The 503,422-nt window shown below is 38.3% G+C and overlaps 12 protein-coding genes and 1 non-coding gene across 25 annotated transcripts; 7 read left to right on the top strand and 6 right to left on the bottom strand.

Moving 5' to 3' along the window:
* The first annotated feature begins 39,270 nt into the window (after nt 1-39,270).
* On the top strand, nt 39,271-55,592 carry LOC124159495 (T-box protein VegT-like). Its single transcript, XM_046535335.1, has 6 exons — nt 39,271-39,378; nt 45,219-45,366; nt 49,979-50,264; nt 51,765-51,905; nt 52,480-52,711; nt 54,212-55,592. The coding sequence occupies exons 1-6, from the start codon at nt 39,303-39,305 to the stop codon at nt 54,547-54,549; spliced, it is 1,221 nt and encodes a 406-aa protein (XP_046391291.1). The 5' UTR covers nt 39,271-39,302; the 3' UTR covers nt 54,550-55,592.
* A 2,854-nt stretch (nt 55,593-58,446) lies between these two features.
* Nucleotides 58,447-90,800, top strand: LOC124159496 (PAN2-PAN3 deadenylation complex subunit PAN3). 4 transcript variants are annotated; one of them, XM_046535337.1, is made up of 13 exons: nt 58,447-58,621; nt 59,826-59,923; nt 61,298-61,387; nt 62,294-62,662; nt 70,732-71,185; nt 72,418-72,702; nt 74,183-74,299; nt 75,539-75,703; nt 78,773-79,125; nt 83,115-83,254; nt 84,755-85,030; nt 86,871-87,033; nt 89,022-90,800. In XM_046535337.1, the coding sequence occupies exons 2-13, from the start codon at nt 59,849-59,851 to the stop codon at nt 89,181-89,183; spliced, it is 2,649 nt and encodes an 882-aa protein (XP_046391293.1). In that variant the 5' UTR covers nt 58,447-58,621; nt 59,826-59,848; the 3' UTR covers nt 89,184-90,800. The 4 variants fall into 4 exon arrangements, with proteins under 4 accessions (XP_046391293.1, XP_046391296.1, XP_046391295.1 ...); XM_046535340.1 differs by lacking the exon at nt 58,447-58,621 and adding an exon at nt 58,846-59,032; XM_046535339.1 differs by lacking the exon at nt 58,447-58,621 and adding an exon at nt 59,070-59,253.
* Trnaa-ggc lies at nt 68,537-68,608 on the bottom strand. Its single transcript has one exon. It is a non-coding gene; the product is annotated as a tRNA-Ala (tRNA).
* LOC124159498 lies at nt 89,942-92,217 on the bottom strand. Its single transcript, XM_046535342.1, has 2 exons — nt 92,028-92,217; nt 89,942-91,937 (listed from the first exon to the last, which is right to left on the bottom strand). Exon 2 carries the CDS (start codon nt 91,748-91,750, stop codon nt 91,577-91,579), a length of 174 nt encoding a protein of 57 aa, XP_046391298.1. The 5' UTR covers nt 91,751-91,937; nt 92,028-92,217; the 3' UTR covers nt 89,942-91,576.
* Nucleotides 92,218-92,671: 454 nt separating this feature from the next.
* Nucleotides 92,672-113,293, top strand: LOC124159497 (OCIA domain-containing protein 1). The gene is made up of 6 exons (XM_046535341.1): nt 92,672-92,866; nt 96,129-96,252; nt 98,399-98,585; nt 102,080-102,240; nt 105,779-105,920; nt 112,804-113,293. Exons 1-6 carry the CDS (start codon nt 92,798-92,800, stop codon nt 112,919-112,921), a joined length of 801 nt encoding a protein of 266 aa, XP_046391297.1. The 5' UTR covers nt 92,672-92,797; the 3' UTR covers nt 112,922-113,293.
* Nucleotides 113,294-125,395: 12,102 nt separating this feature from the next.
* Nucleotides 125,396-208,153, top strand: LOC124159499 (glutamate receptor 1-like). Of its 4 annotated transcripts, none has more exons than XM_046535344.1 (20): nt 125,396-125,726; nt 130,869-131,021; nt 159,679-159,806; nt 162,333-162,462; nt 176,885-177,017; nt 178,510-178,630; nt 179,426-179,593; nt 182,949-183,155; nt 184,115-184,222; nt 184,658-184,771; nt 186,552-186,672; nt 187,754-187,848; nt 191,596-192,062; nt 196,732-196,930; nt 198,835-199,079; nt 199,814-199,922; nt 204,061-204,198; nt 206,220-206,294; nt 206,597-206,668; nt 207,342-208,153. In XM_046535344.1, exons 1-19 carry the CDS (start codon nt 125,600-125,602, stop codon nt 206,615-206,617), a joined length of 2,859 nt encoding a protein of 952 aa, XP_046391300.1. In that variant the 5' UTR covers nt 125,396-125,599; the 3' UTR covers nt 206,618-206,668; nt 207,342-208,153. The 4 variants fall into 4 exon arrangements, with proteins under 4 accessions (XP_046391300.1, XP_046391299.1, XP_046391303.1 ...); XM_046535343.1 differs by having other exon boundaries at nt 125,397-125,726; nt 162,315-162,462; XM_046535347.1 differs by lacking the exon at nt 191,596-192,062 and adding an exon at nt 193,078-193,433 and having other exon boundaries at nt 125,401-125,726.
* Nucleotides 208,154-218,807: 10,654 nt separating this feature from the next.
* On the top strand, nt 218,808-223,324 carry LOC124159500 (ADP,ATP carrier protein 2-like). The gene is made up of 5 exons (XM_046535348.1): nt 218,808-218,915; nt 219,002-219,172; nt 219,913-220,174; nt 220,288-220,522; nt 222,112-223,324. The coding sequence occupies exons 2-5, from the start codon at nt 219,010-219,012 to the stop codon at nt 222,355-222,357; spliced, it is 906 nt and encodes a 301-aa protein (XP_046391304.1). The 5' UTR covers nt 218,808-218,915; nt 219,002-219,009; the 3' UTR covers nt 222,358-223,324.
* Nucleotides 223,325-239,954: 16,630 nt separating this feature from the next.
* Nucleotides 239,955-250,749, bottom strand: LOC124159502 (vesicle transport protein GOT1B). The gene is made up of 5 exons (XM_046535352.1): nt 250,593-250,749; nt 250,337-250,428; nt 250,000-250,178; nt 249,793-249,874; nt 239,955-240,723 (listed from the first exon to the last, which is right to left on the bottom strand). Exons 1-5 carry the CDS (start codon nt 250,615-250,617, stop codon nt 240,679-240,681), a joined length of 423 nt encoding a protein of 140 aa, XP_046391308.1. The 5' UTR covers nt 250,618-250,749; the 3' UTR covers nt 239,955-240,678.
* Nucleotides 250,599-265,788, bottom strand: LOC124159501 (diphthine methyl ester synthase). Of its 4 annotated transcripts, XR_006864968.1 has the most exons (7): nt 265,412-265,787; nt 265,097-265,330; nt 264,890-265,010; nt 262,246-262,386; nt 261,312-261,525; nt 256,821-256,886; nt 250,599-250,843 (listed from the first exon to the last, which is right to left on the bottom strand). XR_006864968.1 is itself a non-coding variant. In XM_046535350.1 (6 exons), exons 1-5 carry the CDS (start codon nt 265,544-265,546, stop codon nt 261,314-261,316), a joined length of 843 nt encoding a protein of 280 aa, XP_046391306.1. In that variant the 5' UTR covers nt 265,547-265,787; the 3' UTR covers nt 260,287-261,067; nt 261,312-261,313. The 4 variants fall into 4 exon arrangements, 3 of the variants coding, with proteins under 3 accessions (XP_046391306.1, XP_046391307.1, XP_046391305.1); XM_046535350.1 differs by lacking the exons at nt 250,599-250,843; nt 256,821-256,886 and adding an exon at nt 260,287-261,067; XM_046535351.1 differs by lacking the exons at nt 250,599-250,843; nt 256,821-256,886 and having other exon boundaries at nt 261,270-261,525; nt 265,674-265,788.
* Nucleotides 265,789-269,963: 4,175 nt separating this feature from the next.
* Nucleotides 269,964-387,872, top strand: LOC124159504 (carbohydrate-responsive element-binding protein). 4 transcript variants are annotated; one of them, XM_046535356.1, is made up of 15 exons: nt 269,964-270,409; nt 335,544-335,650; nt 348,639-348,712; nt 350,460-350,585; nt 351,440-351,605; nt 352,255-352,350; nt 356,222-357,021; nt 362,871-363,039; nt 364,587-364,915; nt 367,673-367,861; nt 376,505-376,621; nt 379,259-379,386; nt 382,552-382,675; nt 383,685-383,814; nt 387,272-387,872. In XM_046535356.1, the coding sequence occupies exons 1-15, from the start codon at nt 270,090-270,092 to the stop codon at nt 387,421-387,423; spliced, it is 3,027 nt and encodes a 1,008-aa protein (XP_046391312.1). In that variant the 5' UTR covers nt 269,964-270,089; the 3' UTR covers nt 387,424-387,872. The 4 variants fall into 4 exon arrangements, with proteins under 4 accessions (XP_046391312.1, XP_046391314.1, XP_046391311.1 ...); XM_046535358.1 differs by lacking the exon at nt 269,964-270,409 and adding an exon at nt 288,896-288,973; XM_046535355.1 differs by lacking the exon at nt 269,964-270,409 and adding an exon at nt 332,256-333,211.
* Nucleotides 387,873-389,676: 1,804 nt separating this feature from the next.
* Nucleotides 389,677-399,413, bottom strand: LOC124159506 (splicing factor 3B subunit 4). The gene is made up of 6 exons (XM_046535360.1): nt 399,278-399,413; nt 398,937-399,020; nt 396,672-396,817; nt 396,459-396,587; nt 394,100-394,826; nt 389,677-390,449 (listed from the first exon to the last, which is right to left on the bottom strand). The coding sequence occupies exons 1-6, from the start codon at nt 399,309-399,311 to the stop codon at nt 390,271-390,273; spliced, it is 1,299 nt and encodes a 432-aa protein (XP_046391316.1). The 5' UTR covers nt 399,312-399,413; the 3' UTR covers nt 389,677-390,270.
* A 205-nt stretch (nt 399,414-399,618) lies between these two features.
* Nucleotides 399,619-418,576, top strand: LOC124159505. Its single transcript, XM_046535359.1, has 7 exons — nt 399,619-399,823; nt 399,903-399,966; nt 400,066-400,348; nt 405,065-405,182; nt 405,376-405,556; nt 408,878-409,138; nt 417,481-418,576. Exons 1-7 carry the CDS (start codon nt 399,789-399,791, stop codon nt 418,231-418,233), a joined length of 1,695 nt encoding a protein of 564 aa, XP_046391315.1. The 5' UTR covers nt 399,619-399,788; the 3' UTR covers nt 418,234-418,576.
* On the bottom strand, nt 418,276-502,676 carry LOC124159503 (calcineurin-binding protein cabin-1-like). The gene is made up of 32 exons (XM_046535353.1): nt 502,395-502,676; nt 502,191-502,304; nt 501,977-502,108; nt 501,590-501,900; nt 499,862-500,105; nt 496,908-497,091; nt 488,797-489,040; nt 484,640-484,897; nt 483,850-483,969; nt 482,117-482,254; nt 480,099-480,360; nt 479,088-479,221; nt 477,234-477,462; nt 476,920-477,073; nt 470,562-470,706; nt 469,011-469,145; nt 467,134-467,299; nt 461,031-461,220; nt 455,281-455,426; nt 455,075-455,188; nt 454,729-454,893; nt 453,654-453,752; nt 453,068-453,193; nt 451,566-451,655; nt 450,965-451,152; nt 449,938-450,067; nt 447,879-448,554; nt 447,083-447,432; nt 446,327-446,490; nt 445,158-445,416; nt 424,282-424,482; nt 418,276-420,355 (listed from the first exon to the last, which is right to left on the bottom strand). The coding sequence occupies exons 1-32, from the start codon at nt 502,476-502,478 to the stop codon at nt 418,574-418,576; spliced, it is 7,734 nt and encodes a 2,577-aa protein (XP_046391309.1). The 5' UTR covers nt 502,479-502,676; the 3' UTR covers nt 418,276-418,573.
* Nucleotides 502,677-503,422: the final 746 nt, after the last annotated feature.

Consider the following 503,422-nt stretch of genomic DNA (forward strand, 5'->3'; position numbering starts at 1 on the left):
GGCTATCTACAAAAAGAAGAATCTTCTTACAGCTGAGAACACAAGCATAGAAGTAAGGAAACAATTCATCAGATGCTGCATATGGAGTATGTTTCTCTCTGAAAGTGAGGCTTGGACGTTGACAGCAGCAGAGAAGTCAAGAGTGGAAGCATTCGAAATGTCGTGCTACCAAAGAATGATGAAATTAAAATGGTACGACCGTGTAAATTAAGAGGAAGTGCTAAGAAAAGAGGGAGAAAACACGAGTCTCCTAAAACCTTAAGCAGAAGACGAGACAACTTAATTGGCCACATTTTGAGGCATGATGGCCTGATGAAGACAACCGTAGAAGGGCAGGTGGAAGGGAAAAAGGGCAAGGGACGGCCCCGAATGAGTTACATAGGATAGGTTATAGATGATGTAAAAGAATAGAAATACGTCGCTATGACAATAGTAGCGGATAGGAGAGAGGAATGGAGAGCTGCGTCAAACCAATCTTAGGATTGTAGACTTATGATGATGATGTATGGTCCTGAATGGTGTGGTTCCTCAATGTCCTCTCAGCCTGGTTCTATTGCTACCATCAGGGATTTTCCACTCGATATTTATGTGGCCACTTTGTGTTCATGTTCCCTCTAACATGCTTTGAGTGCATCTTAAAAACATTAGAATCTTTATACGTAAATTTATAATCATCTTACCTCTTTGGATGTTGCTGTGCAGGATATTAACATTAAAATGAATTTGATCATTTCTGATGTAGATCCGATGGTTGCATAAATGATCATAGCCAGGGGATGTTTCAGAGCCACCATTGACAAAAGAACTTGAAGGGCAAAGCTACTTGTATAAACAGCCATCATAAAGTTGAAAAGAGCAAGAAATACATTGGTAATTCCATACATAGAACTCCACATTTCACAAAGTTTTGTTAGGTGATGGTGGTGTGCTGCAAGCTCTTGAATTAGGTTGTTGTGGGTGTAATATTTTGATTTATGGAAAGTGAAATCATCTCCCCAAGCATACCTTAATTTCATAGGGATATGAGTTATGCTGCTTGTCTCTAAATTATGGCAAATATGGTGGTTTATACGTTTGAAGAGTGCACAAAAAATAAGAAGAAAGCAAACCTGATAACAAAAACTTATGTAGCAAATGAGCCAAATGAACATAACGATGATAGAGACTACATAGAACTTTGACCCATATTCTTTATTAGAAAAGTAATTGATCGATAATAATATTGGCATGCCAATTGCGAGGGAAAGAAACGAAATTGTGATAATGCGTTTTAAAAATGAACAGTCGTACTTCAAATCGTACGCTAGTTTTGCTACTCCTGAATAGAGGAAGTGGAATTTCTGTCTTTGGAAAATTACTCTTAGCAAGTGAGACCAGGTGATATTAAGATTTATGATGATCACAACTGATGTGAATACTATATTGAATGAGTCGTCGGAGTCGCCAACCTGAATTCTTGAAACCGTGTATAGATTACTATTTAGCAAAGGGTATACAAAAAAAATTGTAAGAAATAGCACGAACAAACTGCAGCCTAGGGGGAGCTTCAAAGAATTCTTCAGAACTTGTCCTCTTTTCGTGGGGATAGTCCACACTCCACAGCCTTGGCCTAGGATTAGCATAGGACGCATCGCATTGTACACATCGTGGTAATTGGCACTATTCCCTATCGCCATTTCGATGGACAGAATTATAACATTAACGTAATGATTACTATCGAGAACCAAGGAATCTTTCCGGTCATTCACAACTCGTGAGTTATGGGAGCTTTCCGGTATAATTCAATTTCAGCGGATTGTTCTTGCTATTTTCGCATGATGATGGACAGGGTTGTTGACTTTCGTGGGCAATCGATGCAAGGGATGACAGAAAATCGCTCTTAGTTGATGGAAATTTGCTTACCCAGCTGTCAGAACCGTGTTTTTCCGTATTTAATATACATGATGCCGAAAACTTCCTCATATTTGAAGATTAAATGACTTTTTCAAAGTCTCTAACCCACTTCAGCCGACGACGGAACATCTTTTTCTTTTTAGCGTAAGGTGAAAACGATTGAATTGTCAAAAAATTGAACAAATGTCCACCTATATTCAAACTCGATTCTCGAGGCTTCTGGGATGGCTATGTGAAGGGAGAGGAAGTTGAATTCCAGTGGCGATATTTATTTTCCCTCTTTTTAAACTAATTAGCTCCCTTAGATTCTTATATTTGCCGTCTTTGCTTGGAAGTGAACAGCGTTGTACTCGTATCGAATAAGAAAGAACCCATTGTTTTACAAATATCCTGCAAGGCTGGCAAGTTTTAATACATATTTGTATTGTGGGTTGCGGATTTTCGATAAACTTCTACCTTCGTCTCGAGCAACATTCATGAAAATTGGCAGACATATGGGGAAAGGTCTCAAGGTTTGTTGCATGTAAGCAAAATTTTACAACTAAGACCTTTTGACCTCACAATGTGGGTTCAAATCAAAATTTTGAATTTGCCTTATGGGGTTTCAATGTTAAAAAAAATCGAGATAGAGAAAAGTCTGAATTTTATCGACCAAGATGCAATTCGTAGGTTTTTAGACACGAGAAAACCGAAAATGACACTTTTATTTACAAAAATTCAACCGTTGACCCTGTAAGGTCACAGCCAAGGTCATAGGGGTGGCAAAAAGAATGGCATACCAACAAAGGTTATCCATGGGTTTTAAAGGGTGCCCAAGTAATTGGTATTGTCAAAATACCTGTCTTATCCACTAATTGACCTCCAAGGCTAATACGGAGGTCAAAGTTCATGGAGTTAAACGTCAGGTTATCATGACAACCAACGTGTGGAACCATAGGTTTTAAAGTTTTGAAGTAAAGGTTTATTTTGTAAACAATACCATCCGCGCAGACCTGCGTGCCGCCGACAGCGACAAATCCGCGGCGCAAAGATCCTACTCAAACGAAATCGTGGATCTCCCCAAATGTATCTCATGCTGGGATTCGTAGTCACAATTATAATGTTTGTTTTGCGCTTCTTAAGTCTTGAAGTTCAATCATCATACCTGGTCTACAATTGGAAGTAAGCCGTGATAGAGATGCCGTTAGGCGTAAGAAATTGCCTGATGGCCGATTGGAGATGTAGCTGAGCCGTAAAAAAAAAAAAAATTATGTCGGAGAGGGAAATATTTTAGTTCCGATAATATGTATCGTAGTCAAGATTTGTGTTTTCATCTCGTTTTATCCCATGAATATTAGTTAGCCGAGCTTTATATTCAAAAGTTATTCCTTCAGATGTCTCAATCGACTTTTGTTTTCGCTCTGAATAACTCTTCTTCTAAATTTGAAATATTTTTAACCATATCGAGCAGGGGCGAATCCAGGATTTCTTTCTGTGGGGGCACAAGCAAGGTCGTATCCAGAATTTTGTTCTGGGGGGCACAAGGATACCATGTAATACAAATCAAACGCAATGATAATGGGACCGTATTAAAAATATTGCATATTTTTAATTGTCTGGGGGGGGGGGCACGTGCCCCCCCCCCAGATCCGCCTATGGTATCGAGTGACTGGAGACACGTACTATGGGTTTTACCTTCTCGGAGTTTTTTTCTTAACTCCTAGGAGCTAGTTAACTTCAAGCAACTAAATATGAAATTAATGCATCGCTCAGATAAGCCTTAGCTTGAATTTTTTGTTTGTTTTATATATGCTGCGACTTTCCCGCAGTTTTCATTTCTTGGTAATACAGCTTTGTTCAGTTGAATTCTACACTGCTTCCTGCGAGACTCTCCACTGATACAAAACATATCCTCAAGACGTGCTGTGATTGGCTACACTTAAGCGGTAAGGATTAACTTGACCACCTTTCTTACAGCTTCAAGTAAATTGTTTTTCTCACTCTCTCATCCCTAGTTCGGATCGAGCCTATTCACTTTTCTATGAGTCTATCTTCGGTGCTCACTATTCGCTTGCTGAAATATCTGTGGATATCTTAGGGTAGAGCTCACCTTAGATTAACCGTGTGAAACTCGCAGTTATCTGGTAAGGGGGTCAGTTATCCTGTTGCACCTATTATCAGAGGAATTTTGTTTTTGAGTGTTAGAGGCCTTCCATTAGTGTCCCAACTTTGGGCCACCACGTTCTCCTAATTAGTTTTTGGGGTCATATTCAACAGCACTGAATCACTTTTTTATCTCCCGTAAATATTTGATAAAATAAGTGCTATTAAATATCCTGCAAATTTATGAAAATGGTTTGTAAAAGTGGGTTTGATATTTAAGTGGCCACCAAGTATTGGATCCTGAGCTTTCACAGATATTTTATGGCACCTAATGCGGAATTGCTGGAATAATTGATATGATGTCAATATTTTTATATTTCCAACTCTTCATACCCTTAATTCTGTTTAAGCCTTTATAATCCAATGTTGATTCTAATTAACATAAAAAATTTATACATTTTTAGCTCTATTCAGGAAAAACTTAAACTGCGTGTTCTTTTGTGCGGTAAAGCTTGATGGCGCAATATGTGGCTTAGGTCGGGTAGGAAAAATCGATCGTATAGACCGTAGGCTCCTTGCCTGCGTTCTCGGATCTAAAAATATCGCGAACAATACAGAAATATTTCATCACTTCTCTAAAAGTTGATAACATCGATTTGTTTAACGTTGACGAGGTGCTAAAAAGGGACAAGTCGTCTCACTAAGCATTCTTTTTTACCTCCTACCATCCGACGATTTATATTATGAAAGATGAGCCCCCTCCTAGCAGCACACGCAGGATGACTTTTGCTGGGCGTGGGAGGGGGAAAAGATAGCGGGGATGGGACGCGAGCGGCCTGCCCCTCTTCAGTCCGCGGCGCTCCTTGGGCGTTAGAATATTTTCTCCGCGGGCACGCACTCAAATTTGGCATTTTGTGACATAACGATGGCAGATACGTCCAAATGCACGAAAATGTTTCCCTAAAAGACGGCAAAATCTACAGGGAATGACGATGATGTTATGTTTTTCGATTTTTGACCCTCCCCCCATAAATGGCATTTGAGCGAGGTTCAGGGGTTTACCCAGAGGTCTCAAATTTTTATAGGCCTTATTTTTGAGCAGTCCCGCAACTTTTTTTACCGGGCGGGATGAATTTGAAAAAAATCGATTTTTTCGATCCACCCTAATCTAGCTGCCACGGTAATTATAATTCATTATAAAAATGTCACATTTAAAAAATGAGAATTCTTGAAATTTAGTTTCTCCCAGAAGCAGCTCTGAGTTAGAAAGGGTTTAAGGTGTAAGTGAGGACAATTGCCGTTCCGTCAGCCTTTAATTACGGAGTGGGTGGTTTCTCTCATTCTGAATGGTCAGCACTAGTGATGTTTTTATCGGCTGTGCAGCAAAATGAATTTATGTAGATAGTCTTGTCCATGGGTTTGTTAATATAATGCGTGTACTTGATGGCGTATTTAAATAATATTATTGTCTCTCTTGACTCAGTTCTCTACTAGCAATATTTTTTTCTGCATCAGTCTCTAAAGTGCTCCTTCGCCAAATTTATTTGTATTTAATTTTAGTGTATGTTGAAGTCGTTTTTCCATTTCATAACTTCCTTGGTTATAAAATCGGATTATATTTTCATGGTCGGCATTATTAATTATGCACAGAATAAGAAGCTTTATCATTTTATGAAGTACACTACATTTATGTCAGTAATAAGTGATAGTATCTCTTAGATATATGCGAGGGTTAAATTCAGCGCTTTTTCGCATGATAATATTTATTTTAGTGATTCAGTGAAATTTAAAAAAAAAATTGCGCCTTCAAAATTTTTGCTGTCACTTACATGTTAAAATGTATTCCAAACGTTTGCGACGGAAAAACCAGGTCATTTATATGTTCAGGTATGGTATATTACCTAATTTTTATTTATTTTTTTGTAAGACCTATAATTCCTAAAATAAATATATGAGCCATAATAGCCGTAATGAATTGAAATGTGTCTTCCCTGAATATGTCTTACGATCACATATCAGTATTTCAATGATGACTGAGTGATTACGACGGAGATTTTTCTGTTTGATTTCATCTCAATGATGTGAGTGGTGTTATCGAGTGAAATCTTTCGATCTATTACCACCCCCAAGCTCCGCTTTATCCAGAGACCCTCTTTTTTTTGGAGTTTTAAGTATTAAGGGCCTTAAGTTTTTCATCCTGACGTGACTCCTCCTAAGCTTCAAATTTCGATCAAATAGTGTAATTTTAAGCTCTAAGCATTTACATCTGAATATTGCATCGCAAGCCGCCTCTGTAGGCGTGTGGCGTGGGATTTTTGGACACTAGACGTTTAAAAAAAAGAAATTTAGGTGCATATTGGAGATATTTGAGTACACTGTCCCAACTACCATTTATTAAAGTCCTTTTTTGTTCGGGGGAATCGGCTTTTTGGAACTATACGTTTGGAAAAATATCTCTTTTGTTATGTCGTTTCTGTCGGACGTAAAAACATAGTGAGGTTCTAATATGATGTTTTCCATGTTTCTTTGAAAGATATCTATTCTCAATTGCCCAAACCATTTAATAATGATGTGGGTGTAATAAATTTTGCAATCAGCAGTTTTACCTCTTGTTTTTTTGTATTAATCACTGTAAATCCAAATGAAAGTTTTAAATTCGAACTTTAAAAATGACGAAGCATTATTATATGGAAAAGAAAAATTAAGTATATTTCGCAACGTACTATTTTCAATTTTTACTGGCCATTGGCGGTGGATGAGGAGCTGGAACTCATAGAGGGCTTCCCATATTATCAGTACTAAGTAGCACTCCCGTTCAATGAGAATTATCGACCTCTCGAACGTCGTGAGGGTAAACATATCGTTTGGAGCAAGTTGAAAGAATGATTGGATGTCATGTTTGACGAAAGCGACCGAAGTCTAGTGGTGACAACCGACCGATATTTTCCTTGGAATTACAGAAAGAGCATAATCGCGTGATGTAAGCCATACGCTTTATTTGACACAGAGTTCTCTAGTCAAAAACGATAGGAATGGGCTCGTTCGTCAATTTCCTTTCGCTGCCGTTTGAAAAGATCTTGGTAAAGTGTGAAAGAGCTTGGAAGATAAAAATAAACATATTCTTCTGATTTCCGATCCGTTGTCTACTTCTCGAGATATTCGCGGCGACAAATCGATGGCCTTATCCCTATCGCAGTTGGTGACGTCTACAACTCATGTCGAACGGGTCACCGCGTCTCGGGTACTTCTCAAGCCTGTGCCTCCGTCCCGGGTGGTTCGTTGTTGCTTATCTTATATTCTTGTGGGCGATTCCTTTCCCCAGCGTGTGGTTATCGCTGAATCATTCTTCTTCAAATCATTCACTGTCTCGGCTGTGATTAGTATATCGTCAGCAAATCGCAGCATACTTATTCTTTCTTCGTGGGTATTGACACCCAAAGATTTCTTAATTTCAGTGATGGCTTTCTCGATTTAAACATTGAAAATTACGGGGAACAGTTCACATCCTTGTCTCACTCATTTTCCTATTCTTGCTTTTTCACAGTTGGGTCCACATTTGACCACAGCTACTTGGTTTTTATACAAACTGTGAACAAGTCTATGATCATTGTAGAGAACTCCGATTTCTTTCAGAATTCTAAGAATTGAATTCCATTCCACGTTATCAAGTGCCTTCTCTATATCGATAAATGCTATGGAAGTCGATTTGTTCTTCTCCATTCTTTTCTCCAAGAGCAGCCTGAGAGCCAAAATTGCTTCTCTTGTGCCCTTGCTTCTCCTAAATCCGAATAGGCCCTCATCCTGAAATTCTTCTGCTCTTTGTTCTATTCTCCTGTAGATGATTCTCGTCATTATCTTTGACGCATGTGTCGTCATGCTTATGGTTCTAAAATCTTCGGCTCATCTCTTATTTTTAGGGTATTCTCTTAGGTTATTCTCATGTTGAGTTCATATCGCAGATAATTTTGTACAGTTGAGTTAAAGCCTCCTCCATTTACGGTAAGATCTCCTGGAATATCGTCCATTACTGGGGCCTTATTTTTTCGCTGGTCTCTTATTGCAGCGTCAAATTTCGATCTTAAGATCCAATGTCATCCAACGTTTTCTACTTCACTTTCCCTATTCGATAATTTTTGAGCTGAGTTTGCTTCCGTTGTACTACTCCTCCAGGTATTCTTTCCATCTCTCGAATTTGTCTTCGTTTTCGATCAAAATATTTCAATTATTTTCCCTTATGGTATTACATCTTGTACTCCGTTCCTTGAAATATTTCCTCACTAACCTATAGGCCGCTTCCACTTTCCCTTGTACGAGGTTATTTTTCACGTAATCGCATAGGTTCATCAACCACGTTTCTCTAGCTTTCATCGCTTTTCGACAAATCTCCTTCCATATTCTCTTGTAACAAGACTATCCTTCCTCACTTGTCGCATTCCTATACTTTCTCCGTTCTTCACTATGGTCTAGGACTTCATCCATGATCCATAGTTTTTTCTTGACCAATTTTCTCCGCCTTAAAACTTCTCTAGCGGCCTCCAGAAGTCCATTTATGATATTTTTTCAGCTTCTGTCCATTGATTTCTCAGTCTCATCTAGTTCCATCTTGCTCTTCACTACTTTTTCGAACGATTGTTGATTTTTTTATTTTTCTCTATTTGCCATGAATTCTTCACTGATTTCTTTAATTTCAGATGGCATTTCATCGTCACTAGGCCATGATCACTGTTGATATCTCCCCCTGGGTAGTTTTTGCTGTCCTTTATCTGGTTTCTAAACCCCTATTTTACTAAAATATAGTATAGCTGAAATCTTCTTTTTCCTCATGGCATTTTCCATGTATATCTTCTTCGCACGTGATTCTTAAATGGCGTGCTGGCACCATTAATTTGTATCCTGTGCAGAATCCCTGTAGCCTTTATCCGCCTTCATTTTTATTTCCCAATCCATATTTTCCGGTTATTTTTTCATCCTGATCTTTGCCGATGACAGCGTTCCAATCACCTAAAATAATGTTTTCTTCACCCCTTACCTGTTTAATTACTTCCGTTATATCATCATAGACGTCTTCAACTTCTTCATTCTCGCAGTCTGACGCAGGCATTTAAACCTGTATCATTACGGTATCTACTATCATGTGACTCTTCTAAAATGCTTTAAAAACTAAAATCTCTCTACTTATAAAATTTCCTGGGGAAATATATCCGGAAATGTACCCCCCCCCCCAATATTTTTCGTATGTCGGCATCCCAGACAGCTGTCCGGGGTTTATCTCCATAAAGTGTCCAATGAAGGAAAATTACTAAATATTACGACGCTGTTAGTATTCCTCAGACCAGTCTCTTAAGTATAAAGCTTTTATTCAAATTTGTTGCACTTTGATAATGACCTCTATGGTTCTAAACATGTCGTACGGACGAAATAAATCAGTGGAAATCAACGAAGTCTCCTTTTCATTTTCAAGATTTTTCGAGTTCTGATATTTTGTCTCGAGAGTTAGGGAATATATACTTGTCCACTGGCAACAATTAAAGTCTCCGAGACTTATCGCACGTTGTCTCACTCCAATTTCCACTTGTGGCTCGACCCTAGAGACAGTGGGCCGTATTCTAGAGCTATGCTCAAGTATTGATACTGACTCAAACTAGACTCGGTCGCCACGTTGGTATTTCAAGACCTCACTCGAGTCCCGGCTCAAATTAAGTCGCCAAGTTCCAAGATGTCCGCCACCTTCGCCTCAAGTTTTTAAGTGAAATATCTCCCGTAAAAAAAAACTTCCAAGTGTGATGTTGTACCCCAACCATGCTACATTTTGATGAGCAGGAAATCAGGAATGAAAATAGTGTAGATAAATGTATTATTTCGTATACTTTTCCACAATTACTCTGGCTCAAGTGAGCCGAGATGGGTTTAGTTTATAAAATACGAACTCAAACTAAAGCTCATCTTGACACTAGTGACTTTTAGTCCCCAATGGACACGTAGTTGAAGATGGTCTCGGTGAACAGGCCATGCCAATTAAATGAAAACCCCCCTTGGAAGTCATAGATATTTTTTTCTTGGGGTGGACTCAGGGCCGGTTTAAACGGTAATCAAAGAATGCGGCCACGTAGGGCGCCAAGAAAAAGGGGGTGCCTGAGCGCTTAGTCTTAGTGCGTGTGTTTCCACAAATCACTGGCTATCCCCAACAGGCCCATCCTGTGAAGATTCCCGGTTTTTTGTGGAGCGAGAATCCTTAGTGGAGGTCCCTGTAGCAACCTAAAAGGATCTTGTTGTGTACGTTAGTTGTGAGTGAATGTGTGTGTGTTTTGGGCTTTCCGGTTGAGAGGCTGGTGTTTGGTCCCTGCGGTGAATTTCTCCCCCTTTCCGCACACAAACATAGTGAAATTTTTGACTTGCAAGGTGGACTAGCCGTGGGAGAATTATACGGCCATTTGAGTATTTTCCTTTCTACAGTTCCGAGGCCGTAGATGCTCAACCCCCATTTTTGCATTTTTGCGCTTAGTCCAATGTTCAATACTGATCAAAAAAGGAGATTAAAAGCCTAGGGTTGATTTATTCCTCAAACTTACTGGATAAGTAAGGATATATCGTAAAATGGATACCCATACTGCAGAAAAATCTATTTTAAGTGTTCTAAGAATAAACTTCATAAGTTTGTTTTAATTTGTCGAGTAAATAAATGGTCAAATTTCTTGAAACCCGACTTGTGTTATATTTATTGATTAATTTGCATTTTTAAAAATCTATTTTTAAATATATTATTGGTTTTTAAGCTCTAAAAATATCGCATTCGGTACATATTAGCAAGCACGTTATAAGTTCACGCTGGATTTCTTCCTAAAGTATATGTTGTTAATTTAAAATGTATACAGAGATAATCCCTACTACCTCTCAGGTCATTTTCGAAGGGGGTGGGGGCGGAATATTGTCTTACGCGAGAAAAATGTCTGGAACCCGCCCTTGGTAGACTCCACTTACCGCTCTTTTCGTCAACGAACAGGCGTACGTGATCGTCACGATGGAAATCAACACGTCAGCTTCAATGTCCAGACGGTGCTGATCCATGTGATGCATTCCTTGTGCGACAGCGTAGTGGAGTACGTAGTCGGCCAGCGCGATGGCTGATACGAGGTGGCCGAATCCAACGAGGAAGCACTTCAGTCCAAAGATTGAATTCCACGTTGTGCAAAGTTTAGTCAGTCGAAAATGCACCAAAACCATGCGATCGAATTCTCTCGAATCTTGAACTTTTGTGCGATCAGGATGATGTGCCCCTTGTTCTCGTCTCCCAGAGATCCTGACGATGCAATCCTCTCCGCGAGCAAGTGTTGATATTTTCTTATTTACGGACCGAATCAACTTTTTGAGAATCAATACCGTTTTACACATGTGTGACTGATGGCAGAGAATCGAGATTTTGAGAACCAAATTCACCGCCGCCGCTACATTGATTGCTTTGATTGGAGTAGTCATGCAGTATATTTCTCGGAAGATTCTTTGACACGTGTAACAGAAAATTATCACCACGTCGAGGTGGACAGCCAATTTCATTCGGGAACAATCGCACTTCAGAATCCTCATGATGGAGTTCACCTCGAGATTGAACGCGTGCAACTCTTTTCTGAGCAGGAGAGGTGCCATGAAGCCTTCGATGGACCTTACACGAATGGCTAAGCACATCAACGTACTGACCCACGATTCAAAAAACTTGTTCCCACCTAGGTTTGAGGTAGTGATGCAAAATGGTATTAGGAATATGAATAATACGGTGCTTAGCGACGTCGAAATGATGCTATAAATTAATTTGCATGAATGAGCATCATCGAAGGTTTCGCTTTTTGTAATGGGAAACGCAGCTGTCCCCATAATCCTGTTGATGATAAATATCGGACGGAAGATTTCATATGCATTGTGGATGCGTTCTCTTTTCCTAGGTTCCATGGATTCCGTTCCTTTTTTAGTATTTTTTTCAAGGTTTATACAACATAGGTGTGGCGGCTAGAGTGTTGGCTTACCACCCAGTGAATCCGGGATCAAATCCTGGCGCGAGAAGAGATTTATCATTGACCCGACCCTTGCTTGAGTGCTTTGAGGAGGGAACCTCGAGCTTACTACTCCGCCCGTTAGATAGTACGTTAAACAAGGCTCCCCTTGGCGTCTGCCTTTAAGAGCTGGGTGATGACGACACTGGGTTTTTCTCCACCCTTCCCTTTATGGCGCCACTTTAACTGCCGACCGCTACCTTGAAATACATACTTATAACAACAATTTAGGCTCCTGGTCTAGATAGTTTAAGAAATTCATTCTTTTATGGTGATGTAGTTATCATTGAAAATGCGATAGTCAGATTTTACTGCGGATAATTTCTGTAAAATGTTCGAGAATTAGCGCTTACCTTTTAAGGATTTCATTCACTACCGCCCTTTTAACCCCTGGAAACGTTACTCTGTACGCTGATAGTTTCTGTGTATAAATGGCCCTTTACATTAATTGATGAATTTAATGAGCCTTATAGATGCTACAATTAACTAATTCTCTGTTCGACTGTCAGATGAGAAGCTTATTCTTTTTGAACCACAGAATAAACGTCTGATCTGTATTTTACGAAATATTCCAAATTCCAGAAAACCGTTGGTGCCCCATGCTATCTAAAGTTCCTTTGTGGGAATGTCGAATCGATCGAATGTATTAGCACTGCACTGAGGTCTATTTGGTCCCGACTCCTAAAATGGAGCTGAGCAACTCATGCAAGGCCATTCATGAAGTAAACATCGGCGATCGCTGGAGAGTAAATTTTTGTTTTCTGGCGGCCATTGTGGTCACTTCGAGGGCAGTAATTCATGTATTTAGGACGACGGGTCTTGAGTTGAAGAAACAAATTTGACCCGAAGAAGTCCACACTATTGTCCTTCTTCCTTTCAAAGAATACTCTCATGATGACGCAGGTATGGTATAGTATTTTAAAGAGGCGACCTTAGCTTTAAAGAGGCGAGCTTAGATCATTTCTCTATGGCAATCCCTTATCTGCAGATATTAGCCCTACCACAGCCGTCCGTCCTCCACGGCTTTCGGCGACGTAAAAAATTTTCAATTACACTTCTTGCAACTTGTATGCCAACCGTCCTTCGTTTTTACATATTTTGTCCCATTCGTTCACCTGTGATATTTGAGCATGGGACTGGATACATACTTTTGGAAATGATTCTGCATGTGTTTTACATCACCTCCAAAATATCGCAATCGTGGTGACAACAAGCTATTCCGTGCAATGACTTCCAATCAAATGAGATGTATTATATATATAATATAAATGGACAAAAAAATGTATTTTGATGAGTTATGCGCTTCAAAGCAGATTTGATAGGAATCATAGAAAAATTGCTGCATTAAGTTAAGATAATATGTGTACTATCAGCTGTGTTTCGAATTGTGGAATTACTTCTACACTAATGGGACGTATGGAATGAAATTTAGCAGACAAATATTTCCCATAATTTATACGTTTAAAAACAGATGTGGTAAGAGTAATTGGTGGGAAATTACAGGTTTAAGGTACGTGCGTTTCATATCAACGGTTTAATTGTCAAAATGTGGTTTCAACGGGATATTATGCGGCATTAGTTTTAAAATAAAGGAATGTATAGAATTTGGCAGACTAATGTATTTTGAGAAGCTAAGCGTTAAAAAAATTTAACGATAGAAGTTGCTGAAAAATGACTTGCTTAAGATGCATTTTTTTTATATCAGAAGTTAAGTTTTCGTAATTGTGGTTTCAAGAAGATATTCAGTAATGTGCTTCTATAGGGACTTATGCAATGACACTTGGTTTAGAGGTGTGGCATGATATTTTACACGTTTCGACAAATTTGATGGGAATCAGCAGCGACCACTCGGTGATTAGAGCGACGTCTCAACTATACAATATCGATGGAACTGGTGAAACAAACTATGATATTTTGTGAAAAATATAACAAACGTCAACATTTGAATGTTGTACATACATAATACAGTTAAAAAATAAATGTTTCTCGTAAAACTCCATGCACTCATCTATTTTACATTACACTTATGGTAATAAGTAATAATAAGATTATTTTTTTTTAATTTTACATTTTTTTTTAATTTCTGAAACTGTACAAGCCTTTCAGTTTATGAACATTCTTCTTCAATTTTAAACAATGCAATCATATTCAATAAAATTTGTTTGTTTTTGTAATACTTTGTTACTTCTGTAAAAATTTCGTGTTTCGTAGTGCGAAGGTTCGATGTGTACTGAAAATTTCAAAGCTCGAGACTATTATTTATCATCAAAGAAAATTATCATAATATGATATTATAGTAAGAACACGAAATTTTCACTGTAATCAAACCTCGCTACACTAAATTTACTTCAAAAATTTCATTGATCTGCGCGAAAATAGTTAGAAGCAATATAATTTACAGCACGCAATTTCTACCGTAGCTAAAATTCGGAAAAAAATACTTTAAAAACCAAATTTAATGTGTCTACTCGCAGTATGTCATACGATGTTCAAACATATTCCCCATGGTTATCATTAAGTTGTTTTGAATGATTTTATATAGATAATGTTCTAGTAAGAACTCTTTATTTCTACTGCAGCAAAAACTCGCTACACTCTGTGTACCACCAAAATTTCATTGATCACCACCAACAGTATTAGAAGTTATTCAAACATTCTTTCGCAGGATATTAATACTTTTGAAAATGCGACTTTTCTTTAATATGTAATATGAAGCACATAAAATTTCTATCGTATTAACATTTCCGAAAAATATCTATACAAAGCAAAATTCATTCATTGACTCAAAAATTTCCCCGTGGACATCATCTTAACAGTGTGATTTTACTAATATTTAATAATTAAAAGAAAAAAAATTCTTAACAAAGTAAAAACTCGTTACAATATCTTTACTTTTCAAATTTCATTGATTAGCACGAAATTTGTTGGAAGTTATTAAAACATTCTTCCCGTGAACATGAAGAATTTTGAAAATGTCACTTTACACAGATTTAATTATTGTAAGCTCACGAAATTCTCCCCACCCGCTAAACAATTTTTACTTTCTAAATTTCATTACTCTTCACGAATAGTGTCGTAGGATATTGAAACATTCTTCCCGTGGATATCAAAATGAGATTTTCATAGATAATAATAAAATGAGCACTCAAAATTTCTACTGTAGCATTAATTCGCTAAAAATTACTTTAAAAACCAAAATTCGTAGATATACACGCAGTGTTAGAAAAAAATTGAAACCCTCTCCCCATGGATATGAAATAATTTTAAAATACTATTTTACGTAAGCAATATTCTAGTAAGAGCACGAAATTTCTACCTTAGTAAAAACTCGCTACACTCTTTTTACTTCCCAAATTTCATTTATCATCACGAACAGTGTTAGATGCTCAAAAATTCTTACCGTGGATGTGAAGTTTTTAAGATGTGATTATACGTAGGCAATATAATGGTAAGCACACAAAATTGTTGCCGTAGAAGGAACTCGCTAAACTATATTTACTTCCCAAGTTTCATTATCTACACGCAATGTGTTGGAAGATATTCAAACGTTCTTCCCCAGGAAATCGACCAGTTTTGTAATCTCGCGCTCTATTTTTCGGTTAAAATATCATTCAAGCGGAAAAGTTTTAGATTTAAGGATTTCTATGACTTTTATAAAATAATAGAGGATTTTTTATAAAAATAAAAAAAACAAAGAAAACACAATGTCAATAATGACGATTTATTTTTCAGAATTTATGCAAACATTCAATCATTCGATTATCATGCTTTGATAATCGATGTTTTTATTGTTTCGTGCTTTTAAAAATTCAGTTTTCATGTAATAAATTTCATTGACGAATGCGTAATATATCCGGAGTTATTTAAACTTTCATCCCCTGGAAATTGAGGATTTCTTTGTGGTAAAATGCTAAAAAAATTCAGTTGAAATAGAACATTCGCGAGGAAACATACCAAATTTCATTGACGGTCGCGTTATAATGCAGAAGCTACTCAAACATTAAGTTAAAATGATTAAGTTAAAATACCATTATTTCTCTATCGGGAATCACGGAGACAGTAGCTTATGCCATTGAAGGCATTTGGCATAGATCCTCTATCCCAGTTGTTGGATATGGGCAAATTGTTTGACAAATTATTCAATATCATGGAAATAATTGCAATATTCTTCGATCTGTCAACAAGAATGCTATCATTGATCTAAAGCAAGACTTTCTTTGTCACGCACGTCAGCTTTTTGATGTTGCGGCATGTACATTGCTTTAGTGAGACTGATTCTGTTTGTGATATTCTTTCGAAAATGCCTCGTTTAGAATGGGAATTCCCTAAGGACAGAGAATTGGCAGGAAAATGAAGATAGGCGCCATCGATGTGCAGGAGACCAAAAATAGGAAGACGAGGCTTTGCAGGTTAGAAGGAACAAAGGAACACCCGAATGTTCCACCCTATTTTGTCATAACACTTCTGTTCGGAAGACTCAGGTGATGAAATGACATTGAACGGAGAGTTATGTGATGCAAGTGAAGGAGAGTATTTCATGGAAAAAGGTTAGTGTAAGTAATTTGAAATTGCCAAGATTTGCATCATCCTGTGAATAATTCTGCATGCCAAACCATACCCCTGCAGCACTTGCATCTGCACACCTAATAGATATCGGGTTGGTTACTCAAGGAGTCAATGTACTTTTTGTTGACAAGAACAAAGTTAGAAGGGAAAGAGAAAGATTGCGCACGTCTCTTCGGAGGAATGTGGGAACTGTTAAACTGCAAGCTCTTTACTTCGACGAGAGGAAAGACTGCTTTCGTTTATAGTCAATCAAAGTGAAAAACAATAGGTGAGGAGCATGTAACTCTCGTTCAAGAGCCCGGTTCACGCTACTTATGGCATGTCACCCCATGTGTCAGCAAAGCTATTGGCCCCTAAGATTCCATAACGAATTTTCTAGGGGAGGAAATGATCATTATCGATGGACTCCAAACAATTGTGTGCGATGGAACTGAGGTTAACACCGGAAGCCATGCTGGTGTAATCAGGAGAATGGAAATGGCCCTAAGAAGACCTTTGCATTGGTTTGTTTGCCTGCTTCGTTGCAATGAACTATCGTTCAGAAACGTCAAAAGAACTGATGACCCTGGCAAAATTTGTTATCGAAGTTTACGCTTCAATGCGGTTTTCAATAAAATTGAGACAATATTGAACAGAAGTCCCGAAGTATATTATGAACATGATTCTCCTTATGAAATATATAGATAGAGACATCAAATTACGCCGCTACTCTATGATTCAGGGAAATGTAATTTTGCTCACCCAGAGAATATTCCGCTTGCAATGTTAGCCGATGAACGCAGACAAATTCGTGCAACGGCCATCACAAATACAGTGAAATCGATAGAAAATCAGCTCAACTCAGGGAGGAATTGAGGAAATTCGAATTTTCCAAATCTAACCTTCGATGGAGTGAAGAGTTCTCGGTATCGCCACCGGGTCAGGAACTCCATATCTGCCGACGTTTCGATGTCCGACTCGGTCATCGTCCTCAGGGCTGTGAATGAACACATCACAGCCCTGAGGACGATGACCGAGTCGGACATCGAAACGTCGGCAGATATGGAGTTCCTGACCCGGTGGCGATCCCGAGAACTCTTCACTCAGTCCAATCGCCGGGAAAGCACAAAATCTTTCTAAACTTCGATGCTCAAAATTATATCGACTTGGTTGACTGTGAACCAATAGGGTAGTTTCCTTCATCAAAGAAAACGAAAGGCATTGATTGCGATTCGTTACCCACCATTAGTGTATTCATAATATACAAATTATTTGGTTTTTGAAATACCGGTTTAGACGAATGACAAGGGTCAAATTTTATCCTCATTTGAAAAAGGCCAGATTGGCGCCCATGCGATTCCACTCCACATGGCGTCACAGGGACCTAGTTTCTACACGAGAGGATAGGAGTTATACATCATCTGAGGTTACCAATGCATGCATGAGGCACAGAGCTCAGGGAAACATGTCTTAATAATCACCTATTAAAACTGGCTAAGGTGGGAAAGTTTTCTTCGTTTGATAAGGTATTAATAAACCTTTTTTAAGCCAAGCGCTACCATCCTGCAAGGTACTCAGCTACCCGCTAGCAGCCTGCGACGTATCAGCGCTAAGCCTCGCCTCAAGGTCACCTCACCGGGCGGGTGGGGGAACCAGAAATACGACGTACGGAGATATTTCCCGGCATTCATACTTAAGCGTCGCGTTTTCGCGCGCTTGAAAATTTTCACTTTTCATTTAATCGCGAAAAATAGACATTGTCATTTAAAAATCTAAAAGCGTGAAATACGTACTCCAGGAGTAATAATCTTTCGATTAAGGCAATAAAAAAATAATATGAAACCACCCTATTGAGGTAAATCAATCACCAATAGTAGCTGGGATGACAAACAAAAACTTGGAAGACCTTGTTACGGAAAGATCTGTATTAGAAGTACCTTTTCCCTGCCATACACAAGCAGTTAAAAGGATGGTACAAATGATAATGTTAGCATCAAAATCCGTGTGCAGTATAGAACGCAGGCATGGATGGGCATTATCGTGCATAAGAGACGGATAATAATAATAATAATAGAATAGAATAATTTTCTCAGAGTAATTGATATGATTTCACAATCGTGTCCTTCGGAAGGTTGGCTGGGGGGGACACGGGTGGACCTCGATGGTAGCCTCTTCCTCGTGGTGAGTTCTGGGTAGTTTCTTTACGAAACTAGCAGAGAGCTACTTAGTGAAATGCTTGGTGTCCAGGTTCTGTTTTTTCTCAGCCTTGGCTGAATTTCTTGTTGAAAATAGCTCCACAGGTACGTTATTCGTCATTATGATTGATGTTAATTTCAAATAATTTACCTTATTATTACTTTTTGTGGGATTATTTATTATCATATGATGACTTATTTGATAAGAAATGAAATTCAATCGAAATAAATATTATTTTACCTGCAATTTAGCCCCCAAAATGGAGTTTTAAAGATGTAGGCAAAAATGAGTTGTGTTGTGCGGGTGGTCTGTACTATAATTTTGTTGTTAATTCATAGACATTTTTTTTACCATAGATTTTGTCAAAAAAACTTCAAATTTCATTTTAATAAACTATAAACATGTATCCACTCTTTGATATTATCCATTATTCCATATTTTCATTAATTTCGTCTTCATAGCCGTTTTATTCTGAAATCAGCCGGATTTTTCGCAAAATTTTAAACTTTAGAGCTCGGGCGGCAGTGGTTAATATTATCCGATTTGAAAAAAATTTTGTGTGCGAGATCCTTATATCATTTCGCAACTTTCCCGCGCAGGGCAAATTTTATCAGGAAAAAAAACCTTTTTTCGGCCCACCCTACTGTACAATCCGTGACATATCTGGGAGTTAGACTCAATAATGATCTACCGTTGACATATACTCCGGAAATAACGGGTCAAGCTAATCGTAAATTGAGTTTTTTAAAAGGAATTCTAGGAAAGTGCGACGGAAAGGTGAGAAAAATTAGCTACATCTACATTATACCCTGCGAACCAACTCTAGGGTGTTTGGCAGGGGGTGACCAATCACCAACATGCAGCATGCAAGAGGACCGCCATATGCACACCGCACAGTCATAGAAATGTAACGCATACTAACAAAATATACATGCTTATTCATAAAAAAGAAACTTTCCAATGGCTCGTAATTCCAAGAGCAAATGCATGCAAGGTTAGAACTATGGAAAAAACATGCAATGAGTCATCCTAGCGTGTGACGACATTAATACTATCAATTGAGACAATGTTGCTATCCTTAATAGTACGAGGGAAGAACGAGATTTTAAATCTCTCTGTTTTGCAGTCTATTTCTTTTATTTTTTCTCATGATCACGTCTTCCGTATTACGATGAAAAACGAAGGATATGATTCACGTCGTCTGAGAAAACATCTTCTTCGAATTTCCTAAGTTAAGCCTATACTTCGATCTACGCTCCCGTAAAGATTCCCATCTTAACTCGTGTAACATACTGGAAACGCTGCACTTTTTGTCGTAACAACTCATCACAAATCTGGCCGCCCTGCGCTGTACCCAATTGATTTCAGCTATTAGTTATAATTCGTAAGGGTCCCATACGCTAGCAGCATATTCTAAATGAGACCTTACTAGAGTCAGGTGGCTTATTTCTTTCACCATTTTTGGGCATTCACCGAGAATTCTTTTTACAAATCCCTCTTTACGGTTAGCTCTCCCGCATACTTCACGCATGTGTTTACCCCACGAAAGATCCCGGGTAATAGTGACCCCCAAGTATTTAACGAACTCGGAATTTGATAATGGAATCCCGTTAGCGGTGTAGTTCCTTCTTGAAGATATATCCTTTACCCCAAAAATCATCGCCATACACTTTTCAAGATTTAATTCCAACTCCCAAGTATTGCACCAGTCATTTATGGCAACGAGGTTCTTCTCTAATGCTAATCTATCTCTATGATCATAAACTTCTCTGTATACAACTACATCATCTGCGAAGAGGCGGATTTTGCTCGTGACCACGGTGGTAATGTCATTAATGTTTAGTGTGCTCAAGCTCTATTGGCAGATTACCTTAATGAGTATTTGGTAAGTTTTGCCTTTTAATGGATGTGGTAGTAACGTTTTTTTTACCGTCTGGTGTGAATGTGGGAATCCTATTGCATGCTGCAATGCTGCATGCAGATATTTGATCACCCCCTGCCAAACACCCTAGAGGTAGCTCACATGATTTTATTTAGATGTAGGTGAAAAATCCTCTTATTCCACGGGAAGTTCATGATGGTTTGGTGGGTTCCCCTTGGATCCAGCTAGACCGGACCCTAGCGTCTCTGGAATAAGACCCTATTCTGGACCCTCCCTGGCGCTCCTTGAGATAAACTGGATCCTCGGAAGACAGTCGTCACTGCGGGAGGTTACCCCATCCGATTTTGTCGATGGGGGGTAGACACTTCCACAGAGCGTTCGGAGCAATATTAAATAGTTTCAAACACAGGAGCAGATATACAGTAATCTTCATCCTTGATATCTTTCGGCGTTTACCCTTTGAAAAACGAGTGTTTTTATCACCACACAAAACTCGCTTTTAACAATTTATGTAAACAAATGAAAGTTATTCACTACAATCGGCAACAACAATAAAACTATGGGATAATTTGATAAACTGAAAATTTAACAGCTGACTAGTCACGAGTGCTACTTTCTGGTCAACATTAATTTTTGATTCTAAGAGATCAATTTCTTTGAGGTTCCAAGGAATTAATGCACCACCCTCGTGCATTAACCCATTTCCGCCCAGAAAACTTTCTGCTTGCGATTTCGAAGATTTATGCTCGTTCATCCAATGGTCGTCCTAGGTAATCCAGGGAAGTATTTTGGTGACACATCAACTGATTTCTTCAGAATGACAGTTATCTGCAAAGCTTCCCTGAATGATAACGAGGTTAGAATCTAATACTGCTCAATTTCTTCGCGTGACTTTGATAGAAAAGACGAATCTTCAAGGAAAGCTAATTTTTGAAGGAAGGAATCTTTACAATCCCATTTCCTGTTCATTTTTATGAGACTTTTATATAACTTACGGACTACAGGCCAACATATTGAATATCCGTTTTGCAGCGTCATTTTTTTATATTTCGACCGGCTTCAGGAATGAACAGATGAGTGGACTAAGTAATTGCAATCTTCAAAAAAATATTTATGGAAGTTCTACCGGGAGGGCGAGTATTCTTCAAGAGCCTCATATCCATCGTCCTGGTAGTCGATAAAACTGGGGAATAGTTGACTAAATTGTCTCCGTACCCATTCTTACCACTTGGAGAATACAGAAATTAATCGACTCGATAATTAATAAAGTTGGTTGTGCTTATATTTCGTGGGTTTTTGCGCGATGGTTCCAATTTAACTGAATGTTTTTAGCGTGATACCATAAAAATCGCATAAGTTATAAACGCCAATGACATTTTCTCCTTCGCTTCCCAGTTCACGTTCGTTTTTTTTATCACTGTAAGAATAACGTACGGGCCACTAAAAATTAAAAAGAATTAATGAAATAATTCAAATTTAGAATCGTTTGCCTTCGGATTTTTCAAGGGGTCTCCTAGCATAAAATCGTGAGTTTTCGCCATCTCGGCGACTTTCCGCTTCCTACCGGATCACCGCAATCTTTTACTTTTTCATCGCATTTCCCAGGAATTCTTTCAATAAATCCTAATTTACGATTTGCCTGCCCACAAATTTCCTTAACGTGCTTTTCCCAAGGGTCTCATCCTGGTTCTTTATGGCTATAGCCGACGCGATTTGTCGAAAAGATTGGCGAGCGCTTTATGCATTCGTATTCTCATTTTCATTCGCTAGCCATTTCGCCAGAAATGCGTCGCTTCGTCCCTCTGGCAACGAAAAAGTTATTCTCGTTCGGACTGACGAGAATATAGCAAACGTAAACATTCGCCAAGTGCAAATTTCGCTAGCGACGACAATGAAATCGCTCAAGCAACTTAGCGAAATAATTGACTAGACAGACTCGTGATTTTACTACCGCTTTACATCGTTATTATGTTTTATTTTTAATCCCAATGCGTTTAATTGTTATTTAGGTGCTTGGCATACAACCTTTGTGTTGTTTTTGTCGTCTTGTCGTTCTACGTACTTAAATAAATGGGATTTAAAGTGGGTTTTCACTTGAATGAACCGCGAAGGTTTTGTTTGATAAGCGTATTGGGTTATCGTGGGAGTGCTGTTATTCTTAGCATATAAAAATCTGTTGGATTGTTTGAGAAAACTTGTTGTTTCGCTTCTTATGCTTCGGTTCCTATGATTACGTCAGCTCCTGATTTTAGAATTAAATAGTGGAAATCAGTAACTTTGCTATTAATTTCTACCGCAACTTCGACCAATCAGGTTTCTTTTATGCGCGGTTTTTTTAACTTTTCTGAAAATTCCCAGCGTTAACTTTACCCGATTTTTCAGATATACTGTCACTATTTTCACAATCTTCCGACTTTGGACCCCGCTCTGCGCGAGAGGCGAAAGCCATCGTCACCAGACACCGTTAAAATGCAGTAGCAACTTGCGCCCAAACCCCCCACAAAACCTTAATGAGTATAGTTGGCAAGTTTTGCCGTTGAATGATTGCGGTAGTATGACTTTTTAGCATGCGTAACGTTTTTTTGTACCGTTTTGTGTGCATGTGGGACTCCTATTGCATGCTGGTGATCGATCACCCCCTGCCAAATACCCTAAAGGTGGCTCGCACGGTATTATGTAGATGTAGATGTAGAAGGGTATTTTTGGAGCTTTAAACACGTTGTTGCTGTTTGATTTAGAGACCGACTGAAGCAGTGGCGGCTCGTGAGTCAAATGCTGGGGGGGCGCACTCCACCGAGGGGTCAAAAATTTTTAATATTTTGTGTATTCTAGTGAGTTTTTTAAGGCAATATAGGTATTAAATTTTGTGATACCATATGTTCCGTTTTTTTCAACAAAAATATCTAGTTTTCCTTATAAAGCTTGATTAATAAATACTAATTGCAGTAGACTCGGTCATACGGATCAGCTTACTCCGGACTCTCGATTGTAATGATCAATGATCTTGAAGAATAAAAATATATTTGCTGTGATATTTTACCAATACAAACGAAAATACGTAACTTTGCGTTTTAGCGCCTACATTTTTCGCGCGGATGTGACCGCAATAGACTTCTTTTTCGTTTTTGCAATCATAATGCGTTATTTGTCATATCTATACAATATTTGCAATGACACTTGTAACACCTGAGGAGGGAGGGGAGTGTCAATGACCTCCACTAGGCAAGAAACACTTCTAGAATGCGCGCGCTTTGTTATTGCAGATGTAACCTTAGATTGCTGTGTTGTCGGTGTTTCTTGAATACAGTATGATTTCAAATCAATAATTAAACATTTCTCACACATTTTTGAAAAAATCTGAAATACTCTACTTACCTGCCTTTAGTTATATTGCTTGTAGCAGAAGTCCATCTCAGTCCACCAGTCCACCAGAAGTCCATAGAAGATATACGTAGTTTTCAAAATATTAGTTGACGAGAGAATTAAGTTGAGATCTGTGTCAAATGCGAAGAAAATGTTCATAACAGCTTTGAAATAGGGATAAAAATAAATATTGATCTCTTTACCATCGACAGAAAAATGAATTGCAAAAGAATGGTTAATGGTCGCATGGAAGCAACTTTCGTAGCAGCCTCGGTATTTCCAAGTCATAATCACATCACTGGCCAACAAACCTAAGATTGGTTTGACACAGATCTCAACTTAATTCTCTGGTCAACTAATATTTTGACACCTACGTATATCTTACATTTCACGTCCTTCTTAATCTGTTCCACAAAGTCTATTCGTGGTCTTCCTTTTCCATTCCTGCCATCCAGTTGTACCTCGACTCCATCAGGCATTGATGTCTCATGACAGTGGCGTAACTATGGGGGGGGGGGGGGGGTAGATCCTCCTCCAAAGCCTCAGAGAAATATAAAAAATATTTAAAACTCATGGACATCCAATTAATCTCGTCGGTATTGAAGGACGAAGGATTAACAAAGGCAAGACACACGAAAATATATTTTATTTGAGTAATTAATTTAATTGGATTGATTTCAATTTTATTTGGGTTGAACAATTGTTGTGTTCCACCGTTTCTTCAGCGCATTCCATGCCGAGCCCAGGAGGCCGCGCTTTCGGCTCGTTATCCTGTTTAACGTGGGGATTCCCCTTCCGGTCCCCTTCGGTTCCGGTCAGGCCTATACCACGCACCCCCGAGGTCAGAGTAGGGCCGTGACCCTCCTCTGGCCCCGTTCATTCTCACTCACTCCACAGCTTTCTGACTGAGGTACCCATGGCCTCCTTTAATACTAGTATTAAAGAAGGTCATGCAGGAACCACTCGTGGAAGATGTCATCCATTGAGAAGTCACCTCCAGCCATCAGGCTGCGCTCGAAAGACCCATGGCCCCTCTCAACCAGCGGCTGAAAGTGGTGATAGGACCCCGAGCCCTCACCGCTGCCATCGTGAGGGACAGGTAGAAGCTCCTCCTCTCCTTCGTCTTCTATGTCCCCCAGGTAGCCTTCCTCCGAGATTCCGCTGGACGCATCCAGCGAAATCTCGGAGGGATCATCTCCCTCCACAACTCCCTCCATCACTGCTTCAGCCAGGACCGCCAGGACCGTCACCTCCTCCTCCGTCTCCTCCTCCTCCTGGCGTCGGCAGCAGCAAAGAACGCAGCCCATTTTCACTCTTAGAAATGGCTTAAAGAAAACAAGTCCACAACTAAGCAGCTATTAAGGCCAAATGAAGAACCCGAGAAGTGGTCTCCATGGAACTCCCATTGTTGCTCAGCGCCAGAGCCTTGAACATCTCATCCATGGTAACGAATGAAGGGTACTTGAAATCAATTGTTGCCTCCGACGTGATTGAGATTTTAGGGTAACCATAAGATTAATAAAGTTTAAAAGATACATGGTATAAAACAATAATTAATCCTTTGAATCAAAAATTATTTCGATTTCAAATTGAAATTCCTAGTTTTTATTGATTTTTAAAATTTATTCTCATGTGAGATATCAGAAGCTGGTTCAATTTAACTTTGAATAAAGTTATATCAATTATTATTGCTAGCGGAGGAAATTAACCGTAAAAAAGTGGTTTGATTACTCACATATTATATTTTTAAATATAGCGAGGTGGAAATTGCCATTACCTCGCAAAACAAAAAATTGTAATACCTACTACGACATTGAAGTGCAGTAGTCCATACGTCCTTCCCCAACCTGATTATTTCATATTGGAACTAGTAGAGCTCCTTCCGCATAGATATTGGATTTCCCCCAGTGACGCACCGACATCATTGTAGGCTTGGGACACTGCTCAATATAGGGCCTACCCACTATCTGAAATTTATCCCATTCACTTTTTGAATACAGAGAAAACTGGAAAAAACAATTTGTAAGCATAAACTGGAGGTGCGACCTGGGGAAATTCCGCTGTGCTATAAGTTCTATTATAATTATATTTGAATTTAGAGCATTAAATATATAGGTAATTAAAGACAGTTCAAGGGCCGGATAATAATTAAAGGTGAATTTTTGAGAAAATTAGAAAATAATAATGGTCACTCGCAGGGTAGAATCGGTAGAAGGTAGGTTTCGACAATTTCTGCTGAACTTATTTGGAGCTTACAGTTGCAAAAAATATGTCATCTAGTCAAGGGGGAAGAGCTTCATGTGTTTTTGGAATTCTCATTTTTGCAAAAATTGGTCATCGTCTGGTTCTTGCACTCAGGTTTTCAGACCGTGGTCAATTCCTATGCAGTCATTTCATGCAGTAAATTTATTTTTAAGTTATTAACCCGCGGTAGCACGCGCTTTTCACCCAACGCGATAGCTCGAGGGGCGGGAAAAAGACGGTCGGGTGTTAGGCAGCTAAACAAACATTAATAAATAACGCAACGGTCATATATTTGATACTTTTGGAAAGCTAAATATTTTATTAACATAAAAACCTAATTTCGATATTATAAGGAACAATCAGTAACCGAGGCTATGAGAATTTGACAATTTTCAGCTTTGAAGGTAAGTTTGCACCGCCGTAGAGAAGAAATAAATGGAAGATAAAATAAAACAGTGGAAGAATAAATAGTAAAATTACTGAGTTTGCAAGACCACATAGATTAAAGGATAAAAAATGCTAGATCCTGTGATAGCGTCTTCCCGGAATTGTGTCGAGTAAGTCTTCTTATTTGGCGGAAAAATCATACAAGTAAAAAAGGAGCATTGTTGATGAATTCAAAATTGTCTACTTGTAATGTACAAAATTGTCTTCTTGAAACTTCTTAATCGGCAAGTACGCACAATTAACTCCTCGAAAATGATGTCTGAACTCATTTCACTCCGTTCTTTCCGAGAGTCTTGCCGTTAATAAGAACGACTGAAGGGAGATAGAAGCCGTGGTCCACTAATGCTGATTCAGCTGAGGGACGAATTTAAGGTCAGCAAAGGCATTCAAGCAAACAAAAGACGCCACGGACCATCTCCTTGAGTCTAAGATTCATATGTGGTAAACACACGAAACGCCAACGGGTCGCACTTGGAATAACCGTGTCTTCGAAATCATTGCCATGATAAAATAGAAAATAAATTCTAAATCGTAAAAGAAGACGACTCTAAGTCGCAGATGGGAGCTGTAAGGATCACCGCACTCATATAAACTCTTCGAAGCCACTTAAATCAGACCCAAGTGGACATTTTCCGTCAGACAGCTACCGCTCTGCCGCTGAGGAATTAGGTGAAAATGAACTACTTAATAGGAAAAGGATGGCTAGAAAAATGATGAACCTGTACACAAAAGGTGCATTCCATGCAACGCTTCTTGACATTCATTGAATGCCTCTATTTAAAGTCACGTTTTACGGGGTAAATAATGTTCAATCCTTCACCCTATCACGCACGCACCTATTTCCTAAATTATAAATCAGTGGGGAATGTTACCTGATTTTTTCCAATACTGCAGGTCTTTTGATAAATTTATCTGAAGAATAGGTACCGCATTTCTAATCATCGGGAAGTTAGGACTACACTGTCAAGCCCTAAATATTATAATATTAGTTTCCCAAAGGTTGTTGAAATTCGTAATCATAACAGAACTGTGGCAAATACTCGAGAATAGTTTTCCTCCGTCAATACGGCCTTTAACTGGTTGGATTTTGTGTTCCGGGATTCGAACACCCGAAAACGCAAGCATAATGGGATAATTTATTTTCTTTAGCAATACCTACCAGTAATTAAAAATTAAAATCGTATGACTACACCCAGAACAGTGACTATTCTGATTCCGTAGGTCCCTATTCTATGGCAACACCAAGCAGGCGCCAGATTATACGCCCACCGCGCCGGCCGGCGCAGCGATGCTAACACACTCGTCGCTCTGTGCATGTCCGGACGGCGTCCCAAGACTCCCATAAGGCATAGGCTTAGACGCGTCATAGCACCAGCAGCCCCCACCACTACCGCTCTCCATATAACTGCATTGGGATGGATTGGGACGTTCTGGCCAGCGCCCCACGGCTACAAATACGAACTTTTCGCGCTATTTTTTTTCGTGTTTTTCGTACACTCTCGATGCATGCGATTGAAAAAAACTTCGATTAATTAGGTAATGGATATTAATTTTTTTTTCTTTTTCAAATCTTTGGGAGGGACGGCGTCCGAGAATCCTTATGGGCAAGACGCCACTGGACTGAAGGAGACCCTCCTCCATCTTTGTGATATTCTTGAATGGACGATTAGTGAGAGAGAACGACCATGTTTCTAAGAGGCTTTTTCCACGATCAATAAGAGATTATAACGGCAGCGATAGAACTCATAAATCGATTGCATGACTTGTAGTGTACCCTACTAACCTATGTAAAACTTAATGCATGTTTCTTAATTTTATTTTTATTTCTAACAGCATATGGTAGTATAATTTGTTAGTATACGTGGCGATTTTTGGACCGTGTGGTGTGCATGTGGGAGTCCAATTGCATGCTGGTTATTGATCACCCCCGGCCAAGCACCCTGGAGGTGGCTCGCAGGGTATTATGTAGATGTAGATGAGGAAGAAACCCTCGCTTGGAGCGATAACATATGGTGCGTGGCCCAAACGTCCTCATGCAGTAACAACCAATATTCACCATATTGGGAGCGCTCAAAAACCTTTGCCCGAGAAGTTCTGGAGCTGATCCGTCTGCTGAATGCTAGCTATGCCGAGACACACTAAGTTTTACGCCGGGTTTGACTCTCTTAAGACTTACGAAATCGCTGACAAAATCGCCCAACCCATGCAGACACTCAATCATTTTGACCACTGTTTTTGTCGCTTGAATGCGTGCACACTAGATAGAAACGGGTTGAGGATTAAAGGAAAGACAATCTTCCGCCTTTGGACCCCGCTCAGCGCGAGAGGCGAAAGCCATCGTCACCAGACACCGTTAAAAACACATACTTATAGTAGCAGCTTGCGCCCCAACGTCGAATGTTGTCGTATGTTTACTCGCCATGGAAACCCCTCCACGGCTGATAAGGGACAGGGAGAGGGTTGAAATGGCGGAGCGACGGAATGCTCACCCTTCTGAGCTGCAAACACGGACGCGTCATCTCTTAATCGTGTTTGTGCAACATTTGGACGGGCGAGTCACCGCCATGTTGTCGGAAAACAGCGCGATAAGCGCGTCGAACTGACGAGCGGCAGTGCGATACAACATGCATCGTCGTCAACAATTCGAAAATTGGCTAGGCGTAACTCTCCACTCCATTCTCTGATGAGCTATACCCAAGGATTTCTTCTCTTTCACATCATTTCATTATATCCGAGGTCTTGCGTTTCCGTTCCTCCGTTGAAATTGTCCCTCTAATTTAGTCTAAATCAGATTATCATGCCTTACAATGTGGGAAATTAAGATGTTCTGTATTCTTTTCAAGGATTTCATGTAATTTCTATTCCACTCCTAGACCTACATTTTCAAGCCTCTATGCCTCTATATACATCTACATAACCCTTGATCCACCTCAAAGGTGTTTGGTAGGTGGTTAGTGTATGCCAGCATGCAGCATGCAATACACTGCAAATAAACCCATGAAACATGCATATACGAGCAGGCTGTGTGAACTCTCACCGATCATGCATTGCTCCTAGAAATTTTCCACCAATCATGCAAAAATACAAAATTATTTAGTGGATAAATATCCATGTAGCTGTATTAAACTAGTTAGATGTAATAAGGAAACCAAGTACCAAAAAACCAAAACCAGAAAAGGGGGGGAAAATACATGCATTCGGTCGACGTAGCAAGTGCAGCGTTAAATTACATTTATGGCACATCTGTTACTATCCCTGATAGTTCTGGGAAAGAACAACATCTTCAATCTCCATATTCTGCGGTCTATTCTTCATCTTATTCTCGTGGCCTCTTACACCATTATACGGCTGTAAGTGAAGCATAGCTATCATGTTTGATCTAGAATCGCTTTATTAGGGAATCGACATAAGGATGTAATGTTATACGTACGAAACAGCCTCTTACACATGGAAAAGATACGGTAAACCTTTTCTTTGATTCTAACCATGCTTGGACAGACGTACTTTTACTAATCGTTAATCAATGTTAGCTTTCAATATATAAGTACATTAGTGCCATATTCTTTTGTTGCAGATAGCGATGAGTGCAAGACTGGCGGGAACTCACATCACCTTCTATTTTTACCGTTTTTTAATTACGGAGTGAAGCATTGAACATCTACATCTACATAATACCCTGCGAGCCACCTCTAGGGTATTTGGCAGGGGGTGATCAATCACCAGCATGCAGCATGCATTTGGACTCCCACATAGTAGCACAGTAGTATAGTTTGTTAGTATACGGGACGTTTTTTGGACGGTGTGGTGTGCATGTGGGAGTCCAAATGCATGCTGCATGCTGGTGATTGGTCACCCCCTGCCAAACACCCTAGAGGTGGCTTGCAGGATATTATGTAGATGTAGATAGATGTAGACTTATAGTCTTCTGTTTCATAGAAATATGCATGACTCGTGGGAACTTACACAACTCAAACGAATATTTATCTCTTATTTTTGCTATTATGTACATAATTTTGAGAATCACGAGGGAACCTACTGCATAGGGCAAACTAATGGTGCTTGCTATCACCCTACCAAACATCCTAGAGGTGGCTCACAATTTACTATGTAGATGAAGATGTACATAAAAAATAACATATAGTACTACGTACGCAATATCCCCATGGTTACATACATCTATACTTGTCGGAAATTAGTTTCGTATGGATCAGTATATTTTCATCGCACGTGTTAATACCGATGAGAAGCATATAGTCCACCGCTTCCCAATTCTCGAATGCTATTTCGTCTCGACGTCAGTGTGCCCCTCTCTTCAGCAAACAATGGCTTGCGCCTTCAGGGTCATTCCCTTCTCTGGAAGCCACCCCTCCCGCGCTGGCCACTGAACTCCACACCATGGAATGCTGCAGACATCATTCATCGGAGTCGAGTTTTCACCCATCTTCATTTGGATACGTTAGGGTGGAGCTCATCGCGAACTAACCCACAGATATGTGATTTGGCACACATATAGGATTGGGTTGCTTTCGCTGGGCCACTTAACACTTGGACGATTTTAGTTTGGTGGCTTCCGAAGGGGTTTAAACCAGATTTAAACTTCAGCCATAAAAAGGATCAGCATCCAAACGTAAACCGTCTGTTGAAACACCATTTTTCATTTCGTGGTGAATTTTAAGTTCATCTTCTATTCTACCGTGGTACTTAAAATATTCTTGATAGTGTCTCGTAATATTTCGCAATGAAACTTATTTGAAAAAATAGTAATAAAAATAAAACACCGTGGTGCCATTCCTTCATGCTGTTTTAGATTCGAAGAATATTGCGGTATTCGCTGTTTGCTTTCATTGACGCCATTGTTCCGCGTCACCCTAGGGGCTCCACTTTAAGGGCCCCTTTAAAGATCTGAAAGGGTGGTCTCCGCAGGGATCCCATTCAAAGGTCTTCATTATGTCCGTGACTCACGAGGTGAGGTATGCGCCCAGTCTCGTCTTGAGGAAGGGAGAAAAGTTGACGAGGTGACTCATTGCGAAGCGATATTCAAAATAAAAACACGTGCTCCGGGGGCATTAATCAAATACCCTTTACGGAAGTTTTGTCACGATTCAAAGCCTTTGGCATTATTTCTTGAAAATACATCATTGCTTCCATAATTTTAATAATTTCATGATGAAAAAATAAATAAAATTGAACAGTTTTCGTATGGAAAACTCAAGCTAATATTTGTTCGATTACTTAGTTTCAAATGAGCCAATTATGGCGACATTTTAAAGTGACAACATCTTCGCAATATCCTTCGAGCCATATATCATGCTAAATTATTGGATGAAGGCGATACTTCGTGAAATTTTCGTACGTTGACCATTTTAAGAGAAATTACTTGTTAATTTCCAAACAGCTTTTTAAATGACCTGATCGATTGCAACAATAATGTACCATTTTCAATGGGGAGAGCTAACTGACAATAAAAGTTTAAATCTTCCCAGATGTTTTGTTACGGTTTTTAAATCTGACTTGTATGTTAAACCTAATTGTGCGCCCACTGCCGTCCTTGATGGAACCCAACCCCCTTCCTCCCCACCTCTTACCACACACTACCCATCTCTCTCCTGTTCCTAAATGCCCCCTCCCTCACGGCTTCACCCACTCCTCATAGAAATATGTTTAAAAGCCTTGTGCAAATTATTTCCATAACAAAGTTGGCTCTCCCCCTTGAAAATGACACGATTCGATCGTTGTTAAAAACGATCGAATTAATTAAAAATCTGTTTGTAAATTAAAAATTAGTTTATTTTAACGAGTTTAACTCCTCCACTGTGTTTTGTAGGAGGTGAATGATCAACAGCGTGTATCAAACAAAACGTTCATCACTGCATTGCACATCCAGTATCATTCAAATTATACATTGGTAATAGTAATATGGTGCGCGTATTCATGGAGGTGGTTTGAGTCCCACCGTGCGTCTATGGCTGCATACAACGGGAGCCTACTAGGGAATAAAAACACGTACATGGACTGCGAAAATACGCTTTTTAATTCTTCTTGTGATTTAATTATTTGCTACTTTGACCGGTTAGTAATGATAAATTACTAACTTTATAACTAAATAACGTGATTTGACCTCAATCGCTGCATCCATGTGGCAATACACAAATAGTGTGATGGCAACCTGCTTCAATTTCATTCTTATCAGGATTCAAATGGTACAATAAACTTCGTATCAGTTTTTCTATACTTACACCAGTGTCGCCATCGCGGCCTGTGTAAAATTTTGTTTCTCGAATGCAATTTCAGGGGTGAAAACCCAGTTTTTCATGAAAAGTTTCTCTTTCCAGACATCGTTCTTTGATAGGAGTCCTGTTTTAGGAGATTTAATTGGAATTTTAATAGAAATTTGATTTTCTTCGTCCCTCGGTGGACGCCAAGAGTGCGTAGCAAGGGAAGGATGTTTATACGCATGTGCTAGGCTTCAAATCCAGAAAATGAAAAATCGCGCATTAAGAAACGACAATAAACGGGTCTCTTTACTTTTCAATGACTCTATTTCATAATCGACTGTAACTTAAAATTTGAGAACATATGTAGAGGCCAATGGTATGATTACATTTTATCTCTCCGTTTAAATTTTCGCGGGTGCTCGTCATTATGAATAAAAACTTTTGGGCTATGTCGCCGCGTCAATTCTTGGGTGGCCCCAACGTTTCCCGACCGATGCTGGTCGCTTTTCCAAGGGACCCCTTGTAAAAGCGACCAGCAGCATATAAGAATCCCTTGAAAAAGCGACCAGCATCGGTCGGGAAACGTTGGGACCACCCAAGAATTGACGCGGCGACATAGCCCAAAAGTTTTTATTCATATATTTCATCTGTTTGGCAGAGGTAAGATAAATTTATTATAGGAGGGAATGCAAGAGGTCTAGAGCGACTCGTAAATATATTGTTTGTAACCGAAAAATAAAAAGATAATGGATTTGCGACGCAGACGGCCGGCGGATATTAAAATTGGAGGGAGCTGTTCAGATCACGCGGTGGTGATTTCAACGTCCGCATTCCTCCATCGTCTTTAAAAAATTAACAGTAGGAAGGACTGGGGAAACTTCACCATTGTTCTCGAATATATTTCCCTCATTATTTGTTCATATGTTCTACGGAATTATTGAAGGTCTCTCAAAACATCCCTGACTTTGTCTTAAAATATTTTGCTCGAAAATTTATTCAAAAGATTTATCCTAAGAGTTCAAGAATTTTCGGAAAATGGTTCCCATCCTAATAATTGCTGTAGATACAAAACGCTTATTAAATCATCGTATTAATCGATATATACTTGGCAAATGTCATGGCCAAGTTAGTTATGCTCCTAAACAAAGTCTAACGGGTATGAAATCCCAGTTAGTGCGTACACGAACCCGAACACAAAATACTCCAAGTGCGATAAGGCCAAAGGAATTGAAGAGAATTCACCAGACCGAAGAGTAGATGAGGGCATATCTCGTGACGTCATCAACTCATCTGAGAAGGTGTTTAGGCCGTCGATATTTCGCCTCATATATCTCGTAGAAGTGGGGGACGAATCGTAAAAAAATGCAGCTATCTGTATCTTTCAAACACACTCACAATCGACAAAAGTAAAATTTAAGAGCATATTTAGAGGATATTGACACGATAATATTTCATCTGTTTTCCAGAGATTAGATAAGAGCGCGAGAAACCAACCCTCCACCCCGAGTGTGTGAAACTCAATCATCATTTGCGTCGTAACCCCTATGAAAAAATTGTATAAACCTGTTTCAAAATTTTATACATTCTTATACATTGTCATGGCAATGCATGAGAATATATAAAATTTTGAAACAGGTGTATACAATTCTTTCATTGTAAGATGTAGATCTGTAGATGTAAGGGCTGAGGTCTACCCTCGCCCATCCAAGCCAAACTTGGGTCGAATGACTGGGACGATGAGTGGCTAGCAAAAAATTGAGAAAATTATTTTCTTTCCTAGTATTAAAAAAGTGATCTTTAATTATTTCAACAACTTCTCTATGTCCTTGCGCTAGATTTCCCGATATAATGCCGAGTACTATTCACGCATGATTCACTCAAAGTATATACGTAACTAAATGTTTGGTGCCTCATAATCGCAAGGGTTCACAAATCATCGCTGCCAGGCACCGCATTGAGATAATAACAACAATAGCAGAATAGAAGGCAAATGCAGTTTAATGATAAACTTATCTCTAAAAGAAACATCCAAAACCTGTCTACGCCAAGTGAACCCTCCTGTTGGGCTGTATGGCAGGGCTTAATTTTCACAGCATGCATTAAAGCAGTTGAGAGTGTTCCTTTCAAGAACCTGCAGCAAAATATATGCTGAAATTACTTAGAACATAGGATAAATCTATAAATAAGTCAAAATTATGTGGAACACTCAATCAAATGCTTTAAATGTTAGTAATTAATTTTGAGTCTAGTATGAAACATAGGGAATGCCCCGAGGGCAGGAAGATGGCCACTGGCCATCTAGCAATCCCTATGAAATGGCATGAAGCGATAAGGTAGAAAAATAACGACTTTCAGACTTAGCTAGTTCAGCCATGAAATTTCATGACACGAGCAAAATTTACCATTCGTGATATTAGGGGGAGAATTCGACTTTAAATCACCCTGACCCGCAGTCAAGTTCCTCCTCGTGATCCCTTCCACCGTAGTGCGACGTCAAGCGTAGGATATTGCTTACATCATCTGAGATCGCTAAGAAATCGCACCCTGTCTTTCATGGCGAGATCTTATATCGTCATTGTAAACATTCAAATACGTCGTCGAAATATGAAAGAAAAACTCTCTAGTTTCAAAATGACAGAAATAGGAAAATGTTAAAAGAGATATGGAGGCATGAGGAAAGAGTACATTAAGCAATTATGGAATGAAAACGCATAAAATGCAATACAGCGTATATAAACTAGCATTTGGCTGCCCAAACGACATGAAATTCAAGTCTTTGCTTACGAAGACCATTAACGCCAATGTAAACAGAATTTTGCTATTATTGCAACGGAAATTCTAAAATATAAACACATAAATAACCTAAGAACTTAATAATTATCTTGTATTCAAAATCAACAAATTATGCCAACCTGTTCAACCACTCACTGTGCAGTTACGTAATTATCACATAATCATAAAAAATTCCAAAGTAGTGCAACGACCGATACAGTAATGGGTCATCTCCATCAACACTGACTCGATATGTTTTCAGGGAAAAGAGACATATTACGTTTCTGGTTATTTCTTGAAACGCGCTTGTCTGCTGCTGTGTTCTCACCAAAAAATTAATTCCTATTAATTTCCGTAACCCAAATATCTTCTTATTTCAACTTCAACAACAGCCGGTCCGGCCATATTTATTTATCCGTAAAGGACTATTTAGTCCTAAAGTGACCTCCGGATGGGCACTTTACGGTGAAGTGACGATTCGGCCATTTCTAAAGTGCCGTCTATGAATCGCACCCTAAATTTAGCCGATGATCCTCTATGCTCAAGAAATGTATCCCAACATAAATAGCAGCAACGTGGCAAAGAAGCCCTGTTCATTGCAAGTGTGTTCTGTGCTAAGTGGGAATAACATGCCACCCTCTGCTAATGCGTCCAATGGAGGGCAGCGAGTGGTGATCGTTTGGTGCCTGCACCACCGCAGTGGTCGAATTCCTCATCGCTCGTATCTGCGATGCCTCTCCTTCGGAATTTTCGTCTTAACTTCTGCTGCAAAGTCTCTCCCTATCACCACTTGAGCTCAGCTATCACTCATGAAATTCCTCTCTTCCATTGATAAGATGTGTGCCATAAGGGTGGGAGTCCCTCAAGGCAAATAAGAAGGCAAAAGCATTACGTTGACAGTCATTTTCTACATAATACCCTGAGAGCCACCTTTAGGGTGTTTGTCAGGGGGTCATTGGTGTGTGTCAACTCGTGACCTTCAAGTGAAGTATCCAAAATTTTCAGTTTAGTACTTTTCCCTGTTTTCACAACTTTCAGTTTCAAAAAAAATTAATATGATAGGTAGGAAAAAGGAAAATTTTATTTTCTGTAACGTTACATGAAGGTTTCAGTTACACAATCGTGTAACTGAAACCTGAAGTTTAATTAATTAAAGTAGTATACTCCTTATAGTAACATATATGTTAGTCCGTTTACTTAATGTGATCAGCAACTTCACTTGGTAGTGGTTAATGTATATCCTCATGTAACTGGAGACTAGTACTGGAACCTTCTCATGACGCATTACGATTGATAGATACGTACCATTACACTGCAAATTATATAATTGTATCTTGTCCATTTTAATTTGGTGATTTTGCCTTTATTCCTATTTATAATTCGCCATTTTAAACTAATATCAATTATAATTTTCTACATCTACGGCTCGTAGAGGCACACCACCTAAGGCAGGGGGTGACCAACTACCAGTAGCGTAACGAGTAAGAGTTCTTTGAGGACCCACCAATCGTACATCGCTCCGTGCAACACCACTTACACAATCCAAGCTAAAATTTGTAAGTTAGCAATTAAAATTTATCCATGCAAGATTTAAATCACATAAAAGGTTTTACCGCGAAGGTCAAACAGTACATGCTACCACGCAAGCCGCCAAAATGTACTTGTGGCGGCGGGTGTTAGGACACCAGCCGTTGGCATATATATAAAGGAAAGGCTCCAACGAACTTCCGCCTGGCATTTATTAATTTTTTTATTGCTCGGAGGAAATACGAGTTCCAATATATATCCGTTCGACATTATATCTCTCTCAAGTTCTCGCTTCTATCGGACTTAGATGTACAGTGAGATTCTTATATGGTGTTCTCCGTGTCGCTCTGAAAAATATCCACGCGCCATTGCTCAAGCAACCTGAGCTTAGCGCGCAGCCTCCCATTCTCTGGCGGCTCCCAGCCTAACTTTTTTAACATCTACGTAACGCTTTCTGTAGGCCCAGAGAAGTTTTTGAAGGATCGCGCAGCTTTCCTTTGCATTTTAATAATTTCACGGATTGAGTCTTTCTGCGCCGGATCCCATATGCTCGCTGTATATTTAAGGTGTGGCCGGACGAGTGCCAAATAGCACCTCCCTTTTATTATATTGTCCGAAAATCTTTGCACAGCACGCTTGACGAATAATAGAGTCTTCAAAGCTCTACCACAAATGCTGTGAAGTTTTCTCGGGTTTCGCACCGGGTCAGGTCCTCCATTTCTCCTTTCAACGTTTCGACGGACAACTCGCTCATCGTCATCAGGAATTCAGGAATCCAATACCAAATCCTCAACGCCTCGGGGTGTACACCGTAACGTTGTTCGTCTAAACGTTGGAAGGAGAAATGGAGGACCTGACCCGGTGCGAAACCCGAGAAAACTTCGATGCAATTGTTCGCCGGGAAAAAAACAAAAATCATCTCCCACAAATATTTCATATACGTTCCCCTCAATGTGCTCGAAGTTATCGTAACCTCCAGATACTTTACTTCATCTTTCGTTTCTATGTTGAAAAAATAAGGGAGAACTGGGAGCAGAAGCCGAAGAAGAAACTTTACTGAAGATAGAGAAACGCGTAAAATTAAAGTTCTTTGATAGCATACATCAGGGGAAAGGTACTACATAAGAAAATCGTCGTGGGAGAATCGGACGCGATTCTTTTGGAGGGACGAAAAAATTCTGGCTTCTACCAGCAAACCCGTAAAACTGTGAAAAAAATTGAATAGAATTATATTAAGAAAGATAACGTAAAACCATATATGCATCAAAATTTCTTGAATGAAGAAAATATTATTTTAATTCACAAAAAATAAGACGTTTATTCACGTTTGAATGGGTGTCCATTCATAACTTAACCGCGGTATTATTGACTACAGTCTGCAGGCCGCAAGCAGGATAAACATGGGATTAGCACAATGGGCCAAGAAAGGTCTACAAGCCACTTCTTCTAATATCTAATTCACTTCTTGTGAGAGCCACTTCTTCTAATATTTGGTTCACGTCTTGAACCTGTGTTTACGCCGGACCCAGTTCGAACCAGGCCGCTTCTTTTAGGCGCGGACTGTCGAGTGCCAAATAGCACCTCCCTTTCACTATTTATCCGAAATCCTTCTCACAACTCGCTCAACAAATCCTATCTTCAAATTATCTTCCACAAATATATTTCTCATAAGTGTCCCCCACATTTGGCTTGAAGTTATCGTAATAACCTGACATGAAGCGTTTTTGTCATCCGAATTGGTTTGGAATGCCTCAGTTATCCTATGCCTCAATCCCTCTATACCTTTTGCATTGACGTGAACGTATGTATAATGCGTAATATATTTATGGCCGCGTGCATCTAGGTATTGTCTAGCGTGATGCATGCTGGTATTTGGTCACCCCCTGCCAAACGCCATAGTGAGCTGAAAACCGCGTCAAACGAATCTTCGGACTGTTGACCGTTTGGTGATGAGGGATTTGCGTTCGAGGGAACTGCGAGGTGTGGTTGGGGGAGCATTAGTCATCAGAGTGAGGGTGGAGGTGAGGCCTCCCGCGAGAGAGGACGGGTCAATTGGCTGAGGACTGCCGAGCGAAGCTGACGGGCGGACTGAAGATGGATATGGATAGGGATCACCATGGCGACCACCAGACAACAACAAGGCTAGAGTCTCCGAGCAGGCGGCGCAAAAGTGAGTGTGAACGGGCAATTAATGCCATGTGTGTGAAGTGAGGGTACGATAGCACAGAATCACATTGTAGCTATTGATATGAATCTTTAAATTATAATTTTTTAGCATAATTTACTTACTACTGCTTGAATATTTGCAAGTAAATTATAATCCTTGAGTTAGTATAATGATGAATCTTTAAGTAGGAAAGTGAATGTGGAATCTCTATAAGGGCTCCTATTTGAACGACAAGCGCTTACTCACGTAAAATTTATCCTGAATGCGAGTGGTCAAGTGCTAGAGGAGAAAGTAAAACCCATCGCGACTCTCGCTTAAGATGACCGTGAAGGTTTTTGAAGCGAGGAATCGGTCTGCGCTCCGTGAATGATTGCAACCCAAGTTACTGCTGCGCCTTTTTCAAAAACTTATTTTGAATATCTTCTTGAGTCTTCCATCGTATAAGTCCTACTTCCTGTGGAGTGCCTGATGGTTCCGGCGCCATCGCTTTTGACGGAGGCCGATATTCGAAATAGGGAGAAGTTAATATGTAGTGCCATTAGAGGATTCTCCACTTGATTACTGTTGTGTGTTGTCACGCACCGCGGATTTGAATGGGTCCACAAAAATCAACATCGTAGATGACAGAGCCATCGGAATTTCACGAGGGGGAAATAAGCTATAGTTGGGGCTGTTTCGCGGAATTTATATTTGCAATGAAATACCCGATATCAATTTCATAAATGCTCAAATTCATTACTCGCGGGGGCAAATATTCCATTCTATCTATGACGTGAAAAATATCCTTCGATTACAGTCGTATTATGATAGACGTGAACACGACGAGAAAATGAATGAAATAGGCTGCAAAACGGAGAGATTTAAAATGACATTCTTTCTTCGTATTACCAAAGATAGTAACGGTGACTCGATTAATAAAATTAATGGCTTCGCTCGCTAGGACGACTAATTGCTGTTAATTAATGTTTTTATAAAATATAGTCTCCATCGCATGGATTTGCTATCGGAATTACTAACAGTTAGCAAATTTATCCTTTGCATGAATGTAGACGAAAATTTTGCTATATTGCGTAATATTTTTATGGCCGTGTGGTGTGCGTGTTGGGATTATCTAACATGCTGAATGTTGGTGAACAGCCCCCCATCCAAACACCCGTTAGGAAGCTCGTATGGTATTGTGTAGATGTAGATTTCAAGGACTAAGAATAAATGGATCTTTCCGCCCTCATCGGATTTTCACCAAATTTAGGATTTTCCCGTATTTCTTTCTAAAAAATCCAAGATATGGTCGATAGCGCTGCGACAACAATTCAATTCATTGTTATGCGGTACTTGTATTTATGACGGAATGGTATATAGGGTACATAGTTCGTAACAGACGACAGCAGACGATCGGATCAACAATCTGCAAGTGATATGACATATTTACTTTACCCTGACGTACCCGAAAGATCACATTTACTCTTTTTTTATATCGATGAGCCACTTGTTGATTCGATCTCCTACTGTCGCCTGTTATGGTAGCAGATGTCAACGATGTACTATTGTTTCCAATAATATGTGGACACCCACGAGCCCCACTTTACTGATGTGGTCGGGTCGGTGAAAACTTGGAAGGTTGGCACTGCATCCTTTGCTTTCACGGCACCAAGAGCCGACTTGGACGGACGCAGACGCGACTGATCTACCGAGGCTGTAGTCAAACTCCAGGAGCAAAAGGCCCAGCGAATTTCAGATTAGCGGATGGAATGCACTGAGGAAACTCACGTCCACATCCCATCGAAGTGTTTTCTTTCCGACTCCGTGGCGAGGTTTTTCCTCTCTTTAGGTTCATCCTTAGACTCACGATTATGTCTCAGTAATACGTGGCTCCGAAGACGATCAGGTGGTCTATTCTGTGCGCGGTAGATGCGGTGAAGTTCTGGGAAGGTTCGAGTCCAACGCAATCATATTTTTTTCATTTTTTACAAAAGAGGAATTTTTAAAATCAACATATTCAATGCAGGTGACTCAAGAAAAAAGTTATTATCGATTTTTTTATGACTATCTACGTTCACACATTCATTTCTAAACAGTTTCATTCATGGAGTAGAAATAGGCAGAAATATATTGGTAAATTAACTCTTACCACTAATTAATTCAATGAATTTTAATAAATATAAATTGATGACCGAAATAATGGTACTTACCTCATGCCTTCGAACTTTTTATTCAGGCTAATCCGTGATTTTACTATGATGTAATTTCTTCAGGGTAGAATGGTAAATTTCCACCTGGTCCTTAAAGCTAATTGTGGTTCGCATTCCCACTGTTACGATAGCGTTTGTGCTTTCGTACATGTAACTTCCCACATTTTTTCGTAATCAAGTGCTAGAAATTTGGAAACTATGATTATCTATCGAATTCCAAGTATTTTTCTTTCTCTAGGTTAATCAAAATGATTTCAAGTACGAGTTTATGTGGTTATTTAGTGAGAATTGTAGTTAATATGAGTTTTATCAACTGTAATTTATTTATAAACTGGAATTTTTATCAACTGATATTGGACAGTAATTAGCCGAAAGGACACAAATATATACAACCTATGTTTCTTCATCTGCTTATTTCCTCTCAGTGAATGAATCTTTTTCGAGTGGTTTTCGACCACTCTGCGACATATCTTCCCTTTTTTGTTAATAAAAAAGTCTGATATTCTAAAAATATAAAATATTTGGGAATGGACTAAACGAATATTTTAAAGAATATTCATTGATCATTCACATTGGGTATTGTTTTTCCAAAAACTTGGGGAACTTCTTCGTCGGCCGGCAGTTTTCTAGACATTGCACAGACTGCTGAAGTAAAATTATCGATTTAAAAGAACTATAGTCAGTTGTGTTCGTCATAGAAGTTAAATTTACGTCCGGAGCTGTGAGTTCGAGCAATGCTTTGGAAACGATAGCATTTTAATTTTCCCTATTTCAATTTAATGCATTTTTCCTGAATGTACTCTTTTTGCATTTCTTCTCTGAGATAGTTTTGTTACTGTCAGCATATTTGGGAGATCTTAAAGTATTTATGTAAGTGAAAAGAATTACAGCAAAAATGGTAAGAGTTTCTATGATAATAAATATTACCTACGTCATTTTTGCACTCACGGTTGTTGCCATAGCTTTAAGTGACTAATGCTCACGCGACAGGTAATAGTAATTCTGGTCCGTGATAAGTTTGGTGAGGGGAAATCATAGACGGAGAAATTCAAAGTGTTAAGTAAACAGGGAAGAAGCCTTACACAAGACATTTTGAAGTGCATAAATGTTAATAATCACGGGAAAACCTAAAATGTAAATCGATTTCCATCTTTGGGTCACAAAAAGTGGATTGAATACCAACCCTATCTGTGAAGAATGGGATTAGAGGTGAGTCCATGAGAATAAAATAAAATGGTAACCTTCCACTCAATTTTATTTACTAAAGTACCTTTCCGGTTTCGATTTTTTACGCTACGTGTCGAAACCGGGTCGGTACTTTAGTAAATAAAATTGTGTGGAAGGTTACCATTTTATTTCATTCTCATGGATATAAAACATTTCCACCAGATATCGTCGGACACTGTGAATTAGAGGTGAGGACAGTGGGTACCTTTGGTTTCACGGGAATTACGTATAAAATCATACTTCGGTCATTTTCGGTAGTTTTTTACTCAGAAAAATACTGCAAGGTATAATGAACGCTGGTTCACTATCAATGGATTGTTGTAGAATAGCGTACTTTGCCTGTCCCGATGAAAATATATAAGATTAGGTATATATGATTATTATTAAGGTGCTTTACCAGTGAATACACTCTTATTTACCTTTGAATACACACAGCATTCCCCTCTTCCATACAGGTCTTCCTCCTATTTCAATTCAGAGTAAAACCATTTCATTCTGTCCATACCCCTAATGTATTCCTACCACATATCCTCATTCTTTTCTTGTTATTTTTCCTCGGCGTCCAAGTTTCCTCTCCGTAGAGGGCTGCATTCTAAATCAGCATATCTATTTTGTATACGATAAATATCACGTTCATCACTTACATACGAGAATAGCCTCCATCAACCCCACACGGTACAGTTTTATTTTATGAGTAACCACTACAACTTTTCCACATCTCTTTCCATCCAATCAATCGCCTTGTGACAAAAAAGAGGTTACCTATTTTGATTTATCTCTTCCGTGAAAAATAAGCTTTCGAAGGATTCCGTGGGGAATTAGCCAATAGACGTGGCAACGCTGCTGAGTGTAGGTGGAGGGTGGTAATTGAAGATCTATATTGATGGGTCAAATAAACAAAAGGGTCTACTCTGAATTTTCAGAAAAATTGAAGACTGTAGCTCAATTTTTAAACTACAATTACGTATTGAAGAAGAGAGATAGGGCGCGAGTATAGCTTCATCCTCCCGTTCCGAGGAAGATCCTTCGAGATCAGTGGCGGGTATTTATGGGGGTCACGTGGGCGCGTGCCCGCCCGCATTGCCTGACATTGCAGAACCACAATAGGGTAGTTTCCTTCATCAAAGAAAACGAAAGGCATTGATTGCGATTCGTTACCCACCATTAGTGTATTCATAATATACAAATTATTTGGTTTAAGAAATACCGGTTTTGACGAATGGCAATGGTCAATTTTATCCTCATTTGAAAAAGGCCAGATTGGCGCCCATGCGATGCCACTCCACGTGACGTCACAGGGACCTAGTTTCTACACGAATAGATAGGAGTTTTACATCGTCTGAAATTACCAATGCATGCATGAGGCACAGAGCTCAGGGAAACATGGTCTTAATAATCACCTATTAAAACTAGCTAAGGTCGGAAAGTTTTCCTTGTTTGTTAAGGTATTAATAATCAATATTTAAGCCAAGCGCTACCAGCTAGCAGGGTACTCTGCTACCTGCTAGCATCCTGCGTCGTATCAGCGCTCAAAACCTCGCCCCAAGGTCACCTCACTTGCGGCAGCGGGAACCAGAACGACGTCACACGGAGTTTTCCCATCATTAATACTTAGCCGTCGCGTTTTCGCGCGCTTGAAATTTTTCCCTTTCCATTTAGTCGCGAAAAATAGCTATCGTCATTTTAAAGTCTAAAAGCGTGAAATACGTACTCCAGGAGTAATAATCTTTCGATTTAGGAAATAAAAAAATAATAGGAAACCACCCTATTTTAACTTTTTTAATTCGTAAGATGGAATTGCCTTGTATATACGTATTATCAGTTTAAATGAAACTTTCTTCAGCTTTACATGTGACATAATTATATGTCTTTATTACAAAAGCAAAGGAAGCTCAAGATATGTTTTTTGTACGTAGGACCAAATGTTTTTAATTAGTTACCCCAATCATGCTTTATTTCAAAGTCTTTGAAAAAGTTTTTGCAAAATGCACATTCTTGGCTTCTCACTAAAGAAAGTGTTGAACAAATATTGTTATAAAATATTGGTGTAAATGAATTATAAATACTACTTTAGTTGTTTTTTCATAAACGCCCTTAAATTTTGTTAACATAGATCACCAAGGTAACACAAAATGAGCTACACTATATGTAAAGCATAATGTATTATTATTTTGGATGGTTATAGCCTCAAACAGGTTATCCTTCGCGGCTACCTAAAATTACTCAATTTTGCTATTGTCATGTAATTTGTGCGTAGAGTAATAAAATTATTTATATTATTATTATTATTATATCTTTCCCCCCCTCCTCGAGTTTTTTTGTATTCGCTACTGCTCGAGTGAATTCCGTAAATGACGCACTCTATTCGATGCGCTCTCGTCTTAATTTGTTCTTACATACGGGATGCTTCTATGTATATTTCTGCAGTTAGCCGATTGCCTCATCCACCTCGCACGGGTCGCCGTTTGTTCGAGACGCAGCCGCAGGAAGGCGTGGCGGTCGCACTCGACAATTCGGACCTGTGGAGTCGCTTCCACCGATCGGGCACCGAGATGATCATCACCAAAACGGGCAGGTAATATCCTTTCTTCACTTTACCCATCGTCGGACTTTTTTTATTATCAAAACATTTTAATTGTTAAGGAAAATTTACATGGAACGTTTAACGAGTCTCAACTACGACTTTTCTCTTAATTTCTCAATAAAGCCAACTCGCTTTTATTCTATCTATAAATCCTATTCTCTATCTTCCTTTACCTAGTTTACCCAAGATTCTCCCCTCGAACACTTTGCCCAAAATCCCCTCCTCGCTTAGCCTTCGCTTCATCCAAACCTTCTGTCTCCTCCGTCTCTCCTCTAGAAGCTGCCTCTCCTCATCCACCATGTCCAGCACTTCGTCTTTCCTCCTCTCCGTCCACTTAACCTTCTACATTCTTCTCCATACCCACATCTTGAAGGCCTCCTGCTATCTCTCGTCCTCTTTCGTAAGTGTCCACGATTTCGCACCATTAAGTGCTACATTTCAGATGAGAATCTTCACGAGCCGTTTATTTCAACTCTAATGCAGGAAGGAGAAAAATTGTGTCGGTAAATTTTAACCCTGAGTGGCTTATGCCAGAGTATGAGGAACCAAGGGGGGTCCTTAGAAGGTTACAACGCACCGGTGCCGGGACCCAGTAATTCAACTGATACGCCCGCTCACCCGGGGAGGGGATTGGAGTGGGAAGGAAAAAGGATGGAGGCGCCGCCGCGATTAAGGAGCCCGTTCACGCCTCCAGGGTAGGGATAGGAATCGAAGGGCGGGATAGGGTAAAAACCCTCGCCGACTTGAAAAAAGACTGGCCTGGAAATATGTTGTACATCATTTTGGCACTAAAATTTTAAAATTAAGCTGATGCAGTTATTATCCGTCAAAACTAGACGATAGTTTTAAATATTTTTTTGTTTCTCTGAGCCTGTGGGGGTGGGGGGTTATACATTCCCTCATCCCCCCATACTTACGCCACTGGGCCGACACATTTCATCATTTCATTTTTCATTCTTCTTTGACAGTAGGTAAAATCTTCTAGGCTCACAACCCACCGTAAGTTGATTAATGGGGTTTTTGTTATTTTTCGCAAATCACAATGACTCTTCGTGTGTAAGTAAATGCATAGCGTTAGCATAAATGCAAATAAGCATTCATCAATGGCTAAGTTCTGACAACACGTACCTCAAAATTTGGCGGGTTTGACACAGGTATCTTAAACAAAGTGCAATGACATTAAAAAATAAAATTCTAGCAAAAAACAACTCTTCTTTGGCAATTGTATGCTTTTTTCAGTTTTATGAATTTTAGCGTACAATTAGAAAAAATTAATCGTTTTTATGCTCTCCTGAACAGTTGCTATTTTTGTGATACGTGTTGTTAGAACTTAGCCATCGTCATATTCGATAATTACGAACTAATTAATGGCCAACGATTTAGATTATAATAAGATTTAAAATTTTGTTTGAGAATTAATTGCAGGTGACTAACACGGCACACTTTTCATAATGCAGAAGATTGATATGATATCAGATTAAATTGATTTTAAAAGGTCATTGGTTGATTTTGGTAAATTTCTACTCGTCCTCAGCCGAGCAAAAAATATACTTATGTCCTTGAGTATGAAAAATAAAGCATACGTACCGACTACTAACCTAACAGTTTAAATTTCGTGGAAAAATATTAAAATCTAAAATTTATAAGTTATTGTGTTATAACTTATATGCGAATGAAAGGTTTTTCGTTGAATTCTAAGACTCTGATTTCGGACACTCCCCTTGTGAGACGTAAATTTTGGCAGTGTCATATAGAAAATAATTTTAAACGCACGTGGATTAAAATGCGCTATGATTGATTGATTTATTCACCATGGAAAGACAAGATTACACTTGAGTGGGTTTCGTCAAGTTTTTCAAATAAAAATTTCTAAATGAAACTATATACAAAGAAATTCACATAAAAAATTTAAAATTCTACAAGAGAAAATTATCAAACAAAGTTATATTACAAAGAGATGAAAAAAATATTTGTTTACATCGTTATGACTTTTTATCTCTCTATGTACTCCTGAATGCTATAAAAGGCATTTTTCACACAAAAAATCTTTTAAAGTATTCTTAAACTTCTTTACTAGGCTGTTATGCTCACATTAGGTAATTAAAATCAATGACCTTCACATCAAATAGATAATTGTAGTAAAATCATGCATCAATAAATGAAAATTTAAGTATGGGTGCATTAAAATATCATCAACGAAGGTAATGTGTTTCCATGCGGTAAGCGTCGAACATCGCGAAGTACTTAAATTAGCCTTGAATAAACTCTTAGCCCCGGAAAATTTGTCCTTTTTCTTTTTAGCTCCATGTTCCGTAGAGCATTTAGGGAAAAAATAGGACCTTTCACCCAGTTATCACGAATATTTTACTGAATGTTTCTACCAACTACAAATATCCACCATAATCCGCCGTGTAATAAATAGTAATAATAGGCATTGTCCTCGGATTTCTCCATACTGCCATCTGATGTCCTGCTTTATAAAAGTGAGGCCCAAGGGCGTACACAGGATCATGACTAGGGGGAGCAAGCCATAGTCTAGGGGAGGGCAATCCATGGTGTGGCAAGTCAAGTTGTGACATTTGAAAAAATAGTCTTATTTTAGTTACATATCTTATACTAATACATATCATTTTTCGTGGGTTAAAAGAAAATTTGTTGAATACTTTCATTTCAATTCAGTACTGATTTTGCTTAAAGACTTATGCGATTTTTGCTTCTAGGGAGGGGCAGCTGCCCCCTCCCTCCCTGCTCCTCGCTGGGTACAACCATGGTGAGGCTACCACCAGTGAAAGCCCAAGGAACTTGATGGACTGCTTAACCCATTCACCTGTTGAAGTCTCCGGAAAATTTTAGTTCGAAACTTCGATTTTAGCTGGTTACATAGAACCGCAGTTGGGCATAGTGAAAGATAATTAGCACATATTATGATTCTTTCATCTATATATATTTATCAAATAAGTAATGATATTCGATGAAAATTTTATAGTTATGGAGGCATTCGAGTGCCGGAATGTATCAAAATATCGGAAATTCCACCATTTTTAATTTTAAGTGGGGGAGAGTGAGGGTTTTCGGAATTTTCCTTCGGATCGTTGTCGGTACCCCGCCTCTGAGGAAAGTTTCAGAATTGCGGCTTGGGGTTTGAGTGAACGATAATTGCCGTCTGGTCCCAAAAGAAAATAATAACCTCTTGTGATCACACTTTTTTGTTCAGTTTAAAAAGTTACACCCGCGTTATCAAGCGTGGTAGTCTCTTCATTGACGGAAAACGCGCCTTAAATAAACCGTACGCATAAAAATTTTGGAAAATAATATATTCCCGTCAAAAGCTGTTGGAGGAAAAAAAACTCAACAAAATAGGAGGTTTGTATAGGAAAGCTTTTCAGGATAGGAGCGCTTGTGAATTCCCGCCCGGATTGAAGCGCTGACGAATACGATTTATATTTTCTTTGCACCCAGAGTCTGATGACGATTTAATGTGCCGCCCTGCTGCATTTGACACAGCAACCGCTGTCAAACTCTAGCGGGCGATTCGAGCCCTAAACTTTGCGTAAGGGAAACGAAAATGTGCGTAAGGGGAATGTATAGAGGAGGCCCAATTCCATCCCATGGAAGGCTGATTTCTCTTTCCACTTCGGTCGCATTTTAATAGACTTTCAAAAATGCCCGCGGCGCGGTGGCGAGTGCACTGCGATCCACTTTTTTCCAACATTTTGCAGAGTAATGTTTGTAATTGCGAGGAATGGCATTATAAAGTAATGAATTTGATAAATAACATCATCATTCCGGTGAAGATACCTTGTTTTGCTTTATTTACCGGTGAAACTCGGACCATTTTCTCCATTAGCAACGCGTTAGCAAATCGATTTTGCTGGGTGCGTGACAGCACATTTAGAGGCCGTCTTGAGGATCCTCTTTTGTAATATGCATGGTAATAAATCTCCATATTAGGAATTTTTAAATGAAAGGAAATAGAACTTCGAATCTGGGAAATAGCCAGAAATTTGCATTGAGGGTGTTTACTGATATTTAGTTGCCCACTATACATATCAATGATTCAGCTATATTATTCATTGCTTGTCGCTGATAGTTAAATTCATCGTTAGAGATGGTCAGAAATTATGATATGTAACTGTATCGTAAATTAGTGTCAGAATATAATCGCTAAAACTCCCCTTCTATAGAAATAGCAATTTCCAAACAAAAGATAATGTCAAAATCTGCCAATCGCCACATTATCTCGGAGATCGCCATTGCAATCTTAGTCACATAGTCGGAAATCATAGTAATAATTCTAATTTTATTCCTCGTGTTACAAATTATACTTGAAGTAATTTGAAGTTGAAGTTAACAAAAATTAGGAATTTGACACCCTTTGAGCCTCTTGCTTTCTTTAGGGTTGCCTGAACACTCTTTTACAAATAAATTTTTAATTTGCCTGTTTTGAATTCATTTTTTAAAACTTGCACGTAAATGCTGGAGTTTTTAAAAACAAAACATGTAAAACAGACACTTAAAATACATTCAGGTAATACAGTGCCCAAAAATAGAAATTATACAAAGAAATATTTCATCGTGCTAATGGTCATTGCTCAATTTGCAGGCGTATGTTCCCATCGCTGCAGATTTCTCTGACTGGTCTGCATCCAGAGGTAGAGTACAGCGTGTTGCTGGAAGTGGTTCCAGGGTCAGCCGATGGGGGGCACCATCGGCTGCGCTTCTCGGGGCGCGAGTGGGTGGTGGCGGGGAGAGGGGAGGCACAGGCCCCGGCCGGGGCTCGAACCTACGTCCATCCGGACTCGCCAGCCAAAGGTGCGCACTGGATGTCTGCCAGCATCTCCTTCTCCAAAGTGAAGCTCACCAACAACTCGCTTGGTGGACGGGGACACGTAAGTCACTTGTGCTCAACTCACATGCATAATACATTCATGGTTGCCTGGGATGTGAATATTTCTCCCATAGTAAAATACGCACAGAGGCGGCTACTAATGGGTGTTGCCCGGGAAATTGGGATATCGACATTCAGATGGGATTTTCTCCATTGAAAAATCTTGCCAATGTAAACTTTTCAGATATGAAATTAAGCTTAATTTCTGATGAAAAGTCTCTGAAATACTTACAGGGGTTGCCAGTGCTGTCTGAAGTGTAGCCTCTTCAATTTCCATTTTTAAATATTTCTGGGGACCATTAACATTGAAATAATGCGGGAAGGTAAACTATGGATACCTAGCAGAGGTGTTACACCTGGCTTAATCACAATCCTGCATCACCAAACGATCAACAGTACATCAACAAAACACTAGAATATTCAGCCATAACATCAGTCAAAAAGGTAGACACCACAACAAGACATAACACTTTATCTGATACTTCCACCAATGCAGATTAAGAGCTTCTAATGCACATCACTTCCTTCTCAAAGATCAAATGATGGTTGATACATGCTGAACTTAATGAGATAACACGCAAAAAAAACCTGTAACAGCTGCCATTCCTAATCAAGTCGATTTCAAAGCAAGTAACTTGTCCTCTTATTTCTCATATGCTACAGCCCTAAACGTCCTTTCATATCATGCTTATGAAGGAATACCAGTATTATACTTATATACTACAAACATATTTCTAATAAATGTACTTCATAGTCCTTCAACAATACAGTATTCATGAAAATAACCTAATGCTTTTGCATCAGCAATTGAAATACCTATTGCTTCCTAGCTGATAGAAGTTAGACTAAGCTTAAATTCTTAAAAAAAAGTATGTACAAGTATACTTACATGGCATACACTCAACTCCATTTTTATTTGGATTTATTCTTCCGGGCCTATTTGTTACATTCTCACACAACTACTTTGCTGCATTGCATTTTTATAGTATACCAATTTATTTTCCCCTTTGTCTGCTGAACAAACTGCATGCCAAATTTCAAACAGATCAATAATTTCCAAAATTTAACAAATAAATTAACTGAAGTTAATTTTTTTATCAATTAATTTAAAAATTTTATTGAATAAAAGTTGAGTTAAATTTTATGCAAAGTGAAGGTTTAATGAAACAAATAAGTAAATAAACTTAGTGTGAAATTGGTCTTCCATAAAGTAACACAGCATTGAGGATGGGAGACAAGTCATCTCCCAAAACGTCGGCTTGAATAAAAACATTAACCTGGCTGCAAACCCGAGAAATATTCGTCAGAAGTATTCACCAGGAAAAATTAAAATCGTATATTAAGTAAATATTTAATATTTTAGAAAATGTCCATCGTCCAATATGTCCTGAGCTTTATGATGACATATGATGCTGCCTGGTTCAGAGTATTATATACACATCAGTACTGCAAATTTGCTATTATGTGTTCATTCATTATCTCTGACTGTGTTTTCCCTCAGGTGGTTCTGACATCAATGCACAGGTACTTACCGCGGGTGCACGTTGTGGAGGCCTCGCCCCCACTTGGCGCTGGCCCCGCACCCAAACACCATCTCTTCTCCTTCCCAGAGACGGAGTTTGTGGCAGTGACTGCGTATCAGGTAAGTAAAGCACAAACGAAGAAACTGAGAGTAAAGTGTGCCTATTTAGTGGCAGATGTGACCCTCTGAGGGTGCCCCTGCAGACACTTAATTGACAAAGGTGCCCAAATTTTGCTGATTGTTGGCACCGGAAGTGGGCTAGTGGGGTTGAAGAGGCCTATATTTTGGGTGAAGAGAGTTAGGGAAAGACAATGTGGAAAGTAGTGTTCAAATGTCGTGCATCAAGAGTTTCAAATCATTTATATCATTTAATGTCATATGTATAATCTTGATACTTCATCATTCTACCTATAAGAACACAGACTTCAGCATCGAAGGCGCACACACTTACGCCTTTTTGATTACATAATTCAGCTGTCTTTAAGATGTATATTATCTATCTAATCTCCTAAAAGGGAATGCCATGTACTTAATGCATATATTAATAATGATTTACCATCAAGATTAAAGGGCTGATATCAAATCCCTTAATGAAGGGAGGCCACAGGGTATCTGGTGGCTTGAGGTTAAAGTTTCCTATTGTTTGAGCCATTCTATTGGTTACCCATATCTCAAATCAATATTTCCATTGCAGAATGGAGAGATCACCAAACTGAAGATCGACCACAACCCATTCGCCAAAGGTTTCCGAGAAGGCGGTATGTCAAGGAGCAAGCGCAAGATGGAGGAGGGGGAAGCGGATGGGTTCTGCCGCCTGGTGGGTGAGCGCTCCCCACGCGCATTGCAGTCTCCAACTTCTACAACAACACATGTCCCCCAACAAGAAGACGTTGACCTCAACAACAACGATGGCCATGATCAATCAGGTAACGATATGCAATTGGAACAGTAGACCAGATAATTCCATGTATAATTTACCTCATAAGAATGGAGAGTTATATACTGCAATTCACCAAATTATGCTGTAGCTGCATACTGTTAATGTCAAGGGTGACCTCTACCCACACCTACCCAAACCTGCCTTTTGGGTTGAAGTACTGAGTGACTAATTTTCTGGATTCTCAACCCTCAATTTATTTTAACATTTGATATTCCTGCATTCATTTTGGACTTCTCCATTTCCTTTATACGTACTGAGTATGTACTATATTTTTCGTGACCTCAGGGATGGTTCTCTCTCTGATGTCTTTAATGACACCTCCCATTCAGGGCCTATCCCATTGGATGAGTTTGTGTGGCTCATATTATTTGGCTCCATGTTTTTATGGAAGGGATTGTTGGTATGGTTTCTCATGTCAATTCCCACTGTTTTTCTGTGTCACCATCATAAAGACAACAGTAGGGAAGGGATATCTAAGGATCTGATCATTGGATTGTTCTTCCTCATAGAATAATCCTCCAAGATCGTTAGAACATTAATGGCTTTTCCTGGTTTCGCTATTAAGTTGGGCCCTTTTCGCTTCCATAGCGATAAGGTGTTTTCCCCGTCCCGTTCCTTCTGCTCCTATCCCTTCCCAGAGGCGTCGTCGGGCTCCTCTTTCCTTTTTCCTTCCTCTCCACCCCCTCCCCGGGTGTCTGGGCGTATAAGCCACTGGCTTGGTTCCCGGCCGCGGTATGTTATATCCTCGAAGGGCTCCCCAGAGCCCTCATTGGCAGTAGGGAAGGGAACTGGCCCTTTCACCCTGCATACGCAAAATTGCATGCCTGTGGCTTTGCCAAGGGTTGGCTCAGGGCCAGTCTAAAACATGAGTGCGGTTGCGCACGCCCAACTTTGGGAGGGGCAAGGTAATAAGGAAAGGAATTTTAAAGATCAAACGTGAAAAAATTACACTCATTATTGTGGGCAGTTATACAATAATTTAGGACAACACACATGATAGTTAGCTCCTGAAGGGAAAGCAACACTGGACTGATTACTTAAGTTAATTTCATCAGACTGAATCAGGTTTTAATTATTTGAATTCAAGTTTCTGGTAACAGATGCTGTAACTCTAACCCGCTGTAAGTCAGCCACTGTCTGGTAAAATCCATTGGACGTTTCTCTGCTGGATTAATTTCCTTGCTTTAATGTTTCTATTTATGGCTAACAATCAGGGTAAGTTTTTATTTCATTTAAAATGAAAACCTCAGGTATTGAGCTCCAAACATTTTATACTAATTTTTCATTTCACATCTTTATCATTTTTCAGATGGTTTTCTATGCATATTTACATTGTAAGGGGCACATTAACTCACTGTTGCACATGCAGCACTTTGCATCTATGCCAGCCATGGGTAGATTCTAGCCTGACCTATTCAAACCAACTTTTGGGTTGAACCCCACGAGTGAGTGAGTTGAGCATCTTTTGGCCTTGTTCTCTTTCCAGGGACACAAGAGAAGGTGACGAATCATCGGCCATCGGCATCTCAAGTGACCTGGGCCCCAGGGCCCTTTGGCAACCCGTCGCCCATGCCCCCACCTTACTACAGCCCCATGACTGTGGCTCCGGATGCGAGGACGGTCCCAAACTGGCCCCTGACCTATGACCACCTGCAAAGCCTGGTGCTGTGGGCATCCCTCGCCCAGCAAGCTGGACTTGTCCCCCCCTCCGTCTTCACCCCAGTGGTGGGAACGAACCCCCCCACAGCAACAGACGCTCGATGGGACAATGCCCCCTCTGAGCCACCTGCAGTGCTACTGGACCTGAGTGTTAAGCGCCCCTGACCGGCAAACAGATGATACCTGTTGATCAAAGGTCGCTTTTCCCAGGAAAAATTTGACAGCAATAGGTAACTGGTCAAACCCCACCAGTCGATGTTGATGTAGGCACATCACATCACTCACTAGTCAGTTTCCATTCACTGGTGATGGGTTTCACCGTTGGTGTCAAATACCCACTTGTGAATGTTCAGTGGTGTGAATTAACCAATCAATAACTGATGAATGAACTGATAAGAAACTATAGAGCTGTTAATCAGTTTCTGAAACATTTACAATCATTCTCTCCATCAGTGGTGTTGTTCTTTCTTCCATTGGAGTATGTGTGAGCACGTGAACTCCTCCCTAAGATCAATGAGATGGTGTTCTTGACCAGACATTCTCCCTATCACCAGCTGTGAGTTGACCAAAGTGCACCTATTTTGTTTCTTGCATTTTATAACCAATGAAACCATTGCATCAATGAAGGGAAGCAATTAAGCAATGTCCCAGTCAAGCAGTCAAAATGGGAAGCTCAGGGAAGAGGGTCATATGGACTTTGGATGCTAACGAAGGCTGTTGCAAGTCTTTTGAAATACTGCTATCTCATGAAATCAATCATAATTTAAAAATCTCTACCCATTATTTAATGTAATAAAATGCTGAAAATTCCAGCTTACTACCATCTCATTTGTTACTTACAATACCAACCTTACTTACTCCTTCAATACTTTTAATACTGCCCATGTTTCTTGAAAGCTGGCTAACATATTTTCTGAAGAATATACAATTATTTGCAAGTTATTTTCATGGTAAAAATCACTAATAATAGACAAATTTCCAGTTATGATGTCATCCATTGGTTCTGGGTGGAAATCTTTTGCTCATAGGAAAGTTGGTAGCCATTTTAAATTGCTATTTCCATATGAGATTTTTTTATTAGCAGGGCAATGAAAATATTCTGCAGTAATGAACTAATTATGTAGTTAACAAATGCAAAGCCACTTGTGTAAACTGCAAATTTTGGTACCTATTTCATCTTACTTTCCAATAAAAATGCTTTCAATTCATTTCTGTATAAGTGAGTTAACTTTTCTAAATTTAATTAAAATTAAAAAAAAAATAGCATAAGGGTAGAAAACATGAAAAATATTTTCCCATTCATAACCTTGAGAAACAATGCCTTAGGCTCCTAAACCATGGGCTTTCCAGGCCACTGTGCATACTAGTATGTGGTTTGTTAGAGGTCATTGCCAAAAATATAAGTAGATGGTGGACTATAATTAAATTACAGCTGAATCCAAATAGTCACGGCCTACGTTTACAGCGTTTTCCCATTTGGAACGATTCATGGATTAGCATTTCTTTTCCTTTATGCAAGCAATGCATACATATTCCTCCATTAGGTTAATATAAATAAATCATTTTGTTGAATATTATTTTTGGGAGGGTGCAGTATAAGCTGTATTAAATGTAAGCTAGAGAGCAGAAAATAATAAAATAAAAAGTAAAGTGAAATGGAATGCACACTACCACACAGTGAAAAAGCCACGAAACATAAGAAGAATGGTTGAGCACAGTGGCGTAACTTGGAATATGCTTTGGGGATGCTTGGAATATGCTTGGCTTATTTGCTACAGGGAAAATTTGTGAAAAATGACATGCCTGGAAATACATTTTACGTCATTTTGTCACTTAAAATTTAACTTAAAGCAGATGCAGTTATTATAAGTCAAAACTAGACAATATCTTTAAATATTTTTTTTGTTTATCTGAGGCTTTGGGGGGGGGGGGGGTCTATCCTCATAGTTACGCCACTAGTTGAACACTTCACTTTGAGAAGAGCTACATCCCTCCTTCACATAGCTTACCATGCGAGGGAGGTAGCTCTCTTCATTGGCATTAGCTGATGTCCACGAGTGGTTAAGGCGACTATATGGAGGTGTTCTGTGTGGTTTGTGACCGCATCTGCAGATGCCTCACATCACTGCCAAAGTACATGCAAATCCGAAATTTTGGAAATATTGACCCTCTTGTGTGACATTCTGTCCTGCAAGGGTCTCCGTATCATGTCCGTTGCTTGTACCATCAATGGAGATATTATCCATAAATAATTCTATCATTCTCCCATTTATCGAACATGCCCTGTTCCGTGACGGACAGAGTAATGTGCTATAGTGAGTGAATTATGATGCTAATTCTCCCAGATTAATGAGCCCCTCTTTCTAGCTGCTTGAGAGGCCCCTTCATAGACCATAGGCTCCGTGCCTACGATCTCAGATCTAAAAATATCACGAACAATACAAAAATATTTCATCACTTCTCTAAAATTTGGTAACGTTGATTTGTTTAATCCCGACGAAGCATTCTTTTTTACCTTCTCACTTGTGCCAATTTATATTATAAAAGATGCAGTGGTGCAGCGAGGGAGGGGTTTTGGGGGATAAAATCCCCCCCAGAACTCATAGGAATTTTTAAGTTTTTTAAATTTTTTTAAATTTTTTTTACTTAATTTACATTTTACTTAATTGGATCAGTATTGCTTATAGTGTCAGGATTAATCAAATATCCCTCAGAAATCCGTAAAACTCGCAATTTTGAACCATTAATCTTAAAATTTTTCTGGAGGACGGCCCCCACAACTCCAGGCTTATCCTGGCAGGTATGAAATACCTCACACCCCGAAGTATTAGTTGCGCCTAAAACCCCCCCTAGCCTTAATTCTTAGCTGCGCCCCTACAAATATGATCGCCATCCTAGGAGCACACGCAGGATGAGTTTTGGTGCGTTCGGGGCGCAGGAGGGGGAGAGGTGAGCAACGAGTGGGACTCGAGTGGCCTGTCGCTCTACTTTCTGCGACGCTGCGTGGGTGTTGGAATATTTTCTTTGCGGACGCGCACTCAAATTTGGCATTATTATAGCTTAACGCGGTGGCATCAAATTCAAAATGCACGAATTTTTTCCCTATTAGAACAGAAACTCGTCAAAATCTTTACAGATCGACCATAAAATATGAACTTTTTTATATTCGACCTTCCCCCCTCCCACCGAATGGCATTTGAGCGAAGATCAGGAACTAACCTAGAGATTTCAATTTTTTTAGGATTCATTTTTTATCAGTCCCACAACTTTTTTCATTGTGCCAGATGGATTTTTGAAAATCGACTTTTCGATCGACCGTGTGCATGCGGCCAGCTTAGGAACTACTTGAAGTCGTCTTCCAAAATTTTGTCTAATTTTTTTCATACAACCGGGAAATTTCAAAGTACATACTTAGAGTACCAGAGAAATTCATTCACTTGCGCCGCTGTAAAAAAAACGCAAAAGACCCAATTATTAGTTCTTAATTCCTCCCACGTCACATCTAAAATGGGGTTTAACTTTTCGGGATATCTATATGAACACAAACGACATTTTGGAAATTGAAACTTCTTAAAAACGCAATCATTCCGGTGGTGTAGTGGGTGAAGTATCATGCTAACAATAACATAAGGAATATATTTTATACGGCAGTGACGTCATGGCAGAATTAGCCTTGCCGGAACGCGCTTTCCTTAACTTTCTTTAACCTTCGTTCCGACGTATGTCAAGTAGTAAAGTATTATTTTCGCATTTAAAACCATAAAATTTCAATTAACGCCTCGTCTTTGTTAGTCATTTAATAAATAAGCTTATTTCGAATTTATAATGCATATCCACTGGATATACCTCCTCGCCCCACGTATGAAGTTAGACGTCGTCTGCTATCCCTAACTGCTTCGCAGCGAAATGACGGCTTGTGCAGCGCTTGGATGAGAAAATGCAGCGTTTGGATGAGAAAATCATCAACAGAATCAGCGCCCATCAAGTTCGCGCAGGAGCACGTAGTTCAACGGATGTCCACTTCGGCGCTTCGTCTGCAATATCGAACGTATCGAAGGAATGTTTTGGCGAAACTACTGCCACAACAGCGATTGAATGAACTCCTACGTTTGGATAGTATACCCTTGATTTATGTGTCAATCAGGCTAACTGAGATTCATATTTTATCGTGTTTACCTCGCTCTGATTATGCTGGAACTAAATTAGTCGAGGTCAACAACATCAGGTGCACTTTGAGGTGAGAGAATTAGTACAATGGGATGATATACGCCGTTTCTGGTGTATTTCATGTTGCTTTCTATGGTCTATTAAATTGAAATCAATGAAACTATTTGCTGATGATTTTCTTTGGCTGACCTCTGCCTATTCAATTCTTGTCATCTTGGAAGGTAAAAATTCCTGAATTGCGCTGCGTTGAGAAATAGCATGGGTTCATGAAGTTCAAATTGAGTGCGCATTCGGTAATGCGCACATCGAAGGGAAAATTTACGCAAGAATATTTTCATTTGGAAAGTAATGCCATTTGATTAAGCAATATGTTCGTGTGGATTCTTTGGATTTTTTGCGAAAAGGTATTGCATTTCTGTGGCCGTGCCGAATTGGATACCACGGAGAAGACCATGAAAACTTGACAAGCTGTCATAAAACAGTAAGTGTAGCAACCGCAGCGCTGACGTCGATTTCTTGCCAGTCTCGCATCGATGCTGTGCGACTTCTGAGCCATTCTGTGTAGCTTGGTCTGTGCTTGATGGAACATAAATTCAGAGTTAAGCATCGAGCATGTGATTAAGGAAAAAGAGATAGGTGATATTGTGTTACGGAGTACCTCTGGCCTTAATGTGTTTTCAGGGAGTCTTACCTTTGTGTTAAGTTAGTACGAGTCATTGCATTTACACGAATCGTGAAGACATCTGTCCTAAAGAGTCCATGTGAAATGGGAGTCTTTCTTTGACTTCCGTAATCTTTCTCCTGATTAGAAGTTTACTGACGTTGTGTCCTAGTTTTTATGGTCATGGATTGCAAAGTTCTAATTTCTGTGATGTCATTGAACCATAAATTTATACCGAAGAGGAAAGATTCATTTATCGTATTTATTTACTGTACCTCTGTTTTTTACGAAGTTCTATTGAAGTCATAGTAGTTTTTGGTTTCAGCCTTTTTTTCTGTCGATGTTGAAAAGGCTCTCTTCCAATTTAGAAAAGTATTCACCCTACACTTAGTTTCCTTATTAGTTTTCCTTTACGTCTTTCAACTTTAGGAACCAAAATTGTGCCATTGCGAGTTTATTTCGATACATGCTTATTTAATGGGCTATGATATTCTGCCGCATGGCTTTCCTCCAAGTTACTTGGCGTCAGAGCCTTCCGAACGTGATAATTGACAAGAGTGTGTCAGAGGCTGAGATTTCGGTACTTGTCATTTAACCTACTTATTTGTTTTAGGTGTCCCAGGGGAAGCTCTGGGGATGGATCCTTTGTTCTTAGCCTTCTCCCAGCAAACCAATGGGGTTCCTCAAGAGTCCAAGTTGGCTACGTATATGGTAATTTCTTGTTCCCTCCTTGTTAAATTGAGGCGTACTTGTCTTCTATGCTATGGTTAGGTTGCAAACTGTGATCATTAATAGCTTAATGAAGATACCATAAACTTTTTTTGTTATTAGCTTTCATGGTGGTTTGATCACTGTCTTCTCATTTTGCCCCATAACCTGTGTGTGTCTGTTTGAATTAAGACACTTTGAAAGTGGCCCACTATATTTTGGTACCTGTCATTTTCCTTTTCTGACTGTCACTTGTTTTTCTGCTTTGTACCTACTTTAAGGCCTGTTTACATAGTACATTAACCTGTACGAGTTAATGTGTAAATGTATGAACGTCAGAATGAACACGAAAATGCACCTTGTAGCCACCTTTTTTTCACAATTCAAGAAAAATATTTTAACCCTAAGTAATACAGACAACATATTTTTCTGACATAATCAGACAAGTTGAGTCTGTTGGGCTCTTTTAACTTATGCTTTTTAGTAAAACTATGTAGCAATGATAAATATTAATTTTCACATCACTTTGTATTTATTGCATGCTAAGGAATCATTTGACATAAAATATATTATTTTTTGTTAAATAAAAGTTTTACGTTACTTATTAATGTCAGACATAGTCAAACAGCGAGTCCAGTAGACTCTTTTGACCAATTCTTTCTGTTTTCACAGAATAAAAAGACAAAATATTCATATTCACATGTACATTGCAATTTTTGACAATAAATTGACAATTTAATATGTAGGCTTAGAAGAAAGTAAGAAACGTCGTGAGTCCCACGGACTCACCTTGCCCAGATTTGTAGGAATTCAGAGAAAAAAAAATTTTCTAGGTCACTTAATTTTGAAAGAAGTTTGAATTACTCTAATTTATTGGAAATATACAATTAGAAGAAGTCAAAAATTTATGCAATGCTGACATTTCAATAACATAATTAAATTCTCAAAAATGTGGTGCGATGAGTCCGAGAGACTCGCCTTGTCTGCATTTAGGGTTAAACCAATACCAAGTCTGAATTTAATATATTATATTAGTTAAGTAGTTCTTAATTGATTTGCATTTTTTATAAGCATGAGACTGGACATTTACCAGCAAATTCAGGGGAAGCCATGAGGCATTTTTATACTATCTACCCTCTGAAGTTGGAATTATTTTCATTTAATCTTACTTTACCTGAAAAATTCAGGAAAGGTAAAGTGATGTGGGGCTGTGACTGTAGGTACGCTTTTTACATATTCACTAATACACTGCTTCATAAGCCCATGAATCATCTTTTTATTTGATGGAATAGTGGATTTTTTAAATTTATTTAATCCTTTTACGTGGCATTCATTTTCATGTGGAATAATTGGAATTTAAATGTGAAATCATTTCAGAGCCATCAGTCAGCAATAAACAACCATCCCTCAACTGTTTCAAGTAATGCTTTGGCGAAAGGTATTTCTGGACTTAGTTTAGAGAAAAAGGTGAGAATGATTGTTTGCATCTTTGCTTTTCCACAATTTTTTAATTACTTTCATTAATCTATCATAATGTATATTATAGTCAAGATCTAAATTTACCACCCACACATCCCTAGTATCCTGTAATAAATTATTATTCAGCATAATGGAATGTATTGTCAGACCATATTGTAAACTGTACTATATGGTACACTCCACGGCTCCTCCTTTCTTTCATTTGTTTTTATTCTTTTGAGTCTTATGTTTAGACCAAAGCTATAGCAGTAGTTCCTAAGGTAAAGGAATCTTTAGAACTATCTCCCTGGATTTAAGTCATTTTCAGGTCGTCCCAATTCACCACCTATCAACTGCATGTAACCCCTTCTCAGTTCCTTGCCCATTGTGAAATTTATAGCTGATTAAGCAAAATGATTTTGCTGGAAACAATTAATTTGTTCAACTTACCTAACTTTCACTCTTATTTTATTTGTCAAGTGGACTGCTCCCAAGTCTCTTACTGAGGTCTGCAGACTGCAATATTGGAGCCACTGAATTTTTTTTTAACAGCCAGATTTTTTTTCTTGTGTAAATGCCACCATATTTAAAGGAGTGAACTTTCCATTTGATTTCCATGTATTGGCAAATGTTGCTGTAAGAGCCTATGGGAATTTGTAGATTTTAAAATTTGACCTCCCAAAGTATTTATCTTGAAAATCCTAATTTTTGAACGGTAAAAAATTGTATGCAATTTTAAGAGAGTATGTAATTTGAAATTTTTGTGATATTATCATTCAGTAGACTTCTCAGGTGGATTTCCTTAAAGCTCAGGTTGCATACTCTCACGGATTTTTTCTTAGAAATTGTTAAACGGGCCATGAATATTTTGTCTCTGCTTGAGAAAGTTGTCTTTCTCTTTTTGTCGGTTGTCAGGTTCCTTCTTCAGGGCTGCCTTTGGGTGGACATTCTCCGCCCTCCCCCACCCCTCCCTTTTATCCTCCCGCCAACTTCCTGGGCTCGTTCCCTGGCCTGGCCGCCTCCCCTAGCACTAGTGCACGCCGAAGAGTAGCGGGGCCACCTGCCGTCTCCCCCCTCCCATCCTCCCCCCTTCATACTCTGGGTGGTTTTGAGTCTGGCACTTCACCCACTGGGATGCCATCGTCCTCGATGCAGCTTCACAACCAGTCCACCTCGCCTACATCATCACCCGGTAGAATTCGCTGCTCTCCATCACCCAACATGCCTGCGGCCTTAGATGAAAAGGCAACGATAGAAATGGCTGTACCAGTACCTACATATCAGGTACACTCTTTGTTTTGGCTCCTATATTTTGATTTTTTTTGCATCTTTTTTACTTTCAACTGGTGCATGTAATTTCAAAATGTAACACTTTTAAGAAAATACTTTGTAAATCCACAAATGTAATTAATTATTATGCAAAAATATTCATTATTTACTCCATTTTTATTGTATTATGTCATCTTATATTTAAATATGTGTACATATTTGTTCTTAAAGCCTGATTTGCAAAAGCACATATACATTATTTCTCACATACATTTCTCAATTAGCAATGGCAGAAAGTCTCAAGTAGAAGGTAAATATGAAGTCTCGTAAGGAAATAATACTAATAATAAGATGCCTTTATTCGGGCTAGGTTGAGACTAGGAAGTCCCCTATTCTATAATGTACTTTTCATTCATTATATTGTTAGTAAATGCAAATTTGCATTCGGTACTTCACAAGTAAATAAATGATTCATGAAAAAATAGCAAATATCATTAACTAACATCATAGACAAGTTGGAAATTTCATTTATTCTTCATTATTTTGTGTGGCTATGTTATCTATGCTACAACCATTGCCTATGTATGAAAGGTATTTTGTTGTAAGAATGGAGGCTTTCAAGGGAATCCATATTTCCATTTTTGTGGGTTTTGCTGCTCACATCTTCGGGTTGAAGTAAAATTTTATTGAATTGATTTAAGATATAGTGCCGCAAGTAAACAAATTAGAATTGAAAATAACGGATTTAAAAAAATTAGATAGTGGAGCATGTATTCCTATCATAGTGTTTCTGCTATATTCTGTAGCCGAAGCCTATTCCTAGGTTTTGCAGAATTTATATGGAAAATATGAAATACCTCATATAAAAAGTTTACCATTTATCTGCGTAACAATTTGTTGTAAATTTTTTATCACAAATAGGAAATTGGTCGTACTTCTCATAGGCACTTCAACAAAATTCCTCTTTTTCCTGCTAGAACAGAATGAACGGCGACTCATAGTGCCATACTATTGGATAGGAGTCAATTATGTGTCCACAAACCGGAAAAAAACCAATATAGTACTAACAACGGAGTACTACATCTCCTTTGGGAAAGAGACATCTTCTTTGAAGATGTACAAATAGTGCACTGATTCCTCATTCCATATTATTTAATTGAAACACCAACGGATTAAACGTTAGCACTTCATACAGGGAACAAACTCCCAAGGGAGATTGATGTGCTAGCATAGAGACCAGTTGTGTGTAAATAAATATGGTGGAATACGAGCAAAGTGCATTATTTCTTCAATTATCCTATTATTCAAGAAAGTGGAACCTGCTGTGGCATACCTTTGGGGAGGATGAAGGGATAGATTTCCCCCCCCGAAAGCCTCAGAAAATTTTATAGTATACATATTTATGTTTTCCCTGATGTGATGATTTACCGCAGAATTACCAGTGAAACCCAAATTTTAAGTCCCAAAATGGTGTAATATGTATTTCTAGGCATGTCAGTTTTCAAAAATTTTCCTGTTGTCTTTGCCATTGTTGCTGGGGATGGAGTCGCCCCCTAGACCTCTTTATCCCACCCAAAGTATATTCCTAATTATGCCACTGGGCACCTGTGATTGTAGAAGTAATAGCTGCTTAGATGTATGAGTTAAAGTATTGTTAAAATACTTCTCTCTTAGCATAGTGTTGCAGCCCACTGTACTATGATGCTACTGCGCTGAATCCCTAAGAAAGTGGCCGAAATGATGGCTTCTAGTGGGAGACTCCCTCGGGATGGCAGTTTTGACGTCAGACCCACATAAGTTAGCGATGCTTCTCTTCAAAGGCAGTTTTTCGAGCTTTTAGAATTTTGACAACTTTGATAATTTCTACTGCGGGAACAAGACGTTGCCTCGTGTTTTTTGCTATTTTTTGTCTGCAAGGATGCAATTATTGGGGGGATAAAAATTTCTGTGAAATATTTCTCATATTATGCAAATGTGTATTCAGACCATTGCAGCTGTGCCCATATGGCAAGGCTAACCATTTAAGATTTAAATCAGACATCTATTTTATGGAAGTATCTATGCTAAAGGTTTGCTAGAATTTTGTGAATTTTGATTTTTTTTTTGCCTCTAAGAATTTATAACCTAATGAACCATTAAAAAGTCTTCGTCTCGCACAGGTTGCCCTCCCAGTCCTTTAAAAAAAATCATATTTCTAGTACATCTACAGTTATAGTCATTGGTGATTGTACACAATGGCAACAGCAGCATGGATATCCTTATTCCTCAAGCATATACCACCTCTAAGGGATGAATGGAGTTAGGGGAATTTACATTTCTGAAAGTATACCATGGGAACTGGAGTTAATGGTACAAGAGGAGAACTTTAGTAACTATCTGCTAAACTCTGCAAAGAGAATAAAATTTTCTGTGATATACCGTATTTCTTCGAATATAGTCCCCCACCCCCTAATTTTGAGGCTTCAGTTTTGGGAAAAGTTAAAAAAATGCATTTGAATATAGTCCCCCCCCCTTTATACCATAGGCATTTTTGGAAAAAAAAAAAAGGGGGACTATATTCAGACATTTACGGTATTGGGTGTCATTAGAGAAATTTGTCCATGCTATGTCAAGTAATTCAAGACAATTATTTAGTTATATTGACAATTGACGGACTTTTCAGCCAAGTACGCTATTAAAAATTCCATAAGTTTGCCGGAAAAACTATGAAGTGTGAACTTGCCACCAAATGCCAAACTAGTGTCTTTTGATGTCCAAAACTTATTCACCTCCATCCCCACTCAAGAAGTGCCTAGAATGGCAAAAGAGACCTTAGACTGTGCTATTGTAACACCCAAACTAGCTGGAGAATTGCATAGACTAATGAAGATTTGTGTTGATCAAAATTACTTTCTGTTCGACGGAGTATACTACAAACAAAAGGAGGACCTGGCCATGGGCTCACCACTATCTCCAATATTAGCCGAAATTTTCAGGAGCAATTTAGAAGAGAAAATCCTCGACCATAAGAGCAAATAAGCTTCAAATATTGGTTTTGATATGTCGACGATGTCGTTTGCTGTTGGACGGGCAGCCACAGACAATTAAACAACTTTAAATCATTCCTCAACTCAATACATGAAGCCATCACTTTCACCATGGAACTTGAAGACGACAAAAGGATCAACTTTTTGGACCTTTCCATCACTATAAGTTCGTCAAAACACGAATTTGCTATCTACAGGAAGCCTACCTGCATGGATCAACTAATACCTTCAGATTCCTCTCACCCGATTTCACATAAATTATCCAGCTTTAATTCAATGATTCATAGACTTATAAATATACCCATGTCGGAGATCAATTATAAAAAGGAACTTGTAACTATTAAGAAGATTGCAGTGAACAACAGATTCAGTGTTGACATGATCAACTCTCTCCTCTCCAAGAAACGGAAGAAGCACGCGATTGGCCTCAGTACTTCCCTCCTGCCAGCAGACATCAATAATCGAAGAAAGTGGTGTAAACTTCCGTTTTTTCGCAAGTTATCTTATAAAATAGTGAATCTCATTCCTAAGGCCAAATACAAAGTCACCCTCTACAAACCAAACTCCCTCAAACAACTACTATGTAAAAACAAGGACACTATTGAAAAAACAAAAATTAACGGGGTGTGCAAGGTATTTTGTGATTTTGGAGCGAGCTATGTAGGGCAATCAGGTCGTGATTTCACCACGAGAATAAAGGAACTCAAGAATTGCAAAGAAAACAGAGATGAGACATCCATGGTGGCCAAACACCTGTTAAAATAAGGCCATGTTTCGAATTTGATCCGGTTATTCTCCACGTAGCCGACAAATGAAGAAAACTTGATGCCCTGGAACAAATAGAAATAAATATAAGGAAGAAGAGTAATAAGCCCCTCCTCAACGAACTTCTATACTACACCAGCTCACCCCTCCTATCCATTGACTTCCAGTAACCCTTCGTCCTCCCCTTCCCATCCCTTCTTTCCACCAGGACGCGGTATGCCCTCTTCCCCCCCCCCCCCCCCCCCCATCCTCCTCGACGGCCGACACCATGAGGCATCCAGGGGTTAGGTGACCGGACCGAGTGACCAAAAGAGATTGGAACCCAGCGAAGTAGAGGAGCCTGGGGCCTTCCCACCAACCCCTTTGGAGTGAAGACATTAAGGCCATTAGTTGTATATTCGTCACACTGACTCCATCCTCGGTTTTTCCAAGCACCTGTGATTGTACACCCTTCCCTTCCTTTCTTCCCCTTCCTCTGCCTTCCCATCTTACCACCCCCATCCTGCCTTTCCTATTTAAGACGTTGCACACTTAGATATATTGTACCTGATGATGCTGCAAAGTGAAACCGGTAGTATTAATAAATGTAAAATTGTGGAAATTGCTCTGGTTTCTTCATTTTGGTAATTAAGTTGTCAAGTTGTTGACTGTTATTCTCTTCTGACAATAAATAGCAGCAGATTATAGGCATAGATGGATCCAGAATTTTTTGGGATCCGAATCGGATACTTGATTACAGATGTCAGATGTTCGGATATTTTCGGATCCAAATGCATTTTTTATTGCCTGCTATAAAAAAATGTAATTATTCAAGTTTCTTCTGGGTACATGGGATCAAAGGAATACACTACCTTAGATTTTAATACACATTTTAATATTTTAACTGATTAAAAATCTTTTTTATAAGCTTTCAAGTAATTTGACAGTATTCAAATAGGGTGGTTTCCTATTATTTTTTTATTGCCTTAATCGAAAGATTATTACTCCTGGAGTACGTATTTCGCGCTTTTAGATTTTTAAATGACAACATCTATTTTTCGCGATTAAATGAAAAGTGAAAATTTTCAAGCGCGCGAAAACGCGACGCTTAAGTATGAATGTCGGGAAATATCTCCGTACGTCGTATTTCTGGTTCCCCCTCCCGCCCGGTGAGATGACCTTGAGGCGAGGCTTAGCTCTGATACGTCGCAGGATGCTAGCGGATAGCTGAGTACCTTGCTGAACGGTAGCGCTTGGCTTAAAAAAGGTTTATTAATACCTTATCAAACGAAGAAAACTTTCCGACATTAGCCAGTTTTAATAGGTGATTATTAAGACATGTTTCCCTGAGCTCTGTGCCTCATGCTTGCATTGGTAACCTCAGACGATGCATAACTCCTATCCTCTCGTGTAGAAACTAGGTCCCTGTGACGTCATGCGGAGTGGAATCGCATGGGCGCCAATCTGGCCTTTTTCAAATGAGGATAAAATTTGACCCTTGCCATTCGTCTAAACCGGTATTTCAAAAACCAAATAATTTGTGTATTATGAATACACTAATGGTGGGTAACGAATCGCAATCAATGCCTTTCGTTTTCTTTGATGAAGGAAACTACCCTATTTTCCTCATGCACGTTTCACCCAAAATTTCGTCACTTTCTCATCGCATGCTGACTTGTGCTTCACCAGCAAATGCTTCAGTTGTGGTGAGGTGGATTTTGCTTTGGGGGGGATGGGATTACCTGGGGTGGTGACCCCCCCCCCCCCAGGCAATCCGGGAAAATTTTTGGAGAACGACATGCCTGGAAATACATTTTACATCATTTTGGCACTAAAAATTTGACTTTAAGCAGATGCAGTTATTGAATGTTGAAACTAGACAATAGTTTCAAATAATTGTTTTTTTTTTCTCTGAGGCTTTGGGGGGGATCTATCCCCTCGTTCCCCCCATAGTTACGCCACTGTTTCACACCACAGTGCTCGCTTATGGCATAAGTTGAGCTCTCCTAATCTCTATAAAAAAAATTCCACCCAATGAAATACATTTTTATCATTACATTGTTAAATTAAATTGCAACTTAAATACACCAAAGGATGAAGTTCGCCATGAAAAAATATTTGACTTAGCCGGGATTCGAACCCGGATCTCCCGATTGCCGGTCAGGCGTGCTACCAGTTACACCACCAAGCCATCTTCTCAGAGCGAACTTCAGGATGGGTTTTACCGAACAAGATGTTGACGTCACAAGTCCACACTGTGGCACATGTGGCGAGGGTCGTGCTTACTAAGCCACTGTCGGGGAGAAAAACCCTTATTTGCCGCTGGTCTGCGGCGACGAATTTCAAAGCACTGAAGGAACAAGTGACTTTGTACGCAGTCACGCGCACGGGTGCAAAGTTAAATACACCAAAGGATGAAGTTCGGCAATCGGGAGATCCGGGTTCGAATCCCGGCTAAGTCAAATATTTTTTCATGGCGAACTTCATCCTTTGGTGTATTTAACTTTGCACCCGTGCGCGTGACTGCGTACAAAGTCACTTGTTCCTTCAGTGCTTTTAAATTGCAACTTTGCAATCTGCGACGTAATTGACAAGTTTAGAACAACATTGACTCACGTACGAAGAGGTGCGGGAACAGAGCAAGACGACCACTCAGCAATCTCAAGAGGAAGGGGTGGACAGCAGACGTGCGTAAAGGAGATTTGAAGGGGAATGAGGGAGTCGAGGAGAAACATGTCATATCTTGCTATTTTGTGAGCTACGTTGTTATCTCCAAAGCAAAGCCAGGCGAGCTGCATGATATATGCAGTTGGCGTTTCCAGTCCGTCTCCCTCTAATGTGAAATCTACAAGGTTTTTGCGATTTGACAAGAAGCATTTTCACAAAGTCACGCCTCAGACAATATCTATTTCACCCTTCTATGTCAGGAGAGGCACTTGTACTCTAGATGGGGAAAAAAGACTAAAAGTACAGAAACTGGGAACTTGTGTCTCCCATTGATTTGAGCTCTTGGCACAGTGCAAGGAGAATGCTGGTAGATTGAAAAGGTACAGAAAGTGTGATTATTCAAGTAAAGGATTTTTATGGTGGTGCTAGCATATGCATAATCCAAATACCATGGTTATCATTTTTGATGAAGTTGTCTTTAATTTTCAGGTTTATTAGTATTTTATGATCATATAATGATTAATGAAGTGGCCTCCATGTCTCTGTGACTTGAGTTGACAATAACGAACATGACTGGTACATATTTGACTGAAAAAGATCTTCAAATTATATCACAGCTTGAAAAATAGCAGGAAAAGATTGTTGTGTCAGGCTTCACGTTATCCTTAAAAAATTGCTTCAGAAGCACTGTAGGTAATAGTATGACTGCAAAAATAATAATAATAATTTATTTCGCCGATTGGCAAGAGTACAATTGCATGGCTATGTCATAAAAAAGCTAATAATAATATAAAATTAAAATACAATGATGATGTGTCATCAAGATTTACAATTTACATAGAAGCAATAAAAATAAATTTTCTAAATACATAAGAATTGATGAAATGAAGTACAGTACAATAGTATGGCTAAAATAAGATGCCACAACTAGCATCATGGAGATCATCATATTTACAAATAATCTTCCATATATTCGGAAATGCTGTAATAGCACTTTTTAGAGAGAAGAAGTTTCAGATTGTTCTTAAATACATAAATTGAGGTGCAATCTTTTATTTCGTCAGGGATTTTGTTAAATATAGCAGAGGCTGAATGCCTGGGATCCTTTTAACAGAGGGAGCTTGAGTACTGTTTGTGGTGTATATTATTACTTGATCTTGTGTGATGATGGTGGAAGGTGGCATTAGAAGGAAATTTATCAAGGTTTGCTTTAACAAAGTTGGCACATGTCAGGTCAGTATCTCATAGTACGTAACTAACAAAACAAATATTTTTGTTAGTTACGTATTATGAGATACTTTTTTTGATATGTTGACCCTAGAATTTCAAAAAAAGTTTTGCAAGACCCACCCTAAAGGTCAGTCAGAATTTTGAAAGAAGTTATTTTACGCCCCAACATAATGGCCAGCTTTTGGCTTTTTGCCTGCGCCATTCACAGTTGCTGGCATAGTGTGGATCCCGTACACCAATTATGTACAAGGCAATGTAGAAATTTCAGGTCTTTTCAAACTTGGTTCTGTCTTAGATAGATTATTTTATTTGAAATTAAAGCTTTAATTGTATATTTGATGCTGTATTTTTAAGATATTTTAATGGGTAACTGTGCACCCATGCCTGAAAACTAATCTATTGAATTTTTCATTGCAGGAGAATGTTGGCGGAACAACATACTTCTATCCAGCGGGTGGTGACTCTGCAGCCATCCATCCCCACTTGAACATGCACCACCCAATGCAGGTGGCCCCCCACTGCCCAGCTGGCCCCGTGCCTCCCGTCACCACTGGGCCATCGCTTGTGTTCTCGGCATATCGGGTGTACCCAGGACCCCCGTCTCATCTTGGCACTGCCCCTCTGACTGCCACGTCTCCTCGTTCCTCGCCCCCACTGGCTGTTCCTACCTCTTCTCCTCGACCAACGTCTCCTACATCATCATCTCAGCCAGCTATATCCTCAGGACCATCTCCATCTGGACCCACACTTCGGCCTCTGCCGGCACCTCCTCCTATGTCGTCTTGGTTCTTGGTTGCTGAAGAACTTCGTGCAGACACTCTTCGCAAGCATGCGTTAACGCTAGCCCAGCCGGATCCAGAACAATTTCCAGGTGAGCACTAATTAAAGCATAATGAGCACAAAGGAAGAGTGTCTTAATCAATATCCAAGAACAAATGAGCAAAAATGATGAATGTATACATACCAATCCACCGCAAGTAATACCACACAAGCTTCTTATGATACAGGAATGTGAAGTTCTTAATAATTCCTTGGTCCAAAGGCTGGGACTTGCAAGTCGAGTTCAGGCCCATTTCGCACGATTTAGTGCTTCCAGAATGAAAGAAAGCCAGAAGCCACTTCTCTTGTTAATAGCTAGCAAGGATCTTACAGGAAAACTTAATGCATAGAATCATCAAATCTCTGCTAGGACAATTGACCGTAGAGGAGCCATTTCACCTTTTATGACTCGTGTATAAACTACAACACCATTGGTGATATCCTAACTACATGACTAACTTACGAAAATGGTAACTTGGCTTGAGTGCATGAGTAAATTAAAAAAGAAGATTCCTAGACCTGGTGTTTTCAAGTCTGCTTTTCTTGCATCATACGCTGCTGACAAACACAACCATAGTGAAAAACCAGCATAATGTTGCAAAGATGTGAAGTAAAATATTTTTTACTAATTATTTAATGCATCAATTTAACATCTATTAAGTCAGGAACTGTGCTGCATTGTGCATGTTGTACCTTCCCCTGGGCATTGAAATTTTTTCAGCTCCAGCAGCTTCACACACGCAGCTAGATCAGTTGGTGACATTCATGAGTGAACGCAAAATTGCAATGTAGTGGGGTATGCTGCAGAATAAGAACACTTTCTGATGCCTTGCTTAGTTTTTTCTAATCATTGTTGTGTGCAATTGTGCTCAGTGTTCATGGATCCACGTCCTGCAGCAGTTGCATCACAGGCAACTTCTTCGAGGTGCGACTTAGTGACGTGGTGCCTGACGGTGCACCAGTGAGTTCAAAATATTTGTCCAAACCAATTTTCTGAATCCGTGATCTCACAGCCAGTGGTTTTAGCAAACCAGTTGTTACACAGAGCAGTAGGAATATGAGTACCATCACATTATCACTGCTAAAAAGATTGTGATCACAAATAGAAGGCTCTAAATGATTGCGGAAAGCAATCTAAAATAATCCTCCTTGAATTAATTTTATCTATGGAAAATTGATTCTTCTTATAGTATGGACAACAACTCAGACTGCGAGAAAAACTTATTCATATCATTTTCCAGGAAATTGTTGAATCATGTATATCAATTGACTTTTTTGTTACAGACTTGCCCACTGAAGTTGACAATTACCACGACCTATGTCCTTTGGAGGCTTTGAATGCTAATAATGGACTATCAGGGTTAGCAGTTGGTCAACCACCGGGTCATGTTGGTCATCATGGTCTTCATCCTCGTCACTCGATGCACCATTCACTTCAGTCACACCAGAGGCTAGCACACCATGTGCACCACCACCACAAGTCATCGTCATCCCTAGGCTACCTTACGTCCACCTACAAAGCAACTCACTCAAAGACTGGAGTGCGATACTGCCTCAAAAGGATACATGGTATGAACTGACTCAAAGAGCATTAAATACTTACCAGTTCAATGAGTGAATTTGATTATTCACATCATTGACATTACCACTATGGACTGTTCTAGTTTTACATTAATTATAATTATGTATAACCAATAATTAATGGTTGCAAAAGTGCTTCGTATAAGGTTGCTATGTGGGAGGTGGGATTCTTTGTTTTTGGTCTTAATTGGTTTATTTAAATGTTTTATCGGTGAAACCTTCAGTTTACTATTGTTAAAGACTGGAATTAGTTAGATTTTGCATATGGAAGAGAACAATTATGGACTGAGGGTTACCAGAAGTCATTGCATTCTTTTGATGCTCTCCTCTTCACCTTCCAAAGTACTGTTAGGGAAGCTCCGGTAAAGTCTGACCTAAAGGAATAAAATTCTATGATGTGAGTCTGGTAGGGAAAAATTTTTCTCATTTATTTGAATCATAGAGGAACTTTTATGTTAAAAATTACTCGCAGGTGTGGTAAGGTAACCAAGGTAACTTCCTAAGTTTGTCTAACTCACTGTATCATTTCATTTTCTCACCTAATTTTTTTTACCCTTTCTTCCGCAATTATTCTGAAAGCTTTGATCGATAAAAATTATGAATGTTTTAAGTGTATCTGTAATGCCATTTACTTCTCAATGTGTGTTCTAAAATGTCAAATCACAAAATGGTAAAATCACATGGTTGGACAAAATAGGGTAGTTTCCTTCATCAAAGAAAACAAAAGGCATTGATTGTGATTCGTTGCCCACCATTAGTGTATTCATGATATACAAATTATTTGGTTTTGGAAATCCCAGTTTAGACGAATGTTAATGGCCAATTTTAACCTCATTTGAAAAAGGTCAGATTGGCACCCATGTGATGTCACAGGGACCTAGATGCTATACGAGTAGTCAGGAGTTTTACTTCGTCTGAGATTACCAATGCATGCATGAGGCACAGAACTCAGGGAAACATTTCTTAATAATCACCTATTAACATGGCCTTTGGTCGGAAAGTTTCCTTTGTTTTATAGGGTATTAATAATCATCATTTAAGCCAAGCGCTACCTGCTAACAGGGTACACTGCTACCTGCTAGCAGCTTGCATCGTAGCGGTGCTCATAGCCTTGCACCAAGGTGGTCTCAAACGGGGGCAGATGGAACCAGAATGACATCACATGAGCTCTTCCCTGCATTCATACTTAGCCGTCGTGTTTTCGCGTGCTTGAAAGTTTTCACTTTTCATTTTATTGCAAAAAATAGATATCGTCACTTAAAAATCTAAAACTACAGGAGGCTTTTCGATTTAGGCAATAAAAAAATAATAGGAAACCACTCTTTTTTTTGCTGTCTCTCCTCACCTCCATGTGCATTTGCATATGCTGGTCTAGGCCATTTACATTTAAATTGTGGATGATGATTTTTTAATTTGTAAATCTCAAATTTGTTCATGCTAGTTTCTTTCTGTGCTTCATTTTTTTCAGGTTTTCGTCTTTCTAACACCAAGTGTATGCTGCTTGTCGATATGTGGAAGCGTCTGCAGCACCCCAATGTTGTTCAGCTGAGGGAGATTTTTTCAACGAAAGCTTTTGGAGATCATTGTATGTTACGAATTTTTCAATTAACTTTTGTACTTAAAAGCAAACATTGATTAATACAATATTTAGTCATTAATCATGTGTATGATTTTGAGCAAAGCTATATTATTGTTGAAAATGCTATCCATACTCTTCCTACTTTTTCATAATTATTGTGGCATTTATTCACTCATCTAGGTCACTTAAGTCTTAACTTCCTTTGTTTTATTTTGTAACACCTCAATTGTTTCTAGTTTTTATAGTTACCTTATCCACTCAATAAATCTATGGAAGCAGTTACCTGAGGATTGTCATCTCTCTGTGAGTTACTGGTCTCGCATTCATGTACTCTGGTGAACTGAAATCCCGAAAAAAAAAGATAGATGATAATATTATTTTTCATTCTCTCCAATATTATCATTCATTATCCAATTTCTCCATTACTTAGAGATGGTGGTGGTATTTTGTAGCCGAGATAATGAGACACTTTTAAAGTTGGGATCCAACGCATTAAAGTGCATGGTATAAATTATTGGTATTGGTGAAATGTTTTACATTCATTTATTTTGATTGATAAATGTAATTTGTTACTATTTTCTATATGTTCATTACAATATCAAAACCTACATGAAGTCAATTAATTTTGATTACTAACTTTTTATTCTAAGTACCAAAGATTTACTTCTTCAGCATATTCAACCTTAAAGATACAAATATTTATCTAGAAAACATGCATGTATAATATTGTATATTTACAACTTTTTAAATTTTAACAACAATCTCAAAGCTAAGAGTTTGTTGGTTAATTTTTTTAGCTAATTTTTTAATCCTAAAATTCAAAATATCAATAGGATCATATGAATAGGACATGAATATGTGTCTAAGGTGATTTTTAGGATGCAGAACAAAGGCATTTTATCTACCTCTTTTCAGTTTTTATACTTTGCTCTGTTATTAATGTTTTTCTTTCCCTTGTGGCTTGATTTTAGAGAAATGTTTAGGTTGACCCTCTTTACTAGATCATGAATATCCTTAAATTATGAACTTAATTGTAGTATCACCTCGGTGATGGTAATGTTAGATCTTTCCTGTGAATCATTCAGTCACTTTGTCCTCAAGTTCGTATGTATTTATTTGATCTCATTTGTTATTATTATTATTTTAAAAAATGTCTTGAATGAATGGGAAGAGTAATAAAACAGTAAATGTACTTATCAAATAAATATTTGTGCTTCATTTCATATGACAAATAATGGCCTGCAGCCCTGGTATTTGTATTTGACTTCCATGCTGGTGCTGAGACTCTCCTGGACAAGCACTTCAGTCAAGCAGAAGCCATGAATGGCTATATTGATGCATTCAGCTCAGATCCGTCGGCTCCTAGGCCATATAGTCATCATAAAAATACTTTACTACGCCAGCATTCCAGTAAGTAATCAAGGAAAACGAAAGTTTTTTATTGTATAATCGTGTACTGTGAGTCCTCGTTTAACGTCACTTACCGTTCCTGAAAAATGTGACAATAAATGAAATGACGTTAATCGAAGCATAATATCCCATAAAAAACAATGTAAAAAGTGAATATCGGCTCCTAGACCTCACAATTCCTATGCGAAAAAATTATAATGTATCATATCTGGGGCATTTTTTACGATGGGAATGCAAAATTATAGCGTAAATACGAGTTCCTGTCTTCATCGACGACAATAGCAGCAGTAACGTAAATCCTCCTCCATTTTTGTATCTTCCCGCATTTGCTTTTCGATTTCGCTATGGGGTGTGGTCCAAAGAACGCTTCTTCCAGTACCAGACGCTAAAGACGGTGCTCCGGTGCACCGGTCCATAGGCGCTACGTTCGCTACGAGACTCCTTTTGGACCGGTCAGGAGCAAAATCAAAATGGCGGAAATGAACGAGGGCGGGCAAACTGGGATTATGAAATCGAAGAGATGGTTATAATTGCAAATTTAGGTGGGCGGGCGTCGCCTGGGCATCATCATCGCTGAAACATCGTCGCAGTAACAGGAACCAAAATTATTGTGAACATTGTTCTCTTGGGCATTTTCGGGGAAATGTCTCTGGTGCTAAAATTGGCTAATACTGTAATCGCAATTAAGAATATACACACTGTTTTACACTTTGTACAGACTGACTGTATTACCGCCCACTAAACGAACAACCTACAATGCTTGCCACTTCGCCTTTTTTCTCACGTGAAATTTAAAAGACTTGACGTTATCGCAGAGCGAAGGTGCGATAAACAAATGACGATCTCAAAATTTTTGTGACGTTATCGCGAAATGACGTTAAACGGGGTGACGTAGAACAAGGACTCACTGTATATTACTCCTTCACCAAGCTTTTTTCAGTACAGCGAGCTCCCAATTATCTGGGCTCATGATGGGGAGAGGTGGCATGAATAGTCATAAAATACAGATAATACAAACTTTCATTTTAATCTCTTATAATCAGTGGTGTCATGGTGCTGGAATGCCATTCCAGCTCTGCTTAACAAAAGGCACAGTAGTCAAATAACATTTACATCAATTTTGCTGCCTCAAAATTTCAAATTTATACATTCATAACCAAAACAAAAAAGATAAGTAATAAAATGTAAATAATGACTTGTAATAAAAATAACACAGAGTAATATTTCACCTCTAAAGAAAGTTAAGGAAAGTGCATTCCGGTACTGCTAATTTTGCCATGACGTCACTGCTTAAAATGTTCATAATTTACATTGATAAAACAATATATTATTACTTATACACGTAGTCTGTTATTTAAGATTACTTCAAGGATTCATTGCAAGCTTTCTTCATCCAACTGCAGATGTTTCAGTGATGTTAATGTCATGTACTGTAATGCATGTACTTGTATTCCCACTGCCCCATGTACTTCAGCAAACTGGATGTACAGGCAAGTGCCTGACCTTGACTCATGCAATTGTCACTCTCTTTGTCGCTGCTCCCACTTCCCCCATTGCATTCACTTTCACTACCCCCTCCATCTCTTGTTTGTCCATGGCTGGTTGTGGCATAAACATGCCTGAGTACCGTATAAAAGCGTGTAAGAGGCGCACCTTTTTTCCCAGAAATTGTAGCCGAAATTGGGGGTGCGTCTCTTACACAAATTTCTTATCTTTCCCCCTCCACCTCCCACCCCTTCCCTGGTCGCAAGTCAAAGGGGAACTGAGTGACCTTGGTTTTCAGCGAGAGTCAGTCATCTGAAACCCTAGGTCAAAAACAAGCAGCAGGCAGGGGAGTTTCTTCCTTGTTGACGTATTTTTAAAGTGCTCCTATTTGCTTTACTTGTAAGCATCTCGCCGCCATGTCGGTACCTCAGAGGTGAACATGGAAATGATCGTGCAGGGTTTTTCGTTCCGGAGGGCGGGCTAAATTTACTGCCACGAGTGGGCATCCCGTGGCATTCATACTGCAGATAGTAATCGCATATCAAACCTAGAGAAACGCGTACTTTTGAAGGACATACCTGGTTAAGAGTCAACATCTGTCTTGCCGAGCAATTTCCATTACGCTGAGGACCTGATTTTTCAAAAATCATCTTCAGACGCTAATATGAGGATTTTTGCAACTGAAAATTATATTGGTGTCAAAACCTGCTGTTTAAAACATTTGAAAGAGTGTGTACATTGTTGGACTAAATGGTGGATAGAAGAAATCAGAAATGCTTATAAGTGAAGAACGCTGAAGGAGAGGTCGAGGGGAAGGAGCACACTCCCTCCGTATTTCAAGCAACGAGGCTATGAGTGAAGGAGCAAGGGAAGAACATGTCCGATCTTGCATGTGACGTCATTGCCTTCAATGCGAAGGGGCGAAGGCGCAGCAATGTGATATACGCAGTTTGCGTTGCCTGAGTTTCCAGTCCGTCTCGTCTTGTTTGAATGCGCTTATGCTACGCTTGTTTCTTCCGAAATTGTGCTGTTTGGACTATGTTGAATATTAGTAGCCTTGTTTTAACTATAAATCTCTGTGTCAATCAATTAGAGCTGAAAAACTTAAATGCTGTCAGTAGTGGATTTCATGGTATTCCATGTATTTTTAATATTTTGGTTAGAGGTGCTGTATGTATCTCATAGTATCCCATCATTTGTATATCAGACAACTTCTTGTTATTTGAAAACCTTACATAAACAAAATTCATTTAATTTATTATTATGTTGAAAATAAAAAGCTAGGACTTCATGATTCCACATAAATTTATTTAAATGTCCTAGGTTTCAATGTAGCACATCATCGTCAGGATACACTCTCACACATGTGGTGCATAAGTATTGTGGTTACCATTGCGTGTGTAACCCTGATGATGGCATGCATTGTCAAAACCTGGGTCGGTTTTATAAAATTAACGCTGAATTGCAAAGTCCTGGCTTTTCATGTTCAATGTGAATGGCAAAATCCCCAAAGTCATGCCTGAGATAACCTCATTGACTGTAATCATGGTTGTGATTAACCTAAGAATCATTTTATCTTTCCAGATCTGCTCCCAGAGTCCTTAATATGGAACTATATTATTCAAATCACGTCAGCTGTGAGAGTTGTGCATGGTGCTGGATTGGCCCTTCGTGGCTCTTTAGAACCTCACAGAGTGCTTGTGTGTGGCAAGACAAGGTTAAGATTATCAGGATGTGGTATCCCAGACGTTTTGGCCTCATTTGACCCCTCCTCCTCGGCACCATCCCCCCCTCCCCCACCCCCTCCCCCTAGCTCGGTGACAGGTGGTGCTTCATCCCCAGCCGTTGGCGCCACGTCCTCACCCTCCCAATCAGGGCAGTCCTCGTCATCAAACTCTGCACCTTCAGCCTTCCTGGCTATGGTTTCTCATTATCAGGTTTGTATCATGGTGACAGCTATGTATAGCTAGAGGACATAGAATAAAGTGTGCTTTTCTGTGATGACATAATTTGTGCCGATATTTTTGCATGGTTGGCAGCTTTAACAGTCTTTTTTTGTTGTTAATTCACTAAAATAAGCATTTTCTCTCAATTTGCCAAATACTTAAAAGTTTTGTGACTTGAGTTTGTACACACACTTTAATTGCCTATCTTTCAATGCTCACTTTAAGTGTTCCTTTCTAAATATGATTCCTAGTCGGATTTTAAGCTTCAACTATGCATAATCTCTTGAGGTAAGTCAAAGAAAGTAATTCATGAGTTTAATATTTTTCTTTGGTGTTTGGTGCAATTGTGATTTTTTTACTAATTATTATTATATCCTTGCATCAAAAATGTTAAAATGTTCATGATGATTAAATTATAGGCAGCCAATGTTAAGCAAATGAACAATATGCCTCCCTGGCACTAAATTTGTTCAGGGTGTTCTGAAAAACTTGGAAGATTAGGAAAAATAAAGGAATTTCTTTTTCACTGGTAATGTCGATGAAATATCAGGGAATTATTTATTGACTCAGAAACTGTTGTTATTATACAAAGCAGCCTCGGAAGCTATGTGCCTTTTTCGACAAAGTTCCTGAGTCAAATTGCTGTGGTGCTGTCAAAAATTGTATGTCTGTGACAACAGATAGTAGTTCTAATGTTTTCTATGTATGCCTTGTGACATACTGGTCATAGTCTGTAAATCAGTGGCTTAAATAACCATACCTTTATTGGAAATTTGCTAAGTTCAGTTTCCCTCTTGTAGTCAAATTTATTAGTTTCTGCTATTTCCAGGAATTACGTGTTTTTGGAATTTTTGGCATTTGGAATTTCTTTTTCCAAACATAAGCTATTACCCTGGGTAAACCCAATTCCTTCAGTTTGTTTTTGATGTTGATTCTTTAATATCAGTGCTAATATTAGCCGAGTCTGGCTGTAATTTAGCCTTTTTCCTGAGCACTAATAGAGTATTAATTAAATCTAAGAAATTTTGGTGATGTGGTTTTGTAAGGAAACAATTTTAAAGTTCTATAATGTCTGGTCTTTTGTTTATTTTCATGTTGGAAAATAATGCTTAGATTTTTTCCAAAAAAAGTAACTAGTAACAGTCTCTAATGATTAATAAGAAAAAGTCAATATTTTGTCTGAAAAAAAGTTTTCTAGAAAACCTGTAAATTTGAGGAATTTTTGAATGCCAAGCTGCTGAACACTCTTTAGTCAAAAGGAAGTGGAAACTGTTAGCTTACGATATGTATTATTTGCAGAGTGCTGCATTGCTCTAATTAATAATGTTTGACTATTCTAATGTGTACCTCTTACATTTTGAAATGGAATTATATTTTTCTCACCATTTAAGAATGGAACGAGTGTGCTGCGCCTGCTCCCAGCGGGCTTCCCCCGCTCTTTTCAATGCAGGTCCACTGAGGGATACGCGCGTTTCTAATTTTAAAATGTAGAAAAAAAAAGGCAGGGTCTTATGTACAAATTTAATTGGAATGTTCATGTACAAATTGAGGTCAGAGGACCTTTTTGAACACATCATTGGGAGTAATTACACTATCCTCTGTTAAACGCACATTATGACTCATACTTACGTATCAACAGGAGATGTGAATATGGAATCAGCCGCATTTTGATAAAAGTTATTTAAAGAATGCGATATATTGTTGCAAATGAACAAATTTACCAGTTTCTGCACCGTTAACGTAAGGAATATTTACAGTTTTTTTTCTTCTTTTTTTTTATTTTTTTTTATTATTTAAAAACCAATTTTAGGAAACAATAGCAATATTTAGGAAGTAAGATATACCGTTGCATGTTCTCTGATAAATTCTGTGAATTTTGGTACCTCATTTGTAGAGTTTGGTTGCGTATAAGTTAAGGAAAAGGTATCTATACAGTAGAAATAATATAGAAGATTGATCACTTTCACTCCATAGAGGAAAAAAATGAACCAGAAGGTTGTTATTTATATTTTTGCTCTTGTCCTTTTGCTATAAAATGTTTCTTTTTTTTGATGACTTCTTTGCTTGTGATTAGATATACCCATTGATCCAGAATACCTTTTTTAAGATTTATTATCACTTACTAGAGATTTTTTGCTCTTCTGAATCATTCCATTTTGTAATACATGTGCTAATAATCTCTTTGTATCATACCTCAGTTTTGTATATTGAAGCATTTTAAATTTTTGGTCCATGTGGGTTTTTGTCTGGCATCGCATTTTCTTCGGCAAATTAGCTTAGCATTACTCTTAAAACTGAAAGTGGTTCAAGTTTGCGGTAGACTTTAACACAAGCAATTTAATTACAAAAACTTTTTGTAGCAGAGTCACCATGGGCTTATCGTCGAGCCATTTTTATCGTGGTCACCAAGTATGTCAACTAAACGATATTTTAAATTTTCAACATTACCAAATTAAAAATGTAAGTCATGGTCCCAGCCGCAAAAAAACATTGTTATGACTCGTGAAAATAGTGTATTATGTCCCCTGTAATTCAAATCACAAACTTATGTTCTAGAAGTTTAGCATTTTCCAGCAAAGAATGGATGCTTCACAAATGCAACAAAGATAGGTTGAGGATCCCCAATTGATTAGTGAACCTTGAAGGGCACATGCAGTATCAGAGGTCAGAGAGGGACAAATTATTCAAAGGAAATAAAAATAAGGTCTGACTTTTTTCATGTGTGTTAGAGGAGATGTGTGGCTGGGCATGAATGATATCTTGATCAGTCACACTCACCTCTTTTTCCCAGAATGGCTTGTGCAGAGAAATTGTCCCTGTTTAGGAATGGTTGATAGAAACAATTATTCCTAGAGGGTGTGGATCTTCCCATAAAACCTGTTTATGCCCAGATTTATAGGAAGACAAGCTCATGCTAATGCCATTGCTGTCACCAAAAGCTCTCACTCAAAATATCCGAAGCACAAATACTAATTGTGGCTGTACATCATGATTGATGATTCTCATGGTATTGATAAATACTTCAAATGTATGACTTAAGCTACCACATCATTTTTACTATAACTAATACATCTTTTTTCTTATGTGGAGAGAGAACTTTTTTTTCATCAATATGGTATCCTAGTTAAGTCAAATGATTTTTTTTCCATGGAATTTTTTCACGTCAAATGCCCTTGCAGGTGACTCTGTAAAGAACATAGCTGGCTAGTCAGCAGGTATTTCTTGAATAAGGCTGTAAAAAGCTAAAATTTGTTTGTTAAATTCTACTTTACAAATACTTCAGGTATCGTAAGTGCCAGTCAATTTGTCATATCATTATCGTTCTATTCGTAATCATTGTTGCGTTATCTATGATAAAATAATGAATTGCTACCTAAATTTAAATTGATATTACGTATTTTATTTATTTATAATAGCATAAATATTTACATCACTAGCTTATTTCTTATTTGATCCTCATTTATGTTATTTTGAGAGTTTATTTGGAATTTTAAAAGTTTATACAATTTTGATTGCTTTTCATGTAATAAATGATGACCAACTGTTTTTAAGAATCATAATTATTCTATATTATACAAATACACGCCTAGATATAGTTCTTGTGTTATTGCCTTTGGGTTAAAAAGTTAAGCCGAATCTAATCACCATTAAATCGAGTGTAATGGCATGTATGTGTGATCTACAATATCTAACAGAAACCAAGAATTGAAATCAAATGGGTATGGAATTAGCAAAACAATGAGGTGAATAAAGAATTTTTTTGGTGTTCTTTGTCTTTATCTTTGAAAAAGGGCTGTCTACTATGTTTCATGTAGATGTAAGTGGAGATATCCATATTTGATGGCAATCCTCCTCGCAGGTGTAACTGTTGGCTGTGTTTATTGTTATGAAGTAGCTTGACTATTTGTGAAAACCCTCTGCCCTCTACTGATCTCCTTTGACCCCTCCCTCCTGTGCCCATTGGCCCTCTATTGGGGCAGCAAGAGGATTTGCGTGCGCTGGGCCGTTTGGTGCTGTCATTGGCATGCCGCTCCCTTGCGGCCCCGCACCGAGACCACCTTCAGGCCTCTCTAGATTTGGTCTCCCGCTCCTACTCACCCGATCTTCGCAACCTCATTCTGTGAGTTTTCCTGGAAGAGTGACATTTCAATTTTTAGATGTAACATATTTAGAATTTTCAGAGGGAGTGGATCGTGTTTTGTCAGTTTTTTTCCTGCCAAAGAATGGCAGTGAAGATTTCTCATGTTTCATTACAGGTAAGGTCCTCGGTATCTTCTCAGAGATTCAGGAATCTCATTGGATTACTGAATCCCTGTGTAGGATGGGCAAGTTACACATCGAATCATTGTCAGGGGAGATGGAGGATCTTGCCAGTGGTGAAACCTGAGAAATCTTCACTGCCGGAGTATATCTTTCTTGTTAACGAAATATTTTGCTGTGCCAGATGGTGTAATAACGTGAAATAAAGTGGGGAAATGGAAAGTGCATTTCAGTGGACCCTCACTTTTCGATATTTATCTTTTTTGGAGGACCAATAAATGGTAAATCAAAGTCCATCATATGTTGAATTGGGATTATTTCCAGATGAGGTACCAGTTTGAAGAGCATCAGCACATTTTTCTGTTGCTGTATTAAAGTTTTGGGAATAAATAACGAGAAGAATTACATAATTGATAAGGTATTATGCACCTGGAAATATATTCAGCAAAATTTGAAATTCAAAGGGACTCACATAAAATCAGTTTAGACTGAATGCCAAGTCTGTTGTAAGTTAAGTCTATCATAAAGTGGGGGTCTACACGACTGCCTCGATCATTCACTTCATCTTTTTTCTCGTGGATGGAAAAAGGTTTGAAATAAATTTTGTTTGTGGAGGTGTAAATGGACTCATAACTTTCACGTGAATGAGCCTTAATTTTTATGTTCGCAAGTTTTCAATTTTTTAAAATGTATTTTTATTAATAGCCAACTTTTAATGCTAAAGATAGAAGCTTTATTTTAATTTGATCTGGTACTATTGTGAATCCTTTTATGTTAGGAAAGTATGTTCAGCAAGGCATTTTTTTTTCTTAAGGAAAATTTATCTGAGTCTATGTTAGAAATAGATAGTATTCAGTAGTGTAAGTTATCAATATATTAAGATATGTATATATGTATCATGGACTTGGGAGATTGATACATAAATTATATAAATTAATCATTCTTTTCAATATAAGCACTGGCTAGTTACTATTTTTCTTGCTATTTGATTATTTGCTCTATTATTTTAATACTGAATATAATGCCTGGCCACTCATAAATGTTTCATATCATTTCTAATGTTGTTTAATAATATTCATCTTTATGAAATAGTTACAAAAGTTGTCAAATGATACAAATCAACATTTTTCTTCCATTCTCTTTCATATATTTTTCTAGTTTTTTGATTGCTTCCTCTTGGCATTTGACACATGGTAAAAATGCTTGACCATTCTCAAGTATGACTTATCATTAAGAATGTATAGTATTGTATAAATTTTCATGAAACATTTATTATTTTGTTGCTTCCCAATAAAAATTAAAATTGATTGCAGTTTTGTATGTGCTGCTGCTGTCTTATATTTGAATCTTTTTGGTTCAGTTATCTTCTGTCAGGTCCTCCTCAGCAGCAATCTGCTCAGTTAGGCTCATCTTCATCTGGAGGATTGGGCTCCTCAGGATCACCAGTAAATGTTGGAAATAGTCGAGCACACAGTGTTGCCGATTTGATGCCCATGATTGGAGCTCGTTTTTACACGCAATTGGATGTCCTTGCATTGAGGGCTGACACTCTAGAGGAGGAAGTTGCAAAAGAAATGGAAAATGGACGACTCTGTCGTCTTTTAGTGAAACTTGGTGCCATAAATGAGCGACCTGAGTAAGTTTCCATGCAATTAATGTAGAAGCGTTTGTGATTTAATAATTTAGGGGGGCCCACTTACAATGAACCCACTTTTTATGAAGACCCTCTGTTATCGAAGTGAAAGCCATTGATAAAACTGGTGATAACATGGAAAACCTAGTTGCCAACACCAGAATCTCAGTCAATATAATTGTAGAATGGTGCAGAATCAGTGATTTTCAGCAAAATAATCAAAACTGTTTACCTGCTCTTTCATTATAAATTTATCCCAAATATTTCCAGTATGCTTCTAAAGCTAGTTATACAGGCCTTCTAATACTAGTTATACCTTCTTGTACTGTCAAATTTATGGGCATTCCTTCATCTGATGATCTTGGCTGAGAATTTCATGTTGATGCAGTTATTGAAAAATATCACCTGGTATCTTCATGATAAGAAAATTGTCATAAATAACCTCCCATGAGGCACTCAAGATACATAATTTACTATGCTAAAATACTCCCACTTCTGACTATGGCATAATCTTCTGGGGCAATGCCTCCTACAATTAAGAAGCCATGTCTCCCTTCTATGGATTACCTTTCATTTCTCTTTTCTGATATACAATCTATTAATGAAGACTCATCCACATGAATAATATGCAAGATATTTCAACATAAAAAACAAGCACCAAAAAGCTTACTCATGCACAAACAAATTTAATTTATTCAAAGAAATGGTTGGGCCTTATGTACAGCATGAAGTAGACCTATTTATAAATGGTTGAAAATATTCCTGGATAATTTGACAAAAACAGGATAGATTCTTTAAATTTTGTATGAGATATCTCAGCTCCTTTTTGCAATTACTCTGGTAATGGTTATTAGTGTGGATGTTCTTGCCTCCCCTTGAATCTCCCCTCTTGGAAGTCTCTGCTTTCCTTGGGCACCTATTGTTTGCACTCCTGCTATGCCACCCTCTCTTTCTCGCTTGTACTCTTGGCTCATGTTTCTCTCTCTAGAATCTTATTTTTCATTTTTTTCTCTCCATTTTGCTTTCTCCTAACTTTCTTTTCTTTGTTGTGTCCGATTCTGCCGGGCATGTCTGCTCACTTTCTCGATCAAATTTTCTGTCTCCCTTCCTTATTTAAAGCTACCAACCGCCTATTGTTACCCGGGTGTTTACAAGCATAGGAATAGCCTTTTCAGTTCAGAATAGAGTGAACAAAGACATTGCTGGTGTATGTGTGAGATTACCTGGTAGGCCTCTATGTAAGGAACATCAAATCTTGACCTTTTCATCTCTGTACTTAACTGCTCAGTTTTTATCGAAAATAATCCCAATTACTTAGTTACAAACATTGATATTCATAGTCACAACACCAGAACAAGTAAAGATATTCATGTAATGGATATAAAACAAAGATATTTGTGTAATATGTAACAAACTAAATGTTCATATCACATATCTCCCTTGTAAAAATGTTTAAGTATGCTCTGAAAAAATATTTACTCAGCAAAAATTACTGTTGATGCAATTTCCTTTTATTCCAAAGTGTGGATTGCATTATATGATATCTTTCACAATTTCCATGTTCATTGTGTTTGTACCTCTTCTATTGAATGAACTTATTACTATTGTAAATGTTGTGCTTAATGACTCGGTATGAGAGCAGTGATGAGAAATTAATAGCAAAAATTGTATGCTAGTTTGATGACATAATTGCTTAAAGTTATTAAAGTGCTTCATATTCAATAAGGATATGCATTATTAGTTGTCAAGTTATAAAAAAATAAAGCTTAAGCAGGTAAGCAAATTAGGTTTTTCTCTTCCATTTTCTACTATTAATTTCCGACTTTTTCCTTTCTATGTGCAGGTTGAATCTAGACGGTTCATGGAGTGAAACTGGAGATCGTTACATGCTCAAACTTTTTAGGGACTACTTGTTCCATCAAGTGGAAGAAGATGGGCGACCATGGTTAGACATGGCTCATGTCACACACTGCCTCAATAAGCTTGACTGTGGTGCACCAGACAGGGTAATAATTTTCATTACATCTCCTTAAAATGCCATTTTAGATATTCTGATTGATGTAAGGGGTCCCTTTGGTCATTACCAAAATTGCCAATTATATAGTTAATGTAGAATTATTTTTATCTCTGAAAAAATGGGCTAAGTTCTTCTCCTAACAGTTGTGCTGTATGCTTTACCTGATAGTGATAGTGGAGCAGTGACTGCAGTAATTTCTTTGCCGTTCAAGAATGAGCATTAATTAGCTGGTGACATTAATTTGCTTCCAACTATAATTAAATAAACCACTCACGACTTCAGTGTTTATCAAATAAATGTAAAAAAACTTAAATACAGTGTCACTGAATTCAATGAAAATATCTTTTAGTTGTTACTACCAGAATTTTTAACAAGCTCACATGGATGAGGTAATTTTTCACACATTTCTCCTCTTCTATAAATTCTCTCTCCATAGCTAATGACGACTGGAAAATAACTTTTTAATCAACTTGGCGTACCACCTTCCAATAGTCACGTTTCTGGTATCAGTGATGACCTATTTTGTGTGTTATCTATTCAACCCTGATGTGTTCACTGAAGGTGGCCTATAAAGCGATGTTTCTGGTCTATTCAATTATTAATCCTATCAATTATTTCCTAGCATTTTTGGAAAAGGTTATATTCTTACATTCGATCAGCAAATGATGAAAAAAATTGCACGTGATTATGTGTTAGTAGAAAACACATTTGAGCATGAAAATGGCCAAGGGGAAGAGTAGCAGTACGGTATTCCAGTGTGCTAAACCTAGGGACCCTGAAATATTGCATATAGGTTTCTTTTATATATTCTTTTGATGTTTTAAGTTACTCTAAGTGAAAACTTGTCATTTGTAATAACAGCAAATTTTGATGAACGTTTGCAAATAAATTTTTACTTGCAAAATTGTTTTTAGATGTAACTGTGACATTTTATACAGAATTTTACATGTTTTAAGTGTAGCATATAATCTTTTGAGGAAAAACAGTGATGTTCTTTATTGATATATCTATAAACAAATGATGAAAGTCATAGTCCCATTTGGTGAAAAAATGTTTGCTAACTAATTGTACAAAATAAATGCTTGATTATTATTTACTTATCCCCACCACTATCTAATTGCGCGTTTACTATCCCCTTATTGCGCGTTGCATTCACTGAAGCTATAATTCAAAATTTCAGATCCAGATCCGATGTCTTCCGCGACTTCGGATCTGATGTATCCGATGAAGGGCAATATCCGTGGATATTTGGATCCGAGGTATCCGATCCAACCATCCCTACTAAATATGTTTTTCACCACTGGAGAATACAATTTGCGATTTTTTTCTCTGTGGGAGCTATGGTTTTTACACCGATTTCTCTGAGTTCATTCATACATGTATCACTTTTCTGGGTCCCTAGGTACATCTGTACAAAATTCAGAACCATAGAAGAATAGCAAGTGCAAAACTTATCAACATCCAAGCTGGCTCGATAGAGGTTGCTTTTAATTCAAATTATCATTATTTCATCTTGTACCTATTTCTTTTAAATTCTGTGAATGGAAACTTTATATGAACCAACTGTTTCGGAACCTAAGAATCATTTTCTTTTGATATCCTTGGTTGACACACCCCCTTGACCCCAAAATTTTGTAGCTACAGCCTTGGTCCACATGCAACTATTCTTCCCAATGCCAAGGAAATTCCGATGATTTGTATCTTTTGGGTTTAAGGTGGCAGCTGCCTCCTATAGGCAAAATTTTAGTTCATTGATTCATTTGCTTGGATGCCAACCGAGCCCTTTGCTCCCTTCCAGCTGCTCATGCCAAAATATAAAATTGCTGTGCGTGCCACCTTGGGCAGGTGTGCCATAGGGTTGTCACCCCTGCTATGCCCCACGAGTTTATTTTAATGATTATTTAACAGTACCGTTGCATCAACAAATGGGAGCATTTTATTCACTTTTTTCTTTTTTATTCATGTTGCCATTTACAGATATGCCTGATGTCCCGGGACGAGCAGAGTGTTCTGGTTGTAACGTATGCTGAATTGAAACAATGCTTGGAGAATTCCTTTGCAGAGATCACGACTTCGGCCTCAGTGCCATCTCACCACTCGCATTCTCTTACAGCTTCTTCTCACTCTGCAACCTCTTAGCCAACTTAAATCTCCCTTCTCTGAATAATGTGTTAGTAGGGTTGGGATTGTAAAATGATCTATCTGTGGTGATAGTTTAGATAAACTGTTTACCGTATGCCAGCTTAAGGTGGTGAAATCAATACATTTGAAGCTGAAAAATTTGCGTACGGTATTCTATGCTTAAGATGAAATATTTTTTTTATTATACAGCTCTCTCGTGAATTTTAAAGAATCGTGTGTAATCAGTAAGTGGTGTAAAAGATGTGAATGACGTGAGTGTTCTCATCTCCATTGTCATTGTCTTATTGTGAGGAAGTGTGATTGTGATAATACTCCATTGAGTAGCATTTAATGTGAGGAGCACAAATAGTTTTTAAGGGATTTTGTTCTAATGCATATGTGTGGACTGTGAATGCATTCCAATTTTGATAAAATACAAGTGCAGGAGAAAGCCCCTTCTGTTCTTCAGAATAAAATTTAGGGAACAAAGTGGACTGCTGAGGAGCATGCTTGCTTTCCTTTCTCGTAACCGTTGGGCTCCAAGGTGTGCCTCAGCACGACAAAAAGTTTATTTTTTAAGAATTTTTCATCTTTTAAATGTCTCAGGAGGCAATTTTATTTCTCATCGTGAAAATGATCCTCTTGTATTATAAGCAGATTGAAAACTTTATTTTTGGGGACAAATCATTTGGTGTAGGGTCAAAGAATTTACTGACACTTTGATATATGTTAGGCTTACGATCTCTCTTTATGTTTTCGTCCTGATTTTGATCCAGATCATGGCAGGCTTATTTTTTGTAAGTTCACAAGTATTTTAAGAATCAATTTTGAATTTACTTTTTAGTACTGAGCAATGATTATTGAAATGGCCGTCACTGCTTGCTCGTGGACCTTACTCATGAAAGACCTATGCATTTGTTTAATTCATTAGTTTAGGGTGGCTCGTACGTAATTGATCATGTTTTACTGTGGGTTTTCTCTACATCCAACATTTTAGGATAGATGTTTAATTTATTGCTCATATAATTTTTGTAATTTTGTTACAAGTGTGGAGATGTCTTCCATTTATATTTATATAACTTACACCTCACCTGAAAGTTTTCTTGGTACAAAAGTGATAAATTTTAATAACAGAATGTTTTATATTCAGGAATGAATGCCCCTTTTATTTTGTTGGTAAATATATTTGATGTTTTTACATAGTGCTTCCCTGAATCTCATTGATTTTATGATGCTGTCCTAATGTTATACTTCTCTCAGAATTATCCTTTTAAGTTTTTGGAGAACAACATGGTTTGAAAAAAGGTACAAAATTTAGTAATAAATGTGCGATTCCTTCCATTATTTACTTTTTTCTATATTGTCAAAATGTTTCATATAAGGAATCATACCATGATGGATACACAAGTAAAACAAAACATTCTATATTATGTACTTTATTTTTCATATAAAATGTCATTGTAAAAATTGGCTACAATTTAATTTTTAAAGTTAAAATACAAAAATACTCCAATGATATAAATGTGTACTTATTTATAATTAGGACGGAATGTAGGTGGAGAAATTTCCTAAATTTGTTGCAATGTCACATGAAACTGTAAATGGACGGATTCATTAAAAAATTTAAACATTTAACATTTTGTCATTAAAGCATGATTAAAAAAATACTCATTCCTTGAAGAATAAAATTGGTACAATAAGGATTAAACAATCCCAGTCAACCATCTAAAAACTGTATACATTCATTGCTGTGCCTCTTGAAGCCAGAATTGGACGGACTGATTATTAAACACTTCAAGGCCATTCACACAAAATAAACTGGGAAGTAACATCTTCCCAAGCAAATACCTAATTCAAATCAATAGAAATATAGAATTCTCAAAACCCTTCAGGGAAGCTCCTAAGTTCCCAGCACAAATATAGTAGGTACAGTACAAAGACTGTAGTTCACAAGAATAATTCAAATGATGGGTTGCAAATGCAGGAAAACAAACAATCAAAAAAGTAACATTCAACTTCGTGGAGCTCACGACTGAAATAATTTGTACGGCACAGAATAGAAAAAATGGAAGATTCAATAACAGTACCTAAAAAAACAATTACCATGCAAAAATGCACCAAAAATTATGAAGGGCAATGTTGTGTCATTTCAGCCGTTGCCCACGGCAGTGATTAAAAAGATGTCTTACAACTACCATCCTAACGCCGCATCAATGCCTAATGCATGTGACTTGGCATTTTAAGCGTGGCTGAATATAAATTCGGCATTAACATACAAAATTTGGTTTTGTTGATGCATACGCAATAAATGCACTTCGTGAGTAATACTTCATTCTTAATAGGAGGTATGAAAGTCGCCAATATCTAAAATGTGCGAAAGTCGGTTTGTAAATCCTAGTTAGTAGTAAATGCTAGGCGAATGACACTTTCTGTTCGTACGTTTTGCCCTCCCAATCATCATCGTCGGAAGGGCGGGGCTCGTGCCTAGCCTTGCATAACTTAGGGCCATACTTCAATACTAAAATGATAGAGCCAATAACAAACAATGCCAGAGCAGTTAACGGTGGCCAGTACGGATGAAACATGGTGGTGGGCAAAGTTATACTTCACACTCTCGACGTCTTTGCAATTCTAGGTACTCGTCAGCTGAGGTAGGTCGGGAGTCAAATGATGAATGGTCAACGGGTATCGAATAATTCTCCAATTCGGAGTAGTCCAGAGCAGGCTGCTTCGTCGGAGTTTTAGTCCAAACTGACACTATCCAGCGGTTTCCTGTAATGATTTCAATTACTATGTAAAACAAATGCAACGACAGAAAGCTACACAACACAAAGTAATATAATACAGAATTTGATTGTGTACCAGTATCACTATCTTGCCAGTACTCTCTATACTTCGAGCAACAACCCAAAACAATGTTCAAAAGAAACAATGCGAAGCCGAGGACTGTGCAGATTGTAATGACAACGTAGAAAGGGGTGAAGTCTCCGTAAATTTTATCCGAAAGAACAGGTTCAGAGCTATCCGACATAATGAATTACGGGATCATAATCTGAAAGAGTAAATATTTCATTAAACCAAGTGGAGAGTGAAGAGGAAACACGAAACTCCCGTTACTCACAGGTAAAAACGCCAGCTACGCCCAAAACAACGCCTACAACGCCCTCACAGCTATTAAATTGCTTAGCGTTGAGAAGAGTGTTGAGTATTTCGTGAATCCCCTCCAATAAGGGAGAGCCTTCACAGCGCCCAACAGCGCCTCATTGCCACTTCAGCCTTCCCGCTACTTTCTCACCAGTTTCACCCAACAACTGCCAACAACACCGTGAAACATCGGCCATAGAGGGTACGACAGTGAGTTTTAAAATCAAATTTTCTTACGAAGAATACAAAATTAGCTTATCCTCTACCTAAATTATTAAATTATCTATTCGTTTCTGGCACGTAGCAGACAACTTGGCAACAAGGATAAGTTTGATGCAATCATCTCGCTTCGCGATGAAACTGCAGCCGTTAAAGACAAGGAAGAAACGAATTGCAAGCGCTTGGGCCGGTGGAAACGGGTGTAAAATTCCATGGTGCACTCCATGCGAAGTAGTTGTTTCTGCTGCTGTCGCTGAAAAAGATTTTAAATGGATAGAAACTCTAACCAAGCGAATGTGATTTCCGAAAATAGGCCTTCATCGTCACCGCTAGACTCGGTAATATATATTTATGTACCTCAAAACAGCCTTAATATATTTGTAAACAGTCGTAATAATGACAGTTAATTTCTTGCTGAGGGACGTAACACCTTTTTTAAGAGTTGAAATATAGTAATTATTTTTAGTGTTTTATTTTATCGTATATTGTGTCCAGTATTAAATGTTTTTTACACTGTCTTTGCTTTTTACCTCGCGTACTCCAGACTCAGGAATTCACTTCGTTGATAATATTATTTATGTTGCTAATGAAGTACTTTATTTTTGCGACTTAAATTTGCTTACGTAATTCACAGTTTAAATTTGTAATTACTTATTAACATGTTCGTCTTAAAAAAATTATGATTGTATCAGTGGTGAAATTCTTGTTTATACTGCCCTTTAACTGTGTTGAAATTAGGGCATGGGTGTTTGTGATCATCTTACGTTGTTGTTCGTGAGATGAACCCACTGGAAAGACCTTCAATATGCTTTTTTCGGGGAGGGAGGAAGGTGTATAGAAAAGTCGCAGATCATGTGATGGAGATCATTCTTTACTTTACTTTTGGTCACCACTACAGTCATAACACCACGCTTTAGTATGATTAAATTGATTCTTTGTGGTACATGAAATCTGTTTTACCCTCATGTGCCCAGCATGAAAACTCTTTTTGATCCTGTTGATGAAATAAATTGCATCATCCTACACACAGGGTTGCATACACATGCCCCTCCCCCCAAAAAGCAGGAACTTCCCCCCACATTGGTAAATAGTATGTTTTTTTTAAATTCCCCATTATATTTATTTCCTCTCCTCCCCACAATTATTTTTCTATGGAGGACCTAGCACTGTACATCCCTCAGCTCTATGTGGCCTTACCATGACGTATAAAATTGGTGAATTTTCTAACAAAAACTTACCTAAGTGTTTCCTAGCTCCTGGTGGCTGGATTATGTGGAGAAGGTTGCTAAAACCTTGCAAAATCTCAGTGTTGATGAATAATTAATGAACGCTAAATGGCTAAAATTTTCAGCTTTCGTGAGCACATCAGTATTGGTGGCAGTGGTACAGCAAAGGGGGTTTGGGGGATAAAACCCAGAGCTCAGAGGAGTTTTTAAGTTTAATCCATTTTACTTAATCGGATTGATATTACTAATAGAGTAGTGTGAGGAGTAATAAAATGTCCCTCAGAAAGCCGTAAAACTCACCATTTTGAACCATTTATCATAAAATTCCGCAATTTATTAATCTTGCACCTACCGCTTATCGTGGTGGGTATTCCATACCCCCACACACCCCGGTATTAGCTGCACCTAAACCCCCCCCCCCCCCCGCCTTAATTCCTGGCTGCACCCCTGATTCGTGGTAAGGTTTCCCTGTCTGGATAGTGGAGTTAAGCCGACATGAATTTAGGAGGAATGAAATAGGATTGAGGGTTATTCCATGTAAATTCAGCCAGGCATGACACCCTCGGACTCAGATTGTGACGAAACTTTGTATTGTTCATCCTTGCATTTCCATATAAAATGGCATAAAGTTTGTCTTTGATATCTGCAATCTAGTTTATTTTTAATGCAACTCTTTGAAGCTTTTCAGAGACTGTGGTCTCTAAGGTAAATTTTACCTATGGAGGAAAATACTTGGTATTAGTCATGTATATCATCCAATTTTCATAAAAATTTCTAAGTTTATCATTGAAATTATGGGAATTTCAAATATTAATTTAAAAATATCCTCAAGTGCTTTGAAAATTTTGAAGCACTCATGCTTCATGATAATGTAGAAAATTTTATGCCAAAAATATGGTGATATATAAGATTAAATAATGACCAAAGGCAAGTTGTTAATTGAGCTGTTTTTTGTGTATTATCTCGGTGAAGAAAACAACAGAAAACCTGTTATCCTGTAGTTATCATATTTAAAAGTATTTATCACATGTATGAAAGAGTCACATAACTAGTCAATGTGTTTATAAAGGAGCCTTCTAAGAACAATAGAGAAATGGCTAAGAACATAACATCTATTACTATTTAACTACACTAACTCAAGCACAGATAATTTTCTGTGACCAGATTGGGCTTGCTGATTTTGATTTAAAATTAATAATGTGATTATCAATAGTAACTGGAGGAATTTCTCTTGGATTATAATTTCCTCTATTTTGATTTTTCTGGGAAGCTGCTGTGGAATTATCTTATACATTGATGATTTACACAGCAGTTACACCTATGTACTCAAGTTTTCATTTTTTTCTTCTTATGAGCAAATCAGTAGGTGCTCATGAAAAAATTTCTTTTGATCTTATTTTTGTACCTATTCCTTGCTTCATGTGATTAATATATGCGGATAAAAGGAAACAGTTTTGATACAAACAATTCATCGCATTTGTGGGGAGGCCCAACACCATTAGAATTGTGAAAAACAGATTTTTTCCTTCATTAGCATCAAGGCAGGAATAAAAGCCTGGAATTTTATTTTTATAGGCTAGGGGGAATACTTTAAGAATAATGAGAAAAGATCAGCTTGATTAACATATTACCTTTGGTCAATATTTAATGTCTTATAGAACCTTGCTTTTTAGCCTTTTTCTACATTCTCATGAAACTTGAGTATTTAACAGATTTTCAAATCCCTTGAGGAATTCATAAACTGATCATAGGAATTCTTATGTTTTTTATAATAAACCTGAAAATATTTATACAAATTGGATAAAAAATGAGACATATTGTGTATTTTCGTTTGGAGGTACAAGTGCTCTTGGAGACCAGACTGAAAAACTGCAGTTTCAACCAAACTTCAAATGATTGTGAAAAATAAACTTGATCATAGACAGTCTAGACAAATTTTACCCTACTTCAAGTCTACCTGTATGGATGATAAATGCAAATTTTCTTCAAAATCTTAGTTGGTGATAATATTTTTCTCTTGTTAAATTGCAAGAGAAAAATATTAGCAACATAAAATCCTTATAATATTTTAACGTATGTGCTTAATGATTAGTGTTAAATCTGAAGTTAGACTTTCCTAAAACGCATTATCTAAGCTGTTCAATTAATAAGGATAGGTGACTTCTGATGGTATGATTATAGATTTTGTGGGTTGCAAATCTTTAGCGGATTGAATATTTGCAGATGTGTTTATTGTCATTCTTCCTAAGAATGCAGTTTTATTTTCTAAATGTGTATGCATTGCCCAATTAATGTTTTCAAGTTTTTGAGACAGTATGCTCGGTTATTTTTCCTTAGTATGTTGATAGTGAGATTTATTGAGTTTAAAAATTAGTCTTACAGGTTCAGTGAAGATGAGCTGCGAGTGTTGCGAGAATGTAACAGAGAAAGTTTTTATCTACGGTCTCTTCCATTGAGCTGCTTGTTTGGCCTTGGTGCATTTTATGGAGTTAATGCAGGTTAGTATTTTTTCTCCCTTTAACCTTTTCCCCACTATACACGTATGTAAACGTGTGGACGTTTCCTGACCCGGGAGACGACGGCCGTATATTTACGTGTGAGATTTTCCTGGCCAGGAGAACGGAAGCCATATATATACATTTTCTAGCTCTCCCCCTTTTAGGACGGTCGTGGGTTTACGTCGTCTTTGTCTCGGGACCCAACGCTTCGGGGTTTAGGATTTACCCTCGGAATCCGGGAGCAGGTACTCTTTTATAACCCCTCTTAGCGGTAAGCTTAGTTGACCGCGAACCAATGCCACAGATATGGTCGTAAACCCGGAAAGGAGGAAGCACGTCAACCCTCGGAGTCAGAGATAATGCGGAGTCCCGCTGCGAGGGGATTGAAAAAGGTTGGAGCTCAGAGCTAGTAATATTCCGCTAGACCTTTCTTAACGAATGCCCTCCAAAAATGCTCCATACCACGAGAAAGAAGAGTCTCTTGGGGCTCAGTACAGCAGTCATGCTAAGATGAAAACTCCCCCGTCTCGAAAAGGTTAATACCTAGTATCAGGGAAGTAGATATAACAGATTTGGCCTGAAAGCTGTTAGATATGAGTTCAAAAGTATTCCTTGAAGCATAATTGCTGTCAAATGAAGCAATTATAATGTTCAAGTAAATTTCCATAACAGTCTGTGAATGACATCACAACATGAATTTCTACTGGAGAAAATGAGTTTATCTCAGTGAGGGAGACAACCCTTCCTACATGATATGATGTATTTTCCCTTGTTAATATCTTCATTTTGAAAGGGATGACAAATCTTTACACTACAGTCAGATGCTCTTTAACGCTCAAATTTTTATATTTATGAAATTTTTCAATGGAGTCCAGATAAACATGAGAATCTCCCCAGAATATTTGATAAAATCAAATTTTAATTATGATACCAAAATTTTCAAATCTGATTTTCGGGGTCACATATTGTGCATTCAAATTTTTCTTCTTCTTCAGTTATACTATGGAAGTTAGGTTTAATGAGTACTCAATACCCCAGAAAATTACTAGCTAAACTGGTAGCTCATTACCTATGTCCAAAGTTGAAGTATGAATCACCTCAGTTCCCATATACACCTTTAGTTACCACCTTTATTTCGTATGTGTGCTGTTTTACAGAGGAATAAAATATGTGTATGCATTAGACTATGTATTTGTTTATAATTTTGCAAATTAAATATCTCAAAACAATTATTGGCGCACTATCCTAAAAATCATGCATCTGTGCCTGTTTGTTTCACACGATCGATAGCACCATGATTTTGGATCTGGTGTCGTCTACGTCAAATCTCTGCGTGGTGACAGAAACTGTATTCGAGACGCTGTGTCACGCCATGTCACACAGCATTGCAAAATAAGGTGCTTGAGAGGCAGTCATAGATAGATGCCATTGCGTGAGCATGCAGCGTAATCGTGCCATCGGCAACTCTCAGAAACAATTAACGTAGTGCTTTTGTAACGACAAGTAGTGAGCGATCAAGCATCATACTGCTACGTATGCGTAGTTCTTAGGTACAAGTGCTTAAATTCACAGATATTTTCCGAGTCTGGATTACCCTAGCTCATTATCACCATTCTGTGTTGATCAAGTTGACAAAAAAAATGCAAATTAAAAGACGTAAGGGTTTTCATTTTCTAATGGGAGTGAAGGCAATTTGTTATGTTTGGTTGAAGTCAATGATCCAAAGGGCAAACACTCAGTCAAATTTGGGTGGAAAGACTCATATGTATTTTGAACAAAAGCTAATGTTCACTGTCTTGATGTTGGTGAAAAAAATTTTAATCGTGTATAATGGATGAGGAATCAATTCACTTGTGTTTATGGAGCACTTAGGTACATATTTTCCTAGCATATATTTTTTCACAAATTTTGTGGCTTGTTATCATATTATATAGTATATGTGTAAAAATTGAAATCTTGGCTAAGAAGTTAAAATTAATCTATGGTATGACTATTATCTTGCATAATGGGTCTATTCAACAACCGTGTACCACCAGAATCCTATTAATTTCTAGAATTATTTATTACATAATCATACCGAATGAATGAATGTGTCTGAAATAAAGTCTTATTCTTGAAAGTTAATTTCAATACATTGTTTTTATAGGTTTTTTGAAAAGAAGCCCAAGATGGGGTCCAACTCCGAAAGTAGCCATAGGAGTTGTGATAGGTTATTTCATGGGAAAAGTTTCTTACCAAGAAAAGTGTGCAGAGAAAATTATGCAACTGCCAAACAGCAAGTTAGCTGAATACCTGAGGCTGAAAAAAATGAGGGGAAATGCTGGCTATGAAAGGTAATGCACATTTAGTTTTTCTTTGCCTTGACAAGGCTACACTAACTGCAGTTATTTACAAATTGAGTGGAATATTTAAAAATTGTGATGTAAATCCCCTGATAAAAGTAGTTTTACTGTACAAACAGCAGGATTTAAAATAACACCACTGTACAAACACTTAGGCACCAAAACTATTTTCCTAATTTAAATGCATTTTTATCAACTAATTGTAATGTTACACCCCTCATTCATTACAAACCTTCATTAAAAAGTAAAATTTATTTTGAAACCTGGTAACAAAGTGGAAGCTCCAGTCCCAGGCTTTCCCATGAATAATGCATGCGTGAAAACCTCCCCTGACAAACCTCTATTCACTATGATAAAGTGTAAACCTGGACTCCAATGAAGGAAACAACCTCTGCACAATGAAATATTTCATTTAGAAATAATTTTACCATGTGTCTATATTCAATTTCTCTGCCCAAGTCGACATTATCATTAGAGTTCCTCTTTTCTGTGTCCTTTAGCCTTGTTTTCACTCATCTTATTGGCCACTTCCTTGAGGTGTGCAGCTTATCAGGAGTAGAGCACCAGCATAGGGTACAATGTTTTCTTTTTAGTCATCTTTCAGCTTGTCATAGATATAAGATCTGGCAGTGTGTTATCAGACAATAACCTGTTCTTATTCCCATAAATTTCATAACGCAAGCACTAAGGGTAGGTATCTGAAGATACGACCATGGTCATAGAATACATTTTTTACCTTAAGATACTGCAATGTAAAGAAATGCACAATTGCATGCATACTTTTGGTATTATGGGCCATCAGCCGGAGAAATGCATCAAAATACTGTAGTGATCGTATTTTTATGCAGTTTTGCAATTTTTTTATGGAAAAAGTGTAGAAAGATGGATTTTTCAGAATTTTCTTCTAAATTATTTTTTACCCTCCACGTTTGTCAAAAATGTAGCTCTCTTGTGGAAGCTGTTAGGAAGTTGTATCCATCAGTGAGTCAGTCAATTACACCTGTTGATGCTAATCTCTGCTGACAGGACTAAATGAAGCTCATCTGGTCAAGCTCATTAAAAAGAATCTAAAAAAATTGGCAAATGGTATTATCTCTTATAAATGTTTTTTTATGATTGATGAGCTTGTGAGCCCTACCCAATCGTGTTCCAACAGAGGTGTGTACCTGGCGACCACTGGAAACTGCTATAATACAGCTGGACACAGCCCTCAAGGCTCGGTCACTGGAAAATGAGGCAGTTTGGTCGAGGAAGAATGCCCCCTCCCATATTTTGATTGGTTTGTTCCCGCCTATTGCCCTGAGCCAGTACTCTTACACAACCCCATAATCTTTCTCTCTCATCCCACTATTTTTGAGGGAAGATACCCCTCACTCATGTTGCATAAGTTAGGCACATCATATTAATATCCGGACATCAAAATAATTACCTTTGGTTTACTTGAAAACTAGAACGTAACACTTAGCATTGATTTTTAACTCATTTCTATTTAACCCTTAGAGTGTGGGAACGTTTTTATACATTTTGCATGCTGACGGCAGCATTTACCCAAAATTTTTATTTCTACCTGGATATCTTGCACTTGGGCACTTTCCATCACCATGAGGATCGCTAAGAGCCTTCAATCTACCAGACCAGCCCTCGTGGCAGGGGATTCCTCCTGCACAGGGGGTCTCTAGCAGTAAAATCGTGAACTCCCGCAGTCCAAGGGTTAAATAAGTTCTTTGGTTTAGAGGGGGTAGGAGATGCCCATTGTATTTCAGGTGAGTTTTGCAAGTGCTTGTCAGGGGTAAGCATGATCTTGTACTCTGAGAAGAGGATTTCAGGTGCTATGGATAGATTTCTGCTCGAGCATTTGTGTGCAATGATCATATAAACTAGGCATCACATTTCAATCATCATAATGGATACTAGCGAGCAATTAGACAAGTCCGTAAGCTTTATTTTGGCAATTCCGAAATGTTCAGGAGGGGAAGAGGGCACGAGGGTTGAGTGGAGGGGAGTGAAACACTTTGGAGTGGAGGGGTCTTAACACAGAGAGGGGAAGGAAGTGGGGAGGAATTGAAAAGTGAACACTGCCTTGGATTTTGGGGAAAGCAACACACAGCTTAGGGGGATTTTGGACTTTTGGAGTTTATTTTATTAGGAGCGTAAGTGCAGTATTGTCTATATCCGCATGTTTTGAGAGTTAATGGATTTTTTTCAGTGAGCTCCTAAAGACACACACTCACTAGATTTTTCAGTTTTCTCCTGATTTTTTCACCTGCCTGATAAAGTACTGTGTGAAATATTGTGCATTTTTGTGCCTTTGGTCTTTTTCATTATATCGTCTATGTCGATGAAAATTTCAAATTCTGTCATTAAACTTGAAACTGTCTTCACCTTTTACTGCCCTCCATACTGATCAATATCACAAAACCTTTTATATGATTGCACACGTAGATGACACAGCACAAGATAGAGAAGAAAACCACCAGAGACTGACAAACATGGTAAAGATAGACTGTGGAGTTGATGGGGGGTGGCTAGCTAGAGGAGTTGGGCATTGCCTGGCCCATTACAGAGATAGGTTTTACCCAGCCATTGGCAGGGCTGAGAATTCTCGCGATCTTCTAATCTGAGAAGAAGAGTTTTGGTGCTAATGGTAGATTTCCCCTCAAGCATTAATAGGCAAAAATAACTGGATATTGTTAGAGCTCTCAGAATCTTACAACGAATATGATATTGCCATAATTTTATTGCACCTTAGAAGAGGTTGAAAATATATTTTGCAATCATCTTGTTCATAAACAAGTCATTTCAGTATTCTTTCTTTAAAATCAGCATTTTTTGCATGGTGAAAAGGCCTATCTGATGGGGAACAACTCTCACTTCATTAAAAGCATGACATAATATGGTTCCATTTAATTGTAGGTCAATCATACTGCAAATTTGCAACCCTCAACGAACTCCCGTAAAAAAAGAAGTCTCCATTCTCCTTGTCCTAGCAAATTCATTTTATGGAGGTTTTCCTGCATGTAATGAGACATAAGGCCACATTAAATATATGTATGTTGAATTTTTTCGTTTTTTAATTAAATTTGTATTATTACTTGATGCAACTGAAATTTACTCTCTATAATTTATGGAAAATTAGCTATCCTATGAAGTGTTTTTGTTCATATTAATGTGCTTTGATTGAGAGCCGCATTTTGTAATTTGTTTTCTAAAACAGGTACTTTGTTCAATTTTTTTATTGCTTGTTTTTTTGGGTTTCGAGGTCTTTTATGGAATATTTATATGTACTTAAGTTTTGAGATATTTCTTTAAAATTTTGTGTTATTACTGTGGCCATTACAAAACTGCTGTGTATTTTTATAGTAGCTAAGGTAGCTCTGCCACAGAGCATTGATGAAAGACTTATTATTGTAATTGTTAACTTATATCATTGACTTATAGCATGGCAATATTTTATTACCAACGAGGGCTTTTATTGATGTTTTCAGTGTGGACACTCCAAGTGTGGGTGGTGCAATGGTTCCTACTCCATTCGGGAGTGATCCGCAGTATGCGTACTCCGATTCCGGCCCAGTTGGTGCTCTTCAATTAGACCTTGACAGGCCAACGCAAGAGGGGTTGGATGACATGGGGAGGCCATCCTTAGATTGTAAGCTCTTTTCAAACATTCTATTTTGGCATTGAATTTCTTGTGAAAATTCTCCTTTTTTATTTACTGGTGCATGTAAGTACATATACTACTGTGGCAGCTTGGTTAAATGAGAGCTCAAATTTCCTCGTGCTCACTTGCTGAATTGAGCCCACGTTATATCTGAAGGTGAAGGTGTATTAATGTTGAAATTGTTCTATAGCCTCGCAGGGGAAAGGAAAAGATGTCTTAAAGCATTTTGAAAAAGAAGTACAATCCATATCAACTGAGAGAACTGCTACCTATTAGACATTTCAGAGCCTGCCACCTCCGCCACCTTGTAGAGAACTCTTCACCAGAGATGATCAAATGAACATACTAATTCAACTTTCTGTCTCACTGTTAAGATAAGGAACAGGGAAGGAGTTTTTTTGTTGTCTCGTATTCCTACATTCATGAAATATGCCTGTTTTTATTGTGAAACTTTCCGGAGTGAATGAAATCTCATACTTTCGTGAGATATTGGTGTTATTAATTTTTTTCATAAATGTCAATGGAAATTTCAAATTTTGCATTCACTCTTAACACTTTCCTCTTCCATTATTGGTGATCAATATCACAAGACCATCAATACAATTGCGCACTTAGGTACTTGCGCCACTTGCTAATACAGTGAGTCCTCGTTTAACGTCACTTACCGTTCCTGAAAAATGTGATGATAAACGAAATGACGTTAATCGAAGCATAATATCCCATAAAAAAACAATGTTAAAAGTGAATATCGGCTCCTAGACCTCACAATTCCTATGCGAAAAAATTTTAGCGTATCATATCTGGGGCATTTTTTACGATGGGAATGCGAAACTATGGCCTAAATAAGAGTTCCTGTCTTCATCGACGACAATAGCAGCAGTGACGTAAATCCTTCTCCATTTTTGTATCTTCCAGCATTTGCTTTTTGGCTCCGTTATGGTGGTCGCCCGGGCGAGCGTCGCAAGGGCATCATCATCGCTGAAACATCGTCGCAGTTACAGGAACCAAAATTATTGTGAACACGGTGAAAAAAGTTACGACAAAAACTGCCGTGTTCTACACAGAATAATGCCTCGAAATCACTTTTTAGGTTCCTGAAAACCATTATGCCAAGTAAAACCTTGCGCGCCTACCTAAGAATTCATTTTGCAAAAAATTTGCTAAAACTGTAATCGCAATTAACAATAAACACACTGTTTTACACTTCGTATAGACTGACTGTATTACCGCCCACAAAACGAACAACCTGCAACGCCTGCTGCTTCACCTTTTTTCTGGCGCGAAATTTAAAAGACTTGATGTTATCTTGAAGCTAAGGTGCGATAAACGAATGACGATCTCAAAATTTTCGTGACGTTATCGCGAAATGACGTTAAACGGGGTGACGTAGAACGAGGACTCACTGTACTGGAGACTGACAAACATGGGAAGCATGGAAGGTGGAGCTAGGGAGGGTTGGCTAGTATGATGAGGGGGGGGGGGGGCTAGGAATGGCAGGCATGGGAATTCACATGCTCTTCCCTAAGAAGAGTAGCTACAGTGCTAATGGTTCATTTCCCTTCAAGCATTGGTGTGTGAAAGTTATTGGGTTTTGTTACAGTTCTCAGCAAAACTGTGTCAGGCAAGGGATACTTCTATTGTGACGTTAGATTGCGATATGATTAGTAATTATTGAAAATAGGCATGCTAAATAATGTGGATTTGCATATGAGATAGGCTTATGTTATTCTTGTTATTAAAATTAGACTTTGGAATATTTCCACTGAGTTTTATTATGACTAAATGTGTTTGGTTTTTACAAACAACATTATTAAGTGGAAATATTGCTATTTCTAATTTTTATAATATTAAGAACTTCCACCGTATCATGCCCAACGTCATACAAGATATTACGTTATTCATGTCGCAAGTACTCAAATATTGTACAAGAATGACTATCAAATTTTGTTCTAACAATTGGAGAAAGATATTGCTCCATAATTGGGCCAATAAGGTAATCATGAAGACAAGGTCATTTGGTCTAACTCCATTCTTTGAACCTATAGAGAAAGAATATATTTAACAGGTGACTGATGGCTAAGGGCCTAGGCCTCTATGGGTGATCAGACATTGGTGGTTGGCAGAATGGACCCTTAGGCCTAAGTGCTCTGGAAGCCTAGCTCCCCCACTTCTTTTGAAACTCTAAATCTAATCTAATCTATGGCTAACTGCTGTTCGTTACCAAGATATAATGTGAAATTATCATTTCTTTTTTGTACATAAATCTGTTTTTATCGTATAATCATAATATTTTTTGTTTCTTTTTTTTAATGGCAATTTAGGGCCTTTATGCTAAAATTCACTTCATTCAGCTCTGTTTTGTGACTACTAGTATACACGTAATAGAAGTACTTAACTGATTATCTGAAAGAGGAAATTATGAAACAGCTTTTACAATCCCAAATACCGTATATGTCTGAATATAGTCCCCCCTTTTTTTCCAAAAATGCCAAAGGTAAAAGTAAAGGGGGGGACAATATTAAAACACAATTTTTAAACTTTTCCCGAAACTGAAGCCTCAACATTAGGGGGGGGGGGGGGGGGGGACTACTATATTTGGAGAAATACGGTAGTTAGCGATGTATTGTTATATAGATTGCCCTAAAGTATATTAACGCATTATTTCCTGATTCCCTTATCATATAATAGCATTAGACCTTCCTATCTGACCTGAGGTATTTGGTATGAAGTGAATAAAATATCGATGTGAGAAGTCATGAAAATTTCTGAAATTGTCTTAAAAAAATCAGGAAAAGTCAGTAAAATTTGAAACTTTGAAAGCACACAACTGTGGTTGAGGATCTTTCATAAAGACTCCATGCCCGCGAGCTGGGTACATATCCTTACTATTTAAATGAATGCTAATTTTTGTGAGGCTACCCTGAATGTCAATTGCATTTGTATGAGGCCCCTATTTTTGTTCTTGAGATGTGAGCAAATATGTTCTAATGGGCTTGACGACCAATTTTTTGAAATGGTCAATTGTGAAAGAGTTTCAGAAATGAAGAGACCCATATTGTTCTGTTTTTTGATCCATCACCTACTTCTTAAGCTATTTGCGGTGAAAAATCAATAGCGTTAACGTATTTGCCTATATGTAAGTGGATTAGGTCACTGTCTTGTGCCACCTCTTCTCAGCTCCTCAGCCTTGAGCATTGCCTCATATGCTTCATTGTTCTATACACTCTTGTGAACGATTCCTTTCATTACGAGAGGCTCTTCTTGAGCAAATGTTGATATCAGCCTGAGCTCTAACGACATTCCCAACTCATGATGTGTGGGCAGCGACTTCAGACAGTCTTATTAGTGTGGCTGAATGGAAAAGATTTTATTTTTGTCATAGTTTATCTTTCCTCTCTGACTACCAAATTCTTTCCACGAATTTCAATTTTAGGTCTGCGGGAAGGACCCCATTATAAATTGATTAGTTAATTTCCAAGGTTTGATGTCAATTATACAATTTAACGAGAAAATTTATTTCCCTCAGCTATTGGCAGTCTTGGTGGCTATGATGATGAAGAGCCAATTGGGGCATCACCTGCTGGCACCCCCGCCCAAACTGTGACTTATGAAGAGCTTCGCCGTCGTAATCGAGAAGAGTATGAGCAAAAGAGATCGAGGCCATACAGGTAATCACATTCCTTGAGAGTTTGTGCTAAGATTAGTGCTGTAATGATATCAGTGGCTTGGTGCTAAAAGGGCCAGTGTCAAAAAATTGCACTTTTGTAATTACAGCACTTTAAATTGTGGAAGCTATGTAGTGTTAAATAATAAGGTAATAATTTTCTGAAAATTCCAAGTAGATAAATTTTTTAGCTTTAGTTTGAAATAAGGTTGAATTTTCCAGTATAACTTCAGAGTGCTCTGCTGAAAAGTGAGTGATTTTGACATTGGCCCTTTTAGTACCAAGCCACAGGCATATATTCTTTGTTTATTTATTTATATATTTGAGATGATATAGGAAAAATATTTTGACTATTTACTCTGTTTGAGAGCAAAAGAAAATACTGTGGAACTAACGGTCATGTGGTGAATTTTGAAATATGTGTAAAAGGTCTTTAACACTAGGAGGACGGGAGTTTCGCGCCACCTAGAAGGACGGCTAGGGGTCATTTGACCCCTAAAATGTATTTTGGAATAAAACGCCTAATTTTCAACCAATATTCAGTTTAATCGTATTAATTGTTGAATCAGTTCATTAAAAACACTATTTAACATTATTAAATATTATTTCAATCGTCAAAAGTTAATAACAATTATTTTAAAGAATCATGAATTAAACCGTATATATTAGTCGATTGCAAATCAAATAATGAAAATACATACACTCAATGCAAAAGTTGTGTTACATGTTTAAACAATAGGGGTACTGGGTTTACAAAATTTGCATTAAAATTTTTAAACTTACTACTTTGTTGTAAATCTCAGACAGGCAGTATTTTTTCAGCGCTGTTTCCACAAAATATTTTTTTGCATTGGATGCGTTCATTGGACGATTTATTCATCAGCATCTAAATCTACACACTAACCCCCAAGCCACCTAAAAGAGTGTTACAGGGGGTGTTAGGACACCAACCATTTGTGCATGAAAAGGAATTCGGAAAATGGAAAGGAAATTGGTGCAATGATTCAATTTGATGGTATTTGGCACCTTTTTCTTTTTTGTGCCCGTGGAGATATGGCTGTTGGATTTGGAGATGAGTAAATAAAATGATACATGCTATCCATCATATCTACTCCCGCTTGTTGTACCCGGGTAAAAGAACATTATTGTTCTTGTTTGCCTGATTTTACGTAAGAGTATGGCCTGAGGTATTTTTGAAAACTCGCGTTGAATGGATTACATGGATATTTTAGGGGTCATGGATATTTTTGCGTCACGCCTGTTTTTTCAGATCGTTCATGCAAGAGAAGTTTTCCATTTTTTTATGACTTCCTACCAGCTGGATGAATGCAAAATAATTGTTACAAGTTACATTTATTCCTGAATTCTTGTATGTTACGGTCACTTTAGTAGCTATTTATTTCCCCAACGCATGATTTGATGGCCAATCATCATCTTTGCCACAAAATGGAAATTCATTTAGGCTGTATTTTCATTTCACATCTGTCAAAACCATGTAATTGATTCCAAATTTGTCTGGTTTATTTGGAATTTACCTCATAAAAGGACAGCTGCATTTTGTTGGATAGAGCTGTGCATTTGCTATCACGCCAAAGTCGCCATCGGATTCACTATCTTGGACTTCGTCGCTTCCATCACACGCAGATGTTGATGGATTGGTCAGAATGTCCTTGAACTGATGTTTACGATTCACTTCCAGACTGATCTTCAGTATTCCCTACAGCTATTTGAATCGCGACGATTCTCTTCTCTTGATATATTTCTCGACTTCTTACTTTCTTCTTCAACTCGCTACTGATATGCATGCAAAAAAATCTACAAACGAAAGCGCATTATGGTAGAATCTTCTCAAGTCTCATTGAAGGTATAGAGAGCTGGAGAGCATTATAAATTCATACAAAAGGGTAAAATTTTCAGAAGTAACGCTAATTGCCGTTCGAAAGGCAGGGACTCAACCGCCAACCGTATCCTGATTCGTATCTTCCAAGAACTTGCAGTAATGCTTCTTCTCCAACCTACGTGCGGATTCCAAGGGTAGGATTTACAGTAGAATTTTACAGTCCACCCAATTCCTCCGCTAAGAGACAGGATTTTTCCCCAGGATGCAGCGTGCAGTCAACCCGCCCCAAACCCCGACGGGGTCAGGCGGCACTAATGTTGGACACACGGCAAAGGGGCTAGGCCAAGTGACAGTGCCGTCAGGCCAGAAAAATGAAAGTTATTTGTAAACCTGACGAGTTGATATTGAAAATAATGTCTCTAATAGCTCTGAATCTTGGACGACGGAAAACAATTCTTGAGATACATGACGGTTTTCCGGTGTGGGTAATACAATAATCATAGAAAAACAAATAAAACAAAATAAAAATATGATAATTACATGAATTTACGCAAATCATGGATTGAAAAGGTTTTATTTCCCTTTGCTGCCCAAAAAATATCGAAAGATTGTGCACAACAATTCGCTATGCCTAGGTTTTTGAATACAGATAGGAGCCCTTGGGACGAAACTGGCATTGAACCGGGTACTTCAAGATTCAAAATGAAGCAAATCATCTACCACATTTGCCTCTTGCTGATTATATGATATACATGACACAAAAGTGCCCACGGGCAAGAAAATAGCGCGAAAACCAGTTGTGGGTCAAATGACCCCTAGCCGTCCTTCTAGGTATAACACGTCATAAAAATTTTAAACAAAACATTATTGTTGAATTTTCACTAATTTATCAAAATATAGACCAAAATGAACAAAGTCAAAAAGTTTCAAAATTTAAAAAAATATTTTAATAAGAGAAAAATAAATTTGAATTCTGAAAATGGGTCAAATGACCCCTGCCGTCCTTCTAGTGTTAAAAAAGTCAAGGTTTAATTAAAATGCATAGGCTGCTCTCAGTAATAGAAATAAATACTATTTGCAGCACCTGCATCAAAATCAAAGGAGCATATGATCAGTAATACTTTTATTGGGTTTAAATAAATTTGAAACTGATAAAATTGAACTTAATTGGCCCATTAAGTCTCCACAAAGACATAAGGCAAGATATGAACTGTTATTCTAAGCCTTAGCAATTTGCTTAATTTGCATACAAATATGTATGAAATACTATTATATACAGCAGATTCCTGATTATCCGGCTGTGGTTTATCCGTGTTGTGGATTATCCGTGCATGAGTTCACGCTCCATTGAAATTTTCCGCGGTCTTTATGGAAAAATCAAATCAGACACAAAAGTACCAGGATGTTCTAGCTGCACCAGGCTTATAATAATAATAATAGTTTTATTGGACATTAAACAAATTAGAATTTGCAATAGTCTTCGTCATAAATTATTTCTCCCCTTTCAAGTTTACTTGGACGTCTGCTCTAGCATTGTAGATGACTTTCAGTGGCGGGGAAAAAACTCTTTGATTCATTTTAGAAGATTCTTCAATGGCTAACCAATTGTAAATTAAGAGAAATCTTATCTACGATCTTTAATTGTAAATTTCGTATCGCAAATGCGCAATTATTGCGGTGGCCTCGTATGTGGTTGAATACGGCCCAAGAGAACCGGAGATTTTGTCACACTCGGGCATGTTTACGCCATGACTAGTCCAGGTCAAACTGGAGGGGAGGGAATAGTAGAAGTGAATGCACCGGGGGAAGTATAAGTAGAGATAACATGAGTCATAGCCAGGGCACTTGCCTGCCTGGACAATTTGCCATTAGTCCTGGTTTCCTATAACCGCTGCTGCTCGATGGCATGATCTTGCACCCGTTGCCTTCACGGTAGTTCAATCTAACCTTTTCTCCAAGCATTGCAGAGGTACTCCTTTATTCATTTGAGTACTTGCTAATTATTTGATTACCTAAACAATCGGTTGGTATCAATGAGCGAATACTTCTGGCACGACCCTACATCAACTCATGTAATTTCTATTGCACTATACTTACTATACTTCAATAACCTGCTGCAACTCCACCTCCTTCGCTCTGACACTCACATGCCCATCCTTAATGGACTTACCTCTTTCCCACGCAATGATGCTCCACCCAGCAAGCAGTGGTCAATCCATTGATCATAGTGGATGCACTGTTCTGATGCCAATTTGTAAGTACAGTGCAACCTCAATAAAACGAGACCCCACGGTGCTCTAATAAACACTCGCTATAGCAAACTGTCGCTTTACCGTAGGTGGAGCAAATAATAAGCAATAAACCTATTTTCAACACTTTCAAGGAAACAGGATTGGTGTGGCGACAGAGACATTGCTGTCCAATACATTTAAGCATAAATCCAGACGAAAGGCGATGTTTTTTTGCATCACTAAATTTCCTTACCTTAATAACAAACTAGCCATTCAATTTATAAGTGCCGTACTGAATAAAAATCATGCAAAGCATTGCTTTGTCCACATTATCCCAATGCACAACCGACGAAGCCATGTTTCTATGTACGTTGTGCATTTACGTGATCAATCGATTATTTTGATATTTTCCGCTGAAAATTCAAACTATTGCTGATAAAACAGTATTGCAGTTATTTAATGCCTCAAATACTTCCATTGGTGTATGTTTATTTTTCCCGTACATTTTGCGGAAGTTATGTGAAATAATGTATAGCATTTGTTTCTGCAGACGAAAACAGTGGAAGGTGGTAGAATGATCCTGCCTCAGAAGACTTTTACTATCATCCAATGTAATATCTTCATTATTTACACTAAAAAAATCTGCTAAGCATGCATAAAGATGTCATTAACATTCCCGTTGTTTCAAAAAAAAGTTCCATTTTGAGTGTTACGCCCATGACGTCATTGAAATAATACACTGAGCCTATCCTCGGCACAGCAATGAAAAAGATTTGAATTAAAATGGTAATATAAGAAAAGAAATTAACTTGATATCATTTCATGAAAAATATAAGGCAGATATTACGCTGATGTCCCTTTAGTAAAACAAAAGCAAGCTGCAAGAAACTGTGACTAATGTAACATGCATTGGTAATATATGCAACAAAGAAATGAAAAAGCATATGCATCTGATGGACCTTAAGGCCAACATGAACGTACCAGTATGAATTTATTGATTTTATATTCTCAATAATGACTGCGAAACATGAAAAAGAATGCAGAATTTTTTTTAATTAAATAAACTAAAAGTGCAGCATCAGATTTTCAAATGTGTCATATGACATTGTTAACAGCGCATTGGAAGCTCCTCCTGGAAGCGTAACTGCTAGAAATACCCTTACTGCAAGGGTTTTGTCGGAGAGTAGGTTTTAAAAGAGTTCCGTTTCGTCTGCGTTATATCATACAGGGAATACCTCCTAAGTTATTCCACTAAGATAGGAGTCCTTTCTTCTTGGGTTTACACCGCAGGCATCACCAGCAATTATGAAGGGAGGTAACACTTTCGTGCTTTAAATTAATACATATAACTAACCTTCCAAAGACTTGAAGTCCTCGATTCTTATTCTATCACTGAAATACTTCGCTTAAGCCTTAAGCATGACCCCTTTCCCAGGAGTTCCCATAGATTGAAGTGGGCAAAACCACCCGAACAAAGCACCTCTTCTCAAACCAAAGCAAACTCGTCATGTTCTGCATTCCTCGGGTGCTTTTGCTGTGATGGTTTGCCCTCCCGCACCATGATAGACCTAATGTTTTCTATGTTTTCTTTTTATTGTGAAGAGCGAATAGGAAGATAAATTAACTACGCCCCTCTCGTATTGCTCTGTTATTTTCTTTTTCTCACTTAGACGTGTTTTGCATTTTTTGGCCATGATGTCTACCTTCAAATGCTCTCTCTTCTCACAACTCATGGATGTACGTGTATGCCATCGACTGCTTTCTGCTGCTCAAGAAACAAAAGAAGACGAAGCATTCTTGAATGTTTTTGCCACAATATTTTCACCAAAATGAATGACTTATTTATCAAACGACAGTTTACCACATGAATTTGAGACTGAGAACCCCATGTTAACTTCATTTCTAACAGATCGCCAGCAATTACAGATATTAGGGACTCTTGGTGAAGGTTTTCCAGCAATGGAAACTGTCGATATGGCGAGTGTCAATACCAAAAGGGCCTCGTAAAAACGAATTTGTTTTGCATGCTAATCATAGGGTCAATTGACGGTGCTTTGGCGATCACTGGTAATGGCGGGGGTCTCGCAATAGCCCATACTCGCTGTAACAAGGTTCCATTGTAGTCATTACATAGGGCGTGAGCTCTTCAGAGGGGGAATGGAACATTAAGTGAAGGACAAACTGTATGAGTACTGCGGTTTGTTCGCATTTTGTCCTGCTCCTTTCTCCTGCTCTCCTCAGGAGAGCGGCTTCCCGCTTGCCCTCCTATTCTTGTCTCCAAAGTTCTATTTACTTTACTTAGGTATGCTAACGCTTTCAGTGGTGAGTTGGGAGATGGTGGATTTTGGGTTTGCTGAGGTGCATAGCATGTAGGTTATGATGAGAGTGGATGAGGGAAGGATATAGTATCCTGGTTGCCTTTTAAAGACCCAGTTTTTATAAATCCAAAATGCTATTCACTACCATAAATATTTGGCCTTAACAGCTTTGTGGATAAGACATGACGTCATGAGCTAATTCCATGATGCCATTGCATCTCGTCTACTCCTTCCTCTTGTGCATGGGCTTTTTCTGGCTTGTTGTCGGTTGTTTACTCTATTGCGAGTGATTCCTTCCTTCAGTGAAATCCTGATCGAGTAAATGAACCAAGCTGCTTGTTACTCATCTTTCCTTTTCATTTATGTACCAAATCCTTTTACTGAGTTGCCATTTTAGGTGTGAGTTGCCTTTCCGATGGGAGGGAATTTCAATTATGGTGATGATGTCCTTATTCTCCAATCCTTACATTATCTTCTTCTTCTCCTTAAACAACACAGGCAAGCTCCCAGTAGTGAGGAATCACCTATTGTATCAAGGCCAAGGCCTCCACCCCCTGATGCATCATCATCCGGCTCTGCCATTAGAAACCAGTATGGGGACATCATAGAAAGATAATGAAGACTAGCACAAAACTAACTAGTGCAGCATCTGCATACCTGTTATTCTTAGTGGTTTTCTGAGATTGTGAAATTTCATTAAATAGCCAATTTTTTTTGGACATTGCACTGTTTGAATGTAATTATTTAGCAATTATGAGACTCTTAAGACTCTAATTGCCTTCATGTGCCCATATTTCTCTTTGAGTTTCTGGTATCATTTAGAAAAGAATCACAGTCAAGGTACTGTAGTAATACTGCCAACAGTACTGATCCTTTTTTATTGATGTGCCTTTTCAAATTTCTTGATGAAGAGTTTCTGTGGATCAAGAGCAGTTTTTTTCTCTCTTTTATCATGGTGAAATTACTTAGCAATAAAGTATTAATTCCATTTTTTTGTAATCAAACTATTAACCCTTTGGGCAATGTGCATGTTCATCCTTTAGCCTCCCGACCACTTAAAAGAGTGTCACAAGTAGGAAGGTACCTGCTTCGTTAAACTTAAAGCAAATACAGAATAAAGCCATACACCTTGCTTCATGAAACTCAATGTACTAACATAAGAGTCTACTATCTATTGCAGAGTCTGTTGAGCCCATTTGTTTCTGAATTTCTCACAGGCATCCACGCTAATTAATTCATGATAAGCTACTTTATCAAAGCTACTGAATATAAGTGATTATGTATAAAGAATTAAAAGTTGTTTTAGTCATGAGGTGGTGGAAACCAGGGTCACAGCTAGGAATTAAGGCTGGAGGGGGGGGGGGGGGGGGGGGAGTTTAGGTGAAACTAATACCGGGGTGTGTGGAGGTATGGAATACCCACCACGATAAGCGGTAGGTGCAAGATTAATAAATTGCGGAATTTTAAGATAAATGGTTCAAAATGGTGAGTTTTAAGGCATTCTGAGGGATATTTTATTAATCCTTACATTATTCTATAAGTAATATCAATCAAATTTAGTAAAATGGATTAAACTTTAAAAAATCTCTGAGCTCTGGGGGGGTTTATCCCCGTTTTTTTGGGGATAAACCTCCCAGGCGAGGGGGTTTATCCCCCAAAACCCCCCTCGCTGCACCACTGGTGGAAACTGTTGATATTCGTAATGAAAGACAGTGGTAATACTCAGACAATTAATGCAATATCAACCAACCTGGGTTTCGGCTGCTCAGTGCCATTTTATAGGCTCAGTACATATAAGAAATAGAAAATATGTTCCACCTTCCCAAAGCAGCTTATTTGAGGACCTGGTATGTGGGTGCAATCCAGTTCCTATGTCAGACAGGCAGGGAGGACATGGGCTCATGTGAATCAGAGAGTAAGGCAAAAATCAACCAATCTCCAGGTTGCGAGTTTCTAGTTGTGGCCAGAGGTAATGACGGAGGTAAGAAGTGATGCATCACCATAGAAGCATCTGCCGTGCTGTGGTGAAGCTTAAGGGTAACCTCAGAGACCAAGATTACATATAAAGATAGTAATCAAAGACCTTTATTGATATGATGCATAAAATATAGCATAATCATCCACCCTTCCTCCCAAAATTTGAACACAACATGCTACAAAGAAAATTAAGCAAAAAGTCAGTTTTCCCTAATATCTGATTGACACAATAGGAGGGAGGTTTTTATTTCGACCTTCTATTGCTCATCAAAAACACCATACAAGCGACAGGCAGGTACCTACTGCACAGCTAAGGCAATTTTGTGGCCTCCGCACCACGCTCAAGTCACTTCTGACCGTAAGTTGTTACTTTAAGGTTAGTAGCAATCGCATTAACTGCACTGCCTCAATTGATCCTCCCGCCAAGTGTGCACTGAGGAGAGACAGCCAGAAAACTCTCCGAATGGCTTCAGCATTGACATGTCTTGACCTCAATGCCGATAAAAGAGAATTATTTTAATGAACTGTGGCTTGAGTGTGAAACAGTGTAAAACATTGCATCCATTCCCGTTCAAAACAAAAGAAGACACACGCTGATGCAGCCCAACTGCTCCTTGAGCAATTTCCATGGCACATTTTCTATCACCTATCGTGCAACGTCGATACAGTGCTGTTTGTCATCCTAACGTTGAAATGAATACGTGGCTTGGATGGAAGCATTTTCAAACGTGCGATGAGCTTCAGGGCAAAGGCAAAATTCGTTGGAAGTCATTGGCGGCAACACCCTATGAAGGAGGTGTAGTAAAGCATGTCCTCAGGCATGACTAATTCTTCAATCGCCGAGGGGATTATGTAGAAAGGATATTACAAGTGTCCCCAACGTTTAGCAATGATATAAATTTTAATAAATCTATTAGTCTTCCATTCATGACCCATCGGAGGTTGAAAAAAACGGCGCTCGTATATATAATCTCAAGTACTGCCTTCGATTCCATATCGATCACAGTGGCAAAATAAGGCCGTATGGATTTGCTGCTAATTTTCTGTCGTGGCTGAGAAGCTATTTAAATGAAACGGAGCATATTGGCAAAATCATATTTATTTCATGATTTTATTGTCATATCTAGTGCCTAAGTGATTCTATTGTCATATCTAAGGATCCCATATTGGGCCATTTCTTTTCAATCTATTTATAAATTATATGTGTTATACTTAGTGTTATGTATACTTTTTCTCTTCAATTCCCACCCATAAGGAGCAGGCCCTGGGCTGCTGCGATGGATAGTGGTTATTTAACTTCCAGACTCACCTGATGCTGACCCTGGCGGTTGCCATGGCAATTGTACATGATATCATGTGTAAGTGATAACAGTCAATAAATCCATTGTTATCTGATCATTTGTAGAGCAACGAAGTTCTAGGCATGGTGGGTGAGGAAACCTCTTGGTGAGATATGTAGGAGATAGTGTTGGAGTAGAATGTGTACTGAGGCCCGAAGGGACGTTAAGAGGGAAGAATCATGGGTAAATTAGGGAGGAAAAGGAGGAGCATTGGACTAACGTATACATTATACCTACTCCCGATTATCCGTGCGCGGATTCTTGGCGATGCGGATTATCCGTGCATGAGTTTCATACTTTGTGACGGATAGAAACCACATTTTAAGCATAAATGGATTCAGTGTGAAATTGAGACAATGTATATGTTAAAAGCGTTAAGTAAAATATGTTGAGTTGAGTTCTCCGATGGACCAGGGGTGATCCCGTGCGGGCAGGCAAGCACGGGTGGTGATGCACGTGTTTTGCATCGACCAGGTTTGCAGAATCTATCGCCCGCACGAGCGAGCGAAAAATCCACTCTCCCGATGGCGAGGTTCCGAGAGAGGGGAGGGACGATAAACATATGAAAAGTATCTAGCGCAGCACCGAACACCCTCCTTCGATGTTTCGCGCGATTTTCTTGAAAAATAAAATTGGACGCAAAAACATCAGGTATTAAATTGCAAGGATACGCTAAACTTATCATTTCCTTTGAAATTCCCATTGTGCGGAAGCGCAGCGGAAATACGTTTTTTATGTAGTCTCACATTCGATATATATCGAATCTGCGTGTCCTTAAAATGTATCGAATTGCTATATGACGTAGAATTTAGCATCCACGGGCATGGTTGAGAAGGTAATAGATAGTGGATGAATATAATGAATAGAAATGGGTAACATAATTATTGGTAACATAATGGGTAACAAATTATGAATAGATTTTCGTATTTTTCAAAACAGATGTTACTTTTTTTTAAGTTCGATTCGATTACTGTAGAAAATATTCAAAATGACATATCTTCATAACTATTTCAGTTAGACCAATGAAATTTGAAGTGTGTGTGTATATTAGTATTCCTCTTACTTCCCAGTAGAAATCAATGAAGAGAATGGACTACCTTTAGATTTATATCGAATAAGCGTTTTCATAAAATATGTCGAATTGCTTTAACATTACGTGGTGAAATTGTCGAACTTTGTACCAACTTATGGACCCAGGACTAGGCTACAATTGACACTTCCATATCTTCTACCCTTTACACACCCGCTTGAAGAATTCAAGCACCCATCCACTCGTTTTCTTTACTTGCTGACAAGATACGTAAAAAGTTCACTTGGGCGTCTGCTATAATATGGCTGAAGATGATGAGTGGCATAAAAAAACTCTTGATTAATTTTAGAAGAGTTCTCTAATGGATAACCATTAGTGAATTAATTGGAAATGTTATCTACGATCTTTAGATGTATTTTTCGTATCGCAAATGCACAATTATTGCCGCGGCCTCGCATGCGTTTGAATACAGCCGAAGGGAACTGGAGATTTTCGTTGCACTCAGGCATGAATGGCCCCGAGATGTCATTTCTCCCCAAGCCTTGGCAGCGTGTTGATTACTTCTTGCTGACACGCGGGATTAGACTCAGTTAGCTACTATGATCAAGTGCTCCCCGGAAGAAGTGGGTCTTCCACAGAGGCGTCAAATGCTTTGTGGTGCCCTCATCCTTGTTGCATTGTGAACCCATTTGGCTTGTGAAAAATTCGTCAGCCAGTATAAAGATAGCATGGCTAATAAACGTGAGAAAATTGTGCAGGTAGGATGACAGAAACTTAAATTGATTGAAAAACTTGAGAAGGGGTAATCAATGTTAAAATTGTCCAGAGATTATCATTCAAACGGTTCGCAACAAAAAAGTAAAACCAAGCCAACGGATAACGCTAGGAATTGTGTAAGTGGCATTGGTCCTTCGACGTGCAAATCCGTTGAGAACTATTCATAAGAAGAGTCTGCCAGGCTTCAGTGGCTTACCCAAGGATGAGTAGAAGGCTCACTTATTTCCGGTTTAGTGATTAACGATAACGGTTAGTTTTTCCTTAAGAAATTTGTCTTGGAAAGGAAGTTCAGCGCGTCATCTGGGTGTCTAAAGAAATTGAAACGGAGTAATATTCAAACGCTAAGGCCTCAAATGCACTTCGGGAGGAATTCAAAATGTTATGACTGTAGAACATTATGACTCTAATAACCATTATTCATAGCCCTGACGAGGATGAAAGAAAATATCGAAACGTCGGCATACATTTTTGCATTTCATTTCCCTGACCTATATTCCAAGACCTATTATTTATTACACAAATTGAGGTCATGAAAAAGAAATCGATTTATCTAATAAGATTTGTAATGGTGATGAAATCGGGCTTTAGTGGAAATGCCTGACGTAAAGAACCCTTGTGTTTAGGCGAGAAAAACGTGAAATCAGTCGTAAATCTTGGGAAGAACATTGGCATTGTTGTGCTGTGGGAATGCGTCCTAGCTTATTCGAGCATCATAAACCGAAACTGGTGATTGGGAAAGTAAAAAGGTCTATTTAAATGTAACACGCGGGTGTATGTTGCGTAGTATATCGGATTTTGCCCCGACGCACAATGGCTGAAATCGAAAAAAGCTGGACAAAACCTCGAAATCGATTTTTTTAGTGCGGAATTTGAAACTTTGCACAGTTGTTGTCAATAAATTAGTGCATTTTTTGACGCAAACCGTTTTTCATTGGTAAATTTTTAAACAAATTATTTGGCTTTAAAGTTGAACAAATTTCGCAAAAATTGCCAGCATTGAATTTTTTCGAAATTCAGCATGTTGAAACTAATGCCACACATTCTGTAGTAATTCAACAGTAACAAATATTTACAATATTATTATGTGGTTTATTATCGTTAATTCTTAAACTTTCACGACTCAGTTGTATTATTTGTGGCCGATACGGTAAAAAATAGCGGACCCTGTTTTTCGTCGAAATTTTATGTTCATGTAGGATTATAAAACAAGGATCACCGAGTTACCTCAAGATATTTACACTACATATACAGCAAAAACTATGAAGTATGATACCTAAAGGAGAATTGCGACCACCTGCGACGCCGAAATTAAGACCGGTTTTTCTAGCGTGCGGCACAGTTCGCAGCTCACTGTTGGCCACGGGGAATATCGTGCTCGACAGATGTTGGACCTTGAACCTTTTAAAGCAGATTAATTGTATAAAAGCTATAATATCTTAGTATCACATTTCATTTCCATTTCATACAACCTGATTTCTTCGCTATCTCACGATATTTATCGTCGATACGATACAAAATGGCGGACCATGTTTTCTGTCGAAATTTTGTGTTCTTGTACTATTATAAAAAAAGGATCACCGAGTTACTACGAGATATTTACACCACATATACATCAAAACCTATAGAGTATGATACAAAAGGATAATTGCGACCACCTTCGATGCCGAAATTAAGATCGGGTTTTCGAACGTGCGGCACAGTTCGGAGCTTGCTGCTGGCCACGGGGATTAGCGTACTCGACGGACGTTGGAAATTGAATCTTTTAGCAAGTGATTGTGTATAAGAGATAATTTATTTGGTGCCACATTTATTACGACCTTTAGCATCAAGCAAAATAAAAATCGATGTTTTGGCCGCGCGCGCAGTTTTGAAATATCTTTTGGGAGTAATTTTTCGTTTAGCGCCTGCGTAATTTGGATGGGACTTCAATAAGAGTTTATCTGAATGAAGACAACACCTCAACACTAACGAGTTGATCTTTTTTAACTGAGGCCTTCTGTATTATTTCAATTAAATGGGAGGAGTTCTTCACATGTCGCAGTTACTCCTGAGAATGACCGCAGGTTCTGGGCTAGATATTTCGCCTACGTATGTGCTGTGGAATCAATGGCACTCACTATTTCACGGAATGATATCCCATCCTTCTGTAATTTGGGAAGGCCCTGTAGAGTTTTAGAGGCCGACTAGATCAATGACTGTCTCCTCCGGAGATACCTATTGATTAGTGTTTCGTAAGTTCTTTGATGTTCTTCTGAATAGGGTGGTTTCCTATAATTTTTTTTTGCCTTAATCGAAAGATTATTACTCCTGGTGTACGTATTTCACCCTTATAGATTTTTAAATGATGATATCTATTTTTCGCGGTTAAATGAAAAGTGACCATTTTCAAGCGCGCGAAAACGCGACGGCTATGTATGAATGCCGGGAAAACCCCGTGTGACGTCGTTCTGGTTCCCGCTGCCGCAAGTGAGGTGACCTTGGGGCGAGGCTCACCAATGGCATTCCATTGCCATTCGTCTAAACCGGTATTTCTAAAACCAAATAATTTGTATATCATGAATACACTAATGATGGGTAACGAATCGCAATCAATGCCTTTCGTTTTCTTTGATGAAGGAAACTACCCTATTTTGCCTGATGGATCTGACTCGAGTTCTTTGTGGTTTGGATCGAGCAGGCGACAAATCTTCCTCTGATAAGCATTCTTGGATAAAATTACTTTTGTGTTCCCTTTATCAGGTGATTTGCTATTATTCCATCCATTAAATAATTCAAATTGCTGTTGATTCTCGGAAGTAATCGAAATCAAAATTGTGGATTTTTACTCTGTGCCACGCATGTTGGTGATAGTGCCAGTTGGTGATATAATTCTTATGTCGTTGAAATCTTACCAAACACTGCTGTTTAAACCAATGAAGCGGTCTTTGGAGATCTATATGATCACTGCTAACTTCCGTGAATCATCTCGATAGAGTAAGTCTTCATATAAAAACTCTTCTCGGAATACCGCGCGGGTAAGATTATATGAGAGCGCCGACGTTTCGGGTACCGACTCGCTACCCATTCTCACGGCTACTCATTCTCAGTAGCCGTGAGAATGGGTAGCGAGTCGGTACCCGAAACGTCGGCGCTCTCATATAATCTTACCCGCGCGGTATCCCGAGAAGAGTTTTTACATGTTGTTCGCCGGGAAACTGTTAAATCTTACATAAGTCTTCATAATCTGTATATATTTCAATTGTGGCATTTTTAAGTAACCCATTCCTTAAATATTTCCTTGGAAAATTCACCCTCTTTGGACAATTTACCTTTTTTTGAAAAATCTACCCTCCAGACTTAGCGGGAATTCCGGCAAGAGAAATTCGCGCAAAGAACGGCTAACTCTTGTTGAAAAGGCTAGAGAAACTAATGCCGGAACCTGCGTTTGGGCCTGCCTTCCGACCCTGCCTATCAGTATTTCAACACTTAAATGAGTTTAATAATTTAAAATTGAGGAAATTGCTCCTGCTTTTTCTTTTTTCATTATGTCACGTTTCCACTCCATCACGCCTGAAACCTCAGATTATATACTTAAATGAGTGATGGGTGAGTCCTGCGGATGACCTAGGGGCATGGGTGGATCTAGGGGGGGGGGGGGCACGGGGGTACGTGCCCCCACCCAGACCCTTGAAAATATGCAAGATTTTTAATACGGTACCATTATCATTGCGTTGTTTTGTATTACGAGGTATCCTTGTGCCCCGCCCCCACAACAAAATCCTGGATACGGCCTTGCTTGTACCCCCCCCCCCCAGAAAGAAATCCTGGATCCGCCCCTGACTAGTGAGTGGAGTGATTTTCCGACACGTATTCAGCATTTATCGATAGTAATAAGCCCTTAATTCTCCATTCATCTGTTTTTCTCGTCAGGAACTCTTACTTCCATTTCACTCCCATCCATGGCCACCAATCGCCTACCGGAATGATTCCCTCGTTCTACCTCGAGCCTGGTGAGTAGACACAGGTATTTAGGGGAGCGAATCAAGGAGCTATTTCCCCGCCGACTGTGTATTGTCTCCCCTCCCTGTTGGCGTATTAGCGATTTTTCCTGGAGTTGCACTCCATCCGGAAAATGCCGAAAAGATCATCTGATCGTCAGTGGGTAAAAGCTCCCTGCCATTGCCTTGAGCCCTCAAGGAACCACAGGGTTCCCACTCAACCGTGAAAACCTTAAAGCCGTGAATTCCGTCTACCGTGAAAAAACCTGGAAATAGCCGTGAAATTCGTCGTAAAACCTTAAAAACCTCTCAAACTTGATTGGGTGCTTTCCATTCATTGACACACGTCGACACAAGTCGACTTGCGTCGCGGTTTTCGTGTTCCATTCGGTGTGTGTCGCCGACTGTTGTGACACAAGTCAACAAACGGTAACGCACAGGAATAGGAGAGTTATAAACAAATGCCGCGAGCCAACACAAGTCGACTCATGAGTCGCATGAATGGAAAGCACCCATTGTAGATCTACGATTGACGGATCAAAAGAAAAATCGATAAGTCGATCATTATTTCAAGGTCAGTCACTCGCAGGCACTGTCCACGTATATATCTGCACGCGTATATTCGAAGCGCAATGATTGGTCCGTGTGCCATGACGACACACAGACCTTAAGGCTGTGATTGGAATACCGTTAACCAAAGCGATCAGACACCTCTTCAGGCGAGAAATCAGACACCTCTTCACTTCCCTGTCACCCTCCATTTTCCTACTCACAACTTTTAGCCTGCCCTAAATTTTGCTGACGATAGGCGATGTCATAAGAGCACTTTCATTGCTGCGTTTGTATTCCCGGCGTTTATCGCGTTTGCTATATTTTTAGCTAACGTGCGGCCAGTGATATTTATGGGATCAATTTTGCTTCCTAAAATGGTTTATCAACTGTCACTGAATTTGGCGCAATTTAGATCGTGAAAACCTGGAAAAAAACATGAATTTTATAATTCAGATTGAGTGGGAACCCTGGAAGCAGCACCTCTCCTCATTTCCTCTCTTCTCACAATTCACGGAGATCGAACTTTCCCTCCTCGACGTAACTCCCTCTCATCATATTCTCATTTTCGCATTGCAACAGGCATGGCGTGAAACCTCGCCCTCAATCTCTGCACACCAGCCAAGTTTTACTTTTGTCAAGTGTAAGGGTCGTCATATTCGAATGTTGGTTTGTACTACTCGTTGTTGCTCTTACTGGAAATATATTGCCTAGTTGATTTTCCTATTTTGTTTTGTTTGTATTTTGTGTAGTTTTCCATCATTTGTGTCACTGACAGTTAAGGAGGATAGGGTAGTTTCCTTCATCACAGAAAACGAAAGGCATTTATTGCGATTAATTACCCATCATTAGCGTATTCATAATATACAATGTATTTGGTTTAGGAAATTCCAGTCTAGGCGAATTTTAATGGTCAATTTTAACCTCATTTGAAAAAGGCCAGATTGGCGGCCATGCGATGCCACTCCACGTGACGTCACAGAGACCTAGTTTCTATACGAGTAGATAGGAGTTTTACATCGTATGAGATTACCAATACATGCATGTGGCACTGAGCTCAGGGAAACATCTCTTAATAATCACTTATTAAAATTGCCTACGGTCGGAAACTTTCTTTGTTTTATAGGGTATTAATAATCCTTATTTAAGCCAAGCGCCGCCTGCTAGTAGCTTGCATCGTAGCGGTTCTCGTAGCTTCGCACCAAGGTGGCCTCACACGGCGGCAGCCGGAACCAGAATGTCGTCACAAGGGCTTTTCCCAGCATTCATACGTAGCCGTCGCGTTTTCGCGCGCTTGAAAATTTTCGCTTTTCATTTAATCGCGAAAAATAGATATCGTCATTTAAAAATATAAAAGCGTTAAATACGTACAACAGGAGTAATAATCTTTCGATTTAGGCAATAAAAAAAACAATAGGAAATCACCCTACTCTTGTTCTTGACCGGGTGTACGTTAGTAACCTCCGGTTCGAAAACTTACGCCTCAAAACTAAGATTTTTTTGAATCTCCCAGTGCTTTTTTTGTGGTAAATAAGGTCAGGTTCAAAATGTGTGGCTTCGACAGAGATGGTGTTTCACTCAATCAATATCACACGCCAGGTGTATTCAGAGGTTTTAACATTTGTCTGCGGCAAACTTGTGTTTAAATAAAACAACTTTTTACTCACTCGAAGGTAAACAATTTCGGCGTAGATATTAAAGGAGTGCCTCGCTTTTGTTGTCATAAGGAGGTAACCATTTCGGATGCCTTCCTACTTTCATCTCCAGTTAGAATGTGAGGAGCCAGTTAGATTGCCGGCTTTTTTGTGCTGTCCGTCCTTCCCTGAACCCTGATAGGTTTTATGCGTCGCTAATTGGGTAGCCATTGTCGTTGTTGAAGTTTTTTATTCCATAGCTGTCGATTTTGTGCTCTGTCGCGTAGGGCTGCCTTGTCTTGTCGGTCGAAGTTGTAGTTCTCCGTCTACACTATGCTCCTCGAACTCACAAGGCATCACTAGCGTTCCTGGAATATACGCAACCCCATGCATAGAAACGTAACAACGGTTGCATAGTGTTCACGGTGCTGTGTCAGACGACAGCTGCCTTGCGCCGCTACATTCTAATTCATGCAGGAGGGCCAGGATCACTGTTTGGGATATCTCTAGGAAAAAACAGAAGAATTCAGGTTGGAGATAAATATAATTCATTTGCAAATAGGCCGCTGTTAATTTTCCTAGTTATTTTTTCATTAAGTTAGTCATTGTAGGGGAAAACAGTCAATTTTGAAACGTCTATAAGATAGAAAATAATGTGGCTAGAACATTGAAATTTTCAATATTGGGAAGTCATTACTTTGAAAATTTATTAAGGCGAATGCTTAAGTTTAATGGGAAGCGTAATATACATTTCACTAAAAATCTCTAATTGTGTTTGAAGAATCTTTGAAGAATTTTCAGCCTTCAAAAGTGCTATAAGAACACGTGTTAACTTGATATGTTATATTTACGCCAGTAAATGGCAAAGTATATTTGAATAGCTCTTATTTTATTGCAATTATATTTATTCTCTCGATGTAGTCATATCCATGTCCAAATTATTGACTTATCAAAACTGACCGTTTTCTCCCAATTCGCGGGAATGGACGTGGTGGTTTTATGGATGTAAAATGAATGAATATGAATTCGGAAAGTTAAAATTAGCCAATTTTCTAATCATTCATTTTTATAAATATTCACAATGGAGAGTCCGCACTTTTCGTGGTGGCCTGCATTAATTTGAATGGACTGGACCTCTTTCGGATAAGAGAGACCTCGAAAGTAAGACACACAATTTCTATTTTTCTGAAAAGTTATTCTGTGTGAATACACGATTATTGGGATTGTCCTCCATTATTGGGATCTGATAACTTGTAATTTTACTTTCAAATCCCGAGAGTTTCTCTACTCTCGGTCGGGTCTGAATCGCAATTGAAAATGTGAATGAGAAGAATGGCCAAAGTGTACATTTTATGCGAAAACCTGAACATGGGAGTAGATATTTCGACCATGAAATCAAAGTAAATCACTTACTGTTGTTATAATTTTGTTTTCTCCTGTTTTATGGCATGACTTAGGTAAGAACTTTTTCGGTGACTGCTATTGGCGGTGGAATCATTATGGAGCCACATTTACCATTCAAAGTTTTCATCCGGCATTCGGAAAGTATGGGGAAACGAAAATAAAGCCCGAATCAAGGAGCACTTCGAAGATATCGCAGCAATTAATAGGCTAATCCGTTGTGGAATCTCCCGATCGATGAGTGGTCATTATGGTAGAGTTGTGAATACACCCTCTTATTGAAGGCGCACACACGACATCGATGCGCTCGCCGCTAGCGATCTTTCTTTATCTCCACCGCCGCTGTGGAGTTGCGCGCATCACACAGCATCCAATCGAAACGTTCCGGAGATGCTGCGCGTGTCCGCGAGCGGCGCTGGAGTCTGTCTGGGGCGTCTCTCTCGGACGCGAAGAACGGCACTCTCGCCCGCGATTCCCGCCGCTCCAGAGACAGTGCCCTCTCCACAGAGCCGAGCAGCGACTGCCGCGTCCTGCATGAAGCGGGCCTAGGTCGTGAGGGGAACGGGCGCACGATCCGGATGAGCCGCCCGGGGAGGCCGTGGTGAAGAGATGGGGCACGCTGGCGGCCGGGGCAGGCTGCCCCCAGGGGCCACGCCCCCGCTCGCCCTCGCCCTCACCCTGCTGCTCGCCAACTCGCTACACGCCACGCCCGCCACTTCGGACAAAATCCCTCTGGGTAAGGCAGACTCAAAGCCGACGTGGACTTTTCGAGAATAACTCCCTCTCATCGTGCTCTCGTGACTGTCTTACAATAAATCCTGTGCCTCCTTCGTTTTGTTTGTTTTTGAAATAAACATTGTAAATTCGTGTATTTATATGGGTTCTAACGAAAATATTAGTGTCTACAAAGGAAAAATATATAGATTTCGCTGGAGTATAAACGACATCTTGACAAGGCATAACAGCCCTGATAAATATTAACAACAAGCACCTCACCATACTACTCTTTGAGTTATTATCAAAGTAGTTTTGTAGTATTATTCACATTACGTATGTTGGATTATAGTGGCGCTATTGTCGACTGAATTGAATCAAGAAATTTAACTTAAACAAGTAGTCATTGACCAATCATACATGCTGCCTAAACTTGCTTGTTGACATTGAGGAGTATAACGTGTGAGAGCTGTGGTTTTAAAACAATATTTAATTGTGAAAATGTATTTGAATTTAATAACGAAGAGACTTCCTCAATACTAAAAATACTCCCTTAGAAAATCAATTAAAGGGATGATCAGGAGAGAGAAAATACGTCCTTCAAATAAAAATATCGCTATTAATTTTCGGCCATATTTGTCTGGCCGTAACGTAAAATCTGTTTTGTCTCTGAGAAAGTCTTTGATTGATTTCCTTCCATCATCTCGTAAATTGCTCATATTTACGTTGCCCAGAGGTTTAAGTTGTGATTGTGGATAGTGGAATACTGCTTACTTCTTTCGTTAAGTGAATATATTTTTTCTCTCGTATCAAGGATTCCTTTTGTTTTCATTGTGTAACTACGCTAACAAAAATTATGAAACTTCGGCGCTTGTGAAGCACCTATAGTTTACGAAGCAGTTTGTTTTCTCTGAAAATGTTTTGATGGGAGAATAAATACTGCATGAGGATTGAACTTCTTCGATATAATGGTGAAAGAAGTTCGGCGTATTTGTGCCCAAAATAATAGAATAGAGATTTTTTTATTGAGGGAAGTCTCCAAAATGGGAGAAAGCGGTGATGATTAATGGGAGTTGTTAGAGATTCTCCCGTCATTTATTCTATCCTCTCTCTTTACGAAAAAATCTGTTCCGGTCAAAGACGATGCTTCTTTTTCACCGGTAGTATTATTTACTACGTCATTTTTAGACCAATCCAAGGGTCAGATGGAGCATACTACTCAAGTCTGTTTATTTATTATCCTGCTCTTTCCCATTCTCATCACTGAATTGGCCATTTCCCTTCACACGTTCTCGAGCGCTTTACCGCGCGAACGCAAACCTTGGTATCTTTAGAAATTCTGTAATTAATGGCGTATGTCACTTACCGTGATACTTAATTAAACCGCTCTACGGATGAAATCAAATTCTGTTATGTTTTGAAACAGTAAACTAAGACTCTTTCAGCTCTATCATGAACTGTTCATTTTTACTGCACCTGACCCAATGTCGATGGTCAATCATCATCAGCCGCTTTTTTATATCTGTTTTTAATCCCGTCATTATTGTCGCTTTTTATGTGATGTCAAGAGGATAGGGAGATGAGGTTATTTGAAGCGGAGGCCAGTAGGTATAACAGAGAAGTATGGGCTATTGATATTTTTTAATTTTTGACTGTATAGTTGCGTCCAGTTTTCTTCGGTTATTTCTAATAACCCTTCAATTTTAACGTCACATTAGGTGCTCCTTCCCATTCAAGGTTTATAAAAATTACTTTCAAACTTTACGATTTAAAAATTAATTTTGATCTTTACAATTTTTGTTAGCTCTTCAATTTTCTTTCCTTTTCGCAGCGAATGTTCTTCCCGTGCTAAAAACAAATAAAATCTTCATATTATTATTATATTATGAAGATTGTAATTGATTACAATCATAGTATTCATTTCTGCCTGATTGGTCATCGGTTCTTTGCATTTTTCAAGTAACCTTTCGGGATTGGAATTGCTTGAATTTGTTTTGATCTCGCCCGAGTGATTCCTGCTAAGCTCTCATTTTTTCCCACCTGTCTGTTGCCGTGTTTTTTCCCTTCCGGATCCTAGGCCCTCCCACCCGCGCTCTCCGGTGTCACCTAACTGGTCGATTCCGCAAAAGACGAGCGCTTGCTTCCCGCAAGGTGTCTGCTAGGCCGTGCGTCAACCTCTAATGTCCGCTGCTTGCCTCTCCCCCTAACCCCCACCCAACACTCGCGGTCTGCCGGCGTCAACTATATCCGGAGCAGAACTTTAAGGCGACGCAACACTCCTGCTTGATGTCCTCAAGTATTGCTAGGTTATAACTTGCGTTATCATGGTAACATCGTCGAGGTATATTGGTGGATATATAGATAAGTATTTTATTGCACTGTGACATTTTCCCTTGAGTGCAACCACCCACGATAAACACGAGTCAATTAGTCAAGGTTCCGGGGAACTCAGTAGCAGAATAAACATTAAATGTCGCGTCGTTCGTCGTGACATGATCCCAAGCCTGATAATTTTATCGGGGTCATCATATGTTGTTTCTAGAAGGAATACTATAATGTATTTGAAGCTCTTTCTTTAATTATTCACTATAAGTTATGAAGTTAAAAAAATGTTTATCGTCGTCGTTGTCAAGTTATCATACTTTCAATCATCATTTATATTATTCGTCATAAACTTCACTGATACTCATGTATCAGAGAATTTTGTTGATTATAGTCAGTTACTTTTCGTAGTAGAAATAAAAATCTCCTAACTAAATGAACTTAGATGATTGCCAATTTTCTTTTCATTTTTAGTGTATTTCGATATTTTGCGACACATTGTCCCTCTATGTCATTTTTAACACGTTTAATCGCTTCTTTCTTCCATGTATTTTATTTTTCATGTAAATTTATACTGAGTGAAAAGTTTTTACTTTTTATGGCGATTTGAATACCAATGAAGTGAAATAAAGAGTGGCATTTTCTTGTCACTATTTTTATGTAGTCCTCCATCCCTTTCCGGCGTTGAAAAAACAGTACACGAACAACATACGAGGTATGTTCAGAAAATAATAGGAATTTTATTATTTTAATTTTATGATTCGCCTACATTAATTTAGTCTCCTTCAAAATAGTCTTTATTGGATATTATGTACGGGTGCCATCGCTTCTTCCAATCCTCGAAACATTTCTCAATCTCGATTTTTTACTTAGCCTTTACCTCTGTATGCGATTTCTTTTAATTCATGCGTATAAACGACGGCCTTTTCAGTTTCTCTTTATTTTTGGTAATATGATGAAAGACTATCTGATAAACTAATGTAACCTGCCAACATTTCGCAAATTCACACAAGTTTTATTAAGGTAATATTAAGATTGACGCTATGTTCACAAATAATGCCATCCATCCCATGCTGTAATATCAGTGCGAGAAGTGTTACGCCCAGAATTATAAAAAAAATAAACATCGGGCGTGCGTTAATAACTTAAATTCCAACTTTTGTTTTAAACTTTTAATCAAGAGGGAATTAAGGCGGCAATACTATTACTACTCACTCCTGTGGCCATGAAAACCCGAGATGGTTTTACCCTCGCCAGAAAAATCACGCAAAAGGGCTATTCAGTCTATTGTAGAGCAACTAAATCCATGTCATATCTGTCAAATTCTTCAGATACTGTATCTATGTTTCCTGGCACGGCCAGAGTTCTTGTATTCCTGGTTCCAAATTGTAAGTCTTTGACACTGAGCTGAGTCCGGCTTCCCGAAGCTCCATCCTGATCCTAGGCGTTTATTTGGCGAATCGTTATGCTTTTTTTTACAGAAAAGGGGTGTTAGCCCTATGTATAACCCCCAACCTGAAGGACCAGGGCATCTCTTTTTGTCTGGATCCTACCTCACAAAGACCTGTCCGGCATGGGAGACCCCACGAGTAGCTAAGCTACCGCCAGTATAGCCTCTCGCGATTGTCAGAGCACGAAAGCCCCGTCGCTTATTAAGGTGGCAATGCTTCCAAAAATTTGTGCCTCCGCTTTAACAACTCTTCATTGCTTCCCAAAAACTTTTTCATTTGAACGATGTTTTCTTCGTTACTGCGGATTTATACTAAAAGTTATTAAAGCTATTTCATTATAATGTGCGGGTATAATTAATCATCTGCTCTTTGGATTTTTTACGCTCTCCCGTCTTCTCATTATAGTTACGGCTGAAATAACTTTTTTTCCACGTGATGTTGGGAACGCGAGGGTGTACTAAGGAGGGATGGGATTGGCACAGGTGGGGGACACGAGACCCGCCAGTGCTTCCGACATGTGTGAGAGAACCGTCTGACAAAATCGAGACACGCAAGTTTTACTCTCATCTCATATTCGAGCCTTTCGATTGCACATAAATGAAATTTTAAATGCGAAGTCCATTAGCGCTGTGATATCTTGAGCACATTTTTATAATGCTCAGTTAATATATAGCTAGCTTTAAACGTGATATTATGGACGTATTACAAGCCTTTAAGTCACTAGTATCCCTCATATAATGTTATTAATCGTAAAATTTTATTTGATGGTATTTTTTTTATAAAAATGAGCGTCAAGAGTTGATTCCCTTATCGAATGGATTTTTTATCCATAGTACTACTAAAATCATTCTAATTTTTAGCTTTTAATTTTTAATTAAAGGACAACTGCCAGTGAAGTCTTAAATGAAGTATAAGAATGAATTGGATGCTCAACCATTTCACAATTTTTTTTTGTCCAAATTAGGTTTTTTTAACTTATAAGGTAAATTTCCGTTTAATATTTGAGAAACTTTCGGCATGCCTTTATCACCATGAAGGCAGTTAAGTAGGTAGGTGCCCATATCACCAGAAAGTCATGCCACCTGTTTTTTCTCTGATAAAATTCGATCGTAACACTCGTACAACGACAATTTAAGGCTCTATGTATGCTCAACCTCTCTGTTACATAAATAGTTCTCTCATGGTGTGGAATATTTAGTGAGTTATTTTATATTTGTGAGTGAGTTTTTTGGATTTAAGCTCTCCTCCAAAAAATAAACGCTTAACTGAAGAAAGGGGTGTGACAGCCTGACATAATGAAAACTTTCAGTGCATAATTAAGTGGTCTTGATGATATTTTTAAGTTGTCTGTATTTAACCGTTGAAACATGGTTCAATGCGATTTTCTCCAGGTGCAATCTTCGAGCAGGGGAAGGACGAAGTTCGGAATGCGTTCGCATTTGCGGTACAGGCGCACAACCAGAATGCTTCCGGCCGGAGGTTCGAACTGCAGGCCTACGTCGACGTCATCAACACGGCCGACGCGTTCAAACTCTCCAGACTGAGTAAGTACCCATTCCTGCGTGTCAGTTTGTATAAGCGATAAGAGATACTGTAAGATACCCTTATCTGCTCGTTTACCTTAGTAATACTTTAATTTTCACTTAACAACATTAAAATTTCACTTGGAAAATGAGAAAAATGTATTTACCTGTGTCATCATTTGCTCTCTGCAAACATTATTTTAAGTAGAAGTTTCTCCATGGATAAATAAATCTTGAAATTTTCTCAATTAGGTAGCAGTTGTTAAAATATTAGAGATGAACATTTCTTAAGTTTATGAAATGGATTTTTAACTGTCATCCTCTATTTTACTGTGATTTTATAGTTTTAATGTGGCTCATTCTACTGCATTGTTGCTATTTCAAAATTCCACGTTTTTGTCGATTTTTAAAATACACTTTTGTCAGTGAAGAATCATACGTCCTTCAGGTCTTTTCCTTTGAATAGGAAGCCAACTTCTATTCTCTTTCAGATTAATTTGAGTGTTTGTTAATTTCCTGATTATACGGTCTTCGTTCAGTAATTTACACTCACTTCTTAGATTGCAGGAGATAGTTGATAACGTTCAGATGGAAATTGAGTTCAGTATGATATGTGGATGGAATTTTAGTTCAGTATGGTGTAATGAACTTAGTTTCCATCCTTATTTACACTCGCCCTAAAAGCTCCATTTCATTAATTCACAAATTTCGTAGTTTACTGCTGCAATATCACGATGCGGATATATGAAAAAGCACGTATGCGGATTCTTTTCCAGTATTCCAGTAGATACTCAGGATTATAACCCATTGGATCATTGAATGATTAGGTTTCTCAATCCTGAGAACAGACGAAAGGGAAATCCAACTATATGTAAAAAATAATACTGTGAGTAATATGATGTTAATTAAAATAAAGGATTCGCTCTTGTAAAAGTGATGAAATTTGCACTTGGAAAATAATGGTCCCTTTTTATGTCGTTTAGGTATCCTCAAGAATTTAAATAAATGAATTCTGCTCTCATGCATTAAGAAATGTAAGGGAAAGCCTCTACTATAAAAAAATATTTTTTGGAGTTCATGCATTCTCATTATTAGTTCATTAACGGCAATTTTGACTCTATGGACGTCAAAAAATATCGTGCAAGGGAAATAATTTTCCAGAGAATGGTGGTGACGATAAAAAAATTTTAAAGTGAGAGCAAGTTTATTTGATCCACATGTTTGCAATTTTTTAAATTGTCTAAGCATTTTCATATTTTTTGTAAATTTAAACTGAAATGAAATACCGAAAAAATTCCGCCGCTCGCCATTTAGAAATCCCATGGCCATAAATGATTGCTATGAGAGTACGTTGTTAAACTGTTTCCATTTACGAGTTATGCATAAATTTAATTGCAGATACTTTTTCAATCTATGAATTATTGGACGACAATTTCGTATGTTCTTTGGTGAATACCGTGTGCACCAAGTAGCATGGCGAATACGAATCAACCGAAACACGTTTCTCCTTCGCGTTCCTTCATTTTCGTTTCGCCAACATCACGTCCCAGCGACGCTTCCCTCGCTGATTGGGATGGATGTGCTGTCATGTCAGACCTCTCTCGCCCTTTTCCACATATCGTCGCCTTTTTTCCCTGCCCTCTTTCCCATTGCCTCTTCCATGCAGCACCCTTTTCAATAGTTTTCAGCGATAATCGTTTTCAGTTGGCACCATAATTATTCTTCGATTGTTTTCTCCACCTCATAAAATTCCAAGTCAATCAGTCTAACTTTTTGGTCCACGATTGGTAATTACTCGTGTCTATTGTATATTTAGTGCGCATTAAAGTTTTACGAAATTTCCATAGCCTTTCATTGCCATTCAGAACGGGCGACTAGTAAATTTTGACCTGGATGTATTCGTGAAGATAATGTATCTAGCGATGCTCCCGAGCTGTTGATTATAGTGATTTTTTAGTGACCCCTCCTTTTTAAAGTTTTAACTATGACTTGTCATTTGTTTTCGGCGTCTAGTCGGTCTAGTCATACTAGCTCGCTTTTGAATATTGTCAAACTTTAATATACTATGATTTTCATTTCTAAATAACCCATTTTTATTTGTAAATTTATTTTTTACTTGAGTTTTTTGTTATATTTTATATTATTAAAGCCGAATAATTATATTATTCGATCCTCAATCATATGTGTGGTGAAAAGAAGCCAGCATCACATATGACACCTTTTCGCCGTCAGTGCGAATTTTTTGGTTATGTGATGAGGTTTATCTTTTTTACTGCATGAATATGTATTTATAAATAATTCATCAAATTAAATTACACCAAAAAAGGTTTTTCATGTGCTATATTAGGATAATGTCGATTCGGGACTATATTTCTGCTTTCATTTTGTTCTTTTGCTTCGAATATCTATTTTTTAAGCCATACGTGATCACCAAAATACTGAACTTTTAAGGTAACGTTTGACGTTTATTTTTCTTTTTAATTCCGATTAACGTGGTTTGTAGCTAAACATTTATTATTTTCCGTCTGTATTATTTATTCTTTTAAGTTGATGATATAGATGTTAACATAGTGGAGTGTTAAGCGTTCCTTATCTGTGATATTGACTGAATTTTGAAATCTTAATTTTGTGTTCTCGGGACTGTCTTAAATCGTATTTCTGTTTTTTTTTTTCAACCGCTCGTTATGCGAGATTAAGAGCGCGGTTATTTAGGGCTTACGCAAACCCATTGGAAAGATAATAACGTCGCTATTTTGGTCCAGCCTCCTATTAATCCCTCATGACACCCCCACACTTAAACCAGTTAATTCGTGGAGATACTGAACTCAGTGATGCACCCTAGCTTTGGGGTATTGTGGCTTTGTTGTGCAACCGCTTCTTTTGGCAGTTTTAATAATTAAAAGTCGTTTGTTTTCGGCATCTATTCATGCGGCCAATAGTTTGAGAATTGAGCACCTCGATTTGGGGCTAAATCTAATTATATTTTTCTCTGAAATTAGTCAGTTATCCCACTTTCTATCTCACTCTTGTCCACCAGAATAACAGTTACTCAAAATTTTTACAATACATATAACAGTGATAGGAATGGTAATCAGTTTTTGCTCCTCAATGACATGTTATAGAACAATAAATTATTTCCAGAAAAAATATGGTGATACTAAAATATCAGACGTTAGTAGACCTAAATAGGGCGCTTTCGTCAAACCAATCTGAGGATAAATGATTGTTGATGACGATAAAATTATTTCGAATTTCACATGACCTCTCTAATAGTAATTAGTTAGGAATAGTAATCAGTTTTCGCTCTTCGATGACATGTTCAAAGAGCATTAAATTATTACCAGAAAAATTATGGTGGCGTTAAAAGATCAGTCGTTAGTTGAGTTAAATAGAGTGCTACGTCAAATCAATCTTAGGATAAAAGACTGTTGATGACGATAAAAGTATTTCCAATCTCACATTCAAGCAAATCTTTTAAATGCGATAATTGAATCATCCACTTTAAGCAAGTGGCGCAATGAGCAACGTTGTTTTGTTTTCAGGACTTATTTAAAAGTTAATTTGGATAGCATTGAATTGAATTATTTATTTATTGATGAAATTGCACTTTGGGTTAGGGACATGAAAGTTCGCATAGAGGGTTTCTCTCGGCCCATGTGCCACTTTCACGTAAATTCTGTTTTTTGACTGATAGTGGCAGGTAAAATGTTGATCTTGAGCATTTTATAGTGAGCAGTGAAACGAGTGATGCGAAAATAAATCGATTGCAAAATTGTGCAATTACAAATTTAATCAATAGTGAGAATTTCTATCAAATTGTGCCACGAATAAAAGGTTAATGTGTTGATTACATCCATCTGAAGATACAAAACTCCTTTAAGTACATGGACCCGTGCAATAATTACTAATAATAACATATTCATGCGGGGACAATAATCTCAAGGAAGATTAAATTTTAATACTGCTTCATTCTAGAAATATTTGGTAAGAAATAGAGGGCTTTGCGTAGTACTTGAAACTTATTTGGTTCAGAGAATTAGCTAATTAAAAAAAATTTACTCATTGAAGTTGTAGCCACCTGTGAAGAAAATGGTCTTTCTGTTTATTGTTTAAATTTTATTTTAAATAATCAGAGCATTGATAAACATTTAACATTTTTTGTCTCATGTACGTACTTAGCGGAACCACCACAGCCACGAGAGGGTTAACTTCTCCGAATCTCATTTGCTCGAATATGAAGCATTTCGAATCAAATTCAAAATTTTAAAATAAATATTTTGTTACTACGCTACGCTGGTCTACTTGGGAGCCATTTTCTTTTTTTAAGGCTTTCTTTACTCCTTCACTATCGATTTTAAGTTCAATATTCCTGTATGTAATCAGCCGCAGTCTACAGTTCCGCAGGCTGTATCTTGAAATTGAGTGATCCTTACACGTTGCTCGCGTCCCTTTAGCCCCGGCTGGGCCAATAGTGTCCTCCCACTCCACCAATCGGCTTTTATCTTTTTAAATACCGATCGACGGATGTGCAGCACAATAGTGCCTTTCCAGGGCAACAACCTTTCGTCTTTTCTGTCCCTGCGGATGGATTGCGGAAGAGAAGCGTTGACAGAGGGAGGTCAAGTGTAAGCTTCAGACGAATATTCTCTGGATATCGAAACAAAGGCGTCTTTGCATCTCCAATATGAAGTGCGAATTCCACTCCAGCGGGAAAAAAATAGCTGTATGCATAAGTTATTGAAAGTTTCCAATGTTACTACTGTCCAAGTCATTTTTATGCTCTTAGATTCGTCTATTGTTCTGTCATATTTAATGAAGGAGAGGCTATGAATAATTTTATTAGGGGGCTTTTTAAACGTTTGCTTATTTATATACGGTCATAAAGTAGGCTGCAAGTAAATATTTCCGATAACGAAATCGCTTGGTCCATATATCCTGTTCATAATTAGTTCGAAAACACTGTCGTAGCAAACTTATTTTTTGTTCAAACGATAACCTTTATTCTTATTCTTCTCTTCCCAGATTTTATTGCATTTTTAATGCCTACAATGTTGTTCGAATATATCGAGGTAATTACCATTAGGATTTCCTGTTTACGGGAAAAAATTTAACGACTCAAAACATTGTTCTCCTCTATTGAATTCGCTTGTCTATGGGCCAGTTAAAATTCCTCTTTTATGTTTTACTTCGTGTTCAACTAGCCTTTTATTTACTTCTGTAAGCAACTAGTGGTCATATTGCGTGTAACTCCAGGGCCTTGCTTAGTAGTTGTGTTTTTTATACATAATTCATATCTTTCATTGAGGCGAGATGATGCAAGCTCCTCATCGCTCTCTTTTCTATCTTGTTTTATTTTTTGTCTACTTTCCGCTGATACGATTCTAATAATTAACAATAACCGTAGGGAAAAAACATCGACCGGGAATCGAACCACGGGCCTTTGGTTTCTTGAGCCAATCCGCAGACCACTTACCTATTCTTGGAAATTTACCGAAGGTGATGGCCCTTGCGGACCGTCAAATATGAAACTCTCCAAAGTGTTGAACCCCACCTAATGATGATAAAAATAGCAAATAAATACCGCCTGCGCAAAAGCCGCGCACGGCGGTGAATGTGCTGTCGGTTGTTATCCGTCAACAGCGGTGTTTCCCAACATTCATCGAGACTTTTCTCCTTTGTTCCAACGGCCGATTTGCGTTTAATATTAAGCATATCGACAAAATGTGCCTACGATCGTAAGGCCCCATTTAACCTTTCATGTTTTATGCAAATAAGTTTGACTGTGATTGAGGAGGAGACCACGTGTCTATCAGTGCTCTGTTCTACGCAGGCGCAAGAGCAATTGTGCGAATACTCCGCCGGGGAGTAACATGGCGTTCTCACCTAGCCTCGATCAGCTAAATTAATCCGGTTCCCAATATCCTATCATTTGAAATATTTGCCTGATATCGGAGAGTGGAAGTTTGAAATGATGAAATTGGTAGAACTTAGTGAAATATTCAACTTTTAAGTTCAGAGAAAGCAACCAAGTGATAATTTATGTCAGGAGTATGCCGTTTCGAAAATTTTGTTGAGAATTCTTGTAAAATCCTCCCTATCCAGGCTTGGACACAAGTGTTTTTCATATTTTCGGGCCCTCATTTGTCTGGGAGACACAATGAAAGTGAAGATGATACCTCTAATTGGCTGCTACAGCATCAAAAAAGGTTTCTTTGTAATCAAAGATGCACAAATGTTAGAAAATACTGGTGGGATTTTGGAAAGTTACTTCTATTAAAAATGCCTGTTTGCTTTTCGACTTATTTATTTCCTTATACTTACTCACCTACTCTTACACCTGTGGCCATGTGAACCCAAGATGGTTTTTGGCCTCACCAACCACCCGCCTTCACTCTTGTCCACCATCCGTCATTTCTATTTCTGCTCCAAGTCTTCTTACATCCTTCAGTACTTGGCCTCTCCAACGGAGCCTTGGTCTTCCTCGAGGTCTTCTACCATTCTGCCTACCATTTAAAACCTGAATTATCTTGCTGGTGTTGCCACTTATCAATATGTTGTCCAGTCACTTAAACGTCCTTAATTATTTTCTTATCCTTGCATAATTATTGTGTTAGGGTTTGATAATATTATATCTCACATAATTATAGCTTAAATTATTGTAATTTTCAGGGGCTGAGTGACTGTTATGGTATCACAGAGTATACTCGCATTGCCCACTCTGTGACAGTACCGTACCTAGGATAGTTCGATGGGATACAGTCCAATGCCGCTGGTGTCTAGGCTGTAGTAGGGGCACTGTATTTGGAGGACCTATAAGACCTATAAGCTCCTGCTCCTTATAAGAGCCCTCTTGCCTAATTCATGTCTTGAAAAAAGAATACGGTACACTATTGTAAACTTTTTTCGGAGAAAGAGAAGTCCTCTAGCAGGGTGTCCAGCGCTCTAGGAGACCGGGGAATGTCATGGAATTTTATTTTCACGGGAAATATCACGGAAATATAGAATTGAATTTTCAGTCTTGTCAATGCATAAAACTCCTACGGAAATGATGTGCCTCTTTCGGCAAAGGAATCAGTCAAATTCCCATTGTGTTGTCGCATTATGTATTCCTCCAATGGCCAAAAGTGGTCATAATGTTGACCATATGAGTTTATTGTATACTTATTGGTCGTCGTCTTTGAATCATTGGTATAAAGAACGTCTTTGTATTGCTAATACCGACGTCGAATTTTCCTTTTCCTGTCTGAATATTTAACATTCCTTCTATTGCTGGATTTCCGTAATTTCTGGAATATGGAATTTAGTTTCTCTACCTTTTATCCAGCTGTGGCTCTTGCCCTATAATAAAGTCAATTACTTTAGTATAAGGTTCTGATTCGCGTTTTTTAATATTATAATTAGCAACGCTAGTTCCTTACCGCAGCAATGGCATAATTTAAATGTAAGAAAGACTAAATGAGGTGATTAAAATTTTATCTAAAACTATTTTTTAAATTTTGTATTGTGCAGTTTAAGCAATATCCTTAAGTTAAATAATCCAAAATCTTACCAAATATTATCTTATAATCAACCACAAAAAATCGACATTTCCTCTGGAAAAATTAATATTATACCTGTGTGAGGTAATTTTCAAATGACACACTTTCCAGACGACGTCTAAACCTCGTTGGTGACCATCAACCCAACTTGAGTGCCGTCTAATGTCCAATCATTATCCAGCACGTAGCACGCTCAAGACTAGCATCATTATTCTCCTCGCGTTCATGATAGTAGGGCTGATAGTAAGTTAATTTTTATGAATAAATAATATCTTACCAATATTTCTATGCATAACTTATCAATTCTTGAGTTAAAATCGTCAGGATTGGAATGTATAAATAACCCTATAATCTGTGTATTCTCATCATTATTTCATTTTCTTCGTACAATTCACTTTGGTGATTAAAATACCGGCACAATAAACTTTTTGTAGATCTATAAAAGGCTCTCAGATAAAATAAGTAAATGCTATTTTCTTCATACAATGGATTAGGAAACATTATCTGTATCTTATTCCTTTCTTATTTTTAACATTTATTAAATTGCGTATTGATATGCACTGTGCCTTGCGTTATTTAGAAAATTGATTGTCATTTAAAAGTTATTCCTTAGTCGTTGCTGATGCATATGGAGGAATGCAGCAGCTAAACCGGAAGAAAATCAGAAAAATCGCCTTTGAAGATATTCTCCAGCAAAGCCAGTAATAATTCATTGCGAGGGACAAAATGATAAAATATTACTCTAATTGGGAAACTAGGGAATTGAGGTGGCTTCGATTACTCTAGCTTTGAAAAATATTTAATAAAATGCTATCAAAAAATCTTCATATTTTAGAGTACGACTATTCACCCCGACGATCCTGACTCTCTAGCCCACCCCATTACCAAATCCCCACCTCCACTCCCGAAACGGATGTGACGACCTAGCTCACTCTCCCAACACAATGGATAGTTTCGTGGGTGCCGTGGACGTCATTAGTGAAAGAGTAGCAAGTAGTAATGGGTCGATTACATATTTTTCAAATTTGATTTAGGAAATCAAGTATTTTTATTTTTTTCTAACATTTTTCAGTGGAGTTTTGGATTAGTAAATGCGTACATTTAGTTCTCAACTCATTACTTTGAGTGATGACTTTTGATGCCTCTTTCTTTCTTCTGGCATCGTAAATAGAAGCATGTGTGTTCATAAGGATAAAACTTAATGCAGTTTTCTCTATGTATTGGTAAATTTTAATCATTGGTGAGCAGCTAGTATGATATTTATGGATTATCGAAAATTGATAAATTTATTAATGCCTATGTAATGTTAATCTTATGTTCTGTAATGTATTCGGTACCGTGAAAAGCTTGAATAGATACCAAAAGTAAACATCATCTTACTCAATATAATTGCCAGTTGCCGCAAAAATTGAATAAGAAACACTTCGGGGAATTTTTTCACAGTATTTGAGTCAAGAGGTCCATTACTATCTCTAACATAAAACATTATAAATGCTTGACTACATATTGATTCCACCTTTGGAGCGTCCCAAATCTACTTTTAAATGGTGCTTGGGAAAAATTGCTACATTGCAATTGATTCACGTTACTGCGGTGGAAAGTCTATAATTGGAATTGATGAAAAAATAGATGGTCACCCGGGAGTTTAATTAATTCGTTTCCTTTGAACTATTGAGGTTGAGATCATGGGATTATATTTCCTGAATGGCTTTTTATATATCTTTTTGTCGGGTTAATTTGCGACTAAGGGTCAGGGAATGGTGTGCCTTCGTTTTTTCTTTTCTCCTTGTGGTTTCCAATTACTATGGGAGAGAATAAGGTCAGCCGGTCATGATCAGTCGGGGCAGTGGCGCAGCGAGAGGGAGGTTTTGGGGATGAACCCCCCCCCCCCCCCAGGAGCTTAAAAAAAATTTAAGTTCAATCTATTTTACTTAATTAGATAGATATTACTTTAGAATAGCGTAAGGATTAATAAAATATCCCTCAGAAAGCCGTAAAACTCACCATTTATCTTATAATTCCGCAATTTACTGATCTCGCACCTACCGCTTATCCTGGTGGGTATACCAAACCCACACACACCCTGGTATTGGTTGCACCTAAACCTCCCCCAGCCTTCATTCCTGGCTGCGCCCCTGGGTCGGGGGTCGCTTGGAATTTTCCTGTTTCCAGAATTTTCTATACATGTGTAGTCTATTCATTGGCAAGAGCCGGGTATTGTAATTCTTTATGCGTTTCACTTGGTTATCACACCAAATTTGCAGGATATAACTAATTCGTATAAAGGATAGTTAGATTATAATTAAACCCTGTAAATATTTTATTCGTTGTCCTCCCCACGTACTGAAGGTTATTGCTGGTGACGTTCCGTGGCCATTTCTGGTGTCTCTTTGTTCTTGAAGGAATCAATAAACTTACCATTTTATTGGACTTGATAGAGCAGGATCCCATGTGTGGCTGGTTTTGAGGCCATACTAGCGATTGCAGTTGTCTTTGCATTTCAGACGAATCAGTGCCGACGAAAATAAATAATACTACTGTGATGACCCGCACATGCTTTAGCAGTTTAACATTGACGGGTATATATAGGGATGAAACTTTTTATCACGTTAACTTCACTTTATTTTTTAATAATTTGATAGTTTTCACAAGAGGATTAACACATTTCGGTAAATGTCTATATGCCAATGTAATGCATATATTTTCAAAATGGATTGCACTCATCCAGAGAAGTTATTTTCGCTAGACATTTTTACAGCAGCAAGAGAGTTGTGGTGGACGTGATGAATGGAAGCTATAATCATTTAACTTTTACCTCTTACTTGGCTTTGGGCTCCTCTTTTGCGTGGGACCACACGGCCTCTTCGTTTTTATTTCGACTTCCCTGTACCAACTTCGAACGAGGCAAAGTGAGATGGATGAGATGATCAATCAATCATGTTCGGCAGCGGTACACCCATATTTTCTCATTTGCCCAACTTTATGTATCATAGCTCTGAGTATTTTTTTATTTTTCTGTGATGAATTTCTTTGTACACTTAAGATTGTTTGAAACACGTCTACTACGAAGAAGGTGTATCAGAAATTAAATACATCTATATCAGAAATATGAGATTATATCATAAAATAAATGAGCGTTTGTAATATTCTTTGGTACCTTCGGTAAATGAAAAAACATGAATTTTACTTCTTCAATGGCTTTTGGTGCTTCTCTTTTCTGGACAAATTTCAGTTACCAATGTAGATGTGTGTAGGACGTTTTTTCAAGCGTGTTCCAAGTGTATTTACGTATTTCCTTCCGTAAATTTAGTCCCTTATATGAATCATGATGAAGTAAGAGCCCCAATGAATATAAAATAAAATTACCATCCAAGATTCAGAAAACAAAATAGCTTCACCCCGTTCATTATTTTGACTTTTTAAGGCTTCCGTTCCCATTGTATCCTAACCGCTCGTGACACGCCTATGCTCACCTCACGGGTCACGCTTCCTGTCATCGCCTTCGACGTCCCTCGTAAGAGCGGGAGGCGATCATTCAATCAATCATGTCCGTTGGCCCGCTGCCGCCGCGGGCGGGCGGGAGGCCTCTCGCTTAGAACGGCGGGCGGCCCGTGTCGCGTCCGGGGCTGCGGCCGCGCCTCGGCCGCCCAACCCCCTTGGACCATGCGCACTCAGCCTCCATCGATCCTCGCCTCTCTCTCTCTCCCCATCGGCCCATCCCTCTACTCTGCTCCACTGCTTCGCGGCCTCCTCAGACCACAACACATCGCTCGACGATTAAGAGGACATTGCATCACTCCCGCTCCACGGGTAGCATTGTTTTATTTTTCTTCTTCTTTCGCGGAGGAGTACTCGCTTGAACTCATGCTGTTATCATGCTGAAATCATCGGGGCGCATGTAACATACCCTGGTTATCCCTCGCCACCATGGTTAGACTCATTGAGCAATTTGGAATGGATATCTTTCAGAGCGACACGGAGATCATCATATTGGAATCCAATTATATTTCCAGTTCCGACAGAAACTGTAAATTAAGAGAGATATTTTTCCGAACGGATGCATTTGGGAATTCGATTTTCTCCCAGACAATTACGGACATTAATTAATTTTAGGCGGAACTTTGTAAGAGCATTTCCTTTTTACTTGCTAACGGCTGGTGTCCTAACACCCTCTGCCACGCGCTAATTGAGGCGGCTTCGGGGGTTGTACATAGATGTAGACGCCCTGTTCAAAATTACTAGTAGGTATCTTATTATTTAATATTTGACCTCAATAATTTCAATGATGCAATTTTTTGTGTTCGAGAAAGGGCAATATGCTGTCAAAGGTGCTCTCTATTTACCCTGACAATTTCAAGGAAACAGCGTGCTAGAAAAGAGAAAATGGGATGAGTTGAGAGGGAGTGAAGTGTGGGGGCCGGGGTGGCTGCTTGGCCCAATCTCCTGCTCCCATCTACCTCCGCTTCCGCCCCACTCCCCGCTTCCCCCTCCTCACTTCCGCCCCACCCCCTTCTAATGCCAAATTCCACCGCCCACCCTCTCCTACAAAGGGCGTCCTGCGGCAGGTTGGCGCCCACCCCACACGCATCCCTGTGGCTCGCATATCCTTTAATAGTACTCGAAGGAATTTCCACTGTTTTTCCGTAGGAGAGGATGAAAGGAAATTTTCAATAGATTCAAAGCCGATTCTTAATTTTCCTTGGAAAAATACCCGTGTGGATTGAAAAAAATGTACTTACGCTTTTCTGAAATCTCTATATATGTTTCAATAGAGGCAGGGTTATGATTTTGATGATTAAGTTTTATTTTCCTCTTCTTTTTCATATTCATTTTTCGAGTGTCTTGAAGATTTGGTCAAATGATTAACAAACTCGCCTGGCCAACTTTTGGGTTTATCAGATCTGAGGATGCTTTAAACTCAATAAAATGAACATAACTTTCATCTTTTACGCGCGTGCATTGTAAACTTGCGAGGGAATCCATAAATGTTTAATGATCTTCTGTCTTTTGTTCTTTCTTAGCAATCTCTACAGTGAACACCTTCGTGTGCGAATTTTGGTTCAGGCTCCACACACTATCACCGCGGACACGTGGAAGCCTCCTAGTCCATGTGTATTGGCAGTATACCTCACCTTCTCCCCTATAGCTATCAAAATTCTACACGGAAATATTATGTCTTGGTTTTAAAAGTGGTTTTGGCTGAACTTAGGGAATATTGGTCCATGTCTAAGTGAACACTAAGTATTTTTCCCTGAACGACATTCGCCCAAAATTGAAGGCAAGATGACCGAATAAGAAAATGTCATTGGAGCAATGGTGAATGTCGTGTGAGCGATCATTACATATGCATAATCTTCCTATCCTTTTCAACGAAGTAACTTCGGTACCTAATTGGTACTTATGTTTGAGCGTAAAAATTTTATTTACGGAGGCTAAACGTATACTTACCTCTGCTTTTCAAGCAATTTACACCGGTTTATTTTTGCATTTCTTTGTGAAAACTCCTACACTGGTCACCAATGCATGTCACTTGTGCGGCGTAAATTGTAAATGTACAAACTGGAAAAGTGTACGCGTAATGCTTTTATTCTCCAATTGCCCTAGTTAAAATGAAATAGCGGGAGTCACATTTTCCTCAAGCTTTGTATTAAGACATGTAACTTTCTCAATATGTTTATGCTTTAGGCGACGCTGCTTGCCACCACAGCCGGCAACGTGAATATATAATTGACCTTAGCTGGTGAATGTGTCGACTGCCAGATGTCAGATAACCGTCTTACTAGTCTAATTGTGTCCGATACACTAAAATCGCACTTTAAATACCTTTCTTTTGGGCGGAAGGGTAACTAATAGTTATATCGTATTTGATTTATTTTATAATAACCAAAATTATCACATAATTTTGCTACTCAACGGAAATAAATTATGAAGTTTTTTGTCACTGATCATTTAGCAAGTTTTTGTTTGGTTCTTAATTTTTTGCAAACAGTTTTGTCAATAGCTATGCTCTTAGTTATCTTATCCGGTTGTTATTAAGTCCAACCTTTATAAAAGTTGGAATGGCTGTAGGTTATGGAAATGAAAGTATTTTAAACGAAAAACTTATAGAAACAGAACTCTTATATTTAAGGTATCTTGTTGCATCGAGTTCCTTGGTTATATCCCATTCGCACGGGATCGGAAGCTTATTTTTGGCTCTAATTTTCATGACAGAGTATATCACGATTAGATACATCCCTTTTTTTCTTCCTTGCCCCATTTCGAATTGTAGATCTGTTTGCACATTTTAGTATTAATTTACTTATATGTCATGCATTAAACTTTTCAAAAGTGTTATTTTATTTTTATTACATGATTCTTGTAAGTGTGCATGTTTTTTAATACCTGACGAAATGAGTCATTTTGGTATTATGGGTTCATCATCATCATTAGTCAATAATCCTAAGATTGGGCTGACGCGGCTCTCCATTTCTCTCTCCTATCCGCTAGCCTCTTCACAGCGACGTATTTCTTCTCTATTAAATCCTTAACAACCGGTCCTATGTTCTTTCTGTTCAACGGAATTCAGGGCAGTATCGTACCCTTCCTCCCACCCACCGGTCCACTTGTTTTCATCGGGCCATTGTGCCTCATAATGTGGCCAACCAAGTTGTTTTCTCCTTAAAAGTTTTTTTCCTCCCATTCTCCTCAGCACTTCTTCGTTACTCGGTCGATCCATTTTATCTTCATCATTCTTCAGTAGCACTACATTTCTAATGATTCCACTCTCGACTTCTCTACAGCTGTCAACGTCCACGCCTCGCTCCCATAAAGAAACATGCTCCATATTTAGTACGTCCTTGTTTCCTTACGCTTGTATTCCCAGCTGTAAGAAAATTCTTCATTTTCTAGAAAACCCTCTTAGCTTGCGCTATTCTGCTATTTCTCTCTCGCTTCGTCCGTCGTTGGTAACTCGCCTTCGTCGGTAACAAAACTCTTTCATCTCTTCAAGCTTTTTCCCTAGGTTAATCTTTGTCCTAGCCTATTTTAGTGCATTCTAATATCTTAGTCTTCTTTTTGTTAATTTTCAGCTGATATCTAGTCATTGTCCTTTCTATATTTGTCACAGTCTTTTCAAATCATTTTCTGTCTTGGCAATGAGTGCTATGTTGTCAACAAATCGCAGCATACTAATTCTTTCTCAGTGGATATTGACACTCAAAGCCTTCTGGATCATTTCATTTACGGCTTTCTCGATGTAAACATTAAAAATCATGGGAGACAGTACGCACCTTTGTCCGAATCCTCTTCCTATTCTTGCTTATTCAGAGTTGGGACCATAATTTATCACACCTGCTTCTTTTTTTATACAAACTGTGCAAAATTCTACGATCATTGTGGAGCACTCTAACATCTTTCAGAATTCTAAGCATTGAATTCCATTTCAACGTCATCACGTTTTCAACGGCCTTCTCACAGAAATATTGACAAAGGCTATTAACGTCGATTTTTTTTCTTCACTATTCTTTTCTCTACGAGCAGCTTAAAGGCCAAAATTGCTTCTATTGTGGCCTAGCTTTACCTAATTGGTCTCCATCCAGGAGTTCATCTGATATTCGTTCTATTCTCCTGTAAATGATTCTTGTCAGTATCTTCGACGCATGTATCTTCAGGACAAGGGTCCTAAAATCTTGACAATACTCTGATCTCTTCTTTGTGGGAGTGGGAATGTAGTAATGATGATGTTCTCCTCTAATTAATTTGGTATATATCTCCTGTTGAGTACAATTTGCAGAGGGTTATATACAGCAGAGTTACAGTCTTCTCTGCTGCATTTATGATTAGGTCAGCTAAAATATCATCTATTCCTCGTGCCTGATTCTTAACAGGTTTTTCATTGCGGCGCAAGATTCCGATGTTAAGATGTTAGCTCCCATACCAGCCTTTTCTATTTCTCTTCCTCTTCAATAAGTTTTTTCCTATGTTTACTCCCTTTTATAACTCTTTTTAACATTTTTTCAAGTTTGACTATTTTACTGGGTTGATTCGGCGTGTTTATAATCGATTTTCTGGTAGAATATGAGTTTTTGTACTAGATTATTTATTTAGGTTAGGTATGTTTGATAAAACAACTGTCTCTACATCTTGGTGGAAAATTAAGTATCAATAAGAAATTACTATTGGACTAATTATTGCATACTAAATAGTTGGACTAATTATTGCATATGATGAAGAACGAAATTTTATCTTGAAGTTATCAAAATAACTCGTTATGAGCTTTGTAATGATTGCATGATGTGTCCCAAATGGGAGCGCAGAGCTTGATGAAATGGAGATATAATTTAATTCGTAGCAATTTGGCAATTCTTTCGATACTCTGATACCACTTAATTGTAGGAAAAAATCTTTTGTTGGGTCTGTTTGATAAATAGTACTTTTTATTTTTTATTTATAGTTTGGTTTTAAGAGAATAATGATTATTTGCTCCAAATGTAAAGAATTATCGTTATTAATAATGAATCGGTATTTACGCTCAGTTAGCACCTGTGACATCTCGCATTTCACACATTAAATGAAATCGTAGGCAAAAAAAAAACAGAAAGAAATCTTTAATTAAAAAAATAATGAAATATTGAAGCATTTTTATCCTAAAATATACCGTATTTGATTTTTCTCCATCCTAAATCCAACAGAGAAATCACTGGATCGTTAATTCCACATAAGCTACGCATTAAAAGCAGTATGGCACGACACATTGACCACAAAAACTAATCTCATAGATTAGGGAGCCAGGAGAAGCAGTAAGATTAACCTGTCACGACATTCCGGCTTCCGTGGGCCCTAATTGCCCCGTGGGACGAGCAATGGACGGAGTTGGAAAAGGAAATATTTAGCTCTGGACAACGCATGGAAAATTAAATGGAATTACCTGAAAATTAGTCCTAAATCCTAAAATATAAACGACAGAAATGTTCATATTTTCGCTATAATTTTTCAGTCGAAAAACAAAAGAAATTCGTTGATACATATAAAGCACTCATGACCTATCAAATCCTATTGTCCCCTCTATAGGTGACGTTTCGAATTTTTTCCACATTCAGAACCTACTGGAGGCGCTGACGTGTCGTCGTGGTTATGATCGTAATCCCTAAAAAGGGATTGGCACTCGCATTTTCAAATGCAACTAGACGCGTCAAAATTAAAGTATCGAGTGCGAAGTATCTGCGAATATTGGTAGTAATGGGATACGCCTTGAATCCTGTGAACTTAATAATCGCTACTCAGTGCTTGATACTGAACTGCACTCGTATAAGTTTCAATCGATCCGTAAAAGTAATCGCTTATCCCAGCACAAGTCCTGCGCGGCTATTCAGGAATTTCGGCATGCAAAATTTTCGACATTTCTTCTGAGAACATCTCTCAGCTTGTGGGAAATTTTCCGCTTCCGGATCACCGGACGGCTCTTCGTTCACTGAGCGGATCAAAATGTCGATAAAATCCAGCTTCCGTTTCGACCGTAGATTTGTTGACGACGGCACGGCGCGTCGGGTAATACCTCATCCCCGCCTCCGCGGCCACTTTTCGCAGCGGCACTTGCCAGTGTTTTGTTCAAAGTTGTAAAGGCGGGTTGGGGCACGACCACCGAGAGTCTCTCGGTGGTCGTGGTTGGGGGCGTGGAAGTGGTTTACTCCTATTTATATGTTTTAAATTAATTGTTACGTTTGTTATTATTGGGAGGTAGAAATTTAGGGTCTTTAGATATTAATTAGTTAATTTTTCCATAGTTTTCCTCCGTGCGAGAATTATTTGAATTTGAAACTATTATTTTAATAGAGATTAATAGATTTCACATCATCGTAATATTATTTCATCCCTCTAAATTTGCTTTTATTCCAATCATAGCCATTGAAATTATATTCATTTTTGGCAATGAGAAAAAAATCCATTTTTAATCGTATGGGAAAGCCACAATGTATCTTTAGGAGCGCCAAACGATGGATAAAATGGGAAACTGTATATATTGTTAATGAATTGTACAACTTGAATTGAATAAACTCGTTGTTTCTAAGAATTCAGGATTTAAAATGCATTTTAAATCCTCTTTCTTAAAAATAAATAAGTTGTAATTCACATAATGGCCGCATAATTCAAAATCTTTGATTTATCACTCACCGCTTTCTTAGATCTACGTGCAAACAAATTCGAAACATGCAGCACGGCATTGCGAGAGAGTTGAAATTGGAAAAAAAACTGTGCCAACAACTCATACACTGAATCATAGATTTGCTCAACATGGCGTCTACCGATGAACGCCTCAATGAACGATGCCGGACTTCGACAAGTGCATAGGAGCATACACGAATGCCCGAATGCCTGAGCATCGTGATCGGTGATATTGGGCCTGGGATTGGAAATTTTGCAGAGGTATTAGTTGGGCTCGTATAATGATAATGAGTTGTTTGTTTGAATTTATGCATCTCTTCCATACGATTAAACATGTTTTTTGATGGTAACTAACTTGTACCATAATAAACTATACGTTTGATAAAATAATTGAATCAAATTTTAGGATATGTTTGCAGTTTAACCTGCCGTAAGTCTTTACGTAGTCAACGCAAGTGCTCAAAAAATGCGAAAATTCCACTGAAGAAAGCTCATTCCTCTTGCCCTTCCTCGAAACAGCATCCCTTGGGACACTTAACCGCCAGAATTAGCCATGAAAGCCTTAATTGGCTGGAGCACTTGGCGCCAAATTGGTGGATTGTGGTCACAGTCCAGGTCGGAGCGGATATTTTAAAACTACAATTCAATTGACAAGCAAACATTACAACTGGTTAAATAGTCGGCTGATGTAATTGTACGATTTAATGTACAGATACAATGTAATTTATAATTATCCTGTTGTATTTCTAGCAAAAGGATGAAATATGAATGGGCTTGTCTTTTAGAGAAAAGAGACTCTAATAGTCTTCGTGGGAATTACATAACCGATAAAATGACCTCGTTTCCATCTTCGTAAATTACATCGTAAAATAACAAAGAGACCCACTATTTTTAAAATCTGGTTGATTTATGGGGTTTCCGTTATTTTTCGCATACTTCACTGTCCACGTGGTCTACCAGATACAGAAGATTGATATTTCATCATATGAAAATGTTTTTAAACATGATGGATTGGTTTCGATAAATTTGTAGTCGCATTTAGCTATACAAAGCTAGACTTTTCTACTACAGTATTGGCAACATAGTATAAACATTGACTACAGTTTCAAAACCCGCAGTTTCATATTCCTTGGTAAATATTACTCTAATGGTGATTTGGATAAATTGTAAAAATCTTAAATTTTATAAACTGTTGTTAGAATATTTCTTCGCTGATTCTCGTAGAAATTTGCCTCGAATAAATGGAAAACATGTCATGAGATGAATATTATTAGCCAAAGTGGCTGTTCATACCAATGGCGAAGCTAAATGAATCCGTGAGGGGTATTCTAGGGAGCATTAGCTGTAAACAGTATTTATTCATGATGAGGAGTATGACAAAATTATCCTCTCATTATCATGATAATATATTTCCGGGCGTGTGCGAATGGGCGTGTGCGAATTCAGTCACACGGGAGTCTACTTGCAGCCAGACTTATAAGTCTCCACCCATGCAAAGCAGTGCGCTGCAACGAAATTTATGAGAATATATTTTTGCTCTGCACTCTCGGAAATTGATGATTAAACCAAGTGCTAAATTTTTACAATCATTCTTGTGTACTTGAACTCTCAGATTATCACAAAGGATTATCACTTTTTCATAAGGGTTGTTATTGGAAGGTTAAATATTCTATGTAAGCTCTAACAGTTACCGAGCTTGCAAATCAGTGTATCATGAGTGAATTCTATATCTCGACGTCATAATAGCGCGTAGGAGAATTAAGTTAGTTTTTAGAGCCCCTTTAAGTTAGGATTCAGATTGAATTGTTGGAAAATATTTCTAAGTTAGTTTTAAGAGTCCCTTAAAGTTAGGATTCAGATTGAATTGTTGGAAATTATTTCTTTGTCATTTAATGTATCACATAGGAGTTTGAAAGGTGCATATTTTATCCCGGAGCATAAAGTTTAGTACGCGTCACCTGAAACTTAGAAAAACGTTAAAAATCCATTTTCATCTATTTCCTACCTTAATTGCGGGTATTATATATTTACTGCGTGCATAGGTACTAAGTAAGGGCATGAATGATTTCAATATCACAGAAATATGCTCAGTATTTCGTTAATCGTAGCGATTTTTTAAAACTATAAAGCCTTGCGTACGTATCTTCAGTACCTATTATGCCTCTTGAAGTGAATCGATGCACAATCAATAGAAAAAGTAATTTAGCGCACATTGAAGAAAGGAAATAACCTCCGTTGAAGCGGCCAGCAGGGTCACACGCGTACGTTCGGAATATTTGTTGTTCCCTGCAGCGGAGGCGTGGTTCAGCGGCATTGCCAAGTCGGCGTCAATTCGGGACTTGAATAATTTTCGGCTTTTTGGTTTTAAGAATTTTCTGTCCAGGAGTGTAAGTACTTACTATAGTAGGACATATAATTTATATTTAATAAAATAGTCAACTTTTCAGTCTCAACTATACCTGAGTGTTTTAAATCGTTGAATTTATAATCACTGTTGCATGAAATTGCAAATGAGAAATCATTAGAAAATGTTCAGTAAATAATTAAATTGTGTAAAGAGCTTAAACGTTAGGAAGCTAGCACTCTACGTTATCACGTACCTACGTAGTCCAATTACACTCTTGATGCTCTGTGTTGTCCATTCTCAAATGCTTCTCAAATTGAAAAGGATTTTTAACATTAAAATCCCGGCCGGAAACGATTTTTTTCTCTCAGCTCGCCGCAGCTAATGCCTATTGCCGAAGTTTTATTTTAGCGAATTTGTTTGTTTACACTTTTTACGATTTACTTTAATCTCTATTACTCGCTTCTTCTGCCTCTTTTGTTGTGCTCATGTTTGTTATATTTGTATCTTTACCCTCGGAGAATAATTTATTTTGCTGAGTATGTTCATGTTAAGCTCTATGCGATCTCTACTTACTCTCATTTCTTGAGTTGTCTGATGCTGTCCATTGTCCTAACAAATATGCTGGGCTACAGAAATTATCATAGAAGAAAGACTTCATTTCATTTCGTAGCATCAGTGCTACTAGAAAGCACTCTGACGGGAAAATTAACGGAACGCAACTTCAATTACGATGATAGGAGATAACAGAGGTTGTGTTGCGAATGCAATTTTGGCGGAAAATAAGTCACACGGTGAATTTTTCATCGACGGTAGTTGTGCATCTTGACCTGTGGCATCGACGGTTATTTTACCATCACACTGTGGGCTGGTTTTGAACAAAATGTTGCCAAAATTATATTTTAAATGGTATGGTATAAAATAAAATAAACGACTATCAAAAACGGTTTGCACTCAATAAATGATATCCCAATTGTCATTTTCATGTGGCAATCACACTTACTTCATTACGTTAATATGGGACCGGAAGTGGCTATAAATTTAGTTCAAATGAAAAACCATCGTGTTCATAGCCGACCAAAAAATGTCCACGGCTGCTTGGTCGAGGCTGATTAAAACAATGAGTTGATTTTAATGGATTTTGAAACTACAATGTACTCCTCAAATGTATTTTAATCGCAGAATAAAAATACTCGTAGAAGTTGCATTTCCGATTCAGAAACAAATTTAAAAAGTATGGACAATACGCCAATTAAATGCATGTATTTCCATTACTGCCCACCCCTTGGTGTGGTTGTGATTTCGTATGTAATGGTTTGATCACAAGCTAAGCTACGATGAAATATTGATTCCAAGTTGAAATGTAAGGCTTAAAATTTAAACTGAAAAGATTTTTTTCTTCTATTAAGTGTTATCGGAAAATTTCATTATCTTAATCTTCCTTAAATTTCTTCTAGGGTTGATCTAGCTTGTAATACTGAGAAAGCGTTATGAAATAATTCGTTACGAGCGTGCTGCGCCTGCTCCCAGCGGGCTTCCCCCGCTCTTTTCAATGCAGGTCCACAGAGGGATACGCGCGTTTCTAATTTTAAAATGTAGAAAAAAAGGCAGGGTCTTATGTACAAATTTAATTGGAATGTTCATGTACAAATTGAGGTCAGAGGACCTCTTTAAACACAACATTGGAAGTAATTACACTATCCTCTGTTAAACGATCATGATGACTCATACGTGTCAACAGGAGACTTTAATGTGGAATCAGCCGCATTTTGACAAAAGTTATTTAAAGAATGCGAGATATTGTTGCAAATGAACAAATGTTTAAGTTTGTGCACCGTTAACGTCAGGAATATTTACCGTTTATTTTTGTTTTTTTTTATTTAAAAACCAATTTTAGGAAGAAATAGCAATATTTAGGAAGTAAGATATGCCGTCGCATATTCTCTGATAATTTCTGTGTATTTTGGTACCTCATTTGTGGAGTTTGGTTGCGTATAAGTTAAGAAAAAGGTATCTATACAGTAGAAATAATATAGAAGATCGATGTAAAATTTTGAATGTAAATCGAAAAATTCATCGGTTAAAATGCCTTTTATGGCGCCATGAGGAAAGAAAATTAATACATATGATTCATAAGAGGAAGGCAAGTTGGTTAGGGCATATATTAAGAAGGAATTGTTTGGAACGGAGAATAATAGAAGGGAAGATAGAAGGAAAGAGAGGAAGAGGAAGAAGGAGGATGGGAATGTTGGATGATATAAGAAGAGGAAGAAAATACAAAGACCTAAAGGAGGATGCTCAGGATAGAGAAAGATGGAGAGAAGTCCAGTGGAAACCTGTCTAAGGACAGTAATCACTGATGATGATGATGATGACTTTATTTGATAGAATTTTTTTTTTTTTTTTTTTAAGTTTGTAAATATCTATTGAAAAGGCCTGTTGCATTTTAAGCATACTTTCAAAGGACTATCTGTCAGTATTAATTAGGAAATTCGTGAATGTGAGGTCGCGCTTTGAGCTCTAATTAATCAGGTAATGTCCAATGAGGCAAGAAGGCTTTCAAATTAAAATTTAAATAATCAAGTTTATATTTCGTGTCGAGCGGACTAATTTAGACGCAGAGAAGGATGACCATCGACTATTATCTCTCCGGTCGGTCAGTGTGAGAAAAATATTTATTATGATATTCCTTGATTCTTCTTGTTGATTCGAAAGTTAATTTGAATTGCCATTAAAATATGGCTACCAATTATGCTTTATTGGTTCGATATGTATTTTTTTTGATAATGTGGCACGTTTGAATTTTTTTGTGCACGATTGCCGTTGAGAGGGAAGTGTTGAAACTGTTTGCAAATGTGTAATTTTTAATTAAAATATGACGGAAATGGAAAACATTCATTTGGTTCCTAAATAAAACGGTTCCACCATCATAAATTTTATATCGCACGATTATTTCGCTACGCTTTGCTGTGGGTGATCGCCATTTTATGAAAGACGCAGTAATACGAATGGGAGTGAGAAAAGTACCAGCCGTACGATAAAATGTCCTCATGCTTGCAGGTAGAACATGGCTCGGGCAGATAATATACAGTTTTTGCTCTAATTATTACTTCTCTTGCTTCGAACTGTTTAGAGTGACTCCTCAACTTACAGGGTGGTTTTAATCAGCCTCGACCAAGCAGTCGTGAGCATTTTTTGGCCGGCTATGAACACGATGGTTTTTCATTTGAACTAAATTTATAGTCGCTTCCAATCCCATAATAACGTAATGAAGTAAGTTAAGGCTAACACACGTTTAAGGGTTGAAAAAATCCTCTCTGGTTCACTAGTTGTCATCAGAATTGTCGCAAGAATTTTCAGTAGTTTAGTTGTTTCACAAAATGTGTTTTGAATGTTATTGTCAACGATGAATCCTAGTAGGGCAACGACATAGGAAACTTTCCTGAAGTCTTCGTGTATGTAAATTATTTCAATCTCAGTTTTCAAGCTCAATTTTCAATTGACCCATTGCTTTCGAAGTTAGCAGAGATTTGCGTTGTTTCAAACACATCCGTCAATTTTCATGGTATAAGCAATTTGTTTTCTAAAAACTGTTAATAATAGATTTGGCTTTTATATATCAAATTTTCAAGTTATTGGAACGAAAATTACGGGAATACCAAGCGCTCAAAGATGGGCAACTTGATTTTACGCGCAAAAAAGGGTACTTAAAAAAAAAAAAAAAATGAAGCACATGAAATACTATGGCGCGAAAAATTTTTTTTGAAGTAAATGATCCAACGTAGAAATGAATTGTCTTTCGTATGCTTTTTGTTGCATTGAAATTGATTTCCTCGTTTAGACGATAGAGCTCCTCAAACTAGGGTGTAGTGCTTTTTTTAGGATCGTCGGCGCAGGTAGTTTACGTGGCTGGTACACTACCTGCGAGTTACTCACCAAACATGCGCGTGCGCACTCGCGTCGTGTTGAGTCTGCTCCCAACACCCATTAGAACAGTACATACCCCCCCGCTTACCTCGTCCCGCCTGAGCACCCTCAAGCGATCGCATAGACCGAATTTGCGACCGGCGCGATACAACGGGATCGCACACTTGCAGAGCGGTGGATTCGCCAAGGAGATATCTGTAGCGTTCGGAGCGTCATAACACATCCAGAAGTAGACAGGATTTTTATCCTTCTCGTTGTAAAGGAATAGTTATCTTTTATGATTCATTCATCTTTGGGTGTGCACTTGCTAACATGCGTATATGCACGGGCCGCCACCGGTTGCCACATGAAAATGACATTTGGGAACCATTTATTGAGTGCAAACAGTTTTTTATTGTAATTTATTTTGTATCATACCATTTACCATTTATTTTATAATTTTGGCAACCTTTTGTTCAACACCAGCCCACAGTGTGATGGTAAAATAACCGTCGATGCCACTGGCCAGGATGCACAACTACCGTCGACGAAAAATTCACCGCGTGACGTATTTTCCGCCCAAATTGCATTCGCAACACAACCCCTGTTATCTATCTCCTATCCTCGTAATTGAAGTTGGGTTCCGTTGATTTTCCCGTCAGAGTGCTTTCACATAGCAAACATTAGTCCTTGGTGCTACGAAACGGAATGTTGTCGATCTTCTCTTCTACTTATTTTTGATACAGAAACAAAAATGGAGATCCTTCAAATTATTTTTAGAATACATGTAAAGTAGTCTATGTGGTCTGTAGGCTTTGCCTGCCAGCAGGTGCCATATCAAACAATACGGAGTGATCTGAAATTTTCTGCATTCATTGCCAAAATATAAACAGTTAATCGTATTTAGATGCAAATTTTTATAGCTGAAACTAAAAATTCAGTCTGAGAGTAGTATCAGTAGTTAAGATAAATTTTAAAAATAGATTAGCATGGGAACATAAAACAAAAATCACTTTGAAATGATATAATTAAGTCTTATAACACCGAATTCATTAGAGAAAGTAATAAATTCATGCTTAGGCTCTTCAAAAAGTAATTGATGAATTTCCTATCATTTGTAAATATTTTTGCATACTTTCAAACAACCAAGTTATTACTGTTATTTTTTATAGCGACAGTTTTTCTGTGAATTGTACAGAATGCGGTAAATCGTTCAACGAATCTGAAACAATGTATTAAAGAGTTCATTTCCCTAGTAGGTTTTAAAATTCATGCACTTCATATTTTTCAACATTCGGAGTTTTTATCTCTGACTAAATCTGACTTTATTCTCTGATTAAAATAGGTATCCCATATGGTAATAATATTTTAAAATGTCAGTGATGGGTTAAAGGTAAATTTTCATAAATTTAGGCTTTCAGCTGGATCTAGAAAAAGCAGCTTGCATCAAAGCATCAAAAAAAACTCTTTCCAGTGGAGTCAAACCACATTCTATTAAGGCCGTTTTACACGGTACACGGAATTGCGCAGGTTAGAGCTGCATTAATTTCTAAAATGGCGTGGAAATGCGCGAATGCATGAACGAAATTAGAACAGGGGCTATTTTGCCGTCTCGCATCCACGCATTCTCGCATTTGTTCTAGCAATTCACCGCTTTACACGACGCAATTTTGATTGCGCCTTCGCACGTACGTCAGACTGCGCAATTCCGTGTACCGTGTAAAACGGCCTTAAACGGTCTCTGCAAAGGCCTAATGAACGATTTTCATCTCAAATGGATGGGAATATGTATCACAAATGCAATATCTGAAACCAGTTAAATCTCCGTTTGTCAATTAAGTAATTTAGATGTATTCTAAAATCAAACTTCTCATCTAGTATCAAGTCAAACAATTTACAGTATTTGATTGAGTTGTTATAAAAAAACATGAAGATAAATGACTGATTTTCCTTACATATATGCCCTGATTTAAATGTCAACATAGATGGGAGTGGAAAGTGTATTTCATAGGTCTCCTCAAATCCTTTATGTTCATAAATTGTGTTTTGATCGTTTTTGTTATTTATTAGTAATTTTTTATCGCGACAACAACACTGAATAGTACAGAAATCTTGTTGCGATCGTTGTTTAACTCTATCGAAAGGTCTACTACTCGAAAGGTCTAAGGATTCACCATTTGGGATGAAAGAAAAAGAATATGTGATATCATATATACTTGGAGTTAATATAAAATGGGACTCCGAATCAGAAAGGATAGCACAAAGGTCTTTCATTTTCAGATCTATTCAGAGATTTCAGGGATTTCGGTCGTCTATCGCTCGCCCTTCGGGTGTTGGCGTCTGAAAAGGATATTGAAAAGGGCCGATCAAGAATGCCCCACGGAATTCACGCACTCGTCTAAATCAAGTTTCATATGTTGGACGTGTCCTATTTTTCAATATACGTCCAATTCTTTGGGCGACTCGAGCCAATGCAGTGAATAGGTAATGCCGTTTCTATGGAAGCATCGAGTTCTCCCCTTCACCACTTCGGGGTTACTGAAGAAAGATGTAGAACGGATCGTTATCTTTATTTTCTGGCCCAGGGGTTTCGTCTGGCGCACTTCATTTCGTCGGTACCTGAATTGGAAAAAAAACCTTCATTTACATTATAGTACGAAATTTCAAATAAGAGCGCCACATTTTTCTCATAATAGTGTGGCTTAAAATATGAATCATAAAAAAATCGTTTACTGTTCTACCATCGCAAAACGGATTCATATCCGTACGACCAAATTCATCTATACACTTCATAGTAATCATTTGACTTGGTAGAGTATGTTGCTGTGGTGTTGAATACTCGCATAATTGATCATACATCGTAGCTATCAGGAACTCTGTTTCTCATTACCATGGTATACCTAGGAGCAGCTGTGGGCATACGCTCAACAAGGTCCTCCGAAGTGCGAACTAACTGTAGCTATTGTTTTATTTTAATGGTAACTTCTGTCTTAAGTCAGTAAAATAATTAATTGTATCCCATCTCGCCAAACTTTTGTATGATATGTATTTGGTGAGCGTTACATTTTATTTTAAATATGTTTCGTCTCCTCTTTAAGTCCATTTCCTGAAGTCCACTTCCTATTCAACAATAACTGTTTTTCATTCAATGTAATTTAAGCCTCAAGTAAATTTGAAAATATTGAATACTCATTTGGAAATTACCATTATTTGTACCTTAATTTGGAAATTATTTGTAAAATACGAGAAAGTACTAGTGAAAATAAAAGTCAAAATTATCGAATCAAACAAAGGGTACTTTGAGTGCCATTCCATCGACTAGCGGAGGGAATTCCTGTTTACACCTGAAAAAACTTGCAAACGCGTTTTAGGTTACTCTTCTTTTAGTGTTTCAAGAAATACACCAGTGGTTAATGATGTATGTTGACCAATAGGGTGGTTTCCTTCATCAAAGAAAACAAAAGGCATTGATTGCAATTCGTTGCCCACCATTAGTGTATTCATAATATACAAATTATTTGGTTTTAGAAATCCAGTTCAGACGAATGGTAATGGTCAATTTTAACCGCATTTGAAAAAGGCCAGATTGGCACCCATGCGATGCCACTCCACGTGACGTCACAGGAACCTAGTTTCTATACGAGTAGATAGGAGTTTTACATCGTCTGAGATTACCAAAGCATCCATGAGGCACAGAGCTCAGGGAAACATCTCTTAATAATCACCTATTAAAATTGCCTAAGTTCGGAAAGTTTCCTTGGTTTGATAGGGTAATAATAAATCTTATTTAAGCCAAGCGCTACCTGCTAGCAGTGTACTCTGCTACCTGCTGGCAGGCTGCGTCGTATCAGCGCTCTAAGCCTCGCCCCAAGGTCACCTCACACGGCGACAGCGGGAACCAGAAATAGTCACAAGGGCTTTTCCCAGCATTCCTACTTGGCCGTCGCGTTTTCGCGCGCTTGAAAATTTTCACTTTTCATTTAATCGCGAAAAATAGATATCGTCATTTAAAAATCTGAAAGCGTGAAATATGCATCAGGAGTAATAATCTTTCGATTTAGGAAATAAAAAAAATAATAGTAAACCAACCTATTATTGCTGGACTCATTATGATTTTCAAATATTATGACATTCCTGAAGGAAGAAAACGACTCGAAGCGTTTTTTGCATTCGTTCTTTTGTCAAGCGCTTTAAGGCCGTTTTACACGGTACACGGAATTGCGCAATCTGACGTACGTGCGAAGGTGCAATCAAAATTGCGTCGTGTAAAGCGGTGAATTGCTAGAACACATGCAAGAATGCGTGGACGCGAGACGGCAAAATAGCCCATGTTCTAATTTCGTTCATGCATTCGCGCAATTCCACGCCATTTTAGAAATTAATGCAGCTCTAACCTGCGCAATTCCGTGTACCGTGTAAAACGGCCTTTAGAGAGACCACTGCATGAATTTGATATGAACCATGACTTTGGAAAAGTCCATGACTTATTTTTTATAATATTTTTCGATATAAGTTGTGATTTTTATTGATGAAACCGATGTTTTAAATACCTCGATGGATATTTCATATTGGTTCCCTTGGGTTTTTAACCTCTTATGACTATATGTTGGTGTAGCACCTTTTTTAATTCAATTCCGGTCATTTGCAACCGTGTTTACTCTGCATACCCTGGAAAATTTATTGCTTGGCATACATTTTGCAACTTCTATTTGATTTGCTAATTCTTTCTTCCTCTTCTTTTTTTCAGTCTGTAACCAGTTCACCCGTGGTGTTTTCGCCATGCTGGGTGCGGTGAGCCCGGATTCTTTCGACACCCTGCATTCATATTCAAACACATTCCAAATGCCGTTTGTCACTCCGTGGTTTCCAGAGAAGGTAGGTGAAGCTCCAAAATCCTCTTTTGTGCGTCCTCTCTTCGTGGCGTCGAGCTTATTACGCCTGCCACGCCGTTAAGTGGTCTTAGTTTGCCATTCCTCTAGATTCTGGGGTAATATTTTTTATGATAAACGTGGAGACATTCAAATCTTCCGAGCTTCTATCAGGGTTATTAATTAATGTATATGAGTTTTCAACTTCTTAAAATCTTATGGGAAAGAAAAAAAATTGCGAAGCATTTCTTCATTTTGTTCCAAACGTCTGAATTCGTGATTTGATGAGTGATCATTTTATCTAATGCCACTCACTTTTAGATTCCGTATTTCCATTTTTAGTGAAGGTGATAATTCAGACGGTATTTTGATCGCTAGATACTTCATCAATATGTTGTATGAGAATCTTCAGCTCTTGAGATGCAGAAAAAAAAACCTGTATCAGTAAATTTGAACACCCTGGTTCTTTCCTTTCATTGAATGAGCGGAGCAGGCTATTGCTTTCATCCACTTTTTTCCTATTCCTTGAGGATTACTTCGGTGGCATTGCCTTCTCTTCATATTGGTGTAGCTGAACTTGGCCGAGGAATGATCGCGCATTATTGCGAAATTTGCCAGGTTTGCCCGTGATATCCGGCCATCCCATAAATATTTCCATGTTTATAGTGAATAATACTAGATTTCAATCGCCTCTCAAGTAATAGAGAGACAATTTGCTGTACTTCCACGGGTAGAACCGATCAAATACACTTTTGATCGTTCTAATACGTTCGTCTCCTAGCATAAACTCTCCTGTGTTACGTGTGCGTTTTACGGGTTGCTCCAAGTCACGGCACTGCTGTGTTGATTTGATTCAGTCGCTGAAAATGGAATTGAGATATCATTTAAGGCAATTATTTTAACTTATATGCGATCCAGTTGTCATATTATCTTGTGAATTTCTCTTACGGGTGTAATGTCGATATGAAGTGTATAGTTTCCTTCAAGGATGTGGTCAATTGGCTTGCTATCATGAGTTCTTTCGCGCATTCTTCTTTCCTCATAGAAATCTTATAATTTGTGTTGATGGCGGTGGATGGATGACAATTTGCTTCTACTAATTTCATATGTAATTTTGAATTATATTTTCTCACTTTCATACTATTTTTCACTCAAATAATGCAAGGGTTTAGAGTGTTTGCGGTGTCCTTGGAACCTCATTCATTTCTTGAGGGAATTTTTTTTGCCGGAATCATTCCTATTTTACTTTCATCGAAGTAAAATATATCTCCATCTCAAAACCGTTTGATTTTTAAATAATAATTATTCTTTTAAAAGACCGCCTTCAAACTATCCAAGATAGTTGGCCATATATTATTGATAAACAATGGTTCAAAAGATTTTTTCGTGTGATTAGAAAATTCCAAAATATTTATGCTTCATGAGCTGTAAAATAATGAATTCACTATGTATGAATTCTCTGTACAATCAGTTGAATTTAATCAAAAAGTCTAGTTATCTGAAGTCTAGTAGCTGAAACGTATTCTTCCATAAGAATGGTCCCTTTTTTACTGCCGAAAACTTTGTCTATTATTTGAGTGGTAAACGTCTCTTTCAAACGTTTTTTGTGCTCATAATGTTATTTAAATGAATCTAGGGGGGCTCTCTATTTTATACTAGATATATTTTGATCTTAGTAGTGATAGTGGGTGCTATTTTGTACAAGATCCATTTTGATATGATTAGTGATGAAGACTAGGGATATCAATGTTGATATCATCGGTGTAATGCTTCTACACATTGAATTGATTTCATTATTTCTACTATTCCTTTAAATGTTCATGTTTGTCGTTATGTTTTATTTTTATGCGTGTGCCAAATTTTCATGAATTATGCTTTAATGAGCTCGTTGCGAGGTGGTGCGATTTATCCTTTTTCTCTACTAAAACCGACTTCAGGCTGATGGCAACAAAGATTCATTTTTTAGATAATTTGACCCTCTAATAATTTTAATTATATGTTATTAAATGCCTATGTCTCGGATTATTTCCCCTCTCTCATCTCTTTAACAATTCTTAGAAACTGTTTCCACCTCTAATGTTTCCATCATTGCTCTCCGACTATTGCCATTTGCTATTCGTTCTTCAGTTTTCATGCTCTCAAAATTCTCACCAGGCGATCATCAAGGGAAGAATCCATTCATTCTATATTCCGGAAAAATACTGAATCCAAAAACACGCCTTAGTGTCAACCCTTTTTTAAAAAATCTATCTTCCCGCAGTTGTATCCTTATATCTCGTTTAGTGTACAAGATGTCTATCCACCTAGAATTACGTCAATTTACTTATAACCATATGTATCTGTCATAAAATCGGATCGGAAAAAATTAATCTTGTGGAAGATTGAACATTTATTTCATCCAATAAGACGCTAAGATTCCACCGATTGATCGTCTGGTATACTCTTGTTAATCGTGGTAGCGTTCTTGCGTGTCTATTACTTTGGTGCGCACAGCACATGCCTAACAGAGCGATAGCTTCCGTCTTCCAAACAGGTTCTCAGCCCGTCCTCCGGGTTCCTGGACTACGCCATTAGTATGAGACCGGACTACCATGGCGCCATTATCGACGTGATGCGGTACTACGGATGGAAAAAAATCATCTACATGTACGACTCGCACGACGGTGAGTAATGAGCGCTTTCTACTTTATGTGGAGAGTGGGCGTTTGGGATTATTCCCCGTGTGCTTTTCTCCTTCCCGGAAAACATTTCGACTTGTTTCGTAAGCGATACCGACCGATATCTTTCAGTACCTTCCCGTTTTTCTCTAGTACCTCTTACTTCATAAATATCCCTGACCCTTTGACCACCAAGGTACAGATTTTATTGCGAATTCATTGTGTGAGTCGTAGCTAAAACTAGTGTGACTTTTTTTCGGGGAAAATTTTATGTTAGTAAAAACTGGAAACATGAGATGTATTCGTGATGAATATTTAATTTTGCTATTTAAGTTTGATTAGTGTGTTTTCCATTCCAATAGCATGAGTTGGTTCAAATAGTATGCATCTCTTAATTCAGATTTTTAATTTGAATCGCTCAAAGGACTTTTTCGTCTCTGTAATATAGTAGATCTAAAATTTAAAGCCATCAACCTTTATTCCCTGGCATGCCTTGGTCGTTGAATTTTTTGAGTGATTTTCATGTCTAAATATTCTCCCGCATCGCATTTGATCAATTGTAACGAGAGACCGTATGGTGAGATATAAGCGACAATTAAGACTTCTGAGGTTCTTCTATTTTCATCACTGCCCTAATTTCGACCGCAGCACGTACATTTTTTTTAAACTCTTTAGAGACCTCTCATGGCCCCTGAAATGAAAGTATATTTGAGGAAGAATAGTTTATCCGCGGCGAGGAGCTACAGAGTATTTTTAGAAAAAGTCAGGCGGTGAATAAATACGTATCCGTATCAAGTCTTTTGTGGGTTAACTTGCTACAAAAATATTTTGAATAAAATCTTAAAAATATACTGGTGGTGTAATTTATCTTAGCTTGGAATAAAAAAACTGGCGAGAGCGTGTTCATGTTTGTGATGATGAGTGAGTAGGCTTTCCACTGCGCCTTCATGCACAAACATATACATGCATAAAATACCAATATCTCCAATTATTTTGGGAAATTTTGTATTGAAAACATTTCTTTCTTTGCAAATACAAGTGAACTCGGAAGTGAAAGATCGCATGGGCATAAACGGTCCACCTGTTATTCTCTTCCTTAAAATGGATAATTACCGTGAATGACAGTACCGTAAAAAATGACTTAGAATACCGTAATTTGTGAATGTTCCCCACTGTTCAAGTTTACTGAGTCTGAAAATCAAGGAAATATTTGTGATAAATCATTCAATCAATACCCATTATCTAGGGGTCATATCCTCAAATTTTCGAGTTCTTTATTAATTAGACGTCCAACTTATCAATTTATTCTCGATAGTAGAGTAATCATTTTGGTTTGTCACTGAATTCTGTCATTGAGGTCGATGCGTTTAATACTGAATATCTCCTTATAGTTAGTATTATTTTCGCTTTCTGAATTCGCCAATGGACTTTTAAGTTCGCTTGATAAATATTATTTTTATTGATTAAAACATCTGCTTAAGGCAAAATAGTTAGTTCTTAAGTAATACCGGTGGGGAAGTCATTTGGGATTAGAGGATTTTCAATGAGAGAAATCATTATGAACGTAAAATAAAGAAAATAGGAGCGAGGATAAGGATGTTTCACGACCTTAATCATATATAAATCGTAATGTGTACTCGTGCATATATATTGTGGAATAAAAATTCATGGATTCCATTTTAATTTGTATGCGAAAAGCTGGAGAAATAACTCTTTACTCGACCATTTAATTTTTTCTTCCGTTAGGACAAATTCGAACCTTGCGTGGCTAGCTCAGCATCTAATCATTTATACAACGTTAAATCGTCTTCTCTGCTACAGTATTTTTGAAAATATAATATGGGTATATTTTAGTCGTTAAATTGCAATTCGTATGTCCTGTTTGAGCCATAGAAATTATCTCAATTCACTCCCAAAAAGAATAGTTGAAATGATTATGAAATTTGAAAGAGCTCGTGTAGTTTGAACAATGTTTTGTCTCAATCCTGAAATTATCGCTCGAGCTTCTAATCTAAAAATTCATCAATAGCTGCTATGTTTGTACTCAGCGTTTCAACCCAAAGGTTTGCTTGAATAGGTTAGGGTAAAGCTCACCCCAGAAGCAGCCACTGGCTGACTTATTTAGATTATTGGGCCATTTTTCCCCCTGCACCGCCTCGCTCTCCGGGAATTTTATTTCTGGCCGTTCAAAGGCTTCACTCGGATTTCAATGCAATGCCCTCCAGCCGGTCCATCGCCCTCGGTTCCTCCCACTCCACCTTCTTACCCTTCTTTTCGACGTGCGCCCCTTGCTCAGCACGTAATCACTCGTCCCGATATTTCATCACGATCTCTGATTTGATATTTCGGCAAAAAATTGTCCTCGAAAAGACATGTATTTTTTTAACTTTTAATAATGTCCTATTTGGGTTTTGGGCAATCTCTATCACCTGCTTCACCTTAGCAACTTCCATTAAATGCAATCTCCATTATTATCAACCTACATTCGGCTCTGATATTGCTACACTCACGATTGACCCAAATTAATATATTTCATAATTATTATTATCATTATTAAATGGTTAAAAGTAGGCCATTGGCCTGGTGGTAACATATACATATGATGCAAAAACAATAGAAAACATTATAAGAAGCCCTTAGTCCCTACTTCTTCAACCGCTTTTTAAAAATATGTAAATTTTTCGGGAAGGGCTCAAATAGTTTTGCTGGTAGGTCGTTCCAGTCCCTTATGGTCCTGTTCAAGAAGGAGAAGTGCTTTGTATTTCTACTTCGTACTACTTTGTATTTCGGCACTTTATCTTGAACTGGTGATTGATCATTTTTTCCAATAAAGCTGGGTTTTGATATGTCCTTCCCAAATTCTTTCCATGCTTTTTCCCCTCTCATTATTCTAAACATGCCACATAGCCTGCTTCTTTTCCTCCTCTCTTGTAAACTCTCCCACCTTAGAACTCTGAGCATTTCTGAAACACTTTCCGTTTTTTAAGCTTTCCCAACACATATCTAGCAGCCTTCTCTGCACCTTCTCTAATTTATTCACCTCGCCTATCTAGTCTATATCAATAAAGGACAGCATAATAGCATCGGAAGGACGAACACTTTCAGGAGAGATACCGACGTGAAATCGCAGGCTTTACCGTACATTTAGCTTGAAGCATATGTCGAAGGCACATTGTACCGTGGGTATGAAGGCAAAGGACATGCATGAATGTGAGGACGGATTTCCCCCGAGAAGTTTCGCGCCGTGGTTAGGTTGGCACGCAACTCCCTCGCACACGAAAGCAATCCATTCTCAACGAATTGGATTTCATGTGAGCGTGCGTGTCTTTGGCTTAATGAATGGGCCTGGAAAAAGCCCTCGCTCAAAGTTTAAAGCGCTAAAGACCTCTGAATATGAGCTTGGAGAATCCATCCGGATGTCGCTACAGTTGGGTCGTTGAGGCTCGTACGGAAGAAGGAATCTGACGGTCTCTACATTTCCCCAACAAAAGCGTTTTATCATTATTATATTTAACTATTACCACCCCACATTCAGCTCCGATGTCGATTCATATTCAGTGTAAGCCTCAGCTACAGTACGAACTTTGTTTGCTGTTTAACGTGTGTGGTTTAACTTTGTAGAACCACGCGAAAGGAATGAATAAAATTCGGTTTGTATGTTCCACGCTATCACACTGACACACCGCGCTTTCCGCACGTATGCCATGATCAATCACGTTGGTAATATCGCTAATTGTCGGTGTCACCTTGGTCGCCGTTAAAGTTTCAACGTGGGACGTACGACAAGAATTTTACTTTTCCTATGAGCTCATGTAACTAAAACTCCGTTGCACCTTGTATCTAAAGTATGTAAAAAATATCATTTTTTATAATTTATATTTTCTCTATTCTGAAATTGGAAGAAAAATTTATTCGTGTATTAATTTTTAATAATAAAAGTCTATGAGCCTAGCGAATTTTACAAAATACCCAGTGGAAGGAGATATTGCCTCTGAGGTATGACTTGAAGATGGAATGTGTGTTATTTTCGAGTTTAATTAACAAGTTGGAAAACTATTCACTAGATCAACAGTTTACAATGGCGCTGTGCTCACATATTTCTGTGACGCTGTAATTAAAGTTTTACTGTGTATCCATCATATCATTCATGATGTTAGCAGGATTTGAAATTTCATTTTCCTGTGTTCGTATTATTCATTTTTTTAATGTTATATTACTTCCTGCATTTATTTAGTCCAAAATGAATATAATTGTTGAACAGAAGCTGTATTTCATTCTAATTATGATGTCCCTTAGAATAGAAGTTTAAATTGATTTTCTTAATTCAGGTCCGACTCTAAATTTTTTCTTAACACTTCAGGTTGTATGAATAAAATATTTTCAAGGGCATTGAGTTAATCTAAAAACTCCGAAAGGATAAAATTTTATTAATTAGTTATTTATAAAAAATGCCATAGAATGACCTATGCTTCGTTGTGTTATAGATCACCTCCAGATCAAGGTATTCGCCTGACATTCGCACTTAAAAAACGATACTTAGGTGGTAGCAAAGCCTTTAAATATCATTTCTGGATAATCTCCCGTATTTCTTTACCCTATCTAAAATGTTCTCTACGTAGCATGAGTCCTCTGACTTCATCTCTCTCTTATTTCAAAAGTATGTAGCACCGAAATGTGCATTTCTTTCTCCTCGATTTCAATGGTAAAGTGTCGACTGTTATTTTCACAAAGCGCGCGCTCTTTCCAGGTGGAGTAGGCCTCCGTTTGTACCTCTAGCGCATCCGGCGCTATTGCTCTATTCCATCGCTTCGCATTTGGCGGCGTGTTTGGCCATAGAAAGGGTGTTTCTCATACAATGTAGGTCACATCGCTCTGCCCAAATGTTCGTGTTTAGCGGTGATCGAGGGAGAGTGGACATTGGGAGGGTGGGGGATGTTGGGAAAGGGTAAAGGATATACAGGAGGGAGGGAGGGATGTGTCATATGGGTTGAAGGGGGGAAGGATTGTTTGGATTTGGAGTGAGGAAATGTGAGAAAGAAGAGGAGCGTCGCGGTGGGCGATCCTTTCGACTCCCGATGCGAGACGTCGGCATGGCAACGCTGCATCTCCTCCTCCTCCTCCGGGGATCAATACACGCAGTCCCGAATCCTTTCCTCCTCGCTCTTCCCAGGCCTCGCCATCATCTCGCAAACCCTCCCTCCTCCCACCCCCCCAATTGCTTATCCTCCCAATTTCATCATTTTATCCTCCCGCACATTGACGCCTCGCTTTCATGCTTTGCCCCCTTTGCATTCTTTGATACGGTTGATAAATTCGAGTGGAGAGTTTAAAACGATATCGAAACACTTTTCTGCATTTGGGCTCATTTTAATATACGTTTTGTTGTCAAAACCTGTGGCGCAGCGAGGGGGGGGATTTGGGGGATAAAACCCTCCCCTGCCCCCCCCCCCCCAGAGCTCAGAGAAATTTTGAATTTTAATCCATTTCACTTAATTGGATTAATATTGCATATATAATAGTGTAAATATTAATAAAATATCCCTCAAAAGGCCGCAAAACTCACCATTTTGAATCATTTATCTGAATAATTTTCTAGACTCGGACCTCCCGCACACCCTGGCGGCTATTCCACACCCTCAGACACCCCAGTGTTTTGCGCCTGAAACCCCCCTAGCCTTAATTCCTAGCTGCGCCCCTGGTCAAAACATCGTACATTTTTCATCATTATTTGGTTGAATACCTCACTGATTAAGCGTAGTAAACTAGTGGGTAGAGGTCGCTCGGCTGCTGGGCCCTGGGATCTCACCCCAGTTGAAACTTCACTCATAATCCTCTTACTGCGAGGTGGTTAAGGGGAAGGAATTGGTTCACCTACTAAGCAAGTGTGATTTTTCACATGCCTGTGGCCAGTAGCGGATCCAGGTTAGGGACAAGGCTGTGGGTCCCCGGGGGGTAACCTCGCAGCGGTAGTGGGGGTGCGAAAAATTACCATTTTACCTTGAGTAAATTGGATACCCAAGTGGGGGGATAGCCCCCCCTAGCCCCTCTCTGGATCCGCCAATGCATACCTGGGGTGATCTCTGGGGAATGCCCATCTATGTCATATTCAAACCAACTTGCACGTTGGATCACTGATTGAGTGAGGTTCATACCTTATTTGATGAGATTTTTTATACCGTGGACGGTACATAAGTTGAAGTAAAATGTTTGCATTATGTTGAAACTTTTTTTCCTGCATTTGCACTTATATTAAATCTATTATCCATTATATTGCTATGAAAGTAATTCACGTTTTCCTTCATTTTTTTGTTTGTTGCTCACTGCTGGTTTCAACATTTTCTCGTCGTTTTCAAGTGATGAATATACATATAATGATTCCTGGGGTATGGTGTAGGCAATGGAGGGGAATGTGGGTGGAGTGAAAATGGGGGCAAGAGGTGAAGGGTTTGGAGGAAAAGGTTTTGAAGGGGGCCGCTGTATGGCAGGAGCGAGGTTGATGTTAATTATGAGCGATAGCTTCTAAACAGGATCAAGTGTCCTCGTCCTTGCGTTCCGTTTGTGAAGAGGTTCCGTGGCGAGCGCCAATGGCATTTTGCGTGTCTCTCTCCCTCGTGTACATCCTTCCTCCCAATTTCACTGTTACTTATTTTTCGAGGGATTGCGGCTGATTAACCCGTTTTATATTTTCGACGTTCTTGGAAGTTATATCCCTCCATGTCGTTCCAAAATTCCAGCCTTATTCGGTTCTGTTTTTTTCTCGGAGAGTATGAAGGCCAAAATCACTGAAATTATAGGTAATAAATCGAGAATTGTTTCAGTCCCTCGTCGTGATAATTTCGTCTCGCAATGAAATTTTTTTAGGATTTATTGCTTCCATGTCCATGATAGCCCCTTCAGAATTAATTTCTCCATTCTGTCTTAGTTCCTCCATTCAATAAAATATCTATATATCTATTTTAGACTCAAGCTATATCCATAATTATTTTTAACATGCAATATGGATCCTGTAAAATAATAATTCGTTGGAAAACATAAATGTTAGCAATTGTTTAAGGTCACAGGTTAGCATAATATTGAAACTGAAACTTTTACTTAGGTAGCCACCAGACTTCAGGGAATATATAAATAACAAAATTTACCTAAATATTAATCGTTTTGGCAGTATCGGTTCCTAAATTTTAGGTATGGAAACACTGTCTCTCTCTACGTCTCTCAAAGCCTAACTCTTGTCTTCCTCTCTAAAATTCCACCCAATGAGAACGTCGCCTCTGCATCTTTAGTGTTTATTTGACTCTAGTTTTCATAGTTTATCTTATCCACGTAATCATTATGAAACTCGGTTTCTTTTGTCAGCCTATCGAATAAAACAATCTCACTGCAGTTGCAAATGGACATACAATTAATGAATCATGATTTATGATGCGTTTATAACGCTGGCGAATCTGATTTATCTCTCCTAATTGCTTAGTTTTACCTGCCCGTTTGTAATTTGCCTTTGTTAGTTCGCATGGTTTGATTAGTAATAAGCCATTTTAAATGGAGATTTTCCCGTGTGCCACCAGAAATATTTCGGTGAAAATTTTGAAAAAGTATCACAGAAATTTCACTCGTCGTTTACATTTTTTCTGCTAGAAATTATCTTTGGTTTCATTTTTATATCGCCCTTGTGTCCGTAAATGAGCGTAACAGTAATGTTTTTAACCTTTACAGCAATTCCGTTTCCAGCTCTCATTTATACAGTTATTTGAGATTAGTGAATAATTTTCTTACGATTGGGTTTCGTCAAAAATTATTCGTAATCGACTCCGCGAGAAAGCCCTCGCGGAGGGACGAGGAAGCTTGGACCTCAAACGAGCTAATAGAAGGTTCGTGCGAGAGCGGAGTTTCATGAGCGGGCGACGTCTTCGTCCTCTCTTTCACTTTGATGCGGTCCTCGGAGAGTGGTACCACGAACGGCGTAACAAGGTCAAGTGGACCGGAGAAGTGTTGTGGGGTCTCAAAGGGGGCACCAATACTCCGGATAAGTTTTCTCGATTCGACAATTGTGTTTAGAGGCAGAGAGAAACGAATATCGCCAGCCGGTGGTGAAACTATGGAGGGGCTAAGGGCTCAGGTCGAAACTTAGCGCTAGAGAGAGTCGACATTTTTTAGGGTACCTGTGTACAAGTCTACATCTGCGTATCAGTCTACCCTGCAATGAGTCGCTTATGATAGGGTGTTTGACCAGGACTGGGTACAGCCAACGGCGACGTACAGGTGCCACTACGAGCCATTGCGTGACAGGTATTAGTTCTCACCATTCATTACTCTGCCTACGACAGTACTTTATCCCAGTAGGACCTGCATAGCGAATTTTATGTATATTTGGTTGCATTTTCCGACAATTTTAGCTGCTATAACGATCAAATAATTTTTTACTCAGTTTTTTTATAATTTCATATTCCCTCGGCCCCGTTTGGCTGGGGGTTTGTCATGTTCCAAACCTAGACAACACACTATCGCCAGTTAGCAGTCCTCAAAACGGGAATGTAATTTTTCCCTCTGAATGAAGTAGTAAATAAAAGTTTTAAGTGATGGGTCCACCACACCCAAAAGGCCTTGTCGTCCTCCATTCCTTCATCTTGTCACGTGACCCTTTCCTCCTGAGCCCCCTCATTGAATCTAATCCCTTTCTTCCCAGCTCCCTTGTTCATATCTCGATCTTCAGCATCCCCGCGTTACAAAAGCCATCTTCTATCTTTTCCTTTGTCACATCATCTCTGGCCTCACCTTGTGCCGTCGGCTGGGGAATGCAGAGGGCGTCGGGTGACACCATCACGTAGTTAGCCACCGACGTGCAAATTAATGACCGTATATGATTGATTTCATGTCACAATACTAAATTATTGTCATGCATTGTCTCAGCCAAAGTGGCATTATCATCCCTCGTCAACAATCCCAATATTGGTTTCACGTAGCTCTCCGCGTAGTTATCTTATAAGCAGGGGTGTCATGGTGCCGGAACGCGCTGTAACGTCTTTTCGCCTCTGGTTAACAAAAGACATAATATTTATCAAATTTTGTTGCCTCAAAATTTCTAATTTATACAATGGTTACCAAAACAAAAAATGTAATAAAATGTAAATAATAACTTGTAGAAAAACAGTTATATGTTACTTCTAAAATAAGTTAAGGAAAGTGCGTTCCGGCACTGCTAATTTTGCCATGACGTCACTGCTTATAAGCTAATATTTTCACGGTGAAGAACACAAATGGTAATTTCCACATTTTTTAATGCAATACTCAACAACCGACCATAGTTTCAACGCATTGTGTCATTTTCGAGGGACCTTGAAAGGAACCTTGAAAATGACGCAATGTGTTGAAACCATGGTCGGTTGTTGAGTGGTGAATTAAAAAGTGTGGAAATTACCATTTGTGTTCTTTGTCACGGATATAGCGAACTTCCACTAAATCAAGCCTGAAACGATTTTATAATATTTTCACGTTTATTATCCGTTCCATATCCAAGCCTGCGTTTTCCGTTCTTGCCATCCTCTGGTCCCTCGACGATTCTCTTCATCATTTCTCGTCGTGTGGCCGATTGGGTTCTTCCGCATTCTTCCTTTTTCTCTTTACTCACTTACCTTGATTTTTTTATTTCAACTCTCTTTTTATCTCTAGAAATTGGTTTCTTGGAATATTAAGGAAAAATATCAGTCAAAATTTTTACCGTTCGGTCTTGCAAGAAACCAACTAAGTTCAAACAGTTTCGAAAACTCGCACTATTCCGCGTTGCTTGCGAATATGAAATTTAACGTAGTAATTCATACTCGTACGATGAATTTATTGTGCTTTGCAGGTCATTTATGATTGCTAAAAAATATTAATCAATAAATTATTAGTTATTAATATTAATCATATTTTATATTCCTAAGTATTCTTATGTATCTGCCATTCGTAAAACCTTGAAAACTCATTCTGATTAAGCTCTTTATTTCACCTGACGTTTGACGAGCGAATTGTCTAGCTAGCGGTCAGCAGAATGGATGAAAACATCGGGATTCCTCTGCTGTTCAATGGTTGGAGCAGTGGCCTACCTGACGGCCGAAGGAGCGGTTAAACTACTTATCAAAACCCGTAGTTTTTTTTAATTTTTTACTTGAATAAAAATATTTTTCGGCAATTGTTGATAGTCTCTCAGTTGAAATCCTTTGATGACTTGCGACAACAAAACTAAGGTTTCAGAGATATTATTGCTAACATTTTCTATCAACAATAAACTTAACATAAGTGGCAATACTTTTTCAAATGAAAGTGAATTGCTCTTCCAATTTATCTAATATTTTCTCGGTTAAATTATGTTTTATTTAATTTAATATTATAAATTTGGGGAAAAATCACTTCTCCTCTAAATACTTTCTACTCTAAAGGAAATATCAGACTTGTATTGGAAGAAGGGCGGCATGTGAGGTGTCGGCTCCGGTCGGTAGAATCACTCGCATCGCCCCTGAATTTTTGGACCGTTGCCTCGTCGCATGTACATTTTGCGTGGAAGTACCCAATGTCATGAAAGTCACAGAGAGTGTTTTTGGCGGGGAAAACTGAATCCACCCGCGGAGGGAGAGCTTCTACTCGCCATTTTGCTGGGCGAGGGAAAATATGATTGGGGTTGAATGGGGTGGGTCCAGAGACGATCGAGGGCGTGATCAAATGGGGCGGATTTCGCGCTTTGAAGTTCCCTTTCCTCTTGTTCGGCGACCCAACCTCACACCCTCGCCCACAACTCAGCTCTTTGCCTTCCCCCTCTCCATCACACGCCTGAAGCCAAGATCAAGTTTGGAGGGAACATGAAACTCAATAACGAAATCCCTCTTCTCGGCTATATCCTTGTGGAGTCTTTGTGTGGAACGGGAATAGTATCTAAATTTTAGATCGCGCAACTTTTTTAATCGTGCTACTAGTTTTCTTACATCTTACATTACTTAGTTCAATGGCGTCACCATTAATGTATTTAATATTTTTTGTGGATTCATTGTTTCCATGATTCAATTTTAGAAATATTCTTTCGTTTAAATCCGTGGTCGTAAAAAAATGCCATGTGGACCGAAACACTGCTCTTTAGTTAACTCCCAATAATTTAAAAAATGTAGTTGACTTAATGGGGATAGAATGTTACTAATATGTGGTGCAATAAATATTGATTTGTGTATATATACATAGAATGACGCAAGCCGCCTCATCAGGCGTAATATAGTGGGTTTTTTGTGACCAGCTGTTGACTTGAAGTAGAGGAAATGTATGACTCTTTGGAATAAAGACCCCCTCGCCCTCAAGTATACGTTGTATGGAAAGACTGTAGAAGTCGTCGATATATTTTGATCGTCCAGGGTAAAATCGAGGCCTTTACATGAAAAGGGAAAGAATTGTGGAGTAGGTGGTGTTGTTCCTGTACGGAGTCATTCGTAAGTTCACGAAAGTGTGTATTTATCCATAGGAAGAGGGCATCCGTGTTAATGTGAAATCGAACCATCATACACGAATTTCGCGTAATGTGCGTTCACCACTTAAGATCCAAATGGATTCCGTGGATTTTGTATGGGTCTAGAGCAGGGGAAATATTGCAATGTCTAATTTTACTAATACTAAGAACTTCCACCATATAGTGCCTCACATCACACAAGATATCAGTGAAAAAAAAAACTCGAACCATGCACACTGTGTGCATACTAACAGGTCTCCGCGGCCTAAACAGCTATCACTTTTTCAAAACTTTGTCGATACTCATTGTCTTTTGGGAGCAAGTATTAATGAAATTTAAGGCATTGACTGTGTGTGCGTAGAATTCTCTCGTGAAAATACTTGTATTTGTTCCCCGCATAGTTATGCGGCTTTGGAATGCCATATTACCCATAAAATATTGTAGGTGAATACTATTAGAATCCTGAAGAATAGCCACCATGCTGCTAGTCACGATGGATGTTTTACTACTCCGTATCGAAAGAGCAGTTTCAAAACGGTTGTGAAACTTGTCATCTCCTAAAGATGAAACTGCGCTTATGGTTATCAGATTAAGCCTCCCTGAGTGTACGACAAGTTCTAATATTCTGTGCAACGTATGTGGTTTCGCCCTTCCTATAGGCATTGAGACGGCGTTTCTAGAAGTTCATACTTTCCCAGAGCGCCTGCCGGGTATGCAATTCATCTCAGCGAACCGGGTGTTCTGGCAGCGCAGGATCTACATCAGGAAACAAAACACTCGTAACTCTTGTAGAAAAAAACACTAATGTGGAGAAAAAAATTATCGCAACAAAGGTTATGCTGTCACTATCGTGTCTATGAGAAAGTTTCAGTTACCTTTGGGATGGTTTATTATTCTGTAGCGTGACGAGGCAAGTTCACTCACGTCGCCTCGTCTTCCTTTTTACAAGCCTCATATGTAGACGGAACACCCGAAGTTTGCTGAGCGGAAATTAGGCTGGTCCACTCAGCGGTTGCGCATTAAGTAGTTTACACTTTATGCCTTAAAAATATTCCGTTTAATTCTCTTGGTGACAATTTTAACATTTTCCCGTTCGTATCCTCTTGCTCTCGAGTGACGTTCGCCCAGAGTCGAAACTGGAAACCATTGAACGTAAAAGAGAACGCTTCAAGGGCGAATCATGCTAAGGGGAGGCAAGCCGCTTGTAGGTATTCCGTCAACGACTGAAAAAAATAAAGATGATTCGTCGTGTTTGACTTCTCCTCGTCATGAATTAGGCCTAAGAAGAATAAAGCACCTTCAACAGAAAGGAAACCGATTTTCTCGCATACCGATAGTCGCAGCACGAGTTTCTTTGGAGTACCCTCCTCCGATATGTCTTGGAAATGGTGAAATATAAACATGCTTTGAGCACCACGTTAATGATTACCATTTTATCAATTTTCTCGGGAATTATGGATTACGGGAGGGGCGATCCCCTTCTTCTCTCTCTAATACGCCTTTGCACTCAATACCCTGGCTAAATTCTCCACCTCTGAGCCAGGAAAGCCATTCACGCCGACGATGCGCGGATGGAGTGTTTTTTTAGGAGACTCTTTCAAGGATAAGGAGGTTGGAGATAGTGATAAAGCAAGTTCAATCCCCATTATGAAGTGAAGAGCATTTGTAGTCAAGTCGAGGATTTTCTAAAGCGTACCTGACCCTCGTCACCCTTCGATAGCTTAAAGTTCTTATCGGTTGGAAATCTGCAGTTTTATAATGTTTTGATGGCCCTCCATCACATTGTGGCATCGATCCTGAGCCTTCATGCGCCTCTGCCGCATCCTAAGGGCCATGGATGACTTCTCGATTCACCACTCAAGTTGCGATTATTTTGCTGCCATATCATTTTTAATCACGGGTTGTGTTCTAGAAGGCAGTAAATACGAATCATAAGCTACAACTAACTTCATTAATTGCAATCATTAAGAGGATTTAAAAATTGAAGCTTCTTTTGAGATGAAGTTTTGTTTTAAGTTTTTATTTCAATTTTCAGGACAATATTAGGGTAATGCAGTTTCCTCAGTCTGCATTCTCGAACATACAATAGATAGTAGGAATCGAAGCAGGATCCTAATAGCCAATTCAACTTCTGGTAAAAATTATTGCATCGCGAAGTACTGCCTGAGTGCTAATTATATTTTTTTCTTGTAATGTAGTTGAAAGATACCTGGTTAGTGGGATACATTCTTTCCATAACTTTTGACGTGAGTCACCCGAGAACGTGGAATTAATTACGCCCTCTGACATATTTCAAGTTATTCGAATATTCTACGAACGTCAGCCGTCAAGTATTGGAATTAATTTGGAAATTATTCGCTTTATTGTGAGTTAGCGTGCTAGAAATGAAGGACACAGTGGTTTTAAATCTTATTTCATGATTAGTTTCAAGATTATGAGTTAAATTTCCTGTATATATAGCATGTGAATTTTCATCTTGTCTTCTATCGTCAATTTCAATAATTTTGAAAAATAATTAACGTCAATTTGATAGTGCTTAAGCAAAAGTTAATGTACATTAATAATAATGAGGAATCATATTTTTCACGTGCTTCCATGCTTACGATTACAATAGCATTCGTTCTTAAGAGCGACCACATTTTCACAATCACATTGCCACATGCAGTTAGCTATTATACCTTTAGTTTTTTTTCCTATTTTTAATTTGAACTTCCTTTGTTATTAGCATCCAAAGTCCTTAATGAGTACTTCTAATGGGTTTCTCAAAGTAATCCTCAGCTTTTCTGTGTAAAGATAGTGCATCAATTGAACTCCTTAATGGATTTTGTAAAAAATCTTCTATTGTGTCATTTCCTGTTTTCATGCATGCATAAGAACATTTCGCCTTTTAATTAATCATTATCTAATTTTTACTGAACCTATATTAGTATTGATTTTTTCCTTTCGTGTCTTGGATTATGGTTTTAGGTCTCTTGAGGCTGCAGCAAATATACCAGTCCCTTAAACCAGGAAATGAATCAATTCAAGTGGAAGCAGTGAGACGTATACAGAATGTATCAGAGGCCATTGACTTCTTACATAGTCTCGAGGAGCTTAGCAGGTAAAATCAGTATTATTGCATCAATTTTAGCCATAAACTCAATTTTTGTCACTAGTCATATCCATCGTTTAAAATTTGTCATTCCAATTGTGTACCAAATGTTTTTTTTCTATTATGGGAAATAAAGTTCTTGTTTTTTAGTGACAGTCACAACGTCATGAGGGGAAATGTAGGAAAATTTTAATTGAAATGGCATATAAACTTCTGTATAATTGATAGCTGGTATTAATGTTTAGTTCATTTAGGGCGGCAAGAAATGTTAATTGACAATGCTATATTTATTGGGTATGCTGTGTCAACTTTAGATGGGTGTGGAATCTGTGCCAAGTGGATGCTTATGTTAAGCATGTGAGTGCATTAACATGTTGACACAGATCTTGTTTGGTATTGTCAGTCTTAAGCAACCTCTTTTCTGTGACTTGATATCTTCTGTGTGAAATAAGGAAGAATAATAAGGAAACAAGTAGCATGTGTGCCGGCCTAGTTAGCGGCGGGATATAGTCCTTGCCTACCTAGCTGAAAGTTGTGGATTCGAGTCTCGCCTGAGTAGGTTATTCATAACCAAGGCGTGGGTGTTTTTGATTGCCGTACATTACAGTTTGTTAGATTCTAAAAAGCTGTAAAGGCCATAACATCACTGTTTTCAAGGCGGTGAAGATAAATGAATATGTTTGAAATCTCTATGCCATGCAAAAATGCCATAATAGTGATAACTTTGTGTCAGAAATCAGTGTTACCTGTTGCAGCTACCTGTCATTGACTTTGTAAGCAGTAAGAATTGATTTTTTTCCCTCTTTTTTGGATAACTCTTGCACATCCCATAATTGTCGTTCACAAACGTATGAAAGAATATATGAAATTGGGTAAATTATACTTTAAAATCGAAACAATAATATACATTAAAATTTTACATTTGTACACTAAAATTTTCATAATTTTGAAAATAATTTTACCTACCCAAAATTTAGAACAATATGTCTCAACATAATTTCGTGTAGGGATAGACCATTATACACAGAAAAGACATATTTCTGTACAGCTGAGTTTCTAACAGTATAGGTCTATTTTTAATCATAGGCATCAATATGATAAGTGGTATACATCTCTATTGTCAGTGCTCTCCAAGTATTATTGATATTAGCATGTTGAGTATGTGGATTAGAAGTTGTGGCTCAGGCCAGCAAATCAGTTCCTCCGTTTGGGCGGCTCCCGGGATGTCCGCAACACGCAACACTTAAGAGTACCACTGGTTGCACACCCACTGTTTTCGACCCACGCTGCATCGACCTTCATTGCGTGGCCATTCAGTCTCGTCACTTCCTCTGTTTGTTAATTTAGTGCAATTTTAGATCTTTCTCATGACGGCCAGGAGCGCAAAATTTCGACTTCACTTGGGGAGGGGGTTTCAGCATTTCATTGTCTTGAGTCAAGTGGGTTAGGATTAGGTTCGATTTCTGTATTTTATGATCTTTATGCATTGTTTTTTTTTTAGATGGACCCACAAATATGTTGTGTTGGACTGTCCAACTGATATGGCCAAAGATATCATTGTCACTCACGTGAGGGACATAACCCTTGGAAAGAGAACGTATCACTATCTTCTCAGTGGACTTGTAAGTGGATCTTAATTTATAAGGAAACTAAAATTTGCTTCACACTTATGTGTGCCTATTAGATCAGAATATGTCATTTAAGAACTTTCATTTGTCTCATTGTGAATCACTCATGACTCCTATATGTGCATTATTATGTAATATGAAAATACTTCATAAAAATGATAATGATAGAATATTTTGATTTAGCTTGAGGATCTGAGAGGGTATGTTGTTGAGATGGTTTTCCCAAACAGCATAAAAAATTTTCTTGGCCTGTTAATGTTTTTGGGATTACCATATTTTGACTGTAAAGTAGAGCTGACGATTCTTCTGCTTTGCTGGAGACCTAATCAGGGCTAATATCTGATCATCAGCCCTGACAAGAATAGCAGAAGAATTGTTGGCTACTGTTCAATATCAAGTCCAGGGTATTCCAAAAATAAATATCAAGTCATGAACAGACCATAAAATATTTAACTAATCAAGTTTTTACTTTTAGGTTGATTAAAAATGACACTGTATCTTTGGTAGCTTCAGAAGCATTTCATATCCTCCTCAAATACCAAATGAAATTGCACAATTAAGTTAATAGTTAATTGCGAAGAAAATTATCATTGATATTTTGTTATATTATGTTGAAATCGGAATGTTTTTTGCTAATTATCTTCCAATACTTTAAATGAAGTGAAATTAAGTGAAATTCTTCTTCAATTACATTTAAGGATTCCAAATTGTACTTTATTTCCTGTAATTCAATTTTATAAATTTATAATCTCTGCTGAGCAATGTATTTTCTTTAAATTATCCCTGCAGATCATGGATGACCGGTGGGAATCTGAAGTTATTGAATATGGTGCCATTAACATCACAGGCTTTAGAATAGTAGATTTGTCAAAGCGCCACGTTCGAGATTTTCTTGAGAGCTGGAGGAAACCAGATCCAAATGCCCCACCTGGAACACCCACTAGGGATACTATATCGGTAAGGATTGGATCATTGTTTATTGCTCCTTTTACTTGATATTTTGAATGCTAATGCTATCTTGGCTCCTTTACTGTCTCATAAATACCCACCTAATTGAAAGAACCTAAATTATTTTTGCAATATATGTTACTTTAAACTTTATACTAGAGATGGGTCGGATAGCAGATTTCTCGAACTTGAATATCGAATTCGAATAGTAAATCATTGCTCGAATATTCGAATACCTAGAATTTTTAATACCTCGAATACTAGACGATGAATGCGGGAATGTTTTACTCGGTTGCCTATGCAGCAGGCAACACAAGATTTTGAGGAGTAATTTTGATTTCCTTAAAAGGATTCGAACAGGAATTTAGCTGATTAATGGAATATTTTAATTTTATGGAAAGAATTGGGCATATAGTTGAATCAACTAACATCTCTTTCAAATATTCTAAGGGGACACACCACCTCGCGAAAAATGATTGCATGCCGTCTCGGCATTTACACTGCTACGATGGATTTCTGTCTGATGTATATGTACATTCTTATCTACCAAACACAATTTCAGCGGCACGCCCATCTGATACTCGGCTTCATCCAACTTCTTATTTTCAACTCCTGCTGTCAAGTGCTAGCGGACAATCTGAGGCATTTTGCAAAATACACGTGCTTCTCCACCGGATTTTCTTCAATTATTTTCAGCCCATTTTTGGAAGTTCTCACGTGAATTCGAATTGTTAGCAGGGAGAAACCAAATATCCTGAGAAAATATCCCTTCGTCTGTGACTGTAACAATAAAGATTTATAGCATAACTCATAAATTGTAACTTGATATATATTTTCTGAAAAAAATACCGCATCAACTTCCAAGAAACTCTGCTGCTCATATCGAGACTCGCCAGAATGCTAAGTCTCTGTCGCATTTTGACATTTATTTCCTCGCGTAAAATGCTTAAATAAAGTCAGAAATGCGTCGTATTTGGTCTTATTCTTTTTTAAATTACACGCACATTACTAATATTTCAATCCAACAAAGGTGTAATATCAATTGCCGAAAGACTTTGTTAGACACCTTTTGGGCTAATAGGTGATTCATGTAGCAGTTGACCTCCAGAAACTGGGAACTTTGAAGCAGGTAGGCTGAAAAAGGTCAGTGGGTGAGAAAAGGGGGGGCGCAAAACACGTTTCTATTGTTCTCGAGTAACTTGATATTTTTTTCGAAGCTAAGGTCTTCATAATATGATCCCTGTGCGAGCTGGGACATTTTTTTTTATTTTGGAGAAGAGGAAAGCCTCAGAGGGGGGGTAGTGCTGAATGGAGGGGGATAGCGAATCTTGGGAAATGTGCTAATGTAATTATCCCACGGTACTCATGCAGCAGTTGACCTCCAAAAATGGGGAACTTCGAAGCAGGTAGGCAGAAAAAGGTCAGTGGGGGAGAAAGAGTGAAGGGTGAAACACGATTCTATTATTCTCCTGTAACTTGATATTTTCTTTTGAAGCTATTCATTTATGGTCTTCGTAATACGAACCCTGCGGGAGCTGGGACCTTTTCACCTTTTGTTTGATTTCGGAGAGGAGGAAAGCGTCGGAGGCCGAGGGCTGATGGATGGAGGGGGTTGCAGATTTTGTGAATTGTGCTACGTAGTTACTATCTCACGGCACTGGGGTTCTCCTGGTGGGGAAACCGGGGATTTTCGGATTTTTTCACCCAATCATTTTCGCTTCCCCACGTCGAACTCTTTTCACCGCTCTAATCCACAAATTTGATGTAGTTCGTCAACTTGCCTATAATGGCACTGCATGCACTAAACGACTAGAGTTCTTTACAATTTTCCGAGTCAACTACCAATGACGTGCGTGCGACAGTGTATGGCGCGAAATTCAAAGTATTTGAAGTATTTGAGACCGTACCTTTAGCATAATTATTCGAGACCTCGAATATCGAATACTTTCTAGTATTCAAGGTATTCGAGTATTCGTGGATACTATTCACACATCTCTACTTTATACGTTTCCAAAAAATGAGTAATAATTAAAAACAATGAGAGATATGTTTTATGGGTCACCTATTGTTCTTTGCATTCAAATTTGAATCAATTATTAGAAAAATAAAAATCAAAACTGAATCCTGAAAATGTTCTTAAAAGCCCTTGCTGTGGAATGGCCCCCCTGAAATGGTCACACCTAACTTCCAGTTGCCCCACACATGTTGAATTCTATAGGAAAGACTTACCAAGTGACTAATGACTCTAACATTTGATTTGAGGAACTGGTGATGACTGCAAAATGAAGATAAATAGTGTGACACCAGTGGGACATACCACAACAATCTTGCTTTACTCTTCAATTCCTGTAGATAATGCAGCATGTGTTAGAATAAATATACATATAAATAATAGGGGATAACCAAAAAATAAAGGCAAATAGCTAATTTGCAATTGCCTGGCATGACAAAGTCAGATCATACTGCATCATATGAGTCATTTTCTACAAATCCACATAGATTGCATAGCATATATGGAGAGGATTAACCCTTTCGCGCCGAGGCGAGGATTTTCTTCCATAAACAACGAATGCCACCCCTGTGCGGCGTTAATTTTCCTAACGTAAGCAACGAATGCCACGCCTGTGCGGCACAGGTCGAAAAAAGTGACCGTGGCGGACACAATAGACCCACGGACGCGGTCGCCCCTCGTGATCCGCCTTAGCGCGAGCCCAGTCCCATCTTCGGCCGCTCAGGTCGACCCTTTCTTATCCTCTCCATGCGGTCAACTACTGTTATTTGCAGTGTGTTTTCCAAAACTATATTTGTTGCTTACTTTTGATATTTATTGCTACAAATGAATTCATCTTTTTTTGCTGACCACATGGAAATTTCAAACAAAATTCTAACGTTAATATCAACGGAGTTATAGACCAACTAGTAAATATACTAAATTCGTCTGTATCAACGTTAGAACTTCGTTTAAAATTTCTGCACGCTCAGAAAAAAAAAACAAAATTCATTTTGAATGTAAAAAATCGATGCGAACAACAAATATTTGCATATATTTTGCACTAATATTTTAGCCAGTTGACCGCGGATTCGTCCTAGGAAGGGGCTTTTAATCCTTCTAGGGGTCTGGGACAGAGGCCAAGGAAAGGGATCGGCACCCCACTGAGTTGGGTCCAAAAATCGTTAGAGAGGGAACCACTGCCTTCAGTCAACGCGAAAACGCTTCGTACAGGGGAGTAAAGAAAACTTTCAAGAGACTCGTATTGAGGAAGAATTTCCCTCAACGAAAGTCCGGCTCGAAAGGGTTAAATTTATAATATTTCTTCATAATTTATGTCCAAAATATGCCCTCATTCTCATTTTCTTCCCTTAGGCACAGGCTGCTCTTATGTACGATGCTGTATTTGTACTTGTTGAAGCGTTCCATAAGCTACTTAGGAAAAAGCCTGATCTATTCCGAGGAAATTTTCGAAGAGGTCAAATTTTTAACAATGGCAGCCGTGGACTTGATTGCAACATTTCTCGTGGCTGGGTTACACCTTGGGAGCACGGAGAAAAAATTTCTAAATTTTTACGTAAGGTAAGTTTTTCTCGATTTTATTTCTCCTTCATCACCAAAAATAAGAAGGTATAATTGATGGCACTGTGAAAATTATGAAAAGTTTATAACAAAAATTGACTCACTGACTCATTCAGTATTTTTTAGTTCCTTATTTATTTATTCAGAATGGGGTAATTCACTCAGACCCAAAATATCAATTCATTGAAATAATTTGGCCGAATGAAGGAGAAGATAAGTTACAGTGAGTGAAACAAGTCTTCGCCATCCAGCAATTCTATTGAAGGTTAAAAATAGCGGAATGCAAAAGTTGCTGCCCACTTTTCATGAATGCCCGTGAAGGGGAAGTGAAGAAAGGAATAGTTTTTCAAGAGTGTAAACAAAAATGGCCCATGCACAATACGAAAGAGTAGATGGACTTAGCGGAGACACATTAGCTTGAGCTTATGACACCATCAACTCAACTCCAAAAACGTTAAGGCCATGAATTTTTCATTTCAAATAGCTAGAGATGTAACTGACAAATTGGAAAACTGAAAAAATTTTTATTGTAGATTCTGGTTGATTGGGAAATTTCTGGACTTGTGCACTTTGTCCCAGTTAAGTGGCTGCCCCAAAGAAAATATTAGGTAAAAGTGACTAAGTCAGTGCATGTTGCATTAATGACAAAAACTCATTTGACACCCTCTAAAATAACAAATTGATTACAACATTTTGAGGACATTGAAAAAATTAAGAAAAATTCTTCTCATAGATTTGTTTTTCTTATTGTGAGATATGTGATCTGTTTGTTATATGAGTGAATATTCAGAGTATGAGATTTGACTACTTGAAAGATTCCCTTTGCTTATGCCATCTCAAAAGAAACTAAATAACCTTAGAATTGTTTGCAGTGACTTTTCTCTTCTCAGTGTATATATCATATCTCATACACCTTGCCCCATTCTTCATCATGATGTTCTCCATCTTTTTATTCATAGGTGGAGCTTGAAGGATTAACCGGTGAAGTGAGATTTAATGATGATGGACATCGACAAAATTACACTCTTCATGTTGTAGAAATGACAGTCAACAGTGCAATGGTCAAGGTTAGTGCAGCCTTAGTGATTAAGAACCCAGTTTTTGGAATTGACTTTTGTTTTATTTCTCTTAAAATCTGTTTCTGTTGGGAAATCCATTTGATAATATTTTATTGAGTTATCTTTATTTAATAATATTTTAATTGCCTGGGTTGATGAGAATTTGATGATTACTTAATGAATTTTTGAAGAGGTATTCATCATTTCTTTAAATATCACAGTTTCTAATTCCACATTGGTATTACTTCAAAAATTATTATTAAGGTAGTGTTAAGTAAAACTTTTTCAATTTTAGTTTGCCTTCTTAGATCCTTTTGTGCATTTATCTAAAAACTTTATCACATATATTGCATTTGATAAATTTATTGAATTTTAGATTACATTATATGAAACACAAATAAAATATGTTTACAATCATTTAATTTATTTATTCAATTGCCTTAGGTTGCAGAGTGGTCAGATGAAGCTGGCCTCACTCCAATTGCAGCAAAGTATGTCCGATTGCGACCACATGCCGACATTGAGAAAAATCGCACTTACATTGTGACAACAATTGTGGTAAGTAACTGCCTTGCAAAAAAAATAATCCTTATCTTTTAATGGGAAAAAATTTGTGTCGATAATGAGTATCAAGTAAAACTTTGAAATATTTTAAAGTACCTAATGTAGAAATAATCCGGTAATATCTAATGGACACATTTTCACATGGTGCATGTATCAGGCCTTGAATAATTATACCTCTTCATGTATTACTGTATGGTATCATTGTTCCTTATTTTGAATACAGCTTAGAAAACTTTCTTAGTTCATTTGTTTGTAACTAGGTTTTCTTGTGAGTGAAAATGTATTTGTGAGCATAAGAAAAATTTTCATTCTACTGTCAACGTGTACAAAAAAGTTAACCCTTTCGCACCGGGCTCCTTCACGGAAAGTTGGTTTTGCCTCTACAAAGGCTTTGAGCATTTCTTTTTCGCCCTGTAGTGGAGTTGTTTCTCGGCAAGGCATTGTCCAGGTAGTCGCTTCCTCCACTTAATGACCTTGCCTACTTAATGATCCTCCACCCTCTTCCCGAAGGCAGCCCATCACGGCATACTTTTCCGGTCAGTTACTAGTGTGATTTTATTTTTTTTCAATTGTTACTATTGCAGCAAATTTCAGTTCATCAATGTATACCTTTCATTTTGCAATGCCTCTAGAACTTTTAAACGAAGTTCTACGGTTATTTTTAGGGTTTTCAGCAAAAGGGCATTATATCATAGACCAACAAGTACTTTCAAGGGAATGAAATCTTTCGATGTACCTATCATACTTCTAGTTATTTACGATTTATGATATTAACATATTTTATATCCATGATGCCCAAATCCACACTCTCCTCATTCGCGTCTGCTCTCCACAAGCATTCTGAAAACATGAGAATGAAACCTTTCGAATTTTTTTCAAGAATTTTTTCCAGAAAATTCTCATAACACTACTTGAATCTTACAAGTTTGTCGTTTGAAATGGCTAAATTATATTTTTTAAAGAAATTTCACTAAGATAAATATAAATTCATATTACGAACGAAATAAGAAAGAGAAGAGAATCATATATTATTACATTACGAGGGCTATTTTTTCATAGGAGTTCAATCGGATATTTCACCAAATTTCACCGCAAATGTACACTTAGAATGTGGGTAACAGAATAACGTATATCTTTAGATGTAAATCATACCAAAATCGCTCCTATAAATTTGCTAGTAAGGTTTAAAAAATCAATTAAACATCTAACCTTAGCGTCTCCAAAATTTGTTCTAGATAATGATGAACTCCGTTAATATGAACGCTAGAATTCCGTTTAAAATTTGGAACCAATCAGCAGAACATCCAGAATGTAATTCCTGGCATTGATGTTCAATAAATGCAACATGTACGTTTTTAGTTATTCTAGTTATTAAACAAACACGTGACCATGAGCACCTTCCTTGAGTGGGACATTAACTGCCGGAATGGGCCGAGATAATCTCCACACGGACAATAAGAAAGGGTCAGACCTCTCGCACCTAGGGACCCTAATGGCGCTTGGGACCCACTTGGTATGCTTGACCGCAAAGCCGTGAAAACACGGCCTTCGTCCTTTAGCGTTGAAAAATTCAAGCCATGAAAAGCCACGAGCTTCTCCCTTTAGCGTCGAAAAATTCAAGCCGTGAAAACACGGCCTACGTAGGGAAAAGGTTAATTCTGGTTATATTTATTATTTTGGGATTAAGGGTCTTAAATTAAATATTTTTTATTTTGACTGCTAATTAACTTTATATGTGTTGGTTAAACTTTACTATTATTGAATTCCTCTGCAGGAAGAGCCATACATAATGCTGAGGACTCCTGAACCAGGGGAGAATCTGACTGGAAATGACAGATTTGAAGGCTACTGCAAAGATTTGGCTGACTTAATTGCTAAGAAGCTGGAAATTAACTGTGAGACCATTTTTTCTTGTCCCTTTAAATGCATGTTGCTCGTGATTGATACGTAACAAGAAATCTGACTATTGATAGAGAGAAAAATGTTAACACATAAAATGCCTGTTTTCTATCACCATTTCCACAAGTGCCAGTCATATAATCCTCTTTACATTAACAATAAACAACCTTATCCGAAAACATGTCATCAATAACAACTTCAATTTTTAATAAGATACATATTGTGTATGTTTGCATAGTAATAATATAACATCATTGGTGCTTAGAAATTGCCCTATGTTTTTCTCTTCCCTTTCTATTTTAATAAAAAGACATTTAATAGGCCATAGTGAGTCATGAAAATGCCATTGAAATTTATTAAGGTTTTGCTCATAAACTCCTAAGATTTTTTTACCAAATTCTGCCTTGTACTTTGTTAAAGTGAATTCCAGATTGGCTATTACTATTTAAAAGTTTTCAATTTTGTATACCCTTTACCTTGTATCATCTTCCCTCCAACTTATGCATCCATGAAGTAATAAATCAAATTTATGATGATAGGGACTAAAACGTTAGCTTCCAGTTACTTTCATAGGAAGATAGAATGAAGGGAATTAACACATTCAGTATGGATCTTATCAATTCATGTGGTCCTCCACTTTAACTACTTTTTAGTTTTCCGTTCTCAGCTCATATGTATGATTGACTCTTTAAGGTGAGACCTCTTCATGGCTTTGATGGTTAGTCAGCTTCCTTCCTTCATGGTATGCATTTATTTTGGACCCAATGGAATATTTGCAACGGTCAGAGTTGGGCGATGAATCATTTACCAGCAAAATATTACATCCTATTTAGAGGTCATCATCATTTTCAGTACATATTTCCAGAAATGGAAAACAGAATTTGGGGAAATGAATTCAAGCAATAGACATTTAAACGTATAATTAAAAAAAAAGAAGTTAAATGAAATAGTAATTGGTTCCATAAATTTGCATACTATGTATTTTAATCATGTATATTTTGTACCCTTAAAAGCTCCTGGGTACTCTCCTTAAATCTATACCTGCTATATTGTCTACTATGTATATTTATTCTTCAGATGAGTTAAGAATAGTCAAGGATGGGAACTATGGTGCTGAAAATTCAGATGTGAAGGGTGGCTGGGATGGAATGGTTGGTGAACTAGTGAGAAAGGCAAGTCACGTTTCATTTAACTCTCGTAGTCATTGTTGTTCTATTTTTGCTCCTGTGAGACAAATGAGTTCATGGAAATTAATGAAAGCCGTACATGATTGCCTTCATCAAATTTGACTTTTTGTTTATATCAGAATTACTCTCATTAGGTTTGCTGTTGTATATACATTCATATACCATCAAATTCTCAATTTAGGGAAGCTGTCATGTGATATGATTTGTGGAGAGTGGAAAGGTAGAATAGAGCATTCATTATTATTTCCATTTATAGTATCACATCCAATACCCCAACATGTAACTTCAGCATTAGTAGATTTTATAAATGAATACTTCAATATTTTTCAACCTATTCATTGAACATGAGCTTATAATATTCTATTCAGATAACACTTCATCAAAAACTATCTTGAGTCTTTTTGAATTTTTTGCTGAAAAAATTTTTCTTGTTCAAAACAACTAATCCATTGAAGCCATATGTTTCACGGTTGCATCATTTTTAGTGTTAATTTCATTTTTGATTTTGACCAATTTCTAACTCTTCAACATGCATGGAAAATATGTAAATATTGTCTCAAGATGTTCCTTATACCTATTTCAAAGTTCATACCATTTCGTATTTGCATCAGTATTATTACGTGAATTGCTTTGACTGGTTTTCCTGCTATCCAACATTGCTGATTTGGAATGAATGCATAAAACTTAATATGTTTTATTTAATGTTTGCTCAGTAAATTGCTTAGCTTTATGTAATTTTAATGCCTATTACTTGGCTGGTACAGACTAAATATTAATTGTATTTCACAAAATGCCAGTGATGCATTTCCAAAATCACAAGTAATTTATTAAAGGCTTTTGTGATGTGTATTTTAAAGGGTAAACAAGATGATCGGCCATTTTTGTATAAATTTATTTGTTTAACACCCCAGCAACATAACTTCAGCATACAAAGATTTTATAAATGTGCACTTTAATATTTGAAAAAGGTACATTTATAAGTTATTAAAATTAGGCATGTACGTATGACAATTCTTTCCTAACTGCCCAACCTATGAGTTGCGTGCCCCACAATATACAGCATATGTAATTAGTATGTATGTATTTGATTGTCATTTTGGGAGTGTGGTATCCTAGAGGGTAGTGTGCTTGCCTACTGATTGAGGGGACCTGGGTTCAAATCCCAGGTGAATCTATCACACCCCTAAACAATAACCTTGAAGTGAGAGGTGGTCCAAGAAAAATAACAGGCCCCTTTCTCCTCAATGTGTGGAATTCACATGCCTGTGGCTTTGGTCAGGGTGAACTCTACCCTCACCCTTACAAACCAACCTTGAATCACTCAGCGAGTGAAATATCACTTTTAAAGGGTCTCAGATTTTGGTAGCGGGAGGGTAAGATTGACAATAGGAACTTTTGGGTGCATTCAGGATGAGTGAGCACTACCATAACAGCTTTTCCCGTGAATGCAACCACTTCAGCTGTGGCTCCATTTGAACTCCATGTCATTTCTCAGAGTGTTCTTTTCAGCTGCTATTTTCCTGAGCACTTGTTGCTGATTGGAGAGAGTTCAAATATTAGTTCTAGGTGGCCAATGGTGCGTTACTAGATGATTCAAAAGCCTCTCTGTAGTGCTCACTCAATGTTTTCAATCAGGGAGGCAGAGACATACATGTGTGCTCCCACACTCCCACCCAAGAGCTCTGAGTGCTGTACTATCTTTTATGTCACGTCAGTTTATCTCAGTGGTGATTGGATTCTTATCATTGCTATAGTAAAGGTGTGTTGTCTAAATTATACTTTGGTAAATTTCTCAAATTACTGGCCAAAATCAAAATTTCAACTTTTTTACTTTGAACCAGGAATGAAACATTCACATTCTAGATAGTCAAGGGCATATAGCCCTGAAGTTAATTTTTTTCAAGGAAAAATGGAAAATTGTTATAACCTGCCAAAAATCTATGACATTTGGAGCATGCAATTTAATGAAATATTTCAAAGTTTATTCCCCAAGCAATTGAATGTATGTATGCTTTGGAACCCGGTTCTTTTAACAATTATTTTTTATAGTACCTGTATTCCTTTAGGAAATTAAGAGGTGCATTTCATTGTCAAATATTTTTAATGGCTTAATGATTTGTTAAAAATATCACTTTAATGCTCATTTTTAATCTATTGCTAGGATAAAAGTAGTTACCACCACTTGCGTTTCCTGAGATAGGTACACCAGGCAGGAGTTCGACTGAAGTTTATATTATTAGACGAAAAGGAAAAATGTTGCTTCAGCTTGTGCTTCTTCATTTTTTTGTGGTAAATTAAAATGTTGCTGATCAGTTCTTGTGCTCCTTGAGGCCCCCTTCCCACACATGTGGTATACACTAGGGAACAGGGCATTATATGCATAGGAGAGAGACTAGATTTTCCCTAAATCTTGAGTGCATTGCTCTTAACCACTTACTCTCAAGCTGCCTTTATGGCATGTAACCTCTTCTCATGCTTTTACCCTTTGGTCTATGTGCAGACGCCATGTGCAGACTGCTATAAGCCTAACGCTTCCTCCACTCCCCATGTCACTTGTCCTTTGCAGCTACTTCTTCATGCACCCAGATTTTTTTTTTACTTTGAACAAAAGCAAATGTTTCCATTCAGGACATTGGATTTTTCTATTGAGAATTGGGTTATGGAAAAGGGAAATCCATAGTTTTCATAACATTGCCACTTATCAAAACACATTTTAACACAAACTTAACATTTTACCAAAATTATTGGTGTATCAAAAATATTAAGAAATAAATGGAGTAGTATGAAATTTGCCGGTGGAACATTTAGTTGATAATCAATCCCCGAAAAAAAAATATTATTTCATTTTCATGGCACCACATCTTATGTGGTAAACCCAAGGTGATCTCTCTATTCATAATTCTAGAATTTTAATGACCTCTTTAATTTAATGTCTTTACTTGAATACATAATTGAAAGGGTTCTAATGCTCTCATACTCATTCATCAATTTATGTGCCTGGCATGATGATATTTTGGTAGACTCCTGGGAGTTATCCATCTTTTTTTTTGCCATAAACTTTCATGGCTCCAAAATCTTTTTTTACCAGTAGTAGCATTATAGAGATGAAATGGTGTAAAAAAAATAAAAATTGACATGCTGATGAATTAGGTATTGAGAAGAAATATATGACTTCTAAGGGAATATTTGGGTTGTATATTTCTCAGTATTCTAACTGGGAGAGAGTTGACTTTATGCCAATATTTCAACAGTTGACACTGTTGTCGTCCTCAAGGAATGAATGTCACAACACACTATGATCACCTCTGTTTGATAGTTGGGGCATCACATGGGGATTAGCTCTATTTTTTCATGCTTCTTAGCTGTAAACGACTACAGAAGAAAAGCATGTGAACATGGAAGCAATCAGGCAATGCCTCATCTACCAGCCTGAGGTGCATAAGTCAGTGGTAATTGGTCCAAACTGAGAAAGTGAGCAGAGTGAGCTGTCAAAACATTTGCATGCAGCCAAATTCACCATTAATTATGTATATTACTAACATTAAACAAATCTAGCATTAATTCATGAGAACAAAACAGTCAAGAGGTGCACTAGGCAAAGGTTTGAATATGTTGTAAAGTAGTTAGTGGACACAAGTATGAACGGAGGAGGAAAATTAGAGTTCTTTAACAAGTATTGGACTTACTCCATGACTCCAAGCACATGTGTTTAAGACTTTTGGAGCCCTTCAGGAGGCAGATATTGCAGTAGCACCCATGACGGTGACGGCTCAGCGCCAGCGAGTGTTGGACTTCTCTGAGCACTTCATGGAGCTGGGGATCAGCATCATGGTGCGCACTCCCGCGCGTCGTCCCCCAGGAGCCTTCTCCTTCCTCAGCCCCCTTGCCCTGGAGGTGTGGGCCGCCACGGTGGCTGCTGGCCTCGTGGTGGTCACCGTGCTCCGACTCGGCTCCCTCCTCCCCTCCCCCTCCCTCTGCCCCCACCCCACCCCCACTCCGACCCAATCCTCCTCCTCAACCTCGGGCCAACCGCCCGTGGCGTGCACATGCCAGCAGTGCTATCGCTCCCAAAGCAGCTCCCTCTCCTTCTACTCCAGCCCATTTCTCATCACGAGACCCTCGCAGGGTCTTGGTCTTAAGGACTGTTTTTGGTTTACACTCGGGAGCGCCTTCAAGCAGGGAAACCTCATATTCCCCAGGTATTCACTGATGTCTGAGTGGCCTAGCCAACGTCATGTTTATTAGGGTGTATTGATCAATTTGTTGCTGGAAAATGGTATCATTTTTACCGCAGTCTCCTCGAAGGTTAGAGGATTACAGAATGGATCACTCAAAGGTAATGTAGAGCATTCAGACTAATATATTCATCAGGCTTTTCATATACTATTAGCTCTGATACATTTATATGGGCAATACGTGTTGGAGGTACAATCCTGATTTTCTAACGCCATCAGTGAATGAAAATTTTATCAATACATAGATACATTACTAGGTGAACAAGCTTATTTGGAGTTTTTAACTTATTTGCATGTTGTTGAGAAATATCTTACTCATTTTAAGATTGGCGTCAGAGGTGAGAGAATTATTTTCAGAAATTATGTGATTATTCTAATCTTAATTGCCTTTGAATGATGCATTCTGAGTAGCTTCTCCTAGTTCAAGCCATCAAGGAAAATACAATGCGTGAATCCGTCCAAGGGAAGGATATGTCCATTCTGCCTTTGAGAAATGTGCCCTCGTTGACTAAATTAGAAAGAGACCGATGCTCCAAAGTGGATTCGACTTTGATTGGGCGTCTTTACCTTCTCTTTCTCTCTCTTCTCTTCAACCTGGACCCCTCCACCCCAACCAATGTCTCTGCTTATAAATTCTCTGATTATTTACTCCTGTGACACTACTCAATGCTTGTACCAATTGCACTGTTTTCCAACTTTTGCCTGATGTATTTGTTTGTACTACAACTCTTGAAAATGTCCTCCCAATTGATGGATGATGCATGCACACTTATTGCATTACCCTATTTTTTGTTGCTCTCCCATCATGCAATTTTTATGCTACCTTATATGTTTGGCACTTGAATTGCTCATTTATCACGTACACTATCAAAATTTCATCAATTCATGCCCATTGTTGAATTGTCTTTCATTTCGTGCATGTGTACCATCTCCCACCTTTCGCATCTCTGAAACAAAAACCCTGAAAAAAATGCCACAGGAGGCGGACATCGCAATAGCCTCGATGACCATCACCTCTGAGCGTGAGAGAGTCATCGACTTCAGCAAGCCCTTCATGTCCCTGGGCATCAGCATCATGATCAAGAAGCCCGTGAAGCAGAAACCAGGAGTTTTCAGCTTCCTGAACCCACTCTCGAAGGAGATTTGGGTTTGCGTCATCTTCTCATACGTGGGAGTATCAATAGTCCTCTTCACTGTTTCCCGATTCTCTCCATACGAGTGGCGAGTGGAAGAAACTCTAGCTGGGACAGCAGTGGCAAATGACTTCAGCGTGCTCAACTCCCTCTGGTTTGCACTTGGTGCCTTCATGCAGCAGGGTTGCGACATATCTCCCAGGTGAGGGGCATAAAATGATGCCTAACAATGCAATGAAATGACTGTGGCTCTGCCAAAATTAAGAGGACGTATCCCTTTGGCTCGACCGGTCTTTTTTGCTGACAGATGACTCACTTAAAACTTATGCCATTGTCCTGAAATTTTCAGGATACATAAAGTAGATCCTTGGCAACATTTTCCTGTATATCAAATTTGAAAATTGCACCTCTGTATTTTCTCAGGTGTAATTTTTTTATATTTGATTTACAAGCAAATATTGGTTCAAGCCTTATCTATAAACTCTGAAAATATCAAGATGATATCCTAAGTTTTAAATGAGTTATAAGTCAACCAAGGAGACAAAGTAGTATAGGTCGAGAGGGAGGTCTGCCTCTTCTTAAAGGGCAACTTTTGTTCTCTTTGGAATGAGTTTTTTAATTGGGAGAATAAAGAAGATGCATTAAATTATCGTGTATCCTAAGTTGTTAAGAGGTTTGATATGATATTTAACGCAGGCCATTCCTTTGAATTCATAAGATTCCCTTTCTGAAATAAACCTCATTCTTCACTGTCTAAACGTTGATCATGACATCACTTTGCACTTATAATTAGTACATTTTACAGTAGTTACCCCACATCATACAGCCCTTATTTTGAACTGTTTGCTTGCCTTTATTATTTTATTTTTTACTTTACTTCAGTGTCCATTTTAGCATCCATTTTTTTCAAGCCTGCTAGCCATGCACGCTCCGTCTTTCACCTTATGGTACCATAGTCATACATATAGTTGCAGTTTCTCACTCCCCATAACTAAGCTTCCTGAAGGAAGAGAAAGAGGAATAATGATTATCACTGTTTGACGAGTCTGAAATCCTTAATCTGGGAAGGTATTTTGCATACTTGCTCTTAATCCCTAAGAATTACTTTCCAATGCTGATCCTTATATATAATTCTGCAACCATGAAACCATTTTCCAAATTAGTTTAGGAGAGATATTTCTGTCAAGTTAGCCGGTATTTCATATCTTATGCTAACTCACGACTTATATTTGCTGAAATTGTATGCAAAATGACTTTTGTCATTTTCTTACAATAATAATTACACTATCTTTAGAGTGACCAATTTCTGATGTCTCATACTTGCTCTGAAAAAAGTATCATATATTTTTTTCAACTCTCTGATCCTGGTAGATAAAACGTTTGTGTATTTGTGGCTACAATATCATTCTATTCAAATAAATTATTTAAGTATTCCTCTCAAACTTGTTACCATTAAGCTACTGGGCTTCTGTGTTAATTAAATGTGCATGGCAGTACTGTGTATTGTGAGCTTTGTTACTAATTTACTTGCTTTTGATGAAAGACATGTGCTTAACAATAGCTTAATGTCTTTATTGTGACAATTTATCACTTAATTTTTCATGTTGAAGTAAAATATTTAGACAGGATTAATTATCATAAATATGTCATGACTTCACACTTGAGTATAAATGACTTTATTTAATGAGTCCTGCTTGGATTATATGTGTCTGAATTCGTATAAGGTGATACACTACCTATATCTTTAAATACCTAATGAAAGACTAACCAATCAGAAGTCTTTCATAATTTCTCTGCCACATTTATGTAGTTCAGCGAATAATCTACAGTTAGTTGGGCCATATGTATAATCTTTAATGTTTTTTGCCTTCTCCACCCTATCCTTACTTCTGGCACCGTCTAACATATTACTACCTCCACCATCATTTAATTTGTATATTGCTAATCTCCTCCAGCAGTTGACTCTTCTCACAATAAACCATAGCACTTTATCTTCCATCATCCATGCAACCCTTGTCATTATCTTTTATCCCCCACACTTTGTACTTGAATTACATTCATGCCTCGTTCAGTGCAAGGAATGCATTCCTTGGGGTCTTTGCTCTAATCGAATTTATTTTAAAAGAAACCAATTTAACATTGGGAAGATAGGGATGAATTTATGGTAGCTTTTACATACATATATTGGGTATAGAATTTCCTATAAACTAGGATTATTCCCATTTATAGCCTTGAGAAACCTTTTTATTAATATTCATAGTTTATAATACCTTTAAAGATAATAGGCAGGCAGTCAGGCATTTTCTCATGTAAAAAAAAAACTTTGAATGTGTTTTTGAAATTCCCTCCTTTTATTTGGTTGGGCGAATATGTTGGAGAAAAACTTAACCTTAACAACCAAATAACCTTACAAGCAATATAGCTTGGATGCTTTCCATTTTCAAAGCAATTAATCGCTTTAAATATTTCTTCTAAGTTTATTCTTTTCCTGTATAACTTCTTTACCTTTCGATCCACATTCCTCTCTCCTGCCATTTTTCACTTAGTTTTTGCACCATATGCCATAATCAAAATCACCTTCTACTTCTGAACAACTATCGCACTGTATTTCAGAGCACGATAATTCCTCTGCAGTATGATTGAGATAAACTGCAGTAGGTACTACGAAGGGGTCCGAAATGCACAGGGCCTACGATTGTTGTGAGGGAATGAAGAAAATGTGTTTGAGACTCTCTTTCTCGGATCATTTTCCATGTTGGTGCGATGTGTAACTCGACTACTGCTCCATTTCTCCTCCATGATCATCAATGACCTAGAGAGACTGTATTGTAGGCCCTTATATGGTGGAAGCCAATTCACCCGATGACCTATGAAAGTAAAAATTACAACTCAGGCCGTATTGCTTCAAAAAAAAAAAAAATTCATTTCCACCAGTTCCAAACTCATTTGATCATCTAATTCAACTATGTAATGGCATTCTGTTGAGGAGACCAAATAAATTAGGTCGTTAGATTGGCTATCCAAATGGCATGACGAGCATTGTTTTTGGCCATTGCGCAGCTAGGGATTTCAACGAATATGTAAGCAAAGGAGAGAAGATTTGAGGCAAACAATAATTAATAATGTCTATCTGTTTTGACCGTATGCATATATTTTCCTCACACAAGAAGTAATTATGCTAACATTTTTACAAGAAACCCTGCCCTGACAATTTGCCTTGCTTCACACCTGCAAACCGTTAAATAAATGCCCCCAACGGGTGTATCATTGATTTGTTCTGTGCTCAGGATTCAAGAGTATAGGATAAAGCCACGCCATTCATCCAAATAATTTCAAAAATCTTCTGCTCACTCCATTTATTTTTGAGTTAAATTATTGTTTCCCTGAAATCTTGAGGTCAGAAATAAATTTAAAATTCATATATCTTTGGGTCAAAATAAAATTCCACGTGCTTTTCATATTACATATAGTCATTTATCGTGTTGAACCTTTATTTACAGATCTATATCAGGCCGGATAGTGGGCAGTGTCTGGTGGTTCTTCACACTGATACTCATATCTTCTTACACAGCCAATTTGGCTGCATTTTTAACAGTTGAGAGAATGGTTGCTCCCATTAACTCTCCAGAAGACCTGGCCTCTCAGACTGAAGTCCAGTATGGCACCCTATATCATGGATCAACTTGGGATTTTTTCCGGGTAAGTGTGTATTCATTCCTCCTGATGGATAACCTTTGTGATAAATACCACTTCAGTAATTGTTTCTGCGATACACTACTCAAGCAACACCACATGTCATTTTTATATCCAAAAGATATCAATTCTAAATCACCAATAATAACACTTGTATGTCTACATCCCTTTGGTTTGGGTTGCCATATGTCACAGATTTTGCAGATTTTATGCTAGAAGATGGATATCCTTAATAAGATACAAAATTCTGTGAAAGCAGTGAGTGCTAACAAAGTGTTTTTAGTATTATCTTGAGTTTTACCACCGCAAGCCATTCAAGTATTTCCCTATAAGCTGCGCCGCCTACTACAGGGTCTTGCAGAATCAGAGCAGGTTCCTTTTATCGGTCCAATGTTCAGATAAATGGAATTGGTCTCAACTGTTGCTGTATAATTGTGTATGTTTTAGTAATTTGGGTCAAATTTTTTTATTAAAAAATTGTTTAAGGTAACCTAACATCAACATTCTAAGTTAATGAGACTCCTTTGCTGACAGCGTTAATGCTAGGATTACGCCCTTGATTTAGGGTCCAGGACTATGGCAACCCTGCAGGAAGTGATGTAAAAGAGATAGCATTTCAGTATCACTCATATTAAAATTGCATTGCTGCACAAATGATGAAAAAGTGATGTCAAAAAATAACCATGTATAACTCAAATATTTCATACATCACTGCCAATGGTGAAAAAATATCCACCAGTTAAATATCACCTCAAGAAAGAGATATATGTAGTAGCTGGCCAAAACTTTGCCATGTAATGTTTTTATAGAGTGATATCTAAGCAGATTTCAGGAATTGATGACAAAATGATTTCTTCTTTTTGGCAATAAAGGTTTCGCCAAGTGATACTTATTTTTGGTCAAAATGATATAGCCACTGAATATCACCCTGGTGATGATAAATGTTATCATTTTCAACATATACCTAATTTTGATATACTTTGTGATGATATCTTTCAATCACTTATATGCTGCTTAGGTAGATGCTGTACTTCATGATTTCATGTGATTTTTCCTCATGCAATATGTGTTTTCACATTACCATAGAGTAAGAATACTAGACACTTTCTTCAAAATTTGTGAGAAAGTTATTACAGTGATTTTAAGGCTTAATAGATAGTGATGTATAATGTAGTATAATTATAAATGTTATTAATTAGAGGAATGATGACATATGTTTAAATAATAGTTATTGAATAATGTGATGACAAATTAATGCACATTTAAAACCATCAGAGGAAGCTTCAATTATGGAAATAACAGGATAAAATAGAAAACAGGCTAAATATTCTCTTTCAGATTTTTTCCTCAGATATATCAGCCCATTTGCTATATAATTAAATGAAGTAAATTTTCTCTGAAAATTGTCCTCAAACTGAACCATTGAGCTGCATTATAACCCAACCATTGCATTTGAATGGAAGCGGACCATTTATGGCAGGAATGCAAAAATTTGTTGTGACTGTTGTTGTTAGTGTTTGTTGATGAATCAAAGTTTTTATTTCTCTGGTTTGTGCCCATGACATTACTTTAACTCAATTTGTTCGGTAAATCCTTTAAGGCCTGTTTAGACAATACATTAACACGTACGATATAATTTCTATTTGTATGAATGATTTTTGTGGAACGGAATGGAACATGTACAAATGCATGAACCAAATTAGAACAGATTCCATTTTCTATGCATGCATTTGCACTAGTTGGGTGGTTACTTGGTACATATTGGCATTCATTCTCCCATTCATACATTTAGATATTAACCCGTACGTGTTAATGTACCGTGTAAACAGGCCTTTACATATGTGTTTTTTTTATTTTTTCAATGATGCATGAAAATTAATCATACTTTCATTACTTCTATTTAATTTTAGCGATCTCAAATCACACTGTACAGCAAAATGTGGGAGTTCATGAATTCTCGCAAACATGTATTTGTGAAAACATATGATGAAGGAATAAGAAGAGTCCGCCAATCCAAAGGAAAGTATGCTCTACTCATCGAATCACCAAAAAATGACTACACTAACGAAAGAGAGCCATGTGACACCATGAAAGTGGGAAGGAATCTGGATGCAAAGGGATTTGGAGTTGCAACTCCATTAGGATCCCCTCTCAGGTATAAATCACCATAATATCTCCCTTATTTATTAATTTCTATTTGGTCTCTTAACCCACTATTGGTCACACTATCAGAGTTTCTCTCAAGCTACACTTTAATTGTGTTCATATGTTAATCATATTCTTTTCGTTTTAGTCAAGTTTTATCTCTTTTCAATAACCTACCATCATACTAAGTATTATAGAGTTCTCTCTGGTCCCAGGTATAATATTACACGACTACAAATAATCTGTAGCTTTGTAATAATAAATCTATAAACTATCAGCAACTGCTGATTTTTTTAATTTATAAGTATTTCTAAGTTTTTAGGCCGTTTTAAATGGGGCACGCCATTGTGCAATCTGAGGTATGTACGAAGGCACAGTCAAAATTGCATCGTGTAAAGTGGTGAAATGCTAGAACTCATGGATGTGTGATGGCAGAATAGCCCCTGCTCTAATTCCGAGCTCTCATTCTCTCAATTTTGAAAATGTTTTCAGTGCTAGACTGCACAATGACATGCCCCTTGTAAAACGGCCTTTACAATAACCATATATGCAAATAAGAAAACTGACGAAATTTCCCAGACTTGGGCTAAAATTGTTGCTTGTGGGATTGGTGATGTGTAGTTGCTTTTTAAGCAGTAGTTTGGTAGCATTCTTCAGCTGTTCTCGCTTTTGGATTGATATGTTAAAGCCCTACATACTTCATTCATCAATGCACACATGTAAATATTTATTTTTCCCTTACAGAGATGGCATTAATTTGGCTGTACTGTCACTAAAAGAAAATGGAGAGTTGGCCAAATTAAAAAATCGTTGGTGGTACGATAGGACTGAATGCCGGCATGGTGATAAACAGGTGAGTTTCATTCAAATTTCTTGTGCAGTTGAACCCTCTTAAAAAATTGCCTTCTTGTACTTTTAGACTGAGGTGGCTGTGAAGTTGAAATATGTTACTGTAGAACAGTGGTTCCCAAACTTTTTCTTTCCACAACTCATTTTAGCCCATACCTTTTAGCCAAGACCCCCTGAAAATGGTCGTCTAAGTTGAAGTACATAGTTCACCATATTATTTGTGTACATTTCGCAACCCCCAGTTTAGGAACTGCTGCTGTAGAAAAACTGTAAGCTCCATAAATATGAATCTTGAGTGTAAATCATTCCAAAAATGACCTGACTCAATAGAAGATAGGACCGTCATAAGATGGAAACATAAAATTGGGAAGTGATGAAATCATTAAGATAAAATAAATATTAGTGATAAAATAAATGAAAAATACATTGGAAAATAAATCCCAAATGTCATTTGTTTGACATGTAGATTTTCCAAAACGAGATGAAAACTTTAGAAAAAACTTTTTTAACAATTTTTTAGTGAAATTTTCTCATTCAATTTTACACTAATTGACTTTAATTACTGCTCATTTGTAAGGTCTTTTTCAGCACCTTTCAATACTTTGCAGTGTATGTACCCGTAAAGTAACTCATTTGTCCATTATTGGACATTAAATACATTGATTTGAGTATTCACCAAAAATGTTCCATTCCTTCAATCATATATGTACTCACTTTGTTTTTCACTCTCTCAGTAAAAACTGTTTTCTTCGTTTATTTAAAAGTTATATATTTTTTATTGTGTAATTATATAATATAATACGATATTTTATTTATCATTTTATTATTATTATATTTATTTTATTTATTATTATTCTTATTATTTATTGTTTTTATTGGTAGTTTTATTATTTAATTGTATAGTATTGAAAAAATGGGTGCATAAGTTCACTTTGTATATATATATATATATATATATATGTAACTTTTTCCGATAATTTGTACACATATTTTTTTTAGTTATTCATGAAAAGCCTTTTGAAAAACGTGTATTTTTCCTTAAAAATTAAAAGTTTTATAATGTGAATAACACTTACAGCATTAATTTTTAAAAAACTTCTTACTAAATTTTTTGCTTAAATTTGGTCAATTGATTTCCAGGGTTATTTTGAGCAAAATAATTTCCACCATCGAGAAGGGGTGAAAACCTCCATGGTGGAAGCAAATGTTTGTGCTATGTCACTAATTTTTTTTGACACATTCTCTGACTAATTATAAAATTTCAAATCAATTGGTTCATTTTCAAATAATTCAGAGGGTACAGTTGATTTTCAGCTTCAATGACTAGACTATATGCTTAAAGCCTCCAATGCATCCTTTGGGTTGAGGATGGTGGTACAACCTCTGGGTGTAGAAGTTGGCTGCATGATAAGTTAGTTTTCTCATCAAGTAAACTGTCGTGGTTAAAATGTGCCACCGTGACAGCATTCCGAGGCTAAATTGGTCCATCCTTGGCTATTGAAATGATACAGTAACTGGAGAAGATGCATGGCAAGTGTAGGCTGCTTATTCTTGTCTCCCATCACCCAGGGCAGTGGCGTAGTCAGGAGGGGTGTCTGGACCCCCCAAAATATAAAAACACAATTATTTTCCATTATAAAAGGAAACAAAATATTGAATAATTATGAATTTTCAATTTATTTCTTTAAGAAATGAAGTTTTTTCGATTATTAAAAGAGTAAAAATTAATGCAAAACCCTATACTTAGTACCCTATTTTTCAAAAATTTTCACCCCTAGCTTTGGACCCCTTCAAATGAAATTCCTGGCTACGCCACTGACCCAGAGGAGACGGCAGCAGCTGTTCCTCATGTGTATGAAGGTGGAGATCACAGTAATCAATACAGCAACACTCATTTCATCACAGGCACAATTGCTACTTAAATGGCTCAAGTACCTAATGTGATGTAAAAGACGAGGGAACAGTGGCGAAGCATTCAGTCGTCTCTGGATTCACTGATGACGAAACTAAAACTTTAAAAAATTAGAAAACTTGAGAAAAGGTTTCAGCATTAAGATATTGCAGCAATTGATCTGATTTATGCCACAAAACAATGAAAAATATCTAAAACAAGCTATGGATTTGTTTAGGAGAACATCTTTTGGTGGCATTTCCACCTTCTGTGCTCACCCTTGCCAATCCCATTCACTGAAAATGGACATTTGGGTGAGCTAATCATTTCTGAGGCCAGCAAATCCCTCATGCTCATTATTCGGCTTCTCTTATTCATGATCGGCAGTTCTCGTTAGGACAGGGGAGCTAAGCTTGACCACATGTGCCACATGGAGAGTTCAAAACTTGCCACTCAGTGGCGAAGTCGGGATTCCCAACATATTTCTGCCACAATTTAATCTATTAAGTCAGTGTCCTGATGTCTGAATAGATATCTGTGTTCAACAAGTTCTTTTGCTTCAGTCTAAATCAAGAATTATATTTTAAAGTACCCAAAGTGAAGGGTTGGACTGGTTACCCAAGGGGGAAAAAAGAGTATGAAGCAGCACAGAATGTGGAGCTAGAGTGTGAAAACCACAGAGTTAAAATTTGAAAGCTAAATTGAAAAGGGAGTGAGATATGGTGCTCCCATCCACAATGTATCATAATAATTACAATGTTGAGAGCATTGATGGGTGCGAGAAGAAAGATAATGTAACCGTCACAGGCCAGAACCACTGCAGGGGTCTTGGGTGTTCTTTCATTTTATAGTTCACATAATTGCAGGGCCCAAGGAAAATGGAAGGAAAGAGCCCCGGGCTTCCAAAGGCCATCCAGAGCCTTCGGCCTTGGAGCTCTTAGGTTAAATTTCATGAAAAAAGGAGACCCTGGAAATGGGTCACTCACCATGTATCCGATGGCTAAGCTTGAACATCACACTTTTCCACTGCGAGGGAAATCACCACATTATAATTCTGGGGAGTTGCAGTAGCTCCACTAATTAATTCCTGTTTAAAGAATGATGGCACCTTATTGAGTAAAATATTCCAGAGGTAAAAACAGTCCCTCATTTGGATCTCTAAGTGGGGACTACCTAAGATAGTACATTAGTCAACCGTACAGAACCTTTTAGGGTGGGAACAACCCCTATGAAAAAATTGTATGAACCTGTTTCAAATTTTTATACATTCTTATACATTACCATGGCAATGTATAAGAATGTATAAAATTTTGAAACAGGTTTATACAATTTTTTCATAGGAGAAGGAATGCAAGATCCCGTCCTACTTGTGGATGATTGGAGAACATGAAGGTAGAAATACAAAGAATGAACCTGTACATGCTAGGAATCAGTGAAATGAAGGGGCCCAAGGAGCCTTTTTAAGTGGAAGCTAAGGATTATATACTCAGGATCTGTTAATGATAATGCTGTAGTCTGGAGTGGAAGAGAAATCTACTCACCGCTGGAAATAAATGCATTGGAGAAAGGACTCAATTCATTAGGAGCATGCTTCTTTACAATAGTGAGGCGTGGATGATGACAGCAGCAGAGAAGTCTGCTTTAGAAGTGAACAAAATGTGCTATAACGGGAGAATGATGAAGATTAAATGGATTGATCAAGTGAGTTTTGCTGAAGTGCGGAAGTATGGAAATGGGTTTTGGGTGTGATTTTCCAGCAAAAGTCTCTTCCAAGTATGGAAGAGACAGTAGTTCTCCTCTCCGCTGAAGTTTTTTTGGCACTTTGGCATGTTCTTTGACCTCTCAGATTACCAAGAGACTTCTTCACGGAACCCATTCTCAAAACCCAAATGACTTCAGCCAATCAGAGCAAACATAACTGAAAAAGAACTGCAACTACCACCAATGTGGCATACAAATACTTTTGCATTTTGCATCAAAATTGACTTTTGATATGAAGATTCAGGTGGGATTGCCAGTGATATCGTCATCATCAAACATTGAATGATGAGGGGGAAGCCCAGAAATCATGATTTCATCAAATATTTGCTTTCAAAATGTTGACAACTGTTCCTTCATATGGATTCGTATTCCCATAAATAAAAGTGTACAGATAAAAATAAATGTATTTTATTTACTTTCTAAAATAACTGCTAATTGTATTTTACTAATGCATACAAAGTTTACAAGCTGTGAAAAATTATGTTTGCAGGATGCCTCACGTAATGAACTGTCCTTAAGCAATGTAGCTGGGATATTCTACATCCTCATTGGAGGTCTTATCCTGGCCATGGGAGTTGCTCTTCTGGAATTCTGCTATAAATCGCATGTTGAAGCGAATCGAGCAAAAGTGAGTATTATAAATGCACATATATAGAGGTACTTTGATTGCGATCATAAAAATCATCAGGCAATACAGCCTGAAATCTCATATTTCATGCCTGGAGTAAACATCCCCCTCTTTCTTGTCCCGTTGGGTAATGGATATACCAGGTGGACTCAGCAGTCACTAGCTGAGTATTGTGCTGTAGTTAAGGAAAATTAGTTTTTCTGCTTGATTCATATTGATACATTTATATTAGCATGGGATGTCATTAAGTCAAATACACAAAATGCACTTATAAACGATGCACAAGAATAATTTAAACTTGGTGTTACCCTATTAATAGATTCTATGAAAACTTCCTAGATTTCCTAACTCTTGTAATCTCCCGAGAATCTCCTGAGATAAGTCAATGATAAAACACTAATCTTCCAAATCCTAAGGTTGGGCATTAGTGCATTCAGTGCAGAGTGTGTCGATTGATGTAGTTCCGTCCAAGTCAATGTACAGATCACCAGAATCGACTTTCTTGGCTGAGTATGTACACATTCTTTTTTCATTCTCGTATGAGGCTATTTCTCTTGTGGCATGCTTCTGATCATTCACTTTGCCTTCAGCTGGGAATTCTATCGAGTGCGTGGTTTTGGATTGCTGCTTTTAAGCCTTTGTGAAGTCTGTCTTTTTTTCAACTCTAGTTTCATAATAATAATTCATGCCATTTCTGATGACTTTCCACTAATTGGTTCTTTGTCAAATGTGTTTACATGAATACTTTCAACTTCCTTTTAAAAGGCGCCAATGGCTGCATGGATTTTTCTAATGGTGCGGGAGTTTATTGTAGGTTCTGAGTCCCATTTCTCTTGGACCTAACTTAGTTTTATTTGTCCTCACTGTATTATAGTGAAGGCTTTGCCTATTTCTGGTTTCATACTTATGAAAATTGCAGTTAATTTCAAACATGTCCAGATTTTTATGCATAAAAATCAGCAGAAATAGGTAATAAAAAGACTCATGGTAGTGGTAGGATCTTCAAAGTTTTAAAAATGGAGTTGGAGGGAGTACCATAAGGTTTTCTTAATATAATTCTAATTGCCCTTTTTGCAAAGTAAACATTTAGGATGTGTGAGGTGATGAGCCCCAAAAAAATTGTGTTGTATGACATAATAAAGGGAATAAAAAGCACCATAGTAAGGTATTTACATTTACAGAGTTCCAGAGGTGGCGTAAAAGGTAGCAAATAGAGCTAAGTTTATTGGCTGAAATTTCAATGTTCTTAACCCAGGACATATTAATACTTATATATGAACCTAGAAATTTAGTTGACGTAACATTCTCAATGGACTTTTTATCAATTTTAATTAAAATACTTTTCTGGAGATGACTTTTACATTCAAATTGAACAATATGTGAATTTTCAGTTTCATTTTCCCTCTTTCATTTTTCCACTATCCCCAGTGTGCTCCAGTCGGATCCTCTCTCTGGATCCATCCATCTGGGATACTGAGCGCCAGTATTCATGGTCCCTGTATCAAAGTATAACACGCTGGGATTTAGAATAGCCGATGTCCTATGCTTAATTAAAACTTATCCAAGAAGTACTCTACCTGCATATTTTATCATCTTCTTATTGCTACCTTCATTTTGCTCCTCATCTTGCAATAGTTACAGCTACATAGAAATTAGAAAACTTCAAATAAGTGGCAAAATGTTTTGGAAACTTCCAAATACATATTTATTTGTGCTCTCTGTATGATGCTATATGGATCTATAGGGCTTAAAATTTTACTTTTATTCACATGTTGTCCACTTGATGATTTCACTGTGCTGACCACAGAAATGCCCAGCCTTAGCCATTGCTTGTTTTATATCAATGTTTCCCTTCGTTATCTGATTTTGTCTTTGGAAGCTTCCAATCTAGTTCTACATTTCCACTGTATTCTAGTCATTCTATTAAAACTAAAAATTCCTTTTCAAATGTAAAACTCTTTGATGGAATTTAATATCATCCAAATGTGATATTAATATATATGATGAAAAATCCTTTTTAGATACCACTGTCAGATGCAATGAAGGCCAAGGCGAGACTGACTATTGGGGGAGGGAGAGATTACGATAATGGAAGGGTAAATATTTAGTAATAAATATTAATAATTTGAATTAATGCCATGATATATGCATGCAGAAAGAGGAATTAATGCTTGGATAGAAAAAATTTTATTTAATAAAATAAATTTTAATCCTAGGCTTAATGCAACAGTAATACATAGGCTTGCATATCTACAGACATCTTCAATGAAATTTTTGAAAATTCGTCAATTTTTTCTGTGAGCATGTCAGGATATTAAGACATTATATGTACCTGGAAATTGAGATTGTAGATCAATTCCATGTGTAGATTTGAAATCAAATTCAAATTTTATTTCAGCTCTTTGGGGATCCATCCTAGCGAAATCGTTGAATGACAGAAAATTGGGAGAGTTCATAACAACTGATATTTGTGAGTATGAAAATACTGGTGGACTAATGTATCTCTTTTCCTGTACCGGTTTTATAACAATACCAGTTGTAATCTAAATTCATTGTTTTAAATGTTTGTTAACGTTAGCAGAAAATGGAGAATTTGGCTTAGTTCTACAGTATGCAAGGAATTATTAATCATTCCAATTCTAGCCATTTATTGAAAACATAAAAAAAACCTTGCGATTTCATTTTTCCGTGAAAAGTCAGGTCCATTGTACCCTCTACTGAACTATAGCATATAAAGATGTTAATATAATTTTCCCTAGTGCTATCATAATATAGTTTCCTAAATCTGAGCTACTGCCTGGAATGTGAAAGTTCTTGGCTCTCTTTCAGGTGCTATGCACCCCAGTGGTTTTCGTTTGCTTTTTTTTCCCCAGTAATTCGATGGGCTATATGTATTGAATTCTAAATTATGATGTACTAATTGAACCTCTATTAATCATGATAATCTGCAGCCTTTCTATGAAAATCAATGAAATATTTCCTTCTTAATGATGTACATAAGCTGAAAGCATTAATTTTAATTTCAAAGTGTCCATTTCCTTATCATTGACTAAGAATATTACAAACCCTCCCATGAAATTTTTCAACATTTTAATATAATAATTTTTTATACTTTAGGTTTGCTAATCAATACTTAATTTCAGGCCTGCCATTTGGATGAACCATGCTCCATCTGCTCGCACCCAGAATAGTTTTCACCCATAGCAAACAATGTGAAGAAAATGACTATTTTGTACAACATGCTTCCGATGCGAACAAATTCTGGGCCCTTTGGTGAATCAGTGAGCCTGTGCATTTGGACTTTCAGTGGAGGTATCTTTTGTGAGAAATATCTGAGAACAGAGAGTAATTTCACATGCATTACTTCCTTAAATTAATTTCCCCATTTTAAATCTCGGTCATTTTTCAATGGCCGCAAGGAATGAGCAACAATGAAACTATGAAATTCTTAGGGGAAAACCACTCGCATTGAAATTAATAGACGTCGTAAAAATTAATCCTGCAGCCTCATACTGCTGATGGCATTTTCCTTGGTGTTGCATAGGAAATGAAAATCATGTGCAATAAATGTGGTCTTGGCAAGTTTTAGTTTAAGAAAGTGGTTTCTTCCTTAGATACCATTCCTCATTCATATCCATTTTTATACCAAAGCATACTTACAAGTTGAGTCTGTAACATAGTCCTCTGTGTAAAATACCTGTATGATTATTTATTAAAAAGAAATTATATTATTCCTTTTTGTAAGCTTCCCATTAAGTTCCTCAATGAACCTCGAGGATCTAAACTTGAAAGCTTATTGATGTGCATTACTTCTGCATGATTGTGACAACTATTTGAATGTACATAATTGATTTTGATCAAATTTAAATAAATTTTGTAAATTTATGTACCATGACCATATTGTGTAGAGTGTTATGTGACTGTGTATGGTTTTAATTAAAAAAATCAAATTCCACATTTGTCTGATTACTTTATGTCATAAAGGACCATTCTCTCATGATCTATTTCATAAAAGTGACAAGTATAAATGGCTATTGCACAATATTAAGCGCACTCCAGGGCAATGTCTCGTCATGGTCATCACTTGGGTTTCTCATCTGTTTGAATGTATGCCATGGAACAAGTGGCACCACTACAAATTGATTCACCTCCTGTGTGAGAAGCATGCATGCTCAAGTATAAGAACTCCTCGAGGTATAGACTTCATCTTATATCTATCCCCACATTTCTGACATTCCAAGCCAGATCCTTCATTTTCTTCTTTATTTCATCCCTTCTGTATCTTAAAACTCATTTATTGGTCATTGTGAGTACTTTTCCTCCAACTCACTGGATTGGGAAAAATAAAATATGAAGATTCAAGCATGACAGAGTGTATTTTTTCCATATTGAAGTAATGCTTGCAATTTTCCATGGTTATTACATATAATTTTGGATAATAGCAAGTATTATTTCAACATGGGATAAATTAAATTTAAGGGAAAGGATAAAAGCAGAGTAGGTGGTGAGAGTGTATTACTTCATTATCAGTGTTTCTACTGTGGAAGAAAATTAGCCACCATCTTTGGTGGTGAAATTTACTGTTCAGAATGTCATAGTATGTCTACTGAGGGTGTCTTGTCATCCACATGACCAAGGTAAATGCAGGTATAAATAATATCTTCACACAGGGCCAGCCCTAGCAGGTGCGGGGCTAGGGGCGAATCTTCAGTGCGGGGCCCTTCACTTAAAATATTAAACTCTATACCCCATCTACAAACTCGAGCATTTTGAATCCCTACCACTCTCTGGCTAAGTATGTGTTCCCCTCCCAAATTCAGACTTCGTAATTACGCCGTTATGATACCTTGATTCAAAACTATCGTATATTTTAATTTTTTTTTCACGAACGAAAAAGTGCAGGGCCCGGGGCGGTCGCCCTGCCCTAAGGCCGGCCCTGTTTTCACGGGATCCCATAGCAGCTGGAGAAAAGGCTCAAGCCCCAATTTTCCTTTTAATCGTGATAAACTTCAAAAACTAAAGAAACCCACATTTTTTCATTTTTCCATGCAATGCCTACTTCTTACGCATTTCAAAGTGAAAATTTGGCCACTTTAACCTTTTTGAAGATAAGTTGATGATGTCACTCACTCCTGTGTCCAACTTTTATAAATCAACTCTCCTGCCCAACAGATCTCTGCAACTCTAGGGGCTCTCACATCAACATCATGTGCTTGCAAGTATCCTTCTCTTATTTGTAAGTAGGGAAAAGACAAGAGGAGACCTGATTTGGATGGAGTTCATTCATTTCACTGCAATACTAATATGCATTGGTTTCCTAAAGCCCTTTTCAAGCCAGATCCTTCATTGCATCCTTTCAGTCCCCAGAGAATTTATTTCTGGGTCTCTTGAGCACTTTTTCTCCTATCCAGTGGATTGGGAAAAATTAGGGAATTTAAAAGAAAGGAAAAAAGCAGAGTGGTTGGTGAGAGTGTATTACTTCATTGCCAGTGGGTTTTTCCACTGTAGAAGAAAGGTAGCATACACCATCTTTGGTAGTGAAAGTAATCTTTCTGACATTCATAGCATGTAAATGTGCCTTTTCACCCACGTGCCACCTCCAAGAGGTGCAAAAGTAGCCTTGAAAAGTCAAATGCTCAAATATGAAAGGTAAAATTTCTTTGTAAAAACCCAAGATAAGAAATAGGCACTGTCTAAATTTTGCTGAGTTGAGCTGTGAACATTCCACAAAACATAGTGCTGAATTTTCTTCTTAGTTACTTCCCCAACCGGCCCATTCTTTTATCAATTACAGAACAGTAGAGTTCCACCACATCAGCTTTGTGATCATCATTTTAAATTCTGTGAGTAACTTTGTAGGAATCCCTGTTTTCTGGATTCATCCAGAAGAAAAAAGAGATCTTTTCAAATACTTATTGACGATATGATTTAAAAGATAAACTATCTCAAGAGTTCCTGACACTTCCTTAGAGCTTACACAACTGCCTGCAAGGATGAGTGAAGCAATGAACCTTGGGGTCCCTTAACAAAAATCCAACCTGTTCAAAGTAGCCTCTATGAAACCTTTTTTCAAATATTCCTTTTTGAAACAGTGTTGGTTTCACCAAACCTGCGATTCTTCTCAGAAAGACAATTTCGCACAGGGAAATTCTCTTAAGGGATCTGCACAAGACTTAAGCTTCTAACTCATTTATTGTAATATATATGCATGGGCGTACGCAGCAGGGAAGGGCAACTGCCCCCCCCCCCCAGAAGTAAAAATAAATTTAGTTATAAACAAATTTTCCTTATGAAGAAAAATGATTTTAGTATAAGACATGGAGCAATAATAAAAATCATTATTTTTTCTAGCAGATAATTGTAAAAACCAATAAATTACTGTCATAATTTCCTTACAATTTTGGTTTCATTAACATTTCTCTGCAAAAAAGTTACAACTTGAACAACCACAGTTAGTTTTGCCCCCCCCCACCCCCCAGTTTTGATTATTGGTACGCCCATGTGTATATGTGCATAGGGAATAGGGTGGTTTCCTATTATTTTTTTATTGCCTAAATCGAAAGATCCTGGAGTACTCCTACTCGTACTCCTGGAGTACGTATTTCACGATTTTAGATTTTTAAATGACGATATCTATTTTTCGCGATTAAATGAAAAGTGAAAATTTTCTAGCGCGCGAAAACGCAACGCGTAAGTATGAATGTCGGGAAATCTCTTCATGTGGCGTATTTCTGGTTCCCGCTGCCGCCTTGTGAGGTGACCTTGAGGCGAGTTGAGCGCTGATACGACGCAGGCTGCTAGCAGGTAGCTGAGTACCCTGCTGGCTGGTAGCGCTTGGCTTAAATAAGGATTATTAATACCTTATCAAATGAAGCTCACGGCTGAGCTTAAAGCCACCGAGTGCGTCCACCGGGTTGCGGATGGTGGGTCGACCGTTAAAGTAATAATAACTGGGAAATATGGGTTAGGTAACCGAAATGAAAGAGGAGAAAGGCTACTTGAATTCTGCACGGAGCACAGACTAGTGGTTACCAACACTTTATTCAAAAATCCCCTGCGAAGAAGATACACGTGGAAGATGCCAGGAGACCTTAGAAGATTCCAAATCGACTACATTCTAGTGAAACAAAGATTCAGGAACCAGGTGAAGGACTGCAAAAGTTATCCAGGGGCAGATGTCGATAGTGACCATAATTTAGTTATGATGAAATGCCACCTTAAATTTAAAAAGTTGAAGAAAGCCGTGAAAAACATATGGCAGGTTGAAAAATTGAGGGAGGTTCAGCATCAACTGGCTTTTAAAGAGGCTGTAGAAAATAAAATAGGAGAGGATACGACCAACAAACCAATGGAAGAGAGCTGGAAAACCATTAGAAGTGGGCTGCAGGCAGCAGCTGAGGAAGTTCTTGGTAAAAGAAGAGTCTTTATGAAAAAACCATGGATCACGCAGGAAGTATTAGATCTCATTGAAGAAAGAAGAAAATACAAGGCTGCCAAAACAGAGGAAGGACAGAATAGTTACAAGAGAATAAGGAATGAAATATGTCGTAAAGCGCGGAAGGCTAGAGAAATGTGGAGGAAAAGTATTTGTGAAGACGTGCAAAACAATCTTAAGCACGGAAAAGTAGAGGCCGCCTATAGGATAGTGAGGAACCACTTTAAGGAAAGGTGCGTAAGATGTAATACCCTTAGGGACAAAAACGGAGAACTAATGATTGAAAACGAAGAAAAAGGGAAGAGATGGAAGGAATATCTGGAAGATTTGTACAATGGAAGCAGCCTCAGAAGGAATGCTATCGAAAACGAGAGGGAAGTGGATGCCGATGACATGGGAGCCCCAATTTTAAGATCGGAATTTTATGCGGCTGTAAGAGACCTCAGGATAAATAAAGCGTCTGGCATTGATGACATTCCTGCAGAACTAATTAAAAATTCAGGAGAGAAGACGTTGAACCAGCTATACAAAATCATTAGTGAAATGTATTCGACAGGTGAGATACCAGAGGACTTTGAGAGAAACATTATAATCCCTATCCCTAAGAAGAAAAGAGCGGAGAACTGCGAAGATTTTAGGACCATTAGCCTGACTACACATGCGTCGAAGATACTGACAAGGATCATCTATAGAAGAATAGAACGAAAAGCAGAAGAGTACTTGGATGAGGACCAATTTGGATTCAGAAAAAACAAAGGCACAAGAGAAGCAATATTGGCCCTAAGACTGCTCATAGAGAAGAGAATGGAAAAGAACAAGCCAACGTTCATTGCGTTTGTGGACTTAGAGAAAGCATTTGACAACGTGGATTGGAGCACAATGCTCGGAATCCTAAAGGAAATCGGGGTTCTTTATAATGACAGAAGAATCATCCACAGTTTATACAAAAACCAAGTAGCGGTGATAAAATCAGGGCCCAGCTGTGAAGAAGCAAGAATTAGGAAAGGAGTGCAACAAGGCTGTACATTGTCACCCGTAATTTTCAACGTTTACATTGAGAAAGCCATTAATGAAATCAAAGAAAATGCATTGGGAGTGAATATTCATGGAGAAAAAATTAGCATGCTAAGATTTGCCGATGACATAGCCATTATAGCAGAAACAGAGACGGATTTGAAAAATATTCTAGTTAATATGGGTAGGGTAATGGGTAGATATCAACTGAAAATAAGCACAAAGAAAACCAAGATCTTAGTATGCAGCAGAAGAGAAGAAGTCAAGACTAACATTAAAATAGGGAAGCAAAAACTGATAGAGGTGGATGAATTCTGTTATTTGGGAAGCAAGATAACTAGTGACGGGAGAAGTAAGAAAGAAATTATCAGCAGAATAGCCCAGGCGAAGAGAGCATTCCACCAAAAGAGAGACCTGCTTACAGCAGGAAACTTAAGTATGGAAGTAAAGAAACAATTTATAAGATCCTACATTTGGAGTATACTCCTTTACGGAAGTGAGGCATGGACAATGACCGCAGCGGAGAAAGCAAGGATAGAGGCCTTCGAAATGTGGTGCTACAGAAGAATGATGAAAATCAAATGGATCAACAGAGATAGTAACAAAGAAGTCCTAAGAAGAGTAGGAGAGAAGAGAAGCCTCATGAAAACCTTAATAAGAAGACGGAACAACCTTATAGGCCACATCCTGAGACATGATGGCCTGATGAAGACAATCGTCGAAGGACAAGTGGAAGGTAAGAATGGAAAAGGAAGACCTCGAACAAAATATATGGAACAAGTGAAGAGAGATGTGAAAGAGAAGAAATACGTAGGTGTGAAAAGATTAGCTGAAAGGAGAATAGAGTGGAGAGCTGCGTCAAACCAATCCTAGGATTGTTGACCAATGATGATGATGATGATGATCAAATGAAGAAAACTTTCTGACCTTAGCCAGTTTTAATAAGTGATTATTAAGACATGTTTCCCTGAGCTCTGCGCCTCATGCATGCATTGGTAACCTCAGACGATGTATAACTCCTATCTTTTCGTATAGAAACTAGGTCCCTGTGACGTCACGTGGAGTGGTATCGCATGGGCGCCAATCTGGCCCTTTTCAAATGAGGATAAAAATGGACCATTGCCATTCGTCTAAACTGGTATATCTAAAACGAAATAATTTGTGTATTATGAATACAGTAATGGTGGGTAACGAATCGCAATGAATGACTTTCGTTTTATTTGATGAAGGAAACTACCCTATTGTAATGGTAATTGAATTGCACATAGATTCACGTGGGAAAATTTCCAGGAGTAAGATTTTCACCACCAACCTTTGGTTTTCCAGACCACTACAGTATTAGGTAACCCATTAAGGCCTACACGAATCTCAAGATACGTCATACTTTAAAAATTCATAAATACTCTTTCGCTAGTTGTTTATGTACCTAATTTCTTTCCAAAATTTGACAGAATAAAGCCTTTAAATGATATACAAGTGATTTTGATAATTTTTGACATTATTGTGCTCATTTACACATGGCTGGTAAATAACTGCTCAGAAATCGCCACGTGAAGGTCATGTGAAAATTTAGTTTTCTTATTGAGTATTCATTTAACTGAACCCATTTTTTCGCCGTTTTATTTTAAATATATAAGGAATATTATTCTTTTAAACAGATTTATAGCATGTGAATGTGTTTTTCTGTGGGTGCCGTATCACCCATATGACCATTCATGATCAGCCATGTGTAAACGAGCACAACAATTGCAAACATAGGCAAAAATGTATTTTCTCGGTAGTGTAGTCTATACTTTCATTTGAATAGTGACAAATTACCTTCATTGGAAAAATAAATTGAAACAGTATTGGATTTCTAGAGGCATGGGGTTTCAGATGCTTGCAATATAAAGCGGCTTCACCAGCCACCACTTGTATTCCTTGTCGCCGACGGTAGAAGGAATGGATACAATGCTTCTCGTTAAACTTTCACCTGGCAATGATATCCAGATTACAAGCCCGGAATCAGCGTAGGAAATAAGTAACTTTGCTGAGCATTGATAAAGAAACTATAAAGTCACGTCACCCAAAACTTGGTTATTTATATTCAAGATCGAGCCTTCTGATGCATGGAGCTGACATGAGGAGGAATCGGCAATCTAAAAACTTCTCAACTATCTCTTTCGTAAATGATTTTTATTATTTTTGTTGCACACCCAGAAATCACCATAGGGGCTGCCATATACCATCAGAAGAGAAGACGTACCACAGCGACGGAGCAGTGGTGAAATATTGCTATAACAGATCTACCTGTCTCAATGCTGTCAGCACGTAAGTCTAGTCAAGTTTTCCGAACAATTGTTAAAAATGTAAGTATCATTCAATGCATAATATTCTCATTTTATGAAAGAACATATGTGAAAGACTTACTTTCTTTCTACCATTCATCATTATTTTAAGTGATTTAGCTTTTAGAATTAACATGTTTAGTCACCATGTTAAATATACTTTCTCATTTATTAGGTCTCATCGATGGTCGGTCAACGAGATACTGTCCTTATCGGAGGAAGGTGACACGTACCACAGTGAAAGGATAGTTATTGAGCCACCTGAGGAAGGCCTGCAAATGGACACAGGTGAGGATTCTGATGTTTCAGATTCAGAAATTACGGATATTGCTGTGTATTTGCCAAGGAGAATATTGCACTTGGAGGCGACGCTGCACTCCACGCAGTCATTGGACAACTTACCATCAGCAGATATGCAGACCGATCGACTTCCACCAATACCTGAAGGGGGCAAAGAAGGAAGACAACCTCGTCAATAGCGTCAAAAAGAGAGTGTTGAGGACCATATTTCATGCGTATCTATACCATATGCTTCTAACTTTTGAATCAGCTTCTAATGCAGAGCCTTATTGAATGCCTTTCTCAAGTCTAAAAGTATGGTGTTGACTTGAACATGTCTGTCACCCACAGCTGAGATATCACGCATGAAGAGAGTGAGTTGAGTTTCACAAGACTCCTTCTTAAACTGCGCTGGTCTATTGCTACAGATTGTGACTATCTGGATGAACCATTATCGAACTGAAAATAATATGTACTAATATTTTGCAAAAAATGGAAGTGAGATCAGCTTACCTTCAATTAAAGATGGTACGAGATTGTAATTACTGCATATAGTACTGTAAAATAGATTTAATACGAGATACCTGTAATTAATAGGCTTTTCTAGGAATGGCATCCATGAAATCAGTTAATTATTTCGACACGAGCTGCTTTAACTCTTCCAAATCCACCTTATGGAATAAATAGACCCTTTTTCTTGACATGGGTTATCTTTCGGAGACTTTGTGGAACCATGAGCTATGAACTATGTGCCTTGAGTGGTCACTAATATCCGGCCCCGGTTCTGATTACACACTCAGAATATTCGCTACTAGGAGGTCAAGTACATTGTCACCCCTGGTGGGTGTACCAACTTGCCTAGTAAAGGAACTGAGCTAAGTCAAGAGGTCATCATCATAGCGAGTGATGCCATTTTGAGAGCCTGCAAACTTAGTATCAGTAGTTAGTGATATTTTTGTAGCAATTAGCAATAGGTTAGTGATGGTAAGAATTAATGATTTAGGGTGGAATGTACTACCATCATTGAGGGAACTACCACCCAGGGGCGCCGACTTATAAAAAATATTGGGGGGGCCCATATCGGAGGTCTTGCCCCGGGAAGAGGTTAAATTCAAAGTGTGTCGCAGCACCGAAACACTACCATGATTCACACCACTTGATTCAGTTAACCTGCTTAACCATATAATTATTTGTTTCAACACACATTGTTGAATTTATTTTAAAAGGTAACTATCGTCAAACATGGGAAATAAAAATAACAAATATATTTATGTGATTTCACAAAGCATAATATAACTTAATTATTTTCTTGAATTATTGAGGGGGCTCCGCCCCCCCAAACGAATCTTTGAGGGGGCTCGGGCCCCCTCAGGCCCCATGGAGTCGGCGCCACTGCTACCACCCCTGACTTCAGACTCAATTTATTCACCCACATGATGACATTTTCCAATGAATAGACTTTTGCTTGACAATAACCAGAGGTTGAAATCATATATAGCTATATACAGGCATATATGTACGTTAATTAATGAACTAAGAAATTAGTTTATTTCATTACAATATGTCTTGATTCCATGTCAAGACATCCATTGTCAACTCATTGACCCAATGAATTTATTAACTTCGCTTATTGAAGTCGCGCTAATGCTATTAATGTGCCTCTACATGATTCACTGTTTACCATTGGCTGATATGTATCACAAGTATAATCAAACAGTGGTGTAACTAGGAATATGCTTTGGGGGGGATGGGATGGCCTGGGGTGGTGATCCTCCCCTGGCAATGGGCAGAATTTTGTCACAAAAAATAAAATTCCATATCACAGCATGATTATATAAGGTTGTCAGTTGACTGGGTCAGCATCCCTATCTTAAACTAACACTTGATAGGTAGTCTTCTGTGCGAACAGAGGGTCAACTGAAAGGGGTTGGCAAGAAAACTATTAATCCACTAGGATCGAGTTAAGTAGTCAGTAGAATAATCCTGTCGTAATCATAAATATTTTTTTGCGAGTATCGTGATCCCAGAGAACAGAGGCATTTGGGAGCCAAGTCCTATAAACTATCACCACAAATGGAAAATCATTTCGACAACTACACTCAGTGGCACCAACTCCACGGGGCCTAAGCCCCCTCAAACATTTGATATGGGTGGGAGGAAAAGATGTGTCAGGCTAGTTGATTTTCCCCGGAGAGTGAACTTATCAAGAGTCGAGTTTCCAGGGTTCTAATGTTGATTATGTGACTCTTCTAAAATGCTAAAAGAAAAAACTTTAAAACTCACTATCTACGAAATATCCTGGGGTAAGACCCCCAGTATACCTCTGACTACACCAGTTCATTTAAAACCATAGGCACTGTATAGGTATGTATGAAAAGGTACTGTATACAGATAATGAATGTACATGAAATAAATTACATATCTATGAGTTAAATGCCCACGTATGCTCTTGACTATGGCATTTAAATCATATTTCACTGGCATGACTGAATGGCAATACGGTTAAAAACAAAAACAGATAAAATAAAATTTATTAGTATGGCATGCTGATAAGGTTAAGATTAAGAACTTAAGTATTGCACGAAACCAAAGTAAAAACGAAAAATATCCATGGAATATGACAAAACAGATGACTTTTTCATGATTTCCGCGAAAAACGAACCGATAATCGGCCAGTCCATTCAGAACCACCAACTATTTTCACACACTTACATTTATTTGCTTGCTGCCGACTTCATTTGGCATAAGTAAGTTACGTATCGTTATTGTAGACCACAGAATGATCCCAAGTATGATTAGCATAGAGTAGAAGAGAATTTTTCGAACATATAACTAGAAGACTTACAACATAACACAACCTTGGATATGGCTTGCTAAAATTAAATATAGCCAACTAATCCACTTATGACTGGGTCAATGAAGGAATGCTCTATCGATTGACACAATTGGTCAACAGTAGTATAGTGGTGGAAGAATAAACGGAATTACTAAGAGTGAAATATATCCAACTGAAATTTCTTCGGAAGAAAAGTTGCGATAGGGAATAAATATAAACCTCACAGTATGATTCAATCAAATAAATACGGAACAAACATTCACACTAACAATTAGAAGTTGCTACCGTAATAACCAAATACATATACCACAATGATCGTGGTAAATCTACATGTAATCGATCTGCATTCATTTTCTGGCAACAAGGGATGGAGGGCAAATCTAGGTCAGGGGAGCGGAATGAAGCCATGAAGCACGGGTATTATCGCAACTGTAAATACAGCAGTCTAACAGATGAGCAGAGGCTAAAATTAAGGATGAAATTAATCAATTATGGCTAATATGTCATAAAAGTATGGCAACATGTAAAACTAGGAAAATTTTTCATCTTAGCAGAATTTTAAGGGAAGTGACGTAACGACGAGACACTGGAGGGGAAAAATGTCAGAATCACTGGGGATGGGGAAAACGTGTGTTGGGTTGCACGGTTTAGGAATGGGGCCATGGCTGGACTGAGTGCGGAATGGAGGGGTAGGTAGGGGAAGGGCTCTCCGCATTCGTCGATATCCAACACGTCACGCCGACAGCGCTTGGAACACCACCCGACCTACGAAGTCCTCTTCCTTTCGCTGCACCCTCTTCATCCGAAGCAGACGTAGGAACTCCAGGTGTGAGAAGTTAATCAGTTTTTTAAATCAATTATCCTTTCAGACTTGGTGGATTATTCAAGTAATCAGTACATTTCGTATTCTAGAACCAAAAATGACGTCGCTTGGGGATCCCATTGCCTTTATGAAGGATTTTGTCGCCGGTGGAGTAGCTGCCGCCATTTCAAAAACTGCTGTTGCCCCAATTGAACGTGTGAAGCTTTTACTTCAAGTGCAACATGCCTCAAAGCAAATCTCCAAAGAAATGCAATATAAGGGTAAGTCAATACTTGCCCGAAATCTAATTAATCCTGACCATGGACGGCTGATTAAGGGACCACGTTTGTTCGTTCAATTTGTGCATTCGATGGTGTTAACCGGCGCAGCCATGTTGGATAAGGTGTAAGGGAGTTCCCACGTTTTTGGCTTATCTGGAAATGTTTATTCTTGCATCGTTTTAGCTGTCTTAACAGTTCAGTTTTGACTACTGGCGAGTATAATGTTTATCAGATGTTTCCGAGTCCGTCGTTTTTCCTTTGTTCCAAGTTATCGGGAATAGTAATCGACCGAAGTCCTGCGTGTTCAGTAATGTATTTCAATATCATCATCCTAATCTTAGTATCATGTTCTGTGTCGATTCAGGAATAACTAGAATAAGCGATTCGATTCTAGGTTATCTGGCACACTCGGGAGGTAAAATTAGATTAGTGACTTGATTTCAGATGGCATTGGTGCTGTATTTTTCCCGTAATGGTTTTTCTATTAAATCAGAATTTTGAGAGACTTACGAAGATCGTAATTAAGCAGTGATAAGTTCGCGCTGATGGCGTTACTTCGCCCTCTCCACTCACTCTCTTGGATCGAAATGTTCCATATGTCAATTATTTCTTGTAGTTGATAGAGCTGTTAGAGTGCTGTTCTGTTTTACCGTAAGCGATATGGTCTCTGAGCATATATATTGTGGATGTCTAGCTGTAGCAAAATTATTTCCAAGACTAATGTTGTCGATTTTTTATAGGAATGGTCGATTGCTTTGTCAGAATCCCAAGGGAACAAGGATTTCTAAGCTTCTGGAGAGGTAACATGGCCAACGTGATCCGTTACTTCCCAACCCAAGCCCTCAACTTCGCCTTCAAGGATAAGTACAAGCAGGTGTTCCTTGGTGGTGTCGATAAGAACACCCAGTTCTGGCGTTATTTCATGGGTAACCTCGCCTCTGGTGGTGCTGCTGGTGCAACATCCCTCTGCTTCGTGTACCCTCTTGACTTCGCCCGAACAAGGTATGAGGCGGAAGTCTTGCTGTGATTATAATCTGAATAAGGCTCAATCTCTGAATGTGCTTCTTTAAATGCCAATGGTGTACCGAGATCGTTAATTTTGGTGATATTTGCAGGTTGGCCGCCGATATTGGCAAGTCAGGAGGCGAACGTGAGTTCAGTGGCTTAGGAAACTGCTTGACCAAGATCTTCAAGTCCGATGGTCTTTCTGGATTATACCGTGGTTTCGGAGTGTCTGTGCAGGGTATTATCATCTACCGAGCAGCATATTTCGGTTTCTTCGATACCGCCAAGGGAATGTTGCCTAACCCCAAAACAACTCCATTCCTTGTCTCATGGGCTATTGCACAGGTGAGTCTAATTCGTCCATTGACATTGCCAGCTATTCAGGGTTAAGATTTAATCATTGACCATAGTGAAATTAATCATTTCTCCTTACTTAGAGTAACGTAGTAATTTGATGTCCGAGGAGTCACTGGTTATGATTAGGTAGGTCAGATGGGAGGGAGCTGGGTATTATGGAATTGTCCATTCTCGTTTGAAATTGGGCTTTGGTTTTGATTGTTTGGGGGTTTGAAATTATGGACTAGATATGAGGAAATAAAAATTTGGGGACCATTAAAGTGGGAGTGTTCTCGCGATGAAAGGTTGAAGGATCTCTTGATTCTTGGAGTAATTTCAAAATCCTATCTCCTGTAATTATTTTTATCTGCTCAGTGGGTGCATTCAGGGGTAGTGAGCACTCTTGAGCTCTTGCTCAAGTTACCAATGTGTGAGAGGACACAGCTTTTCATGACATTTAACTCCTATTTAATGTATACATAGCGTTTTTTTTTTTCAAGGTAGTCATTCATGAATTATCATCATTCATGTTGTTAAACTTCATTTAAATATAGTACCAAGGTAGGTTACATCCTTCAGACTTCCTCTCTGTAATCATCCATTTCCTCATGTCCAGACCTGGCTTTGTGCAGAACTCTTTATATGTGAATCTTTCTTTCTACTTATATTTGGGAAGCATTTCAGTTGTGGGCCTAGGGCATCATTTTTTTAACTTGAGATTTTTCATGAGCTCTTTCGCTCAGGTTCTCAGAGACGGACTACATTGTTTGTTATATGATTGTGAAGTTCATTTATCTTAATTTCTTCATCAGATATAGTGGTCTGGACTTCTTGCTGGGTGTTCAGGGCTATTTTAAACATTTTATAGACTTGATTATCTTTTAAATAATAATGAATTGTTTTTAAAATGATCCTCTGGTTGAAATATTGGAAGTGATGTATCGTAAATTCTTAGAATTGTGTAAAAACTATAATGAACTTCTGTACTCTTCCAGGCTTGGATAGTATTTAGGTGAAAGAATTGATAGTTTTTCCCTATGTTATTGCACTTGGCCATTGAAATTGTGGGAAGTTGTTCTGGAGATATGACACCTTCTCCATAACTTGTATTAGTTGATGGCATCAATGTTATCTATAAGTGGATTCCATAAATTTTTGCCCTGTCAGGAGGGGTGCATCTTGCTTTATTTTCCGATAGAAGTAAAACAGTGCTGTGGCTTGCAAAAGATGGTTCTTCTCCCCTTTATTATGGATTTAACAATAGACAAATAAAATTTGCTCATTTGGAGTAGAGGGGCCATCCCCTTTCCCTGTATTACATTACGGGGGCTTTTGTGTGGTAGAGTCAATAGGTTTATTCCTGGGTAATATTAGACATGACCCTAGGATGGTGGACACTCCACCCTCTACATCCTCCATGGTGCCCTTGCAATCTTAAACTATCCACTGAAGTTTTGAAAGGTCTTAAGGTGTTCAATTTTTTAGGAGATAAAGCATGAATGACAAGATTCATTCCACTGTCTATAGTGAATTTCTGTAGTTAGTGGGTCTTGATAGTATTTTGGTTCAGCTTTTGTGATACAGGTGATTTCTTTCAGACTGTGACCACTGTTGCTGGTATTGTGTCATATCCATTTGACACTGTCAGGAGGAGAATGATGATGCAGTCTGGAAGGTCAAAGGGAGAAGTTATGTACAAGAGCACCTTGGACTGCTGGGGCAAGATCTACAAGAGTGAGGGTGGCGGCGCCTTCTTTAAGGGAGCTTTCTCCAATGTGCTCCGTGGCACTGGTGGTGCATTGGTGCTTGTGCTGTATGACGAGATCAAGGCATTCATCTTCTAAAAGGGGCGTCGTTTTGGCCCTCCGTCCTTCCCACCCTACCCTCCAATTACCACAGAACACCGACCTGCCTCTTCTTTGCCGCCATTGAGACAGCACCAACTTAGGTGGGAGATGCAGCACGTTTTGAAAATGAGTGGGGCATTGTGGATGCAGATGGGTGGAGGGGGGAGCAAGAGAGTAAGAGGGAAGCCAGCGACCCGCAGGATGGTGCGGAGGGTTTTGAAAAAATGTTAGTGGGGTGGCAGCAAATGCAGACTTGGGGGAGGGGGGAAACGTTGGGGGGCATGCGTAGTTCTTCTTTACCACTTTAATTTGGTAGGAGCAAGCGGAGGCTTTCCATGCACCTCAATATTTTGGCATTTGTGAGGATGCAGGGCCATACGCTTATGTTACATCCTCATTCCATTCATTGTTTATCATTTGTCATCTTGAGAAATGTGGTTTTCAGTGTATACTATCTTGGAAAGTGAGGGGAAGGGAGGAGGTAGGTAGTGTTCCATTGTATTAGTCCATCCTGCCTGGGAGTGATTTTAATTGTTAGAAGCCTTCGCTCGCATGCTCATTTTTATTCGGCCAAGTGTCTGTGCGGTGTGACAGGAGTCAGCCTTAAGAGTAGGAGGAAGAACGGTCACCATGGTAGTGTCGCCTCCTCTCCTGCTCACCCATGGAAATCCAATTCTGTGGTAGTCTGGCTCCAAGGTTCTCCTCTCCTGTGTTTTCATCTTAAGCATCGCAGCAGGTCCTGCGAGGATCCCCCGTTGTGTCAGACTATCGACTCATGATATTAAGAAAACTGCCACCTCTGATGTTTGCCTACCTCCGTACCTCCCGCCTTACAACTCTTCAGTACAGAAAAATTCCATCTCCATTTGGGAGCGTTGTCGTAAAAAGGTAGGAGTTAAATAATATGTATATGTATATATATTGCTGTCAAGTCTTCGATGACAATAAAAATAGAAAGACCCAAGGTTGTTCTTTTTTACTTTCCCTCATGTCTTCACATCTTGGCGTTAGTTGATAAGTAGCTATTGGAGAATTTCGGGTCATTCCTTGCTAGGTCCCAGTTGGGGTAGTAAGCAGTTGGTTTGAGTTGGAGATTGCTCTTGTTATGCAATTTTGTTTCACTTGTGGAATTTATTTGTATTCAAGTGATTATTTCGTTTTTTGGAACATATAGGTGATATGCCTCACATCCGTGAATATTGTAGATTCCAGCTTCTATTTCCTCCGGGTCCATGGATAGCTCTCCCTGCATTAGTAGAAATCTGAAATGTTGAATGCAGGGGATCGAGTCCTGGGGAATAAGGTATTTCAACCTTTAAGGCATAGCTCGTTTCTCCAGTGTTTCTATATACTGCTACGTGGTGACTTGCCATGAGACTTAAATTTTCCTTTATTTATTTATTTATTATCAATTTCCCCTTAAACAGCACATGACGGCCTTTTACAAAGAGGGTTTCCAATATTAACTAAGTAGGTACAACACAAACATCCATGCCCTGGATAGGGATCACCTACCCAGGCGGGATTCGAACCCACGACCTTCGGATTGGCAGGCGAGGACTTTACCCCACCGCCACCGAGGCCGGCATTGTCTCATTCGATAGTTTTTACCTACAGAACCAATTGGTGTGTTCACACCGAGGCCGGCCTTGTCTCATTCGATAGGTTTTACCTACAGAACCAATTGGTGTGTTCACAAGATGATGATCTATCTGGATGTTCATGAGTCGTAATAACAGATCAAATCAGAAATCTGCCAGAACTTATTTGTACAGAGAAGCAAATGGAACCCGGATCTGCTCAAATTTCGGAAGAACTTAATATTAATTATGCCAATTTCGCCATCGGTGAAGGTCCTCGAGGGCCGCTCGTCGATTTCCCGGATAAAAGTTAGCGTTTAACTTAAAATCGAGTCGTTTACCTTGTCATTGATATTATATGAGGTAACTAGAGGGCAATGTTGGTCATGACCGAGTCCTAATTGTGGGTTCTATCGGCCTCTATATATACTCCTGTGGCGCAAGTTCGCACGCTGTTCGATGCCATTTTGTTTCACCCACTTCCTTTTCTTTGGATTTTTTTAAGAATCTATTTGGAGAGACCAATTGGGACGACGTTACGCCATTATCGTGGCGCGAGGCTGGATGACCCAAATTGCTGCCGCGTCTATCGCTATCCATAGCTTGTGAAATTTGAATGGCGGCCCAATGCGTGCTCGTTCTTCGCCAGACTTCTAGGGTAATATCTATGTTTGGGTTGTTAGATAATCAAATCCTATTACCTAGAAATGCAAATTACATTTTTTGAAATTTTAAGCGCAAATTATCCTCTGAGCAGGAGCTAACAATTTTCGTGTCTTGGATGATGAAGGGCTGTTATGCCTCATCAGCGGCGATACCTCTCGCCTCCTACACTATAAAAAGTGTCTGGAAATTGCCTCTCATAGGATTAGAGACTGGGCCTCGGAGAGGTAGAACGAAGCGCGGTATTCGTATGGAGGCCTTAGGTACTCATTACCTAACCATGACCCTTGAAGCCTGTAGCGTGGGGATGTATCCCTCTCGGTAGCCCTGGTTTATTTTTGTAGAATCAGTTCTTTTCCATCATTTTGAATTGTGTATGGCAATAATAATGTAAAGCATTCTGCAATGTTCAGGCGCGTATTGAGTGGCCTCGGTCTTGCTTCACGTGATACACTCTGGGCATTAACCTCACTTCATCTTGTGCAGTGTGACCTGAAAACCGAAATAACCTTCTTTGAGAAAGTGTGACCGCATGTTAGTCTCCTATTTGAAGGATAATTAATAATCTGGTCATATTCACATGTTTTAGGTCCTTCGGGATGGTAACGTTGACTGATCTTCACGGATTGGCGTGTTTGCTATCGTGAGGCGTGACTAGTTTGTGCTCCTGATGGAGAGATACCTTCATTGTGAGGGTAAATTGGAATTATGCTTAATTTCGTTGGAGCAGAATTTTAGAGGGGAGGGGACTCCCTGCGAGTTGGCACTCAAGGCCATGTGTGTATCGCTTGCCATAAGATATGTAAGGAAATCGGCATAGCATAGCTGAAGACGTACATAGTAGCCTATTGAGTTGAGGTTTTTCGAGGGGATAGCTCATTGTATAGATTCGAGAGGAAGTAAGCAATATCGGGCTTTTCGACATCAAGCGTAAAGACGCTGAAACCTTAATCATTCATTTATCGTAAATTAAATACGTGGCTGCCGATACACACCTCGGCCGGTGCACCATGTGATACGGTTAATTACGAAATCAGTTTCTCAACAGCGCTCGCTTTGTTTTCTTATCTACTGTGTCCTGGCGTGCGTATTTTTCATGTTTGATAACATGGTGTCGGGTTGGGATTAAAGATAGCTTCGATAATATTTTAAAATTTCTTTCGCTAGATTTTTTCTTTTTTTGTATGCATATTTTGTTTTTTTCAGCAATGAGTTTATAAAATTGAAATTCCTTTGGGCTTTAGAATCTAATTCTTAAAAAATTTTACCTTTATAATTATTAAAAATTAAATGTTCTTAAAAGGTTACCTACCAAAAGACATTATAGTCGAATACCTTTCATCAATTATTTGTTGCCTCAAAACTTCTTATGTACACATTCTTTGCCAAAACAAAAAATAATGACTTGTAATGAAAAACAATAATATTTCACTTCTAAAAAAAGGTAAGGAAAGTGCGTCCTGACACTGCATATGTAGACATGACGTCACTGGCTCGCATGTATTTTACCTACTCCTTGCAGTCGTGGCAATTACTTGAATGATTTGAATGTTCAGCTCTGTTTGTCTTCCTTCCTCATCCAGATATATTTAAAGGAGGCGAACGTTCGATATTATTCCAGCTTATATGATCATACATAATCAGGGCTCCCACTCAGCCGTGAATTTCGTCAATGGACCTTAAAAATCTCTTAAATTATATTGCAGAACTACGATTGACAGATCAAAAGAAAAATCGATATGTCGATCTTGTTTCAAGGTCAGTCAAGCGCAGACACTTTACTCGCATTTATTTGCACACGTATCGTAGCGCAGTAATTGCTCTGTTTGCCATGACGATACATTGACCTTAAGCCCGTGATTGGAAGACGGGTAACCAGTGTTTACTATCCCTGGCGAAAAATAAGACACTTCTTCACTCCCCTGCTCCCTCTATTTTCCCACTCATGGCATTTAGCCGGCCCTGAATTTTGCCAACGATTGGTGACGTCATTAGTGATAGCACTTTCAGTGTTGCGTTTGCATCCACGGCGTCTGTCGCTTTTCAGAAAAACATTCTCATTGAACTTTACGCCGCACATTTGAGCCGCGAAAACCTGGAAAAAACGTGAATTTTATAATTTAGAGTGGGAACCCTGATGATGGTTTATTTCACCGTTCAAGGAAACTTCTAGAGCGAGAGATTTTTGTGAATTGGACGTCCTGGTTTCCCCCTTTAAGCAACATTTTTTTTTTGCCTGACCTGTCCAACGTAAGTCGCGATTATCCCACCAGTAGTTAGCCGTGCCGCATGTGTAATTCTGTTCCTCCTCCATTCGGTTTTTGGGCAATGATCCCCAGCGTGTAAGTTTAACTCTGGCACAAGCTGGCTGCGTTTGAATGGGATGCTATGCGCGTGATCTTTTGTAAGCTTCTATATAGTTTCCACTCAGGCTTGGCATTCGGGGTTATAGAAAGACCACTACTTGGCTCCACGTGTCATTAACTTTCACAATGTTTCAATAAATATTACTAAGTCGACGTAAGCGTCCAAATTATTATTTTTTGTTATTACTCTTTCTTCTTTTATAAAACTTTCAATGAATTTCTTGCCTATCAATTTATCGATGTGGTTCTCAGTAACTTTGCATAGAGAGGAGATAGTATTTTAGATCGAACGGAATTTTGATCACGAGGTGTATAGGCCGCATCCTTAGTGTCTTACATGTTCGACAATATTTATTATACTGCCGAGATAGTAGTGCGGACCCTCATGTAGACACTATTAATTCTTGCCAATCGATTAACGGAAGCATCAGGGTTTCATTCTAATTTTCTTATGGATAAGTTTAAAGCACTACTTTTCTTAATTTAACATTATGGAACCCTTTCAATTTAATATTTGTTCTGAAATTTACTGAATCAAATTTTCTTTGGATATGTTATTAATTTTTCGCAATGGTAAGCTTCTATTTTTTTGAGTGTATTCCACACTTCGATGTCCCTCAGGTTTCGCCTAAATACTATGCGAATTGGAAATGAATTATCAGTATTATCTGTTATATGCATATATATGAATTATCTGTAACTCATTCATTTCCGTATTTCTAAGGTCTGATATAGTTATTTCTAGTTAAAATAGAGGGCTAGAAAATTAATAGATACATATTCACCTAGCGCGTGCTACTGTGATCTACTGTCCAGTGGCGCAGCGGAGCAGCCCCTCCCCCCAGAGCTCAGAGAATTTTTAATTCTTTTTACATTAATGGATTAATATTACTTATAGAATAGTGTAAGTATTAATAAAATATCCCTTGGAAAGCCGTCAAACTAACCATTTTTAACAATTTATCTTAAACATTGTCTGGGGAAGCGTCCCCGCACCGCCCGCTTACCTTGGCGGGTATTCTATTCCCCCCAGACTCCCAGTGATAGTTGCACATAATCCTCCCCCCCCCCTAGTCTTAATTTTTAGATGCGCCCCTGCCACTGTCTGTAAAAAAGTGAGACACCCGTATTCTAGCATCCAAACGAAGCAATCAATTTCAATGCGACAGAAATTGCATACAAATGAGTGTATTTCTTCGTTGGATCGTTTACTTGAAAAAAAATCTTCGGCTCCATAGTATTTCCTGTATTTAACTTTTTCTTTCATAGTACCAGTTTTATGCGCGTGAAATCAAGTTTTCCAACATTCGTGTGGGTATATTTTTTCTCTAACAGTAATACCGGAAAGGTGTGTTCCGGTACCAGTGCCCCTGTGGGGCCGCCGGAATTGAGGAACATGTGTATCAGCCGCTGATCTGACATGTCATTCGGTAGCAGTTCCGTCTCTTCTTCCAGTGAGAATCGTTTTGGAATGCCGCTATTTCTAGGTCTGATGGAAACGATAAAATAGTTTTTTACGTAAGGAAAGATGTTTCCCCCATCAATAAGGAATGTATTATATAATTGTGTATTATAGTGTATTGGCAACTTTTCAAAGCAACTACATATTTAGTTGCTAAAAACCCACGTGATTTACTCCTGCCGGGTATAGTTCACTCACCCTCGGAATAGATCCGGACGAAACTATTTAGTTGCGGCAACTTAAAAGTCGCCCGTGCGCCGTTAGAACTGGCACTTCCTCAAAGCAACGAAACAGTTGCTTTATAAAAGTTGTCAGTGCGCGGGGGCCCTAAGAGACACTAATATATTCCAGTGGAGACTCTGTAGTAACGTGTCTCGTTCTGTTTTGATATAGGCTGATGTCCTAGTACTATACTACACCCACCACACGCCCATTGAGGCGGCTTACTGCGGGGTACGATCCAATCGGTCTCGTATTTATATTGTGTATGAGGTGAGAAGCTAAGGGGTACACGTGATATTTTATCTAAACAGGGTACCGGAATTAGTTCAACAAATCAAACGAGTTCAACAGTAAATTAAGCTGTCAATTTTATTTTATAATCGATGTCAGCAGAGAACAGTGACCCTTCCGTTTCTTTTGGCCCCCAAGTTTTCATATATTTCTTCTATCAGTTTCTGCACCTAACTCTGTTTATAAAGAAAATAACTTGTGTCCCTTCCTCGTATAAAATATGCGTGGTTTCCATGGATGCGATCCCTCAGGGAGGTACAATATGCAAAGCCACGGTGGGTTTGGCATTGTAACAACCTAGACTCACTTTCCTTGTTTGCAAGCTCGAAGCGGAGAGAGAAAAGGGAAGCCTCAGCTCGGTAGCCGGCGCGACTCTCATCGCAATCTTTGCCAGAGCTCTCGCTGCCGTGCGTCACGCTGTGAGGTCATCAGTGACGCTGGTCTCCCATCACGCGCGCGAACAAATCAACGAGTAATGAGGGGAGTGGACTGAACGCTTGCGGGAATTTACGGGCGGCAATGAACTGACATAACCTGTCGACGCATATTCGACTTACTACCACACGTCCTGATTGCCATGTCGCTGGCGTGCCCAGAAAAGAGACGTAGGGGAGACCCCCATGTATAAAAAATCCGCACTGAACTCTCTCTCGCCCGTCTGTCTTCTTTTGTCTTTTTCATGACGTACTTATTTCTTTTTTTAACCCTCTTAGTGCTATCCATATTCCTGGGGTACTGGCGGAAAATGCGGAGGGTATTTTCATAAAATGTAGCAACTAGGAAAAAAACGATACAAAGCTATTTTATTGCATATCCATAACCTGTTTTTTTATTATTGAGGTTAAACTGGTTAATAATGACAAAATATTTTTACGTTTAGTGAAATAAAATATATCAATATAATAAGTTATAGCAAATTAAATATTGTACTACGGAAGAGCCGATATATCGGCTTGCTGTTCTAAAAGGGTAAAACTAATGCTATCATCTAGAAATTTTCAGCGTAGACCTAAATCAACATTTGTCTCTTTCTCTAAGATGTAAAATGCATGTTAAGAAATACAAAGGTGAAATGAAAAAGATAATGTTTATCAGGGTCTATTGTACTGAGCTGGAAATTTTCAAAATGATGACCTTTTTAATTTTTTATTAAAAGAATAAAAAATAGTTTTTACTGTGATCTCAGGGAAATAATACCTGAATTTATTTTTAACGCAAGTAAACCTTGAATCAACCTCTGTATTTTAAAATTATTTATGGCCATGATAAAAATCAGTTTCAATTGATATCGCATTATCCTCAAGCACAGCTGTTCTTGATTATATTTGGACATTCCCGTCTCACCGGTGCATTTAATGATAGAAGTCGCACAACACGCAGCCAAAGCGAACTTCAGCGATATTTCTGAGGGCAGAGGCTATTTTCTGTGGAGATGTGTAAAAAAATACCGCGGAGTGGAATGACAATTTTTTTATCCTCCGCGCACGTCATAAATTCTGTTCGTGTCCGAGTCTTACTATACGAGGCATGAAAAATACCAAGTTACGCGTATCCTTAAAAGTACGGGCCTTTTAAAATATATAGTCATATTTTCTTTGGTCTTTTCGGATTGGCATTCCCGGTTTGAACATCGACGGATTGTTTAAATTGAACGATAACGTGTTATTTCAAATATTTAATTATAATGTTTTAAAAATGTAATTATTTACGGGCGGTTAAAGAACAAACCGACTTGTACACTGCGTTTTCCTTTTTTATCCACGCTCTTCAATATACAATCCTTTGGTTGTACCGGCATTCTAGCTAAATGTTGGAGGATATTTAATTATTTGTCGAAATCTGTTGAGTAGCTTTTCCTCTGGGTAATTTTGCCGAGTCACAGATAGGTGTGAATGAGATGTGCGTCGGACATTCAATTAGCATAGGCTTCGTTTCTGTTCGCACGACCGAGTTCCCAGTTTTACTACTCGTACAGATGCACATCTGCGCAGATTCTTAAAAAAAGCGAAGAACGGGCAGAATTCTTTCTGTAAATTCAATATAATGCATTGCCACCACATATCCCCATTTAGCGTTACTTAATATCCTTTACTTATTCATGACAATAGCAAGGCTGCATTATGTGATGAGTATCGTACTCATGGCGATGACGAAGTTTCGTGAACTGAGCATTAGTTCTGGGACACGCATTCTCATCTGAGAGCTTACATCTTTTCTTGACGCATTTCTCGTTTGAAATTTACTCTGCTATCTTGAAATATTCTAGCTGGATATATGGAGTTTACATTATCTTAAATATGAACCACCGAGAGACGATCGTCTTGTCATATTTGGCATGCAGGCAAATGTTAACACTCTGTGTATTCTGAGAACTTAAGGATGGTCGTGATGATAAGGTTGAAAAGATTGATACTTCCCCGATGAATTATGACCGAGCTGCCTCTTAAATTAGTTAGTTTACCGTGTCCATAATTATATCAATTATGAGTTACTGTCTCTTCCTATGATTACAATATATCTAGGTCAGATACGACTAATACCTTGGAAAATAATTGTCTTTCGTTAAATAGTCAGAAACTCGAGATGAGCAACATTATTATTTTTTCCTATGATATTCCTCGTCGAGAAAATCGTTTTCCCGATGACAAATAATGAATAAAATCCAAATCTCGCGTCCATTTTGAGAGCGAGGCTCGCAGAAATACCACAGCTTGACTGACACATGCATTGGAGTTTGTATTATTAAAACTTATTTATACCTAATTCATCTTACATGTGAAATTGGTACTTGGTAAATGCTAATAAGGTGTTTAACGATGTTAGATTTTGCATTGATTGAGTTTTACTACACCGTAAGTCACGTGGCATGAATGAGTTGTTTTATTCAAGAAGCTTCCATAGTTTTCTTAAAGGATATTTTTAATTTCGTATGTAACTCCTTCAGGTTCGAAGACCCAGTGTGCTTCGAGTTACGGAAGAGGTTTCTGCAATCATTGTTTTATTTTCTTCTGCCGTGCATGACCCGATTTGATCTGACCTATTCATACGTCGTGTGCTATGCCCTACTTGCGCTTGGCTGCTCTTACACTCGCCAAATCGTTCGTTATCGGATATGAAATGGCACGCCGATGTGTCGCGGGCACCCTCTAGCTGCACATTGCGTCCCTCGAGCCTCTTCCCCGACTCACCACCTAAGGGATTTTTGGCAGCTGCTAGAGTGGCGGGACGTAAATAGCGACTAAATCGGTCACGCGCCTTTGTTCCATATCTCCTCCACCCCTTTCCCCCCATCCCTCGGGAATGAATACAACCCTTGTGTACTTTTGTGTATTTACTCTTCTTAACATTTCGTCCAACGCGCACGTGGTTTACTAATACTTGAATGCGAATACCATTCAAGAAAATTGTCACCGTAATGGCGCAAGTTTGACTTTTTTTTAAATTGACCTTTACGATTGGATTTTCTTCCAGGTACGTTTTCCCTTGAGCGAAGCAAGTCATATTTTAACAAACAGAACGATATCAGGGTGAATTGTACGGGATTTATGAGTGATGGAAAAGAAAACAATTTTGCAAAATTCACTGTAAATGCTTCTTTGACGCCCAGCCGGTTTCAGTGCAGGTATTAAGATATATTTTCTTTAACGCCTAACTCGGAGATATCTTAGGTGTAGGAGAATCTTACATAAGCAACCCAACGCGTCAAAATGGAAATTTATGGTTCAACGTTCATTCAACGTCCCAAGGCATCATTTCTTATCTCATGATTACGCAACGGGAGAAAATCTGTGATGGTCGAGCGATAAAAGAAATGTCGAGACCATGCAAGACCGGTATCGTCCTCTTCGGGAAGAAATAGTGGGAAACTAGGAGCAGACGCTACTTGTCTTACCTATCTAGAAAGTTTTAAATACCTCCGCCCGCCTGAGTCCATCACTGGATGCATTCGTTTTCGGTTCTCTTTGCTCAGTTATTCAGTGGCGTGGAAGAGACGGGGGGGGGGGGGGGGAGGAGGTGAAAGGGCCGCATCTCCTCCCTCTCCATAATTTCTAGAAAAATTGGAAAAATGGCAATCCTCACGTGGCTCTCCAGTGATTTTTTTAACTACCCAAATTTCTTTAAAAATATTTGATGAAAATAAAAAATGTCACTTCTCTACGGATATCAAATCTCCGACACATTTCAGCTGAGATGTATTGCATACCATCAAGGCGCCGCGGGAAGCAATGAAAGCAAAACAACGCCCGTAATCCGCCCCCGGCTAATCTGCCAACGTCATCTCTTCCGCTTTTTCCGTCTTGCTCCAACTCCCCTTCGAGCTTCCTACCCTCGATTCACCGTATTTATTCCTTTCTTTCCCCCAAGTCGTGCGGTTTCAATGTCTCCGAGACAGTCACAGCTTTTCTACCAGTCTTTCATTCATTTTCTACAGAATCTTACTCTTTTCCGTGAAAATATTTCGCTCCGTCGACCCGTTAACATATTCGTAAAGTAGCAAATATACATGCATCAAACCTTTTTGAGCTGAGCACCTTGCAATGCGCAACGCTGAATAAGCAGATATGAAATGCAACTGTAAGTGTAACTAATATTTGATTTCAAAGTTGTCATTCATTTCTTTTGTGATGGCCGTTTGGGGCAGTATCGACAATGACTCCTCATTAACTTTTTTTTTAGTATTTTATCATGGATGGAGAGTTAAGCTTGCAAAATTTCAACTGTTTCAATGCTTGAGCGTATTTTGGAAGGTTAAAGCGTAGGTAGTAGATGGTCATTCCCATAGAGGTTGCCAAATAAGGACAATTTTCCAAGTGGCTTGGGTAAGAGGTCTTACTCCTCCATATTCAGTATAGTGTCTCGCTATTTATTGAATATACTTGTGTTTATGTAAAATATATTTGCCAAGTGATACTATTTCTAAAATGAAATATTGGGGCGCATGTTAAGAAGTGATATTTTTATTTCATATAAGTACTTGTGACATCGCCGCGACAGCATCCATTTAGGATTGTGGTTTTACGAATTGGGTCTTCCTCCTCGATTTACTGTCTATATGTGACCTTTTTTATGACTCCTTCGCGGCCTTGGAGTGCAAACCTCTGTGGCCACTTCTTCCGTAACGACCCAGTTCTATCTATCTTATGAGTTTTTTTTACTTGCCGAACAACACGATAAAAATCGGGATAAGATTATGAACCGTAATTTAATCAATGAGGAATCTGTTGGATGAGAGAGTGAGTAGTGGAGCTTCTAATGAGAGGAGATGCTTAAAATCGTGGGGTAGGGGAGGACTTTAGATAAGTAGGGAAAGGGGATGGACATAAGTTATTTTCAGAATGAATTATGCTGCCAACTAATACGCTAATGACAGTAACGGCATGTAAATTTATGTGTCTAAAGTCTTGGGTTAAATTATATATATTTGGATATCTCAATCTGTTTTGTTGCTACTGATTGTAAGTCGCAAACGTGATCCATTTATGCGGCCACCAGAAAAATGCGCCAAAATTCAGTTTTTGAGCGAATGATGAAATTATTAGTAACATAAAAATAGTTTGCAAGTAATCAGTCAACGCAGAAAGAAAAGAGCTTTAATTTAGTGCCATATTGACGAAGTGGTCCTTGAGACTTTGGTTTTCAAACTCGGGTGTCAGTTTTAGAGTAAGCAGTGGGCCTCGAGCCGAACTCAAGAAAAAATTACAATGTGGAAATAGATGCAGCAGTTATTGCAAAACTGTTGTTTCGTATTCCATGTAAGCCTATCTTAACCGGTTTGCTACCAGTAGTGGTTTTTCTTTGGAATTTTCTATATTTTATTTGAGGTGACTGAAAATATTCTGGTGGCATATATATTTACTTCATCGTTTGACCACTGAGGTGTATGTGTAGATGTCTTGTGATTTTTTCCTTAAAAAACACCGAACATTCTAAAAAATGATAACGGCAGCTGCAAACCAACGTAGAATGCGCACGGTGGGAATCGGACGTTTTGACCAAACGAATTTCTCCCTGCTGCGAGTCAAGTGCGCCGTCCGCGTCGGTTTCCTGAACTTAAATCAGCGATTCCCTTACGTCCGAGACGAGGTAAGGTGTGGTTCCCCGCGTATTTGGAGCTTTATACGCAGGACAATTAGGGGGTCACCCGAAGATTTCCGGACAGGAATTTTGTATCGCAAAATTGTAACCCCTCCTTGTTGGTATTTTGCCTTGTGGAGACTCCTGTTCGAAAGTAAGGGGATGGGAATGCATGATGTCGTCCATGGGCGTACCAAGTGAGGAGCAGCAGTGGGCAGCTGCCAACCCCCCCCCCCCCCCAGAAATAAAAGTAAATTTCGTTCAAAACGTAAGTATTTTTTGTACCCAAGAAAAGTGGTATTATTCCATATAAAACATGGAATTAAAACAAATATTTCGGCCAAATAATTTTAAAAACTAATAAATCGCTGTTATACTATCTTGAAATTATCTTCTAAAAATCTTATACTATATCTATCTTGAAATTTTGGTTTCCTTAACCTTTTCTGTGTTACAACTTGTACGATCAAGGCTTGGCCTCCTCCATTTTTTGATCCTGAGTACGCCCTTCACGTCGTCCTCTCACGACCAAATCGCGATTGACGGAAGAAGAGGTTTGGCGGTAGGTTGCGGCGAAAAATAATCTTCTACATTCTACGATTCTCTTTTTAAGTTTAGAATAAGAAAAGAACGAAAGTGCACACTTTTTATCAGCTGATGTCATCAGAGTTTTTCCTTATTTAATTTCGATCACCTCTCATCGAGGGGCCGATGCATCGCTCGAGCGCAAGAGTGGAAACAAACCATGCGAGATCGAGGAGCAACTGAAAAGTAGAAACACGCACATCGTGACGTCATCCACCTACTTGCGAGAGGGTTAAGGTCGTCAATTTTTCGTGGCGAACGGAACGAGAAGTAGGGGATGGAAAAATACGGGTATCGTTTCGAACTCTATCAAAATCAACAATAAAAGAAAGTTGGTGCTATACCTTTTCATTCGGAACAATTGATTCCGATTGGTTGCAACACGATCGGAATTTTTTGGTCAGGCACTTATCACTCCGACGACTCACTACTAGGGCTCGTTTTTTTTCAAATAAAAATCTTCATGTTTAAAATTACCGATAAGTCCGATCGGTGCGAAGCACAATCTCGCGCGGAATGATGTGGAGGATCGCCTGTGAATGATCGAAGGTGAACTGTGGTTGGGAAACTGGTTCTTAGACGTGGAATCGCTTAACTAACTGTTTTACCAATAGTGATTTCGCATAGTCCGTGCCAGACGCATGCAGTAATTCTCGCCTCCGAAAGTTAATTCAAACCATGTTCTAGCCTGTCTTAGAAGGGGTAGTGTGTGACTCGTTGTGTAGGAAACCCGCGATGCGCAGGGGCGTCGGGACTATTTTAGATTTGGAGGGCTTACCTCGAGAAGACTCATGAGAAAAACGACCAATTTTTTCGCTAATGATAGGGCAAAGGGACTAGAATTTCGCTCTACTTCCGTCAATTTGGAAGGACTCATAGAAAAATCTAGCTGGTGCCTTCCGCCTTTCTCTAGCCTTATTGCACACCCCACCAGTCGTGTATCATGCACCACAGATGATGCGGAATAGGCTTGCATTTACGGCAAATTGCGATGAATGCATAGCATCGAAAGTCATTCATTTTGGGGAATCAACGCTTCTTTCAGACAGTTCGAAAGAAGGGTAGTAAATGCATTGAGGTCACTCTTTATGCTTTGATAAATCCGTTAATTTTCGGGTGATAACTTTTTGGAAATGCAAAACCTCTTAGAGAAATCATTTAACTAAGATATTTCAATAAGTCCAATGAATTTATTTTCTCACGACGCATTTCATTGTTACAGCAACATTCTAAAGTGCATCGTGTGGACTCAAGTTCTTCCAGCTGCACTTGAAACAACAAAATGTGTCCAGCGAAAATAAATTCAGTGGAAAAATTTCAATGTCTTATTTTATTAATATTCATAACATCCCATAACTCACATATCATACAATATTCTCAAAGAGAAAACTTGGAAGCGGGAGGATATTCCTCGTAAAATTGAAGTCAACGAAATGCAACAGTATTGCTCATTTAACTGGCTAAGTACAATCTTTCATTGAGTAATCCTGTTTATATTTTCCATACTAATTCTGGTTCACAGGAAGGGCCATTTGTCCCCTTCGTTGACTCCTGGCAGGAGCCTGCAAGTTCTCATATCTCATTATCCATCATATGCATTGCAATCTTAAATGTGCGAATGGAATTAACCCAGTCAGGGAGTCTAGAGGAGTCCAAATTTGAAACTAAAGAGAGGAAAACCTACCCAAAGAGCGCGAAAAAATACTCCGATGGCTCACGTGTGCGTGGACGCTTCTTCATTGCATTCCATCCGCTAGGGCTTTTGTCTTTGGAGCCCAACTCCAGTCAGGGTTCCCGCTTTAACTACTTTATAAAATTCACTGTTTGTAGGTAAGGCATTTTAGGCAGAAATATTGATCACGTAACAATCATCAGCCGCACGTTAACTAAAAATGTAACAAAAGCAAGATGCCTTGAATGCAAACGCAACAATGAAAGTGACGACTATCTCATATGACGTCAACCATAGTTAGCACAATTCAGGTATGGCTAAATGGTGTGAGTGGGAAAATGGAGAGAGCAGGGTGGCAGGGAAGTGAAGAAGTGCCTGATTTTTTGCCAGGGTTAACGTCTTCTAAACGCAGGTGTACGCGACACGACACGAGAGAGTATCAAACGAAATAAAAAGTGGACTGCATATTTTATTATTATGCGCCGGAAGTCCCACACCATCCAAAATCACCACTCACCTGAGTGTCGGGCTCCCGTCGATGTCCTCCTCAGGCAGCGTCGGCTCGAGATCCTCCCTACACGATGACACATTCACAACTGCCGTTCACGGCCAACAATCACGAAAACAATACTTAAAACAATTAAACTCTCGCCCACACGGGCGCCCAACAAACAACAATCAGGTGAGTGGTGATTACAGCATAGGACTCCCTATGGCGCGAACAGCAGGCTTACGGTCAATGTGCTGTCATGGCACACGGACCAATTAATTATTGCGAATACGAGTGTGCAGAAAAATGCATGGACAGTATCTGCACGTGACTCGGCCTTGAAACACGATCGAAACATCGATTTTTCTTATAATCTGTCTATCGTAGCCCTACAATCAAATTTGAGAGATTTCTAAGGTTTTATGACGAAATTCACGGCTATTTCCAGGTTTTTTCACGGTAGACTAAATTCATGGCTAATTCACGGTTGAGTGGGAACCCTGCCAGTTTCGATGGCCCGCTCTCATAAGCTTTTGTGACACAAAGGCGAAGGATGCAGCTTGCCTCATGGACAAACCTTCTAAGTTTTCAGTCACCAGTTTTCATAAGTAAAATGGGTCAGGTGGGTGTCTACATATCAACGGAAATGATAGCACCTGCTGTTAGCATAACTAACGATAAAGGATTTCCACAAAGTTACGCCCGCTACTATTAATTATAACAATAAGATATATCTCCTTCCATCAAGAAGATCAAAGTGATGGATAGTAGTTTATTGATTATAGCTTAATTTTCTTTTCTTAATTGAAATATTGGTACTATATTATGTAACAAATAGCAAACGGGGAAAATCGTTGGAGAGATCAAAGGATAAACTATTGAAAATTGTCATTCATTTGCTTTTTCTAATACCTTCCATTAACTCATAAAATTCCGTTATTCATTTCTCACATCAACACGAAAGGGTTAAGTTCAAGCGTAGACAGAGTAAATATAACTTTTCTTGCATTTTTTTAAAGACACTAGTTGCATTTAATTTTCCCTAAAAATTATTTTTCTGAAAATCAAACAACATTAACTTACTTATACTTAATTTACAAATAACACACCAGTAATAATCAGAAATACCCTGAGTGGCAGGGCTAAATAGAAAGGTGAGCATAAATGAAGTCAAACACCAGGCAGCAGTTTTAGAGGATTCTGTAACTTGCTTAAAATTAGTGAAAAAAAAGAAACTAAAAACCATTCCCAAAGTGACGTGGAAACTTCGATAATTTTTAAACTTTTAGTCAATACAAAACTCTTTTTAACACTCTTACTCGGCTGGTAACCCAAGTTAGTAACAAATATAATTTGCAAAGAAAGAACTAAATTGTAAGTAGCATATAAACCCATTCATAGCTGTATATATATGGCTTTTGTTGTTCAAGAACTATGATACATACTTACAATGCATATTTACCTAACATGATATTATTGGCAAGGAAACTGATCAAAGTGACTACTAAATAAATCATTTTTAGTTAATTCTCCAGAAGTTAAGTTTGACAAAATTAGAAAATGAAGAAATGATTGGGAGAAACATTAAAGAAAAATGCACACCCAGATTCTTAGGCATTGGAACAACTCATGTTGATCTTGGCATTTTTCAATCCTCAGCGAATACAAACAAGAACCTCCCATGCCTCAATCTTGAGCATACCACTTGAAAACTAGGGGTAAAGGTGAGTTTGTAGCATGAGCGTGAAGACATTGTCATTCCTTCTATTCCAACCTATGAGCATAGCACCCAGCTTTGCATTACCAAATCACCAAGTGAGACAGGATTTCTAACTCCCCACTTAAGTTTTTTCAAAACTCATTATGCAGTATTTTCATTCACCAAGACTGGACAAATGTTTCACAGCTCAATATGGAGAGTGAAATATGGAGATAATTTAAGAAAATTACCATTAACCACTCTTCCTCTACCTATTTTGCAGAGGTAAAAAAGAAAAATGAAATAAGAGGAATAACAGAAGGTTATTCAAAAATAATTCTGTGCAAAATAGCCTCATGAACCCACAGGTGCATTCAATAAAACATGGGGTGTTTGGATAAGTGCTTAATGTGCCCAATGCTTTGCATGTTTTCCTTAGGAAAAGTTAACTACAGATAAATCCTTAAGTAAGAAGTAAACAAACGGCAATTTTGTAAAAAGTATAACTTATGGTTTTATTACACAATATGAGGAAAGGAGGCATGAAGAATGGCAAAAAGAAAACACCATGATGCAATTCATACATATTTTCATGATAGAGGGAATTGAGTATCCTCATGGCAGTTTTCACTTGCATTTCACTCTGTGACACCAGCGTATCGAAGAGGTAGCAATATTTCAAAGTACAAAACCAGCCTAGTACTCTAACTTTAAGCATTATAAAAAGTCATTCATATCAGCAGAGGTTAAACTGAGAACTGGTACGATGTTAAAACAACATAACTAAAGATAAGGATGCAGTAGAATACAAGAATGATATTAACTTACACACACGGTTTGAAAATATGCACATATATGACGCTGCAATCCTGTATTCCTATCAAATCGAAGTTCATTACTGAAGTTTTTTTCAATATTTATTATTCTCTTGCAGAGTGTATTTCAGTAAACCTTTGAAAGCCAAGAATGATCCTCTCACATGAATGCCTACAAATAAATATAACAATGATGAATCAAATAAGGAATTTCTAATGGTTGCCACAATTCACATTCACAGGCCAAAGGGGGATAATCAACGCCAATTTAATTAAACCCATTTAAAAAATAATGGTAAAACTCCATTATCTTTCCAGCAGTCTTGTGAAGAAACATCTTCCTCTGAGCACTTGACACACATACACAGCATTCGTTCAGAAGGTATGGCTACATTTCATCATACAGTAGTTCTGTTGGAGTCTCCAGCCAGTTTGTCAACAAGCTGAAAAGAAATAGATAAATAAATATGTACATTAGGGTGCCATTAGAAAAAGTACTAATTGTAAGTGGTAAAAATGAATCCTGACAAAGTTTGCACCACCTTCTTTGTCTACAAGAAAAGTAGCTTCCTTCCCAATTGCATTTTATAGGCCTGATTCTGATGAGGGAAATTCAAACACCACGCATTATCTTCTCGTTTTCAATGCATAGATGGAGATTACCTGCAGCTTAGGCCTAATTATTAGTAAAGGTGGAATGCAAGAGAATTGTTAGGCCTTGAATAAATGTAAGAAAATATGCTTGCTATGAAGTGAAAAAAGGGGCAGAGGAAATATATGTGGGGTATTTTGACAAGGGAGTTGAAGAGAACGCTTTAATGAGATTAAAAGAAGGACCACATTTTTGTGAAGGGGCTGGCTATGACAGGGTAATGGTACTAGGGATTAGAGCAAGCATCAGCAGCTGCCCTCAAACCAGCACACATCATAAGGCAACAGGAGACCATGCATAGTGGCCAATGAGGTCGGTCACCAAAATTGGAGGTGAGCAGAGAAGGCATTCTTGGAAGAAATGTGGATCTTTTTCACTGCTGGTTTGATATTGTTTGTTATTATCATAATTATGTAGTGTGAAGAGTATACAATGCAGGTTCACCCAGGACACTTTAATATGTATGTCATTATCCACAGTCCACTATTATATGTGCACAGTTAAAATTTTGGCAAGAATTTAGAAAATGTATAAATGTACATCAATGTGACTCTTACCACTCAAATTTTTTTCAGATTTTTTGAAGTGGTGGAACATAGAAATAAAAATAATCTAGGTCAAGAGGCAAACATGCTGCATGCAGCAACGAAAATTTTTGCTGCAAGGTTGATGCTGCAAATGCTCATCTACCATATGAAAACAGGAAGACTTGAGTGATGTGTTTAAATTTCCTTCCTTGGAATTCAGCCTTAGAATAGCATGCCATCACATAGAAAACTAATTTTCTACGATATTAATATATGCAGCACAATAATCATACTTCTCCCCGTATTTGTACCTATTTGTTTGGCAAATAATTTACATGTTTTATACCTTTTAAGTCTGATTCGCACAATCATTTTTCAATGCCTTTCTAGAGATAGCTCAAATTATCAAAAATAAGACATTTTGAAGTAATTATTTTAAGGGATACTCCATATCCTTTTTTTCCATAGCAGAACACATCATTTTGCCAATCACAACTTGACTTGAAGTGCAATGAAAGTTTTTAATACAGAGAGGAGAGCTAAAAATGATTGAAAAAGGCATAAAGAAAAAGACTGCGTCATCCAGGATACAAAACCTGAAAAGGGGCATACATTGATTATGTAAGAGTTAAGGGAGAGAGCCAAATCTCTCACATGGAGGAAGGAAGAGGTCAGCAAATATCACATAATTTTTCTGCCAGAAACAGCATTAAATTGCCAGAAAACTGGGTGAAATTAAGTTAATATGTTTCTACTCTAAAATTTTGCCAAATCCTACAAAACAATACTTATTAGAGCAATGATAATTCCAAAAATTAGCACAGAAGCCCCTAATTGCCAAGCCACCACTATAGTAATAACTTTTCAACTGCTATTCGGAATGTCTGGGTCAAGATTTGAAATATTCAGTTCAGAGATAGCGGCTTGTTCTCTCTTGCAGAGAATTTTTTTTGTTTTTCCCAAGATGCCCTCTAGTAAAATTGATGGTTTGAGGCGTTACTTGGTGAAATTGCTTCATGTTAAATAAAATTAAAAAAGGACTTTAATAAATGTTGGTCATAATTTCCTTGGAGCACTTCTTTTTTATGTAAAAAGTGCTGGTGTTCTAACACTCCCTGCCACAAGCCTTTTAGATGGCTTGCGGGGTGTTATGTAGATGTGGATGAATGTCCATTCTACAATCTAGCAGTGTAATGGTTGTATGATTTGCAATTCTCTTTCTATTTTTATTTATCACTCTTGAACTGCCTTACTTCCACATGAGAAGGCCAACAGGACCAATTAAGTTTTATCTATCTAATTTTCATTTTTTTAACACACTGAAATTTTTGTGAGAAAAATCAGATCACTTTTTTGCGGCTTTCCATGAAAGATTGTATTTCAATTTTATGTACACTACTATTTTCAATTATTTAGAAAAAAAAAACATGAGTTGTATTTTTACACACTGAACTTATCCTTCTTACTCGTATTTTTATTTGAACAAAAACATAAAAAAGTTGAGACATGGTAAAATTGGCCTCACTGCTTCATGGGAAAATTTTAGGAAGTAATTAATAGACATAAAAATGTAATCTTGCAGCAGAGCTTAGATACACCGAGAGCTTCCACTGAGTTGCGGATGATGAGTCAACCTCTAGACATAGAGGTTACCTTTGGGTCCATCCCTGGGTAAGATAGGCCATCTAAATGACACATTAAGCCTGTGAGGATGCGTGACTGGGCAAAAGGAGGCCGCCAATAATTATGACTCTCATCACCCAGGGGAGAAAGCAGCAGCTCTTCTTAATATGAGTGAAGGTGGTGACCACAGTGGCCAGTACATTAACACTCATTTCACTGCAGGCGAGGAAGCATTTACTTTAACGGCTGTAGTACTGCGATGTGGAAGGCAAGGCGAAACCACCACATTTTTATCCCAAGGAGTAGCAGTTACTTGAATATCATGTTGAAATTTGCTCAGGTAAAATATTGTGGATGTCAAAGCCAGTCTACATTCAGATCTCTGGGCAGGAACTACATTAAAGGGTACATTGGTGAAATTTTATCAAGTATTGAGGATCGGAACATGAAATGTGGGGTTGCTTAGAACCTGCAGTAAACTGGAAAACCTTAAGGAGGATGCAAATATTGAACATCAACATGGTAGGAATTAGCAAAATGATGTGACCTGAAGAGGGAGACTTTCGAGAGGAAGCTTTAGGGTTATACACACTGGATCTCAATACGGTAATGCAGAAGCTGGAATAATTCTTGGAAAGAGTGCCGGAAAACATGTGAGAAGCTTCATGCAGTACAATGAAATGATAGTTATGGTGAAGTTGGTTGAAACTGGTAGATACTGTGGTGATACAGGTTTACATGCGTATGTAAGACAAGGAGAAAGAAGATGAAAACATCTATGACGATATCAAGGAATTAAATCCAACAGGTAGAAGTGAAGAATCCCTTATTGTTTAACCCTTTCGAGACGGCAGAGTTTTCCTCTTAGCACCACTGCTGTACTAAGCCCCAAGAGACTCTTCTTTCTCGTGGTACGGAGCATTTTTGGAGGGCATTCGTTAAGAAGGGTCTCGCTGAACCTTTTTCGACCCCTCCACACAGGGACTTCGCATTATCTCGGACTCCGAGAGTAGTTGTGCTCCCTCCTTTCCGGGTTAACGACCATACCTGCGGCATTGGTTCGCGGTCAACTTATGTATTGCTTGTAAGTATTAAGCAAAAGGATAATTGTTGCTTGCACGTAAATTACAGAATTTGAATTGAATTCCTCATTTTTATCTGAGCATTGTCAAATTTTAAACGAAGTTCTAAGGCCATTATTAACGAATTTAACGCAGCAACAATTTCCATGTTGATGTTTATACATAACTCGAGATATAAGTTAATATTTATCGTAGAATTTCATTTAAAAATTGTAAACGCTGCTCAAAAGACAAATAATTCAATTCTTAGTTTATTTTTCTTGAGAAATGAACAAATATTTATTTCGAAACCTGACTGGATAAACAATTGAATGACCGCTGTCCCTTACTGCTAAGACGGGTTATAAAGGACGAGGGGTCCGGGTACCTGCTCCCGGATTACGAGGGTAAATCCTAAACGCGCTGTGCAGGGTTGGGCCCCGAAACAAAGACGTCGTAAACCCGCGACCGTCCTAAAAGGGGGAGAGCTAGGAAACGTATATATACGGCTTTCGTTCTACTGGCTAGCAAAATCTCACACGTAAATATACGGCCGTCGTCTCCCGGATCAGGAAACGTCCACACGTATATATACGTGCATAGTAGGGAAAAGGTTAAGAAGATTGGAACACTATTATCGGCAAAGGCCAAGATGGAAATATAACTGGAAAATATGGCTTAGAAAATCAAAATAAAAGAAAAGAAAGGTTTCTGAATTCTGCACACAGAGCACAAATTCAATGTTGCCATCACATAGTTTCAGAATTACATGGGAAGATACAAGGCGATACAAAATAAACATGGAAAATATGAGGGAAAAAAAGAATATTTCTACTAGACTATATTTTAGTGAAGTGGAGGTTTAAGAAACAGATAAGCAAAACTAATTAAACAGTAAGGAACTCTGTGAGAAAATACTGCTATTTAATATTAAATGACCATAAATTAATATTTCAGGTAACACCCGACAGTTGTACTAAAAATGATGCAAATATTTTCAATTCTTCACCTCTATAATTTTTTTTCTACTTCTTTCTGTTTCTCTGTAAGGGCTCATAACTTTACCAGGTAATTTTTCTTCCTTTTCTCTGTAATCTTCTCGTCTTCACCATTTACTTTTCAGTTGCATTTCTTCGGAAGCACATCTCTGTACTTGGCACCTCCTCTCACGCACTTATCTAATTAACTTACACTTTTCACATGTTTTATGATATCTTTGAAATCCTTGAGAAGATCTGAAGCTGTAGAGCATCCCAGAAATGACAAATTCCCATACCCAAGTGAGACTTCAAGGTCGAGAGGTGTGCGAGGGATTAGATTATAAAATCACCAAGTTTTGAAATGATGCCAGGCTTCTGGTGATCTTGGTTCCAACCTTGTTCCAAGTAAAGCAAAAAACGTTGGGCTCAACTAGACAATGTTTAAAAGTTGCTCATTGGCCTTCTAATGTTTGATATTTAATTGTTGATGTTGTTCAGGAGTTGTTAATGGGAGGAGAGGGGGGATTGTTGAGGAAAGAGTAAAAACAGGAAGTTACTCATAGTAGTGAGGCAAAAAGAAAGTAAAATACTTGATAAAAAAAAGAAATAGAAAATGAAGAGGATTAGGAGCAAAACAAACATCAGATGTAACAGACATAGATGCAAACCCACTTTTCTGGCGACAGGGATGGGATATCAATCATAGGTTTGAAATAATAGCCCGGGGAATGTGAAGACGGAAGGGCCAGATTGAGAGTCATGAATCAGAATCGGAGACTAACATCCTACATATACAATAGACAAAGAAAAATTTAATTAATTTGTGAAAAATTTACAAATTAAGAAATACAAAATGAGTTCAGAAAGGTTCACAGTTATTTTACAAGTAGTCTGAATCAAATGGTATGGGGTAGAGTGATGTAGTATATAAATTGATTAATTACTTCCATAGATGGATTTAAGGCATGATTGTGAATTCTTTTGAGGAGTTAAAAAGACTGTTTGTCACTGATCAAATGAAAAGAAAAGTACCCATAGAGGTGCGAGATCAGCCGATAGATGAATGACCAAATTTCAAGGTTCCACATGTGTTGGCTGGGGAACTGGGGTCGTATTCTGTATTTCATCGGTACGGCACCAATCAGTTTCCCTTTCAAGCCCACCAACTGGACATTATTCTGTACTCACAATTGTTTCTGTACCGACGATGCCACTTTCAGCGATTCTGTACGGTCATTGGTTTCAACCCAGTCGATACGGTTCCCCCACCTTCCCCAAACAGGGAAAAACCAAATATATCCGAAGTTAGAAGTCATGTGACGTGTTACCACCAATGAAAGAAGGGTAGAAACGAGTGAAGACTCATTGGCACAGTTTGTTGTCGTCATTCTCAATCTTTTTTTTGCTGAAATTACGACTTGTTAGATTACGATAATCGATATTGGGTAACTAGTTAACAATGCTTATATAGTGTGTGGTGGTAGTGCTGTGGCTACAGAATCGAAGGAAACAATATTAAAACATTGAAATATAGTCTGCATGTGATGGAGATTGTTGCTGCTGGAATGAATTACTGAAATTATCCTTGCGATCATATTTTCTTTTTTAATATATTGGTACCGTATAGTGCTATTTATTTCTAATTTGGCAATATACACCAGACTCCCGATTATCCAGCTGTGGTTTATCCGGGTTGTGGATTATCTGTGCATGATTTATCACTCTTGCTCAATTTTTTCCATGATATTTATAAAAAATAAAATCAGATGCAAAATCATCGGAATTACGTCATTAATGCTAGGGCTTATTAATTCCGTTAGAATCCCCCTCGTAAAACGCAAGCGATCATGCACTAGCTGCATTCATGGGAGCACCGTGTTCCTGTTTTCCAAGCCTGGTAGTGAGCTACCGCGCTCCTTGATCACGGATACACATCGTACAGCAGTTGCAACCAGGGCAACTTGTGCGACACGCGACTACGTAGTGTGATGCCTGACAGTGTAGTTTCCAACGTCGAGCAGTGGTTTTGAAGCATTCATGCTAACCATTTTTCTGAGTCCGTGATCACACAGCCATGGATGTGTGGTTTTCAAAACCAGGCCTTACATGGAGCATTAATAATATGAGTACAACCATATTATCGCCGCTAAAAAGATCGCGAACTGGCAAACAAAGCTCTCAATGAGTCCAGGAAGCACTCTTAAATAACAGAATAAGTGCATAAATAATAATACATTGTTTGTCTTACATAAATTATGAACATTACACGACATTTAAGTGAAATGTTTGGATTATCCGTGTTTTCCGATTATTCGTGCCGTCTCTCCCCATCATTAGTCCGGATAATCTGGAGTGTACTGTAGTTGTCATTAAGTAAGTATCTTATTTTTACACCAAGGGAATCAACTGATTGTACAGTGAAATATAGTTGCCTGTTCGGAGTGAGAAAATGTTATAACATTGCAGCAAACGTCATATTTAAATAAAAATATCTTATTTCTATGCCGAGAGAAACGTCAAATGATGATTGAGAGAAATACAGTTGCCTATTCAGAGTGAGATAAAGAGATAACATTGCAGCAAAACTCATATTTAATCAAAAATATCTTTCTTATGTCAAGGGAGTAAATAAATGAAGATAGAATAAAATATATCCTATTCCAAGCAAGTGAAAGTGATAACATAAATGAGAGAAAGTCATAAAATGGCGGCAAACCTCATGTTTATTAACCAATATCTTACATTTATGTCAAGATAATCAATAGTTGACAACACTGAACTATAGTGGCCTATTCAAAGGGAGAGAAAGAGATAACCTTGCGGCAAACCTCATTATTTACTCGGTGATGAGGGGAAAACAAAATAAAAGTACAATGCAAATGGGGGAATTCAGGAAGCCCACTAGTCTGTGGCCATACCAACACCTTTGTGGTGTCGGTACAGCTACCAAAGATCTCCCGTTTTCACGTCAGAGCTGCACCGATAAGGTTATTACAGAATCGCACGACTGCTTGCCGGGAGTCATACCACCTGATGAATCGGTGCTGCATCAATTGGTTTGGAGATACAGAATACGGTCCCTGAATACCTTTGATGCTAATAGAGAGAGGTGATAAACCACAGATCATTACATTGGGATCAACATAATAAAAGGATCAAGTCTACAAAACCGAAGACTGTTTATATATAGTCCAATGAAAGACGTGACTTGGAAATGGAAAAAATCTCTAAACCTTTACCTTCAGGACAAAACTAGGTTTCAACCAAAGTATTACAGGTGTGGTTCCACTCTAAATTTCCTTGAAAATTGCCCAAAGAAAAAAGTGAAGGATAATGAAGAAAAAGATTTTGTTGGTTCTTTAAAATATGAAAATATGTTCTCATTTTACACATGAGCAAGAAGTTGAATGAGACAGAATGTAAGTTTAGCGCCATCAAAAAGGAATATGTTGCAATAGTTAGGGGTTTGAAAAAGCTTCACGTTTATCTAGATGGCCCCAGACCATTTAAAGTAGTGTCAGATCACAATCCTTAACAATGACTAAATAGAACATTGATTAGTTTACCAAGGTTGTTGAGATGTACATTGATGCTTCAACAATATGATTTTGGGATCATACATAGGCCAGGGTGAGCTCATAAGAACGCTCTATGCAGATCAATAGTCAACAACAGAGAGTTTGGTAGACAGGAACCATGCTCAGGTCCACTCGTCAGATGATTCTAGTGTTTCATCTATGATATGGTTCCAATTATGTCTCCTTCCGATGAAGGAGTGAGTCAGAGCAATGTTTAATACAAAAATTATCTGACTTTGCCTATTTTATATTATTAGTGGCGGTTGGGTGCATTGAGCAGGCGGTTGAGTGCTCCACTTGGGATATGATTCCTTACGGTAGCAATTTCATGTTCATTCGATCAAAGCATGTGGCAAATGGGGCTGATTTACGGACATACATAAATCTTTTTGTCGTACAGGGCAAGGAGAACAAAGGAGGAGAGCACCAAAGGCACACTATGCTGCACAGTGTATGGGGCTGACTAGTTATTACTTCCCACATTTTGACAAAAATTCTGAGATTCCAGATGTATCCCAATCCAATTCCGGTGCATTACATATCCCTGTGTTTCCTTGGATTGCAGGCACCCCAAAATATTTCAAGTCATTATGGTCATCATACACACTAAATTATTGATCATCATACTATTTTTAAATGCATGGAAGTCTTATTTTCATTAACATTTGTGCTTTTGGCACCAATTTATTCCAGATCGTATGCTAGTGAAGAGTGAATCCCTCATAAAGCTTGGGCTCTACAAAGAGGTAAATCATAAATAGCATACAGCAATGAAATATTAGACAAGCATGCATAAATCATTGCTTAAATATCTAGGTGTCTCCAAGGTTTAGTCATATGCAAACTATAGCAATATGTATATTAACTAAATTTTTATAACTATATATTTGGCTAAATACAGTATTTGGAATCAAAAAAGGATATCCTCTCTTAATGTAATTAGAGGTGCCATATCATTCATATAAATATAGCAATAATTAAAGTTCTCATAAAGTACTCTTCATCACTAAAGCTTGAAAATGAACACAAATAAATGGAAAAGATGATATTAAAAGGTAAAATCAACACCATGCACAAAAAAGATGACATACCCCTCCAATAATTGGAAGATTCAAAAACGTCCCAAGAACTGGAACACGCCTGAGGAAGTTGATGGCCGCAGGAAAAAATCCACTGTAAGGAATGAATTAAGATTTGAGACACATCTGTATAAACAAAAAACATCAAGTATCAATCGATTGGTATTTCTACGATCAGCAATGTAAAATTATTTGCATAGTAACAATTTAATAACTCACCTAAATAACAACACAAAACCATAGGTTTCAATTATCATTCCTGTAAATGGCCACCCCCAGAGCACTATAACGATTCCACCGAAGAAGGCCAAAGATCCTTTGACTTTATGTTTTTGAAAGAAAAACCTAAATGTCCTTTCTAACCCAATAACACATGCCAAACCGGCGATAAATAATATCTGAAATGAATAACGTCGAGGACGGTAAATCACTAATTCATGCTTAAAATAATAGACACTGATTAACATATATATCCTCTATTCCCGAATTAGCATAAGGATCCTTGTGTCGACACAATGAATATTCCGTGAAGTTATCTGAAAATTATTGAACTTACATTTCCAATGGCTAACAATCCTTTGTCAAATAGTAGCAATACACCTAAAAACAAGAACCCAATGCCAAATCCTGCAAGACCCACTCCAATTTCTGAAACATAAACAAGAAAATAATTTTCGAATGCGTAAATAACTCCTTAATTATAAGAATGTGAGACGTACAGAAAATCATTTAGGGCATTGCCAGTTGCTTGGCTTCACTTTCCCAAATAAAGAAATCATTAGTCTGCAGTATACGGTCAATCAATTGCTTACTTTGCATTTCTGTGACTTCGAACATTTTTTCTGATAGAAGAGATTACTTTTTTATCATAAATACTCCTGCATAAGCATAAGATACTTAATCATGCAGGTATTTGGTTTTGCCGGGAAAGGAACTTCCACGTCACACTCATTTTGGTTGGTCTGATACAGCAGAACTACAGTTTGAGACTCATAACGATGTTGTTGAAGAAAGAATTTCTATTTCCCCGCTCGAAGTAACGCTATTGAAATGACATTAACACCTGTAAGTTAAAACATAAATATCAAATCGGGAACGGTAAGGACAGCACCAGAGAATGTAGGGTCAATGTAGTTGTAGAAAATGTGTAATAACCTGCAATCTTCTATGTATAAATCATTATCACATTAAAATAGACAAATAACTAATTTGAATTAACTTATATGAAAAATAAAACTATTTGCATCTAATTAGTTATAAGCTTGACATCGACCACCACGCTTTCAGTGAACGCCAACTTGATAGAAATTAACCGAGTAGCGGGGCTGGGTGGACGAACTCGCCGTTCGGCTTTTTAAGTAGAGGCAGTGCACAGCTTTAAATTTATAATGATATAAATAAAGTAGACTATTTACAAGCTAAAATATCCTACCGTAGCCATTCTGTGGAGCCTCGAAACACACAATTACATCTACACGTAAAGGGTTTTATACGGTTTTGTTGGTTTCATGGCTATCGGGAAAGAAAGCGGCAGAAATGAAAAGGCCTAAAAACGGTACTTTTATAGATTTCTTCGATAGCGCAAAATAACGTTAGTATATTACGTTTGCCTGACGATCTTAACCAATAAAGCATTGAAATTTTTTCCCATATTTATTTAATTTGGCCAGTATATTTAGAAAGAGAAGTTCAAGTTCTAATACCCTTACAATAGGGAACTTGCATATATTTCAGATATAATCAATAGCCCCAAAATTATATAAAAATATATGTTTGCATACCTCGGTGAAAGTTTTTTTATTATTTTATGACGTGGTTTACGATATTTAATGCATCAAAGTTCACGAGAATTTTCAAATGCAAGTGAGAAGCGAAAACGCCCGATGATTGGCTGGTAGAAAAGTGACGTCATAGTTCAGTACGAGGAGAGACGGCGGCACGGCCATAGTATAGGTTGCATACATATACATGCGACGGCGTGGTTATGATTCATTTATTGAAGTGCAGACGTATCGCAGTTGTTCATTGTGACTTCAGGGCTATTATTTGATCTATTTCTCCTCCATTGAAAGCGATAGATTGCGTAAAGATGAAGGCATATGGTTATTCTTAGGCTGATCCTAGCAAGCTTCCTGTTACTGATTCCATCATGATAACAGGGTATTTTAGTGAAACTGTAGACTTCGTCGGCTCGGAAAGTCGATGCCGAGAAATGGAAAGATAGCTGATGAGCATCTGTAATGTTTTATAGTTCATAACAAAGTGAGACTTGCGTATAATATTGGCGAAAGCGTATACTCATGTGAAATGTGTATTCTTTTGGCAGTCCGGTAGAGTGTTATGGTGAACTTATTTCCACCTCGAAGCTGTCGATGATACTTTCAACTTAAAAATACCTTGCCTGGAGGGCGAAAGGAAGCTCTGAGGAGGCCAGACTATTAATTTTTCAATTTAGTAGCGATAATATAGACGAACTTCCAACACAATCTACCATCATGTGACTAAAAACCCCGAAGCCACTTCCTATTCTGCAGAAAGAATCGGTCAATCGCACTTCGATCAATATAATAAACACAACGTCTTCAGGTGTTAATAAGTTACTTTTGAAATGAAATACTTCCTAAATTAGCATTAAAATGTGCATGTTTTCCAAACAGAGTCTTTAATACATTTTGGGAGCTTTTCTCACGATATATCCGAAACCTTCTCTAAAGCCGATGTCCCACGGTCAAATTTGCGTCAAAATATTTTGATCAAAATTTGATGCAACTGACGCGCACCCTGTCCCACGGTCAAAATTTTGTCCAACTGGCTTTTGGTCCTATCGTTTGTACAAATCACCGATTTGTACAAATGGATAGGACAGGTTCTAAATTTTCATCCAATTGGATGAAACCAACCAATCACAGGGCCTTTGACAAAAAAGCATCGCCAAGCGCTGACACACAGGCCAAATACGTTAAACTTATTTATCGTCTGCATGAGTATTTTAATTAATAATTATGTATATTTATGGACACGAAAATAAACTTTGTTGTATTCCACACAGTATGCATTAAAAACCCAACCGGTTTCCACCTTTTCAGGTCGTTATCTTAATCGTAAACCTCTAGATAAGGACCTGAAAAGATCGAAACCGGTTGAGTTTTTTCATTAGTATTGTATGGAATACTAAAAGGTTTAGTTTTAAATTTATAATATCACCATACCACGAAGTGAATTCACAAAACATTATTTCAAATATATATATACGTTCCTGATCGTATATTTCATCGCCTGGTGTGGCCGTAAAGGTAAATATGAGCAAAAATTTGTCTTAGTGATAGGCGATGGAAGCTCTCAAATAGGAAATCCGTAATAAACAGTTGATCTCAAATAGAAAGAAAGCGATCTTTAGAATCGCAATACCAGGAGGGATGTTTTGGAAATAATAAAAGATTTACTTAAGGTATCGAGGCCGAATTTTACGCTTTATGGAAGGCATACAATGCGAGCGAGCAGCTGGAGAAATGACTAGTATGAACTGACGATTGTACCTGTGAAACACTACAGCTGCCCGTTTCTATTACTATGATTATAGGATAAGGACCTTATTTTAGAAACTGCTAGATTAGGAGAGAAAAATGTGATTTAAATGCACGCTTACAGCACTATTCATAACATCTCCTCAACCACAATGTCCATCATTTATTAATAACATTTTCCTCGCGGGAATAAACTGCCTCACGTTTGTATCCTGGCGTTTTATTCTGCCCTCAACCTTGCTGATAAGGGACATGAAAATATCCTGACTTGTCGTCAATTATTATCGATAATAAACGGGAACATCGGCGACCAACTCCTTCTCCAACATGTTTAACATGCTTATTCCAACGCTTTCATACCCCTTTTCCAGCCAAGGCCAAGTTCAGCATTCCTTCTGTTTTCTTTTTTTCGCATCTTTAATGTTCAAGAGGCCTGTTCAAACAATTTCGCCTGCTTAAAAAGAAAGAATCCTCCACCTCCACAAGTTTCCTAGTTGTTTACATAAATATCGTCTTTCGTTTGTTTTTGATCAAAATGAGATGCATCGTGGGACACCCCCAGTCCAGTTGTATCAAAATATTTGCATCAAAATTTTTGGACAAAAATTTTGATCAAAATATTTTGACGCAAATTTGACCGTGGGACATCGGCTTAAAGGCGAGCTCATCGTCATTGCGATCGGTTGTCACTTAAAAATTCCGTATCGGAAATCCTAGAGGGATGACTTTCGACGATGACCGTGATCACCTGCACTCTTACTATCACTGGAACCCGTGGTGAAAATATCATCCCAATCCAATTTCTATTTGGTTTTAACTGGGGAAAGAGCAACATAGAACTGCACATTCTTTTGGCAACTTTGGGTTTGACTTTCCCTCAAACACCCCATTTCCCCTGTGGTGCACATCAGTCCTATCTTTATACGATGGCCTGACAACCTTTAAATGGATCCTATTGGTTTATCCTGACAACCAACTAAATGGAAATTGCTGATCCACACATGTCCATTCTTATCTCCATAGTTTCCAAATCAAAGGCCGCGGAACATATGTTCAAAAAAAAAGTTGAGTCACAAGAGGTATATTCCTCTTGTGACTCAACTTTTTTTTTGAAAAGCAAGCAACGGCGTAGAATAAAATCAAAGAATGCTGCGATTCATTTTTTGTGACCACCTCTGGATTCCATTCTTTTTCCATCTACAACTTTCTTTATTTTTCGGGGTAAACTATGGGACAAGATAATGTTTAAATATTTTCATTAATTTATAACAAAATATAAGTTCGAAAAATACCCAAAAGCCATTTTATTAATCCGCACTGATGAGTGTAAATTAATGTGGAAGATGAATGCTGTAGACGTAGTAGTTTTCCTTAGGTTGAGTTGCAAAGTTCATGAAGTTGACAAAACGGCTAATTTTTCGGTGCGCGGAGTCATTTATTGCACTGACCGTGTCTACATTTTTCAATTTTTTTGTAATAAAATAAATCAGAATTTAGGATAAAATTTCCTTTAATTTGACGTATAGTTCATTATTATAGCATGTAGTGAAGCCAGGATATAAATTTGTAAAGTACAGCGGCGCATCATTTTGACGCCGACAGTAGAAGAAAACGCTGTCTTCTTGGCTGGCACTCGAATGCATGAGGATCAACGTTGCTCTATATTTTCATATTTCCTCCCTTGATTTTAAACATCATGGAATTTTCTATGTCCTTCCGTAACTGAAATTGAACAAGTGCCTTAATAATTTGAGTCCATCGTAACCATCGAGAAACACCTATCTCGATTTTTGTTCGGAAGTTGAGTTTTTATTCTACGGCGGCCGAATTATCGAAAAATCTCAGTTTCAAGTTATTCAGTCAATGAAATATGGAAATATTATTTATATAAAAGTTATCTTCGCTCACATAGCACACGGGTTTATCATTCCGTTTATTATACTCTTATTTTCCGTAACGCTCATCCCGACAGACGGCATGCATCGAGGCTTTTCTTCTAATTTCCTCCGTGGGAATGCGGACGAAAATTTTTTTCTGGGGTGTTATTGCACAGAGGAATAATGCACCACTTGTAATTTTTCCTTATTTCACCCATGTTTTCCTTAAAACGCAACGTGGATCTTCCAAACCTGCAGTTACTGGGCTTGGATCTTGGACTCGTACTGAACTATGACGTCACAGCCAAAGATTAGTGGGGGCGGTATTTTTTAGCCCGCGAAACTCGGCCGACTTTTGGGAGTCATTTTCTAGGGTATAAACTGAATTTTAAGCGGAAAAAAGTATATTGCTGTACTAAGTGTTTACTGTAGTATATCAGCATACTGTTTATAAAAAGTATGCAATTTCCCTATTACATTCAGTACTAATTGTCCTTCATTACAGTTAAAATTTAAGTATCGCAAACCATTTGAATAAAAAATTAAAACTAAAGTAATTAGTACCGTTTTCTGTACATTATTTTGTTGAAACAAATGCAAATGTGCCTTTTTGTAAAGGATCAATGCTATAAATATATGGTGAATGATCCCCCAACCTTGGGGGACCATGCACCACAAAATTGGTGTAAAAATTCATACACCTGTGGCCAGGCACATACCCACCCAGACATTTGCTTTGCAGGGAGCTTGGGTGGTATGCTGATATTTTGTGATCAATAGGGTAGTTTCCATCATCAAAGAAAACGAAAAGGCATTGATTGCGATTCTGTACCCACCAAATTAGTGTATTCATATAATATACAAATTATTTGGTTTTAGAAACGCCAGTTTAGACAAATGTTAATGGTCAATTTTAATCTCATTAGAAAAAGGCCAGATTGGCACCCATCCGATGCCACTCCACGTGACGTCACAGGGACCTAGTTTCTATACGAGTTGATAGGAGTTTTACATTGTCTGAGGTTACCAATGCATGTATGAGGCACAGAGCTCAGGGAAACACGTCTTAATAATCACCTATTAAAACTGGCTAAGGTTGGAAAGTTTTCTTCGTTTTATAAGGCATTAATAACCCTTATTTAAGTCAAGCACTATCTGCTAGCTGGGTACTCTGCTACCTGCCTGCATCGTGGTGGTGCTCATAGCTTCGCACTAAGGTGGCCTCACACGGCGGCAGCTGGAACCAGAATGACATCACACAGGCTTTTCCCAGCATTCATACTTAGCCGTCGCGTTTTCACGCACTTGAATATTTTCACTTTTCATTTAATCGCAAAAAATAGATATCGTCATTTAAAAATCTAATAGCAAGAAATACATACTCCAGGAATAATAATATTTCGATTTAGGTAATAAAAAAATAAAATGAAACCACCCTATTGGCATGCATTTAAAGCATTAAACAAACGGGGATTGGGGTCGCCCCCCCCCCCCTCCTCCCTGGCTACATGCCTGCCTGCCTGTGTCAGGGTTGAACTCTATATTAGCTTCACATAGTACATAAATATCGAAATTAACATGCAGGTTGAATCACTGAATGAGTGATGAAGACTTTGCTCCAAACATATTATATACATACTGATTTGTTTGATTTTCATCATAGCTTGTTCTCTTCATGGTGAGTCATAGCAATGGTTAACTGAAACTTTAAAGGAAATTACGAATTAGGTTTAAATTTAACTTATAAAAATATTAAAATATCATGAAATCACAACATATAATAACTAGTGCATTTTTGAGTACTCCATTTTGAAAATGTTTACATCCATTTATGTTAAAACCAACCAAGCATTCTGCACATACTCTAAAGTGGAGTATCATTATTGCCTTTTGATACATCTTTGATAAAATTAAATAAATCAATTATTTACTTCAATTTTAAATAACACAAAAAAAGAAAACGACAAACATTTATCCTGCTATATAGTCATTCATGCGATAAACATGTTGATGCCAGGTGAGTAAAATTTTTAATTGTCAAAGGAAATGGATCACTACCACCCGGAAGGGAATTTATTAGAAAAGAAAGTGTAAGGAATAGAGAGCGCCTAATTACAGATAGCCTGGGTGCAGACATGTGGAGTAAAGAGGTAGAATGGGTGTGGCGGGAAGGTACTCTGATTTTGGCGGAAACGATATCAGGACTGTTGAAGCGGGAGTTAAGGACTGTGTAAATGAATTTTATGTCTGATTGAAGTCGGAGACGGGAGGAATAAGGAGGATAACACTGCACTAGTAGGTGCCTCGCGGAGATTTGGGTTACTAAATTTTACAATTTTCCTAAAAAAAGTTGTAAGTAACACTATAAAGGGTGGCAAGATTAGTGGGAGCAGATACATATTGACCAAATTGGGGAGCAATAGATGATCATCAGAAGAACTATGGATGAGAAGTAGGATTGGAGAGCTTTAGTACTGGTGATATCTGTGAACCGGTAGAGTAGTCCTAAGAGTGACATGGCTTTTGATTTGATGTCATGGATGTGTTCAGAGAGCATAAGTTTGTGGTCCACAATAATTGCAAGATCTATCATGGATGACACGTGATTAAGAGGCAAGGAGTTAATTACATAATCAAATTGGATATGAGTTTTCTTCGCAGATATTGTCGCTGTGGTGCACTTTTTTAGGTTCAATTTCAGCCTCCAGAGATTGCACCACTCTGTGGCCTTTTTTACGGCATCCTGTAGCACCAGTGGCGTAACTAGGACTATGCTTTGGGGGGGGGGGGGGGATCTATCCCTCTCATCCCCCCCATAGTTGCGCCACTGTGTAGCATAACACAATTTGCAAGATTACTTATCTTTTTAAATAGTTTGCAGTCATCAGCATAGAGTAAGGTATTGGCTTGGAAATAATGGACAAGGGGGGCGAGATCATCAATGAATAGGTCGAAGAGGTAAAGTCCAAGAATGCTACATTGAGGCACCTCGGGAGTAATGTTTGACCAGGAAGATGTGATACCAACGAGTATTACTATTTGGGATCTGTCACGGATGAAACTGGACAAGAGACTAAGGAAGGTGCTAGGGATATTAAAGTGGGAGGTTAAGTTTATGTAGCAGAAGTTTGTGGTTTAGAGTGTCTAAGGCTTTGGAAAAATCAAGAAAGACGGTGTCAAGTTGAGACTTTTCACCCATCTATAGTGCTGCATGTTGCTGAAATAATGATAAATTTATTAAACAAGAGAGACTCGAAAGGAAACCGTGCTGATCTGGGGAGAGAAAGGGAGAGGTAAAGTAGTAAAGTCGGTTCAGGATGATCCTTTCATAGACTGAGGAAAGTACGGGATGTATCGAGATGGGCTGATAGTTAGAGACGTAATTTTTAGGGCCAGATTTATGTATAGGAATAATATTTGCTATTTTCCATTGAGAGGGAAATATACCATAGTGGAAGCAGCGATTTAAAAGGAGGGCAATGGGAACTGAGAGAGACTGAGCACAGTTGCATACGAAAATGGGACTAAGGCCATCAGGGCCAGGTGAGCGGTGGAGGGGGATCTTTGTTAGGTATTTAGCAACTTCCTTGGGATCTGTCTGAATATCTGATAGGCAGTGACTGTTGACAGGAGAGAGGGAAAAGTTGTCTGTAAGTGAGAAATTTGATGCCAGTGCTTGACTTACGGTGAAACATTCGAGGAAGAAGTTTGATCTGTCCTTACCTACGACATAGGAACTATTAAGAGACACAGCATCAGGAATTTGAGGGATATAATAATAATAAAAATAATAAAATTTATTGTTCCACTGGTCATTTGACATAGAACTCGTCAAATTGGAAACATACATATTGTATACAATACTTATACAATATATGCAATAGACAAAAAATCAATTAGAGAATATCTTCCAGGTATTCAGTCAAGCTGTAATACCGTTTGTTATAAAGAATTTTACATAATCTGCTTTTGAAAATGGCCGGAGAAGATACAGACTTTAAAGAACTTGGGAGCTTATTGTATATTTGGGAAGCTGGGTGGAAAGGACCTCGCCTAAAATACTCTAAATTGTGCCCAAATGCATGTATATTGCCTCTACCACGTGTATTGTATGAATGGTAGTCACTATTTGGTGGGGATAGAGAAGGATTGTTTTTAACCAACATAAAGCATTGCAGAATATATATACAAGGGAGTGTAAGAATGCCAAGAGCTTCAAATATTGGCCTACCTGGAGTCCTAACTGACACACCTAAAATGGCTTTGATAGCATGTTTTTGTAATGATAAAGCTTTAGCAGCTGCTGTCGTGTTTCCCCAGAAAATTAGGCCGTACATCAAGTGAGAATGGACATTGGCATAGTACACCATTTTTAGTGTGGTAGCATGTAACGGCATTTATTAACAGAGGTCCAGAATTTTTTATGATCTGAAGTTATGGAGGAAGACAGTTCCTGAAGATGTTCTCCTTGTAGTCATGGCATATAAAGGAATATGATAGGTGACGTAGGTCCGAGAACACTTTGTATGTGTTTTCACTAGGGCAATCTCTATTTAGATACCAAGCCCAATTTCTGTTACCATGGGTATGAATTGTCGGGCTTGAACCACAAAGGAAGTCTTTTAGTCCTTGGGGTCACAAAGGAAACAAAGTCTTTTATGACACTGTTGATAACTGAGTAGAAGAAGTCCACTGCTTCATCTGGAGACAATGAACTGTGGATAGTCCAAGGGATTAACTTGAGTGCGTGGCTGAGGTCCCTCCAGCAAACCTTCGACCACATAGGGAAGAGTTTATGGGGTCTGGAAGGCACCCAGCAGCAATTCCGGGAGCCTTGGAAACAAAATGTAGCATTGAGTGACTCACGGTCGGAGTCGAAAATATTTTGGCCAGGGGTGATGGAGATGGGGGGGACAGAGTAAATAAGGAAATCCAATATTGCCAAGTTTCTGGAGGCATGAAGATTAAACTGCTATGTACATATAAGTGGAGTGCAATAATGAAGAGACTAATAAAGTAATCACCACGGGAATTGATAGGTGAGCCTGAGGTGGGGGAGTCCCAGGAAATAGGCAAGTTAAAATCACCAATCAGAATTACGTTGCAGAGGTTAACAGCCTTTATTTAGCATAGAGTCAAAACACTTTCCTTATACAATTAGGTCACTAGCTGGAGGGCGATAAAAATATCTAATGAGTGTTTTACTCGACTTACTCTAGGGATATTTATGAGAAAAGAGAGACACTTCAATCCAAACAATTTCACAACCAGTCTCTAAATCTCTCCGTCGCTTGAACTGGTAAGCTGAATTAATTGCGACGACTCCTCCCCCTCTTGATGGTCTGTCTCGGCAATGCACAGACAATTCACTGTCACTAATGGATGAATTTAGCCATGTCTAGGAGAGGGCAATGACATCAAAGGACGACAACTCATGAGCATGTGCATCACACGGGGACAATTTGTTCCTAGAGCTTCTCAGATTTTGATCAACCTTAACTTTATCAACATTTTCTCACTTTTTCATGACAGATTGAAGTCATGATGCCAGTCATGACTGGTATAGCTCTGATCCAAACTTCTTTCCCACCACGATGCTTCAGAAGACTGGTGAGTACATCAGGCATGTAATCACCAGTCACCACCGAAATGCACAAGGCTTTCCAAAGTTAGTATATTACCTCACTAACACATTCATTGAATTCCTTGAATCAAACATCGTCAAACTCTTCTTCACAAAAGCTCCACTGAATCTACATTTACTCGATGCTTCTGCAAGTCTCAGTGGCAATGATGTAAAGTTGTAAAGTGCTAATGAAGAGGTCACAAGTTCAAATCCCTAGTAGGCTATCCACCATCCATGGCTTTGCTGTGTGCATATCCAAACTAGTTAAATTTAATAGAAGACGCTATAGACATAGAGAATTCAGAGCAAAGGCACATGCATATGGGAGGATGAGGAAATTATCCTCATTATTCAAAGAGGATTATTTTTTAAAGGAGGCTAATTATCAGGGAAAATGAGTCCTTAAGTTGTTGAGTGGGTAGACTGACTTTGATAGGGCACATAAAATCAATTACACACCTGTGTATTTAATAAATAAGTTTGAGCAATATTTTTTATTCTTACTTTCAACTGATCGGTTGATCAGATTTACATGGAATGCTGAATACATTTAGGTATTCTTCTTCCAAGGGATGAAGTTTTCCACCCGTTATTACAAGTGAGTGCAGTGGTTTACCCAAGTCTACATTCATCATCTCTCTCAAGGAGCAGCTCACAATTTGCTGCGTTGACGATCCAACTCTTGCCACTCCTATACAAAGTGTCTCTTTCAAGTAGGCTGAAAGGAAATGAGAATAAATGGGTTTGATATCTTTTTTCAGCATAGAGTAGACCTCAAACGTAAATAAATAAATTTTTTGTCCCATCACTTGGAGCTAAAGCTAAGGATGTCACATTTGGATGAGAGCTTCCATTCAGTTAAAATTTCGGAAGACAAGAAATTTGATATGCTCATCAAAGTTCCAAAACATATCCCCAAAGTCAGTCTCTTGACCTACCCCATTGGCAAGTTAAAACTATTCTCCTTCACATTTAGGATTGTGAAATCAATTTTTTTTAATTTTGTAGATATTTTTTCCAACTTTAATTGGCAGTCAGAATTTCCTGAACACAACTGCATTTCTGACATAGAAAATAAGTCAAGTACTATGAATAATAACAAACCTAAAAGTAGGAACTAACTAAACAGCAGGCAATATCCAAAGTAAAATATTTCTAAGAATTCAAAATAACATTAGTTCCTTGATCTTAAGAGAATACTTAAAAGTAGGTGTGTGTAATATACATTTTGTTGGAAAATTTAAGTCAGGCCTAAAATTACCTATATTCACTCAACCATGTGATCAATGTTTCGGTCGATGGACATGGATGGTTTTGGATGCAGCGCACTTCCAATTAGAAAGAAGCTGTCCCAAGGACGAGATTTGATGTGAAACAAGAACTTGACATGAAAACCTTATAAAAAATTAGTAAGAAGTCTTTATCAACATATACTCACCAAGGTTACTGCTCTCAGACTTTTTGTCTATAATTTGGAGTAGCTGATGAGCAGCTTCTGCTACAGACATAAAGCGTGGAGGCTCATATTCTTTCTTACGTTTCATTAAACTTTCCATAGTTGGCTCTTTCACCTTGATGTCTGCAAGAAGGGGCATGAATGCAATTAACATTCAAAGAAATCTAATCTCTATAACTTGCAGCTTACATAATTTTCACATATTCCTAAGGCCTGTTGTAACACAATAGATTAACACATACATATAAATGAGTATGCCTATGATTGCTTGAATGATTGTAAAAATGTACCATGTTACCACCCAACTTACATGAATGCATGAAAAGAAAATAGAACCTTTTCCAATTCGGTTAATGCATTCGTACATGCTCCATTCTCGTCCACTAAATCGTTCATACTTTCACACATTAACTTGAACATGTTAATGATAAAATATAGTTTTTATTCATCCAGAGCACATTTACATGTGATGAATGCTGACATAATTACACTATGCAGTGAGAAAGTAAAATTTGAAACATAGGCAAATAAGTATAGTCTGCACACTCATTGATGAAACTTAAGTAACATTGTAAATGGAGCTAGATTGAACACAAGGTGGAAATATCAAGTTCAAAGTACTACTCAATATCACATAAGGGTGTGTACAGTAGCCACATTTGCATTTCTGTTGTACGATTATTTTATGAACATCACAGGCATGACCCAATAGCCTGATAAAATTAAGTAGGTGGGCATTAAAAAAAGAATTACAAGCAGTAGGTAAGGATATTGGTGTCAGAAACACACCTTTTTAGTTTTCTGCATAAAATTGAGGCTCTGGAGATTTTTAAAAAATCTGGAGAATGCGTGAACTCCAATCAAGTTTTGAGTCGGGGTCAGGCCAGAGGAGCTTTCCTGGATAACAACATTCATGTTTGAGGTTGAAGAGAAGGGTCTGGGTTTTATTATGATTACATAACAAGTTATTAGCAGCAAACCAGCCAATAGCTTGTTCCAGAATGTGTAATTAGTGTAACCAGGCCTTAAAAAATGATTCACTTCATCAATTCTGACTGAACATTTACAAGGGCATGCAAAGGCAAATTCTTCTTATTCCATCAGCAGCAAATTCAAGGTTCAATCTAGGATTTTCATGAGGGAGGGGTGGCAGGTCTCGAAAGGTGGAAGGAAAGTTATAAAGTTAAGAAGGGATGGTGGCATTTCCAGCAGTGTGAGCAAAGCGGAAGGAAAGATCTGGGGGTATCGTATCCACTTTATGTTTGCGGGTGAGCTCTCGTGAGAGCCCAGACACTCTTGGAAGGCCGCGCCAATGGGTAGGGGTAGGAGAGGCGGAGCAAACTTAATGTTGCCAAGTGTAAATAGCCACCCTAGTTTGTCACTGAGAACGTGTGAGTTACGGGTGGCCACAGGTATTTTTTCCCCGGCCCAGAGTCAACATACATACTCATTTGGAAGGTATTGAGGATAATCCTTTCACAGAAGCCCATGACATAGTCACCGCTGCATTAGGTTAGGCAACACGGCTCCACTAGCAGATTCACAATGTTAACTCGACGGAGGTCTGAGAGCAACTGACTGTGAGGCCATGCCTGCTGTTTGCTGATTGGTTAAGGGAAAGTCACGTGCCGAGAAACTTTCCATCCCCTAACCCCAACTTGCTTTAGCCACACCAGCTCACTCACAAAGATAAAATGAACACAGTATAGCCACAGATATTAAATGGGAGACTCAAAACTTGTTAATGAGACCAGCCAGAAGTATATGAAAGTTTTCTATAATCATGCATACTGGATGGAAGAAAAAATCATTACATTCAATTTGTGATTGAACAAACACACTCAATTGTAAGAGGAGCTCTATAAAAACCTCCACAAACTTTTCAAGTTCCTTTAATGACCCTGTTTAGCTAATTTGGTGGGATGGCTAAAGGTCCATAGTTCAGTTATTTATATGTAAGTGAATTTTACACATGTTAGATACTGGGGTCTTCCAAAAGTTTACTTCAACAGTGTTACATAATTCCATACTTCACTGCAAAATATTTATAAGAAATTGGAGAGAGTGGGAGTCAGGGGCGGATCCAGGATTTCTTTCTGGAGGGGGGGGCACTAGCAAGGCCATTTCCAGGATTTTGTTCTGGGGGGGGGGGGGGGGGGCACAAGTTTACCCCAAATACAAAACGAACACAATTATAGCGGGACCGTATTAAAAATCTTGCATATTTTTTAAGGTTCTGGAGGGGGGCACGTGCCCCCGTGATCCGCCTATAGGTGGGAGTAGATCATAAAGTAAGGTAAAATACTAGGAATCCCATTGTGGATCACGTATTGTTGGTTTTCAGGTTAAGTGTTCACGTACAGCCAAACTAATTTCATGAAAAAGCTTGTTCTCCGCCAATGGTAGGATCGAAAGCTTTATTTCAACGATTAAATACCGCCATTTTAGAGATGCTCCTCTCTAACCCTACATGATTTTTAAAATTAGGATTTAAAGGCCTTCAAATATGAATGTGCGACTTAAACTGGTTCTGCTACTCACACATCGGTTAGAAACATTCCGACACATCACATATCTCATTTATACTATATAAATTTACAAGAGTAATAATGGGCATGTAAATCACCTAGAAGGCAAAGTGTGTGAAGTCCCCTCTTCCTGTTTTCGTGAATTTTGTCATAAAAGCTGTCAGGTTGCCAGGAGTCTGTCCAATAAGGAATGGAAACGGTTTCTCCAAAACTGTATAGCTGTAATTTAAACATGAAAATTTTATCTATGAATCCATTAATAGTTAGGATAAATAATCAAAAAGAAGCTCCCAAAATGAGCCCACCTGAAGTCCGCAACAGCCAATGGCATTCATAATAGAGGCATTGTGGACAACTTGGAAGGGTATTTTCTTCTCTTTAGCTCGAATAATTAAATCTAAATGCGTAGTGGCACCAAAAGGATCGCCGACAACGAGTAGAGCTACATTACGTACATCCGCTGCGTTTAATATTTCTTCGCTATTTTGCTCCACCATTTCACGGTCAGCAATGATCAGGTTACGGCCATAAAATTCTTCCTGAAAAAATTACATTCGAATCAACGATATTAAAGGAATGTTGAACATTTCAGTAATACCAACTCTCAGTTCTAACACTACCAAAGCCTCCTTTCCGACGGTCAGAATTGAAGTATACGACTCTAAATACACCCTATCAGCATTCTTAACGATTTCAAGTCCTTTAACGGTGATATCTTTTGCGTCTCCCAAACCAATGCCAATTAGATAAAACATTTTGAAGTCAAATAAAGGCCAAGAATCTATAGTAAAATGATTTAAACTTCGACGATATTCTTCTTCAAAACACTACTAGGGAAATATCCACTAAATAATTATAAATGTCTATCCAAGAAACATTTACTCTCCTATTTTCCTCAACGAAAATGTTCATGCGGCAGACTGATAGAACGTTTTTAAATCACCACCTATCTAACACATTCACCATCGTTCAAAATCTTCAACATGTGGATAAAGTGCGCATAAAAAGTTTTAGCTCTTTCATTGTTTACGACCCAAGAAGAACGAATCTTGTGATGCATCATATTTTATTCCATCAATGACCGAATTTCATATAGCCACATAGAAATTTATTCTAGGGTAAAAAGAAGTTATAATGCTATTTTGGTGATAATAAACTTTATTTTCAAAAATTTATCCCAAGAAAGTTGCAAAATAAATTAAAAGTCCTTCACCATTGGGGTCACATGGCAGAGGTGATGATCCGAATCAAATGAATCAATATAATTATTGGCGCTTGATTTGAATTTCATACTTGTTCGATATGCAAATTCGTGTGGCTCATCCAAAGAAATGGGAGAAAAAATATAATACCTATTGTGATGAAAACAAGTTTTACCCTACATAAATGCAAAATAATTATAAAAAATAATTGTTTATATTTACATAATGGTTTAGGCAACCCTTAAAACCTTTGTACTAATATATTAGTATCATGCTTAAAACGAGATTACTGACCTTCCAGGAAAAAAAGGGCTTAATGGTGCCAACTGAAACTATGTCATAATATAAATGATTTATACACAGAATTAGATGAGAGGCATAACATCAAGCTCAAGAGTGAACAGATGACGATGACTGCCAATAAACATCACTAACAGATTCAATGAAATCTGGGGTAGTTCGTTTTTTTCATCAGTCATTAATTATATGTGAATATAATCAACTGATTTGGGCGTTACTTGGTGGAACGATGAAATTCATGGTGAAACAAAACCCAGTACTATTCCACAAACTTTTATTTTAACTGTCTACTAGTTTCGACGTTTACACCTAATATGACAGTGTAAACGTCGAAACTAGTTAAAAGTTAAAATAAAAGTTTGTGGAATATCATATCCCCTAAGAAAAAATTGTATAAATCTGTTTCAAAATTTTATACAATCATATACATTGCCATGGCAATTGTATAAAATTTTGAAACAGGTTTATACAATTTTTTCATAGGGGATGTGACCCCATATTTGACCAATCGGAGGTCCTTCCCAAATTTATGGTGAACTTTATGGGCTCACAACAGTGGCGTAGCCAGGAATTTTGCCGGGGAGGTCCAAAACCAGGGGTGAAATATTTTGAAAAACAAGGTACTAAGTAGAGGGTTTTAAACTAATTTCAACACTTTTCATTATCAAAATAACTTCGTTTGTTGAATAAATGTATTGTAAATTCATTTCTTTTCAATATTTTATTTTATTTTTGAAGAAAAATAATTGCACTTTTACATTTCGGTGGGGGTCCGGACCCCTGGCTCACTAGTAGCCTGTCTTCCACTCAGGGGCAGTCTGGCCAGGAGAGCTGGTCAGCAACAGCCGAGGGTGCTCACAATGCTCGCATCTATCGTGAAGCATATATGAAAGGTGCAATAAAAAATACTCAATTATTTGAACCAGTTTTTTTGCAACTATGAAATTCTATGTTTTCGTTGGTTGATTTATCTTGTATGGATACTCAATATAAAAATATAAATAATATAAACATAAAACTATTAAATTTTATGCACTGTGAAATTCTCACTTTTCATAGTATTTTTACTTACAAAATTACTACTTTTATTTACTTTTATCTGTTTTTTAAGAGCCAGAATAGAGTCAAAGTCCATTTCTGACATGCAATTTCCTAAAATCTTCTGTGGAAGACCCCTGAATCTCCCAGTAAGGGGGCCCCTATCAGAACCCCCCAATCACTCCAGACTGCTCCTGAATGGAATTTTCAAACATTTGATTTTGTTGTTCCTCGTAAGTGTTTCCAGCAAACCATTAGTGACTAACCATGAAAATAACCTGAAAACCTAGTGGAAAATAGAACCTACCCATAATGAGAAGAGAGGTTTTGCATTTGCTGTTGTGAATTTGAAAACAAAGACATAAATCTTTGTGTCATGTAGGAGGGCAAAAATGCAGAATAGGAAAGTCAGTGGCATGGATGATATCATGAAGGGTGTATCTACCTACTTCTGCATCATGATGTGAAATATATTTTTTGTGCCAGCACTGAAGTTCCATAATTAAGGTAAAATCAAAAATCTAACTACATTAATGTACAGCTTAACTGGTTTAACTGAAATAAATATAGCTAAGTTTCAATTCTTTTACCTTTAATAGAATGACTATTTTGACTGCTAAATTAAAACAAAACTAAAATTTAACTTCTTATCTCAGTCCTACCAATAAATTCAATAGATGACATGACAGAGCTTTCCATTTAGATAGCAATATTTAGGCATACAACCCCAAGGAGGCTTGTGATTAAGCAGATGCTAAAACAGTCATTGCTTAAGTAATTTAGCAGTGAATTTTTTATCCATCTTTAAGGACTACTGTTTCATTACATCGTCTTAATGGGTTTGAGTTTCGAAGATATTGGATTCAGTTCGCAGGTGGTGCAGGGTCAGTGGCGCCGACTCCATGGGGCCGGAGGGGGCCCGTGCCACCTCAAAAATTTGTTATGGGTGTGAGGAGAAAATGTTCTAATGTTGTCGAATTTCCCCGGAGAGCCCGGTTATCGAGATTCGAGTTATCAGGGTTCTAATGTTGATCATATGACTCTTTCAAAATGCTTAAAAAACTTAAAACTCACTACTTATAAACTTTCCTGGAGCAAGATCCCCGGTTTGGGACCCCCAATATTTTTCGCAAGTCAGCGTCCCTGGGCAGAGTAGTTATCTTTATTATAACTTTTATAATAAAATTTTGTAGGCTGCTATTGTACCTAGAAAGGTAATCTCGAGAGTCAAGTGTGAGAATATATAATTCAATATAAGTCGAGGATGCTCATTGGGTGTGGATAAACCTAAATTATTCTTATGCACATTCTCTGACTTAGCATTTACACATATATATATATATATAAATAATTAGGGGCATAGGGGCTAACTTCCATAACTTTTTTATTTAAAAAAACTGAGAGTTGATAGAAACTTAGCAATCAGTTCTTTTAGACAAAGAGTGACACACAGGTATATTCAATGGCTTTGCACATTCATTTCAAATTAAGAAATAAATCATCAGAGAAAAAGAAATTTCAAAGTTTTCTCATTCATCACTGACTACAGCGAAGTCAGGCGGTCTAACACAAATGCACTAATCACATACCTACCTCATTTAGATGACATATTACCACCTTTTCACGGTTTCAACGAGTCGACGGGGCTTAAGGTTTCAAAACCCCCAGGAGATACGATCCTAAGTGCATCTCATCAAAATGAACTCCCTCCGCTACACCCTTTCCCCCCCTTCAAAGCAGTACGGTGTACGAGGAAGAGAGGGCCAAGCAAAGGAAAATAGAAACGCAATTTTTTCCCCGGAAATGAGCATTTACTTCTTGTCACATATTACATCAGGTTTCAGATTATAACTCCGAAGCAATGGTCCACTATTTGCAATGAATGAATTAATGTCAGAATTTGCCGTTTCCTGAATATAATCCAATGCACTTTTAACACTGCCATCCCTAATATCCGGTTTCATAGATTGGCACATTATGCATTTCCAATCATTTAGCAAGTCATCCTTCACATCAGTCAAGTTCATTCCGTCTGTCTTTTTCTCGCTCTCCAACACTGAGAGAACACCAAGAATTACTCCTTTGGCATACGATGATTTAAATCCTTCCCGGTACCCGGAATCAAAACTGGGCTGCAAAACTGATTCCTTTCCTGATGAGGCTCCTTCTCTATAGCCCTCCTTCTTGAGGTTAACATGCATTACGTTCCACGTTTTGTTCGATATATCCGTAACAGTCTCTTCTTCTCCTTCCATGAATTCACAGTTTCCCTCATTCATTTCCTTCACTCCAGTAGTAATAATGAAACCTATACGAAAGTTAGGTTTCGCGCTCACAATTCCACCAAGGATACAGTAAGTTCAACTCACAAAACAAGTATAATTGCGATTGCCAAGATTGAAATTTCACAACGAGAGTTATTTCCGAAAATAATCACATTGTTTATTTCTAGTGTTAAAAAGAGATTCACTCACATTGGAATTCCCTATTCACAAGACAAAAATTATGACCCAAGAGAATTCATAAATGACGTTTTTGTTTGAATTTCTTCAAATTTGTACGCATATCAAATTCGCATGCCATTTGTTTATTATTGGTTCAAAGTTTCCACGAGTTGGTATGATGTCGCTTTGTCCCGCTCACGTCATTGACGATGTATTATGGCGGATGCTGGATTATTGTTTTGTGACACTCCTGAAGTAGGAGGGAATATACGTGGTTTTTGTTAACTTTTTTAAAAGACAGTGTCAGTGGATTCATGTATAGGAAAGTAACCATCATGACCCAAGGATCCGAAATTTCGGACAAAATGTCTCAGAAAAATAAGGTCGGAAGAGAAGCAATACACTCTGGCCACTTCATGGTTTCGGATTTTGAGGCCGAAGCCCAGGACGATGAGGATGAAGTTGCAGTACCAGTGCCTGAAGAGGAAGCAAATAAAATGGGTGTAGTGCCAAATTCTTCCTCTGGAGTTATCCAAGTGCAAACGACTACCGTTAAGGTGGAAAAACCTGGGCAACACCTCACCATTGAGACGTCGCTCACAAAGTTATTCCAGTGCATGTCCTTGGCGTACAGGTTAGCTCAGTTATATAGATTCCAGAAAAATGAATATTGTTTACTAACATGCAACCTGCACTCTTGAAAATTCTCTACCTTCCCGTGTCAGTACGCCAGCTGTTTCCGCTTTACCATAACGGTACCCAATGTAGACCATTTTCTTGGATTCATATGTTATTTATTGAACTACTAAGTGTTGCAATTCTTTAATTTTACTGTCAATATTTGTATTCGAAGGATTTATTTGTTTTCTGTTTAAGTATCATTTGCATTTATTGTCGTAGATTTTATGTTAGGTACGTTTTTGGCCTGTATTAGGTTTCATGAGGTCTGATATTTCTCTAAGAGCCTTCGCGAAATATTTTTTTTGTTACTTTAAGGTATTTATGGTTAGATAACTTGTATGATTTTTCTGGAGCGAAAATCTCTAAAGCTAGTGTTTAATTGCCGTGGCAACGTCGCCACCATGCATGGAGGACCGGTTTAGAAATTCTAGGTGTTTATGCTTTCTTGGAAGTGTTTATGGCCGTGTCAAAAGGTAATATTTCGAAGAGAAATTGTTTTAAACTAGTTGATGAAGCATTTGAAATTTTAGTCATGAGTAAGCATGGTTGATCGAGTTGCTCTAACGTCAGTGCTCCATTTCTGCTTCATGCTTTCGGCCTGAGATACAGCTGTGAACTATTTGGTTAATCTACTGCTTAGTTTATACAGTATTTTTATTTAATAATTATTCGTTTGATTACGTCAGAGCGGGCTCAGATGTTATTCAATTGCTTCTACAGATTGGGACTGTGCTGTAAGCTTATTAATTGGAAGTTTACCTCCATTACCAATGTTGATTAGTGGGAGCTGGTATTTAAACATGAGCTGTCTGATGTGTAACTTGTGCTTTGAATTAAAACCCTTAGCCTCCCAAACTTAGGCATCAGGAGAGAATCTATAACCTTGGCGATTCTCTCTCATTTGAATTGTATTCTCTGATTTTTTTGCGGTGAAATTATGGCTATAGATATTTTCATTAAGAGATAACCAGCAAGGTCATAGCCAGTGGAGGGAGGGGGGTCATGAGGTTAACCCCCCGAAATGATGACCTCCTTCAAAGGTACTGCTTCTGCGAAAGAAGCAACCCCGTGGATTTTTTCTGACTACAGCCTTGCCAGCCGATGCTTAGTGGCATTGATGCCGATGACCCTGGTTGTTCTATTTTGGTGTTCTTGTGGAATTGCTGGTGGCGTCAACGCTGTTGTATTCTGAATGCATGGGTGTGGATAGTTCAAGGGCGGTAATTAGCGATGGTGTGCCCTATCTCTAATGGAAACATAGTGACATTTTTCCCTGTCAACGATTCTTGTTTTTGTAAATAGCCGTCAAGCTCCAAGTTGTGGGTGAAAGTGGATAATGTTGAGTATATATGTTATTATTTACCTTAGAGGTGACCTTTAATGCTCAAATCTTCGCCGCAGATGATATTCTTGGGATACTTCATTAGCGAACGTAAAAAATCGCCTCCTCCCTAGTGCTCTGTGCTTTCGTTAACCTTTACTAGTCATCTAATAGTCCAATGACTTCGCCCCTTAGTGATTTTTTCTCATCCATATATGACGTTGCTTTAATGCAGGAGGAGTGATTATATAATCTATATATTATGTCTTTCGAATCGATAGAATTTTGCCTTCGTTTATTTTCGCTCCCATCGCCACAATGGGTGGACGAAGATACAGTTCCGGAATTATTACTCAAGGAAGTGACTTGACATATTTGGATAGGCCGCCCTGCTAATATGCTAGTGAATCATTTAATTCATGAATAACATGCGAATGGTTGATGTCTAGCGTTCATGGAAGGAGAGAAAAAGTGGAGATGGGAGTATGTGGAATCATCATTCAACACTGACCAACGACCCTAGAAAACTCAGTAGGTAAGGTCGCGAACGGGTTGTGATGTATACGTAGCGTATTATCGCAGTGCCTACAGCGGTTTGGAACCGATCTTTTCATATTTCAGTTTTGTGAAGTAAAATTGTCACGGTTCTTTTGAGTAAGCGCGGGTAGCAGATGTCATTGAGAGCGGCAATTGCAAATATCGTGCCTTCGTGTGTGATATTAGCGGCAGCGAAATCTATTTTGGAAATTCGGTGATGGTGATTATAGTGACCGTAAGCTGGATAAGAGGGTGAAAAGTCCCCCCTCCGGGATTTTCCCCGTACTTGGGGTTTGCGGTTTGGGATCAAATGAGACAAACCTCCCCACATTTTCAGCCCGCTAGAGGCTCACCAGGGCCGGCTAGATCTAAAATACGATTTTCACTCTTTCTTAAATATCTCGGTCAAGAAGGCATATTTTTTAATGCGGTTTGCGGCATTTGCAACCTTATTTAATGGAGCAGATTTCCAATTGTTTTCAAGAACTTTGAGCGGGACAAGAAGATATGGCGTCGATTTGAAAATTTCTAACGCATGTTTTCAAAAATATGTTTGAGAGGGCCAAAAAGAAAAAAAAACGTTTTCTGGAGGTGTTTTTTTAATACCTTTCGGCTGGCGTAACTATGCCCTTTAGTTGTAGATCTTTTAAGTAGATGACCTTGAATGTGGACGCATTAAATATGCTTAAATTTGCCCCTAAATCTATATATGCCTTAAAGTCTGCCCTTCGATTTTTTTTGATTTGCTGTCTAATCGAATTTTCACTTCTAATCGAAAGGCCTTGGTATAAAATATTTGAGGAGGGGAGATCATCTGGAAAAAGGATATATTTTGAGGGGCTCACGCAGAGGATGTACACATCATACCGTCCCTCCCAAATTGTTGAAATATATGACTTATGTGACTTGTTGACTAATAACAAATTATATTTTGATATTTGTTTGCCAGCTTCGGAGGCGGTAGGGTACAATCCTCGCCTGTGAATCAGAAGGGCGCGGATTCAAGCCCCGCCTGGTTAGGTTACCCGTAACCCAGGGCATGAATGTGATGGTCTGTTATTATTTGTTGTGGGCTTAAGGTCTTAGGCTGTGGATCCCCCACCCCCAAGTAAGTAACCCCAAATAATGCTGATTAGGGGGGGTGATGAATATTAATAACTGAATGTATTTCCCCTGTTATGACACAACCTCCTGATGTTGATGTTTGTATTATTGTTGCTTATTTTACCGGCTTTAACCCTTAATTGGTCGCGTCGGGTCATATCGACCCCACTGGATTTTCTTTCACGATTTTTTGTATAAAATAACGTCGTTCGTAATTAGATTTTTTCCAGTCTATTATTTCTTGTAATTCTACCGCTGATTAAAGTTGTATTTTCAAAGTACCGCTTAGTTTCGCTGCAACCGATGTTCTGAACCGACGCGACCGTGAGCGTATCAGATTTTTTCCGCCTTTGACCCGACGCATTATTTTGTTTTAGTCTTCTAAAAGTCTGTTTTATATAGCATTCTGATTTATTGTAATGTTGTTAAGCTAAATACATTTCCCTCTCTTTATAAAATTCATGTTTCTATGCATAAATATTGATACCGTTTTCTATGCATCGGCCATAGTTTATATAATGTTTATTGTGTACCTAACCTCACATTTAACAATAAAAATTTATAAACCTTATTCGAACAACTTACTTAGTGAGTAGCAGGAAAATGACACCAATATATTGATATTTTTTTGCAAATCGCAGTAAGCTCAACTCGTGTCACAATGAACCGAAGCGACCACTTACGTAAGTTTTGGGGTGCGAACAATTAAGTGTTTAATGTGTCTTAATCCCAGTTCTGAGCTATTAAGCATATTAATAGCTTTATTTTCTTCTGATCGCAACACTAGTTCGTTCCTCTGAATTCACCTCATCGACAGTTCATCGCTCATCACTGCAATCCTTACAATCTGTGTACAAGATATATTAGGAATGATCTGAAACATTGCGGGGAATTAAACTGGACACGAGTAATATCGGATATGCTGATTTTCAGCCTTTTCATTTATCTATGTGTCATTATTCGTACCTGTGATGACTGAGAATTTCAAACCTTATGCCCCGCGTATTAGCTGAAATTGAAAATCGCACATGTTTACGTTTTGACTGAACCGCAGGCCCCCGCCAATGCACGAAGCTTCCCATCTTATCCTATGCACGAGCTCTCTTCCCATCTTTCAGTAAAAATAAAAAATAAAATGAAAGCCTTAAATCATTTATTGAATGTGAAGGCAATTTTCAGATAAGTATTGTTACAAAGTTGCAGGTACGATAGTAGTTGAAGGAATGAAAACTTTGCCTTTTCCTCGTGATGTTTTATTTTTTCTGGTAATGGTTGCGTTTTTTTTTTTCAGTGTAAAAAATCGACCTTGAAAATGGTACTCTGTAACGGAACGATGGTTGGAAAAAATAAAACCCCATGTGGAAACTACAAAGTTTTAATTTATTCAGCTCCTACGATAAAGGATTTATGCAGAGTCACGCCCGCTACTTTTACTTGCATGTATGCTTTATTTTACTCGTACATTTTTTTAGGATGGAAGGATGGATTTCCACATTTTTTTAAAAATGTGGAAAATCATCGTATCATCTTATTCTAAAACTTACTTCACCCCAAAATAATGTTTAAGGGTGACAATCTCCATGTCACGCAATGTGTGGGTCTGCGGCCCAATTTCAGAAGAGAGGGAACTCAATGTAACAGTAAAGTGTTTGAAATGAATTATTGAAACGGAGCTCACTTGTATTCGAAGAAAAGTTTTATTCTGACCTTATTGTTTCTTAGGGATGCCTCGCGGAATGTTATTGTTACGTGTTTAGTCAATAGATAAGCTTGGAAAGGTAATGGGGACCACAGGGAGGGAGAGAGGAAAGAAGTTTTCGCTTCCTCCCCCCCCCCCGAAATGTTTTAAAGGTATGGTCAAAGTTAAATACACCAACGGATGAAGTTCGCCCTGTAAAACCTGACCGGCAATCGGGAGATCCGGGTTCGAATCCCGGCTAAGTCAAATATTTTTTCATGGCGAACTTCATCCGTTGGTGTATTTAACCTTGCAACCGTGCGCGTGACTGTGTACAAAGTCACTTGTTACTGCAGTGCTTTGATATGGTCAAAGGACAATTTTCTCACCAAGTAAACCCCCTGTTATACATTCCCCCCTTCAACCCCTCCTTAAAAAAATTCTCTGGTGCCAAAATAAATGTTACCCAAGATGTCTCTAGGAGGGTTTTTTATAAAACGAAATGTTTACGTTTTAGCATAAGAACTTTTTAGCACTATGTATATAAATTTATTAGATATTAGCATTTTAATTCATCTATTTTATTGATTGTCTCTTTGGTTTATAATTATCGATCGCTTTATATTATTGAGGCTAAATTGAAAAGGGTTAGCAGCGTGAGTGAGACTTTGGTCAGTGGGCCAGAGGCGGCTGCTCGAGATTTTGGTCGAATTTGGCAATTTCTTTTGGGACATATTTAAGTGGAACTTGAAGAATGTGAACATGAAAATGTGGGATTATCAATAATAATTTTCTACAAATTTTAATACCATCAGTTCTTATAAAATTAGTCAAAGAAATCATGCATTTGGTTAGAAAAAAGCGCACGTTCGTTTTTTTAAATGTGCTTCGATCTCTGATTGTATTAGATTCATTTAAATGGGAAATTTTAATTATAAAGATATTCTGTATTGTTTTATATTGCTTTGTTCAATATCAAGGACCCTAACTTAAAGTCATATCAAAGAGGACTTCAAATTAGATATAAATCTCAGTTTACTGGTCCCACTACATTCAAGTGTTGTGCCTCGTTTTCAAATCATGGGCTGAAAATATTTTGTTTTTTTTTGTTATGTAGACATTCGGTCCCCGCTACCTTGAACTCATATCCAGATAAAATGTGTGCTCTTTGGAGCCGATTCGTGCCAAAGGAATTTGAAATCACATTGAGTGAATGTCTTGCTCAACCACCATTAGGCTTATCCATATATTTATTGCACATGATGCCAAATTTATGTATCATGAGTCGAATTTTTAAGGCCGAAATCCAATGTTGTTTAGACAGTTGAAGTTTTTGAGTAGGTTTTTAAATGCATGCGTCAGAAAGATCCCATTTTTATAACGGCTCTCTTAACCTTGACTTGTTCGTTACGGAATAAATATAAGTGTTATTAATCTCGCAATTTAATGGACCATGCTATTTATTCATTGATCTTTTCATATCATAATCTTGATCGTATTAGAAATAATTTTATGACGACTTTTGCTTAATATTGCTGTTACGCGAGGAATTTCTAGATGTCATCTTTGGGCAAGAACTACAGCATATAACCGGTTGTATTATGTCTATTTCCTACCGAAGTAAATCTTCATTGTATTATGTCTATTTCCGACCGAAGTAAATCTTCATTGTATTATATTAATTAAGAAATCCTAGCTTAGAAAATTTTACTGTAAATATTTACTATCCGTTTACAATAGATGAACTAGGATATCGTTAAATGAGGTAGTATATCATCTTGTACAATTCAAATTGCGGAAATGGATGTTTCCAGTCTTCCACTGTCCGGGTGGATCCGGGACATGTACCCCTCCATCTTCCCGGTCATTCCCGAGAACGAGTAAATAGATAGCTGTTGAAAGAGTAAGAGAATCACCGTTGCGACACCATAGAAGGATGCGATGCCACTCCCCAGTTGTTTTATTTTGCGAAAGATTTGCTGTTCCGCGAACTATCCTGTGAGAATCCGTCGATGAACCCAAATATTGTCTTCCGGTCCGGCATACTCAAGTGGACGCTTTGCTTGACATGACGCATAAAACAGGAAGTGTTCATGCTACCATTAAAGTTTTTATTTTTGTGTTTAGAAAACAACGAGTGGAATCCTTGGGAAACAATCCTCTAGCTTGTGTATTTTGGTGGTATTATTTCTATTATTGCAAATTTTTTAACGTAATACATTCAATTGCCGACGGTACCTATGAACGTTCAATGGTAAATTCCTATTGAATGTACCTCAAACTCTACTGCCTGATTTTCTTTGGGTTGGTTTTTTTATTTTTAACCGTCACTTAAACATATTTTGCTTTCTATCAATTTTGGTAGAGCATTTTCTAAAATATATGTACAATCTTGACCTACGTTCATGGGGAAATGTTGGAATAAGGAAGTTTTTTTTTGGGGGGGGGGGGGGGGGGGGGGGGAATGATCTCCCTTCCTTTCGATTTCATTCTGGCTCGTAAGTGTTGCGCAAAATGATTAAACGGCCTGGGTTCATTATTTTTTCAGTTATCAACCGCACGGGAAAAAGGGATTAAACGTAACCGTTTATTTCCGTAACTTATTTAACAGTAAAATGTATTCCACGAGATTGATCATTGATTATTCAGGATTCTGCTCCTCCTCCTCCCACCGCAATCCATTCCAGTTCAATACTCAATCCATAATAATTCATGCGTAAGAATTCGCCCCCACTTAGCAATTCAAATCTTAATTAAATTTCTGTCATCTTTAGATGTATTTGGAAACATAGTTTAGGCTTTTCGAGGAGGGACTAATTTAAATGTCATCTCAGAAGAAACGTCTTTCGCCATCGAAATCGGGTGTTTTTTTGCCCCTCCCTTAGTGGAAGGTGTTGTGTTTTATTGATGATCGAGTTTTTCGGATGAATTTTATTAGGAAAAAAGAAATAAGGTAATTAACCTCGATATCTCGGTCAACATGATAGATAGCTCCTAACGTTATTGTATTGCAGTGATTTCTTTATCTAATATCAGATGTTGTGGTAGGGTTCTCCTTGATAAAGAATTTCTCGTTTGGAAATCGGATAGATTTATCATTGAGGCATATGTGGAAACATCGTTCATTTGTTTCGAGGAGAGAATTACGAGATTATCACTTTAACACGGGGGTGGCTGGCACGCGTGGTGGTTTGGCTGGCAAGCTAGCCGAGCGGGTATACAAACTCTTATTTCATTAATTTTGGTGATCTATCGTCAAATGTTTCGCTACCTCTGCTTTAGGAAAAACATATGGGCATTAAAATCTGGAATTAAAATTTACTTCGCGGTAGTTGTGAGGTGTCTCTCCAATTTGGCTACAGTAAGTAGGGTAGTTTCCTTCATCAAAGAAAACGAAAGGCATTGATTGCGATTCGTTACCCACCATTAGTGTATTCATAATACACAAATTATTTGGTTTTAGAAATACCGGTTTAAACGAATGGCAAGGGCCAATTTTAACCTCATTTGAAAAAGGCCAGATTGGCGCCCATGCGATGCCACTCCATGTGACGTCACAGGGACCTAGTTTCTATACGAGTAGATAGGAGTTTTACATCGTCTGAGGTTACCAATGCATGTATGAGGCACAGAGCTCTGGGAAACACGTCTTAATAATCACCTATTAAAACTGGGTAAGGTCGGAAAGTTTTCTTCGTTTTATAAGGTATTAATAATCCTTATTTAAGCCAAGCGCTACCAGCTAGCAGGGTACTCTCCTACCTGCTAGCATCCTGCGTCGTATCAGCGCTCAAAGCCTCACCCCAAGGTCACCTCACTTGCGGCAGCGGGAACCAGAACGACGTCACACGGAGTTTTCCCAACATTCATGCTTAGCCGTCGCGTTTTCGCGCGCTTGAAATTTTTCACTTTTCATTTAATAAAAAAAAATATGTATCTTCATTAAAAAATGTAAAAGCGTGAAATACGTACTCCAGGAGGAATATTTCGATTTAGGCAATAAAAAAATTATAGGATACCACCCTATTAAAAAGCTTTTGATCTGGGGGCTGAGGGAACTTGGTAGACTCGTGGGTGGAGAGCTTGGCTACTGATCGAGGGTTCTTGGGTTCAATGTTCGCAAGAAGCCTTCCGACACCCTCTCCTGGTGCCAGGACTGCTCTCACCGATCCAAACCAGCCTCAGGGTTGGAAGCCTAGGTATAGGTACCTAAGTATTCTTCCGATTAAGGTAGGTTCCCCTATGAAAAAATTGTATAAACCTGTTTCAAAATTTTATACAATCTTATACATTGCCATGGTAGGGGTTTGCATGGAGTGTTGACGTATTCTCGCAGTCTACTCTCCCTTCATGGACTTCCGTCATAAATTCACAATAAGTCCTACTCCATTTCATTCTATCTAAAAATCCTATTCTATTTTTTCCTGACCCCCATTTACCGAACGTTCAACCCTCTAGCATTGTTTTCAGCGTACCTCCCCGCTCAGTACTTGCTCCATCCAAACCTTCTGTTTCCTCCAAATCTCATCAAGAAGCTGCCTATCCTTACATACCATATCCAGCACTTCGTCGTTCTTCCTCATCTTAGTCCACTTCACCTTCTACATTTTTATCCACACCCACTTCTCGAACGCCTCCAGTATTTTCTCTTCCTCCTTCCTTAGTGGCCATGTTGCCGTTCCGTAAAGCGTTACACTTCAGAGCCTACTCTCCACTAACCTTTTTTTAAGCTCTTAAATTACGAACCTCTCATAAGCTACTTTGTGTTCATGAACGCCTCCATCGCTTACGCAATTCTCTTCCTGGTACAGTTGAAATGTTCTACCTGCTCGTGTTTTTGTTCTCCTACTTTTATCTTGAGTTTCATATTCCTAGCTCGCGATGCTTTATAAAACCGCATAACCTTGGTCTTCTTGTGATTAATCCTTGTGCCATTTCCTCGCAACGCTCGTTTAACGCATCCGATATAGCCTGCAGCTCTCTCGCTGACAGACTAATCAATGCCTGATCACTGATTCCGCCCGCATTTACTCCAGCTTCCAACTCATCCTACCCCTCTCTTACCATCGCCTCAGCGTGCACGTTAAAAAGCAGTGGCGATAGAAGACAGCTTTGCCTCAATCCTCGGCCATTGATCTCCCACCCTTCTCCGCCCGTTACCCTCACTTGCGCAGTCTGAGTTCTGACCCATGTACAGATTACGAATAAGTTGCTCATCCCTCGTATCTACTCCTATTTTAGGGAGGATCTGCATTAAGTTTACCTAGTCCTCTATGTTCAATTCTTTTGAAAAATCCGCGAAGCAGGCATTCACTTTCTGGTTATAATGTAGGTTCTTTTCCAGAGTCACTCAATAATTGTAAGTGATTCAATCCGAAGGTTTATTAGGATAGGTGGAAGTAGAGCTCATCTCGAACTAAGCCACAGACGTGTGAAATCACATTCGGGGTATCGGGGCCAATTCCTTTCCCTGGTCCACCGCGCACTTCGCTGACTTTGTTTGGATATGTCCGGAGCCTTCACCCGTGATTTGAACCCAAGGCTTCTCGGACTGCAGCCAGGCGCTGTACCCACCAGGCTACCACGCTCTTCACAAGGGACCTCATTAGCGCAATTGCTTCTCGAGTTGACTTTCCTTTTCTTACACGTAACTGATCTTCGCCCAAATACTCGGTTGCCCCCGCCTCCGTTCATCTATTTAATATCCCTAGTCACACTTTCGCTGAGTGCGATATTAGTCTAATAGGGAGTTAAAAAGCAATGGCGTTAAAGCTCATATCCAATGATATCGGCATTCTACAGCTATTATTTTCCTGGTTTGGTAACGGAAAACTGTCTTCACGAAATCCTCCGGCCAACATCCCTCCTCGTAGGTCGTGCGGACTGGATTGAAAAACCTTCTCTCTCGATTTCCGCTGTCTTAGATCCCGGGCCTAACATTATTCTCCCGCACCGCACTTTCCTCTCCCAATTTCAGTCACTCCTGTCCGTTTCTCTTGCCGTGCAGATCCTTTACATATGCCTTCCATCTACTGTGACCCTCGTCTCGCCCGATCAGCATCCTTCCATCCTTACCCTGTATTTTTTGACGTGTCTTTCCCTCTCGCCGCCCGATAGCGACTTTAACTTGGCGTTCAGCGCGCTTACTGCTTCCTCCTTAAAATCTTCCATTTATTCGAAATGCATTTCCGCCGACACCTTCTTGCTTACTTTTCCTCGCCGTAATCTCCTATTAATTTCCCCATTCATCCTTTTGTCCTCCTCTGGTCCACCTTCTTCCACTTCTTTCTCTCCTCCATTTCTTTTATCATTTCCTCTTTTAACCACGGTATATTTATCTTATGCTGTCAACGTAGCTGTTAGACTGTTGGTGGAGGCTTCTGCTGTGTGGTGCAGAAGGGGAGCTAGGGTTTCGAGTTGTCCTCCGCGTCGATTAGCTTCAAATATGAAGACGCCTGCTGCATCGCCGGCGAAACTGTCGGACGAAGATGAATCGACGCGGAGTACAACACGGAAGCCTTGCTAATACACTTCTCGGCCGCTTTAACTATTCATGTTTTTTTACGTTACCCCACCCTTTCTGTACAGTCTGTATATATCCAATCTCCCCGATACTAACTTCTCCACCAGTTCTGGTTTTCCCTTCCCTTTGTCCCATTCAGAACTTTAAGTTTTGTTTTCTAAGAACTAAGCTGGAGCTGAATCCGCTGGAGGGAAGCTTTGCGAGTTTTTCGCACCATTCCTAAACCTTTGTCTGTTATCTGTTACCTCCCAGTATTCCCTGGGCTCTTCCATTTGTACCTTCGCCTTTCATGATGATTGAATCATGTGTTTGTGATGGATAATTTGTTTCTGGTGCAAAATTCCACTGTTTTCTCTTCCCGTTTCCTTTACGTGATACACTTGTGACAGTTGCCCCTCTACTCAACCAAAACTGACCTGGGTACCATTTTGAACCTCTACCTCCATGTATCTATTGTGCACATAACATTTTCAGAGAACGATTTCCACACATTAGATATAGAAAATGACACTAAAGGCGATAATTTAGTAACCATCCTCTCATTGAAGCCACTGAATCAGGCTGCGCTATTTCTTCTCTGCAAAAGTCTCTCCTTCCAATCCATTCCCAAAAGCAAGCCCTTTCATATTCTCACTGATGCAATCAATTTTCGTCGCAACTTTAAGTGGAAAGTCTTCACACCCCAACCTCCACAAACACCGAACCAAGACTCATTGCATACTGCCCTCATATCATTCAAACCTTCATCTAACTTTGAACACAATATTCAAAAGAGACTACACCCCAGCAATCCACACAAAGCAGTAATACTTGCCACGGAATTCGTCAGCGTTACTTGGCCGTTCACAAGACTATCATGGGATGATTTTTGTTTTACGGCCAAAAAATCTCTAAAATATCGGTTGTTATTCACCGGTTATTGTGGATTTTGATTGAAGAAATTATCGACTATATCTAGCGCTTGGCTTATTAGGTATCTTAATTCTTCTGGATTGCATACTAGCTATTCCATTCTCTCGCATTCCATTAATTATCAACCTTTACGCGTTCATCAATAATGTAAAATCATCCAACAACTCTTAGCACACATTGTGAACACTTTCCTCGACTGCTACCTTAATCTTACTTACCGTTTACGATCCCCGACCTAAAAAGCTTTCTCCAATTACCTTCCATCAGAGTTAACGTTTCTGCACCATATATCGGATCACTACGCTATTCTCATTTTTTTGTCCTTAGCAATCTTATAGTGGATGTACTCGTGATTAACTCTCTTCTGCGGCGGAATGCCTAATTTCTGAGAGCGATTTACTCCCTAATACCATATCGGCTGCGCCCGTTTTCCTTAAACGACCTACCCCAACAATTTATAATATCAACCCCCTCTAGGAGTGTGATTAGTCCCGCTTTCCTTGCTCAGTAGAATTTCTCAACCAACATTTTTGTGCTGCTGAGTCTCCGACTGCGCTTTATTAATTCATTGCTAAACAGATGAAGTATCAACAATTGTTTTTACTGGCTAGAAAGCTCGCGAAACCTTACGTCATCAAATATGAACTTATGTCCCACTCTGTCATGCAAACACTCACCTTTCCTTTGCAAAATTTTCGCCAGTATTTCCTCACCAGATCAATAGCACCACTTACTGGCCAATCCATGGATCCTATCAAATCAATATAAATAAAAATTCGTTATTTTGATGATATACATGGGCGTAGACGTATCCTGAATCGTGAAGAGAGCATTAAGGGACTCCATGTCGGCTGGGATACGACCGTGAAATCTCAATTTCTGCGCAACTGTCATCTACGGTCCAGTGGAAAAAGTGGGTCTGAAGTCAATGCTGTCCCTATGCTTTCTTCGCCCTTCAGCAGTGCTTACAGCGAACCCGATTATGGTGGTGCATGGAAAAGAACTGAATGCCCGAAAAGTATGTGAGGGTAGTGATAAAAATGTAAGAGGGAGCACACACCTGTGTTAGATCAAGTGTGGGGGAGACGGAGCGATTTCCAATGACGTTAGAACTCCACGAGGGAGTCTCAGTCTTTATCTGTTAAACCTTATTATAGATGTTGTCACGGTGGAGGTCAGGGAGCAAGCCCTGTGGTCAATTTTATTTGTGGACGACAGTATATTGGTGGGAAAAATAGATAGGAATTCCACGAAAAACTGGAAAAATCGAGGGCAGCGATTGAAGTATAAAGGAAAAGACAATATCAGGGATGTGGAAATATTTCAAGAGAGGTTGAGCGGAGCAGGGAATTTTAATATCATTGCTCCTATCTGTCTGAGAATGGTGGGCATTAAAGAGAGGCGAAATACAGACTTCAAATAGGGTGGATAAACTGGAAAAACAGAGTCAGGTTTTTTGTGATCGGAGGATTGGAGACGGGATCAAAGAATCAAAGAAAAGTATATAAAAACGTTGTGCGGCCAACATTGTCACAAGGCAGTGTAACCTGGCTTACTAAGAAGCCCCTCGAAAAGAAAAAGTATGAGTCAGTGATAATGCTAATGATGGGAAAATCAAAAATAGAATGGATTAGGAATGAGACAGTGAGGGAGGTGGTGGGAGTTGATGATATCGGGGAATAATTGGAATAGTTGCATAGAAAGAAGAAGGACCTAACTGGGGAAGTACAGAAATGAAGCAGTGGCGAAATTAGGCACCTTCACATGATTTAGGCTATGGAAGGGACATGAGGAAAATTTTAATACGTATTTATGGCTCTTGACGTTTCTGGGTTATCTTTCGAGAGGTGTGCTTCATTTTTAATCCGAATTTTCCAATGCGCGCACGTTTTCTCGGTTGCTTCCGGGCGGGAAATTGATTGAGACGAAAATGACGCCCCGCTAACAGCCACCCTGTGCTCCCGGCAGCGATAATACCTTTTTAGTTCAGAATTAGTAAATTTGGAGACATTTCGTATTAAATTGGAAATCAGTCTTTCTCTACTCATTTGATAATGCTTAACCGGAAAATCGATCTTTCCTTGCTGAATAATAAACAGGAAGTGAGATATTCAAGATTGCGACCAATGTTGTACCAGATATGGAATAGGCCGCACTCATACATTTTTCATAACAGAATAACGCTTCAAGTTACTAGGTGTAACTGTCATCATTACTGTTATTGTCACGTGTCATTTCCATTTTAGGGACCATGTGTTATTTTCGTTAAAGTTGTAGCTCTAGCCGAATCGTTTTCTGGGAGATAACCGCAGAATAGGCAGCTGCGTAATTTTGCGGGGTCATCCGAAAGTGCTCGGAAATGTCGAATTCGATCCCTTATCTCTCGGATTTGCGCTCGGTGCTCTATCGTAAGCTGCCAAAACATTCTCTTTTCCTTCGCAGAAAAGTCGGCCGCGCTTGTTTCCTTGAATTTTTTCATTGCTTTACGCACGCTCTATCGTTCCAAGCTATGGATTTTGCCCCATGACTCTGCACACCTATGTAAACAAACATGCTGATTTTTGGCTACCCTTTGTTAACCAACTTCCGTTCCCTTAAGCCCCTTAGCAGAGAAATAAGCCGGTCTTGAACTACTGGGAGAGCCCCTAGCGTGTATTAGGGGGATTCGGGTTCGACTCCCTATCAATGCAAATGATGTTTTCTCTGAATAATTTTCGCGCTAGGTGTTCTGAACTTTTACAGGATGCGCACCAACTTTTACAATAGAAAAATATCATGTAATATTACCTTGGGAGATACAGGCAGGAAGGATTTCTATGGTCAGTCAGAGGACGTTGATTGGCTGAAACTCAATTTGGTGGTGACGTCAATCACAAGTTCCGGGGTTTGGATAGATGTTGTAGCGTATAAATAGCGATCAATTCTTTAGTAAGTTTTTTGTACGATCCTTTGTCCCTCCTATATCCTCCCGACGTGCATTGGGAGACTACGGTTGCTAACGTAAGTAAAACAATTATAGATTGCCCATAGTTCTGCTAAAACTCTCAGAACACATTGGAAATCTCGCAACTGAGATTGTATTTTCTTTTATGTATTCATCCCCTGTTGAAAATTTTGAAAAAATTGCGGTAAAAATATGTTTTGTGTGATTCAGGGTATTCGGTCATGCATTTGTCACTGTGTTTGAACATGTGGTTTGGTTGCGTTTGATAAACTAATACCTCAACATCAGAAATGAATGGGTGTGTGATCAGAGGTGCTAGACTAGTTGCTAATCTTGAGTCGTTAACGGCGTAAATGAAAAAATAGTATCCATTAACTTGATATCATAAGTGAAAGTTCAATCAACTGAATGCGAACTTTAGGTATCGAAAAATTCATTGTTATGCTTCCTGAATTTGTCGACACCTTTGTTTGTGAACATAATAGTGTCATTTTTAGCATTTATCCTCTTTAAGTTTTATCGTTGTTTTAATTTTCTTACCTGCTCACCCTCTTCTTCACTACCTTTTTTCTTACGGTGTCAGTAGTTTACCTAAGTTTACTGTGCAGCTTTGAATTGATCTAGTGGTGGATGTGTCCCATCGTTTTTATCGTCATAGTTACTTTTACATAAATTTCTGCTCAAGCGTCTTCACTTCTCATATTTTCTCATCAGCTTTCCCAATGGCGTAACTAGGTCTATGCTTTGGGGGAATGGGATAGCCTGGGGTGGCGATCCCCCACCTCCGTTGGGGAAAATGTTTGAAAAATAACATGCCTGGAAATACATTTCACATAATTTTCGCACTAAAAATTATCTTTAAGCAGACACGGTTATTTAATGTTAAAACTAGACAATAGTTTTTAATATTTTTTTATATTTCTATGAGGCTTTGGGGGGATCTATCCCCCTCATCATAGTTACGCCACTGAGCTTGCCGCGATCAGCCTTGGCAGTGCTTCCTTATTTTCGTATTCCAGCACTTTCGTATTTTTCATTTAGCGGGGGGAGGCAATATTTTCGATGCAAGAAGAGCAGGCTTCAATGCAAACCTTGCCATTATGCTTTAAATTAGAATGAATTTATGCTATAGTGCACCTTCTGCTCTCTCTCATACTCGATATTCATGAATTATTGCAATGACAATGGTTTTTTTGTGGCGATCTTATCCGAAGCGTTGAGTGTTTGAGGGTTTGTTGAAATTTCTCCGAATTATCTTGCTATTTGAACGACTATTTCATTTTCATTATCATATCAGTGGCAGTGTTTTTTACTCAATTCTGTGGTAGCTGTATCATACCTGACCTTGTCTACCACCAACTACTTTCGCTTTTCGCCAAATATTGATAATCATTTTTGTTAATCGATGGAAGTTTCAATATTGAAAGCATTACTTAAAGAAGGGCTTTGTCTCATTTATTTCTCTGTTGAGATCCCATTTCTCACAGGGTGTATGAGTGCAGTAAGGAGTAAGACTTCGAAGTTGATTAATTGCTGTTGATTCCACGGGAAGGAAATTCTCCTGCTCTAAGTATTAAATTGTGGTGTTGTTATCTTCGGCTAAAAAACTCCTCCATTAAATGTCTGTTTCTTTTCTCTGCGTTTCCATTCGGATGATCATGCCGCCACTTTTGCTGTTGGCGTCTCGGCCACGCCGCGGCGTTCCCTCCGTCATCCTTAACCTCGCATCAGTTCTCGTTACTCTCAGACCCCCTCCTCCTTATCTTGGCGACCCAGTGACGTCAGAGAGACTCAATCTAGAGTCCTTGAGATGCTCGCGCTGCACACCCGTGTACTATCGGGTGCCGCCGGACAGAAACATCCATCCCCTACCTTAGCTAGCAGTGTCGCTCACATCCTTATCTAAGGACAGGAGTTATTATGTTTTTGTTTTCTTTTATTTTTCCCGGGGGGATGAATATCGGAGTCGGTGAATTCTCTCGTTTACAACATCTAATCTGAACAATCAAGAAGTATTTTTTATCTGCCTAACCAAGCTATCTAGCCACCTTCAAGTACATAGATCCAATGATGCAATTATCGCTCCGAATGTTCATCTGCCCTTAAATCATTATCACCCCATACTCCATCGCCCCCTTCCAGCCTTAGCTAATGTTGGGGATCAGGTTTATTATTCATTGTGAATTTACATCGCTGAAGACTCTTAGAAAATACTATTTTAAGCCTGAATCACACGTTCATTTTTTCCGTTCCGATGAGTTACAGCTCCAGCGATAGGTTTTCAGGGATCAAAAGAGTGATCGCTTGACCCATCATGTTTTGAATCACATGGTCATTCCCTTTTCGCGTCACTTATTCCGTCACTTTTCGTATTTGCACCGTCATTCCACGAAACACAAGAGTGGCGTTACAATCGTTGTTAGTGGCCTTGCGTTCTGATTGGCTGAAGGATTGTGCCAACGATGGTTTCAGTTTCATGAAATTCACGTGCCGAATAATAGAAAAAAGGATTTCCATCCCTGGAGCCATCGCGGAAAATGTTGGGCGAAACAGTCATTTTTCCGCCATCATTGGGGAAATTTCGAGGGATCGCTGCAGCTATCCCTCGAAAGAGATGGAGAAAATGATTGTGTGACTCATGCTGTGTTGTTAGCCAAATATTGATGAGCGATGCATGTACAGGGTCGGAATATTTTCATTTTTTATGTTTATGTTGCATCGTTCTTTTTTCATTATCTTGATGATATGCATGATTTTACCAGCGAAGAATAATTTTGTTCTCATTATTTACCCAAGCATAATTTATTGTCTTCGGCTTATGTACCCATTGTATGAAGAACGTTTCCACGAGTACATTTGGGCATGAAGAAACAATTTATTGCCAGCTATGCTGTGGCTCGTTTTACATTTTATATAATACAGGCTATACCAGGAATACAGGTTCCTTGATTCCTATGGCAATTAACCATTGCTCAAGGTGCTTATAGATTGGCGGCCCTTGCGATTCATCAGAGATGGCAACGTATGTCATATGTGCTTTCATGAAGCCAGTACCACCAATGAACCTCATTCCACCGCTAAAGCCACTCTTAGCAGTATAAACTATGCAAAAGATCTTCCAATACCTTGTAATAAAACATTATAAAGCGGACCAGTTAAATTTTCGGAGGCCGCAGGTTACTGATCCCAATTCTAAATCCAGTCGGTGAAATTTATGCGCAGTGCCCCTTGTGTGAACGCGACTTTGATTAGGTTCCGGTTTTTTTGGAAGCTGAGGGGGAAGGTCGAGTGAGACTTGCTTCGGTATTCGCGCACTTCGCCTCTCCGTCCCCGCGAGACTCGCGCTCGGCTGCGGCAACATCTTCGATCTTCACTTACGTAAGACCGCCCTCGGTGCATGGCCCGCCATATCGCAAGTGGTCTGCTCTTCTCGTTTAAAGAATTCTCTCGCTGATGATACTGCGGCGAGGAGATAGCATGGCTATGCCCATAGAAAAGGTAATGTTAGGCAATGATTACCACAGCTAGCTTATTGTCTTTGTTGTGCTGCAATTATTTGAGGATGGTTCTCCGCATGGAGCGATTGGCAAGGTTAATTGTAATCGATTTTTTAAAGCGATTGTTTACTATCATTTGACGCGGTATTGACAGAATATTCTTAACCTAAGGTAAATAGTCCATTGTAATTTATAACTTAATGCAATGTAATTGAAATGACTCATTAAATTTTATTAAAAATTTTGCTGGAATGATTTGAGTGCTTGTGTACTATTCTCATCGGCTTCTTTTGAATTTATGATGCTTTGTATACAATTTTTTAAAGGATAAAATCAGAATGAATCACATGGTATCGTTTTAGGAGTGTGAGTTGGTTTTGCCATCTATGCGTAAGAAAACATCGTAATCGTTTTTTTTAATTTTGCTTTGGGTCAACAGATTGAATGTTTGTCATATCTTTACGTTGGTTTGAAAGACACAAGGAATAATATTACCTATCTGTAATCGTGTGGGTAATTAATTAATTTGGATTTTACTGGTTGATGATGTTAGTGAGCTTCTTTGATTCCTATATGATTAACCCCGCAGCAATTGGAGAAATTCGTGATCTATGGTTGTTTACATTTTGCTTTGCTTAATTGGAGAGAATTCGCTTAGAATCAAATGTATGGATGGACTGAAGAAGAAAATGCACTAATTATTTTAATAATGTCCTTTAATCTGATGCAATAGAAGTTTTTTGGAATTAGTTGTAATTCGATATATATCGGTAGAATAGGATTGCTAAGGAAGGTTTTTTTTGCTCTATTTGAATATCATATTGTTTCTTTTTTTGTTGTCGAAGGGGAAGCGTTTCATGAGATTACTGTTGCAAAAGCAGTATCTTACATGAATATAATTTTGTACTTATGTTAATTTGTTGCAGAAGTGCCGTTAATCTTGGAGGGTAGTTAATAATCGATAATTGAGAATCGTCTCATGTCTTCGTATCGATTCGGTGTCAAAGTCCAGTTGGGGCCTATCTTGTCGTAGCGGACTTGCCATATGCTCTCTCGGATGGTTATACAAATGAGGAAATATTCATTTTCCACCCCTATAGAGCGTTATCTTATCTCGTTGGTGGTCTTAAGTAGCATCGAGTCGTTCATTTGTCTTCTCTTCGCTGTGTTTACTCGGATTTGCTGCGGGAATCGAATCAACGTTTGCGTCATCCGACGCCTCGTTTTGGACTTCTTCCCCATGAAGGTGAAGAGGTCATAGTCTGCGAAGTTATGTGCCGCTCTGCCATAGCTCCTATTCGCTCTAACAAGCCAACAAGCCAGCGCTAATGGAAGTGAAGTACTTCGATTGGACTAATTTGACATGTATCGATTTTGAAATTGCTTGATTTGTTTTTCATTCGAATGGCATTGTATGTACTACGCCATGTCTCAATTTGCGCCCGCCAAGATCCACCGCGGCGGGCGTGTTTTGATATTTTTATTGGTTAGTGGAATCATCCATCCCTGTTGTTCATGCGAAAAAGGCCCTACTTGGCGGAAGAATTTATCTCTAGATGGAATTAAGCTTTCATGGGAATTCTTGAAGCACAAGTATGCTGCCATTGTAACGTCTTCATAGAAGCGTAATCGTTAAGACTTTTGTTTAAAATAGGATTAGTTCTTTGTATCCTTGTGAACATCCATCGTTCTCCTCGAAATAGGTGATATATATTTTTGGATTGGTGTAGGAATTCCATTTCCCCCCAACATTTTAGACATTTAAAAAAGTTTGGTGGAAGTCGGTAGTCAAATCACTCCTACGCGCACTTATGCAAGTGGCCGACGTCCTGACACCCTGACACCCTCCGCCCCACACGGCTATTGAGACGCTTGTGGGTAGTATGTTGATGTGCTTGTGGTCACTAACTCCTATTTGTTCATTTCTATGATTATGGAATTGGTACGATTTAAGTAATCCGTTACGGGTATTATTTTTACACATTTCCTGAATCTGAAATTTCGCGTGTATGTGTTGAAATTTTATCTTTGCTCGAACGAGGAAGGCAGCCTAAAAGTTCTACTGTGATGATAAAAAATGATTCTAATGACGGGAATAATTTAGTAATTGATGTCTTATCTATTTCGGTGTGATAATTATCGAGGGAGGAAAAGAATTTAAAGATATATAATAGCGTGCGAAAGATCCACAAGGAAAAAATCATCCGCCTTGACCGAGATTCGAACCTGGATCCCCCGATTTCCGGTCGAGTGCTTTAGCCAGTTAAGCTACCGAGGCGTCATTCTTCCCTGTGGATATTTTCGGACACTACCGGACAAGGTATTGCTGGACTGCTGAGCATATGATGCCACAAGCAGTCCAAATCGTGCGCACAGCGCCACAGCCGGAGAGCAGGCCCGGGCATAGAACACATAGAGGTGTTCGCTCTTGACTAGTTTAAAGTATACCGGGACTAGCCACAGTGATAACTTATACAGGAGTCACCCGCAATACACAAACGTGCGAAAGATCCACAGGGAGAAAAATCATCCGCCTTGACCGGGATTCGAACCCGGATCCCCCGATATCCGGTCGAGTGCTTTAGCCAGTTAAGCTACCGAGGCGTGCTATATAATAGCAGTTGTGAACGTCTTCTCGGTTTCTACCCCGTGTGAGTTAGTGTATTTAATGTTGCCGACGTTCCTGGTAGTGACTCGTTACCTATCCTCAAGGCAAATGTCTACAATCTAGATTGTCCACAGACTTTATATGGACGCTGGTGGTTGGGGATTGGTCTAGCTCCGACTGTTGGACTGGAGGACGGTTGACCCTTGAACTTAAGGCCGTATCACACTAGCGACTGCGACGGCGATTTCGGCTGTGGCTGCACCCCGTCACACACTGCGGCCGACGCCACGGTCGCGCATGCGCACGTATGAACGTTTCTGCTTGTGGCTTGTTTGTTTACGAAAGCCCAAAGAATGGATAGAGAGCAGCAATTGTTGAAATTGTTCCTAAAATATGTTAAAACGTACTTCATTATTACTCACCTGTGTACTCGGGTCCAATATCTAATATGCTGGGCTTCCATCTTCACTTTAAAAATCCGAAATTATCTCAGCGTTATCTTACAACCTTCTTGAACTTCCCTCGCTACGGTAACCAAAACAAACACGTCTGCCGCAAGCGCGCGAGATTGAAATGGAGCTCTCTGATTGGCTACTACTGCGACTCAGAAGAATAGCCGGTTGGCCATTCTTCTTCGGCCGCTGACCGTTGGCTTCGCTCTGTCCATCGGTATTCTTTTCTTCAGCATTCCTGGAGCTACTGATGGTAAAGCCTGAATCTTGGTTCAAGCTCCTCCTCTCCATTATTAATTCCATCCCTCGTGAAGCGATCCCACAAATTTCCCATGCGCCAGAGAAAACTCCCATCGTCGCAATGAATCCGATGGTGCAGACACATGGTTCAACCATCGCCGATTTCTGCAGCTTTCAAGGTCGAAAATGCCTTCAGTGCTCCTACATTTGAGTTTTAATCGTTCGATGCCTATCCCACATAGACCTCGCCACGTTCGCATAAACATTTATATTGGTCGTTGATCTGTGAATGGTGCCGTTATTAAGTCACTTCAGAACTCTCGAAATTTTTCCAGGCGCCGTGGAAAGTATGGCAAAACGGATGTGGCTGTTGGTTTAGTGTGTTCCTCTGAATCCGAAATCCTTGTAATCTTAAGAGGACCTCTTGATGGCCAAAGAATTTTTCCCTCTACGTATGTTTTCCGTCAAAAGATCTTTTGAAGGTGGTTTCGATGCCATAGGAAGATTTTCGGCGTCGGAAATTGACTTTGAGCAATGTAAGGGATACGTTAAGGAAATAACGGGAATTAGATTTCTAAATGTCTCGCGTTTATGGAGTGTCCCATAGGCGGATCTAGGGGGGACGGGGGCACGAGTCCCCCCCCCCCAGACCCTTAAAAAATATGCAAGATTTTTAATACGGTCCCATTATCAATGAGTTCGTTTTGTATTACGAGGTGCCACCCCCCCCCCCCAGAAAGAAATCCTGGATCCGCCCCTGGAGTGTCCTATTTTCAATTATTTATTATTTTGGTATACCTACCCCTGAAGCATGAAAAAAATTTCCGATGTATTCATGGTTTACTTTGTCTGCGGCAGCCGATAAGACCGATCCGCGCTGAGAGGGGTGATATTGACTAAGGCCGTTCAGGTAGCATTCGTATTTGTCGGTTTTCAGTAAACGCTGTACCAAAGTTCGCCATTTTCCATCTTTTAGATCAGAACATCGAGAAAGGCGATTATGCTTTTGTTCTCCGTTTCTGTCGTAAATTGGATATTGGTGCTGGTTGTTCGTATGATCAAAGATTTATGCTTGAGCGTCCAGTTCATGAGGCTATGTCATCAATATATCTGTAAAAACACTAACGTATTAACGTAGCGCTTATGACATATATGTTTCTAGTATCTGGAAAATTGTCGAGGGTTCTGAAGAGGTTTAATATCGACACCATGCACAGTTCAGTGGCCAATTTAACGGATCTTCTCTTGAGAGCGAAGGACCCTTGTCCACCCTATTGGCCTGTGGAAGCCTACACTAAAAAGGGGGGCCTTATCCATAAATATAGATTTGATTTGTTGGAACTAGTGCCTATTTTAAAATGCTAGATTTGAAAGTCCTAAAGACCTGTGCGACCAGGGGTGGAGGCAAAAAAATTGCGAAAATTTTGCAATTTTTTTGGTGTTTGAATGTATCCTTTCCGTATTATCTCCAGTGCCTCGCTGCTAGGAAGGCAAAGTTCCCAAACACCCAGAGAACACACTCAATCCCCACCGCGCCCCTTTCCCTCCCGTGCTTTCGCAGTCTCCCCCTTTCTCTCGCTGAGGCGATGAGTAGTTCTAGTTCCCAAATGGTGGCGACGCCCTCCGACGCGTCGTGTTTTTGTCATTATTATTATTATTTGATTTATTACTTTACACCTGCATATATCTTGGCTTTAAAAGTCGCATAAGACTGGTAACTTGGCTTGAATTCTGTTTTTGTGACTTTTTTCCAAAAATAATGTTTTCAATTAATTACAACATGTAAAACTTACAATTTACAATTTACAGGGTGGTATCCAGAAGTAGTAGGACTGTTTTTTTTCCGCAAGGGCAGAAAGATTGAGGGGGGTCTGCAATACCGGATGTTGTGGGGGGGGAGCCTTGGGAACAGATTTTGATGTGTGGCATTCGCCTGTGTGCATTCGTTGAGTGTGGACTACTGTTTTCGTGACCTCCTGTTTTGACGCCTCGTCGTTGGTTGCGATGGAGCAAAATTTAGAGCAGCGGTATGTCATCAAGTTTTGCTACAAACTCGGCAACTGAAACCAAGAAAATGCTTACGCTGGCCTTCACGGAAGATACCATGAGCCGTTCCTCGACATTTGAGTGGCACAAGTTGTTTCGGGAGGGCAGGGAGGTCGTCGAGGACGACCAACGTGCCGGGCATCCGTCAATCTCGAAAATGAAAGTGAAATCGATGTTGATTGCATTTTTTGACTGTCGTGAAATTGTCCATAAGGAGTTTGTACCTCCTGGACATACTGTAAATGCAAGATTTTACGTGGAAGTGCTCACATGGCTGCGAAATCGGATCACACGCGTGCGACCAGACCTGGTAGAGAATTGGAAGCTCCACCACGACAATGCACAGTGCCACGTCGCGTGGGATCCCTCACGTTGTGAGGGATCCCTTGGCCAAATTCGGCGTTTCCACGTTGCCTCAACCCCCCTACATCCCTGATGTGGCACCACAGGACTTCTTCCTGTTCCCCAGGATCAAGAGGCATCTCAAGGGGCATCGTTTTGATGAGGTGGAAGCGGTCCAAGCGGCGACGACGAGGGTGCTGAACAGCATCCCGGAGGACGACTTCCGGAAGGCCTTCACGACCTGGAAGACTCGCTACAAGAAGTGTGTGGATGCCCAAGGGGCCTATTTTGAAGAGTATTGAGTCGATGTATCAAAATGTTCAATAAATAATTTTTTTTTAATCAGTCCTACTACTTTTGGAGACCACCCTGTATGTCAATTTAGATAAGCTTGAAAGAAAAAATACGGTGACTCTTATGCATAAGCTAAGGTTTCACGTCGATAATATCGTACTTATCACTAAAATTAGGAAAATAATTTAACGGGGCAATCACCTTTCGCCTTAAAGTAGAAACGACTATTAAACGAAAATGTTATTTTGGTCTACATTAAGGAAAAATTCATGAATGATTACGGGATTTTATTCCTATTTACATTGAAAAAATCAAGTTGGCAATACCAGCATCACTTCTCTGAAACGAAAGGAGTGTAAATGTGAAAGTGGTGGGTGAAAGACCTCTCAAAGAGGAAGTTGACCTAGGCCCTGCGTCTGGGCGTCCTCTAGCATCAATCACATTCTGGCAATGAGACGGGGTGATTTAGTCCGCGTTGGGGGAGGGGTACGGTAGGACTAGGGGGGAGAAATTCACCAGTGTGATAACAAAGTTGTGACTATTTGAATGGGAAGAGGGGAAATGGGAATGAAAAGGGTTTTGGCAAAGAGAAAGTTGTGGGATGAGTTTTCTTTCTTGGTCCCTTCTCCTACATCCTTAAACCCAAATCCGCAGTTGTTATTTCGTCAGTTTTTCTGTGGAGTCAGTCGTTACCTTGTGTACGCGGAAATTGATTGGGTCAACACAGTGACCTGCTAGAAAACGTCTGCAGCTCACGATGATTGTTTTATATGCTACATTTCGCTGCATGAAGACTCATCGGTTGTTGTTGAAAAACGAGGCATTGCCTCACAACTTGACGCGAGTATGGAATTTAAAATTAATCAAGTATGAAACGACTGTGATTCCCTTCTTCGGCATCGAGCTCTTCTCCAGCGAAGGAATGAATTCACCATTCACGACGTATGCCGGATGGGGTACACGGCAGAAAGAAATGATGCATTCTCAGTTCGCCTTGGACGAGATGCGCTCCCGAAAGCGCAGCCATTGGTTTGATGATCTAGATGTGGATCGGATATAGGAATAATGTGTTTTCTGTGTGGGCATAATATATATATCTGAAGGTTCCTTGTGTAGAGGGCGACCAAAAATAATGCTGCATACATGACTCCATGAAGTGGATTTACTCATTCCTAACGAAAAAGGAGGACTGCCATTTCTCGTTGGACCAGCTAATGGATTAGGCTGAGTATGGGCACGCTCCGGACTTGATAACAGTGAAAAGTTAACTTAATGCAACGTTTAAGAAAATGCTACGAGAACAGAAAATATGATCACAAGTAAGAAAAGTTGAGATTAGTAAAGTCTGCAGCTGGGATAAGTTTGGATGATATTGGCTCACATGTGAATGCGGCCACTGATTATGTACTGTCTAATAATTTCTTGAGCAACGTTGACAATGTGGTGTCCGAGTCAGAAAAACTTTTTTGAAACCGTGGTTCTAAGACACAAACGTTTTTCTCTCTATAACTGGTTGGTTGGTTTGGGATCGAACATTACCAGTCTTTCCTTCAAAAAGTTATAGTGGTGAGAATGCTTTCGTCAGCTACTCCAGTATCTCATTCGCTATCGGAAAAGCCTAATGCCCCTGAGGATTATCGCGGTTTCTCAAAGCGTTATGGGGGTGTGACTCGTGATATGCCCCTTTCTGACGGGGAAAACAAAGTTTTGTTGTGAGGTTAATATATTCCTCGATGCAGCTACTAAAGAGGGAATTGCCACAGCTGGGAGAGAGGTGACTTGTGGCTGCATATTTAGGTCTAAAAATTAACTTTCGAACCGACCGATTTATTTTCGTTTTATCAAGTCAAGGGAATTGGCAAGCTGGGAGAGAGGAATCTTGTGGCTGTATGTTCTAACTCCATCCACTGCGGATGCAAATTACCACTCCTACAGTACTTACGATCAGCGTCAGTAATGGATGGGACTGAAGGAAAAATGCACCGATTGGGGATGGAGAATGATGGTAAACGGACTAGCTCCAATCACCACCGACTTGGACCCTGCCCCACAAAGCTTGCTACGGATGTTATCTCGGAAATGCAAGAAAGGGTGTGGTGGAGGTTGTAGCTTTTTTAGCGACTTTTCGTGCCAGAACGTCTTTTTCTCTTATCGGTCAAATGATCTCATTCCTTGCCATTTTTATACCCAAAAAGTTTATAAAGGACATGCCTACGTAATTTTGTATTTCTGTCGGACTGTCGCTTTGCTCGCCCAAAAAAATACCAAATAAAGCAATGTATTCAGGTTAAACGAAATATGTCTTTCTTTCCTATTCACGTTGGGCTGGTGAGTTTTACCTCACTCCCTTATCGTTTGTGTAAATACGAACGATATCATTGATAGGCCTCATATTCTGGGTCATTGATAGTAATAATAAAATTATATATTTAGGTTAAGTTTTTTCAATCGTCTTGAGGGACGTTGCAATTGAAAAATAGAGCCAGCAAAATTGAAATGCTTCTGTGTCCTTTCTATACACATAATGATTGTTGAAATATAATTAGTAAATCTTTTCGTATATACATTTTGTATTATTTTGTTAGACATCGCTTTGAAATGGCATTTAAAATTGTCTTTTTTCATTTTTCAGGTAAGCAATACTTATGACACCTGAGTACAAAATGTACCTCGAGATGCTTCTGGTTGTTGCCTGTAATACTTCCACTCAGGTATTTGATCTAAGTTTTTTTCATGGTCCAAAATATCTTCTTCTTTCCTGTATGGGGAATCTCTAAGCTTCTGCTACTCGTTCATAGCCTTGCGATCATGTATTTTTACTTTTCTCGTAAGGAATTATAGTAATTGATTAGTATTATCAGAATTTCTATGCTAAGTTCCTTACACCATTTAAACCTTTGATTTTAGTTTCATGGCTCTTGATTTGAAGTGAATTTCGGAATATCTCAACATATTTTGCTGCCTTAATATAAGTATGTGGCCGATCGAGGCGAACGAACAAAAATTGTACTACTAAAAACATAGACACACGTAAAAAAAGGGACACTCACAAAAAAAAAAACGTCTGAACGTTTTTTTTTTTTTGTGAGTGTCCCTTTTTTACGTGTGTCTATGTTTTTAGTAGTACAATTTTTGTTCGTATATATATTATTCCATAACCATTGCTTAGATTACATTTCTTATTAGTGGAGTCTTATTCCATTTACTTGAAGCAAATGATTCATGGAAAGCTGAATCCGACCAAATTGACCATAAAAAGTGATCATGAGGATCTTAAGCGGCTGAGGGTCCAGATGATTATCAGTTTCTATTTAACTCCAAAGTGCGAGTATTCATCAAAGGACGGAGTCGTTCTCCTTCTAAGTAGGCTTAGATTTAAATTGAATCGTATTAATTCGAGAGTTTAATAGCTGTAGTGTTGTTTATTCTAATAATGAAACTTTATGTCAAATTAGTACGATTTTGACGAGATGCATAATTGATGTAGTACATGTATGTTAACATTGGAAATATTGGGAATATTTGACAAAAAGTCTAGGATATAGTAATCCCTGTTCTTATATTGTAAAACTGAAGCTGCTGAATGCTGAAGCACCAACGAAAATTTCTATTATCCGTGAAGCTTCTACTTTAACTATCATTAAACGATGTTTTCTATCCTTTTTTACAATTAGAGGTCTGTCCATTCGTTATTAAAATTTCTCGTTTCGATAATTTCGCGAAACAAATTCTTTGGAAAATAAGTGGTTTAGGGTGAATTTTAGTGAATGAAAACGAATATTATTTAACTTAAAAACATTTCTGAATACTGAATATGTATTTTAGTTACTGAAAATTTTTTCCAACGGTGCTGTTGTCCCTGGCACTTTTCTGTACAAAATGTACTCTTATTGCCTATCGGAAAAAAGAAAACGCTGACATTTTCCCCGGCGGGAGATATTTGCTATTCTATAAGTGCTTGTATCGCTCATGAAGAGTTGCCGATATCCTAGTTGCTCTTTAGTTTAAACTTTTGAAGGAGGCTGTGGGTGTTCATGTATTGTTGCCCGTGAGAAGCATATTTTTTTAAATGATTTGCAGTTTATTTCCTGACTTGCACTTCATTTTTTTGTCAAAATTTCATTCCATCATTGAAAGTACCTATCGTTTTTGTCACTTCCATGGTACATACTGCCAAATTCTGTTAAATAAGTGTTCGCTTTTTATTTGATTGGTCCATACTTTAGGGTTTATATCATGTTCAGGATGTGGAATTTTAACCTAATTGAACGGAGTTCGGCTTTGCTCTTGGTACGTCTCGGGAACCCTGACCGTAGTAAAGTTTTTTTCAATACTTCAATTGTTATAATCGATCTTACTTCTTTAGCCCCATCAGTCACTAAGAGTAATGATAAAAACACCCTCATAGAAATCTGACACGCTTGCACTCAGGTTTGCGAATTTTTCACTTACGCCAGTGACCACACCCGTGCCAATAAAAAATACATTCATTACTAAAAAAAATTAGACGCGAACCTGAGTTCCTTGGAGAATATATGGAAATGATGGTATGTGGCCATATGTAGTAATAATGTCGTAAAATACATGCAAACGTTAAGAAATGGAAAGAATAATAGTCGGTCGATGGTATTTTTGTATTATTCTTCCCGACGAAACGTACTCGATAAAGGTGTTTTTAATGATTTTTCATTCTGATCAATGATATTACTTGTGAATAAAGACTATATAAGCCATTTTCAAATTTTATAATATTTTGAATATTTTATTTATCCATTTCTCTACTTGAGGAAATTAAATTGGTTAAAATGATGGCAGCGCGAATTATTATTATTATTGCGAATTGTGCTTTTATTTAAGTGTGTGTTAATGAGCGTGTGTTTTATTATTCTTTTGCTTTTTGTAGTATTTTTTATTATTACGCGTGTCGTAATTGGCGTTGGTGAAAACCTCACTAACCGGACTGCTTGAGACTGAGGCGGAAATTCGTTCCTTGTGGTCGGGGGTGGGGAGGGACGAAGGTGCTCGCTGAGTGAGTGAGTGAGTGAGCTGACATTTGTTTCTGTTCCCTGTAGTTTTCCATTAAATCGTACTGTATTTTGCACATTTCCATCTTTTTTAGCCCTCCTTCCACGCAATTAAATCGTATTGGCCAAGATCCTTGACTTTCCCACGAAAGAGTGCGACCTCGGGGATTTTAATTTCATTCAATTAGTACGCGGCAACTTAAAGTAATTTTTGACTCCTCAATGATGTCCGTAATATATTATCTTGGGGCCTTCATTTCTTTTTCTTTGAATCTACTTTGGTTCTCGGATTCCCCGCTACTCAATCAAGTTTTGGCATTCTTGGGCAAAATATACTTAACGCATACTTCTACTTAACATCTACTTAATACCCTGCGAGCCACCTCTAGGGTGTTTGGCAGGGGGTGATATACTTGAAACCATTAAAAGGGCAGCCATTAGCATTTATCTGTGCGTGCAGTGAAGATATTGCGAATGCAACGGGTTGCCGTGCCGTGTTTATAAATTAAAGCTTTGAGATGGTGATGCGCGCTCATTGCCACCTCCTTCCCCTTCTTTTCCGCCACCGCACGGCGATGATCGGCCAAGCGTCTTGCCCGCGGCTTTGTGGTGTTCCTCACCTCAAACGAAAGCCTATACCCTCTATGCTCGCCTTCTCACGTCTTTGTGGTGATGCGTAGGTATCGTCCTGGCGATGTATCAGTTTTAATCCGTTCCGTGATCTGAGATTTGCCTTTAAGGGCTCCAACTCCATTAGTCCCGTGGTCTTTATATGAATCGGAGGGACATTTTGTGGCGGAAATTGAGAATAACGTCCCCCCAACACTCTTGTAGGGTTTCGCAGTGTTGATAGCCTCTTCTTGTTTGTTATTTGCGTTTGTTGATTTTGTCAGGCGGGTTACTTTCAAATTTTATTGTGTATGAATAATTGTTTTTGCGTTATCACTTTCCTCTAAGCGCGTGATCAAAGGTAACAATATATTGATAGATCAAAGATTACTTTTCTTTTAAATGAGGTAGACCTATAAAATGACGTTCACCCATCCCCGTCTCGTCACTGGCATTACTATGGCTGGTGTAGCCATGACGATCTGTCGGATAACGAAGTATGTGGTAGAAAATAAAATCCGGAAAATGATTATCTTCGAACGTTTTTCGAATCTCTACCGTGATCGGATTGGTAGGGCAGTAGGCAAATGCAAATGGGAATCCTCGAATGTCCCGTGTTCGATTATGAAAGAAGATTTTCAATTTTAATTTTCTCTTTTTCGATAATTCAATGAATCAGGAGGAATTCGCCATTTTTAATCATTAATGAGCGGCAAAGTATAATTGTTACGGAGGAAGAGATCGATATTTTATTAAAGTCGCGTGAACTACTCGTTTTTTTTGTTAATTTCTAACCATTTCTCGATATTTACTTTTCGTCGTAGCATTTTTGGCTCTTTTCTTAGTGTTTGTGGATTCAAATAAGTGCATATTTTGTCCATTGCTGGTTTTTGTGTGCAAAAGTCAGAAATTCCACTAAATGCATGTTTTTGCGTTCATTAGGGATTTTTTTCTGAGGAATTTCCCACTTGCAATTATTATCAATCTCTTACTTGAATGACTGCACATTCTCTCATTGGTTAATTGATCTAATTATTCCAGAACATTCAATTGTCAAAAGGGATGTAGGAAGGCTCGGTTTTATAGTATTGGGTGAGGTGTAGTGCAACTTTGTAATTTATTAATTGGCGAACTTGCCGTTGATGGTATCTCATTATGGCGGATGAAGCTTAAACGTGTCGCATATCTATAAAATAATCCCCAAGAAATTATTCTGACCAGTGGTCACTGGTTTGAGTTATCGCTAGCTATGGGAGTCTCAATGTCTACTTTTCTTTTGGGACTCCTTTGCCAGAGTTTTTTTCCTTGACCACAGTTTATTCCTCTTACCACTTTATATTTTCTGCTTCAATTTAACATAAATGCTAAAACTCTTCGTTCTGTCCGTAATCCCTCACGCAGAGATCTTAAAGCAACACACTTCGAAGGTCTCTTGCAGGAGGAAACTTGCACTAAACATTGCCAGTGTAAATCCAACTTTACTCTCGCCACGTGATAGCAATGGGATTGTGGCACATGCCATGACGTGCACGCCAAACATTTCATTGAGTGGTCGCTGAAGTCCGCACACGGTTCTATTCTGACCATGGACTTATTCTTACCCGTGATCCACTGCGAGTTGGTATGTTGGCAATTCGAGGCACTTAACCGCCAAGTCTGAGAATGACATTCCTTCCCACTTGCGCGGATTTACTTTGCGATTTTCTCTCCGAATTCTCTGCATTCAGGAAACTTTGATCGTGCTTATAATTCAGTCGGCGTTTGAAGATCGATGCATTAATGAATGATTTTTTTCAGTGGAATATGTTCTACGCTCTTGTCAGAGTGAGACCTCTGCATTATTCTTCAGTCTTCTCGTTGGCAAATGCAATGAGAATGTCGAAGGTCTTTCTCAACAGCCGCAGCATGGCGTGCACTCTTCAGTGCTCTTCCCATGCTTGACTCGTTACTTAAGTCGTGGAAGATCCTTCGTTGAATGGTTATTTGTGAAATAATTTGAATTCGGTCAAAAGTCTATGTTATCGGTTTTTGAAGAGGAGTTCTCTCTTGCCGCCGTAAAATATTATAGGCTAGGATTTGAATGATTCGGTAAATTATAATAATTAAGTTTCAAAATTAGTAGAGAATGGGGGTGGGGAAATTTCGCTATTGTGATAAACACTTTGTAAACTTTTATTGAAAAATGTATTCATGTGTGTAGTACACAAATGAATGTTCAATATTTATTTATTTAATGTTTTTAAACTCCGTATTTTTACGAAATGAAGTACCTTTTATATTTTTAGGAGCAAAATCCTTATGTTTGTTTCAAACAATGGTGACATTGAATGAATACTCTGACTAGAAAAAAATTGTAGTGTTTGTCTTGTAATACATCAGCTTTGGCGTTGTGCTTGTTTGTGGTTGTGAGTCAAGCGTTGGATCGTTGACATTGCTACGCTTAACTCGTGTGTTTCGATGTATGATTGTATTTTTAATTCCGGGGAAAACATTTTCGTTTGTTGTTGCCACCCAAGGTTGTTGTCATTGCGGCCGTTCTTTGCCTCCAGCCGTGTGAATCGCTCATTGGATTGCAGGTGGTGGTTGGGCCTTAACATCCACTTCTCTGATGCGTAATAAGTGACGTATACACGCAGAATCAGCAGTCACCGAGAGTAAACAGTGCTTCACCAAGGGAGTGGTGTGAACTTTTTAAAATTTTGAGAAGTGCTCTTCGCAGCAGTTGTTACCGAGGAAGTCGAAACTGTCCACTCATGAACTCCCTCCGTAAACATTGATTTCTTTTGTGAAAACGTTTCTTGGGCTTTTAAATAAAGATCGTAAGCTTTTCCGGCGAAAAATTTGAAGGAATTATTTTCGCATTCTCCGCCGGTTTGCATCCACTATGGCCAACGAAGGATCTAAGGTTTTCCCGGCGAATAGGCTGGAGGAAGAGTTCTCGGGTTTCTAGCCGGGTCCAAGGGTTTTTCAGCAGCGACGTTTCGAGGGCAAAGTCTGCCATCGTCTTCAGGGTCATTCACCCTGAAGACGATGGCAGACTTCGCCCTCGAAACGTCGGTGTTGAAAAACCGTTGGACCCGGCTGGAAACCCGAGAACTCTTCCTGCACACTATGGCCAACATTTCACTGCTCGACTCGGGCATGCATGACTTCTATGCTCAGGGCAGGTGAGTGTCATATGGGCTGAGGATTCCGATCGCCTTAGATACCCCTGCCTGGAAGTAGGGTGCCACTCGATTGGTCGCCTCTGTGGACTGGCATCTTGACTGCCAATACGTTGAAAGGGGTGAACCTTTGATTTAAAAAAATTCAAAACGGGTTTCCCCAAATGGTGTGTTAATGGCATAGCCTGTGTCACGATTGAAATTTTTGACGATCCAGTCGAATTTCAATGGCTCCCTTGAAGACCCTATCCCAATATTCTGTGGATCGCGTCAAGATCTTGGCATCATCGAACCGGATGGCGTGGACCTGTTGGATGCTGTCTTCTTTTGCCGATTTTACTGGCTGTCCCAACCTTTTCTTGGGCTTCGTTGCGTGTGATGCTTTGTAGTAGCGCCTACGCACAGTGGGCTTAAATCGAAAAAAACTGACCAAAACTTCAAAAACGTTTATTTTTGTGGGAGGGGCTAGGAAGTTGAAACTTGGCGTACTAATTACCTCGTAGGTCGTAAAGTTCATAAGCGAAAGTGTGCTTTAAAGGTAGAGGATTTATTTCCTTAAATAAAGTACAATAATGAGCATTAAATAGCCTCCCGTGGCAGAAAATTTTGTAAAGTATTTTAGAATCTACTCATGCAAAATAAATGGAAAGGCAGGTAGGGGGAAAGTGTTCCTTAGCACATAACAATCTCGAGAAAATCTCGAAATCTTTTCTCTCAGCGATGGGGTCGGTCACCTGAAATTGCGAATCATTAAAATATTAGACCAGGTTCCGGGGAAAGTTTAATGACGGCGAACCTACAAATCTTCCCCTTGTAGCCATTTGCTCATTATTTTGAAATTAGAAAACACGGTGATAGCTGCCACCAGTGGCGCAGCGAGGGAGGGTTTGGGGGATAAACCCCCCCTCCAGAGCTCAGAGAAATTTTTAAGTTTAACCCATTTTACTTAGTTTGATTGATTTTACTAATAGAATAGTGTACGGATGGAATAAAATATCCCTCAGAAAGCCGTAAAACTCACCATTTTGAACCATTTATCTTTAAAATTCCGCAATTTATTAATCTCGCACCTACCGCTTATCCTGGTGGGTATACCATACCCCACACACACCGGTGTTCGTTGCACCTAAACCCTCCTAGCTGCGCCCCTGGTTGTCACTGCCGCTTTTCATGAATTAGTGGCATCATTAGTGGTCTTGCTCATTTACTCGATGCTGGAGGGAAGGAATTGCTCACGAGAGTGCGAGAAACGAATAAAACGAGTCCAACGTACGAGGCCACGGAGTTGCAGAGGCGCGGAGTCCCACTCGGATGGAGCCGGTGACGTCATCAACTTATCCGCGGAAGGGGTATTTTACAATTAGGGGGTACAGTTTTATGTTAGCACGAGAAGCCGGCGTCTGATAGAAAAAACGGAAAAATATGTGTCTTTTTACGTCTCCAACTCTCCTGCAGAGGGCGTCGGAAGGATTGAGTGGAGGGGGGACACGGTCTCTGGCACGCGTGTGTGAATGAAAACGCGGGAGTGGCCTCTCTCAGCTGATATATTCTTCGTGCGTGTGCGTCGCCCTCTCCATGCCACTCCGCACACATACACCGCGTCGTCGTACTCTCGCAATCAGAGTGAGCGTGTTATGTATGCGAGAGCAATCAAGTGAGTGCGGCGCATGCGAGCGAGATGGCAAAATGCGAGATGACACGATGGATGAAATCGAAAAAGTGTCTCATTGGTCGCTGTGCGGCATCATCCGGAACCGACGAAATCGCTACATTAAAGTTGATAGGTACCAACGTGAAATTAACAAAGGCTTTCATTTCAACATGAAGCAATTCCACTTCGCTGGCTATGCATTCATTTTCCCTCGTTTTTGGCTAACTATATCGCTAATGTTTGTTTTCATGGTATTCATTAGTATTGGTGATTTTATTTTCAATAATTTTATGCTCGCGGAGGGGGATGATCATCAGGATTTAATAAATTATTTATTTCCTAATGCTAGGCTGCAGTTTCAGTTGTGGTTACTGCGACTCCTCTTTGAACGTTCTTTCATTTACACGACAGCAACTCAGTAAACCTTGCCCCTTCAATCCCTTCATATACGTGTAAGGAAGGAGTGAGAGGTATTTACACCTCGGTCACCTTAGTGGTAGACTTCTGAGGTAATTAGGTGTCCGTTGATTGGGCGTTTTGAGTTGATCAATCGACTTAGGGTGTCCTTTGATTGGGCGTTTTGAGTTGATCATTCGACTCACCACTCACCCAGTTATTTAAGGGGAAAATTATGTTTGGATTCATCTACATATTATCATGCGAACCACCTCTAGTGTGTTTGACATGAGGTGATCAATTACCTGCATGCAGCGTGAAGGAGGATCACCATATGAACACCACACGGTCATAAAAATACTACGCATAATAACAAATTATGCGTCCACATTCATGCAAAGGCAAAACTTGCCAACGGTTAGTAATTTCTTTAGGAAATCCATGCAATGTTCGTATAATGGACAAATTAAAAAAATGCGATAAGCTTTGATACAAGATTTCGGCTTTCCTGCATAATGCACATCGCTGCATTGGTTTGACAAGTTTCTCACTCCAACCACGTTAGCTATAGGAAAATTATTTTCTCCTTTTGATATTTTTCATCTATGGTCCAATTAAGTCAACTTTGGCATTTCTCTGATCACTGTTTCTATTGTTTACCCCTTAAACGAAGATAAAAGTTAGTTTTTCAACGAGATCGTCTTTCAAAAAGGAGTTTAATCACACAACACCATCTTCGGCCAAAATGGCGTCGAAATAATTGCAATACGTGGAAGGAAGGGATTAGTTACTGCGAAAAATACGTATTGACTGAGCCATTCGCTCTTAAATACAAAATTGGAAAACCCCAAAGTTGCAGCCCATTTTTTGTGAGTTGATGACGTCATTAGAGACGTGACTCATTTTCTCGTTGAGGGAGGGGAGGGCGCTTCGAGGGAAGGATTCCCTCGTAAGGATGTAAATAACAAGGCCCGTGAGCGAGTAGGAGTGGAGAAGCGAGCCGCGACGAGGAATTGACTCGTGGCGTCATCAACTCATCTGCGAAATGGTCGAGGCCTTCTTTTTTTCGCCGCGAATAACTCGAGAAAGAGGTGACGATTCGAAAAACTAAAAATACTGGTCTCTGTGTGTTTCAAACTTCATCACAATCGGAAATAAAATGAAAGAGCGAGCCCCTCTGTCATCCCTATCCGACACCACCATGGTTAGGCTTTGCCTTCGATGGCGAAGAGGCCACCTTCCTTCCGTTGGCTCGCGGTGCGGGGACGAGTCGCGTCGCGAGGGAGAGAAACAAGTGTCGAAAGGCGAAAGCGCCTTCCTCATGCTGCCAGCCTCCCTCACCACTCCTTCGCGATGGTGATGATGGAGCTGCCGCGCCTCCGCGCTACGTCACTTCCTCCTCCGCTTTCCCTACTCCCGAATTAGCGTGCGTCGGACGGATCGCCCGTTCTGTCCGCTGGATGGCTCCACTGTCCTCCCATCACCTACGACTCGACTGCACAGCTGATCGGCCTCGCCCTCTCGATTATACGCATCGCCGCTGCCAGCCTCTTCCTACAGCGCTGCCACGGAATTAGATCGTATCTGGCCGTAAAAAAACCAGCCAATCGGTGGAGACGTTAGATGCGGGTTGGGTAAAGTGAAAACTAACGTGGTGGCTTTTGTTTATATCAGGTGATTAGTTCAGCAAATATATGTTCACATTGATTTATTGATAATACGGAAATGGTGCGTTACCATTTCACCTTTATTAATTCAGGGTAAAACAACTTTGCCTACTTCTACTACCTTCTAATGACTTCTTTCACATTTCTATTAACATGTTCTGCAGACCTTGTTCTGCAGACCGGCCTTTGGAATGGGATATAAATTCGCTTTTGCGATGATTGAACGTAATCTTTTCGCCACATCTACTCTTTTTGCCTTTCCCAGGTGTATCATGAAAATCCTTTGCAATCGGATTTATATTTTGTTAAGTATTAATACGCTCACTGCATTCATTGGCAGGACTACAGGTTAAGGAATGAATTCCGTTCCCGGCCTAAATGCAGGGGGGGGAAGGACAGTGGAAAGGGTAGCCAGGCTATTATCTAGGCTTTCGAGTTAATAAATGGTTGGGTTATATCCGCGATTTCCAACCGCCCAGAAGAGATATCCAGGGCTATTGGTTTCGTATCCCGTGAAAGTTTTTGATTTGCATAATTTTTTAACCACTGGATCAAAAGACGAAAAAATTCCGTTTTCTCGGCAGTCTAAGAATTGGATAGGCAAGTTGCTCTCGCCTAAGGAGATGTTTGAGTTATGGTCCGCCATGTGCATAGTTCGGTCTGTATTATTTTCATATTATTCAATTTCTGTTGTTATAGAGTAGTCTAATGCCTAATAATCAGATACCGAAAATTTTGTGGTAGTTTAAAATGAATTCTGTTTTGCCTGTGACTGAAGTGTGTGCTCTCTTGAATGCTTGTGGTGTGCCATAATTGTGGCATGAAAGTAAAAATTCAATTCCACACCTCGTCCATAATAAGCGAACTCGGTTTTGGCATTTATGTCCGGATCACTTACAATGCCATTAAATGCTCGGTCATTATGCTTCTTCAGTAGTTACAAACGGTTCCGACTTCTTATGGTCTTTTTATTAGGCGTTTACGCGAGGTTTTTCTTGTTCCATGAGCCAGGAATGTCCATGGAGGCATATTTTAGCGTATATATTCAATATATTCTGGATTTTTAAATTATATACCTATAAAGATATAATCTGATTTTTGTTACTTTCGGCTCTCCTGGAACCGAAGCGAACCTAGACGAAGAAATGTGCTCGACAGAATGAACACAATATGTTCGAAATTAGGAGAACTTCGTGGATCAATCAACTTCTCGTACTTGCAAGTCGTAATGGGTCGGTCGTTAGCGACCGAAAAGAGCGATTGATATGTATTATGTGATCGATTTATGAACGGAATCATTTCTACGAGCGACAGTCTGTTTGCCCGTTCGCGACAACTGTTTGCCCGTTAGCGACAACCTATTTACAGTGCTACCGAAGGGGCATTAAGGTATTACGGGGCGGGCTTCCTCTATGCACTCATCTTGTCTGCGACTTTTCTTCTGAGGGCGTGAATGCTCTATGAGTTGTCGTATAGTCCATTTCTGGTCGGAATTCAATTTATCAGCCCCACCAAGCTCCTTGCCCTTTCATTGTGTTTAGTTTCACCTTTTTTTTTAAGCAAGACGTCAGGTGGCAGTTGGGAGAAATCTGAGGCCGTGATCGTTGTATTGCATGGCGGCTTGCGGCGGATATTTTTAGTTGGAAGAGGAATTTTGTATTTATTTTGGTAATGAATGGGTAAAACGTCTTGTTTTGTCCGTGGCCGGCTGCAGCAAATGTATCATGGAGTGTGCCAACCATTAATTTTTGATATTCGTGAAATTCCTACACGAAGACATTCTGTTGGCCATCGTGCCTGCCAATTTCCCATTTGCTCTCATCCTCCATTCTCGTATTCCTCCTCTATTGAGACGCGGGATTATACTGAAAGGACCGGTTTAAAAAACCGGTACTTTTTTAATTTGTGCACTAATATCTATATTTAACGGGTGGGGAAAATATTATTCAACCAAATTAATCAACGCACAACATAAGAAGGAAAAAAATGGTAATAATATCATGAAAATAGCTTAAGAAGTATGGCTTTTATAAGCGTTCAAACTCTAGTCTCTTTACTTCTGGCACCTTAATCTTGGGCTGCTTTGGCCCACTTACAAACTTTTTTTTAGATTCTTTCCTTATTTTTTCAATTTTACTTTTTCAGGCCTTTAAATAATTGGTGCCCTTATAGAATGTCTTTAGCACAGTATCTGAATAGTTTTAAACTCCTTTTTAAAATTTTGTTTATAAAAAAATATTTTTATTGAGCTAATGTTACCCTTGAGATTGGGTACTTTGACCGTAGGTGATTTTACCCGCTGAAAAGCATTTTAAGAATAAGTATGACCTAAGAAAGACTTGGATTCAAGAGGAAATCAATATATTTTATTGAAAAACATACTTAAGGGGCGGTTTAAGTGAAACATATTTGTTAAAACATATATCCAGGAAAAACTTAAAACGAAACATATTTGTTTTAAATTAATTAAAAAATATACGAAAATATGAGCGTTTCATTTTCATTTTATTACCTATTTATTTTAAAAATAATCGAATTAAATTACCTAATTTTTTAAATCCTTATCTATGCAAATATAAACAAGTAGGTAGCTTAATCTGTGACCCCAACAGGCGCTTCCTGTTGCTTAGGGTAGACTGGTTACGGTTGTGCTAGGTTACGGTAGTGACAGTCGTCCTATTAGCAAAACTATTGGGAATAGCGGATTATGCTTGGGGATAGAGGAGCAGCTTGTAAATCTTAACCTATTTCACAATTGTGTCAGCTATCGCACGCCGTAAAAGCTAGCAGGGGCCTATATAGGTTTTCAACACTCAAAAGTAAATATTTTGTTCGGTTTCTTTTGATGATTTTTGTGACATTAATATTGATAGAAAGTTAAATATTTTCCTTGATATAAGATCGACATTCTTGGTGCAATAACTACGAATACTTTGTTAGGAAGATATTTTGTATATCGATATGGCGTTTGTTTTTTTTGCGAAAGAGTGCTATGGGTACGGTTGTGACACACGTACAAGTTGTTTCTTCTTGTTTTAGATGCCCAGAATATGCGTGAAAAAGATTAAAAGATAATATTGTGGCATATTGCACTACGAATACGGTTACAAAGAAGTGGAACGAGGGACTTCTGTACAGAAAGCTGCGGTAATGCGCAGAGTTAATCGCATTTCTTTGCTAAGATATGTTCGTAAACGCGATATCCCTGGTTTGGGCGAAAATGAAAGCATTGTCATCATTGGGTATGTTGCTCTTAACAAAGTCTTTTCGCCTTTCGGCAGAACAACAGCAGCAGCTATCAAAATACTTAACACGTAGCGAGGAAATTCATTTTGGACTATCTCCTCATGGACTTAATGTTTCGATGGAATTACTTTAAAGCATAACTAAAAATGACTACTTAACTTCTAAACTAATTTTTATAAAGACTGATGTATAACCTCTGGAGTGTATGTGGAGACTGACATAATAATTTTAGATGATATGCTGCCTTATTAGTTGTAAATGGTTGAAGTGTGCCCATATTTTATTTCTTTTGCTATTAAGTTGCAATATTTTCAGAAAGAAAATTTTGCTGTATTATGTCAAATAGTTCTTGAAATTAAAATGATTTCAGACCGTTTTAGAGTATTTTGGAAACCCGTCATTACCGACCCGAACTACTGTCACAACCGTCATTGGGGTGTGGTCGGTTGTGATACTTATAATTTTTTTATAACTTGCTCCTATTAGCTAACAATTGTGTTCAGGGATACAGATTTAATATTTAAATGTGTATTAATGTATAAATTACATAAAGGAACACTCTTTGTTAAGCTTAGTACTCTACCCTACCAGAATTAAAACCGATTAAATGAAAATTGTCACAACCGTACCCAGTCTCCCCTGCAGGTAGTTTTGTTGCATAATGAAATTTTTTTTAAGTCTCTGTACATTTATTCGGTTGCATTTACCAGCTATAGAACTGGGGCCGAAAACAGGACAGATATAATAAATAAGCCCAAAATGTAGGGCTACTACTCAATTTGACTCAGAAAAAGTACGCAGCATGCATTTTAAGGATTTATAATGGGGGGAAAACATGTTTTGAAAAGTATTACTTACCTCGTCCCAGAAAAAAGCTGGGCCAAAGTAGGTCTTAATTTTGAGGTTAGGGGAATTGTTGATGTTATGAAATTTGACATAAAAACCTTAATAGTAATTTAAAGTTCAACTACACCAATGTCTTAACTATTAAATATTGCTCGTAAATAGATACTCCTCAGACGTATAGCTGGTGTAGAGCTGTTTTCACAAACAAGTTTAAGAGTACTGAAAAAGACGTGGTTGCTCAAAGAAAAGAAACCATTAGTGATGATCCAAGGGGTGAACAATCTAATGATTGGAATACATCACTAAAAGCGTGATGCCGCAGCCTAGTGAAAACTGCTGTTATCACCCGAAAAATTGTTTCCGTAACCAGAGTACGTTGTGTTTCTTTCTCAGTTTGGGCCAAAGAAGGACCCCAAGGCCAGGATTGCCCATGTTTACGGTACTTATGGTAGAGGACGTAGGCCTACCCTGTAGGGCTGTAGGATATTTCAGCCTATAGAGTTCAATCTATAGATCAAAGGTCATGTGTGAAGGGTGACCTTGGGTGTGGCAGAAATTCGAAAGTGTCTCTTGACCAGGAATGCGCAGTCTTTGTGTTCCTGCCTGTAGGAGTTCGCTACGACTAGCTCTACCGTCTGTCTCGGAAAAATATTGCCTCATCGTTACATCGGCAATGGATGAAGAGTTTTCATATCCATCTTGTGCCCGTTTCAATTCTTGTCCATCCTTAGCCCCAAAATATCGGTCTGAAAACAGGTTTCTTCAACCTGCTCTGCGATACCGTTCTTTTTTATTTTGTACCAACGGCGATTTGGTGCCTCTGAGGAAGGAACACTTTGTCTTCTGCAGGTTTCATGTATTTAATACTTTCTCTTCGATTATGTTAACCAGTTTCCTTCTTTCTATGTCCATTCCGATTTCACAAACCTTGTACGTGTCATCTGGCGTTATTTTTCTCAAGTAGAAAAGGCATCAGACATTGGTGTTCTTATTTTGATCGCATTAAATCGGTTTTCTTAGTTATATCCATGGTTTTTGCTTACGTAGCTAACATTGATTTATTTTTTATCATTGAGGTAAGATATTTGATTTTTTTCAAGTATGAAGTATAAGACATCTTGGTGTGATAGTGTGCCTTGAATTGAATCGTTGCTCTTCCTCCTAATCAATGCATATGTAGATAATTAGTATGATCGTCATCATCAGTATTATTATGGCATATTAGGTCAACGAAGTGATATATCGGTAAACGAGAGAAGGAGCAGGTATGGTTTCCTAGTTTACAAAACCTTCACCTCTTCTAGCTTTTGTTTTCCTAATTTAATTGTTGCCCTTTCCTCCTCTCATTTCGTGCTTACTAATATCTTAATCTTCTTTTTGTTGATTATCAGCTCATATCTAGCTATGGTTCTTTCCATATTTTTCAGTGTGCTCCTCAAATAATTTTCTAATCACTAATTGTTATTTGAAAGTCGTTTGAGATGATATATTTTTTATATATGTTAAATTCTCGATGAAGTGAGAATAAGAAGAAATTTTGGAGTATATAAAATTGATAAATTGAATTTTATCAAATTTTTAGTTTTGGTGTGTTTGGGTAGCAATGGTTTTATTGTATTCCTTTCTCGTGTGTGGGAAAAACAAATTTTTTTACCAATCCGTTCTAAAAATTTGTCTCTATTATTTCATGGCCTTTACAGATGATAGTGGTATTCCAAAATAATAATCTCAGAGTAAAAATCAGAATCAGAAGGTATATTTTCCTTGTATGTAACTTATTTAATTATAGTACAGTGCTTAGACTCCGTATCCATAGTATGCTAATATCGTTTAAAGCTTCATTACGTTCTGTTCACCAGTAGCAGTTTGTAACGTATCGCCCCACTTTCCTTAGTATTGTACCTATTTAGTTGGACGATTGAATTTGGCGAGTACGGATGGATTGAGCACGCGCTCAATCTTGATTCGATCTATCAGCGAATTTGAAGCAGTTCAAATTTAGTCGGGTTCACTCATGGAAATGATTGCTATAGCCTTGGCGATACCTCTCCTTCGTAATAATAATCGTATCTCTGCTGTCAGGGCGAGAACTGCTTACACGGTATTTCCGGCTTATATGTTTACAAACAATTGCGTAGCGGAATTGAGGATACAAATTCCTTTCGATTGCTCTACGCTGGAATACTAATATTTTGTTATCGTTTAGACAGAATGCAGAAGCATAGTTGTTATGTTTGGTCTTCCATTTATAATATTAAACCCTCAAGTCTTGATTCATTATATTTCGTAAATTATTCACATAGTTTGTGAAAGCTTCCATTTATGTGCTTATCACGGATTAGCAAAAAGGTAAAGCGTGCTTACTTCATCGCTTGAGAACATCATTTGCTGCATCGAACTGATAACCTCGGCATTAACCGTACCCTTTTGCTCGGTACGATGGTACAGCGAAGAAATTTCACCGTAAACAATAAATAACTCATAATTTACCTGAAAAAAGTCCCAGGAAAATCTTTATCCCAGTGGCAAAATCTAGGTGTAACTTCTAAAACCTTCCTGTACCACCTTATAAACCATTGTCGACTTCTATTTACTGGATATGTTATTCTGCGTATTTCCTCTTCGGCATCACAAAAACATATTTTTATGAATTTTACTAGGAAGCTTAATTAATTATAATAAACTCAGAGTTTAACAAATATTGTTTTATGTTTAAGAAACCTTATATTTATTGAATATATGGAAAGTTTTATAAACGAATAGTGCACTTGTAATTCTTCTTGCCACTATGGTGCATTTTTTAAATTCCATTGCTTTTCTGCAGAAAATAAATTTTCGCTGATGTGACTTACGCTCAAAGGTAGTACATACATTTTTGGCTTGCATGGTAGTCAAGAAGTCCCTCTCCAGCCAATTGATAAGTTGTTTACATTTGTATTGCACGCTATCCGGCGTTCTGATCATGAATTCACCGGATATGTTTCTCTTTCGCAGAATCGATATTATTCTTGCGGGGAAAAATAGAAGCCTGTCTATTTTCCTTGCTAGTGTGAAGCGTGATCGACTGCGAGTAATATCGACCGCCGCAGCCATGGAAGTGAGTGCCTACACGTGGAAGTATCTCTTCCAAGCACTATCAACACCACTTCCATGTAAACCCGGCTTTTGAATGTAGTAGTAATCGATGACTCTTCGTTTGAAAGCGAAAAACGTTGGTTTTACTTCGCAGGCAAATAATATTGTCAAAGCTTGCTTTTTTAACATAATTACTTCTTAATTACTTAATTAATAAGAGGGATTATTGGCAAGCCAAAATGTAATTTAACCCTTAAAGGGCAAGACCCGTGATTTGCACGGGTAACTTCCTCTTACTTAATCGTATTGCCTAGAATTTTTTTCTGTCGTCTTTATTGCTTCTGACTTTTATTAATTTTTTGTAAGTATTTTTTTAACTATAATTTATTTTTTCTCGTAGAAATTGAGTTATTCCACCTTTCTACCTTTAAAAAATCAACACCCGTAAAAATGACAGGTTAACCATTTCTATTTTATGTCTATTTTACTGTAATGAATTTTTTATTTAGGAAATCACTTCTCAGTATTACGCCTGACCCTTTTTGATGTTTTAGTTATCATATTTATGCATTTAACACTTCTTATTACATTTTAAATGGAAATAAGGAGCATATCTGCCATACCGAGTAGCGTGCGGTAGGCCAGTGCAGGGAAGTATAAGTTACGTGGCCGCTGTTCATTTTAATTTTTTTATTGTAAAATTATATGTAAAAAATACTCTGTTGCATTGATGAATAAATGGAAATGCTATATTTAATGAATTTATCAATTAATTTTAACATGAACTGAGAAATATTGAACATAATTATTACCCGTCAAAATGAATGGTAGCCATACGAACACAGTTCTTTTATAAATTACATTATAGTGTTAATTTTTTCGCGAAGGTGAAAATATTTCTCTTTATATACCTCTGCCATTAGCCAATTGCCACTCTTACTTTTTTGTTGAATATGGTGGCAAGAGATCGTTTTTGAAGTTCTTGCAGAATAGGCGGGCAACGAGTCGGCTCTTGGCCGTCCTTCTCCTCGCTGACCGCACCGCGTGCGCTGACGTCGCGGTCGGCGTGGTTTGATTGGCCGCCGCGAGGTGGGCGTGTAGGCGCGAATGGGCGTGGGGCCAGCGAGGTGCGCTACGCTCTGAGTTTACACAACACTCCTCTCGCGGGGGGTGGGAATGCGGCAGAAATAAATAGCCCCACAGCACCCCTCCAACATTTCACGGACAGCTCTCGTCCCCTCCCAATCATCTCATCGTTCGCCTCTGCGCATATCCACCGAGTCCTCCAGTTCCTTTACTTTCCGGCCTTGGTATAGATGGAGTAACGTCCATGCCAACCCTAAGGTTCGACACCCTCTTGGGTAAATAATCCGAGGTCATGGTTGTTTGTGTATGCAATGCAATAAAGGCGGACAATATAACTCTCTATGAGCTCAATAAAGACGTGATATAATTATTCTTTCCCTCTCTACCACTCTATCACCGCCATTCTAATCCTTAATATTTGCAAAACTTTTAGCGGAGCGCGAAATTTGATGCATTCACGAATTTTTATTTGCGAAGAATGGTCGAAAAAGTTGAACTTTAGCCCTGGTTTAGCTTTGGTGAAACACATCATTTTTGATGCCCTTTGAAGTATATATTTTTTATCTTTAAAATATTTGGAGGTACTTTTCACCATCTTTACCTGGTAGACCCTTTAATACTTAACGACCTATGTTTCGGCGTTGGACGTCGTCGTCTGCGACGTTTGCCTCGAGACAGACACATTCTCTGTTTTCGATGCATGTACACCTGGTGATGACGTCGAATCCTAGGTCGTACAGCATTAAATTTATGTGGAATAACAAGGTTTTTACATTTCACTATGTTAAGTCGATTCCATGAAGTCATGCCCGATACAATGAATTACATGAAAGATCTTAGGGATTAGTTGTTTAGTCAAAGTTAAATTAATATCAAGTAAAATTAACCTTGGAATCAGTGGTTAAGTTTCTACATGTATTTTTTTCTTTTATTCTGTATATTACTCCTTTTAAATTTATCATCTTGAAATTTTCTTTGTATGTGGATCACACGTATGTAATTATTGCATTACTACTACGGATACTAATACTACTAATACGGATACTAATACTACCGCAGGCACTATGCGAAGGCACAGTGCCATGCTCCTGCGGAAAATCATATGTTGGCGAAACATGCCGAGGAATGGCGACAAGGATGAAGGAGCATGTGAGAGCTACTAATAAAAAACAACTGCACTTGTCAGCCATTGCAGAGCATGTTTGGAGTGAGGCGGGCTATAACATTGAATTCGAAAAAGCGAAGATAGTGGCAAAAGAGAGTCGCTACTACCCAAGGCAAATCAGGGAAGCAATTGAAATTCACAAAACACAAAATATTAACAGTGACAACGGCTACCCAATCAGCAACGTTTGGAAGAGAGTTCTCACCTTCGACCTGAAGACGGAAGCTGGATGGCTTCCGAAACTGCTGTCAACCATAAACGACAACAAACGACAACCATAAACGAAAAGACGCGGCTGGAGAACCCGAAAATTATCAGTCATCGTGAACAATGCCGCGGAAACCTACGCACGAATTTTACTAATACTACTACTACTGCTATTACTATGTATACCCTGCACTGATTGTTCTCAAAAGTGCCTCTTCGTTACTTATTTATTTCATAATATACGTGATGTCCCACTCCAGACGCATGTTTGACTTTCCCTTTGGAGCTTACCGGAACTACTTCTATAGACCCACTTTGGCGTCGCCAAGGGGTAATTAAGCTAGGCGCGTGCCACAAGGAATAAGGTTGTGTTCTTTTTATATCCTGGTCGATTCGAGCGAATTTTCTCGGCTAATTTCCATTTTTAACTCGGACACCGTTTGCGAGGGACCGTTGTGCCTCTCACGGCACAAGTGCTTCTTACACCGAATCCTTTTATTCCTTTGGAGGCCCTCTCCACGACTACAAATTTGGAATAACGATTTCCTCGTTGGCGATGAATCAATTCATGTTTTTCTTATTTCTGGAAAATTCCGCGGGCGTGTTCGAGCGTCAGTCCCTGGGAGAAGGATATCCTAAAATAGATTTTGGACTCGCTCCATTTCAAGCCGAACGATTATTTTTTTCGCTCGCCAATATTATCCTTTACATTGCCCACGGATTTTCTGATTGACTTTTTCATCGCGTTTATATCTTAGTTCTACAAAGCCGTACTCACCCTTAAAGTTAAAATAGAGACCTTATTTATATTGCTTTTATTGGCCCATCCGGCGTAAATGGATAGGAAATTCTTTCACAAATGAACACTCGTCCTCAAGATTGGTTTTAATATCAGCGTTAGCTTCTCATGATATTTACTTAAAATGTTTAATATCATGGTGCTCGTTAGCCTGAGAGCATAGTGAAAGGAATTCATTACGTTATAGAGCACGATTTTATGGTTTTTATTGCGAAAAAAATTTCAATTTTCTGAGCTTAGAGATTTTATTGTTGATCATAACTGTACATTGGAAAGTTTTCATTTTATATTTCTATCCCAATCTACTTTTGAAATTGGAGAATGGGTGTTTTAGTAATAAATTGTTTATGCCTTCAGTAACTCAGTTTCGATTCCACAGGACGGAATTTCATGTGGAGAATGATATTATTAGGTAAATGAGGAATATTGGAAGAAAAACTGTTAGGGAAAGAAATTATCGTTCCATACTCCCAGAGACTCCGTGTAGCCGAAAATGCGCTATTCGGCACTTCACTCTTGTACGACCTAGGGCGTGAAAAAGTGTAAAATTGCATAAAGTGTAAATTAATTCTCATCGACCTCTATTTAATGTTTGATTATGTGATTTCGTTGATGTTTTATTGATGTTTATTTACAGGCCTGAAAAAAACGCAGTTCAAAAGTGTGTGAATGGGGTGTGCACAGAAACAACATGAATCGCATAATTTTCCATTGATTAGTCACATTATTCGGAAAACTTCATCTGTATATAATCTACAAATATTGATGGTTACTTACAAATTCAAAACACGAAAAATGAGAAAATGGTCGCAATCGACCGACAACGTAAGCAAATCGTGGGTTTCCATCGCCCGGCGCGCGTGCAACAAAAATTATCGTTACTTTCGGCGTCGCTGGAAGATTTTTAATTTTTCTTCAGTTATATCGTCACAACTCTTCACTTATTCTTCACAATGAATGTAACGACGTTTACATTTTTTAACGCTAGTTCTGTTCCATTTTATGTTGGAGATCGTGTAAAATTAGAGTCCTCCATTTTCATGACGTAAGGGCACACAAACTCAGTTCATAGTCTTTGAAACAATGTCAAAATAAATGAAACGTATCATGTTAATAGATTATACCAATTTTATCAGAAGGTACGATTTTCAAAGAAAACCGCAAAAGGCCGTTCCTTAGAAAGTGTTGTCATGTTTGCATGCCTTTAACTAGAAAACGGCTAGTACACATGGAAATTGACATTTATTTTGTTGAATGCAAAACATTTTTGAAAATTTTTGCAAAGCTTCAGGAGCCCCCCTCGTAAAACTTCGTTTAATAGCTTTGTCCACTTTTTTCCATCTCAGCCCAGCTTGCGTCGTTTGCCTGCCTCTCTACCAAAGGCGTCCGTGTGCCCACAGCTTTAGCCTTGATTTAGAGGTAGGACTGCGTTGAAAAGTCTACCTGTACAGAAAATTAGAATAGAATTACATCTAATCTGGAAACTTTGGGAATCGGGAAAAGTAATGGTATCAAAATTGATCGCTGAAAAGTTGGGAAAGACGTAAATTATTTTAATACCTGATTTTTTTAAGTTTCCCACTTATTTTTTTCGTGCTCTTATCTTCATGCTCTCACCTAGAAAGGCATTTTTACTTCGGAGTTGTGATGAAGGGATTATTAAACGCTACAAATTCATGACAGAAGTTTTTTATGTTTAAGACAAATATTTACCGCAGTTTAATTACAGATTTATCTCCCTTAGTGGAGTTGTTAATCAACTAGACTCATTCGGTTATAAACGGAAAATTTTGCTGTCGCATGGAAGGTTAGCTTTTTTCGCACAGAAATTGGGGGAAACTAGAAAACTCTAAGGACTTCAAACGCTGATTCTGTCGTAATTTTGCTGCATTCTAGCTGGCATTGGGTCTTCTTTGAAGATCCACTTATTTGTCACAGTCTTCAGTTAGTAGTGGTGGAGTTTTTCGCCTATCTTATACCAGTTTCCGTTGTATTTTCCGTGATGAAGCAGAGCAATTTGGCCCAAATAAAATCGGTGGTATTGTTACTCGGAAAATTTTGTAAATTTAGCAACGGAAACTCGGAAGCGTGCATTAATTTGATAATTTGACTTTTGTTGACACCTTGGTTTCTCCAGTGACATAATTTATCATGCCGAAATTCCAAGTCCTGTCGCTTCGCTGGATGTGCGTCCCTCTCTCAGGGTGCCTATTCGCCCATTCCTCCCACCTTACCCATACTGTTTTTCGTGCGAATGCGAGTTTTTTTAGACTTCGCCTTCGCCACAGCGGCAACACTCTTTTTGTTTATTATCACATTTACGTAGCCCTATTTTATTGTCACCTGATTAAACTTGCTGTCTTTTTACCCTTTCGGTAAAATTGCCAACACTTAATCCATAAATTCATGAAATCCACAGATTTATATTAAATTTAAAAATTCGCGAACTAACTAAATAAAACGAATGGGGATAAAATGTAACAGTGATTTCAAAAATTAGAAGAGAGAAAAAACATTGCCGACATAAGGTATAGTTTACTCAAGGTATCTCATGCTGCGCGAAATCTTTACATACGAATATCTCTCGAACCCGGGCCTATGTGGAAGAATGCCGTGACACTTTTTCTACCTTACCTATATAGTTTTATAAAATAACATCCGCATCCAGATCCCGAACATCACTTTGGCGATGTCACCTTGTTAGCAGACTAGAAAAACCATGTGATACTTTGCCTGCATGATGGTAGGGAATGCAGCTCGGATGCTCCACCTCGGGTGAAGAGATAACCCGGTGGAGCACCCGAGAATCCTTCACTACCAACACTGAGACACATCTCGCTCATAAGGCCCTTGTGCATACGACCCAATTCCAATGTCCAAGGCAACGTTAGTGGTGGATTGTTTACAGCATCTTCGAATGCGTCCTTTTTTCAATCGTCCTTGGTTGTTATGCGCAACAACTTATCGCGAATCTTGTAGTGCCTCTCAGCAGGTGCCGGGAAACCACATCCGCTGTACCAGTTCTCATGTTGCCGAGCACATCCCTCTCGCATGGCAAGTCACGCCTCAGTGCAAAATGCGCTGTCAAAATATTCACAGCATGGGTATATGAATCAGGCACTTGCGGTTGTTCGGTAACTTTAGTTGGCATCGGCATCGCTCTTCGAAAGGCTCTTGTGGATCCTATCCACCGGAGTGCATTATTTAACTTACGACCTGCATCTTTCCTGACTCCACGGCCCTTTTCCATTTTGGCCTCCTGATGCCCGATTCCTCAAATGGCCGCAGATCAGTCATCGTGGTGTAATATTGCGTTTTAATTAATCAATATTACTAGTCTGTTACAATAAACTTCATCCTTGCCGTCAGTGTTGATTCTTTCGCAAGGTGATTCCATGAGTGGTACACCTTCTCATGACGCCGCCATGCCCTTTTATTAACCCTCTGCATTCGTACCACCCTGATTACTCCAGTACCCTTGACATGACTGCTAACTTGTGCAGTATTACTTTCATCGTCTAGAAAATTTCCGTGAGCGTGTAATTCTAAGTTAATGTCATTTTATAAAGAATAAGTTACAATGCCTTCTACAAGAAATAACTACTCGTCAGAATCCATAAGTTTCGATGGCAGGGTTAGCCTTAAATGATTGCCATTACGAAGATGATAACTGCGTACTTCACGTCTGAAAATTATACATTTTACTGTGTTACAATTCGCACAATTTATTGCATTGGTTGTACTTAGGTTGGCAGTTGTATTTTGTCTCCGAAAAACATAATAGGTGGGTATTTGGGTCTCAAGTCGCAAAACTTGAGCTTTTACTGATGACTGTAATCAATATCACTTTTTAAATTATATGTGTATTCAAAGAACATAAAGATATAGCTGGTCAAATACTTTTATGTCAGTTCTGAGAAATGATGTCTGACGACAATTTTAGCTCTCCAATCCGGGTGACGATGACAGCGAAGGACGATAAAACTGGCCGGAAGACTAATTTGAGAAATACATCATGAGATGTGCGCTGTGTCACTGAGAATATTATCAGAATGCAGATAGCTAATAAATGATTTATTTCCTCGCTTTATATTCTTGCGGGAAGGCCTGAGTCTCTTTAAAAATTGTATTTCGTAGCAGTTAATGCCGTTGAGCAATTACAAACATTGCAAGTATTTACGGAGGATAAATTTATACATTGCATACAATTTGAGATCGTTAGTCCCGTGTTATTGTTCCGATTCACTGCTGAGTACCTCTAGCTTCCGCTACTTCTTAGTCATAATAAAACATCATCAGGAAAATGGATGACAATTTTATCTAGCTAGACAGTTTTGCATGGAGAATTCGAAAACCATTTAGTTAAGCAGAGAGGTGAAATATATATAATGGCAGCACCCGTGTGCTAACGTAGATTATCAATATTTTCTGCGTTGATTACCTGTTAGATGGCTCTATTTCGTACGAAATAATATGGAATTAAATTCACGCCGAAAATTTTGCCATGGGAGTAATGGACAAATTCATATTCCAAAAATCACCGCTTAACATAATTTTATCAACAGCGCCTGAGTCAACAGACCAGAATCCCCTTCTTCGATGTTGAGTCTTTAGTATTTGCATACATATAATACCACAGTGAACTAGAGATTAATTTCTAAAATCTATTGAAATTTTACGTCAGGTATTCTGAAATTGCCCGGCGTATATTTTTTACGTACTGCTTATAAGCTTTATTTCTACTTCCTACTGTCTATTCTTACTTCTGCTGGTCAATTATACAGTTGTACCTTAAATAAGGGGTTCACGTCGAATTTCAATATTTATTTACGCTCTCGTTTATCAATTTTCAGGTAAAGGTCTTGGTTTCTGCTCTTAAGTTTCAGCAAACTCGTTGATATCACTGCTTCTGCTGATAACACTTCAGTGTCACGTGCATTAGGCATAAGATGCATTTAATCAACAGCCCGCCTATACATGAAAATTATAAGGAATGTTGAAACTTGAATTTAAGTAAACGTGCTCATGCACCAGTCAAGACTGATTTTTCCTCTCACCCTCCTCCTCCGCTCATATCTTGGACAATCAGGAAAAGAGATAGAAAGGTGGTCGTGAGATTTCCTAATGGCCAAGCGGGAGATTTCAAAGTCCAATGCCGGTGTGAATAGCCGCCTTTCTTGCTAGAGGTCGCTTTTGCTGCCCTCCCTCGCTTTTATGTTTGTTGACTATAAAACGTTGTCAAGTGTGAAGCTGAGAGATTGCATCGTTATCTCCAGCGGCTTCCTTAAATCGATCTCTTCTGTCTCTTGTTTTGTCCTTAAACACTTCAAGTCTAGCTTCATCGCCCCTGCTTTTTCGTGACCCACTCATTTTTATATCCCCTCTCATCCCTCCTTATTTCTCTTTGTTAGTACTCCGCTAAACCTTACGTGATCATCTGGACATTTTCAGAGGACATACGCTCTTTCATTAAGATATATTTGTATTTCAGAGTTGCTGTGATAGAATTTTCGTATTTGAGATACGTAAAAAAAATTTCCATGGTCTATTTCATATACTCTGGAAAATGTTTTAATGATGGCTTTTTAATTTAAGTGAGCGGGTGAGAGAACAGTGATCAGAATGACCGCAGAATGCGTCCTCTCAAGCGAGGAGCTTCTTCTCAAATGTTTCATCGGATACATTTCATTAAAGCTTATTCTATTTTGATGTCATGGTGTGGTATAGAAAACCAATGCCCTGTGTTCTGTAAGAGATTACCTCCTGACGCCTTGAGTGTGGTTGATTAAAATTATAATCATGTAATTGTCTAGCGATACCCGTTTACTACGTTTTAATTTTAAAATGAAAACGTGGAAAAAATTAAAGAAATTGTTATGGACATCTAATCTAATGAAATCTAATGTGTAGTATTTTGATGGCGACTACATCAATGAAGACGAATAAATATTTTTTTTAAACTAAAATTCCCGTTACTTTTTTAACACACCTCGTATGTCATCTCCCGAAATTCTTGAATAGATTTAATATTCCGACTCCTAGATCACTTCTCTCCTCGGTTGCCTCGTAAGAGCCTTGTCTTCCTAAAAAACGACGACCCTAGCCGTGCTATTACCTAATCCTCTGCTGATAGACAACATTGAATCTGTGCATGCGTCGCACGTTATATATTCCTGTCTCTGAGATTTCCGCGCGTGGCTCGCAAGATTGTCTAACATTTTCATACCTACCCTTCAGCAAAGCAAAGGACCTCATAATACCGCGTTTAGTGCCTCATATCTATGGGTCATTCCATGTCAACTCAACCAGGGCCCCACGCTCACCATCTCATATTTTGATCATTTTTTACCTGTTGTTAGTTTCAACCTTAGTTAAGAAAAATCCAAAATATTAAAGACCCATTGCACGTATTTTCCAAGATATGAGTGTTTGCAGTTAATGAGGTACACACAAAAATTCTGCACACCAGTCAAATTATTCAAAACTACCATATTTGTGCCCCTGTAAAACCTAAACCAAATGAGCGAAGCCAGTAAAAAATTTAGAGGCTATAAACATGCTGCTATAGTTTTCAAAAATGTTATCAAAACGATTTTCACTTGAAAACTTTATTTTCTATAAATGTTCAAAAATTGCACTTTTGACAAATTTCGACAAAAAAGTTACATTTTCAAACACATGTAAAAATCACATACATCACATGAAAGCCATAAAAATCTCTGTAAATATGGCAAAGACCACTAACTTTAAAATAGAGCGAGTTTTTGGGAAATTTTGAATTTATTTGTTATAAATCTTATGATAATGATCATTCCGATAATGTTTTTTGTTGAAAAATGCCACTTTTTCAACTTCTAGTAGCAAAAAAGGGGCACTAATTAGGTGACTGAGTTTTTTAATTTAACTTGCACTATCCTCCCTCTTTCAGGAAAATTAAACCTGCTTCTATGATTTTATTTAGTGATGGTTGTAAAATGGTGGGCTACAGCATTTATGTTTCAGGGTATTGAGGTTCCTATAAACCCGTATCATTCTTTAAATTTAGCAACCAATCTATTTTTAATTTCCAAAGATTATAAAATGGCAACGTTTTAGCAAATATATGGATTTACAATATATTTGCAATTAGGTAAAAAACTCCTTTCCTCTGCAAAAAATATTTTTAAAGAAGCGCACGTACTCAGGGTTATATTTACGACCAATCCTGTTTTTTTTCTAAAATCCCTCCTTTTCTCAGTTTCGATAGTCTTCCCAAATTAAATCCTTTTTGTCGCAGAAATCAATGCAGATTTCGGATATCCGCATTTTCTTCTAAGAGTGGGCAATTTTTTATTTATAAACAAACCGCTATTCACGGATTTTCGCAGTTGAATTGTATACGAATCCCGTGCATTGTTTTTATAAAAGCTATTTGCAAAATTAGTCTCACAATTGTGTTGTCTACCTTCTTTTATCACTCTTCTCAGAAATATTGCCCTCCGAACTCTCTTACGGATTTCAAGCCTTCAACTTTGCTACCAAGTATTTTAAGAACTTTGTATTCTATTGCTAAAATGTTTATCACTTCTTATTCGATTTCTTAGTTTTTGTGGCATCTTACCTTCGCTGCTCATAGCCGAGTTTTTTTTCCTTTTGCATTGCGGTTTTTGTCGGGAGCTTTTTACAGCTGAAACTTGGTTTAGTGGCGATTGGTTGTGATGTGCGGAGTGGGTGGTTTAAATACAAGTTGCTCGGGTTTTCATAAGGCATGTATATAGCAGAAACTTAAATACTAAATGGTAACATATGTTCTAAAACATTCACACGTAGAGTAAGTACTTTTTGCAATTTATCTATTATTTATCAATTTTTCTTTTCGAGTAAACTACACCAAACTAAACGATCCCATTTATTGCTGATTTTTTAGCCGCAGTTGAGTCTATCCTGTCGTTTCATCTTCTAGTTTTAATAAATTTCAATTATTTTATTATTTCTCTTGAAAATGTCCAAACAATTCAAAATATCAAAAAAATTAGAAGAGAAAATAAAACAGAAAAAATGATATTAAGAAATTTGCTCGCTGCATTGGAAAAAAATTTAAAAATTACTTGAAAAGGGAAATAAGTCTCACTCTTCCTTGAAGGATCGTGAATCTCCTGGTGCCTCGACGAAGCCTTGAGGACTGATAAGCAAAGCTGCCTCCCACATTTTCTGTTGCAAAACACCGACCTGGATGTAAAGCATAGTAAACTTTTGTCCGTGTGCTCACATTATTCCCACACATTTTTCTATGATCATACTATATTTTCGTGCATGTGGACACGACCGGGAAATGGTCCCTATTGCATCCCTGGTGCATGAGTCAGTCAAAAGGAAAATGAGGGTCGGGGAGATTGCCTCAAAGTATCCCAGGGAAAGAAATGTTTGATTCTAATATAATTGGATTCTTTGGGCCGCGCGTCATTTATTGATGTCATTCACGTCATCCACAGTTGCCGGGCTCACCACTAGTAGTCGTGATTGTTCATTTATTGCCATGAAAGCGTTTTATGGCCTCACTGTCAGATTTTTTATCTCAATCCTTAGATATTGCGTGATCTGAGGCGCATGTATTGAAATTTCGAGGCATAAGAGATGAAAATATCATAAGGCGGTAGTGCTGTTTTTAAGGTTGGCCATATGAATGGGAAATAAGTCGTTTTAGAATTTGGATCCATGAGACCATTACTGAAACGAAGGGTGTGATCATTTCTTTGACATTTGATGGTGGGAATGTTTCCTATCTTATTTATGTCCTCTATCATCATTTTTTCATGTTTCTTAATTGGCAGAGGGTAAAGATTTCGATTTCAGTGGAACCCGAACGTAAGTGACTGTGTTGATTTCCATCCAAGGGGACCTGCACTGCATTCAATCGGACAAGGAGCTGAGGGAGTCCAAAATAATGGGACTTTTTAAATACATACCAATTTCAATCCTTCGAACATTGTGAAACGTCGTTATTTCAGTTTCATATTACAGGCACGAGCATTATTGCAGTCCAGGGATGTTCTTTTGGGTAAAACCGCGTCATAGTTTGACAATTTTCTCCTACAGTTTTGTATCCGCTCCTGGAGTAATAATATATCCTGAGAAACAGTTTTTAACAAATCTTGCTGCTCGCCTCTGTATGCTATCTACATCCAAAACCTTTCTCCTTTCTCATACGGGTCCATAAAATAGTGGCGTGCTCCAATTGAGGTCTCATGAGAGAGTGATAACATAATTCTTTTACTTTTTCATCGCACCTTCCATTAATTCTTTAAATAAATTCTAACGTACGATTTTCCCGCCTCCAAAATTTCCTGAATGTGTTTTCCCCAGGATAAATCCTGGGTAAAAGCTGCTCATAATTCCTTAACTGTAATTTTAATAACTTCTCTCGATTAATTTAATGAGATTCGTTGGGAAATTTACTTTTTTTTCAAAAATTTAAACTGCATATTTGTTAAGAGTAAACTCTGATTTCCAAGTATCACACCAATCGTTTAAAGCATTGATGTCTTCCTTAAGCGCAATATTGTCGGACTCAGTGTTTATATATCTCTACACCACTGCATCTCCGCGCGAAGTCGAATTTTACGAGATAAAACAGTAGTGATATCATTAATATAGAAATAGAATAAAAAGGGACCAATAACTCTTCCTTGGGGTACACCCTGGGGCGTATCTGGACTAACGCCATTTAGAACTACCCCTTGTTCGCAGTTGTCTAAGATATCCTTAATCCTACATATGATATCCGGATGTATTCTATTAACTTCTAGTTTAACTAATAATTTCTCGGCGACGGCTTAAATAAAATAAAAGAAAATAGATATTATCCCCGGCTAATAAAGGAGGCTATCAAAATATTCAAGACGCCTGAAAACATGAATAGAGAAGACGGCTACCCTCTCCACAACTCGTGGAAGAGGGTCATACGAGAAAAAAGGAGGTGGACCAATCAGCATCCAGCATGAAAAAAATGGCGCTAAAGAATGCACTATATAAGTCACCAAAAATTGAATCCCGACATCGACCTGATGACGCCGGCTGGAATACCGGAGAAACTGTCGTCGCAAAAGAAAATCCACGCGGTGAAACCCAGAAGTATGTAGACTCATAGCACCATGTTTTAATGCCGCAAAACTTACCTTGTCCCCCCGAATACCTCCCATGAGAATGATGATGCTGAGTGAGGTCCTATTTTTGTGATGATTTTGCGTTTGGGATTGAGGTTCGAATCGGCTTACCATCCTTCGTTTCATCTTTCGAAATCTCACTCATCAAACCAAAGGTGATCACGCTTCATGGATGCGCTCTTGTTATCTACGTCTTGGACAGAGGTACCGAATAGCTTCACTTAACTTCAGCAAGTTAAAAAACACTGTCTTGCTTACGGGTACCATAAGAATTTGTTATTACATTTGTGGGCATTTTCATTTTCTAGTAAACCGCTTTCTTTTACCTCAACTCAATGAAATGGTATTATGACGTATTAAGTATCTCCATTCTCGGATGGATTTGACATTCTTAGTCACTTCACGCACTTGGGTGAATAAGGAGGCGTGGTGTGATTACGGAAAGTCGCCCAAAATAAAGGCTATCATTTTTACGTTATTTTTCCACAAAGATATATTTTATTACATTAAAATTTTGAATTTACTAGGGACAATCAATGCCAGGGAAATTTTTTGCCATTAATTTTTGCTAAATCTCATTATTATCGTTAATCTTAGTACTTCAGTATTGATGTACCCTTAATCTTAAATGCATTGGCTAGCTATATAATTTTACCTCTAGTTACTATTTAGTGAATTGTCACGAAGTGTGATTCAACTTCCAAATGGAGTTTTCCCGTATAGTAAAGCCTCAAGTAATTTATAACACTTTTGTCTTCATTTTCGTATCTTTCGCTCGTTGTAACTATACGTGAAGTTTTGCGAAATGATATTCTAATCCCTCCTCGACGACTAGTGCGTGGCTCAGCCAGACCTCTCACGTGAGTCTTCCACCCTGATTAATTCGGTCATTTGGACTGCGTGAATTAATTGACAACTGCATTATCTTTCCACAATATCTCCTTTTTACGATCATTTTTTATCAGAAAGGATTGGTTATCTCTTCTCTGGCTAGTCAGTTAAATCAGCGACCGATTGCGATATTTCATAATTGATACGTATTACGAGAACAGCTGGAACATCACGTAAGAAGTTTGTCGAACTCTTGCTGACGTCCATTCCCTAGTGATAAGATTGACTGACAATGAATTATTATAATCTATCTTAATCTTTAGTTCAGCTTACTTGCATACAAAGCCCTTGTGCTTAATTTTTTGACTCGTGTGATTGCCTAATATCTTCGTGCTGATAATGACGCTCGGTACAGTATTTTTTCACCTTTTAAATTGTGCTGGTAATTAATATCTGAAATGGCGTAAAAAATGGCAGAGCTTATATTATTAATCTTGCCTATAGATGTGAGAATAGTGAACACGGTAGCTCTAACAGTTTGTGACGTTTTTCTGTGAGAGCCAGGAAGAAGATGGGTTTTGCAAAAATGTATTACATTTTATATAGAAGAATCTTCTTACAGCCAAGAGTATTAGTGTAGAAGTTAGGAAAAAAAGTCATCAGTTTCTACACAAGGGGCACGTTTCTATATGGCAGTGAGGTATGAACATTTACAGCGACAGGGATATTAAGATTGGAAGCTTTGGAAAAATTGTGCCACCGAAGAATGGTGATGATACAATGGATCGACCGAGTAAGTGATGATGAAGTCCCAAGAAGAGTGGATATAAGAGGAGTCTTCTAAAAACCTTTATAAGAAGACGGCACCACTTAATCGGCCACAACATGATGGCCTGAGGAAGATACTTGCCGAATAATGAGTAGAAAGGCAGCGAGAGGCCCAAGGACTTAGTTAGGACTGTTAATTAAGGATGTGAAAGAGAATAACTAAGTGAATATGAAAGGATTAGCTTAATTGTCAAAGGAATGTAGAGTGGTGCGTCAAATCAATCATCAGATTGTTAGCTTGCGATCATGTGATAATAGAATAATTCAAACGTTGACATGGGAAAGGTAGTAAGTCAGAAAAAAATCGAAATTTCGTTTTTTCATGGAAAAGGTAGTACAAACACACCAATGGCATGGATAAGGTGGAAAGTCAATTGGTGCAATATATAAATTGCTACGGTTGACGAAATTTGTTCACTAATGTTGGCAAACCTCTGTCTTTCGTCTCCTGTAAAATTCACATTTAGTGACCTTTCTACTACCTTTCCCATGTCAACGTTTCAATTAGCCATAAATCTCTGCTAGTCTATGTTACCATAGAATCCACTTCCTTAGTGTTCGGCAAGGGACGAATTTTCTTGATCATGCAATGCACTCTGCACAATGCTCTGCAATCTTGATCATGTAATAAAAATGTTGGTAACATAGCATTAACGCATACATTAGCTTTTAACTCTCACCAAACGTGTATTATTCCATATGGTACATTCTGTCTGAAGCCATGAAATATCTATGCACGTTTCAGAAGTACGAGTACGCTCTAAACTTAATGGAAATAAAGATTTTTTTCTGAATAGTTTACGCTTCATTGGCATTGAATTTCGATTTCAACATTTCGACGATGATGTATCAACTTGTCATAGAAACGTGTGCTTATTATTGTAAATCATTTTGTAGAGGAAGTATATTTTATTTCTTAGTAAACAATATATAGGGTGTCCCATTTATCTTGACAACCCGAAATAACTTTTTTGCTGGTGCTAATTCAAAAATGTGTCAAGCAAATGCTCATTAGCCGTCAGGGGGACATTAATCAGCATGATTGCCTTCCTTGTAGCTTTGTTATTTACAAAGATGTGAAAATGAGAAGTTATAGGAGAGGAAATGAATTGCCGAATGAAGAATATAGGGTGTCATTTAAAGGAGACGTACTGCTGTTCATATCTCTGTAAATAACAAAGCTACAAGGAAGGCAGTCATGCTGATTAATGTCCCCCTGACGGCTAATGAACATTTGCTGGGCACATTTTTGAATTTGCATCTGGACAAAAAGTTATTTCGGGTGGTCATGATAAATGGGAAACCCTGTATATTCATTATATTGGTTCTAGCTCGACTTTTGTCTTTGGTGTGCCACAGTGTCGACTTGAGACGTCATCACTTTGTTTGGTAAACTCAGTCTGAGATTCGTCTTGGAAGAAGATGGTTTGGTGGTGTAACTGAGAGCATACCTGACTGGCAATAGGGAGATTTGGGTTCGAATCCCGTTTAAGCTAAATGATTTTTTCATGGTGAATTTCATACTTGATGTATGGAACTATCAGAAAAGATAGTCGAGACGGCAATTCCGAGAAAATTCTGGTGTGGTACTTCCGATATGGAGTGGTTCCATGTAGTATATTTTCACATGAGGGTAAACGCAAAAGGTTTTGCTGGACTTTGAGATTTCGCTATTCGCGAATATTCAGTATGGGTCAAATTAGAATTTTTTCAGCCGCCTAAATAAATGCCCATTTAATCTGTAAGTTGACAAATAATGAAATTTTGTATTCCGAGGGTGTCGCTATCGCCTGGTATCCCCGAAAACAGTCAAAAAAATGCTAAAATTTCGCGAAGTGCAAAGCGGCTTGTCTGCCCAATATTCCATTGCATAATTTTTTCGCACAATTGTGTCATTTAGTGTCTGCTTCGTGAACAGCAGTAAAATTCGTATAAGTGGACGTGGACCTCCAAAAGTACGAGGGCCGTTTTTTTTCAACCTCCGATGGGTCATGATCAGAAGACGAAGTGATTGATTTAATATTATTTCATCGCTAAATGTTGAGCACACCTGTGGTGTCCTTTCGACATAATCGCCTCGGCAATTGAGGAATTGGTCGTGCCCCTGGACAAGCTTTACTATACCTTCTTCTTGGAATGTTGTCGCCAATAACTTCCAATGACTGTGAGAATTCTTGGATGGATTACATAAGTAGTATACGCTGTAGTTCGGAAACCTAGAGGTCCGTGTTTCGACTACTGGTCCATGGGGATTTATTTCATCATCAATCATGAATTCCACCAAATTCTTTCTCTCACCGAATGATGTAAGTTGAGGTAGTGTCCAGAAGGGGAGGATGGAATGCGTGAGATAAGGCGCCATCCCAGATGTGTGGGTGGCCCCATCCCATGGATTTCGATGATTGTGTGCTCGTGGGGGCTTCACTTCCCCTTGTCGTCGTGTGTCGTATCTGCCTCCCGCCCCCTGCAGCCTCCGTCACATCTTCGCCTCGTGGGCTTCTCGTTTCATTCACGTCCGTCCCCGAAGGCCGCGAGATACTCTCCGGTTGTTTACGTGGGCGCCGCGTGCACAATTAACCGTTCGAGATAATTAAGAGTTGTTTCCCTTCCTCCGGTGGTCCACTCTCGCACACTTCACAGCCACCCACCGATCGAAAGGTGCGACACATCCACCAGTGGAGCCTTCTCTCGCGTTCCGTTCATTTCTGCATACGGACCGTAATTGTCAGTTCGTTTGCAGTTTTGGTAGTATCGCTAGTTGAGTTTAGCGCCAATTTCTTAATTCTTTTCCTTATCTTTCCTTCGTGGCTTCGTTCAAGGTTAGTGGTTGAATGAGTTCATTGGAAAGCAGCTGTCAGCTTCTCCGATAGCTTATTTGTTGCTTCCTTACCCGCTTAACTTAACGTTACTGGATTAGTTTTATAGAGGAAGTTTTTTCATTCTTAAATTATTCCATTTTCAACTTAATTTTCACCGATGACTTCGTCTACCCTGAAGTCATACGTGTTCGAATCGTGATGCCTCTCGTGAGGTGCTCGTTTTAAGCGTTTTGCCTCGATGGAGGAGAGCGATTTGGCTGTCAAGTACTTGGGCGCTCCCCTTATAGCGCAGTGCTCCACCATGTTCCCACCCGCGCGCCCCCACCATAATTTCGGCTCCGAGGTGGAGCGCCGTCCCGCCCTCGGCTGGCGGGACGCGGGAGGTCGCCGCCACCCCTGCCACCCCACCTGCCGCCTCCAGCACGACGACGACGACGAGGAGGACGCCGCCGGACGCAAGCCGCCCGACAACCTCGACATCTTCCTGGGGAAGCTGCTGCTGCAGGAGAGCCCTGGCGGAGTGGACGCCGTCGAGTCGGTGGCGCGCTGGCTTGAGGCCGTCGACGTGTTGGGAGGCGCCCCTCGTCGGCGGGGGCAGCCGACGGCGGCGGTGGCCGAGGGCTGCCCGTGGACGGCGGCCGGAGCGGGGCGTCCCTACGCGGCTGCGCTCGACTCATGCCTCGGGGACGTTTGGCAACTGAGGTAGCGGGGGCGGGTGCTTTTGTCAACAAGTCCCGTGCCCATAGTCCAGTTTTTCTAGAATCAGGAGCGTTCCCCGATAAGGTGAATCATTTTCGAGAGGGATGGGTTTTCTAAGGAGATAAGACGACTCCACTTCGTCTGTGCCGTTTCTGAGGAGGCCTCTCTCCTTCGTTCCTGTCACGACTGTGTTGTCCATAACATGTTCCGCCCAGACGCGCTCTCTTGACCGACATGTTACACCGCAATCGAGTCGAGCCATCGATTGACTTGGCAGGCCAACATGTCCAAAGGCAGTAAATCCAAATACTAATTAAAGTTGGAAGGGTAACGTCTTCGAAACCATTTTTTCTATTGTCTTAGCCAATCATCACTGGTGAAGCTAACAGGTAATGACCTGCCGAGAGGTGGAGTGAGTGGAGCCCACCAGAGCACCTCCAAGCACATTTTGTTCACTCTTAGACTACCTCGGGTTGATACCTCTACTCCTCCCTTTTGATGATTATGGCTTAGACATGATTTGATGCCTAAGACAATCGACAAACCAGTTTCAGAGTTACTTCCTTCCAACTTTAATGGACATTTGGATTTCATGTGCTCAGAAATATTCTCGTTTTACGTCATTTTGTAGTAGAACATCACGATCGACGTGGTGGACGATCGTGGTTATTACCGTTACCTGCCTTCGACAATAGAAAAATTGGTTTCGAAGTCGTTTTCCTTGCAACTTTTATTGGCACTTGGATTTACTGTATTTGGACATTTGTCGACTAGTTTCGTTAGCTGTGTCATTTTGAAAGTCCACAGATTTTGAAAGTGATGTAGCTTCAAGAGTGGAGAATGGCATGTTCCCATCCTGTTTATTTTTATGGTTTCAGATTGAATTCGGTTACATTGCTTCATAACTGAAATGAAAGCTTTGGGACTTCATCTTGATGGGCATGGTGTAACGTCATCACGTGCTGTTTCTCAGTGGCGTCATCTGATGGATTGGTCTTGTTGGATTGAAAGTATTTGTTTGAAATAAAAAGGTTTATTTCTTTATATTTATTCACTTCATTATTGCCATTTTTACCGGTATGTTGGACGTCGTGAATCTGTTGCCCCTCCAGGATTGCGAAACTTCTTTTAATTAACCTTATCGTCGTGTAATCTATTTTAAGTGTATATCATTTGATTCATTTATTACTTTGCCAGCTGTAAATATTTCTTCGCGAAACTATGTTGCTTTTTGTAAAAACTTTGGCTGTCCGTGTTCCCTAACATTTTCTGATCTCGTTTATTTGTGCCCATTTTTGTATTCCTTTCTCTATCTCTCTCGACTCAAATGGAAGGAACCCCCCCCCCCCAAAGTTTTTGTATGACATTCCTTTAGTTTTCACCCCCGTCCATCCTACTCTCCACACAAGTTCACCTAACCACGTGACGCCAATGTTTTGAATTTAAGCTTTCATCATCGCGCCCTCCCTTCTCGTGTGATATCCATCCTTCGTACTTATTCACTTTGTTGTGCATGCACCTTCCTTTTTCCCGCTCCTTTTTCTTCCTTCCATTGAGGCCAGTGGTCCTGGATGGAAAATCGGTTGAAAAATCTGGTATTACTCTTGCCACGCTTGAATCGCTGTTCTAAAGTAACTATTGCGTATTTTGTTCGTCCATTTGGTCATTGCACTCTGAAAATTTTGGCTGCTTTCATGCCCAAATGAGGAAAAATTGTACCGTGTTAGATTATTAAGTATCAGTCACTTTTAGTTTTATTTCACCATTTTCGAGTCCAGGATGCGTTTGCGTGTGTCCATAGTTCTAGATATTTGTTTTTTTTTTCGCGCCGGGCATTGGCCGTATTCCTATTGGAGGAGAACCATCCTTCCGTTGATGTCCATGCCACTTTACCTTTCTACCGCTAATCTTGGCTATAATAGCTATAATCTTGGGGCATCCACATTGATTAACATCGGCATATTGGATTTAATTCATTTTGTCCTCTTTGAGATACCGTTTATATGTTGATTATGGGTAAACACATGTATATTTTCTGATTATTTATCGTATAAAATGTTTGTTGTTAATATGTATGTATACTTTTTCTCGATACATCTCTCAATTCCCATTGTGCTCATGGTAGCCCAACCACTTTGCTTTCATTCTCTATGTTCGTCCTTGGTTTAATTTTGTCGTCGTTATCATCGAATTTAATGCTTCTCTACATGCCGCTCCGCTGTTTGCGTTAGCGGTCTCTATTGTGTTTAAATAGTCGCTCTTGTGAACCGCACATTATGTGGAATTCTACACTTACTCCTTGGAAATAACACAAAACTTTTTTTGTGTTTTACAGGCAGAAGCTCACCTCTCCAAAGTGGAACCGATTCAAAGGCATAAGGCTACGCTGGAAGGACAAGATCCGCCTTAACAACGTCATATGGCGGTGCTGGCACATGCAATGTGAGTAAACAGCCCAACTGAGGGGGGGGGCATGAAAATGCTCACGTTGCTCTGGGTATTTTTGGTAATGCCGTATTCACGCCGAACAACCACTACTTTTCCAGCGCTCTGGAAAACCGGGGACTACCTGGAATTTTTTGCTCGCTGGAAAGTTGGGGGAAATATCAAATTGACTGTAATTGTCTGTGGTGTCAATGTACGAAACAACAGCGGAAGTAATGTGTCTTTTTCGCCAAGTGACTCAGTGAACTTGCCCTTCGGCTGCCGCATTTTGTTTTCCTGTAATCACTAAAGGTGAATAGGGTAGTTTCCTTCATCAAAGAAAACGAAAGGCATTCTTAGCGATTCGTTACCCACCATTATTGTATTCAAAATATATAAATTATTTGGTTTTAGAAATACCGGTTTAGACGAATGGCAATGGTCAATTTAATCCTCATTAGAAAAAGGCCAGATTGGCGCCCATTCGATGCTACTCCACGTGACGTCACAGGGACCTAGTTTCTATACGAGTAGATAGGAGTTTTACATCGTCTGAGGTTACCAATGCATGCATGAGGCACAGAGCTCAGGGAAACATGTCTTAATAATCACCTATTAAAACTGGCTAAGGTCGGAAAGTTTTCATCGTTTGATAAGGTATTAATAATCCTTATTTAAGCCAAGCGCTACCAGCTAGCAGGGTACTCTGCTACCTGCTAGCATCCTGCGTCGTATCAGCGCTCAAAGCCTCACCCCAAGGTCACCTCACTTGCGGCAGCGGGAACCAGAACGACGTCACACGGAGTTTTCCCAGCATTCATGCTTAGCCGTCGAGTTTTCGCGCGCTGGAAAATTTTCCCTTTTCATTTAATCGCGAAAAATATATATCGTCATTCAAAAATCTAAAAGCGTGAAATACGTAGTCCAGTGGTAATGATCTTTCGATTTAGGCAATAAAAAAATAATAGGAAACCACCCTATTGGTGCGATATTTTTTATGCTATTACCTACGTTTCGTTCTTTTTGGTCTTACTTAATCCTGGATAACATGGTAATTTTTTTCCGTCCCGCTGAGTGACAACACCAGCCATAAGTTTTTAAGGGATCAAAAGAGTGATCGCTCTACGTATCATTTTCTGAATCTTAAAATCATTCCCGCCTTACAGTATTTTTGGAATTTCTGAAATCTGGAATTTTGTTCGATTTCCTTTCCCTCGCACTTGACGAATTCCCTCGAACAAGTCAGTTCATTCTGTATTTTATTGGTTATGTGATTTCTAAACAAGCTATTTTAAAGTTAAATCTGATGCTTTCCCGGCGAATATACTCAAAAAAGGCTATTCGGGCTTCCAGCCGGGTGGGACGCGTCGGCAGAATGGAGGGAGCCTTCAGGTTTTAGCGGGTCAGCTAGGATTCCACCCTACCGGTCGAAGGGAATGATGGGCGGATTCCTTTACGAAATATGGACTTCTGCGCAATGTAACTTGGATAACACCATCTTGAAAAAACCTGAGAAATTATACGATTCATCTATAATTTCGATGGTAGTACTTTGTAATAAAACTTGTCCGAAAAAACTATCATGACAAATAACAGATATAAAAAAGTTGGTCACAGATTTTATCAATAGCGTCATTGAAAGTGAAACAAATTTTAAATGATAAAATCCGTCTTGTATGATAATGTTTGGGCACGAGGTGATTCTGACTTGGCATTAGTTATAAATTGTTGACTATTTATAATTTACATGTCATGTCACCTATATTCCATTGCACATTTTATTCATATTTGCCCCCTACTTAATAGAAAGAAACCATTCGTGGCTTTCGTCTGTTGGTTATGACTTTCGCGGTCCATGATGCCAGCGATGTCCTTCTGAGTTAACCCTATTTACAGTTTAAAAAGGTCTACCATTGTCGTCTCCGTTGCTGTATGCTTTGACAGGCTTATTACAATTTTTATTGCTGGTCCATGATGAGGTCTTCTCTACGAGCTGACTCTATAGTATCTTTCTTTAATGGCTTCGTGGGAGCTTAAGACACGAGTCCCAATTCTAAGTAACTATGGTGGAGCGAATATTTTATCTCGATAAATTTACTTACTCTTATTAATTTACATATAAAGTGACTCACTCTTCGGCTTTTAAAATATTGTCCCTGTAATCTTAAGGATTCAAATTATCCTTAGATGAAAAAAATTAGTTTTAAAACTATCCCTTAATTGTGTTGTGAACTACCTTGAAGCTATTTTCAAATACAGTCTTCCTTGATCAACGTATGCCTTCTGCCCCATCTTCCGCGTACCAATCCATGAGTTTACGTCCTTGAAGTGCCGTACATGCCTTGATTACGCACGTTCCTGTTCGATTGAGATCATTTACGACCGAATGATTCTTTTACTAATCTATAGCACGGAACAAATGGCTTCGTACTCAGAGAAGGTGATAAGGTGCGATTTCTACTTACCAAAGGATTAAATTCGCCATCTGAAATGAAAAGTTTTGACGAGGAACCCTTCGAAACGGATCCGAAAGATAGTGAATACTCATGAGTGGCGGTGTCCTTCCTTTACTCCCTTGAATGTTGGGCAGACGAGGGAGAGGAAGGAAAAGAATAGGATTTTTAGATGGAATGATTAGGAGAAAACCTAATTGTGAACTGAAGTGGGAAGGGCATGAACGAAGGTGAGGCTGCAAGAGTGCTCCTTGAGTACTCCATGGAAACCTACCTTAATCAGTGTATACTTTAATGATAACACCAAGTAATAAACTATGAAGAGTTAAATAATATCGACGGGATATAGTAAAACATGAAGAGTTCGATGCACACCGGGAGGTCCAATCTGGGCTGGCCCATCTAACCTGCAAAACACTCCTCATAAACCCACCTTACCGGTAGAACACTGTAATAATATTCCTTTAGAATTTTTAGGAATCACTCTATACGTGCGTAATGCGGGATGATGCGACGTGCCCAGGATTACCTTGCCTCAGCGCATTTCGTAAACATGCACTCTGTGCCATGGGCGCAGCTAGGAATTAAGGCTGGGGTGTTTAGGTGCAACTATAACTTATAACACCGGGGTGTGTGGGGGTATGGTATACCCACCAGGATAAGCGCAAGGTACGAGATTAATAAATTGCGGAATTTTAAAGATAAAAAATGGTTCAAAATGGTGAGATTTACGGCTTTATGAGGGATATTTTATTCATCATTACACTATTGTATTAGTAATATCTATCTAATTAAGTAAAATGGATTAAACTTAAAAATTTCTCTGAGCTCTGGGTATCTGGGTTTTATCCCCTAAAACCCCCCTCGCTGCACTTCCAGCTATCTTCCCGTGTCCTTCTCGCAGATATGGGCACTCGGGAGTAACCAAGTATTTTTCGGATGATCGTCTTCATTAATGACAATTGGAGCGCGGAAAAAAAGTCAAACGACTTTTTTGCAAAAGTAGGAGTTCTGTGCTCTTTACATATTTTTCTTCGTCAATTTCATCAAATCAAGCATAAAAAACTTTTTGGGATTTTTTTCCTTCCTTTTGCGGCGTGTCGGGACTTTTCCTGTCCACGATTCTTTTCTTCCCGTGCGCTCTTCATTGAGCGTCAGTCCTTGCCGTTATCGCTGTTTGTAAAGCGTCTGGTTGAGGTTGGCCTTTCAGTCTTTCGTGGACATTTCAAAGCACGGGCTTCCCGCTTCAATTTCCTCTCTCTCTCTGTGCAGTCTTACGGATTCCCGCGTTGGCCTTCTTCTTCTTCCTTCCTTCCCCTCCCTCTTTTCCCATTCCAAGTGAGTTCCTACGGAGGTACTTTTAGCTCTTATTACCGGCGTTAAGCTGGGTTCACATGCATGCGTATGGTGGATGCGCAGGGGTATGGTGGATGAGGGAAGCTGCGGAAAGCAGGCAGGCAGTGCACCTGGCCGCGGGTAGGTGTCGCAAATAATGCCGAAATGAATTGAAATAGAAGAAATTCCTTCGAAGAGATTATTACGTTTAGAGATTTTCAAGTTTGACCTCAAAAAGTTTTTAATTTTTAAATATTTAGATTTTTAATCGATTTTTGTAATATTTAAAGTAATATCACAAATAATAAATCGGTAACAAGTGATATTTACCTGATATTATGCCAGCCTTTGACCTAGCAAGACACTTTTCAGAACTTCAGAAAGTTCAATACGCGGACTTTTGAGGTCCTAGGGGCCTTCCCATCAGAGCAAGTTCACTTCGCAATGCTTTAAAAAGCCTACTTTAAGAATTTTACTAAAATCGGTTATTTAGCATCTGTTAAACATTAGTGAGTGATATTTAGGAGGTTTAGGCTCTGGGATCCTATAGTAACTTGTGACCCCAAAGTACTTCCCCGATAAGGCCACGAAGCCCTTAGTATTCAGCCTGTATATGATGCTTACGTGTTATCTTCTTAAAAATATTATGTCATCGTACGCAATGTATCTGAGTGACGGATTCTGAGACATCGCACTTTGTTCTATCCTCGTACAACATAATTACAGTACAAGTATGTCAATGTCCAATGTATAATCCAGTCTAGGTCTCAAGGATACTTAGTATCGTCTTTCTTACCCCAAAAGCACGATAAGAAGTTCTTTATATTGTCCTCGAATTCTATGTAGTTGCCGCATTTGATCATCCCGCAAAATACGCGCTAAACGTGACGGATAGTGTTTTCCACGGTTATGACTTCACTTTCCGCCTACAGAATGAGGAAAATACCAGAAAAATTTATCCGCAAGGACCCCTGCAGACAGCAGAAGCTACCTTCGCGCACTCCTCCCACCGCCTCTGATTGGCTGGGTGTCTTTCCGCACGCTATCTTCTCCATGTGAACGCAGCTTTTCATACCGTTTCCTCCGCGCCCCTATTCCTCTGTTGCTGAAGTCACTGTTGAGCATGTCACGTCGCATAGGGTAACCAGGTGTAGGGGTAACAAGGCCATTGGTGTCTAAATAACGTTTTGATCGTGGTTAATCTCAATTTCAAATCTGATTAGGTAATAACTCATTTGATGAATCCAAAAAAAAAAGAAGAGGGGTAGGTGTGCTCCCCCATGTCGAATATAATTAGCAAGGGATGTGCTGCGGAGGCGGGGAGATCACTATGGAATGCATTTGACCGCTCAACGGTCATTCAAAGGAGTGACTCATTTCAACTTACTTTACCTATTTTATGTAAACAGCTTTATAAAGCCAATATAGTGTAGTGTGTAGATGAAAATACGAAAGATTAGCAAGCACTTAACCGTGATGCCAATATAATAAGGTGCAAAAATTTAAATTTTCGAAAAATATAAGTTTTCACCGTGAAAATTCAACATATTTTGGTGAATCCGGCTGCTTTATTTATTGCAACTAATTTATTCTACCAGGGTTGCTGAAATGGACATTTGCCTTTTGGCCCAATTTCATTTCATAATGATGATGAAAGAATTCGACTCGCGTACGTTGATAGGTGGCCTCTTCTTCACGCCATCCACTTACCCACGTGTCGCTTCGCAATTTTGTTTTTGCTTTCCGTCATCCATCGTCTACATTGATTGCAAGCATGATTTCTTGTTGGACATTATTCCGATGAAATCTAAGTAAATTACTTCAAAAATATTTCAAACCATTACGAATTCAGGGCAATAAGCGAATTAATTTTTTTGTATACTGCTGAAAATTTAAACCTTCTGTTTTCAGTACAAGTAGTTTATTTCAACCTAATTTCATCTTGTAATTAAATCTTTTGCCCATAATTATTAATGTTAATAATTTTGGGGGTTACATTGCCCCCTTATTGTTGCCTTTTAGCGCTATCGTAATTATTTTTCCCTTCGTAGTACCTATCATAATACAAGACAACGAGTAAACTCGCCAGTTCAGTAAGAGCGAATCGGATGAAATTTTTCTCGACTTCCACATTAAGTGTAGCAGACTTTTACTTATTGTAGTGAAATTAAAATTGGTATAGATGGATATTTATTTGATGTATCAGAAATGACCTTAGTAGCATGAAAAAGGGTAGATTTGCTGTGGATATTTTCACTCAGATGGTTATAGGATGCTGAAAACTAATCTGAAGTTGGGAGACATGCCTACCTTGATATCTTTCTACCTAGAAGAGTTGGTTGTACGAATATAGGGAGCCTTTTCCCCCCACCCTTCCTTAAGGTTTTCGGATTCGTGTGCGCCTAAAAATGGTTGGGAAAATGCTACGCCATGGCTATAGGTTTAATGATTAATACTATTGACAAAAAAATCATGCAGTCACTTTTTGTGTGCGACTCGGTCAGTGCAGGTAAGTCAATTAATTCAAGTTTAAAATTTTATTTTTCCTTCAACTTTGTCATTCAAAATAGAGCTTATTTAAGGAAAGTATGGAATACGATGAAAATAAGTTAAGTATAAAAACATGTTTTGAATTTAGCTCCTGGGACGTTGTCATTATTTCTTAGCTGAATCAAAATTGCCCACTCTTTTGTTTTTTTATTATTGAGAATATTGAGATATCATTGAATAGTTACATGCACTCATAACCGACCGTTGTCAGAGGCACTACTGCCCTTATCATCAATACCTCCTTTAATCACGATTTCTTAAAACGCACAAATTTCACTAAACCCCCTCTGACCGCCGGTAGGGTCACTTGGCGATATTTTCTGTCAGGTTGAGAATTATATCCTCGGGAGAGAGAAAAGAGTAGAATCACTAGCCATTTCTTATTTCAAACGATTTGGCGGCTGAGGATGCGGTCTTCGTCGTCAGTCTTTGTTGACTCACGCGGAGGAGGGGAAGATGTGGATGACAACTATAATATCATTGTTATTACTCATCAGTCCGGTTGCTCCCCTATTTCCCCTCTTGCGCGAGAGAGTCAACAGGGCTGACGACTACGGACGGTCGAATTCCTAGAAGCCATCTGGAACGAACTATAGGCCAAGGAGTTTATTCCGTGTGCTGTAGAATGTGAATGCGGACAAGAACGATTTTCGGCTACTGCGCATGCGTTCCAGATCGAAATGAGGAAATCTGATGTCACGTAATGGATCTTATTGGCACTCTATGACGATGGCGCTCGTTTTTATGCCCGTTTAGAAATTTTATTTCATTCAATTTTAAACTCTCATAGAGAATGAGCATCAGGATTTTAGTATAATCTATCTACTAGAATTTCATTTGCTTACTTTTTTTACATTTTCAATTGTAATATTGAAGTTGGGGTTTCTATGTTGACCTTAGGTTATTATGTGCAGGCTCTTGGACTTCTCTTGTATATATTCGCTCTGCGGTGTAGATTATGGAGTGATCATGCCGAGAGGCCTGGAGAGGACTGACTCGGTAGGTATGAGGCAAATGGGAATCTGAAACCGACAATGAATGCCGCATAATGAGTGGATATGGTGTAAAAGAAATGTTTACGGAGGAAGTTGTGCATTAAACGGGGAAAATTCTAAATGTGAAGTACATAAGCATCATATCCGGGACTGGAGACTACTCACTTTGGAAAACCGAGCCAATGATTAATTTTGTTCTGTTTCCTCAGCAAATTATGGGAAGCGATCTTCACCTCTCCCGTAGTTCTCTCTTACAATGTGGCATGTGAGCTTGGTGCTGGCATTAAGAAGAAGCCGACCGTGAAAAAAAATTCTTAGAGATTCTTTATCAAAATGACTCGGAAACAGACCGAGAGGAAGGGTTAAGAAATGAATGGAGGAGGTCGTAAGCCAAAGATTAAATGGGTGTACATTTGAGATGAGAAACGCGGAAGTACGAAGAATAATAAGGCAGACTTTTACGATTCAGAGTACTGGCAGGAAAGTAATCCCTTCCATCAAACATGGATAACAGTAGTCTTACTTAAGGGCTTCGCATTACTTCAATGGGAACGGATAGTTCGAAGTTGTGCAATTTGTGCATGTTTTCAATCGGCTTAGCCTTCAATGCTTCCCTGTTGAGGACTCATTCTTTTGCAGTGGTATAAATTACCATTTATTTGATAAATCACAATTGATTTATTTTTATTTATTTTTCCCTTACAAAGTTATAGAAACTTGCATATCTGCCTATTTCAAGTGCATAATAAATTTCTTTATTTATAGCAAACACCCATTTCACTTTCATATTTTATTTTTTATTTTATTCTCAAACCACCGGATACAGCTCTTATTGGCCATTTTACAAACAACAAATTCAACGGGGTGTTCAACAAATGTAACAAGTAAATGTACACTATCAACCATGCCGTGGACCGGGGAAACCTACCCAGGCGGGACTCGAACCCGCGACCTCTTGTTTGGCAGGCGAGAACGTTACCCCGCCGCCGCCGAATATGACTAGATGGTAACCTGACTATTGCTATTTTCCAGTATCTCAATAGATATAAAGCCGCGTTCAGAGTAATTTCATGAAAAAGCCATGCGGCTAATTGTATTTAATTAACTACCTCTTCCGAAAAAAAAACATATTACATTATAGTTATCTACATATGTAAAAGAGGATGTCTGTTTGCCTGTCCGCTATGCGTTTCCATGCGGATGCATAGATTGCAACCAAAGTTAGTACGTGGGTGTGCTTCCAAACCCCATAGTACTACTTCCAATTGCGTCTGTTGCGTCTTTTCTCATTATCGTTTGTTACGTCACGCCATACAACTTCTGCGGTTCGACATCCTGCCGGGTAGGCACATCACTGAACGCGAGCAAAGAGAGACTTAGAAAAATGCTATACGGTCATCCAAGTGTCCCACTTCTCTCGAGTACTACACTTCCCGAGCAACGCCGGGTGGCCTGCTAGTTCCTAATAAGAAATGTTATTTCGCGAACAGGAAGTATTTTCTTATTGAAAATGGGCTATTGTATACAGTGACGGATCCAGGAGGGGGAGGGCGGAGTGGGGGTGGTCGGAAAAAATACCATTCTATCTAGTTTAAATTGGATACCCAAGGGGGGGCCTATAGCCACCTAAGCCTCCTCTCCCATAGATCCGCCACTGATTGTATATACAGGTTATGTATTAATTTATGGAATTTTATCCTTTATTCTTTTTAAATCCAATTATCAGTGATAAGCAGTACAATTCTGTACCTTTCAATTATCCTTATAAATATTTTTCGTTTGTTGGTTTTGCTGTATCCACGAAATCTTATTATCTTGCTTCAGGACTTGAGTTCTCTCGATTAATTCACTTCTGCTTCAGCTCTACATTTGATTTCTCCGTATTTTTCCTCCGATTCGCGATTAACATGTAGTTAATCATCGACGACTCTATGCCTTAAGCAGTTAAGTACTATTTGGAAATATAATTCCTACCTTAGTGCGTGTGGAAGCAGTTAATAGTGGAAGTAATGTAAATACCTCCACACGAGCATTATCCCAACACCTCCCCACAACAAATACTCTCGCCTATTTTATAGGCGTTTACCGATTTTATGTGCCCGACAAAACTTATAATTGTAAGTTAAATGGAAATAAAGATAACACCAGAAACAAAAAAATAACACCAGGAATGGAGCAAACATTGAGGATGAAAAAGATGAGTCTTACAATCTAGACGGAAAATCCCAAGAATGTGTTGAGTAATGTTGACAGCCATTAAAAGGTACTTGCATATGAGCTTCCGATGCTTCAAACCTATTTACAAAATTGTTATCCCCAGGAAAACGGTGATTAATGTAAAGAACAATACCACCGTAAAAACTCACGCGGGAACTCATTTTCGTTTCGAAAGTAGCGTGTAGGAATAAGGCGTAAAGATGCGAAGGAGAAGGCTTCCGTGAAATCTTGTTTAAAACTGTTCAAAGTAGAGCTATGATAACGACGATGGAAATGGAAATGACCTATAGACAGAATAACTTTCTTCAATCATTAACTGTGCACGACTGCCGCGTTACGTAGAATATGGACTAGTAACTGGGAGAATAACTTCTCAGTTAAGGGTTTACTTCTTCCCATAAGAGATCGCCCACCGTGAACTACGGCGCTAATGAGTGATATGTTAGTGAGGGGGTAAGAATTTAATTATTATTATTATTGTTACTTATTGTGTAAAACTTATTTCTTTAACACTCCCGTTTTGTTTGCCGAAATCATGGAAATAGAGACCGGGCACGGCAATGCTTTCGGCCGCTGTGAGGTTCAATTGCTTAGACGAGCAATTCATTTCAAGAATTCGCTACTTGATAGGGTTAGAGCGAAATAAATCCTCCCCTGTAAGCCATTCTCTCGTAAGTTAAAAATAAGGAAACGCCAATGATGCCGCCGCTTTTTATGAGTTGTTGACGCCTCTAGAGTTTATGTTTATTTTCGCTATGAGGGTGAACCTTCTATTGAGCAAAGGATTCGCTCGCGACTACAACCAACTACACGAGGCGGAGGAAATGCGGCGACCCCCTCGCCATGAGTTCATTGCGTCATCAACTGATCTGTTAAAGAGCTTTGGTTTTTTGAATGGCTTTCGATTTTTCGTCGAGAATAACTAAAGAGAGCGGCGAATGGAATAACGGGAAAATACGGGTGTTTATTTTTCAAAAGCTATCGCGCTCGGCAATAAATGAAAATTGGTAGACGAGGAGGTTGTGCAAAATCATCGTGCTCTTAGGTATGTGCTTAAACCTAATCCAAAAAATACAAGAAAAGATACCGTCGTTATCAATAATATCTAGAACAATCTATAATAACTAGATCAATATCCACCCGTCCCATTTTACTTTGGAAGGAAGGGAAGCGTTGGTGCTTTTAATCACGTTACTTCCCACATTTTTTCGTGACTAACAAGGAGACATGGCGAGAGTGATGTTCGGGATCTGAATGCCGATGTTGTTATCTGGAACTACTGTAGAGAGAGTGTCACGGCTTTCTTCCACCTAGGCCCGGATTCGAGGGATATTCCCATGTAAAGATTCAACGCAACATGATTTCCCTTGAGTAATCGCTCACTTTCAACTACCGCGCTGGTGTAGATATCTAGCTATATCCAGCTGTCTAAGGCGCTCGTCCAGTGACTCTTGCCGCGTGCTTCCCGTGTTCGAGTCCCGGTGTGGGCTAATTTTTCTCTCTCTTTTAATTTTAGAGATCACTTTCACAACTCATCCCCATTCGTTTTATTCAGTTACCTGGCGATTTTTTATATTTTCATGTTACTTCATGGAAATAAATCGAAACTTGAAGCTTGTACGTGGTGGAAGGGCTCCATTTTATCAATAACAAACACTTTGTTACTTCCAAAAAGTATTTTGTTTTCCTATTTCTTCTTTTTCAATAAATCTATTGATAATAATAGTAATAATTATTACATTTGACCTAGAGATACATTTTAGTCCAAGCTGCAAGTATGCGTGGCACGTCAAAATACATAATTTAAAAAATATATCGATATTAGCAAAAACATATACAATCACAGCTGATGGTTTAAGTAGTCATTAACAGTATAAAAACAATGGCCCAAAAGATAGTCATGAACTGAATTCTTGAATGTAGCCATTCTTTTTTATAAATTGTTGTAGGTAATTCTACAGCTTTATACACATATGGTGAGGTCCCTTACAAGTAATGGCAAGAGCAGATGACAGAACATGCACATCATTACATGTTTTTGTCTCATAGGTGTGATAATCGTTATTTGGGGTTCAATAAGTTTCATATTTTCTTACATAGAGTATGGAATAATAAATATTTAATGAAGGCAGTGCGTTAAAAAAGGCCGACAGTGAGAATGAAAAGGTTTGCAGCAATTCATTCCCAGTGGCATTTTTTTGTATTAAAAGTACAGTATTAAATGAGGAAGGAGTTCCCCACAATATAATCTCTTGTGAAATTCTGGAGAAGAAAATACCATAGTACAATGTTTTCAAAACATCAACGCTTACAGTATGCTTTAAAACAGACAGTAAATAAAGTACCAAGTTCAATTTTTTACATAAATCTGACACATGAACATCAAACTTTAGATTTTGTTCCATATATACTCCAAGAAACCTTAAATTATACACAACATGAACATTTTTTTTGGTGAGACGGAGTACCATTATTTACAAACTGATTATATTTTGATGAAAAAAACATTTCTTGTGTTTTGCTATTGTTCTATGCAAGTGTATTGTGATTATAACAGTTAATTATTGGTTGTAACAACAGTTCACCAGCTTTGATTAAATTTCTTACGGATTCATTAGTTTAAATTTCTTAGGGATTCATTAGTTTTTACTACACTCGCATCATCTGCATGTATTACACATTTGTGTGAATTTAATGTTAGGTTATTTTGCAGGTCAGGCTGTTATTATTTCAATAAATTAAGTAATTGAAAAAAATCAGTATTAACTTTATCTTGAGTCAACTGCATCGATTGTGTTGATGTTACGAATGCATATTTTACAAAATGAAAAAAAGTATGCTTACTTCAGATTTGGAGTCTTGTCTTTGTTTACCAAATGGTGAGTCCAAGTATGAATCTAAGGAGAGGAAAAACCTCGCCATAGAGCCCTAAAGCAACTCTCCGGCAGTGTAATGTGTGCGTGGACGTGAGTTTCCTCGTAGCATTCCGTTCACTTGGGCTTTCGCCCCTGGAGTTGGACTTCTGTTTAGCTAGCCCGGTTGCATCTGCGTCCATCTTCGTCCGCCCTTGGTGCCGTGGAGGCAAGGGACCTCATGTCAACCTTCCAAGCTTTCACCAGCCTAGCCCCATAAGTAAAATGGGACAGGTGGGTGTCTACATAGTATTGAAAACGATAGTACCTTGGTTGAATTGTTGACTTGTGGTCAGCAATTGTCCGATCCTCTCGTATGAGCTATTTTTTCACTTTTACCATGTTTTTCTTGCCCACAACCTCAATTACCAATTACTTTGCTTTTTGCCAATTATGAGGTACATCTGCACCCATACAAAATTAAGTCCTTAAGGAAAGACTGTCTGATCTGTATATGTGTTATATTCTCTATTATATTTGAGTTAATTTAATTTACATGTGTACATTTTTGTAATTATGTGTGTCTTTATTTTCTTTTTTCTAGTCATAATGAAGCAGAATACTCTAGTTTGCCAGTTTGCATCACCATTAGATGTCGATACGCACAACAAGCCAGAGGTGAGTATTATGTAAATTTTGTTAAAAATTAATAACTGTAACTTATTTCATGTTTGCTTTTCATATAAATGTGTTTACTCTCGAATCTACCATCTGTGTAGTCAGTGGCGTAACTAGGAATATGTTTTAGGGGAATGGGATGGCCTGGGGGGGCGACCCCCATACCTCCCCTTCTCCCCCAAGCAACGGGGGAAGAAGGGGAGGAGCAGGGTTCTGGGAAAATTTTTGAATAATTACCTGCCTGGAAATACATTTTCCATCATTTTGGCACTTAAAATTTAACTTTGAGCAGATAGGTAGACATTACCCAATATACCTTTACCCAGTTTAGCATAGGTACGTCACTGTGTGTAGTCAATGGCTGTAGTCTTGGACGTATTGATTTGTAAAATGGCTTCCCATATTCACCCTCTTCTGTCATTAAATGAAGTGATTCTTTCTCTGTAATCATTAATTTTAAATACCCTCTTTTATTACTTGCAACCATAACTAATTGATAATAGAATGAAGAAATAATGAAAGTAAATTATGTACAAGTGACCAATAACTTTAGTGATATTTAATTAGCTATAAATTATGTTTAAAGTAAATAATTTTTTTTGTTTCAAGCAAATCATTATCAATCATAATTTTAATAAAATAAAAATGGAACAGATACTGGGTAAAGATAAAATTATAGTGACCCTTATTTACTTCATTGTTGAAATATGAAGTACTTGAAGTATTGCCTGTATTCAGGAGCGACTTTAAGAGTATGAATAACTATTATAAATAAGTAACTTTTTGATATTGAGGTGGTACTATTGGAATGTTTTTTTTTCTAAGGACAGTGCATTTTAAACCATTCCTCCTCATTGCATGTGAAATAATTCTTAGCATAAGCTTCATGAGAAGGAGGCAGCTAAATTATTAAAAATCAAGTTGCTCATGAAGACTTATTACAGGAATGGTAATTTTATTCGCTTAAATCAATAATTGAATTGATGCCAAGTCAATCCTTATTTTTTTTTACTTCATCTGCCTCATTCTATACTGCATATATCAATCCAGTTTAAAATGAAAGAAGCTTTTTATCGAGTAATGAGATGGCACAATACAGATATCTGCGATCTCTTGTACCTTATTATGGGGTATCGCTAATCGTAAATCTCTTAATAAAAATGGGTCCTGTACTATTTCTATGCATGAACATAGTAAAGGGATTTCTGTGTTTTTGGCTTAGTATTAAAAAAAAGGAATGCTGAGTGTCCAAAAAGAAAGGTTAATCATAAAAATGTGTTGTTTATTTTTTCTGCATCAATGAAATGAACAGGTGTGTTCCAAGCTTTCAAACAACTTTTTGTTTGGAACGAAATGGGAAATTCACCCAGGGTCAGGGGAGTTCGTTTCCCTCACTACCTCACACTTCAAGGATATTGATTTGGGGTGGGCTTCTAGTTGGATATGAACCCTTGGTCAGCTGCCTAGCACTCTACCCACAAGGCTACCATGCTCCTCATCGTGTGGGGTGGAGCATTGGGCTATTGATTGGAGGATCTTGGGTGAAGCCTTCAAACATCCTCAAGATAAAATCCTCAAAGTGCAAGGTTACACATTAACAGGCCCCCTCTTCCCTGAATGTGTGGTATGACATGCTGGTTGCTTAGTCTGGGGTGAGCTCTACCCTCACCTATCCCAAACACCGTTTGGGTTGCGTCACTGAGTGAGTGATTGTGTCATCAGTCTATTTCTTGACCTCAAATTTCAGGCAGTTGTGCTGGAGGGCAAGTATTGGAAACGCAAGTTGGCTACTGTCACTGCAGAGTACAAAAAGTGGAGGATGTTCTACAAAAATAAAATAATGGGCTGGACCGGAAAGGAAATCCCAGACATGGTAACTAAATTCTCTCCATTAATTAGCTTTGTAATGTAGGGTATCGAAAGAAAAAAAATCACAAATACTTGCATCTAAATGCACCCCAGAGGATGGTGTCTCTGTTTTATAAACCTCACCCTGATACAGTGGAACCTCGTTAAAGCGAGTACGGGCTATAGCGACACCCCCGCTATAACGAGAGATAGCCGATGCACCGTCAATTGATCCTATAATAAGAGTGTTAAAAATTCGTTTTTACGAGACCCTTTCGGTGTTGGCTCTCGCCATAGCGAGGGTTTCACCGCCGGAAGACTTTCATCAAGACTCCTTAACCTCTGTAATTGCTAGCGATCTGTTAGAAATGAAGTTAATGGAGTGCTCAGTATCAAATTTATGTGGTAAACTGTCGTTCGATAAATATAATGATGACGAAACAATGCTTTGCATGATTTTTATTCAGTGCGGCGCTTATAAATTGTTTGAATAGTTAGTCGTTATTTGAGTAAGGAAATTTAGTGATGCAAAAAACATCGCCTTTCGTCTGGATTTATGCTTACGTTTATCGGATAGATGTTTATCTGTCGCCGCACCACTCCTGTTCCTGTATATCTGTTCGCAACAGGTATATTGGCTATTATTTGCTCCACCTCCGGTAAAGCGACAATTCGCTATAGCGAGTGTTTATTAGTGCACCGTGGGGTGTCGTTATATCGAGGTTTCACTGTATTTTATTTTATTTTAACTTTAATTTTTAAATTGAATTTAATCAATTTATACAATTTCTGTTTTAGACCAACTTAATTTTAAATGATGATATAATGGAATATTCTCATGTTTAGATTTTCCATATTTTTTTATTCTGTCTTTCACAGCTCTCCGAAATGGATGCATTTGATTGGCAGCCTCATAGCAATGACAGTGTTCACTCGATTGGTTCCATGATGGTGGATGAGGATTACATGGACTTCATGAGTGACACTCTTTTTTCTACCATAACATCCAATCAACCATTTGCATTTCCAAATCCAAGGGAAATTGGTGAGTATACCATGATATATATATATGTGCTATTTGTCATATGTTTATCCAAATTGAGTGGGATGATAGAAAATTGAAAGAAAAAAAAATTAGTTTATATGTTTTGGATAATCGTTGTCAAATACTGGAATGAACAGATCACTGAGGTGCCTCTTCTGCTTGAGCTATAAGCTACATGTAGAGTCTGAAATGTTTTTGCTACTATTGCAATGAATTATTTGATAGCCCTCATCTGTTGTATATCTGTCATCATTAAACATTTTTGACTGTTTTATTTTAGTTTTAGAGGTGAGATATTCTTTCATCAATTTCTATTTACATGATAACACAATTCCATTGAAACTGAAAGAATATAGTCATTAATACTTTTACTGTCAAAATTTTCCTATAGTAATTATACTTCTCTTAGTTAAGGGGATAGGGTTATTACGAGCGTTGGCTTCCCATCAATTGACGTTAAGCTGTGGTGCCCTTGGTATCTTTTGTTTAGAGCAGACTAGTGCTAATGCCAGGTTTCTCTCCACCCTTTCTTCCTTACCTTCCCTTTGGCACTACTGACCCGAGTTGTCCATCACCTCCAAACACCTAGGTTAAGTTGAATGTCAAGTTTTTATATTGTTATTGTGAATTTTGATTTTTTTTCTTCTAGCTCGTGGAGCTGGTCTTGCTGACTTCATTCAACCTAGTCTGGTTCAACTCCAACCAAATTTAGACGATTTCATGGACACACTTGAACCATTGCAAGGTAACTAAATATTACAGACTATTTATTATTGTTATGCTTAATTACTACATTAGCTAGTATCAGTCGTGGCTAGCCAGGTGGAGTGAGGGAATTGTCACTTACCTATATTTTGACAATATATGAGAATATCAATGTTATTCATTGATTACCCAGTGAATAGAAGTATGTAGTATCCTTTTGTGCAGTATTTGAATTTAGGGTGTAATGGGAAAGAGGGTGAATACCGCTGTGTGAAGATACTCCAATAGCAATACATACATGCTTTGAGCTAGAGTGAAAGATAATAAGGCTCATTTACTTTCATTTTCAGTTGAAAATGCACTTTTTCTGCTTTTGGTTTCAGTGGTTGACATGTATTTGCATCTCCACTATAAACTCCTCTCCTTAGATCCTCCCTCTAATGGAAGTACTCCGCCCTCTCTTCATCGCATAAGTACACATTTTTTCACGTAATGTGAAAATGGCCATAGAAATATTGCTGCTGAAAATGATACCGATTATTGGCACCATGTATCTTTTTGTAGAATTAGGTACCTTAATTGAAAAAAATCAAAGTGATGAAAAACCCATGATCTTTTTCTTGATGTACATATATATCAATAATAAACTTTAAAACCAATTGATTTACATGCTGCTAAGTTCATAATGACCCGAGTTGCTACACCTGCTGGGTTTTCAGGGATTTTTGTTACTGATCATAATTTAGGAGTCTTTAGTGAGGTAACATGCTTCACAATAAAAGATAATTATCCCATCTTTTTCTTCCCACCTCTACTGGTATAGCAATCAGCTGGGGCCTCAGCTACAAATATGCATCCATATTTCTAAGTGTATTGGCATCTACTTAATCTAGAAAGCAGCTGAGAGTTGCAGCCATTGTAAAAATTGCAGGGAAATACATTTTTGTTAAGTTATAGCAGTAGATTGAACTTAACTCTGCACTCTGGTGCCAAACGCCACCCTTGGGCATAGACAAGGGGGAAGGAAGGGGCAGCCAATGCTGCTTTGCCACAAAGAAAGTCAGGCCAGTGCTTCACTCCCTTCTAACCACCACTGGATGGCATACATTTCTGTACTCTGAAAGTATTGGCTATATTATATTCTACTGGAAATACCCTTAACAGCCTGGAGTTTGCATTGCATGGTAAAAGCTACCACATGAAATCAAATAACCTCTTAAGTCAAATCCTGGTGTACCTAGAGGGAATTGTTGATGTTGCGAGAAATTCCTTGAGAAGATGCTCAAATAGATATGAATCCAAGCAATATTTTTGCCATTTATTTGTACTGTGGTGCCCTACTGAGTGGGACTGGGATGAATTCTAAAAAATTGCATAGAAGAACTCGTGTAGAAGAAAGCAATGAAGTTATTCACTCGGACCTAAAAGTCAGACCAATTCAGTAAAAGAGTTTTGTAGATAGAGGGGCATTTAGATGAGTTGCAGCAAAAAAATCTTATTCAGCCATTGTGTCATAATTTTAAAAGAAAAAAACTCACTTGTTGCCCTCCCAATTTTGTAGCGTTATCATTAGAGATCTCAATCATTTAAGGAGAATGTTTTCCTGTGGGAAGGAATCACTGGCAAGAGTATTTAGCAGCAACTTACCACATGATACCCATGCACATGATCAACAAGCAGCTTGAGATATATTGACACTTGAGACATAATGACATGGGTTTGGGGCGTCATCAACTTATCTGCAAAAGAGCTTAGCTGTTATTTTTTTTTTGTGAATAGCTGGAGAAGTCGGCATAGGATCAAAAAAAGGAAAAATATTATCTTTATTTTTCAAACTCTATCAATAGAAAAAAGTAAGTGAAGGACCCCCTTGGCAGGAGATACAAGAATTTAGATTCAATTAGAAGCAACCAGAGTAAAAATTGTTTTGTATTAAAATTTTTTTAATAAAAAAACTTTGTTAATTTCAGTTGTAGCAATTTCATCAAGTCACGCCTCAAACCATCACTTTTTTTTAAACTGCAAAATGAGTTCAGAAAGCTGGAAACAGGGCAACGAAATGAATAGCAATTTATCAATATCCAGACAGTAGTGTGGTATTAGTTTGTAGGAAGTCAAATGTGATTGGAAAAAAGCAGAAAAAAATGGAAGCAGACGATTTGGGTCAATCTCCGGAAAATGTACATTTTCTACTGGCAAAATTAAAAATGATTAATTTTTGTTTATATAAGAACCAAAATTGTGTAATTACAGTTTGTTAGTCAAACGTCAAACAATCTAATGACGTAGTGGCATTGATCGTTAGTAACATTTACACTTTTTTTTTTCTTTTGTTCTGTCTAAGGACATGATATATATGTCCACGGACATGGCAAAAGAAGAATATTGTGTTTACTCACGAGAAAAAAAATTATTTGTCATTGGACATTCTATTGCTATTCATAGTCCATCATGTAACTTTATTATTAGTAACTATCATTATGTCCCTTACCATCCGTTATGTCCATTGACTGCATATTTCACGAGCATGATGTTCACGGACATGACGATTTCCTCCAAATTAAGTTATAGTTGAGACTGACCTTACTACATTGAACTTGCATCTTGAAGCTTTAATAGACAGTTCAATTGTAATTAGTAAAAGATTTTACATTTACTAATTTTTACTTGTCTACGGACATGACTGATGGTCTGAGCTCTTTCAAAAAACTGAACTAAAATTTTTCTTCCAGCGTTAAAACATTCACTAAACCAAGTATAAACTCAAACAACCCAATATAGCTGACAATATCCTTCTCTGCTCTCTGGTTGTTCAGGGCTACCACCATCACCTTTGATTAATTCCCTTTTTTCCTGTGCATCCACAGGCATCGCTTTTTTTGGGTAGGACAAATGTTTTTATTTTATTTTATGGTAATTATTATGAAATAAAAGCAACCCAAAAAGACTATGTTGGACAAAAAGGCTATTATATTGTTGTAACTTGTTTAATGATAGATTTTATTATAAATTATTTAGTAAAGGTTGTTAACACAATAAACACCTCTTCGAAAATCTATGTGGGACTGTCCATGGACATGACGAATAATAGTCTGTGGATATTAAATTTGGGGAATATCATTTTTTTCTTTACTAATTTGTCACTAAAATGAGTAAAAGGGTACATAATATAATATGCCAGTTTAGTTTTGATTTTTACAGTTTTGTTTTTTTATGGCAGTTCATGGACTTAATTTTGTACTATAATGGGTGAATGACCCATTTGTGCCCTCAATGTGGTTACAGAAATCATTCTCAGAAATGTTGACGCATAATAATAATAATCTTAGGAAACCCATTTGTCTGGTGTGAAGCCTGAAAAACTTAATTATAGTCTTATAAGTTTAGAGTTGATACTTAACTACATAGTTATGGATGGCTTATAGGCAAATGCTCAAACTGTTAGATGATGGTTGTAATTTTTAATATTGAATGATTCAATTTCATAGTCAGAAATAGCATCATTGTAGCCATATTTATTGGCCTTGGAATTGATTAAATTAGAAGTATTTATTGAAATTTAAATTTTGAAATGTATCAAACTGCATTGGCTATGAGCTAATTTTATATAAGAGATGATTATAGTGGCCATTATTTATTATGAATGGATTACACATATTTAATTATGAAATGCTACTTTCTCTCTCTATTCTTTAATCAGTTTTCTGTTATTGTTCCTCTTGTTTTCACTTTAAAATCTAGAGTTGATGCATGATGAGCAACTTCATGGAGTTGTTACTTTCCATATCGTAATCTGTATTTGTCCATCATTGCTCTAACCTTCAGGGTTTTCAGGACAGGTTATGTGTTGTATTTCAAAATTTAAGGGTGTATCTTCTTTTAATCTTCTTACATTTATTCCCCAAATATAGAACTTCTCTACTCAAAACTTCCCTCTGTGCCTGAAGAATCAACAACTGATGATCTTTTCCGCAACACAAATGCATCACAATCTGAACATGGTTTGATGGATGAGTTTGTTGACCTCTCTGTCCTCGGTGTGGGTTCGGCCTCCACGACATCGTCGCTGACTCAAGGCAACCAGCAGATGGAAGTGTCACGGGAGAGGCCTTTTCAGGAGAAGGAGTATCCCGCTGAGGCCATCTCAGGATTTGGTGAGGTCCAAATTGCTGGTGATGGGACCGACAACTTTGGTGCCAACTGCATTCCTCAGGCTACATTTGACGGGCCTGCCAGTATGGGCTCTTCCAGCAGTGGCAGCAACGTGTCTTATCGTCCTGTAGTGCTCCATTCGCCCCGCCACCGCATGCAGCAGAGTCGAAGTGAGGGTACTGCTCGTGATATTATGAAAAACAAAATTATTCGAAGGGTAGGAGGAAATAGTATGAGCTTAAACTCTGGGAACAATATCTCTGGTTATCGGCAACCATCTACATCCTTCACAGGTGACGTTGGTGTAAATGTGTCTGTGGGAGAGGGGAGTTCATCGGGAGCGTGTGCCTCGTCATCGTCGTCTTCACAAAGCAGTTTAACTGGATCGAGTGTTGGCCAGGGAGGCATGCCCATCCAACGAGTGGCTGTGGATGTGTATGAAAGCAAGGAGGGTGTCATAAGGACTACTCCCCTGGCGGACAGTTCAGTCAATATGAAATCTCTTCCAAGAAGAGCCTCTACGCCTGGGGAAAAGGAGGAAATATTTGTGATGCCAAAGGTAATTTCTGGGTTTGGAGTGGGCTCAGTCTTCATGAAACACTTGAGAACAAGTTTTCATTTATGCCTCCTGTGTCAAACTTTTTGCTCGACCATTTGATCTTTTTTTTTTTTTTTTGCTTTTGGGTAATCTTATCTATTACTACTAACTACCCCATAAAAGTGTCAAAAAACGGAAGAAAAAGTCTTCTTTACGTCTTCGTTACAAATAACTATTTTATTCGTCTTCTATATCCCAAGGCCGTAACAACAATCACTTTTTTATATTGGCAACGTAAATAAATAACAAAACAAACATTCATCATCACCTTGAACGTAAAAATGCAAAACCCTACAAATATTAATTTTCACATTACAACACCTCCCCTCGTTCGAGGATGATGGAAAGGAACACAAAAAACATCATGCATAAACAATACGTTGGCAACGCCTATTCGAATGCCACCCAGGCGCTGCTTATTTTGTTAATAACGTATTCTAACACCTCCCCTCGGGATTGACAAAATAATAATTTGAAATATAAATCTCTAAGCACTCCTTAAGATTTAACATCTTACAAAATTCTTTTGTCTTAGTTCCTGACAGTGGCTTTGTCAACATGTCAGCGACATTATCTAACTGGAATGAAACCTCCCCTGTTTTTACCATCTCCCTGATACAATGATACTTCTTGATGTATGACATATAATCATATTTAATAATACTTCTTGATATATGATATAATGACACTTCTCCGCATCTGGTCCACTCAGTGCCTCCTCTGCATCCTCCGGAATGTTGCTATCTGGACCTTCTGCAGCAGGGACAGGTCTTGGGATTCCTCTGTCTCTGAGACCTATGTGGTAGACCACCTTCCGCTACTCCTTCATAGGCAGGCTCATTTTCACAGGCGATGATTACCTCCTCTGGCCCCTGGATGGGTGTCACCTCCTCTGGCTCTCCACCTCTCGCCTCGAGCTCCTCCCAAGTCATCGTCTTCTCCTGCTTTCGTTTTTCCATCTCCAGTTGTTTCAAGGCGTAGTCTTTCTGTGATTGCTCTTCCTTCAGGCGTTTATTCAATACAGCCATCAATTCCATTAATCTGAGCTTTTCAGCCTCAGCAGCCTGCATCATGGCTCTTAAAGCATACTCCGAGGACTTGAAATTTCCGGATCTCATTGCGGCAATTACCAGTGAGTTATCATTTGAGCCTTGAGAAACATTCATGCTATGGAGGGCTTCTTGTAACTTTTCTACCATTATATTTTTCTTCTCCAGTGTATCTTCCAAATTATTGACTTTTGCCTGTTCTTTCATCAGCTGCATCGTTAAATTTTTCTTTTCTTTCCTATGTTCTTCTGCCATTGCCTTCATTTCTAATTCTTTCTCCTTAATAGTACTATCTTTGCTCTTCAAACACTCATTTAGGAATAGTATTTGCTGGTCACCATGCTCTTCCTTGGCCATTACTGTGGACAAACGACGTTTGAAGGCATCCATTTCTGCCTGGTCAGCCGCTGATATTGCCTTACTAACTTCTGCTTTCCTTTTCCAATCGCTGGCCTCTTTCTCTGCCTCCTGAAGCGATGTCTCCAGCTTTTCTACTTCAGCCAACCTCTTCTCCCGGTCCATTGGTTCAAGGTGTGTGTGCCTCTTTGCAAAAGAAACTCTGGAAGCCTTCTTCTGCTCGACTACGATTCTTTCCCCTTCATGGTGCAGGTGTCCCAAACGGTTGTGCCATGTTGTTGCTGCAATTTTACATGCCTTCATACCTTCATGTTCTTCAGCTTTTTTTCTTATTTGTGAAATAGAAGCACTCCCTTCAGTAGTGAGGTAATACAGGAAACCAACGCGATACCCCTGGAACAGAGTAGCTTCTTCGTCGCTAACAGTAGTCTTTCCGTCTCTCCTCACAATGGTCAAGCCCTTCTCTTCTAATTTCCCTTCCGAAATCAAATTGTCTTGGAGGCAAGGAATATATAACACATTAGTTAACTTTATTTTCCATCCACCACATTCATTCGACATCTGGATGGTCACTGATCCTTGACCTTCTATTTTTAGTGATGTACCATCACCCACAGTTACTTCTCCAGAGAGGGGTTTGAAATCAACAAACAAATCTTTCCTAGGGCTCATGTGATCCGATGCTGCTGAATCCAGTATCCATATGCCGTTGTTTGCATGGTTTGGATTTCTTTGCATGCAGAGTACTTTATAGCCTCTTGATACTACTGATGCTGATGACTTCTTCTCTTCTTCATCTTGCTTCTGTATGGCAGGACAAAATCTTGCAGTATGCCCCTCCTTTCCACATGTGAAACAAATGTATCTCCTCCCAATAGGTTTCTTTGGAGCATTTTGTGATTTATTTTCACTGCTTACTTTAGGTATGTTTGGCTTCTTCTTTACCTTGAGAGCCTTGTGTTCTTCTGTCTTCGCGTAATCCTCATTTTTCATTCTCTTCTCTTCTAGCAGGAGTTGGGACTTAACATATTTGGATGTTATGTCTCCTTCATTTGTTCTGTAAATACTTCGTATAAACCCAGCATATTTTTCTCGAGGCAGACCCATGAGGTAGAACGCAGCCAGTGCTCTATCCGGGAGATTAATGCCACACTTAGTAATTTTACGGTTGTAATTCTGGATCTTGCTCATGTACTCCATCATGGAAAGGTCTTCCGTTTTTTCGGTATTTACCATTTCCTTTAGGAACATTATCTCCTGGAACACGTCGTAAGTGGTGCACATGTCTCTTAATGCTTCCCACATATCCTTCGCTAGGTCCAGTCCCACGATATCATCCAAAAATGAATCATCTACGTATTGTATGATAATGGCTCTGGCCTGTTGATTTTGTCGCTGACGGCGCCTAACCTCTTGTGGTGGGAGTTGGCTTTCGTCTTCCATTTCTATCTCGTTTCCATCACTGCCGAATGTTATGTATGGATGGAAACCTTTTACCGCTTCCCAACAATCTTTCTTCATTAAAAAAGCTTCAATTCTTACAGCCCATACATCGTAATTATCGCTGTCGAGTATTGGGATACACGTCTTCTTTTCTTCCGCCATTTTTTATGATTCCGAACTTACAAAGAACAATTATGGGGTTCACTTCTTCTAACCTCAAACGTATTCGCCGTTCACACCATCAAAAGAAAAACTTCGCTTCGCATCAACACTTAGTGCAACTAAGTCTCATAATCTGTCAAAAAACGGAAGAAAAAGTCTTCTTTACGTCTTCGTTACAAATAACTATTTTATTCGTCTTCTATATCCCAAGGCCGTAACAACAATCACTTTTTTATATTGGCAACGTAAATAAATAACAAAACAAACATTCATCATCACCTTGAACGTAAAAATGCAAAACCCTACAAATATTAATTTTCACATTACAACAAAAAGTACCTCAACAGGGGTATTGTGTTAGGGCACCAGCTGTTAAAAAAGAAGAGGATATTGGAGATATTTGGGTACTGAGTCCTATCTAGCAGCATTCATTTAAGTTCTTCATAGTTTAGGGGAAAGATGAATCATGATATTTATCCGTTCGGCAAAATATCTCTGGTATTTCATTAATTCCTCTCGGCCCTAGAAAAAAATGTTCTCTATGTTGTTCTTTGTGCATTTGAACTCGCCCTGCCTAGTGGGACAATGTTTGAACGCTATGGTGTCTCATATTTTCTGACTTAAGAACTTGCGAGCTCTCACCCCCCAATTTTGTTCCAATGCCTGTAAAACATACTGATGCAAAATTTTTATGAGACAGGAGAATTCCTACCCATGCCTAATGGAACACGTAGTTGCACAAAATACATGCCAAACTTTTCTGTGCTCAGTCAGGCTCGGGCCTGCTGGTTCAGAAATTCTGCGCAGCAATTAGTTTATCTGTAACCCTTCATTGTATCAACTCTTATTTGGCTAGTTACTTCAGTATAGTAATTATAAATTTTCACAGGGAAAGAACATTGAATTGAGAATTGAGTAAAAAAGGCAATAAAACAAGAACAAAATGCAATAAAACATTATAAAGTGAGAGAATATTTTTAGTGTTTGGAAGAAAATACTTTCAGCCAGTAAGTACTTTTCATTTGATTTATGAGATTGTTTATTTATTATGTTAATGTTAATGAACTAAGTCAAATGTATTCTAAGGGATTGTGGGAAGTAATTGCCTTGGTGCTTGTTTGGACAAAACTGTAATAAACATAAAATAGAAGAAGATCCTAGACTGTGCCGGAAAAGGCTTTCCCAAAAAGGTCTGAAAACTAAAATTATATCAGACAAATGGTTTTTTTAATGGATGAGGACATTCATATCGCTCTTTATTTTTGCAAATCATCTTTATAGTTTGCTTCTATTTATTCTCATGCTGTATTGATTACGAAAAATCCTATCCATAGTGTTGAGTACCCTTTCTATATCTTCTTTCATCCCCGCGATCATAGTAATATCATCTGCATAATACAGCATATTGATCCTCTGTCCGTCAGTCTGTTGTCAGTTGTTTTGTGAACTTTGCCTATAGCTTCCTGGATTTAAGCATTGAGTATAAGGAGGAGAAAGAAGCACATTCTATTCTTACGCCTTTTCTAACTTTTGTATCTTGGCTTTGATGAAAATTCCTTATCAAAGCCATTTCATTCTTATTTAAGCTGGATATCTCCCACGTCTTTATATTTTAGTATTATTTTCTTCAGCACTCTGAATATTTCTCTCCATTTAACATTGTTGAATGCCTTTTCCAGGTCAATTAAGGCAGTTTTACTTCTCTGCATTTGTTTTTGAATGAGATGTCTCAATCCTAGAATTGCCTCTTATGTTCCTGATCCTCTTCTAAATCCAAACTGATCTTCACCCAGCATGTCCTCCATCTTTCCCTCAATTCTCCTAGGGATTATTTTTATGAGGATTTTCGTTGCATATGATATTAAGCCTAAGGCACAGTACTGCTTGCATTTTGTAGCTACCCCCTTTTTTAGTAAATGAACCATGATGCACTTGTAGAAGTTGTTTGGTATCTTTCCTGTGTTATATAAGGACTTAATCATTTTATTACCTGTAATCATAACCTTCTTAATTACAATTACAGAGCATAAAAAATAAAATATGGTATATTTTCCAAATATGGGTACAACATGATAAAAATAATTCAATTTCATTGATGTTTTCTAAATCCCGGAGAATAGGCGACCTTGCCTTTTTACTTTGGTTGTTCCATCTGACCGACAATTTACATTAGAAGCACTATGTTCTCGTCCACACCATCAGGAAAAGTAAAGAAAGACTGTTTCAAGGAAAATTTATTTCCATGGATTTGCAGATAAAATTCACTTGTATTTTGGGAAACCCCAGAAAGTTCACATTTTCATACGTGATCACTTCTATCAAATGACGAAATGAAATTGCCCTCATCCCCTTGCCAAGAAGTTTCTCTCGCCTAAGAAATGTCTAATTCATTGACTGATGAGTTATTCACACCAATAGGATTCCACAGGTCAACAACAATTTTTTCCCTCAAGATTTTTTTTCATGCAGGTGCATCAACGTGAGATGTCTGTAGAAATTTCAGGAAGCAAGCTCGTGGGTTTGAGTTCTGCTTGGGTTGGTTGCTGTTATCCAGAGTATGGGGGTTCATGAACATCTACTATTGGTTGTTGAATTCGCCTACGTATGTGCTGTTTTCAGGGGTGGTGGAGAGAAATGAAAATAAAAATACTGCCCCGAATTCTGGAATACATTGAAGAATTGAAGTTTAATTATATTTGCACCTTGCCTCAAGAGAACTATCCCATTTTAGAGATTTAATGCGATAAAATCTTCAGCAAATCAGAGTTTATGTTGTTTTTTTCTCTTGCTTGTGGCTAGTATCATGGGAAGCCCCGAGGGCGTTGGAGAAGTGGTTCCTCTCTGGTGACGAGCAGTAATTCCTCAGGAATGAGTCAGCAAACCTCATCTCAACTAGTTTCTGTAGCCAGTGATCCATCTCTCTCCACCATGAGTCCAAGTGCCTTGCTCACGCAGCTTCTCACCACCAGTAAGTTATCCATGACTTTGATTCTTTTGAAATGCTGAAACTATAACTTAGACTGATCATTTTATCAGCAATTTTTGCTTTGTTTCCTGTGTCACACTTTCTATGCATGTTTGCCGCAATTTCATTGAAAAAACAGTAATTTTTGGGTCTGGTAGGAATGTGATTCTTGTGGTGGCTTGCTGGCTTCCCTCCCTGTGGTTCGGGGTTCAAATCTCCGAGTTGGCAGAAATTTTTAATAGACTGCCTGGTACCTGCTTGAGTGCTTTGTGGAAGGCACTTCAAGTGCAGTACTCCACCTGTCGCATGGGATGGTAAGCCGTGGTCCCCTTAGCACCTCTTGTTTACAGCAGGCTAATGCAGATATGTACCGGGTTTCTCTCCGCCCTTTCCTCCCTACCCTTCTCTCACGGCATCAATGACCTCAGCTGTCGATGGCCTCCTCCAGCTGTGTATTTAGCATACCACCACACCTTGAGTTGGGTGAGGGTGGGAAAGGGAGCAGACTGGAGGGTCAGAAAGTATTTAAGGGATTGGAAAGAGTAGAGAGTGGCAGGTAATCTAAGGAATGGTTGATCAAAGAACGGCTAAATGAGGGTATACTGCTTTTAAGATAAACTTTTACCAAAGTCACAAAATTGAGAAGGGTACACAACCCAGTTTTAAGCACTATCTTCAGGACCTGTTCTTACTCTTTTTAATTTTAAGATTTTAGTGCAAGTTTTAGCTAAATAGGTATCCATGATGTGATTAAAATGGATTTTCAAAAAGCAATTATAGCTATCATATAATTTTTATAGAATAAAAATGCTTTGGTGAAGTCAAGGAACATTTATGCATGTGTCAAAATTATCCAATAAGCAATAAATACCAGTGATTTGATTCTTAGGCTTCATCAACCTGTGCGTCCTGCACTCTGGAAAATCGGGGAAATCACGTGGAATTTTCATTAGAAATATCTGCAAAATATTGATTTTTTCCGAAATTCTTTGTATTGTTAATTCATTAGACAGTAACAGAAGCAATATTCTTTTACTGGCAAGTTCATAATTTAAATTGATTTCATGTTATCACATTTTATATTCCTGTATCTCCGAAAATTGGATACAATATTTTCAACTTATCCAAGTAATTTGTTCTTAGTGGTGTATTATCAGTATAACAGTGGCATAAAGAATATACCATTCTGGCCAAGTTGCAAAGTCAAATTTCCATACTGTTGGTTTGTTTTTTGGCATTCTTTCCATTTCCGGAAATACACATTTTTTGGAATGTTTGGAGTCTGGAATTTTCATATCCTTTTGTCCACCCTTGACTGTAATCCTGTGAAAAGGTCAATTCCTTTTTTTAACCAAGCCATTGATTCTTTTATATCAATGCTCTAGATGCCAAAGTCTAGCCTCATTATAATCTTGATCGAGAGTGCTAAGATGATATTATGCGAATGGCCATCACTGATTCAAAACCTCTTCCAGGTGGAAATTTATTTGGCTTCTTTTTCGGGAGAGTGTTGTTCTCGAGTGCTAACTCTTCCTCTCCTGCTCTGATAGGAACACACCCTGCTGGAGGTGATAATAACCCATCGACGAGTAGTGCTCCTCGCCAAATAGCTCCTCACGTGGTCGGCATGAGCCAACCCCCAAGCAGCCAAGCAACGACCTCAACGCCTGCCAGCAGTAACACCTCCGTGACCACCACTCCCGTCCCAATCCTTCCCATGCCCGTTCAGCGTCCCGCTCCGCCCCACACAAGGATAGGCCCTCCCACCACAACGGCTTTGCTCATCACGACCCCCATCACCATGGCAGCTGGCATCGAGACTGCAGTGCCCTCTGCAAATGCTTCCCTGAGGAGTGAGGCTCCTCCTGTCCAGAGACAGGTGAGTGTGAACGTCATGTCAGGATGATGTCACTTCAACCAATCTTGCTTAAAATAATAATAATAATAATAATAATTTATTGTTCGCAGATTTTTACATCCGATATGAACATTTTTAACTCACACGTGCAAGCTCAACATAGGTATTAATTAGTGCTTTCATTTTAGGATAAAAAAGGAAAAGGGGAAAAGAAATTTCAGACTATCTTGCATCATTCCACACCTAATCAACATTAGTTCGTCCCTCAGGGTCAAAGATTTTTATGAAAATTATTTTATTCACCTGGAATTAAATTGATCATTAGTTCAATTAGTTATGCTCTTGGGTATTGATAAAATTCAACTTGATGACTGGATGATTTTTTTTGTCATCACTTATTTTTGCTAACATCTGCTGAATTATGTTAGAGTTACGATTTTGGATCTGAGAAAATGACCCCGCTCTTGGAAACAAGTGTGCAAGCTAAGTCCAGGCTCACCATCACAGTCAGGGCAGATATTTACATGTAACAGCTTTTTGCCATCTCTCGGTGTAGCACATTCTACATCTTTATATTGTAACAAAATCTCAGTGTAAACCTTCATTTGTTCTATATTGTAAATAAAATAAGGCATTCAAGTTATGATTTTTGCAAAATCGATATTGAAGGAACAAAAACTTGCTCTGACCTCACAGGCCCTGTTCGCTTGGGTTATGTGTAAGCATGATATTGACAGCATGACAATGTAAATAGCAAGTTTGTACTTGATGATGAAACACGATTTTAAAAAAATTGATTTCAAGGAGCAAAATTGTGCTCTGACCTCACAGGCCCTGTTTGCTTGGATTATGTTTCCTTTTCTTATTGACAGCATGACAAGGCAATAATAAGTTCCTGACAGCAAAACGTTTAAGATTCTGATTTTATTAATATTTATCTTTCATTTCCACGAAGCAGTTTGCCTTCAATGCCTTCTTACTTGCACAAATTTTATGGCATCACATACTGTCAGAGCTTTCCATAATGTATACAATAACACAATTGCATTAGGTTCTTCATATTTGCAACTCAAGGCACTAAATACCATAACTAATGCTCGAAGTTAAAGTAAACAAAGCTTTCAGTTGCTAGCAGTGAGGTGTAGCAGAGTGAAGTTACATAACTAAATGAGGAAGATGGCCACCATGCATATCAGTGCAATATAGACTGTTTGACTGTTGCTGCTACCAAACAATCATAGAGGCATGTTTCTAACTCTGAAGGTATTGACTCATACCAATTTTTTTCTTCTTGGTCACCAATCTTTTCCTTCATGGTAAATGTTGAGTTCAATAAATAAGGAAGAGGCAACATTGTAAGGCAACCTCAGGCTTTTTTCAAATTCAAATATTTTTCCCCTGAATTCTAGTGTCTCAATCATTTTTACCACAACCTTACCATTATCTCTTGCTCCTCAGAATGGATGCAGTATGAAGGAATCATTACGATTGATTTATTGAAAAACGCAAAAGAATAGTATGTAGAAGAAAAATGAAAACAAGATGTGCAGAACTGTTTTCATAAAGTGAATTAATATTCTCAGGTTTCCTTGGCAAATCCTCGTTTATGCAGATTCCTGTGCGATAGATTAGCTAATGTAGTAATGATAGTGTTGGAATACCAAAGTGGATATTCCATGAAAGGAAGTTTTTAATTTGACCCAGGTTTCAATGCTGCAACATCATCTTCAAAGTGTGAATGGTATTTAGCGTGGGTAATTTAATAATATATCGGATGAAGGTGTGAGGAAATGAGATGAAATAAAAAGCAAATGGCAAAGATTGGAGGGTGAGATGGCAGGGATGGGGAGGAGGGGAGAGGGGGAAGTGTGGGAGGGGGCAGTGGGAAGGAGAGGAGACATGTGATGCATGGAAAAAGCAAACAAGGCGACACGGACACATGGGTGAGAGCGGGGTGGTGCAGGGATTTTAAAATTGCAATGTGGCATAGAACAGAAGCATTCTAAAACTCATCATGGTCCTCTTCTCTCCCTCTCGCTCTGGTGAAATTTGGGGCTGTCGTCACCTAAGGTCATTGGTGATTTGGCAGTGGGGGAGAGCGTCCTCTAGGCAGGCTTTGATTGGCACGTGAGCCAATCTAAGGAGGGTTCTTCCGAGGGAAGGCGTGGGGTCATGATGATAAGTTTTAATGCATGGCTCATAGTGGGGCGCTCTTTGGATTGTTGACGCTGTCCTTGAAAACAATGTTTTAAAGAAGTGGGGAATTTGAAATGATAGATGGATGTTGAGTGAGGAAACATGGGAATTTTTACATTAGAGGATCTATACTTTCTCCAAGGGATCTTCCCTTTTACGTGTGTTTATGGGGTGCTTTATTTTTTAAATGGGAATTGTGGCTGCTGCCTCTATATTATGTTTGGTCCTCGTGGATATTGAGCTCCCTTGGGTGATGCACTTTCTTTGCTCATTGAATCTTGTGCTGAAATCTTTTCCTGTCTGCCCTTTATGTTGCCATGTGTATTTATTTGCCGTAAAAATTATTTTTATGGTAAATTGCACTTAGTTATTCCTAATTTGGACAGATTCCACATCATCTCGCTAGAATCTTTGGGTTCCACTTAATGGTAAGGATAAGTTTTTCACTTGGAAGCATTTACGTTTTATTTTTTTTTTGAACAAACTTTTGTTTCTATTCAATTTTCAACTGTGATTGGTGAATTTAAGTGTCAGTATTAGTAGTGTCCTTAATCAATGAGTCGTCCTCCTCCTGTGGGCTAGGTGGTGAGCCCAATGGTGTTGGAAAGTCCCGAGTCCCCAGGGGAAGGGGCTGGACAAAGGGGAAGTGAGTTTTCGTCACCTGCTCAATCTCCGTCACCGGGACGGCAGTCGGAAGGCAACACGGGGGGACCTCTGTCTCCCCCTCGACCATTTCGGCCCAAGACAGACACTGAACGAGTGCATTACAAGGTTGTCACAGTTAAATATCTATTTAATGACTGCATTTGAAGTAGAATTTGTTAATTAGATTACAGTTTGTTCTCTCCTGAGAAAGACCTCTGCTTGCAGCACTTGCTAATTACCCCTGTACGTGAGTTTTACTAAGTTTTCACTAGGAATTGAAATATTTATAATTTTGATGCATAATGTTAAATAATCCATAAGTACTCTTTCTTAGATTTTTGGCATGAGCTTTGATGGTTGTGGCTGTTGTTTTTTTTGCATGCTTTGCTGGATCCCATTTGGCTTAGAAGTACCCTGTGTGTGTGTTGCTTAATACTAATGTCAATAAAACTTGGAAAATTGCTTTATCAGTGGGAATATTTTGAGACACTTTTGGGGAAACCACTTGAAGGCCATTAAGCATTTCTTGTTTTTTTTCAAAATTTGTATCAAAAAATATCTGACGAGATGGCCACTTTATTACTGGTAACACGTCTTTGCCTGAATTGCACTCACTAATTTATCAGCTACGCGATCCTTTTAGTGCCAGCATGTGTTGCCTGGTTTTTACGAAGAATGCCATGGCTTTTTTTGACTGATTTGTGCGATTTTACTTATAATTTTATAAAAATTCTATTGTGAATGTATTGAAGCTAATTCATTTTTAATTACTCTTCCAATACTTATGTCATTAATTAAAAAGTTCACTCATGCTCTAATATCTTCTGCACTACTTGGGAATAATGTTTCATTGTAAAATCAATTCAAAAACACCGGTCTATCTGGGCCGCTGGAATTTTTCTCATATATACCAATGGATAAGCAGGCTGGCACTTAAAGGGTTGAGAACCAAGATCCATGGCTTGATTTTCAGTCGAGCGGTATTTTCTCCCATGGAATATATTGTGAATTTCACCACATTTAATGTGGCAGGCTAGAAATTTATCATTCTCCACAAACTCATTTTTACTCAATTAGCTATTTTTTCTGGAGAAAATGGTACAATTTTATAGTAGAAAGGGTGTAGGTCAAATTCTATAAGTTGCATCTGCCTTTATTGGTGATTCATTGTAATTTAGTGATTCTAAAATGAAAATTTTATGACTACAGGCAGAAAACCCTTGTTCGAATTGGGAACGATTAAAAAAAAAAAAAGAATGAAGCCGTAGTCTTTAGCTCTAGTATTTGATGGGTGGATGGTGAGGTAAATTGTAGCATGATAGTTAAGCTACTATGTACTTAATGTATTTTTCTCTTCCACATGTTCTAATTTGCTAGGATTTTTGCTGTCTACATCCATTGAGATTTTGTGCTCAATGTTTGTCACCTCAATTCTGAAGTAAAGGCATTATTTTCCTTCTCTTATACATCTTCTCTGTGTTTAATAGTGTGTTGCTGAAAGATCTTTCTATGAAAAAATCCTTTTAGAAGTTCATTAGTCAATTCTGTTCCATCTTTGTATACCTTTGTGCAATGAAAATAAATATGTACCGTAAGTTGGGGCGAGTTCGGACACTTTTTTTACATATAAATGCGATTTACGCATCGAAAAACTTGTCAAAATGCGTGAAAATCGAAATTTAAAATCCTTAATCCTTTGAAAATACTAAGCAAATGAATCATAAGATATTGTCTTAGATTTAACTTCGAAAAATGATCAATAACACCATTCGAACAAGCCTCACGTTTTGGGGCGAGTTCGGACGCATGCGAGTTGTTAGCGTTAATGTTGTTGTGAACGAAATATTTTTCTTAAAACATGTTAATTTATTAAAAATATTACTTTCTACTTATCTTGGTGATGTTAAACGGCAACTATGAGCTTTTATTTTTATTTTACTATCAGCAAATTTGTTGAAATTGAAAAGCGAATCGCATATCTCGCGAGTGTTGCATTGATAGATGTGGACTAACATATGGTGGCATTTCGCGTCAATTTTATACATTAAATACAGACGGAGTTTTAATTTAACTCTTTGGTATGAAATAAGTATCATTGAAACAAGAAATTTCTTTAGGTTAAACTCTCAATCGAACCAAATAGCTCAGGTTAAATTCCGAGGCCTCGAAATGGTTGTCGATGAAAACGGAAATGAAAAAATTTACAATAATATCAATTTTTCACCAGTTTTAATAATGAATTTTTAATGACAATCAGATACAAAATTTGACATATTAATCGACATCATTAGCATCACTTAAAGAACTAAAAACGAAGCGGCCCCTTCGCAAGTCCCTTGGCGGAGCAAGCTGACGAACAATTTGCGATTTTCCCACTATGCACTCGTCAGCAACATCTGGAAACCTGAAATAAGTTTCCTTCGCTGTATTTTTTTTTTCGAAGGCACTGCACAAGGATTTTTTTGTTGGAGCAGACTTCAATCACTTTCCCTACAAACAGCCTATCTCGTTTATTGGTCCCAAATTTTAATAACACGAACGAATTTTCTGTGAGAGAGCCGGGAATTTCAAAATCGACTTCATTGTTGACATGCGATGCCAAAACCTCATCAACAGACAGATTTTTCTCTGAGGAAATGTCAACCACATCATCACAAACAGATTCATTTTTAATTTCAGCACTCACACTTTTTCCTGCTTCAACATTTAGTTTCTTCCCCCGCGATTTTCTACCCTCTGGTGTTTCTGCGCGGGATGATGCTAACATCTCCAGAAATGCGTTGGACCAAGCATTGGAGGCTGCGTCAGAATTTTCCTTTGGATTTAAAGAGGGGACTTTACTAATGACTCGACTTTTGTCGAATGGAAAAATTCCCGTGGCTCTAAACCCTGCACAAATATTGGGAGACAATGAAGATACCATGGACTCAAAGGCAGACTTTAATAACCTGGGGAACTCACTTTTCGGAAGAACGCCACGATTTTTGCGCTTCCACTGGTCTAAACATTTTCGCCATGCAATTTTGAGAGGTCTAAAAAAAGCTACATCGAGGGGCTGGCATAAATGGGTCGAATTAGGTGGAAGCATGACAAAGTCTATTCCCATTTCTTCACACTTCCTAATTACTTCCACCGAGAGGTGACTCGATAGATTGTCCCCAATCATAACTTTCGGCCCCTGCCTGTTTTTGAAGAATGGCACGCACGTCGTGGTGAACCAGTCTTCGAAGGTTGTGATGTCAAACCATCCACTAATATTCCTATTGAACCTCGATCCCTCAATGCCGCCTTCTACCCAGGTAGGATACAAGTGAACGGCTTTATATACCGTGTATGGGGGTAAAAGTTCCCCGCTCGCTGATGCGGCGATCATTACAGAAACACTCGTTTTGCTGGTGACCTTAATCACTGACGGATGTTTCTCCCCCCTCTTAACAATCACCCGGGACTTTCCAGGATCGTCACTGAAATTAGTCTCATCGTAGTTGACAATATTTTCCGGAGGAACACCATTTAAAACCACCTCTAAATTATTAAAGTATTTTTCCAGAACTTCCCTTGTCACTGCTGCGCGGTCTCTCTTAATGTTCTCTCCCAAACGCACGGTGAGTTCCCGCCGTCTTGACAAGAAACCACGAACCCATTCCATTCCCGGAAAGTTGTCTTTAAAAACTTTTTCTTTTCGTCCCATCCTGTTCAGGTATTCCCGAACGACTAACCTTAAGTCTATTGCTCGCAAGGGAATGCCCCACTCGGCACATTTGAGAATCCCTTGCGCTAGCTGGTCCTCTTCCTTGGCGGATAAAACCGTTTGTCCTCCAGATTTCTTTGGGTGTTTATCCTTCAATATGTCGTGAACTGTGGATTTTGGCACTCCAAACTCCTTGCAGGCCCCCCGAAGACTCATTCTTCCAGATTTCACAGCCTCAACAGCCTTCTCAATTTGTTGGTTGTCGTGTCCGTGTGAGCGCCGGCCTCCAACGACCCTTGCGTAATTTCTCACCATTCTGCCCTCGGAGCTAGGTGCATGAAATCAAATAACGCGCTCTAATAAATAGAGTATTCGAAATATATACACGAAATTTTTCACACTTAATGAGAAATAGCACAGCTTTTGGAGGAATTGAGTATTATTACATTCAGCAGTACTTACCAAAGAGGAGAGATGTTTCTTTTCGCCGGTAAGATTTTTCACTCTAATGTTGCGCTGCAAACTAATCGGATGAACTGTGACCAAAAGCGACAGATCCATCGCTTTTATACGTAATATGATACATTGTACCTTTCTTTGTCTTAAAGCCATGATTACAGTGTATTACAAAGCGAAAGTCGGAAGGAAATACAATGTAAGCATCAGCCGGCGCGATCGTCCGGACTCGCCCCGCGTGTCCGAACTCGCCCCAACTTACGGTAGTAAGTTGTAGCATCTTAAATGCAGTATTTTCTCTTGTTTTCTTGGTGTATAGCATTTTGGAAGGTTGTTCAGGTTTTCTATTGGTCAATGATGACATGGCTGCCGACATTTCTGAAACCAAGTTTTTTTTTATCCTCAAAGATGATGTCAGGTGTGTGTGGTTGTTTGTTATTTATAGTCTTCTCTTGAGGATGATCTGAGTGGGCCACAAGAGGCACAAACCAGCCAATCAGAGAAGACTGTATGACTGAGAGTTACTATGTATTTGGCATAGATGTGACATCAGCTCTGTGGATGGATACCAAATAGCTTTCCAAAACGTCAGCAGCCATCATGTCATCATTGATCTGTTGCAAAACCAGAATAACCTACCTTGTAGCATGTTGGATTCAGCGGTATATTTAAATGTTACAGCATATGATATGAAATGTGCTTTTACTATCAGTCTACGTATTACATGTTAAATCATTATGAATATCTTTATATTTTTAAATGAAGTAGGACTGAAATCTATCATAGTTACCCATTTAAATTTTGGATACCTAACTCATTGTATTATTGTTTTTCTTATGAATTGCTGCTAATTTTGTGACAGATGAGATGATATTTTAATGAGCAGTGGTGGGCAATCCTCTGCTGTGGTTTGGAATGGCTATCAGTGGATAGAAGTTTGATTTTGTCTCTTGCTTGTAGGATTTGGTGACCTGATTTAGATTAGTCTACCCAAAAAATCCTTTGCAGATTAGTTTTTCCTCTTGATAGATGCAGATGTTTGTACATGTCTGTTTATGCTCTTAGGGAGGGATCAGGTATTTAGTACACCTTTTTGGCCGTTGTTGACCCCCTACCCCCCATGTTAGTAAACATAAGAATTTATCAAACCCCTCCCACCATTTGTTTACGTAAGATTTGTAGCCTTCTTTTATTTTATTATTATTATTATAGAATAAAGAAACCAAATAATTCTAACTAATTTTGAAATATGTCTTTAGAAATGTAACATTATTACACCGTTAAGAGATCCATTAAGTACTTAGCAGTATTTTCTTCTTAACCCTTTCGAGACGGCGGAGTTTTCGTCTTAGCATGACTGCTGTACTGAGCCCCAAGAGTCTCTTCTTTTTCGTGGTACGGAGCATTTTTGGAGGGCATTCGTTAAGAAGGGTCTCGCTGAACCTTTTTCGACCCCTTCACGTAGGGACTTCGCATTATCTCGGACTCCGAGAGTAGTTGTGCTCCCTCCTTTCCGGGTTTACGACCATACCTGCAGAATTGGTTTGCGGTCAACTTATGTATTGCTTATATGTATTTAGCAAATGGATAATTGTTGCTTTCACGTAAATTGCAGACGTTGAATTGAATTCCTCATTTTTATCTGAGCATTGTCAAATTTCAAACGAAGTTCTAAGGCCATTATTAACGCATTTAATGCAGCAACAATTTCCATGTTTATGTTTATACATAAATCGAGATATAAGTTAAAATTTATCATAGAAATTCATTTAAAAATTGTAAACTCTGCTCAAAAGACATTTAATTCAATTCTTAGTTTATTTTTCTTGAGAAATGAACGAATATTTATTTCGAAACCGGACTGGATAAACAATTGAATGTCCACTGTCCTTTACCGCTAAGAGGGGTTATAAAGGATGAGGGGTCCGGGTACTTGCTCCCGGATTCCAAGGGTTAATCCTTAACCCCGCAGGGTTGGGTCCCGAGACAAAGACGTTGTAAACCCGCGACCTTCCTGAAAGGGGGAGAGCTAGAAAACGTATGTATATACTGCTTTCGTTCTCCTGGCTAGCAAAATCTCACACGTAAATATACGGCCGCCGTCTCCCAGGTCAGGAAACGTCCACACGTATATATGTATACGTGTATAGTAGGGAAAAGATTAATTTAATTAGTGAAGTTTGAATTTATCAAGTATTATTATTAGTACATACAGTGAAACCTCTGAAGATCAAACTTGTGTAGAAAATATGTCCTCCCTACGATGAAAAAATAATTATATTGAGATTTTCCTCCCAAGACAACAATACATATTCATTCTCTGCAGAACAAACCTCTTTACTGCAAAAAATTCTGTGGAACAAAAGAATTTTTTTGTCTCAAGTTGATTTTCTAACTATTTGAAACGAAATAATTATTTTTACTTATGTTTATATTAATCCTCTTCATCAGTGATGTGAATTGCGATAGAACTAGTTGGTAATGCTAGCAGAAGAAGACTGTAGAAGCTTGCGTTGTTCAAGTGCGTATTTTATTTTATCGTCACCACTTGTGCTAACAGAATAAGACTTTGGAAGCTTGTGTTGTTCAAGTGCATATTTTATTTTATCGTCATCACAAAGCCCAGATTTTTTCTAATTATGGAATAGGCTCATGCAAATAATTACCCAAATCTTTGAATTTCTACTCATCACTAAGAATATTTAAATGAACTTTTAGCAAAAGTTGATTGAATCTACTTAGTGGCTCTTCTTTATTGGCATTCTTCCAATAATACAGCATCAGGACCTTCGGCTCGAAAACCAAATGATTTGTCTTCATGTAATGTTTTGCTCTCCCACCCGACTCCAGATAATTTTTTGCACCGGATTCGATCTAATGATCATCCCTAAATCACGAGGGACTTCCTTATCTTTCACATCTTGAATTTAACTTCAAAGATCATGTGACACAAGGTATTCTCTGAGGGTAGCTATTCGATGTTTCATTGGAATGTTTTTCATTGAAGGCTTATGCACCTTTCAACTCTCGCAGTGGGCAACCTATTGTTAGCTTAATATTTATCGACTTTCGCTTTTCAAAAGAGGAGAGCCGTTATTTATTGTGCAGTTCTACATAAGTAGTTGCATAGTGGTCTGATTCAGGGGAACTATTTTGTGAGAATGGCCATCATCGATGGCTTTTGCCCCTTTCAAGTGTACTCTCGATGAGCAGTCTATTGTTAGCTAAATGTTTACCCAGTCCGCTACTCTCCATTTTTTAAGAGGAGGCTCAATGTTATTCTGCATTTCACAGGAATATCCTTTATTTAATCCATTTCTAGGTTAGTTTCCACGGAACAATGGTGGAAGAACCAAGGAAATATTTCGGCTGAAATAGTATGTTGTAAACTCTGGCAGCATAGCATTGGCAAAATTACTGAACACCTGAAGCACTGAAAAACTTTCACATTTACTCCAGTTATGTATGTAAAAGATAAAAGCTTTCCACATCACTGAGTCAATAGCATATCATAAATTATTACATATCAGTCAATAATCCCCTTAGTTATCTTTTTCGTACGTTGTGATTGGTCACCCTTTATACAGCAAATACCTCTGTACAAGAAAATTTTTTTGTGGTCCCAAGAAATTTGTTATAAAGAGGTTTGACTGTATGATTAACCTTCTATATTATCGATGTACTCTATGTAATGTGTAAGAAATTTGAGTGTAAAGCCAAGCGATGGCTGTACTTTACCACGACTCCCATCTTCAGTAGAGATTGTCTTCCCTACCACCCTTAAAACAGATTACAACATACATGAACTACCCCTTACTGAACATTCTATGGATCCATTCTTTTTTTTCCTTAGGTATTCATCATTTTTATTGTTTCTGCTCCTTATTGAAATATTTTCATCAGACCTTGTGACCAACTTTCTAAAATAACTTTAGATGACCTTGCAGTGGTCAGTGTTTGACTATTTTTGTGTGTGAAAGTATTTTAAAATTCTTTATTGCACATCATTATCGTCGTGCTCATGCCTGGTACAATAATGCAAATCATGTCATACATCTCTCCCAGGGGTTCCATGTTAAAATTCTCTTCCAAAATAGCAGAAGCCTTTGAGTTTTGTGTAAGAATTTCTTTTTAAAGCCATTTTTTTAACGAATAAAATTTAGGTATCATAACAGATTGAATAATGAACTAATGTCCTGTGAGTTACAATTGGGGTTAACCGTATTGCTTCTCTAGATAAATTTTAACTTTTGGAAGGGACTTTGATGTGAAGGAAACCAAATGAAATTTAAAGGCAAAGCATACACCTCCATAAGAATGTAACCTTTAAAGAATTTAAGGCATTTAAGTAAATTATCCATAGGACAGTTCAATTCCTCTGTAGTAAGCTCATAATTTATTTTTCTTGTGATCTGTGGGTTAATAATTACTGATGGTCTTATTTTTTTTTGCTTGAACCAAAAGGGAAAATAAGCCTTCATAGGCTGTTGATATTTCTTTTGATACTTGATTTTTGATGATATTTGCTAATTTTGGCTGTTGATATTTCATTGATATTTCTTTTGTGTATGTTTCTTTTCCTGGAAGGAATAATCTAATTTCTTCAAATTGTCTCTTTATAGGAGCACCGTCGTGTTTGTCATATCAATGCTGAGCAGAAGCGGAGATGTAACATTAAAAATGGATTTGATATGCTCCATTCCCTCATTCCACAGCTCAGTCAAAACCCGAACACCAAGGTGAGTGACATGCTATTATTTATTATCTTCAAACTCTGATTTATGTTATAATCTGACTCACTTATCATATGGATCATTTTGACATTGGAAAGCATTGTCGTTTGCTACCACTGCCCGCATGATTGTTTTCACGTGCTGTTTCTAATGTTTTATTGACGACACCATCCAAATTTGGTAGTAATATATCATAGTTCCTTTGTTTTCTACCAGTATGTGGGGAAGGTATTTTTTTCAATTATATCATATGTCAGGGTGGAACTATACCTCATACAGGCGGTCCTCGGCTTTTGTACAATTCACGCTTTCGTACATTCCAAATTGACACATTTTACTTGACATTCGTATGCTAAATTCGGACTTTCAAACGTTTGTCTGTAATTTTTTGAAATTCCGGCAATGTTTGCTGCGTATCCCAACTGTTTCGTTCAGCAATACATGTGGACAATAAAAATGTTTACGATCGCAGTGGCGACTTTAATCAAGGTGATTTCTTTTTTAGAGAGACACTGACTGCTCTAGGCTTCTTCATTAAGAGAAGAAGAAAGCTGTAGTTCAGCCTTCATTGGAGATATTTTCCAAAAAGTTGACTAGACGCCATCACACAGCTTTCAATAAAATTAATAAATAAAAGTGCTTCTTTCTGATAGTGTTTTTCCGTTTGAGTGCTATTTAATTCATGCACTACATTTAAACCTTCAGCAATGATATTGTAAGGAATATTGGAATTCGGTATGTCTTTTTTGAATAACATGTGAAATATACGCAATCCTGAAATATGATGTGATGAGATGTCACCCTCCGAGGAAAACAAGATGTAAAAATGTAAAGGTATCAACAGTGAGGGTTCAATAGTTGCATTTTTTTAATGCTTCTTGATATGACTTTTTATTAATGATGGACATTATAAGTGGAATGTCAACTTAAACACCGAGAGGAAGTTTCAATTGGTACCTGCAACGGAATTCTTGTCTTTTTAACTTTTATTCACATTTTCTGCGTATTTTTGAAATACATTATGTAATGTGAGGAATTTTATTAATTTATTATTGAACATTGGTTAATAAAAGTAAAATCCGTGCAAAAAATTAGGTTTTAGTATGTATATTTCACTCTTTTGGAACGTTACCCCTAATTTTGTAGCATGGAACTCAATGGTTCGACTTTCATGCATGTTTTCAGGAATGCATTGTGTGCAAAAGTCATGGACCGCTTGTATAGTCATCATTGAACTTTAAGTTGATCCCGCTCCAATTTTCAGAAAGAATGCACAAATGCCATCAGTTCCTTTTCATTGTTATTCCAACCCAAGGATACAAATAGGCTCACACAGATGAACCCATTGATGCCTCGTGTCTTTGGTCTACCAAAACCTACGAATTAAACATCGCCGTACGACCTGTGGTTTCAAATGAATTGGTTCTAACCACCTTTTAGCTCAATGACAGGGCATAATTATACTCCAGTATAGAAATTTCTTCTGTAAGTATTGTGTGAAAAACTCTGCTGAATTGGCCAATATACTATCCCCAAAAATTCTACCACAGAAATGCATTCTTATTTCCTTCAATGAGTGCCATTTGTTTACAAGTGTCCTCACAAAAGAAGCAAGGAATTTTGTGGAAATTGCCCTCATTAAGGCTGGTTTTCCCTCCCTATCACAAGTGAATATAATCAATCAAATAGCAGCCCACAAAGGATACCGCCTCACTCTCATTGGCAACCTTTACCTCAGCTAATTCTGCAAACGAGCCAGGAAAAACATTTTCCCTACCTTTCATGCAAAAAAGATAGTCGCCAAATGGCATAGAATACAATTCTTGGGAAGTATTTCTAATAGTATTACTAAATATTTTTCCAACAGGTAAATTCAAACCAGTACATTTAAACAAGTACTCATTAGAACACTAATCAGTCACATTAAGGAAGGGTTTACAAATACCTTACGTAGGGTTTACAAAATCAAGTATGACATGTGTGCAGAGATTGATTTATACTAGACAAAACGGAAGAAATTGCAAAGCTTGTAACAAAGAACATGAAGTGTGTTTTAAAAACGACAATCCCTCCTTCTTCTTTGCCAAGCATTTGTGTAAAGCCAATTATTTCTGCACTTTTTTTCCGGAGATCCTCAATGTGAAGAAGAAGGTACCAAGCTGGATTCTCTAGAATCTATGGAAATTCTTACAATTGTAAACATAACAAACAAATTTTACTTAATGATGTTCTCTTGCTGTCCCATTTTCCCCTCACCCCTAAATCTTCTCACTCCTCCCCCAGCGAATGAAATGGTGTCTTCCTCTTCCTCCTCCTTCCACCTCCACTGACCTTGTGTGCATTTAAGAATTAGTATATCCTTTATCAATACCAGATGATGTCACACAGCGACAAAACCAGTAACTGGAAATTATAGTTGTTAAAATTTAAAAAGTTTTATATGTAAAATGAAGCTATTTCGCCAAGTTGCACTTAAAACTATTGATTGCATGTATAATATGCTTAATTTTGAGTGTTAAAAATTCATTTTCATCTGAAGTTTTCATTATTTGTTTTCAATTCTTACAAAGCCTTTTTATTCTCCAATTTTTAATTTCAGTCCTATTATCAGTGTCCTTTCATAATATTTAATCAACCTTTCAGCTGAGTAAGGCTGCTATGCTTCAGAAAGGGGCAGATTACATCCGACAGCTGAGAGCCGAAAGGGAGCAGTTGAAGAATGATATGGCCACCCTTAGGCTGGAAATTGAAGGACTTAATGCTGCTATCAGGTGAATGTCAATCCTCTCTCTCTTTTAACATTGTCAATTGTCGTATTTTTTAGTGTGCATCTCACTATGGGCTCGTTCTCCAATTTTATTTCATTGTTGATTGTGATACATTAGGAAAATAGGGAGGCTTCATTTTTCAGTTTTTTGATCTGTGGCATATGTCTTAAGCTATTGGCAGCATTAACGTATTCACAGATTTTTTTCAGACATCATTTTTTGCACTTAGCGTAGACACTCACCAATAAGCATAATGGAAAATGCCCTTTATTGTATGATAATTGTATTACAAGCATAGAACTCCTTGATAAACTCCGTTCAGTGAGCAATCTAGCAGTGGGCGTAGCAAGAAAAGATTGAGGCACAACTGATCACCAAATGGATGGAAAAGGCACTGTTCAAATGAGAATTGGCCATTTATGTGGCAGGGCTGAAATATTACACAAAAGGCACTAACGGTTGTGAATGGCATAATAATGATGTTGTGACTATTGTATCACCAGGTGACATAGTCAGTTTTGCTGCCGGTGAGCCAATATTATTAAAAGCAGAAAAATAAGATGCAAGTTACTTAGCTAAATTTGATCGAAACTTATGTCGTTATACAGGACAGGGGCAGAAACTGAGGATGAAAATATCACTAACAAGGGGAGACCATGTACCTAGCTCCGCCTTTTTCAATGCCATATTTTTTATGGCCTTCGGAATGGTGAACACATCTCTGAACTATTAGTGGTTCCATTGAATGGGTCTTAGGAAACATAATGAAATACACTTTTGTATGTTCCACAAGAGTTTTAATCCCGACCTAGGTTTCGGCAGTACACACTGTCATTATCAAGGTGAATATACAAACATTTTGCGAGCTTATATAGCTTAGGGAGAGGGGGCTAAGGCAGGGAGGAGGTGGTGATGGTGGGAGGGGAAAGCTAACGAGGAATAGTTTCCTCAAGGTCAGTGGGTTTACTTGCCGAGTCCAGCAGAACTGATAATAAAGGGGAGGAGTTGGAGGGGTACAAAAGGTCGTTAACATAAAAAAAGGTCGTTAACTTAAATTAAAAACTCTTGTGGAACATACAAAAGTGTATTTCATTATGTTTCCTGCGAACAAGTTCCACCAAATATCGCCATCCAACCTTAAGCTGAATGGGTCTTAGTTTAGATGTAATTAATTAATTTCATGCGATACTTTTCACAAGCTGTATATAATTCCAAAATATCGCACATATCAGCAGACGGGTCGGGTGGGGTAGCGGTAACGTATCTGACTCTTACCCAGGGGGCCAGGGTTCGAGCTTTGTCATTGCAGTATGTTTTGTCATCTTCATTGTGATCATACAGCATCAAGTTTTTCATTAATTTTAATTGCAGCAGGCATAGAAATGAGACAGTTTTTTTATCATCATAATGGCGTTTAGGTATTTAAGCAGTGTCATTTCAAATGTGGAGAAATGAAGGCTACACTTGCTACTCTCCTCAAAAACATACCGAAAGATTAAAGGGGGCTATAACAGTGGCTTTTTTCAAAGAAATGACATTTGACGGCGGGCCTCTTGTTATTGTATTGGATTGGCTACGAATGATTTTGGGAAGCGGCGAGCACAAGACACATTTGCGATGGTGGAATGTGCGATACTTTGGAATTATATACGGCTTGTGAAAAGTACCGCATGAAAATTAATTAATTACAGCCAAACTAAGGCCCATTCAACGGAACCACTATCAGTTCAGAGATGTGTTCACCATTCCGAAGGCCATAAAAAATACGACATTGAAAAAGCGGAGCAAAGTACGTGATCTCCCCTTGTAAGTATAAAGAATTGATTCTTGAAAAGAAATGGTACTCCAGCCACTGTTGTTCTGCTTTGAGTAGATACAACAAAATGCTTGAAATATACATGAAGTAAGTGAGGTTAAGCTCAGCAGGAACAACTTAATTTAGTATATATGCATTGCCTGATGTCTGAAAGAATATTTTTATTCAACGAGTACTTGGCTTCTGTCTAAATCTAGAATTATATTTAAAAGTACCCAAAGTGCAATGATGGACTGATTACCCAAAGGGCCCAATGGGCCATAGGGGCCAAATTTCAAATATTGAAAGAGCATGAAGCAGTAAAGAATGTTAAACGTTCGAAAAATCGATCTTAATTTCGGTATCGCAGGTGGTCGCAATTATCCTTTTGGTCTTAAGTCTACTCTTTAGATTTTGTTGCATATGTGGTGTAAATATCTCGAGGTAACTCGGTGATCCTTTTTTTATAATCCTACACGAACACAAAATTTCGATGGAAAACAGGGTCCGCCATTTTGTATTGCATCAGCCACAAATAATACAACTGAGTCATGAAAGTTACCAAGAATTAACAATAATAAACCGCATAATAATATTGTAAATTTTTTTTCTATTGAATTACTACAGAAGGTGTGGCATGCTGAATTTCGAAAAAAATTCAATGAGAGCAATTTTTGCAAACTTTGTTCAACTTTGAGGCCAAGTAATTTGCTTAAAAAATTTACCAATGAAAAACAGTTTGCGTCAAAAAATGCACTATTGTATTGGCAACAACTGTGCAAAGTTTGAATTTCCGCACTCAAAAAAATCGATTTTGAGGTTTTGTCCAGCTATTTTTTATTTCAGCCCACTATGGGGGTGTCCAAAATCAGGGGGAAAATTTTTGAAAAACAGGGTACAAAATAGAGGGTTTGAATCGAATTTTAACACTTTTCATAATCGAAAAAAACTTTGATTTTCAAAGAAATCTTTTGTAGATTCATGATTTTCTATATTTAATTTTTTTATGAACGGAAAGAAATTGTGTTTTTATATTTCATGGGGGTCTTGAAACCCCCTCACAATGCCACTGCTTGCCAATGTCCTTTACCGAATGCTTCATCAGATACCCTATGAAATAGCTTTTAAATTAATGTTTTAATTGAAAAGTGGAGAGATATTTTTACAGTTTATTATACACGTAATATCTGTGTAATGTGTAGTGTTATTATGTTGGTGTAGAAGGTGAATGGCAACTCAAAGGTAGTCCCCAAAAATTATAATCGAAACATATAGTGGAGTACACACATGGAATGTGCTATCCTGTGTTGTTGCTGAGCATTTGTCTATTTCCAGTGGATTTTTTGTAGTAATTAGTGTATCCTTATTTTCAGTAACTGTCAAGCTATGTTGCCAGCCACAGGAGCTCCTGTTTCGCGACAACGAGCTGGGAAGATGAGAGAGAGGTTTGATGAATTTGTTCGAGTTCGGACGTTACAAAATTGGAAATTCTGGATTGTATCCTTCAAAAAAAAATTGGTGATGAATTTATCCATAGTACAGGAAAATCATTGAAAGAAATCACCTAAATATTAATGCTATTAATTTAACTAGATAGTTTAGTGCTATTCCTTTAGTCATACAAAATGTTGCTAGCAAGAGTGATGAGAATTAGAACTTGGACAAATCCTGCAGCAGTGGTAGCTCATGACCTTTAAAAGGGGTGAAGTGTTACTCCTTGTTTGTGGCACGTCCCCTCATTCAAACAGGCAGGTTAATATTTAGTCTATATACAGTTTGACAACCACACGGTTCTATTTTTAGTAATTTCAGTATCTAATGATTGTATGCTAATTTTTGGTGGGGTAATTAAAACTAATCAGTCCAATATTATATTACTGATGTCTAATGAAGCTTACATAATCACTACCATTTCCTTCGTAGGCTTCCTCAAATCGCTGGCTGAAGTATTTCACCTTAGTATTAAGAAACTGTTAGGACCTGGTGATGAAAGTATTCATAAACCAACTCACCCATATGAAACCGTGCAAACAGGAGTGCAAAACTGTAAATTAGTTCATCGCAAAATGGAATTTTGTACGACTAAGAGCACATCTCCTAGGAGGTGGTAGCTATGGCAAGTGATGATACTGCTCATACCAGTACACTCATTTCTCATTTCCCCTACTTTCCCATTTCCTCACCAGTTAAGTGGCAAGAGCTGGGTCTTGGGGACTCACAATAGCAACTAGAAAGTTGCTGTTTGACAAAAATTTCAGTACCCTCCAGGGTCATTTTGTTACAGTTCGTTACGTTAAAAAAACTTCCTTAGTATTTGAAGTACGTGAAAATTGTCATTCTTATTTATCCTCCCAAAATATAGGTGTAGGGTCACTTCTCCTGACGAGCTGCCACTGCTGTGCTGAAGGATATAAATTGTAGTGAAGGAAAGTTTTTTTTAAGTATTCACTTGCTATAATATATTGGCTATTATTCCTTACCTACTCTTAATGCATTTCTGGAGCAGTTTAGTATTCTGTTTGAACCTCTGCTTGTGTCATACAACTCATCAGTGTCGACAGCTAGCCTTGAAGATCTCTGCAGAACAACTCTGCTATGGGTGGAACAGCACTGTTCACTTGTTGACCTTAGGCCAGGTTAGTGCCATAGTAAAAGTATTTTTTTTAGCTTATATCTTTGCTCTCCTATCAGCAAATGCAATCTAGTATTTAAACTATCAAAAAAAAGATTACTATCAATTTGAACTCCTAATAAAATGGAAATTAAGAGACCATAGTCTGATAAAAGACAATCAAAATCATACTCAAGATTTATATTCGGTTGAAATTCTTTGTAGGTCATTTATGCAGATGAGTCAAAGTTATATTTTCTTTAAGTGGGCGACTCAGCTTGCTGTTATCAAATCTTCCATGGGGAGCCTTAATTTATTACGTGACGCCTTTGGGGGGTAAGGTGAGGTGGTCATCTCATGTGTGAGGGGGAGGGGTGCTCTCAGAAATATCACGCAATTTTATTCCACTAGAAACTGTAAAATTGAGGGAAAACAGGGTTAAGTAAAACACGTTCCTACTCCAAAATATAGTTGATCCCTCTGCAATAATATATTTTTCACGGTTATTTGAGCTCCATAAATTGACCCAGTAGCCCCACAATTGTTTAGCCACCACTACACAAATTGATGTGCGACCAGTGGCGTAGCCAGGGGAGGTCTCGGGGGTCCTAACCCACTCCAAAATATAAAAACACAATCATTATCCTTGTTAACAGAAAAAAAATATTGAAAAATCATGAATTTAAAAAATATTTCTTTAACAAATGAAGTTTGTTCGATTATGAAAAGTTCGAATATGTTAAAATTAGTTTAAAACTAGAGATGTGCGAATAGTATCTGCTAATACTAGAAAGTATTCGATTTTCGAGGTCTCCAATAATTATGCTAAAGGTACACTCTCGAATAATTTGAATTTCGCGCTGTTCACTGTCGTTGGTAGTTGACTCGGAAAATAAGAAAATAATAGAATCGTGTTTCATCCTTCCCTCTTTCTCCCCCACTGACCTTTTTCAGCCTACCTGCTTCGAAGTTCCTCATTTCTGGATGTCAACTGCTGTTTGAGTACCGTGGGATACTTACATTAGCGCATTTCCCAAGATCCGGTATCCCCCTCCATTCAGCACTAGCCCCCACTCTGAGGCTTTCCTCTTCTCCGAAATAAAAAAAAGGTCACAGCTCGCGCACGGATCATATTACGATGACTTAAGCTTCGAAAAAAAATCAAGTTACACGAGAACAATAGAAACGTGATTCGCGCCCCCCTTTTCCTCACCCACTGACCTTTTTCTGCCTACCTGCTTCAAAGTTCCCAGTTTCTGGAGGTCAACTGCTGCATGAATCACCTATTAGCCCAAAAGGTGTCTAACAATGACTTTCGGCAATTGATATTACACCTTCAATGGATTGAAATATTAGTAATGTGCGCGTAATTTAAAAAAGAGTAAGACCAAACACGACACATTTATGACTTTATTTAAGCATTTTACGCGAGTAAATAATTGTCTAAATACGATGGAGACTTAGCATTCTGGCGATACTCGATATGAGCAGCTGAGCTTCTCGGAAGTTGATGCGGCATTTTTTTCCGAAAACATATACATATCAAGTTACAATTTATGAGTTGTGCTATAAATCTCTATTGTTACAGTCACAGACGAAGGGATATTTTCTCAGGATATTTGGTTTCTCCCTGATAGAAATTCGAATTCATATTTTTATCTCATGAGAACTTCCTAAGGTGGACTGAAAATAATTGAAGAAAATCCGGTGGAGAAGTGCGTGTATTTTGCAAAACGCCTCAGATTGTCCGCTAGTACTTGACAGCAGGAGAGGTGGTAAAACGAGCTACCTGTTGAAAATAAGAAGTTGGATGAAGCCGAGTATCAGATGGGCGTGCCGCTGAAATGGCATTTGGTAGATAAGAATGTATACATCAGACAGAAATCCATCGTAGCAGTGTAAATGCGGAGACGGCATGCAATCATTTTTTGCGAGGTGGTGTGTCCCCTTAGAATATTTGAGAGAGATGTTAGTTGAATCAACTATTTGCCCAATTGTTTCCATAAAATTAAAATATTCCATTAATCAGCTAGATTCCTGTTCGAATCCTTTAAAGGAAATCAAAATTACTCCTCAAAATCTTGTGTTTCCTGCTGCATAGGCAATTGAGTCAAACATTCCCGCATTCATCGTTTAGTATTCGAGGTACATATTCGAATATTCAAGCAATGATTTAATATTTGAATTCGAATTCGAGAAATCTGATATTCGACCCATCTCTATTTAATACCCATTACTAAGTACCATGTTTTTCAAAAATTTCCCTCCCTGGTTTTGGACCCCCACACCCCCTCTCGAACGAAATTCCTGGCTATGTCACTGTGTACGACTATACTAACACTGAGGCATACGAGCCAAATGTTTAGAAATGATAGGCAAATTATGTTTCTTAGGGATGTAATGTTTTTCTAATACATATACCATGTATAATTAAGGTCAGAAAAATGTATTTACTCTAACAATGTGAATTTTGAAAAATCTTACTAAAATGTTACGGCAAAAGAGCTCACTTTTAATGTACTCGCTGATAGCAAAGGCAAGCATTGAACTTAGTGGAAGTATCCCATCAAAAAAGGCCTATCTGCCGTGTAAAAAAATCCTGCTTTTAACGAAGGCTAACTGAAATGAGACCTGCTAATAGCGAAGTTGGTCTCAGGGCAAGATATATGTTACGTTTTCATCCTCTCCTAAGGTGTTATAAAACATTATGGCAATGTCGTATACTATTCCTATACCTCCTTAATTGTAACTATTATTATTCTGACAACTTCCATTGTCTTCTGTACATGTGATCTCTTGGAACAATGAAAATTTTTATTATTAATATCAATAAATTACTTGCAGAGGCCTCAGCAATAAGTAGTATGAGCCATAATGAAGATTGGTGTTATGATCCACACTCGTAGATATAGATCAATGATTCATCACCACTTATGTTGTTGTGAACGTTCTTTGATTCTGAAAGTTCTACTTTAAATAAAAGATGAGAAAACATCAATATTTATTTATCTTGTCAAATTTTGGAAACGAAGAAAAAATGAACAGAAAATTACATATCTTTTAGTTAAGTTCAGGTTTGGTGATCACTGACCTTTGCCTGACCTGGTGACATTAATCTTGTGCGAAAAATCCACTAGTAGATTGGATCCACGAGTGTTAGATTTTTCGCACAATTTGTGCATTGCAGGTGACACCCGTAAAAGTTATCACCGTGGCTAGTCCTGGTATATGTACTTACATCAGACATTAACCTTTGCCTGTGGACAATTTTTCTTTGACAGCTTTCTCTTTAGTTGGTGAACTTGTTCCATGTCCAGTACATATTTTAATGATGACACATGCTATTCAATCATGTCACGTCTTAAAATCAAATTTATGAGGAAAGAACCAAGTATAGATATTTGTGACTAAATTTTTGTGCTTCAACATTGAATTTAGAGCCTTTTACTGTATTTGTACTTTTTGCTCTTGTATGATTGCAGCTGTTCTGAATTCCCTACGCTATTTGTGCACTGCTACTGAAATTCTCTCTGATCCGTCTCGACTTCCTGAGGAGGCAACAAGGGCTGTCACATCAGGAGAAGGAAACAATATATCTTCGAGGGTGCCTCCAAGGCCACCGCCTGTCCAGTGACCCAAAACCTGTATCAAGAGTTCAAGAAGTGTTTGAGCTTTCAGGAGCCATGGCATGCTCTCATTAGCAGAAGTTGTACTGCCTTAAATGCAGCGTGGCTGATGTTGTGTGGGCAGCCTCGATTCCATTTGAATCTGCTCTGGTGACTAGCTCACCTAAAGATCATGGGGTCACAAAATTCAAAATGAGTCACACGATGACTGTGGTATATGAAGGGGCAAGATTGTTGCAGGCTACCTCTTTATACTAAAATGATCCCAGCGGGGATTACTTATGCAAGGAATGCAATGGTAAATAATTTGTCTTCCTTGAAGCTTTATAGCAACTCCAATGGCTGAGTACATGTTGCAAATAGCTCAACCCATACCAATTATATCATGTACAAAAACTGTCAAAATGTACAAATGTTAATAACTGTTATAGTTGATCTAATAAATTCTAAAAGTAAAGATGGTTTTATTAAAAATTCTGAAATATTTTTATTGAAGAAATTTATATTTTTATAGTTCCACAATGAGTAGAATATGCTGTCATGGATTTTGGGTTTCCAATACATTGTTTGATGTCTGATGACAATTGTTCTACTGGAAAACCCACAAGCATAGTCTAATTTCAAGAGTGAAAATTATGCCTTTTTAAAACTTTTAATAAGCTAACTTTTTTGTGTTGGAGGCATAAAATTTATTAGTATAACGTTGACCTTCTGTTGACTAAGATGTTTATAAAAGTTTTAATTACATAAACTATAAATTTAGCAAATATATTAGATAATCACATTAATTTGGATTTATAATTATTATGGTGTCTGTACACAACAGTTAAGTCTGATATGCCTGAAAAGCAAATGTGCAAAAAGTGAAGGACTGTGGTCTAAGGTTTGGAAGCCAATCAAAAATAGTCTAACCTTGCACCAGTATTTTATTAAATATATAATTTACCCAGCAAGTTGAGGACACAAAAATTAGCATCACAGCTTACCTCATCATGGAGTAGGGCCATTAACATTTTTCACCAAACTTAAAAACAGAAATTTGCTGTTTTTCTGTTCAAGTTCATAGACACCTCGAAATAAAAGCGGCCCTCTTGCCAGCTCTCTTTTGCTGTACCTGTTCCATGAATTGATTTAATTGAGCAACTTCATGAGGAAAACTCACTTTTTTTAAAATAATACAAAATTTGTAGGCATCTTTTCATGGCAAAATGAGAGGCTTTATATCTGTGTTCTAATTATGAAATTCAGATTTTATTGCCAACGCTGAACAAAAAATATTATCTGATTGAAACATAACTTGGTCAATGGGAACTTCGAGGAAGTTTCCAATTTGTGCTGAAGCTAGAAATGATAAGTAAACTTTCTGGAAAGAATAATTTTCTGGCTTTGAATTCCAGCAATTAGTTATTCTGCTTATTGATGGTTATGCAGAGGACCTCCTGCAGTCAGCCAGTCGCCATATTGGGGACCTTTATGTCCACTTCACTAAAGCCATCCATGACAATAGGTTCCAAGGTGGGGTGGGACTTGAGAAATCTAAGCTTTTTCACTATAATTTCTAATTTTCAAAATATGCAACATAGCTGCTAATCATAGTCTACTTATGTCATCATCCTCGTGAAATGGCATTTACTGTTTTTTTCATTACTACTGTTCTATGATTAATTTTAACAATTTCACGTACTTAGAAGCTTTATGAAATCATGACAACAGCTTGGTAGCTTGGGCCAATCTGCGGTCAGCCAGTCGCCATGCACCCGGACCCCCATAATCCCTTCACTTGACCCATCTATTGGCTCCAAGGCAGAGGTAGCACCTGACAAATATGACCGCTTCCACCACCATTCTCCTTTTTAGAATGTAACGTTAATAATTTCAGGAATGTTGAGAGCCATAAGGAACAAGAGACACAATTAGACTAGAAGGAAAAATATTTTGCCCTCACACTTCCGAGCTAGTCCATCCTTAGCTACTCTTTGTTCCAAGAAGGGTTGTGTTATTGAATGCACCACAAGTTGAGTGGACACTGAATTGTCACTTCCTCCTAGGCATGCTTTTCAGGATATATTCAGCCTTCCTGAGCATGAAAGTGGTTCATCTTTTTGTACAGGACTGTGAACTAGTAGAACTATGACCGTTGATGAATAAAAATGTATTTCTCCTTTCATAAAGAGGATGAACACAAATAAAGGTTAGTACATAATACTTTTAAAAATATCAAAAAGACATTAAAATAAAAAATAAATAGAATAAAATACTGGTAAATCGTAATTGTTATCATTATTTAATCTTTGTATTTACACAGTAACAAAACTTTTTCGGGGTAATGAAGGAATGATACACTCCTTAAATGATGCACTGTATAAAAACAGTGAACAGCAATGTAAAATAGGCATTTTAGAGGAATATGTGTCAGAATCAAGTTTCAATCATTGGCATTACGCAGCTTATGCAAAATAATATATGCCTCTCCAAAACTGACAATATTATACATTAATAAATGCAGCAGTTCTTAGTATTCAATATTAATGACATGAAAATTTTTTATGAGAACTCAACTAATTGAAAAGGCATTCTGTATCACCAGCTTTGAAACATTCAAACATATAATGAAAATCTGGTTGAGAATTTCACCGAGTCGGTTATTACAAAATAAAGTTATTAAAAATTTAATAAACCCAAATGCAATCATTTGGCTTCCACAAAAAATTCCCAGTGACTGCTAAGTCAGTCAATCTAAAACATGAAACTCCATACTTTTCAGGAGTACAGCAACGCACCCTACTGTGGTGTGTAGTCCATTTCACAAGTACATATTTGGCATCTTCCACATGGAAGAACACCACAAGACTACCTTAATAATTAGATTCATTTGAGCCTTGCTGATTTGGTACAAGGGGCCTCATATTCCTCGGTGGTGGAGGGGGGCGCATGCCACGTGGAGGGGGTGGAGGACCCCTCGGAGGGAATGGGGGTCTGCCATATGGGGGCCGCACTGGAGGGGGTGGCCTCCACCCTGGTGGAGGCATACCACCTGCAACATAAGAGGAAAGTGGTGAGATCCCTGTTTATTCCACCACAATGGATTTAAACTGCTTTTTTCAGAACAAAATATGCAATAACATACGTTCAATAGCATAAAAGGTGTTTTTTTTATTCATTTCATTGATTCTAGTACTGTGATTTGGTTCATGCCGATGAAATGCTCTTTCTGACCATGAACACGATTAATCATATACGTAAATCAAATACAGTGGAACCCCGATTTATCGTTTTCCCGCATTCATCGTTCGCCGCTCCTGGTCCCAAATTAAGTTCCATAAAGACAATGTAATTTTTTCCCGCATCTATCGTTCCCCGAAGTATCGTTTTCCCGCATTGATCGTTTGGAGATCGCTGTCCCGTCGAATAATTTTCCCGCATTCATCGTTTGATAAAAATGAGACGAAGTGTTTACAACGTGTTATTTATGGCTAATAACGATAGTCACATTGTTTGAATCTTCCCCAGGAGATTGAAATGCGATAGGGAGAAGCAGAGTGCCGTGGGATAGTTACATTAGCGCATTTCCCAAGATCCCCCTCCATTCAGCACTCGAGGCAATCGCCTCCCCCCCGGTTGAAGCTTTCTTCTTCTCCGAAATAAAAAAAAGGTCCCAGCTCGAGCAGGGATCGTATTTCGACGACCTTAGCTTCGAAAGAAAATATCAAGTTACTCGAGAACAAAAGAAACCTTTTTCACGCCTCCCCCTCTCTCGACCGCTGACTTTTTTTTTAAACGACTCGCTTCAAAGGTGGAGGTCAACTGCTGCATGAATCACCAATTAGCCCAAAAGGTATCTAAAAATGAATTTCGGCAATTGGTATTATACTTTTATTATATTGAGATATTAGTGATGTGCACGTAATTCAGAAAAGATTGATACCAAACACGACGTATTTCTAACGTTATTTAACCATTTTAAGCAAGGAAATAGTTGGAATAATACGATGGTGATTTCTGGCGAATAATGATATCATCGCAGCTGATAGTGAGCTTCACGGCAGTTGATGCGATTTTTTTTCGAAAACAGGGCATCTGGTTACAATTTATGAGTTATGCTACAAGTCTCACTTGTCTGAGTTGCTAACGAAGCGATGCCTTCTCAGGATATTTTGTTTCTCTCTACTAGCAATCTGAATTCATCTGCTCATCTAGAGTTACGCTACTTATTGTTAGAAATGAGTGGGTAAGTTGCCTTCTCTACAGGATAAAAAATTTCATTGCGCAGTCATGTGGCCATGCTTCACCCTCTGCAGCAAGCTCGGCCCACGCCATACGCGATAGCATTAGTGCCGAACTTCACCTCATACGAGTGGTTCCGTACTTTCCGGGGTGGGTTGACTTAAAACTAGCGAGTGTTTTCTGTGTGGGTTCAATGGAGTCCGGTTTCATTTTTATTAGTTTTATTCTTATTCGTCTTCTGACCATGGCCCTTCCGAAGACACAAGTGAGAACTTTAAAAGATGGACTGAAAATAATTGATGATGAAGAAAAGAATCCGGGCTAGAAATGCGTGAATATTGCAGAACGCCTCGGTATGTCCGGTAGCACATGACGGCAGGGGTGGGGGTAGAGCGAGATCCCTGGTGAAAACAAGAAGTGGGATGAAGCCGAGGATCAGGTGGGCGTGCCGCTGACGATTAACGCCACATTGCCTCAATCATATTAAAAATATAATTGATAGAAAGGAACATTTCAAATAATAAACTATTTTTGGCCTTCTTGATCCATCTCATAACCAATCACTGCGTCGGCAAAATCAGTTGTTTGAGGCATAACACGCACATTTCTCTCGTTAATACGTGTGCTTGAAATGGCATTTGATGGATAAGAATTTTTACATCAGACAGAAATGCATAATAGCCGTGAAAATTCCGAGTGGAGTGCAAACATCTTTTAGCAAGGCGGCTTGTTCCTTTAGGATTTTAGAAAGAGAGATAAGTCGAATCAACAATATGACCTAAGTGTTTCGATAAAGTAATAATATTCCTGTAATCAGCTGAAATCTCGTTTGAATCCATTAATGAATGCCATGATTCGCAAAAATCCAGCGGATCCTGGGACATAGGCAACCCGGACAAACATTCCCGCATTGATCGTTTTCCCGCATTCATCGTTTTTTTCATCCATCCCCCTGAAAAATGACAGATCGAGGTTCCACTGTAAATCATGCTGATCAAAATGAACACTTCAAGTTAAGCCCTGCGACTTGAGATGAAAGCTACAAACTAAATGACCACAGCGACTTAGCTCAAACCAGAAATGAACAAATCAATACCAACACTACAAGCCAAATGACAACAGTAGTCCCAAATAACATGATGAGCAACAAATTCATCAAAGCTTCTGCTTAGATTTGCAGTAGGTTACATCAATAATGAATAACTAAAATTATGAAAAAAAGGCAGATTTAAGAGAAATATACTAAATTCCATTCCTGAGAGAAGAATGAGAATTTTTTACCACATTAATTGCACACATATTACATGCTTTACCTCAACTACCAAAGCCAAAATTTGCTTGAAACATCATTTTTCATTCTTTTTTATGACATACTGCACTAAAAGTTTTCATAATGTCATTATTGTATCTGTCATTACTTTTTCACCATCATCATGTAGAATCAGATTCTTTACAATGGGATATTACCGTGCGTCAACTTCATTTCTGCATATTTCCATTTCCTATTATGCAGTGATTTTTAATGAACCATGTGATCCACATGAACTATCTGATTTATTACATACCATAACAAATTAATAGCGTGATTCAATTTGTTACTTAAATAATGTCAAGGTATTTTACAGCTAGAATTTAAATGTAATACCAATGATAATTAAGGCAAACAACTCTAAAACATAGGAATTTGAAAATAGAAACCATTTGACTGATAATTTGTAAAAAAGGCACATTATTTCCATTGCAGGGTTATCGTACAATAGACACAAAATTAAGTGGACAATTTTCAATTTATGTGGTCATGCAAATAAGTTTGTACATGGTATGATACTTTTACACAATGGACTTCATTCAAGATATTGCATCCTGTAGTGATACCAAAATCCTAAGACATAAAAAAACATCAAACTTCTCCACAAAGCTATTACTGACCATGCTGACTTATGTAAAAAGTTCATATCTAAACGAGCATTGGTACAAGATACCCAAATTCAAATTCCTTGGCTGTTCCCTCACAAAAATATTCATTTCCCTACATTATTTCACTCTCTCCTTTTGATCAGTACATCATATTTTGAAGGGCAAGAGTTAATGAAATCAAATTTCTTTAGATTCTTTTTTAAACATGCTCCTTTCAATAACACATAGAAAAACAGTAACTTGCAAACTTGACCACTATTAGTAAAAGTCTAAGTATTTTAGCAAACATAAAGTGACACGCGAAAGAGTCTTTTTCATGAAAAAAAAAACGGTGACTCAAGATACACTTGTCATGACGTAGGTAAATTTAGCTATGTATTTGCGAGGTTCCCTTCACTTACCCTGATCTGTAGCAACCTGTACCCGAATGGACAAAAAAATGGGTTGACAGTGAACAAAAACATGTTAATAATTATGGATTAATATCAATCATAATAATGGGTTAGCAAATACAAGAGAATGGAAATAAGGAGGGGAACTTACCAGGTGGAGGGGGCATCCCCTGTGGATGGTGCATTCCTGGATGGGGCGGTGGTGGGGGAGGGACGTTACCCCCTCCTTGCCATGGGGGCATCATCCTTGGCGGCGGCCCTCCTGCTGGAGGGGGTGGAGGCATGGGTGGCATGGTACCCATCTGGTTCGAGGGAGGACCTCCAGAAGGGATTGGAGGCATCCCCGGCATGGGAGGCCGCATGGCACTGCCTGGGGGAGGAGGCGGAGGCATCGGAGGCAAGGGCGGCTGGCCACCAGGGGGCAGGGGTGGCCCAGAAGCCATTGACATGGGGGGCATCATGGGAGGGGGTGGGACGCCAGCAGGGGGTGGTACGGGGGGCGGGGGAGGAATGTTGGTTCCAGAGGGCATGGCCGGAGGGGGTGGGGGGACGATGGTGAGACCGTGCATGGCCAGGGAGGATGGGGGAGGGGGAGGGGCAGGAGGGAGTGTTGCCTGCATCGGAGGGGGAGCATCGGCAAACAGCTGGTGGGGGCGATCTGCCTGCGAAAGGGGGTTCTGGGCAGCGAGGAGTCGCTCGGCAGCCGAACCATGCCGCTCTCCCTTGGCATCCTTCTTGAAAGCGTACGAGACGGTGATAGGACGGTTGCACAGATATTGCCCATTCATCGCTTCAATGGCTGCATCAGATGCCTCAAAGCTTGCAAAGTTGATAAATGCATAGCCCTTTGAGTTCCCCGTTTCTGGATCCCTCATGATCTAAGAACAAATGGGGAAAACAGAAGATAAGGTAAAATTCTTGGGGTTTTGTTTCTAATCAGGCAGAGGAGTGTCACCAATTACTCTTTGAAGTTTCAAATGTAAAATAAGTATCCATATAATGAATAATATTACCTTTATCTAATATATATTATCACCTAGCTTAAGGAAAGTTATGAACCTCATCATACCTTGGCTCAAAAAATGAAATATCACATAAAAACTAATACATAACAATGGAGCGAGGCCACATGTAGCAGTGGTTTTGTTTTTTATAGTTACATCGAAATAGAATGGAAATACAGAATATAACATATGGAATGAAAATAGTTACAGAAAATACCTTGATTTTGTTCTTGCCAATGCAGTCAAAAAACGTATTGAGGTAATTCACTGTATGTTGCCAGTGATTATAAAAGATCACAACACTCCAACAGTAATAATCCACTATGACTGTGGCACCAAAAAGAACCCACAAGGTGATTTTGGCAGTTCATATAAGTTTAAACGAAGCAACTACTTCAAATTATATATATACAAGGAGCTGTGCAACAAAGATTGAGAAGCTATTTCAAGTATTAATGTGGTCATTATTGGTTTGGAAATGTGTTACAGTTATTTCAATAAACTGATCAATGTAAATGTTAATTGTCAAGGCACAAGTATTCACGGTATAGTTATGACCAAATTCAAGATAATCGGAACATAATATAACAAATCAGAATACAATAATTTACGAATAGAAGTTAAAGAAGATATTAAAAATGCTTTCAGTATTTACTTCAAAAAAATGAAATAATATGAATAGTGGCTATATTCTTGAAGTACTTACAAGAAATGCCAAGGAATTTACTAAACCAAGAGAAATAGTTAATGCATTTAAGAATATTTTACGTTTGCTTATGCAACTCAAAAAAAAAACCACCTTTAGGTTAGAGTGCGTTAGTGAATGCCTTGCCCAAATCAATCCAAAGTTTAAGTGTCAAAATGTCTATTGGTCCGGACCATATGCCTAAAAAATTGTAAATGACTAAGAGATTATAGCTCAACCTCTATGTCAATCGTTTAATAACTCTTTAAAAAGTGGAGAATTTCCCACAAAATGGAAAACTGACACAGAGTGTACCATTTAAAAAAAAAAGGATAATGAACAACATTAAAAATAATATATCTGTATGCAAATTGTCTTTTTTTAATATTTGAGGGTATTTTACCAAGGCGCATTGACTTTCCAAAAAAAAAACAGCTAAGTGACATGTAACACAGTTTTGGATATTAGTTCTCAGGTGCATGCAATCTCCCTTGACTTTAAATAGGCCTTGGATACAGTACAACACAATATATTACTAAGCAATACTAAGCAAACTGAAAAGTAAATCAAACTTTATTTGTTTCAATATTTTGGTTCTACACCGCGAAGCTCTTCAGACAGTACTTCCTTTATCTTACTAGATTTTACCCTTGTAAAAATATTAACTCCTTGTAAGAATCACATTATCATAATAATTATATCATCATAATTCACTTAATACATTGAATAATCTTAATCAGGCATAAACAAAAATAACGAGTAAGTATGCACCAAATAATTCCTTGCATGGCTTATAAAATAAGAGAAAATAAAAGACAAACCTTCGGTGTTTGCAAAATTACTCCAAATGCAGAAAATGTGTCATAGAGTAGTTTTTCGTCCACTTCTGGGTCCAAATTTCCTATGAATATATTTGCACCAACATCCAAATTTTTTTGATGAGCAGATGCCTATTCAAAACAAGAGTTCACATTAGATGCAATCAAGAGTAAGCATAAAATGAAATACATAATATAAGACATTATCATAGTTACCTTATTCACACGGATGGGTTTCCCATACAACTTTATCATGTTCATTATCTTGATGGCATAATCTGCATCTTCCTCACCCATGAACTCAACAAATCCATACCCTTGGTGCTGTTGAGTAACTCTATCTTTGGGCATATGCACATTGACTGTAAATTTTACAAAATAAGAGCAAAGTAAACAATATGTAGCACATCAAAAGGAATTTTTTATCATTATAATGAAATAATAATAATAATAGATTTATTCCTGTTCTGTGTCTGGCTTCATGAGAATAAAGACCATAGCAAACAGAAAAATTTAATCATTGAAAACAAAAATGAGCCAAAAGTAAGATATGATGCCCAATAAAAACAGCCACTCTGAGTAAAAACAGCTGTAGACTAGCAAACATTGAACTATCCATACAATAAATACACTTATGCATGAAGAAACTTACAAAAATTGAATTTTTAATAAGAAGCCTTAAGATTAATGGTAATATACCAGTTTTAAATAGTGAACTAACCGAAAACTATGTAAATAGGATATGATTAAATTATTCAGAGAAAAATAAACATGTAAATACAGTTTGGCATATGGTGGATGTTATCAAACAGGTGGTTAAAATTACTACTTTTTAAATTATAACAAACTTTTGATTTTTATCACATAAATTTAACAGAAAATCATTCTAAAATCTAATAACATTAGCACAAATGACTGGTGAAAGAGTTTCAGAAAATAAGATGAACACATGTTCATTCCCTTTTCCTGTCACACCTCTACAAGTTAACTATTACCAGCTGAAAAACTTAACGAATAAAATAGAATTTATGATATTGAACTTTATATCATTGAAAATTTTTAATGAGGGAGATTTCATGGTGAATGGAAAATTTTATCTCACCAAACTGACTGTGGTAACAGGATACATTTAGTACTGAAGTGTATGTATACTAATCTAGACAATTCTGAGCAATTTTCACCCATGTTGAAAAACTAGCATTTTTGATAATAAATGTACAAAATACATCACCTAACATATATTTTGGGAAATGCAGCTTAAATGCGAATTGCTTGCATTGAAAAATAACGGTTTTTAATAAAATCTGAATAAAACATTCAAGGAAAAAGATTATCATGATATGACTGTATTGTAGCAATGAAGTTGTGCACTGTAAAAAGTAAATCGAGTTCTGTGCGTCTACCATGAATCAGTCCCTGTCCCTAAGTAATGTCGACCTAGACCAAAACCCAGCTCAGAATATCACACACAAAACACCCCTTACACAAGAGGTCCAAATACATTATATTTCACAGTCATGTGCATTGTATCATACAGTACGTATTAGGAGGAGGCAAGCAACACCTTAGGTCATTTGTGTAATGGGGAAGGAAAGGTGGACAGAGACCTGGCATCAAGCATTGACTGGCTCATCACAAAACAACACTCAAGCAGGAATCGAGCAGCCTCTGCTAAATCTCTAACTAAATGCTAAGTGCTACTGCTACTTAAGGCCGCTATACACGGTGAATGATCATGCGAATGAAATCATTCGCCGTGTATAGGGGCCAAAGTGATAGTTAGCATACATACTCCGATATTGATTTTACTTTCTGGGGAAGGTGAAGACAGGATGGCTAATCTACGAGTGTCCAAAACACCTACTTTCATTTCGAACTTTGCCATTCTTCCACATTATCAGCAGTTTTGTCAGGTAGATTTTACAATATATTTACAGCATAAATTATAATGCAATGACCTATTTTGGTTTAGTACCACTTAAAAGAAAACTATATTTTAGCCCGGTTAAATAAGTAGCTTCTAATTCCTGAAATCAATTTCCTACTAGTAGAAGTGCTTTACAACAATAAGGAGTTTCATACTTAGTAACTGTCATGAAAAATGAAAATTTCGAATGAAGTTTTCGACAGTGGGAATTTTAATTTGAAAATTCCGAAATTGACTGTTACCCAACAAGAGCATGAACTATTATTTGAGAATAAAAAATGTAACGCCTTGACGTCAATGGAACAACTACATTAGGAATTTAGAATGGCATTAACTACCGAGTCTTACAATATCACAGCTTATTCTGTGTGCGCTATTAAATATTGACAACATAACCATGAATTACAAGCATGCTGACAAGGCGGTGTTTGCCTACAATATGCCCAGTTATGGATAGGTGCACGTACGTACAGAATGCATTTCAATCAGTCATTATAATCAATTATAGAACCTTGTTTTTACTGATATCAACAGTTATAACGTGAAGTACCTACCAACTGGCCCCGACTGCACAAACAACTCCCAAAGCAGGGCTTCTGAAACTTTCTCGTCGAGACCACCAACATAGATGGTGGCATCTGCAAGAAGAGAAAAAAATGATACCAATACTACCATTTTCCTTTCAATGGGCACATTGCCTCCACGGAAAAAGCAGAGCAAAAATGTTCACAGCAAAATATGCAAAGAAGTAATGAGCCGGCTCCGACGGATGGCGAACATTCCACGAATACACCAAGATTGATATTTAAATTACGCTTACTTATACCTAAAACAACGAAAGTAATAGTGATAATAAAAAAATTAAAAATATGTACAGAATATAAGCCGAAAATACCTTGATTCCTCTCGGCAATCGGTCCTGCCGCCATACTTTTGCTTATGTTTATGCCGCTGTTCTTTTATCTTACGAAATTTCAATTGTTTTTAACTCGTGTGTGGACGAAAGAGGGAGTAAAACCAGAGGGAATGACGGAAAGATTCAAAATTATTGAAAACCTTGATGTTACCTGAGACTGAGACACCGAAGATCCAGCGAGGGATTTTCTACGCCAATCCATTCTTTTTCATACCCTTTATTTATCGCGAAAATTGCCTTGGCTGTCGGTCGACGCCTCCAAGTACTCTAGCTCTTGTGTGTCACCGTCAGTCATTTCTCGATGGACGACGCCAAGTGCAACATTGTTGCGGACACTGTGGACTGTGGGGCGGGGGTAAACGACGGACGTGGGGTATACCCAGCGATTGTTGGCTCAGTTGGCGACATTGTACGGTCGTATCGAGCTGTTTCTGATTCTCTTTTTATCATGCGTTTGAGTAAATGGCAATCAGAAACATAGAGTTACAGCATGGCTACTTTTCCGAGAATACCTATTAATCCAAGGTAGAAGCTAACATTTTTATGCAACATGAAAACTCTGTCATGGTTTGTTTACAAACATACACACTTCAAATAATTTCAGGCTAGCTTTTGGGGAATCCATTGAAAGTATTTGTCCGCGAGGGCGTTTGCATCCTGGTCTCAAGGTAATCCTGAATTTATTTTGTTTGTTGACGGAATTTCGAAGTTAATTTTATCAGCGGTGTTCGGTTGATGATAATAAACTATATTTGTGCATTTTTAAGGAATTATTTACGAAGGCCTATTTTTCGGCTCATCAAAATGAATGCTTGATCTACGATGACTCTTTATCCAATGAAGATAAATCATCTCCTGGAGCATGGATTTTGACTATTCTAAAATTTGCTCAAGGCGATGTAGCTGTGAAACTGTCTTTGAAACGAAGACTGGAGACGGGCCGCTGGATTATGCCTTTACAGGTGCCACCAGCCGCACCTTTGTGGCTCATAAGGCATTTTCTTGGACGACTGAAAACGCCTCTATTATTGTGTCACGCTTTTGGTGCCCGTAAGTTTGAAATGCTTTAGTCATTCCCGTAGAAGCATAATATTTTGCAGAAGTCTCAGCGTATGCATGGTGATGATGTGCTTTTGACAAAAATGCTCAAAAGTGTTGAGCTGTGCATATGCTAATACCATATAAATATCTAGCAAGGTATAGGTACTGTGGACATTCCTGTGTAGCATGAAACTCAAACACATTATTCTTTCACTTTGACAACCATCATTAATCTGTAAGCACTATTATGCTATTGTAATAGCATATACCTTCTGGTACCTACATGAAGCTATACCTTCTGCTCCATTAATAGAATGTCCTTAATTTACCTATATAAAAAAATCTGTGGATTATTCTCTTCATAGAATGATGTGCCATTTCTATTGGGAAATCAAATATAGTTTCACTTGTGCTAGCTTTCATTGCACAATTGAGGACGTGTGATTCCTCCATCCTTTCCCAATTCTGCACCTATTCTTTCTCCTGAGGTATCTGCAGGCTCCTGTCATGGCTGTGCCTCCTTCGTTTTTTCCATACTCCAGCTAGACATATAACGTTATCTGAATATTGTTAATACATTGAGTGCGGAGCACATCAATTGACGTAGTCCTGTCCAAGACAAGATACGGTGTACGTCAACGGATGTGCTCTGCCGGTCGGGTCGGAAGCCCTTTCTCCGCCCCCGTGCGTGACTAATATCCACTTCTGAGTCTTCCGATTGTGTGTATGGCCTTCAGCAACCTTCCCTCTTTCAAACAGTGTGCGCCGTTTCTAAATGGCAGTATTTGAGCGGAAGTTATGGCGCTGAAACCACCCTCAATTTTTCTTTCTTATTTAATCGGCTGATTTCGATGACTTTAATGAAAATTGGGCCCACATAGAATGTGTTAATGGGTTCAAACCATGATCATCACATTCAAATATGGTTATTTTCAGTTTTTCAGTGTTCACTTAACATCCTGCAACCATGGTTTGGACTCTTCATGGGACCACGGTATTATTCAGTGGTGGATACAGATGGGGGATGCAGGGGGCATTTGCCCCCTTCCCCTATCCACCATATTTGCCAAGCGTTGCAGAACCACAATTATAACTTTTTTATACCATAAGATTGCATTGTCTTGTAGGCGTGTGTAATAAATTTAACTAAAATGTTCTATACTCTGCATGCAACTTGATTATTTTTTATTAGGATAAAAGTAAAGGTAACTCAAGATATCTTTTTGGCCACCCCCCCTGAAGTTTTTTCTGATTCCGCTACTGGTATTGTTCCCCATGAATATCCAAAATGGTTCAGATGTGATTGTAGTTCATTTCTGTTGACATTTCCAATCTTGTTCTACTTGTTTTATTATAACTGAGACAATTTTACTTCCATAGCGGCAGGTTCTGAAACTCTCTCTCCAGGGGAGGATCCAGGATTTCTTTCTGAGGGGGGGGGGGCGCCAGCAAGGCCGTATCCAGGATTTTGTTCTGGGGGGGGGGGGAAGGATACCTCGTAATACTAAACGAATGCAATGATAATGGGACCGTATTAAAAATCTTGCATATTTTTAAGGGTCTGGGGGGGGGGACACTTGTCCCCCCCCCCCCCCTAGATCCGCCTATGTTTTTCTCTCTTCACTAATTTCACTCGGTCAAAATATGGTTCTTCCACAAAAGATTCCAGCTCTTCCAAAAGTGTTCCCATCCTATATTTCCAATTGCTATGATTTGTTTCAACAAACAAAATGGGACATTATATTTTCAGCTCTGTCATCTTTTATAATAAAACTCCTTTTCCATTTTCAAAGTCAGGACTCATAACTTGTTTATTCTTTTAGACTTTAGGTTCTGAAAAGAACTTCCTTATTAATTAAAGTATTGAGCTTGCATTTATTTTGTCTGGTAACCCAAAAGCAAAAATGCCATATTATAATTTTCTTTCAGACTTAATACATCGTTAATGTTTTTTTTAAACCGTTTCACTTACACCTCATTCCCCTTTTCCAATTGAAATTCTCGATTAAGAACCAGGATTGAGTCAATTTTTAGTAAATAATTATGATAAATACAATCCAGAAAAATCAAAGCATGAAGGCTTTCTTGAATACCTTGTTCAGTAAGCTAATTGGACATTCAAACTTTTCAGCTTTACCTGTTCATAAGACATTCAGTGAATGTTTATCCTTGGATTAAAAATGGAAGCACTGATGATCATAACATTGACTTTAAATTGGTGCGTGATTACAAGCAATTTTTGGCATTTTATGTGGATATATTAACTAAAAGATATTAGTATACTATTTTTTATGTTGAAAAACACCACTTTGTTACATGTAAATAGCAAAAAAATAACACTTTGTAGAGGACCTCCATTTTTATATGACAGATGTAACTCTTCTTCTTGTGGGAAATCAAAACCCCATGGCTGAAATTGGCTCAACTATATACTATATTGTTGCTTGTAAAACACAGAAAAACTCTCCCGTATTTCACGGCTTCCTTCCAAATCTGAGGTGTGGGTTTCTTCTCAGCTCATTTGCCTGATAATGTGGACATTTGATAAGTCTACTGACTTATCACGGGTTATCTGCTGTTCCACCTCATATCAGAGGTGAAACAGCAGATGTAAAAATATGCATGCCCTGTAATGGATGTGAGGTGATACATTCATACCCAGCACATACTGTACCTGCATCGACTATGCATCCTCCTTGATGATACACTGTGAGCTTTGATGGCTGGGTTACTACACTTACAAATGCACTTTTAAATGCTGATGTAAAATTATCACTAATTAAGTAAATTTTACTCAAAACAGGCACGTAACCACAAATTTGTTTTAGGGGTGCTTGGGTTATTGCCTACACTACCAATATTTTGTCATTCCCAATTATTGGAAAACCATTTACAGTAGACCCTCGTTAATACGAACAACTTTATTATGAAGTCATCGTTATTACGAAGAAAATAGTTGGTCCCTACGAAAAGGTCTACCCCATATGTAAGAAAAGAAACGTTATTACAAAATTGTGAACCTCAGTCCCGGTCCCGGCGGTTACATAATGGTCTTTATTACGAAGTTCCACGAATAAGCAAAGACATTTAGGTGGATGTACACTACCCTCAGTTTTAATAATTGCGCCAAGTTCTCGTGTACTGTGCCAGAGAGCATCAATTATGGTTATTTCTTCAGAATGCACGCAACAAAATATAATAAGCTTCATTCCTGAGGAGTCATTGTGACCCACTCATTACCGCTCGGTTAGATCTCTTCCTATGAACACTATTTACGAACTTTCAGGGATACGAACATTCAAAAAATTTAAATTTCGAATTAAGCGCCTTTCGATTTGGGTATTGCGACGCGGTGTGGCGTAGAGGAACTCGCACTATGGGTATAATCTGAACAAATAATCATTTAATCCATTCTGAAGTTAGGGAACTGTTCAGTGTTTCACCCGTTCTTCCTAACCGCAAAGCATTTCTTTTCGGCCTCGGCTGCGTCGCACGCCGAGCTAGATCAGTTCGTTACAATCGTGAGTAAGCGCAATTTGTGATGCAGTGTTGCGTTCTGCAGAATAATAGCACTCCTCGATGCCTTTAATACAGTCCAGCCGGTGAGAGTTGCCCAATGACAGCACAAAAGGAGGAGAAAAAAAACCCTTCGCCAGCACGGTTTGCAGCCTATCGTGATCCCCCAAACGCACCTCACACCCTCGCCTAGTCATACAATGTTGTCACATGCATATGGAGCCGCTAAATAAGCCTGAACCACCAAAACAAGTGATTCTTCTTTTGGGTCCTTAATGCTCGTCGTCCCCTCCGGCTCCTTTCTTCACGGAACTCTTACGTGTACAAGTGACGTGGGCGTTTCCCTTTCTTAACTGACAACTTTGCTCCCAACCCCGAACTAGACCCTTCTGTACTCTTGGCGGCCGAACTGTAGGATTATCAACTCACGAACGATGTCTCGGAACGCATCTAGTTCGTATATCGAGGACTTATTGTATTCGGGAAGATATTAACCCTCGATTGCCTTTCGCCGCATTCTTCTATTGAGAAACTGAAATGAATTTTCTTGCTGTTATATATTTGCGCGTAATTTAATCGCGTGTATTACGCCCTGTTTTTTTTTATTCTTTAATGGTGCTGAACTTCATCGTCATTGTTGTTTTTCTCCTATTTATAGCATAATGTTCATAGGCATTTATTTCTGAAATTGCCTAATTTTTCGAGAAAACTTCAAATTTTAAGTGTTTAGTGGTTATGGTTAGTTACCCGATTTTATCCATGGCAATAAGTCAAATTGTATCCCACTCATGTGGTGGGTATTATGATTTTTATGATCAGTGGCGGATCCAGGATAGGGACAAGATGGAGGCTTGGGTGTTATCCTCCCAGTAGTAGTGGGGGTCTGGTAGGTTAAGTAAAGTTTGATAATTTCGAGTCTTGTGGCAACACTTTAAGGTTGCGACGTTACTAATTTTCCAAAGAATTAAGTGTTTAAAACAAAAACTGATGTACATTTTTAGTAAATTGTGTTTTTGCGGCTCTCCACTCCTATATATATTTGACATCTGAATAAGATTACCATTTTATCTAGAGTAAATTGGATGCCCCAAGAGGGCTATAATCCCCCCTGGCCACTCTTTGGATTCACTACTTGGTATGATTTATGATTATGATAATTATTACAATAGTGTTGTGCTTTTAATTTTATTTCGTTTTTTGTTGATTTAGGTGAAACAAACACTTGCATCAAAAGGTGGATTGAGTTATCTAAGGACTGCCATGGAGCCATGTGTCAGTACAACTTTAACCAAAAGAGACACCATTTAATTCAAACAAAAATTGCACAGTAAGCAGTCTTGCCTTGCTACTCTCTACTGAGCAAATTTTAGATAAGCCTAGGAGATTTGAATTATAATGCAAATAGGACTTAGCAAACTTTACTTACAAGAGTTATTCGTGAATTTAATATTGATAACATTTTGTTAAAGCAATTTGGATTGATTGTATTGGATGATCTGTTTTTAATTTTTCATCTCTAGGGCTATGGATGAAATGCTGCTTGAGGCATGCTTAACCTTGATTTCATTAATTACATTGATACGGAATCTCTCCTATGAACCCATCCAGGGTAGGATTGACAAACATGCTGTGAAGGCTTTGATTGAATATTTTGTACCATCCTTACTCAGTCGTCCTTACCGCCCTGGCTTCTTAACCAAGGTTAGTGTGAAATAGTGATTAGTCATTTCTTATTCCTAGGAAGTGAATAAAATTTTGCCACCTTAAAGACTTGCTGTCCAAGAACTACGAATTCTTAACTGTGAGGTGCATGATCCCATAGTAATTGCCTCTGCAGCTGCTTAGAGTGGTTGCTTTCTAGCTGGGGCGGATCCAAGATTTTTTTTCTGGAGGGGGCACCATAGTCTGACAGGCAAACGGTCTTCTCATATTTGGGATAAAAAGTACATGCATCAATAACTCTACGAAATATAATCCTAATTTTAATATAAAATTAATTAATATGTAAATGTTTGTGACTTTAATGTTAAAATATAAAATCTATTAATGTTAATATGTGAGAAGGAAACGATTGAGATGATAATCAATCAATCATTTATTAGCACATAAAATTTGCCTTGACAAAATATCAGTAGCTTGCAGCTACCTGCAAATAAGTGCCTTGTCAGACAAAGTAGAATGTAAAACAAAACAACAAATCATTTGCATATGTAGATCCTAGCTCAAACATGCATTATAATTATGATTCTGAGCTACATAGCGGTATATCTTATCATCACAATACACCCATGTCTCGTATAGCGCAATTTCGATTAGCGCAATTTCGATATAGCGCAAATTCGTTCCTCGGGGAAACATTGCAACGCAGTGTAGCCTAATCAAAAATCTTAAACGCTCTCGTGATAAAACGTGAACTTGCGCTAAGTACACACGAAATTGCTATCATTTTACGCATATTAATAGTATTGCTTGCTTCAAATCTTATAATTTGTTTATGTATTAATCGAAATCTATTGCTGTGCAATGGCCAAAAGCATTACTCGTCATTGGGTCCAGATAGTCGGCCTACCGAAGTAATTTATCTCGTCTCCTTAACAGAATGAGTTAATTTAGATCATAAATTAAGCGTGGGGCTAGTGGAAATGAGTTTTTTTAAGCAATACTGGTTGAGACGTAATTTTTGCCGTCATAGGTTATCGGGCGATTGACTTCCAGGTGGAGGGTCTACCCTAAAACCTTCAAGGTCATCGGTATTCACGGGGGAGAAAGAGAGCGGTGGCCGAGTTGCGTATGAATAGCATCAACACATAAAAGGCTCCGCTACAGAGTCTCAAACACAATAGCTTCGTTCCCTCCCCGCAGTCGTAGCCCCTCTGCTTCTCAAGAATACAGTTCAGCAGTAGAAGGTGATTTCGATAGAGCCATGCAGAGTAAAAACCAAGAGAAAATGGCAAAAAATAGGAATGCGGGTAGAAAAATCAAGAATTTCTCAAGAAAAACCATAAATCTAGAAGAGAAATTGATATAGGTCAATTGCTTTGAAAATGGAGAGCGTCAAAGCGATATTGCGCGGAAGTTTAAACGCACGATGCCTTATTCTGAATAAAGACGAAGTTAAAACATCAGTGACCTCAGCCGCACCAACTTCAACCAAGCGGTCTACACATACGGAAAGTTCATAATGAATCAGTACAAAAAGACGAGAGTGGTAATCGCTCCGAGACATTTAGTGAAAGCTCCGGTTGGTTCCAGAATTTAAACGGCAAGCAGGTATTTTCAGTGCGGCGATATCAGGTGAATCTGCAAGTGTTGATAGCGCAGTCCCCACAACATTTTCTGATGAACTCCAAGCTGTGATTGAAAGTGGCTCCTTTCCCCCTCAACTAGTTTTTAGTGTTGACGAGACGATATTCTTTTGGAAAATAATGCCTTCTCGTTCATTCATTTTCAGGGAAGGAAAACCTGGGTCAGGTTTCAAGGCATCTAAAGACTGTTTCAGGTAGCTGCTAATGACTCGGAGGACTTCAAATTAAAATGATTTATCATTCATAAACTCCGCTAGCTATGAAATGGCATTCAAAGTAGCATTTGCCTGTCATTTCGATGAGCGACAAAAGGGCCTGGGTGACACAATAGTTGTTTTTAGACTGGTTTGAAAAATCGTCAACTACCGGCAATGCATTACGATCCCCTGAGATAGCAGATGTTAGCCCACCCGCACGACAGGAGGGAATTTCAAAAGCTCGTAAGAATTTTTTTTAACGTGAATAAAAGTCTTCAAATGCGTGTATACTATCTTTAAAGATGTTTTAAACTATAAACATTTATATAAATAATGTTTTCTAAGGCTATTTATGGGAATATATATGTTTTAGAGGAAATTCAATACCCAAGACCTATGCTACCAGGAACGCATCCCTATCTTCCCAATGTTAAAACGCTCTCGTATAACGCAAATTCGTATAGCGCAAAGACCCCAAGGAACGCATCCCTTGCGCTATACGAGACATGGGTGTAATTTTAATATCTGAAATGAAAAGGAGACTTTGTTGACCTCCACTGATTAATTTCGTCCGTACGACATGTTTCAAACCATAGAAGTCGTTATCAAGTACAACAAAGTAACAAGGTTGTACTTGATAATGGCCTCTATGGTTCGAAACATGTCGTACGGACGAAATAAATCAGTGGAAATCAACGAAGTCTCCTTTTCATTTTCGAATATGAACTCCCACATAGTTGAGCACAATACCATGGAACGAATTTTAATATCTGTGTATCCAGTGCATATTCTATACCAGATTCACTGTCTTAAAAAATCCTTTTTTGAATTATAACAATTATCAGTTAAAACGTTCTTTTTTTTATCATACATAATACTTTTTGTGAGAGTGCCCAGGGCCGGATTTACCCTAAGGCAAAATAGGCAAGTGTCTTGGGGCGTCGCAGTCAGAGGGGTGCCTTCTGTCTCCTCATGCAAGAGGCTATGCTTTATCATAAAATATCTGGGTGGGGGGCGGGGAGGCTCAAGGGAAGAGGGGTGCTCAATGGAGAGGTGCCTATAGGGTAACTTTGGGTAAATGCGGCCCTGAGTGTGCTGTCGAAGTCTTTTTAATCTTAACCTGATCTCATTATTAATTTTAATGCCCATGTATGCATAGGAATTAAAATTAACTATTACTATAGTATGGAGAGTTTTCTAAAATTTTTAGTCTAAGAGTATTGATGTCTAGCAAGTGTTTTTTCTTGTGTTATGGTGATGATGGGTTTGGTTGCTATAGAAGGTAACCAGATTATATAACTTTGAAACAAGACATAATACCACTTTAACGTCATTTTTAATCAGAACAGTGCAAAGGAATGTATTGAAATTCTAACCTTCTCTCTTAAGAATAGCAGATCTTGAGTTTATGGAATTTGAGAATCTGATGTGCACTTCTATACTGCATTAAATGCCAAATAATTCACTCGGTAGATAATTATGGAGATATTTTTAACAAACTAGAACTTCTAATTTTTCAGGACGATGTAGGGTGTCAACCTGCACTTTGCTACCTCAGCTACAACCTGCCTGAAATACAAGCCCTCTGTAAGAGACAAGCAACGCAAAACAATTTGCATTTGATATTTGATTCACCATCTGGTGCTTCTATTCTTGATTTGCATAAAAAGAATGGATACTCTCCATCAGCAAAAAAAGTGGCCCAAGCAAATTTGAAATTCACATGTTTAAAACAGGGAAACCCTTACTCTGAGACTACTAAAAGACAAGACATTGCAGAGGTAAGTGCTACCATGTTATAAAACAACTATGTATATACAGTAAAACCTCTATGTAGTGAACCTCTTTACATCATAAACCTCCATACATCATACCATCCCTACGATCCCGTCAGATTTACATGTAAATTTATAGGCAAACCTCTTTGTAGTGAACCTCTTTATATCGTAAAACCTCCACTTATCATACCAAGGAGATACCCCCGAGACGGCCTAACTACCTCTTCAAATCAAACCGAGACAACTAAACACCATTAATGCAGCCGCGATTATGTACATGGAATGGCATTTTCAGTGATAAATGTTTCACCCTTATTATTTTTTTCTTATATACCTTTAATATGCTGTAATTTTCATGTTAATCATTAGTTGTGGCCATTTTGTTCCATATGAGAGCATACCTAACAGTAAATAAGAACAAAGGTATCTAACTATCCTAATCATTTTAAATGACTGTTGAATTAAGAGAGATCTCATAATTTTCTCTCAAATTGAGGTAAAAATCATGTGATAGCACACGCTTTCTGTAATTATTATGTATATAGGTAATAAATATATGTTCACTAATCCATGCATGTTTGTTTAAACACATACATATAATGGTTTTATAGACAGTAGTGCCTTTCATTTCTGAATGATATGAAAAAATGGTGCACTATCACTAAAACCTCTCTATAGTGAACCTCCATACATCATAATGCCCAAATTTTGGTCCCCACCGTTACGATATAAAGAGGTTTTACTGTATCATTAAATTATTTATCAAATTTATGTTCATTAAAAGACCACCAATTTGTAACATGCAGGGTCCAGTTAGTGAAGAATCAATCACAATATTTCCAGTGGTTAGATCAGCTTCCTTTCAGGTAGCAACTTAACCTTTTCCCAACTAAAGACGTAAATATACGTGTGGACATTTCTTTACCCGGGAGACGAAAGCCGTATATTTCCGTCTGAGATTTTCCTGACCAAAAGAACGAAAGCCGTATATAAACGTTTTCTAGCTCTCTCCCTTTTATGACAGTCGCGGGTTTACGTCATCTTCGTCTCGGGACCCAACGCTGCGGGGTTTAGGTTTTACCTTCGGAATCCGGGAGCAAGTACCCTGACCCCTCGTCTTTTACTACCCCTCTTAGCGTTAAGGGGCAGCGGTCATGTTTATCCAGTCAGTTTTCAAAATAAATATTTGTTCATTTCTCAAGAAATATAAACTAAGAATTGAATTCTTTGTCTTTTGAGCAGCGTTTACAATTTTTAAACGAAATTCTACGATAAATATTAACTTATACCTCGAGTTCTGTATAAACGTCATCATGGAAATTGTTGCCGCATTAAATGCCTTAATATTGACCTTACAACTTCGTTTAAAATTTGACAATGCTCCGAAAAAAATGAGGAATTTAATTCAAAGTCTGCAATTTACATGCAAGCAACAATTATCCATGTGCTAAATACATATAAGCAGTACATAAGTTGACCTCGAACCAATTTCCAAACCATCACATTTCTTCAGAAGCATTACTCCTCAATGGCAGCTCCAAGCCAAGAAAAACTTTACATGGTTTCATTCCTCCATGGAAGGATGAAAATTGCCAATTTTTATCCAAATCCGTGTCGGTGGTTGTCATGCCTATGTAATATTCCCAGCAAAGCCAATAAATCTCAGTAAGCTTATTTCTAGAAGTTATCAGTTTGAAAATAGTACATGGTAGTGTGTCCACTTAAAAGATAGAAATTTTCTGTGCAAATTTCTCAGCTCGCATGTGTAATTGGTAGCATCGCTTTTAGGGTCTCCTATTCCAAGCTCCAGCCACTGTGAAGAAAAACTTTTGAGATTAGATTATCAGTTTATGAAAATATCTTACAGCATTATGCTGTTTCTAAAATGTTTTGATGTACAGAAAAATCCTTGGAGGGAGATAATAATCATTCCACCAACTTTCCTTGAGATTGTCTTAACGTCATGCCTCCAATGCATCCCATTGCAACAATTTCTAATGTATCATGAGGACTCATAGTAATTGAGTTGTAAGCAATGTATAAAAGCAAAAAGAAAGAATGAGAGAATTTATGCATTGTGGTTAACCCTTTAGCGCCTAGCGTGTTCATATGATCACAGCAAACATTTCTTGCTCCACGTAACCCTCCCTTCCGCATTTCTCAAAATTTCGTTGTGGGTTTTTGGTAACAATATTTCGATACATTTGTTGACCAAATGACGAAATATTAAGTCCTTTAAACTGAATGTTTTTGATACAGAGCTTTCTTAAAGTGGTGGTCTACCCTTCACTGCTCCGCGTGAATGCATGACTTCAGTTAACTACATAGTAAAAGAACATTTTTCTTTTAATTCTGATACATTCTGGTTCATAAGCTTAGAATACTTCAATGTACTCTACATAATAATATTTTTATAAAATGTTTGTAAATAATAATATTATTTAGAAGAAATTGTACCCGTGATCGTACGATCACGCTAGGCGGATACCGTAGCAATGGAATTCCACGGGGAAGGCAGCCTTACGAACGCTTCTTTCGATAAAGGTAATAAGGTATTTCTCATTCGTGACAATGTGATAAGGCGCTGGTGTTTCATAGCTTTTATGTTATTCTTTTCACTTTATGGCTGCGAGTGAAGAATTGTATGCCGATTATTATCTAGCGTGTCTGCAGTGAAGCTACTTTGGACCACATTTTCACATCTGTAAATACTCTCGTTTGAAGCGTCGCTACAAACTATATCTAGGTTCTCCTTTACAATATAGCTACAAAAAAAATAAGTCATGCAATACTATTATGTAAAAATATCAGTCAGAAAGCCATGAAACCGGAGTGTGGAGTTTTACAATGTAACAAAGGTGTTTCACGGTTTTTTCTCTGTGTAATGATTCAACTGAAATTTCATTGATGTGTGGGTCCCTTCAGGAGGTAGACGTTGGCTGAGGCTACTAAAAGGCTGATTGTGAGATATAATACAATCACTCGCTTTATATTCAATATTGAACGTGACGTGTGGGATACACGTGCATCGGAGACATTGAACTCTAATAGGTAAGTATGCTTAGATTTACCACGGCAATTACAATTGAAATCTTTATAGATTATTGATTCAATGCGACTGTTTTTAGAGGAATGACTCTTCAAGAAGTTCTTTCTGCACTGGAAGATGACCAGGACGATGTTTTAGGCATCTACATAGAACCTCCAGAGAGTAACGTGTTATCTGACGAAGATTCAGCGGAGGAGGATGGTGGTGGCTTCATTGATAATCTGTCTGGTCGTCAACTTCGAGCAGGTGCTGAAATATTAGTGAGTACTCAACGAGGGGAATGTGAAAGTGATGGACTTGAGACGAGTGACAAACGGGTAAACTCAAAGAGGAAGAAAGTGAAACGAGTATTGCCTACTTGGAAAGATGAAGATCTCTGTGTAAAAAATTCATTATTTCCGGACGCAAATTATTGTGACATTGGTGAGAAGTCGCCTACTGAAATTTTCGAGTTGTTTTTTGATGATGAATTAATCAACTTCCTAATTTTGCAGTCAAAAGATTATGCAGCATTGCAGAATTTTCGTAATTTGAATATAACAGCTTCTGAAATGAAGGTCTTCCTGGGAATTTTGATCCTCTCGGGTTATAATAATGTTCCCAGTAAACGTGATTACTGGGATTCATCTGGTGACTTACGTAATGAATTTGTTGCGAACGCTATAATCCGCGATAGATTTTTACAAATATCTAGGTTTTTACGCTGAGCAAATAATTGCCAGCCTAATGCAGAAGATAAAATGTGGAAACTGAGGCCAATTATGAATATGTTGAAAAACCGATTTCTAGCTATGTTCCGTCCTGAGGAGAATCTGGATTTTGATGAGTGCATGATTGAATATTTTGGACGACACCCGTGTAAACAGTTCCTACGCGGTAAGCCTATTAGGTTTGGCTATAAAGTATGGTCTCTAAATACCACTGCCGGATATTTGGTGAACTTTGATGTTTATCAAGGTAGAAACCCTGCATCAAATTCTGAGTACGAGAAAATGGTAGGGAAATGTGCTGCACCTCTTCTACAAATGCTGGACGAAATTCCACAAGAAAAAAGAACCTTGCCTATAAACTATATTTATGGAGGGGCTATGGAGCCACTGGAACTATTAGAGAAAACCGTATTCCCAAAGACTCCAATAATGCCATCTAACGAAATACGCAATAAACAAAGGGGTTTTTATGATAAATGCCTCAGTAAGGAGGACGGCATCCTTTTGGTAAAGTGGGTAGATAATTCCACAGTTCGCGTGGCTACCACCTGCCACAGCATTCAGCCCGTAGCACCTGTGCGGCGATTTTCACGGGCAGAAATGAGGAATGTTCGCATTCCTCGCCCATCAGTGATTTCAGAGTACAACCGTTACATGGGGGGAACGGACAGAATGGACGAGAATGTGTCCTACTACAGAATAGGGACAAGAGGTAAAAAGTGGTGGTGGTGCATATTCACTTGGCTAGTGGATGTGTCACTGAACAATGCGTGGGTTCTTCATAAGAAATCAGGAAAAACGCTCTCACAATTACAGTTTCGTCGCAACATCGTCCAAGTGTATCTGACAAAATACAAAAATCCTCCTATTAGTGTAGGGCGGCCTTTGATATCAAGGAATAGTAGTATCCACGTCCGAGTAAGTGATGAAATTCGCCTCGACGGTATTGGCCATTTGATTGAACCATGCAATCGACAACGCTGTGCAGGTGAATATTGCCAAAGTACCTACTATTCGTACGCAATGTGTGAAATGTGGCTTAGGGCTTTGTGTACCATGTTTTGCAAACTTACACAAAAATTGAATTTATTTTCTGTTCACATTACGTTTATGCCTTTTTCACATATGTTAGTTTGACATGGCCATATGACATATATTTTTTATGACATGACTTAATTTGTTAATACCAGAAATTCTTTGTCCAGAAGAACAAATAAATATGACTTAAAAATTGACATGTTTTATATTTTTCAAAGACTTTATCCGGGGAGCAAGATAAATGCAGTGCTTATTCGAAGAGTTGAATTACGCGAGCGGGGATGCTACTGCTACGGTATCCGCCTAGCGTGATCATATGGACACAAGTCATTTTCATGAAACCTCTGCACATACTTCTATAATATTTGTGTTATATGTTTTTAAGTAAATAGCGATCAATCCCTGAAAAGAGGAAAACAATCGGAGGAAAAAAAATATTCCGGCGTTAAAGGGTTAATTTCCTCTGTTTGCCAACCTTTTATCATAGGATTATTTTTTCATTGAGCAGGTAGCTATTAGTGCCAACACAGGTATTCTATGATACATATTATCCTTGCAATCAGGCAAAACCTATTAAAATGAGGCAGAGGGTAGGAAGCAATTAGATCTATTTATTTATAACTAAGTAAAGAGGGGGAATAGCATTGAACCAGGGAAATTTGAAGTACCAATGTAATTGGCATGTGAAAAATCATGTTCTCTCCTTCAAAAGATGCTCCATAAGGCATGAAAGTGAGCTATGTACAGTAAAAGTTACTTAAGGAGGAAAATCTGCGATGTGAATGAAGATTAACTTATAGGAATGACAAGGTATACTGCAAAACTTTCCATGCATTATTATAATGAGTCTTGGTGCACAAAGGGCTGTCTGTCAAAATCATGAGGTCGGTCTTACTAACGTTTGAGGTTAAAGTGAAGATGATAAAGGAAGTCTAGGGGAATAAGTAAGGAATGTTTAAATACAAAGGAGTGAACAAAAAAAAGTAGGTAAGGTAGATTTTTTCAGTATTTTGTGAAAGACTTGTAATTACGACTTTCTTTATTACTAACAGTCGATTTTTTTTGTCCATTCAACATCAGTCAATGCTATTGTACTAATTTTACTTGACACATTCTCTGTGTACAAAATTTCAAAGGAGTTTGTTTGGTCAAAGAATTCAGAAAAGCTTCAATGACTAAAATACAAAAAAATTTTGTGTTTTATTGACTCTTATTCTTCAAAACTGTTTCATACGAAATTATTGAAATGAAAAATTTAGTCAGGAGAATGTTTTTTTATAAGGAAAAAATAAAGATGGAAATTTAGTTCTAGAATCTAGCAGCCACCTTGTTCTTCTCATTCTTTTTACATGAATTTGATACGAATGATTTCATGAGTTAGCAAGGAATCCTAAAGAGGGCAGCTAACCAATGTGTTTGCTGAGAATTCACTAATGGCAAACACCCCAATCAACCCTTATTACTGTAGGCAGTTCATTTTTTGTCTGGTATCTACCAAATCCCTTGTCAGGGCTGTTAACAAGACAAGGTAGTTCACACAAAGATCTTTTTATGCACATGTTCTTAACTTGGACAATGCAGTAAGAAAAAAACACATTACAGTCAATAATAATATAAGGTCAGTCTTCTTCTAAGAGAAACCCTAGAAAAATCAGAGGGTACTGTTTCTCCAAATATCCCTTTATTAACTATGCATTATTTTTCTCCTCGAGATAACACACATGAGCATAGAAAAAGCATAATTATTAGTGAAGATGTTCATAATTATTAATGAAGATGTCTTCTACATGCCACCAAAAAATTGTCAGACATTAACGGTATGTAGAATATTTTGGTCCTGTCCTTTAATGGTGGTGAAACTCACCTAAATTGCCATGAGAAAAAATTTCCTAATACCTAGAATCATACGAGGGATCTTTGGCTTTCCAGGCCACTGTGTAGATCACTGCACTGTCTAGGTTCCTTGATTTCTGAGGTTCGTAGTGCTAGGTGTTAGGTGCATCAAGGATGGGAAATGCATATGGGCTTCTGAGAAGCCACATCTAGTGGTGAACTACATTCTAGCATGCAAGTTAATTGTGGAATACTTCAGTCCTAAGGAAAAGTCGGTCAGGTCCTTGCTTCGATTCTTGGCGCAAGGGAATTCTTCCTCTCGGCAATTGACACGAATTTCTTTGCCATTACATGGCAGGACTGAAATATTCCACTAACACAACTAAGCACATCTAGAGTGCTTGAATGAGGTTCACTGTCAATTGCTTCCCTGCCTCATTGAGAGCATTCTTCACCCAAGTGTGATCTTTTTAGCGGCGATAATGTCATTGTACTCGTATTCCCACTGCTCCATGTATTCCAGCAATCTGTCTAAGCAGGTAAGCACCTGGCTATGACTCATGCAATCTAATTCCCTTGTCTCTGCTTCTACTTCCCTCACTGCCTTCACGTCTACTATGTATTCCTTTCCTCTCGAGTTTGACCTAGATTAGTCATGGTGTAAACATGCCTCAATGGGACAAAATCTCAGGTTCCCTAGGACTGTATTCAACTGCATGCAAGAGCATGGCAATAATTACACATTTGCTGTATGAAAAATTCATATAAAGATCAGAGAAAACATATTGCTAAATTTATGATTATGTAAATAACCATTGAAGAATCTTCTGAAATTAATCAAGTTTTTTTCCTGCCACTCATAGTTTCTGCAATGCTAGAGCAGACATCCGAGTGAACTGGAAACATTCCTTATCAGCAAGTAATTAATTTCATTTTACAAAGGAAATTTTAATGGAAATAATAGGCCTGATGTAGCCTTGCATTAAAATACAGTAATCCTGCTGCTTTTGCATCTGATTTAATTGTTTATTAAGACAATGGAAAAGATCGAAGGATTGTGAAACTCATGCACAAATAATCTGCACCAGGGTAATGGGGAGTCTGCTGAAGTAATGGGATTCAAGGAACTTGGATAGTGTCGTGTCTTGTGGCCCAGAAATCCAAAACCTCATGGCTGCATTCCTGCCTCAAGGAATTTTTTTTCATGGCAATTAATGTGGACTGATGGTATGGAATAGTTTTCCCCATAACTCCAGCTTAGTTGAATAAAGCTTTTTCTCTTTTCACTGCGGCACTTGGGTGACTTTTAGTGGCCCAGTAAAATTTTTTCATTAAATCACAGATTTTCTGATATATGATGAGTCATTTCAGACTGGCCCTCTGACTTTACAACATATCCTTTCCTTCATCTTCATCCAGGAGATTGGAAACACATCCATAACAGAAAACCAAGCCATTGATACGTTGTTTAGAATCAACTACAACAGTATTCCAATGCTAGAAATAAAATACTCTTCTTTGGATGGCAATGAAAGGCAAACAGTGCTGCAATGCCATTTTCTACTGGCTCAAATACATAGCTGTCATTTTGGTGGCACGGCATTGAAATTAAGAAAACCATCCATCTGATACATGATTTCCTAAAACATTTCTTTCACTGACTTCTGGAGATCATATTTACATAAATATGTCAAGAAATTCATTTCTATTTTCAGCCTAAAACTCTCTGCACGCCGCGAAGACCAAATGAGGTGTGCCAAAATGATAAACTGGAACCAAAGACTGCTGCCGTTCCCAGCCCAGTATTATCCGAACTAAGAAACAGGGAAGAGGGACTGGAGAATTTAAATAAATCCCGGAAAGAATTACATAAAGACATCTCAGTAATCAACAGCATGACTCCATCAAAAATTATTTACGGGAAAGCTGATAAGGAAACTTCAACAGATTTCGAACAAGAATACCGTCAAGAGGAGAATGAAGCTGCTACCATCCCAACCCTAATTTTAGCACAGGAAGGTAAGAGATGTACACTTGAACTTGAAAAAAAATCTTTGCAAGATGGAGAACAAGTGCTTCCTGAAAAAATTTTACTAAAAATAGAAAGTGGAAAAGGGATAAAGGAACAATCAACAGAGACTATCGCTCAAAATTCGGAAGAAAAAGAAGGTTTGAATATCTTCACACAAATTGAAGGGGTACCTGAAGTTCCTTGTGTATCTTTGCCATTGGAGTATGGAGAAGAAGAAAAAAATCCTTTGGTAGATGCCATTGAATACCCCACTAGGTTGACAACAAATTTTGATTCTGAAGAAATACCAGAGAAGAAATGTCAAGCTATTAAGTTGGCTTATAAATTACGTGGACAGTGGCTAGCTTGGAAATTAGCAGGTCTGTTCCTTGATGGTGCAACATCTCACATTTCAGGCTATGGTTATGCCAAATTATCTCATGATGCACCTTTTTGAAGTGATCAGTAATGTGTTATCAGAAAAATGAGTCAGACATGATAAAATATAGCAGTTGTATATTTTATATAAATTACTATTCCTCCATTGTACACGCAAAACATGAGCTTCATTTTAGTACAAAAAATGCATCACAAAGCACTGTTCATGTCACTAGATACATTAGAAAACACTTGAGTTCACACAAGCTCATTCTATGTACAACAATGACACTATGGATTCAAAAAATTGTCTGTATCACCATTATAATTATCACTGGTATTATTTTAAAAATGTTCACTTCCTTAAACTAAATATATTTGTAAATGTACAGTTCCAAATATATATGCAAAGTTTAGCCTCACTCAATTGTAATAATTTCTACTCCTTTACCTGGTTTAGCTTCTTTGTTTACCCTTTCATCAAACCCTCTGGGGGAGACTTCAGTAGGTGGTGTTAAAACATCCTTTTTTCCAATATTACACGGTCTGGAAAATGCACTGCTCGAGCTCTGCTTCGTAGTGATTGTAATCGATGAAGGCAGAGAGAGAGAGGGCAAGAGGGGAGAAGGTGTGACCACAGAGGTTGTCCTCGGAGGAATATTACCGGAGACATTACCACCTGATGCTCCTACCCCTGCTGGGATTATCTCCAGCTGTGTGCTCGGGAGACGAGCAAGAGTGGCTGCCACCCCTGCTCCGAGAGAAGGCGGTGGGGTGGGCGTCCCCAAGGCCATGCTGGATAGGTCACTTGCATCCTGTCTGAAACTTGCACCTACTTTCTTATAGGCCTCCTTCATGCCGTGAGAATGCTTTCGAGGTTGACTCTGCTGAGGCATAGGTTGCAGTGGAGGAGGAGGGGGCAGTTGGGGAGGTGGTTGCTGAGGCATGTGACCGATAGGGGAGGAGATGGAACCGCCGTGGGGGCTACCTGCTGTAGGGGCAGACACCTGCCTGTTGATAGGAATCGGCCCTTGCTTCATCAAAGGCGAAGACTGCCGGCTGCCCAGAGCTGGTGAGGGGATTTGCTTCATTGCCGGTGGGACTGACTGTGATTTGCCCAAAGATTGTTTGCTCATTGGCAGGTTAGGAGAGGGTGGGGTGGATCTACTCAGAGGAGAAGTTCGACTCATGGGAGACATTTGCCGACTCGCCTGACTAGGTCGATTGAGTGGCGTGGGCTTACTGTGGGGAGGGGTCATTTTGTTCGCTGCTCCTGCTGGTCGGCCAGGAGTAAGACCTGGCTTGCTTCCAGGTGAATGTTGTTTTTGGTGAGCCATGGGTATGGGTTGTTTGCCAAGAGGGGAAGGCTGCCTACTCACACCAGCCGTTGACCTACCCATAGGAGGTAAAGGTTTATTAGCAGGGGGTTTATAACCTGCAGAACTGCCTATTTTCATTTGTGACGAAGGAGGAGTTAGTGTCTGATATGATCCAGATGGTTGCTGATATGATACTGTCGGCTGGGAAGACACGTTCTGGCTGATTGGTGTGATTGAAATGTTAGGCCTGTCTTTCATAGCTTTCTGAACATTAGCGGACGTTGGTGACGAGTATTGAGGCAGAAGGTTGATGTTTGGAGATGTATTCCCTAGAGAGGAAGGAACTGAGTTTTGTCGACTTATACCACGTCCTCTGCCTCGATATCCTCGGGATGGCATGGGTGTCATGAGGGGAGAGCCAGGCGAGGATACAGCAGCTGCAGCGGCAGCAGCCACAGATGCCATCTGCCGAATAAGATGATCCCTAATTCCAGAATACTGGGCCTGCAGGTCGAGTAACGTATCCATGGAAGGGAGATGAGCTTGGACAGCGGCAGTAAGGAGGTTAGGATCTGAGAACAATGAGTGCATTGTTGGGGGCAGTGTTGGAGGAAGAAATGGATTTTGAGGGGGAATTGGGGCATTGCTAGCCCTCTGCTGGCCTCCATTCTTCCCTTTGGTTTGGCTTGCGTGAGGGTATGGGTACTTGCCCCCTCTCGCCCAATTACCGCTGGAGGGGGGCCTTCCCCTTTGTCCACTACCCTGCCTTGCACCTGGAGTGCCACCAGGAGCAGTAGCAGACTGCTTTGGTGAGACACCACTCGATGGTGCTTTTCTTGGTGGTGCTGATGTTTGCAGTGGAGAGTGTGACTGTTGTGCAGTCTGAAAGGTAAGGATTAAGATATTACTATCACTGCAATACATTTAAACTAAAAGACATGTGAAATTAGGCACCCCAGATATAATCTAATGTCCGGGCTGCCGGGCTGAATTGAAGGCATCACACAGCAGTACACTTTACAACAAAGTAATGTAAAAGAACTCATTCATTACTATTTAAGGATATATGTTTCCTTCAATGAAAGTACAGAGGAACCTCAATCTATCATTTGTTGGGCAGATGGATGAAAATAACAATGTATGTGAGAAAGGTTTACCATGGAGCAGGATTTGGGTGAGTAATTAGGCATAATATTCTTTTAAAAAATACATACTGGTGAGAAAAAATATGTAAATGAGTTTTATGGAAACACTTTGGGCATAAACTTGATTCGACTAATACCTCTTTCAGATATCCTAAGGGAACATGCCATCTTGCTAAAAAACATGTTTGCATGCTGTCCTAGCATTTGAACTGCTACCATGGACTTCAGTCTGATATAAATAATGCATGTAAACCCAAAAATTGTAAATAAATAACACCCAATATCCACAATGTATCATAATTTGTGTAAATCAAACAACAAAATCTCCAGTTCCCAAGGCTGTATTCAACTGCATGCAAGTCATTTTGCAATACCCGCTGGCTTCTCCCTTGGATTCTTTCCATAAAAATACTAGGATTCATTTTTCAAATGGTGGATGCAGGAAAATAATGCATTAGGGAATGATAGATGCAGGAAAAAATTACACTCTGCATGGAACATCATTTGGGACCAGGAACGGCAAATGATGTATGTCGGAAAATAAGTAATGTGGGAACGATAGATGGAGGTGCCACTGTATGCACAACCTCGGTGAACAAATGCAACAACAATACATTAATAGAGATCATTCATATGCGTTCAAAGATAATTTTTAGAAAGATAGTATTTAGAGTATATACAGTATACAGAGGGAGTGGACCTCTAGCTTTAAAGAAAATCAAGATACAGAATACACTATCATTACAACATACTGTATATCTCCTAATTTAGTCCCCCCCTTTTTTCCAAAAATGGCCGAGGAAAAGTAAGGGGGGGGGGACTATAATCGAGTGTAATCCAGTTTAGCATACTAAAGGTAACCATCAAGTTATAAAAAACGGCATAATGGCTAATGTTCTCGTAGTCTTTCTATTTGAGTATATTTATGAGGATTATAATCGGAGATATGAGTAAATACTGCCACGTTTTACCGGAATTAAGACAATTTTTACCACAAATGTTGTAAAGATAAGATTCTTCCGGTTCAAATAGCATATCGAATATGCGTTTTCACGGAATCCATCGGGTAGCCGTTAATTTTTCTTGGAAAAGTATTGTTAGAATAATTCAATCGACACTGATCACTTAATGACACAAAACAGAAAATAATTAAAATCAAAACTAAACACACACTATCATTACATTAATTGAACACAAGAATTTAATCAATAGTATATGTACCCGTCGCTCATTTAATAGTTACACGATTTAAATCATTGCGAAAAATAAACAGATAAAGTGAACCTTTATTGACGATTTCGTATTTCATTGCATCCGTAGCTACTATACGTGCCCTATATCGTGCTACTATATCGTGTTTACAACCACTGCCTTTACCGCCTTCACAGAACAAGAATGCGCAATAGGTGATGCATTTGTTTCTGAAAAGGTGCAATAATCGACGACTTTAAACCAGAAGCGCCGGCATTACTGCATTTGATCGAAATCCAGCGACTCAGCATCGAAAGTGTGATCAATTTATTGAGGAATATATTCAATTCACCAGGATAAGTAGGATCGATAAATTACGTCACATAACGTTTCGCAATTATTTCCGCGATATTTTCTTTATTAAAAATAATTTTACGTTCAACAGTGAGGTGATGGATCAAGTAGAAAGATGAGGATCAATCCTGCGGCAGATTAGAAGCCATCAACGACGGAGTTTCGATGCCAATTTAAAAATAGCCGTTGCAGAATATGCCGTAAATCATAGTATTCATATGGCGGCTGAAAAATTTGGCGTGGAAAGAAAGTCGGTAAAAGTAAAGGGGGGGACGAAATTCAAACGCATTTTTTAAACTTTTCCCAAACCTGAAGCATCAAAATTAGGGGGGGGGGACTATATTAGAAGAAATATGGTAATTATTCGGCAGTAAAGCAAAATAGGACATGTGAAAAAGCTAACAGCACAGATTAAAAATTAAGGCAGATTAAATAGTCAACTAATTCACAAAGCAAGGGATTCAAGGCTCTTCTATGCACAAAGCATCTCTCATTAGAAGAAAGTTGCCATTAGGTTTGGAAACAATAGCAGAAGGCAACCGAAAACTAAAACTGCGAACATTTCTAATGCCTCATGCTGCATTGCCATATGCCGGAAAAAATCAGGACAACAGATTTTGGAATTGAGATTAGTTTTAAAAAGGAAATCATCGAGTAACATTATCGGCATTAAAGTTTTAAAATGATGGGTTTGTCTGGGTGGTTTCAAAAGGACTTGGAGAGAAGAATTTCTTATTTTGCAGAAATAAAATGATCATCACAACTGTAATGCACACACTTCAAAATGTTTTGTTTACTTGAATTTGGTGGATTTGAGGATGAACATGACAGACATAGACTCCTGTTAGCAAATAACAGTTAAAATATCATAAGTGGGCCTAAAAAACCCTGAATCGCCAATAATGTTTGCCATCGTAGGTGATCAGGCGAATTGACTTCCATGTGAAGGGTTCACCATAGAGCGCCAAAACCTTCAAAGTCATTGATATTCATGGGGGAGAAATAGAGTGGTGGGCGAGTTGCGCATGAATAGCATCAGCACGTAAAAGGGTCTGAGAGAGAGTTCAAAATTCATAGGCTTCATTCCCTCCCAGCAGTCATAGGCCCTCTGCATCTCAGGAGAACAGTGCAACATTTGTTCAGCAGTACAAGGTGATTGTGGTAGAGCCATACAGAGCAAAAACCAAGTGAACAATGGCTAATAATAGGAATGCAGATAGAATTAGAAAGAAGTTATCAATAAAAAGCATAAACCTAGAGGGAAAATTGAAAGTGATCAATTGCTTTGAAAATGGAGAGCGTCAAAGCGACATTGCGAGTAAGTTTAAGTTTCTTGACGTCGACAGTCTGCGCTATTATTTTGAACTAAATTAAAACGTCAGTGATGTCAGCTAAGCACTCAACACATACACAGAGTTCAATTCTGGAAAAAAAACGGAGAGACTTCTGACTACCTACATTTATCATAAATGGTCAAATGATATTCCTCTGTCACAGGCAGTTATTTGTCCAAAAGCTATGGCTTTATTTGAATATATAAAAGAAGATGAGGGTGGTGATTATTCCGAGACATTTACTGGAAACTCCAGTTGGTTACAGAATTTTAAACGGCGAGCTGGTGCTTAAGTGCAGCTATATCTGCAACTGCTGTTAGCACAGTCGCCGCAACAGTTTTTGATGAACTTCAAGCTGTGATTGCTCCTTTCCCCCTTAACTGCTTTTCAATGTTGACGAGACAGGATTGTGATTCAAGAGAATGCAATCTCATTCATTCGTTTTCAGGGAAAAACCCTCAGTCAGATTTCAAGGCATTTTAAGACCATTTCACATTGCTGGTTAACGCTAATGCCTTGGAGGACTTCAAATTAAAGTCAGTTTATCATTCACTAACTCCGTGAGCAATTAAATGGTATTCAAAGTAGCAATTTCCTGTCATTTGGATGAGGAACAAAAAGGCGTGGGTGAAACAAGACTCGTTTTTGGACTAGAATGAAAATTCGTCTACTGCTTGCAATGCATTATGAATCCCTAGCATGCAGCATTTTTTTTGACAGATAAATTGCTGAAAAAACTCCAATCATGGCAATTTTAGGATTTTCATGAAATTAAAATACTTACTGGTATGTTATACATGGGAAATGAACCCACAGACGGATGAGATACTGATCCTGTCAGTGTGGAGGCAACATTGCTCAATACTGTTGCTGTTGCAGCTGCAGCCGATGCAGCAGCTGAAGCGGCCGCCTTGCTCAACTGTATCTCATGCTGACACAACTTCACCACCTGATCAATTTGTGAGGCCAAAGTAGATCCCTCCAGCTTTAGCGTGAGAGAGAATGGAGAATTTCAAAAATTAGAGTGAGCATCATCAGGGATCCTTGCATATTATTATTATTACATTCACCATCCAACTTGACTCTGTGAAGCGTTTCCACCATGGAAAATAAATGTATTATTTTCTTAGGGTTAACTGTTAACGGGCATAACATGGTTTGTGGGCCTGAATATGTAAATAGGTTATGAACCTTGGGCCATGTGCCCATTAAACAGAAATAGCAAACTTTACAAAGAGTAATTCTTCTATTTTCCATGTAGTAACTGACATCCGTCACAGCTCATATTTTGCCTTTCAAAACATCCAACTATAAATGATAATTTTTAAAAGGAAATAGTTACCATTTTTAGATAATTATCAATGCTTTCCAGAATTTTTTTTTAAATGTTTAGAGAGGATAGTGTTTGAGGATCTATTTCAATTTGTTTATTATGGAGTTATCATTGTAAGTCAAAATATATTTTTAGCATTAGCATGTACAGTAAAACCTTTATACAATAACCCTCACAGAGCAAAATTTTAAGAAAACCTCCCTATTTCGAAGTCATTGGCCCGGACCCGTTTAATGGGAAATGCGCACAAAGAACCTTCCACAATAAACCTCTCTAATTCTGTAAACTCCTCACAACGAAGTCTGCACTTTGGACACAAAACATGAAAAGTGCTCCTCTAGAATGAATTCTTGATAAAAAAAAACATAGTACATATGTATGTATTTGGCATTTACAGGAGTAGTGGCTAGAGAGGCTCTGTGAGGGTCGAGCGGTCGGTTGGATTAGGGGAAATTCCCTTGAATGGAAGGGGAAATTTTGCCCTGAGAGGCGGGTGTCCTCTCTTCTGTAAAAGAGAGAAAATAAACCAGCACTATGTAGTATTTTTTTTCCTTTGATATTTACAAAATACACAGGTAGTAGAACCGGAGTGGAGGGAGAGTACTATGTTTTAATCATTCCTCCCTGAGATTTGATGGAAGTCACATCTGAGACCTACAGAGCAGAGGGCACGAAGAAAACTTGATGCTCAGGCTCGTGAAGGCATAGTCAACTTTGATTGTTCCTACCACAAGATATGTTTAAGGGAACCCAAAGTTACCTCATACCTCCATTTAATTCCTCATACTCAATATGATATTAGACACAACCAAAACAAAGCAACAATTGCAGCAATCGATGCACAAAAATCCCCATTCAAACCAAGAAAATGAGGACAGACCTTCAAAAATAAAACTGTAATGACTACTGGGCACAACCCTCTTGTACAGTCGGATTCAAAAGTATTGCAACAAATGGAGCGGCGCCACTTTCGCCGCAGTTTGGAAATCGAGTTTCGGCATTTTCTATTGTACCAGTGGGAGGGAAATTTGAACAGTATTCCCACCTCCCGTAGTATTTTTATAACAACATCGTTAAAGGGAAATGTATGCGGAATATGTACAATGTTTAATGCCAAATAATTTATGCAGCATCTGCTAGATAATACATCTACGTTCAGAACGTCAATTTACCTTATCTCGTAAGTTGGCCGATCCGTCGAAGTATATTGTTCTACAATTAACGCTGAAGCTATTCGATCAGCGATAGCGAATATAACATACATATAAAATATCCGCCGCAATATCACAGTAAATATTGCCAGTGAGAGTTTAAAATCAGCTTGATTTAGTGACACTAGAAGACCGGTTCATTCCTTGCCTGACAAAGCTCGCAATGAATCCACAATGAAGTCAACGTGTGAGATGGACTAGTGGTTAAGGCGAAGACTTACCACGGCAGCAATCCCAAGTCGGCAGTTCGAATCTCTGCGGATCAATTTTTTTCAGTTACATAGTATAGCAGTAACATTTTTTTCCACTTTAACTCATATTAACTTAATTAAAAACTGCTGCCGTATTAAAATTTTGAATAGAGAAAATTTTGTTTTTGCTTTCCGCGGATATAATTTACGTTTTTACCGAAATATCAGTGCACCAATAATATGGAAAATATTTCAATCAGGTAAACCGCTCCATCAAGTCCTTTTTCGTATTACCCGAATAATTTATCGTTTTCAATAATATGTAGACACTCACGAGACCCGCTTAATTGTGGGGCCGGGTCGGAGTAAACTTGGAAGGTTGGCACATGAAGCAACCTGCATTCGTTGCCTTCGCGGCGAGCCGGCGAGGACGGACACGAACGCGACTGAGCAACTGAACCTGGAGTCAAACTCCAGGAGCAAGTGCCCAATCGAAATTAAGATTAGCGGATGGAATGTATTGAGGTAGTTCGCGTCCCCACAGACGTTGGGCTGTCTGTGTGTTTTCTTTCGTTCTCCGTGGCGAGGTTTTTCCTGTCTTTGGATTCATATTCGGACTCACCGTTCACCTCTCATCACTACGTGGCTCCGTGGTGGAGTGGGTCTATACTGAGTGCTGTAATTTCGTTAAAATTCTTGCGAAGGATCGAGTCGGACGTAATCATACCTTTTTTCACGTTCTAAAAGAAGTATTCTTAATATCAACATAATCTATGCAGGTGGCTGAAGAAAAAATCAGCAATGAATTTTTAAACGAATAAAGGTATTAAATTAATGACTCTAATTTGATATTAGTGACAGGTAGAAAAAAATTAGTATTTTAACTCTTTCACTTAAATATCCTACGTCCATAAGTACTTTTCATATAATACCGAATGAATATTATCCATATTTCCAACTTTTAAATAAATTTTAAGTTATCATACCGAAATAATGATATTTATTGGGAAATCTATTGCCCTTGCCTTCGGATTTCATTCCTGGCAACTTAAAAGAAACACCACGGCCGGCTCATTTCTCTCACCTAAATGCATCAAATCTAATCACGGGTGAGCATTATTAATAAGTTTGAAGATGTGGATGCATCAATTTTGGCCATTAGCGTATTATATTAACAGTATATCTTCATCATTTTAATACACCTCCTATTATTGCTATTAATACCTGTAATGTCTGCACATTAATATAAGGAGCCACTTTTAAGAACTGTCTTTATTCTCTAGATCACACTCCATGACAACTCATAACAATTCAATCAACAAAACACACCAATACACCACATCTCCTCCCCCCATACTCCGAAGACCACCGTTCATAACAAATTCAAATTTAGCAACCTCCACAAAACTTTAACATCAGCAAACCTGAACTACTACACAAAAACAATATTCTTCCCAATGCACAAAAAAAAAAAATAATACCTTGTATCATAGAAATCGACAGAAACAAACAATCATAATGAATAACATACATAAAGCATATAATGCACAATAACAATCAAATTCAAATTAACAAGCATGAACATCAAATAATATATAATGCTTACAAGTTTAACCTTTCCACCTGCCTGCGCTCTCGCACAGGGTAACGCCTCTCTATTCTCTGTTTTGGACTATCAGATTTAACTAATTGCCGTGAAGTTAAGTTAGGTGAAGTGACGTCATGCTGAGGCATATCAGACTTCAGCCTAGCGTATTCACTGCTAGAATGATGAGGCGGTGTATTCTTGGGACTGTACTGTTGAGATGGTGTGCTCTGCAGAGGTGACCCCCCCTCCTTCGACAGCCTGTCATCTGTCACTCTAGGCAACAATAATTGTTCCGGTGGAATCACCTTATCAGGTACAATTGAAGGCATGAGAGGCTCACTATTTAGGTCTATAATTTGATCGATATGACGTTTCCAAATGACATCATTCTTTAATTTCACCAAGTATGATACTGCACTCAGTATCTTAACAATTACTGCTCCTATCCATTTATTTCTGCCTCTGTAATCCCGTACAACTACAGGTTGACCCTCAGATAACATTCTCGTCTTACAACCCCCATAATTTGCAACTTGCTTACTCTGTTTATTGTATACATAACTTTGAAGATTAGGTCTAATGAGATCTAACCTTGTTCTGATTGGTCGCCCAAACATTAACATAGCTGGCGTTTCATTAGTTGTTAAATGTACCGAATTTCTATAAACCAGTAGAAATTTATATAAAGCCATATTTACATTGTCATTACTCCTTAACACTAGAAGGACGGCAGGGGTCATTTGACCCATTTTCAGAATTCAAATTTATTTTTCTCTTATTAAAATATTTTTTTTAAATTTGAAACTTTTTGACTTTGTTCATTTTGGTCTATATTTTGATAAATTAGTGAAAATTCAACTATAATGTTTTGTTTTAAATTTTTATGACGTGTTATACCTTGAAGGACGGCTAGGGGTCATTTGACCCACAACTGGTTTTCGCGCTACTTTCTTGCGCGTGGGCACTTTAGTGCCATGTATATCATATATTCAGCAAGATGCTAGTGTGGTAGATAATTTTCTTCATTTTGAATCTGGAAGTACCCGGTTCAATGCCAGTTTTGTCCCAAGGGCTCCTATCTGTATTCGAAAACCTAGGCATAGCGACTTGTTGTGCAAAATCTTTCGTTATTTTTTGGGCAGCAAAGTAAAATAAAACCTTTTCAATCCTTGAGATGCGTAAATTCATGTAATTATGATATTTTAATTTTGTTTTATTTATTGTTCAATGATTATTGTATAACCCACACCCGAAAATCGTCACGTATCCCAAGCATTGTTTTCCGTCGTCCAAGATTCAGAGCTCTTAGAGACATTATTTTCAATATCGACTCATCAGGTTTACGAATAACTTTCATATTTCTTGCCTGACGGCACTGTCACTTGACCTAGCCCCTTTGCCGTGTGTCCAGCATTAGTGCCGCCTGACCCAGTCGGGGTTTGGGGCGGGTTGACTGCTCGCTGCGTCCTGGGGAAAAATCCAGTCTCTTTTTGAGAGAGCGGAGGAATTGGGTGGACTGTAAAATTCTACTGTAAATCCTACCCTTGGAATCCGCACGTAGGTCGAAGAAGAAGCATTACTGCAAGTTTCTGGAAGATACAAATAAGGATACGGTTGGCGGTTGAGTCCCTGCCTTTCGAACGGCAATTACCGTTACTTCTGAAAATGTTGTCCTTTAGTATGAATTTCTAATGCTCTCCAGCTCTCTATCCCTCCAATGCAACTAGAGACGATTCTACCATAATGCGCTTTCGTTTGTAGATTTTTACGCGTGCATATCAGTAGCGAGTTGAGGAAGAAAGTAAGAAGTCGAAAAATATATCAAGAGAAGAGAATCGTCGCGAATCAAATAGCTGTAGGGAATATTGAAGATCAGTCTTGAAGTGAATCGTTAACATCAGTTCAAGGACATTCTGACCAATCCATCAACATCTGCGTGTGATGGAAGCAACGAAGTTCAAGATAGTGAATCCGATGGCGACTTTGGCGTGATAGCAAATGCACAGCTCTATCCAACAAAATGCAACTGTCCATTTATGACGTAAATTCCAAATAAACCAGACAAATTTGGAATCAAGTACTGGGTTTTGACAGATGTGAAATGAAAATACAGCCTAAAAGAATTACCATATTGTGGCAAAGATGATGATTGGCCATCAAATCAAGCGTTGGGGAAATAAATAGTTACTAAAGTGACCGTAACATACAAGAATTCAGAAATAAATGTAACTTTTAACAACTATTTTCCATCCATCCTGCTGGGAGGGAGTCATAAAAAAATGGAAAACTTCTCTTGCATGGACGATCTGAAAAAAACAGGCGTGACGCACAAATATCCATGAACCCTAAAATAGCCATGTAATCCATTCAACGCGAGTGTTCAAAAATACCTTATGCCATACTCTTTCGTAGAATCAGGCAAACTAGAACAATAATGTACTTTCAATCAGCAGCATGATCTCAGACGACACTATTTCCGAAACGAATAAAAGAATACCAGAGACCATCCCATTCCATAATAAAAACAAAGCGGGAGTAGATATGATGGATAGTATGTATCAATTTATTTACACGTCTCCAAATCCAACAGCCATATCTCCACTGGCACAAAAAAGAAAAAGGTGCCAAATACCATCAAATTGAATCATTGCACCAATTTCCTTTCCATTTTCCAAATTCCTTTTCATGTGCAAATGGCTGGTGTCCTAACACCCCCTGCCACACGCTTTTAAGCGGCTTGCGGGTTAGTGTGTAGATTTAGATGTAGATGAATAAATCATCCAATGAACGCATTCAGCGCAAAAAAGTATTTTGTGGAAAGAGCGCTGAAAAATATGTCTGTCTGAGATTTACAACAAAGTAATAAGTTTTAAAAATTTTAATTTGTAAACCCAGTACCCCTATTTTTTAAACATGTAACACAACCTTTGTATTGAGTGTATGTATTTTCATTATATGATTTGCAATCGACTACTACATACGGTTTAATTCATGATTCTTTAAAATAATTGTTATTAACTTTTGACGACGGAAATAATATTTAATAACGTTAAATAGTGTTTTTAATGAACTGATTCAACAATTAATACGATTAAACTGAATATTAGTGGAAAATTAGGCGTTTTATTCCAAAATACATTTTAGGGGTCAAATGACCCCTAGCCGTCCTTCTAGGTAGCGCGAAACTCCCGTCCTCCTAGTGTTAAAGCTAGGTTATCACGCTTTTTTACATTCTTCACAGAATTTTCTGCTTGACCATTTGTAGCTGGATGGTAAGGTGGCGATAAGGTATGCTTAATGCCATTGCATCTTAGAAAATCCTTAAATTCACCAGAATTGAAGGGTGGACCATTATCTGAAACTATTTGTTGCGGTAAACCAAACCTTGCAAACAAAGCACTTAATTTTGTAATAGTCTGATTAGCTGATGTTGAGCTTACCTCTTCCACCTCCAACCATTTACTATGAGCATCTACTATAACAAGATATAGTTTGTTACTTACAGGCCCTAAGAAATCAACATGTAAACGTTCCCACACTCTCTTGGGATACTCCCACACATGTAGGTTACACTTTTTAGGGTTCTGCCTCACAGACAAGCAAGGTGGGCAACTGTTGGCTAAATTCTCAATGTCTGAGTCTAAACCTGGCCACCAAAAATACGAACGAGCCATGGCTTTCATCTTAACAATGCCAAGGTGTCCGCAATGCAACTCTGTTAATAATGGCTTACGTAAACTATGAGGTACAACTATCCTATGCCCCCAAACAATAATACCATTTTCAATAGCTAATTCACCTTGCCGCTGGAAATACGGTTTTAATTCATTGTCCATATTTGAGTGGTTATTTGGCCAACCATACAATACATAGTTGTACACTTTCCTTAACAAAACATCCCTTTTTGTTTCCTCTATAACGTTATTAAAATCAACTGGTATGTCATTCTCTTGAATAAATTGCAAATAAGTACCTACATAATTTACATCCTCTGACTCAAACTGAAATTCTTTTACATTCAAAGGCAATCTAGATAAGCAATCGGCGTTTGCATTATCCTGTGATTTAACATATTTAATATCAAAGTCATAATTCGTTAAGAACAGCGCATAGCGCTGAAGTCTCCTTGCTGCATAAGCAGGTAAACCTTTCTTTGATCCAAAAATAGATATCAATGGTTTGTGATCAGTTATTAAAGTAAACTTTCTACCATACAAATATTGATTAAACTTTCGCACACCATAAATAATACCTAAAGCCTCCTTGTCTATGACACTGTACCCCATTTCAGCCTTTGATAAGGTCCTTGATGCATAACAAATTGGTTTCTCAGAACCATCCTTCTGTAACTGACTTAATACTAATACTGACTAATACCATAGCTAGAACTATCAGTAGCTAATTTTACCGGTAGGTTAGGGTCATAATGTGCCAATGTTTGGAGCTGAAACTAATTTATTCTTGATTAGCTTGAATGCTTGTTCACATGAGATTGACCACTCAAAAACACTATCTTTCCTCAACAAACTATACAAAGGTGCTGCAATAGTAGATAAATGAGGCACATATTTTCCATAATAATTAACCATACCTAAAAATGCCTTTAATTGTGAAACATCAGTGGGAGTAGGCGCCTTTTCAATAGCGCTTATTTTAGATGGCGATGTACTTAGGCCATCCTCACTCAAAACATAACCCAAGTACTCAATTGACTTGCGAAAAAATTCACACTTCTTTTTACTCACACTGAGACCACTCACTTTTAATCTATTGCAAACTTCATATAACCTTTCCTTGTGAACATCATTATTTTCCCCAGTAATCAAAATGTCATCAAGGAAACAAACAACTCCTGGAATACCAGCGAGAATGGTTTCCATTATTTTCTGAAAAATACCTGGTGCAGAGGCCACTCCATAGGGAACTCTATTGTACATAAATAGCCCTTTTGTAGTACTTATAGTACACAATTTCTTTGATTGGTCATCTAAGCATATCTGCTGATAAGCTTGGGATAGGTCCATTTTGGAGAAAGTTCTACCTTTTTGTAACGTATTAAAAAGATCTTCAATCCTAGGTATTGGATGTCTATTGATGATTAGCGAATCATTTAGTGAAGAAACCCTGAAATCTGCACACAAACGTAATTCCCCGGTTTTTTTTACTATTGGAACAATGGGACTTCCCCATTCACTATCACTCACAGGTGACAAAATACCTTCCCTTACCAATCTATCTATCTCAGCCTCTACCTTGTTTTTCAGGGAGAAAGGTATCGGCCTAGGCTTCAGAAATCTAGGCACAACCTTATCTTTTAAAACTAACCTAGCTGGCTCACCCTTATAACAGCCTAATTTATCAGTAAACACCTCAGGAAACTTTTGATATAAACTATTAACTATTTTAAATTCTGCATCTATTATACTACATAAATCCCTACTATGCTCTGAGTTAGTGCTCATAATAATATTACTAACCCCACTAGGTATTTTAATTACCAACCCAAGATCACGGATCCAGTCTCTGCCCATTAAAGGATTTGCTCCCTTAGCTATTACATATAAGGATAACTGTTTACATATATTTCTATATTTTACCATTACGCTCAATTTCCCTAATGGTTTGATAGGCTGGCTTGTATATGAGCTTAATACCAAATTGGTACTTAGTAACTTTACTGAAGTAAAATTGTCTTGATAACATTGTTCATTTATGACACTGACACAAGCACCACTATCTACTTCAAAATACAAAAGCTTATCTTCAACTTGCAATTTTACCATAATAGGCCTTACCCTATCATTGGTTTCATCAACCTCATTAGCTTTACTTACATTAAATAGATTAGTTAAATCATATACCGTATTTTCCGGCGTATAAGACGACTGGGCGTATAAGACGACCCCCAACTTTTTTGTTAAAATATATAATTCGTGCTATACTCTCCGTATAAGACTACCCCTTTTCCAACGCACACTACCGGTAAATTAAAAACATCAGATTTGATTTCAATATAGAAATTTTTAATTAATATGCTTATGACATCATGGCATGACATGATAGCATGAAAACGGTCACTAATAAACATAAGTCAGTTCCTCATAAAACATATAAAACTAAAACAGTGCAAGTGGATTAAACTTTTCCTAAAGCAGTCTGATACAAGGAAGTTAACAAACGATAGAGAGAGCTCGCAAGTCACTGCGAGTCAGCAACGCAGTTTCCATTTAAAAACCTTTAAAATCCTCCTGTTCGTCATTTGATATCATCAGTACATCAATAACGTCTTGTTCTACCTTTGTAAGGCAATCATCATATGGATCAAATTCCGTATCAGATGGTGTGGTCTCAGCTTCGACTTCCTCTTCATTTTGCCACAAGTAGTCGTCCTCCATACCATCTAACGAATTTGATATGCCACGCTTTTTGAAAGACTTGATTACTGTTTTTGCATCAATGTCATTCCAGGCTTTTATAACAAATTTGCACAAAACATCCAACTGTGGAGCACGCATGTTTCCTCCTTTTGTGAATGACTTCTCACCGCTAACCATCCACTCATTCCACTGTTCTCGAATGCGATCTTTAAACGGCTTGTTTAGGCACACATCCAGTGGCTGTACCAATGATGTCAATCCTGCAGGAATAACTGCTGAATCTGTATTTAGTCTCGCAAGCCTTTCCTTGGTGCTGGGAGTTAAATGAGCCCTGAACATATCTCACACCAGTAGGCTACGTTTTTTAATAAGTCCACCTGGTCGCCTGCTCCATACGTTATCAAGCCATAGCTTTACCCCTTCTTCATCCATCCAGCCTTTTTCATTCACATGTACAAAACAACCAACAGGGAACTTGAGTTTCGGCATTGTTTTTCTTTTAAAAATAACCATTGGTCTCAGTTTGGCGCCATCAGCTGTGCAAGCTAGTACCACTGTAAAACTGGACTTCTCATGTCCTGTTGTTTTAATTAAAATAGTTTTTTCACCTTTTAGATGGAACAACTGTCCTCTGCTGATTGTGTTGAAGTGCCTCCGACCGTTGGTTTAATTGTCTTGCTTGGTTCTCCCTTGGCCTCCTTTTAACATGGAAGTTCACAAAGCCTGGTATATTAGATCTCAGCACTGGGTTAGGGTTAGGGTTCTGCAAATGTGTGAAGTGTTTGTTCAGTGCGGCCACCCCTCCTCCTTGCTGCCACATTCCCGGCGTATAAGACGACCCCGACTTTTTAAAAAAGATTTTAGGTGCTAGAAAGTCGTCTTATACGCCGGAAAATACGGTATATAATCATTAGTTGGCTTATTTTGCTTGGAATCGTCAGTAGTAGGCTTGTTTAGCATACAATCATTAGAATCACAGGGTTCACAATAGTGATTAGATGGCTTAGTACTAAAATTATTAGGCTTTGGATTTGACACACCCCTATCTTGACTTCAACAAACCTGTGACAAGTGGCCTACTTTGCCACACTTATAGCACTTGTATGACTTGAATTTACACATATTGGCCCTATGGCCTGACTTCCCACAACAATAACACTTTACATCACTAGACACTCTCTCCTCCCTCCTAGTTGTGTCCTCCCTCCTTTGGTTTGTGGGACGTTGTTGTTGCCGGTTCACGTGAGAACAGCTGCCACTGCGATGCGTTGTCCCCATAGCCGCCGACGTCGTCGCCAAACCCTTCCGCCTGGCGTTGTAGTTAAGTTGACTTGTTTGTGGATTCCCTCGCGCCATCAACGTCGCTGCATCGTGGTCAGCCATCTCCATGTTGGTAGCTATCGTTACTGCCTTTTCAAAAGTAAGGTCTGTTTCCCCCAGCAGCCGCCTCTTAATTGCGTCACTACGGATACCGCTGACCAGTCTATCTCTCAAATAATCCGACAGATTATTTCTAAATTCACAAAACATTGAAAGTTCCTTTAACTGTACCACATAATCGGAAATTGACTCGTGCTCCCGCTGGCTCCGTAAACTAAACTTATAACGCTCCGAAATAAATGATGGCTTTGGACTTAAGTGCGTTGTTACTAGCTGCACTAATTGTTCAAATGTCTTAGTTGCCGGCTTATCTGGTGCACACAAATTTTTTACTAAATTGTAAGTTTTATGCCCAATTACTGTTAACAAGGTAGGCACTTTTTTCTCGTCCTTAATGTCGTTTGCATCAAAAAATAGTTCTAAACGCTCAATATACGAAGACCACGTCTCTTCAGCCGCGTCAAATGCATTCATTGAGCCGATGAGTCCCGCCATTTCGCCGTCACCAAAAAATCTATCTTCCTGCACTCGAACTTGGTACTTTTACTATCACGATCACGCTCAATCACGGCTACGCCCTTCCGCTGTTGACCGTAATTACGTGAATTCGTGCTTCCTCGTCGCCAAAAATGTAATGTCTGCACATTAATATAAGGAGCCACTTTTAAGAACTGTCTTTATTCTCTAGATCACACTCCATGACAACTCATAACAATTCAATAAACAAAACACACCAATACACCACAATACCCATCAAGCCGCCTTAATAGGCGAACGGCAGGAAGAATTGGAACACCAGCCGCTTCCATATAAAAATGCCTTTACCGCGCGGGTGAAAAACGAATTCTCACACCTATCCGTTCGGCAAAATACCTCTCTTAATTTGTTGTTTCTTTCAGACCCAGAAATGTAGTGGCCTTCTAATATCATGTTCTCCGTGTCACTGTTAAAGATATCCATTCTCATTTGCTCAAGCAATATAAGCTTCGCTCTTAGTCTTCGGGTCTCGTGCAGCTGCTAACCTAATGCGCTAAACATATATGTAAAGCTTCCTGAACACCCGTGGTAGTTTTTGACTAATCTCACAGTTTGTCTTTGTGTATTATTAAGTTAAAAAATTAAGTCTTCCGACACCGCATCCCATATCCTCGTTGCATATTTAAGATATGGTCGGACGATTGCGTAATAGAACCTCTCTTTTCATTTATCGTCCGCAAATCTTCTCTTATTACGCTTGACGAATGCTAACTTCTTCAGGGCTCTTAAAAAATATTTTTTTTTGTGTGTTCCCAACAATAGGTTCGAAGAAATCGTAACTCCTAGATACTTCACTTCATTTGTTGCCTTTTTGTTAACCCCAAAAAATGCCCGAAATTAAATATTCCGTTTTGGTTTTACAGATGACTATATTCCAATTTTTAAGGCAAAAAAGTTTACCCTGTGATCACATATACAGTAAACTCTTGATTTTACGAAGCAGGATTTTACGAAGTGATATTGCGGTCCCGGTGAAAAGCCTATGCTAAATACATGGCGCTATTCGATTATACGAAGTTTCGATTATACGAATTTTTTTGAATTTACGAACCTCGGCTCGGTCCCTAGGAACAAATGGCATTCGTTTATACGAACTACGGCGAAAAATTTGTCAACAAAACTAGTTACGCCGGCGTAAGTAGCTAAAAAATCAGCGCTTCCAACTGTGGTCCATCAAGAGTGCGAAATCGTAAATGATAATGCAACTTTGGAGAGAAATGGGTCGCCAAAAACCTCACTGTGGGAATTTAGGGGGAGTAGGAGTTCAGTTAAAATATCGCGGCTGACATTATGCCCCTATTTACGTGCCTGTTCGTAAACATAGCATCGACAATAATTCGTAGTTTAACATGTCAGGAAGGTCGCGCGGAGTATTTCGTACACCCCTAATTAACCCTTTGCACTGCTGTGAAAGTACTTCGAAGACTACGTGACTACTTTTCGCCGAAGCACTTCGGAGGGTCCCTAATCCGGGACCCTTTCCTCGACGAGCTCACCCTCGCTGGCCCCTGAAACTGGGCTATTTTTTAATGCATTACCTGACGCAACCCTGGGTTTCAAAGGGCAAAGGTGCCATGGGGGGAAAAAGAGTAAAGTGCGTGTTACTGTGGGGCTGTGCGTCAACCAAACGGGCACGGACAAAATAAGCCCGGTGTCATTGGGAAATTTGAAAGGCCACGGTGCTTAAAACATGTAAAATTGGAAGCCCTCCCCGTTTTTTACCATGCAAATAAAAACAGCTGGATGACCCGAGAAATTTTCCAGCAAACGGTTATACGTCTACAGAGAAAAATTGCTGGAGAGAACAGCAAACTTGTTTTAATAATGGATAATGCCACCGTTCATAAATACGTGGAAGATCTAAAATTGGCTAATGTTCGAGTCCTCTTTTTACCCCCGAACTCGACTAGCAAGTCCCAGCCCTTGGACCAAGGCATTATCCAGGATTTTAAAGTCCTACACCGGAAGAAGCTTGAGCGGTATTACTTGCGATGGATCTGTATGTATACATTCATCTATTTTGCTCATGTGCGTTTGGATATCGATTTAGATATTTTTATTCTCATGATTATCATTCTTTCAAATCTATTTGCTACTTTAATAAATGGGAACAGAAATTAATAACATCCCGAAATGGAGGTTGATACATGCAATCCGCGCCATAATATCTTTTCGTGTATATATTGGCCTTTGTGAATGAACAACTTAAATATCTTAAGTACTGGGCTCTATTTACCGCCAATTTATATTTCAGGCTTCTCGTAATGAAGACGCACTTCCAAGTCTATATGAACCATGAACTTTCTTCTCACGCGCTTCCCCGTTCTCCCATGCTGGGGTTCTGTCTTTCCAAAGCCGTCCCTTCCCTCCTGCCGCCTTTGGCTGATCTTGCTGACACCCACCTTACGCATCCCAAACCCCTCCTTCCCCAGCATTTCCCATTCACTCCCTCCCTAAGGAGACTGAGCTTGTGTGCGTCGCAAAAAAATACGGCCCCCAAAAGTAGACTGAGGCAGAGCTGAAGGCCATTTCCCCACCCTTCTTTGTCCTGCCCCCTTCACCAGTCCTTGTGCTGACCACACTTCTTCCCTCAGGCAATCCCCATCCCACTCTTATTCACCCCACCCACTGGGAACGTTCCCCGATTGTGGAGAAGGGCATGGTTCATCTTTTCCTGCAACGGGGGGAAGTTATTAACCGGAGAGAGGCGGAAGAAGTATCTTCCACTATCGGGAAAATGGTGCCGCGCTTATAATTGTCTCTCTTCTTCTCAGCGGACTTTTCAATTGAAATTAATTTCTTTGCTCTTTCCACACTATATTTATTTACGATTATGGCACGACTATTTTTTAGTGCTAAAACTAAGAAAATCTTTTCTCTATGTCAATGATCCTTTGCCTAACTTTCAATACGGCGGAGAAAGGAACACGAAAACTAAATGAGGTGACGGTACAGGTTTTTGCGTGTCATTTTTTGGGAATTCCAGCTAGCGAACCAATACTTAACCACGTTGAGAAATGATAAAACGTCTCTTGTAGGAAAACAATCGATGTGGATAATAACGTTTCTATCTGTATTTCTCCGATACTGTAAGATGTTTCTCCTGTCGTTTTCCGGTTGGAACCTTGCTCCTGTCGGCATAAAAGGAGAGAAACATACTATATGAACAGATCACCTCACACCCGGTATGAAGAATACAGTCCTGATGAAGAATTAAGTCTTTTATGGCAATGTCTGCGAAGATGATGGAACACAGTAGTCGGACGGAGAACTCAAACAGAATTTACTTCAAATATTCGCCAGAAGATAATCACATCCTACGTTATTTATGATCGTAATTGAATCTCAGTGAAAATAGAGCACATTCTGCTGAAAATACGAAGTAACTCGAAATATTAACTTACGAAGGTTATTTTGGAAACGGGCTAAGACCCTTGTTTTTCTTTTTTTCTCGTCACTGAGCGATAGAGGGCGACATAAATGGCGGTTAGGCCGGCTGCCGCTAAAATTCCGTGGGTGTCAGAAACAAATATCTATCTTTTGCATACTTAATAGTAGCTATTGGCTCCTAACCACAAATTTATTACTGTTAATTCTTATAATAAGCATTGCAATTCATTATTTGATAACGTTTTCTAAACTGGTCGGGAATTTCTTTAGCGATCGTTGATGTTGAAGTATGAACAAGAAATGGGAATTTTATGGTGGTATAATTATTTAACGATTTTTCACATCATAAATCGATAGCAAAAAGCCTTTTCTATGAATTATACCGAGAATAACCACCGAAAACATTTACCGTATATCTCCGAATATAGTCCCCCCTTTTTTTCCAAAAATGGCCGCGGAAAAGTAAGGGGGGGGGACTATAATCGAGTGTAATCCAATTTAGCATACTAAAGGTGACCATAAAGTAATAAATAACGGCATAATGGCTAATGTTCTCGTAGTCTTTCTATTTGAGTATATTTATGAGGATTATAATCGGAGATATTAGTAAATACTGCCACGTTTTACCGGAAATTAAGACAATTTTTACCACAAATGTTGTACAGATACGATTATTCCGATTCAAATAGCATATCGAATATGCGTTTTCACGGAATCCATCGGGTAGCCGCTAATTTTTCTTGGAAAAGTATTGTTAGAATAATTCAATCGACACTGATCACTTAATGACGCAAAACAGTAAATAATTAAAATGAAAACTAAACACACACTATCATTACGTTAATCGAACACTAGAATTGAATCAATAGTATATGTACCCGTCGCTCTTTTTATAACTACACGATTTAAATAATTGTGAAAAATAAACAGATAAAGTGAACCTTTCGTGACGATTTAGCATTTCATTGCGTCCGTAGCTACTATACGTCCGTGCGGTTCGTGTTTACAACCACTGCCTTTACCGCCTTCACAGAACAAGAATGCGCAATAGGTGATGCATTTGTTTCTGAAAAGGCGCAATAATCGACGACTTTAAACCAGAAGCGCCGGCATTACTGCATTTGATCGAAATACAGCGACTCAGCATCGAAAGTGTAATCAATTTATCGAGGAATATCTTCAATTCGTCAGGGTAAATAGGATCGATAAATTACGTCGCATAACGTTTCGCAATTATTTCCGCGGTATTTATGCATTTTCCGGGCTCCCGACTTTTTGCGATTTTTTTTCGTCCAATACATCCATAACAGTGTCCTGATTACGGAAATGATAATTTTTTGTGGCGGAAAAGCCGGGAAATTACCTAAAAAGCGAAAAAATCGGAGAAAAAAAAATCCAAATAAAGTGGTCATTTGAGTACTCAAAATGTTTGTAATATTATAGCAAACACATTCGTGCAAATATTTTTTAAATCGAATGTAAAACAACCTCATTACCACGTTTTACAAGCCGGAACTATTTTTTGGTAACGCACCGCGCGCAGCGATTCCTCGATTACACCGCGAAATACGATACCCACTTCTACCTCCCACTTTGTTATGTATTGGACCAGCTCGAGGGATATTTTTTTCTAGTTGACCAGCCCGTACATGTGCCCGGAAAGTGATTTACCCACTTCTACCTCCCACTTTGTTATGTATTGGACCAGCTCGAGGGATATTTTTTTCTAGTTGACCAGCCCGTAAATGTGCCCGGAAAGTGATACAAGTCCGAAATACGGTGATTTCTACGTGAAAACCTTGCCCTGATCCAACCCAAACCCACCTCGGCTTATTCGCATTTCGCGGTGTACGCGAGGAATCGCTGCACGCGGTGCAGTACCAGAAAGTAGTTCCAGCTTGTAATTCGTAATAATGAGCTTATTTTACATTCGATTTAAAAAATATTTGCACGAATGTGTTTGCTATAATATTACAAACATTTTGAGTACTCAAATGACCACTTTATTTGGAATTTTTTTTCTCCGATTTTTTCGCTTTTTAGGTAATTTCCCGGCTTTTCCGCCACAAAAAATTATCATTTCCGTAATCAGGACACTGTTATGAATGTATTGGACGAAAAAAAGTTGCAAAAAGTCGGGAGCCCGGAAAATGCATAATTACCATTTCCGCGATATTTTCTTTATTAAAAATAATTTTACGTTCAACAGTGAGGTGATGGATCAAGTAGAAAGATGAGGATCAATCCTGCCGCAGATTAGAGGCCTTCAAAGACGGAGTTTCGATGCCAATTTAAAAATAGCCGTTGCAGAATACGCCGTAAATCATAGTATTTACAGCGCTAGCAAAGCGCTAATACATCGCGGAAGTCATTTCGGGGGTCTCGATGCGGCAGATTCAAAGAATTAGAGGAAAATATCGTCGAATTTGTGCGCAAATGCAGAGCAGAAGCTCTTTGTGTAACTTATGCAATGATTCGCGACGAGGCATTGAAAATTGATATAATTTTTTTTCAGTTTTAATGTTTGTTGGAAAAAGTTTATTTCTTAATTTTATTACTTTGATATTTGTAAGTCCTGTAGTTTAATTGTTTTGCTTAGCAGGCATTTGATAGCAATATTTTTTATAATATTTATAATTTATTTAACACAATTTTATTTAGATTTCCTAAATTCTTCAGGTCACTTGGATTTGTGATGAGTTGATGGGTGTGTTACACTGGATCTAAGGAAGTTTCAGGGCCAAATGCAATACTGTTTATGGGCTTTAAGTTAAAGCTTATATATTGACATTGTCTGTAGTCATTTGGAAATCAAAAATATTAATAATTTGTGAAGGTTTAAAAAATACAATAGCCTTGGATACTTAAAAAAATTTCTCATTTCTTCATTACATCTGGTTAAGGAACTATAAATTACTGATACATGCTATGGATCACAACATGTTTTAGGTATAGTTATTTTGTTGTGATGGAAAATATGTGAACAGATTTGTTCTTAATCTTCACAGAAAATAATAGTTTTTATCGAATCTAGAATCTTAACTTGCTAACCACAGAAAAATTGCCTTCCATTGCCATTTGCCATTTTAAAATTTTTCCCAAAACTGAGGTCTCAAAATTGGGGGGGGGGGGACTATATTCGGGGGGGGACTATATTCGGAGATATACGGTAAATAAGACCACTAAAGACAAAAAACGGCGGAAGAAACAAAAGCGAACATTTTTTTCGTGACTTATGAAAAAGGTTTGAATTTACGAAACTCGATTTTACGAAGTGCCAATTTTCCGGTCCCACTGACTTCGTAAAATCAAGAGTTTACTGTACCGTCTATGAAATCAATCTGTTTTATCATCTTAGGACGGCGTGCTGATCAATGATCTAATTTTTATTTCCTCTAGCAAGCTTATCAACTACTTGTGCAAGTGAGTGATTTATTAGTGCGTTTACTAAGATTTCGAATATTTATATATTCCTTGATTTAGGGTTTAGAGTGTAAAAATCCAAAATTATAGACGTGGGATTGAAAAAGTAAATGCAGACACTTGATTTCCTAATCGGAAAATAATATTGTTTCGTTGATTAATTGAGCACCAAAAACTATCTAATTTAATATAAGTTAAGGCGCTGTGTATTTTAACTGCTAGAAAATTCCACCACCTATTCCATCGCGTCGATCGCAATTGTAGATGTAATACACTGAAGGTAAAACTTCGCTGTCGCTTATATCCTTCGTAAGTTAATTCTCTGTTCCTATGACCATGTCTACGTCCTGAAATATTTACTCCATTTTAGCACTCTTGTTTATAACGCTATGACAATAAATTGCGACAAAGTTAATGTCATATTTTTTTGCCTTTCGGTTGGTTCTTTTGTTCGCTAATGTGTATAAATGAGTGTATCACTCTGAATGTTCTAATTAATTTAGATATAATCGCTTTCTGTGGAGTAGGACCTTTGGAATTATCGTTATTTACTGGGAATTACTTTTCCTAAGTTTACTTCATGTGATGTAAGGATTTTCGCAATGTGGACTACTTCGGAGGCTGCATTTAGTTAGATGGCTTTAATCGTTTAAAAAATTCACTACTGAATTTTTCTCGAGACACCTGCATAGATTATGTTGATATTAAGAATACTTCTTTTAGAACGTGAAAAAAGGTATGATTACGTCCGACTCGATCCTTCGCAAGAATTTTAACGAAATTACAGCACTCAGTATAGACCCACTCCACCACGGAGCCACGTAGTGATGAGAGGTGAACGGTGAGTCCGAATATGAATCCAAAGACAGGAAAAACCTCGCCACGGAGAACGAAAGAAAACACACAGACAGCCCAACGTCTGTGGGGACGCGAACTACCTCAATACATTCCATCCGCTAATCTTAATTTCGATTGGGCACTTGCTCCTGGAGTTTGACTCCAGGTTCAGTTGCTCAGTCGCGTTCGTGTCCGTCCTCGCCGGCTCGCCGCGAAGGCAACGAATGCAGGTTGCTTCATGTGCCAACCTTCCAAGTTTACTCCGACCCGGCCCCACAATTAAGCGGGTCTCGTGAGTGTCTACATATTATTGAAAACGATAAATTATTCGGGTAATACGAAAAAGGACTTGATGGAGCGGTTTACCTGATTGAAATATTTTCCATATTATTGGTGCACTGATATTTCGGTAAAAACGTAAATTATATCCGCGGAAAGCAAAAACAAAATTTTCTCTATTCAAAATTTTAATACGGCAGCAGTTTTTAATTAAGTTAATATGAGTTAAAGTGGAAAAAAATGTTACTGCTATACTATGTAACTGAAAAAAATTGATCCGCAGAGATTCGAACTGCCGACTTGGGATTGCTGCCGTGGTAAGTCTTCGCCTTAACCACTAGTCCATCTCACACGTTGACTTCATTGTGGATTCATTGCGAGCTTTGTCAGGCAAGGAATGAACCGGTCTTCTAGTGTCACTAAATCAAGCTGATTTTAAACTCTCACTGGCAATATTTACTGTGATATTGCGGCGGATATTTTATATGTATGTTATATTCGCTATCGCTGATCGAATAGCTTCAGCGTTAATTGTAGAACAATATACTTCGACGGATCGGCCAACTTACGAGATAAGGTAAATTGACGTTCTGAACGTAGATGTATTATCTAGCAGATGCTGCATAAATTATTTGGCATTAAACATTGTACATATTCCGCATACATTTCCCTTTAACGATGTTGTTATAAAAATACTACGGGAGGTGGGAATACTGTTCAAATTTCCCTCCCACTGGTACAATAGAAAATGCCGAAACTCGATTTCCAAACTGCGGCGAAAGTGGCGCCGCTCCATTTGTTGCAATACTTTTGAATCCGACTGTACATCAAGTCCATAAAAAATCATGCAAAACTCCATCAGGGTTAATGTAAGCTGATTGAAGAGGTCAACCATCCTTTTGTCAAAATATAAACTTCTATGGAAAGTGTATGCTATGCCCAGGAATGTTTAGGGTATAAGCAATTTGAACACAAATTAGAAACAAGAAATGTTGAAGGATAAAATGCTTAGGGAAAGGTAGAAAGGACCAGAGTTTTTTACATGTGCAACTTAAAGAGTATATACAGTGATTAATAGAAAAAGTACACAAATACATGATATCCACATACATACCTTTTTCTTTCCGACACCTTTATAAACTTCCACAAGGAGTTGTGAAAAAATGGACTCTTTGAGCGGAAAATGTTTCTGTACTCTGAGAAAGCAGCGATAAACACCAAGGAGAAAGTCCACTGCCTTTAAAGAGTCAAATGCAGAGCCCTCATCTTCTTGAGCTTTAATGAAAAGCTTCAGATGATTCCTTATAGACTGCATGGCAAGAGTTAATGCCTCTTGTGACAGCTGCTCCCTCTCAGTATCTCTCAAGTATTTCCTGCAGCCAAAATCAAAGTTAAATCAATGCTGGCAAAAATAAAGAGGGAAAAACTAACGTATTTGCTGGATAGACATCAATGTTATCACATCATTATTCATATGTTTCTAAATTGTTTTATAAAATGACAGAACAAAATATTCCATTCAGTGGATTCGTTATTTCCCTGATATTTTCGGTGAGAATAAATTTCCCTAAGATTTTCTGGTTTTCCCACTTTGCAGATTCTCTGGTTTTCCCACTGTGGTCAGTTCCAGATTAATTTCAGTATTGCAGAGGGCTTGGGTTGCACAGGGCCCCTTTGGTTCCCTCCTTAGGATCAACAAAAGCAGCAGTAAAAGTTTTCAAACTGCAGAAGGAAGTGATCCATAGCATTAGCACCAAAGAAACCCCCACAGCACAAAAGCATCAATAAAATGCTTTTAATGTGTTTTTTAGGCTGCAAGCGCCACTGATGCTTGAATTTCAAACCGCTAAATGCCATCCTAAGTACATACTTAAATAATGACATGTTTTTCCTAACATATGAAGATATACCCAAATGACTTTTTCAAAACACACTTGATGGGATCATATATTTATCACATGTAAACATTGTTCTAGTTTTATGTTTTATTATAATTATCTCTTCTAAGACCTGAAGACTAATGTTCTTATAATTTTTTGTTACACCTAGAGAGTCCCATTCCTATCACATGGGTTTGGACAATAACAAAAATTATAATATTCTTATTAACAATTTATTAACCCTCTTGGGTGGGACTTTGTTACCCACTGGACTAAGCTGTGGCTTGTTATGCAAAAAGCCCATGGTTCAGACGGAAATTTTTTTCATGGTAATTTAGTATTTGAATTTTACCGCCCTCCATGAGATAGGTTTGATATAATCCTAGAGAATTTATCAACATACTTATCACTTTCAGGAGTCCTTTGAAGCTGAACGGACAATTCTAAGAGCATGGAAAAATCCTTCAATTCACGAAGAACTTCCATGAGGAGTAATATGCAGCGACTCATGTGAGAAGCAAAGCTACCAGGTCTGTCAATTTCTGTCACAGGAATCCTCCATACACCCTGAAATAAACATAAAATTATGATTATGCTAATCTCTCTGGTCAATGATGCACTTTTTTCCCCGCAAAAACTATTTTCAAAGCCTGAAATATCTTGAAGTTCTGGTCCATGACTACCACACATACCTACAGCAATAGAAGATTTAATAAAAAATCATTACTAAAAATATACATGACTAAATGGTTACAGTAGATAAGGGAATAATACCGACAATGCATTTTTCCAACATCTAATATAATGCATCTCAATGGGTTTACATAATGGATTAAGAAAAGTACACGGACAAATTGAATGTTTTGCCTACCAGTACTTGGGCTCAATAGAAATAACAAAACCAATCCCAGACTCAGATACACAGCTACAAGATTATAAGATGCCAGAGAGTACTATACAACTGCAAACATCCACAAACTATTTGACTCTTACGAATAAAAAATAAAAAAATGCCATAAATTCAGAGTAAAAGAGAATCAATAATGGGTTCACATGTGTAACATAATAGCATGTAGTATGCATACTAATCTTCACCTGCTGTCCATAAATCAACTAGGAAAATCAAATCAAATTCAGGAAAGAGAGGAAAAAGACTTACATTGAAAAAATTACCGTTCTTCCGATCAGCAAAGAGTCCAGGTAAATTATGTCTACTAGAGGATGAGGTAGGTGGGACAGGCTGACTTCCAGGGGTTATAGAAGGGAATGGGGAAGCAGCAGATCCAAAGTGACTCTCGTAGCCTAAGGAAGGATTAGTTGGCCCAAGCAAGAGGTGACGGCAGTGACTGATATCCTGATGCTTCTTTGATCTGAAGTAGAAATGTGTGATTCTGTACACCGACTTGTAGTGCTGAGGGAAACGATTAACGCACTCTTCTAGAGCTGAAAGGCAGCGCTGAATCAGATCAAAGTGATCACCAATCTCACTATCTCCTTCTTGTTTGATTCCTGAAAGAAGAAATTTTGAAATACTAGTTGAAACCCTTGTAACCCGACTCCAGAAAACTAATTGAATCACAGAAAATAACCAAATTTATTTCAAATACAAAAAAAAAGGTGGGATATAACCTAATGTTATAAAAAGTCATTGGTAGAAAATACAGGAGAGATTTTGTAACTACAGAAGCCACTTATCAGACAATAGATGGTTATTTGGGCTATCCATTCTTTAGTCCCTCAATGAGATTCCCTGCTCTCCCCATCTTCCCTCCCTTCTGCCATATCTACTTCCTCTCACAGACAGTGTCTCCTTGGCATTGGCGAGAAAGTCCTATAAACATTTCTCAGAAATTTTTCCCCTCCATATGACCAGTGACATACAAATGTAATGGGTCTCAACATACTCCTGGGGCACAGCTAAGTCTCAAGTCTTTTATTTATGAATAATATCTTACCACTATTCTCAGCTGAAGACTTCTTTTTTCCATCCAATTTTGGCACATCACTCGCTACAATGGCACTTTTTTCACCAGAATTCTTCTTGGATTCTGTTGCTGATACTGTGGCCTTCTTTTTTGGGTTGGCCACCTTGCTTGATTGAGTATTGCTGGACTGGTCCTCCTCCGATTCACTCTCACTCGAGGAGCTACTCGACTCGTTTGAGGCAGAGGACGAGCGAGAAGAGGAAGACGACGATGAAGAGGAGGAAGAGGATGAGGACGATGAAGAGTCTGACGACGCGGACGAGGAGATGGGAGCACTGCCTCCGTTCCCCCCTCCACTCCCCTCTCCCCCACCTTCCTCGTCGTCGTCATCGTCATCATTGTCGTCGTCATCCTCATTCGCATCGTCTGCCCCAGTTCCCACGTCTGCACACACGGCACTTTCCTGTCTCCCCGAATCCCCCTTTGTTTCACCAGACCCCACTTTGGCCTTCTTATCAGCGCAGCTATCCTTTTCTTTGGCCTCTTTCTCCTCACTCCTTGGCAAAGGCTGACCACTTACATCTGTGTGGTCACCCCGCGATTTCTCAGCATCGGGTGGATTTGAAGACGGTTCCTTGTCCATATCAACCACTTTCCCAACAATGGAATCTATCACATCTATCACATCCTGCATCAGGACTGCATCCTGCAATGATAGAATGCTATTCATTATCATTCGACTCTTTAAAGATCAGGGATGGAACATAATTAAATGATTAAATACCCCAAATAATGAGCTATTTGACATTCAAGAACACAAAGTAATTATTTCACCATCTGGAATATGAAGCATGGATTGACATATGTTCAAATTTGAAAGTAATTGTACTTTCTTTCATTAAGTTGTATGATTCACATAATGAATTACAAACAATCATATAATATTTCATGGATTCAAATAATAAAAATAAAAATGAAATTGTGCACAGCATTACAATTTAGCAGTTGTATTGAATTTAAATGACAAAATATAGAGGAGCTGAAGTCTTCCATATAAGTATGAAAATCATTTGAATATTTATGAAATTAAAGAATTCATAAAATGAGGTCATTTGCTCATTGAAAAATTACAATTCCTTAAAAATATTCGGTATATGTAAAGGAAAGACAGGTTTCAACAAAAAAATACCTCTTCTTGATTCTACCATTTTCTCATAAATTATACAAAATGCAAAAGTTACCAACTTGAGGTGGTGATGCCATTTCAATTCCAGTTCATTCCAACTCTTTAGAGAGAACTGCTATGAGAAAGAATCACAGACAAGAGTGTAAACAACGAACCATGTGAGGCTGATGCATGGAGCTTGCGCGTAGCTGAGAAGCGGTGACTCACACAGGAGGAATGCATGACATGATCAACTCATCACAAATGGGTTAAAACTATTGACTTGTCACAGTGAATACCTTAGGAACTAGGGGATGCATTGAGAATCAAAAAAATATAGGTCTCTATTTTTAAACTACCACCATTGACCATTTTTTTTAATTGAAGAACAAGCCCATTGTAAAGTTGCCTTGAGAATCCAGATAATATGACCTCATCTATACCAACATCATATACATATGCTGATTGAATAAAAAAAGGAGGATCTTTCATTATGTTCATATTTTTTTCTAGCTATTCAATTATTTTTTTCAATAAATCTATCTATTTAGAGATATTGATGGAATGGAAGGAGTGCGTCAACTTGATAGCCAGTTCAACTGAGATTAACGGAAACAATTAGCTTCAGAACTTTCAATGAACTTTTGGTTACCTTTTATAATACAACAAGTTAGAATAATTCCACCAAGTTAAGTCATTTGAGTAAATTTTAGTGAAAATACAAGAATATATTATTGACCACAGATTTTGGAAAAAAAACAATGCCATTTACTGCCAAAATTTCAAAGCCACACATTAGATGCAAAATTTCTTTCTCCATCACTGAATATCACACGACCATTTCAGTTCTCTTTCCCAACAAGAAATGAATTTGGAGTGAATCATTTCAAGACTAATAGACAATATATGGAAGAAGGCACTCACAGCAGAAGATATGATAGAAGGTTTATTCCCATCCAATGGCTCACCGTCCACTTCACTGGCAGGTCGTTTCCGAGAGGATTTTTCCACAATTTCAGCACTTGCTTCTTCGTTTGTAACCACATCAATTTTGCTGCAGTCAATTAACATGCAAACAAGTAATTTATTTTAATACATAATAACCAGTTCTGCAGGTACTTAAACTTAGAGCCAGAATAGGAACTGAAGCCAAGAAGAAAGTGTCAAAATAATTTACTTAAAACCTACTTTGATAATTTTACTGTGCTTTACTGTTCATTATATACTTTACACTGAAATACTTTAAAGAATCAATCACATAACAAAAACAACATCTTTTCAAAATCAATCAATAAAAATGAAAAACTTGATTGTAAACAAAAACTGAAAACCAGGTCCAAGTACCAATGCCGGTGGCAGAACCGTAATGAAAACCTACATATGTATACATGCCAAACCAATGCACTGTTAAAATAAATAAAATTGAAGAGATTGCTCTATATCCATGGCACCAAATAATGAATTTCATACACCAATAATAATGACTTGTACATGATCAGTAATTACACATAAATTAGAGTCAGGGTAGAGATTTGAAGATTCATTCAATTCAACTTTTTAATTTTTGGATTTGAGACTAAACACATCAATATAGGTATGAAAAAATTTGAATTGTAATATTTTGCTGAAAAATGCAATAATGTGACCCATTTAGCAAAATATCATTGCAAATACTCAAATTTCCAGCATTTCTACAGTAACCAGCAATCTTTATGAGAGACAAATCCAAATAAAGAGCATTCAGCAGCTGGGAATTTGAGAATTCCAGGTCTTCCAGTCATAATTTTTAATTCTCCACAAAAAAATTGATTTTTCCTTTTGAATCATACCACAATGTTTGATGTTAATTGAATCATCAAATCCCTAACTGTCCCTCTTTTAAGGAACCTTATGTATGGGGTTGACTACTTCCTGAAAAACTAAGCAACATGAACATATGTAAATGACATACTTGTCTTCGTTGTCATCAGCCGAAAGATTAGCACCTCCCGAAGAGGCTTTGGTTTTGAAGGTAGCAAAAGGACTCTGCAGCGCATGGGAAATATGCTTCTCAAAAATATTCCTTAAGTCATTAGATAATGGTTTATCTTCATGCTGCTCCAGCCACTTCAAAATACTGGCATGAATTCGATAATGTACCTTTGGGAAACAATAGTATTAATGAGATTTTTCAAGACATTATAACCTCACGGCTTACAAAATAATCTACATTATATGTATAAACTAATGTTTGTGGAGAAAGCTAGCAATAAAAAATAGTTTCACAATTTTGACTTTAAAATGGACTTAAACATAGTTTTAGCCAAATTATATGATTTATTTTACAAAGTTTAACTCAGTAATCAATTTCAACCCTAACCACATAACAGTTGATTAAAGGTGAATACAATGGCACAAGACAAATTCTTGTGTGCCTGAGACTCACAATGGCAGTAATTTACACAATTTAACAAATTTGAGTAGTGTTGAATTTGCAATATCTAATGAAATTGTGACATCTTAATCATTACAAGCCTATGGAAAACTTATTTCCAAAAGACAGTGATACACACCTCAAGAGATTCCATGGAGTAATCTGGAGGATTATTGTAGCTTATTTTTCGAGGGTAGTTAGCATTACAAAGATAGAGAAATTCAGCCGCCTGAAAAAACATAAAAGAGAGTATGATACGTAATTAGCTAAGCATCAGCTGATCTACAATGAAATAACTCAAGTGAACTCACCATGGCATTACAAAATTTCTTTCCAAGTGAAAGATGAAAATGGAATCTGCACCAAATATGAGATAATGCAGACAATGAGCTCAAAAATGAGAGAGGAGAGCTAACAATTAGAACGGCCTCATTCTCTCACACCCAAAACTACAAAGATCTTGTTCAACAATTAATTTTTACTACCCATTAGGATAGGCTTGATAAAATAAAGAAGCCCATATTTTAAAAGTTTTCCCCCTTCATTGCCCACTCCTGGAGCCATCCACATCAAATACTCAACACCCTGAACTCTTTTGCAGATAAGCTGATGACTTCACAAACTCACGCACAGTAAATCACTACTTTCTAGCAACTCCAGCATGCTTATCAGCCTCGAGTTCATTATGGCTTACAGTTTTTCTAGTGATTACTTTCTTCATTGAAAGGTTTTCCCAGAACAACTACATGAACTGGAATTTAAATGATGTAAAAGACTTTCAAATTCACCATCACAATCGAGTTTTAAAAAATTGGCGAATGAGCCCAAAGAGGTGGACAAAGAGATGACACACGCTGTTGCCAAGGTTTAATAAGATCCAGGCAATGATGAGTCAAGAATGAACCACAAAAGTAATACGAAGAAAACAGATCAACCCCTGTTAAACTAAAGGAAATAGTTTTTCTGCGTGAAAAAATCAAAGGATGCACCAAAAGTTCTGAATCCAGAACCGGAAAAGGTTGTAAATTAAACACACAACTGTTGTATGCTGAGGAGACATTGACAGTTTTGTGAGAAGATAAAGAAATCTTTGCATTAGCAAACAATGGACACAAAACCCAAGCAAGAAAATAAAGCTGGAATCTTATGCTAGTCAGCAAGGATATATTGTGGTCCAGCAAACACTATCAGGATCTAGATAGTAGAATTTAGTAAGTAACCATTGGGACAAAAGAAAAAAAATTGTAGTCTTATTGGGTCTTCCACATGGATAGGCTTATTGCTGCCAATTGTTTATAATCTGAATGGAAGATGGAAATAGAGGTATTACAATGGAGCCTATATCAACAGCAATAAAAAAGTGGTAGCAAAGATAGAATTTGAGAAGGCTTCCATAATATTAGGGATTTAGATTTCTGGGATAATTAGACTAATATATAATAACAATTATTTCAATTTTTACTTTGCTTCAGGTGCATAGCAAGAATTCAATGCATTGGGCTAATTTTCACAGGGCACCGCTAGAGCCCAAACTGATTTTTCATGCAGGACACTCACACAATTTTCCAGGTGACAAACATTCCCAGAATAATGCAGGTATTCTAGGTTAGCAGATAAACGATGAAAATTAGTGAACTATACCTTGCAATAGTGCTCCAGGTAGACGGAAGGGCTTTCACTTCTCTTTTCAGCTATCTTCCCAAGCATATAGTGATGAAGCCACCTTTCATCCTGCAAGCCATGCTCAACACCATAACGATACCATATCTGTGGAAATGAAAATACGACACATCATAACACTCCCAACAAATATAAATTAGCAAATCCTAACATGGAACACCAAAATTTTTTACACTGATTGATGAAACATTTGAACTAAAGACAACATGGGATAAAACCAAATGTACTCAACAACTTGAACACATGAAAAATATTATCCTGAAGTACCTACTTCAACAGTTGCTAATCAAGGCCACTCCTTAAATGTTAAATCTTTCCATTCACATACATGAAATGATTTTAAAATATGTATTATTTGGTATGACTCCCATAATAAAAACATATGTGAACTATTTTCAAGTGTGTGTGCCAGTAGACTTAAATAATGAATGAATGAGAATTCACAGATTTAATCAGTTGAAATCACAACTCAAGTACAAATACATATATAATGATTTGTGGATAATGACAAGCAACAGAATTAATAATTTTTTTCAAGTCTTATTACCTGATTAGCAGTAGTAAAACACTTGAAAGCCTGGTCTAGCATTTCTTCCTTCTCTTTTTCCAAGAATTCAAACATCTCCAGGCTAAGACTGTGGGTTTCCTAATAACACATTTGGAATAGGATAGATAACAACTGGGTTTCAATCAAATAGGCATGAAACAGATCCATATATACCATAAAAAAGCCAGAGATACAAAATGATTTAATATTGTTAAAATTATTTAATTAATAAATACAGGCATGCTTAACTTTTAAATGCTATGAATCAACAAGAATTAGTAAAGTGATATAGAATGTACAGGAATTGATAAAGTGGTATTTGTTTTATTTATTGGAAAGTAGTCTTTGCACAAACTTCTTTAAACTTAACTGTAGAAAAAAACTTTGAGGCATATGAATTCCAAATTAAAATTTTTATTGCAAAAGATTGCATACTCATTCAGCAATAACAGTTAGAAAGCTATATTTGAGATCTTGCACTGAAATGAGTGGTAGCCATCTTTTCATTAAATTACATAATTAAACCTTACCAGCACTCTATACGTATTAGTTACTGGTTGCTCTGTTTAGATTCACTAAGCGTATAATTTATGGTATTTAGTGCCTTGAGCAGAAAACATTAAGATTTGTAATTGCGTTAAACTACAATGAGAAAGGCCCTCAAAAGCCTAACATAGCAAACTGAGACGAGTAAGAAGGTCTAGAACTAGAACAGACCCCTTAGTAACATAGTGCAAAGTACATTTAAAGTGTTTCATAATCTTTACCTTTGTTATTTTCATTGTCATACTATCAATAAGGAGTATAAATATAGCCCATGAAAACACGGATAGTGAAGTCAAAGCATATTTCTAATCCATCAACATTGAACCCAAAAAATTATAACTAAAATGGCTGATATTATTTACAGTATGGTAACAGAATTTCCCAACCATAACCCTTGCAAATACTCCATTTAGGTAACTCCTCCTCCCTACTCCACAAGACACAGACTACATTAAAAACTGGCACAGAACTAAAGAGCTCAGCCCAACAACCAAATCAACAAAATTATAAAAAAGATATCCATGTGTACCTGTTTCAGCAATCTCGAACAAAATGAGTGTATCATGTACACAAAAGACCCATACTCAATCCAAACAAGAGAATGAGTGTAATCTAACTCAACAGCTCGGCGGTAACATCTGTGGGCCGCAGCTGCATTTCGTAAAAATTCACTTTCACTCTTCAAGACTTCACACTGTAAGAAGTTTAGGAGAATTAGTCATTAAAAATTACAATGAAGGAATAGAATTGGACTCTTACAAAGAATATTAACACTAAGACACAATGATGCCACCCAGAAATAGAATTAAAAGGTAAAATGTAAAATTCAGGAGAGCAAATGTATAAAATCAAAGAGCAAATGTGTCTGAACTCACAGAATTCAACTTGGTTTCCAATTGACTTCCTTTTGCTAGAGCCATTCCTGCCCATGAGTCTACATGCAGGGGATTGATGCAGACATCCAGTAAATAGTTCTTTATTGCCTTTTCCTGAAAAAGTTCCACATGACAAATAAGCTATAAGCTCTTCTTTCAAACTCATCCACCATCTCACATCTGAAATATGAGCATTTTTTTCTCACCCATTCATTATTTTTAAAATAATAGTCACCAAGAAGATAATAGATGCTTGAAACTTCCTTTGGAAATGTCACAGATTCACCTTCTCGAGTGGGGAGTATTTTTCTTTCGCCGTTGATATAGTCCTCCATTTTCTCCATCAGTGGTGCTAAGGTAGCACAATTAAGAGGCAGAAAAAAAATCAGATTATTTTCAGGCACATTAAATTAACCCTTTTACTGCCAGCCCATTTCAGGTGGGATGTACGAAGACTGCCAAGGGTATTTTCCGGCAATATTTCTTTTATTATTTTTTTTAGCAATATTTCAGATTTAAAAAATTTTCAGCTACTTAATTTTATTTAATACATCTAGATTTTTTCCCAATTCTTAAGACATATTTACATCTTATAACCATAGATAGATTATGGGGGTTTACATAAATTACAGCTGTTGAAAAGGCCACAATCACGAAAAAAAATGAAATAATTCAGGCCGATAAATCGGCCCCTGGCAGTTTTCACTCAACCAGCGAGGGCCGATATATCGGCCTGGTGGCAGGGTTAAGCCTTTGATGGATTTTCCTTAGAACTTAAAAATGAAAACTCTGATTATGATGAATTCTGGGGCCAATTGCATGCCAAAAAAGTTTTACATGCTATCGATTACCAACTCCAGAGTGTACAGAAAAAAACAGACAATGTAAAGTAGAATAATACAAAATTTCAACTCAACTTAACAAAAGCACTTTGTTTACAGGTGTAAATCACTCGAAATTTTTAAAAGCTACAAACTATAGATAGGGTTCCCAAGAGATAAATTAAATCACTTTTACCAGTGATGCTGAAAAACAGTGTCAGAAAAACTTTGAAGGTAATACTCAAAAAATTAGAAGGTACCACTATTATTGGCACATCAAAGTTCTGCCACAACACCAGGGGTTTGCTTATTTTTCAGTATTTTTTCTTGCATGTTTGGTTTCAACTAGAGATGTGCGAATAGTATCCGCGAATACTCGAATACCTCGAATACTAGAAAGTATTCGATATTCGAGGTTTCGAATAGTTATGCGAAAAGTACCGCCTCGAATACCTCGAATACTTTGAATTTCGCGTCATACACTGTCGCACACACGTCGTTGGTAGTTGACTCGGAAAAATGTAGAGAACTGTAGTCATTTAGTGCTCGCAGCGCCGTGATACTCACGTTGTCGAATTACATCAAATTGGTGGATTTTAGCGGTGAAAAGAGTTCGTCGAGGGGAACCGAAAATGGTCGGGTGAAAAAATCCGAAAATCCCCGATTCCCCCCACCAGGAGAACCTCCGTGCCGTGGGATAGCAACCTTAGGGCATTTCCCACGATCCGCTATCCCCCTCCATTCAGCACTCGCCTCACCCACTCTGACGCTTTCCTCTTCTCCGAAATCAAACAAAAGGTCCCAGCTCGCGCAGGGATCGCATTACGAAGACCCTCGCTTCGAAACAAATATCGAGTTACGAGAACAATAAAAACGTGTTTCACGCCCTCCCCCCTTTTCTCACCCACTGACCTTTTTCTGGCTACCTGCTTCGAAGTTCCCCATTTCTGGAGGTCAACTGCTGCGTGAGTACCGTGGGATACTTACATTAGCGCATTTCCCAAGATCCGGTATCCCCCTCCATTCAGCATTAGCCCCCCCTCTGAGGCTTTCCTCTTCTTCGAAATAAAAAAAAGGTAACAGCTCGCGCAGGGATCATATTACGAAGACCTTAGCTTCGAAAAAATACCAAGTTACACGAGAACAATAGAAACGTGTTTCGGGCCCTCCCTTTTCTCCCCCACTGACCTTTTTTTTCCTACCAGCTTCGAAGTTCCCCATTTCTGTGGAGGTCAACCGCTGCATGAGTCATCTATTAGCACAAAAGGTGTCTAAGAATGACTTTCGTCAATTGATGTCACACCTTTATTGAATTGAAATATTAATAACGTGTGCGTAATTTCAAAAAGAATAAGACCAAACACGACATATTTCTGAGTTTATTTAAGCATTTTACGCAAAGAAATAAATGTCAAAATACAACGGAGACTTAGCATTCTGGCGAAACTCGATATGAGCAGCAGAGCTTCTCGGAAGTTGATGCGGTATTTTTTTCCGAAAACGTATATCAAGTTTCAATTTATGAATGGTGCTATAAATCTTTATTGATACAGTCCCAGACAAAGGGATATTTTCTCAGAATATTTGGTTTCTCCCTGATAGCAATTCCAATTCATCTTCTTATCTCGTGAGAATTCCCAAAGATGGACTGAAAATAATTGAAGAAAATCCGGTGGAAAAGAGCTTGTATATTGCAAAATGCCTCAGATTGTCAGCTAGCACTTGGCAGCAGGAGTGGGGGTAAAGCGATGTTAGTTGAATTAATTATATGCCAAATTGTTTCCATAAAATTAAAATATTCATTAATCAGCTAAATTCCTGTTCGAATCATTTAAAGGAAATCAAAATTACTCCCCAAAATCTTGTGTTACCTGCTGCATAGGCAACCGAGTCAAACATTACAGCATTCATCATTTATTATTCGAGGTATTCGAGATTCGAGGTATTCGAATATTCGAGCAATGATTTAATATTCAAATTCGATATTCGAATTCGAGAAATCTGCTATTCGACCCATCTCTAGTTTCAACGTATTAAAATAAGGGTAAGGGTGATGAACATAATGTGAATGTTCTGAAAAATCAGCTACAGTAAACTCTCGCTTATACAAAGCAGAATATTACGAAGTTTTCGATAATACTTGGTGGTCCCCGCGAAAAGCCTATGGTAAATACATGGCACTATTTAATAATATGAAGTTTTGAAAATACAAAATTTTTTGAAATTACGAACATCTTTTTCATTCATCAACGATTTTTTTCCTATGTTTGTAGTCCCCAGGAGCAAATGGAATTCGTTTATACGAACTGGGGCGAAAAATTAGGCGTAAGTAGCTAAAATATCAGCGCTTTTGACTGTGGTCCATCAAAAGTGTGAAATCATAAATGACAGTGCAAATCTGAAGGGAAAGGATTCACCTAAAAACTTACGGAGGGAATCGAGGGGAAGTAGGAGTTCTTACGGAACGAGGGAATGGATTACATTACATACACGGGAAAAAATTACATTATCTGTATGAAACTTCATTTGGGACCAGGAACGGCAAACGACCAATGCGGGAATGATAGATTGGGATTCCACTGCATATGAACAATCATTTCCCATAAATGATTGTTCTACAGGGTAGTACAGTCCCAGGCCAGAGCAGTACTGATACAGATAGATACAGGCACTGTACAGAGCTCATTAAGGCCATGTGCTGTATGTAGTCTCAGGCAGCTAATATTTCCTGCACTTCTGTGCACCCTCTTTACACCCACATGCCTTTCCTAGCATCAGGGACACTTTCCCAGGCTAACATTAACAAACTGCTTGTTATTCACACAACCTTACACTCCAAAAGGACCAAATTTCAGCAATTTCAAAGCATATGCATGAGATACACAAACAATTAGCCTTTTCCCCAAAATATGCATGCAATTAAATCAAGTTTGTGTCTGAATATTATTTAAACAGACAAAAAATATTTTCCTGAATATTTATACAGTCGGATCCGGATTTAACGTCTTCGCATTTAACGTTTTTCTGCATTTAGCGTTTATTTTTTAGGGTCCCGATTCATTCCCTATTAGGGCAATGTAAAAATTATCCATATTTAGTGTTTCTGCATTTTGCGTTTTTCTGCATTTATGGTCGTAAAAATTTTTCCCGCACAAGATTTTTTTGCCCGATTAAACGTTTTTTCATGACGGCTCATGCAAATGATCATCCAAATCTTCGAATTTCTGCTCATCAACAAGAGGAGTCTCATGAAAGTTTACCAAGAGTCAATAGAATCTACCGGGGAACGCTTCTTCAACTGCTTTCTTCCGTGAATGCAGCGCTGGGACCTTCAACTCGCAAGCTGGGTGATTAGTCTTCTCGTAATGTTTCGCTCCCCTTCTAATCCAAACACCAGACACTTTTTGTATCAGATCCAATCTAATGGAGCAAATTCATCCCTTAATAACCTTCAACTACCTTATCCTTCACTTCGTGAACTTGGATGATACGTGACGACTGATGACACGAGTTATACTCCGAGGGCCGCTACAATGATGGTTTCCTTGTAATGTTTTCAATTGACGGCTTATGCCCCTTTCAACTCTACTCTCTATGGGTAGTCCATTGTTAGCCCAATATTTTTCCAGTCGGCTACTTTCTCTCTTCAAAAGAGGCCCAATATCATTTGCGCAGTTCACTAGAAGATTCTTTTTATAATCCATTCCAAGGTCAGTTTCCACGGAGGAACAGCGAAAGAACCGAGGAAGTGTTTCCCCTGTCATGATCGTGAGTGAAAGCATTCTTTCCTAACGGAATAACGTTATTTTACATCGTAATTTAGATATCCCGGAGCCCATGTACCGGCATACACGCGGCTGGTTGATATCGCTGCCGATTCAAAGATATTTTTCTGGTGCTATTTTATGTCAAAAGCGAATGAAAATCGGAGTTTTGACGAACTATCACGGTCCAGGACTCTAAATAAATCGCTCATGCTGGAAAAAAATCACCGCATAATCACGGTAAAATAGATGAGCGCGGAAAAATACGAAAATCCAGCAGGAATCCCTTGGTGGTTGACTGCGACATCATAACTCGGACGAAATTGCCAAACTCCGGAGGCACTGACAATTTTTCAGATGAAATCCAGTTCTATTGAAGATTAAAACTTTTCACTGATCAGAGTTTAGCTAATCGTTATTCAAGGTCCAACCAAATTTTATTAAAAGCTGCCGAGAAACGGTGAGTCGGAGTCAAGGTGATCAGCGTGCCGCATACCTAAGCAACTTCTCCCGGCTCCATTCGTCCTGTATGAGACCGCGGATATGACAACGAATCTGGTGTTATCATCGAGTTGAATCACCATCGACTTGCACGCATACTAGAAAAAAGATTCTCCATTTTTGGATGACCTCGAAATCCAAAATGTGCGCACAGGAGGCTCATAAATCGCTCGTTTCGCCGAGGCAACAGAAAACGTTAAATTGGCAAAATTCCAGTAAATCTCCCTTTTCCTAGATATTCCGTAGTTTAGAATTCGGGATTAGCGATCTTCTGCTGTCCCTTTATTTCACTCATCTTCATTGATGCAATGTCGATTTTTTCGAGTACCTACTTACACCTTTTTTATTGTATTAGAAATGCTATAGTCACCTACATGTCACTTTCACAGAAAAAATTTTAAATTTTCTTCGAGGCCACTGAAATATGCGTAAAATGGAATCACTAATTTCCATAATAATATTCCGTGTGGGAATGCTTTTAAGTTGATGAATATTATAATTTTCTTAAAATATTTCATTGAAACAATTGTCATCTTCCCATTACTTATTTTTACTACCCATTCTTTTAGCTGATTCCTGAAAAGTATTATCCAACCTTAATTCGGCATATAACATTTAATCAATGAATTTGTTGCTGCATGCAGCAACTTTTAGTTACTTAAAATAATATTTTTTATTCATAAAAAGCCATTCCAATCTTTACAGACCCTAAAAACTGAAAAAAATGGCAGGTCCTCATTTAGTGTTTTACATTGTGTCCCCGCCGGAAAACCTTAAATCAGGATTCTACTGTATTCTTCCATATTTCAATTTAAATATCAAAGCCAAACTTAAATAGATATAAGGAATGAGCTGCAACATTCAACTCACTTGAATCACACTCTGGTGGAACAAGAGCAGTAATCCTTCGAAACAATTGTTCCACCTCAACAGAAATTGAGCCCACTTGGTATGAATCAAACTCAGGCAAGGCATCCGGCTTGAGGCACTCGAACACCTGCTTTGCTCGCTCCCAAGTCAGGGGCAAAGGAGGTACCCCATGGTCACTCAAGTATCGTGCCTGTAAGGAAAGAAAAATTACACTATGTTTAATGAGAATAACAAAATCAGTTGTGGACAGCTTCTAAGTCAGCAGAGCATTTCAAAAAGAACATATGGACAGTATCAAAATCTTCTGAGGTAGGTGAGGTATATCTCTTTTGTTTATTTTCATTTTTCATTCATCATCATCATCAACGCTCACCAATCCTCTCTCAATGCAGCCCTCTAATGACACTCCCAAGGTGTACTCCTCTGCCTATTTTGGTCAAAATTAATAGGATGGCAGTGTGTGGAGAAAAAATGCAAATGTGAAATTTCCTATGCTACCTTGCCAATTGAGCGGAAGTATTAGCATACAAAGTTCTGCACTCCCTATCCATTTTCACTGAGGGGCCCATCGCCTTAGGGAGAGAAGAGGCTAGCCACTCCGTGCTGCCTACTCTGACATATGGGATTTGGGAGAAGAGAGGTAAGAACAAGAAACATTTGCTTGATTATTCCCATAATTTTCATTGATAGGGATAATATAAAAGGGACATTAATGATTAAACAACACCTCAACCAAATGCATAGTCTTTTCCAAAAGCGGAAGGGATTTGGAAATGGAGAATGAAAATAACATGAACTTCAGCAGGAAAGGCTAATGTAGGAAGATTCACAATTTATGGAATAATTTTTGAGTATGTATGGTTTCATTGATGTGTAAGCACTTGCCACTTGAGGGATCCTATCTCCGAGCATGGAATGCATGGTGGTCACCACATTATCCATTCACTTGCTAGATGAATGGCTTATTAGCAACCTTGCATTTAGGATTTCTTGAGACATTTGTACAGATTATAGCTAACTTTTTTGGGCGTCAAACCCAAAAGTCAATGCAAATAGGGCATTCTACACCGTACAAATGATACAAAAATGTAGCTCCTTGAAGTTCAAATACTCTAAAAAGCATACATTCATCAAAATTTTATTTGAAGGAAATGCATACTGATACAAATGTCAAATGGAAAATACTGAGCACAAGTTACATAAATATTCTTGGTCGGACAAAATATTTTAATCTGCATATTCCAGGGTCAGAATATAATCAGGGTTCCCACTCTACCTAAATAATGAAACTCACGGTTTTTTCCAGGTTTTCAAGGTTTTTTTTTCCAAGTTTTCACGGTTTTTCAGGTTTTCACGGTCTCAATGTCAAATTAATGGTCCGTTTATAAGTCAACAATAGGACAATCACCGGCCGTTTATTAACTAAAAATTAACGTACGCGACATACGCCGTGAATGTAAATGCAGCAATGAAAAGTGATACCTGTTATGACGTCAACGTTTGGAAAAATCAGGGCCAACTAAGGGCCCAACCCAACCGCGCTCTTGCCCGGACGCTGAATGCCATGCCTCCTTGAATATGCAAATGTCCTTAGGACCTTCTTCCATCTGACCACCGGAAGTCCTTTTTTAATTCCTCGCCCAGAGATTGTTTTTTTGCGCACGTTGTTATTACCGCACAGTAACCAAATTTCCCTTACCCAATCTTTCTGAGATCGCGGAAAATATATATTAAAATTGTTTATAGAAATTAATACACCCATGTCTCGTATAGCGCAATTTCGATTAGCGCAATTTCGATATAGCGCAAATTCGTTCCTCGGGGAAACATTGCAACGCAGTGTAGCCTAATCAAAAATCTTAAACGCTCTCGTGATAAAACGTGAACTTGCGCTAAGTACACACGAAATATCTATCAATTTACGCATATTAATATTATTTCTTGCCTCAAATCTTCTTTTTTGTTTATATATTAATCGAAATTCATTGCTGCGCAATTGCCAAAAGTATTACTCGTCATTGGGTCTAGATAGCCGGCCTACCGAAGATTTATCTCGTCTCCTTAACAGAATGATAATAAATAATTTAGATCGTTAAAGCGTGGGGCTAGTGGAAATGAGTTTTTTTTCAGCAATACGGTTTGAGACGTATTTCTGCCGTCGTAGGTTACCGGGCGATTGACTTCCAGGTAGAGAGTCTACGCTAAAGCCTTCAAGGTCATCGGTATTCACGGGGGAGAAATGGAGCGGTGACCGAGTTGCGCATGAATAGCATCAACACATAAAAGGGTCCGCTATAGAGTCTTAAACACAATGGCTTCGTTCCCTCCCCGCAGTCATAGCCCTTCTGCGTCTCAGGAATACAGTTCAGCAGAAGAAGGTGATTTAGATAGAGCCATACAGAGTAAAAACCAAGAGAATATGGCAAAAAATAGGAATGCGTGAAGAAAAATCAAGAATTTATCAAGAAAAACCATTAACCTAGAAGAGGACTTGAGAGAGGTCAATTGCTTTGAAAATGGAGAGCGTCAAAGCGATATTGCGCGTAAGTTTAAACTCACGATGCCTTATTCTGAATAAAGACGAAGCTAAAATATCAGTGACCTCAGCCGCACCAACTTCAACCAAGCGGTCTACACATACGGAAAGTTCATGGTCAATCAGTACAAAAAGACGAGAGTGGTAATCGCTCCGAGACATTTAGTGAAAGCGGTTGGTTCCAGAATTTAAACGGCAAGCAGGTATTTTCAGTGCGGCGATATCAGGTGAATCTGCAAGTGTTGATAGCGCAGCCACCACAACATTTTCTGATGAACTCCAAGCTGTTATTGAAAGTGGCTCCTTTCCCCCTCAACTAGATCTAGTGTTGACGAGACGATATTCTTTTGGAAAAGAATGCATTCTCGTTCATTCATTTTCAGGGAAGGAAAACCTGGGTCAGGTTTCAAGGCATTTAAAGACTGTTTCACGTAGCTGCCAATGACTCGGAGGACTTCAAATTAAAATGATTTATCATTCATAAACTCCGCTAGCTATGAAATGGCATTTAAAGTAGCATTTTCCTGTCATTTCGATGAGCGACAAAAGGGCCTGGGTGACACAATAGTTGTTTTTAGACTAGTTTGAAAAATCATCAACTGCCGGCAATGCATTACGATCCCCTGAGATAGCAGATGTTAGCCCACCCGCACGACAGGAGGGAATTTCAAAAGCACGTAAGAATTTTTTTTAACGTGAATAAAAGTCTTTGAATGCGTGAATACTATCTTTAAAGATGTTTTAAACTATAAATATTTATAGAAATAATGTTTTCTAAGGCTTTTTATGGGAATATAGATGTTTTAGAGGAAATTCAATACCCAAGACCTATGCTACCAGGAACGCATCCCTATCCTCCCTATGTTAAAACGCTCTCGTATAACGCAAATTCGTATAGCGCAAAGACCCCAAGGAACGCATCCCTTGCGCTATACGAGACATGGGTGTATATCAAAAAATCAATTTCATATCATTACAGTGGAACCTCGATCTATAGTTTTTCATGGGGGTGGGCGAAGAAAACGATGAATGAGGGAAAACAATCGAAGCGGGAATGTTTGGATAGGATGTCCCAGGAAACGCAGGATTTTGGCACGTAACTATGATATTTGTTAAAGGATTCAAAGAAGATTTTAGCCAATTACAGGAATACTAGTACTTTATCGAGACACTTAGGTCATATTGTTGATTCGAATACTATCTCTTTCAAATATCCTAAAGGAACACGCCACCTCACTAAAAATGTTTGCTCTCCGCTCGGCATTTACCCTGCTATTATGGATTTCTCTCTGATATAAAAATCCATGAAACGCCATTTCCAGTACACGTATTCACGAAAGCCATGTGCATGTTATGCCTAAAACTACCGCTTTTGCCGGCGCAGTGTTTGGTTGTGAGATGGATCACATAGGCCAAAAATAGTCAATTATTTGTCATGTTCCTGTCTAATAAATATATTTTTCATGTAATTTAGGTCATGTGTAAAGCGTGAACAATGCTGCGTTAATCGTCAGCGGCACGCCCGCCTGAGCCTCGGCTTCATCCCACTTCTTGTTTTCACTGGTAGCTCGCTCTACCCCCTACCGTCATGTGCTAGCGGACAGCCCGAGGCGTTCTCCAATATTCACCCGCTTCTATCCCAGATGCTTTTCTTCATATTCAATAATTTTCACTCCATCTTTTAAAGCACTAACTCTTTTTTCGGAAGGGCGATGGTCCGAAGTAGGATTAAAAAAAAAAAAGAAATCTTACTTTATTAAATCCTCATGAAAAACACTCGCCAGTTTGAAGTCAACCCACATTGGAAAGTATGGAGCCACTCGTGCCAGGTGAAATTCGGAACTGATGCTATTGCATACGTCTTACGCAGAACATACTGCAGAGGGTGAAGCATAAACATATGACTGCGCCATGAAATTTTTTGTTCTAAAGAGAAGGCAACTTACACATTCTTTTCTAATTATCGTAGCGCCAGATGAGTAGAAGAATTCAGATTGTTAGTAGGGAGAAACGAAATATCTTGAGAGGATATCCCTTCCTCAGTAACTCTTACAACTGAGACTTATAGTATAACTCGTAAATTGATAACTGATGATAACCTGATATCCTGTTTTCGGAAAAATGCCACATTAACTCCCGAGAAGCTCAGCTACGAGAATATCGAGTTTTGCCAGAAATCATCATTGTATTTTTCCCACTATTTTCTTGTTTTAAATGCTTAAATAACATTAGAAATACGTCGTGTTTGGTGTCATCCATTCTTGAATTACGTGCACTTTACAAATATTTCAACCTAATTAAAGTATAATGCCAATTGCCAAAATTCATTGTTAGACACCTTTTGGGCTAATAGCTGATTCATGCAGCAGTTGATCTCCAGAAACTGGGAACTTTGAAGCAGGTAGGCTGAAAAAGGTCAGTGGGTGAGAAAAGGAGGGGGGCGCGAAACACGTTTCTATTGTTCTCGTGTAACTTGATATTTTTTTCGAAGCTAAGGTCTTCGTAATACGATCCCTGTGCGAGCTGAGACCTTTTTTTTATTTCGGAGAAGAGGAAAGCTTCAGAAGGGGGGGAGGCGAGTTCTGAGTGGAGGGGGATAGCGGATCTTGGGAAATGCACTTAAGTAACTATCCCACGGCACTCACCTTCTCCCTATTGTAATTCAATCTCCTGGGGGTGTCTGTCGTTATAACCCACAAACAACACGTTGTAAACACTTCGTCTCATTTTCGTCAAACGATGGATGTGGGAAAATCATTCGACGGGACCGCGATCTTCAAACGATCAATGCGGGAAAACGATACTTTGGAGAACGATGGATTCGGGAAAAATTACATTGCCTTTATGGAACTTTATGTAGGACGAACAGCTAACAATGAATGCGGGAATGATAGATCGGGGTTCCACTGTATAATGCACTTGGTTTTAAATACATAAAGACAAAATAAATACCTGCTGAAACACGTTATTTTCACTTTTACTTTATTATTCACAAAGATTCAAACGAGGTGAGCGTAGACTATTGAGAGCTATTGCCATAAATTGAAAGCCTATTTGCCGTAGAAATGTTTCCTTAAGTAAAATTCCAATGGCGAACTCATATTTCGAAGCATATGGCATGTGCCCTAATTTTGAGTGGGAACAGAGATCCTCGAGTCACAAATCAGATAATTTTCGTAAATGGTTCATTCTGGGTCCATTAGAAATGCAAGATATTTCATTCGTCCTTTTTCGAATACACTGTCCCAAGCTATCACTGAAATTGAAACGATTAGACAAAATACAGTGGAACCTCATTAAAGCGAGTACGGGATATAGCGAGACTCCTATAATGGAGGACCTATAATGAAAGACAAACTCACCAAAAAGATAATACTCACCCACACTATATCAGTGAAGGGGACATATCTTACATTTTATTATTTTATTTATTATCCATTATGTTTATCATCTTTTGATGAAAAGATGAAATATTTTTATACTACTGTACAGAAAAGACACTTTTTAGTCCTAAGTTGGAAAAAAATTAAAGGATGTTATGATATGACTTTTCACTATGAACATTACCTTTGTCTTTTTGCTTGGATGAGAGTAGAGGCAAAATAAAACCTGCTCCACATTCTGATTTAGATAATCTCGAAATGGGGCTAAGGTTGGAATTCTGAGTTTTGGCGTAACAGTATCCAATATGTGAAACAGCAACGCACCTTCATTTAAACAGCACCAGGAACGTCTAGTAAAAAAAATGAGAGCGCAATATGTATAATAAAGTACAACAATAAGAATCAAGAAAAGAGTGAAATAGCAATTATAAGTGACTCATCATTAGGGACCCTAAAATTTCGTGAATGGATTTTTAGACAAATTTTTTTCAAAGAGCATTTAAGTGGTTAATTTGATATTGAAAGCTGTAATGAGTTTAAATTTTCCATTTAAATGCACATAAAATTCAACCATGTTTCATGAGTAACTTGCAAATCGCAAAATTAAATGATTTTGGACTGTTATAGCAATATTTGATATGAAAAATTTCACATTTTAGGAATTCTATTCAAAGAGCTCTCCACCTAAACTTTGACTGACAGGTCAAAATTAATCCTTGGGAAAGCAAAAAGAGTTATTTAAAGATAAAACTTTTGAAATCACTGACTGATTTTTCCATTAAATGAAATGCGCAATTTGTTTTCAACGAAACATTGGAAAATATATCTCAGGTAAGCATTATCGTTTTGAATTATGTGTGGCGAAGGACTGACGGGAGGTGCCTATAAAAGAGAAGTAATAGTAGACAGGTATTTCCTAATATCTCAGAATAACAAAGAATTATCTTAATATAACATTCATCTATATTTAAACCAGTGATGCTGTTGATCAGAAAAAGAATCCCAGTAGACCATAGATCAGTATAACTGATCACTAGAAAGTTGTTACAATTGTTAAATTAATATATTTTTCTTTAACTCCTGTTCATGAAATTTGAGCTCTTAGAAAATTTACCCGCTGTTACTATTATGTTTTATAGCTTTTATTTGCCACTTGCCGAGGGTATACATTATCTATTTGAACATCGTAAATGCTATTAGTTCTTCCAGATAAGGCACCCGGTTTTTCTGGAAGAATCCATTATGGATATATCCATCCATCCATCCATAATGGATAGCCGAGAGGTTTATTTTAGCACTAGGACAATCACCAAACTTATACCCGTGCTTCATAACATCGCTCCATTATTAGACCAGCAAACCAATGAGACCACATAACTAAGGTGTTCATCAAGACCAATAAAAACAACTTCATTTTCTCTGAGAAGAATCCCCCCTGCCCAACATTAGCCCCTCAACATGAATTTCAATCTGCCTCAACATGTTTAAGCTACATCAAATCGATCAACGTTGATCAGCATAATAATTACATAATATCTACATTCACGGTATTCTGACAGGTCCATGTCGACTGATTACGAGGAATCCACGTCACCGTAACATGGATGCTTTGACGTTGAAATGAAACATAGTATTTCCATAGAATCAACATTGATCGATCATTGTGATTCTACTCGCCTGCGAGGCAACTTCCATTTTATTTCCTGAAGGCTCAAACACCATAAATTGACTGTTATGCAAAGCTAGCTATTTGTCATACGACACCGTAGCAACTGAATAAGGAAAGGAAGACAATAAGGCTTATCATTTTGCCCCCACTCGTGGAGCAAGTCCATACTCACTGTCCTAAGACAGGTTTTGGTTCATTGCACAAATGGAATGGACGACAAGAGGAGTGGGCACAGGCGTCACTTCAACTGACGTACGCTTATCAGGATAAGGTCCTCCTGCCTTTCTCCACACAAAAGTGGTTCGTTTCTTTTGCTTGGGGACAATACTTTTGCCTCCTTCCAAATAATAGACATTGTTAAAAAGTCTTCACAAGCAGTAAATAAGACATACCTCCCTAAATAAGCATGAGCTGTAAACAAAATCAATATGGATGCTGGTATTTCATCAAGCGGAGGAGTGGGTTTCTTTTCTTCTCCCTCGCCATCAACTTCCTTCTCAACACCACCTTTTCCTTTCAACTCATCGCTGAAAATAAATTCAAAATAAACATCAAATCAAAAATATCAATTACTACAAAGCACATACTCGAGGGAGAATGAGATCTCCCTTTGAGAATCTTAAAAACCCAATTTTTAATATCCCAAAATATATTTTATAGAGTTTCAGTTTATTTCAATTACATATTACAATGCAGGAAAAAAATTTAATATTTGCTCAAAACCTTAATTAATCACAAATTAAAATAATTAGATCAATGCCACTAAATCAAAGCAAATAAATAAACAAAGCCCATTAGAAAGTAAATGAAGAAAATAAGGTCCTGCTACGCCCAAGCGGCTTGTCAGCAGGTGCCCTCTTTAAATATTATTTTGCGAGCAATTTTTGAATGAAATTTTATCGCTACTATTAACAGACTTCAAGCATTTAAGTCTTAGCATATGGTGTTTACTAATTTCATTATTACCAATGCTAGGAATTCATTTAATATTCTACAATGGTTAAAAAATGTTAGTCATTCTTTTTAAATTATTGAAAATCAAAAGCAATATTTCTTCAAAAGAAAACACAGCTAATGCTATAAGTTGACCACAGACTTGTGCTAAAAAATAGTTTGAGGGTCGAGTCAAGTGGTTGGGTAATTAGCCGGGCGGTTGAGTCCAAATCAGAGGATCAAGTTTACCAGGGTGACTCCACTGCAAAAAAGAGCTCTGTGGTGAGCAGTTTTAAATATTCTCATGCTACTCATAGCACGAAAAACATTTTCCTCTCATAGGCGCACACAGGAAAGGGTTATTAGCCATTCTTATACTGGTTTGCTAAGATCGGATATACACTTTATATCTTAGTTTGATAAAGGAAATTAATTTCTATTACTAAGGACAACATAAGCCAATGACCTCTAGCCATGAAAGTTATAATAATTGGGCACCACCAATCTCTGGATTCATGCACTATTAAAATCATTAAATAATAATAACAATTATGAAATGCCTTTATCAGAGCAAGATTTAGACAACGAAGCCTCTCTTTCCCCATGAAACCCTACACCAATCAACAAATAATTAATATTTACAGAGATATTTACTGTCAATTAAAATTATGCATGAAAATTATTACATACAGTGAACTCTCATTTAGTCATGCATGGATTGTCCGTATTGCGGATTATCCATGCAAACATTAAGGAGTGTTTCACCCTCTGCGATCTTGGTAAAAATAAAACCGGCCAAAAAAAACAACATTATCAAATGTTAATGTAATCTTAATAATTAATAAAATTGTAAATATACTCCATTGACATGACCAAAGGATGTGCAACGACATGCCGTTCATGAGTAATAACTTGAATGATGTATTATAATTAGAATTCAAATCCTTAAATCTAAACATAAGTAAACATAGGAAGAAAAGATAAAAATTGATAAGTACTTCATTACTTACTAAGCAACAACATGGTGGAGTAAAATCCAAGGAGAGATGGTTTCAATAGGAAGCTCATACACATTATCAGATGTGAGCTGTATACAAACAACTTGAATGAGATTTTGCACCAATCGAGCCAATTTATTGCTGCTTAATCCAGTCACTGTAGAATAAAATTCCAATTTAAATGAGTCAATAGCTATGTAAACATCAAACTAAATAATCCAACAGCACACTCCAGATTATCCGAATGGCTAATGATGGGGAGAGGCGGCACGAGTAATCGGAAAGCATGAATAATCCAAATTTTACTTTTATTCCTTATAATTTTCATAAATTACTACAGTAAAACCCCTCTTTTACACTTTTGAGGGGGACAAGGAAAAAAAGTGTAAATCGCGGGAAAGTGTAAAATCGGGGTTAGGCACAATTTAATTTTTTAAAACCTCTTTAAATATAGTTAAATGTTCTATTTTTCATATGGATCATGTTCTAAATGAATAGTAAGTATAAAACCTTTAATTATGATAACAAAAAATTCTTTACTTGTACTGAACTCTCAGTGAGGTAGATCATACAAAACATCAGTCTTCTGAAAGAGATCCTTTAACACAGATAATTGCTGATAAATAAGTAAAACGGATAAACATATTCCATTAACTCCATAAAATTAAAAAATCTTTTAAAGTAAAAATATTTTAATCTTTGAACAAACTTAAAAAAATATTCGACTTAAAATCCATTTAACATTTAATTAAAAACAATATGTATCAACCGTAACTCTCAAAAAGTCTTCTTAAAATTGAAAGCAAATAATTTTATATCACAGAGTTTAAATTCAATATTCTGGGATGAATTCAGTGATGAAAAAAGAAGCACCATTACAATTTGTTCTTTTAATTAGCTTTCTTCTGGAAATATTCCATTATCTTTGTTTGATTGGTCATTTTATTTGTGCAAATTATTTCTACACTTTTTTCTATGATGTCCAACAGCTCTAATTCTCTCTCATTTCCTGCAACAGTTGGTAAATGTAGCCTTAGTGCACTTACAGCAGATATAGAATTGATTGTGCTTTCTTTTGGCATTTCTGTATCATCATCATCCTCCTCACTTGTCTTGATATTTTTAAAACATCTGGGATTTTTGGATTTTCCAATGACAAATGGCCTTAACTTTTCACTACCATTAGCATTAGCACCTTACAATATGTACTGTTAAACGCACTTTGCTATGCTTCCCGCCATGGCAAGATTCACCTCTAAACTCTTAAAGTCTTATGGGGAAGTGTATTGAAAAAAAGGCCCGTCTCATCAAATTTGAAAATGTCTTTTGGAGCATACCCTTCTATATGCTCACTTAAACAATATTCCTTCCACTGTGCTACTGTTTGGGGAACAACACTATTGGACTCACCACAAATTGTTTTGTATACAACATTATGCCTAGTCTTAAACCTGCTTAACCATCCGTTTGAAGCCTTGAAGTCTTCAATTGCCACATGTTGCGCTTTTTCCTTCAAAATAACTCCGCTGATGGGTATGTTCGAGGACCTGGTGCACTGAAACCATTCTTTTAAAATTTCTTCCAGTCTATCATATTTCGAGTACTTAACATATTTTCTAGAGATGGGTCGAATAGCAGATTTCTCAAACTCGAATATCGAATTCGAATATTAAATCATTCCTCGAATATTCGAATACCTCAAATACTAGCATTGCACAAAGCATATTATTTCTTTAAGCTTCTTATTTCTTACTAAGTTTCTATTTCCCTTGATGAATGTATAAATAAAAAGGTATACAGTGGAACCTCGATCTATCGTTTTTCAGGGGGGACGAAAAAAACGATAAATGCGGGAATGTTTGACTAGGTTGCCTATGCAGCAGGAAACCCAGGATTTTGGCGAGTAATTAAGATTTCCTTTAAAGGATTCAAACCAGAATTTAGCTGATTAATGGAATATTTTAATTTTATGGAAACAATTTGGGCTTATAGTTGATTCAAATAACATCTCTTTCAAATATCCTAAGGGGACACACCACCTCGCGAAAAAATGATTGCATGCCATCTCGGCTTTTACACTGCTACGATGGATTTCTGTCTGATGTATAGTATATTCTTATCTACCAAACTCCATTTCTGCGGCACGCAGATCTGATACTCGGCTTCATCCAACTTCTTATTTTCAACAGGTAGCTCGCTTTACCCTCACTCCTGTCAAGTGCTAGCGGACAATCCAAGGCGTTTTGCAAAATGCAGGCGCTTTTCCACCGGATTTTCTTCAATTATTTTCAGTCCATCTTTGGAAGTTCTCACGAGATAAGCAGATGAATTCGAATTGCTAGCGGGGAGAAACCAAATATCCTGAGAAAATATCCCTTCGACTGTGACAATAGAGATTTATAGCATAACTCATAAATTGTAACTTGATATATGCTTTCGAAAAAAATACCGCATCAACTTCCGAGAAGCTCAGTTGCGAGGATATTGAGTTTCGCCAGAATGCTAAGTCTCCGTCGTATTTTGACATTTATTTCTTTGCGTAAAATGCTTAAATAAACTCAGAAATACATCGTGTTTGGTCTTATTCTTTTTGAAATTACGCGAACATAACTAATATTTCAATCCAATAAAGGTGACTAACAGACGAAAGTCATTGTTAGACACCTTTTGTGCTAATAGATGACTCATGCAGCGGTTGACCTCCACAGAAATTGGGAACTTCGAAGCTGGTAGGAAAAAAAAGGTCAGAGGGGGAGAAAAGGGAGGGCCCGAAACACGTTTCTATTGTTCTCGTGTAACTTGGTATTTTCTTAAGGTCTTCGTAATATGATCCCTGCGCGAGCTGTGACCTTTTTTTTATTTCGAAGAAGAGGAAAGCCTCCGAGGGGGGGCTAGTGCTGAATGGAGGGGGATACCGGATCTTGGGAAATGCACTAATGTAAGTATCCCTACTCATGCAGCAGTTGACCTCCAGAATTGGGAACTTTGAAGCAGGTTGCCAGAAAAAGGTCAGTGGGTGAGAAAAGGGGGGAGGGTGTGAAACACGTTTTTATTGTTCTCGTAACTCGATATTTTTTTCGAAGCTAAGGTCTTCGTAATACGATCCCTGCGCGAGCTGGGACCTTTTGTTTGATTTCGGAGAAGAGGAAAGCGTCAGAGTGGGTGAGGCGAGTGCTGAATGGAGGGGGATAGCGGATCGTGGGAGATGCCCTAAGGTTGCTATCCCACGGAACTGAGGTTCTCCTGGTGGGGGGAATCGGGGATTTTCGGATTTTTTCACCCGACCATTTTCGGTTCCCCTCGTCGAACTCTTTTCACCGCTCAAATCCACGAATTTGATGTAATTCGTCAACTTGCGTAAAACGGCGCTAAACGACTACAGTTCTCTACATTTTTCCGAGTCAACTACCAACGACGTGCGTGCGACAGTGTATGACGCGAAATTCAAAGTATTCGAAGTATTCGAGACAGTATCTTTAGCATAACTATTCGAGACCTCGAATATCGAATACTTCCTAGTATTCGAGGTATTCGAGTATTCGCAGATACTATTCGCACATCTCTAATATTTTCGCCTCTTTGCAATGGGTCCGCAATCCACTGCACTGGTTTCTATGTTTTTGCGAGTTTTAATAACAGTGTTTAATGTGGACATTGGAATCCAAAGTTCTTTGTCAAGGGAAACGCGTGAACCTATGCATGCGCGAGTGAACTCTTCCCAACATTTTTATTTTCTCTTCTATTGCAAAATTTTTCCTCTCTCATTTCTAGGCCATTCCGTATTTGATTCACGTTTATTGACGATGTCGCGAAAAAAAGCAGGGAAAAGGAGATTACGATTAAAACGACTTTAAAATTAATCGAAGAACTTGGTAATAATGTACGCGAAGGAGAACGCCCAGTGCGTGGATCATCACGAGAACGACTACGAGTATAAACATAGCGTCTATATTTGTAACTACGATGCTTACAAGTGAAGTAAAAAAACCTACAATACTTAAAAAGAAATTTAAACTTCGCAAGCAACCTGTCTCAGGAAATCTCGCGATAGTGGTCAGAAACAGATGAAGAAAGAATTATTGTAGTAGTTCAAAGAGGCCGTATTAATGACAGTGGGGCTGGTGACAGGTTTGCCAAAAAGTCAAGGAGGTTGTAAATACAACTTCCTTTCCTATATTTGCAACCTTCTTGCAAAAAGGTTATCCCTGCCTCCGATCTCCAAAACTCTTTTCTTCTTGATTACGGTGCGCTATCCGCCATGTTCCCTTTGGCGGCCTGGCGTAAATAGCGGGTCATTTGAAATTTCGTAAGCGTAAATGCGGGGAAGACTTAACATTATAGAGATACTTAAATCATCGGGACTCGACGAAAATGTCGCAAATTGTGGGAAAACGTAAATTGCGGGGGCGTTAAAGCGAGGTTCTACTGTAAAATCAAACAATCTGTTATTACTTACGCACATTACACTTACTTAAGATTGCTTTCTGCAATCGTCAAGAGCGTCATCTTCCTGACCGTGATCTTTTTTGCGGTGATAACGTGATTGTACTCCTATTCCTACTGCTACATGTACTACCTGGTTTCTGAAAAACCATGCACCCATGGCTGTGAGGTCACGGATTCATAAAAGTGGTTTGCATGAATGCTTCGAAAACACTGCACGATGCCGGGAAGTCACGTCTCACACAAGTTGCCCGGGATGCAACTGCTGCGGGACGCGGCTCCATAATCACTGAGCCCTATACCACACCGCGATGCTTGGAAAAGAGGAGCAGGGAACTGCCGTGAAGGTAACGGGTGTACAACTATGCCATCACGTAGTAGCGGTTATAGGAAACCGGGACTTATGGCAAATTCTCTACGGAGGCAAGTGCCTCACTGTGACTCATGCTATTTCTACTTCCACTTCCCCCACTGCTTTCACTTCTACTATTCTCATCCTCTCCAGTTTGGCCTTGACTGGTAACGGCATACACATGTCCCAGTGTGACGAAATCTCCGGTTCCCTTGGGGCGTATTCAACCGCATGCAAGGCCACGGCAATAATTGCGCATTTGCGATATGAAATACACAATACGTAGATCATAAGATTGTAAGTTACACTCCTCTGAATTTGTGAATGATTATAACCATTGAAAAATCTTCTAAAATTAGTCAAGAGTTTTTTTCCCACCCCTGATTGTCATCTACAATGCTAGAGCAGACATCCAAATAAACTTGAAACTTTCCTTGTCAGCAAGTAGATAAAATCATTCCGCTTTAAGAAGGGGATTCTAATGGAAATAATTAGCCCGGAGTAGCAATATATTTTTTTAATACCAATATCTTGGAGCTTCTGCATCCAATTTTATTTTTTTTATGAAGATCGCAGAAAACTTTGTAGGACTGTGAACACATGCACGGATAATCCGCATCCTGGATAAACCACAGCCGGATAATCTAGAGTCTGCTGTACCACAAGTAGACATTAATTTCACAAGTGTGCGATAGTAAAGCATATTCAACAAATGATGCATCAGTCTTAATTCTCATCCTGAGAATGCAAAATAAAAAATTCTTTTTACACCCTGATAACTGATATGCCTTACCTACTAATTAAAAAAAAAGAATTACAGGCATTACAGTAAACTATCGTTATTACAAAGTTCACAGGACCAAAAAAACTATCTACGCAATAAAATCATGTACAAATACAGTGACTCTTCGACATATGAACAAGATGCATTCCAAGAGCTTGTTTGTAAGTTGATAAACCTCTGCAAGGCATCGAAAAGTGTGATTATCCTGCAGCATGCAACACTGCATTACAATTATGCGTTAACTCACCATTGTGATGAACTTATCTAGCCACATGTGCGATGCAGATGGAGCCAAACAAAATGCGCTGTCTTTGCACGAGGAGAACTTAAACACACCGTAATGATTATGAATTAGCGTAGTGTATATCCACCTTTAAAAATGCTGTTAGCGTGTCATAAAAACACTGTTAGTTAGTGTATAAACACAGTTGCTTATCCATAACTTCATAACAAAGTTCACTGTGTAACCTCCGGGACTGGAACTGAGGTTTGTGATTTTGTAATTTAAAAAATTTCATAATAATCTTCTTTTACTAAGGATTAGATTAGCCTTTTTGTCAATACTAATGATTTGCTACGTAAAAATGAGAACTTCGTAATAACCTCGTTTGTATTAACGTGAGTCTAATGTATCATCATTAGCATACATCACCCCACAGTTTCTAATGTTAAAATCACTTCATACAAAGTATAATTAATGCAAGTGATAAATCAAGACAATTATGGATCCCAAATAATTTAAGCAAAAGCATTAAACACATTGGAATGCTTTAAACATAATTAAAACTTACACACAGATAGTCCAGCTCTGCTGACGCATGACTCTAATCCAGCAAGCAACTTAACCAAGGTGTTAGCCCATTTTTGCTGTTCTGGTTCATCTTCAGCATTGATGTACTTCCCCAGTGCTTCATTACAACATGCTTCTCCCCACATGAAGCAACGCTGAAAAAATTACATTTACAATATGTTTATTACAAATTATTACAATATCTTCACAGCCCATTACATAATTTTAGGCATTAATTTTCACAAGGTATTCAATGAAGTTGTTAATTGGAAATGCAAAGAAAAAATAACTAAAAGCAATGAAAATATATCTTACTGAGTACGCCTTCATTTGCCACAAAGCATCTAGGAACATAGCAAGCTGAGCTGGTCTATCTGGAATAGTGCCATCCTCCAATGCAACCTGATTGGGGATCCATGGTTGCTGACCACTTTTAGATTGCTGATGTTGAGAAAATAAATGGAATGTTGTCTCTAATATGTCAGCAACATCAGAATATTGTCCTTCTTCAAACAATTCCTTTACCTTCTCTAAGCTCAAATTTCTGAAAAACACCAAGCAAAAGTATACAAGACAAGTGATAAATGTTTTAATACAAACATCAAGATAAATAAGGTTACATCACCTTAAAAATTATCATTTCTCCACAGTTAAAGCTACAGCATTTAGGAAAAAACAAAAAAAAAACCTGGAAATATGTCCATCATTGGAACAGAAGTGCAAACTAATCAGTGTGTTAATAAACTAAAATTAATTACCAAAGATGCTTTTTCATTCACAAAAATGAAATAATGATTAATGTGGGTATTATTCCAAATGGAAAAATGTGCGTGAAAAGATCCAATTTGAACATTGTTCCTCAGTATTAAAATAATCATTTACATAGGAGATCATAACTAAAGGTTGGAACATTTATTTCTACATAGAGAGCCCTTGTTATAAAAAGTTCTTTAATGATACACTCCTTTAAAATTACTCTTCTTCTAATTTACAATTTGTCTCGTACATTAAAATCATATTCATCACTTAAAATTTGGGTAAAAGTAACCAAGTGTCCACAACTTATAATACTGCCAAAAACCAAAAACAACTTTCAAAAAGAAATCAAATATGAAGCAGTATTCCATATGAAAAAAACATCAAACAATGGATTCTACCACTCACAGAGACTCACAATAATGCAGTAATATCATCTGCACAGACACACTAAGATATCTCAAAATATCTTCCACTGAGACAAAAAACATCCCTGAAAAGACGTAGGATTATTGGAGATTATGGGAAAAAGCTAAATACATACCTAATCACAATTTGTACCCTTTTCAAGATAAAATTTTAAATTTATTTAATTATTTATAATATAAGACAGTGAAACTGTTTCGAATACAGCACAGCGACGACTATACGACATGAAATCATCTGACCAAGGGGCTTATCTCCCATGGGCTTCTTGACACATTCAATGCAGGCCCAATTTTCATTAAAATCGTCAAAATCGGCCGTAAAAATAAGAAAGAAAAATAGATGGGAGGTTTCCGCACCATAACTTCCGTTCAAATACTGCTTTTTACAAACGGTGCATACGGGTGGAAAGAGCTTGCTGAAGGCCATGCACACTATAGGAAGACTCGGAAATGGGTATTAATAGTCACGCACGGAGGCAGAGAAAGGGTTCCCGGCCCGACCGGCAGAGCACATCAATTGGCGTGCTCCGTATCTGAATGTGTTAACCTACACCCACCCCTTCTCCCACTCTCCCTTGACATCCACCCATGCCTTCGCACTACTAGAATGCAAAGGTGACAGCCTCCACATCACTGCTGTAGGCAACAGTATTCCGCTAGAGAAGAGCTTCATTTGGCAAACACTGGCTCTAATCCGGTAGACAAATTAATTGCAAGGCTATCAAAGTCCCCTTAGGCATGAGGCTTCTGCCATGCCACTCATCCTCACAAGAGACTTGAGGCCAATTAGAGCCTTGTTAGCATTAACGAAAACATGACACAGCCATTGGAGAAACTAGAAGCTTTGAAAGATGAAAGGAGGACAGATGGAAAAGGGCTTGGAATTGAAAGTGAGAGCGTCCTGGTCAACTGCTGGATGAAATTGGAAAAATTATTTCTCATGTCAAATAGCACTAATGATGGACTTAATACATCCAAATAATACCTCTCAAGAGTCAACAGCAATTTTTTTGTCACCGGTTTGCTTATAATCTGGTTATATTTGCTGTTGATGAGCTTCACTTCCAAATCTCCATCTTTCTCCGTCGAATCGGAATTGGATTTCAAATTTGTCAAAACCTATAAAAAATAAGATATTGAATCACAATTTGCACATAATATATTCTAGAAAATTGCTCATATCATGTCCACAGTTTTTAGCATCAAATATAATCTACATATGCAGCTGAAGCCTATATATTTCTAAGGTTTCTTGCATGTTGGTATGTGCCAAGATTGTGAAGAGGTGCCAGGAGGGGAGTTGCAAGTTTCACCAGAACCATCATCCCCAAGAGATGTTATATCAGCTGCCATCAAAACCATCTTTTCACAATACATACCAACAAATAGAAGATTATTTAAGGTCAAAATGTATATATGTACATAAATAAAAAATACCAAAAACATTAACCCTAAGATTTTCAAACAATATATTCTATACGAATTAATATGAATAGACTTTAACAAGCACAACAAACACATGAGAATCATCCTGAGGAAATATGTAATTAGAATGCTATAAAATAAACTAAATTTAAAATTATTTAAATGAGACATAGCAATATTTCCACTGAATTAAAAATAAATTCTGTGGAAATATTGCAATGTCTCATTTAACTAATACACATTAAGAACTTCCACCACATCATATTGTACTAAATTTTAAGAAATTATGGAACAGGAAGATCAACAAGAGATGGATCGCTGAAATAAGGACAGACATGAATAGGTTAAACAACACCCAAAAAAATTCATCGGAAAAAAACAAACCTTAAGGATAAATATACCAGACTTCAAACCGAGAAGGACAAAGAAAGCACAGGAAGGAATCCCAGACATTGGAAATTAAAATCTAGCATACAAAGAAAAACTAAGCCAACTGGAAATAGAAGATTACCAAAGTGGTGCAATGAGGTGCATAAAAAATAATGATGATGATGATACATGAAAGACTTACTATTTTCAATGAATGGATTGCAGATGATATATCTCCTTCATTGAGGAAAATGTGGCAGTCCAACCAATGCAGCCGCAAGAACATATCAACAAGAACAGGCTTTGTCTGTATTGATTCATTTGAGATACTATTTGCAACTGTGATATTATTCATAACTGCATTAGAATCTAAAACAAGTTCTTCTGGCCATTCTTTTGAGGAGACAAAAGAAACCATGGCCAAATCTTCAGCCAAAATTTGTCCAGGATCAAGCGATGAGTACCTAAAAAGAGATGAATTTAACAATGAGTACCTAAGAAACAATCAATATGAATATGAGCATTCATACAATCAGCACTAGGCCCGCCCTTTATTTTTCAGGATTTGGAAAAGTTGTACTTTCCTAATCTCAAAATGACCAACCACAGTGTATTGAAATTCGTTAAGAAGGGTCTCGTGGATAACCACACGCTCTCAGCTCCAACCTTTTTCGACCCCTCCCAGTGGGGACTCTGCATTATCTCGGACTTCGAGAGTAGTTGTGCTCCCTTCTTTCCGGGTTTACGACCCTACCTGCGGCATTGGTTCGCGGTCAACTTATGGATTGCTTATATGTATTAAGCAAAAGGATAATTGTTGCTTGTGCGTTAATTGCAGACTTTGAATTGAATTCCTCATTTTTTTCTGAGAATTGTCAAATTTTAAACGAAGTTCTAAGGTCAATAACTTCAACTATAATAATATTAACACTGTAATGACTGTTCTGCATTTTTGGCCGACTTCCGTTCGTCGCTCGCTGTTGATGACTCGCAATCCCACGGTCGAAGCGACCGCTCACCTGAGGGGGTGGGGGTGTTGGGTCGGCATGCACGAGGCGACGATGGTTGGACGAATCGGGAGGCGGGTGGAGGAGGCGGCAGTCGGTTTGTAAAGCGGAATAAAGCAAGTCGTAGAATGTACCACTGACTCCTTAATTCATCATCCCGTTCCCTTGATGCGTCTCCGACGAACTCCCAATAGTCAATCTATTTACGACACATTTAATGCAGCAACAATTTCCATGTTGATGTTTATACAGAACTCGAGATATAAGTAAATTTTTATCGTAGAATTTCGTTTAAAAATTGTAAATGCTGCTCAAAAGACAAAGAATTCAATTCTTAGTTTACATTTCTTGAGAAAAGAACAAATATTTATTTTGAAAACTGATGGGATAAACAATTGCTTGACCGTGGTCCCTCATCACTCAGAGAGGTAATAAAAGACGAGGGGTCAGGGCACCTGCTCCCAGATTCCGAGGGTAAAGCCTAAACCCCGTAGTGTTGGGTCCTGAAACAAAGACATCGTACACCTGTGACCGTCATAAAAGGGGGAGAGTTAGGAAACGTATATATATTCGGCATTCGTTCACTTGTGTAAGAAAATCTCCGACGAAAATATACGGCTTTCATCTCCCGGTGTCAAGAAACGTCCACATGTATATTTACGTCTTTAGTTGGGAATAGATTAATACATTGAAAAATATCAAAACGAAGAAAAGGAAACCCAACACCACAGCTAAAACAATAAATCACTCATAGCATGTCATAAATTCACGACAAAATTTGCATAACAGACAACTTCACTTGATGGTAATTACACATTTGCTGGATTCTGTGAGATTAAAAATTTTTATAAATAAAAATAATTCTAAAAGTCATGAAAGTGCCTTAAAATACCTTAGGCCAATAATATTTTTAAAAACAAGAACCATGAGGAAACATCATCGTCATCATCTAGCTATCCCACAATAAGACATCACAAAACTTCAATTCATGCCCACACAAGGAGAAAATAGGATGTTAAAACTAAGATTGAGCACCACTAATAACACATTTTAAAATGGCACAGAACTTCATCAAAAGCTTCACTAATCAGAAAACAACTTTATGATGTGGTTCCTTAAGTGAAGCCTGAGAATAAAATCATACATTCAACGTACTACACCTCACTGGGAAAGAAATATAAGATTTTCAAAAAACATGTGATATAATACATACGTTGACAATTGGGAATTACGTGCTTCAAAATATCTTCTGACGAAGAGTTCAGCGTACAGCAGGGACATTTGAGCACTAGTAAAAACCCACACAGGGTCTTCATCAGGATTGAAACTGTCAGGATGAGGGAAATGGGTCCTGAAATAAGGCATTGAAAATGAATTATTAAAATCGTTCAGCAAGGAATGAAATCAAAGTTTTAGGGTCGCTTAACACAAGGCCACTCTGGATGCTTCTAAGCCATGCTGATGACCAGATTGAGCATCATCTCGAATTGAGCAATTAAAATGAGCTTGGAGGTAAGTAAATCACACAGCCAGCAAACAGAGTGCACAGGCAATCCTGACCACAACGATATACAACTTGGAAGCACAACCCCAGTCGGCCCTAAGTTAGACCCCAAATTTTCAATAATTTCCCATACAGCACAAATGCTCCAGTATGCATGAAATGTTTGTACAAATAGTATTTACCAAGTATGCATAGTCAACCTTGGATACACCAGATTGCTAGGGGATTCTTGGGACAATCCATTACAACCAAAAAACTTCATAAGCAATGTCCATCAGTACAAAGTTTTGTTTCCAAAATTATAAAGGGACACGACAGGGGGGAATTTCAAAATCAGGGACGAATTTTTTTAAACGTGAATAAAAGTCTTGAAATGCGTGCCTAATATCTTTAAAGATATTTTAAACAATGAACATTTATATAAATAGGGTTTTCTAAAGCTATTTATGGGAATATATATGCTTTAGAGGAAATTGGATACCCAACATCTATGCTACCAGGAATGCATCCCTATCTTCACAATGTTAAAACGCTCTCCTATACTGCAAATTCGTACAGCGTAAAGACCCCAACGAACGCATCCCTTGTGATTTACGAGGCATGGGTGTAATTGTTTTTAGACTGGTTTGAAAATTCTTTAACTGCCAGCAATGCATTACAAACCCCTGAGGTAGCATGCATTTTTTTCCTGGATGTTAGCCCACCCGCACGAAAGTATGGAATTTCAAAAGCTGGTACAAACTTTTTTTAACGAGAAAAAAACATCTTTGAATGCGTGCCTACATCTATGAAGACATTTTAAATTATAAATGTTTATGTAAATAAGGTTTTCCAAGGCTTTTAATAGGAATATATATGGTTAATAAAAAATTCAATACCCAACACCTATGCTACTGGGAACGCATCCCTATCTTCCCAATGTTAAAATGGTCTCAAATAATGCAAATTAGATTAGCACAAAGACCCCAAGGAACACATCCTTTCTCCTTTGTATTAAGCGAGGAATGGGTGTACATGGGCTCCAATGCACATACTTTTACAACCTCATACCAAAAAAATTTGATCCACAAGACTTTCCAGCACATAATGTCTGATTGTCACCAGAAATTGAGAGAGGAAATGCCCAATAATTTCTTGTGAACAATGTTTATACCTGTGAACTGACTCCTAAGAAGGTATTCTTTCAACTAAGTTATAATGAGAGCAAGCGCAGGATAAAAGAGAGTTTGAAATTCATGTGTGCTGTATGTGTGACTTCAAATTTAATCATCTTAGCAAAAATAAAGCTACAATTGTACAACCTGTCAATTATGGTTTAGTTACAGAAATATCCAAATTATTCCATTGATTCTGTTCATAAAATCTAATTGGTCTAATTATCAGGCATGCAGTTCAGACGCAATGAATGAGCTACAGCTTCTCCAATTAAATATAAAACCTACCTCATGCTTTGGTATGACTCTAAGTACAATGAAATTAGAGCCTGGGGCCATTTGATCTTTTCCATCTTCATCAACTTCACAACATAAGCCTTAATAACTGGTAAAATTCCATCTTCCAACCTGATTTATTATAGACAGAAAAAAAAATCATAAAAATTATACATGACCCTCTCTTTAAGTTTACATTCTCTACTATTAGGGCAGGTAGAATAAGGAGAATGAAAGTGGCACCTAGTTCCTTTGTATAAAAATCATCATTAATGAACAGATAAGACCTCAATGTAAAGAAAATCCAAAATAATTTTAAGAAATTTTACAAGTGGACACATGGCAATAGCAGTTTAATTAGATATTTTTTCACCAATAGGCTTCTAGAGCATGGGCATATGCAGGAGGGGGCAGCTGCCCCTCCCCCCCCCCTAGAAGCTAAAGTAAATTTATTTCAAAACGAAATTTTTGAACAAACTTTCTTTAAATAGAAGGAAAGTGATATTAGTACAAAACATTTAATTAAAATAGAAATATTTTTTCTGAGCAAAACATTTAAAAAATAATAATTCACTGTTTTGGTTTCATAACCTTGTCTGTGTTACAACTTGAACGACCACAGCTTGCCCCCCTCTAGTTTTGATCCTCGGTACGCCCTTATAATAGAGTGTAACCAAAATAACAGAATCACAGGACAACCCACATGCCATGAAATAGCTATATATCTACAACCATGTAAAATATATATTGCTGGCAGTTAAAGTAAATATGATCACTTTTTTCACCATAACTTTCTCCTCACCTGCATTCTTCCACAAATTTATTGACATCACATTTTTCTCTTTGGGTTCCAAAGTATTGACAGTCTGGAGCATCTGGATCGGAGCCATCGGCCTCATTGCTTGACTTTCCTTTCTCACCTTCACTCTTACCATCTCTACACTCAAATAATTTGTACAGATCCATGGTGTCCATGGAGTCATCCATTAAATGAACAAAATTTTCCTTCACTTGTTTCGATTTCACAAGATGACACTCATCTTCAGTGATCCCATCTAATCTAGAGGACAAAATCAAGACAAAATTTATTAAGAGAAAAGTATGTCACATATGTTGATATTGCTAATACATAATTATAATCCAGCATAATCTATTTTCACTGGCTCTGTCGCATAAATTGAATTGTATTGGTGACAATACTCTTCACACCGTTTCCTTGTCTATAAATGATTCCAATTCAACATAAGATGGAATTCACTTTATGACTGGTCCTCCGGAATAGAAATATCAAAAAGCAAGGATCGACTTTACTTCAATGCTTTAATATATCTGAAAATGCTCGATTAAATATTGCTCCCACTTGTTTCTTTCCACTGAATTTAACACTCCATAAATGCATCCATTTAGAGACAATGATGAGTAGATGGAGAATGACCACTTGTTTCCTAGCTCCTCTGAAGAATATAATTAACTTCAAAACATTCAATATAATTTCAATAAACCTTTCCCTTGGTGAGATGGAATTAGATTTCTCTCAACCCACTCCCTCACATGAGATATTACAAAATACAGTAAACTCTCGATTATACGAAGCAGGATATTACGAAATTTTCGATAATACATAGTGAAATTGTGGTCCTGGAAAAAATCCTATGGTAAATACATGGCGCTACATATTCAATAATACAAAGTTTTAAAATTGTGAACATTGGGCTCAGTTCCCAGTAACAAATGGAATTTGTTTATATGAACTACGGCAAAAAATTTGTCAACAAAACTAGTTATGCTGGCGTAAGTAGCTAAAAAATCAACACAAAATAGTCGACACCCTCTGAATCTGAGTGTACAAGGGAGACCTTAACCATCATTATTTTAAACAAGCTTTAAATGCTGTTCTCTCGTTTCCATAAACCCCTGGAATACAGAGAAACAAGAGGGACATGAATTTCAACAGGCCACAAATATCCTACGATTTATGTAACCCAATCGACAAATTTATAGAACTTTTTTCCCCTGATAACTCCTGATACCGTCACAGTTTAAGAATTCTGCTTAAATACACCTCACCGGCTGTGCTACCCGTGGAAGTATCCAATATCCAGAGATGCCCTTCCTCCTCTCGTAAATATTCAAAATGCATTCATTTTGATATTACATTGCATTCCAACGAACCCCAAACAATTAGGCAATCCTTTGCATTGGGGTGTCTTCCGGCAACAACATTTTGTGGCATTTTTTTAAGCGTCTCCCCCCCCCCCCCCAAAATTTCTGGTACCCCCTCCCCCCCCAGAAATTCCTCCGAACTTATCTGCAGAACTTCTCCCGCTAAGGACTTTTCGAGCTAAGGTTTTTCGCGCTAAGGTTTTTCGCGCAAAGGATTTTCGCGCAAAGGCCCTGTCTCGCAAAATCCTGTCTCCGGAAAGCAGCATCCGAAACCAGCACCGAAACCAGCCCCGAAACCAGCCTACCTGCAATCCAAGACTTATATAGGACTACTGCGGAGGAATACTTACTCCTTGGCAAGCAAGGGGAAATCAGTGCTAAGTCCATAGTATTGCACTTTGGAGTGAGAAGTTTTACCATAGTCCTATCACAACTCTCTCTCCCTCCAACACCTCACTCCACTATGTCTCTCCCCTCCTTGTGTTCCAATGAATATCCCTCTGATTCGACTGATGTCTCCAACCCAGAAGTTTGAGGGGAAAATTCTGGCTGGTATGCTGTTCACCCAAACCCAGGGACGATGTTTTGCGGAGCAGCCTGTCAACAGGGGCAGTGGCGCAGCGGATGAATTCGCCCTGGCTACCCCTCCACTGCTTGGAAAAACCCCTCCCCTCAAATCCTGTCTCGTCTTGCAATAGGCAATCTCTCTTCTGCTCGAGCCCTGGTAGTGGACGCATGCCTAGTGAGACATGGCAAATTTAGAGAAATTATACTGCTGGTATTTAGCTGGTAATGTTTCCTATGGGATCATGAATTACTATCATAGTTTTTTGTAGGGATGGGTCGAATAGTAGATTTCTCGAATTCGAATATCGAATTCGAATATGAAATCATTGCTCGAATATTCGAATACCTCGAATTTCGAATACCTCGAATACTAAACGATGAATGTGAAAATGTTTGACTAGGTCGCCTATGCAGCAGGAAACCCGAGATTTTGGCGAGTAATTGTGATTGCCTTTAAAGGATTCAAACAAGAATTTAGCTATACAAGAATTGCCATGAGAAAAAATTCCCCTGGACCGGGAATCGAACCACGGACCTTTGGCTTTCCGGGCCACTGCGCAGACCACTACGCTATCCAGGTTCTTTAATTCCCATGGCAATTATACCGAGGCTCATGGTACTAGGTGTTAGGCCCTCGTGGTCCATCAAGGATGGCAACGCGAGGGAGAAAGGACTTCCAAGAAGCCACAACCGGTTGAGAGCCTCAAACCTGCGCTAAAGCCGCGCAAAGCGGTATGTGTAATATTCCAAACCCTGCCGCGTGAACGGCGGTGAAATATACAAGAATTGCCATGAGAAAAAATTCCCCTGGACCGGGAATCGAACCACGGACCTTTGGCTTTAACACCTAGTACCATGAGCCTCGGTATAATTGCCATGGGAATTAAAGAACCTGGATAGCGTAGTGGTCTGCGCAGTGGCCCGGAAAGCGGCGAACGCTGAATGGAGGGGGATAGCGGATCGTGGGAAATGCGCCAATATCACTATCCCACGGCACTGAGTTTCTCCCTATGGTGGTTTCATCTCCTGGGGAAGATTCAAAAGTGCCTGTAGTTATTAGCCACAAAGTGCACATGGTAAACACCTCGTCTTATTTTTATCAAAAGATGGATGCGGGAAAATGGTCAGTGGGGCAGAAAGAGTGAAGGGTGACACGCGATTCTATTACTTTCTGGTAACTTGATATTTGTTCGAAGCTAAGGTCTTCGTAATTTTTGATTTCGGAGAAGCGGAAATCGTGAGAGTGGCTGAGGCGAATGCTGAATGGAGGGGGATAGCGGATCGTGGGAAATACGCCAATGTTGCTATCCCACGGCACGGCACTGACTTGTGAGGTTCTCCTGATGGGGGACACCTGGGATTTTCGGATTTTTTTACCCGATCAATTTCGGTTCCCCACGTCGAAATCTTTTCGCCACTCTAACCCGCAAATTTGATGTAGTTCGTCAACTTGCCTAAAACGGCGCTGCATGCACTAAAAGAATAGAGTTCTCTCATGGCCTCCTTTATAACCGTTATAAAGGAGGCCATGGTTCTCTCCATTTTTCCGAGTCAACTACCAATGACGTGCGAGCGACAGTGAATGACGCGAAATTCAAAGTATTCGAGGTATTCGAGACGGCACCTTTGGCATAACTATTCGAGATCTCGAATATCGAATACTTTCTAGTATTCGAGGTATTCGAGTATTCGCGGATACTATTCGCACATCTCTAGTTTTTTGTAATACTTCTAGATTTTGAATACTCTACTTGGAATAGATTTTGAACAAAAATACTCGTAAATTTTTTGGCAATTTTTTCTTGTGAGTTGATTTTCTTGTTTGTGGAGTTTTTCCCTGATCCAGCTTGTGACCGACAGTTGGAGTTTTTCCTATGTCTAGGCTTACGTGAACAATCGACCAGATTTAGCGACGTAACGCCACAATTTCTTGGCTGATCATCTATGGATTATGCAACCTCAGTCCGTAAATAATTAATTTAGTGACATAACGAATGAATAATAGAAGAAGAGTAGAAACAGTGCCAAGATTTTCTTCCCCATAAGCCCAGGTTCGAAAGTAAAAAGCAAATAAAGGTTCGGCTCAACATCACTCCCATTCAGCACTTCTTCCCTTCACCATTCTACCATGACTGAGTGCATGGGAGCGCCCCACCATACTTATGTCACTTTAGCCTAGAATTTCTGCTACATCAACCCCAAAAAAAAAAATCATTAGGAGACACGTACATGAGGGATGATGGGATGAGACTCCTGAGTGCCTCGCGCAATGAGGGCTCATCCCTCTCAATCTCCCTGCGTGCTGTGCTGCGGACACGGGCCGAACGCCTCTTCCCTGCCCACATCCACTCCTCCACAAAACTTGGGCTCCTCCTCCTTCTCGGCCCCCTTCTCCCTCCCCCGGACTGTGCTCCGCTCCCACCTTGCTGCTCACATGGTCCTCCCTCTTCCAAGTCCATTCCTTTTTCACCATCTGCAAGAAACAATGCATTACATTTATATTAGGGATGTATGTTTACACACAATCCTTCAAGCTGCCCCAATGGACATGCGGCAGGGGTGTTTAAACATTAGTCATTGTCAATCAAAACTCAAACAGTTTTGGAGGAGCTTGATAACAGAAAAGGACATGACCAACAAGTTTTCTTGCTCATGTGAGAATGATATATTGCCCTCCTTGGCTGTCTCATTGGCCAGACCTCTCTCCTTTGTTACCAAAAAATATTAAACTAATGTACTTAAAAATAAAAAAAATGAAGACCTCACAACTCAGAAGTTTTACAACTTGGTTTTCCCTACATGCATGGACAGGACTAGAAGAGTAGCTTGTAAACAGGAAACATCTCGTACGGACTATGTTTTTATATCAGGTTTGACTCCACCTATTTATTTAAACAAACTTGAACCGTTGATTTTAAATCAAGTATGAACCAGGTGACGCCCTATTTACATGTCAATCAGCATGTAATATTTATTAAAACACTTCTTACAAACAACATTCCCTGTCTAATATTCCAGATAAGTTAATATTGTATGCTTCAGAATAATATTTTATGCATAAACTCATTACACCCAAGCCTAGCTTAGTGCAATTTCGATTGGTGCATTTTTGATATAGCACAAATTCATTCCTTGGGGAAACATTCCAATGCTGCCTAGCCTAATCAAATAACATTTAATACTCTCTTGATAAAATGTGAACTTGTGCTTAGTAGACATTAATAGTATTTCTTGCCTCATATTTTATTCTCTGTTTATATATTTGTTGAAATCCACTGCTATGCAATGGCCAAAAACATTACTCGTCATGCATCTGGACAGCCGACCTACCGATGTAATTTATCTCGTCTCCTTAACTGAATAATATCAGTTAATTCAGATTATTAATTAAATTTGGAGCCAGTGGAAATGAGTTTTTTGAGCAATACAGTTTGAGACGTCATTTTTGCCATCATAGGTTATCAAGCAAATTGACTACCACGAAAAGGGTACACTCGTCCAACCTTCAAGGTAATTGGGGAGCGGAGGCCCAGTTGCGTATGAATAGCATCAGTGCGTAAAAGGGTCCACGAGAGAGTCTCAAACACATTGGCTTCATTTCTTTCCAGCAGTTGTAGGCCTTCTGGGTCTCAGGAATACAGTGCAGCAATTGTTCAGCAGTAGAAGGTGATTTTGATAGAGGCAGACCGAGTAAAAATCAAGTGAACAATGACAAAAAATGGGAATGTGGATAGAGAATAAAGGAGTTACCAAGGAAAAGCATAAACCAAGAAGAGATATTGAAAGTGATCACTTGCTTTGAAAATAAAGAGCGTCAAAGCAATATTGAGCATAAGTTTAAGCTCACGACGTCAGCAGTCCGCATTCTGAATTAAGATGAAGTTAAAACGTCAGTGACATCAGCCGACCACAAGCGGTGAAAACAAACACGAAGTTCATTGCTGGAAAAAATGGAAAGACTTCTAATAACCTGGAATTATAATAAACGATTGAATGAATGAGAGTGGTGACTACTCCAAGGCATTTAGTGGAAGCTCTGGTTGGTTCCAGAATTTTAAACTTTGAGCCAGTGTTTTAGCGCTACGATATCAGGTGAATCTGCAAGTGCTGATAGCATAGTCAACGCCGCAGCATTTTCTGATTAACTCCAATCTGTGATGGAGACCTATTGATTGATCCCCCTCAACTAGTTTTTAATGTTTTGATGAGACAGATTTTATTTAGAAGAGAATGCAATCTCGTTCATTCATTTTCAGGGAAGAAAAGCCTGAGTGAGGTTTCAAGGCATTTAAAGACTGTTTCACGTTGCTGCATATGATGCTAATGCCTCTGGGACTACATATTAAAGCCAGTTATGATTTATCATTCACTAACTCCTCCAGCAATGAAATGGTATTCAAAGTAGCATTTGTCAGAGATTTCACAAAATCGCCCCCAACCCCAATCAGCCCGTGCCTTTGTTTCCGAGATCACACTGATCATAAATCATTGTCTTTGAAGGAAAATATCAAATTACACAAGAACAGTCGAAGTGTGTTTCATCCCTATCCCGTCTCACCAACTGACCACTTTCAGCCTACCTGCTTCAATTCTCGGTTTCTGGAGGGCAAATGGTAGGTGAGTGACTTTCTGGGCCCAGAGATGTCTTGATAGCTTCAGCAATTGGATGACATGCATGAGATTCAAAAAAGAATGAGACCAAACGCAATGCATTTCTGACAATATTTTAGTTTTTTTCAGCTCTAATTCATTGCCACTAAGGTCTCTCGTTAAAACTAGACTGAACTACTCAACATTGTCCAAACAGCATCATTTTCAAAGATACAAGTGTGGAATTAGCCCCCTGAAATTAGTAGGGATGGACTGGAAATGCTAACTGCATATATCACGCAGTAGCTCAGACAGCTTCGCTTTGAAGCCAACGACGTCACAAAATAGCAACATCTGATACGGTCGTCCTTAATTCCCTCATTCGTAGTCTCGTTGCTTGAAAGGTTGGCTTCGCTCTCCTTCCTCTCCACACGCACGCGCTTCTGCTACCCACCCCTTCTCCTTGAGAACGCTGATCAGTCATCTCGTCCATTTCCTGCACCTCGTCGCACGTGAAGTCAGTATTGTTCTAAACATTGTCAATTATGTTGCAGATTGCACACTTGCAATTTTTAATGATACACTGATAAAATGTATTTAACTGTAAGGAAACATTTTTATTGAGATAAGGAGAGCTCAACGTATGTCATGTGTGTGCACCGTGGCATGAAACTATCGCAAGGAAGTGCAAAATCCACCTCACCACAGGGTCATTCCATGCCAAATCATCACAGCTCCCAACCCGACCGTCTCAGATTTGCTTGAAATTTGGTAGGAAGTTGAAGCACATGAAACTGTGCCCATACACAAAATTTTAACCCTCAGCCATACACGGTATTCATACAGCAAGGTTGGAAACATGACAAAAAATGCAAAATTTTCCCTCGCATGCTCTACAGAAATAAATCATAACTTAGCTAATAATTGTGGTAGAAACTTCCTGTTGGTCTCATTTTAAAGCTAAAGGAACATGGTTTCTGTAAAAAATGTTAGATTTTAAGATACCGATTTTTTTATTCCGAGGTCACACCATGTGACCTTTGACCTTGAGTATCCAAAAAAATGTATCTTAAATTTTATTCGGAAAAATATATGTTAAACAGTTAAATGCATTCTATCTTTGGTATAAATTTCATTTTGGGATGGCTTTGGGAACAGGAGTAAAAAAAATCGTGTAAACATCATACAATAGACTCCCGATTATCCGGCTGCGGTTTATCCGGGTTGCGGATTATCCGTGCATGATTTTCACTCTCGCTCAATTTTTTCCGCGATCTTTGTTTTTAAAAATCCTACGCAAAATCACCAGAATTACTGCATCAATGCTAGGACATACGGGGCTTATCATTTCCGTAAGAATCCCCTTCGTAAAACGGAAGCAATCGCGCTCTAGTTGCATTCACGGGAGCACCGTGTTCCTGTTTTCCAAGCCTCGTAGTGTGCGACCGCGCTCCTTGATCACGGATACAAGTCCCGCAGCAGTTTCAACCCGGGCAACTTGTGCGAGACGCGAGTACGTGGTGTAGTGCCTGACAGTGTAGTTTGCGACGTGAAGCAGTGGTTTTGAAGCATTCGTGCAAACCTTTTTCCTGTATCCGTTATCACACAGCCACGGATGCGTGGTTTTCGAAACCAGGCCATACACAAAGCATTAATAATACGAGTACATCCATGCTATCGTCGCTAAAAAAAGATCGCGAACTGGCGAAGAAAGCTCTCAAGGAGTCCTGGAAGCACTCTAAAGCAACACAATAACTGCATAAATAATAATATATTGTTTGTTTTAAGTAAATTATGAACATTAAAAGACATTTAACTGAACTTTTGGATTATCCGTGTTTTCCGATTATTCGTGCCATCTCTCCCCATCATTACCCCGGATAATCGGGAGTGTACTGTACTTCACATTCAGTGGAAAAACTTAGCATTTATGTATAGAAATTACCTGAATAGAATTGAATTATGTATAGAATAAAATTTAATGCTCTATACAACACCCAGGAAGAAATATAATCAAAAACTAGTTAGTTCCTCCTCCTCTGAAGTGCTTCTTCTGAACTCGAGAGTGTCAAAAGCTGTTAATTTGTAAGTTCACCCAGTTGCAGTACATGGATCGACCTTAGCGAGAACTTGTTCACTTGAAATATTAAGAATGCCTGGCTGGTGAGGATACACATATGATGGTGATGGTCCTTTGGGATTCTTCGTTAAAACTTTCGCGGGTGCTCGTCATGTTGAATTAAAACTTTTGGGCTATGTCGCCGCGTCAGATTTTGGGTGGCCCCTACGTTTCCCGACCGATGCTGGTCGCTTTCTCAAGGGAATCTTCAGATTCAGATTCCCTTGAGAAAGCGACCAGCATCGGTCGGGAAACGTTGGGGCCACCCAAAATCTGACGCAGCGACATAGCCCAAAAGTTTTAATTCAACAGTCCTTTGGGATGTAAGAAATTGACCAAAACTTCCTGTGAGGCTACATTCACACTCATGACACAACCTAACCACCACGCATCACTATAGTCACAAGTCACAAAACCTTTCATTTCTTCTAGAGACAATGTTTCTTGTGGAATATTTGTTTCATGCACATCACTGGTGGTATCTGTTGAAAACTTCTTTATTATTAATTCATTCCTTGTTCCTGGAATGAAAGTATGAAATGTTTGAGTTCCAGGTATTGGTCTTTTTTTTCAAGTCGAGTGTGTAGCGTCCTCCCATTTTCCATTATTTCTTTTTGACACACATAAACGAAGTTCTTATTCTTAATATTGTCTGTTGCCCAGACAAACATTTGTCTTGGAGTCATAATTTGATCATTATAGATACGTTGTAAGCTTGCACTAGTGGCTAACCCCTTCAGAGTTCCACCCAATCCATCACATGAATTCTAGCCATGAGATCTGGCAAAGAAGTGCCACTCGGCTGGAATCCAAAAATTCAACTTTGTGTTGTACCAGGTTTGAAAATTTTTTCCTGTTTTTGTATTGGCCTGCACACACCCCAATGCTTAGGGCGTAGAGAGGCAAATTTTGTACTGTTCTGTCTGTTTGAAATGAATGTACACTTCTGCAAGGTTGTTTAAAATTAGCCTCTTTTGTATTTGTTCTTTCACACCACCCATTTTAACATACACAAAGTCTTTTCTGCCAGGCATAATTCTGCTGACATCATCATTGGCGTAAGTGCTCTTCACAGTCTCGGCAACATCAGGATCCATGCTCCTTCCTGGTTTAGGATTTGGTGTTGACAAAATCCCACGTTCTTTTACTAATTGCTTTGTTTTTCATATCATGTGGTTACTAGCTAGTGGAAATTCTTGCTCGATTCTTTTGATACTCCAGGGTTTAGGAAGGCGGGTCAAAGTTGTTACTTTCTCACTTTTCATAGTAGTTTCTTCAAAATTTTCTTTTAGTTGTTGCAAATGTCATCACAACTATGATTGTTAGGCACGGATTCTTCAGCTGGAATCGGAAATATCTTCTACGACTTTTGCAATTTTAATAGCTTTCTTTCTGGAGTATGGCTCTTCCTTCATTCTCTTCCTCTTGTTAGGTGATGCACTAATACTACTCAGACTTTCATATAATGTTTATAAAGCAGATTCAGTCCTGAATGTGCTCAATTCCATATCACTTTCTTCATCAACTGATATGCTTGGTTCTTCACGAGGAGCATAATCAAATATGTTAATTTCTTGCTACAGTTGTCACAAATCATTTGTTCACAATTGACATGCGATAGTTTTCCCACCATCCATGGTAGCACTTTCCTCAATTGTTTTCTACTGCATTATGCCTTTTAATGTCAAAAGAGTTGCAGCACTGTGTGTCTATATACGTTTTATCCATTACCACACACTTATTTAAGGTGTCAATTAATATACACACTAAGTAGTCCCTTGAAACACACGTGAACTCCACAGAAGCTCGAGAACGACTTGAGCTTGCTTACCAGACTAGTAGTGCACTTACAGAAGGAGAGAGAGCTAGAGAATTTTGAACTTGTGTGATGTATGTTTTATACAGGAAGAGCATAAAATGTCAAATGAAAATTTAGCGTACAATTTGTACACAATGTACAAAGGATTTCCAGGTGTGGATGCTCAAATGGTATAAAAAATGTGAATGTTGTATAAAAATTTGGCTTATCACAATTTGTATGCAATGTATGCTTTGTATACAATATGCACTACCGTACATTGTATACATTTTATGGACACACAATATATGCATATACAATGAGTTCATTTTTATGCTAATGTACGTAAAATTACATTGTACACATCCAAAATGGTAATTGAGTATATTGTATACAATGTACTCAAGTATGCTTTAATATACAAAAGCATATAAATGTATGTAAAATGTGTACATTGTACGCAGCCTGTTTAGAACTTGTGTACAACTTTTTCATAGAGGATATTATTTTCACTCATAATTCAATAATTTTTTTACTCCTGTTCCCAAAGCCATCCCAAAATGAAATTTATACTAAAGATAGAATGCATTTAACTGTTTAACATATATTTTTCCGAATAAAATTTAAGATACATTTTTTTGGATACTCAAGGTCAAAGGTCACATGGTGTGACCTCGGAATAAAAAAATCGGTATCTTAAAATCTAACATTTTTTACAGAAACCATGTTCCTTTAGCTTTAAAATGAGACCAACAGGAAGTTTCTACCACAATTATTAGCTAAGTTATGATTTATTTCTGTAGAGCATGCGAGGGAAAATTTTGCATTTTTTGTCATGTTTCCAACCTTGCTGTATGAATACCGTGTATGGCTGAGGGTTAAAATTTTGTGTATGGGCACAGTTTCATGTGCTTCAACTTCCTACCAAATTTCAAGCAAATCTGAGATGGTCGGGTTGAAATGTCCACTTCTCTGTGATGATTTGGCATGGAATGACCCCACAACTGAAGCATTTGCTGGTGAAACATGAGTCAGCATGCGACGAGAAAGTGACAAAATTTGGGGAAATGTGCATGAGATAAATTTGAGTGCTGTAATATAACTTGAAAGCTTATAAAAATGATTTTTTATCTGTATAAATATTAAAATGTGAAATTGTGGTAAAAGTTTGTTAAAAATAAAAAAATAAAAAACAAAATGAAAATCTAACTTGCATTCCTTTGATCCCATGTACCCAGAAGAAATTTGAATAAATACTTCATTTTACAGCAGGCCATTAAAAATACGTCTGGGTCTGAAAATATCCGAAGATCCGACACCTAAAATCAAGAAGCTGATCCATATCCGGATCCGAAAAAATATCCTGGGTCCTTCCATCACTACTTACGATACCTTACTGGCTACAAGGCTGTGAAGTCGAGACACTAAATTTTAATAATGAAAATTATGCCAAGGGTGAAATTCACCATGAAAAAAAATCATTTGGCTTAGCTGGGATCACTCCCTCAGTGTACGGTTTTGCAATGCCATAAATTTTTCACTTGAGGCTACTGTAAAAGTATGTATTTTGAAAATATTACACTTTAAAATTATGGAAAAGTTCTTAATATTAAGAGAGCACCAAATGCATTTGAAGAAATAATGACAGACAATGCTACACGAATTAGTATACCTGAAAACCATGCACAAAGTGATGATGGAGAGTTAATAAGAGCTATTTACCATAGAATCATTTTCAAACAACTCTAGTGACAACTGATTACTGCCAGGCATAGTTGATCTGCCAAAGCTGTTGTGTAATATACGACAGACCAAAAATTGGAAGGCACTCACCAGAAGCATCAGACATTTCTTCATCTTGAACGGATGATCCAATATTTTCTTTGATGTCATCAACATTGCAGTCTTCAACTTTTTGATCGCCGCCAGCATTCGATTTGTCATCAACTACAGATTTTGCTGAGCATGTATTCACTGTGTTATCCTTGGAGGCAAAGGATATAGTACTACTGAAAGTCTTTTAAAGAATGACAAAAAATTAGTTTTGTTGATGGGAGAAGCTAACACAGCATATCAAAAGATAATCATAAAATATAATGAACAAACAAGGTAAACCTAATCCTCTAAAACTATTTTCTTATCTTAAAGGCTCATGAAAAACAAACCTTATACAAGGAGTAATAAATTGAGTTTTATTATTCATCTATCGCATGCAAATATTCAAATTTCTCAATCTAATATTATATCTGTGATATCTTCCATTCCTGTGATTAAAAAAAAATATTTTGTAACAGCCTAAAACTAATGTAATCTGTGATTGATGAGTTTTTTCTAGAGATGTGCGAATAGTATCCGCGAATACTCGAATACCTCGAATACCAGAAAGTATTCGATATTCGAGATCTCGAATAGTTATGCCAAAGGTGCCGTCTCGAATACCTCGAATACTTTGAATTTCGCGTCATACACTGTCGCTCGCTCGTCGTTGGTAGTTGGCTCGGAAAAGGAGAACTTTAGTAGTTTAGTGCATGCAGCGCCGTTTTAGGCAACCTTACGAACTATATCAAATTCGCGGGTTAGAGCCGTTAGAGCGGTGAAAAGAGTTCGACGTGGGGAACCGAAATTGATCGGGTGAAAAAAATCCGAAAATCCCAGGTGTCCCCCATCACGAGAACCTCAGTGCCGTGGGACAGTGACATTGGCGCATTTCCCACGATCCGCTATCCCCGTCCATTCAGCGTTCGCCCCACCCCCTCCGACGATTTCCTCTTCTCCGAGATCAAACAAAAGGTCCCGACTCGAGCAGGGATCGTATTACGAAGACCTCAGCTTCGAAAAAAATATCAAGTTACCGGAAAATAATAGAATCGCGTTTCACCCTTCACTCTTTCTCCCCCACTGACCATTTTCCCGCATTCGTCTTTTGATAAAAATAAGACGAGGTGTTTACCATGTCTCCTTTGCGGCTAATAACGACAGGCAATTATTTTGAATCTTCCCCAGGAGATGAAACTACCACAAGAAGGAACTCAGTGCCGTGGGATGGTGACATTGGCGCATTTCCCACGATCTCCACTATCCCCCTCCCTTCAGCACACACCCAGCCTCACCCACTCTGACGATTTCCTCTTCTCCGATATCAAACAAAAGATCAGACCTCGCGCAGGGATCGTATTACGAAGACCTTAGCTTCGAAAAAAATATCAAGTTACGCGAGAAAAATAATAACGTGTCTCGCACCCACCCCCTTTTCTCACCCGCTGACCTTTTTCTACCTACCTGCTTCGAATTTCCCCCTTACTGGAGGTCAACTGCTGCATGAGTCATCTACTAGCCCGAAAGGTGTCTATCAATGACTTTCGGCAATTGATATTACACTTTTATTGGATTGAAATATTAGTAATATGCGCGTAATTTAAGAAAGAATAAGACCAAACACGACATATTTATGACTTTATTTAAGCATTTTATGCAGGAAAATAAATGCCGGAAAGACGAAGAAATACGACGGGGGCTTAGCATTTTGGCGTAATGCTCAAATAGGGTGCTTTCCTTTTATTTTTTTATTGCCTAAATCGAAATATTAATACTCCTGAAGTACGTATTTAACGCTTTTAGATTTTTATAGGACGATATCTATTTTTCGCGATTAAATTAAAAGTGAAAATTTTCCATCGTGCGAAAACGCGACGCGTTAGTGGGAATGATGGGGAAAGGTCCGTGTGACGCATTTCTGGTTCCCCCTCCCACCTTGTGAGGTGACCTTGGGCGAGGCTCTTAGCGCTGATACCTTACCAAACCTTACCTTATCAATAGAAGAAAACTTTCCGACCTTAGCCAGTTTTAATAAGTGATTACTAAGACATGTTTCCCTGAGCTGTGTGCCTCATGCATGCATTAGTAACGTCAGACGATGTAAAACTCCTATCCTTTCGTGTAGAAACTAGGTACCTGTGATGTCACGTGGAGTGGCATCACATGGGTGCCAATCTGGCCTTTTTCAAATGAGGATAAAATTGACCATTGCCATTGGTCTAGACCGGTATTTCTAGAACCAAATAATTTGTATATAATGAATACACCAATGGTAGGTAACGAATCACAATCTATGCCTTTCATTTTCTATGATGAAGGAAACTACCCTATTGTTTACATAAAAGTAAAATATTCCATTAATCAGCTAAATTCCTGTTTGAATCCTTTAAAGGCAATCGCAATTACTCACCAAAATCTTGGGTTTCCTGCTGCATAGGCGACCTAGTCAAACATTCTCACATTCATAGTTTAGTATTCGAGGTATTCGAATATTCGAGCAATGATTTGATATTCGAATTCGATATTCGAATTCGAGAAATCTACTATTCGACCCATCCCTAGTTTTTTCACTCCAATTTCAGATGAGTGCAATGATACATCAATGAACAATTTTATAGACAGTAATGACAAATCTAACCTAGGATTCAAAGTTTTCAACACCACAAGCAGGATGGAGTCAAAGCAACGCACCAATACCCTTGAAAAATAATTTGAAACTTTCACTTTTATACCAAATATATGTATGTGTATAGTGAATTTTATACCCAGATGCTAGATCAATTTTTCAAATATCTTTTGCCATTGCAACAACAGAATAGAAGAAACAAAAATTGGGGTCAATAAACTAATTAGTGAATGCTGAACCAACTACGTATGGCCAAACATGACATAACTTTGCTGGTTGAGTGAAAGTGTTCAGGAAACACACAAGAATTCATCCAATATGTCAAAGTGGGTCCATTCATACTTACAATATCTGGATCTGGAGAGTTGACTATGAACTGATAAATAGAAATGATGGATCTTCCCAATGCCAACCATGATGAACCGTTCATAGGAACGGGGGCATAAACTACAGGCTTTTTTCGAGAACACCTTGCACTGAATGCATCCCTCCTCAGCTGTCTTAAGTACAAAGCCTCATCAACAACTGCCTGGGCTTCATCCTGGGCATCAACTGGACATTTTGAATCCAACCATTCCTTTCCAGATTTACTGAAGCAAAGAGACAGAAAAAAATTATCTTAATAAGTATAGATTATAACAGATATAGAGAGATAAACTTTTAATGTAATCACAGGAAATAGCCAGTCAAATCAAGTTCAGCACTCAAACTTGGATCATTATGAACTTTAATCTGAGAGTTCAAAAAACAGTTGACCAATTTAACCCGGATCAGTGACACAAGCAAGAAGAGTTATGCATAGAGGTACAGGGCACGGACTTTTATCATCTCTAATTAAGCATCATGGGTGATGTGACAGTCAAATAGAAAAGGTAACATTTTATCATTATTCATGACACCTAGTATTGCTCGGGTAGTATAGTACCCAGGATGGTAGGAAACTTGGAAATTGGGTTTCATAAACATATGGGATTTTAATTTATTCTCTTTAAGTGTGTCAAAAGGTGTCTCTGTCACGAATATCTGTCAGGAAGTCCAACTGCAGAGGTTGTATGTCTTGACGTAATAAATGGTAATGAGAAAACGAAGCTATGGACACGTCTGTAGGTAACCGGAAGTAGTACATGAGGTCCAAGAGCATCAGAGGTACCTATGTACAAACATTGGTCGCAATCCGTAGAGCCATATGGAAACGCATACCGGAAAGACAAACAGACATCTTCATTTATACATATATATTCAGACCTGCTGGGAAATTCAACTTATCAGAATTGCCAGAGCAATAAAAATAGTCATATCCAATACGCAGTTACAATGTTGGCTCAATCAAATAGATTGATTGATCCTTCACTTTGCACATGAAAAATATTTTTAAAAACCATACATTACTTAAGTTGAATTTATGAAACTTCTTTCATAAAGATCCCAGGATATGAGCTTAAATTTCTTGACCAATGTAAGGCAAATATTTTAAAGCAATCAAAATATTATAAGCCACATTAAGAAAACAAGAGATTGTGTTTCAGAAGAGCATCACTGCCCTATTAAATTTTGAATTAATCACAAAAATTCATTGAAAATTAACACCAAAATGAAAAAATAATTCATACACGCATCCAAGAATAGTTGCAATGAAAGCTAAATAAAGTTGTTGCAATCAGACAACATCATTTCTCAGGATGGCATGTGAACACAACAGTGGTGGACACTCTCATGGCCACATAGACCCTGATCGCCATGTGGTTCCAGGATTAAAATACCTTTTATGTTTGTATTATTAATGGTAAAAAAGGAGGTGATTCTGGAATGTGAGAGATGAAGCGTGACCTGTCAACTGAAATAATTAGTGGCCACTATTCCAGCAAAACATTGAAATGCAGAGGAAAAGACTCAGATGCGAAGACTAAGGATTAGGAATGAGGATATGACATAATAAATAGTAATTTTTTTCTGAATTTTCTCTCATATATGATGAGCCGTCAATAACTCCCCACATTAAAAAACGGTTTATTACAGGTTCAAATAAAATAATTAATAAATATCTAAAATGTGGGAGAGTTACGCGAAATCTTACTCATTAGGAAAAAATAGCCTGTAATCTCGTAGAATTGTGGGCTGTTCTTTGAGAATTTCATCCCGGAGAGTAATTCCTTTTAAAAATTCTGGATCGGCACGTAGACCTCTAGAAATGTAGTGAAGGCACCCAATGTAGTCGTTAAGGACATACAGAACCGTCACAAGATGATCCAGACATGGCCAATGATTTGGGCTACACTTTAAGCCCTCTCGAAAAGCAACAGCAGCAAGTTCATAATTTAACACCTTCATTGCCACACCGCCGACTTTAAACCAAACTGTCACATCGGTATCGTCAAGCTCAAGTGCCTGAAAGGAGGAGAAAAATTACTTAATTACTCGAACCGACATGGCATTCAAAAACAAAGCAAGCGCCTTTACATGCCTGTTTGTAATAATCCAGTGCTTTTTCCAAGTCATTTTGTTTCACAAGTACAACGCCCAAGTTTTTTAAGCATGAATATTTCAGCAAGACTGGTGGCTGAGACAGCTCTTTTGTATCATTAGGTCGGACAACCTAAAAAAAAGTTAGCGGAAAAGTTAGTCCTTCATTTTAAATGTCAAAAAACATATAATCCGAATTTAAATTAAACACTCACATCGGCTAGAAACTCACTATCCAGCAATTCAAGCAGCAACAACTCCGCATCTTTAAAGTTACTTTCCCGCAATAGCTGCAAAGCTTCATTATAACATGCGATGGCTTTCTCCTCCTGAAAATCGGGAATGAATTATGAACTAAAACAATGCAAACAATTAAAACATCGTAAACACTAAGGGAAGACCAGTAAAAAGATACGCACGAGGGCTTCTCTCGTATTAATTTGAGTCTCGTCATCCTCACTGTCCGAAGAAGATTCCTCATTTAGTGCCCGTATTCGAAGCATTATGTGGCAGTATCAATCTCAAGAAACTCTTCCCTCACTATGGCACCAAAATTTTCATCACTGAACATAGCAAATTTTTCACTTCATCACGCAACCACATTCATAAAACTTCATTAATCAAAACCCTTGAAAGCCAACTCGATTTACAAACCTCAACACACGCATCGATGTAAACAATCACAGCGGCTTGCGCAATTCGCTGTTGTTTTTGTTGCAGTTCTCCGCTGGTTACCGCGAAATTCAAATGAACTCAAAAGTGTACAAAAGCTCGTTTTGCGTCAGGTGAACATGCGACTGCAGGTGAAGAAGACCCCACCCACGCTAAATGCGTTTTTTTATTTTTTTATTAATTCCAAACCAGCTGGATAGGGTCTGATAGTGTGTGTCCAGTCCCTCTTTGACCTTAATACAAATCTGCAGACTACCCCCTATGAAAAAATTGTATGAACCTATAAAAATTTGTATACATTCTTATACAATTGTCAAGACAATGAATATGAATGTATACAAATTTTATACAGGTTTATACAATTTTTTCATTGGTACCCTATTTCCTAGCCACCATTAACCAACGCAGGAAGATTATTCTTGATCTCGCTCTCCTGAAGATCAGACGTATATTAGAATATCTGTGATACTTGAATATATCGTTCGTTATGAACTGTTATAATACGCAATTTACTGTATCAACATTAAAAGAAAGAAAGGAAGCTCGTGGGGGAGTTACCCCAACCAGTAAACCACTCCAACGTATTACTGACCCTTCAAAAAAGGATTTCTCATAATATATATAATTTGTACTATACTTGTAGCTTCAAATGAAGTAAATAGATTATTATTTTTCATAAATTTTATTTTGGTTTGTGCTATTTTTGGAAGGGCAATAAATAAATAGCTTTTCAATGCAAGTAACTCTATTTATTGGTTACAATAAATTACTGAAA

Source organism: Ischnura elegans, chromosome 5 (genome assembly GCF_921293095.1).
Source record: "Ischnura elegans chromosome 5, ioIscEleg1.1, whole genome shotgun sequence".
In the NCBI taxonomy this organism is placed as follows: Eukaryota; Metazoa; Arthropoda; class Insecta; order Odonata; family Coenagrionidae; genus Ischnura; species Ischnura elegans.

Bases quoted from the DNA above. Each gene is read 5' to 3' on its own strand.
- LOC124159503 (XM_046535353.1), bottom strand. From the start codon at position 502,478: ATGCTTCGAATACGGGCACTAAATGAGGAATCTTCTTCGGACAGTGAG. The intron at 467,300-469,010 runs GTATGTCTTATT...TTTTTTTACTAG, and splicing joins GCTCATGCTTATTTAGGGAG to ACGTTCCTGGTGCTGTTTAA. The intron at 447,433-447,878 runs GTAAGATATTAT...TTCTTCTTTCAG, and splicing joins GTCTTCAGCTGAGAATAGTG to GAATCAAACAAGAAGGAGAT.
- LOC124159499 (XM_046535343.1), top strand. From the start codon at position 125,600: ATGGGGCACGCTGGCGGCCGGGGCAGGCTGCCCCCAGGGGCCACGCCC. The intron at 187,849-191,595 runs GCAAGTCACGTT...GGAGCCCTTCAG, and splicing joins TTGGTGAACTAGTGAGAAAG to GAGGCAGATATTGCAGTAGC. The intron at 199,923-204,060 runs GTGAGTTTCATT...TTATGTTTGCAG, and splicing joins GCCGGCATGGTGATAAACAG to GATGCCTCACGTAATGAACT.
- LOC124159501 (XM_046535350.1), bottom strand. From the start codon at position 265,546: ATGTTTTATCTAATTGGCATTGGTTTGGGAGACGCAAAAGATATCACC. The intron at 262,387-264,889 runs GTGATTTACATG...CCCTTCTTGCAG, and splicing joins TCACACACTTTGCCTTCTAG to ACATCAAGGTGAAAGAGCCA. The intron at 261,526-262,245 runs GTGAGTATATGT...ATTTCCTTTCAG, and splicing joins GTCTGAGAGCAGTAACCTTG to CCTACTTGAAAGAGACACTT.
- LOC124159496 (XM_046535337.1), top strand. From the start codon at position 59,849: ATGGATCCTTTGTTCTTAGCCTTCTCCCAGCAAACCAATGGGGTTCCT. The intron at 59,924-61,297 runs GTAATTTCTTGT...AAATCATTTCAG, and splicing joins CCAAGTTGGCTACGTATATG to AGCCATCAGTCAGCAATAAA. The intron at 83,255-84,754 runs GTGAGTTTTCCT...TTTTTGGTTCAG, and splicing joins GATCTTCGCAACCTCATTCT to TTATCTTCTGTCAGGTCCTC.
- LOC124159500 (XM_046535348.1), top strand. From the start codon at position 219,010: ATGACGTCGCTTGGGGATCCCATTGCCTTTATGAAGGATTTTGTCGCC. The intron at 219,173-219,912 runs GTAAGTCAATAC...GATTTTTTATAG, and splicing joins CAAAGAAATGCAATATAAGG to GAATGGTCGATTGCTTTGTC. The intron at 220,175-220,287 runs GTATGAGGCGGA...TGATATTTGCAG, and splicing joins CTTGACTTCGCCCGAACAAG to GTTGGCCGCCGATATTGGCA.
- LOC124159498 (XM_046535342.1), bottom strand. From the start codon at position 91,750: ATGTTTCATCCGTACTGGCCACCGTTAACTGCTCTGGCATTGTTTGTT.
- LOC124159495 (XM_046535335.1), top strand. From the start codon at position 39,303: ATGGATATGGATAGGGATCACCATGGCGACCACCAGACAACAACAAGG. The intron at 39,379-45,218 runs GTGAGTGTGAAC...ATATTTCTGCAG, and splicing joins TCCGAGCAGGCGGCGCAAAA to TTAGCCGATTGCCTCATCCA. The intron at 50,265-51,764 runs GTAAGTCACTTG...GTTTTCCCTCAG, and splicing joins CGCTTGGTGGACGGGGACAC to GTGGTTCTGACATCAATGCA.
- LOC124159502 (XM_046535352.1), bottom strand. From the start codon at position 250,617: ATGTTCGAAGTCACAGAAATGCAAA. The intron at 250,179-250,336 runs GTAAGTTCAATA...TATTCATTTCAG, and splicing joins GATTGTTAGCCATTGGAAAT to ATATTATTTATCGCCGGTTT. The intron at 240,724-249,792 runs GTATGTCATCTT...ATTTCTTTTCAG, and splicing joins ATCTTCCAATTATTGGAGGG to CTTGTTGACAAACTGGCTGG.
- LOC124159504 (XM_046535355.1), top strand. From the start codon at position 332,748: ATGGAGGAGAGCGATTTGGCTGTCAAGTACTTGGGCGCTCCCCTTATA. The intron at 363,040-364,586 runs GTAAGTTATCCA...CTGCTCTGATAG, and splicing joins CACGCAGCTTCTCACCACCA to GAACACACCCTGCTGGAGGT. The intron at 383,815-387,271 runs GTTAGTGCCATA...GTATGATTGCAG, and splicing joins ACTTGTTGACCTTAGGCCAG to CTGTTCTGAATTCCCTACGC.
- LOC124159497 (XM_046535341.1), top strand. From the start codon at position 92,798: ATGGATAGAAACTCTAACCAAGCGAATGTGATTTCCGAAAATAGGCCT. The intron at 92,867-96,128 runs GTAATATATATT...TTTAAAAATTAG, and splicing joins CATCGTCACCGCTAGACTCG to TCTTACAGGTTCAGTGAAGA. The intron at 96,253-98,398 runs GTTAGTATTTTT...TTGTTTTTATAG, and splicing joins ATTTTATGGAGTTAATGCAG to GTTTTTTGAAAAGAAGCCCA.
- LOC124159506 (XM_046535360.1), bottom strand. From the start codon at position 399,311: ATGGCGGCAGGACCGATTGCCGAGAGGAATCAAG. The intron at 396,818-398,936 runs GTAGGTACTTCA...TAAAATTTACAG, and splicing joins TGTGCAGTCGGGGCCAGTTG to TCAATGTGCATATGCCCAAA. The intron at 396,588-396,671 runs GTAACTATGATA...TGTTTTGAATAG, and splicing joins AACCCATCCGTGTGAATAAG to GCATCTGCTCATCAAAAAAA.
- LOC124159505 (XM_046535359.1), top strand. From the start codon at position 399,789: ATGGCTACTTTTCCGAGAATACCTATTAATCCAAG. The intron at 399,824-399,902 runs GTAGAAGCTAAC...AAATAATTTCAG, and splicing joins AGAATACCTATTAATCCAAG to GCTAGCTTTTGGGGAATCCA. The intron at 405,557-408,877 runs GTTAGTGTGAAA...CTAATTTTTCAG, and splicing joins GCCCTGGCTTCTTAACCAAG to GACGATGTAGGGTGTCAACC.